The sequence below is a fragment of the Mobula birostris genome, chromosome 5 (assembly GCF_030028105.1).
Source record: "Mobula birostris isolate sMobBir1 chromosome 5, sMobBir1.hap1, whole genome shotgun sequence".
NCBI lineage: Eukaryota > Metazoa > Chordata > Chondrichthyes > Myliobatiformes > Myliobatidae > Mobula > Mobula birostris.
Window position 1 is genome coordinate 13,183,415 of NC_092374.1, and position 576,716 is coordinate 13,760,130.

At 42.6% G+C, this 576,716-nt stretch overlaps 4 protein-coding genes across 18 annotated transcripts; 2 read left to right on the forward strand and 2 right to left on the reverse strand.

Annotated features, from left to right (window-relative positions):
- Window positions 1-1,660: 1,660 nt before the first annotated feature.
- Window positions 1,661-150,540, reverse strand: nek1 (NIMA-related kinase 1). 5 transcript variants are annotated; one of them, XM_072257633.1, is made up of 35 exons: window positions 150,499-150,540; window positions 146,284-146,481; window positions 146,090-146,186; window positions 145,261-145,358; window positions 139,461-139,544; window positions 136,027-136,094; window positions 132,674-132,760; window positions 132,505-132,559; window positions 125,147-125,347; window positions 124,099-124,165; window positions 122,031-122,179; window positions 117,863-117,922; window positions 117,313-117,372; window positions 112,286-112,333; window positions 110,398-110,481; window positions 105,839-106,026; window positions 103,650-103,781; window positions 101,644-101,746; window positions 93,581-93,664; window positions 87,023-87,106; window positions 84,266-84,343; window positions 76,743-76,838; window positions 74,137-74,292; window positions 73,510-73,575; window positions 57,854-58,109; window positions 55,867-56,028; window positions 55,424-55,669; window positions 47,624-47,738; window positions 45,441-45,541; window positions 43,670-43,887; window positions 42,198-42,346; window positions 39,129-39,370; window positions 22,459-22,592; window positions 10,532-10,664; window positions 1,661-2,214 (listed from the first exon to the last, which is right to left on the reverse strand). In XM_072257633.1, exons 2-35 carry the CDS (start codon window positions 146,398-146,400, stop codon window positions 2,201-2,203), a joined length of 4,032 nt encoding a protein of 1,343 aa, XP_072113734.1. In that variant the 5' UTR covers window positions 146,401-146,481; window positions 150,499-150,540; the 3' UTR covers window positions 1,661-2,200. The 5 variants fall into 5 exon arrangements, with proteins under 5 accessions (XP_072113734.1, XP_072113735.1, XP_072113736.1 ...); XM_072257634.1 differs by having other exon boundaries at window positions 150,472-150,509; XM_072257635.1 differs by lacking the exon at window positions 150,499-150,540 and adding an exon at window positions 150,411-150,433.
- Window positions 150,541-197,500: 46,960 nt separating this feature from the next.
- clcn3 (chloride channel 3) lies at window positions 197,501-435,613 on the forward strand. Of its 7 annotated transcripts, none has more exons than XM_072257638.1 (14): window positions 197,501-197,608; window positions 242,514-242,689; window positions 353,524-353,681; window positions 355,939-356,038; window positions 357,850-358,037; window positions 360,618-360,740; window positions 363,489-363,695; window positions 377,835-377,915; window positions 382,997-383,542; window positions 394,298-394,484; window positions 409,036-409,434; window positions 411,564-411,780; window positions 429,659-429,734; window positions 432,698-435,613. In XM_072257638.1, exons 2-14 carry the CDS (start codon window positions 242,530-242,532, stop codon window positions 432,854-432,856), a joined length of 2,601 nt encoding a protein of 866 aa, XP_072113739.1. In that variant the 5' UTR covers window positions 197,501-197,608; window positions 242,514-242,529; the 3' UTR covers window positions 432,857-435,613. The 7 variants fall into 7 exon arrangements, with proteins under 7 accessions (XP_072113739.1, XP_072113744.1, XP_072113741.1 ...); XM_072257640.1 differs by lacking the exon at window positions 197,501-197,608 and adding an exon at window positions 200,460-200,479; XM_072257639.1 differs by lacking the exon at window positions 197,501-197,608 and adding an exon at window positions 224,789-224,862.
- A 4,124-nt stretch (window positions 435,614-439,737) lies between these two features.
- Window positions 439,738-467,759, reverse strand: hpf1 (histone PARylation factor 1). The gene is made up of 8 exons (XM_072257646.1): window positions 467,543-467,759; window positions 465,076-465,238; window positions 463,582-463,768; window positions 460,519-460,617; window positions 456,865-457,015; window positions 449,692-449,779; window positions 446,405-446,577; window positions 439,738-440,104 (listed from the first exon to the last, which is right to left on the reverse strand). Exons 1-8 carry the CDS (start codon window positions 467,585-467,587, stop codon window positions 439,973-439,975), a joined length of 1,038 nt encoding a protein of 345 aa, XP_072113747.1. The 5' UTR covers window positions 467,588-467,759; the 3' UTR covers window positions 439,738-439,972.
- Window positions 467,760-508,060: 40,301 nt separating this feature from the next.
- LOC140197554 (microfibrillar-associated protein 3-like) lies at window positions 508,061-567,853 on the forward strand. 5 transcript variants are annotated; one of them, XM_072257648.1, is made up of 4 exons: window positions 508,375-508,455; window positions 516,037-516,179; window positions 534,903-535,309; window positions 566,495-567,853. In XM_072257648.1, the coding sequence occupies exons 3-4, from the start codon at window positions 535,045-535,047 to the stop codon at window positions 567,412-567,414; spliced, it is 1,185 nt and encodes a 394-aa protein (XP_072113749.1). In that variant the 5' UTR covers window positions 508,375-508,455; window positions 516,037-516,179; window positions 534,903-535,044; the 3' UTR covers window positions 567,415-567,853. The 5 variants fall into 5 exon arrangements, with proteins under 5 accessions (XP_072113751.1, XP_072113749.1, XP_072113750.1 ...); XM_072257649.1 differs by lacking the exon at window positions 516,037-516,179 and having other exon boundaries at window positions 508,387-508,455; XM_072257647.1 differs by lacking the exons at window positions 508,375-508,455; window positions 516,037-516,179 and adding an exon at window positions 524,594-525,037.
- Window positions 567,854-576,716: the final 8,863 nt, after the last annotated feature.

The window sequence follows — 576,716 nt, forward strand, 5'->3', positions numbered from 1 at the left end:
GATGATGCAATCATTGCCAGAGGCTCAGCAATCTCTTCCCTTACCTCCCACAATAGCCTGGGGTACATCCCATCCGGTCCCAGTGACTTATACAACTTGATGCTTTCCAAAAGCTCCTGCACATCCTCTTTCTTAATAGCTACATGCTCAAGCTTTTCAGTCCACTGTAAGTCATCCCTACAATTGCCAAGATCCTTTTCCGTAGTGAATACTGAAGCAAAGTACTCATTAAGTACCTCTGCTATCTCATCTGGTTCCATACACACTTTTCCACTGTCACACTTGATTGGTCCTATTCTCTCATGTCTTATCCTCTTGCTCTTCAATATCTTCTTTGATATTAGTCACCAGCTTCCTCTCATAATTCATCTTTTCATTCCAAATGACCTTCTTAGTTTCCTTCTTCGTTTTTAAAAGCTCCCCAATCCTCTATCCTCCCACTAGCTCTGGCTTCCTTGTATGTCCTTTCTTTTGCTTTTACTTTGGCTCTGACTTCACATGTCAGCCACGATAGTGTCCTTCTTCCCTTTGAAAATATAGCCATAGGTACACATAATCTAGTCTGTTATTTCACTGCTCTCTGAGGGAACTGTTGAACGTTTCTAAATTACAGCAGTGCCTACATAAGTCTTCTTCGGCTGTCCATTGATTTTCGATGTTGACTGAGGCCTGGGCAAGGTTGTATGGAAGACCGGCAGCATGCTGCAAGTCTCCCCTCTCCACACTACCGATGTTGTCCAAGTGAAGGGCACTAGAACCCATACAGCTTGGCACCGGTGTCATCCCAGAGCAATGTGTGGTTAAATGCCTTGCTCAAGGACACACGCTGCCTCAGCCAAGGCTCGAACTAGCAACCTTCAGATCACTAGACTGACACCTTAACCACTTGGCCATGCACCACACACCCACGTAAGTACACTAACTAGAAAACAATTTGAAACCCTTACAAGTCATAGAAAGAGATAAATCTATGTCTCAGGTGACTAAACAGAAAGTGACCTCTAGAATTATCCACTTCATTAACTGTGTGGCACTTTGATCAACTTAGCAATGACAAGTTTCAAGAAAATTTATAGCACTTACTGTTTTTGATATTGGCTTTCACACTTAACATTCATTCCCTCCAAATGGAATCACTCAGGTGGGATATGGTTTGATGGAAACCAACAGTCCTTCACAGGAACATATGTTCTCCCATAAGCGTTATTGAAAAAGGCTGAGAAACTGCATCATAAATACAAGAGATTCTGCAGATGCTGGAAAAACAGAGTAACACACATAAAAAGCTGGAGAACTCAGCCAGTTCTGATATAGGGTCACAAACTGAAAAGTCAATTGCTTATTCCTCTTCACGGATGGCTATTGAGAAACATCTTTGTCACCATGTTTCCCCACCAAAATCATGATGGACAACTGCGATACCTCCACTTTGAAACAAGCACAAATCAAATCCAGCAGATCAGTTTGTAGGAGTGCTCTGGAGAAAGTCCCAAATTGTCTTCCTGCTTATAATTCAAAGTGTGTACATCATAAATTGTGGATTGCTGAACAAAAGCAACAGGACATATGTCCATCTTGTGGTAATGAAATTCAACAATCTTCTTGTTTAAGAATAAATCAATGTGCAATTTTTTAATGTATAAAAGAATCTTTATTCCTAATCATTATAAAGGTATAATACATTTATGTGAACTTTGTACTTGGAAGTACTGTACAAGAAACTGCATCTATATTACAACTTACAAGTATATGTTCATGTTAGTGTCTTGCAGCATGTAAATTCTGATTGGTGGATGGGATTCCTGCACAACAGGTCACCTCCTGTTATAGAATGCAAATGAAAAATTGCAGCATTCAAGCTGTACCAGATTTCATAACATTCCAATTTTTCTACCTCGTCAATATATGATACTCAAGGGCAAACTTTGGTCAGAGACTTCTGTATTATATGCAGTATTTTTTTTTAGCAGCAACACCAATACTTACAAAATGTAAAACTCTGCAGAAAGCCTATGCCACATTAAAAAGGTAAAATGGAACTCTGGGGAAAGGAGCATAAAATAAAACTGTCCTTGCACCAAATCCATGCAGACTCATTTATGCCGCGTGTTTTAACTTGTATCCACACGAGTTGCTCAAAAGATAGTGTAGGCTTGAGAGTTAAAACATCCACAGTAGACAGGTCCCAAGGAACTGATTCTTATTCATCATTGTCTGCAAAACAAATAACATGATGGATTTGATTTTTGATGCAAAATGCAGTAAGTCAGTCATCAAAACATTCCCCCATCATTCCCCTACATAATGTTAAAAATTAACATTAGCAAAGCAAACACAAATTACATGACAGATTATGGATGCTGAAGCACCAGTTTGAGTGTGGGTGGAAATGTCCCCTTTCTCCAGTCTTTCATTGGTTCTGGATATACTGCCCAAGACATCACATCTGGAGTGCTGAACACAGCACTGTTCTCTCTAAGCTGTGCAGGTGCATGGCCATGCAGTAACTGAGATGCTCCCTGGCACGTAGCCTTTGTTGCCACGTAGCTGGAACTTCCTTTTATATGACACTAATATAATTCAGAAATTATGTTACTACAATTTTGAGAAGATGGTAATATAATTGTGAAATCTATGTTAAAATAATCGAAATACTCAGCAATTATGTTAGTGAAGATAATCCATAAATTTTCTAATCAACATACAATAACCTTTGAAACACTTTAGAGCTTCAATGTATTTACATTGTCAGTGTTTCAAGTTACAACGCTGTTATAAATTGTAACAAGAAACACAAAATGAAAGTCGGTAGCTGTTGTCAATAAACTGCCAGCCCACTGAATGCCGACATCATCTAGTCAAAACATTTTACTTTTGCCATTTTGCCTGTCGGTTGTTTTGATTGCCTGACATCATCTACATGTGCTGTGAGTGGTGGTTTGTGATTGCTTGATGTGCATATTAAAAAAAAACACATTTAAAGGACAGCACACTTTTCAGGGCGTGTAAAAATTTCCTGCTCAGAGCGATGGTTGGTCTGTAGATTAGAGGGAATATTGTTGCTAACTCAGAAATGTTACACAGAAACAGCATTAAACCTCACTGTTTACACAAACTCAGTCATCAAGACTCCCATTATCTTGGCCATGCTCTCTTCTCACTGCTGCCAGCATGGAGGTGGTACAGGAGCCACACAACCAGGATCAGGAACATTCAGGCTCCTGAACCAGCTTACTCTGAACTGATTGCACAGAAAGTTCACACCATCTTAAAGTATATTCCCCAGGCAGTTTATCTGATCAACCATTCTAGTTATCCCCACCCCCTTCTATCTGTTACTGCAGTCTCTGTACTACATTGTCAAGGACTTTAAAGGTGTCTATCTGCCTTTTTTTTGTATTTGGACAGTTTGTTTTCTTTTGTACATTGCTTAGTTGTCAGTGTTTGTGTGTAGTCTTTCACTGATTCTATTGTATTTATTTGTTCTACTGTGAATGCCGGCAAGAAAATGGTGACATAGAATATTCGAAAATAAATTTACTCTACATTTTCCCGTGGCTCTCAGTGGTTACAATGCTTTTCGCTCTTGAGCAACACACAAAATGCTGGAGGAACTCAGCAGGTCAAGTAGCATCTATGGATGGAATGTACAGGCAATATTTTAGATTGAGACCCATTATCAGGATTGGAAAGATAGAGGGGGGATAGCTAGTATTAAAAAAAATGAGGGGGGGGGGAGGTATGGAATAATGGCTGTCAGGTGAGGAAGAAGCTCATATCAAAGGATTCAGCTTTGATTCCTGTAATTAAGAAGTTTTCAAGTTTTTCTTTATATTTTGATTGTAACTGCATGTTAAAACATGAGGTAGATTGGAGAAGAAAGTCACATACTCCTTGGAAAAGGGTTTTAAGTGCTGGTTGAGATCATGGAGTATTGAAATGAGCTGTGTAGATTAAGGAGAAGTAATAATAAAAGATTGCATAGGATTCTAGTGAAACAGGATGATGAAAGATCAGGGAAAATATATTAAGCTTACTCGGCATTGAATAGTGAATTGGAGCACTTCATAATTAATTTCTCTATATTCAAAGATAATTAAGGTATCAACAAAATTGACATGGAGCAACACAGAGACACTGGAGGAACTCAACGGGTCAGGCAGCATCTATGAAGGAACATGGACTGTTGATGTTTTGGATGACAAGACCCTTTTGGACATTGTTAAATTGGAATGTTGCAAGTTTGACTCATTGATTTATTAGCTGAGAGCAGGGGCGGAAGGCGGGGGAGCTGCGTGGCCCTGGTCACAGTGAGGATTGGGCCTCAAGCCACGGTGTCGCCTGTTTATAGCTGCCAGCAGAGAGGTGTCGAAGCCAGTGTGCTCCATATATTTTGTGTGATTCAATTTTACTCATATTCTATATGTGCTTGTTATCTTGTATGTGAGAACTAGGCCTCAAGCCACGGTGTTGCCTGAGAGAGACAATGGAGCCAGTGCGCTCCACTGGGGATGGTGTGGCGCACGTCCAGGCTGGAGTTGGTGTGGCCCACTCCAGTGTTCAATCGGCTAAATACAAGCTCTATTGCTGAGGATGTTCTACGAGTCTGTGGTGGCCAGTGCAATCATGTTTGCTGTTGTGTGCTGGGGCAGCAGGCTGAGGGTAGCAGACACCAGCAGAATCAACAAACTCATTCGTAAGGCCAGTGATGTTGTGGGGATGGAACTGGACTCTCTCACAGTGGTGTCTGAAAAGAGGATGCTGTCCAAGTTGCATGCCATCTTGGACAATGTCTCCCATCCACTACATAATGTACTAGTTGGGCACAGGAGCACATTCAGCCAGAGACTCATTCCACCAAGATGCAACACAGAGCGTCATAGGAAGTCATTTCTGCCTGTGGCCATCAAACTTTACAACTCCTCCTTTGGAGGGTCAGACACCCTGAGCCAATAGGCTGGTCCTGGACTTATTTCCTGGCATCCTTTACATATTACTATTTAACTATTTATGGTTTTATTACTATTTATTATTTATGGAGTAACTGTAAGGAAAATCTAATTTCCCCCAGGATCAATAAAGTATGACTATGACTATGACTATTGTGGTTGATTGTAGACTTATGGAGCGAGTTTTAGGCTCTTTTATTGTGCAACTGCGATGCCATTTGTGCTTGCTGTCTTGTGTGTGCTTTGCTGTGTGTGTGACTATTGTACTATGTTTTGCATCTTGACCCCACAGTAATGCTGTTTTGTTTGGCTGTGTTCATGAGTATTCCTACGTGGTTGAATGACAATTAAACTTGAGTTGAATTGAATCTGTACTAGAAAGGAAGATGGGAGATAGCTGGTATAGCAAGTTGGAGGGAAAGGGTGGATGGAGCAAGAACTCGGTGTTGATGGATGGATCAATGTGAGAGGGGGCAACTGGGTGAGGGAAGGGCAAGAATGATTTTAAATGTTCAGCACAACCTAGTGGGCCAAAGGGCCTGTACTGTGCTATATTGTTCTAAAATAGCAGATGAAGGAGGGAGGAGAGTGGGAATGATGTCAGAGGCTGGGTGGGATGTGATGGGTGGAAGTGCCAAAGGGCTGAAAAGGATGGAACCTAACAGGACAGGACAGTGGAACATGGAATAAGGTGGGAGGGGAACCTGTTGGAACAGTGTGGATGTTGGGCCAATGGAGAGGGGAAGAGATAAGGCGATAGGGGCCAGATGGATCAGGTGGAAGAGGAAAGGGTAGAAGCGACAGAAGTGGTTACCACAAGTTAGGGAATTTGATGTTCACACCATTAGGTTAAAACCTAACAAGGCAGAATATGAAGTGCTGTTCCTCTAATCCGTGTCCATTTTCCACTTGCTTTTTGATTTGTGTTAACTTCGTTGATTCTGATCAATATTTGAAACTAACATTGAATTCTTGCATGCCAATAAAATGATCAGCACTTGAAATGATCTACTATCATCATGAGCTCAAGTTAAACACTTATTAGATTAATTATTGTTTAAATTCAAAGATAACATTATTGTACCAACTCCTCATTGGGATTAGTAACAAGGGCAAACAATAACAGAATGCTGGATATAGTATGCCAGTTAGAAAAGTGCAGTGAAGGCAGTCAGTAAGGTGCTAGGCCATAAGAAGGCAGATTGAGGCCAAGAGTCCATCTGTTGTACTAATGTGTAAGCACAAGAAAGTCTGCAAATGCTGGAAATCCAAAGCAACACACACAAAATGCCGGAGGAACTCAGCAGGTCAGGCAGCACCTATGGAAATGAACAAACAGTCGACATTTCAGGCCAAGACCTTTCTTCAGGACCCTTCTTGAACACAGTGTAATCAACTTTATCTCTCTTCTTACAACAGTCCCATCAACCCTCACAATGTACAAACAAAAACCTCAATCAGCCTGTGATGAAATTAATTAAACTGAGGTCCAGTAAAGACAGACAGATATGTACATCCAACATTCTACACTTGCAGTGAAGCAAATAGAAGTACTTGTGAGACTGAAAAGGAAAGCTACACCACTCAAGTAAAATATTAGTTTTAACACTTCAGCTGATTTAGTTCCCAAACAGTAAGCTTCGGGTTATGCAAGTGTTCCACATTAAAAAAGGGAAAAGGAAACAGTTAAGCTTTTGCATTTTGGTGGAAACCAGCCATTTGGAAATGATATACTTAATATTTTAAAAACACTGCTCCCCTAGGAGCAACAGGAGAGAAAATATTTCAGGGGAAAAAGTGGATTCAGTTACTTTTCCAGCTCGAAAATGGCACTGCAGCAAAAACAATGTCTGAAACCAGCAAATGTAGAACAGATCTGCTGCCTGAAAGTGAGATACTGTATTCCTTCTTTTAGTTGCTGGGACATTTCAGGTGGGTTCAGTGCCTGATATCAATTTAAGCTCTTAACTAATTTTAAACAACTACTTTTGCCCATATAATTTATATAGAATTCACAGCACAGAAATTAGTTTCAACTGGCCTATATTCTATATGGGACACAAAAGATTCTGCAGTTGCTGGGGCATTGATTTCTCCAACTTCCGGTTACCACTCCCCTCTATTTTCCTTGTTTTCTAGCCCACCACCTTGTTTTTCTCTCATTCTGATGGCCCTCTCATTCTTTCATGTCCCCTCCCCTGCCCATCACCTCCCACAGGTTTCCTACTTTTCAACGATTCCCTGGCTCCTTCCTTTTGTTCCATGGTCCACTTTCCTCTCCTATCAGATTCCTTCATTAGCCCCTCCATCTATCATCTCTCAGCTTCTCATATCATTCCCTTTCAGACACCCTCCCCTTAACCAGATTGACCTATTCACTGCTTGTGTTCTTCCCCTTTACTCTTTATTCTAGCTTCTCCCCACTTCCTTCCAATCCTGAAAGCCTTAGCCCAAAACATTGACTGTTCAATTCCCTCTATAAATGCCTCCCGACCTGCCAAGTTTCTCCAGCATTTTGTGTGTCCCTCCTATGTTCTGTATGAACCATCTCCTGAACTACTTCATCTAAATTCTTAGTAATACATGTTTCTATTCCTCATTCCTTCCTAATTACTTTAGCCCCAAATGGTCTTCTTGGGCCAACAGTCCCCACCATCGGTGGCACATTCAAGATGCAGTGCCTTACAAAGGCAGAATGCATCAATGAAGACCTTCACCATCCGGGATGTGTCCTCTTCTCATTACCGACTTCAGAAAGGTACAGAGACCCAACTCAATGATTAAGGAACACCTTCTTCCCCTCTGTAACCAAATTTCTGAATGGTCCATGAACACTACCTTATTATTCCTGTAATTTTTATATCTCTGCACGTACTGCTGCTGCAAAACAAGAACTTCACATTAAAGAAGTCAGTGATAATGAACCCGACTCTGAGGCTGCCTCAAATTTGGCAAGTTCCACAGAGTTACTGAGACAGAATACTACAGCACAGAAACAGTCCACTGGCCAATCGAGTTTGTGACAAACTATTATTCTGCTTAGTCCTGTTGACCTGCAGCTGAATCATAGCTCTCCATACCCCTTATCCAAACTTCTCTTAAATATTGAAATCAAAGATGCATCTACCACTTCTGCTGGCTGCTTGTTCCCCTCTCTCACCATCCTCTGAGGAAAGTTCCACCTCAGATACACCTTAAACATTTCACCTTTCACCCTTAACCTATGACCTCTAGTTCTAGTCTCACCCAACCTCAGTGGAAAAAGCTTGCTTGTTTTTACCCTATTTACACCCCTCATCCACTTTGAAAAGTAATCTTATTTATTTACAATACAAAACTGGAGTATTACATACAGTTCTGGTCTGGTTGGGAAGGATGAGGGAGAGGGTGCAGAAGAGGTTTACCAGGATGCTGCCTGGATTACAGGGCATCTGCTATAGCGAAAAGTTGGACAAACTTGGGTTGTTTTCTCTGGAGTGGCAGAGGCTGAGGGGAGATCTGATAGAGGTCTATAAGATTATGAGAGGCATATATAGAGTAGACAGACAGCATCTTTTTTGCCAGCGTTGAAATGTCTAAGTTGAGAGGGGGTATTTTTAAAGGAGATGTGAGAGGCAAGGATTTTTTCCCCCAAACAGAGAATGGTGGATGCCTGGAATGCAATGCCTGGGGTGGTGGTAGAGGCAGATACATCAGGAACTTTTAAGAAACATTCAGACAGGCACATAAGTGTGAGGAAAATAGAAGGATATGGACATTGTGTGGTCAGAAGGGATGAGTTTAGCAGGACATTTAATTACTAATTTATTTGGTTCAAAACAATACTGTGGGCCTAAGGGCCAGTTGCTGTTCTACGTTCTATGTAAAAACTCCACCGACCACAAACTAAGAGATAACACATATTTGGCAGTTAACAAATATGCAACTTCCAAAAGATATTCAGCACTCAAAGGAATTAATCTGCGTCCTTTCATTTCAATGATATACACCGATGTGCTTTGTGCTTTGAGTGCTTTTATGACTGCAGTTAAGTGCTGCTGTAACTCGTTTGAATGACATCCCTTGCAGTGAAACTGATAACGTGCGAGCAAATCATATCCTTGAATCTCCATGGCCTTTTCTGGGGTACAGCCAATCCCGGAACATTTGGGGCATTCCCAGTGGAGTTTCTCCAAGGGCTTTTATTCACGAAGCACAACGGTGGGGGTAGACAAGCAGCTGGGTTTGAGAAAACGAAAAATGCAAGAGGTTTGTAGCTGCCAGACGTGCAGAGATATTGCAGAGTTTGCCAATTTAGCAATGAGATGAAGTGAGTGAAAAGCCTTTTATGAAAAGGCAGTGATTGAAACTGCAGGAGCTGAGATTGTGCTTTTCTTCCCAAGACATGAAGTACAGAAAAAATCCATTAATTTACTGCAGCCACTCTGTGCACCAATAGCACATCTTAGCAGGGTGGTAGTGGGGGTGGCTCGCTTCAGTCGCTATTAATCAGAATTTGAAAGCCATTAACAAGTACATAGAAGATAACGTGGAGAGATTAGAGGTCACCAGCAATCTGAATGGGAGGCTCCCTTGCTTATTTTGAGCATTTCAAAGAGAAGTCTTGGTTGCCAAGAGACCATTTTCATCAACTGCACAAGCTAGAGGTTAGGCAATTTGTTCTGATTCCTGGAAATGGAGGCGTTTAACAATTGGCTTACAGTAGAAATGAAAAACAGAATGGGAGCAAGAACAGAGATGTCAAGAAAGTTTTCTACTGTGGTGGGGTGGGATAGTAAAGATCCATTAAGATAGTGAAGAAATCAGAATGACAAAGGAGTGGGATCAAATGGCATGAAAGTGGAACAAAATTACATAATTAACTTAAAACATTTAAAAATCAGCATGCATTTTTAAAACCAAACAATGTACTTATCATGTCTGAAGCAGCAATGGAGAAGTGGGATTTAGAAAAATCACATTCTAGTTAAACTTGTATAGTTTATGTAACTGTATATGAGATTTAGTTGGGTATTTATTGTCAGTATTGTAAACCTAAATGGATATAAATTTAGTTTAAATTGGAAATATCTTGCTTATCAGCCTTTCCAAACATGCACAAAGTATACCAGTCTTTGCAGATGCAGTGTGTAGGGAAGGTATCTACTACATAGTATTAGAACCCAGTGAAGATTTTAAGGAGCAATCCAAATGCAAAGACAGAAGAGCTTTCCACTGTATGTTTTTCCACACACCCAAAGATTGTAAATATCTCTAATTTTCAGATGCAAGAATCAGTAAATTTATTGTTTTATTGTTCATGAATGGAGCGCAAAAGAAAACTAATGTAAAAGGATGATTACAAATGCTTATAATTACTCTGTATTTAAAAGAGAAAGTTACTGTCTCAATAAAGACACAGGAACCCCAGGGCAACGTGCTTGTGGTACATATCCAGCACAACATCATTCTGAAAATAGTATTAAATATTTAAAGAATTGCCTGTAAGGGTTACATGTTGAGTTAGATATAAATTGCTCTCATCTCTAGAAAGTTACATTGAAAATTAGCTTCTTGTAAAACAGAAACAAAGAGAGACTTGCCTTCTTGATAGGCTCCATCTGCCATGACAAGGTGCAGGATTTTCGAATACAAGTGCTCAAACTGAGGACCCAGAATGACTTGGACTATAGGAGTGCCTAGGTCAATGTTTTCATCTTCATCTTCATGTATTGCCTGCTCCAAACAAAATGATTTATTTAAATAGTTTATCCCACACACAACAGATACAGAAAGCAATTTAAATAGCCGTTATTGGTGGCAAGGCAAATGATGCACTTGCATAAGAGTACTGTTTATCAATGGCTTCATTGGTTGAGGTGACATGCTCCAAGAGCCAGGAAGATCCTTTGCTGATTACCAATAGATACATATATATTCACAACCCAAACATTGCAGATTCAAGATTGTTTAACGTCATTTCCAGTGCACGTGTACAGCAGAGTGAAATAATTATTACTCCAGATCTGATGCATCTGACGAGATAGAGAAAACAATGATTTAATAAAACAGAATAAATATAAATACATAAGATAGCTTTTATACAGGTCCACAATCCCTTATCTGAAATCCTCGGGGGGCCAGTTGCATTTCGGAATTCAGGATTTTTCGGATTTCAGACGTATGCTCAAGTCCCTTATTTAACTTGGCTCAGTGCAGTGGACCTTAGGACCCGGCGGCGCACCAAACCTATGCACATCCTCTCTAGATCATCTCTAGATTACTTAATACCTAATACAATGTAAATGCTATGTCAATAATTGCTATACTGTATTGTTTAGGGAATAATGACAAGAAAAAATTTTATTTCCAACAAAATCATTCAATAAAACATAAAAATATACAGCTTCAAACGAACCAAATCAAACACATGGTAAATGACTTATTGGAATAAATGTAGAACGTCACTGTCACTATAAAACTTCAGTAACTTGTCTTTCTGTTGATTTAAATCATATACAGTGGTAGTTCCGACTACTTTCTTCAGTAAGATGCTGCACAGACACACCACGATCAAGCTTCTGTAATAACTCCACTTTCTGCGTTATTGATAATGATAGATGCTTCCTTCTCTTTTTCTCATTGTTACCCACAGGGGTATCTGCAGCTCTTTTTGACATTTTCACAGTGAAATTAAACACAAAGTCAACAGTGAACACAAAACATCAGTGAACAGCAAATGCACGTGTAACCAGTACGAGCGCTGAGCCACAACTGACATCTGGCGGCCTCTGCTAGTGCTGCCACATCACACCTGACTGACGTCAGCTGTTGGCGAAATAAAATTCGGTTTTCGGAGCTTTTTGAATTTCAGAATTTCGGATAAAGGAATGTGCACCTGTACATAGATTGATTGCTTGTCCATGAAGTGACACTTAGTACAGAAATATCTGTACATGAGATGACTGACAAGAAATGATAAAGTAGTGGTGGTGGGGGGGTGTGAAGGGGAGGGTTAGTAGGTGGAGGATCAGCCTTACCACCTGGGGAAAGTTACTGGTTTTGAATCTGGTAGTCCTGGCGTGGATCTTTGGAGTACCATCAGCAGCTTCAAAAGTGGACTAACAGATGCACAATAAATGCAGTTCACAGGAATGAATATAAACATAAAAATTCACTTCACATGTTATGATAATTCTCACATTTTAAGAACTGAACAGCTGTGATGTTGAGAGATGTTGACTCTGTTAAGGGTATTTCATTTTGTCCATTTAGAAATGTGAATTTTACCAACTTCAATCAGAATTGTGGGCATGCTATGTTGGTGTCAGATTGTGTGATGACACTTGTGGGCTGCCTCCATCATATTGTTAGGTTGTGTTGGTTGATAACCCAAATGATGCATTTCACTGTATGTTTCGATGTACTTGTGATAAATAAATTAATCCAAACCTAAATTAAGGCAACTTGCCAATCAACAACTAAAATATCCCTAGAATGTTTAACATTTGAATGAAAAGCAGATATTTAATGTGCCATTCTCTACACATTAGGCTGTTTACAAAGGCACACTTTTAAATCAAGACCACACGGAGCATATCCAAAGACACTTGTATTGGATGTTCATTAGTGAATAGAATTTTCAGACAAATGTCTATTCAGAACAGAGATGAGGAGGAATTTCTTTAGACAGGGGGTGGCGAATCTGTGAACTTCATTGCTCAAACAGACGTGGGGCCAAGTCATTGGGTACAAAGTTGATAGGTTATTGATTAGAAAAGGTGTCAACGGTTATGAGAAGACAGGAGAATGAGATTGAGGGGAAAAATATATCAGCCATGATGGAATGGCAGAGCAGACTCAATGGGCTGAATGGTCTAATTCTGCTCCAAAGTCTTATGGACTAAATATATATAAATTTGAAGAAATGAATGACAGTATCATAAACTGGAACAGTATAGGCCAGTCATTTCTTTGCATTTGAGACAGGGTTCACAATGTAAATGTTAAAGTAAATACCTAATGCATTGTTCAAATAACATTATTAGGCTTGAGGGAGAAAAAGCCATTTGCAACTGGATGAGATACTGCAAGTACAGTTTCTTCTCCTTTTACTTAACTCCTTTGACAGTTCTCAGTATGGTTGAGGTTGCTTTATCCTTAATCAAATATATTGCACTGGCTTCTAATGGGTATGCCACCTGTTGTGTATGTGGCTGGGTTACACAACAAAGCTATAAATAAAAACACTGGAGACGGGAGCTAAGTTAACAGGGTTATTTACTGACTGAAGCCGAACTGAACACACACGTACAGATCAATACGTGCCTAATAGCGCATGCAATGACGTGTCCCTACAACATGAAGTAGTCCCATATTATACAGTAGCTACACAGTACACTCCTCCCTTTTTGATAGTGCATCAACTTTTTTTAACTGGGGCTCTACGCTAAACAAATATGTTTACCCTTAACATACAAACGCCTACTAATTGTTTACTTAGTAATTTAATAATATCAAATTATAACAAGCCTTTTTTTTTACTTTTGGTCTAAGATCCATTTATAACTCAAGTCTCTGGGGGAGACTCTGCCCACTGTGCCATACTTCTCTAGATGATGTACCAGCAGTAACAGAAGAAATAAGTGAAGCTGTAGCAAAATTAGTCATATTTCGCAAGTGGTGTGACGCATTTTTCGTAGCTTTAGTTTCCATAGTCTGCTTCAAAGATGACTTGCCACCAACTAAAGAAGTGGTTGGTGATCTGCTGTCTCTGCTAGTTACTCAAAAGTCGGGGCAATCCAATGACTCACAGGAAGAACAGTACTTTACCAGTAATCTTTCACCGTTTGATGAAGCAGTTGATCAAAATCCTGTTGTTCGTTCCATTGTTCTTAAACTGTTGTTAAAGTACAGTTTTGCTGACATTAAGGATTACGTGCAGGATTATCTGTCTGGCTCAAGAGGGAGAATTCCTCAGATGCACATTCGACACAAGTGTGAAAATACAATAGAAACCTTACAGTTTGTTGCCAGAATTCACCTCTGTTTTGACGCTGTTTCCCAACTTCTTTGTGCAAAGCAAGACACATCAGCTGAGGATTCAAAATATGTACGTGCAAAAGAAACTTCCCTGCAAAGGATTAAGTGTATGATTCTCAATGGAGGGAATGATTAGTTCAAGATTTACCTTGTGCGAAAGCTGTTCTGTTTGAATGGAATTGATTTTGTCCAAGAGCTTATTTTAAGGGATGACCAATTTTCATGGATCTTTCCCAAGGAAATTGTTCAGGAGAAGATGGAGATGCTGGTCTTTTCGGAGATTTAAGCTTATTGAGAGTTCACAGATCTTCCATTATCTGTTCATCTGTTAACAAGTAATTTAACTGTGCAGGTACAGGTTTTCGTCTTTTGTCTGTAATTGGAGCAGGGTCATTAGGTCTCCTCCTTAGTTTCCTAGTCATTATTGGCTTTACCTCCATAGAATCTCCTGTGAGTTCCATTGTTAGCCTCTCATTCTCAATAATCTTTTTCTTTTCTTCTAACTCAATCTTTTTATCTTCAAATTCCTTCACTGCTGCTTTCTTCTCTTTAATATAATTCCTTTCCACTTGTTCTGTCTCCAGTTGCAGAAAAAACTCTGTATTTCGTATTCTTTCCTTATATTGTTGATCTAGTTTCTTCATCCTTTTCTGATCCTCCTGCAAAATGCCTTCCTGTAACTGCTGTAGCTGTCTTTTGAGAGATGTCAATTTCTCCTGGTACATCTGCTCTTTTACTTCCAGGTAGTCTTCATCATCCTGCTTATTGGCAATATCTGTCTCCCTGTCAATGCTGTCTAGCTCCTCCTCGTCATTGTAATAGTCGACAATGGGTGAGAGGAGAGCTGCGGACATCTTCCCTGCCAAGCTGCCCTCTTTTGTTGATACATCTAGTGCCTTGATGGTTTGCCAATCCAACTGAATTTTCCTGAGCCACTCACGTCCCAGCAACGGTGGTCCTCCATTTTTCAGTTCATAGAGCTTCATCTGCTGTGTTTTGTCTCCGTAGGTCACTGTCACTTTAATTTTGCCTTTGGGATGCACCTTCTGTCCTGTGTAAGTTTTTAGTAGTTTTGTTCGTTTCAGAGGTTATGTGCGAAAATAGTCATTTGTAGTCATGTACAGAGATCACTGTTAAAGCTGAGCCTGTGTCCAACTCCATTTTCAATCTCACCTCCGCCACTTGTGGAGTGATCCATTACTCTTCGATCATCTGTCGCTTTCATGCTGTGAAGTTGCAGACAAGACAATTCACTTTCATTGGATTTGTTTTCATCAGAATTGCCCTCTTTCATTTTGTGTACCTTGTTGTATTTTCCTTCCTGGGGTTTCTTGTTTCTCTGTATTTTGACCTTTTCCTGCTGTTTACTAGCTTTGCATACTCTGCCAATGTGGCCCTGTTTGCCACAGTTTCCGCATTCTTTGCCTTTAAACCAACAGTCATCAGGGTCATGGGACCTGTTCCCACAACAGTAACATTTCTTTTCTTCATTTCTGTTCAGTGACGTTTTATTTGTGGCATATTCCAGAGATTTTTGTTGTATCTCGGAAGCACCTCGTGCGGCTGTTTCCGTTGGTATTGCAATGTTCAGCGCCTTCTCTAATGTAAGGTCTTTTTCACCCAGAAGCTTCTTCTGTGTGGTTTCACAGTACATGCCACACACTAACCTGTCCCTCAATGCGTCCGATAGACCAGCTCCAAATCGACAATGTTCTGATATTTTGCGCAATTCAGCACAAAATTCAGATATGCTTTCATTTTTGGTCTGATTCTGATTGTGAAATTTAACTCTTTCAGCAATGACCAGCGGTTTGGGATTTAAGTGCTGTTGGAGAGTGTCTACTATTTGCTTGAACGCTTTGTCAGCTGGCTTTTCAGGGGTTAACAAGCTCCGTAGCAGGCAGTATGTTTTTGTTCCCATGATATTAAGTAAGACACTGGCTTTCTTTTCATCATTAACATCGTTAGCCTCACAATATAACTCCACTCTTTCAATGTAAAGATCCTGGCAAGCTATTTTGAAGGGATTCACCCAAGATTCAGCGTGCAGGACTACGTAACATCATGGCAGCGAGTAGAGAAGGGTATTGTGACTGGCTGCACTATATCAGTAGTCCTCTTCGTCGTGGCCATGAATCTACTTATAGAGGCTGGGGAAAGAGAGACCAGAGGGCCAAAGACAAGCACTAATATCAGACAGCCGCCAAGCAGAGGATTTATGGATGACCTTACAATTACAACCACAACACACATCCAGGCCAGATGGGTACTCCAGGCAATGGACGAGACAGCCACATGGGCGCAAATGAAATTTAAACCTGCCAAATCAAGGTGTTTGGTGATAAAGGAAGGCCAACTTACCCAGAAGTTCACCTTGAAGATCCAGGATGAAGAAATCCCGTCTATCATAGGAAACCTCATCAAGTGCCTAGGGAAATGGTATGATGACAGCCTGAAGGATGTCAACAACAACAGATGCCTGGAGCAACAAAGAACAGAAAGGCTGGTTTACCAGGAAAGTTTAAGGCATGGATTTTCCAACATGGGCTCCTACTCAGACTAGTGTGGCCGATGATGCTGTATGACATCGCCCTGTCAAGGATCAAGGGCATGGAGAAGAAGATAAACCGGTATCTGAGAAGGTGGTTTGGAGTACCGCAGTGCTTCTCTTCAACAGGGCTATACAGCAAGTCAGCAAAGCTCCGGTTGCCCCTCTCCTCAGTTGTAGAGGAATTTAAGGTAGGGAAAGCATGCCTCATCATGACCCTCAAAGACTCCAAGGATGACAAGGTCAGTGAAGCAGGAGTCAAGATACAGACAGGGAGCAAATGGAAGGCGGCAGAGGCGGTAGAGGAAGCAGAGTTGCGAATTCACCACAGAGACGTTGTCGGAATAGTGTGTAAGGGCAGACAAGGCCTAGGATGCGAGTCAACAATCAGGTTGTTGGGAGGCCAACCCCAAGGACAGACGGCACTTGGTCCAGCAGGAGATAAGGAAGAAAGAGGAGGCGGCTAGATATGTGTGAACAGTGGAGATGGGGAGTCAAGGGACCTGGACAAAGTGGGAAACAGAACAGAGAGTGTTGAGATGGGATGACATATGGAAATATACATCTTTCCAACTCCAGTTCTTACTGAGGGCTGTGTACAATGTACTACCAACTCCAACAAACCTGCGGAACTGGGGAATAACAGAAGACCCAACGTGACATCTGTGTCAGAAACCAGCCAACCTAGAGCATATTCTTTCTTCATGCCAGGTTGCCCTTTCCCAGGGACGGTACAGGTGGAGATACGACCAGGTTTTGAGAGCACTTGCCCACACTTTGGAGACAGAGAGGGAAAAGGACCACAAAAACCAAACTTCATCAGGACTGGGAGACGAAGGTCCATCTTGAAAAAAAGCTGGTGTTCCCACCAATAGTAGAGACCACACTTCGACCAGACGTTCTACTATTGTCAGACAGTGCAAAGAAGCTCGTGGTGATAGAGCTAACAGTACCATGGGAGACCCGATGCCAAGAGACTCACGAGAGGAAGCTTGCGAGGTACAAAGTTCTGGTGGTGGACTGCAGACGGCAAGGCTGGCAGACGTAGAATTTCCCTGTTGAAGTGGGGGCAAGAGGATTTCCCGCCACGTCATGCTGGAAGATGATGGCAGCCTTAGGGATACAAGGGAGAACCAGGAAGAGAGCCATTAACACCATGGCCCAAGCAGCAGAGACAGCTTTGGCTGCGAAGGGACGATAGTAGTTGGATGTCTGACCGTCGGGGGTAGAAGACTGATCACCTTCTGCTGTCCCACCATCCTGAGGTTGTTCAAGGTTAGGAGATGAAACGCCTGAAGACGGATGGACTCGACGGTCCAGCAGCAGCTGTTTAAGGTAATAAAGCCCCGTTCTCCCCCTTTCCTTGACTCACGTGACCTTTTTGCTGGCGTCACGAACGCACTTCATCTAGATGTGTGTGTGTCACTCCTTTTTATCTCCCTTCTGGGGCAGGCAGACCCTCAGCCCTGGGGTTCAATGCCAGTTGTGGTCTCGCCTGAACGTGCTGCAGCTCCGACTGTGTCTCTTGGTCTCCTGATGTTCCCGACCCCGGCTGTACTCCTGCTTCCTTTCAGACTCGCGGCCTCACTCTGCCTTGGTTCGTACCTTGCGCTCTTCTTCTGAGTGTCGTTATCAATTAAAACATGGCTTTCCAGTACGATGTAGGTTCATTAACCTCGTCACCAATTTGTTGTGTATGTGGCTGGGTTACACAACAAAGCTATAAATAAAAACGCTGGAGATGGGAACTAAGTTAACAGGGTTCTTTACTGACTGAAACCGAACTGAACACACATGGACAGATCAATACGTGCCTAGTAGCGCATGCAACGATGTGTACCTACAATATAAAGTAGTCCCATATTATACAGTAGCTATACAGTACACCACCAAAATGCAAAAATTCAAGAATATGTAGCCTTCAAGTGCCTAGAACAAAACAGTGCTCCTGGTGAAGTGAACCAGAAACTGAGAGCTCACCCAAGTTAAGAGATGGAATAATATGTACATAATCTGATACCAAAGTGACTCCCCAGACATTAGCCAATCAAATTAAGAAGCAATTTATGTGCCGTATTTATCCAAGGAATTTGGTCCCTTACACTTTACACAACTATTTTCTACTTCTAGTTGAAACAATTTTGGAGGGGTACATGGATAGAAAAGTTTTAGGGGATACGACTGGCATTATGATTGATTGGATGGGTTGGGATGAAGAGCCTGTTTCTATGCTGTATGACTTTGAGACTATGAAATTAAAAGAAGCTGAGATGAATTTAAAATGATAGGGCAGCATCAGAAACTGATGCTGACAACTAGCAAACGTTTCTGTTTTGAACTACATGTTGGCATAACAAAATACATTGATAATGACCAACGCATACATATAACATAAGTGAGCTTAACTTGCTCTGAAGATTCTAATGTCCAATTTGCGTGTTAAGCCTTGAGATACTCCAAAACATTTCCTTTGGAGCAAATTCAAATCTTGGCTCCTTCCACTTGAAAATTAACTGAAACAAGATGCATCACACCTACAGAACTACTGAAAGAATTTAACACATCATTAAATATCCCTCAAATCTATCTTTAACATCTTCATTCATCCAGTTGGAAACAGGAGCAAGAGCAGAACTTTCAGTCTGTGAGATTGCTCCAATTATCCAGCAGATTTAGTGAATTGTGTCGTAACTCCACCTAACCCAAAAGACCTTCACACATAAAAATGTGACAGCATTATTTTTCCTCAGTGAGGAAGAGGTGGGGGGGGGGAAATGTTGGTAGGGGATGAGGAAGGAGCAGGGTGAATTCCAGATTTCTACTACTGCACATGCCAAGAACAACTTCCTGATTTCATCCCTGAGGCACCCAGTGGGTCAGGCAGCACCTGTAGGAGAGAAAGGAATTGTCCACATTTTTGGTCAAGACTGCTCATATAAAAGAGAAAAGGGAGGTTGATAGGTGAGCTGACTGAGGAAGCACGAAAGATTATTGGGCGGATAGAGTTAGGTGGGAGAGGGGATGGGTAGAGCTGGGAGACAAGAGGGAGATGAGCGTTGACTAGAATTAGACAATGGGGAGGGGAAGGAAAAACATCAGCTAAAGCCATTTTTAAGGGCAGTAGGATGAAGGTAGAGATTGAGGCAGGATGGTGAAGAACAAAGGCTACCAGCACTGGAATTTGATGTATAGTAGGAAGTAAGAGGAGAAATTAATGGAGAAATGGGCAGATGGGAAAGTTTGGGGGATTCAGTGAACAGAACCAGGAGGGATTGGGGGGGGGGGAGGAGGAAATGGATGATGGGGCGATGCTGAAAGGAGATATGGGAGAGGGAACAAAATAGGGAAGATGGGAAATGGCAAGTGGCGTGGCAGAGAATGTACTTTTTGTAGCAGTTGGTTGAATCCTAACTTGCCCAGAACATACTGGTGGAATTCTACACTGCCATCATAGAAAGCATCCTCACATCAACCATTACTGTCTGGTTTGGTGCAGAATCCTCTCAGAGTATAGATAAACTACAGCGAACTAACAGGTCAGGTGAAAAGGTCATTGGCTGCAGTCTACCTTTACTGTAGGACTTGTACGTGTCCAGGACAAAGAAACGGGCAGGAGAAATCATTGCGGACACTACCCATCCAGCCTTTCCAAAACTGCCTTTTCCAAAAGCTGGAATATGCTGTAGGGTTGTTAAAAGAAAAGGTTCACAACATCTGACTAAGTTTCTACACTCAGGCAATTAATCTGATCAACCATTCTAGTTACCTCCCACTCCCCTCTATCTATTTATTACTTCAGTCACTGCACTGTAAACACTTCAAACCACTTCTTACAATGTTGTTTACATTGTAAATATATGATGGTATTTATTCACATTTTATTCCATGTCTGTACTTCAACCTCAAAGTTTTTTTTATACAATTCTTTCTTATAATTGTTGAATGCTGTTGTTTTTTGTTACATATGGTACTAACACACCACTGCAAATCCCTCATATTTGGATATGGTGAATAAAATTGATTCTTGATAAGAACGAGAGCAGGTATAGGATATCTGAAACTAGAAAATTCAATGTTCACGCCATCGGGTTGTAGAAACCCAGATGGAATACGAAGTGCTGTTAGTCTAGTTTGCCCTGGTCATGGAGAAGGCTGAGGATGGATGGCTCACTGTGGGAATGGGATGGGGAATTGAAATGACATGCAACCGGGAGCTCAGGGTGGTCACTGGATGGAGAAGAGATGTTCTGCAAAATGATCACCTAGTCTGCATCTGATCTCATGCAGAGGAAGCCACATCAGGAACAACAAATACAGTAGTCAAGATTGGAGGTGGTACAGGTGAATTTTGTCAGTATTGTGTGTTAGGAAACCCTACCGGGGTGGTGGTAGAGGCAGATACCTTAGGGGCATTTAAGAAACTCTTAGATAGGCACAAAGATGATAGAAAAATGGAGGGCTACGTAGGAGGGAAGTACTAGATTGATTTTAGAGTTGGTTACATGGCTGGCACAACATTGTGGGCCAAAGGGCCTGAACTGTGTTGTTATGTTCCATATCTTTGTTTCAAGGTTGAAGTTCCTTCTTTTTTCCCCATAGTCTGTCAGAGATAACTTTTCAGCTCAAACCCATGCCTTAACCTTCCACACAAAGGAAGGTTAAGAAGATTGAGAAGAGATTTGATCAAGGTATACAAAATTATGAGTATAGAGAAGGTAAATGCAGGCTTTTTCCACTGAGGTTGAGTTGAACTACAACTAAAGGCCATGGGTTAAGAGTGAAAGGTGAAAAGTTTAAGAGGAACAAGAAGGGAAACTTCTTCACTCAGTGGATCGTGAGTATGGAATGAGCTGCCAGCATAAGTGTTCCATGCGAGCTTGGTTTCAATATTTAAGACAAGTTTGGTAGGTACATGGATAGTAAGGATATGGATGGCTATGGTCTGGGTGTAGATCGAAGGGACTAGACAGTTTAAGTGGTTTGGCATGGACTAGATGGGCCGAAGAGCCTGATTCTGTGCTGAAATTATCTATGACTATACGAAGCAATACATGACTAATCTGTGCGCCTCTTCTGAAAATATAACACTTCTAGGCCCTGTTTTAACATATGAAAATTATAGATAAAGTCAACATTTTAACAATTTGTATTGGGTCATATCATGGTCGCAACACATGAGAACACACGTTTGTCCCACTCCTTTCAAGGAGGAGGTGATACAGCATCCGTGCAGGACCACCAGAATTTAAAAAACAGATACTTTCCCCAAGCTGTAAGGCTGATCCACCCCTCCATATCCACTACTATTTCATCTCCTGTGAGTCACCTTGACAACACTCCTGTGCCTAGCATCACTTTATGGATATACAGTACATTGAATCTATGTATATAATCTATTTTATATATTGATATTTATTGTGGCTTTTTAATTATTGGGTTGTTTCTCTCATTGTGCTTTTTTGTGCTGAAGTAACAATAACTTCATTCTCCTTTTCAGTCCTGTATTGGAAATGACATTAAACAATCTTGAACTGAATCCCAAAATCCATCAACCTTTGCAGCCTGTAAAGGCAAACTTCAACAAGAAATCCATACCTTAAGATTAGCAGATCACCCAAGAAAATAAAGTTTCACCCTAATACCTCAGTTTCCCCATTCATTGGAATTTAAACTTAAACAATAAACTGAACTAATAACACAATGGCAGATTTATTTCTCTCCCCGTCTTTGAACTTGAATCAGTGAAAAATTCTATCAGATTTTGACAGTCAGAATTTTTACTCCAAGGACAGCCAGTATAGACATTAAAAGTGCACATTATGGAGATTATCATTTATGGAATTATTTTCGTGAATGCACAAACTCTCAAGCCCGAGCTACATCTCAGCTTTGTTGCAGCAAGCCATTCTGTACCTTAACAGAATATTGAGAATTAACAACCTTAACTTTGTTGTAAGCTTCAATGAAGTTTTCAAAGCCCATTTCTTGCTCCAGAGTCATTCGCAGTTCTTCCAGTCGGCTGAAAACGCTGTCAAACTCTGCACTTTCACCCGCAATGTCTTCTTCACTGTCATCTGCACAAATTGCAAAAGCAGAGAGCTTGAGGCAACAGTCACAAAACTCAGCACGTCATCCACCTGCATAAACACATTCAGATCAGTGTTCTTCCTGCAGCTTTAAAAGTAACTTAATTACAGCAGACAGCTTAATTTCATGGGGATTATTTTACAAACCATTGCAAATTTCATTCATTAGTACTTTGGCAATTTCTGCTGTCAGTAGGCATACAGCTGTTAATGTCACGGTACCTGTAGTGAAGGATGTGTTAGATTGGAAGTGAAAGGGGGAAAAAAGTGATCTGCCCAACACTTTTAAGTTATGAAATAGCTGAGAATTATAAAACACAAATTAGGGCTAGATTAGAGTTTGATAATAAGTGAAGCTCCAACTATTATCCTGTAGGTGTCATTAGGAATGATCTGTTTCTCCTTTAGTTTAATTGATGTGACTGTGTAATATAGACAAACACCACAGTGGCTGAATAAACTGTTTCTATAATGAAGGCCAATGTTCTTCAGCTGTAAAGTAATATTTTATTAATTTTTACCATTCACTTTGAGCAGCCAAGTAGCCACTGGAGGATAATCAATTTATTACTCAGAAAGTAAAAATATACATTCCAACCAAAATAATTTATTTTTCAATAAAAATATAAAAGTGCAAAGCAATATTGCAAGGGTACATCAATCGAAAAACAAATTTTGCTGACGGTCACAATACTTCAGCACAGAAACAGGCCCTTTGGCCCATTTAGTCCATGCCGAACTATGTATTATTCGGTAATATGTCCCATCGATTTGCACCTGGACTCCATACCCCTCCCCATCCATGTACCCATCCAAATTTTTCTTAAATGTTGAAATCAAACCCAAATCCACCACTTCCACTGGTCGCTCATTCTGTACCTTTACTACCCTGATTGAAGTTCCCCCTTGTGTTCCCCTTAAAGAGGTCGATCTTTCACCCTTAACCCATGACCTTGAGTTGTAGTCTCACTCAATCTCAGTGGAAAAAGCCTGCTTGCATTTATCCTATCTAGATCCCGCAAAAAATTTGTATACCAATTTGTATGAACTCCAAAATAAAAAGGCCTCTGTCCACAAAATCTCTCACTAAAATATCCACTTTATGAAAGCCTCTCTTCTATACATTTAATCCCCTTTAAGATTTCTTTCTTGCCTGAAGATATATGAAACAACTCTGACCCCAGCAATTCATGTTACAAAGGAAATGTTATACACAGCATCCATTCACTCCTTTCTTGACCACTGTTGTAATCTTCATGCTGTTGTTAATCAGCTATTTATTCCTGTTTTGGTGCTCAAGAGAATAGCGCATTTCAACAAGACATCTATTTTATGGATTTATTGATCTCTGGAAAGGAAAAAAAAATCCTTCTAATTTTACTTGTAGTTTATGGATCATGCATGTGTTCAGTTCTGTGTTCATAAGCCAGTGGGAGATATCTCCATGCAGCAAAGCCTGGAGGGCAGAAATGTGGTCACTGCATTGTATCAGAGACATCACAGTGTCTTGAGACGGACGGTCTCTGAGACGCAAAGGAAGGTTACATAAACTGAGGAAATATGCACTGCATAAAACAAGCTCAAGCTATACTTTATTGTCATATTCAAGATCCAAGGAGCAATAAAAGTTGATGCATCTTGTCTTGAGCTCAAGAGTGATGACAGTTCCCACAGCAAAAAGATCAGAAGCAGTCTCAACCATCAGCCTCCCGAACCACCTCAACACTGACCTGATTTTACTACTCATGTTGTCAGTATTATTTATTTATCACTATTTTGTACTCGCATAGACTTCTTTTATATATTGGTTGTTTGTTAACCTTTGTGTGTAGTTTTTCACTGATTCTATTGTATTTCTTTGTTCTAAAGTAAACGCTTACAAGAAAATGAATTTCTGGATAGTGTATGGTGACATATGTACTTTGCTTATAAACTTACTTTGAACTCAACCTGAAAAGACAGAATTGGATGGAAGGAACTGATTCTTTATGTTCATTCAGACGGTAGTAAAGAACCAGAGATTGCAGACTCTTGTCAGACACCAGAAATGAAAGATAATTGGTCTGCAGTCGGTGGCTTTTTACTACCCTTTGGACATATTCATTGATCCTGCCCATTTTTATATCCCTAGCAGGGACCCCTGAGGAGGAGCTTCAGTTTTTGTGCAACCCCAAAATGATTAATGATAAACTTACTTACTTCTCTGGACTCAACAGAAATAAAAGCACTTTGTTAGTTTTACATATATTTATAACTCAGTCACTTGTTCCTTTGAATGGATATCTATGCAGGATATCAAAAGCAGAAGGCAGGAATGGAGAAGGATATGACCTAAGCAGTTGAACAACCCAACAGCTTTCAATTAGATGCAAACACAAGGAAATCTGCAGATGCTGGAAATTCAAGCAACACACACAAAATGCTGGTGGAACACAGCAGGCCAGACAGCATCTATAGGAAGAGGTACTGTCAACGTTTCGGGCCAAGACCCTTCGTCAGCACGAACTGAAAGAAGAGATAGTAAGAGATTTGAAAGTGGGAGGGGGAGGGGGACATCCGAAATGATAGGAGGAGACAGGAGGGGGAGGGATGGAGTTAAGAGCTGGAAAGTTGATTGGCAAAATTGGCTGGAGAAGGGAGAGGATCATGGGATGGGAGGCCTAGGGAGAAAGAAAAGGGGAGGGAAGCACCAGAGGAAGATATAGTGAGAGGGACAGAGGGAGAAAGAAAGTTAGAGAAAGAAAGGGGAAAAATAATAATAATAAATAAATAAATAAATAAATAAGGGATGGGGTAAGAAGGGGAGGAAGGGCATTAACAGAAGTTAGAGAAGTCAATATTCATGCCATCAGGTTGGAGGCTACCCAGCCGGAATATAAGGTGTTGTTCCTCCAACCTGAGTGTGGCTTCATCTTGACAGTAGAGGAGGCCATGGATGGACATATCAGAGTGGGAATGGGACGTGGAATTAAAATATGTGGCCACTGGGAGATCCTGCTTTCTCTGGCGGACAGAGCGTAGGTGTTCAGCGAAACGGTCTCCCAGCCTACGTCAGGTCTCGTCAATATATAGGATGCCGCACCGGGAGCACTGGATGCAGTATATCACAACAGCCAACTCACAGGTGAAGTGTCGCCTCACCTGGAAGGACTGTCTGGGGCCCTGAATGGTGGTGAGGGAGGAAGTGTAAGGGCATGTGTAGCACTTGTTCCGCTTACAAGGATAAGTGCTGGGAGGGAGATCGTTGGGAAGGGATGGGGGGGACGAATAGACAAGGGAGTCGCGTAAGAAACGATCCCTGCAGAAAGCAGAAAGGGGGGGGGCGGGGAGAGGAAAAGCTGAGCTTGGTGGTGGGATCCCGTTGGAGCTTTCAATTAGATCTGTGTGTTACAAGATAAAACCTGTCACATTGCCACTGGAATGTGTGGTGACACTTGCACATCCTTGGAAAGCATTTTACTGTATGTTTTGATGTACATGTGATAAATAAACTTGAACTTTGAATCTTAAATCAAGACCTCCATACCCCACTTGATTTTCTCTAGCTCCAAAGTACTTCCCTCTGGTGTCTTAAACATTATGCTATTTTATTGGTCTTGGCTGGGCCGGTATATCAAACAGAATTACACAATGAGCGGCAACCACCCCCCACCCCCCAATCCCCAACTCCCAACCCAACCTGACTCAAGTATTCATCCAAATTACTTTCATATGAGGTTTGAAAACAGAGGCTCCCTTTCCCTCTTTGGATCACACCATTCCAGTCACAACAGGTAACTTCCACTCTGCACTGGCAGTCACTCTTCCAAAGAGGAAAAAAAAATCAGAATAACAGTAAAATAAAGGTAATTTGATCTGTTCGTTGCTGCCTGTGAAAATTAATTGACACATTCACCAATAGAACAACACTGAGTGCACTCCAAATAGTCCCAAGAAAGACATTTTAGACATGCTGAAGAATAAACAAAGGTTTTCAACGCAGCACCAAGGGACGAAAAAATAATAAAATAAGACCAAGTTCTTAACTGATTGCGCACCATCTGTGGAGATAGAAAAACAGTTAATGTTTCAAAATTTTTATGAGAACACAGTTTGCACTACAAATGATGCAGCAATTATCTATGTTACTTGTTTAGAAGTGGTCACAGATAACCGAGGCAAAGCTGCCACACCTGCATCACTTTCTTCTATTGTCCCTCCTCTGGGAGCTCCTTGCAGTCAAGTTCTAACTATTGATAAGGGGATGATGGCAAAAACCAATATGTTGCTTTTGCTAAGGTCACTTTTTATATAATCTACATCTGTCTTCTGCAGATCTCACATCTTCATGATCATACCTGTTGTCTCCTGGTCCATCATGTTCATACTACATCTAACTTACCAGCTCTACCTTTACGAAACCTGTTATACCAGCTTAGCTTCAACTCGTCCTCATCTTCCGCTTGTAGCCATTCCTCTGTAAGTCAACAATGCCAATATTTTCACAAACTACATGTGTTTCTAATTCCAAAGATTTATTCTATAAGTGCTACGATGACTATTTTGCTCTAATGTTCAACACCTTTCTAGACAGGAAGCAGAGCTCCAAGAGGCTGTTCCACTCTTAAATACTTTCTTTTGTCTTTAACCCCTTTTTACACCCAATGAACATTACTAAAATTGCTGGTCATTAAACTGGATGTCAAGTAGGGTTCTTTAAAGAACTCATGAGATGATGGCTTCAGAGGCAAGACTGTATTTATTACTCACCTCCAAATGTCCTTGAACAGTGTGGACATTTCAGAGGGCATATTAAAGTCAACTACATCAGTGTAGGTCTGCAATTACATATCAGACAGAGCAGGAATTTCTTTCTTAATAGGACATTACTGCTAAAAGTACCTTCATTAAAATTGGAATAAAATTCCCACAGCTGTCACAGTTGAATTTGTACATTGATTCTGTTACATGTCTTTGTTTTACTGTGAATGCCTGTAAAAAATGAATTTATCAGGGAAGCATATGATGACTTCATTAATAAATTTACTTTGAGTTTGGTTCACTAAATGATCAGTCCAGTTCTCTGGATTACCAGACCAGTAATGGTGCAAGCACATCTACATACTTAATTATGGTATGAAGTGTCAGTGACATTTAATTCCAATGGGCTAATTGCACACTTCGTTTGGTTCAGCCAAACATTCCATGACTTGATAATCTGTTCGTGCTTCGCCTGCTGCCAACACTAGTCAGGGTAGGACCTTTGGGAGGTCAAGGGAGATGAGGCTGAGTACAGGGCTATGGTAGGATACTTTGCCACATGGTGTGAGCAGAATTATCTGCAGCTTAATGTGAAAAAGACTAAGGAGCAGGTGGTAGACCTGAGGAGAGCTAAGGTACCAGTGAACCCTGTTTCCATCCAGGGGGTCAGTGTGGACATGCTGGAGGATTACAAATACCTGGGGATACGAATTGACAATAAACTGGACTAGTCAAAGAACACTGAGGCTGTCTACAAGAAGGGTCAGAGCCATCTCTATTTCCTGAGGAGACTGAGGTCCTTTAACATCTGCCGACAATGCTGTGGATGTTCTACGAGTCTGTGGTGGCCAGTGCGATCATGTTTGCTGTTGTGTGCTGGGGCAGCAGGCTGAGGGTAGCAGACACCAACAGAATCAACAAACTCATTCGTAAGGCCAGTGATGTTGTGGGGATGGAACTGGACTCTCTGACGGTGGTGTCTGAAAAGAGGATGCTGTCCAAGTTGCATGCAATCTTGGACAATGTCTCCCATCCACTACATAATGGACTGGTTGGGCACAGGAGTACACTCAGCCAGAGACTCATTCCACCGAGATGCAACACAGAGCGTCATAGGAAGTCATTCCTGCCTGTGGCCATCAAACTTTACAACTCCTCCCTTGGAGGGTCAGACACCCTGAGCCAATAGGCTGGTCCTGGACTTATTTTCTGGCATAATTTACATATTACTATTTAATTATTTATGGTTTTATTACAATTTAATTATTTATGGTGCATCTGTAACGAAAACCAATTTCCCCCGGGATCAATAAAGTATGACTATGACTATGAGTCTGTGATAGTCACAGAAAATGTATGCTGAAGGGAGAGGAAAATAATTGGACGGATAATGAGACCTGGAACAATTTGCTTTAGATTTACACTCCATGTTTCTTCTTTATGTTGACCAAGTTAAACCCCACATTGCATCACAATCCCATACCATCTCCCTTCACTTTACCACTACAGCATCACGCTACTTCGCAAGTTCATCTTTTCTGAAGATCACATCACTGTATTGATAGTTCTTAATTTCTACACTAAGCTCATCTTACCCGATAACAAATTGTGAAAAAGGGTAACATCACACAGGAACTCAAACTTGGTAATTGGTGATTCAGCTCCAATCATAACTGGAAGTTTAGTTTGACAGTGTGTCTCTTACATTCTCATTCAAGGGCATCAGTGCTGAATATAGCAACTGATTTCAGACCATAAGATACAGGAGGAGAATTAGGCCACTTGGCCCATCAAGCCTGCTCCTGCCATTTCATCATGGTTGATTCAATTTTCAGCCCCAGTCTCCTGCTTCTCCCCATATCCCATCATGCCCTGACCAATCAAGAATCTATCAATCTCTGCCTTAAGTATACTTAAAATTTTGGCCTCCACAGCTGCCTGTGGCAAAGAATTCCACTGACTCACCAATATCTGGCTAAAAAAAATTCCTCTCTTCTCCATTCTAAATTCCACTCCACTATTTGTAGTTGTCGTGCAGGCCAGTGAGACATTCAACCAGTATCATAGACACAAGAGGTTCTGCAGATGCTGTAAATCTTGAGCAACACACACATAATACCGGAGGAACTCAGCAAGTCAGGCAGCATCTATGGAGGGGAATAAACAATCACTGTTTCAGGCTGAGTTCCTCCATCTGGACTGGAAAAGCAGGAAGAAGCAGAATAAGAAACTGGGGGGTGGGGGAGGGGAAGAAGAGAAGGAGAAAGAGTACAAGCTGGCAGGTGATAAATGAAACCAGATGAGAGGAAAGGAGATTGTGGGGTTGAGGGGTGGTGGAAATGAAAAAAACTGTGAGGGTGCAGGTGGAAGACAAAGGGCTGAAGATGTAATCTAATAGGAGAGGGCAGTGGACTATGGAAGAAAAGGAAGGGGAAGGAGAACCAGAGAGAGGTGATGGGCAAGAAAGAGTAAGCAGAATTGGAATGAAAATGAGAGAAGGGAGATGAGGTTAGTATTTACCAGAGATTAGAAAAGTTGATGCTCATGCCATTGTGTTTGGGCTATCCAAACGGAATATGAGGCATTGCTCCTCCAATCTGAGTTTGGCCTCATTGTGGCAGTAAAGGAGGCCATGGCAGTCAAATTGAAAAGGTCTTACCTACCACCTCCTAGCTTGTACTCCTTTCCTCTCTCCCAACCTTCTTATTGTGGCTCATGGCCCCTTCCTTTCAAGTCCTGATGAAGGGTCCTGGCTGGATATGTCAACTGTTTATTCCACTGCATAGATGCTGTCTGACTTGCTGAGTTCTTCCAGCATTTTGTGTGTTGAACTGGAGTCAAGCCATTTAAACGACTATGGATTCAACATTATGCTAGCCTGCAGGATTATACCAAAATGAACAGCAAAAACAAGTGCTTGACAAAGATAATCATAGAAATCTATATGCTAGAAATAATCAGCAGATCAAACAGCATTTGTGGAGAGAGAAAAAAATGTTTAGGCCATGTGATAGATCTAGTCCCCTCATTGTTTGTTCTCTGGAGTGTTTCCAACATTTTATCTTTTCATGGTAGATGGTACTAAATGGTAGATTGAATTAACAGTGTCAGATACCTCAACTGAATGAGCTCAATTCGAGATATTGCCAACAACTGTCAGCCAGCCTGCAGGAGCAGCTTACTGGTGAGGTGGTTTTAAGTGGTTGAAGACCAACAATCGTCCTGACAAAAATCAGTGTGTACTCCAATAAACTGCATCAATTCCCATGGGATTAGTCACGAGGAATGCAAAGAGAGTATGTATTATGCATTAGTCAAATACAAACACCACTTTGTGGATTTCTCAGTGGCTTGGGATGTCCAACATACAGGCAACCAAAATAAACATTCTACAATCATTTATCTTGCACTGAAGAAAGCTCAACAATCTTCTCTCACTCCATTCATCGTGTTTCTGAGTATTCAATGGTTACTTGGGTTGACACAATTTCGTTCCAACATCTGTATCATCACACCATTCTCTTCCATATTCCCAGTAACACACTGCAACCCCATCACATCACTTAGAAACATGCTGTACTCTAAATAAAATAACCAGTCAGCCTTTTGATTTGTACTTTAACTCACAAACTTTCACCTGTAATATGCCTTTTTTATATTTGAACAATTTGCTTCTTTGAACACGAATTGTTTGTCATCTTTGTTGTGTGCAGTTTTTCACTGATTTTATTGGGTTTCTTTGTAATTACTTTAAGTGCCCACAAGAAAATTAGTTTCAGGATAGCATATGGTGACATATGTACTTGATATTAAGTTTATTTTGAACTTTGAGAGGCTTTAACCAAACACGTTAATCAACCTTGAAAAGATAAATTAAACCTTATTCATAGTTTCCTAGATGAAAAGTTGCTTCCTGAATTACTCCAAAATAGATTAAATCTGAGCCATTGACAACTTTGCCAAAGGAAACAGCTATATGACTACTGTTAACAAATGGCTTAATTTATGAACTTCATCAAGATAACCCTCTAAGATACAAGTCAGGTTATGCAATTTTTTTTTATTTTGCAGCCCACCCAGAGTTAAAATATGCTTCCTGATTTTCAGTGTTCAAACCAATGCAGTAACTTAGGAGTCCAGACACTGCACAGATGTTTGAACTTCCTGTCCCACTTTCAGACAAAGGCCAATACAGTATTGAATTAGTTAGTGCAGGTTACTGGAATGGTGCAATAGATATAACTGCTGCCATACAGCTTCAGCAGCCCAGGTTTGATTCCAATCTTGGATATGAGCTGTATGGAACCTGCACGTTCTTTCTGTGATCATGTGGGTTTCCTCCAGTGCTCTAGCTTCCTCCCAAATCCCAAAGACTTGAATGGACTGCTGCAGATTGCCAGAAGTGTTGGGATGGTGGAAACTTGCTGTCATGTGAGTTGGGTTTCAAGGAAATTAAATGGGGAGGTGAATGGGACTGACGGGACTACTCTGAAAGCTGGCGTAGACTTGCGCTGAATGGCCATCTACATTGGAAGAAAATAGGAAACTAACCCTCTCCACGCAGGCATCGTACACCCAATCTTCAGGCACAATCAGGATGTCAATCAAGTTTTTACACCTAAGAACACAAAATATATTGCAGATTTTGGAAATCCAGAGTGACACATACAAAATGCTGGAGGAACTCAGCAGGTCAGGCAGCATCTATGGAGAAGAATCAAGAGCCAGCGTTTTGGGCCGAAACCTTTCATCGGAGCTGAAAAGGAAGGGGGAAGTAGCCAGGACAAGATGGGGTTAGGGGAAGGAGATGGAACCAGGTGAGGTGAAGGTAGGTGGGTGGTGAAGGGACGGTGTTTTAAGTGAGGAGGTGATAGGTGGAAAAGGCAAAGGGTCAAAGAAGGAATCTGACAGGAGAGGCGAGCGGACCACAGAAGAAAGGGAAGGAGGGGGGCACCAGAGGGAGGTGATAGGCAAGTGAAGAGAAAGAGTAAACAAGGGAGACAGAACAGGAATGGAAAAAGAGAATGGGGGCGGGGGGGAGAAAGAGAAGTTACTGGAAATTAGAGAAATCTATATTCATGTCATCAGGTTGGAGGCTACCCTGACAGAGTTAAATCTCCTTGGTGCTCTCTCCAGCTTAATGGCATTTTTTCCTACAGCATATTTCATAACTTGTGGAAATGGTGCACGAGGCTCTAACAGCAACCACACACCAGCACAAAGGAAAAAGGTACGTGATTTTAACTTTTGCTTAGGACTGAATGTTCTGTATCAACAAAAGGAATAGGCGGAACTAGATATGGTATTATGCAACGAGGTAAGATTAATAGCTGACCTCATAGTGACGGCACCTCCAGGATGCAATGATCGTAACATGATCAAACTCCATCAGGTTGACGAAGAAGAGACCATTAGTATTTGCATCTTAATTAGGGCATGACAGCAGAGCTAGTGTAACTAGACTGGTAAATTTGCTTAAGGCATCAGTCAGCCAAAGTGTAGTGGCAGACATTTAAAAGTTTCTTTCAGAATAAACAGGACACATTCCAAGCTGAAAGAAAAAAATTCAAAAGGTATTTTTGTGGTCAACTAAAAAAGCATACTATAACTTCAGAGTTAAAGAAAGAGCATATATTTGTGTAGAATCTAGTAGCTAAGCAGAAGAGTGGAGAAATATAAACAAAAAAAAATCAAAGAATGCCTAAAAGACTAATAGGGCATTTTAAGTCAAAACACAAGATACACCTAGCTACAAATACTGAAATCAGATGGAAAGAATGTCTATAGACATTCAAATAAAGAGTTAACAGAAGGTGAGTTGAGGTAATAAACAATGAAAACGGATAGGCAAATAAATGAAACATGCATCATCCACTGGTTTCGACCATAAAGGATTTCAGCAACATGCCCGAAATAGATGGAAATTGAGAAATTGCAGTTAGTGGGAATCACCATCATTCCCACAATCCTGATTGAGAAGTTGCAGAACCTGGGCCTCTGTATCCTCAACTTCCTAACCAGAAGACCACAATCTGTGCAGATTGGTGATAACATATCCTCTTTGCAGTTGATCAACACCGGCGCACCTCAGGGGTGTGTGGTTAGCCCACTGCTCTACTCTCTATATACACATGACTGTGTGTCTAGACGTAGCTCAAATACCATCTATAAATTTGCTGACAATACAACCATTGTTGGTAGAATCTCAGGTGGTGACGAGAGGGCTTACAGGAGTGAGTGCAGCAATAACCTGGTCAGTAAGATGAAAGCACTAATTGTGGACTTCAGGAAAGGTAAGATGAAGGAACACATACCAATCTGCATAGAAGGATCAGAAGTGGAGAGAGTGAGCAGCTTCAAGTTCCTGGGTGTCAACATCTCTGAGGATCTAACCTGGTACCAACATATTGATGTAGTTATAAAGAAGGCAAGACAGCAGCTATACACTATCAGGAATTTGGAGAGTTGATGTGTCAACACATACACTCAAAAACTTCTATAGTTGTACCCTGGAAAGCATTCTGACAGGCTGCATCACTGTCTGGTATGGGGGGCGGGGGCTACTGCACAGCACCGAAAGAAGCTGCAGAAGGTTGTAAATCTAGTCAGCTCCATCTTGGCTACTAGCCTACAAAGTACCCAGGACACCTTCAGGGAGTGGTATCTCAGAAAGGCAGCGTCCATTATTAAGGACCTCCAGCACCCAAGGCATGCCCTTTTCTCACTGTTACCATCAGGTAGGAGGTACAGAAACCTGAAGGCACACACTCAGCAATACAGGAACAGCTTCTTCCCCTCTGCCATCCGATTCCTAAATGGACATTGAACCTTGCAAAAATGCCATCCCCTTTTCACAATTCCTCCGCCTCCGCCGCATCTGTTCTCAGGATGAGGCTTTTCATTCCAGGACGAAGGAGGTGTCTTCCTTTTTTAAAAGAACTATGCTATGTTGGTGTCAGATTGTGTGATGACACTTGTGGGCTGCCTCCATCATATTGTTAGGTTGTGTTGGTTGATAATCCAAACGGTGCATGTCCTTTGTTAAAGAGAGGGGCTTCCCTTCCTCCACCATCAACTCTGCTCTCAAACGCATCTCTCCCATTTCACGCACATCTGCTCTCACCCCATCCTCCCGCCATCCCACGAGGAATAGGGTTCCCCTTGTCCTCACCTACCACCCCACCAGCCTCCGGGTCCAACATATAATTCTCCGTAACTTCCGCCACCTCCAACAGGATCCCACCACCAAGCACATCTTTCTCTCCTCTCCTCTTTCTGCTTTCCACAGGGATCGCTCCCTACGCAACTCCCTTGTCCATTCATCCCCCCCCATCCCTTCCCACCGATCTTCCTCCCAGCACTTATCCTTGTAAGCCGAACAAGTGCTACACATGCCCTTATACATCCTCCTTCACCACCATTCAGGGCCCCAGACAGCCCTTCCAGGTGAGGTGACACTTCACCTGTGAGTTGGCTGGGGTGATATACTGCATCTGGTGCTCCCGATGCGGCCCTCTATATATTGGCAAGACCTGACGCAGCTAGGAGACTGTTTTGCTGAACACCTACGTTCTGACCGCCAGAGAAAGCAAGATCTCCCAGTAGCCACACATTTTAATTCCATGTCCCATTCCCATTCTGATATGTCTGTCCACGGCCTCCTCTACTGTCAAGATGAAGCCACACTCAGTTTGGAGGAACAACACCTTATATTCCGTCTGGGTAGCCTCCAACCTGATGCCATGAATATTGACTTCTCTAACTTCCGTTAATGCCTATTCTCCCCTTCACACCCCATCCCTTATTTATTTATTTAATATATTGCCCCCCCCCCCTTTTTCCTCTCTCTTTTTTCTCCCTCTGTCCCTCTCACTACTTGCCTGCTCTCCACCCTCTGGGCTCCCCTCCCCCCTTTTCCCCGTCCCATGGTCCTCTCCCTTCTCCAGTCTGGTATCCCTTTTGTCAATCAACTTTCCAGCTCTTAGATCCACCCCTCCCCTCCTGTCTTCTCCTATCATTTTGGATTTCCCCCTCCCCCTCCTACTTCAAATCTCTTACTATCTCTTCTTTCAGCTAGTTCTGACAAAGGGTCCCGGCCTGAACCGTTGACTGTACCTCTTCCTATAGATGCTGCCTGGCCTGCTGCATTCCACCAGCATTTCCTGTGTGTGCTGCTTGAATTTCCAGCATCTGCAGATTTCCTAGTGTCTATGTATACTGTAATTGATTTATTATATTTATTTTAATTATCTTTTTCTCAGCTAGATTATGTATTGCATTGAATTGCTACTGCTAAGTTAACAAATTTCACATCACAAGCCATTGATAATAAACCTGATTCTGATTCTGATTCTGAAAGAGGAATTCAGAAAATTGTCAACCATTAGGGAAGCTGTACTTAGCAACTGGTATGTATACAAAAAGTATGTATACATACATACTTTGATAATAAATGAACCTTTGAGCTTAAATCTGTCCTGGATGCAATTGTTAAGATCATGACATGTATGCCAAATCCCTGATTCAAGAAAAAGCTGTAAACAGCCAAATGTCAGAAGGATGACATTTGGCTGGAGTTCAGAAGTACAAGGGAGAACCTCATTGAAACCTATAGTATATTGAAAGGCCTAGATAGAGGGGACAGTGAGAGGACGTTTCCTATAGAGGGAGAGTCTAGGACTAGTGGGCAGAGCCTCAGAATACAAGGAATCCCTTTAGAACGGAGATGAGGGGGAATTTCTTTAGCCAAAGGGTGGTGAATCTATGGAATTCAATGCCGTAGATGACTTGAGGCCAAGTCATTGGGTATATATAAAGCAGAGATTGATAGGTTCTTGATTAGTTATGGTGTCAAAGGTTATAGGGAGAAGGCAGAAGAATGGGGTTAAAAGGGATGTGTTTCTTTTTTTTTGAAGATTTCAAGGTTATGGCATTTCTGAGCCCTCTGACATAGAAACATAGAAAATAGGTGCAGGAGCAGGCCATTCAGCCCTTCGAGCCTGCACCAGCATTCAGTACGACCATGGCTGATCATCCAACTCAGAACCCTATACCTGCCTTCTCTCCATACCCCCTGATCCCTTTAGCCACAAGGGCCATATCTAACTCCCTCTTAAATATAGCCAATGAACTGGCCTCAACTGTTTCCTGTGGCAGAGAATTCCACAGATTCACCACTCTCTGTGTGAAGTAGTTTTTCCTCAACTTGGTCCTAAAAGGCTTCCCCTTTATCCTCAAACTGTGACCCCTCGTTCTGGACTTCCCCAACATCGGGAACAATCTTCCTACATCTAGCCTGTCCAATCCCTTTAGGATTTTATATGTTTCAATCAGATCCTCCCTCAATCTTCTAGATTCCAGAGAGTACAAGCCTTGTCGATCCAGTATTTCATCATATGAAAGTCCTGCCATCCCAGGAATCAATCTAGTGAACCTTCTTTGTACTCCCTCTATGGCAAGAATGTCTTTCCTCAGATTAGGGGACCAAAACTACACACAATACTGCAGGTGTGGTCTCACCAAGGCTTTGTACGACTGCAGTAGTACCTCCCTGCTCCTGTAATCGAATCCTCTTGCTATGAATGCCAGCATACCATTCGCCTTTTTCACCACCTGCTATACCTGCATGCCCACTTTCAATGACTGGTGTACAATGACACCCAGGTCTCGTTGCACCTCCCCTTTTCCTAATCGGCCACCATTCAGATAATAATCTGTTTTCCTGCTCTTGCCACCAAAGTGGATAACCTCACATTTATCCACATTAAATTGCATCTGCCATGAATTTACCCACTCACCTAACCTATCCAAGTCACCCTGCATCCTCTTAGCATCCTCCTCACAGCTAATACTGCCGCCCAGCTTCGTGTCATCCGCAAACTTGGAGATGCTGCATTTAATTCCCTCGTCTAAGTCATTAATATATATTGTAAACAACTGGGGTCCCAGCACGGAGCCTTGCGGTACCCCACTAGTCACTGCCTGCCATTCTGAAAAGGTCCCGTTTATTCCCACTCTTTGCTTCCTGTCTGCCAACCAATTCTCTATCCACATCAATACCATACCCCCAATAACGTGTGCTTTAAGTTTGCACACTAATCTCCTGTGTGGGACCTTGACAATACCTTGACAAGATACCCTCTTGTCACCAGACAAGACTGCTGAGGTTATCAATTTGAGAATGAATTTGGTTTGTGCCAGGTTTTAGAACTTCAGCAGGAACACCCTAATGCCTGACAAGAGAATATCCTGAACCTAATTACCCCATCCACAAGTTAAATTTCCCACACTGTAAGAATTATCAACACTTGACTGGCATTTTGTAAGCCAACAGCTGGTATTGAAAATGGCTGAAATAATTTATTAAGGAATTGATAATACAGCACCATGAAAATGATGCCATTATTATAAAAGGGACAACTTATTTTTGATTCTGAGGTTGTAACCAGTGGATAGTGTGCATTTGTACTTTTAGGAGATCTTCAGTAAGGCATAACAAAAGATTATTAAAAATAGTAAACAACATCTTTGGGTGTAACATACTACTAGTATAGATTGAGGATGAGTTGATGAATTGAGAAAATAGAAGCAAACTGATAATTTTCATGTTATTGGCTGGGCAGGGATAGCCACACAGTTTGGTAATGGGACGCCAAATACTCAATTCTATATTAGAGACTTTAATGAGATGAATCACATATATCTAAATTTGCTGATGAGTGCATGCTGGGTGTCGATGCAGGCTGTAAGAAAAATGTAGAACAAGCTAGAAGGGCATGCCCTAAGACACAGAAGATGACATATAATGTGATAAATTTGAGGTTAATTGACTGACAGCACCCAGAAGTAATGAATTCATTAGGGTCCATGGAGACTTCCAAAGTAATCTGATGAATCCTATTTCCCCTCTTCCTTGTTTTCCCAAATGACTTCAATTTACACTCTCTCACACATAAATAGATGGAAAGAATGCAGGCAGGTATGTAGCAGCCAACCAAAACTGGATACAATATTCCAAATGTGATCTCACTGACAGTTCAACTGCAACAAGACATCTCAACTTCCACACTCAATGCCCTGACTGAAGGCTAGTATTCCAAAAGCCTTCTTCACCATCCTGTCTACCTGTGGTACCACTTTCAGGGAACCATGTACTCGTATTCCTAAATTCAGATTTATCACATGGACATGTTAATATACGATTAAATGCTCCTTTTGCATTTAAAACCAATACACCTAAGGATGTATTGGGGGCAGCCCACAAGTGTTGCCACACAATCCCTTTGTTCTACAACACTCCTCTACTGTGAAAGTCCTATCCTCATTTGTCATCTCAAAATGCAATATCTTACATTTATCTGAGTTAAACTCTGTTTGCCATTCTTTGGCCCACTTACCCAGCTGATCAACATCCCTTTGAAAATCTGGATAACCATCTTCACTGTCAATGACAGGAGCTATTTTGGTGTCGTCTACAGACTTACACATCATGCTGAGTATACTTATCCAAATTATTAATATACTGTAGATCACAAATAGAACCTAGCTCTGGTGAACACCACTGGTCGTGGGCCTCCAGTCATCCACCATCATCCTTTCAGTCAAATGATGGGAAATACTTGCCTTAATGCAAATTAATGATCTTCGCCACCAATTTGAAAGTATTGTATAAAACATGGTGAAAATCCATAGCATACAGTTAAATAGCTACTCACTTAACTATAGTATTGGACATTGTATTTACCAGTTGCATGTACTAATATAAAAGAACACAGCAAAAGTAACCTGAATGCCATTCTTCATGAATTGCGCTTTGGTCACTGCTACTTGCTGGATTTTCATCTTCTTCCCCCTCAACTCCATTCATTGAGGACTCCACATTATAAACACTTTCCTCAGGAGGACTTGAATTGGAAGCCACTTCTTCTTCTTCTTCACTGAACCCTTCACTGGGCTGCTCGTGTAACAGACGCTCCATAGATGCCTGAAGCTCCTGCAAATCGTCTGCATCGGCCTCACCAAACATGCTGCAAGACACAAATAATTAAAGTGATCACAATGCAACAGTTAACCTTAGGATCAGGACAAAAATACTTCCCTGGTTGCATGGGCAGATGCACTTCTCCAATGAAGCTTGACAAGAGTTTGGGCTTCAGTACCTCATCTTTCAAATAGGCATTATAATCCTCCAACCTCTACATCGGACGTGAAGCTGCTAAATACTAATCTCCCTGTCTGATACCAATCTCTCAGTATTCCCTGAGACCAGATGCTTGTAGAGACTTTATTATCATTGACACCCTTCTAAACCCACTAATTGATTATCCCTTTAGCCAAATGCCATCCTTTCTGCACCAGCAACCTGTTGTTCCTTTCCTTGTCCCATCAAGGTCATATATACACACCAATGTGCCAGATAAAGGCCAGCAATATTACAAAAGGATCCCACCCACCCTGGTCATGGACCGTGCCCCACTTTCATCAGGGAAGATGCTATGCAACATCCACACCATGGGCACTAGCCTTAAAAAGTTATTTCCCCAAGCCATCAGGCTGATTAACACTTCCACCTCACTACACATTTATCATTTTCTGTCAGTCACCTTACACACAAATATTTTTGTACCTAGTGCCACTTTATGTACATACAAGCTAATTTTATTTTTCTGTTTGTTTTCTTTATGCTTATGCTACATTGGATCCTGAGTAACAATCATTTAGTTATTCTTTACACTTGTAAATTGATAAACAACAATAAAAAATCTTGAATCTTGTTACTTCATCAGTCCTTCCTTCCACGTCTTTTCTTCTGTTCATTTCATTTTTTTTTCTCCTAATTCAGCACGCACTTAAAATGTGAGCACTTAACTACTTATCAGTCATTGACACAATTAAGAAGGAATACAAGAGTGCAAAGCCATAGCTGTCCATGGCAATCCTATAAAATTGGGAGTTATTCACAAAGCTTGGACTAGATGGAGTTCCTTTAATTTATTCATTTTGCAGGATGTTTATATTGCTGACAGAAGTTAGCATTTGTCATCCTCACTTGCCCGAGGTTGAGCAGGGATCTGTTGAAGTGACTCCAATAATGCTGTTGCTTAGGGAGCTTCCCATTTATCAGCTCGTGTTATCTGGATTATGCTGCTGGCGAGAATGTATTATTAAGGAGTTGAAATGGAATTAACAGGGTGCAATCATCTCCATTTTTTACCTCGTGATGGAAGGAAGGTGGATCATGACTGAAAAGTTAAAAAAATGGTTTGGCCTAAAATACTACTCCAAGGAAGCGATATTACAGGATTGCAATGATTGCCTGTCAACAATGATAACTACCCTCATACATGGAGGAAAATCTCCAACTGTTGGAGATTTTTCCCCCTTAATGCCCAAGACTGACTAGGCTCTTGGTCAAGGGTAGTCACTCTCACCTATCTCTGCAATTCAGCTCCTTGGTCCTTTCTTAGACCAAGGCCATGATGAATTCTGGAGCTCAGCAATTCTGGAAGTAGTGAGCAGGTTATTGGAAAGTTGGACCATCTGTCAATATTTCCACCACTATTAATGATGGGCAGTAATTATCTAATTGGATTTTTAATCTGAGTTTTGTGAACAGGACATTGAGTTATTTTTCTATGTGATCCATGACAGGATTGGTGATTAGAGATTAGGATGAGTAAAATATTAGATGTTTAAAAACCAGGAAGAAGATTTTAAAATTAGACTTTTAGCCTGCATCAAGCTGGCTAAAAGCCAGCAATATCACATGAATGACAATGGGTTAAGGACTTTAGTGCAGGCATATCTGAATTTGCAAACAGTGAATCTGTCGTCTCTGCTGTTCAACTCTACAGTGGAGTGCAAACTTGTTGCAATTCTCCAGTGCTAATGGACCCTGGTATGGGATCCCCATGAAAGCACAGCAAGATGAATCTGTGTCTTGGGCTAACCACAGCTCGAGGAAAAGATACGATGAGCCTCTCAGAAGCAGCTATCTCTGGGTAGGAACGGCAATGTGTGAAATTACAGAGATGGCACTTTATGACCCGAACATTCCGCAGTCTAGTTCAGTTTCAGTTAGTTCTGGGGAGGCGGAGGTACAGAGTGGAAGTCTATTGGAGAGGTTTATGATGGTGATGGAAATTAATGGCTTCAACCCTAAACATTTTTTATTCATATAATTGCATTCTGTATATAAGCCAAAGAGCTAAAAATTTTGACAGTGAAGTCAAAATTTTTCAGGAGGGAGAGTGAAGACATAAAACTGGCTATTAGAGTGGTCAAAATATGGAGGTCACTACAACCTGTACACTAAGGAGTTAAGTAGACCTTTGAGGGATGATAGATGAAGAGAGTAGGAGAGGTCCAGGAGGAGCTTAAATAGGCTGAAGTGGTCTGCTTTTCAACTATAACTCTGACATACGTAACATGGATGCCACATAACAGCAGCTGTTGTAATTTAAAATTGCACAGGAATAACAGAGAAGGATTGCAGCAAGTAGTAACAAGTCGATGGATTTAATGCATGTCTTTGGATTCAACCATGGATTTAACCCATGATCCAAGAAATAACCTTGGAAACATTTTCAAAAAGGTTACAGCAATACTCAACTTAAAACTGAGCAAAGTACTCAATGATCATATTTGATACAAGATTAAAATGACAACAGCACGTACTGCAGAGCAGAACAGGAACAGGCCCTTTTTTCTCCATAACATTTGCATCAAACTCAAAGCTGAATTGAACTAAGTCATTTCTGTTTCTCTTACTTTCAACCTAATCTAGACATTTGAAGTGGGAGTCTCTAACAATATTCCAAAGTGAAGAATTTAATAAAAAAAAACATAACGCACGTGTCTGAATCTGAGTGATACTCATCCTTGATGGGCTCATCTTCGATATCATCCAGTTCAAGATTATCTTCAGGGGCATCTGGTGCACTGTCATCCATGTACGTCTTGAACATTTTATTGAGGTCAGGGAGTGAGCAGGTCCTCAGCATCTGTAGAAGAGGAACATGTATTCAACCTAAGCTAGACATTTGAACTAGGAGTCTCTTTCCACAATAGTCATCTTAAGTGATGAATTTCACCTGTTAGGGCATATTTTGGTCTTGGGGTATACAGCAAAACATTAACTTCAGCAACCAATAATTAGACTTGAATGTGTACTGTAGATTGAATTTAAAATGCAGCTCTGGACAACAGATTCCTTAAGCTAGGTACAGCAGTTAATTGAAAAACCAGACAATGCTGATTAACGTTCATTTTGGATGTCTGGAGTGTGGGTGTGACGAAGGAAGTGTGAAGGTTATATGTAATTCAAAGGAAGCATTGTAGATATACTGTAAATATAAAATTGTCCTTTAGCATATAAAATGTCATGCAATATTGGGTTGAACAGGCCTCTTCCTTCAGAGAGCGCCTTATGAAAGACTGCTTTATATCTACCAACTGCGTCTCTCTGGTGACTCTGTGATACATCGCGATCCCGTAGCCACTGACCCGAACAGATCAAAGTGTGAGCACTAATTTTAAAAATACTCACTCACTTAAATCATTAGCCACACAATGGGCCGCAAAGAGGAATAGGTCACACGCATGGCTGAGATACAACGGAGGATCAAATGGGTAAATTTACCATTCACTTCAAAGACACTACAGTCTAAGTAGAGGCACCCAAATCCACAAGTGATAGGAACTAATGTGCAGAGAAGCCAATATTTACAGTAAACAAAATTACTTTCAATTGCATTTTCCTTATCATTTGAAATCTTTCTCAGACTGTTCCCCATTTCCAATTCAGAACAGCATTGCTCCTGAACTCAGTCCACAAGGCTGCTCCATATCTAAACCATTTATATACACTGTAAACAGGATTAGCATCAACAAACATTTCTAGAATAAATGACCAGATGAGCAAATGCAGACAAATCTAATCAGAAAAAACTCAGTGCTTTCCCCAATTAGATAATCTTCTAGCCAACATCCCACTGAGCAAATCATTAACCTGTCAACTAATCACTGTACTCAGGTTGCCGAAAGCTGTACAAAAAATGGAAGTATGATATTCGGAAAGCATCTACAGTCAACAAGGTTTATATCTGGTTTATCTAGCTCCTCTGATAAAATGATACAGGGAACTGGATACTGCACTGTCTCTTCATGCATCCACTATGGATCATAAAATGTCTGGTCAGTAGTGGTCTCTGCGCTTTATTGAAAAATGCTGTATGTTCCAATTGGAAAACACTGAGCCCATTGTTAACACTTCCCTGAGAGCTACCATCAATTCCTTTATGCACAACAGCATAGGATTTCTATACCTTTGGATTGTATGCATCGAACAATCCAGTTGATAACCCAATCAACAGAGACTGTTTGCCTTTGGAATTTGCTGGAGATAAAGACCAGGACAATGGTTTAGATCCTGCTGCCTCTTCCTGGGAGGATTCCCTCGACAACATGGCTGCAGCTCTGTCCTGTAAAGGTGGTAACTTCTGGAAAAACGGTTCACTTGGTGGAGTCTCAATAGCACATCCCTCTGTTTGACAAGAAAGATAGATCTGAATACACAAGATAACAATATGCCCAGTTGTATTAATAGAAACAAACTTTAAATTAAAAAAAACTAAAAACTGGTTATGGAAATTTCTTTTTAAACTTATAAGATTTTAAGTTGGTTGAGTCTCTGTTTAGTAATCAATCAAGAGGGAATCACAGAACGAGATTCCAAAGGAAAATATTTGTACAAGTTATTGAGCTGACAAGGTTAAATAATTCAACAAAAGGTAAAAGTAATTACATTATGGAATCATAAAGCATTGAAAAAGGCCTTTCGTTGCACTGTGTCCATTCTGGCCATTAAGTAACAATCTAACCAATCCCATTTTCTAGCACCTGATCTCATTACATTTCAAGTGTAACTGGTTTATTGTTATCACATGTACTGAGATACAGCGAAAAACTTTGTTCTTGTGCTATCCAGACAAATCATGGTACATATGTCTCAACAATATGAAGATAAAGCAAAACAGAATGCAGAACACAGTGTTACATTTACTGAACAGTGCAGTAGACAGGTAAAATGAAAGGGTTTTTGACAGAGTAGAGATTGAGAGCTTATTTTTAGTGCACAACAGGCCCATTCAAAATCTTTATGTAGCAGCAGATTAAAAGCTACCTTCACCATGATATTGCCTGCTCTGAAACTTTTGCATCTACTGCCTGATGTTCACCTGAACACTTCTGAAGTGTGAGTCTCTGCCTCCACCCCTGCTCAAGCAGTGCATTCTTGATTTCAATCACCCTAGAGGTAAATCATGTGCCCTCCAGTTACAGACTCCTCAGCTCCTGGGAAAGTGTCTACTCTGAGAAGAATGAGGTGGATCTCAGCAAAACCTATTGAATATTGAAAGACCCAGATGAGTGGATGTGGAGAGTATGTTTCCTATAGTGGATGAATCTACGAGCAGAAGTCACAGCCGCAGAATAGAATGGAGATGAAGAGAAATTACTTTAGCCAGGAGGTGGTGAATTAATAGAATTAATTGCCACAGATAGCTGTGGAGGTCAAGTCATTGAGTAAAGCAGAGTTTGATAGGTTCTTGACTAGTCAGAGTGGCAAACTTTATGAGGAGAAGACAGGAGAATGGGATTGAGAGGGATTGAGAGGGATCGTAAATCAGCCCTGATGGTGGAGCAGATTTGATGGGCAGAATGTCCTAACTCTGCTCCGATATCTTAAGGTCTTATAGTCTCTACCCATCATTGAACTCATAACCTTGGACACATCAGTCAGGTTCTTCCTTGACTTTTACTGAGGTGAATAAACTCAGCCCGTATTAAATCAGCCATCACCGAATGGCAGACAGCCTCAACGGGCCAAATGGCCTAATTCTGCTCCAATGTCTTATGGTCTTACATTAAAATGGAGCCTAATTATTTTGCAAATATTTTGTGCCATGACTTGAATACCTAACAAAAGTACCAAAATGTATCAGAATAGCAAAGTTTCTGAAACTGGCAAGAGATTCAAGTAAAGTGGAGCAAAAAAAAAGTTAGCAGAGCATGAAGCAAACAGCAACTGAAACTGACCAGCATTCACTTTGGAATCTGTTGATTCAATCAGCTTTTCCTCAGTGAGTCCGGCACGCTGCTGTGTCTTTTCGGCTTGTGCAACAGCATCATCTAGTGGTCTGTGAGGGGAGAAAAGGTGGTGTATATAATAATAGATGGTTAACACTGACACAGGTGCAAGACAAATCCCTTAAATTCTACCCTCTGTTGCAAAATGACCAATTCATAAATAAAGGTTGCATCTCAAATTCATTTCCTCTTCAAGAGAAAGAAACTGGGCTTAAACAAGTTGATGCTTTCTTGCAGTAACTTCTAGGACGTAAGAACAATATTGCACAGGACAGGGTCTTCAGCCCATGATGTTATGCCAAACTATTTCAACCTAATCCCTCTTCACTGGACATTCACTATATCCCATCCTTCTCAGCACATTGACATGTATCCTTCTCAGCACATTGACATGTCTACTTAAAAGTATTTAAACGCTCGTGTAATCTGCTTTTACCTCCATCTCTGACATTACATTCCAGGCCCCCATTACTCCATGTAAAAAAACAGACTTGCACATTGTGAGAGTTATACAACATTTTGATGGGGGTATAAGTAGGTCAAATAGGTAAATACAAGCAGGCTTTTTCTTTTTGAGGCTGGGTGAGACTATTAATGGAGATTGTAGATGAAGGGAAGATCACTCAGAAGCTGGTGCGAGTGTGGAATGGGCTGCCAGCAGAAGAGGTGTATGCAAGCTCGATTTCAGAATTTAAGTGAAACTTGGATAAAGTAAAAGGATCAGAGGAATATGGAGGACTATGGTCCAGGTGAGGGTTGATGGGACTAGGCAGAATAACAATTTGGCACAAACTAGATGGGTTGCAGGACCAGTTTCTGTGTTGTAGTGACACCTCTTTCACATTTCCCCCACCCCCACTCACTAGTACCAGCCATTACAATCTCAGGAAAAATATACTCTATGGTCATCTATCCATGCACAAATCAATGGAGCTTAGAAAAGTAAAGGGCTGTGGGGAAGTCTATTAATTTCTAAGGTAGGGACATGCTCGGCACAACTTTGTGGGCTGAAGGACCTGTATTGTGCTGTAGGTTTTCTATGTTTCTATGCATGGAAACATTTCCTCTGATACAGTCATATTATAGTACAGAAATGCTGGAGGAACTCAGCAAGTCAGTCAGCATCTATGGCAGAGATGAAACAGTCAATGTTTTGAGTTGACAACGTTCATCGAGATTGAAAAAGGGGAAGAAGCCACAATAAGCAGTTGAACATGCTGGTAGGAGATAAGTGAGACTATTTGAGAGGGAAGGTGGGTATGTAGGGGAGGGGAAAATTAACTAAGAAGTTGGGAGGTGGAAGTAATAAAGGACTGAAGAAGGAACCTAAAAGGAAAGGGCAGTGGACTAAGGAGAAAAGGAAAGGAGGAAGGTAACCAAAAGAAGTTGATGGATAGGTGAGGAGAAGAGAAGCAGTGAGACGGTACCCACAATGAGGAATGGGAAAAAGTGAGAACAAAGGATGGGGAGAAATCATTGGAAATTGGAGAAATTGGTATGCAAATCATCAGGTTGGAGGCCACCCAGACAGAATATGAAGATTTCTTTTCCAGGCTGAGTTTGGCTTCATAACAGTAGCTTTGTGTGTGTGGCTCACAATTTCCAATATGCTAAGATTTTAAGATTTCCAGCATCTGCAGAATCTCTCATGTTTGTGTATATCATACTACAATTGAGGTTTGGCAACTGCATCCCTTTTATCTAAAACATTCATTTGCTGCTAGCAACCTTGCTTTTAGCTGGCAAAGAGATTTCCAGCATTTGGTCAAATTTAAGCAAAGAAAGCTATTTGCTTTATTTTTGAGATTTATCTCGACTCATTCAATACAATTTCACTGCAGCAGAATTTATGGTGCCTTCTTCTCCAATGGTTGATGAACTTTAGTTATCCATCTCTTAGCCATGCACATAGAAATAACAACACTGCACTTTGCAAGTTTAACATGGGTTGATAGCATTTTGGAGTGAAAGAAATTGAATAGTTGAATACAAGAACAAAAGAAAAGAAGAATAAAGAATAAACACAAAGTTTAGAGAGTGCATCATCTTGCATTAAATACAATGGCTAATTGGCAATGCAGTTGTTTGGAGACTTTGATAAACTCTGAAGGAAAGCTGTGCATTCCATTCACCTTTCTTCATCACTTTCTTTTTCCCATGCATCTACAGTAACTGGGGCCACTGGGATATCATCTCTGTTCATCTGGTCTCCTTCTTCAAGAGCCTCTGTTTCCAAGTCCTCTGGTTCTGAAGGGAATTTAGAAACTTGCTTTAACATAACTTCAGAAATATGAATGGTGTCATTCATCGTTCCACAAAAGCTTGTGTGTGCTTAACCCATTGCTTCCTCCAATTTAAAAAAAAACTACTTTGAGACTGAAATATCCAAACTATATAAAGTAGACACGTAAGCCTTGAGACCTTTTCATATCTCCATGAATAAAAGAACATTGACCTGGGAACACTAGCCGTTTCTCTGCAGTTAATCTGCTTGCATTTTTAGTACATTCTGTTTTTATTTAACATGAAATAAATTTAGGTAAAGCATTTGGGTAAAATTTCCTGTAATTTTATTCTCTGTTCTTAAAAAAGGACTGACTCATTCTGCAATCAGTGTAGCATAGGTTCAATAGACTGGCTGCTGGAATGAGGGAGGTGAGTTGTCCTGATGAGACTGCTAAGGTTGGCCAATACTGATGAGCTCAGAAGAATGAGATGTGCTCACTGAAAATGACAATTTTCTGAAAAGGACTTGCAGGAAAAGGAACCAGATCCTAAAGCTACAGAATCTAGAATAAATGGGACACAGTCTCAGGATGTGATCAACAGTTTACAACTGAGATGTACAAACAGATGTTAAGCTTTGGAATCTACTGCCTCAAAAGGCTGCAGGGCTCAGGTACTGAGTATATTTAAAGACAAGGACATGGAGGGAACCAGAACACAAGTGGAATGGCAGTAAAATGGACAAGTTAGAATTTCATTATGGGCAACCTAATCAAAACACGGTGAGTGTGTGTGCATGCATCCATCACAAGAGATGAGGACCCATGATATCCTTGTTTATTATTTGTGTGTCTGGAGGTGACTGATGAAGGCTAGGAAGTACTTCCCACACGTAGGACAAGTGTGTGAAGGTTCTGTAGTTGGGGTGCCTGCTGCTTGTTCTTTCTGCTGTGTTGTTTCCTTTCTACTTCAGTGTTGCAATTTTTTTCAGCTTTGGTGGCATCTCTATTGAGAAGGCTGTGCCAGGATGAGCATGTAAGGCTGCATGTTCCAAGTGTGATCAAGGTCAAGGGCCTCGAGTGTGCCCTTGAATAGTTTTCGCTGACCACCATGAGAGTGCTTCCCTGTGGAAAGCTCTCCGAAGAACTGCTTGGGAATGCAATCATCTGACATCCCAATGACATGGCCTGCCCATCTGACTTCATTTTTCATCAGCATTGTGTAGATGGTGGGCATGTTTGCTGCAGACAGCACTTTCATGTCAGGAATTCTGTCTTGCCAATTGATACTTCCCTAGGCATGACAAGAGGAAGTGGTTCAGCCTACATGCATGTCTCATGTACACAGTCCACATTTCGCACACATAGAGGAGAGCGAATAGGGTGATAGCATGGTAGACTATCAGCTTGGTCTTCAAAGTAATTCCCCTTTGCCCCCAGACAGTGTCGCGTAGTATCCCAAAATTGGCACTCGTCTTGGCGATCCTGCAGCTGACCTAGTTGTCAATGCTAACTGCTCAAGGGGGTGCTGCCAAGATAGCTGAACTTGTTGACTGCCTGGAGCTGCTGGCCGTTCACTGAAATGGATGGCTCCACATAGGCTGGAGTGTTGGCGGGGTTGGGGTTGGGGTGGGGGGTAGCATGACCTCTTTCTTATATGTAATGTTAAAATTCCTGTTAGCATATTGTAGAAACAAAACTGTACACCACCATACGACCATTATCTGCCCAAGAGAATGTGCAAAGCTCAACGGGTTGGGGGTGGGGGCTGTTACTTATTGGAATAAGTGATCTTATTGATTCGTCTAAGATGCCAAGAAGATGATAAAGGAGATTTTGGAGAGGTTATGTTGTGAAGGAATCTAGAACTCAGGAGAGAGTTTCAGCATACAGCATCCATTTAAGGCCTCTGTGAGGAAGGATTTCTTTTCTCACAAGGTTGTGAATCTTTGCAATTTTGTACTGCAGAGAGGCGTGGAAGATGAATATATTCAGAGCAGAGTTAGATAGATTGATAGATATTTTGAGGAGATAAAAGGAACAATCTGGAAGATGAACCATATCACGATGAAAGCAAACCTGATCATATTTAGTGGCACAGCAGGGTTAAAGGTTATGGGGACAAATCCTGCTCCTACTTCTTATACAAATGCATGAATTAAGAGCAAGAGCAGAATATTTGGCCATTAATGATGACTTCACTTATTTCTGTCTCTCCAACCATCCCCCAATCTACAACTTCAAACATGCACTGTTTTCCTTTGCAACTCTCAAAACACGCTGGAGGAACTCAGCAGGTCAGGCAGCATCCGTGGAAACGATCAGTCAACATTTTGGGCCGGAACCCTTCGTCAGGACTGAGGAGGGAAGGGGCAGAGGCCCTATAAAGAAGGTGGGGGGAGGGTGGGAAGAAGAAGGCTGGTAGGTGCCAGGTGAAAAACCAGTAAGGGGAAAGATAAAGGGGTGGGGGAGGGGAAGCAGGGAAGGGATAGGCAGGAAAGGTGAAGAAGGAATAGGGGAAAACACAATGGGTAGGAGAAGGAGGCGAAACCATAGGGAGGTGATAGGCAGTTGGGGGAGGGGGCAGAGTGAAACTGGGATGGGGGAAGGGAGGGGGAGGGAATTACAGGAAGTTGGAGAATTCAATGTTCATACCAAGGGGCTGGAGACTACCTAGACGGCATATGAGGTGTTGCTCCTCCAACCTGAGTTTAGCCTCATCATGGCAGTAGAGGAGGCCATGTATGGACATATCCGAATGGGAATGTGAAGCAGAGTTCAAGTGGGTGGCAACCGGGAGATCCTGTCTGTTGTGGTGGACGGAGTGGAGGCGCTTGACGAAGTGGTCCCCCTAATCTGCGTCGGGTTTCACCGATGTGGAGGAGGCCGCACCGGGAGCACCGGATGCAATAGATGACCCCAACAGACTCACAAGTGAAGTGTTGCCTCACCTGGAAGGACTGTTTGGGACCCTGAATGGTGGCAAGACAGGTGGTGTAGGGACACTTACGCTTACAGGGATAAGTGCTGGGTGGGAGATCCGTGGGGAGCGACATTTGGACCAGGGAGTCGCGGAGGGAATGATCTCTGCAGAAAGCGGAGAGGGGTGGAGAGGGAAAGATGTGGTTAGTGGTGGGGTTCTGTTGAAGGTGGCGAAAGTTGCGGAGGATAATGTGCTGGATCTGGAGGCTGGTGGGGTGGTAGGTGAGGACAAGGGGAACTCTGTTCCTGCTGTGGTGACGGGTGGATGGGGTGAGGGCCGAAGTGCGGGAAATGGAGGAGATGCGGGTGAGGGCATCATCGATGACGGCAGAAGCGAAACCACGATCCTTAAAGAAAGAGGACATTTGAGATGTCCTGGAACGGAAACCCTCATCCTGGGAGCAGATGCGGTTGAGACGGAGGAACTGGGAATAGGGAAAGGCATTTTTGCATGTGGCAGGGTGGGAAGAGGTATAGTCGGGGCAGTTATGAGAGTCAGTGGACAGTCTGTCTCCAGAGATGGAGACCGAGAGATCAAGAAAGGGGAGAGAAGTGTCCGAGATGGACCAAGTGAATTTGAGGGCTGGGTGGAAGTTTGAAGTAAAGTCAATGAAATTGATGAGCTCAGCATGGGTGCAGGAAGCAGCACTAATGTAGTCGTCAATGTACCGAAGGAAAAGTTGGGGAGCAATACCAGTATAGGTTTGGAGCATAGGCTGTTCCACATAACCAACGAAGAGGCAGGCATAGCTGGGGCCCATGCGAGTGCCCATAGCTACGCCCTTGGTCTGAAGAAAATGGGAAGAGCCAAAAACGAAGTTACTAAGTATGAGTACCAGTTCCGCCAACTGGTAGTGGTGGTGAGGAACTGGTGAGATCTATTGTCCAGAAAGTAGCGGAGGGCTTTGAGGCCTTCTTGATGGGGAATGGAAGTGTACAAGGATTGGACATCCATAGTGAAAATGAAGCGGTCGGGACCGGGGAACTGGAAGTTATTGAAGAGGTGGAGGGCATGGGATATATCCTGGATGTAGGTGGGGAGGGACTGAACTATGGGTGACAAAATGGAGTCCAGGTAGGCAGATACAAGTTCGGTGAGGCAGGAGCAGGCAGAAACTATGGGTCTACTGGGACAATCAGGCTTGTGGATCTTGGGGAGGAGGTAAAACCGAGCAGTGTGGAGTGTGGGAATTATGAGTTTTGTGGCTGAGGATGGAAGGTCTCCAGAGTTGATAAGGGTGGAGATGGTACGGGAGACGGTACGGGAGACAATGGTTTGATGTTTTTTGGTGGGATCCTGTTCCAGGGGTAAGTAAGAGGAGGTCTCAGAGAGCTGCCATTTGGCCTCAGTAAGGTAGAGGTCCATCTGCCAGACTACTACGGCACCACCTTTGTCTGTGGGTCTGCTTTGACCCCAGCATCCGCAGAGAATTTTGTGTTTACCACTGTTTTCCTTTTTCATCTTATGATCAAGAATACTTGACCTGCAATGTCAACTACGCTTCTCTTCTTTACCTTCTGAGTACTTCCAACATTGTCTCATTTTGCTATTAAGCAGTTGGTATATTAATTAACTACAACCATCGCTACCACACCATGTTCATCAATAGGAAATCTCTCAACCTTGATCACAAAGAAGCATTGTAAGAAAAAAATGCTCCAAATATCTCCCATATTCTTACAAATTTGACTATTAAGATGTGAAAAAGTAACAATATGTGAATACTACTGAGACTTCTCACACAGCCCTAAATATAATCATTAAACTCTGGTTCGGCCACTTCTGGAGTATTGCAATTAATTCAGTTCTCCCCATTAAAGGAAGGATGTGGAGTCTTAGGAAAGAGTACAGAAGAGATTCACCAAGATGCTGCCTGTATTGGAAGGCAGGTGCTATAAAGAGGTTGGATAAACTTGGGTTGTTTTCTCTGGAGCAGCAGACGCTTCTGATAGAAGTTTCTAAGATTATGAGAGGCATGGATAAAGCAGACAGTTAGTCTCTTTACCCAGTGTCAAAATATCAAATATCAGAGGGCATGCATTAAGGTGGATGGGGGGGGGGGGGGGGGGGGGTGCAATTCCAAGGGAGATGAATGTGCTGATTTTTTTTGGTAAACAGACTGATGGACATGCGGAATGCACCGCCGGGGTGGTGGTGTAGGCAAATACAATAGAGGGGTTTAAAAAGCTCGTCAATAGGTGCATGGATATGTAAAGAATGGAGGGATTTGGATAAGCAGGCTAATTTTTTTTTTATTTTTGGATAATATTTGGATAAGGGACTAGTTTAGTTAGGTGTTTAATTAGCTCAGCAAGACATTGTGGGCAGAAGGGCATGTTTCTGTGCTGTACTGCTCCATATTCTATAATGTGATGAGATTAATTAAACTGAGGGCCAATCAGCATGATCAGATACGTCTGATGTGCCTACATTTTTAGTTTTGACACCTCAGCTGGTGTGTTTCCTAAACATGAAGCTATGTAATGTGCAGGTGTTCCGCATTAAAAAAAAGGGAAAGGGAAAGACCGTTAAGCCTTTGCATTTTGGTGGAAACTAGCCATTTGGAAATGATATACTTAATATTTTAAAATCCATTCTCTCCCATGAGCAAAATGTTTCAGAGGAAAAAGTGGTTTCAGTTACTTTTCCAGCTTTAAAATGTCACCGCAGCAAAAACAGCTTCCAAGATGAGCTAATGTTGAACAGATGCACCTTCTAAATTTCAGATCTTCCTTCTCCAGTGTGAGATATTTCTTGTGGGCTCAGTAATGGGCACCAACAAGTTCTGGTTCATTTTTAAAATGAACTTTGCCTGTGTAATTTATAGAATTAACAATGCAGAAATAGGTCATTCCTGTTGTATGAAGGTTCGCTAATGCAACAAAGTTGAAACTAATGGACCGAATGAAAATTCTAACTATTGCTGAAGAGTATTTTTACAGAACTCCCATGTATTTTATTTAAAGATAGAGCCCTTTGGCCCAACAAGCCACACTGCCCAGCAACACATCTATTTACAGGACAATTTACAATGAACCAATTAACCTACTAACTAGTACATCTTTGGACTGTGGGAGGAAACCAGAGCACCTGGAGGAAACCTATGCGATCAGCAGGAGAAAATACTAACTCCTTACAGATGGGACTGGAATTGAACTCCGAACACCCTAAGCTATAATAGTGCCATGCTAACTGCTATGCTATCGTGGCGCCATGTAACATCAATGTCCACTGATCTGAAATCCAAGATACATTTTGTCACAAGCACATTACAACTCGTTTGTAATCAATTAGAGAGTGAAGCAGCAGGGAAACGGGCCCTTACTGTACTTAGAGATACAGCATCATAACGAGCCCTTCCAGTCCAACAAGCATGTAAGGAGCTTGCAAGTCCTCCAAATGATCACATTGTTTTCTTCCCACAATCCAAAGATGCACATGTTAGGTAGGGTTAGTAAGTTGTAGTCATGCTTTGTTCGCATCAGAAGCGTGGCAACACCTGCAGGCTGCCTCCAGCACATATTTGGATTGATGACGCAAAATTACTAATTTCACTGTTTGTTTTGATAAACCTGTGATAGATAAAACCAACTAAGTACCACTCTGTTTAGCCCACAGAGATACATTAAAGTTCTTATTGCATGAAATTAAAGAAAGGGAACTGGGAAGCTTCCGTGGTATCTTGGCCAATGTTTATCCCTCAGCGAAGAACACCAAACCAGATTATTTACTCATGTGGTCGTTGTTTGTGGGAGCTTGCTAACTGCAAATTGATTTCCCACAATCCACTACAAATACTACTTCAAAGAGTACATCTGATTTTACAGCACCCTGGGATATCTTGGAGGTAGGGGATGTAATTAGTTCGTTACCAGAACACAAAGTACCACATTCAAAATAATCACCGGGTAAACTTTCATTGTTCACCAATTCTAGTTGTAAAAAAATGCACATCATCTATTACAATTAACTATACAAAAAACAATTTGATCAGATGCTGAAGTCTGGAGAGAGAAAAGAAATAATCACAAATTGCTAGGGGAACTCAGTGGATCAGGGAGCATCCACAGAAGGAAATGGAGGGATTTAGGAGCCCAGATAAAAGGTTAGAATCTGGTTGATTATCACTGACATGCGTTATGAAATTTGTTGAGATCTCAACCTGAAATGTCTATTTGCCTTGACTGATGCAACCTGACCCACTGAGTTTCTCCAGCATTGTTCTACTTTACATCGCCAAATACTATGAATAAAAGAGGGATCCAAATTAAGAGATCTGAACGCTGCTAGAATTACATTCAGTTCTTCGGCCCCGTTAAACTTGGCACAACTGAAGCATTGCAACCAACTCCAGTTGCCAACCTCTGAAGGACCTGGATGCCCAAGAGAAGGTTCAGAAAAGATTAATGAGAATGATTTCAGGCCTGAGTGCTTTCAACTTGCAGGTTGAAATTGATAAGTTTGGATAAGTCTCCTTGGAAAAAGGAATAGACTGTAGTATATAAGGACAAGATAGAGGGATGAGAGTAATCCTGATTCTATTCTGTTTGCAATGATTATAAAATATTTGCAGCACAAATGTAGACTACTCAACCCAAGAGGTTCAGGCAAAGTCCATTTTCAACAAACTCAAACCTCTCTTCATTTTATTTTTATCAACTATTGCTTGCAGTGACAGAATCTTTGATAATCTCACAAACAACTAATAGCATGAAAAAAATTACCTTCCATCTTGTCTTCAAATACTGATGTTTTTGATGTTGGAATAGATACTTCCCTTGACTGTGCATTCTCTGCTCTTGAAAGCTCAATGATTTTGGTTTCCATTGTGTCTCCTGCTATGGATATCTGTCCAGCATTAGCCACAGAAGTTCGAACAGGTTCATTAACTACTTTTTGATCAACCATGCCATTTACTGCATCGATCACCATCATGAGTGCCGGGTCAACTTCAGCCAAAGGGGCTTTTGCTGTTTTGAAAGAGGAGGGTAAATACCTTGGATTTTCATTCAGAAGTGAAACTACCGCCCAACATTAAGGAACCGGAAAAAGCCTCATCAGTCATACAATAAGCTTAAATAAATACCAAGAAGTTCATTCTGCAAAACTAGGATAATATACACCTATAACATTCAAAACAGTACTTCTTAATTTTTCAGTTACTTACCATTATTTTCAACGGTTACAGTATCCAATAGCATCCCCGTCTGAATTTGCAAATCTGCTTCCCCTAACACTTTCAAAACTGTGTCAGAAGGTTCTTTCTCCCATACTTTGCGAGGTTCATCTTTAATTAACAATTTAATAACTTCTCCGGATGTTTGACATGCTGATAAAAGTGAACAAAAAAAAAAAACACTAATTGACTAGACAAATGTTCAGAAACAGAGACAAAAATCAATTTACACTTCAAGGTCTCCTTACATCAGACTTCTGAACCTAACACCCACCTCCCTATTATAATCCTTAGTGATTACTAACCATTTCCACACTCAAATGTCAGTCCTTGCTTCCAAGGACTCCTCTGACCTTGCTGACCACCAAAAGCAATCAGCAAGTATAAATGCTAAATTATCTACATATCAACAAGTACAAAATAACTCCTCTCATTATTCTATCTGAAACCAGGTAGTTGAAAGAAAGTCACTGATTCATAAACAGAACAAAAATCACATGGACCAAAAATTTAATCACAGCAGTACAACTTATCACTAATCGGATATATTGTGTGCAGCTTTGGTCATCTACCTAGAGGGAAGTTGTCAAAAAGATTGAAAATGTGCAGAGAAAATTTATAAAAGGTATTGCCAGGACTTGAGGTCCTGAGTTATAGGTAAGGATTGAATTGGTTGGGACTTTATTCCCTGAAGCATATGAGAATGACGGGAGATTTGACAGAGGTATATAAAATAAGGGGTATAGATAGAGTACATACAAGCAGGCTTTTTCTACCGAGATCGTATGAAACTAGACCTAGAGGTCATGGATTAAGAATGAAAGGTGAAATGTTTAAGGGGAACATGAGGGGGAACTTCTTCATTCAGAGGGTAGTGAGAGTGTGGAACAAGCTGCCAGTGGAAGTGGTGATTGCAGGTTCCATTTCAACATTTCAGAGAAATTTGGATAGGTACATGAATGGGAGGGGTAGGGAGGGCTGTGGTCTGGGTGCAGGTTAATGGGTGGTGTGCTAACATGCCATCTGTAAAGAAACAAACAACCTTGGCAGATCACACTGTCACCAAATCTTTGTTGCCTATAAAGATATAAAGGAGTGGTCTTGTTACAAAGCATATCACCAAGGACCAATAATGTACAATTCTTAAATAGACAGATATTGTTTTAATAGCATTAGAACAACATTTAAATATCGAAAAGGATATCCAATAAATATACTGACATTTACACATGAAACATTTTGAAATCACAAGGTTCAGTGTAATCAAAGACAGCTCTTCATTGTGCTAGTACACAGCAGTGTGTTACTAAGCACAAGTGTTCTGAAAACTGATCAGGCCATGTATACCACCACTGGCTCCTCAAATATACATGTACAAAAATAACTTAAATGAGGTGTGGAGTTGATGTTGCAAGCATACGGATCTGCACATAACAGATCAGTGGAAAAGTGATTTGTGCTTTGACAACTCATGATGTAGCTCCTGCACACAGCATAATCAATTGTACATAACTGAAACTCACCATATTTGGGAGGAAACAGATTTAAGGGAAACAAAATTTTAAGTATTTGGAACTAGCTGATGGTCCTACTGCATTTGTGTTTCATTCAGCTGCTTTTCCTGATCCAATTCAATGACAACATTTGTATGTTTCTTGTTCCCTCATATGTTTATCTTACTTCCCGAAATATCAACAGCTCCTTTCCTGCCTCGTGCTGCTCAAACCAATAAGTTCCTCCAGCAGATTGTTTGTTGCCAACGGCTCTCAGTGTCATAGGGAACTGATTAAGAAATAACCAGGTTCTACATACCATCATGTTTGGGTCAAGTTCGAATGAAGCTTGTGTGACCTGGTTTTATTGAACAGGCAGCCTGTGGTACTTCCCTATTCCCCACCAACCACGTTGTTGACAAAAATCAAATTCTTCTTCACAACTGTTTTCTATTGTAAAGAGTAAAGCTATAGTTGTTCCTTACTCTCATCCTTTAACCCTGAGGTTTCTTCGAGCGTAAGTTGAGCAAGAGGAATCACAGGTGGAGGTTCTGCTTCCCATTTTTTCCTTTCCCCTGCAAAGTGGGGGCCATCCTCCAGCTGCTCCTGAGACTGTGTGCCATTTCTGTTAGAAGTCACGACACTTTCGTCCTGCAATGCTGGCAATGCTGCATTCACTTCATGACATTCCTGAACTTTAATGTTCTGATTTAACCGACGCAAAATCTCTTGCTTTTCCTTCTGAAAACAAAAGGACAGCGTATGAACAACTTGTGATTTTTGATAAATTCTACCCAACCAGATTCCAATCTCAATGTTCAAAAGTTCAAAGTAAACTCATTATTGAAGTATAAATATGTCCCCACTTACTAGATAATACTGAGATTAATTTTCTTTCAAGCATCACAATAATACTAACAAAAAGAACTGAATCAATGAAAATCTACAAAGATGGACAAGCAATCAATGTGCAAGACAACAAATCGTGCAAATACAAAAAAAAAGAAAAAACAAAATAATAATGAAATAATAAATATTTTGAGGAGTCTTTCAAAGTGAATCCATAGCTGTAGAATCAGTTCAGTGATGGGATGGGTGATGTTATTCACTCTGGTTCAGGAGCCTGATGGTTGAGAGGTATTAATAACTGATGTGAACCTGGTGGTGTGGAACCCAAAATAATTGAACCATAATTCAAGAAATCAGATATTCAGAAATACAGAATAAAAGGAAATGTCACAAAGTGTCTTCATTTGAGAACAATGCACAGAAAGAGAATAAAGGATAACTGATTCAAGTGAAGAATAGTGATCAATAGTCATCACATATGTGGTTTAGAGCCTGAGAGTTCTCAGCGTGGGTGAGAAAAATGCATCAAGAGAGCACATAGCATCGGCTTCTCCGAACTGAAGATAAGCTGAAAATTCTGTGCTGTAGCATGAATGTAAATCTGTCATGAATACGTAATCAATCAAATATGGTGGAACACACATCAAAGTTGCTGGGGAACGCAGCAGGCCAAGCAGCATCTGTAGGAAGAGGTGCAGTCGATGTTTCAGGCTGAGACCCTTCGTCAGGACGATCCTACTTCCAGCATCAGAAGGGGATGCTCAAAAATTAAAGATAGTTTATTTTTATTCTTCGGTGTAAATGATTATTACTCTGAATCTGATGCAGCATAAAAACACAGTAAGTATAAAAGCAACCCTATAAAACACAATGTAAAATTAACTGTTTTCTTGTAGCTATATATACAGTGACTTGACAGTTAATGAGAAATTGACAAAGTGAATCTTGGTAAGAGGAACTCTTCTTGGTAGTAGCAGGGCCACCGAGTGGGTGAGATCCTTCATAATATTGCTGGCCTTTTTCCAGTACCTTTTTGCATGTCCTGAGACCACAAGATATAGGAGCAGAATTATGCCATTTGGCCCATCAAGTTTGCTCCTTGATGGCAGATAGGTTTGTTTCAACTGATAGGACCCATGTTTCAACTTTTGATTGCAGGGTTGCAACTGCAATTCATTGTTGGCTACTCCTATCTTCAAATAATAGCTGCGGCAGAACAGGACACAAATGTGTGGCTTCATTTGACTATGGCTCTCAAATACTGAAGGAAGCTCAATTTATAGTACTTAACTGTTGCAACAGCAGGAGAAACAGAACCAGGTCAGTGGCTTCAATTGACTGCTGGTAACTGCAGATCCTGCTATTAACATGGGAACAGGTGAACTTTAGGTCATTTAAGTACAAAAGAGTGGAATTGTCAGTTTTATGGACAGGGATGCTTGTAAAATGGCTGTAGACTTAAATCACATATGCTTGTAAATTCCTTGATGTTTAATGCTGTTTCATGTTGTTCTGTACAGATTATTCTAATATGGGGGTGCGGGGGTGGACCTCATGCAGAAATTCCAAACACAGATGACATGTTTTTACATGCGTAGCACCTTTCATGACCTTGGCTCTGAAGCCAATGAAGTCATAAGGAGTATACACTTATAATGTCAGAAATGGAGCTAACCATTTAAAGCTCTTTGAGAAAGATAAGGCAATAATGTTCAGATTTTTATTAGTGATAGATAGAAAGGAACAACTCCTTTTCCCTTTATGGGATCTTTGATATAGAGCTTTTGGTTTAACATTTCATCAGAAAAGCAACTCTTCAGGCAGTGTACTATTCCTTCAGTGATGCACCAGTGTATCAGACAAGATATCAGTATTACAGTGGAGTAAAGAAAATTACAGAGCCATGAGGGAGGAGTTGGCCAGAATTGACTGGAAAAGAACACTGGCAGGGATGATGGTAGAGCAGCAATAGCTGGAATTTCTGTAAGCAATTAGAAGGCACAGGATATAATCATCCCAAAGAGAAGTTTGCTAAAGGAAAGATGACACAATCATGTCCAACAAGAGGAGTCAATGCCAAATTAATAGCCAAAGAGAGGGCACATAATAGAGCAAATATTAGTGGGAAGTTAGAGGATTGGGAAGCTTTTAAAAAACAACAGAAGGCAACTAAAAATGTCATTAAGCTAAAGATAGAATACAAAAGTAAGTTAGCCAATATTAAAGAAGATATCAAAAGTTTCTTCAGGTAAATAAAGTGTAAAAGAGAGGTGAGAGTGGATATTGGACACTGGAAAACTATGCTGGAAAGTTAGTAATGGGGGACGACAAAATAGTGGACAGACTGAATATCTTAAGACCATAACTACAAGACCATAAGACATAAAAACAGAATTAGGCCATTTGGCCCATTGAGTCTGCTCTGCCATTCAATCAAGGCTGATCCCTTTCTCCCCCTGCTCAGCCCCCTCCCTGTAACCTTTGATACAGTGTCCTATCAAGCTCTGCCTTAAATACACCCAAAAACCTGGCCTCCACAGCTGCATGTGCTAATAAGTTCCACAAATTCATCAGCCTCTGGCTAAAGAAATTTCTCTGCATCTCTGTTTTAAATGGATGCCCCTCTATCCCTAGGCTGTGCCCTCTTGTTTTAGACTCCCCCACCATGGGAAACATTCTTTCCACATCTACTCTGTCTAGGCCTTTCAACATTCAAAAGGTTTCAATGAGATTCCCTCCCCCCCGCCCAATCCTTCTAAATTTCATTTCGACTCCCTTGTCCATTCGTTCCCCCCCATCCCTCCCCACTGATCTCCCTCCTGGCAGTTATCCTTGTAAGCAGAACAAGTGCTACACATGCCTTTACTCTTCCTCCCTTACCACCATTCAGGGCCCAGACAGTCCTTCCAGGTGAGGCGACACTTCACCTGTGAGTCAGCTGGGGTGATATACTGTGTCCGGTGCTCCCGATGTGGCCTTCTATATATTGGCGAGACCCGACGCAGACTGGGAGACCGCTTTGCTGAACACCTACGCTCTGTCCGCCAGAGAAAGCAGGATCTCCCAGTGGCCACACATTTTAATTCCACATCCCATTCCCATTCTGACATGTCTACCCACGGCCTCCTCTACTGTAAAGATGAAGCCACACTCAGGTTGGAGGAACAACACTTTATATTCCATTTGGGTAGCCTCCAACCTGATGGCATGAACATTGACTTCTCTAACTTCCACTAATGCCCCACATCCCCCTCGTACCCCATCCGTTATTTATTTATATACACACATTCTTTCTCTCACTCTCCTTTTTCTCCCTCTGTCCCTCTGACTATACACCTTGCCCATCCTCTGGGTTTCTCCCCCCCCCCGCTTTCTCCCCGGACCTCCTGTCCCATGATCCTCTCATATCCCCTTTGCCAATCACCTGTCCAGCTCTTGGCTCCATCCCTCCCCCTCTGGTCTTCTCCTATCATTTTGGATCTACCCCTCCCCCTCCCACTTTCAAATCTCTTACTAACTCTTCCTTCAGTTAGTCCTGACGAAGGGTCTCGGCCTGAAACGTCGACTGTACCTCTTCCTAGAGATGCTGCCTGGCCTGCTGTGTTCTCCAGCAACTTTGATGTGTGTTGCTTGAATTTCCAGCATCTGCAGAATTCCTGTTGTTTAAATTTCATTGAGTACAGACACAGAGCCATCAAACGTTCTTCGTATGATAACCCTTTCATTCCTGGAATTATCCTAGTGAACCTCCTCTGAATCCTCTCCAATGCCAGAACATCTCTTCTACGATGAGGAACCCAAAACTGTACACAATACTCAAGGCGAGGCCTCACCAGTGCCTTATAAATCCTCAGCATCAAATCCTTGCTCTTGTCTTCTAGACCTTTTCAAATGAATGCTAACATGCAATTTTCCTTCCTCACCACCGACTCAACCTGCAAGTTAACCTTCAGGGTATTCTACACAAGGACTGCCAAGTCTCTTTGCATCTCAGATTTTTGGATTTTCTCCCCGTTTAGAAAATAGTCCGCACATTTATTTCTTCTGCCTAAGTGTGTGAACATGCATTTTCCAACATCAAATTTCATCTAGCACTCTCTTGCCCATTCTCCTAATCTGTCTATAAGTCCTTCTGCAGCCTACCTGTTTCCTCAATACTATCTGCCCCTCCAGCAACCTTCATATCATCTGCAAACTTGGCAACAAAGCCATCAATTCAATCATCTAAATCATTGGTATACAGCATAAAACAAAGTGGTCCCAACACCGATCCCTGCGGAATACCACTAGTCACTGGCAGCCAACCAGAAAAGGATCTTTTTATTCCCACTCGCTGCCTCCTACCAATCAGCCAATGCTCTAACCCTGTCAGTAACGTTCCTGTAATACTTGGTAAGCAGTCTCATGTGTGGCACCTTGTCACCGGCCTTCTGAAAGTCCAAATATACAACATCCTCTGCATCCCCATTCCAACAAGCTTGGCAGGCAGGATTTTCCAAGTAGGAAACCATGCTGATTTTGTACTATCTTGTCCTGTGAAACCAAGTACTCCTTCACCTCATCCTTAACAATTGACTCACATCTTCCCAACCGCTGAGGTCAGGCTGGCTGGTCTATAATTTTCTTTCTGCTGCCTTCCTCCTTTCTTAAAGAGTGGAGTAACATTTGCAATTTTCCAGTCCTCTGGCAACATGCCAGAGTCCAATGATTTTTGCAAGAATTTCTAATGCCAGCACACTCTCTAACACTATCTCTTTCAGGGTGCAGTTCATCTGGTCCAGGTGACTTATGTACCTTTTTTGAGCACCTTCTCCCTTGTAATAGTAACATAGAAACATAGAAAACCTACAGCACAATACAGGCCCTTTGGTCCACAAAGTTGTGCCGAACATGTCCTTACCTTAGAAATTACTAGGCTTACCTATAGCCCTCCATTTTTCTAAGCTCCATGTACCTATCCAAAAGTCTCTTAAAAGACCCTATCGTATCCGCCTCCACCACCATTGCCGGCAGCCCATTCCATGCACTCACCACTCTGAGTAAAGAACTTACCCCTGACATCTCCTCTGTACCTACTCCCCAGCACCTTAAACCTGTGTCCTCTTGTGGCAACCATTTCAGCCCTGGGAAAAAGCCTCTGACTATCCACATGATCAATGCCTCTCATCATCTTATACACCTCTATCAGGTCACCTCTCATCCTCCGTTGCTCCAAGGAGAAAAGGCCGAGTTCACTCAACCTATTCTCATAAGGCATGCTCCCCAATCCAAGCAACATCTTTGTAAATCTCCTCTGCACCCTTTCTATGGCTTCCACATCCTTCCTGTAGTGAGGTGACCAGAACTGAGCACAGTACTCCAAGTGGAGTCTGACCAGGGTCCTATATAGCTGCAACATTACCTCTCAGCTCCTAAATTCAATTCCACGTTTGATGAAGGCCAATACACCATACGCCTTCTTAACCACAGAGTCAACCTGCGCAGCTGCTTTGAGCATCCAATGGACTCGGAACCCAAGATCCCTCTGATTCTCCACACTGCCATGAGTCTTACTATTAGTATTATATTCTGCCATCATATTTGGCTTACCAAAATGAACCACTACTACTACTATGTCGACTCAGGCCTAGGGGGCTGGCGTCGGGCACAATGACGGACTCTCCACTTCTCCCTCTCCCTCATCAGTGTGTTCAGTTCACCTACATTAGCCGCGCCGCTGTCTTCTAGGAGCGTGTTGACCATAGTCTTGGGAGGGCGCCCAGGGTTCATCCTCCCGTGCTTGGGCTCCCATATGATGACTAGGGTGGCAGGTAGCTCGAGGTGGCGTAGACAGTGCCCTGCTAGTTGCAGTCTTCTCGCCTCGGTTTTAGTGGTGAGCATCGGTAGGTTGTTATAGAGCTCAACGTTCGTCATGTGCTGTTGCCAACTCACGTCAACAGCCACCCGGAGAATTCGTGTATAGCAACCATCTAGAGACTTTTGCATCGTCTTGGTGAGTGTCCACGTCTCGCACCCGTACGTGAGAATGGACTCTATGACTGCTATGAAAATCCTCTTTTTAAGCCCTGTGGTCAGGTTCGACTTCCAGATTTCCTTCATGTCGTTCATAGCCCTCCACGCCAGCGCCTTCCGTATCTTTATGTCCTTCTCTGAACTCAAAATGAACCACTTCACACTTATCTGGGTTGAACTCCATCTGCCACTTCTCAGCCCAGTTCTGCATCCTATCGATGTCCCATTGTAACCTCTGACAGCCCTCCACACTATCCACAACACCTCCAACCTTTGCGTCATCAGCAAACTTACTAACCCATCCCTCCACTTCCTCATCCAGGTCATTTATAAAAATCACGAAGAGTAAGGGTCCCAGAACAGATCCTTGAGGCACTCCACTGGTGACCGACATCCATGCAGAATATGACCCGTCTACAACCACTTTTTGCCTTCTGTGGGCAAGCCAGTTCTGGATCCACAAAGCAACGTCCCCTTGGATCCCATGCCTCCTTACTTTCTCAATAAGCCTTGCATGGGCTACCTTTATCAAATGCCTTGCTGAAATCCATACACACTACATCTGCGGCTCTTCCTTCATCAACGTGTTTAGTCCCATCCTCATAAAATTCAATCAGGCTCGTAAGGCACGACCTGCCCTTGACAAAGCCATGCTGACTATTCCTGATCATATTATACTTCTCCAAATGTTCATAAATCCTGCCTCTCAGGATCTTCTCCATCAACTTACCAACCACTGAGGTAAGACTCACTGGTCTATAATTTCCTGGACTATCTCTACTCCCTTTCTTGAATAAAGGAACAACATCCGTAACCCTCCAATCCTCCAGAACCTCTCCCGTCCCCATTGATGATGTAAAGATCCTCGCCAGAGGCTCAGCAATCTCCTCCCCCGCCTCCCACAGTAGCCTGGAGTACATCTCATCCAGTCCCGGCGACTTATCCAACTTGATGCTTTCCAAAAGCTCCAGCACATCCTCTTTCTTAACAGCTACATGCTCAAGCTTTTCAGTCTGCTGCAAGTCATCACTACAATCACCAAGATCCTTTTCCATAGTGAATACTGAAGTAAAGTATTCATTAAGTACCTCTGCTATTTCCTCCGGTCCCATACATACTTTCCCACCGTCACACTTGATAGGTCCTATTCTTTCACGTCTTCTCCTCTCGCTCTTCACATACTTGTAGAATGCCTTGGGGTTTTCCTTCATCCTGCCCACCAAGGCCTTCTCATGGCCCCTTCTGGCTCTCCTAATTTCCTTCTTAAGCTCCTTCCTATTAGCCTTATAATCTTCTAGATCTCTAACATTACCTAGCTCTCTGAACCTTTTGTAAGCTTTTCTTTTCTTCTTGACTAGATTTATTACAGCCTTTGTACACCACGGTTCCTGTACCCTACCATAACTTCCCTGTCTCATTGGAACGTAACTATGCAGAACTCCACACAAATATCCCCTGAACATTTGCCACACTTCTTCCGTACTTTTCCCTGAGAACATCTGTTTCCAATTTGAGCTTCCAATTGCACTCACTTCTTTGCCCCTCACACACTTCAATATCTGGCACGCTGCTACTGTCTTCCACAGTGAAACCTGATGCAAAATACTTATTTAGTTCATCTGCTACCCCTTTAGCCCCCATTATTTCTCCAGCCTCATTTTCTAGGAATCCAACAATCGCTCATCTCTCAATCCAATCATGTCTCCTTATTTTTTGATATTGTTTGCTAGCTTGCTTTTGTATTTCATCTTTTTCTTCCTAACAATTCTTTTACTTGCTCTCAGTAGGGTTTTAAAAGCTTCCCAATCCTCCGTCTTCCCACAAATTTTTGCTTCGCTATATTCGTCTCTCTTGCTTTTACATTAGTTTTGACTTCCCTTGTCAGCCACGGTTGTAGTATTTTGCCATTTGAGTATTTCTTTGTTTTGGAATCCTGCAACTTCCTCCAGAAACTCATGTCATTGCTGCTCTGCTGTCATTCCAGCCAGCATCTCCTAATTTACTTTGGCCAACTCCTCTCTCATACCACTGTAATTTCCTTTACTCCACTGAAATACTGCTAGGTCAGACTTTACTTTCTCTCTATCAAATTTCAAGTTGAACTCAATCATATTGTGATCACTGCCTCCTAAGGGTTAGCTCCCTAATCGTGTCCAGTTCTCCCATTCCAGTATAGCTGATCCCCCAGTAGGTAGAACAACAAATTGCTCTAAAAGGCCATCTCGCAGAGATTCAGCACACTAACTCTCTTGAGATCCATTTTCAACCTGATTTTTCTAATCGACAATAAACGAGGACTGAGTGTCCTCAGCCATGATGAACTGACAGAGCGAACTCAGTCGGCCTAAAGGCCAAATTCTGCTCCAATATCTTATGGTCTTATATACATCTGTCCTGATACAGGCCTCAACCAGAAACATCCACAATCCCTTCCCCTCCCTGGCAGATGCCTCGACCCGATGACTTCGTCCAACAAATTGTTTGTTGTTGTAGATACAAAGTCGAATAGGTATACCTGGAAGTAATATGTTCAAGAAAGAGTTGTGGTACATGAGTGATTTCTACTGTGTCACAGAGAACAAGCAGCAGCTGTGAAAGGAGAGACTGAACAACCAAAAGGACCAAATCACTAACCACAGCCACCAGTTACTCTTTCCCACACTGCACCCAGAACATGTGGATCCTGGATCAGTCTCTAGGGACACCTGAGGACCCACCAACATACAATCTCTTAGCAGAACATCATTCTCGACACAGTGGTCATACTACTAAACTTTATTAATATTTAGCTTCACAACTCAAGCACTATTTTGTCTGCCTGTTCAGAAGAGGTAACAGATTGGGTAGCTAAATGAGAAGGGACTTCTCATGTTGCACATTGTCTATCCATTACCTGCAGAACATGAGGGGCTGTGCTGTGTACATCCAGGCACTGGCAAAATGCTGAAACTCTAAGAAAATCCTACCAAGACATTTAGAAAATGATGGAATTAAACAAAATTACCATTGTCTTATGAAAGGTGATAAACGGGCTCAACAAGTTTAATAGCATTCTTAGAGGATAAAACAATAATTTGACAAAGATTAGATTTCCAGAAGATATTAAGTAAGGTGGCACATAAATGGATACCGAATAAGATGAGAGTTGGAGGAGTTAGGCATAATATAGCAGCAGGAAGTGAGGACTGCCTGAAATAAAAAAGGGAAACAAAATGGCCAATTTTAAGCTTGACAAAATGGGAAAAAAAATTGTATTAAAGGTGTGCACTACTGAGATCAGTGCAAGGGCCTCAACTATTTGTATTTACAGTATTAAACTAAATGAAGAGCCCATGTACCTTGAAGCCAAATTTACTGTTAATACACAGATAAGCAGAAAAGCCTGTGATGAACCCCTAGGTTTATCTTGCTGTGGACTGTCATTTTAAGAGAGAGTGCCTGAGTGACGTCAGCCGCCGGCTTTCTCGGCTCCTGTTTGAGAGAGAGACAGAGAGAGACAGAGCTTATGGGACCCTGCAGCTTGTTTTGATTTAAGCAAGGACACTCACCTACACACAGTCAATCGCAGTTGGAGTCGGATAATGGAAGGAGGCCAGTGACAAAGGGGTCACTGGTTGGAACTCTCGAGTGCCCATAAGGGTGGGTGGAGTATCGATCCAGCACAATCGATAAGTGGCTATCACTTCGTGAGATTGGAACAACCTTGTGGAATCTACCTATGTGTTAACCCTTGCCTGGGTGGTAGTTCCCTTTGAAGACGGTACCCCTGTGATAATTTGTAAGTGGATTTGGAACGACGACGGGTAAAATTTACAGCAATTGTTATCCTGCTTACCACCATGGAACCTGTGGAATACGACATAAAGGCCTCCTCTCGACATTCACCTTGGATTACAAATATCTCTCTCACATCATTTAATCCGTGGACGAACTGAACTTTCATACCTTACCATCTCAAGATTTTAAGCCCGGTGCTGCCCCCCGCCCCCCCCACCAAGCTCAATTGTTTGGGAGTTATATTTACACATATGTATACTCATAACACTGTTAACTTTTGATTATTCTTGTTTAAGTTGCTATATTAAGTAGACACCAATAAAGATAGTGGTTTTAACATCAAAAGCAGACTCCAGGCATGGTCCATTGCTACTGGTTCCCTTAAACCTTTACAGGTTCGTAACAAGCCAGATGTGGGGAGCATCAAGAGTCAAGCAAAAATGTGTTGGAAGTTGAGTAGGTAAATGGATGGAAGCTAAACATAGTGCAGTTTTTCAACCTTTGACAGGAAGAACAGGTTTAAACTAGGGGAGACTGCAGATTTCTGCTGGTAAGGAACTTTTATATGCTTGTACTTGAAACATAGGATTAGCATGCAGGAACAGCATGTAATTAGTACAGTGGTGAATTTTGGCCTTTTTTGCCTTGAATTGAGTTGAAAAGTAGGATTGAGTTGAAAAGTAGTGAAGTCACCTGGAGGACTATGTGTGGGTTGTATTGTTTATACACCTGCGTTGCAGGCAATTCAGAGAACGCTTAATAAGCTGATTGCTGAGGTGAAAGTGCTGTAATGAGGAATAATTGATCAGCTTGGACCTATAAACATTTGACTAATATTGTTAAATCCATGACGACTTTTCCCAATTCTATTTTCCATTTCTCTAATAATGAATTCCAGCAGCTCTGTTATTGACAGTATGCTGTTAAATGTAGTAAGCCAGTCTATGACAGAATAAATACTTTAAAACGTCAGTGTACATTTACTCTATAAATACCCATAAGTTTAAAACCAAAAATCCAGTATTCATCCTCCTAAATCTACATCTGCATATCAGCCCACAACTTGTGTTTTCTCTGAAGCCCCTTATTTACCTTCGAGAAAATCTTTCAATCATAAAGCATTAAATACCATTATTAAAGATGGCACCAGTAACTTCGCGCGTGCTCTCCCGAGCAAACTGCCCTCTCCACTATCCTATACCCGAGAAATCCTTCTAAACCTCCAATTTAGCAAGATCAAGATCAACAACACCCTGGCAAAGCTACTGACCCAGCTGGAGACCACCGCGCCAGAACTGCTTCTTAAACTCCGGACCTCACCTGGACCCGACCACGTTCCAGGACACCTGCGGTCTGCTACTGTGCCAGAGTGCTTGGAGACACGGCCCATTCTGACCAGCACCACTCTGGAGCAGATGACCACACAGAAGTGACGGCGGAGAACTCAAGGTGCCCCAGACACTTCCTCAGAGCGACCACCATAAAGCCCCGTTGGTGGCCATCCACAGCTGCCGGAAGTGAGGCCTCCACTGCCGACCTTGGAAATCGAGCCCGAGGATTGACTGGAGTGGAAGCCTCTGCAACCGTGACTCGGCTTAAGGACTTGTTTCAGCCAGGAGCTCAGCCATCTGGGATTTAGTGTCGGCTTCGGGGTCCGACCCAATCGACAGATGGGCCCCCGGCAGCTGGAAGTGGCAGCTGGGCCTCCCCCGTTACTCAGCCCGACCTGGAGTGCACGACGACGCAACCCGCCAATCGATTCCCGCGGGACGCGTCCACCTAGCTCAAAGAGCTGACAACAACACACTGCATCAATGGAGACCTGGAAAGATGCACTACTTACCGAGGAAGCGTGGGAAAAGAGCTGGGCTGCTGGTCAGATTGAAGCTGAGGGGCTTTAGGGTCCCTATGCCCACCATCTGACTAGCTAATGTGCAAGCCACAGAGAACAAGGTGGATGATCTTAAAGGGAGACTCACCTACTGCAGGGAGATGCAGAACTGCTGTGTATTCTGTTTCACCGAGACCTGGCTCTCCCCTGCCACCCCCGACTGTGCCATCTGACCAGAGGGATTTTCGATCCATCAGATGGATCACACGGCGTCTTCGGGCAAGACGAGGGGAGATGGTGTCCGCCTACTGATCAGCACTGGGTGTTGCTCAGACACAGTGGCACTGACAAGCTCCTGCAGCCCGGACCTGGAACACCTGTCAGTGAAGTGTCGTCCTACTACCTGCCACGGGAATTCACCTCGGTCATACCGACAGTGGTCTACATTCCCCACCAGGCGGACGTGGAGTGTGCTCTGAACATACTGTATGCCAACATCAGTGAACTTGAGACCAGGTATCCGGAGGCTTTGCTCATTACAGCCGGGGACTTTAACCAGGCCAATCTCAGAAAGGCGCTGCCAAAGTTATACCAGTATGTCTCCTGCCCCACTGGAGGCCCGAATATACTTGACCACTGCTACACAGCAGTCAAAGATGCCTACCGTTCCGTCCCACGACCTCACGTCAGAAAATCGGACCATCAGGCCGTACTCCTCCTTCCGGCTTACAAACAGGAACTGAAGTGGGAGGTCACGGTGTCAAAAGTAGTGTCGCGTTGGACGGAGGAAATGGATGAGGTCCTCCGTGACTGCTTTGAATTGGTGGACTGGTTAGTATTCAAGGACTTGGCAGCTAACCTCGATGAGTATGCCTCAGCTGTCATGGACCGGACTTTATTTGGAAATGCACGGAGGACTGTGTGTCTCGCAAGACAATCCGGGTATTCCCTAACCGGAAACCTTGGATGAATTATGAGGTCTGGAGGCTAGAGCTGCAGCTTTTAGATCTGGGGATACCAGTCGCTACCGGAATCCAGGCGTGGCCTCCGGAAAGCCATTAAGGGCACCAAGAGGCAATATCGAGTCAAGTTGGAAGCCCAGGCTAACCAAAGGGATGCCAGTAGACTATGGCAGGGTCTAAATGAGACCACTGGGCGCAAAGAAAAGGCTGGGAATATCAATAACTGTGGCACTTCTCCTCCTGACGAACTTAACGTATTCTACGCAAGATTCGAACAGAAGAAGAGCATCCCGCTCCCTCCGGATGAACCAGACCTGGTGGCATCGAGATTCATCGTCACCGAGGAGGACGTTAGAAGGGCCTTCCTGAAGATAAATCCAAGGCAAGCGACGGGCCCAGATGGCGTCCCAGGACGGGTTCTCTGGGCCTGTGCAAGCGAGCTAGCTGGTGTGTTTGCTGACATCTTCAACTGCTCCTTGCTTCAGTCTAGGATCCCCTCGTGTTTTAAGAAGGCAACGATAATCCCAGTGCCGAAGAAGAGCAAGGTGGCATGGCTGAATGACTATCGACCTGTGGCTCTGACATCAATTGCTATGAAGTGCTTCGAGCGATTGGTTATGGCACACATCAACCTCAGCCTACCGGTCAACCTCGACGCTTAGCAATTTGCCTACCGGAGCAACAGGTCAACGGCAAATGCCATCTCTCTGGCCATACATTCCTCCTTAGGACACCTGGAGGACAAAGACGCATACGTAAGGTTCCTTTTCATTGACTACAGCTCTGCCTTTAATACCATCATTCCAAATAAACTGATTCCTAAGCTCCGGAACCTGGGCCTTAGCACTCAGATCTGCAGCTGGATCTTCAACTTCCTCACAGACAGGACCCAAGCTGTAAAAATAGGGAACAAGCTCTCCTCTACAATCACTCTGAGAACCGGTGCCCCACAAGGCTGTGTACTCACCCCCTGCTGTACTCACTATACACCCATGATCGTGTAGCCAAGTTTCCATCAAACTCAATATATAAGTTTGCTGATGACACAACAATTGTAGGCCGTATCTCGGGTAATGATGAGTTTGAGTACAGAGAGGAAATTAAGAACCTGGTGGCATGGTGCGAAGACAATAACCTATCCCTCAAAGTCAGCAAGATGAAGGAATTGGTTGTTGACTTCAGAAGGAGTAGCGGACCGCACGACCCCATTTACATCGGTGGTGCGCAAGTGGAACAGGTCAAAAGCTTTAAGTTTCCCGGGGTCAATATAACAAATGACCTGACTTGGTCCAACCAAGCAGAGTTCACTGCCAAGAAGGCCCACCAGCACCTTTACTTTCTGAGAAAACTAAAAGAAATTTGGCCTGTCCCCTAAAACCCTCACTACTTTTTATAGATGCACCATAGAAAGCGTTCTTCTCGGGTGAATCACAACCTGGTATGGAAGTTGTCCTGTCTAAGACCGAAAGAAACTGCAGAAGATCATGAACATGGCGCAGTACATCACACAAACCAATCTTCCGTCCGTGGACTCACCTTACACTGCACGCTGTCGGAGCAGTGCTGCCAGGATAATCAAGGACACGAACCACCCAGCCAACACACTTCTCATCCCTCTTCCCTCCGGGATAAGGTCCAGGAGCTTGAAGACTCGTACGGCCAGATTTGGGAACAGCTTCTTTCCAACTGTGATAAGACTGCTGAACGGTTCCTGACCCGGATCTGGGCCGTGCCCTCCAAATATCCGGACCTGCCTCTCCGTTTTTTTGCACTACCTTACTTCCCATTTTTCTATTTTCTATTTATGATTTATAATTTAAGTTTTTAATATTTGCTAATTTTAACTATTTTGAATATTTTAAATATTTAATATTTGTAATCCATGGAGTGTGAAGCGCAAAATCAAATATCGCTGTGATGATTGTACGTTCTAGTACCAACTGTTTGGCGACAATAAAGTAAGTATTAAGTTGGCTCTTTGAGAACCTTTTCCAGGAGGCTTTAATTTTCATTTCTCCAATTTTGCACCACTTCATAAGCTAACCCAACAAGGTCACCTCATTAAAAGAAGGATGTGGAAACTTTAGAGAGGTTGCAGAGGGAATTTACCAGGACACTGCCTGGACTAGAGAGCATGTCCTCTAAGAATAGGTTGAGCAAGATAGGACTTTTCTCTGGAGTGAAGGAGGATGAGAGATGACTTGACAGAGGCATAGATAGAGTGGACAGTCAGCAACATCCGCATCCCCAAGCCCCCGGGTTGGAAATGGCTGATACAACAGGCCATGATTTTTGGGTCTTTGGAGGAAAGTATGGGTGGTGGGAGTTATATCAGAGGTATATTTTTTTCACAGACACAGAAAGAGGTAGAGACACACGGGCAGAGGTAAATATATTAGAGACAATTAAGAGACTCTCAGTTGGGCACATGAATGATAGAAATATAGAGGGCTATGGGTGAGGCAAGGGTTAGATTAGAGTAGTTTAAAAGATCAGTGTAACATCATGAGCCAAAGAGCCTGTACTGTGCTGGAATATTCTATAAAAGGAGTCACTAAAATGTGAAGAACCAAGCATAAACACATTTTTGTCCCAAGAAAGTATAACCCAACATAAAAGTACAAACCCACAAGTAAATTCGAGTGATCAATGATATAACTCTTATTTCAAATAAAACCTTTGCATTGCAGTTGAGAATTAGAACACTCACCTGAATAGTGGTAGAACTAGACCTCTTAATTTCCTCTGAGATTTCCTTAGCTGTTGTGTCTTTTTCCTGACACCAGAAAGTAAAAGCAATGGAATTATTCTTATGAATTCTACTTACTTTGTTAATTTTTGGCATTAAAGGAAAGGTATAGTTTTTGTTACACATCCATCATTTTCTTTGCAAAAAATCCAACTGGGGAAAGGGAAAGACAATTGTGTAAAACTGGTGGAAGACTTCATTGAGATAGTGGTCCTATTAAGAAGCCTTTTCCATTTTCAGATATTGCCACAGCTGTTGTGTGCTTATGACAAGAATCTGCTGAAGTTTCTGCTCAATTTCTTAATGTGCTTGAACATCTTTATAAACACTGACAAGCAGAGAATTAAGTTTGCCCTTCTCAACTCCCAGGGTATTAAATCCTGATATTTACACAAGTTTTGGCTGCTTGGACAAAGTACTGAAAGCAGATCGCCTCACTTTGAACACACTCTCCTTCCATAGCAATTTGCTTTCCATTAACATTGCCTGCTTCACATAGGAGTGCAATCCTTAGCATGTAGAAGTCACATTCATGAAGCGGAGCTGAATTCGTTTTCAAGATTTTTAAAGAACTTCAAAAGCACTTACAATGCCCACATCTTTCAATGCAGCAGTCATCGAAATAGCTGGCGTGCTGGATTTTGCTGGTGATTGAGGTTTGGAAGATGGGCCTGATCCTTGCCTTACTTGGGAAGAGGATGAAGATGCAGCTGTTAATGGCTGCTTAAATCCTTTCGCTGCAAGCTGGGGAGAATTTTTGAGTTTGTTATCTTAACATAGAATCAAACAGTTTGTATGACAGGTGGCTCTTCAGCCACTCCTGATACAGCGTTTTGACCTGAAATGCAGACAGTTCCTTTCCTCCCACGTATGCCAACTGAGTTCCTCCAGAATGGAACATAGAACACTACAGCACAGTAAAGGCCCTTCAGCCCATTTAGTTGTGCTGACCTTTTAACCCGTTCCAAGATTAATCTAACCCTTCCCTCCACACAATCCTCCATCTTTCTTTCAATGAATTGCTTGTTGCTCCAGTTTCTAACATCAATAGCCTGCTTTTTGTCTATTCTGGCTTTCAGTGACCACAAGCCTTTTCCTCTTTCTCTATAAGCTCTGCAAATTTTTGTCCTTTAAATACACAATTTTACTTTAGTCTCCACCCCCCCACCGCCAATACCACTTCAGAGTATATTCCAAACAGTGTAACATTTAACTTGAAAGTTTCAAGTTTGCAGCAATTTTAATGTATATACAATTTAATTAAATTTTCAAACCGATCAACTGATCCAAATAACTTTTCTCCTCGTTCCACCTTCTTATTGCATTCTCTGTTAGCAAATTACCAGCAAGGATTCTTCTAAAGTATTACAATTTTATACATACTCTCTAAAATGCCATTTATATTTCATGGGTGACCCATGGTAGCATAGCAGTTAACATAATGCTATTGCAGTGCCAGCAACCCAGGTTCAATTCCAGCATTGTCTAGGAGTTTGTACAGTCTCCCCGTGACCACTATGATTTCCTCTTGCATTCCAAAATGACGTACGGTTAGTAAGTTAATTGGTCACATGGGTGCAACTGGACAGCGTGGACTTGTTGGGCTGGAAGAACCTGTAACAGCACTGTATATTTAAGTAAATATTATGTAGGATAATTTAAAATTCAATCATGAGCAAACAAAGGTGATGCAAACCCTAGTTCAACAGTTGCAAACTAACTAGTCTCACTTTCCATTGTTTTATCTCTCTCTCCCTATTGCTTAAACCCATGTTCCCCTTTCCAAACTACCTTCCACCTTTGAAAAGTCAAAACGAACTGCAGATACTGGAAATCAGATACTGGCCATCAAACTTTACAACTCCTCCCTTGGAGGGTCAGACACCCTGAGCCAATAGGCTGGTCCTGGACTTATTTCCTGACATAATTTACATATTACTATTTAACTATTTATGGTTTTATTACTATTTATTATTTATGGTGCAACTGTAACGAAAACCAATTTCCCCCGGGATCAATAAAGTATGACTATATCTAGATTTCAAACAGAAAATGCTGGAAATACTCAGCAGGTCAGGGAGTATCTGTGGGAAGAGAAATTGTGTGTGCACTTGTGTATGCTAGATAAACACACACGCACGGGAGGGGGGGTCAGGAGGTGGACAGAAGAGAATATCTCTGATACGGTGTTACTGGCATCCAAGGGGATAAACTGTAAATGAGATTATCCAGTCAATGAGTGAATGGGGAAAAGTTAAAAATAACAATTTAAAAAAAAAATGGACACACACTTCCACAATTCACCAGCTATAAAATCATGCAAAATGTTGCTGCTGATGGGCACACCTCAACAGGAAAATCTATCTCTACATTACTGCTACAAGTTTCCTAGGACTCAGTGAATCCAAGGGGATCCGCATCTGTGCCTTCAAATCCATCCATCATACCCTTCTTATAGAACATGTTAGTGACCTACTTTTCCAGCATGCGTTCCAATCTCTTAAATTTTACTACCTAACCCTCATTGTCATCCAAGTTTTATTTTTTCAACTCAACTAATCCTCACAACTTTGTGGCCTCTCTAGGGTAGTACTGTTTTATGTTCTTGGTTTCATGCCAAGCTCAAGGCTCGACCCTTGTTCACTGTCAGTTATTATTGCATAGGGAAAATCGAACAAATGCACCAACAGCACTATTATTATTTTGTCTTATTGGGAGACACCTAGTCCAACAAGTCTGCGCTGCCCCATTACACTCATGTGACCAATTAACCTACTAACCACACATTTTTGGAATGTGGAAGGCAACCAGTACATCCGGAGTCAACCCACACAGTTAAGGAAAACACACACAAACTCCTTACAGACAGCAGTAGGAAATGAACCCAGTTTGCTCGCACTGCAATAACATTACACTAATCACTGTCAACCATGCCGCTCTAAGCCATTATTATGCCACTAGCGTTTTAACAATTAATTTCTAAAGAGCAAACTATTGTGTTGTTTGTAATTAAAAAATACAAAATGAATATGGAGTTCATTGTCAGATTGTCATATGCACAGGTACATGCGTGCACAGGAACAATGAAAATCCTGCTTGCAGTGGCACCACAGGTACACAGCAACAAAGTTTTCCATTAGATTGTCTGTTTACTAAGGGGAAATTTATTTAACAATGAAGTAGGACATTCTTACATGCTCTTCCCAGGCCTTCCTTTCTCTTTCATAGGCTTCTCGTCTCTTTTTCTCAAGCTGTTCTTTAAGTACTGCAGCTCGTGTGTTGGCTTGAGCCTGTAAAAAGGTTAGTAAAGTACAATTTTCTGATTAAGATTAATTTCCACAAGTTCTTTTACTTTGTCAAGTAATATAGTTAGTGGAATTGTGACTCCCAAAACTTCACTAAGACATGGTTGCAAACTGAAACCCAAGTTAAAGAAATACTACATGGGTTTTGAACAGTTACTATCTAATAGAGAGATAGTCAGTACTGTTAACAACTTCACTTGCACGTTCAAGGGTTCTTTTCAGTACTACTTTCTGCATTGTTCAAACAATCATGGGAATCAAATACACATACACACTAAATCCAACTCAGATTTTGAATCTCAAGGAAAACAAAGCAACACACAATCACAATAAAATTATGACAGTCTTGAAATCAGCTGTAGTGCAAGGGAAATAGTTTTGTCTTTTAAAGCCTTTATTTACTGACAAAACCCAGCATGCCAAATATTAATTATAATTCCACATTGAGAAACAAATAATGTTTGGAAGATCATCAACTGTGAAAGATGTACTTTGGTCTGCACAATTTTTCTTGGTTGTCCAGTGCAACAATAGTTGCAGGGGAATGCTCCAGAAAGGACACATTCTGGAGTGCAGGAGTACATAGAACATAGAATAGTACAGCACAGTACAGGCCTTCAGCCCACAATGTTGTGCCAATCCTCAAACCCTGCCTCCCATATAACCCCCCACCTTAAATTCCTCCATATACCTGTCTAGTAGTCTCTTAAAATTCACTAGTGTATCTGCTTCCACCACTGACTCAGGCAGTGCATTCCACGCACCAACCACTCTCTGAGTAAAAAACCTTCCTCTAATATCCCCCTTGAACTTCCCACCCCTTACCTTAAAGCCATGTCCTCTTGTATTGAGCAGTGGTGCCCTGGGGAAGAGGCGCTGGCTATCCATTCTATCTATTCCTCTTAATATCTTGTATACCTCTATCATGTCTCCTCTCATCCTCCTCCTCTCCAAACAGTAAAGCCCTAGCTCCCTTAATCCCTGATCATAATCCATACTCTTTAAACCAGGCAGCATTCTGGTAAATCTCCTCTGTACCCTTTCCAATGCTTCCACATCCTTCCTATAGTGAGGCGACCAGAACTGGACACAGTACTCCAAGTGTGGCCTAACCAGAGTTTTATAGAGCTGCATCATTACATCGTGACTCTTAAACTCTATACCTCGACTTATGAAAGCTAACACCCCATAAGCTTTCTTAACTACCCTATCCACCTGTGAGGCAACTTTCAGGGTTCTGTGGACATGTACCCCGAGATTCCTCTGCTCCTCCACACTTCCAAGTGCCCTGCCATTTACTTTGTACTCTGCCTTGGAGTTTGCCCTTCCAAAGTGTACCACCTCACACTTCCCCGGGTTGAACTCCATCTGCCACTTCTCAGCCCACTTCTGCATCCTATCAATGCCTCTCTGCAATCTTCGACAATCCTCTACACTATCTACAACACCACCAACCGCTGTGTCGTCTGCAAACTTGCCAACCCACCCTTCTACCCCCACGTCCAGGTTGTTAATAAAAATCACGAAAAGTAGAGGTCCCAGAACAGATCCTTGTGGGACACCACTAGTCACAATCCTCCAATCTGAATGTACTCCCTCCACAACCACCCTCTGCCTTCTGTAGGCAAGCCAATTCTGAATCCACCTGGCCAAACTTCCCTGGATCCCATGCCTTCTAACTTTCTGAATAAGCCTACCGTGTGGAACCTTGTCAAATGCCTTACTAAGATCCATATAGATCACATCCACTGCACTACCCTCATCTACATGCCTGGTCACCTCCTCAAAGAACTCTATCAGGCTAGTTAGACACAATCTGCCCTTCACAAAGCCATGCTGACTGTCCCTGATCAGACCATGGTTCTCTAAATGCCTATAGATCCTATCTCTAAGAATCTTTTCCAACAGCTTTCCCACCACAGACGTAAGGCTCACTGGTCTATAATTACCCGGACTATCTCTACTACCTTTTTTGAACAAGGGAATAACATTCGCCTCCCTCCAATCCTCTGGTACCATTCCCGTGGACAACGAGGACATAAAGATCCTAGCCAGAGGCTCAGCAATCTCTTCCCTCGCCTCGTGGAGCAGCCTGGGGAATATCCCGTCAGGCCCCGGGGACTTATCTGTCCTAATGTATTGTAACAACTCCAACACCTCCTCTCCCTTAATATCAACATGCTCCAGAACATCAACCTCACTCATATTGTCCTCACCATCATCAAGTTCCCTCTCATTGGTGAATACCGAAGAGAAGTATTCATTGAGGACCTCGCTCGCTTCCACAGCCTCCAGGCACATCTTCCCACCTTTATCTCTAATCGGTCCTACCTTCACTCCTGTCATCCTTTTTTTCTTCACATAATTGAAGAATGCCTTGGGGTTTTCCTGTACCCTACTCGCCAAGGCCTTCTCATGCCCCCTTCTTGCTCTTCTCAGCCCCTTCTTAAGCTCCTTTCTTGCTTCCTTATATTCCTCAATAGACCCATCTGATCCTTGCTTCCTAAACCTCATGTATGCTGCCTTCTTCCTCTTGACTAGATTTTCCACCTCACTTGTCACCCATGGTTCCTTCACCCTATCATTCTTTATCTTCCTCACCGGGACAAATTTATCCCTTACATCCCACAAGAGATCTCTAAACATCGACCACATGTCCATAGTACATTTCCCTGCAAAAACATCATCCCAATTCACACCCGCAAGTTCTAGCCTTATAGCCTCATAATTTGCCCTTCCCCAATAAAAAATTTTCCCTGTCCTCTCTGATTCTATCCTTTTCCATGATAATGCTAAAGGCCAGGGAGTGGTAGTCACCGTCCCCCAGATGCTCACCCACTGAGAGATCTGTGACCTGACCCGGTTCATTATCTAGTACTAGATCTAGTACATGCTGAGGAATGCAGCACAGCTTGGTGCAGTCCATACAAAAACTTTGTAGGGGCCAACTGCAATCTGAGGTCCTTCCACCACTGGACACTGAGGACAGGATCCTGTGCACAGCCTCTCAAACACTTGATAAGTATACTGGTTAGTGAGTAGCATTGGCACTTTATAAATAGAGAATGCATTGGTTTACTGGCACAGTCATTACATTGATTGAATGACACCGTGAAAGCAAAGAAAAGTACTGATTGCATGATATTCATAATATAAACAGAAAATAAAGTTTACTCTGAAACAAAATAATAATTTCACAATCACTCCCAAAGCTTTCAGAACATCTTCAAGCTTTTGTTTTAAATAATTGACATTTATTGCTTTTGCCTCTTCCCTAGTTTTGTCCAATAGCATAACCTCCTCACAGTCATGGCTTTGACTGATACTGGATTTGTGGGCACCTCTGCCTGCCTCATCCACTGGAGAGGCAGTAGCGTAATGGTTAGCGTGACACTATTACAGCTCAGGGTGTTAGATTTTGGAGTTCAATCCTGGTGTTGTTCTATAAGGAGTCTGTATGTCCTCTTCATGGAATGCACGGGTTTGCTCTGGGTGATCCAGCTTCTTCATACAGTCCAAAGATGTACAAGTTTGTAATAGGTTAATTGATCATTGTAAATTGTCTTGGTTTAGGTGAGGGTTAAATTGGCATTGTCGGGGGTTGCTGGGTGGCGTGGCTCAAAGGGCCAGAAGGGCCTATTCTGCACTGTATCTCTATATAAATAAATAAATACATAATAAAACCCAGAACCCACAGTTTGACATTTCCTTAATTTACGTCTCACTTCATTTCCCATTTTATGGTATAGCCTGATTGTTTGTGAGGCAATGAAATCTCACCTAACACATGAACTCTGTTCTCTTTGGGCTAATTTGCACTCCCAATAAATCAGTCAAGCACAGCATTTTTATGAAAACATCTGGTTAAGATAGTTTTGTGCATGAGCTTTGCTGAATCAAGGTCCCTGAATTTCCAGATAAGCAGCCCTAAATTTCAGCTGTGCCTCACAATACCCAAAGCTAGAATTCCTTCTGCAAATTTCTCTACATTTTTAGTCTCCTTTAATATAGCTCCTTGTACATACTTCTTTGGCCCAAGCCTTTGGCCTTCTGCAATAGAAGCTATGTAGCTGTTTAATTATATTTTCTGACTCTGGTTCAAATTTTTTGAAATTATGTTCTGAAATGCCTTGACACATTTAACAAATTGCTGCTTCATACAAGTACATTGTTTTCCTATACATTCTGTGTGATGATTTCAAAATATTTTCTTTTCAGCAAATCTTCCTAGATCACTCTTACTTTGAGCACAACTTCTGTTAACTAAAACTTGATGAAGACAAAGCGACTTCACAGGCTAAAATCCTGTCACAACCTTTGAACAGTTTTCAACCACATGCAAGAATCTTTTAAAAGGCATTTGACATTTATTTATTACCTTACAATTTGTAAGCATTCCAACATCTTTGCGAGTATTACACAGCAGTCCTATCTGACAATGAACAATTTTAAATGTGCATGAGGCTAGGATGGCAAGTTTTAAAGGGCAAAGAAAAATCTTTAAATGTAAGCTGTGTAAAAGATATGTAATCACCTTTAAGTGACAGAGATAGCTTGTTCCTATTAAAGAATTTTCCAACTATTTCACAATCCTTTGCTAACCTACAAAGAGATCTCTTGCTATAAGGAGATAAACATTAAACAGCAGCTCTTGAGCACCATCTAATGACAGGCAGGAAATCTACATTTACAAAAGCATGAAAGTTGTGCGGCCACCTTTCTAACAATAAAATGATCAAGGGATTAAAGATTTTAAAAAACTAAGTGAAAACTAAGATGTAATGAGGGCAAAAAAGATTAGTGCCAATAGGTAGAAAGGTTGATATGAAAATATGGGCCAAAGGGCATGTTTCTGTGCAATAAACTATTAACTTTAACCAATATCATTTGGGGAACAGACCCTTCAGTCCACAATGTCTGCCCCAACCATGGTACCAACCCAAGCTAATTGTATCTGATACAGGGTTTTGAGCTGAAATGACTGCATTTCCTTCCTCTACACCCCTACCCCGTTTAGGTGCTGTTCAACCCTCCAGATCATTTGTTGCTCCAAATTCCAGCATCTGCAGTCTCTCGTTTCTTCAAATCATATCTGATAATCTGTGTCTTGGGTGAGGTGGAAAGATGGTCAGGAGTCACATGGCCCCTTGCTCTCAAAATAGAAGAAATGATCTTTAAAATTTAGCCAGAAAGGCAGATGACTTAACAACATGAATTACCAAAAGGCAAGTGGCAGAATTAAAATAGACTTCGAAGAGTAATCAAACAGAGTAAGATAACAGGAAATTTTTGTAACGCTGTGTAATTATGACAAAGAAATTAGTATAAGTAGCAAATATCTGAGAAGTGAGAATAAAGACAAAGAAACCAAGAAAACACGCCTAAAACATGTCAGAAGCCACTGCCAGAGTATCGTTCTAGTCATAACATTGCAAGAAAGATTTACAATAACATTGCCTGGAGAACATTTTGTTTTGTGGACATTTCGGTTAGTCTGACATTACTTTCTTTGACATAAAGGTGAAAATTTAATCAAGGTATTTTAAACTATGAAAAGGCAAGATGGAAAGCCAATTTTCCTAAGCAGAGAGCTCAGAGTCAAACCATTCAAACCACAGGGTGGTTTCAGTACCTAGGAAACTGATCTCCTGGCATTTTGACCACAACTGCTTCTGGAATTTACAGAGAACGGTGTGAAAAACAAAAAAAAACATCCAGTGAGCGGCAGTTCCATGGGCAAAAACGTCTTGTTAGTGAAAGAGGTCAGAGGAGAATGGCCAGACTGGTTTAAGCTGATGGAAGGCAACAGCAAGTCAAATAACCATGCATCACAACAGCGGTGTGCAGGAGGAATTATTTAATAATAATACTACTGATATATGTACCTTAATAAATCTACTTTGACTTGGTGCCAATTGAATGGTCAACATGCAAAAGGTTTGATTTACACCTACTGAAAAATGGTATCAATATTGATGTGTTCTTGATCGTCAGCATGGACGTGGTTGGTCAAAAGTCTTGCTTTGCTGCTGCTTGACTGACAGTACAAATATTGAACCTTCATGACCAAGTCAGACAGTAAGCATTCAGCATTGAGTAATTAATTCTCTGTTCAGATTTCTGAATGGCCCACGAGCACAAGGTCGTTATTCCTTTTCTTTGCACCATTTATTTTGTAATATATAATAATTTTATGTCTTTGTACAAAAAAGTGCTGCTTATAATTTAAATTCCTAATTTAAATGATTGTATGTTGGTTATGGGCGGATATTTCAACTGTTGTTTAAATCCTTTGATGATTGGACATGGATCTATCTAAGTACTTCCGAATAAATCGGCTACCCTTATTTATCTCTTTTATGACTGACTCTGGAATCTCAGAAATCTGGAGATTCTTGCATCCAAATGAAAAAGAGTTCTCATTTTTTTCACGTGTATATCATCACTATTCAAGAATTGATTATTTTCTTATCGATTCTCGATTAATTCCACTTGTTACTGGTTGCAAGTATGATTCCATTGCTGTTTCTGATCATGCGCCGTTGAAACTATCTATTAAGTCAAGGGATACATCTACTAGTTCTAGACAATGGCGATTTAATACCACTTTGCTTCAAGATTCAGATGTTGTCAGGTTTATTGAGGAACAGATTAATTTTTTCTTCACAACGAATTATACAGAGGATATTTCCAGTGGGACACTATGGGATACTTTTAAAGCAGATATTCATGACAAATTATTTCATATGCTGCTGGATTAAAAAAGCGAACTAACAATGAAATACTTAAACTGGTTGACAAGATTAAAGAAATTGACATGAAATATTCTATAGCCTCTAATGAGAGAGGGAGTTCGGCACAGACTAGAAGGGCCGAGATGGCCTGTTTCAGTGCTGTAATTGTTATATGGTTATAATCAATAAATTTCATGACATACAAATCAGTGCTAATGAACCTGATTCTGAATAACATGCAAACAGCTTCACACAACCCAAGACGAAGCAGCCACCTTGACTGGCACCATCTCAGAACCTGAAATATTCACTCCCTTAACTAGCAGATATCACAGCAACATTTTCCACTTTTAGCAAGATGGATTGCATTTTCCAAACTATCTCTACCACAAAGTCTAAAGCAGCCAGCATAAGCAACATATCACTAAACAGACATTACAATTGTATGGCTCCTTCATCAACATGGGATCAAAATTCTGAAGTTACTTAACTAAATATCTTTCGCAGTTCAAGGTGCCAACTCACCAACACCTTCTCACGAATAACGAAGGTAATAAATGCTCACTTTAAAATGCAGGCTCACTTTCCGTGAGTGAAATTTTTAAAAAACACAGGATTGGTAAAAGGCTATCCACAAAAAAATTGTAACTGGAGAAATAAGAGTCTGTCAAAACTTACTTTTAATGCTTCAATTTTCTTGCGTTTGAATTCGGCTTCGTCATTGGATTCCTGTCCATCAGACCCATCACTGTCACACTATGAATGAGCAAGTTCACAACTGTATAACAGATTTCAAAATATTGAAGATTTTTCTCTACTTAGAGCACATTTACTGATATGGAACATTTTCCCCCATTCCTGCTAGTTGTGCAAATGATCTATAATTATAAACACTTCCTCAGTATGCTCTTGTCAGCTTAATGGAAGAAACAATTTTGATATATGCAGCACAAGACTCTAGCATGGGACACTGGCACCAATGCCTGAATCGTGTGTGACCAGTGTTCAGGCAAATTGCATAAAAAGTAATATAGAAAGGGCTTTAGACTCCATAGGAGATGGATGGCTGCAAGAACGGGATGTTTATGAAATAAAAAAAACATGAGAACAATGGCATTAGATAGTGAGGGGGAAATTGTCAAAAGTGAAACCAGCTGGAATAAAAAGTGTAAAGAGAAGTTTGACACCAAGTAATTCCACATTAGTATAAACAAGTTTACTTGAATGCACGTGGTATCTTCAATAAGACAAATAAGTTGACAATACAGATAGCAATGTACAGGTATGATCTAATAGCTATTACCAAGACATGGTGGCAGGGTAACTAGGATTGGGTGTTCAATATTCCAGGTTATACACTTTGATAAAGGAAAACAAGATGATAAGCAACAGAGATAAAGTGGACTGCCAGAGACTTTTTTCCCCAGGGTGGAAATGATCAATATGGGGGGTATAATTTCAAGGTGTTTGAAAAAAATTATGGGGGGGGGGGAGAGATGATGCCAGAGGTATTTCTTTTTTTTGTAAAATAGATACACACAAAGTGACATGGAACACACTGCCGGGATGATGGCAGAGGCATACACATTAGAGATTTAAGAGACTCTTAGGTTGGCACATGGAAGAAAGAAGAATAGAGGGATATGTGGAAAGGAAGGGTCAGATAGAGCTTAAAGTTAAAGAGCCAGCACAACACCATGGGCCAAATGGTCTGTACTGTAGTGTACTTTATGCTCTGTCCATTTTCGAGAAGAATAGTCCAAAAGGGAATGGAAGCAACATACATAAAAATTGCTGGTGAATGCAGCAGGCCAGGCAGCATCTATAGGAAGAGGTACAGTCGATGTTTCAGGCCGAGACCCTTTGTCAGGACTAACTCAAAGAAGAACTAGTAGGAGATTTGAAAGTGGGAGGGAAAGGGGGAGATCTGAAATGATAGAAGAAAACAGGAGGGGGAGGGATGGAGCTAAGAGCCAGAAAGGTGATTGGCAAAAGGGATATGAGAGGATCATGGGACGGGAGGCCTAGGGACAAAGAAAGGGGGAGGGGGCAAGCCCGGAGGATGGGCAAGGAGTATAGTGAGAGGGACAGAGGGAGAAAAAGGAGAGAGAGAAAAAATATATAATTAATAAATAAATAAATAACAGATGGGGTACCAAGGGGGGCATTAACGGAAGTTTGAGAAGTCAATGTTCATGCCATCAGCTTGGAGGCTACCCAGACGGAATAAAAGGTGTTGTTCCTCCAACCTGAGTGTGGCTTCATCTTGACAGTAGAGGAGGCTGTGGATAGACTTATCAGAATGGGAATGGGATGTGGAATTAAATGTGTGGCCACTGGGAGATCCTGCTTTCTCTGGCGGACAGAGCGTAGGTGTTTAGCGAAACGGTCTCCCAGCCTGTGTCAGGTCTCGCCAATATATAGAAGGCCGCACTGGGAGCACCGGACGCAGTATATCACCCCAGCCGACTCACAGGTGAAGTGTCACCTCACCTGGAAGGACTGTCTTGGGCCCTGAATGGTGGTGAGGGAGGAAGTGTAAGGGAATGTGTAGCACTTGTTCCGCTTACAAGGATAAGTGCTGGGAGGGAGATCGGTGGGAAGGGATGGGGGGGAACGAATGGACAAGGGAGTCGCGTAGGGAGTGATCCCTGCGGAAAACAGGGGGGGGGGGGGAAGATGTGCTTAGTGGTGGGATCCCGTTGGAGGTGGTGGAAGTTATGGAGAATTGTATGTTGGACCCGGAGGCTGGTGGGGTGGTAGGTGAGGACAAGGGAGGATGGGGTGAAAGCAGATGTGTGTGAAATGGGGGAGATGCGTTTGAGAGCAGAATTGATGTTGGAGGAAGGGAAGCCCCTTTCTTTAAAAAAGGGCATCTCCTTCGTCCTGGAATGAAAAGCTTCATCCTGAGAGCAGATGCGGCGGAGACGGAGGAATTGTGAGAAGGGGATGGCATTTCTGCAAGAGACAGGGTGAGAAGAGGAATAGTCCAGGTAGCTGTGAGCAAAAGGGAATGGAGATGGGCTGCCTTGCAAATCAAGGAAAGTATCAGAGCCATCTTGAATCATGACATATGGGCAGTGGAAAGTGATACAGAATGGGTTGAAATCATGAAGAGCCGGGGAAATAACACATGAGTAGGCCCTCTAAACTTGAACCCTCGATGGGACACAGCATAAGTGGGCAAAAATCTAAGGCATATTTAAGGGAACTGCAGTTTCAATCTGCATGCTTATGGGGAACCAGCACAGAGGAGGAATTGAAGCCAGCATAATCAATTATGATCATACTGACTGGCTGGGCAGGGCCGAGAAGCCTGTCCTGCTCCTCTTTTCTTGCACTCGAATTCAAGTTTTCCTTTACAATAAACAGCAACTTCTGGGTGACACAACACTACAGAGGCTATAAACTGGAGAATTTGAACCTTTGGCTTACCTTTTCTCCTCGAAGTTTTGCTTTAATTTCCTGCCGTTCATTGAAGTTCTGCAGCCTTATTTGCCGGAGCCTCACTAAGTACTCCTAATGAAATGAATACATATTACACCAGGTGAAGTGACCAGGTCTTTGTGAACAGGTTACTCTGCATCTTGATTGCTTAAGATGACAATTGAAATACAAAAGAAAGACTTCCTCCATAATTGGAAATATGCAAGATTGGGTTTAATGTTAAGTTTCTACTGAGAACCACAAAAGTATTTCCTTTGCTGTCACTTCTTGTATTGCTTTTGTATGTTCCATCACTCTGCTGTACACTTGGGTTCACCATATCGTCCACACTCTTTGAAGTAAATAAATGGCGAGTAGTTGTACTCTTCACTCAGTACCAACAAGTAGCAACCATTCTTCAAATAGGTATCAAAAATGTTTTACTGCCCCCTTCCCCTACCTTGCCAAGTGAAGGGATTGTATTTCCGATTATCAGGGGGTTACAATTTACCAAGCAGAAGCTCCATCATGTAATAGATTCTGCATCATGCAACAGCAAAGTCCAAAACCAAAATTAGGATACATTGCCAGTAAACCCAGATGATGTACATGGAATTAATGTCTTGTATATCCATGGGAGCAATGGTATAGTTAAAATTTGGATATTTAAGTTTCAATCAAATGTAAAATTGACCCACAGAGCAATACCTCTGCAAAGTGGCCTTTGAAAGCAAAAATCAGTGAAGTTACCTACTGCATGATAACGATGCATTCATTTATGTATTTAGGAAGTTCTAAGAAATGCCTCAATGGTTTTTGATTCCAACTTTATGAATTCGAATGAATAATACAATTCTTCATATATAGTTGTACATGATTTTACCAATATTATGACATTCACATTTAAATTTAATAGGCAAAAAATATATTCAGAATGGTGAGCATTCACTATGACATGCAGATGCTCAATTTGGAGTAACTAGAGCAATTTAATTCAAACTCATTATTGAGCTAACACTCTAAACTGAACACATTTCCGTTGTTTTTTTTTAAAACAACATGTGCTATGTCCTATGATGTTGGCGATCATGGTCTTTCTGTGATCTCGATTAACCTTGGCAACTTTTTCTACAGAAATGGTTTGCCATTGCCTTCTTCTGGGCAGTGTCTTTACAAGGCGGGTGACCCCAGCCATTATCAATACTCTTCAAAGAGTATCTGCCTGGCGTCAGTGGTTGCATAGCCGGGACTTGTGATATGCACCAGCTGCTCATACGACCATCTACCCATGGCTTCACATGATACTGATGGGGGGGGGGGGAGGGGGGACTAAACAGGTGCTACACCTTGCCCAAAGGTGACCTGCAGTCTAGTGGAAAGAGGAGTGCCTTACACCTTCTTTGGTAGAGACGGATCACCAACCTGCAACCCAAATGACATAGTAGAGCTGTCTTTTATTTTTCTTTCCTTAAGAGTCCAGTGATATAACCACAGAATTTTATGTGAAACCCCTCTGGTTTCCTTGGCTCTGCAATTCCAGAGAATACACACTCCGGACCCATCAAACCAGTGAGATTGAAAAGGCTCTCCCACCCTAAATCCTGGTTTGTATGGATGCTGTATAATTTGCTACCCTGTAAGAAATTCAGTGCCAAAAAAAAACAGCACACTGCAAAAGATTAAAGGAATTATATTTATGAATCTTATCTAAAGGGTTAGTAAAGAAAAAAAAAGGAAAAAAAAACAAAAAGAGCCCATTATAATTAAACAGTCAAATATGCACAAGTTGGAGGTCAACTCTTCCCAAAAGGCATATTCACTGATCCTCAGTTGACTATAGACCTTTGATCCATCGAATCATGGTCCCCCCCTCCAGTTGAATCCTACAACCAGCTGTCATCTTCTTTCTTCATCTCCCACCAAACAAAGGACCCAGCTCACATTCCAAAGCACCTATTATCTCTAACCATAACCCAAACGCTGCTTCTACAGAAAGACCATTATGTTAGCAGTGAAACCTTTCCTCGGATGTTAGATATGACACAGCAGGGAACATTCATTTCATCAAATGGATGCCAGTCATAAATGTAAGAACTCCTACATCCTAGCTCTTGCAGCCCTGTAAGATAATACACTGTGTGGAAAAAGACTTGGGGCTTGGCTTCAATTTAGTCACTTTCAGTGCACTTCCTTATTAAGTAGCCAGAAAGTACACTGAAGAAACCATTTTGGACACTTATTTGATATAACTTTCATCCATTCAACAAGTGCTGATTTGGTTGGCATCTTCTAACACTGAGGTGAGGTTACCAAATTGAAAGGGACAGAATAAAATTGTGGTGCCACGGCTTTGTTAGCATATAGTGATGCATTGATACTTTGCCCTGCTGATCAATTTTTATACTAACAACATTTTTATAGTATTTTTCACAACTTTAGGGCATCCAAAAGTGAGGAGTCCAGTTCAAGGTTACAATTATACAAAGTCTCAAAAACAGTGGTGAAGTAAATTGTCAATTAAACCTACTCTCATTATCTTTCATAGATAATTAAGGTAATAGCTTAAAATAATGTCTGGGATCTACCAGATCAATTGCGAAGGCTCACCTGAACACTGCACCCAAACTATGCAACATATATGATCAGTGTTGCAATGAGACTGTCAGGACATGCCTTCTTCTCATTACTACCATGAAGGTGTTGGTACAGGAGCCTGAAGATGCACACAGAGTGTTTTAGGAACAGCTGCTTCTTCTCTGCCGCCATATTGGGATATGAACACTACCTCACTTTTTTGCGCTCTTTTGCACATTTTCAATATAATTTTTTTTATTTTAACTTAATAGTAAATTTTAAGCATTGTACTGCACTGTTGCCAGAAAAAAAAATTTCATGACATACGTCTGTGGTAATAAACCAAATTCTGAAATTTTTTTATTATGGTCTTGGACTTATCTTCCAACAAGGATGTTACTTACAAAGCTTGGCAGGTCTGTAATTCTTACACAAAGCTAAGAATCTTACTACATTCTGATTTCAAGACAGGCAGCATCTTTGGATGGGAATAAACAGTTAACGTTTCAGGCCGAGACCCTTCATGACATCCTCCATAGGTGCACCCTGACTTGCTGAGTTCCCCCAGGTTTTTGTGTGCATTGCTCAAGATTTCCAGGATCTGCAGCATCTCATGTTCACAGCACTGGGTGTTAAATTGAATAATTCAAATGGAAAAAAAACAATTGATCTAAAAGTTCCCTTCTTAGTCTACAGATTGGATTTACAATATGGAAATAGTTTAGCTTTTACTGCTTGTTTTACCTTTTCCATGGAAATTTGATCATCGAGGCACAGTTCATGCACACTCGGGACTAATTGGTAGCTTATAAACAGCATTGGGTGTGTATTTTTGGAGAAAAACTAGTCTTCAGCAGAGACATTAAAGTCAATCCAATCCTTTCACATGCCCGTGTGGTATTTTATATCGATATGAGTCACTGCTCACTATTCTAGTCTCTAAGTGAACAACACAAAGGTCAGCAGATTCAACTCAAAACCAAAATCGGATCCTTTCTGGTCGGTATGTCTCAACTACCAGCGGATTTTTAAAAAGACTCAGTTGTTCAACAATTGACCTTGGGGAGTACAGCACAGAAACAGGCTTTTCAACTCACCGTGTCTGCATGACCATATTGCCAATCTATTCTTATCTGTATGAATATAATATGATTTCCTCTATTCCCTGCTTGCTCATGTACCTGTCTAAATACTTCTTAAATGTTAGCATCTAACCACTTCCCTGGGCTGCGCATTCCAAGCAGCTACCACTCTATGGAAAAAGAAGTGCCTCACTAATCTCTTTTAATCTTTCCCCATTCACCTTAAATCCATATTCTCCAAAATTGACATTTCCACCTGACTACGCACCCAATCTGTGCCTCCCAATTTTATATACTTCTCTCAGATCTCTCCTCGGCCTCCCGTGTTCCACAGAAAACAATTCAAGTTTGTCCAACATCTCCCTATAGCTTTTAATCAACATGACATCATTAATCTCTTCTGCATCCTCTCCAAAGCTTCTTCATCTTACTGCGATGTCTGCAACTGATCACCCCTAGCCAAACATAGCCTAACCAAAGTCTTATACATCTGTAATACGACTTGCCAACTTTTCTAATTGGCGGTCAGACAGATGACCTGTATTGGCACTTTCAAGGAGCAATGTTCATCAGTACTCTGTCGGGTCTTGCAACTTAATGTATACTTTCCTCTTCTTGCTGCTACCGTTGGGCAGGAGGTACAGAAGCCTTAGAATCCTGTTGTTGTTTTGTTGAGTGCTGTCAAGTCATTGTCGACTCACGGCTTCCCAATAGATAGGTTTCTCGTGGCATGATATGGAAGTAGATTGCGAAGCCTTTCTTCCGCGCAGATACTGCTGCTGCCCAGGTTAAGATTCAATCTCAGGACCATCTGCATTGAAGTCTGGTGCTGATGCCACTACACCACCAGCAAGCCTAACTATCTCCTACGCCACAGTTATTACTCTATAACCATCAGGCTCCGTGAACTAGTGTGGATAACTTCAATCACAACTCTGAACTGATTCTACACCATACAGTATAGACTCACTTTCAGGGACTCTTCACAAATCAGGTTCTCAGTATTTTTTTTATTTGTAGTTTGTCTTCATATGCACGTTGGTTATTTGTCAGTCTTTGCATGCTTACATATATTTTGTGTAAATTCTATTGTATTTGTTATTCTTTTCCCATAAATGCCTGCAAGAAAATGAATCTCATGGTAATGCTTGATAACATATATTTGGATCTTTGAACTTCCTTTGACCTTCTAGGAACACCTCATACTTGTCTGAATTAAAATCCATCTGCTATTTCTCCAACCAAATTTACAATTAATTCAAAATCCCGCTGACCAAGACCAAGGAACTGATTGTTGACTTTCAGAGAGGGAAGTCAGAGCCCTTGAGCCAGTCTTCAGAGGATCAGTAGTGGAGAGGGTTAGCAACTTTAAATTCCTTGGTGTTATTGCTTCAGAGGATCTGTCCTAGACCCAGCATGCAAGTGTAATTGCGAACAAAGTACAGTAGCGCCTCTACTTTCTTAGGAGTCTGCAGAGATTCAGGATGGTATCAAAAACTTCCACTTCTATAGATGTGTAGTGGAGGGTGTATTAACTGGCTGCATTATACCCTGGTTTCAACAGAAAATCCTACAAAAGGTAGTGGGTTCGGCCCAGTACATTAGACCATTAGGTATAAGAGCAGAATTAAGTCATCTGGCCCATCAAGTCTGCTCTGCCATTTCATCACTGTTGATCCATGGGTAAAACCATTGAGCACATCTACATGAAACTGTTGTGGGAAAGCAGCATCCATCAAAGATCCTCACCTCTCAGGCTATGTTTTCTTGTCGCTGCTGCCATCAGGAATAAGGTACAAGAGCCTTAGGACTTCCACCATCAGGTTCATGAACAGTTACTACCCCACAACTCTCAGACTCTTGAATAAAAGGGGATAACTACACTCATTTGCTCATCCATTAAGATGTTCCTACAACCAATAATCTCACTTTAAGGACTCTATCCTGTTAATTCATGTGCTCATTATTTATTGCTATTTATTTATATTTGCATTTGGACAGTTTGTTGTCTTCTGCACTCTGGTTGATCATTCACTGATCCTGTTATAATTGTTATTCTATAGATTTGATGAGTATGCCCACAAGAAAATGAATCTCAGGTTTGTATATGGTGACATACAGTAAGAATATGTACTTGGATTATAAAATTTACTTTGAACTTTGAATGCTTTGATAACCTTCCTCACTATTCACAACTCCTGTGTCATCAAAATACACTTACTAACCAGACCACGTTCAGCACATTTTCATCTAAATCATTCATATTATACAAACAAGTAGTCCCAGCCCTGATCCATATGGAACACGCCCAGTCAGAGACCTCCAAGCAGAAAAACACCCCTCCACCACTACCTTTCGTCTTCTATGACAATGTCAATTCTGGATCCAACTTAACAGCTCACCATGGATCCCATGTGACTTAAGCTTCTGGACTGGTCTACTTTGAGGAGGGTTTGTCGAATAATTTACAAAAATAAAAGGTAATATCCACTGGTCCACCTTCAATCATCTTCATCACATTCTTAAAAAAAAACCCAAACTCAAAGTTTTTCTATTTCTTAGCGTGGAAGCACGTGATTCTGATTGTTTGGCTACTGCACTGACTTAAGCAGTTCAACAGCACCACAGGTTAGGAAAACATTTTGTTCCTATTCAAACTGCAATAATACTTAACAGCATACAAATTCAGATTCTTGAACATTCCTCCACAATTACAAGACAATACCCATACATGATTTAGCCCCAGTGATTAAATGAAGTAATTTAAATTTGTAGAATGCTAAGTAAGACAAGCAGACAAGAGATGCAAGAATACTTCTCTTGTTTAAGCTGAATGCGCAATCTTCAGAATGCATGCTGACAGAACAACACCATTGGCATTATGAAGATGAGAAACATGCAGACCTCCTACCTCTTCCTCCTTCGTTCGGGATTTTCCTCTTCCTGTTGCAATGGACCTGCCTCCATAGATAGCTGCCAGGTTTTGCAGGATCCCCTGTTTACCATTCAATGGGTTAAATTTTTATATATACCCTGCGCACTTAAAAACTGCCCATACAAATATTCAATACTATATGGTCAGTTAATATTAAAATGCAAGTTCAAAGCATCATGACAGTATCACTGTTCCTTAAAGAAATAACATTTAAGTATTTACTTCAAAACCACTCACACTCCACAACTACTTCACTCACACATTTTGCATAAAAGCAGAAAAGTGTACAAGCAGGAAGACACAAGGTATCTGATCAAGAAGGCCAGTAAGCCCGAACATCCAATGCCTTCAAATTCATTCACAAAAGTTCTGATGAAATGACATTGGAGTATCCACAACACAGCAAATAAACTGCACTGTCCTTCATGAGGCAAGGGAAGAGATTGCTGAGCCTCTGGCTAGGATCTTTATGTTCTCTTTGACCACAGGAATGGTACTGGAGGATTGGAGGGAGAAGAATGTTGTCCTCTTGTTCAAAAAAGGTAGTAAGGATAGTCCGGGTAATTATAGACCAGTGAGCCTTACGTCCGTGGTGGGACAGCTGTTGGAAAAGATTCTATGGGCATTTAGAGAATCATGGTCTGATCAGGGACAATCAGCATGGCTTTGTGAAGGGCAGATCGTGTCTAACAAGCCTGATAGAGTTCTTTGAGGAGGTGACCAGGCATATAGATGAGGGTAGTGCAGTGGATGTGATCTATATGGATTTTAGTAAGGCATTTGACAAGGTTCCACACGGTAGGCTTATTCAGAAAGTCAGAAGGCGTGGGGTCCAGGTAAGTTTGGCCAGGTGGATTCAGAATTGACTTGCCTGCAGAAAGCAGAGGGTCGTGGTGGAGGGAATACATTCGGATTGGAGGGATGTGATTAGTGGTGTCCCACAAGGATCGGTTCTGGGACTTCCACTTTTCGTGATTTTTATTAACGACCTGGATGTGGGGGTAGAAAGGTGGGTTGGCAAGTCTGCAGACGACACAAAGGGTGGTGTTGTGGATAGTGTAGAGGATTGTCAAAGATTGCAGGGAGACATTGATAAGATGCAGAAGTGGGCTGAGAAGTGGCAGATGAAGTTCAACCCGGAGAAGTGTGAGGTGGTACACTTTGGAAGGACAAACTCCAAGGCAGAGTACAAAGTAAATGGCAGGATACTTGGTAGTGTGGAGGAGCAGAGGGATCTGGGGGTACATGTCCACAGATCCCTGAAAGTTGCCTCACAGGTAGATAGGGTAGTTACGAAAGCTTACAGAGTGTTAGCTTTCATAAGTCAAGGGATAGAGTTTAAGAGTCGCAGGCTAATGATGCAGCTCTATAAAACTCTGATTAGGCCACACTTGGAGTACTGTGTCCAGTTCTGCTCGCCTCACTATAGGAAAGATGTGGAAGCATTGGAAAGGGTACAGAGGAGATTTACCAGGATGCTCCCTGGTTTAGAGAGTATGCATTATGATCAGAGATTAAGGGAGCTAGGGCTTTACTCTCTGGAGAGAAGGAGGATGAGAGGAGACATGATAGAGGTATACAAGATATTAAGAGGAATAGATAGAGTGGACAGCCAGTGCCTCTTCCCTAGGGCACCACTGCTCAATACAAGAGGACATGGCTTCAAGGTAAGGGGTGAGAAGTTCAAGGGGGATATTAGAGGAAGGTTTTTTTACTCAGAGTGGTTGGTGCATGAAATGCACTGCCTGAGTCAGTGGTGGAGGCAGATACACTGGTGAAATTTCAGAGACTACTAGATAGGTATATGGCGGAATCTAAGGTGGGGGTTATATGGGAGGTAGGGTTTAAGGGTCGGCACAACATTGTGGGCCAAGGGGCCTGTACTGTGCTGTACTATTCTATGTTCTATAATGCAAGAACAGGCCCTTCAGCCCATTACGTCTGTGCCGACCATGATGCCAATTTAAATTGTACATCTGCCTGCACGTGGACAACATTCTGCCTGTTAGTAAAATTTTGTGATGTAGCATTGAGTGACTTTAGTTTAACTGGCAGTCTAGACCAGTCTTCTTAAATAGTCATGCTAGTTAGATTAGGCTATGCCCAACTGCCTCTATGTAGCCGATATGACTGTTTTGTTTTTATGAAAATGAGCTTAAACAGGAAATTTTATTGCAGGTGTAATGCAAAACAATGTGAAAAGACATTATTTACTTTCTATCGCAAGGACAGTACAGTTGTGGCTGATTAGCAGCAATATCCTCTGAAGATCTGCCATTTAATGTGATGGCAACTGCAGTTATTAATTTGTTTTATATTAATACTTTTTAGATTTAAAATACAGAATGGCAAAGTTGTTACCAACAAGTTAAGGAGATGGCATATAGTTCAGCAATTATGAATGCACAGTATACTAGTGTGTAATATATACTCATGGTTTATTTTTACAGCAACTCTCAAGCAACTGGCTTAAGAGTATTCTGTAGAAAGGATTTTTTTTTCTGAAATTAGAAAAGATTAAATTCACCTTGAGGGGGTCTGTGAAAAAGTTCTATTCGAAATGGGGGCCTTTCTTATCATATTTTGGGAGTCTTAAGGAATTACCTACTAGTTGAGGGCATTTGATTGTACTTGGGAAGTTGCCTCCCTTTTAATATAGATATGGTTTACCTCACAGGGTGGTTGATGAATTGTAATATGAGTGTATTTTGGATCATCTGGCATGTTGTGGATGTGTGTGAGCCTTCATCTTGAAGTAGTAAGGGGGTATGGCTGTGAAATGTCCATATTTGTGTATTGTTGTATTGTAAATACATTAGCTGTCATGGTATGTTCGGGGAGGGCGGGTGAGGGGAGATTTGTTTAGGGGTAAGATATAAAAGCGAAAAGGAGGAAAATGTAATCCATTATGTATTCTGTATTGTGTCATTCCTTCAATAAAAATATATTTAATAATAGAGTACATTGTGGAAAGGAAAAAGCAAATTTCTTATAGAGAAGAGTTAACCAAACCCAGCTGCAGCAAAATAAGGTGATTAAAGGCAAGACAAAAAAAGGGGGAAGAATGGGCCTACAACTGCCAATACATTTACTCGCTCACCTCCAATCAGGGCCCTAAACAGTCCTTTCAGGTGAGGCAACAATTCACCTGCCAATCTGCTCAGGTCATCTATTGTGTCTGGTGCTCCCAATGCGGCCTCCCCTACACTGGTGAGACCTGTCATAAATTAGGGGTCAGCTTCGTTGAGCACCTCCCTGCCATCCACCACAAGTGGGACTTCCCGGTGGCCAAACACCAATTCTGATTCCTGTTCCGACATGTCGGTCCATGGCCTTCTCTTGTGCCACGATGAGGCCAACCTCAGGGTGGAGGAGCAACAGCTTATATTCCATCTGGGTACCCTTCAACCATTGGAATGAACATTGATTTCTCCTTCTGACGAACATATTTCACCCTCACCCTATCTTTTTACTTCTCATCTGCCTATTACTTCCCCCGGGACCCCTCCTCAGCCAGAAATGTCAACTGTTTATTCTTATTCAGAGATGCTGCCTGACCTGCTGAGTTCCTCCAGCGTTTTGAGCGTGTCGTGAAGAATGAGTAAAATGTTAACAGAAGGAATTGTGAGGGTGGGGGGAGTCAATGGTTGGCAAAGAGGTAAAACAAATAGAACAGATAGAAATAACCCAGGCAGCAGAGGTCAGTGTGGAGTCAGTTCTGTCTTTGGCAATGGACAAATAAACAGATCGTTGAGGAGAAAATTTACACAGATGTTGTAGATGTGGAATAGAGAACTAATGGGAACAAGCGGGGTGGGGAACCAAGAGGCAAGTGACTGATGGTGGAAAATGGATGAACTTTATATATATATATATATAGTCAGCAAAGCAAAAGCTGGTCATTGATTTCAACTGGGGCAGTGTACACGCTCCTGTTATGGTGCTGAGGTTTAAAGAGTTAAAAGCTTCAACTTCCATGGAATACTACCAGTAGTATGTCCTCATCCAGCCACATAGATAGCACGGCCAAGAAAATGCTCTGCTCCTTCAGGCATGTCCTCATTGACCTTACTAATACTTACAGATGCATCATAGAAATATTCTATTTGAATGTATCACATCTCAATATGGCAACTGCTCTGCCCATGACTGCAAGAACAGTAGAGAGTTGCGGACACAACTCAGCACATCATGGAAACCTGCCTCTTCTCCATGGACTCTGTCCATACTTAGATTTTTTGGGATTTTGGAATATTTCTATCTATATAATGAAATACCTTGGGGATGGAACCCAAGTTTAAACACGAAATCCATTTACACTACACATACAGCTTATAGTGTATATATACTCTGAAGGTAGTTTTATATAATATTTTTAGTAACTGTGTATATAACAATAATGTGTACATTGAACCAAGAGAAAGGAAAGTTATCACTACCTCACCACCCAGGTGACAGTCAATGGCTGTTTGGTGTCACCATCATTCCTGACTCTGAATTTATGTGCTACCTATAAGCAGTCTTTATTGTACACTTGTTCATCGCACATACAGTGGCATGCAAAAGTTTGGGCACCTCCCTGGTCAAAATTTCAATTACTGTGAATAGCTAAGCGAGTAAAAGAACTGATTTCCAAAAGGCATAAAGTTAAAGATGACACATTTCTTTAATATTTTAAGCAAGAAAACTTTTTTCATTTCCATCTTTCACAGTTTCAAAATAACAAAAAAGGAAAAGGGCCTGAAGCAAAAGTTTGGGCACCCTGCATGGCAGTACTTAGTAACACCCCTTTTGGTAAGTATCACAGCTTGTAAACGCTTTCTGTAGCCAGCTAAGAGTCTTTCACTCCTTGTTTGGGGGATTTTCACCCATTCTTCCTTGCAAAAGGCTTCTAGTTCTGTGAGATTCTTGGGTCGTTTTGCATGCACTGCTCTTTTGAGGTCTATCCACAGATTCTCGATGATGTTTAGGTCAGGGGACTGTGAGGGCCATGGCAAGTCCTTCAGCTTGTGCCTCTTGAGGTAGCCCATTGTGGATTTTGTGGTGTTTTGGTTCATTATCCTGTTGTAGAAGCCATCCTCTTTTCATCTTCTGCTTTTTTACAGATGATGTGATGTTAGCTTCCAGAATTTGCTGTTATTTAATTGAATTCATTCTTCCCTCTACCACTCAATGTTCCCCATGCCACTGGCTGCAACACAAGCCCAAAGCATGATCGATCCACTCCCGTGCTTAACAGTTGGAGAGGGGTTCATTTCATGAAATTCGGCACCCTTTTTTTCTCCAGACATACCTTTGCTCATTGCGGCCAAAAAGTTCTATTCAAAAGGTTCAAAGGAACATCTAAACAAGCCCGATGCATTTTGGAAACAAGTCCCGTGGACTGATGAAGTTAAAATAGAACTTTTTGGCTGCAATGAGCAAAGGTATGTTTGGAGAAAAAAGGGTGCAGAATTTCATGAAAAGAACCCCTCTCCAACTGTTAAGCACAGGGGTGGATCAATCATGCTTTGGGCTTCTGTTGCAGCAAGTGGCACAGGAAACATTTACTGGTAGAGGGAAGAATGAATTCAATTAAATACCAGCAAATTCTGGAAGCAAACATCACACCGTCTGTAAAAAAAGCCAAAGATGAAAAGAGGATGGTTTCTACAACAGGATAATGCACCTAAACATGCTTCAAAATCTACAATGGACAACCTCAAGAGGTGCAAGCTGAAGGTTTTGCCATGGCCCTCACAGTCCCTTGACCTAAACATCATCAAGAATCTATGGATAGACCTCAAAAGAGCAGTGCATGCAAGACGACCCAAGAATCTCACAGAACTAGAAGCCTTTTGCAAGGAAGAATGGACGAGAATCCTCCAAACAAGAATTGAAAGACTCTTAGCTGGCTACAGAAAGTGTTTACAAGCTGTGATACTTGCCAAAGGGGGTGTTATTAAGTACTGCCACGCAGGGTGCCCAAACTTTTGCTTTGGGTCCTTTTCCTTTTTTGTTATTTTGAAACTGTGAAAGATGGAAATAAAAAAAGTTTTCTTGCTTAAAATATTAAAGAAATGTGTCATCTTTAACTTTATGCCTTTTGGAAATCAGTTCATCTTTTACTCACTTAGCTATTCACGGTAATAGAAATTTTGACCAGGGGTGCCCAAACTTTTGCAGGCCACTATACATACTAATGAAGCTGTTCAGTGTGTTAGATTTTATCAGTGACAATTTTGGCAAACTCAATGAATTTCTCTGCTGCAGATGGTTTATCACCACAAATCTTTAAAAATTTAATGCCATGCCTTTTCTTAAGTTTCTGCAACCAGCCTGCTGAGTATACACAATTACCTTCAATTTTCAATGTGTCAGGATAGATCTTTGCTCATTTCATGATCAGCATACCGTTAAGCAGCATATGTTCACTCTGACACTGACAAATTAACTTTTATCAATATGAAACGAAAATCCTAATTCTTCGCTTCAATCAGTGTTTTTCTATTTTTCAGTATTCAACCTGTATTATTTTCATCATTTCATAAAAGGAAGACTTACGGTGGCCTGTTCTGGGGTTGCAAGACTGAGTGTGAGTGGGTGGGTCTGTGGGAGTGAGAAAAGGGGCTTGTTTTGCTGCTGTTGCTCGTCTTGAACATTGTGGGCATGTTCCGTCAGAGTGTGTGACAACACTTGCAGGCTGCTCTCAACACACTTAGCTTGCATTGGTTGTTAATGCAAACCACATATTTCACACTATATGCTTCGATTTACATGATAAATAAATGAATCTAAGAGCATGCCCATCTCAAAGATCTAACACGAACATCCAAATGATAGACAAAGTGAATCTTGATTTACCAAAAATGTTGTAACTGAAGGTAATCGAAAATTCCTGTCTGATGCTTCTTTCCAAAACTGGAATTATCAGCAAGTGTGGATGCAAGTCCTTGAAAGGGGCATAACAGCCCAAACTCAACCCTCCAAAATTGTATAACAATCCCAAATTGTCTTGCAAGAGTCAAAGTATTTGTTAATTCTTTAATCCAATCTTTTTAAAAGTTAAAATAGAAGGCACAGGATCATCAACCATCCCCTCACCCCATCATTGTCACCCCTTGTGTCATTGGTTGGAATTCAAAATCCAGTGTTGCATTCTATATTTGGTACTTGCTGTTCTGAAAGCACATTGGCCATTCCCATAAACAACAAACTCCTTCATTCTAAAGTTTATGCGAAAGCCAAGATAAAATTACACATCATTTCAACACTTTTCAGAAACATTTTTCAACACTGAAAAATATCAAGATGGAAAAGCAGTGTTGACACACGAGTTTTACAAGGTTTCAGCAAATGGAAATATGCTAAGTCAAAACCTGCTCCTTATTGTGCATGTTCTAGTCTGCTATGATTCTGTGAAGTTTCTCAACCATCAGCAACATATACAATATTCATCTGAAGCCGACGTGATTCCTTCTGGACTACATGGTCGTAATTCGGACACTCAGGCTCAGGAGGGTTGCATGTAGTCACATGCAACAATTCACCATGAAAATTAATACATTTCAAATGTATACATGATCAAAAGATACTAAGATGAGCTTTGACCAAGCACATATATCACACTCAAATCCAAAGGATATTCTGCATACTGTAAACCTCAACTGGCACTGCAATGGGGTTTTTCAATTCAGTGAACCTCATACACCCTTACTTCACAAAATCAACGGCACTTAGACAAGCTAATGATCAAATTGTCCTTTTCACACTCCTTTCAGAATATCATTCCATTAATTTCCCTCTCATCTTGTACAAATCTTTGTTATAACAAGTACCAATGGTGTTTATAAACTGATCTGAAGTAGCTGGGTGGACGATCAAACACATCAGACAATACTGTAACATCACATTGAACTGCTTGCTTTCTTGACTGAGGAATTACAAGAATGGATACAAAGAGTATGAAAGAATTGGCATGCACTGGCTGTGTACGATTAACCCATTCTGTCTCTCTTCCACAGCTGGGTGAAAAAAGGCTGAAACCAAAAATTTCATACCAAGTGTCCTTCACCACGTGCTTTATTCTGCAGAGCTTCCCGCTTTCGCTGCCAAAATTCTTCCACTTGTTTTGCCCTTTCTGCTGCTGCGAACCCTCGTTGCCTGGACAAATAAATGTGTAGGTTTCGATTAATACAGCTTTATTAAAGAAACCTGTCAGTGAGTACCATTAGCACTTTTAGACATAAAATATCTCACTCCTCAGTTGTTTGTATAATTTGGGACATTAACTGATCAATGTGACCAGTTGGAATGTTCCCCATAGTACAAGCTGACACAGATACCTGTAAGTCTTTGGTGACATAAAAAATATCCTCAAATTCCAAATGAAATAGAGCCCCTACGTGCCTTCTTCATTGCATCAGTGTGTCGCGTCCATGAAGCAGCTCTACTTTGTAAGAAGTTTGGGGACACTTGATAATGCTAAAGACTATTGCCAATTTCTACGGTGTTCAGTGGAGAGCATTCTGACTTAGTATATCACAGCCTCGCATTTAGGCTCTAATGTACAGGATCACAAGAGGGTACAAAAGGTCATAGACCCAGCCAGCTCCATCATGGACACAACCTTCCCCACCAAAGACACCTTCAAGAAGCGGCCTCAATGCGGCGGCTTCCAATATTAAGGAGCTTTACTTTCCAAGACATGCCCCCTTCTCATTACTACATCAGGGAGGAGGTACAGGAGCCTGAAGACCCACATTCAATGATCAGATTTTTGAACAGTCATTATTCCCTTCTTTGCTGTATTTTGTAATTTATAGTAATTTTATGTCATTGGACTCTACTGCTGCCACAAAACACCACGTTTCACATTACAGAATTCAGTGATTAAACCTGATTCCAATTGTGCATCTTGGAGTAATATCTGGAGATGTTGATGGGAATGTGGGAAGAAAAAACAAATGGATTAAAGTAGAATTAGTACAAGAGGCTGGGTGATGTTAAATAGATATGTCCAAGAGATTGCTCCCATGCTGTACCTGTCTATAGCTTGATAAATACGTTTAAAGAACTTTACACACTGAGTATTTAGGCAATCTGGACACAGTACCTCAGAAGCTAAGGTCTAATTACCACCAAGACAGCTATTACTGTCAGGCATAGAGAACAACTAGATCTATGGAGCTCCACAAATACACGTTTGTAAATGTGACTTCACGGGTGAGAGAAGTGAGTGCCTATGGACTCATTTTCAAAGACTCTACAACTCACATCCATGATATTATTTATTAATTAGTGGGGTTTTTGTATTTGCACAGTCTATCTATTGCACATTGGTTGTTAGTCAGTCTGTGTGTAGTTCTTCATTGATTCCATCGTATTTCTTTATTCTACTGTGAATGCTCTCCAAAAAAAAATTTTCAGGGTTGTATATGGTGACATAAATGCAGCCACGGTTGCCACCACTACCACATATACATGTCCCACCTGCAATGGAGCTTGTGGGTCCAGGACAGGACTATATAGTCATCAAAGATCTCACCGTTAAAGGAGTGGACGCTGTCATCGGATTTCAATGGACAACCGGAGAAGAAGAGATATATATTCCAGTACTAAATTTAGTTAGAAATTTTGAACATTGGAGGATAGTAGGAAGGTAGATGTAGTAATGTGCACTCAATTAAGGAAGCATAGCAGTTATAGGCCATAGAAGTTATCAAAGTGTTATTCTCCTACCCTCTAAAATCCTTCCCTTTAAGGAGATGTGAACAGAAAGGCTATATTAGCTACCAGATAGAAATTGAAAGGATTGATAACCCAAAATAATGATGCATACTACATGATACAAAAAGGGAAAGTGTGTCAGCTGTGTCCCTACAGAAATTGTGTTAAATGGGTTTTCAAGTTGGATTGCTAAAAGAGCACGACCTGTCACCAAAGAGACAAGAGATTCTGCAGATGCTGGAAATCTTCAGCAGCACACACAAAATGCTGGAGGAACTCAGCAAATCAGACAGCATGTATAAATAGGTCAAACCCTGTTATCAGGACACCAATATACCTGTAGGCATTTGCTTGCTTGGCCACATTTTCAAGCCTCTTTACTTCTCTTCTGACTGCTTCTGCATCAGGCAGCTGGTGGAGAAATCCTGGCCCATTCTGAATTCCAGCACCTGCAGCTGCTGACATTCTTCTGTAAAAGTGAGCAAAACTGGCCTCCTGAGAACAGGAAATCATTCGTAACCTATACATTGAAACACACAGTAAAATACATCGTTGTGCCAAACCAAATCAGCTAGGATTGTGCTGGGCAACCCTTAAGTATTGTCATGCTTCTGGCACCAACATAACATGCCACGTTTTATTATCCCTAACCATACATCTTTGGAATATGGGAGGAGACTGGAGTGCCTGGAGGAAGCCCACACGATCACAGGAGAACGTAGAGACTCCTTACTGACAGCAGCAGGAACCCTGGTCTTACAGCTGGTACTGCAAAATATTGTACTAACTACTGGGCTACTCGGCTGAGGATAGACAGTTGCTTTAGAGGGACATAAACTGTTCAGATTTATGGGCAAGGACAGAGCAGGATCAATGTGGAAAAATGTGAGGTCTTCCACTTTGGTAAGGGGAAAGAAAAATACAGAGATTGAAAGATGCAGGTGTTGTCATCGTAAGTTACCATGCAGGTACGGCAAGCAATATAAAAAAAAAATTGTTTTTATAACCCTTTGCATGACGACATCTTTCCTGTGGCAGAATGACCAAAACTGAACACAATACCTCAAGTGCCACTTCATCAGCATTCTGTATATCCTCCCAACTTTACACTGAGTGCCCTGACTTATGAAAGCCAACGTGCAAAAGCTTTCTTTGTGACCTTATCTACCTGTAACTCCACCTTCAGGGAACCATGTACTGGAACTCCAAAGTCCCTCTGTTCTACAACATACCCCAGGGCCCTGCTGTTCATTATGAATGCCCTACCTGGACTTGACTTGGCATAATACAACAACCTCATGCTTCTTCAAATGTAACCAATTTGCTATTCCTCAGCCACTTATTCAGCTGATCAATATCCCATGTAACTTTTAATGATCTTCTTCACTGACAACTGTACCATCTATTTTAGTGTCATTTGCAAACTTAGTAACTATGCTTTGTACACTCTGATTCAAATCCTTGTACATGCTGATATAGATGACAAGCAACAATGGGCTGAGTATAAACTTCTGAGACACACAACTAGTCACAAACCTCCAATCTAAGAAACAACCTTCCGCTATCACCCTGTTATCTATCATTATGACATTTGTGAATCCAGTTAGCTAATCCTCTCTGGATTTGATGTAATCTAATCTTCTAGAGCAGCCTACCATGTGGAATCTTAACAAAAGCCCTTCCGAAATCCATTGCAATGAAGTCTACTGCCCTGCCGTCATCAACAATTTTGATCATATCATCAAAAATCTCAAGTTACAGAGAATAGCCTGGGTGTGGAATTCTATCAGACAGTCACATGGACAAGCTGTGGCGTGGGCACACTACACTAAAAGGCCTCAAACAATTAAGTAACTTCCTTCCACCAGCTAATTTATTGGGGAGTTCTTTACATATTAAGTACAAAAACATCAAGATTACTTTGTTTGTTGACAAGATGCAAATAAATCAACATCAAAATTCTACAAGATGTGTAGAATACATCAGCAAAGTGCAACTTGCAGTGTTAGGAGATTGAACTGCATTCAAGATCTTTAATACACTAATGACAAGATGCTGAGCTGCTGCAGTTGCCATTCATCAGGTGGCCCCTTAGAGACTGAAGTCCTAACTGCTTGTATAGTAATTGCACTTTCAGTTGAATGAAGATCTTACTACACCGTGGGAAAAGAAGCAGTAATTTTATCATCTTGGCCAACATTATCCTCCAATTGATACTAGAAATTGACTTTTTTTGAGTTGTTTGAAAGACCTCTTGATGTGTCTGACATAACTGCTCCATTTACCTTTGTAACACACTACTTTTAAAGCTGTGCAATCAGTGGGCAAACTTTGAGCTGATTTTGGGATGTAGTTTAAAAATTCCAATAGAAAGCAATGCATTTGGGAGGATTTCATACATACAAAAATCATGAAAAATTATTTTCTGATTTGCTAAAAGTAAAGGTAATTTTCACTCTCACCCAGAAGAGCATTCAGGTATCAGATTTCTATCTGTGGATACTCATTAAAGTACATCGAAAGTACCTGTAAATATGTTCCTGAGGTGGTGTTTCTATATTCCATTTTACACGTTTCTCCTCAAACCCTTTAATGTTTTCCTTTTGTTGCTGCATTTGGTCCAGGATAGCATGATAATGTTCATAGTGTTGCCCCTTATGAGCTGCTGGCAGGATACCTCCTGACCCTCCACCCCCACCACCAGAGAAGGGAACCTGTGAACAAAGCATTTGTTAATTCAATGGTGAGCAAAAAATCTTCCAATCACAAACAAACTGGATAGATACACAAGGAGGAAAAATCCTTATTGTTACTAACTCTGTGATGAAAGAGTTCATTGGTTTTAAAGTCCTTTCAGAAAGAAGCTTCATGCTCAATTGACTATAATACCGAGGAAATATTTCAGTTCACAACTCATCATATTTTTTCTAAAAAGAGATTCTATTTATGGTATAGCTCTGTGCAAGCTGCTATGGCTAAAAATCAAGTTATAATAGCACAACACACACAAAATGCTGGAGGAACTCAGCAGGCCATGCAGCATTCATCGACTGTACTTTTTTCCACAGATGCTGCCTGACCAGCTGAGTTCCTCCAGCATTTTGTGTGTGTTGCTCAGATTGCCAGCATGGTGCAGATTTTTTCTTGTTAATTATAATAACTCTTTAATTATGCCTGGTTAAAGAATAATTCCCTCAAGTATTAGTTGTCCACCACCCACCCTCTTAACTTTCATGCTGGAACTTCAAACTGATGGAGAAGGCAATCATTCAAGAACCTGACAGCTTTCAACTATCAGGTCATGGAACCAACCTGCACAACCCTAATTCTACCAGCAATGCTGCCACAAAGAAGTTTTTCACTTTATCTATGCCTCATCGTACTTGTGCATATGACAATAAAATTGACTTGACCAAGCAAAAGTGAAAGAATGGAAGAGAGTCAAGTCAGGAAAAAGTCACTAGAGACTGAGGTGCTGGAGCAAAAAACAATCTGCTGGAGGAACTTGGGTCAATTTTACTGTTGATTAAGTTAATAACTTCCATTATTTCATGATAGAATAGTGAGTGGCATTGCCTGGATTTGATTTAGCAATGTTGAAGTACCAGAGAACTTGATGATTAGTGTGCTGAATACTCTTCTCTTTAGTTTCTCAATTATACCTCCCATCAGCGAGATGAAGTGGTTTCCACAGGCCTTTCGCTTCCAAAATCTTTCCCTGCAGTTGTGAAAATCATCTTGATTACTATGCTCAAGAGCACCTTCCTACTAAGAAGGCAATATAGAGAGTCATAAACACGAGATTCTATGGGCAGACAGGTCGAAAAACCTCACCGGGAAAGGTAATGGAGGAGGGGTATTGTTCCCCAGACCTGGAATATCTGGTGCTGCTGTGCAGACCCTACTGGCTGCCGAGGGAGTCCACAGCTGTTATCATCACTGCGATGTACATTCCACTGCAGGCTGATATGACCTGGCTCTCAAGGAACTGTATGAGACCATCAACATGCTGGAGACTGCACACCCAGAGGCTGCCTTCATCATCGCCGGTGACTTTAATGGATCGTCGCTGACAAAAGTCTCTCCAAAGTTTCGTCAGCACATCCAGGTGAGCACTCGTGGAGGTAAAACACTTGTCCACTGCTACACTCCCTTCCGCAACGCTTTCAAAGCTCTCCTTCACCCAGCTTTTGGAAAAATCAGATCACTCTTCAATCCTGCTTCTGTCGACATACAGACAGAAGCTGAAACAAGAGGCGGCCATAGTTAAAACCATCCACTGTTGGTCTGACCAATCGGCAGGACTGCTTCGATGACATTGACTGGAATGTCTTCCATGATGAGGATGTCTCATAGTTCACTGATAGAGTCATGTGCTTCATCTGGAAGTGCATCGACGATGTTGTCCCTGGGAGGTTGGTCAGGGTTTTCCCGAACCAGAAACCCTGGATCAATATTTCCGTGTAAGCAGCACTTACAGCGCAATATCGAGCTTGCATCGCTGGAGATCAACTAGAACTCAAAAGCAGCTATGATCTGCGCAAAGCTATCAAGGCTGCGAAACAACAACATAGGGAGAAGAATGAGTCAAGATCCACAACGAATAGCACACGTGGCTTGTGGTGAGGGCTGCATACCATTGCAGACTTCAAAGCCAAACGTTATGATGCCAACACAGTGGCCTCTCTCCCAGATGAGCTCAATCGCTTTTATGCTAGATTCGATGTCGCTAACTCTGAGCTTCCGAGGAAAGACCCTGCTACAATCTGGTCATCTCTGAGGCTGATGTACGCAGATGTTTCCAATGAGTGGACAATCGCAAGGCTACAGGACCGGGCTGCAATCCAGGGCGAGTAGTCAGGATGTGTGCAGCACAACTAGAAGGTATTTTTATAGACATTTTTAATCTCTCCCTCTCCCAGTACCCTCCTGCTTCAAATTATCCACCATTGTCCCTGTACCAAAAAAGACCAATGTAACATGCCTGAACGACTGGCCTCCTGTCGCACTCACCTCAAAAATAAGCAAATGCTTTGAGAGGCTAGTCAACGATTACATCTGAAGCTTGCTACCACCCAAACTGGGCCCCCTACCAACACAACCAATCAACAGATGACGTAATAGCCACTGCTCTACATATCGTCCTTACACATCTGGAGAAGAAGGATGCTTACGTGAGAATGCTGTTCTGGACTACAGTTCTGCATTCATCCATAGCTCCATCCAGGCTCGACAAGAAGCTCAGACACCTCGGCCTTCACCCTGCCTTGTGCAGCTGGATCCTGGACCTCCTGTCAGATCGCCAGCCGATTGTAAGAGTGGGCTCCCTTACCTCCAGCCCTCTGACTCTTAATACAGGAGCCCCTCAGGGCTGCATACTGAGTCCCTCCTTTACTCCCCGTATACCCATGACTGTATCGCCATCCACAGCTCCAATCTGCTAATTAAATTTGCCAACAACACTACATTGATTGGCCTCATCTCAAACAATAACGAGGTCGCCTACAGGGAAGAAGTCATCCCCCTGACACAGTGGTATCAAGGAAATAACCTCTCCCTCAATGTCACAAAAACAAAGGAGCTGGTTGTGGATTACAGAAGAAATGGAGATGGGCTGACCCCTGTTGACATAAATGGATCTGGGGTTGAGAGGGTAAACAGCTTCAAGTTCCTTGCATCCACATCACCGAGGACCTCACGTGGTCCGTGCAGACCAGCTGTGTCATGAAAAAGGCACAACAGCGCCTCTTTCACCTCAGATGGTTGAAAAGTTTGGTATGGGCCCCCAAATCCTAAGAACTTTCTACAGGGGCACAATTGAGAGCATCCTGACTGGCTGCATCACTGCCTGGTATGGGAACTGTACTTCCCTCAATCGCAGGACCCTGCAGAGAGTGGTGCAGACAGCCCAGCGCATCTATAGTGAACTTCCCATGATTCAAGACATTTACAAAGACAGGTGTGTAAAAAGGGACTGTAGGATCATTGAGGACCCAAGCCATCCCTACCACAATTTATTCCAGCTACTAACATCCAGAAAGTGGTACCGCAGCATAAATTCAGGACCAACAGGCTCCAGGACAGCTTCTTCCACCAGGCCATCAGACAGATGAACTCACACTGACTTGAGTGTACTCATTGACTGTTTTATTTATTATAAATCATTATAAATTACTATGATTGCACACTTAGATGGAGATGTAACGTAAAGATTTTTACTCCTTATGTATGTGAATGATGTACGAAATAAAGTCAATTACAGTCAATGCTTCAGGCCAAGACTTGATCAAGGGTCTCAGCCTGAAATGTTGACTCTACCCCCCTCCATCAATGCTTTCTGACTTGTAGAACTCCTCCAGATTTTTGTGTGTGTTGAACATAGAGATTCACTTCATTTTTCACTAAGGATTTTGTAAACGTAAGAGGTATCACAGCAATATTGATCTCTTAATGACAAAACTGAAATGTATGATGAAATAATTCAACACAAATGTCCCAAATCGTGCAGTGCTAAAGTTGCAAGTAATTTTCAACTTTAATACTCTTTAAAATATTAAAGACACAAATTAGACACAAAGTGCTTAATTTGAGAAGTGAACACTAGAAAAAATGGATTGAACCATTTTATCAAGAACAACTGGATTCCTTTCTGAAAAATACAAAGTAATAAGTAGGACAACAAAGTCAGGAATTAGAATTTATCACTGAAGGAATAGGCCTTACACTTCAGCCTATAACCTTCCTTCTCTAGTGGAAGCTGAAGGCCATCGTTTTAGAGTAGCCCTACTGTTGACAAATTATACCACCAAATTAACATTTTCACATTAATCAAAATTTAAGAGATGTGATCAAGCCACCTGTCGTAAGGTGGTAAATAGTAAAGTCAATTACTTATTTCAACTGTTGAGTAAGAATACATTAAAACAAATCACAATTTACAAAAGGTTAAATTACAAGCAAAAATAACTGGAAAGTCACCCATACCAATCAAAAAGGGCTTAAGTTAATTGCATCTGATTGAAAGAATGTGAAAGTGGGGGGTGGAGGTGGGGAAGAGACTACTAAAATATAACATGCAAACATACCTTATGTTCACCACTTCCCCAAGAACCGCTTACACCAAGTACATGTCGCCATCCTTGTTCCCTGGCTCTGTTGATTCTTTCCATCTATGTTTTTGAAAATCATAAAGTGCAAGTGACTACAATTATAGTGTTAGACCTGTGCCACCCAAATTCTAGAGTTGCAGATGTAATTATCTATATGTGAACTCATTGCAATCTCATCCACCTCCAACAAATCTTCTCTCAGCCTTCTTTGTTCCAAGGAGAACAATATTGCTTTCTACCATCTGACTTAGACTGAACATTCTCATGCATGGAACAGTGGAAAATTATTAGTTTAGTTTATGTTTTTTAAAAAAAGATTATGATTTATTTGTCATATGTACATATGCTGAAATGCATCGTTTGCATCAATGACCAACACAGTCAGAGGATGTGCACAGGCAGCCCACAAGTGTTGTCATGCTCACAGTGCCAACACAGCATGGCTACAATTTACTAACTTGTACATCAATGGAATGTGGGAGGAAACAGGAGCACCAGGAGGAAACCCATGTGATCACGGGAGCACATGCAAACTCTATACAGATAGATGCAGAATTGAGCCTGGGTCCCTGGCACTGTAATAGCGTTACGCTAATCACATCACTACCATGCTGCAGCTACTTTCACATTCTCTGCTGTTCCTTTCCATACTCGTACTTTTATTGTCAGTTCATTTGCATACATTGTATTTCACAGGATTTTAGGTTGCTTTTTTATTTCAAACTGAACTTCCTATGTCACTTGGAGAATATTTCATTGCTTTCATGCAAATTTATCTAATCTGTGATTAAACTGCATCTACTTTGGAGGCATCACATTATTATTTACAGTTTTTGTTGCCGATCTTTGATCCCTAGTCACCTGGACCACTTAGCCTTTATACTGTTTGATGAACAGATGTATTTGCTTGTTTGAACAATTTCTAGACCTCAGCTTGTTGCTATCTGAAAATTTGTTTGTTCATCATGTGTGGTGTCATATGACATAAGTGATCATGGTCTATCCATGACCATGATTGTTCTTGGCAAATTTTTCTACAAAAGTAGTTTGCCCTTGCTTTCTTCTGAGCAGTATCTTTACAAGATGGGCGACCCCAGCCATAATCAATACTCTTCAGAGACTGTCTGCCTGGTGTCAGTGGTCGCATAACCAAGACTTGTGATATGCAACCAGCTGCTCATGCAACCATCCACCAGCTGTGCCTATGGCTTCATATATCCATGATCGGGGGGGGGGGGGGGGGGCGGGGTGCTAAGCAGGTGCTGTACCTTGCTCAAGGGTGACCTGCAGGCTAGTAGAGAGAAGGAGTGCCTTATACCTCCTTAGGTAGAGACACATCTCTACCTGGCCAAAATTAAAATCAAATCTTGAAAATTAGATTTTGCAAAACAACTTGAGAACTCAAATATCTGCTTCCCTTCAAGAGGCTTTGTACTCAAGTACCACAACAGTGATAATTAAACAGAATGGCAATTATTAAGTAGTGATGGAATACTGGAGGGAAACAAAGCAAAGGGAACTATTGGGAAAATTGCTTGTTTATGGAATACCCAACCAGAAATTGTGGTGGATATAGAACCTCTAGATTTCTTTAAACACGTCACGAATTTGAACAAAATGCAGGAGAATAGGTGAAATGGATAGCTATTTTAAGGCAGCTGGCTGCATAGATTATAGTATACCCAACAAACCACCTCTGGTGTTCCAAAATTTATGGATGCCATGCTACCTGAAGCAGAACAGCATTTGTACTGTGCAGCTCAAAAACCATGCTACAATAAAACTGGACTGCACTCAGCCATTACTTTCAAACGTAGGTCAAGCAAAAACAAGAACAAAAATATGGACAAGAACAAGAATGTACCCTGTCTTTCTCCATCCTTCTCATCTGCTCAGCTTTCAACAAATTCACCTGAAAAAGACAAAAATATTTTTCATCATATATATTGAATTACTCTGATTTTAAAACTGGCTCTTTTTATAGCCATGCCAGATTCTTCTCTAAGTACACATTTAGTGTGGCACTCTGTCATTTTAAAGTATTTTTGTCATTCTCTTTATTGGACAGTTAAAAGTTTTAGGCACGATCAGGTATTTCTATTTAGAAAGCAATGGGGGGGGGAAGAGGGAGAGGAGTTTGGAATTAACACACTCTCAGAGACTGAAAAACTGGTTAGTAAGATAGCACCAGTGAAAACTGACCTCTGAAAGCCAAAAAGGACAATCTTGAACAGATAAATATTCACTTATGTACACTTAACTTCAGAATCAGAGTAACATAGCATAGAAACAGGCCATTTGGCCCAATTCACCATGTCATCCAAGGTATCTTTCTGAAACAGTCCCATTTGTCTGCATTTAGCCCATATCTTTCTAAACCTCTCCTGTCCATGTACCTATCTAAATGAATTCACAGAGTCATTAGAGTTATAACAGCACAGAAACGGGCCCTTCAGACCCAAATGGTCCCTGCTGACCAAGGTACCCCACCCAAGCAAGTTCTATTTATCAGCATTTGGTCCATACCTTTCTAAACTTCTCCCCATCAGTATGCCGTACATTTGCATTGTCAAGTACCCCTCCCATCTGTCCCACAATCTCTGACTCCCACCAAAAGGCAGAAGGCATTGAAGTACAAGAACAAGGACTGTTAGGCTAGGTAACAGCTTCTCACAGATCATGAGACCTCTGAACACACAGTAAACATTACTCAGGACAGTGCCAGTCGCATTATACTGTTACAAACAAGAGAAAAATCTGTAGGTGCTGCCAAAGGGTTCGTCTCGAAATGTCAACTGTACTCTTTTCCACAGATACTGCCTGGCATGCTGAGTTCCACCAGCATTTTGTGTGCGTTGCTTGCATCATACTGTTGTATATTTAACCATGCATCATATATGCACTTTATATGAACTTGTACATCTACCACATTTTAAAAATCTATTAATATGATTCTGTCACTTCTCAGTAAGCAGATGATAGATTTCATCAACAACCTCACAAAATACCACCACTGCCATTCAACCTGCAAGGGGCTTAAGTACTACCCCTGCCCATACACCTCTTCCCACACCTCCATTCAGGGCCCCAAATAGCTCTTCCAGTTGAGGCAAAACTTACCTGTGAAAAAACTGAGGTCGTCTATTTTATCTGGTGCTCCCGATGAGGCCTCCTCTACATTGGTGAGACCTGTCGTAAACTGGGGGACTGTTTCGTCGAGCACCACTGCACAATCTGCCACAAGCGAGACTTCCCAGCGGCCAAACAGTTTAATTCCGATTCCCATTCCAATGTGTCAATCCATGGCCTCCTCTTGTGCCAAGAGGAGGCCACCCTCAGGGTGGAGGAGCAACACCTTTTATTCTGTCTGGGTACTCTCCAACCTGATGGTATGAGTATTGATTTCTCCTTCTGGTCAATAAGATTCAGCTGACTCTATTCCCCACTCTGACCTTTTACTTTTTCCTCACCTGTCTAATACTTCCCCCCCCCCGGTCCCTTCCTTCCCTTTCTCCTATTGTCCACTCTCCTCTCCTATCAGATTATTTCTTATCCAGCTCTTGACCTTTCCCACACATAGCCTCACCCATCACCTTCCAGTTAGCCTTTTCCCCCCTCTCCCCAACTTTTAATTCAGGTACCTTCCCCCTTCACTCTCAGTCCTGAAGAAGGGCCTCTGTCCAAAACATCAACTGTTTACTCTTTTCCACAGAGGCTGCCTGACCTGCTGAGTTCCTCCAGTATTTTATGTGTGTTGCTTTGGATTTCCAGCATCTGCAGATTTGAGTTTGCCGTCACTGTGGAAATAATCATTCCTCTGTGTTATAGTTTCAGAGGACCTGTCCTGGGTCCAGCACCAAATGCATTTATAAAGAAAGCCTAGCAGTGCCTCTATTTCCTTCAAGGTTAATGAAGATTCGGCATGACATCTGAAACTCTGACAAACTTCTAAAAAATGTGTGGTGGAAAATATACTGACAGGTTGCGTTAGAGCTTGGTATGGAAACAACTCTGCCCTTGAACAGAAAGTCCTACAAATAGTAGTGGATATGACCCAGTCCATTTTGGGTAAAGCCCGCCCCACCATTGAACACAACTACACGGAGCACGGTCGCAGGAAAGCAGCATCCCATCATCAGGGATCCCACAACTCAGGTCGTGCTTTCCTCTCACTGCTGCCATCAAGAAGGTGGTACAGGAGTCTCAGGACTCACACCACCAGGCTCAGGAACAGTTCTTACCCCTCAGCCATCAGGCTCTTGAACAAAAGGGGATAACTTCACTAGTCCCGTCAACGAAATGTTGCCACAACCTATGGACTCACTTTCAATGACCCTTCATCTTATGGTCACGATATTTATTGCTTATTTATTATCATTTCTCTTTTTGTATTTGCACAGTTTGTTGTCTTTTGCACATTGGTTGAATGCCCCAGTTTGTGTGGTCTTTCATTGATTCTATTATGGCTACTATATGATGATGAATTTAGTGAGCATATCTGCAAGAAAATGAAACTCAGGGTTGTACATGGTGACATATGTACTTTGATAATAAATTTACTTTGAACAATGTGCCAGCCTTATTTTATGTGCCATATGTGATATATTGTATATATTGTGTTCCACACCTTGGTCGCAGAGATACGTTGTTTTGTTTAGCTGTATACATGTGAAGAGTAGAATGACAATAAACATGAACTACACCACAACCCCCACTCCAACATTCAGTGCCGCAACCTATAAAGGCCATTATACCAAAACCCCTCCCACACCATCTACCCACAACTCCACTCCTTTCTTCAAAATATTAACTGTAACCACCACTACCACTTCTTCTGGCAGCTTGTTCCATGTACCCACCAGTCTGCGTGAAAGACAAACCACTCAGGTTCCTTTAAATCTTTCCCCTTCCACTATAAACTTGTGCCCTTTAGTTTTAGACTTCCCTGGGAAGACTGTGACATCCACCTTAGAAATGGCTCTCATGAATTTAATAAACCTTTATAAAGGTTACCCCTCCCCTTCTTTCGCTCCAGGGAAAATAGGCCTAGGCTCTCCACACAATTCAAGCCTTCCGGACCTGGCAATGTCCAGAATTACTAAGGAATAATTAAATAGGGTAAAAGCTGCTTTCCTGTTATTTTTAGGAAAGTTTGTTTATCCCTTTTAAATTCATGGCATCCATGCTTTGATGGAGTTACTGAAACAATTCTATTATTGCAATTATAGCTGCTGCATAGATTTCTCTAATTTCTGATCATTTCTCTAGCCCTAACTCTTTTCATTCCTATTCTGGTTCCCCGCTCACTCCCTCTATTCTTCTCATTTGCTCATCACCTCCCTCTGGTCATTTTCCTCCCTCCTGTTATGATTTGCTGCATAACTTCCTGGTTACGATGAAAACTGATAACAACAATGTGTGCCTTTGATCTATTGTGACAGAAGGAACGGGAAGGGGTATGACTTCATTATTCTCCCACATATTTCTCAAGATTAACTGTTCCCGAAGAAGCAGCAAGAAAAAATTGAACCGCAAACACGAGGAATTCTGCAGATGCTGGAAATTCAAGCAACACGCATCAAAGTTGCTAGTAAGCGCAGCAGGCCAGGCAGCATCTCTAGGAAGGGGTACAGTCGACGTATCGGGCCGAGACCCTTCGTCAGGACTAACTGAAGGAACAGCTAGTAAGAGATTTGAAAGTGGGAGGGGGAGGGGGAGATCCAATGAGTCTGAGTCAAAATGTGGTCGAAAAGTTGAAGAGCTGAAGAAATTACAGATGGGGAGCAGTGAGAGATGGTTTCACTGAAGAATTTCCAGCATCTGCAGAATTCCTCGTGTTTGCGTTTTTAAATTTACTACTGCGAAGCCTCTTCCGGTGATGCCTACACTGAAGAAGTTTAAATCTTCTCTTCGATAGGAGTTCAGTGAAACCATCTCTCACTGCTCCCCATCTGTAATTTCTTCGGCTCTTCAACTTTTCGACCACATTTTGACTCAGACTCATTGGATCTCCCCCTCCCTCTCTCAAATCTCTTTACTAGCTCTTCCTTCAGTTAGTCCTGACGAAGGGTCTCGGCCAAAACGTCGACTGTACCTCTTCCTAGAGATGCTGCCTGGCCTGCTGCGTTCACCAGCAACTTTTATGTGTGTTGCAAGAAAAAAATTGAAGTAGTTTCCACTGGGGTTTTGGCAATTGTGAGGTAAAGAATTCTCCTCTTCAATCTATGTTACTCATTAGGATGAGGGAGTATTGGTTTATTATTGTTACATGCAACAAGATGCAGTGAAAAGTATTTTTCTTGCATGTCATTCAAAAGTACACTGAGGTAGTAAGAAAAAGCGAATGCAGAATATAGTGCTGCAGTTACGGAGAAAGTGCAGTTGTGTGTTGATAAAGTGCAAGGGCTACAAGGAGTAGCAGATCAAGAGTTCATTTTTTAAGCAACCAAGTAGTCTGGGCCAGAGTCTGATAATGTTGGAACAGAAGTTGTCTTTGAATCTGGTGGTTTGTGCTCTCAGGCTTTTGTAACTTCTGCCTGATGGGAAGGGAGAGAAGAGAGAGTGACCGTAATGAAGGGTGGGGGTTGTCCTCGATTACGTTGGCTGCTTTCCCAAGGTAGCAGGAAGTGCTGACAGAATCAGATGGGAGTAAGAAAAGAATATTTGCTGCCTTTGTACCTTCCAGGATTAGTGTTGGTTAGGAGAGGTTACAGTGGGCAGAATAACAATGGTTCACTCCACTTTTTGAGGAAACTGCGCTCACACGTTGTTCTACATCGAACAGAATGTCATTTTTTTTTCCCCCTACACCACATCAACCACTAACATCTATTTAAATCTGTTATGTGCACATTAATCACATCCAATTCTCAGGCACGCTGGAGTACATACCTGTTCTCGCTGCTTTCTTTCTCGTTCAATCTGTTCCTGTTTTTTCTTTTTAGATGCTTCCTAGGAAAAAGACAAGAAAACTTTCAGTCTGAGACAAAGAATCAGCACAGGTTGAGAAAAGAAATAGAAAGACAGGTTAACAGTGTTTCCAGGTTTAGATTTGTCTTCAAGCTAGAGACAGAGAAAGAGGGAAACATCAGTAAGAAATTGAGGAAAGGTTTGAAGGCTTCACTTTATTTCTCCCTCCCAAGCATAAAGATGGGGAGGAATGTCTCTGAAACAATTTGGTTGTGAAAATTTATATACTTATGGAAATTTACATGATTTTATTAAAATAAAAGGGGCTATTTCTTCCTCTCTCCAAATCATATTCATGAGTTTGAGAAAACAAGCGAATTCAAGCAAAGGAGTTGAAAGCAGTCAGATTTTCTTGAAAAAGTTTGGGGTATCCAAAATAACCAGGGTGGTTGCAGTTAACAAAGCAAGTTTCTGACTCCTACCATCTTTCATAGAAACTCAACTATTTTATTCGTTTTACACTCAAAGATACCTCAAACATTTTCCTCCTTTCTTCCACTGCATTCATTTTCTTCATTGGAGTAGGTTGAGCCTAAATAAAAAGTGAAACTGCAAATTAGATCACTATCTCTACAACTGGCTAAATGCAAAAAGTGGGCTGAGAAGGTGCCGGAACAAGGACAACCCAAGCAAATCACATTTTATTTTAATATAACGGACTACCATCCCATTGCAAGCTTCACAGTGCAAAAGTGATTTGAGAAGATCCACCAGATAAAGACATGAACCAGAAATGGCTAATCATATCTGAGGCTCTATGGGCCTGACAAGCTTGAACTCTCAGTTTGATAACGGAAAACCTGAATTGAACTCCATACTTCCACCTTGGCTCCATATTCTTAGCTTTACCTTGGCCAAAATTAAATGATATCAGCTTTGAAATTTTGAATGAACCCCTTCCTTCATGAAGAACTTATGCTTTCTGCCCATTGGGTCAATTGGCCCTTGGGATTAATCAACCTTCAAGCTCATCAACATCAAGTAGAATTGTTTTATTAGTTACTTCAATTCCTTATTCTCACTATATTCTCTCATACCATATATCCTCCCTCACAGGAACAGAGAACATTTCAATTCTGACCCCAAGTGTAATTTGTGGTGAAATGCATCTTCTTCCCATGTTCAGATTGGCTTCCCATGGTGCCTGTACAGGTTCCCTTCCACATCCCAAAGACATCAAGAGCTGATGGGTGAATTGGCCTAAGTAAATATCCCCAAAAGCAGGGGTCCCCAACCTTATTTGCACCACGGACCGGTTTAATATTGACAATATTCTTGGGGACCGGCCGACCGGGGTGGGTGTTCAAGTAGGGTTAAACTCACCTCAACATGTCTTTTACAGTTAGGGTTGCCAACTTTCTCACTCCCAAATTAGGGTTGCCAACTTTCTCACTCCCAAATAAGGGACAAAAGTAGCAGTCAAATCCAAGGACAATTTACCCTGGGAAAAGATTACCATGACCATGAAGCCTTGCGCAGGCACCTGTGTGCGCATGCGTGACGTGCGCACGCGCTCCAATTTTTCCCCCCCACAAATCGGTTTTGTCTTCATCTTCTCGATTATACTGTACATACATTATTTCTACTTTATATAGGCTGTGTATTTATCATATCATTCCTGCTGTTACTATATGTTAATTTTATTTATTTTTGGTTTTATGTGTTATTTGGTATGATTTGTTAGGTTATTTTTTGGGTCTGGAAACTCCCAAAAATTTTTCCCATATAAATTAATGGTAATTGCTTCTTTGCTTTATGCCATTTTGGCACGAAAGGTTTCATAGAAACACTCAACCTTAGCAGGGGAAATACGGGAGAAGGGCAGTCCCGTATGGGACAAACCAATTCAGCCCAATATACGGGACGTCCCGGCAAATATGGGACAGTTGGCAACCGTGTGTTCAAGTTCAACAGTGCGTGACAGGGAATGAGGAAAGGTGCAGCTGACTCATCTTTTCCTCACGGCCCGGTAGCACATGCTTTGCAGCCTGGTACTGGTCCGCCCGGTGGTTGGGGACCACTGCCCAAAAGTACAGTGGGGGGGGGGGGTCTGGGGGAAATTGATGAAATTGTGGAAAGAATGGGAAAAAAAACAGGAAAAATGTCAGATGAGGCTAAAATGACTGACTAATTACATAGTTAATGGACCCCTTAGTTAATGGGGCAACCCTTTAGAACAGAGGTAAGGAGGAATTTTTTAGCCAGAGAGTAATAAATCTGTGGAATGCTCTGCTACAGACTGCAGGGGAGGCCAAGTCTATGCATATATTTAAGGCAGAAGTTGACAATGTTCTGATCGGTCAAGGCATCAAAGGATATGGCGAGAAGATAGGAGTATGGGGTCAAGTGGGATCTAGGGTCAGTTACGATAGAATGGTGGGGAGACTAGATGGGCTGAATGATCTAATTCTTACATCCAGCAGGTTGGAGGAACAGAGGACTAACCTGCCCTCCAGAAGTGGACTAGTCATTCAAATACTTTGCATCATCTTCCACGAAAATACATGCAAAGCAATTGTTCGATTCCTCACCCAAAGCCTTATTACTGCCACTGTGAATTTTCTTTCAATATGCTACACATCCTCACTTGAGGAAATTAGATGAAATAAATCATTCCAAACAATATGTGTATATTGATCTTGGGAGAGGTCAGGAGAACTTCCAATTTTATTACAGGAGCCTCATGAACACATCCTTGACTGTCACTGTGAAATGTTACAGGGATTTCAAAATTCTTAAAACTGGATGTTAGTAATCTGCTAATATTTAATACTCTTGTGCCTAATTCAGTGAAAAAAATGTGGGATAGCTGCTGATTAAATGTTTTAAAATACATTAAATAACTTTGCTCTTTAACCAGTGCCAAATAACATTCCAAAAAGTTGATGACTGGTTTTTCCACAGAGCAATTGCATTCTATATTGACTTCCTTGCTTTCTGCCCATGGGCATGCACATTAATCTGAGCTACATTTATATATTCATATCCTTTTTTTAAAGAGAGGTCCAATGAGGTGCAATTTCCTCTATATTCAAGAAGTCTCTTCATCCTTCAAGATGATTTTTTTTAAACTTACAGCTTCAGCATTGGTACTCTTTCAGGGAAACAGATTTTCCCTTTTCACCAAATTCATGTCTTACTCTGAGATTTTGAAATCTGTGCTGTTTAATTAATTATAATTGTTAACGTCTGAAACAATAATTGTTATATAATCATAAGAGAAGCAGATTCCGATTTGTCAGCGCCGTAAGGTTTCACTGCTAATGTAATGACTTCTTTGTAATATTCACTGCTGAGATAACGGTTTCTCTGTAGCAGCAATGTTTGGATTATTGCTGGAGATAATGGGGTGCATGTAGCTAATACGAGATTTGTGGCTGTGTCTTGAGATTCTGGAAGCAGTTGCTTTCGCGGGCTTTTAGCAGAGGGAGAGAGAGATAAAGAGAGAAGACACGAATGGAGCGATTTGGTAGTCCGCCGGACGGGGTGGACTCAGAGCGAGGGTCCGAAGGGCAGTGACGATCGAAGGAGGATCAGCAAAGGGGAAACTGTGAGCTCTAACTTTGTGTGCACGGACAATTTAATAAGATTTGGGCCCTGTTTCTTTTATATTTCATTTCTCTACTAACCATATAGTCAAAGTAAGAGTTATAAAGCTTAATTGTTTAATCACATATCGTGTACTGTTTGTTATTTTGGGGTACTGATTTGTAACAGGGGAGCATCCACCCAAACGAGATTTCTTAAGTTGGCCGGGCAGGGGGCTATATTAAGCTGCTAGGCGAAGCGAGTGTTACAATTGCTATCTACTGGCTATTTACTTTTGGCAATTATCACAGGACTTGACCTAGTGATGAAGTTACAGATATTAGCACTGACTTCCAATACCACTGCAGTTAGCAGAAGCAAATGTTTCTGCTTCTGGCAATATGCAGTTGATTTTGGTAATTCCCTGAGGTGCTTCTGCTAGGAGCTTTAGGTACTGTAAAAAAAAATACAGCAGGCAAGGGAGGTCAAATGATATTTTATAACATCAAACCCAAAATTTGACAGTAAAACCCATTTAACCACTAAAGTAGTTACAACGTGCTATCATTTGCATGCTATCAGATAACCAGCAGTGATTAAGTACTGGCATTGCTAATATGCAAGTTTAGTGATATGCATTGCAAGTTCCAGTGCAATACTCTTACATACTCCAGAGGGTTTACTTCATAGCTCCTCCATAAAATTTTCACATCACAATTGCTCCAATCTCATTTCAGAGAAGCAATAAAAAAATTAGAGGAAAAAAGGAGCCGACGTAACCACTATAATAGACATTGTAAAGTTCTGAAGATAAACTTAAGCCCACAAAACAAAGGTGTCAAACAGTTCTAAACAATGCATCACAATGAAACCATATCAACAAAAGCGTTTGCCAAATTAAGCACACTCAAAACAGAGTTCGCTGACAAAGACACTAGTTATTCAATGGTCACATACATATTTTCTAAATCAGCAAAATTCAGTAACAAATCAAAATTGCAAACTAGCTGAAGAGAGTTAACAAAATCATAATACAAAACCTTCAACAATCTTATCACCAGGTAAAAACATCAGAGAATAAATCTACATTTTATTATATTATCACCCCTTACCTGCTTGTGTTTCATCAGTAATTTCTTATCCGAAAGCTTTTTAGCTGCCTCTGCAGATTTTGCTGTCAATGGCACTTTATACTTGGCTGCTGGTTTGGTGATTTTCTGTGCTGGTCCAACAGATCCCGAGACTGGGCCTGGTCTTTTTACTGGCAAGGCAAGGAAAATCGGTGGTTAATTTTCTGCAAAACCCACAAGCTTCAAGTTTAATCTGTAAAATTATATCCTTAGTTTAGTGGCCCTAAAAGAGGGATCTCAGTTCTTAAGTCACCAATCATCTATCCTGGACCAAATACCTTGATGTCACAGCCAAGAAAGCTCATCACTGCCTCAGGAGGCTAAATAAATTCAGCACATCCCCATCCACTCTTATCAATTTTATTCATGCACCACAGAAAGCATTCTGTCTGGATGCATAACAGCTTGGTATGGCAACTGGCCTGCACGTGACCGCAAGAAACTGCGGAGCTGTGGACACAGCTCAGCACATCACAGGAACCGGCCTCCCCTATGAACTGGGTTTGTATTTCTCACTGTCTCAGTAATGCAGCCAGTATAATCAAAGAATTCACCCACCATGTCCATTCTAGGCCAATGAAGAGGACATTTCCTGTAGCGGGTGAGTCTACTACTAGAGGACACAGCCTCAGAATCGAGGGATGTCCGTTTAGGACAGAGATGAAGAAGAATTTCTTTAACCAGGGGCTGCTGAATCTGTGGAATTCATTGCCATGGATGGCTATTGAAGCCAAATCATTGGGTATATCTAAAGCAGAAGCTAATAGGTTCTTGATTAGTCAGGGTTTCAAAGGTTAGGGCAAGAAGGCAGGAGAATGGGGTTGAGAAGGATAATAAATCAGACACGATGGAATGGCAGAGCAAACTTGATGGGCCAAGTGGCCTAATTCTGCTCCTATATCTTATAGTCTTATGGTCTTTAACGAATTGGGAATCTATAAGCACATTCCCAGCAATGCTAATATCTTTTCCTATCCCTGAATTCAACTTTTATGTCCTCATATTGTTAATTTGAGCAGAGCTTGTTTTCTTCATACAAGAGATTATGCAGATGCTGGAAATCCAGAGCAACACACACAAAATGCTGAAGGAACGGGGTTCAGGGAGCAGGGGTCAGTTTCAGACAGTCCTGCTGAAGGGACTTGGTCTAAGACAGCAACTCTATTCCTTTCCACAGATGTTGCTTGACCTGCTAAGTTCTTCCAACATTTTGTTCCTTTCCTTAACTAATATTGTTGCATCCTCTTTTTAAAAAAAATTCTCTTCTACTTTTCATGAAATTCTGTAACTAGTAATGCACAGATGTTATTCATGTTCATGTTAAAATCATGTTTCAGTAACAGTCACAATATTACACTTTCACATGCCTAACTCAGTTGATTGCCAAGATTCATTGTATTTAAGCATGCACAATTGAGGAAACCAAACTTGTTTCCTTCTATCCATCATAGTCATACTTTATTAATCCCAGGGGAAATTGGTTTTCGTTACAGTTGCTCCACAAATAATAACAAGTAATAGAACCATAAATAGTTAAGTAGTAATATGTAAATTATGCCAGTAAATTATGAAATAAGTCCAGGACCAGCCTATTGACTCAGGGTGTCTGACCCTCCAAGGGAGGAGTTGTAAAGTTTTATGGTCACAGGCAGGACTGACTCAGTGCTGCATTGCGGTGGGAAAAGTCTCTGGCTGAATGTACTCCTGTGCCCACCCAGTACATTATGTAGTGGATGGGAGACATTGACCAAGATGGCCAAGTCATAGTCTCCCCTGTAAACATAGTCAACCCTCTGTCTTCCAAACCAGTTTACTGAAACTTAATTTTGGTTCTCTTCCTTCTTTCTCACCCACTACTAAATTGTAATGTAGAATAAATACCCCCAATGACTTTAATGCACTGAAGTGTTTCTGTTGAAGTGATCTGAAATCTATAAAATGCATTCTGAAACATTCTGAAAAGAAGGTGCAAAGGTTATAAATAACCCTCACGCAATTTTCAATTTTTTAAATATATTAAACAATGAAAAATCTCAGACATACTTCTTACCTGCTGTATTGATAACTGGTTTTGAAGCATGATTTTCAATTGCATGACCAAATTCTTCAATAATAAGCTAGAAATAGAGGCAGATGTGGACAAATGACCAAATACTATTCCTCAAGTCATTATCCTTAGAGTATTATAGGTACTTAACTATTGCTCAGCCATATCACTTTTCTTTCACTATGGTTAGAATTGTGTTGCATTTATACATTAACTTTAAAACATTAACATCTTCAAGTGTACATTAGGGCCAAGATCAGATTAAGAAAAGCTTTATGTCACAAAATATTATAATGATCAAAGCAGTAGGTTTCAATGAAAGGTAAACAGAGTTAGGGATTTAGTTAGAGATTTCTACTCTAGATTTAGAAATTTAGAGATTTTTAAAAAAAAATTCAGAGTTTCAGAGTCTGGAGAGTGAGTGTAATTAGAAACAGTCAGGAAAGATATTAAGGGAAGTCACACCTGAATAGGCAACAAGGAGGGACATGAAGGCACTGCATTTAATGTCATCTATATGGACTTCGGTGAAAAAAAACAGTAGAAACTTCTGGGTTTCCAGGAATGCAGGTAGTAGCAAATAGGATCCAAAATAGGATCAGGAAAGAAAAGGCAAATTGTTGACACATGTTTTGTGACTGAAAAATGTGGTGGGAGGATTATTCCTACACGTCTCATTACCCGGTTTGTTGCTTTGTGTAAAACTTATAATATAATTAAGGAGATATGACAAAAAACTCCGAATACAACTAAAAGCTATATTATTGATGGTGTATAGGAACAGCCATAGTGTGGGAAGATTTAAATTGTGCGGAAATAGTCACCTAAATTCAGAAAACAAGAAACATGTGACAACAGTAACATTGCTGTTATCCCCTAAAACCAGGAATCACCCTAAACTCTTCCGCACATAACAAAGATCAAAATGACATGGGCAATACAGTATGCTATATTACAACTATAAAGCAAATTTTTTTTTATAAATTGGGCCCAACTGGAAGTTTCCTTTCAGAAAACCTCCAAATTACGAAGGAAACATCATGATACTTACATCAGGTGAAAGCAACTTGTCAATTCTTTTGGCAAGAAGTGGTTTCTGCAGTAGAGATGTAACCGATGGTCTGTCCCTTGGGTTTCTCTTAAACAACTGTGACATTAAGTTCCGCAGATCATAAGAATAATGAGCAGAAACTGGTGGATAAGATCCACGGATGATCTTCAGCACCAGGTTTTTCATGTTACCAGCTTCAAACTACGTTAAAGAGAAAAGTGAACAAAGGTGGCAAATGCATCACTTGATATACACAAATGCGTCACTATGTAGAACAGTTACTTGTACATTGTGTTTTATAGGATTATTTTTAGATTTTTTTGGGGGGGTTTTTGTGTTCTTTACGCTTTTTTTTAAAAATGCTGCGTCGGATCTGGAGTAACAACCATCTTGTCTCATTTACACGTGTAATGAAGACAGACAGTAAATAATCTTGAACATATTCTGTTTATGCAGAAACTCTTACTTCAGCTCACTTGCACAAAGATTTATTAAAACAAAATCTCACTGAAAGCAAATATACGGGCAAATGCGATATTAACATGCATGCATTTACTAAATGAAACAAAGACATCTCTCCCACTGCCTTCTGAAGTTGGACATGTTAAAATATTATAAATGAAGGCACAAAATGGCAATAGCTGAGCAATTCCTCTTTCACTTAGCAAGATCAAAAAAAAGACAGAAGAGGAGATTTGAAAACTCACCCCAGTCCATGAGCAATCAAGGTGAAGAGGTAATTTGATAGAAAATTTCAGAACAATTCAAGACTTCTGACAAACAAATACCTGTCACTTTAATTCCCACTCTGACATGCCCATCTATGCCTTCCTGTATTGGTCCAAGGTAGAGTGTGAACTTAGACCAAAAGACATAGGAGCTGAATCAGGTTATTCAGCCCATTGAGTCTGTCTGCCATTCCAACATGGCCGAGTTATCATCCCTCTCCAACCCATTCTCCTCCCTTCTCCTCATAACCTTTGACGTTCTGATTAATCAAGAATTTATCGACCTCCACCTTAAATATACCTAATAATTTGGGTAAAAAAAGAACGGGTGCACAAACACTTTAGCATTGGCGTCCCATTATTTGCCGATGATTGAGTTTACTTTTGTTAAGTGCAGACCATTTTATATACCAAGGGAGTTCACTACAGTTGCGTTGGTAGCTGTATATACACCCACCCCCCAACTAATGCCGGCAAGGTACTGCATGAGCTCCACAGCCCTGGTGACTTTCAAACCAAACACCCCAATAGTATCCTCATTATCACAGGCAATTTTAACCACATGAACCTAAAGACATTCCTGCCTAGATTCCACCAGCATGTTGATTTTGCCACCGGAGGTGAAAGTTTACTAGACCTGGTTTACACCAACATACCAGGTGCCTCTAAAGCAGTAAATCGACCCCATATTGGACAATCAGATCACTTACCTGTAATGTTATTCCAGCATACAAATCAGTGATCAAACAGGTCAAACCAGTTCTAAAGGTAGCGAAAACCTGGTCCGAGGGTGCAACCTCTGTACTACAGGACTGCTTTGAAAACACAAACTGGAGAATGTTCAGAGAGGTTGCTACCTATGGCAACCATGTTAACATTGAGGAATATGTAGGTTCTGTGACCAGCTACATAGAGAAGTGAACTGAAGATGTTCCCATCATGAAACACATCCAGATGAGGACAAATTAGAAGCCATGGCTTACTACTAAGGTCTGTGCCAGGCTGAGGGATCATGATGCTGCTTTTAGATCTGGGACAGTTAAACACAGGACCCTTAGTATTATTAAGGGTCCCACTTACCCATTCAGCATCTTCTTAAACTTTCCACCATCAGGCAGAAGACTATGATGCACTTCCCCCAAGCCACTGGGCTTCTGAGATCCTGGCCACATCATTTTTGAAGTGTCACTGGTTAATCTACTCCATATCTTGACTCTGGCCAGGGTCTTCCTCACATCAGCTTCAGTCAGATAGAGTGTCTGCTCCCCGGGTGGGGGAAAGAGGGATGCCTTCCTTGCCGGCACAAAGTTCTGTGCATCAAACCGGGCATAGACAGGTGAGTCCTGGGCTGGCTGTCCTGGTCACTTAAGTAAGGTGAAGCATCTTCCAGTCTTCCATAGCCTCTCCTTTCCAGGTGCAGTGATTGCCATAGGACCACTGCTTGCTTGATGCAGCAGGTCATTCGCATTTGGCCCCTCCTACACTACTGTGCCCATAGCAAAGCCTTCACATGGCATCCCTGATCTTATTGAGTTTATGTCATGGTGTGACTAAGACTCCAGCAGTATAACTGGGTAAGCAGGGTTGGCTCATTAGCTTTGGTTGGCAGCCAGCCAAGGAGAAGGACGATTCCGATTCCAGACCCAGGTAGATGGGACTCATCAGCCTTGCCAGTCAGTCAGCCGAGGAGAAGGAAAACTCCAATACTCAACCTTCAGCTCTGCAGTCGCCACAGTCATCGCAGCACACTGTGCCATTGTAGAACGTCACCCAGCCTAAAGAGTGGAATCAGTCCATGCGCACCAATCCTCACTATAAACCTACGCAGCGCAGGTGGGAAGAAAAAAAAAATTCTACAGCAATGTGCCTCCAAGTACCCCGAAACCTCATCCTTAATAATAGACTCCAACATCTTTCCAACTACTGAAGTCAGGCTAACTGGCCTTTAATTTTCTTTCTTCTGTGTCCCTCCCTTCTTGAAGAATGGAATGACACTGGCAATTTTCCTGTCCTCTGAAACCATTCCAGAATCTAGTGATTTGTGAAAGATCATTATTAATACCTCCACACTCTTCTGCTACCTCTTTCAGAGCCCTGAAGTGTGGTTGATTTGGTCGAGGTGACTTATCTACCTTCAAGTCTTTCAACTTCCCAAGTATCTTCTCCTTAGTAATAGCAGCAACATGCATTTCTAACCCCTGACACTCTCATTTCTGGCATTTTGCTAGTATCTTTCACAGGAAGAATCCAGTTTATTCACATTTCTTTGGCCCCTATTACCAACTCTCCAGTGTTATTTTCCAGTTGAATTAAACTGGAGGCCTGCTGTTCCAGTTCAATTTGAAAAACAGTACATCATCTTCTATCCAGGCACACCGCTACCTTCAGGATTCAATAATGAAAATCAACAATTCAAATTATCTGACTTTTCCTTTTTATATATCAGAACTAGACAGTTACGCAATCTCAATGGCTCTCCACACAGCTTTAAAATACCTGGACAACACCTACATCTATGTCATGATGCTGTTCATTGACTATAGCTCAGCATTTAATGCCATCATTCCCCAAAATCCTGATTAAAGTAGTTGCAGAACCTGGCCTCTGTACCTCCCTCTGCAATTGGATCCTAAACTTCCAAACTGAAAGACCACAGTCTGTGTGGATTGGTGATAACATATCCTCCTCGCTGACAACCAACACTGGCGCACCTCAGGGGTGTGTGCTTCGCCCACTGCTCTACTCTCTATATACACATGACTGTGTGGCTAGGAATAGCTCAAATACCATCTATAAATTTGCTGACAATAAAACCATTGTTGGTAGAATCTCAGGTGGTGACGAGAGGGCGTACAGGAGTGAGATATGCCAACTAGTGGAGTGGTGCCACAGCAGCAACCTGGCACTCAACGTCAGTAAGATGAAAGAGCTGATCGTGGACTTCAGGAAGAGTAAGACAAAGGAACACATACCAATCCTCAGAGGAATCAAAAGTGGAGAGAGTGAGCAGTTTCAAGTTTCTGGGTGTCAAGATCTCCGAGGATCTAACCTGGTCCCAACATATCGATGTAGTTATAAAGGCAAGACAGGGGCTATACTTTATTAGGAGTTTGAAGAGATTTGGCATGTCAACAAATACACTCAAAACTTCTATAGTTGTACCATGGAGAGCATTCTGACAGGCTGCATCACTGTCTGGTATGGAGGGGCTACTGCACAGGACCGAAAGAAGCTGCAGAAGGTTATAAATCTAGTCAGCTCCATCTTGGGCACTAGCCTACAAAGTACCCAGGACCTCTTCAGGGAGCGGTGTCTCAGAAAGGCGGCATCCATTATTAAGGACCTCCAGCACCCAGGGCATGCCCTTTTCTCACTGTTACCATCAGGTAGGAGGTACAGAAGCCTGAAGACGCACACTCAGCGATTCAGGAACAGCTTCTTCCCCTCTTCCATTCCATTCCTAAATGGACACTGAATCTTTGGACACTACGTCACTTTTTAAATATTCTGTTTTTGCATGTTTTTAAAATCTACTCAGTATAGGTATACTATAATTGATTTACTTGTTTCATTTATTATTATTACTTTATCGTATTTTTATTTTTTCTCTGCTAGATTATGCATTACATTGAACTGCTGCTGCTAAGTTAACAAATTTCACGTCACATGCTACTGATAATAAACCTGATTCTGATTCTGATTCTTCTATAAGTTAGCCATCTGTAACATGAACTCAGCTTTTCTCTCTTCCACCGGGATATTACCTTGGGATATTATCCTCTCTGCAATTTCAATCTAACTTGCTTTTTCTCTTTTCTCTGATCTTTGAACTAAATTGCCAGATTAAATGAAATTTTCATCCTGAAGCATTAACTCCGTTCCTTTCTGAACAACAGTTTTTAAGCATTTTTTCTTCAATACATACCCAAGTTACAAAAGAAAAATTCACTCCATTTATGTTTTTTAAAAATTCTTAAAGTTACAATTCAAGATATTTTGTTCAACACCAAGTCAATGAGCACTTTTGGTTCCTTTTGCCCAAGATGTACGTGTTATTTTAATTAACTGCAAACTAATCCCATTTTCATTCTCCATATTGTCACATCAATATTTTCCTGATTCTACCACTCACCTTTATGCTCAGGGCAATTTAGTGTGCCCAATTAATTAACAACCTGCAAGCCCTTAGCTTTCTAAATTAAGGAAGAAACTATCAAAGAATTATAAGCAGTCGAATGGGAAAAAAAAATGGACATACTCCTTTCAGACAGCACTGGAAATCTGGACTGAACCTGGGTCATGAAGCTGAAAGGCAATTAATCAACCAGCTGCACTATTGTACCTCCCAAATCTAATCACATGACTTAGTCCATTAAAGGAGCTGTAATGGACAGTATCAGAATGACACTTCCTGTTTGCAATACACTTACGATCTTAAGATGCACTGCTTGATTAATTATTTCACACTTAGAATTGCAAAGCCAATTACAGAATACCCAAGGCATTAACAAATCGATGAGGTGCAGTTCATCTTTTCAGGTATGCATTTATAAGCCTTAACAACAATTGGGTAGGCAATATATCTTCATCCATTTACACATTATGAATTCATTCAGCATCACAATCTTTACGCAAAGTATTGTAGATTCTTCATTTTCAATGTCAGCCAATCACAGCAATTAGATTTACTTCCATCTTTAAATCACTATTCCAAACACTTCAATATATGCAGAAAATAATTTTCTATTTCAGAATCAGGTTTAATATCACCAGCATATGTTGTGAAATTTGTTGTCTTTGCAGCAGCAGTACAATGCAGTACAAAACATGAGAGAAAAAACTGAATCACAGGAAATATATATGTAACATATTAAATAGTTAAATTAACTAATTAGTGCAAATATAAAAATATAAGTAGTGAGGTAGTGTTCATGGGTTCAATGTCGATTCAGAAATTGGACAGCAGATGGGTCGAAGCTGTTCCTGAATTATTGACTGTGGCTTCAGGCTCCTGTACCTCCTTTCCCATGGTAGCAATGAGAAGAGGGCATGTGCTGGATGGTGGGGGTCCTTCATGATGGAATCGCTCCTTGAAGATGTCCTGGATACTGAGGCTAGTGCCCATCACGGAGCTGATTAAGTTCTCAACTCTCGGCAGCTTATTTTGACACTGTACAGTTGCCCTCCCCCATACTCGACAGGAATGCTCCCTACAGTACATCTGTAGAAATTTGTGAGTGCTTTTTGTGACAGCAAATGTCCTCAAACTCAAGAAACACAGCTGCTGTCGTGCATTCTTTGTAAATGCATCAATATGTTGGACCCAGGATAGATCTTCAGAGATGATGACACCCAGGATCTTGAAACTGCTCACCCATTCCACTTCTGATCCCCTGATGAAGACTGGTGTGTGTTTCCTTGTTTTACCCTTTCTGAAGTCCACAATCAATTCTTTGATCTTACTGATGTTGAGTGCAAGGTTATTGCTGTAACAACACTCAAACTAACTGTTACATCTTGCTCCTGTATGCCCTCATATCACCATCTGAATTTCTGCCAACAATAGTTGTGTCAACAGCATTTGAGCTGTGCCTAGCCACACAGTCATGGGTGCAGAGAGAGTAGAGCAGTGGGCAAAGCACACATCCCCGAGATGTGCCAGTGCTGACTGTCAACAAGGTGGAGATATTACTCAGATTGAGTCTTTCAAATTGGAAGTCAAGGATCCAGTTGCAGAGAGAGGGACAGAGGCCCAGGTTCTGGAGCTTTTCAATCAGAACTGTCGGAATAATTGTGTTAAACACTTAGCTGTAGTCAATAAACAGAACATTTTTATTCAACCAAAATTTTGTTTAACTGAAACACTAGATTTGTCTCACTTCACATCGAAGAACCTATAGCTTTAACTAAGCAACCTTCATTGATATGTTCATATCTTGTCACCCAAATTATCTTGATGAATTCCGATTGTGTAGCTATTATTTTGCTAATTATTCTAACCAGTTAACCTGGATTAAGTTTCTAATTATCTTTTGAATATGCTTTTCCCCATTTGATGATGCTCCTTCTTCACCTGTTTGCTTATTTAACCTGATTGCTAAGGATTCCACTTCCAAAACACTTAAGCCGGTAACATAGTGGTCAACATGACAGTGCCAGCGAACCAGGTTCAATTCCTGCCACTGTCTATAAGGAGTTTGTATGTTCTCTCTATGGCCGCATGGGTTTCTTCTGAGTATTCCAGTTTCCTCCCACATTCCAAAGACGTACAGGTTAGTATGTTTGGTCAGCTATTTTGACAAGGTTATCTTACAAGGATGGATTTCAAATTCTTTCTTATGAAATACATCAGAAGCAAACCTCACTTGTCAGATTCACAACAGTTTGCCTCAGCTTTAGCACTGAGAATCGATCTTTTTAATCTGCCCATTTAACCCTCAAGTCAGCCCTGTGACCTCTCTGGCGGTTTGATTAAGAACAGGTTGAAAGTGTTGACCTGCAATCATTAATATCAAAGTTGCAAAACAACCAAATGATTTCACAGAGAATGCCATCACCTTCAGCCAGGACCAAATTTAAATTTCAATGCCAGGGATTGACAGATTTAAAAATAAAAGGAAAAGTACTTACAGCATGTTTGAGGGTACACATCTCATATAGGACGCAGCCCAATGCCCAAATATCACTAGACACATGAATTAAGGTATCAATCAATAATTATTCATCTCCAGTAAAACAAATGCAAAGAATGATATTGACTTACTATCATGCTACAAACGATCAAAATGGTCAAATGTACCTTTTGTTGTTGTATGGCTTATTTTCACATATTTCTGGGGACAAGTAGTACGGTGTGCCAATGCAAGTCCGTGCCAGCTCCACAGTACTGTAAGGAAATCAATATTAATATTGTTGTAAATGTAATATAATTTCCCTATGCCATTTTATAAGTGGCAATAATCTATTTAAAAATGAACATATTTCCTAATTGTAACAATTTGAGGGAATGCAATTATTATGCACAATACATATCATTCTCAATTGAATCCTGCAAGTATCAGCTATGAGTGAAAAGTAAATAGCAAATGAATTTGAAATACAGACACTTCACCAAAATTTTTCTGGTTTTAGGCATATACTTCGGAGTCACGTTGCCCCAAGACATACAAGATGGAAACAGGCTCTTTGGTCCATTATTGACAAGATGGTGATCAATTACCAGTGTATACTAATCCTACTTGACAGTGCTCAGCCCAAATCCTTCCATGCCTGAACATTTCAAGTGCTCATCTATAATGAACAATGCTGTCAGAGTACCTGCCCCCACCAACCCCTCAGATAGAGACTTCCAAATTTTGACCACGTTGTGTTGGGGAGTAAAATAACACCTCCAAATCTCCTAACACTTAAACTATTACCTGTAGTATTATACATATTTGCTATTGGGGAAAATCTTTGCACCAGTGTTCTTAATCTTGAATACATCAATCAGCAATTGACACCCCAACCATCCCAACACCCCAGCCTCCTCTGGTCCTAAGAAAACAAATTCACACTTTTCTAGTCTCTCTTCATAACTGAAATGTTCCATCTCAGGCGCAACATCTTCTGAATTTCCTCTGCACCCTCACCAGTGCATAAACATCCACCTTGTGGTATGCTAATCAGAACAACAGTTGGTAGGTACTCCAGCCGCAGAATAATCAATGTTTTATAAAGTTGTACGATAATCTCTATTCTACATCCTGTCTAGTGACAGTTGCTACCCTCAAGAATCATTCCCTGCTCATAAAACCAAGATTATTTCAGATCAAATTTGCTAACTTGCTTTGGATCACATTAGTTCTTACATTTTAGACCAGTTCCCATTCATGACTTTGTCAAAGAATTTACTGAAATCCGTCTACAACAATCACTTTTAGATACCTCAAAAAAAAATTAAAAATTTTCAGAGCATCTGTCCTTATACTTCCTGACTATCCTGATCAATGCCTGCCTCTCTAACTAGATTAATCTTTGCATTCAGAATTTATTTTCCATTTGAGGCAGAGGTTGATAGGTTCTTGATTAGTCAGGGCAGGAATAGTTATGGAGAGAAGGCAAGAGATTGGGGCTGAGGGGGGAATGGATCAGCCATGATGAAATGCAGAGCAGACTCGATGAAACAAATTCTGCTCCTATATCTTAAGGTCTTATTTACGCTCCTCCAATCAGCAGGTACCTCTATGGCCAAAGATTAGAATATTATTTTAAAATCAAAATCACAGCAATCTTTTAGAAACATAGAAAACCTACAGCACAATACAGGCCCTTTGGCCCACAAAGTTGTGCCGAAAACGTCCCTACCTTAAAAATTACTAGGCTTACCCACAGCCCTCTATTTTTCTAAGCTCCATGTACCTATCCAAAAGTCTCTTAAAAGACCCTATCGTATCCGCCTCTACCACCGTTGCCGGCAGCCCATTCCACGCACTCACCACTCCCTGACATCTCCTCTATACCTACTCCCCAGCACCTGAGACCTGTGTCCTCTTGTGGCAACCATTTCAGTCCTGGGAAAAAGCCACTGACTATCCACACGATCAGTGCCTCTCATCATCTTATACACCTCTCATCCTCCATCGCTCCAAGGAGAAAAGGCTGAGTTCACTCAACCTATTCTCATAAGGCATGCTCCCCAATCCAAGCAACATCTTTGTAAATCTCCTCTGCACCCTTTCTATGGCTTCCACATCCTTCCTGTAGTGAGGCAACTTATCCAACTTGATGCTTTCCAAAAGCTCCAGCACATCCTTTTTCTTAATATCTACATGCTCAAGTTTTTCAGTCTGCTGCAAGTCATCACTACAATCACCAAGATCCTTTTCCGTAGTGAATACTGAAGTAAAGTATTCATCAAGTACCTCTGCTATTTCCTCCGGTTCCATACATACTTTCCCACTGTCACACTAGATAGGTCCAATTCTTTCATGTCTTATCCTTTTGCTCTTCACATCCTTGTAGAATACCTTGGGGTTTTCCTTCATCCTGCCCACCAAGGCCTTCTCATGGCCCCTTCTGGCTCTCCTAATTTCCTTCCTAAACTCCTTCCTATTAGCCTTATAATCTTCTAGATCTCTAACATTACCTAGCTCTCTGAATCTTTTGTAAGCTTTTCTTTTCTCCTTGACTAGATTTATTACAGCCTTTGTACACCACGGTTCCTATACACTACCATAACTTCCCTGTGTCATTGGAACATACCTATGCAGAACTCCACACAAATATCCCCTGAATATTTGCCACATTTCTTCTGTACTTTTCCCTGAAAACATCTGTTTCCAATTTAAGCTTCCAATTTCCTGTCTGATGGCCTCATAATTCCCCTTACTCCAATTAAACGCTTTTCTAACTTGTCTGTTCCTATCTCTCTCCAATGCTATTGTAAAGGAGATAGAATTATGATCACTATCTCCAAAATGCTCTCCCACTGAGAAATCTGACACTTGACCAGGTTCATTTACCAATACCAGATCAAGTACAGCCTCTCCTCTCGTAGGCTTTTCCTCTGCTACACTAAGCAGACCTTGGTCTATCTGCCTGCAAGCACACAAAGACATTTATGACATCCTCTTTTTGAAAGGTAATCTAAAATTCCACTGTCACCCTCTCCATATTCTCCAATTACAACATCCTTTCGTATGATGTTCTCTCCTAGGAACTCTGGCATTGATGGTCATGCCTTAAATAAAACTCTACTACTGCACATTTTCCCAAAATTGCCACTCTTCTTTCTCCACTAAGCCTTTGAACAGGTTATGGCCACCTGTCCTGAAGTTCCCTTAAATTCAGTGCTGAATGTCACTAAAGAACATTCCTTTAAGGCTCCTCAGCACGCTTACTATATTGAAAAAAGACAACATAATGCAGGCTATTGTTAATTCACTATTATGTAACCACATTAAAATGATGCTGAAACATTATGCACTTTTTGAAAGACTTTCATTTTTTGATATGCGAGCAAAAGAAATATATTTCAAGTAATTCTCAAAGTTCAACAAATAAATGACTTTATTTTGAGTAAGGATGAAGGCAATGCTCTTGCAAATGGTGCATGAACAAAAGAGGGAATGCATGTAAATCATGCTTCCTTTCGAACAGTTTGTACTTTACCTGTTGAGTACTCTAGCTATTCCAAAATCTCCCAGCTGCACCGTCCCATCTTTGGTTAGAAAGATATTCTGGGTCAGAAGGAATAAGTGTGAGACTTATTATGCAAAAATACAGTATTTTAGTTTACAGTTTTAAGCAAACCTTTTTGGATTCGGAACGTACAAAATTTGTTATACTATGAAAACAATGTGATACAGCTTACAAGTTAAGGAAATGGATTTTGTGTGGCCAGGATTAAAATACTTTCTCCTCCCAACACAAGAAATGATATTCTCTATCCTACATTGAAAATGCAATTAAGTCTCCAGTTATTTTAGATGTGGAGTCTTTATAAACATCGTAGCCTTGGGACTGAATCACCTGCTATTTTGAAGAACCTACCTGGTCTTCATGCTTGTAATCAAAATGGACCAGAAATCTGTTTAGATCTGCAACTGGTAGCTTACTTGTACTAACAGGTTACTACCCAAGCAACGAAGCTAAAAAGTACTTCCACAATTTAGGTACAGAAACTGATAGGACAAGACACATTTACCCAAAACCAATTGCCTTATATTAAAAAATGATGAGTTTCCATAATATTTATAAAAATAAGAAACTTCACTAACATTTGAAGAAACAAATTTATTTTTAAATACAAGTAATTTTTACATTAACTAAAATTTAATTTGTTCTGATTACTGCACAACTGCCCAAAAAGGTGGGGAAATAAATGTGTATAACTTTAGTCTTTTATACTGAACACTAAATTAAAAATTCAAATACAGCTCCATCCCCTGCACTTATACTACTAACAGAAGTTATTCCATACTTTTTTTTCCCCTTACGGTAGTAGATCTCGAATGTGGAATGACAAGACCTTTATCTCCACACTCATATCGTAGGGTAGTACATAAAACACAAGAGATTTTGTAGTTACTGAAAACCCAGAGCAACACACATTGACAATTGAGTGCAACATCAGTGGAATGCAGCACCAGAGGTGAAGGATCTTGGATGAGATATTAAACCAAATCAATGCCTACTTTAGCAAACATAAAGGACACCAAATTCAGATTCCTAGGTGACATAAATTCCTTTACTAAGATGATCAAGACAAAATATCTGGTCATTTTTTTCCACTGCTGTTTATAGTAACATGCATGTGGAAATTAATGCCTGTGGTTTTCTCCAAGAGAACCACAAACTGTACCTTGGAGAACATCCTAACTGGTTGCATCACCGTGTGGTATGAACAGGCCACTGCATAGGATTGGGAAAAGCTGCAGAAAATTATAAACTCAGCCAGCTCCATCATGGCACTAGCCTCGGCAGCATCATGGACATCTTCAAGGATGGATGCCTCAAAAAGGCAGCATTAATCACCAAGGACCTCCATCACCCAGGACATACCCTCTTTTCAATGCTACATCAAGGAGGTGGGTCAGGAGCCTGAAGCCACATACTCAATGTTTCCTCTATCATCAGATTTCTGAACAGAGGATGAACCCATGAACACTTTCTCAGTACTTTTTCACTACTTATTTAATTTAACTTTATACTTCTTACTCTAATTTTCAGTTTTTATTATTATGTATTGCAATGTACCAGTGGTGCAAAACAACAAATGTCATGACATATGCCAGTGATATTTAACCTGAACTACATTTCAAAATGACTTCATTGATTGTAAAGTTTAAAGCACACTGAGATCATGAAAAAAAATATTTTCTTCCAAGTCTTTAATAGAAATTGAACATTATCCTTGCAAAATTTATTGGCTGTGAGCATTGTTGCAACATCTGGAAAACATGCAAGGTATGAGAGGTGAGCACAACTTTTCTTTCTCCCTGCTCTTGTGTTTTCCTTCACCCATTCAATATGCTTGCCAAGCTTACAATGGCAAAGAGAAATTAACAAAGCCAGGCCAAGTCAAAACACCAACAGAAAACTTATCACACCTCTCTTCTAGGTACAGCTTAAAGAAGTCACATGGAAATGACTGAGACACAGTATTTGCACATACTGCCTTCTGTCTTAAAGATTGAGACCATTCCATCAACTGCATCCCCCTCATTCTTGCTCATCCCCTAATGCCTGGACCAGACTTCCAAGATTTATTACTGCACTTAATGAAATCTACTTGTACTTTTCTCCTCATGTGGATAGCTTCCATCTAACTGCATGCCTTCTCCTAAACTGCCTAGCTCATGAAACACCGTTCACATGCCTTCAAAATTAGCACCACAAAATTATTTGCTTTGTGAATACCTGTGGTTCTGAAACCATCACCCCTCTCAACTCTTCTGTCTCAAATTTCCCTCTGGCTAATTTTGATTGACATTATTAACTGTTTTCTCTTGTCAGATTCTAACCTTCTCTCCTTCAGCCATCATTGATCTTTTCTTTTCAAAAGAAAAAAAGCACCCCCACCTCTCCACTCCTGCAATCAACTATGATTTCCTCCATTCAACAGTTGGGAAGACCAGATCCATTGCTCTCAGCCTGTAGCTCAATTAGCACAGTCAGACGTATCAAGTGTCTGCATGTTACTGCTACCAGTCTGCTAAACAAGACTGTGCTTTACTGAACAGTATATTTCTTCCCAAGGCTAGTGTTGGAATACACCTGTGCAATCAGTAACGATGTCTTTTCACTCACTTCTTCCTTTACTTTAGATTATCCGTTACTGGAATACTCATTCACACCTATCCTTCCAGATTAATTATCCCAAAACTTTCAGGGAACCTTGAAATTTCTATTACCTCTGAACTTGAGCTCATCTGAAACTGTGCTACCTTTGTCCTAGTTTTCATCAAATCCCCCTTAGCTATCCCCCTATGCTTTCTGACCTACAGAGGCTCCCAGTAAAGGATCAACATTTTTAAATTCTTGTCATCGGCTTCAAATCCCTACAAGGCCTTGTCCATTTCACTCGTAGTGATGTAATGTACTCTTTCAATTCAAGGCCCAAGCATGGGAAGTTTTAATTGTTTTACCACAAAGCTCTCTCACCCCATCAAGGCCTGAAGTTCCATAATCCCCTCACTACACCTCTGTTACTTCAAGAAGCTTGTATCATCAAATCTGTCCTTGTGTATCAAATTTTACCTGATGTCATTACCAAAAAATAAATTGAGGCATTTAAGTGTTTCATAAATATGGATTGTTATAATACAAAACAGAATATCTGTACACAAATCATATTCATTGTAAATTTGAATTGATTTTTTCCAACCCATCGTGTTTAGAAAAAAAATTCTATACTAAACAGTTCAACTCAGTGACATTAGTGGATCCTGACAAACTCAAGAGCTCCACGTAACAGGACATACAGCTGGAATTTCTTCCTCACAATGCACTAGTAAAATATACAACCTACAAGTAATGATACAGTGAGTACCAATCATATTCTTGAAAATATTACCATAACTAAACTGATTAAACAAGCTCACCTGTGACTTGATATCCCTGTGCAGAATCTTTCTATCATGTACATGTTTCAAAGCCAAGCAAATTTGCACAAACCAATCCAGGATCTAGTCACAAAAAAAATTCAGTAAAACTGTGTACAAGTAGAAATCAGATCAGACAATATCAAGGTCATACAGTATATTTCACTTCAAAAGATAATAAGCAGACCTCATTTACAAATTTGCCAGAGTGACATCACTATTCACAACTCTATTTTAACACAAATCACTATTAGAGATTCAGGAGCAGTTTATTTTGAATATAAAAGTGCAGGAATACTATATTATAAACTGGAGGCCTCTGGAACAACAAACAATCTATTCAAGTGTAGTCAGTTTACGGTCCCAAAGATGTATATGCAAACATTTTATTCAAGTCAAGTCACTTTTTATTGTCATTTTGACCATAACTGCTGGTACATAACTGCAAAATACTCTCAGTACAACCTCTGTAGAATGTGGTGAGGAAGGGGTTGGGAGATGGACTTTTCTCAGCCTTCAAAGTTAATGGGACTTTCACTAATCTGCAAATACTACTACTTCACAACCAACTATCCCAAACCCGCTATCACCAACAAACATAATATTCATTAGATTATGATTATAATGGAACATAGTTCCAGAGTCCCATAACAACCATTTTTTCAAGCTTCAGAACATTAAAAACTTCTATTGATAAATAGATAAAAATATTGATAAAAATAGTATCCTAATTAAATAAGATTCAACTTTATTGTCATTGTGCCAAGTACAGATACAAAGCCAATGAAATACAGTTAGCATCTAACCAGAAATGCCATAGTGTTATTTACAAAATAACTGTGAATAAAAAGTGCTACAGCACACAAATATAAAAGTACTGAGACAGTACAATATGGGTGCAATACTGCTTAGCGCTGTGATGTGAGGTTCAGCAGGGTCACAGCCTCAGGGAAGAAGCTCTTCCTGTGCCTGCTGGTGCAGGAGTGGAGGCTCCTATAGCGCCTACCGAATGGGAGGTGAGTAAAAAGTCCATGGTTAGGGTGAGATGCATCCTTGATACAGGTGTCCCCCGCTTTTCGAACGTTCGCTTTATGAAACCTCACTGTTACAAAAGACCTACATTAGTTCCCTGTTTTCGCTAACAGAAGGTGTTTTCACTGTTACGAAAAAAATCAGTGCGCGTCCCCAGCAGCCTCTCTCCCCCGGATTTGGAACGGCATTCTCGCCGGCATTGCTTAAACACGTGCCTGTGAGCAGCTGTTAGCAAGAAGAGTTCTAAGGTGTCGGAAAAGCCTAAAAGAGCTCATAAGGGTGTTACACTTAGCGTAAAATTAGACACAATTAAGCGTTTCGATCGTGGTGAACGAAGTAAGAACAACGTGAGCTTGGCTTGTGGAAGCTGACAAAGATGATGTTGAAGAGGTTTTGACATCCCATGACCAAGAACTGATAGATGAAGAGCTGATGCAATTGGAAGAGGAAAGGATAACAATTGAAACCGAATGCAGTAGCAAACGGACCGAAAGTGACTGCATGAGATTTTCACTGCAATGACAAAGTACGACTTTAATTTTGAAAGGGTACGTAGGTTTAGGGGATATTTACAGGACGGTTTGAGTCCTTACAAAGAACTGTATGATAGAAAAATGTGCGAGGCTCAGCAGTCAAGCAAGCCTTCCACATCAGCCGACGAACCTTGACCTTCGACATCGAAGCGGGCAGTCATAGGAGAAGATGAGCTGCCTGCCCTAATGGAAACAGACGACGATGAGATGACACCTCAGTGTCCCACCACCCCAACCCCCAGGCCGCGGACAGATACCGATTCACAGAGAATGCAGTGGTAGCTGGGAGGCACACAGCACATCTTTAAGAAAAAAGCCGAAATAAACATGCTAATTAATTAGGTGCCCGGCACGTAATTAATTAGCATGTTTATTTCGGCTTTTTTCTTAAAGATGTGCTGTGTGCCTCCCGGCTACCGCTGCACCGCTGTATGCTTCGTTGATCCGACTCAGCCTAACACACCATCAGCTCGGCAAGCTGTCTTCCCGATTCCAGTAAGTGATACTACACTGTACATACATTATTTCTACTTTATATAGGCTGTGTATTTTTACGTGTTATTTGGTATGATTTGGCAGCTTCATAGCTTAAAGGTTACTGGAGAGAGTGTTTTTGCCAACAGCGCTTGCATGAGATTTTCTGCCGAGAGCGCTTGCGTGAGATTTTCGCTACCGAGAACAGTGCAGGCAATGACTGTGGAGAAGTATTTCTACTTTATATAGGCTGTGTATTTATCATATCATTCCTGTTTTTACTATATGTTACTGTTATTTTAGGTTTTATGTGTTATTTGGCATGATTTGGTAGGTTACTTTTGGGTCTGCGAACGCTCACAAATTTTTCCCATATAAATTAATGGCAATTGCTTCTTCGCTTTACGACATTCCAGCTTACGAACCGTTTCAGAGGAACGCTCTACCTTCGGATGGCGAGGGAAACCTGTAATCCTTTTCGCCCTGTCCAGGCAGCGTTTATGGTAGATGTTCTCAATGGTGGGCAATTGGGTGCTGATAATCCACTGGGCAGTTTTCACCACACGCTGGAGTGCTTTGCGGTCCGATAAGGGACGATTGCCATACCACACTGAGATGCAGTTGGTGAGTATGCTCTCAATGGTACAGCGGTAAAAGTCCATCAGTATCCTGGGACAGAGGTGAGCTTTCTTGATGCTCCACAGGAAATAAAGACGCTGTTGCGCCTTTTTGATCAGGATGGAGGAGGTCAGGGACCAGGTGAGATCCTCGGAAATGTAGATACCAAGGAATTTGAAGCTTGATACATGCTCCACTACAGCTCCGTTGATCTAGATGGGGACGTGAGTGTGGCTCCTAGCACGCCTGAAGTCCATAATGATCTCCTTGGTCTTCTGGGTGTTAAGGGCCAGGTTGTTGTCGGCACAACACGCAGCCAGGTGCTAGACCTTGTCCCTGTAGGCCGTCTCGTCATCCCCTCTGATCAGGCCAACCACCGTGGTGTCATCTGCGAACTTGATTATGGAGTTAGAACCATGTACAGGAATGCAGTCATAGGTGAAAAGGGCGCATAGAAGAGGGCTCAGCACACAGCCTTAAGGCACACCGGTGTTCAGGGCGAGAGTGGAGGAGAGGTTGTCTATCTTAACTGATTGGGGTCTGTTAGTCAGAAAGTTCCAAGGTCCAATTACATAGAACGTAGAATAGTACAGCACAGTACAGGCCCTTCAGCCCACAATGTTGTGCTGACCCTCAAACCCTGCCTCCCATATAAGCCCCCACCTTAGATTCCTCCATATACCTGTCTAGTAGTCTCTTAAACTTCACTAGTGTATCTGCCTCCACCACTAACTCAGGCAGTGCAATTCATGCACCAACCACTCTGAGTAAAAAAACCTTCCTGTAATATCCCCCTTGAACTTCCCACCCCTTACCTTAAAGCCATGTCCTCTTGTACTGAGCAGTGGTGCCCTGGGGAAGAGGCACTGGCTATCCACTCTATCTATTCCTCTTATTATCTTGTACACCTCTATCATGTCTCCTCTCATCCTCCTTCTCTCCAAAGAGTAAAGCCCTAGCTCCCTTAATCTCTGATCATAATGCATACTTTCTAAACCAGGCAGCATCCTGGTAAATCTCCTCTGTACCCTTTCCAATGCTTCCACATCCTTCCTATAGTGAGGTGACCAGAATTGCAGAGGGATGAGCTGATACCAAGCTGGCAAAGTTTGGCGATCAGCTTGGAGGGGATCACAGAATGCTGACCTAAAGTCAATGAACAGCATTCTGACGTAAGAGTTGGGGCTGTACAGGATTGACCTGGTATGGAAACACAAATGCCCAGGAACAGAAAAGGAAAAGCCTACAAAAAGTGATGGATATAGCCTAGTCCATCAAAGGCAAAGCCATCCCTACCACTGAGCATACTTACATGGAGCACTGCCACGAGAAAGCAGTATTCACCATCATGGACCCTCACCATCAAGGCCATATCTCTTCTCACTGGTGTCATTGGGATGGAGGTACAGGAGCCTTGAGTCCCACACCACCAGGTTCAGGAACAGTTATTCCCTACAACCATCAGGCACCCAAACCAGCATGGATAACTTCACTCACCAAAACTCTGAACTGATGCCACAACCTATAGATTTACTTTCAAGAATTCTACAACTCATGTTTATTTGGACAATTTGTGTTTCACACCTTGGTGGTTGGCCCCTCTTTATGTTTATTGTTCATAAGTTCTATTGTATTCATTTTCCTGTAAACACCTGCAAGAAAATGAATCTCAAGGTTGTATATGGTAATATATACACACTTTGATAATAAATTTATTTTGACTTTGAAAACCTGGAGCAGCAGTAGTTTTAACAGCCCCTTTACCCATGGTGTCTTCCTGAAAGTCATCTCATCTACCGTTTCCTGCCTCATTTTTATAATACCAATTCCTCCATAATTAAAAAAAATCCACCTCAGCCTCAAATCTACTTAATACCTGAACTCGCATCTACCTGGAATAGAGAAGACTTACAATTAGAAACAAAACTTGTCACCTGGACATTCCCCAAATGGCTCAGAAACAGTTAACCTGCTGAAGCCACTCAAGCAGTCCCGTGTCTCTCCTGATAGCTCAGTTTATCGAGCACTGAGAAACTAAATAGCTAACTGCTGCTAGTTGTGTCATGCCTATTCTGATTGCAGATAGCTTACTCTTCACGATATTTGATCTATCAACTGAAGAAATAAGATTACTACCTGAATATATTTACTAGAATTTAGAAGAATGAGGGGGGATCTCATTGGATCTCTACTGGATATCGAAAGGCCTAGATAGCTAGATCTAGAATGTACATTGACAGGATGCAACCACGTCCCTTCAGTAATTTCTTTAGCCAGAGAGTTTTGAATCTATGGAATTCATTGTCACAGATGGCTGTGAAGGCCAAATCACTGGGTATATTTAATGCAGAGGTTGACAGGTTCTTGATTAGTAAGGGACTCAAAGGTTACAAAGAGAAGGCAACAGACGGGGGTTGAGAGGGATAATAGATCAGCCATTATTGAAAAGTGACACAGGCTCCGTTAGCTGAATGGCCTAATTCTGCTCCTACTGTATATCTTATGGTTGTATGGTCTTTTTTTAGTTAATTTTTCAGTTCAGTCTCAGTTTAATTATTTACTGTTCTCTATGTCTTCACCTTTGCTGTTATGATCTCTGCCTTGAAAGCAGCCAGAGGAAGTTGCAAATCCAAATCTGATCCTTTAAAATCTAAATGGAAGATGATGAAACTTTTAAAAATAAAGTCAAGTAGCATTGTCATTTGAAAAGTGGAAAAAAAAATCTCTAAAAACTGTGAATGAGTGTGAGACAATTATGGAGCTTCGACACCATCTGGACAAAGTGCAAGCAAGGTATTACTAGTGCAGCAATATTCTGTCAAATCATGATGCTGGAACTGAAATTCTTGTACAATGCCCATTTCAACTGCAAGAAACATCATTAGTACAACTGCCAAAGAAAGTACAATACATTGAATGAAATATTGTAACTGACTGAGGGGGCAGAAATAGTGCAGTTGGAGGCAATGAGTATATGTTTCAAGGAACATAAGTGGATGATTTGACTATGAATTTACTGTTAAAACAATAAACAAAATATGCCCAAAAACTAGCATCAGAATGAATCACCATCAAGGAGCAGTTTGATTAGATAGATTTCATTAGCAAACAGGCATAATAATTTGATAATCTGATAGTTTTACCTGATCCTCAGGAAATAAAATTCCTTTTTGTGCATTAATCCGTTTGAAAAGGTCTCCCCCTTCACAGTAATCCATGACTATGAAAAGGCAACCACTTTCTGTTAAAATAAATAAAAAGTCTTTAGGAAAAAAAACATCCTTGACTTAAAAAATACAATGTTAATAATTAAGATATTCATTTGCAATAATTGAATTTCAAGCCAATGGAAAAGCCCACAAGCATCTGCGAGAACTCATTAAATCTGCATTACTCTACACCCTGCATTGACCTGTAAAACGTACCACCACAGATCACTGAATGCATTTGCTCACACAGCTATCTTTGCAATGAACGATTTATTCTGCAGCCTTTGCCTTACAGCCATGTGCCCTGTTTCTTACCCCCATTCAGGGATTGTGAGCAAACTACTAGGATCACATTAGAAAGCCCATGATCTGAAAAGGTGACAACCAGCTGCAACTCTTGTGCTAATATCTCTCCCTTGATAGTATTATGCAGCAAAGCCACTTAAAATTAGAAAGAGATTGCTTTAACAGCTGAATCACAAGAAATTTCTTTTAATCATCAAATATCACCTATGTTTATTTAAAATACTATATTTAGCAAATTACTGATACATAAATGCAAATGCAGTTTCCTTATTTCAATTCAAATCTTTTTCACTGAGAAAATTCTCTCATTTCAACAATTCAAGTGCCAAACAAAGGTGCAGTCCCAAATACATTTGAGAAATCTGGATCAGAAATGGTCTCAAGACCACTAAGTCTACAATTCCCCGTGGTAAATAAAATCTTTAAACTCTTAAGTCATCTCAGACTTATTTCGAACCTTCAAATGATTCCTTGTACTGTACAATATTTGGATGCTTCATATTGGCCAGAACAGCAACTTCTCTTCTTGACTCTTCCCTCTCTTTGTTAGACATCTGTAGACCAAAGAGAATCAAAACAAGTCCTTCAATATGTATTGGTTAGGCCGATCATAGTTGAGTGGCATCTATAGAGACTGCAAGATCATCTTACCCTGGAGATATTGATTTCTTTGATAACATATTGTCTGCCATCTTCTTTTGAAGTCACAAGAATAGCTTTCCCAAAAGATCCTTCTCCAATTTTGTTCACTTTGGTATATTTATTCATTGTGCTCAGTATAAACAATCCGCATGCTCACACTGATCAAAAACACAAGTACCTTCAGCATTCCTTTCTTTGACCTGGTGACTGAATCAGAAATATTAAGAGTATTGTATATATAAAAAAAAGAATTCATAAATTAATTCATACACTCTCATAATGGTCAATTCTGGAAAAAAAACAACCTGACCACAGGTTCACTATCAACACCTGATCATCAGCTGAGACTCACTTACGCAATCCCTAGTCACTGTTCACAGATTTAAGTCCCAAGAAATGACTTGACAATCAGTTTGGCCCAATACTGGACATGCTGCACAAAGGTATTATCCTTGAAATGAGAGTATCACACACAAATGCTGGAGGAATTCAGCATGTCAGGCAGCACCTATGAAGAAGACACATTCAACATTTCAGGCCAAAACATTCTGATGAAGGGTTTCTGCTGAAAGGTTGACTCTTTCTTCCTCTACATCAGGTCAGTCGAATAGATTCATGGCACTATTCCAAAACACAAAACAGCACTGGTGTTATCCTGAGTAAGCTTGCCTTGCCTTGCGCCCTAAACTCCTGGTGGAGTTGTCGGGGTGCCATCATGACAAGCTTTGCACCAGTCTATTCCATCTGTCGTGGTTGTGTGCCAGAGCCTGGGTAACCGCAAATGTTTTCCCTATCCATTCTTTAATGTTGTCCATCCATCATTCCCTCTGTCTACCTCTCCTTCCCTTCCCCTCCACAATTCCTTGTGGAATGGTCTTTACAAGGCCACTGGATCTTGTTACATGGCTGTAACATCTCAGCTTTCTTTTCTTCACCATTATGAGAAAGTCTTCATGGGGGCCAATGTGGTGCTAGATAGTCTTGGGGATCTGCTCATTCGTGATGTGGTCCAAGTATGAGATGCTCAAAATGTTGCAATAGCATCTCATTTCCAATGCCTGTATCTTCCTCTGTAGCTCTGCTGTGAGGGTCCATGTCTCACATGCGTATAAGGAGATGGAGACTACCAATGCACGCAGGAGTCTGATCTTGTACTTCATGGTGATGTTGTCTTGATATTCTCGAGTTTGGATAGTGCAGTCATTGTCTGTGCGGTTCTAGCCAGAACTTATGGTCTTGATCCTTCATCACTGATGATTGCCCTCAGATATTTGAACTGCTGCACTGTCTCAAGTTTCTGACCGTGGACTGAGATGTCTGTTGTGATGGCACTGTTGGCATTTGCCATGAGCTTGGTTTTCTGGGCACTTCTTTCCATTCCAAACTTTGTGGAGGTTCTGTCAAGATGGCTGACCAGGTTGGCCAGTTCGTTCTCTTTTCCTGCAAGTCCATCAACGTCGTCAGCAAATCTTAGGTTTATGATGTTCCTCCCTCTAATGCTGTGCCCACATGATCTTCAAGGGCAACACTCATGATTCATTCCAGGAAGACGTTGGAGAGTGGGGGAGAGGAGGCAGCCCTGACGGACTCCTACAGAGGTATGGAAGCACTCCCCGATGGTGCCCTGAGCGAGCACTGCACTGGTTGCCTTGGCGTAAAGCTAATGAATTGTATGAATCAGCTTCTGCCCTGTGTTGAATTTCTTCATGGTGGTCCATAAGGCATCATGCCAGACTCTGTCAAACATCTTCTTGAAGTCTATGCAGATGTGGTAGAACTCTCTCTGGTGCTGAAGGTGTTTCTCACAGAGGGTGTGGAGGTTGGAAATTTGCTGGGCAACTTTAAATGCAAGGCTTTCCTTTACATTTTCCTCCAGTGTATTTCACTGTGCAAGGGACTTCCCTGCAAATATCAAAACATTCCTACAAAGTGCTGCACCAAAAGATTTAGTGAGATGGATAATACAGCAAACTCTGTGCAGACCTGCTTCAGACTGTGCAACACAGAAGCAACACATTGTCAGCAAAGTTTATAAATGCAGAAAATAAGAAAAGCAGAATATTCAAGATTCGTTGAGTTCCTCCAGCATTTTGTGCATGTTGCCTTGGATTTCCATTATCTGCAGAATATTTAGAGATACAGCACAGTCCTTCAAGCCAGGCCGCCCCAGCAACCCCTGCCAAATCCTATTAACCCTAACCTAATCAGAGGACAATTTACAATGACCAATTAACCTACCCGGTATGTCTTTGGACTGTGGCAGGAAACCAGAGGACCCAGGGAAAACCCATGCATTCTATGGGGAGGACATAGAGACTCCTTACAGAACAGCAATGGAATTGAACTCCAAACTCCAGAACATCCTGAGCTGTAATAGCATCATACTAACCACTACTAGGCTTCTGTGGTGCCTGGTAAGTTTTAGTGGTCTTAACTGGTTTTAGTGGTCATAGTGGTCTTAAGTTTAAAGAAAACTATGTACTTTCAGGACTGGGAAAAAGTCTTATATATATATATAAAGCTAGGGTGAATAAGACTTTTGCACGGTACTGTCTATTGGTTAAAATAGGAAGATCCTTGGGAAACAGACAATAAAAGAGTACATAGCTTTATATTAGCTCAGTAGTATTAAATGTTATTTGGTAACTGTAAAGACAAAATATACAGTACTGTGCAAAAATCTTGGGCATCGAAGCTATATACATGTGCCAAAGACTTTTGCACATTACTGTAATAACACGTGTTTGGTTTCACATTTGCATCCATATCAAAAGCACATCAACTAAATAACTGCATCAGATGGTACTTTGATGATAAATTTACTTTGAACTCCTGAAATAGATACATTGATACATCACCAACTGTTAACCACACAATAGCCATTTCTCCATTGTCACTGGTCTAAATCCTTAAAGTCTGCACAACAGCAATCCCCCTGCCTTCACAAAAGACAGCAACTCATCTTCTCAACAGTAATTCTGCAGATGCTGGCCTTACAATCAATGACCACATTCCAGGAAATTAATTGAGGAAAAAAAGGCTTAAAAGGAGAGCTTACAGAGGATGCTTCAAATCTTGAAATGTTTAAATTAGCTTAATGCATTTAGCGAAGTAAAAGAATTCAAAGTGGCACATGTTATTAAAATGCAATGTACCTGCCAAAGGGTACTACACAAATACTGTGAGGAACAAAACAAAAAGGTTACTGTACAATGAAAGAGTGGCAATGAACTAGAACCTCTTCAGAAAAAAGCACAAAATCAGCAGCTGCTTGCATTCTGTACATAATAGCTAATTCCAAAAAAAATCAAATAGTTTAGAGTGTGGCTTCTTTTATTTTTCTGATGGAGCTTTAATCTTCAGTACATTGGTGAAAGGTAAAAGGAGACACTGTCTTCACAATTAACAACAAAAAACATATTTCCTTAGTTACAAAACCAACGTTTCCACAACTACTAGTAAAGAAACTGTATTCACTCACAGCATGTGAATGTCTCTAGCAAAACCAGCATTTATAACCCATTCCCTAACCAGGGAAGCAGTGAAGAGTTACTCATGGGTTTCGATTCATACACAAGCCAGACCAATTAAGAACAGATTTCTTCTCCTGGAGATAATGAACCAGACAGATGGTTATTTTATGACAACTGACCTGCTTCAAGGTTACTGTCAAAGAGACGGGCATGACTACAATCTGGATTTATTTAAATTACCAAAAATTAAATTCTCTAACTTCAATATTGAGTTTCATGTACAAGTCCCTGACTCAGCTCTAGCTGCCATCCCCTCTATTTAACTACTACTAAACCCCGAATATGCATTTTAGTTCGCTTCCAATCAAGCTCTATGAAGCTTCAGAAGACATTCGTACAACCAACCCCTCTACCCACCTTGGAAGACGCAAATTTTAATGGGGAAATTAAAATGAAAACTGAAATTTGAATTTAAATCCCTTGCCAAATATACACATTGACAGATATATTAATAATCAATAACTAATCCACGAACAATGCTGATGATCTGTTGCTCTGTTCAACTACTAGGTGCGGCCTATCAATAAATGCATTGCTCCAACAATCTGCTTTAAAATAATTATGAGGAATAGAGGACGTGTAAATGCTCATAAAGAAACTAACAACAAATTTGGAGATGACACGGGTGCAAAGAGGCTGCAGTCTTCGCCATGCTATAACGCACCAGTAACACCATCACGATCCCACTCACCATCGAGCTGCCTGCCGCGAACGTTGACTCACTCTCGCTGCCGACGCCTTCTCAACCGAACCTGCTGGCGGAAACGTTCTCCGATTGGCTGAGGCGATAGGGCTTTGCATTGTGATTGGACATTCCTACAGTCAATCCACCGCCCCTCGGGCTGTCAGCGAGCTAGGTCGTTCCTCGCCAGGCGGGATTGTCCTTCTCCCTGGCAACCGTCGTTAGTAACGGGCACAACGATAAGGGTCAGGGGTGAGGAAGCCCTAAAGGGTTCAATTGCTGCGCACTGTTCTTACAAATTAGGGAATATTGTTTTATGTAATTTGTTATGTTTCTTTTTTTGTCTATTTTGATTGGGTATGCTTATAAGTTTAAGCTTATCGTTACACGCCCATTGTATAAATGTCATGAAAGTTAGGTGTTTGCAATAGCAGCACAGAATCAGATCACAAACTTATATGACAGGAAATTTGTTATTTTACGGTAGAAGTACAGTTTAAAAATATAAATTACAAAAATGAATTAAAACTGCAAAATAAAGAATAAAGAGGTAATGTTCAGGATTCTGATGACAGGGGGAAGAAGCATCGTCGAGTGTGGGTATTCAGGCCCCAGTTACTGTCACAATGGCGGGACATTGGGAGCAAGGGTGGACCCAAATGCAAGACACATCTTGTGAGGTTACTTAGGTTTAGTTTATTGTACGATACCAGGAGAGCAAGACAGAAGCAGGAATAGCGAACAGGATAAGGACTCAGGACTACGACTTGGCTGGGTTTGGACTCGGAATTGGCTCCCAGAACTACAGGAGACATGAAGAGGCTACAGTATGGACTCCGAGCCAGGGACTGGGCAAGGACCCAGTACCTGGGTCTTGACCCGGGCTCGGACCCCAGAACCAGGCATGGACATGACATAGACTGGGGAGAGGAGGAACATGGAAAAACAGAGCCTCGGTCTTGGGAGAGCAGGTACTTCCTACCATGGACAGGTACACAGAACACAGAGCCGGGACCCCTGCTTGGGTACAGGACATAGGGCCAGGACTCACACACAGAACAGAGAGCAGGACCCCTCCTTGGGTACAGGACATAGGGCCAGGACTCACACACAGAACAGAGAGCCAGGACCCCTCCTTGGGTACAGGACATAGGGCCGGGACTCGTGACCCTCTGCGTGGCAACGGCAAGAGGGCCTGACTTACCCCACGGAGGCGAGGACAGGACAAAACAAGACACAACTCCCCACGGGGCAACGGCAAGACAGCCTGACTTACCCCACGGAGGCGAGGACAAGACACGACAAGACATGACTCCCCACGGGGCAACGGCAAGATGGCCAGACTTACCCCACAGAGGCGAGGACAAGACAAGACAAGACCAACACAAATGAACACCAGACAGTACCTATCTAGCTCCGGTGATGGAACTAGACCGAAGTGCAGGCGGGGGCTGCAGACGAGGGCTAGAGGCGAGAGGGGCAGAGAAGGGATTCAGACAAGGGGGTAGGACAGGAATCACAGACCGCCAGGGCCAGAACTAGACTCAGAACTGGAAGCCACCAGGGCCAGGACTTGACAGGGTACTTGAACGCCGCCAGGGCCAGGACTTGACATGGTACTTGAACGCCGCCCAGAGCCAGGACTTGACTTGGAACCTCCGGGTAGTGGCGAGCTCTCGACTCGGCCCAGGAACAGAAGACAGTGGTTCTTGATTCTCTCCGGCGGGTTAACTGATGGACCCAGCTTGATGAGGAAACTTTGCAGGCTCACTTCGGTGAGGTAACTGGACTGGGTTGCTCCGGTGAGGAAAGTCGAATTACCAGCATTCGCTTCGGCAGAGACTAGGCTTGCTCCGTCCAGATGACATTGGTACGCCGTGACTTTGCAGATGCTCCCGCCCCGAAGGGCTGAAAGCCGGAAACTATAAACTACCTGTTCAGCCGAGTGTTAATTGCCTGTAATCACCAAAGTCGAGGGACGCGGGAAAACAGGGAATCAACAGTCCAGATCATAACATAAACAAGCTAAATTTAAAGGGACCACGATCCAGACCATGACAGCTACAACAAAAAGTTGTCATAGACTTAAGAGAGACTGCAGATCTGGAGAAATCTGGCACATCAAGTCTCAGCATTTTGTGTGTTATCACAGACTGAAATAAACATAACACACACAACATGCTGGAGGAACTCAGCAGGTCGGGCAGCATCCGTGGAAACGATCAGTCAACGTTTCGGGCCGGAACCCTCCATCAGGACTGAAGAGGGAAGGGGCAGAGGCCCTATAAAGAAGGTGGGAAGGAGAAAGCAGGTAGGATCCAGGTGAAAAACCAGTAAGGGGACAGATAAAGGGGTGGGGGAGGGGAAGCAGGGAGGGGATAGGCGGGAAAGGTGAAAAAGGAATAGGGGAAAACACAACGGGTAGTAGAAGGAGGCGGAACCATGAGGGAGGTAGTAGGCAGCGGGGGGGGGGGTGGGCAGAGTGAAATAGGGATAGGGGAAGGGAGGGAGAGGGAATTACCGGAACTTGGAGAATTCAATGTTCATACCAAATTAACATAAATCATGCAAAATTCACACAACAAAATAAACATAACGTTATTGCAAGTTGAGAGAAAAAAGAGAGAAGAAACAATTTTTATTAATCTATCAGTAACACAAGTTTATGGGTTTAAGTCTCAGACAACTAAAAATCAGGAAAAAATAGTAATCAGTATGAAGGTGCTCCCTATTGAACAATACATTTAACTAGGACCTCTTCTTGGGAACGCATCAGGACACTTGCTGAAGAAGAATTTGAGGACTTTTCGTCATGCTGACCATTATTTATTACTCAGAGTCACTCAAAATTAGTGGTTATTTTTAACCAGCCTGTATTGTTGGGTGGCAAATTGTAGATTGGAAAGCTGGACTGTCAGGAGATATTCTTGTTCATCATTTTTTTAACTATAGAACTTCCAAAAGCACAATTTACATTTAGTTCAATAGTTTAATAGATCCAGTCAATATCAGAAAAATGTATGCAATATATATCCTGACATTCTTGTTCTTTGCAGACATCCACGAAGACAGAAAAGTGCCCCAAAGAATGAGTGACTGTAAAAACATTAGAATCCCGAAGCCCCCTTCTCCCCCTCCCACGCACAAGCAGCAGCAAAGCAATGGCCCTCCCTTACCTTCATTTACTTCAGCAAAAAAAGCATCAGCACCCTCCACCCACCATGCAAGCAATAGCAAAGTGCCCAAGAAAGACCGTGATCTGCAGTGCAACAAAAACTAATTATTCACCCGACAATTCAACATACCACAGGCTCACTCTCTCTCTAATAAAGGGAAAAAAAGGTGTCCCTCTTTCACAATGAGAGGGGAGACATAATGAAACAACTTGCTGATCTGAGATGATTAAATCTGCCGCATCACTTTTTTCTCTGACTCGACAACACACTCTCCCCCACCAATGAGAGAGTGCGCGATTCACCAAGTACAGAGCCTCCGACATCTGATCTGCTGTTCCCAATGTTCCGTTTCCTCCCCACGACACATTAGTCGGTGGGACTAGCATAGAATCAGCTAGTCGACAGGGCCACGAAGCCTCGGAATCCGGAAGGCACGCTCGTCTTCTAGGCTGCGTCCTTGGGATTTCGAAAAGCAGCCGATCGTGAAACTCCAGGAGTGGATCCCAAGTCAAAGAACTGAAGTCTGAGTGTAAGTCCAGGTCAGGGTCTCCAACAGAACGCCATCCACCCTGAAAAGGGAAAAGAGACATCAAAGGTAGAAATTAAGCTGTTTGCACAGATGACCTTGAAGGAGTCGCTGTTAAGCTCTGTCCCTCCGCTGACTCTTTTCACTACAGTTTTTTTGTATATCTTATCACAGTAGGGGAAGAATCTGTGACCATACAAAGCATCTGAGGTTGACTGGACTGTGTATCTAGTGCCCTATACAATCTTCAACCGTCATACCAATTTGATTTCCTTGGACTGGAAGATTAGGCAAACTCCAAAATTAATCAAAGGCGAATAAATAGTGAATAACCAGAGCAGATACCTAACTTGACAACACATGTGAAAACTGCTTCATGACAATATCACACCTTAGACTCTTTTCATTCCCTCATTGCATTCTGATGCCTCTGTTGGTTGGGCTGACCATGGATGTAGCATCCTAGTTGTCTAGATACGCAAGCCTGGACAATATAAGATGGAGAGCAAGCTGTTGCCCATGCAGCAGGCTCCCTCTCTCCATGCACCTGTGAACCCAAAGGAACAGCAGAGACCGACAGAGTTTGGCACCAGCAGCGTCACAGGAGTTGCCAGTCAGCATTGAATTCAACGTAGGACTGCCTTAGGGACTCAGTTACAGATTTTTCCCTCAGAGTTTACTTCCAAAGCCTGCCCCATTAGGCAGCAGAGATTTGAGGTCTGAGTTTTCCTTCTCCTAGATGAGCTGCCAACCATGGCTGATGAGTCCCACCTGCCTAAAGCGACTGGTTTTAATGTGCCATTAACCCGATTTTGCTCCTTCTTCTGTCAGCGGTAATGGTTCCATCTGGCATATTAAAAGTAATTCACATATGAAGGCCAGGAGCTGGACTTGGTTGCCAGAGGCTATTTGAGGTGCATGCCATTGGGAGCATTTACTAGGTAGTAGGAGCTTGTTCCCATTACCAGCCAACCTAAAGGAACCATTAACGCATTGTACAGCATTAAAAATTCGCCCCTTGGCCTGCGTTGTCGATACTTGCCTGATATGGAAGCTCCGATGTACAGGATCACAAGAGAGTGCAGAAAGTTGTACTGTATATTCAGCCATCTCTGTCATGGTCAAAACTCTTCCCACCATTTAGGACATCTTCATGAGGTGATCCCTCGAGAAGGCAGGATCCATCAGGAAGCGCACTAACTTTCCAGGACATGACCTCTTTTCTCATAGGGGAGGAGGTACAAAAGCCTGAAGGCCAACACTCAATGATTCTGAAACACTCCTCCATCATTGGAATTCTGAATGGTCCGTGAAAATATAAGATAGAGTAAAATCAGAAAGTGTGGATCTGTAGGTAAGTTCTTCCCCTGCGCCTTATTTCACGCATTGGGCAGGAATCTTGCCCTTTTTTTTAGCATTTGTCTGTTTTAGGAGACTGAATTGCTAGCTCGAAACTCAACCCAGCATGGATGGGAAGTGTGCAGGAAGCCAGCCAGATTTGTAGACAAGCATTTTATTCTCTTTTGAGGGAGTGACATTCCAAAGAAGTAAGTGGGAAGCTTACTGTGTGATTTTCAAAAAGCATTTCACGAAGTTCTTCCCACTGGCATGAATTCTCTATCGAATTAACACAGAACACAGAAATCTACAGCACATTACAGGCCCTTCGGCCCACAATGTTGTGCCGACCATGTAACCTACTATAGAAACTGCCTAGAATTTCCCTACCGCATAGCCCGAGGAAATCTGCAGATGCTGGGATTTCAAGCAACACACATCAAAGTTGCTGATGAACGCAGCAGGCCAGGCAGCATCTCTAGGAAGAGGTACAGTCGATGTTTCGGGCCGAGACCCTTCGTCAGGACTAACTGAAAGAAGAGCTAGGAAGAGATTTGAAAGTGGGAGGGGGAGGGGGAGATCGAAAATGATAGGAGAGGACAGGAGGGGGAGGGATGGAGCCAAGAACTGGACAGGTGATTGGCAAAAGGGATACGAGAGGATCATGGTACGGGAGGCCTAGGGAGAAAGAAAGGGGGAGGGCGGAATCCCAGAGGATGAGCAAGCAGTATAGTGAGAGGGACAGAGGGAGAAAAAGGAGAGAGAAAAAAGAATATATATATATAATAAATAACGGGTGGGGTACAAGGGGGAGGAGGGGCATTAACGGAAGTTAGAGAAGTCAATGTTCATGCCATCAGGTTGGAGGCTACCCAGACGGAACATAAGGTGTTGTTCCTCCAGCCTGAGTGTGGCTTCATCTTGACAGTAGAGGAGGCCGTGGATAGACATATCAGAATGGGACGTGGAATTAAAATGTGTGGTCACTGGGAGATCTTGCTTCCAGTACGAAGGAGGTGTCCTCCATTTTTATAGTAACCCTTCCCTTCCTCCACCATCAACTCTGCTCTCAAACACATCTCCCCCATTTCACGCACATCTGCTCTCACCCCATCCTCCCGCCACCCCACTAGGAATAGGGTTCTCCTGGTCCTCACCTACCACCCCACCAGCCTCCGGGTCCAACATATAATTCTCCGCAACTTCCGCCACCTCCAACGGGATCCCACCACTAAGCACATCTTTCCCTCCCCTCCATCTGCTTTCCGCAGGGATCGCTCCCTACACGACTCCCTTGTTCATTCGTCGTCATCCCCCGTCCCTCCCCAACGATCTCCCTCCTGGCACTTATCCGTGTAAGCGGAACAAGTGACACACATGCCCTTACACTTCCTCCCTCTCCACCATTCAGGGCCCCAAACAGTCCTTCCAAGTGAGGCAACACTTCACCTGTGAGTCGACTGGGGTGATATACTGCATCCGGTGCTCCTGGTGCAGCCTTCTATATATTGGGACGAAGGCTGGGAGACTGTTTCACTGAACACCTACGCTCTGTCTGCCAGAGAAAGCAGGATCTCCCAGTGGCCACACATTTTAATTCCACATCCCATTCCCATTCCGACATGTCTATCCACAGCCTCCTCTACTGTCAAGATGAAGCCACACTCAGGTTGGAGGAACAACACCTTATATTCCGTCTGGGTAGCCTCCAGCCTGATGGCATGAATATTGACTTCTCTAGCTTCCGCTAATGCCCCACCTCCCCCTCATACCCCATCCGTTATTTTTACATATATATATACATTCCTTTTGTCCAGCTCTTGGCTCCATCCCTCCCCCTCCTGTCTTCTCCTATCATTTTGGATCTCCCCCTCCCCATCCTACTTTCAAATCTCTTACTAGCTCTTCTTTCAGTTGGTCCTGACGAAGGCTCTCGGCCCGGAACGTCAACTGTACCCCTTCCTAGAGATGCTGCCTGGCCTGCTGTGTTCACCAGCAACATTTATGTGTGTTGCTACCGCACAGCCCTCTATTTTCTAAGCTCCATATACTTATCTAAATGTCTCTTTAAAGACCTTATTGTATCTGCCTCCATGGCCGTCACCAGCAGTGCATTCCATGCACCCACTACTGTGTGAAAAACTTACCCCTGACATCCCTCTGTACCTGCTTCTGAGCACCTTAAAGCTACGCCCCCTCGTGTTAGACATTTCTGGGAAAAAGCCTCTGGCTATCCACACGATCAATGCCTCTCATCATCTTATACACCTCTGTCAGGTCACCTCTCATCCTCCGTCGCTCCAAGGAAAAAAGGCCAAGTACCCACAACCCATTCTCATAAGGCACACTTTCTAATCCAGGCACCATCATTGTAAATCTCCTCTGCACTCTCTCTGTAATATCCACATCCTTCCTGTAGTGAGGTGACCAGAACTGAACACAGTACTCCAAGTGGGGTCTGACCAAGGCCTTATATAGCTGTGGGGTATATGGGGTGTCAGGGAGGGGTAGCACCTCTGGTGGGGGAACATGTTGCGTCCTTTTCAGGGCGATTAGTCCACCTTTGGTCCTCACCTGGCACTCAGCTCTCACCTGTGGCTCCCCGTAGCTGTTTGCATGCGACAGCGGCCACACCCCGGGCACGGCTTCGACAAGCCGGCTAAACCAGGTGAGGGTAGCCAACGGGTCTCAAACCCTCGGTGAGATAGGGAGTTGTCTATCCCAGCATGTGAAGACAGACTCCAGCGGATTGAGCGGACGAGACCAGCGGAAGGTCCAACGGCCAAGAAGGCGGTCTCTGCAAGCGTCGTGGAACGTGTAGAGCAGGACAAGACACAGAAGACGTCCTGGTCATCCACTGTGCCTAGTCCCATCTCCAGCCATCTAGACTCTGTCTTGCCACTGGATCCAGATGGGAATTGGGAAGAGAGAGTGAGGCTGACGCTGCGCAACTCTCCCTCACTTAAATCCAAATCACACGCTAGTCTCGACACCATCATTATGGTGTCGAGGTCCTCTTCGACGTCTACGATGGACGAACAACAACAACAACATATAGCTGTAACGTTACCTCATGGCACTTGAACTCAATCCTACGGTTGATGAATGCCAACACACCATACGCCTTCTTAACAAACGCTGTCAACCTGCACAGCAGCTTTGAGTTTCTATGGGCACAGACCCCAAGATCTCTCTGATACTCCACAATGCCAAGAGTCTTACCATTAATTCTGTATTCTGTCTTCAAATTTGACCTACCAAAATGAGCCACTTCACACTTTCCTGGGTTGATTCATACTCCTTCCCTGACAGCTGGGCTTCTTTCCCTGGACTAGTCCCAGATTTACTTATTTTCCATAGTGATCACTGCATTGATGCTAATTGAATGAAAGATCCTCCTTCATCGTTGAGGAATTCTGCACCATCTGACCCTTGGGCTTCTGAGGCAGGTCCAGAACAAGTTACTCATTGGTCAGTACTATACACCACCTAATTAATGTGACAGTGGAGATGCTGATGAATGGCAAGACTTAAATATAGGTTCATCCCCAAGTTACACAAGGATTTTTACTGAGAACTGTCCATAAGCCAAAAACATCAGTTTTCCACAATAACCTATGTAATATAGCAACTCTTGCTGCAATTCTTCATTTCATTGAATAAACACCCTAACATTATCCATAATTAAACTAATGGAAGTTTACTGCATCCACTCATTAATGAATACCATGAAACTATTGCCTGAAGTTGAATTTTCATAAGTCAGGCAAGGTATTTGTGAGTATATTAAGCATGGTTTGGATTTGAGATGGTGGAGGAAGGAGAATGCATTTGAAAGCTCCTGCTTTATATTGAACAGAAATGAACATCACCTAAATTCCATTTGGTCTCTCTTCTCTTTGGGACACACTATTTGCACTATCAACATGGATGAAAGAAAAATAGAGGGCTATGTGGGACGGAAGAGTGAGGTTGATTTCAGAGTCATTTAAAAGATCAAAGTTTGAAGTCACTTTATTATCAAAATGCATATACATCACAATATACAGTCCTGAGGTTTATTTTCTTGCAGGCAATCACTGTAAATACAAAAAACACAATTGAATCGTGAAAGACAGCACTCAATAGGAGGGATAAACAACCAACGAGAAAAAATAACAACAAAACTGTGCAAATACAAAACGAAAGAGAGAAAAAAGGGGAAAATAAGTAAATAAGTAAACAAACAAACAAGCAAGCAATAAATATCAAGGACATGAAATGAAGAGTCTTGAAAGTGAGTCCATAGGTTGTGGGAACACTTCCGTGATGGAGTGAGTGAAGTTGAATGAAGTTAACCCTTCTAATTCAACAGCCTGACGTTGAGAGTATTAACTGTTCCTGAACCTGCTGGTGTGGGTCCCAAGGCTCCTCTAACTTCTTCCTGGTGGCAGTAGTGAGAAGAGAGCATGGCTTCGATGTTGGGGGTCCTTGATGTGTTCTGCTTTCCTACAACAGTGCTCTCTATAGATAGTGGTGGGGAGGATTTTACCTATGATGGATTGGACTATATCCACTAATTTTTGTAGGATCTTCAATTCAAGGGCATCAGCGCTTTCATAACAGGCAGTTCAACCAGTCAGTATACTCTCCACCACACATTTATTGAAGTTTGTCAAAGTTTTTGATGATACACCAAATCTTTGCAAGCTTCTAAGAAATACCCTGTCTGCTCATGTGCCTGTCTAAGTGCTTCTTAAATGTTCCTGTTGTAAGTACCAGCTCATTCCAGGCCCCTACCACTCAATTTTGGTAGCGTTGGGAAATAAACATGCTGGAATATTTGTGGATAGAATCTATTTGTTTAAACTTAAGCAATCTAACAATCTAATTGTTTAAAGTTGGTTTTTAAGGTTGTTGTAGCCAGAGTGGGTTGGTAGTGGGAATAATCTCCCACTACCTAGTAAATGCTCCCAATGATGTGTGTCTCAAATAGCCTCTGACAACCATCCAGCTCCTGGCCTTCATGTGTGGCTCAGTTACTAAACCCAGCAGAATTATTTCTACTAACAGGAGAAGGGACAAAGGTGGTTTATTGGTGCCTTAAAACCAGTCGCTTTGGGCAAACAGGGTTTGTCAGCCATGGTTGGCAGCTTATCTCGAAGAAGGAAAACTGATCTCAAACCTCTGCGCCCTTGTAACGATACCAACTCATGGGAAAGGGTTTGGGAGTAAGCTTCGAGGAAAAATTGGAGATTAGGTTGCTGGAGTCCCTAAGGCAGTCCAATGTTGAGTTCAACACTGGCTGGCAACTCCTGCAATGCCACTGATGCCAAGCTATAGCAGTCTCTGCAGTTTCTTTGGATTCATCTGCCACATGGAGAGTGGGAGCCTGCTGCACAGGCAACAGCTTGCTCTCCATATTGTACTGCCCTGGCTTGTGTGTTACGTAGACAGCTGGGATGCAATATCCATGGTCGATTCCAACCAATAGAGGGCCTCAGATTACACTGCTAGGACTGTTCCATCTGATCTATAGTTGTCAGGAGATTTACAGGAAAATTGCAGAGATTTGCAAAATCCTGAGTGCAGTGATAATGGGGGATTTCAACTCTCCACCTGAAGACTGAAATAATAATAACAAACGGGTAAAGAGCACAAAGGGTTTGTGAAGTATTGTCAGATAATTATTTAACATAATGTTTCTGGCCAAATAAAACAGACGATATTGTCAGTGTTGGTTCAGGAAACAGAGATCAAATATTATTTATTCTGGGCATTGCTGACAAGGTCAGCATTTATCAGAATGTTGATGACTTTGATGACGGCTTTTATTTGGAATAATTGGTTTTATTGCCAGGTTTGCAGATGATACGAAGATTAGGGGAGGGGCAGATAGGATTGAGGAAACAGGTAGGCTGCAGAAGGATTTAGATAGATTAGGAGAATGGGCAAGAAAGTGGCAAATGAAATACAATGTTGGAAAATGCATGGTCATGCACCTTGGTAGTAGAAATAAAAGTGCAGACTACTTTCTAAATGGAGAGAAAAATTAAAAAATTTGAGATGCAAAGGGACTTGGGAGTCCTTGTGCATAACACCCTAAAGGTTAATTATATTTTATACTCTATTGTCGCCAAAGAATTGGTACTAGAATGTACAATCATCACAGCGATATTTGATTCTGCGCTTCACACTCCCTGGATTACAAATATTAAGTATTAAACATAATAAAATAGTTAAAATTAGTAAATATTAAAAATTTAAATTCTAAATCATAAATAGAAAATAGAAAAATGGGAAGTAAGGTAGTGCAAAAAAACCGAGAGGCAGCTCCGGATATTTGGAGGGTACGGCCCAGATCCGGGTCAGGATCCGTTCAGCAGTCTTATCACAGTTGGAAAGATGCTGTTCCCAAATCTGGCCGTACGAGTCTTCAGGTTGAGTAGGTGGTGAGGAAGGCAAATGCAATGTTAGCTTTCATTTCAAGAGGTCTGGAATACAAGAACAGGGATGTGATGCTGAGGCTTTATAAGGCACTGGAGAGGCCTCCCTTGGGGCCAGCTGGTGGCGCAATGACATCAGCGCTGGAGCTGGGAGCGGAGGTTCCTGGGTTCGAAACTAGTCGAGTCCGCCCCCGAGTTCGTTCATTTTCTCTCTCTCTCTCTCTCTCTCTCTCTCTCTCCGTGCCTTGTAACAGCCATGAAAAAGACATCATCATGGACGCACACACAGACACGCAGACGCGCACGCCAAAAAAAAAAGGAGAGGCCTCCCTTGAGAATTGTCAATGGTTTTGGGCTCCTCATCTAAGAAAAAATGTGCTGGCTTTGGAGAGGGTTCAGAGGAGGTTCACAGGGATGATTCTGGGAATGAAAGGGTTATCATACGAGGAATGTAGAAGGATGAGGGGGATCTCATTGAAACCTTTTGAATGTTGAAAGGCCTGGACAGAGTGGATGTGGAAAGGATGTTTCCTGTGGTAAGGGAGTTTAGCATAAGAGGGCACAGCCTCAGGATAGAGGGGCATCCATGTAAAACAGAGATGCGGAGAAATTTATTCAGTCAGAGGGTGCTGAATTTATGGAGTTTGTTACCACAGGCAGCTGTGGAGGACAGGTCATTGGGTGTATTTAAGGCAGAGGATAGGTCCTTGGTTGGACATGACTTCAAAGTTTATGGGGAGAAGGCGTGGGAGTGGGGCTGAGGAGGGGAAAAGAAGGATCAGCCATGATTGAATGGCAGAGCAGACTCGATGGGCCAAATGGCCTAATTCTGCTCCTATACCTTATGGTTCTATGATGCATCCGTCAGAATCCTTAAGAAAGTTTGCGATGAACTATCTTAGAATAATAGGAATGTACAATACAGAAAGGGTTCCTTTCTGCCCACCACATCCATGCTGGCCGACACAACTTCCCATCTGAAATATATCCTGTTGAAGTCTTTGGCAACTTCCTCACTATCCACCACACCACTGATATTTATGTTACCCGCAGACTTACTAACTCTACATCCTAAGTCCAGAGAATACACACCAGTCTCCATCGAGGAGTCAGCAGTGGAAAGGATAAGCAGGTTCAAGTATCTAGGCATCAACATCTCAGTGGATATATCCTGGGCCAAACATTGATGCAATCATGAAGAAGGTATACAAGTGGTTCTACTTCATTTGGAGTTTAAGGAGATATGGTACTTCCATCAAAGACTCTAGCAAATATCTACTGATGTACCCAGGATGGACAGCATTCTGACTGGCTGCATCACCACCTGGCCAGGAAGCTGCAATGCAGAGGATCACAAGAGACTGCAGAGGGTTGTAGACTCAGTTATTTCCATTCTGGGCATAACCGTCCCCAGCATCAGTGACATCCTCAGCAAGCAGTGCCTCAAATAGTGTTGGCACGTGACCAAGTGGTTAACACCGGTGCCAAGCTGTATCGGCCCTAGTGCCCTCCCTTGGACAATATCGCTGAAGGTCGCTAGTTCGAGCCCCAGCTGAGGCAGCATATTGTGTCCTTGAGCAAGGCACTTAACCACACATTGCTCTGCGATGACACCGGTGCCAAGCTGTATCGGCCCTAGTGCCCTTCCCTTGGACAATATTGGTGGCGTGGAGAGGGGAGACACAGCATGGACAACTGCCGGTCTTCCATACAACCTTGCCCAGGCCTGCACCCTGGAAACCTTCCAAGGCGCAAATCCATGGTCTCACAAGACTAACGGATGCCTATAGTGCCTCAAGAAGGCAACATCCATCATTAAGGACCCTCACCAACCAGAACACGCCCTCTTGTCATTACTACCATCAGGGTAGAGGTACAGGAGCCTGAAGACCCACACTCAATGATTTGAAATAGACACAACTCGGAACATTATTCCCACCTTGCTCAACCATTCAGTTCCTGTCTTTGTAGGTAGGCTTAACATCATCTTCCTCCACAACCACTCCACTATTTGTTCTAGCACTCTGGTTGTTGCCATCCACTGTAAATTAAGTTTAAAATTCCCCAGGACTGCACTAGCAAACATTCCTGTAAAAATATTGGTCCCACTCCAGTTCTGTTGCAATGAGCAAGTGAATCAAACCCAAGTGCAGGACCTAGCACGGAAATTGAGTTAGGATGCCTACACGGTCATGAATGTCGAACAGCAAACAGGAGAGATCTTGACACGGAGAGACAGAATTTCATAGGTAAACCTTGAAACTGTAGCAAAATGGTCCTAAGCAGCCGGGAAACGTTAATTACCACACAGGCAAAACTAACGATCTGGCAACTAGTGGTTGTAATGCCAGGGTTCTTATGCTGCAAGTCTTGATGGAAACTAGGTGTGCTGTCATCAAAGAGAATCAGAAGCAAATGGGAAATTAATGGTCGGAACCATGACACAATCAAAGGAAATTAGGAGAAAGATGGGGAATTAACGATTGGGACTGTGACAGTGTCCTCCCCTCAATGGGAGCCTCCAGGTGAACCACCAGGCTTGTCCGGATTGTCTCAATGGAAATAACGGATGAGGAAAGGGTCCAGGATGAAGGAGTGGGGAATCCAGGAGTGTTCCTCCGGGCTGTATACCTCCCAATCGACCAGGTACTGGAGGCCCCTGCCTCGGCAGCACACACCCAGTATTTGCCAGACGGTATAGGCTGGGTGGTCATCAATCATCTGGGCAGGTGGAGGGGGCTCAGCAGGAGGGCACAAAGGACTGACAGATACAGGTTTCAATCGGTAGACGTGGAACGTGGGATGAATGTGCATAGATCCGGGCAGTTTGAGTCTGACCACCGAGGGGTTGATGACACTCTCAATATCGAATGTTCCCAGGTCGCGAGGAGCGAGTTTCTTGGGTTCATTCTTGAGGAGAACGTCTTTTGAAGAGAGCCAAACCTTATGACCAGGCCAATAGTTGGGCCCAAGAATTCAATGGCGATCGGCCGTCCTCTGACTGTGGTCGGCTGAGCGGAGCAGGGTCACGCGTGCATCCTTCCAGACCTTGCGGCACCAGCGGAGATGGGCCTGAACTGAAGGCACAGAAATGTCATTTTCATGTGCAGGAAACAGAGGGGTTTGGCAACCGAGGGAGCATTCGAAGGGAGACATGCTGGTGGCGGTACTGACCAGAGAGTTAATGTAATGTAGCTTGCAGCTACATCTGGGTTTGGGGAACAGAAGGGAATGTAATCTGGCTCACCAGGCTCCCCCTTTCTACTGGTGAACCTTCCCTTTTTGGCTGAAGGGGACAGGTAGTGCAGAAGTGGCCGGACTGGCTGCAATATAGACACTCACTCACTCTCAATCTCCAGAGTCGTTCTGTGGGGGAAAGGCGGTTCTGTCCCAGCTGCATGGGTTCCTCTCCAGGGGCAGTGGAAACGGCCGGGCTGGGAGCTACTCTAGAAGCAGGAGGAGAGAGACTTGTTCTGGCAGGCGGCGGAAATGAGTGCCGTGGAGTGGCCAAAGGTGGTGGACGACTCATTCTTTCTCTATGGCGTTCTCGGAGACGATTGTCCAACCTGGTGACTAGGGAGATCAAGGAGTCCAGGCTGTCAGTATCGTCTCTTGCCACCAACTCGTTTTTTACCATGTCACTGAGACCTTTCCGAAATACCCCTTGGAGTGCCTCATCGTTCCACCCCGAGTCGACCACTAATGTCCGGAACCCCACAGAACATTCGGCAACACTGCGTGAGCCCTGGCAGAGAGTGAGTAGACGTTTGGTGGCGTCTTAACCACAGACTGGGTGGTCAAAGGTCTTGCTCATTTCCGTGACAAAGGTGGAGAAAGAAGAACAGATCTCCAGTTGATTATCCCAAACAGCTGTAGCCCACGCTAGGGCACTTCCCCACAACAACCTCATGATATAAGCAATCTTTGACTTGTCCGCGGAGTATGTAGATGACTGCTGATCAAACACAAAGGAGCATTGCAGAGGGAAGGCCCAGCCCTTCTCCAAATCCCCAGTGTAGTGCTCTGGTTCAGGTACGTGAGGCTCTCTTGGCAGGGGTATTGCTGACATGTAGGGGGTTGCCACTACAAGCTGTCTGGGCTGGTTAGACAGGGTTTCAGGAGTGGATGGGGTAAAATGAAAGGATAAATGGTCCACCTGGTCACTGATCTTCATTACGTCAGCAGACAGGGGACCGAGGTTCTCCGTGGCCTCCTGAAGGAGTTGGTCATGCAGACCCAGTAGGGAGCCCTGGCTGGCGAGGGCTTGTTGCAGGGTACTTGTGTCCGTTGGATCCATCGTGGCCAGATCGTTCTGTTGCAATGAACGAGTGAAGCAAACCCAAGTGCAGGACACAGGCACGGAGATGAGGTAGGATGCTTACGCGGACATGAACGTTGAACAGCAAACAGGAGGGATCTTGATGCGGAGCCTTGACACGGAGAGACGGAGTTTCATAGGTAAACCTTGAAACTGGAGCAAAACTTAGAACACACAGTCCTAAGCGGCCGGGAAACGTTAATCACCACACAGGCAAAACCAACGACCTGGCGACGAGTGGTTGTAAGGCTGAGGTTCTTATGCTGCAGGTCTTGATGGAAACCAGGTGTGTCGTCATCAAAGAGAATTAGAAGCAAATGGGAAATTAACGGTTGGAACTGTGGCACAACCAAACAAAATTAGGAGAAAGATAGGGAATTAACAATCAGGACCATGACAAGTTCAGGTGCAAATTGTCCCATCTGCACGAAATCCCTGGAAGAAATAATCCAGTGATCTAAAAATCTGAAACCACCCCTCCTGCTCCATCTCCTTAGCCACATATTAAATTGTATTATCTTCCTATGTCTGGCTTCACTAGCACGTACCACAGGTAGCAATCCTGAGATCACAACCCTGGAGTTCCTGTCCTATAACTTTGGTTCTTTTCACCCAAATATTTTCTTCTTTAAGTGTGGTCATTATTACAATTTTAGGGTATTTAACAGTTCACCTTATTGAGAGGATCACTGGGGTGTCTCTGCCACCCATACAAGATATTTACCAGCAGCGCTGTGAATAAAGAACCCTTAGCATTGTCATGATCTCTCCCATCTGTCCAACAATCTCTTTCACCCTTTACAAACAGGCAAGAGGTACCGCAGCATTAGGACAAGGACTGTTAAGGTGGGAAGCAGCTTCTTCCCCCGGACTGTGAGACTACCAAACTCCCTGCCACCACCCAGTCTCACCATGTATGAAACACCGGTAGTGTTATACTGTTTACTTTTTCACTTCTGTCATAAATGAATCTTATTGTTTGTGAATTTATATGTGATAAAATTAGTTTAGGAGTTGTGTGTACGTACTGTGTTGCGCAGCTTGGTTCAGAGTAACTTCTTTTCATTTGGCAGTATACCTGTGTACAGCCGAATGACAATAAACTTGAATTTAACCTGTTCTTTTTCAACCTTAATGACAGAATTCTCACCACTAAAACAGGATACAAAGAAAATAAAAGCTTTCTCAAACTGTTCTGTTAAATATGAACCACAGACCAATGACACCTGCAGAGAAAAGAATGTAACACTCATTGCATCTAGTGGCATGATCTTGGGGATGGCGCCCCCTCCCTGGCCAAACTTTAGCACTCTTGTTTGGGTGGATGCTATGTGTTGTGTCCCCTGTGTAACATCAGTACCCCGAAATAACATTCAGTCCACAATGTGCGGTTAGATGATTGAGATTTTATATTTAAGTATGGGGTTAGTAGAGAAACAAAAGAAAAGGAAAACAAATAAAAGGTGCCGACAATCTCATAAACGTGTCCTGTGCACAAACATTGGAGCTCACGGATTCCCTTTCGCTGATCCTCTTTCGCTCGTTGTCAACCCCTGGGCTCCCACCCTGAGCCCAGGCCCAGCGGGTCCGGCAACCGTCTCCTCAAGCTACATCTTCTCTCTTCATCCTCTTCACGCCTTCTCCCCCAAAGCCCGCGCAAACTAACAGCCTTCACACAGACAGAAAGAATAACCTCTATCCCAATTAGTTAGCAAATGAGTACAAGTCCCGTTATCACTAATTACAACCCAAACATGCTGCTGTAAAGAACCACTGCCTCAGCAGTTAACAATACAGAGAAGCCATTTTATTCACCTGAGCAGTAACATAAAAGAAGAAACCCTGGCAGTAAAATTCTATCAAAAATGAAAAAATAACAAGCCCATGTAGTATATTTACAGGAAACTCACTTCAGTGATAATATGCATGGAAAATTAAAGAGAATGGGCTTCACTAATTCGTTTTTCTCCTCATATAAATCAGGATATAGAAGAGGAGTTGCTTTTCTCATCTCAAGCAAGCTAAATTTTGAAAAAGTATTCAAAATGGGAGATAAGGAGGGCAGATATATTCTGGTAAGGGGGAATATAGATGGAAATCCAGTTACTTTATTGAATATATATGCACCCCCAGGAAGTGATATTAGTTTCTTCCAAGAAATTACTAATATTATGGTAACGGAAACAGAAGGTCTCTTGATATGTGGGAGAGACTTAAATTTACAATTACAACCAAAGTTAGACTCTTCCAATAGAAAAACTTATGAAACAAAGTCCAAAGTTTTAGTGGATGTTGGTCTAATTGATATATGGAGGGACCTTTTTCCCCTGCAGAAGGGATTACACTCATTGTTCTGCCCCCCATTCCATATATACAAGAATAGACTATTTCATAACATTTGGAAAAGATAGAGACAAAATAATCATCTGTGGAATTGGGACAATAGATGTAAGTGACCATGCACCTACATATTTATCTGTTGATTTTGACCTACAACCAAAGAATACTATTTGGAAACTAAATTCAAGTGTACTCAATGATCCCTATTTTAAGGAACAAATTAAAAAAGAAATTGGTCTTTACTTAGAATTCAATGATAATGGAGAGGTTTCACCTCCCATTTTATGGGATACTCTGAAGGCTGTCTTAAGAGGGAAAATTATAGCTATATTTTCATATAAGTAAAAAATAGGAAATAAAACATTAGAGAAATGACAAAATAAGCTGAAGGAACTAGAAAAAAACACAAATTCAGTTTGGCACAGGATACATTAGAGGAAATTTTAAAAATTAGGAATGAAATTAATAGTTTGGCTACACAAGAAATTAGAAAAAATTTCATGTTTCTGAAACAGAGACACTATGGAAGTGGATCTAAATCTATGAAAATACTGGTGTGGAAACTGAAAAAAAAGATAGCAGAAAATACAATTCATGGAATAAGGGATCCAAGAACAAAACTGATAAAACATAAGCAAAGTGAAATTCAAGAAGCTTTTGAAATGTTTTACAAAACTCTATATTCCAAAGTTGCAGGGAGAAGCATAACCCAAATTGACACCTTCCTGAATTCTCTAGAGTTACCCACGTTAAGCGAAGAGCAAAATAGAACGATGACTGCTGACATAACTGAAGCTGAACTAAAAACTGCAATTAGTAGGCTTAAATTAAGCAAGTCACCAGGATCAGATGGATATACAGCAAAGTGGTATAAAGAGTTTAGAAGTGAGTTAATTCCGGTTTTACTCCCCACACTGAACTGGGCCCTAAGAAAGGTGCAAATGCCACCCAGCCAGAAGGAGGCGATAATCTCAGCTATACCAAAAGAAGGCAAGGATAAAATGGAATGTGGGTCATCTGTTCTTAATGTGGATTATAGAATATTTACCTCCATCATGGCCAAACGATTAGAAGAGTTTCTACCCACACTGATACATAATGATCAGACAGGTTTTATACAACAATGCCAAACACAAGACAATATACAAAGGTCACTTCACATTATGGATCATATTTTAAAAAATAAAATCGAAGCAATAGTGATAAGCGTAGATGCTGAAAAGGCATTTGATTCGGTTAATTGGAATTTTCTTTACAGAGTTTTACATAGATTTGGTCTGCATGACACAATTATTAAAACTATACAGGCACTATATGACAACCCTACTGCCAGGATTAAAATCAATGGATATTTATCAAATAGTTTTACCCTAGAAAGGGGCACGAGACAGGGTTGTGAATGATCACTGCTACTCTTCGCATTATATCTGGAACCATTAGCTCAATACATCAGACAAAATGAAGATATCAAGGGAATTACTATTAAAGGGTCAGAGCATAAATTGGCCTGTTACGTGGATGACATTTCGATCTATCTAGGGCAACCAACGTACTCTTTACCTAAATTGATGCAATCCTTTGAGCAATATGGCCAATAATCAGGATACAAGATGAACATAGATAAAACCCAACTACTTTCATATAACTATAGCCCACCAAGAGAAATTGAAAGTAGATATCCTTGGGCATGGCAAACAGAGTCCGTCAAATATTTGGGCATCATTATGCCAAAAGATTTGACAAAATTATCAGAATGCAATTATCAGCCTATATATAAAAAAATTAAGCAAGATATAACAAGGTGGAACCTAATTCCTTTTCTTGGTCTCAGTTCAAGGATTGAACCTATCAAAATGAATATACTGCCCAGACTACTATATCTCTTTCAGATCCTACCAATAGAGATTAACCAAAATCAATTCAATGAATGGAACAAGATGCTATCAAGATATATATGGCAAGGTAAAAGGCCGAGGGTTCGTCTCAACCTTTGCAATTAGCCAAGGAAAAGGGGGGGGGGGGATGGGGCATACCTTCTCTTAGAGATCATTATTTTGCAGCACAGTTGAGAGCCATGATATGCTGGTGCAACCCATCATATGATGCTCAATGGAAAAACATTGAGGAGGGGATACTTCCCATCCCCATACAGGCAACTTTGGCTGATAACAACCTACAAAGTTACATAAATACTATTGACAGCCCGTGGGTGAAATGGACTCTTAAAGTATGGAAAACTATTATAAAAGGATATAAACTAGAGAGAGACAATGCAATTCTTAAATGGTGTGCATATGACTTGGATTTTACGCCGAATAAACTGGATGCTAGATTTAAGGACTGGACAGCTAAAGAAATAACAGCTATTTGCAATATAATGAAAGAAGGAACACAGTTCAGTTTTGAAATGCTCAAAGAGAAACACTTATTAGAAAAACAAGACTTTTACCGGTATTTACAGATGCGACAGTATATTAATAGGACAGTTAAAAATGTAGCCAAGGCAAGTACATGTCTGATAGAACTACTTAGAAAAGCATATAATTCAGACAACAGTAGTAGAATAATTTCAAGCGTATATAAGGGTTTGTCAAATCTTAAAACATATTCGACTTCATACATTAAAACAAAATGGGAGAAGGAAGGAGGGATAATAATATCTGAGGAAGACTGGACAATAATATGGAGGTATCAATGGAGGTGTACCAGTTCACAGAAATGGAGGGAGTTCGGGTGGAAAAACTTGATAAGATATTTTATTACACCCTCTAAAAAAAAATCCCATTATGATAGTAATCCCCCTGCTTACCGGAGAAATTGTGGAAATCAAAATGCAAACCATTATCATATTTTTTGGGAATGCCCTGTTATCAAAGACTATTGGAGTGGGATACATAATGCCCTACAAGACATCTTTAAATGTGAAATACCCTTAGAAAGTAACACCATATATTTTGGGTATGTACCTCAAGAATGGTTGAAAAGAGATAAATATTTAATAAATATACTGCTGGTGGCTGGTAAAGAGACTCTTACCAGGAAATGGTTATCACAGGAGAGCCCAACTTTAAATGTATGGATGGAAATTACAACAGACATTTACAAAATGGAGAGGATAACAGCATCTGTTAATCATAAATTGGAACAATTTTATTCATACTGGAAAAAATAGTTTAACTACTCTTAGGCATTTTATTTTCACAAGTCAATGAATATGTTGTAAAAATAAAGATCACTTCCTACTCTGTACATAGTTTTCTTCTTTTGATTGTTCTTTCTTTCCTCTCCTTTCTATAAGTGTATACCTCAGATAAATATTATGTGGAGATTTGTGACAAGTATGATTCTACCAGCTATGTGAGCAGGTAGAAGATGGTGGCGCGACGACAGCATGCGAGGCCTCTCCGGTGATGAGTATCTGTTATCTGTCAAGTAGGGTGCCGTGCACAATCCTGATTTGATGGAGACAGACGCGAGAGCACAGCGGAACATCTGGAAAACTTCTGAAATGTCTGCTTTGCTACCGCTGCTACTGTGTGGTAACTGGAATCTCTGGAGCTGAAGGCCTCGAAATCCTCGGCTTTGCATGTTTCAGCGGCTGGGGAGAAATCGAAGGTGCTCGGCAGAGGATGGTGCTCGGGAGGCTGTATCGGAGAGGCTGCTCAGAAGCTCAGAGTTTTCAGACGGATGGACTCAGGGTCGACTGTGGTCGGCTGCTTCCAAGGCATCAGCAAGTTGACGGTGCCTGGAGGTTTATGGCAGGGAGTTTCTCCCTTTTGCCGCCGCTATCGGGGACTCGGGAGTCAATCAACTTGGGACTTTGAGACTATTTTTTTTACTGTACCTCTGGACTGTTCTTCATCAAATTTTGGTATTGCTTTGCACGGCTGTAACTATATGTTATAATTATGTGGTTTTGTCAGTGTTAGTCTTTGGTCTGTCTTGTTCTCTGTAATATCACGTGAGAAACATTGTATCATTTCTTAATGCATGTATGCATTTCTAAATGACAATAACAGAGGACTGAGTGTTCTCATAATCTAAAATATGATATATATGTACAGTATCTGAAATACATCTTATGGAAATGTTTGTTTGATGACGAAATTCAATAAAAATAAATTACAAAAAAAAGAAACACTTACAAGAATAATTTCATATAATACAAAAATATGATCTTTCCAATTTGCAATGTACTTTCTTACTTGCTGCCCATTATGCTGCTGGCATTTAGGGCAGCAGTAAGGTCCTTGGCCACTCAGATGTAGAAGGATTTTCCCTTCTCCCTCACCCCCCGCTCATCTTATCTGAACTTTACAAGAGAATCATTGAGAGCGCCATGACAAACTGCATTTCCATTTGCTATGGAGGCAGCAGAGCATCGGACTGGAAGTCCCAACAAAGGACTGTGAGAATGGTCGAGAGGTGTCTCCCTACCATCTATCAGGGGCCTTTATCAGGGCCCTTGGTACTATCAAGGATCGCACCCATCCACCCAGCATTCTCTTTTATATTCTACCATCAGGCAGGAAACTCCAATACATAAAGACAAGAACGGTCAGGATGAGAACCAACTTCTTCCTTCAGGCCATTAGGCTTCTGAACTCCCTGCATTCGATGTGTCACTGGATAATTTGTGCTGTGCCCTACAATATTTAGTTTATGCACTTTACTTTGCTTATCCATGTGTAATTTGTAGATTTATTTCTTACATTTCTAAGTTATTATGTGTTATATGTACTACTGTGCAGTCCTGGGTATGACTATGATCTGCAACTGGTGATGAGGCTCTGATTGGGGACTTTCAGAGCTTTGGGGAAAGTGGAGTTACCCCTTAGTCATTCATTGTTCCCAGGGCCGTTCTGACCCGGAATGGTAGCAACTGCAAGGGTTCCTGTTCAGGATACGAGCGAAGGCCAGCGGTAGATCCGGCAGGTTCAGTAACTGAACTTATGACGGAGAAGGCGGATGAGCTACGACCTCAAATGTCAATGGCTATAGTACAGGCGGATGAACATTTGGGAAGAGAAATGGCGATTTCTTTAGTTCGCCCAATGATAGGCAATGGCAAACCACTGTTGCAATTTGCTAAGAAAACCATGGTCAAACTCACAAAATGTATCACACAGCAACCGTATCAAGAGGATCTTCAAGATGATTCTGAAGGTGTTTTGCTCAGTAGGGTTGATTCTGGCCAGCAGGGGATCCCCGACCGTCGTCAAGCTACTGCTCATAAAATTCAAGTAACACAAAAGAAAATTATTGCCACTTGGAATGTAAGAACCCTATATCAAGAAGGAAGATGGGACAATGTGATAAATGAATTGGAAAGACTAAAGATTAACGTCATGGGAATTAGCGAAGTTCGTTGGATAGGTGCTGGAACATGTCAGATTAGAAATAAAACACTAGTTTATTCTTGTGGAACATCCCATACTAATGGAGTAGGAATTCTTATGGATGAAAACATGGCAAAAAGTGTTTTAGGACATTGGGCAATATCAGAAAGAGTGCTCCTTGTTAGATTCAGAGGACAACCATTTGATTTAGCAAGTATACAGGTATATGCACCAACAACAGATGGAACAAATGAGGATATAGATATATTCTATGAAGAGCTTGAACAAGCAAAGAATGGATGCAAATCTCAAGGTACTGTTATTGTCATGGGAGATCTAAATGCTAAAGTAGGACAAGGTGCTGATGGAAATACCATAGGAAAATTTGGACTAGGGGAAAGAAATAAAAGAGGTGAGAAATGGGTAGAATGGTGCAAGATGAATAATCAGGTCATTATGAATACCTACTTTAGAAACCATCCAAGATGCTTGTGGACCTGGAGAAGTCCACGTGATAACGCTTGAAATCAAACTGACTTTATTACTATAGACCAAAGATTTGGAAACTCAGTGACTCAATGCAAAACATATCCAGGTGCAGACTTTAATAGTGACCATAACCCAGTAGTATGTCATGTAAAAGTAAAACTTAAAAAACTAAAGAAGCAAGTACCTGAACAATCCCTTGACTACCTGCAATTAATTAAAGAAGGAAACTTAAGACAAAAATTTACAATTGAGGTAAGGAATAAATTTCAAAGTCTAGAAATAGAATTTGTTGAAGATGATAGCAATCATGTAGAAATGAAATTTAACGCTCTAAAGGATGCCTTGGTAGAATCAGCAAAGTCAGTGATTCCTAAAGAAGAAAAAAGCAAAAAGAATAAATGGATGACAGATGAAATCAAAAATCTAATGGAAGAAAGGAGACAGAAGAAAGCAAATCCTATAGAATATAAGCCCTTAGATAAAAAAGTTAAAAGCTTATGTCAAAAAGCCAAATAAGAATGGTTAAACCAGGAATGTGAGCAAATAGAAAGAATCCCTATTCCTGATCCAAAAAGGTTACATCAACAAATCAAGAATATCACTGGTGAAAAGGTCCTCTGTTCTTCAGGTAGATGTTTGAAAGCAAAGGATGGTACCATTATCATGGAAAAAGATGAGATTATGAACAGATGGACTGAGTATATTCAGGAATTGTTTGAAGATGATCGAGGCGAAAAACCAGAACTTAAGAAAAACATTGAAGGTCCAAGTATTTTAAAATCTGAAGTTCGTAATGCAATAAATAAGATGAAGAAAGGAAAGGCAGCAGGTCCCAATGAATTAGTAATTGAACAAATTATTGCCCTTGAAGATTATGGAATTGAAAAACTTACTGATTTAATCAATGACATTTATGAGACTGCAATAATACCAGAAGAGATGAAAAAAATTAGTATTTATCACTCTTCCTAAGAAAGCTGGAACAATAGAATGTGAATTACATAGGACCATAAATTTACTGAGTCATATCACCAAGATACTTCTAAGAATTTTGATGACAAGAGCTAAAAGTAAAATACAAGCTGAAATAGGCAAAGAACAATGTGGTTTTGTGAAAGACAAAGGTACAAGAAATGCAATATTGATGTTAAGGATACTATCAGAATGAGCTATTCAAGTGCAAAAAGATTTTTTTTTGTTTTATCGACCACACAAAAGCATTTGATAAAGTGAAGCACAATAAGTTATTTGAAATATTACAGAAAACTCTAGATCTAGATTCGAAAGACCTCCGCCTAATCAGAAATCTGTACTGGGAACAAACTGCTGCTGTAAGAATAGATGGAGAAGTGAGTCAGTTTATGAAAATCAAGAGGGGTGTTAGACAAGGGTGTGTTTTCTCCCCTTATTTATTAATGTGTACAGTGAAACAATATTACAAAAAATGAGTCATCTTTAGAATCAAAGTTGGCGGTGAAAACATCAATAATTTCAGATATGCAGATGACACTGTGTTAATTGCAAGTACGGAGGAGAAACTACAAAACTTAATTGATATAATTGTTGAAGAAAGTGCAAAAATGGGTCTATCTATCAATTACAAAAAGACAGAATGTATGGTGATATCCAAAAAGCAGGAGAATCTTAACTGCAGGCTGAGAATAAATGGGGAGGACATAAAACAAGTACAGAACTTTTGCTACTTAGGAAGCTGGGTGACATCAGATGGCAGGTGCGACTTGGACATCAAAAGAAGAATAGGGATGGCAAAAAGCACCTTTACGAGAATGAAGAGTATACTGACCAATACTAAACTAGGCATGACAACCCACCTCAGAGTACTGAAATGTTACATTTATCCAGTTATGTTACATGGCTCAGAATGTTGGACAATATCTAGTAACATGAGGAAATGAATTGAAGCAGCAGAGATGTGGTTTTTGAGGAGGATGCAAAGAATACCATGGATGAAACAAATATCTAATGAGGATGTCATGAACAGAGCAAACACAAAAAGAGAAATAATGTATGAGATCATGAAAAGGCAACGTAACTTCATTGGACATGTAATTAAGAAAGAAGAGTTAGAATGCATGGTAATTATGGGAAAGATTGAAGGGAAGAGAGCAAGAGGAAGACAAAGACAAATGATGATGGAGACAGCAGCCAGAGAATTGGAAATGAATACCAATGAATTGATCCACTTGACCTGAAACAGGAGTGTGTGTGCCATGGCAGTCAAAGCTCAAACTGGGCACGGCACCTGATGATGATGATGTACTACTGTGATTTACACTCTGGTCTGGAGGAACATTGTGTCCTTTGACAGTTTACATGTATATAGTTAAATGACAACAAATAACTTGATTTTTCATTGCTGTTTCTGTAACAGTTTGTTTGACCAGTCAGGTTTGTTGGCTCTGAGCTGAACCCCCAAACCTGGAAGATCGGCGGACCACTCTTAGTCTGGCCTCTACCCTTTGACCTGTTTGGCATAGGTGACCCTACCAAGAGCCAAAGCATAAGCCCTGACTCCAGCCAAGATGGTTTTCTGGGTCAATGAGGCACACAAGCCTCCAAACTCTACAACAAAGTTGGGAGCTTCTTGAAGGAAATTTACTATGTATTGAATATTAAAAGAATATTTTAAAAAACTGTTCTGGAGGAACTCAGTGAGTCAGGCAGCACCCATGGAGGGAAAAGAACAACATCTGAGGTCAAATCCCTTCAAGAGGATTGATGGATGATCTCACGCCAAAACGTTGACTTCCTGTTTTCCCCCACAGATGCTGCCTGTTCCTCTAACAACTTTTTTCCTCCAGATTCCTGCATCTGCAGTTTCTTGTCTTTCCAGTAACAATTTTTAAATGTTCTTAAAATCTGTGTGCTTCTCAATTTTCATTATTTCATAGTGGAATATTTATTCTGAAAGCTTTCTGATCTGAAATCTCAGTGTTCCCTTATTTGAGCAGTTGTGTATTGAATATTTCAGTAATATTTGAGTAATATTGTAAATATGTTGCTTGATTAAGCATTCTTATTTGTTTAAATAATTCATTACAGGTTATATGTAAAAATAAGTGAATTGTATATGTCATGACACTACACGTGATACCACACCCTGCTTAAAGTAAACACAAAATTAGACAGATATTCCTGACTCTGCAAATTTACTTTTAATTAATTTTATGTTTTGGAGTTACAAAAGAAGACAATGCCGTTGAGGTACTTTTAAAATGAACCCGAGACGACTACCTATCTGCTGAAGCGCAGCAAAGGGTTTGATTTTTTAAAAAGTGCAGCAAGAAATAGTCAAGTGAGAAGAAAGCACAGCATCACACATCAAAGTTGTTGGTGAACGCAGCAGGCCAGGCAGCATCTGTAGGAAGAGGTGCAGTCGATGTTTCAGGCCGAGACCCTTCGTCAGAAAGCACAGCATATTTTTTCTCTGGAGCAGCATACTTTCTTCACAAGAGGAGAAGACGGTTAAGATTTAAAAAAGGCAGGAAACAGAAGAATTCGCTGGTACATAGGTGATAATAATTATAATTTTTTTAAAAGAGCAGAAATCGCTGCTTACATTGGAAAGACTTAATGCGTTTAATTGCACAAAAGATAACTAGAATATGTATACTGAACTGATTGAGCAGCATTTTAAAGCAAATGAAACAGCCAATGAGAAGTGAGTTGTTTTGGTGAGGGCATTGGATTGAAAGTCACTCAGTTTGCTTTAAAATTTGACTGCTCCAACCAAACCAGCTGAAATCGTGAAAGTAATGCAGGAACATTTTGAACAGAAACCATTGTTGATTGCAGAACCTTTATGGTTTCATAAGCAGAATCAAAAGGAAGGCGAGTCCAATTCAGTGTGCATGGCTGAATTGAAGAGATTGTCTGAGCATTGTCAGTTTGATAATGGGCTTAATGATGCACTGAGAGGTTGCTTAGCTTGTGGAATCTTACAAGAAAGCATTTAAAGAAGGCTCCTAACTGAACTACAACTTGCATTTTAAAAAGCATTTCAAATAGCTGTATCAATGGAAACTGCAGACAGAGACATAATTGAGTTGCAGTCAGGAATGAGAGTGAGCGTGAACAAAATTGCAATGTCCGAACAGAAACTAGCCCTGCCAAACAAAATGTGTTACCAATGTGGCAGGGGCACACGTACACAAGACAAATGCATTTTAAAGGTGAACCTTGTAGAAAACGCAACAAAATAGGACATATACAAAGCGCATGTCAGGCGTACAAAAATAAATGGACCGGAGAGGGAAGAGATAAAGATAAAAAGTCAAATTTCCATTTCAAAAAGAGCATGCTGTTGATGAAAAACCTGATAATGATGAGAGTGATACAGGACTGGATAGCCTGAGATTTACAAAGTGAAAACGAACAATAGACAAGCAATATGACTTAAGCAGAAAAGAATGGCAAATTAATTAAAATGGAATTGGACACTGGGTTGGCTGTTTCAGTCATTTCACAAAATGAGCTTGAAAGGCATTTTAAAGATATTGAACTGAAGCATGCAGATATCTAACTAAGAAGTTAAAAAGGAGAAAAGAAAACTTCTGTGTGAATGACTTCATAATAATGAGAACAACAACCAATAAGCCACATTGGACTTGTATGTTGTGAAACAGGATAGCCTGCATTGTGGGGTAGTGAGTGACTGAGACAACTACAACTTGATTGCAGATCCATCCACCATTTGCATGCCACATCCCCTGTAATAGTGTTAATTAGAAGCGAATTAAGAAAGACTTCTGGTATGATGGTGGCACATGCAGATGCAGTTGCCTCTCGGGAGCCAACCAAAGGTGCTCTTTTCTTTGTTAACTGTATTTTTATGACTATAAGGCTGTACTGGGCTCCAAGAACTATGGGTACAGCAGGTCTACTGCATCATACTGAGCTGATCGTTGTTCAGAATATCTGGCTGGTGGTTTGGAGAAGGAGAGGCCAGCTGGTGGGCTGCAGGAGGCCCCAACCTCTTCCAATTGCAAGACCCTGTTGGACATTGACTGCCGCAGGCCTGTTTCCCTTGTTTGGTGGTGAGGCAGGCGGCGAGGCAGCAGATAGCCTTGGTTGTAGTGAGGACTAGGCCTCAGGCCGTGGGCTTTCCTGCTGCTGCAGTCCAGGTGAGGAGACACTGGAGGCCGTGTAGTGTGGAGTCCATGTTCCGTTGAGGGTGGTCTCTCCTGTCAGTGCTGCCCTCCAGTCTTTGATTGGTGGAATGACAAGCCGGATTGCCAGGAAGCATCAATTAGCGGGACGTCACTCAGGGTCTTGGGCTAAAAATGCATCTTCTTATGTGGGCAACACACACAAAATGCTGGTGGAATGCAGCAGGCCAGGCAGCATCTATAGGAAGAAGTACAGTCGACATTTTGGGCCAAGATCCTTCGTCAGGACTAACTGAAAGGAGCGATACTAAGAGATTTGAAAGTGGGAGGGGGAGGGGAGATCTGAAATGATAGGAGAAGACAGGAGAGGGCGGGACGAAGCTAAGAGCTGAAAAGTTGATAGGCAAAAGGGATACAGAGATGGAGAAGGGAGAGGATCATGAGACGGGAGAAAGAAAGGGGGAGGGGAGCCCTTTGGAAGATGGAGAGCAGGCAAGGAGTGATTGTGAGAGGGACAGAAAGAGAAAAAAGAGAGTGAAAAAAGGGGGGAAATAATTAAGGGATGGGGTAAGAAGGGGAGGAAGGGCATTAACGGAAGTTAGAGAAATCAATGTCATTATGTGACTGTTTTTTTTTCTCTTTCTCACTATTTTGAATGTGTGAGTATATTTCTGCACCTTGGTCCCAGAGGAACATTGTCTTGTTCAGCTGCATCCATGTACAGTTAAAAAGTAATTAAACCTGATTTGATTTGATTACTGGATAATGCCACAACTATCTCCATACTGTACACCAGGAACCATTGCCCAACAAACAGGTATTGCTGCCAACCTCTCTGCTGCTGGATGGAAAGCATATTGGACCAAGAAAGGACAATGCTGCTCAAAGGAATCATGAATGTGACAAAAGCAGTGGTTCAACTGTAACAGTTTTTGTAGGCAACATATCTGAGGAATAATTTGGAAAATGTGTAGCTCGGGTGGTTGATGGTTGGGTGGAGTTGTTCTCCGATCTTGGCAATTTACTTGTTGATGAAACGTTTGCAAGTACTGTAAATTGCCAAGATCAGTGTCAACTCAACCCAACTGTATCTGAGGAAGCTTCTGATATGTTAATTAGTCAGTTACTTGCAAAATGTATTTTTGTTTTAAACTGGGAGAGAGTTCAAAGAGCTTCAGGAAAGTTGCAAGCATTCGGCTTTTGTGCGTGTGACGGGATCCTGAATTATCCCTTATGAACTGTGCTTTTAAAGAGAGAGAGAGAGCTGTACAGCTCAAACAACTTGTTATTAAAAGAGAGAGAGGCAAAGACTGCTCACAGTTTGTTTGGAATTTCTGCAAGGACCCTGCCAGCTTCTGAGTTCCTACAGAGAGAGAAGGGAGGAGCTACTTGCTGGACAGCTGGTGTTCAGCATGCTGAGACAAATAGAAGGTCAGCTGGTTGTTAGACACACATGATTTTGGACACTGGATGAGCTTTGTTGTGCCCACAGAAAGGTGGGTTTTTAGAGGATCGATCAGTGGCTCTCGCAGTGTGGAAAAGGTGTGACCGGTGGGAAGTTATTAGTGTGTCCAACCCTCGCCTGGGTTGATAACTCCACCACTGAAAACGGTCCCCTTGTTGTGGTCACATTCAGTGACTTCTAAAGGATTTTGGAGGACAACAGGAAGAATCAACGGCATCAGCATACCTGGACAACCACAACACCTCTCTCTCTCTCCATCACTACTCAACTCAATACCACGAACTGAACTGAACTTTACCCATCACCGTAAGACTGTATCCATTTATCCCTAGGCTTGAAGAAGCTTGGTTTTCATATTTCATATAATTATTGCTAACCTGTTTGATATATCGGAATTTTATTACTGTATTGCATAGTTACTAATAAACGAGCATTAGCTAATAGCAATACCAGACTCCAAGGTGTTTTCCATTTCTGCTGGTTCTTTAACCCGTCACGGGGTACATGACAAAATTGGGGGCTCGTCCAGGATTTGAACAAATTGTTTGGGGGCTCATTTGAATTGATTGGGGAAAATCCCTTTTGATTTGCTTGTGTCGAAAAACAGCAGGAATGGAGGCTAGTGTTGAAAGATTGATGGCAGAACCAACCCCTGAAGAATTGGATGAACCTAAGAGGGATGTGCTGTTGGCAATCGCTCAAAAGTTAAACCTTATGGTGACCACTAGAATGAGGAAGGTGTTTTCCATTTCTGCTGGTTCTTTAACCCGACACGTGGTACGTGACAAAATTAGGGGCTCATCTGGGATTTGCACCCAAAGCGAGAATCATACCCCTAGACCAAAGAACCAGAATCTACTCTGTGTGCATTAGGGGTAAACTTAAAGTGGGAGACAAAAAGATGCTTGCAAAAATAGATGCAAAGAACAAAGGCCAGCTGGATGCATGGAAGCCCAGAAAGAAAGGAGTCATGAAAACAGAGGATTTGTCAGATGATGTTGTGGATGAGGAAAACAAGAGGTGAGATTAGATCATAAAGGGAGCAACAGAAGGATTAATAAGATAATACTCTGGTGAACTAAATGCAACTTCCCAAGCTCAAAAAGAAATCCCAAAAAGAAGAGGAAAAAAGACAAGAAAGAGGAAGATGACATAAGTGCTATGGAAATGGAAGGGGATAATCGAGACCTAATCTCTCAAAAATTATTAAAATTCAGAGATAATCACAAGAAACTAGAAGTAAAACTAGAAAAAGATAAGAAAAAAAGACATGTAGTTGAAAAGGAGAGAGGACATAGAGAGGAAGACTGTAAGACCATAATAGGATCATAAGAGAAGCAAGGATTGAAGTAGATCCAGAGAGAAAAGCCAAGAAAAGGAAAAGAAAGGTGTCCAGAGCTGTCAGAACCACTTCCTGTAGTTTCAGAGTCAATCGTTACAATCACCACAGAGGAGGCCCCAGAATCTGTGATTGTTTCACGGTCACAATTCTCACCTACCAAGCACAGTGACCTCCCTCGTCAGGAAAGACATTATCCTACAAGGGTAAGAAATCCTCCACACAATTAAATCTTTAGTCCTGAATGGGTCAATTTAAAATTTACTACACTGTAGATGTCTATATAGTAGTTGTATTATATAATGTACTGTTTATATAGTTGGGATGCATACTATATTGACTTGCAGTTTATAGCTGAGCAGGAAGGAGTATTGTGTATTTATTATTTCAGTAATATTTTGAATAATCTTGTAAATATATTGTTTGATTAAGCATTCTTGTTCATTTACATAATCCATTACGTAAAGAAAAAGATAAGTAAATTGCTTACGTTATGATGCTACCACTGATACGTGATGCCACTCTTAAATAAACAAGAAGTTAGACACATTGCCAGAACTGTGTTTTTGCTTTTAATTAATTTTATGTTTTGGGTTGGGGTTAGTGAGTAGAGGGCACATGCAATGGTTATTGTGACACTATTACAGCTTGGGACGGCGGAGTTTGGAGTTCAATTCTGACATCATCGGCAAGCAGTCTGTGCATCCTCCCTGTGGAATACGTGCGGTTTCCTCCCACAGTCCAAAGACACGCCTGTTTGTAAGTTAATTGGTCGTTGTAAATCGTCCCGTGATTAGTTTAGCGTTGAATCCGGGTTGCTGAGGTAGCATGGCTCAAAGGGCCGCACTGTATCTCTAACTAAAAAAATAAATGAACAATCATCTCTAACTTGAATTAACGCAAATGACACATTTCACTGAATGTTTCAATATTTCAATGTATATGTGACAAACAAAGCTAATCTTTATCTTTAAAAATTGTTTCATTGGAGACCCAGAATTTTAGGTGAAACATTAGTGTGACACAGTGTTCTCAAGGGTCAAAGTAATGCAAAATTTATTAATTCAGTATTTTTAGAGGAGTAATGAATTTTCGTTGATCAACATCCCTCTCCCAACCAATAACAATGGCAGTGGCTAAATTCTCAATGTTACTAATCAAATCATGCTGTGTTTAAACTAACTGCTATGTTTCACAGCAGAACTACATTTTAATAATAATTTAATTAATGCCTTCTTTGGGATAGTTTTTAATTATGTAGTCCCTTTAGGGTTAAAGGTGAAAGGTGACAAGTTTAAGGAGAACATGAGGGGAAGCTTTTTCATTCAGAGGGCTGTGGGAGTGTAGAATGAGCTGCCAACACAAGTGGTGCATACGAGCTCGATTTCAATGACTAAGAGAAGTTTGGATAGGTACATGGATGCTCCGGCTATTGAGGGCTATGGTCCCAGAGGAAGCTGATGGAAGTAGGCAGTTCAAATGGCTCGGCATGGACTAGATGGGTCAAAGGGCCTGATCCTGTGCTGTACTAGGTACATACTCCTATGCACTTTGTAATCATAACCCTCAAACAGGTAGTGACAGAAAAACAGATACAAACCTGAAACAGGCCATTCAGCCCACAGAATCTGTGCTGACCATCAACCATCCATTTAATTTTCCCCAAGTTCCCTTTGATTCCTCCCAGATTCTACCCATTTACTGCACTACCAGCTGCTGTTTCATTTTGTTAAACAGTGCAACCATTTTTTGTATGTTGGACTCATTTATTGTCTTAGAAATAATCTGGTGTCAGCAATCTGTTTTTGCAATGCCTTCATTGTCATGTTATTATGCTATTTCTCTCTTGCTATTCATAAACGCAAGAGAGATTCTGCAGATGATTTTAATATAGGGACACACGCACACACAAAATGCTGGAGGAGCTCAGCAGGTGAGGAAGCATCTATGGAGAGGAATAAACAGTGAAGATTTTGGGCTGAGACCCTTCATCAGGACTGAACAAGAGTCTCAGCCCAAAAAGTTGACTGTTTTTTCTCCTCCATAGTTGTTGTCTGCCCTGCTGAGTTCCTCCAGCATTTTGTGTGTGTGGCTCTCTTGCTGTTATTCTTTCAACCAAATAGTTGTTCTAAAAATGGAACTATTTATTGACACAAAAACCAATGGAAGAATAATGGTGAATTAACAATGATTAGCAACAGATTTAGCATTTTGTGGCGAGGCAGAGACATGCTGTGAGTTCCAGTCCACCAACAATGGTTGCTTTTGGCTTCTGTGAAAACACAACAAATTTCAAACTCCTCCTGAGTTTGCCACTTTTATTCATTTCCTGGGTTATGTCATTATTGTGAATTGATTCCATGTTGGTCATTTAAGGAAAGGAGAGTGCTTGCTTCTTTCTGACAACTCTTCATCAGCTCACCTTGTTCTGGAGTACAACCTCCTGATGTGTGAAATTGATGGCACATCTTTTAATATTTGTCCTGATTGTGCCCACTAAGATTTTCTATTACTCTTCTTATTTCCTCTCCCTGGTGAGTTGAAAATGCTCAATTTGGACATAAATGAAAAGTTGGACAAACCAAACTTGGATTGTTTTCTCTGGAGAGGAACAGGCTGAGGGGAGATCTGATGGAGGTGTTTAAGATGATGAGAGGCATACATGGAGTGGACAGATAGTATCATTTTTTCCAAGGTTGAAATATCTAAGGCAATAGGACGTAAGTTTAAAGTGAGAGGCAATAATTTCAAAGGAGGTGTGAGGACAAGTTTTTTTACACCGAGAGTAGTGGGTGCCTGGAATGAGCTCCCTGGGGTGGTTATTGTGGCAAAAACATTAGAGACTTTTCAGAGATGTTTAGGTAGGCATAAGAATGTGAGGAAAATGGAAGGAAAGGGACATTGTGATAGTATATGGGAATTAGTTCAGTTCTCTCTCTCTCTCTCTCACTCTCTCTCTTCTTCCCTCTCTTCCCCTCTCTCTCTTCCTCTTTCTCTCTCCCCCTTCTTTTTGCCCTCTCTCACTCTCTTTCCCTCTCTCTCTTCCTCTTCTTCATTTGCAAATTCACAAATTACAGAACTAACTATTCAACAAACATACTTAGTTAAAAGTGCACACAAAGCATACTTTCTCAAGAGTTCTGTGCAGCAGAGACAGAGGAAAAAGAAAAAAATCTCAGAGGTGCTATTTTTTATACTAGATACCGGACATGTGGCACATTAGGCAACCAATGGGAAGAGCTGCTACAGACTTCAAATGTACCAATCACAATCAATATAATAGTTTCAACTGGCAAATAAGCCACATTACCATGTTCTATCGGCATTGTGATGAAAAAACCATTATCAGAAGATTGATGCTAATGAGACAGAGATAAGGGAGACAATGGAGGAACGTTCAAAATGTTAATGACAGAGAAGAGAGAGATAACGGAAAAGAAACACAGTTCAGAAGATTGACAGACCGGTTGCTTTGAACCTGAACTGTTTGAAATTTGATGGACAGGCGATTCCCCAGCAGGGGGATGAAAAGAACAGGTTCGCTAAGGCATGACACACACCACGAGATCACGAGATAACGAGACCCTGGAAGAGCGGTGTGCCCCCACAAGTTGGTGAGAGTTGGAGGTCTGGTTCGAGAGAACTGACCATAGACTGACAGGGTGAAAAGGGACGATCGGCGGGAACCTGATGTGTGTGTCCGTCCTTGCCTGGGTGCTGGGTTCACCGCAGAAGAACGGTCGTATCCGGAATGGAGGGGTCACAGTCGGTGACCACAGAAGTCATAAACAGGGTTCGCCTGAAAGCTAACTGTGAAGAACATCAAAGGTCTGTTTGAATCAAAATTTGCATTCTCTCTCTCACTCCAACGGCACAACAGTGATTACTGCGAACTGTACTAAGCTGAACTGAACTCTGCGTCACTTGAGACTGATCATTTTACCCCTAGACTGCAATAGAGCTTGGTTGATTCCTATTACCCTAGTTCTGTGTACATGTGTGTTTTTATCATTGCTAACCTGTTGCATTTATATGCTTACGATTAGAGTACTGTATTGCTTATTTCTTTCATAAAACTTTATTAGTTTCTAGTAAACCAGACTCCAACTAAGTGGTCCATTTCTGCTGATTTGGCAACCTAGTTACGGGGTACGTAATGGCATCGTTCACACAAATGTAAGTGGTGCCTGTGCCTGCTCCACCTGAATTGACACCAGATAATCAAAGTCCAAGTCAAGTCAAAATAGGTTTATTATCAAAATGCGTATTCCAATGGCAGCAGTGAGAAGACAGCATGGCCTGGATGGTGGGGATCTTTGATGATGGATGCTGCTTTCTTGTGGCAGCGCTCCAGGGCATCATCACCAAAGATGTTTGTCTCTGTAGCCCCCCTGGCCACCCTCAGGGTCGCTCGGCTCGCTGTCGTCTAGGGAAACAGCCTCGGCCCCGCCAAACTGGGTAATTCGTTTGTGTGGATGCTGTGTGAGGTACCCCACCCCGCCCAAATAACAGACATTACACCAGATGCAATTAAGTGATTTACAGTTTATAGATATTACTGGAACTATATAATTAAAAGAGAATAAAATATAAAAGGAAAATAAAAGGCACCACACTTATCAAAGTTCAATCTCTTCGTGCACAAAAACCGTTGGAGCTCAAGGACCTTCTTCTTCACCCTGTGACCCCTTGGACCACCTCGACCGGCCGCCTGGGACCAACAACGGTGGTCGACCAGACGCTCCACACGAGTCCGTCTCCATCTCCTCGCCGAACGTCCTGCTCGGGGTCCGACCCCATTAGCGGACTCACAGCACCTGGTCCATCCTCTGTCTCGCTCTCCCGCCTTCTGCCCCCAAACCCCCTCGCAAACAGTATCTTCAAATACACCAAAACCATAACAACTATCCCAATTGGTTAATAGCACCCTCTTATCACCCTCTAAACCACAATAAGCTGCTAGCGCAAACTTTCTCAGCGTTAAAGCACAACAAAGCCGCATTCCCCACATTAACGTAACAAAAACGCCATTTTAATTAGCCTCCGCAGTAACATAAAAATCGAAACCCCCTTACACTCTCCCCCCACCAAATAAAGTCGTGTCCTCATGACTTCTAAATAACTCGCCACCCAGTCCTACAGACACACAACACACACATACACAGATACACACAGTGACAGTGCTCCCCAAACAGTGGACCTTACTCCCGTCCCACGGGCGCTAAATAGGCCAACCTATCTGGGAGCTTCTTAACCCTCTGAGACCTCCGTACCCCCTCACCTAAACCCACAAGGCTCAGACACTACTAGGGATACCTCGGGCCTGCTTGCCAACTCCTCTCTCACTCAGGCCACCACTACAGCTCGGAGCCCCCTGTCCCATGTCCAGGGCCCTGCCTCTCCTCCTTCCTGATCCTGCCGTAACTCAGACTGCCCACAGCTAGCCCTCCCCACTACACCTGACTCAGTGGGAGAAGGGCCAAAGGTCTCTTCCTCAATTACAGGGAAGTTAGCGAAAGGCAGCATGTTCCACATGTGCAGCACATCATCCTTCGAACCCGTATTCTTCCTCATTCCCTCGATCGATAGCTGCTGGTTAAGTTTCTCCAAACTGAAACATTTAGCCGGGGCTACCTCTTCAGCCTCCTGCAGTCGAGACATCAGCTTCTTCGGGGACTCCTTCAACTCTCGCCACAGCCTCAGCAGTTCTGACTCAGGGTTTCTGGCCATCTCAATCTGGGACGCAGTTACCCCACCAGCTTCTTCCTCCCTGACCTGAAAAGCAGCAGTTAAAGGATGTTCAGCCTCCGGTTGTTTCTTCCTGAAGACGTCTTCCAGGTCAACTTTCAGTTTTTCCACTTCATTTAAACTCGCGAGTCATCTTCAGGTTCCTTTCAAGCGTCCGCCTCCCTTTTCCGAGATCTGTCCTCCATTTCTTTACCTCCTTGGGAGTGTAGTCAAACTCCCCTCCCTGGGCTCTCGGTTTTCTGTTGACCTTAGTCAGAACACTTCCTTGATCTTTCCCAACTTGTAAATCTTCCAATCTGTTCTGAATGGACGTCTTGAGTTTCTGCTGATCCCTTCGAAGGTGGGTCATTGTTTCTTCTCGCTGGATTAATTCGTCAGTATGTGACCGCAGTGCGGTGCAAATCCCCTCTCTTCCCTGTGTCTCATTCAGATTGACGACCTGGGTTTCCATCCCACGGTCCACCACCGTCTGTCCCAACACCAGGAAGTTCAACTGGTATGTCGGGTCATTTTTCTCACATTGCACCAAACTCCTCCGGCCAAAAACTCCTCCACATTTGACACTTCGCTTCGGTCGCCCGGGCTCAGCCACTCGCCTCGCCTCATAGTCCCCCCAGGCGAATCCAAGCTCTAGGCGGTCATCCACATACGTCAAAACTCCACACACCTTCACTTCCCCCACGGTTTTCCTCATGCCCCGCGGGAAGGATGCAGGGGCTCCGGATATGCCCTTGGGCATCTTTTCGGATCGGAAGAATCCTAGGGAACTAGTAAAGGCCATCTTCGGCTCAACAGCCGCACTCCTCAGGATCTGGCAACATCCACCCCTCAGATGCAGCACATTAAACCACGTCGCATCATCCACACACACACTGCCTTCATCTTCCACGCCGCCAGGGTCCAGTTGCCGCGACCTTTCTCTCACTGAGGTGTCTTCAGCGGTCAACTCCCCTCCCTCGTGGTGGTTCGGAGCATCCGCTGGGTCTCATTTAAATTCGGTACTGGCTCAAGGCTGCTACACACGTCCTCAGAAGCAACTCGACACACTGGGTGCCCAGAAAATGCCTCCATGAATATTGCAAAGGGAGAATGGCTGAATCAAAAATGCAATGAAGTAGAAGGCCATATTAACAACATCAAAGAAATGCACAAGAAAATTAAGGAAATTACTGGAATTAAGAAAACCTCCTCTACAGGATGCTTAAGATCAGCAATAGATCCATACGAACAGATCCAGATAAAGTATGTGAGAGGTGGATTCAGTATATAGCTTTTTGAAGATATAGAGGGGAACCCCCAGATATTAAACACCCTAATTCTGGCCCACTTATTACCAAAGAAGAAATAACTAAAGCAACGAAAAGCATGAAACAAGGTAAAACCACTGAACCTGATGAAATTTCAGTGGAAATGATACAAGCCCTAGAAGATCTGGGCATAGATATTCTTTATTTGAATCGTTTAATGGCATATATGAGTCTGGTGTATTGCCTGATGATCTCCTGAAATCAGTACTGTATTTATAACTCTGCCAAAAAATTCCTGAAACTATTGACTGCGAAAATTATAGAACAATCAGTCTTATGATTCACATAATAAAGATTGTGTTGAAAATTTTTCTGAGTCGAATTAAAAACAAGACCAGAAACTTCTAAACTGTAATATGGGTTTATTGAGGATAGCGGAATTAGGAATGTAATTTTCATACTACGAATGCTTTCAGAAAGGGCAATTGAATATCAAAACAATGTCTTTTTATGTTTTATTGATTTCACTAAAGCATTTGACAAAGTGCAACATGAAAAATTATTTCAAATTCTTGCTAAACATTGACGGAAAGGACCAACAACTGCTTCAAAATTTATATTGGAACCAAACAGTGGCGGTAAAAATTAATGATAATATGAAGCAGTTGGACTAAAATTCAAAGAGGAGTTAGACAGGGATGCGTTGCCTCACCGGAATTATTAATATCTATAGTGAAATGATTCTCAGAGAAATAGAAGACCTAGATGGGATAAAAATTGGAGGTGTTAACATCAACAATATAAGATATACAGACAATACCACCCTCATAGCAAGTGCTGCAGAAGACCTACAAATCCTCCTAGACAAAGTGGTACAAACAAGTTGATTTTGGTCTAACCATCAAATGTAAAAAAACCAAATGTATCGGAATATCAAAACATCAGGATACTCCCAACTGCCAATTGTACATCGGTAACCAAGCGATTGAACAAAAGACCAGCTTTAGTTACCTTGGTAGCTTCATAACACAAGATACTAGAAGTAAAGTAGAAATAAAAAGAGGAATTGCCATTGCCAAAGCCAACTTCCAAAAAATGAAATCCATTTTTACCAACAGACACATTTCTATGACAACAAGGCTTAGGCTACGAAAATGTTACATCTGGTCAATCTTGCTGTATGCTTCCGAAATATGGACTATAACACCAGAACTCCAAAAGAACTTAGAAGCAACAGAAATATGGTTTCTTAGAAGAATGCTGAAAATATCATATAGGGATAGGGTAACTAATGAGACAGTACTCCAATGTGCCCATACAAAAAGATCTTTCATGAGGATATTAAATGAGAGGAAACTTAAATTCCTGGGCCATGTCACCAGAAAGGGAGAAATAGAATGCCTAACATTACAAGGCCAAATGCCTGGGAAACACGGAAAAGGAAGGCAAAGAAGAAAATATATGGACACTGTGAAAGAACTAACGGATCTAAGTGTGCAAGATATCATTGACGCTCCATGGGATCATTCGATGTGATGATCGCCCAAGCGTGTAACGCGCAAGACACACGAAGAGAGAGAGACTCTGTACTTGGGATCAGCAGAACCCATAGCTCTCTTGTTATAAGAACTGAATAGCTGAATGGTTGTTCTTGAACCTGGTGGTCTTAAACAGAGCCATGGTATATCAGACCTACTTTAAAAGACAGATGCTATCCTTTTCTTAACAGGGATTACAACTATTGATTCTTAAACATAAGTATCTAAGACATAACTGTGTAAATAGGAACTAGAATCCCTTGAGCCTACTGCATGGATCATGGCAGATCCTGCATCTCTTTGACTTTTCCTTTATCTGATCCCATGACTCTCAAGTTGCTACTTTAATCTCATAACCAATTCACTGGAGCAAACGCCACAATAATACACATACATACCCATTGACTCATTGTAAACCACACCATAAAATTTGTGGTCTAATTATAGAATGCTGCGCAGTTGATCCTTTCACATGATAACACAGCATTTCATCAATTTTTTCTGGATTGCAGTGAAAGAAAAGACAAATCTACTGATTATAAAAGACAACGCTTATCATCTGTTCTTTTTCAACAGAAGCCAAGGCATTTATTTCTGAGGCTCTGTTAACTGAAAGTATTATTTTCAGAGAGCTGAACCACCCAAGGCAGATGCCATGGCAAATCCACAAACCTCATCTACAAGTCATGAGTTGAATTCACATGATAAGGTCCTGTACACTCCTTACTTATTCTTGGGGAAAGTGCTGCAGGGGACCCCGGATCTGCATTACAAATGTGATCTGAGAAAAATGATACATATTTGAAGCCTGTGTGCCTATTGTGTTCTGCTTTCTGTCTTCATGATTGCTTGGTCTATTAGGAGCTTGCTTCACCAAACAAAAGTTCAAAGTAAATTTAATATCAAAGTACCATATAAAACACGGAGATTCATTTTCTTGTGGGCATACTCAATAATTCCAATAACCATAATGGAATCAATGATTGACCTCACCAACTGGGCAGACAACCTGTGTGCAAAAGGCAACAGACTGTGCAAACATAAAAAGAAAGTACTAAACAAAATACAAAAAGAAAGAAAAAAGGAAATAATAATATATTTTTAAAATTTGCCAGACAGAGCTCAACAGTAAAAATATAACAAAGGCAATAAAAACTTTTGCTATATCTATGTTGATGTATTCTTTTTGCATAATATCTTGATCCAAAACCAATCTGGAAAACTTATAAAGAAAATTAAGAACTGAAATGACAAATTTCATAAAACATTATGCACATTCAAAGGTACTTAGATTAACACTACCTAGGACAGAAGGGGAAAGAAGAACAGACATTAAAAATCTACACAACAGTCAGATAAAACTTCTAAGGATATATCTTCATCTGAGAAAACAGGATTCAGCGTTCCACACAAGCACATGCAATTCTGAGAAGTATACACCACTATACTTAAATGAGACCACAACCCAGAAAAATGAAGACATTATCACTGTTGAAGAAAAAGTTAACCAATGGAAGAATATGACCCTCCATGGAAGTCATCCCCACGATCTGAGCAGACTAGGTGTCGACAAGGAAGTGTCCAACGCCTGGCCCAGAAACAGAGGGTTTCCTTGTGGCTATATAAAAAATTATCAAAAATACATAATAAAGGACCAACAAGTTCAAGATGATAAATGTAGAGAATGCCAAGAAAAATCAGAAACAATCCAACACATTATAAGGATCCTGCTGCAGTTTAACACAATCTGATTACACAGGCTCAATCAAATGGTAAACATCATTCATCAAAAGCTTGCTTTAAAATGCAAACTCATAAATGAAATCAGAATCAGAATCAGGTTTATTATCACCAGCATGTGTTCTGAAACGTGTTAACTTAGCAGCAGCAGTTCAATGCAATACATAATATAGAAGAAAAAAATAATAAATAAGTAAATCAAGTACAGTATATGTATATTGAATAGATTACAAATCATGCACAAAACAGAAATAATATATATTGAAAAAAGTGAGGTAGTGTCCAGGGCTTCATTGTCCATTTAGGAATCAGATGGCAGAGGGGAAGAAACTCTTCCTGAATCGCTGAGTGTGTGCCTTCAGGCTTCTGTACCTCCTACCTGATGGTAACAGTGAGAAAAGGGCATGCCCTGGGTGCTGGAGGTCTTTAATAATGGACGCTGTCTTTCTGAGACACCACTCCTTGAAGATGTCCCGGGTACTTTGTAGGCTAGTATCCTTACTATACCTTACTATAAATACAGTACACACCTTACTATAAATACAAGCCTGAACGAGTTTTAGAATCAGAAAACCACAAATTATATCATAACTGATCAGTTATTACAGATAGGAAAATGCATAATAACCGTCCTGACATAATAATACAGAATAAACAAGAAAAACAATTTATTTAATAGATATAACGATTCCAAACACACATAACTTACAGAAATCATGAGAAATATGCAGAAATAAAAGAGGAAATTGAAAGATTTTGGAACTTGAACAAGAAATACATTGTCCTTATAGTAATATCTGCAACTGGTGTCATCTCAAAGTCACTACACAATAGCATTAATGAATTAGTGCTACACAGTAATATTAATGTAAATCTTCAGAAAAGCACAACACTAAACACCACTAGAATAGTCCAAAAGTTCAGAGTAATTGACAAATGAGTGTGCTTGGCTATGCCCATACTTCAGGTTTTACCAGCTTGAGCTGAGAAAATAAATATTAATAAGGATATATAAATAAACAATATCAAGAACATAAGATGAAGAGTCCTTAAAAGTGAGTCCACAGGTTTTGCGAACATTTTAGTGATGGGGCAAGTGAAGTTATCCCCTTTGATTCAAGCGTCATCAGATTGCGGGGTGATAACTGTTCCTGAACCAAGTGGTGTGAGTCTGAGGCTCCTGTACCTTCTACCTGATGGCAGCAGTGAGACGAGAGCATGACCTGGATGGTAGGTGTCTCTGATGATGCGTGCCATGCAGGTGTGCTCAGTAGGGGGGAGGGCTTTACCTGTGATGGACTGGACAATTCCCATGATCTGGAATGTTTTGAATCTGTGGTATAGATCTATGATAATTCTAACTAAAATCATTCTAAAATTAGCTGGGATCTGCAGTAATCTTCAGTCAATTAACCCACCAGTACAACTTCTGCGATCTCAACCAACAGTGTTTCTCTCTTATTCTAGCTTAATGGATGGTTCTTGGACATTTTATGTAGGGAATGTCTAGACTTACAAAGAGAAGTTCTCCTGCTCAGAATGAGAGCAATTTCTGTGGCCCGGTACCATTTAGCTCCCAAGAGTACCGGACTAGAGAGTTTCAATTTGTAAATGTATTTTGTTGTTCTGAAAATGATTCTTCTCAGCATTTGCTGTAAATTACTTTCCGCTGTCCATCTTTCATCTCAATGTGTAGTTACTGATTCTTGTCTGAAGGTAAGATCTGCCTTTGTAGTTCTGCAATTGTAGTAAAGGTGCTGTGCCGACCTTCTTACATTACAGTACACCCCCAGAATGATCTGATGTGCAGTGAACTGCTTGCTGACCAGGAACCACACTGCTGTCCCTTCATCAATACTCACTCTAGTGTTGTGTTGCTCCTTGTGGCACCTCGGGTGGCAACCTTGCCGTTTCTTAAGCATTTTTGTCTGTTTTTTCAGACGCCGCGTCACTAGCTCAACCTAACACAGACGGAAAGCGTGCAAGGAGCCTGCTGGATTTGAACCCGGGACCACTCGCCTCGAAATCCGGTGCAGATTCCACAACACCACTGGCCAGCTAGTCACTCTTGTGTCATATGACTCTAATTCTGGAACTCTCCACCCAATGTCTTTGAGGAAGTACCTTCTCAGATGGGCAGTTGCAGCTGGAGGCATTGTTCAGCTTCACCTTCTGAAGGGCAATTAGGGATGGAGAATATAAATGCTGGCCCTACTGGTGTTGCACATGTCCAGAAAAAGTAAGAAGTAAATTAATAATACATGCAAATATCATGAAATGACTGATATTCACCAATATCATGCCATCTGATGGCTTGGAAATCCTGATAATTCAGCACCAGGTGCAGATTCCTGCAGCTCTTTAAACATACTAGTGTCCTGGTTCCCAAACTCCCTTTAAACTTACTAGTTTCACTGAGAAATTTGTTGTACCACAGTGTAACATCTCAAGTCAAGTCAAATCAAGTCATTTTTTATCGTAATTTCAACCATAACTGCTGGTGCAGAACATGAGACAACTTTTTCCAGGACTATGTAAAACAACACAAAACTACACTAGACTACAGACCTATCCAGGACTGCATAAAGTGTACAAAACAGTGCAGGCATTACAATAAATAATGAACAAGACAGTAGTCACAGTAGAGGGTATAGTAGGTTGGTGTCAGTCCAGGCTCTGGGTATTGAGGAGTCTGATGGCTTGGGGGAAGAAACTGTTACACGGTCTGGTTGTGAGAGCCCGAATGCTTCGGTGCCTTTTTCCAGATGGCAGGAGGGAGAAGAGTTTGTATGAGGGGTGCGTGGGATCCTTCATAATGCTGTTTGCTTTACGGATGCAGCGTGTGGTGTAAATGTCTGTAATGGTGGGAAAAGAGACCCCGAAGATCTTCTCAGCTGACCTCACTATCCGCTGCAGGGTCTTGCGATCCAAGATGGTGCAATTTCCGAACCAGGCAGTGATGCAGCTGCTCAGGATGCTCTCAATACAACCTCTGTAGAATGTGGTGAGGATGGGGGGGTGGGAGATGGACTTTTCTCAGCCTTCGCAGTAAGTAGAGATGCTGGGCTTTCTTTGCTATGGAGCTGGTGAATGAAATTATGCTGCTGCATTGTCTCACCAGGCCCTCAGTTCTTGTACTCCCTTTCCTCTCACCAGATTCAGGTTCCTGCACTGCTCATCCATCTCAATGAGGGCCAGTTCCTGCTCCCCTTCCATCTCAGTGGGGCCCCAGCTCCAACTCTCCTTCCATCTCATCAGGGATGCAAAGGAAGGGGGCAGAAGCCAGAACAAGAAGGCGGGGGAGAGGTGGGAGTACAAGGGGGCTGGTTAGAGGAACGCATAGTCAAAGAATCCTCGAGTGGTAGAGATCACTGGGGGGGGGGGTGCACAGTGATAGAGGGGCTTACTGAACCGTCTCTTCTGGTTAGGCATAACTTGAAGAGGGTTTGCAGTGGAGCAGCAAATCATTGACACTAGATTTTGCTGATGCTGGATATTTGACCAACAACACAAAACACTGGAGAAGCAGCAAGTCAGGTAGCATCTGTGGAGGGACGTTGAGGGCCAAGACCCCTCATCGGGACTGGAAAGGAAGGGAAAAACCCAAAATAAGAATGTAGGCGAGGGAAGGAATACAAGCCATATGCTCAGTTTACAGGAGCCTATGGTTCCTGCTTCCCCCCGCCCCATCTCACTGGAACCCAGTTCCCACCTTCTCTCACGATTTCATTTCTCTCAATTCCTCTGCTGTCTAATGGAGGGGCGGCACGGCAGCGACAGTGAGTGGGGTTTGCTTCCCGTCGCTGTCGGTAAGGAGTTTCCACGTTCCCTCCGGTGTCTCCTCTGCTTCCCTCCCGCACTGGGGCGCCACAGAAGCGTAGAGGTTAATGCGATGATATTACTGCTTGGGGCATTGGAGTTTGGAGTACAATTCCTCCGTAAGAAAGTCTGTATGTTCCTCCCATGTGCGTGTGGTTTTCTCCCAGTCAAAGGCGTATCGGTTAGTAGGTCAATTGGTATTGTAAATGGTCTCGTGGTATTGTTAATGTTGCTGGGCAGCGAGGTTCGGGTTACAGAATTGAGGGCATGCTATTTTGACGCTGGAAGAGTGCCCTACAAGCACATCCTCGCAAACACGAGGGAATCTACAGTTGCTGGAAATACAAGCAACACACAAAAAATGCTGGTGAATCAGGCTGCCTGGCTTGCTGCGTTCACCGGTATTTTTATGTGTGTGTGAAGCACCTCCTCGCACTGCGTTGATCATTGATGCAAACGACACAGTTCACTTTATGTTTCAGGACTGGAAAGGAAGGGATCCAGTCACAGGCAGGAGAAAATCTGCGGATGCTGGAGATCCGAGCCACACTCACAAGATGCTTGGAGGATCTCAGCAGGCCAGGCAGCATTTATGGAAAAAGAGTGCAGTTTGGCAGACCCCCTTCCAGCATTTTGTGTGTGCTGCTTGGATTGCCAGCATCTGCAGCTTTTCTCTTGCTTGTGACTGGAAAGGAAGGGGCAGCTTTCAGTCATGATGGAATAGCCGAGCAAACTGGATTGTCTAATTCTGCTCCCACGTTTTATGGCGTTTCGCTGTACATGTGACAATTAAAACTCAACTTTGGTCTTCACGAGCGTGTTGGATTTAAACAAAAATTAATAATCCGGAAATATATTGGCCAGTCCGTCCCCACCAGCGTCTCGAGGGTGGCGGGCCATCCCCCCCCCAAGTGTCTCCACCCGACGAGACGTACGCGCTCCCGTTACCGTCCCTGCCCGGAGACGTGCCCGCGCGTCCCCGCTCCTTCCCCCCGTGACGTAATCTTCAGAACAAAGCCGCTGCAGGCGGGGGTGAGGAAGGAATATCGCGAGTGTTTAGGGCTCGGTTCTCGCGATGCCTTAAGCGTTAGCCCGTCGGCTCGGCGTGCCATGACAACAGGGGCTGCGGGGAGAATGTGCAGAGTAGGTACCGTACGTGATGGTGGCGGTCTGCCCCCCGTCTCTGGACGTTGCATGCCTCGGCTTCAGCTAGGGTTGGCGGATAGATGGACACGGTAGCTGGCCGAAATTGTGGGGCTGAAGCATCTGTGGTGGGAGCTTAGGAGCTGCGTAGTGATGGGTTCAGGGGGTGGGGCTGCTGAGTGACCGGTCAGGGGATCGTGGGGAAGGGGCTGGGTCTGGGTCTGGGGTGACAACGGGTGGAGTTGCGGAGGGCTGGGATGGATGAGGCGTTGGGGCCGGGTTTGATGGGATGGGATGAGACGGGATGGAGTGATGTTGCGGGAGGGGGGTGGTTTTGGATGGGATAGGATGAGGTCGGTGTGTATGTGTGTGTAAGGGTTGGAATGAGATGAGGCCAATACGCTAATTTCTGAAGATAATTTATACTGATTTTTGTAGGACATAAGTGAAGTTGTAGAGCTTCAGTTCAATTCAATTGTCAACAAATTTCGCAACCTGTGTATGTGATATTAAACCTAATTCTGATTCTAATAGGGAACTGAACATGCTGGAGGAACTCAGTCGGTCAAGCCGCATCTATGGGCTGAAATGGACTGTTGACATTCCGGCTCAAGCTCTTTCATGGGGCCCGGACTGTCAATTTCCTTCCAGAGATGCTGCCTGAAGGCTGAGTTCCTCCAATTGTTTGTTGTTTTTTAATCCCATGTAATGTGTTTGACTATGAAGAGTTGATAGTTTTCGTGGGGTTGGAGGAATGATAGAATCAAATACATGTTTTCTAGGCTATATAAAAAAGTAAATAAATCAAGTAACAGTGTGTTTTTGAGCAGATGACATTAAAAGTTATGCTTCAGGCTAAAGTTATGCTAAAGGTGTGTATTTTAAGAGTGAAGCATAAGATCTACAAAAGTGGAAGTAGAAATGCTTCACACTGATGGAATTGGCTGAGGAAAATGGGAGGAGGCTTGCTCCAGGAAGCTTTTAATGCTGATGTGGATTGATTTGGGCTGACTCTTTTATTTTGTTTCCTCATCCTGTTCTGCATATATCTCATCCTGGATGCACTTAGAATCAGTTGATATTGACAGTATATGAGGAAAGCCAAGGAACTGATTCTTTTCCTCTAAATAGATTTTCATAGTAATTTCTTTCTTCTGTACTGTGTAATCTATAGTTGCATAATGACCAGCGATCAAGTATCGAGTTCAGTATAACCGTGCAGTATAGATGCAATATTGAAATAGATAGCTTTACTATATCGTCAGCACTCCAGCAATACAAAAATGTTAGTCATAGAGGAGTGTAAGAGAGTCAAAGGTGTCTAGCGTAGAAGCGGGCCCTTACCCCAGCATGTCCATGCTCACTATTTTCTACATTGGACTTTGGAACAGTGCTCTGTTGTGATAATAATTTCTGGGCTTTCTTTTGCTTGTAGTTTGGAAATGGTTGAACTGATTGAGTTATACAAATCATTAAACAAAGGCCTTATTCACTCTCTCTGGAGTTCTGCAAGGAATATACTGCAGTATTGCTAGAGTATGTGAGAGTTGTGTATAAATAAAGGACTTTGTTAATCAGGCCTCTTTAGACATCTATACCTCTTATTTAATCTGCAGCTGTGATTCCTGGGTTTCCAGTGCCTGTAACTTTTATTTCTTATCTCCTGTTCCACTCTGACGCTTTCGTTTCTGGACTCAATCATTGCCTTAGTGATGCCTGTTCTAAACTCAAACAATAGCATCTCAAAAATCTTTCTGGGCTTGTTGGATCCACAGGATTTGTTAGTGAATTTAATAATTTTATGCAACTGTTCTTTTACCTCTTTACAGCTTTCAATTTATTTATTTTCTCTTGAGTCATAGTCATTCTTTATTGATCCTGGGGGAAATTGGTTTTCATTACAGTTGCACCATAAATAATTAAATAGTAATAAAACCATAAATAATTAGATAGTAATATGTAAATTATGCCAGGAAATAAGTCCAGGACCAGCCTATTGGCTCAGGGTGTCTGACCCTCCAAGGGAGGAGTTGTAAGGTTTGATGGCCACAGGCAGGAATGACTTCCTATGACGCCCTGTGTTGCGTTCTCGGTGGAATGAGTCTCTGGCTGAATGTACTCCTGTGCCCAGCCAGTACATTATATAGTGGATGGGAGACATTATCCAAGATGGCATGCAACTTGGACAGCATCCTCTTTTCAGACACCACCGTCAGAGAGTCCAGTTCCATCCCCACAACATCACTGGCCTTACGAATGAGATTGTTGATTCTGTTGGTGTCTGCTACCCTCAGCCTGCTGCCCCAGCACACAACAGCAAACATGATAGCACTGGCCACCACAGACTCGTAGAACATCCTCAGCATCGTCCGGCAGATGTTAAAGGACCTCAGTCTCCTCAGGAAATAGAGATGGCTCTAACCCTTCTTGTAGACAGCCTCAGTGTTCTTTGACCAGTCCAATTTATTGTCAATTCGTATCCCCAGGTATTTGTAATCCTCCACCATGTCCACACTGACCCCCTGGATGGAAACAGGGTTCACTGGTACCTTAGCTCTCCTCAGGTCTCCCACCAGCTCCTTAGTCTTTTTCACATTAAGCTGCAGATAATTCTGCTCACACCATGTGACAAAGTTTCATGTGACAGAGTATGCAATGGCTGGTATGTAATGTAACTGTTACTTTGGCAACCTGAGATTCTACCCATTCGGATACTTTCTTTTTCAATTCTGATGAAGGTGTCCATGACCTGAAATGTTGATTGTGCTTCTCTCTCCAGATATGCTACTTGATGAACAAAGTGCTTCTGGCATTTGTTTTGGATTGACATTACTTTTCTCCCCCCTCCAGAATCAATTAACCTACTAACCAGTAAGTATTTGGACTGTGGAAGGCAACCAGAACACCCAGAGAAAACCCATGCATTTCACGAGGAGGACGTACAGACTCCTTACAGATTACATTTGAATTCAACTCCAAGCGCCCCAAGTTGTAATAGTGCCGTGCCAATCGCTGTGCTGCCACAGTGCCTAAATAGAAGTGTACATGTTGGACAGCAGGGAGAAATAAATAAGAGAGTGAAATGGCACTGCTCGGATTGGTCTTCTGGGTGCTAGCACAAGCCAGATGGGTGGAGCAGCCTCGTTGTGTGTCATAGTTTGTCAGTAACCTGCTATAATTTGCACTTTATTTTGTTTGGTTTCTGCATTATTATTTGGCAAATTGAAGATCCGGTGGTTCTTGAGCTTGAGGGTAACTTGTCTGTGGGGTTTGGGTTAGTCAGTAGGGTATCTGCAGACTCTATCAATCACGTTCAATTCAAGCTTAATTGTTATTCAACCATACATGAATGCAGCCAAATGAGGCAGTGTTGCTCTGGGACCAAGCACAGTCACACACAGCGCAAAGCACGTATAAGATAGAGAGAAACAGCCACTCAGTAAGAGTGAAAACTCAAGTTATTCGACGCTGCCGAAATCTGCAGACAGCCATAGCAGACCTTGTCTTTTGTCGAGAGAGCATTTGGGAGGCAGCACTGACTGCAACCTGGATGCCGCGCCGCACCCTCACCGGTGGAGCACACCAGCTCCTGGAGGCTGTAAACAGGCAAACATGGCTTGAGGGTTAGTCCTCACCATGACCGAGGTTACACAGCTCCCCCTGCTCTCTGCCAATAAATCAGTAAATCAGACTTGCAGCATTCCATGTTAACAATGTCCAGAAGTGTCTTGCAATCACAAGAAAGGCGACCAGGACGGTCACTCACTATTAGACCGTATGCCTCCTTTGACTCAGACAGCAGCACTTTTCACAGCTCTTTCATTTACTCCACCAGCGAGCAACTCACTGATGGGGAATAGACCTATGGTACTTTAAGTTCTTCTTGTATTGCAGGATCTTGTGATCATCCAAAAGATGTTTAAATATGACAGCACCTTTTGTTGACCCCCTGGAAGCTGCTGTGACTGAACGTGCTGCCATCTTACTGGAAGAGATTAGTTATATCAAAGGATGGAGTGGGTATGTGATTTGGCGATGGTGCACTGTTTCCACTTTTTGCCTTGGACTTGTACACCTAGCATTTTTGTGAAAAGGACCTAGTGTTACCTTTACCAGTGGGCACTCTTGGGACAGGAATTTCCATGAGGTGGTGGGACTGTTCCAGTTTTTCCAAGGAGATTTTATTTTGGCATGGACTAGAAGGGCCGAGATGGCCTGTTTCCGTGCTGTAATTGCTATATGGTTATATGGTTATATATCCTCAGTCTTCTGCTTGGTAATTTTGGAGGATGGTAATGTGAATCTGAAGCTTCAATGAGATTAGTCATGATGTGGATTATGCTGGAGGGGCTGCATGAACTGCTTTTCTTCCAGGTTCATATTTACATGTGTTTGAGGCCTTCAGTGCTGATATCCTTGCAGCAGTATTTCTGTCGTCACCTTTACTTTGGTGGCAATAGTAATTTGGATAAAGATATGGTCGGGCCATTAGTTATCAATACCTCGGTAACATGAATGTCCTTGTATTTACTTGGTCTATGATATGATCGTCAGCTGCTAGTGCTGAATTTGGGGACATATCTGTACTTGTCTCTCTGTGTTGGCTATATCAAAATTGTGTTCTGAGACATGGTTGTCAGTTAGCCATTTTCCATCTCTGCCAATTATGCCTTTCCAAATGATTGTCTTTCTGATTCTGTGAATGTAGTTTAACCTAATATAGGGATGCTGAATTGCCATCTCTTCTCTCCCCTCTTCCATGTCATTTATTGCTCTTGGTTGACCATTTTCTAAATTACATGAATAAGGGTTGGTTCACTTCAATAGATTGGTGATTAACGAGGGTCTTGAAACTTCAATTCTGGAAAATTGAAGACAGAATGGTTGGATGGATGTTAGTAGTTTTGGTTTTGAAAGATGTTTGTATGATGCATTGTTAAATATATACCTGTATATTTTTTAAAAAAAGCAAAAAATTGAATGAGAATGGAAAATGCCAAAGATAACCAGATCAGGTGGAGAGAGAAGCAGTTGCGTTTTCTGAAATGTTCATGGCTTGAAATGTTAACTCTATTCCCCTTTGTAGTATTGCTGCTTAATTTGCTGATTATCTGCTGCATCTTCTGCTTTCTGTTTTAAATTTCCAGTACCTAGATTTTTGTGCTTTGGAACAGGGGTCCCCAACATTTTTTGCACCGCGGTCTGGTTTAATATTGACAATATTCTTGCGGATTGGCTGACCGGGGGCAGGGGGGCGGGATGTTAATCACGACCGGAATGTAAGTGATAAGTCACTTATAAGTGGCTAATGCACTCAATTTCGTTTCTAAAAGGGTTTATCTAACGAATTTAATATTGAACACAGTGCATATTTTCCTTGCATGAATATTGATAAGTCAATTAAGTCAATAGCATCATAACATTTTAAGTAACGTTTGGATATTAAACACACAGTGCATATTTTCCTCGTGTGAACGTATAAGATCATTGCAACACACCAATATCGCTGAATCAGTGGGAGCCCTGGGCTTGTTCTCCTGCAACAAGACGGTCCCATCCGAGGGGTGATGGGAGACAGTGATACTCGAAGGGGGTTCCTTATGTCCAGTCTATTCTGCAATTTAGTTTTCATTGCATTCTTTGCCGAGAACTCCGCTTTACAGAAATATGTTGGAAATGGAAGCAACGTTTTCAGTGCTTTCGTGGCTATCTCAGGATATTCAGCCTTGACTTTGACCTAGAATGACAGCAGAGATGTTATGTCAAACAAACTTTTCAGCCCACTGTCATTTGCAAGCTCGAGGAGTTAATCTTTTTCCCGTGCTGACATGAATGATTCACCGGGGACATTCACAAATGGGTCACGGACCTATTCCTTTGCACGTCTTGGGTCACTGATGGTTGGGGACCACTGCTTAACTGGAATAAAGTTGACAATTCTTGGTTTATTGTTTCAAAGACTGACAAGTAATTTGCAAGTTGTCTTTTTTCTGTCAAGGGGAACAAGAGGTAAATTAGTAAATGAGTGATTGTGTTAAATAGTTAAAATAATGGCATAATTGAATAATACAGCACAGGAGACCTTTTGGACTAAGTACTCTTTAGAAAAACACAGGTTTGTCCTACTTTCTTGTATCTTTCTCTTGTCACTCCAATCATCGTATATTTATCCAATTTCCTTCTGAAGCCAAGTGTAGAACTTAAATTGAACCTTCTCTGGAAGATAATATTTCTTCCAGTGATTATGATGTCACCATTAATCATATCTAATATGCTTAAAGAGTCCAAAGAGACTTTTCCTCTGTGATACTCTAGATGAACACTATTGTTCCTTCCCTTCCAATGAATATGATCTCACTGCATATTTCAGAACGAGTATTACCCATTCATGTCATACATCTGACTATTTTAATCTCACCCATTCATTGAAAGCTGACCTCTGAGGCAATTCACTATTTTAGCAGCACTTTGCTGCCTCAACCATGTGGTCATTCTTTTATGTGAAAGTTTTGCTTAATTTTTGCATCTGCTGTTTTCATAGTCTCCTCCACAAATACCCTGTCTCTGCTAGCAATGTTTGAGGATTTGTCTGACTTTTCACACCTTTCAAAGTGTTGGATGAACTCAGCAGATCAAGCAGCATCTGTGGAGGGAAATGGGTAGATGGGGCATGTTTGCGACTTTGTTTGACTGTCAGATCAGTTTTTGATCATTGCCACTGTTTCTGATTACTTCTGTTCAATACTGAGCCCACTTGATCTCATCTGCATTTGAAACCCTTATCCTTGCTACTGTACTCAATGGAAAATTCCAATGCCTATGTCAATTTGAGATTATACAGAACACTTCTCGAATCTTGACAAACTTGCAGAAAGTGTTGCTTGTTCATCATTTTGTGGATTAATTGACTTGCATTTGTTCTCATCTGACTGTCACAATTTAAAAGTCCTACTTTTTTCTTTAAATCCTTTTTGACCATTCATCTTCTCAACATTATAAGGCCATAAGATGTAGGAGCAGAATTAGGCCATTTGGCTCATTGAGTCTGCTCCACCATTTCATCATTGCTGATCCAATTTCCCTCTTGGCTCCAATATCTTGAAATGAATGCTAACATTGCATTTGCCATCCTCACCACAGACTCAAGCTGCAAATTAACCTTAAGGAATCCTGAGCAAGGACTCCCAAGTCCTTTTGCGCCTCAGTTTTTGTATTTTCTCTCCATTTAGGAAATGGTCAACCCTTTAATTTCTTCTATCAAAGTGCATAATCATACACTTCCTGACACTGTATTCCATTTCTTTGCCCATTCTCCTAATCTAAGTCCTTCTGTAGCCTCTTTACTTCCTCAGAACTACCTGCCCCTCCAACTATCTTCATATTGTCAGCGAATTTTGCAACAAAGCCATCAATTCCATCATCCAAATCATTGACATGTAATGTAAAATAAATGGGTCTCAACACAGACGCCCTGTGGACACCACTAGTCACCAGCAGTCAACCAGAAAAGGCTCCCTTTATTCCCACTCTTTGCCTCCTGCCAATCTGCTACCACTTTACCCATGCTAGAATCTTTCCGGTAATACCATGTGCTCATAGCTTGTTAATCAGCCTCATGTGCAGCATCTTGTCAAAGGCCTTCTGAAATTCCAAGTACACAACATCAATTGATTCTCCTTTATCTATCCTGTTTGTTACTTCAAAGAATTCCACAGATTTGTCAGGGAAGATTTTCTTTGAGGACACCATGCTGACTGCAGCCTATTTTATCATGTGCCTCCAAGTACCCTGAAACCTCATCCTTAATAATCAACTCCAACATCTTCCACCAAGGCTAGACGAACTGGCCTATAGTTTCCTTTGTTCTGCCTCTTTCCTTCTTGAAGAGTGGAGTGGCATTTGCAATTTTTCCAGTCTTCCAGAACTGTTCCAGAATTGAGTGATTCTTGAAAAATCATTACTGATGCCTACACGATCTCTTTAGTTAACTCCTTGAGAACTCTCAGTTTCCCAAGAACCTTCTCTCCAATTCATACACTTAATTCCCCTGACACCTGGAACTTTCCATAGTGAAGACTGGTGCAAAATACTTAATCAATTCATCTGCTATTTCATTGGCTCCTATTGCTACCTCTCCAGCAGCGTTTTCCAGGGGACCGATATCCATTCTTGCCTCTTTTTCACACTTTACATTTCTGAAGAAACTTTTGGTATCCTCTTTAGTATTACTGGCTGGTTTACTTTTGTATTCCATTTTTGTCTTAATGTCCATCGTTGCCCTCTGGTTTTTTTTAAAAGGCTCCCAATCCTCTAACTTCCCACTAATTTTTGCTGTATTATATGCCCTGTCTTTGGCTTTTATGTTGGCTTTGACTTCCCTTGTTAGCCACTGTTGTGTTATCTTTCCTATAGAATACTATTTCCTCTTTGGGATGTACACATCCTGTGCCTTCTGAATTGCTTCCAGAAATTCCAGCCATTGCTGCTCTGCCATCATCCAATCAATTCTGGCCAACTCCTTTCTCATGCCTCTAATTCCCTTTACTCCACTGTAATACTGATACATCTGACTTTAGCTTCTCCTCAAATTTCAGGGTGAATTTGATCATATGGTCAGTTGCCCGTGGGGGATCTTTTACCAGAAGCCCTTTAATCAATTCTGCTTCATTGCACAACACTCAATGCAGAGTAGCTGATCCTCTTGTGTGCTCAACCATGAGCTGCTCTAAAAAGCCATCTTGTGGACACTCCTGAAATTCCCCCCTCCTGTAATCCAGCATCAACCTGATTTTTTTTACACAAGATCACAAGACAAGGGAGCAGAAGTAGGCCATTTGGCCCATCGAGTCTGCTTCGCCACTCTACCATGGGCTAAACTATTCTCCCATCTAATTCCAATTTCCAGCTTTTTCCCCATATCCCTTTATACCCTGACTAATTAGATACCTATCAATCTCCTCCTTAAACACCCTCAATGATCGGGCCTCCACAGCTGTATGTGGCAATGAATTCTATAAATCCACGACCCTCTGGCTAAAAAAATTTCTCCTCATCTCTTAAATGGGTACCCTCTAATTCTAAGACTGTGGCCTCTTGTCCTGGACTCACCCGCCAAGGGAAACAACCTTTCCATATCGACTCTGTCCAACCCTTTCAACATTTGAAATGTTTCTGAGATCCCCTCTCATTCTTCTATACTCTAATGAATACAGCCCAAGAGTCGACAAATGCTCCTCATATGTTAGCCCCTGCATTCCAGGAAGCATCTTCGTAAATCTTCTCTGAACTCTCTCCAACATCAGAACATCCCTTCTAAGATAGGGGGGGGCCAAAACTGCACAGTATTCCAAATGAGGTCTCACCAGTGCCCCATAAAGCCTCATCAACACCTCCTTACTCTTATACACTATTCCTCTTGAAATGAATGCCCACCCAGCATTCACTTTCCTTACTGCCGATCCATCCTGATGGTTAAGCTTTAGGGTATCCTGCATGAGGACCCCCAAGTCCCTTTGCACTTCCGATTTTTGAATTTTCTCCCCATCTAAATAATAACCTGCCCGATTATTTCTTCTTCCAAAATGTACAACTGTATATTTCTCAACATTGTATCTCATATACAGGTTTCCCCCGCCATCCGAAGGTAGAGCATTCCTATGAAACAGTTCGTAAGCCGGAATTTGGTAAAGCGAAGAAACAATTACCGTTTATTTATATGGGAAAATTTTGTGAGTGTTCGCAGACCCAAAAATAACCTACCAAATCATGCCAAATAACACACAAAACCTAAAATAACAGTAACATATAGTAAAAGCAGGAACGATATGATAAATACACAGCTTATATGAAGTAGAAATACTTTTCCACAATCATTGCCTGAACTGTTCTCCGGAGCGAAAATCTCATGTAAGCGCTGTTGGCAGAAACACGGCACAAGCGCTCTCCAGTAACCTTTAAGCTATGAAGCTGCCAAATCATACCAAATAACACGTAAAAATACACAGCCGATATAAAGTAGCAATAATGTATGTACGGTGTAGTATCACTTTCCGGAATTGGGACAATGCAGAGCACACTGACGATGGTGCGTTAGGCTGAGTCGTCGGAGGTCGGGTGGTGCAGTGACCCCCACCCTCCAGGCCGCAGACCGATACATTGCTGCGAGGCAAGCTGTGGTACAGTGGTAGCCGGGAGGCGCACAGCACATCTTTAAGAAAAAAGCGGAAATAAACATGCTAATTAATTAGGTGCAGCCCGACACGTAATTGTCGGCCCAGATCAGTGCTGATTGCCGATTGCATTGCCTCTGATCTGGGCTGACAGCTATGTGTCGGGGGGCATCTAATTAATTAGCATGTTTATTTCTCCTTTTTTCTTATAGATGAGCTGTGTGTCTCCCGGCTACTGCTGCATTCTCCGTGAATCGTTATATGTCTGCGGCCTGGGTGTTGGGGTGGTGGGACAATGGGGTGTCATCTCGTCTATTTCCATTAGCGCCGGCAGCTCATCTTCTCCTATGACTGCCCGCCTCGATGTCGAAGGTCGAGGTTCGTCGTCTGCTGTGGCTGATGTGAAAGGCTTGCTTGACTGCTGAGCCTCGTGCATTTTTCTATCGTACAGTTCTTTGTAAGCACTCAAACCATCCTGCAAATATCCCCTAAACCGACGTACCCTTTCAAAATTAAAGTCGTACTTTATCATTACTCAGACGGTTTCGATTGTTATCCTTTCCTCTTCCAATTGCATCAGCTCTTCATCTATCAGTTCTTGGTCATGGGATGCCAAAACCTCTTCAACATCATCTTCGTCAGCTTCCACAAGCCAAACTCACTTAGACCTTTCTTCGTTCACCACGATCAAAACGCTTAATTATGTTATACTCTAAGTGTAACATCCTTACGAGTTCTTTCCTCATCTTGCAAACGGCTGCTCACAGGCACATGTTTAAGCAATGCCGGCTAGAATGCAGTTCTGAATCTGGGGGAGAGCGGCTGCTCGGGGTGTGCGCTGATTTTTTTCACGTGCTGCTTTTTTCGTAATAGTGAAAACACCTGTTAGCGAAAACAGGGTACTAATGTAGGTCCTTCGTAACAGTGAGGTTTCGTAAAGCGAACGTTCGAAAAGCGGGGGACACCTGTAATGAGATACAACATATAATCCAACATATTATCCAACATATTATTCTCCGTAACTTCCGCCACCTCCAACGGGATCCCACCACCAAGCACATCTTTCCCTCCCCTCCCCCTCTTTCTGCTTTCCGCAGGGATCGCTCCCTATGCGACTCCCTTGTCCATTCGTCCCCCCCCATCCCTCCCCACCGATCTCCCTCCCGGCACTTATCCTTGTAAGTGGAACAAGTGCTACACATGCCCTTATACATCCTCCCTCACCACCATTCAGGGCCCCAGACAGTCTTTCCAGGTGAGGCAACACTTCACCTGCAAGTCGGCTGGGGTGATATACTGTGTCCGGCCTTCTATACATTGGCAAGACCCGATGTAGGCTGGGAGACTTTGTTTCGTTGAACACCTACGCTCTGTCTGCCAGAAAAAGCAGGATCTCCCAGTGGCCACACATTTTAATTCCACGTGCCATTCCCATTCTGATATGTCTATCCACAGCCTCCTCTACTGTCAAGATGAAGCCACACACAGGTTGGAGGAGCAACACCTTATATTCCGGCTGGGTAGCCTCCAACCTGATAGCATGAATATTGACATCTCTAACTTCTGTTAATGCCCCTCCTCCCCTTCACACCCCATCCCTTATTTATTTATTTATTTATTTATTTATTTAATAAATATATATTTCCATTCCCCCCCCCCCCCTCTTTTTTCTCCCTCTGTCCCTGTCACTGTAACTCCTTACCTGCTCTTCACCCTCCGGGCTCCCCTCCCCCCTTCTCTTTCTCCCCAGGCTTCCCGTCCCATGATCTTCTCCCTTCTCCAGCTCTTAGATCCACCCCTCCCCTCCTGCCTTCTTCTATCATTTCAGATCTCCCCCTCCCCCTCCCCTCCCCTCCCCCTCCCACTTTCAAATCTCTTACTATCTCTACTTTCAGTTAGTCCTGACGAAGTGTCCCGGCCCGAAACGTTGACTGTATCTCTTCCTATAGATGCTGCCTGGCCTGCTGTGTTCACCAGTATTTTCTGTGTGTGTTGATTGTATCTCATCTGCCATTTCTTTGCCCATTCTCCTAAACTGACCAAGTCTCTCTGCAACCTTTCCGTTTCTTCAACACTTCCTGCTCCTCCACCTATCTTGGTGTCATCTGCAAATTTAGCCACAAAACCATTTAATCCATAATCCAAGTCATTGATATACATTGTAAAAAGAAGCGGCCCCAACACCGACCCCTGCGGAACACCACTAGTAACCGGCAGCCAATCAGAATAGGATCCCTTTATTCCCACCCTTTTCTTTCTGCCTATCAGCCAATGCTCCACCCATTCCAATATCTTTCCTGTAATTCCATGGGCTCTCATCTTATTAAGCAGCTTCTTATGCGGCACCTTATCGAAAACCTTTTGAAAATCCAAATACACAACATCCACAGCCTCTCCCTTGTCAATCTTATTTGAGATTACCTCAAAAAAATTCTAATAGGTTGGTGAGGCAGGATCTTCCCTTCATGAACCCATGCTGGCTTGGGCCCAATCTACCTGCATATTGAAATCCCCCATGACTATTGTAACATTGCCCTTTTAGCATACATTTTCTATCTCCCATTATAATTTATGAGCCACATCCTCATTACCGTTTGCGCGTCTATATACAATCCCCCATTAGAGTATTTTTATCCTTACAGTTCCTTGGCTCCATTCACAACACCTTCTGACCCAATGTCACCTCTTTCAAATGATTGGATTTCTTTTTTACCAACAGAGTAGCGTCTCTCTCCCCCCCCCCCCCCCACCGTCCACCTTCCTGCCTATACTTTGGATACAATGTATATCCTTGGACATTCATTTCCCAGTTATAATCTTTCAGCCATGATTTGGTGATGCCTGTAATGTCATACCTGCCAATCTGTAACTGAGCTGCAAGTTCATTTACTTTATTCTGTATACTGTGTGCATTCAGATGCAATGCCTTCAGTCCTATATTCAACCTTTTCAAATTTGCCTGCCTGTTGCAACTCATCCTGTTGACTGCAATTTTGCCCTATCAACAGCCTTTCCTTATTACACATTGCCTCTGTTCGTAAACCAGCTACCTCATCTTCTGCACCATTGTCCGCCTTTCCTACGATGCTTCTTGCATTTAAAATTTAGCATTTCAAGACACTAGTTGCACTATGCTTAACCTTTCGATTCCTAACTTTGTCTGAGGTCTTACTAACATCTACCTCTACAATCTCTCTGCTAACTGTTCTGGCACTTTGGTTCCCATCCCCCTGCAACTCTAGTTTAAACCCCACAGTCCAGCATTAACAAACCTTACTGCTAGAATATTAGTCCCCCTTCAGTTCGGGTGCAAACTGTCCCTTCTGTATAGAACCCACCTTACCTGGAAGAGAGCCCAATGATTCAAAAATCTTATGCCCTCCCTCCTACACCAACCCCTTAGCCACATGTTAAATCTTCCTAGTTCTGGCGTCACTAGCACGTGGCACAGATAGCAATCCTGAGATCAGAACCCTGGAGGTCCTGCCCTTTGACTTGACACCTAACTCCCTGTGCAGAACCTTGTCACTCATTCTACCCATGTCATTGGTACCTAAATGAACCACGACTTCTGGCTGATCACCCTCCCACTGAAGAATGCTAAGGACTCAATCCAAGATACCTGGAGTCAGGCACCTGGGAGGCAAAGTACCATTTGGGAATCTCATTCTTGCCCGCAGAATCTCCTGTCTGTTCCCCTAACTGACAGTTCCCCTATCACCACACTGTGCCTCTTCTCCCCTCCCTTCCCTTCTGAGTCGCCGAGGCAGACTCAGTGCCAGAGACCCGACCACTGTGACTTGTCTCTGTTCGGACATTCCCCCTCCTTCTCCACACCCCGAACAGTATCCTAATTGATATACCTGTTGTTGAGGGGGATGGCCACAGGGATACTCGGTACTTGCTCCTTAACCCCTTTCCCTTTCCTGACGGTCACACAGGCTCCTGTGTCCTGCACCTTGGTGTAACTATCTCTCTATATGTCCTCTCTATCACCCCTTTAGCCTCCTGAATGATCTGGAGTTCATCCATTTCCAGCCCCAACTCCTTAACATGGTTTGTTAGAAGCTGCAGCTGAATGCACTTCTCACAAATGTAATCGTCAGAAACCGGAGGTCTCCCTGCCTTTCCACATCCTGCAAGAGGAGCATTTCACTATCCTGCCCGTCATCCCTAGTGTCCCAGCTGAGCAGATAAAATCAAAAGGAAAAAACAAACTTCTTTCCTTTTTGCATTCTCTGAGTGAAGTCTCTCCTTGCTGAAGCCTCCCAAAGAGCTAAAGCTTGAAGATCATCACTCTGTGTCCACTCAGAAGACAACCACTGCGCTTACCCCTGTTTCTTTAGTTTGCCCTTGCTAATCAATCCAAAATGCTGATTGGTCACTGGTCTAAATTCTAGTATAAGACACGATATTCCTGCAATGTTGCCTTTAGTTCATCTTGGCTTCTCTGATTTGTTCTTCTCGTGAGAATTGCAAGCTAGTAATTGCTCAGTGGAAAAGAAAAGCAGCATCCATCCATCCATCCATCCCCCCAGCAATCCCCCGATTTTAACCCGAGTCTAATCATGGGACAATTTATAATAACCAATTAACCTACCATCTGGTACATCTTTGGATTGTGGGAAGAAACTGGAGCACCCAGAGGAAACCCACGTGGTCACAGGGAGAATGTCTAAACTCCTTACAGGTAGCAGTGGGTTGCCTGTAGTGTGAAGCGTGCTGCCCCATCATTAATACATATGAGAAAAGTTTTTGTATTCTCCCTTATATTATTCCTATTGTTTCGAATGATAGTGCAAATGGTTTTATCTCATGGACGATCCATGTGTAAATGACAGGAAGAGTGGACCAGCTTGCAAATTATTCACCTGAATGTCCCTTTGTGCACCTCCTTTGGTGGAAGGGCTTGCAGTTCCCACGTTGGTTTTGTGAGTTCTGAAGTGGTTAAGGAGTGCCAAAGTGAAAGAAAATTTTCGTTGATCCTGAGGGAAAGACTTGGAGATGGATTTTAATTGCGACTGTGTTTTATTTTCAGCTGCCTTCACCCAAACCTTGCATCCATTCTGTGCATGTGGATTGGTTGCTGAGTTCCTCTAGCATTTTGTGTATGTTACTCTCCATATGGACGCTTTTTTTGTGTTTGTATCAAATCTCTTATAGAATAACTCAATTGTGCTATGTCAAGTTCTTTCTCCATAGCTTTGTGAGTCTTTCTTGTAACTTATCTAGTTCCCCTTTGATCTGCCAGCATTGAACTTTGGGTCCCAACTACAGTGTTTATTGGGGGGGGGGGGAATTTTGTTTTCTGGCCTCTCAACTCATTTTATACCCATGATCTCCCCTCAACCCCTCCACTACTGGGAACAGTCTTCCATTATTTACTCTGTTTAGGAGATTTGGTATGCCACCGAAGACTTGAAAATTATCGCAGTGTGCTATGGAATCTGTATGGAGATCTTCAAATGGTGGTGCTCAGGTGGAAGACTTTCTCAAGACAAAGACCCTCACCATTTGGGATATGGTCTCTTATTGCTACCATTGGGGAGCAGGTACAGTAGCCTGAAGACCCACACTCAATAATTTAGAAAGAGCTTCGTCACCTCCGCCTTCGGAATGGGCCATGAACACTGCTCATTATCTCTTTGTTTTGAAGTATTGTGTTTTGTAATTTATACTATTTTCCTTTTATTTACACTGTAGTGTTGCTGTTTGACATAGTGTGGAGAGGCATTGATTGTGTGGATAGGGCATAGTTTGGAAGTAGGTACCGAGGAGATGTCGGGGTGAGTTTTTTACGCAGAGAGTGGTGAGTGCGTGGAATGGGCTGCCGGTGACGGTGGTGGAGGCAGATATGACGGGGTCTTTTAAGAGACTCCTGGATGGATACATGGAGTTTAGAAAAATAGAGGGCTATGGGTAAGCCTAGGTAGTTTTAAGGTAAGGACATGTTTGGCACAGTTTTGTGGGCCGAAGAGCCTCTATTGTGCTGTAGGTTTTCTATGTTTCTATACCTCAGTACTAATGGAGGTAAGCTAGCCAATAATATAAAACAGCATACAAGAAGTTTTTTTAACAGGAACATTACAGGTTTTACAGAATTAAATTTGCTGACAATACTACATTGATTGGTCTAATCTCAAATAATAACGAGGCAGCCTACAGAGAAGACCCTGACACAGTGGTGTCAAGAAAACAACCTCTCCCTCAATGTTACAAACACAAAGGAGCGGGTTGTGGACTACAGGCTAACCCCTATTGACCTCAATGGATCTGGGGTTGAGAGGGTGAACAGCTTTAAGTTCGGCGTACACATCACACGTGGTCTGTACGTACTGGCTGTATAGTGAAAAAGTCTCTTTCACCTCAGACAGTTGAAGAAGTTTCATTTCAACCTGATACAGCTAAAAATCACAACTGCTTCCAAGTCAGTACAGTTAACAAAGATGTCTTAATGCGATTAAATGAACTATTCCTGCTTAAAACTGATGGAAACAAAGCCAATTGTGGACGTATTCCTTGCCAGATTCCACGTAGGAAATGTGGCTGCAGGTCAGGGACAAAAGTACGTTTTAAGTAAACGGTGTTTGAGACTCCCAATACCGCCTATCTTGCTGGCAAACATGCAGTCTCTGGTGAATAAAATCGATGTTCTCAGAGCTCAGGTGCTGAATCAGAGGGTCATTAGGACTGTGTGTGTCCTTTGTTTGACAGGATCCTGGTTAACCCATTCCGTACCGGATACAGCGATTCAGATTGACTGCTTTACTATACACTGTCAGGATAGATCTACAGAGTCTCAAAAGTGGAGGAGTATGCCTCATGATCAACTCCTGTTGGTGAACAAATATATCAGTGCTGTCCCAATTCTGCTCACCAGACCTGGAATATTGCTCAATTAAGTGCTGTCCATTTCTGTCCATTTTACTTACCACGGGAGATTTCTGTGATCATTTTGGTAGCGGTATCCATTCCACATTGGGCCAATGTCAGTCAGGCTTTAGATGATCTGAGCAATGGGGTCAACATGCATGAAATAGCACACCCTAACACCTTCACCATCATTTTGGGGGATTTTAGTCAGGCCAGTCTGAAAAAATCACTAAGTGGTTACCATCACTTGCAATACCAGAGGAAACAACACACTGGGCCATTGCGACACCACCATCAAGAGTGCCTTCTGTGCTGTTGCACGTCTTCACTTTTGGAAGGCTGATCACTTGGCTGTACTTCTACTCCCTGAGTATAGGCAGAGACTGAAGACTGCAGCACCAGTCGTCAGGACCAAGAAGGTGTGGACAAGGGAGGCACAGGAGTGCTGACAGGACTGCTTCGAATCGGTGGTCTGTACCGTGTTCAGGGATCCATCTTTGAATCTGGATGAGTATGCTCCACTTGTTACTGACTTCATTCAAACCTGTGTGGATAAGTGTGTGTGCCAACAAAGACTTGCTGTACATTCCCAAACCAAAAGTCGTGTATGAGCCAGGAGGTATGTCGTCTGCTGAAGGCCAGATCTGTGGCATTTAAGTTTGGTGACCCAGGTCTGTACCAGAAAACCAGGTATGACTTGCGGAGGGCTATTTCAAGGGCGAAGGGACAATTTTGAACGAGATTCGAGGAGACATCGGATGCAAGACAACTCTGGCAGGGTTTGCAAGATATTACTTCCTACAAAGCGAAACCTAATAGCATGAATGGCAGTGATGCTTCCCTACCAGATAAAATCAAAGCCTTCTGTGCCTGCTTTGAAAGGGAGAATGTAACTGCAGCTGTGAAGATCCCTGTTGCACCCAGTGACCCTGTGATCTTTGTCTCTGAGGCCAATGTGAGGCTGTCTTGAAAGAGGGTGCACCCTCACAATGCAGAAGGAGTACCTGGTAAGGCTCTGAAAACTTGTGTCAACCAACTGGCGGGAGTATTCAAGGATATTTTCAGCCTCTCACTGCTACGGGCGGTAGTTCCCACTTGCTTCGAAAAGGCAACAATTAAACCATTGCTGAAGAAGAATAATGTGAGCTGCCTTAATGACTATCGCCCAGTAGCACTCACATCTACAGTGATGAACTACTTTGAGAGGTTGGTCATGACTAGACTGAACTCCTGCATCAGCAAGGTCCTGGACCCATTGCAATTTGCCTATCGCCACAATAGGCCAATGGCAGATGCAATCTCAATGACTCTGCATGGCCCTAGACCACCAGGACAATACAAATACCCATGTCAGGAACACACATCAAAGTTGCTGGTGGAACGCAGCAGGCCAGGCAGCATCTCTAGGAAGAGGTACAGTCGACGCTTCGGGCCGAGACCCTTTGTCAGTATTAACTGAAAGAAGAGATAGTAAGAGATTTGAAAGTGGGAGGGGGAGAGGGAGATCCGAAATGATAGGAGAAGACAGGAGGGGGAGGGATGGATCTAAGAGCTGGAAAGTTGATTAGCAAAAGGGATATGAGGCTGGAGAAGGGAGAGGATCATGGGATGGGAGAAAGAAAGGGGGAGGGGGGAAAACCCAGAGGATGGGCAAGGAGTTATAGTGAAAGGGATAGAGAGAGGAAAAAAGAGAGGGGGAAAAAAGGGAAAACAAATAAGGGATGGGGTACAAAGGGGAAGTGGGGCATTAACGGAAGTTAGAGAAGTCAATGTTCATGCCACCAGGTTGGAGGCTACCCAGACGGAATATAGGGTGTTATAAGGAGGCCTCTACTGTCAAGATGAAGCCACACTCAGGTTGGAGGAGCAACACCTTATATTCCTTCTGGGTAGCCTCCAACCTGATGGCATGAACATTGACTTCTCTAACTTACGTTAATGCCCCACCTCCCCTTCATACCCCATCCCTTATTTATTTTTTATTATTATTATTATTTCTTTCCCCTTTTTTCTCTCTTTTTCTCCCTCTATCCCTCTCTCTATAACTCCTTGCCCATCCTCTGGATTCCCACCCCCCCTTCTTTCTCCCTAGGCCTCCCGTCCCATGATCCTCTCCCTTCTCCAGACTTGTATCCCTTTTGCCAATCAACTTTCCAGTTCTTAGCTCCATTCCTTCTCCCCCCCCGTTTTCTCCTATCGTTTCAGATCTCCCCCTCCCCCTCCCACTTTCAAATCTCTTACTATCGCTTCTTTCAGTCAGTCCTTACGAAGGGTCTCAGCCCGAAGCGTTGACTGTACCTCTTCCTAGAGATGCTGCCTGGCCTGCTGCATTCCACCAGCATTTTGTGTGTGTATTGCTTGAATTTCCAGCATCTGCAGATTTCCTCGTGTTTGCCCAATGTATTGATGCAGTTATAAAGAAGGCAAGACTGCAACTATACTTCATTTGGAGTTTGAACCCATGAACACTACCTCACTTTTTAAAATATGAATTATTTCTGTTTTTACACAAATTTTAATCTAGTCAATATACATATACTGTAATTTATTTTCTTCTATATTATGTATTGCATTGAACTGCGGCTAAGTTAACAAATTTCATGACACATGTCGGCGATGATAAACCTGATTCTGAGCAGACTTGATGGGCTGAAAGGCCTAATTCTGCTCCTCTGTTTTATGGTCTAATAATAAACCTGGCTTTCATTCAGTTGTCTCATCCTTTCATGTACCTCAGTCATCGCCTCTCTAATAGTCGTCCCTCATTCCGGGAATCATTCTCAAATCATTTCTGGGTTTAAAAAAAGAAAGCCTTCTTCCTTGCCTTTGAATCTTTCTACACTTCTTGCTGCTTCAGGAATGTAGCCAACATAAACAAGGATCCTTCCCACCCAGGTCATTCTCTCCTTTCTCTAGTAGAGCAGGAGATCAAAGCTTAAAAGTACATTCCACCACATTCAAGGACAGCTGCTATCCTGGTGTTATTAGACTCTTGAACAAACCTCTCACAGACTGACAATAAATTCTTGCCTTCCTATCTACCTTGATGTGGGCCTTGCACTTTATTTGTTTATCAGCACTGTACTTTGTATTTGCTGCAATATATTTTGCATTTTTTTTACTATCTCAGTGTATTACTTGTTCTGTCTGGATGGCATGCAATCAGAAGGGTTTTCACTGTGCTGCAGTACTTTTGACAGTAATGAACTGATAATGACAGTAACTTTCGCATCCTTGTAATGGATAGAGCACAGCTTGCCATCTAGAGACAAATTAATATTTTATAAAGGTTCAGTGTGACTTCCCTGATTTCATACTCCACTCCTTTGTTGGTAAACCCTTGCTAACTGCTTTCTCAACTCGACCTGCTACTTCTGATGACTTGTACACCTGTACCACATGGTCCCTCAACTCCTGTATCCAATTTAAAATTGTTCCATTTTGTCATTTTCTGTTTGTGTTTGGCATTAAATATCCTTGTTTTCTACTTTATCTGCCACTGGTCTGCCCATTCATCCATCCTGTTTACCTGGAGAGTAAGTTATAGGGGTTTTAGTTAAAAGGATTTTTCTGCTGGCAGTGGCTTGGAGCCTAATGGAGTAAAATGTCCTCCCTTCCTCCCCTGTTACAGATGTTATTTCAGTTAACTTCACAATTTTCCACATTTTCTGTCTCCCAGGACTTGTCCATTTCCTGAGCTTCTAGTGTAATACAGCAAGGAAACAGCCCCTTTGGCCTAAATGGTCCATGCTGACCACGGCGTGCTTCCTGTGGGCCCTGTTGCCAGTGTTTGGCCTGAAAAACCCCCTCCATGTACTTGCCCAAATGCCTCTTAAATGTTGCACCTGTATAAACCTTGTTCACTTTTTCTCGTGGCTTATTCCAGGTGCACTCTACCCTCTGTAAAGAATTTACCTCTCAGGTCCTTTCTGAAATTCTTCCCTTATTATGTATTTGTGCCTTTTGGGCTCAACAACCCTGGGGAAAAGACTGCCCTTATCTATACCCCTCATGATTTTATGGACTTATCATTTTCCAGCACTCCAGGGAATAACAATCTATTGTGATCAACCTTCCCCCTTTAACTCAACCCCACAGTCCAGGCAACACCCTTGTAAATCTCTTTGTATCCTTTTCAGCTTGGCAATGTGTTTCCCATAACAGGGTGACAAAACTGTATATGATATTCCTCATGCAGCCTCACTAATGGCTTGTATAACTGCAGCATTATGTCCTTGCTCTAAGACAATGCCCTAACTGATGAAAGCCAGCAAACTAAGCATCTTCTTCAACTGTGTTGCACTCGGTGAGATATGGACTGGTACTCTTTGGTACCTTGGCTCCACAACACTGGTCAGTGTCCTACCATTCATTGTGTAGGTGCTACCCTGGTTCAATTGTCCAAAATGCATCACCTCATACTTGGCTAAGTTGCAGTTCATTTGCCATTCCTCAGGCCATCTTAACTGTTCAAGATATCTTTGTGATTCATTGTGATCTCTTGGCTATCAACAAGAACTTGTATCATCAGCAAGCTTACTAATCATGCAATGTAATTAACAGATCCAAATAATTTACATAATGAATAACTGAGGACTCAACACTGATCCCCAGGGCACCACACTAGTCACAGGCCTCCACTCAGACAATGAACCTTCAACCATAACACTCTGCTTTCTATCATTGAGTCGACTCTGAATCCACCTGATTAGCCCCTGCTGAATTCCAAACAACCTCTGTACAACCTCTTGAAGCTTTTCTGCATCCTCCTCACAGTTGACATTGGTACTTGGCTTAGTGTCATTAGTAAACTTGGGATATGTTATATAGGCGGGATTAGAGAGAGCAGCGCGCCGCGTGTGTGCGGCCCTCCGGTGAAAAATGATATCGTATCCGTTAAATAGGGGCCGTGGACAATTCTAATTTGATGGAGACACGTGAAAGGACAGAGGAACATCTGGAGAAATTTCTGAAATGCCAGTTCGCTGCTGTTGTTACTGCGCGATTGAGGAATCTTCTGGAGGGAAGGCCTCAAAATCCCCGGCTTTGCCTGCTGTTGGTGACCGAGATTGAGGTTGAATTGTTCGGATAGAGATGGCACTCAGTACTCGGTGTCGGAGAGCTGATTGGAGAATCGAAGTTTTCGGATGACTCAGAGTTGGACTGTGGTCGGGTATGGCATGCAGAGTTTTTCTTCCTTTTCCCGTCTGCATGAGATGTGGGACATTTGAGAGACTTTGAACTTTTTACTGTGCTCATGGACTTCTTCATCAAGTTATGGTGTTGTTGCACTGTTGTAACTATATGTTATAATTATGTGGTTTTGTTAGTTTTTTCAGTCTTGGTCTGTCCTGTGTTTTGTGATATCACACCGGAGAAAATATTGCAAACAACAGGAATTCTGCAGATGCTGGAAATTCAAGCAACACACATAAAAGTTGCTGGTGAACGCAGCAGGCCAGGCAGCATCTCTAGGAAGAGGTGCAGTCGACGTTTCAGGCCGAGACCCTTCGTCAGGACTAACTGAAGGAAGAGTGAGTAAGGGATTTGAAAGTAGGAGGGGGAGGGAGAGATCCAAAATGATAGAAGACAGGAAGGGGAGGGATGGAGCCAAGAGCTGGACAGGTGATAGGCAAAAGGGATACGAGAGGATCATGGGACAGGAGGTCCGGGAAGAAAGACAAGTGGGGGAGGACCCAGAGGATGGGCAAGGGGTATATTCAGAGGGACAGAGGGAGAAAAAGGAAAGTGAGAGAAAGAATGTGTGTATAAAAATAAGTAACAGATAGGGTACGAGGGGGAGGTGGGGCATTAGCGGAAGTTAGAGAAGTCGATGTTCATGCCATCAGGTTGGAGGCTACCCAGACGGAATATAAGATGTTCCTCCAACCTGAGTGTGGCTTCATCTTTACAGTAGAGGAGGCCGTGGATAGACATGTCAGAATGGGAATGGGATGTGGAATTAAAATGTGTGGCTACTGGGAGATCCTGCTTTCTCTGGCGGACAGAGCGTAGATGTTCAGCAAAGCGGTCTCCAGTCTGCATCGGGTCTCGCCAATATATAAAAGGCCACATCGGGAGCACCGGACGCAGTATATCACCCCAGCTGACTCACAGGTGAAGTGTTGCCTCACCTGGAAGGACTGTTTGGGGCCCTGAATGGTGGTAAGGGAGGAAGTGTAAGGGAAGTGTAAGCACTTGTTCCGCTTACATGGATAAGTGCCAGGAGGGAGATCAGTGGGGAGGGATGGGGGGGGGGGGGGACGAATGGACAAGGGAGTTGCGTAGGGAGCGATCCCTGCGGAATGCAGAGAGAGGGGGGGGGGAGGGAAAGATGTGCTTAGTGGTAGGATCCCGTTGGAGGTGGCGGAAGTTATGGAGAATAATATGTTGGACCCGGAGGCTGGTGCGGTGGTAGGTGAGGAACCCTATTCCTAGTGGGGTGGCGTGAGGATGGAGTGAGAGCAGATGTACGTGAAATGAGGGAGATGCATTTAAGAGCAGGGTTGATAGTGGAGAAGGGGAAGCCATGAAACTAGCAGGCATGAACTTCAGATTGCGGCTCTTGCCATTGATCTCACCAGCCCATGAAACTAGCAGGCATGAACTTCAGATTGCGGCCTCTGCCATTGATCTCACCGGCTCCAACACCTCAGGGCATATTCAAAACCCGGACTCTAGCAACGACCATGGAGACATTCAAAGTGATTGCACAACCACCAACTGCGACTCCAGCCTTGAACTCCAGGCCGGGTCTTTATGTGCTGCTATTGTGACTCCCGTCTCCCCTTCCCCCACCACCACTCTGCAAACCCGTCTCCCTCAGATCCTACCGTCAGCTCCTGGGCCCTCAGAGGCTCCATCTTCCTCTCACCCCAACCCTCCCCTCTCCATTGACACCCCCAGCCTCCCCCCTCCCGCCTCTGATCCCAGCTCTCAAGATTCCAGCCTTGAACTCCAGGCCGGGTTTTTATGTGCGGCTATTGTGACTCCCGTCTCCCCTTCCCCCACCAATACTCTGCAATCCCGTCTCCCTCAGATCGCACCGTCAGTTCCTGGGCCCTCAGAGGCTCCATCTTCCTCTCACCCCAACCCTCCCCTCTCCATTGACACCCCCAGCCTCCCCCCTCCCCCCTCTGATCCCAGCTCTCATCCATGCCGGGTCTTTACCATCCCCTCTGACCTTCAACTGTCTGAGGCAGAGCGCTCTGTCCTCAGTAAGGGCCTCACCTTTGTCCCCATTCGCCCACACCTCAGCGAGTTCCGTGTTCGCCATGATGCGGAACTTTTCTTCCGCCGTCTTCGTCTCCGAGCCGACGTCTTCAGCAAGGACTCTTCCGCCCCCACCGATGACCCCTTCTCCCGTCTTCAACCCTCCTCTTCTTCATGGACACCCCGCTCTGGATCTCTTTATCGCTAACTGCCGACGGGACATCAACCGTCTCGACTTCACCGCACCTTGTCCCCATTCCAACCTCACTCCTTCGGAACGCTCTGCTCTCCACTCCCTCCGTACTAATCCTAACCTTATTATTAAACCCGCCGATAAGGGGGGTGCTGTTGTAGTCTGGCGTACTGACCTCTACCTTGCCGAGGCACAGCGACAACTCGCGGATACCTCCTCTTATTTACCCCTCGATCGTGACCCCACTAAGGAGCACCAGGCCATTGTCTCCCACACCATCACCGACTTTATCCGCTCAGGGGATCTCCCATCCACTGCTACCAACCTTATAGTTCCCACACCTCGCACTTCCCGTTTCTACCTCCTACCCAAGATCCACAAACCTGCCTGTCCTGGCAGACCTATTGTCTCAGCTTGCTCCTGCCCCACCGAACTCATTTCTGCATACCTCAACACGGTTTTATCCCCCTTGTTCAATCCCTTCCGACCTATGTTCGTGACACTTTTCACGCTCTTAAACTTTTCGATGATTTTAAGTTCCCTGGCCCCCACCACTTTATTTTCACCATGGATGTCCAGTCCCTATATACTTCCATCCCCCATCAGGAAGGTCTCAAAGCTCTACGCTTCTTTTTGGATTCCAGACCTAATCAGTTCCCCTCTACCACCACTCTGCTCCGTCTAGTGGAATTAGTCCTTACTCTTAATAATTTCTCCTTTGGCTCCTCCCACTTCCTCCAAACTAAAGGTGTAGCTATGGGCACCCGTATGGGTCCTAGCTATGCCTGCCTTTTTGTTGGCTTTGTGGAACAATCTATGTTCCATGCCTATTCCGGTATCTGTCCCCCACTTTTCCTTCGCTACATTGACGACTGCATTGGCGCTGCTTCCTGCATGCATGCAGAGCTCGTTGACTTTATTAACTTTGCCTCCAACTTTCACCCTGCCCTCAAGTTTACCTGGTCCATTTCCGACACCTCCCTCCCCTTTCTAGATCTTTCTGTCTCTGTCTCTGGAGACAGCTTATCCACTGATGTCTACTATAAGCCTACTGACTCTCACAGCTATCTGGACTATTCCTCTTCTCACCCTGTCTCTTGCAAAAACGCCATCCCCTTCTCGCAGTTCCTCTGTCTCTGCCGCATCTGCTCTCAGGATGAGGCTTTTCATTCTAGGACGAGGGAGATGTCTTCCTTTTTTAAAGAAAGGGGCTTCCCTTCCTCCACTATCAACTCTGCTCTTAAACGCATCTCCCCTATTTCACGTACATCTGCTCTCACTCTATCCTCCCGCCACCCCACTAGGAATAGGGTTCCCCTGGTTCTCACCTACCACCCCACCAGCCTCCGGGTCCAACATATTATTCTCCGTAACTTCCGCCACCTCCAACGGGATCCCACCACTAAGCACATCTTTCCTCCCCCCCCCCCCGCATTCCGCAGGGTTCGCTCCCTACGCAACTCCCTTGTCCATTCGTCCCCCCCCCCCATCCCTCCCCACTGATCTCCCTCCTGGCACTTTTCGGTGTAAGCGGAACAAGTGCTACACATGTCCTTACACTTCCTCCCTTACCACCATTCAGGGCCCCAAACAGTCCTTCCAGGTGAGGCAACACTTCACCTGTGAGTCGGCTGGGGTGATATACTGTGTCCGGTGCTCCCGATGTGGCCTTTTATATATTGGCGAGACCCGATGCAGACTGGGAGACCGCTTTGCTGAACATCTACGCTCTGTCCGCCAGAGAAAGCAGGATCTCCCAGTGGCCACACATTTTAATTCCACATCCCATTCCCATTCTGACATGTCTATCCATGGCCTCCTCTACTGTAAAGATGAAGCCACACTCAGGTTGGAGGAACAACATCTTATATTCCGTCTGGGTAGCCTCCAACCTGATGGCATGAACATCGACTTCTCTAACTTCCGCTAATGCCCCACCTCCCCCTCGTACCCCATCTGTTACTTATTTTTATACACACATTCTTTCTCTCTCTCTCCTTTTTCTCCCTCTGTCCCTCTGAATATACCCCCTGTCCATCCTCTGGGTCCCCCCCCCCCTTGTCTTTCTTCCCGGACCTCCTGTCCCATGATCCTCGTATCCCTTTTGCCTATCACCTCTTCAGCTCTTGGCTCCATCCCTCCCCCTCCTGTCTTCTCCTATCATTTTGGATCTCCTCCTCCTCCTCCCCCTCCTACTTTCAAATCCCTTACTCACTCTTCCTTCAGTTAGTCCTGACGAAGGGTCTCGGCCTGAAACGTCGACTGCACCTCTTCCTAGAGATGCTGCCTGGCCTGCTGCGTTCACTAGCAACTTTTATGTGTGTTGGAGAAAATATTGTGTCATTTCTTAATGCATGCATTACTAAATGACAATAAAAGAGGACTGCGTGTCTTCATAATCTAATCAAATCTAATTTGATCCCCCTTGTCCAAATCCTTGATACGAATTGTTAACAATCGAGGCCCTACTGCTAATGACCACGTTACCTTCCAAAGGCAGCCTCATGAAACAAGAATAACCCATTTATATCTGCTGTTTTCATTAATAGATCCTTAGTCTATGCTAATATATTACCCCAAAATTGTGTGCTTGAATATTGTTCAATAATCTCTTGTGTGATGAGGCTGAAAGATCTGATAGGCTCTCTTTGCTGATTATGTTAGTTACAGCCTTAAAAAAAAAACACCCTAACAAATTAGTTCCTTCAATAGTTGTTTCCCTTCTGGTTTCAGATGGCATTGGTGAAACTCAGCAACTACTTGCTGGCGGCAAACAGAAGAACCTAATATAAGCCTCTCTTTTTCTGGTAAATAATCACTGCAATCAATAACTTCCCTTTCAGAGTTAAGTTTTTGAATGACCTGTACGACCTGGCCTTTTTGGGGTGTGAACTGAAGTTTCGAAGGTGCAGGACTGTTGTGATATGGTGTGCACAGGCTGAATCGAGGTGGCCTGGCCCAGGCACGTGACTGGGCACTGAGCCGGTGTTTGGTCATTGCTGAGGAAGACTTGGAAGTGATTCAATGTGGCGAAACCGAGGCAAGGCAGAGTTGAGGCAGTGGGGCCTGGGCCCAAAAGCAAGAAAAGACCTGAGGTTTGATTGATTTAAGCACTGAACCATTGAGAAAGGTTGGGTACAGACTGAATGGAGGCAGTGGAGCCCGGGCCTATGAGTATATCAAGGTGGCAGGGCTGAGGCCTGAGAGCAAGGAACAATCCGATGTTTGGATGATTTAAGCACCAGACCAGATTGAAAAGGATAGGGCTTCAGGGCTGGAGGCAAGGAACGGGTCGGTGCGGTCAGCTTGCTACTCTGCGAGGTTTCCTCAACTCTGTGTTGAACTGAGGCTGTGGCTTGCAGTTAATGGGTTCCTGAATTGACCGCAGTGATAACTGGCTTTGTTACTGTGGACTCACTTCTGTGAACTTCAGTTCTGATGTTATTTGCTTACTTTTATTGTTTGAATGATTTGTCTTCTTTCCTCCTGCACATTGGGTGTTTCCCTGCCCAGTGGCCAGCCATTCTAGTTCCATTTCCCATTCCCATTCTGTTATGTCTATTCATGGCCGCCTTCATGGCTTGGCTTTGTGAACGAAGATTTAGGAAGGGGGCTGCCCTCGTCTGCTGCAGGCTCGCTGGTGGATGACGAGGCCAATATGGGACAGGCAGGTCTGACCACAGCAGCTGCAAGGGAAATTCTGTTCTGGGTTTGGTGCTGCTGTGTCATGGTTCTTCCTCCTTCTCCTTTTGTCCTCAATGCCAGCCCTGCGTGTGTTCTCGAAGGAGGAGACAGACTGGTGAATGGTGTGTTGCCAGGCCTCGCGATCGGAGACTAGATTAGACCAACGGCAATGGTCGATGTGACAGGCACCAAGGGGTTTCTTCAGAGAGTCCTTGCACCTCTTCTTTGGTGCCCCTCTGTCACGGTGGCCAGTGCAGAGTTCGCCATACAGCACAATCTTGGGCAGGCGATGATCCTCCATCCTAGAGACGTGCCCTGCCCAGCTCAACTGCATCTTCAACAGCATGGCCTTGATGCTGGTGACCTCCGCCTGTTCGAGGACTTCGATGTTGGTGACAAAGTCACTCCAGTGGATGTTGAGGATGGTGCGGAGGCAGCGCTGGTGGAAACGCTCAAGGAGTCATAGGTGGTGATGGTAGGTGACCCAAAACTCAGAACCGTACAGGAGGGTGGTCAGTACAATGGCTCTGTACACACTGATCTTTGTGCCTTTCCTCAAATGCTTGTTGTTCCAGACTCTTTTGTACAGCCTGCAGAATGTGCTGTTTGCCTTTGCCAGTCTGTTGTCAATCTCTTTGTTGATCTTGGCATCTGATGAGATGGTGCACCCCAGGTAGCTAAACTGGTGGACTGTCTTCAGCTATACCTCACCGATGGTGATGCAGGGAGGGTGGTAATCTTCCTGAGGTGCGGGCTGATGGAGAACTTCTGTCTTCTTCAAGCTGACTTCCAGTCCGAAGAGCTTGGCAGCCTTTGTGAAGCAGGATGTTATAGCTGCAGGGCTGTCTTTGTGTGGGCAACAAGGGCAGCATCGTCGGGGAAGAGTAGCTCTCGGATGAGTTGCTCCAGTGTCTTGGAGTAGGACTGTAGTCGCCTCAGGTTGAACAGTCTGCCATCTGTGTGGTATCAGATGTAGACACAGTCCTTGTCATCAAGGTCTTCTGTGGCCCTTTTGAGCATCATGCTGAAGAAGATGGTGAAGAGAGGTCGCAGCCTTGCTTTACTCCGTTGCCTATTGGGAAGGGTTCTGAGAGGTTGTTGTTGTGTCTGACTCTGCCACTCTGATCTTCATGTAGCTGGATGACTGTGCTGAGGAACTTTGGGGGGCATCCCAGTTGTTCCACGATTTGCCACAGACCTTCCTTGCTCACGGTGTCGAATGCTTTGTTAAGGTCGACAAACATCACGTACAATCCCTTGTTCTGCTCCCTACATTTCTCTTGGAGCTGCCTGAGAACAAATGCCATGTCGGTGGTGCTTCTGTTGGCTCTGAAGCCACACTGGCTTTCTGGGAGGTGTTCTTCTGTAATGATGGCTGCTTTCACTGTCATGATAAGGCCACACGTGGGTTAGAAGAACAACACCTTGTATTCGTTTTGGTTAGCTTCCAGCTTGATGGTATGAACATCGATTTCTCAATCTTCCAGTAATGCCTCCCACCCCTCTCCTTCACCATTTCCCACCCCCTTTAACCTCTCTCACCATATCTCACCAATGAACTTCCCAGCTCTTTACTTCATCCCTCCCCCTCCAGGTTTTGCCTATCACCTTTCTCTCCCTCTCTCCCCCCGCCAATCTTTTAAATCTACTTCTCAGCCTTTTTTCTCCAGTGCTGCTGATGGGTTTTGGCCCAAAATGTTGACTGCACCCTTTTTCAAGATGCTGCCTGGCGTGGCTGAGTTCTTCCAGCATTATGTGTGTGTTGCATTGGGTGTTTATCTTTTTTTAATGGGCTCTATTGATTTTTTTGTTTTGTGGTGCCTGGAAGGAGACTAATCTCGAGTTTGTTTATAGTATATATACTCTCATTAATGTATTTTGAATTTTTGTTGGATCTACCCTATCTCATTTGCAAAATGCCCTGTAGCAATTCCTTGATAAACTATCAGAGCCATTTTATTCAGCTCATGTCAGGCAAATAGGTTCCCTATTTCCTTTTTCACTTTTTGTCAATGGTTTTATTCCGTCTGGGTAGCCTCCAATCTGATGGCATGTTTTATTTATATTTCTCTTTTGGTTCCTCCCCCTTCCTTCAAACAAAAGCTGTACCCATGGGCATTAGCATGGGTCCCAGCTATGCCTGCTTGTTTGTCAGCTACGTGGGACAGTTTATGTACCAAGCCTACACTGGTGACTGTCCCACACTTTTTTTCTGACCCTGCATCGATGACTGCATTGGTGCTGCTTCCTGCACCTATGCTGAACATGTGGACTTCATCCACTTTGCCTCCAACTTCCACCCTGTCCTTAAATTTACCTGGTCCATTTCTGACACCTTCCTCCCTTTTCTCGATCTCTCTGTCTCTATCGCTGGAGATAGCTTATCTGCTGATGTTTATTTCAAACCCACCGTCTCTCACAGCTACCTGGACTATACCTTCCCACCTTGTAACTTGTAAAAATGCCACCCTCTTCTCTCAATTCCTCCGTTTCCGCTGCATCTGTTCTTAAAGATGAGGCTTTTCAGTCCAGAATGAAGGAGATGTCCTCCTTTTCAAAGAAAAGGGCTTCCCTTTCTCTACCATCAACCTGCCTTTAACCGCATCTCTTCCATTTCGTGCACATCTGTTCTCGCTGCATCCTCCTGCTCCCCTACCAGGGATGGGATTCCTCTTGTCCTCACCTACCAAGCCACCAGCCTCCATGTCCAGCACATAATTCTCCACAATTTTACCATCTTTCAACCCATCTTCAATGGGATCCCACCACCAAGCACATATCTCCCTCCCCGCCCCCCCCCCCACACTTTCTGCTTTCTGCAGGGCTCACTCCCTATGCAACTCCCTTGTCCATTCGTCCCTCCCCACTGATCTCCCTCCTGGCGCTTATCCTTGCAAATGGAACAAGTTGTATATCTGCCTGTTGACCTCCCTCCTCACTACCATTCAGGGCCCCAAACAGACCTTCCAGGTGAGGTGATACTTCACCTGTGAGTCTGTTGGGGTCATGTACTGTGTTCGGTGAGACCTAGATGGAGATTGGGAGACCGTTTTGCTGAGCACCTATGCTTTGTCGGCCAGAAAATGCATGATCTCCCAGTGGCCACCCATTTCAGTTCTACTTCCCATTCGCATTCTGTTATATTTATCCATGGCCTTGTCCACTGTCATGATGAGGCCACACTTAGGTTGGAGGAACAACATCGTATATTCTGTTGGGGTAGCCTCCAAACTGATGGCATGAACATCGATTTCTTGAACTTACGGTAATGCCCCTTTCTCCCCCCACTTTCAACATTCCCCATCCTCTTTTCCCCCCCTCACCTTATCGCTCTTCCCTTTTCTTTTTTCCATAGCCTTCTGCCCACTTCTATCAGACTCTCCCTTCTCCAGCCCTGTATCTCTTTCACCAATCAACTTCCCAGCTCTTTACTTTATCTGTCCCCTTCAGTTTTTACCTATCACCTTGTGTGTATCTCTCCCCTCCTTTTAAGTCTACTTCTCAGCTTTTTTTGTCTCCAGTCCTGCTGAAGGGTCTTGGCCCAAAACATCTCTCCAGCATTTTGTGTATGTTGCTTGACTTTCCAGCATCTGCAGATTTTTTTTTTCTTGTTAATGGTTTAGTTGTATTTCTTGTTTCTGAACTGAGAATTGTTTTGGAATCTATGGATATCTGGAAAATGACAGACCAAATTTGCACACATTTTAAAAATGCCAAGACGCAGCTAATCACATTCAAGTGATTTATTGCCTTTCAGTTCCATTCATTTCCCTAATGCTAATTTTTATTAATGCAACTTTCTTTGATCTCATTCATTCCAGACCAGTTGTCCTCAATTTTTGGGATGTTTTCTGTCCTCAGTGATAGCATGCATAATATCTGTTTAATTCCACATAGTCGTCAGTGGCACAAAGGCAATCGCGTGATAGCTCCAGTGACCCACATTCACTCCAGACCACTGTAGAATTTTTGTATATTTTCCCTTTAACATTGTGAATTTCTCTCAGAAGCTCCAGTTTCCACCCCACATACTAAAGATGTGCTGGCTTTTGTTTTTACAGTTATAAATTGCATTGGGGTAGATGGTTGGTGGGATAATCTGGGTGTGGGAGGGTGGCGGTTGGCACAGATTCTGTGGTATGTACCATATAACCATATAACAATTACAGCACAGAAACAGGCCATCTCGGCCCTTCTAGTCTGTGCTGAACTCTTACTCTCACCTAGTCCCACCGACCTGCACTCAGCCCATAACCCTCCATTCCTTTCCTGTCCATATATCTATCCAATTTAACTTTAAATTATAACATCAAACCTTCCTCAAACTACAACCAGCTACGTTATACAGAAAATGAATTTCTATACTAATTCTTTGTTACTTGTCTTGGTCTGTAAGAGACCAGCATTAGCTGTAACTTTATCTTTCTACATATCCATAAAAGCTTTTAGAAAAAAAATATTCTATTTCTCACTATGGCAATCTTACATTGCTGAATTCTGAACTCTTCACATATCTGTTGGTTTTTTTGGTGGTATCATTAATTAATCCTATCTCATTATGCAATACCTTATACAAAATAGCCTACTCATGGTTGGTTCCTCTATGCATTGCAAAGATACTCCGTTAGCTTGCCCTCGACATTAACTTTGTAAATTTGATCTGTCCACTATGCTTGATAATTAGATTATTCTCTGATTATTGCAGTACCTTCCTTAAATGACCAGATGACTTTTTGATTTGTATTGTCTTATGGTATTGTTAAGGGGTCTGTTTACTACTTGAATGTCGGTTCTTTCCCTTGTTGTTTCTTGTCATTTGCCCATCTTGAGTTTTTGAGCCTCTATTATTCCTCAGTACTGCAGTGATTTTATCCTTTAAGAAATATCTGAAATTCTGTTTGCCCATATTCTTTTCTTTCTGCCTATCTTTCTGAAATGTCAAAGTATACTTGAAGATCCAGCTCCCAGCCTCAGCTACCTTGCATAAATATCTCCGTAATGGCTATTAGATCAGACCTTATTTATTTCTATTTGTGCCATCAATTCATCTGTCATGTTACAAATGCTGCATGTACTGGACTGAAGAGTCTTTAATTCGTGGTTGAAACTTCTTCCTTGCAACATCAGCGGGATACTGTCAGCTCTTCAGGCTTTATTTCATTTGGTATATGGCCTATTTGATGATGATCACAGCAAGACTGTACTGAATAGTTAGCTCTCAGATGGAGTCAAGGACATTCGTGAAAAGGACACTGTCACAGTTGAATCCAAAAGAGAGCAGAGTTCTGGTGCTAGGAAACCATTTGCTCAGCACAAGGGGGGAGCTGATATTAAGGAAGGAAATACATACTAGGTAGTTAATAGGTGGATTGACTTAACACAATCTCTTCAGAAGGAGCCAACATTTTTGGAAATAATTTTAAACCTTGATTCATAGTTTTTAAGTGATAACTATGATGTCGGAAAATTTAACTTGAGCTGATGATGGAAATCCTTATAAGAACATTATTGTGGCTGAGATTAAAGTAGCTCTTTTTTTAAAAAAGGACACTGTTGTGGCTGCCAATTGCCTATCGTTTGATAAATTTGCATGTCAGTGAGGCTGTCCTTAGCACTACGTAGCTGGGCCTCCTGTGTTTCTTCCACCTGCCATGTATTATTTAGATCTTTGGTTTTACTATTGGATGCTGGCCTTCAGACGCCTGTAGAACTGTTTCTTTTTTTCCCTTGAGTTCGTAGTTGATGTTATCCATCCAAGAACGTTGTTTGCAGTTAATCTGGTCATTCTCATTAAAGCTGGTGTCCTGATACTAACCACAAGGACTTCAAAGATATTCGAGATCCTGTGGTTACTTGGATCTTCTCAGATTATCTCTGAGACAAGCTATCTTCGCAGGGTGTTTAATAACTTCAACTTTGTCTTTCATCCAGCTGCATTATATTTTCTGTTATTGATGTGAAAAAGCTGATGGAGATGACAGTGGATCAGATAGTGGTTAGTCCAATGGTTATCGCTACAGTTTCTTTTATGGATGCAATCTAAACAGGCTAATGACTGGATTAGAGGTGTTGCTATGAAGTATTATGCTTGTCTCTTTGATGGAGCAGGCAAATACGGTCCTGTTATTTTGTCAGGGTAAGAACTCTAGTGGGTATTGATTTTCGGTATTTGCTCCTTGGCAATCTGCCTTAACCCTTTGTAGAGAATTACATCCTTGGCATTGAAGTTATCCATTGTGTCTTCCTTTGTTATGTGGGCAGGTTTGTTTTTCATTGGTCTATCTTAGAGCCAGAGGGTATAAGATGTTTACTTATCTCACAATAGCTGACACACTGGCCCCTGACACATAGGCAGTGGTGTGGCTGTGTTGGTATGAGATGAAATTCCATCTTTAGAAAGAGGTGACATAGGGTCAGAGAATGTTGAATCTTAGTGGGTGGAGTTATTATGGGAATCACATATAAGCCTCCGAATAATAGCCAAGATGTGGGGTTGAGATTGCAAAAGGAGCTAGAAAAGACAGGTAATCAGGGTAATGCAATAATTGGGGGACTTCATTATGCAAGGGGATTGGGAAAATCAGGTTGGTGTAGGATCACAAGAGAGGGAATTTGTTGACTGCCTATGAGATATGATGTGGTGGCCATTACAGTCTTGGATGGCTCAGGGACAAGAATGGTTACTTCAAGTGCCGAGTTTTAGATGTTTCAGAAAGGACAGAGAGGGAGGCAAAAGAGGTGGGGGCATGGCACTGTTGATCAGAGATAATGTCATGGCTGCAGAAAAGGTGGACGCCATGGAGAGATTGTCTATGGAGCCTCTGGTTGGAGATTAGGAACAGGAAGGGGTCAATAACTTTACTGGGTGTTTTTTGTAGACCGCCCAATAGTAACAGGCATATTGAGGAGCAGATAGGGAAACAGATCCTGGTAAGGTGTAATAATAATAGAGTTTTCGTGATGGGAGATTTTAATTTCCTAAATATTGATTGGCATCTCCCTAGAGCAAGGGGTTTAGATGGGGTGGAGTTTGTTAGGTATGTTCAGGAAGGTTTCTTGACACGATATGTAGATAAGCCTACAAGAGGAGAGGCTGTACTTGATTTGGTATTGGGAAATGAACCTGGTCAGGTGTCAGATCTCTCAGTGGGAGAACATTTTGGAGATAGTGATCATAATTCTATCTCCTTTACAATAGCATTAGAGAGAGATGAACAGATAAGTTAGAAAAGCGTTTAATTGGAGTAAGGGGATTATAAGGCTGTCAGGCAGGAAATTGGAAGCTTAAATTGGAAAAATGAACTCAGGGAAAAGTACGGAAGAAATGTGGCAAATGTTCAGGGGATATTTGTGTGGAGTTCTGCATAGGTATGTTCCAATGAGATGGAAGTTATGGTAGGGTACAGGAACCATGGTGTACAAAGGCTGTAATAAATCTAGTTAAGAAGAAAAGCTTACAAAAGGTTCAGAGAGCTAGGTAATGTTAGAGATCTAGAATATTATAAGGCTAATAGGAAGGAGCTTAAGATGGAAATTAGGAGAGCCAGAAGGGGCCATGAGAAGGCCTTGACAGGCAGGATTAAGGAAAGCCCCAAGGCATTCTACAAGTATGTGAAGAGCAAGAGGATAAGATGTGAAACAATAGGACCAGTCAAGTGTGACAGTGGGAAAGTATGTTTGGAACCGGAGGAAATAGCAGAGGTACTTAATGAATACTTTACTTCAGTATTCACTACGGAAGAGGATCTTGGTGATTGCAGTGATGACTTGCAGCAGACTGAAAAGCTTGAGCATGTAGATATTAAGAAAGAGGATGTGCTGGAGCTTTTGGAAAGCCTCAAGTTAGATAAGTCGCCGGGACCAGATGAGATGTACCCCAGGCTACTGTGGGAGGCGAGGGAGGAGATTGCTGAGCCTCTGGCCATGATCTTTGCATCATCAATGGGGATGGGAGAGGTTCCGGAGGATTGGAGGGTTGCGGATGTTGTTCCTTTATTCAAGAAAGGGAGTAGAGATAGCCCAGGAAATTATAGACCAGTGAGTCTTGCCTCAGTGGTTGGTAAGTTGATGGAGAAGATCCTGAGAGGCAGGATTTATGAACATTTGGAGAAGTATAATATGATCAGGAATAGTCAGCATGGTTTTGTCAAGGGCAGGTCATGCCTTACGAGCCTGATTGAATTTTTTGAGAATGTGACTAAACACATTGATGGAAGAGCAGTAGATGTAGTGTATGTGGATTTCAGCAAGGCATTTGACAAGGTACCCCATCCAAGGCTTATTGAGAAAGTATGGAGGCATGGGATCCAAGGAGACATTGCTTTATGGATCCAGAACTGGCTTGCTCACGGAAGGCAAAGTATGGTTGTAGACGGGTCATATTCTGCATGGAGGTCGGTCACCAGTGGAGTGCCTCAGGGATCTGTTCTGGGACCCTTACTCTTCGTGATTTTTATAAATGACCTGGATGAGGAAATGGAGGGATGGATTAGTAAGTTTGCTGATGACACAAAGGTTGGAGGTGCTGTGGATAGTGTGGAGGGCTGTCGGAGGTTACAGCGGGACGTTGATAGGATGCAAAACTGGGCTGAGAAGTGGCAGATGGAGTTCAACCCAGATAAGTGTGAAGTGGTTCATTTTGATAGGTCAAATATGATGGCAGAATCTAGTATTAATGGTAAAACTCTTGGCAGTGTGGAGGATCAGAGGGATCTTGGGGTCCGAGACCATCGGACGCTCAAAGTAGCTGCACAGATAGACTCTGTGGTTAAGAAGGCGTACAGTGTATTGGCCTTCATCAATTGTGGAATTGAATTTGGGAGCCAAGAGGTAATGTTGCAGCTATATAGGAGCCTGGTCAGACCTCACTTGGAGTACTTTGCTCAGTTCTGGTTCCCTCACTACAGGAAGGATGTGGAAACCATAGAAAGGGTGCAGAGGAGATTTACAAAGATTTGCTTGGATTGGGGAGCATGCCTTATGAGAATAGGTTGAGTGAACTTGGCCTTTTCTCCTTGGAGTGACGGAGGATGAGAGGTGACCTGATAGAGGTGTATAAGATGATGAGAGGCATTGATTATGTGGATAGTTGGAGGCTTTTTCCCAGGGCTGAAATGGTTGTCACAAGAGGACACAGGTTTAAGGTGCTGGGGATTGGGTATAGAGGAGATGTCAGGGATAAGTTTTTTTCACTCAGGGTGGTGACTGCGTGGAATGGGCTGCCGGCAGTGGTAGTGGAGGCGGATACGATAAGGTCTTTTAAGAGACTTTTGGATAGGTACATGGAACTTAGAAAAATAGAGGGCTACGGGTAAGCCTTGTAATTTCTAAGGTAGGGACATGTTCGGTACAACTTTGTGGGCCGAGGGGCCTGTATTGTGCTGTAAGTTTTCTATATTTCTATGAGATTGCTTTTTAGAGCAGCTTGTTCTTGAGCCTACTTGGGGAAAGGCTGTCTTTGTGTGTTGTGTAATAATCCAGATCTTATTAGGAAGCTTAGGAGGCAGTGATCATAATATGACTGACAGAGAGAAGCATAACTCGCATGTATCTGCATCACAATGGAATAAAGGGAATTACAGAGGCATAAAAGAGGAATCTGCCCAGGTGGATTGGAGGAGGATACTGGCAAGGATGATGGCAAAGGTTTCTGGGAAAAGTTCACAAGGTGCAGGATAGATATGTCCCACAGAGGAAGAAGTTCTTAAATGGCAGGGGTAGGCAACTGTGGCTGACAAGGAAAGTTAAGGACTGCATAAAAGCCAAGGGAAGGGTATGTAAGGTAGCAAATGAGTGGGAAGTTGGATGATTGGGAAGCTTTTAAAATCCAACAAAAGACAACTAAAAAGCTTTAAGCAGGGAAAAGATGAAATATGAGGGCAGACTTGGCAGTAATACAAAGCAGGATACCAAAAGTTTTTCAGTTATATCAAGAGTAAAAGGGAGGTGAGAGTTGATATTGGACCACTGGAAAATGATGCTGGTGAGGTAATAATGGGGGACAGAGAAATGGCAAATGAACTTAATGGGTGCTTTTCATCTGTCTTCACTGTGGAAGACACCAGCAGTGTGCCGGAGGTCAGTAAGTGTCAGGGAGCAGGACTGAGTGCCATTGCTATTACAAGGGACTGGAAGATTGCAAATGTCTCTCCGCTCTCTAAGAAGGGAGGAAGACAAAAGAAAGGAAATAAAGGCCAGTTAGCCTAACCTCAGTGATTGGGAAAGTATTGGAGTCTGTTATTATGGATGAAGTTTTGAGGTACTTGGAGACTAATGATAAAATAAGACAGTCAGCATGGTTTCTGTGAAGTGAAATCTTGCCTGACAAATCTGTTGAAGTTCTTCGAGGCAGTTACAAGCAGGGTGGACAAGGAGAGGCAGTGGATGTCATTTACCTGGATTTTCAGAAGGCGTTTGATAAGGTGCCACACATGAGGCTGGTTAACAAGATGGTGCTACAGGAAAGATATTGGCAAGGATAGTGTATTAGCTGATGGGCAGGAGGCAGGGACTGGGGATGGTTTTCTGGTTGGCTGCCGGTGACTAGTGGTGTTCCTCAGGGGTCAGTATTGGGACCACTGCTTTTCACATTGTTTGTCAATAATTTAGATAATGGAATTGATGGCTTTGTGGCAAAGTTTGTGGATGATATGGGGATAGGACGAGGGATAGGTAGTGCTGAGGAAGCAATGTGATTGTAACGGGACTTAGAATTGGAAGAATGGGAAATAAGCGGCAGATGGAATACAATGTTGGGAAATGTCTGATAATGCATTTTGGTAAAAAGTAACAATAGTGCAGACTACTATCTAAATGAGAAAGTTCAAACATCAGAGGTGCAGATGGGACTTAGGAGTCCTTGTGCAAGACTCCAGGCAGGTTAATTTATAGGTTGAGTGTGTGGTAAAGAAAGCAAATGCAATGTTGGCTTTTATTTCAAGGAGAATTGAATACAAAAGAAAAGAGGCTTTATAAGACACTAGTCAGGCCGCACGGAATATTGTCAACGGTTTTGGGCCCTATATCTCAGAAAGGATGTGTTGTCATTGGAGGGAGTCCAGAGGAGGTTTACGAGGATAATTCTGAGAATGAAGGGATTAACATATGAGGAGCTTTTGGCGGCATTGGGCCTGTACTCGCTGGAATTTAGAAAAGTGCGGGAAGATCTTGTTGAAACCTACTGAATGTTGAAAGGACAAGATAGGATGGATATGGAGAGGCTGCTTCCTATTGTGGGGGTATCCAGAACTAGAGGGCAGAACCACAAAATTGAGGGGCGACCTTTTAGAACAGTGGTAAGGAGGACTTTTTTCAGCCAGAGAGTAGTAAATCTATGGAATGCTCTGTCACAGACTGCGGTGGAGGCAGAGTCCGTGGGTGTATTTAAGGCGGAAGTTGATTGTTTCCTGATCAGTCAGGGCATCAAAGGATATGGTGAGAAACCCGGTGTATGGGGCTGAGTAGGATCTGGGATAAGCCGTGATGGAATAGCGGAGCAGTCTTGATGGGCTGAACGGCTTAATTCTGCTCCTATGTCTTCTGGCTTAATTCTTGATGGTGGAGCCATGTAGACAGTGTTCCCCAACTGTTTGCTCTTTGAATCAGTATCTGTTGCCTTTTGCCTGAAGTGATGACATTGTCAAAATGTCAGCTTCTGGTCGTTAGCAGAGCAGCTGTTGGTTATGTTGTTGGTACTAGCCATGAGGACCTTTTGTTCCAGGAAGGGAACTTCATGCTGAGTCTTGGAAATTGCCTGTGTATGTAAGTAGTTTGAGGTAGGCTATATAATGTAATGTTTCTTAAGTAATGGATCCAGAGCTTTCAACAGTTTATGGATGAAACACAGCAGATTTAGCATGCATTGTGACCAATCATCAATTAACAAACTTTACCTTTTATTTGGGGCCATCAAGGTGTACTGATATGTGCAGCCTTTTCCAATTTTATCTGCTTCATATTAGCTTTCCTTTCCCCGCTCCTCATTGATCCTAGGGATTTCAGGTTGCTCATATAGAGCAGGTGACTCCTGAACTTTTTATGTATATATTCACAATGATAATATAATAGTCTTGAAGCTGAACTACCTTGCAGCAGAAATAATTGAAACACAATCAAATGTTAGTTATATCTAGATCACCAAACTTAGGAATGATGGATGGAGATTTAGGTTACATCAAACTGATACAACACAAGAACAGAAATGTCAGGTGGACCATGATAAGATTGTGATCTCCAGGTTGTAAAAGTGTCATTGAGGTAATCTGCTATAGCTTGGGCAGTGCCAGGAATTATAGGTAGCTTTAGTGATGCCAAATTGAACTTTGGTCACTGCACTATAATAGCTAAGTTTCAAATTTTTATTGAGTTTCAGACTCTTGTCATGGAGAGGATTGGAGTTGGTAACCTAGTTTGTGATGAAGATCTAACGTGTTGGTTTAGACTTTTCAGTGTATCTTAGGAGACAGTAATTCAAAAGCAAAGAAATGCAGATATGAGAAATCAAATGAAAGTACCTGAATGATTCAGCAGTATGATGGCACCTGCGCAGATAAAAAGGGTCTTTTCATCTGAACTGGAAAAAAAGTTAGAGAAAAGAAGCTTTAGGATGAAGCAAAAGGGGAAGAAGGTGGAAAGAACACCAATGTTTTCTCTGAAGGATGGGAAGGCAAGATTAATTAAAGATGAAAAGAGACAAAAGGTGATTTAAGAAGATTAATCATTAACAAAAGGTTAGGATGAAGGAAGTATAAATGGGAAAGCAGATTAATTATTTTAAAATTGCTGTTTTAATAAAAAGGATGCATTAAGGGGAGGTCAATGTAGTAATAGTGAAATTATTACCCATAACTATTATATAAAAACTTTAGTTATACATTTGTCTTCCAAAATAATGCAGTTGATTAATATCTTATCCTTTGATTAGACACCAAGTGAGTACCACAATTTCAGATCATAATTACTGCTTATTTAGCTGTTCTGACAGCAGCTGTTGAACAATTTTCACCTGTGCCCCCTTCCAGCTCTGCTTGCCTCCCTGATGAGCGCAGTCACTTCTACGCCTGCTTTGACTGAGGGAACAAGGAGGTCACCCTCAAAGCGGATCTCTCACCTGGTGAACTGCCTCTCTCACTTTTGACCTCTGATGTTTGCGCCACCCTGAGCAGGGTGAATGTATGGAAGGCAGCTGATCTGGATGGAATACCTGGCCGTGTGCTCAGAGTCTGTGCAGGGCAGTTAGCTGGGGTCTTCACGGACACTTTTAATCCGTCCCTGGCCCAGGAAATGGTCCCCACAAGCTTCAAGCTTGCCACCATCGTGCCAGTGACAATGCATTCCACTGCCATGGGCCTGAATGACTTCCGCCCAGTTGCACTCACTTCCATCGTTGCAAAGTGCTTTGAGAGACTGGTTCTATCACATCTGAAATCCTGTCTGCCCACTACCCTGGACCCCCATCCATTTGCCTATCGCACCAACAGGTCAACAGAGGACACCATCTCCACGGCACTTCACTCTGCCCTGACCCACCTGGAGAGCCCCAACTCTTACGTTAGAATATTGTTCATTGACTTTAGTTCGGCATTCAGTACGATGATCCCCTCCAAGCTGATCACCAAACTTTGCCAGCTTGGTATCAGCTCATCCCTCTGCAATTGGACCTTGGACTTTCTGACTAACAGACCCCAATCAGTTAAGTTAGACAACCTCTCCTTCTCCACTCTCACCCTGAACACCGGCGTGCCACAAGGCTGTGTGCTGAGCCCTCTTCTGTATTCCCTTTTCACCTATGACTGCTTTTCTATATATAGTTCTAACTCCATAATCAAGTTCGCAGATGCCACCACGGTAGTTGGCCTGATCAGAGGGGATGACGAGACAGCCTACAGGGATGAGGTCCAGCACCTGGCCACTGGTGTGCTGACAACAACCTGGCCCTTAACACCCAGAAGGCCAAGGAGATCATTGTGGACTTCAGGCATGCTAGGAGCCACACTCACGTCCCCATCTACATCAATGGAGCTGTAGTGGAGTGTGTATCAAGCTTCAAATTCCTTGGTGTCCACATTTCTGAGGATCTCACCTGGTCCCTGAACTCCTCCATCCTGATCAAAAAGGCGCAACAGCGTCTTTATTTCCTGCGGAGCATCAAGAAAGCTCACCTCTGTCCCAGGATACTGAAGGACTTTCACCGCTGTACCATTGAGAGCATACTCACCAACTGCATCTCAATGTGGCATGGCAATTGTCCCGTATCGGACCGCAAAGCACTCCAGCATGTGTTGAAAACTGCCCAGTGGATTATCAGCTCCCAATTGCCCACAATTGAGAACATCTACCATAAACGCTGCCTGGGCAGGGCAAAAAGCATTATCAAGGATGTATCTCACCCTAACCATGGACTTTTTACTCTCCTCCCATCCGGTAGGTGCTACAGGAGCCTCTGCTCCCGCACCAGCAGGCACAGGAAGAGCTTCTTCCCTGAGGCTGTGACCCTGCTGAACCTCACATCACAGCGCTAAGTAGCATTGCATCCGTATTGTACTGTCTCAGTACTTTTATATTTGTGTGCAGTAGCACTTTTTATTTGCAGTTATTTTGTAATAACACTATTCTTTGCATTTCTGGTTAGATGCTAACTGCATTTCATTGGCTTTGTATCTGTACTTGGCACGATGACAATAAAGTTGAATCTAATCTAATCTAACCCTATTGTTAATTTTACTTCCTTGACCTTTTGTCATCTTCTTAATATCATCTTCATCATCATGACTGCTTTTTTACCTGATCCCTTCATCAACCACCTTTTCCTGCTTCTGTAAGACTTGTATTGATTTCTGCTTCCAATCTCTCCCCCCCCCCCCTCTTCTATTCCCCACTGAAGCCTCTTACCTCTTCTCAGCAGCCTATCACCTCCCCTGGCCCCCCCCCCCCGGCTTCCCTTTCTCCTCTGGTCCACTCATATCAGATTCCTTCCTTTCTACAGGGCTACGATAGGAAACTTTGTCACATGGTGTGAGCAGAATTATCTGCAGCTTAATGTGAAAAAGACTAAGGAGCTGGTGGTAGATCTGAGGAGAGCTAAGGTACCGGTGGCCCCTGTTTCCATCCAGGGAGTCAGTGTGGACATGGTGGAGGATTACAAATACCTGGGGATACGAATTGACAATAAACTGGACTGGTCAAAGAACACTGAGGCTGTCTACAAGAAGAGTTAGAGCCGTCTCTATTTCCTGAGGAGACTGAGGTCCTTTAACATCGGCCGGACGATGCTGAGGATGTTCTACGAGTATGTGGTGGCCAGTGTTATCATGTTTGTTGTTGTGTGCTGGGGCAGCAGGCTGAGGGTAGCAGACACCAACAGAATCAACAAACTTATTTGTAAGGCCAGTGATGTGGGGATGGAACTGGACCCTCTGACGGTGGTGTCTGAAAAGAGGATGCTGTCTAAGTTGCATGCCGTCTTGGTCAATGTCTCCCATCCACTACATAATGTACTGGGTGGGCACAGGAGTACATTCAGCCAAAGACTCATTCCTCCAAGATGCAGCACTGAGCGTCAGAGGAAGTCATTCCTGCCTATGGCCATCAAACTTTACAACTCCTCCCTTGGAGGGTCAGACACTCTGAGCCGATAGGCTGGTCCTGGATTTTTTTCATAATTTACTGGCATAATTTACATATTACTATTTAACTATTTATGGTTCTATTACTATTTATTATTTATGGTGCAACTGTAACGAAAACCAATTTCCCCTGGGATCAATAAAGTATGACTATGACCATGACTTCAGCCCTTTATCTTTCCTACCCACCCGGCTTCACCTGTCACCTAGCCATCCTCCTTGCCCTCTTTCTCCCCCCCTTCTTCCCTCCCCACCACTTTTTATTTCTAGCATCTTCCCCCTTCCTTTTCACTCCTGGAGAAGGGTCTTGACCCAAAACATCAACTTTATTTATTTCCTCCAGCATTTTGTATGTGTTGTTTATTCATTTCTTTATTTTTCTAGCACTTTTAACCTTTTGCATTTGCATCACTTCGGCATCAATTTCAGTGATTGTGAAAAGATTAGTTTGAGAAATTGTGACACTAACCTGTACCAAGCCGCAGCAATACTCTGCACACTTTATTTCCATCAGCAGCAGGGCGATTATTAATCACTCAGATGCCAGCATTTACAGTCTCTTTTATCTCCATTATATAATACAGTGATGAAGTACATTGTTAATCTGTTCTATCAATCATTCTAACCCTATGCACCTCAATTTCTGAAATGCACTTCAAAACTTATTCTAGTGCTTATCGTGCTTGGTGGGTTTATATTTCGGCCCGATTAAAGTTAATCCAGACTTAAATATAGAACATCACAGATTCCTCAGCATTGTCAAGGACCTCCCTCATCCATCCCACAATCTGTTTGATCTCCTAGCATCACCCAGAAAGTACCACAGTATAAGACTGTTAGGGTGGGTATCTTGTTATCGTCCCCTCTCTCCCCCCCCCCACCCCCCCAATCATGAGACTTCTGAACACCAGGTTATGCTAGTATACATTATGACAGTACCTGCAGCAGTAATAGAGTTGTATATTTAACTGTTGGTCATATGTGCACATCATGCAACTTAGCAATTTTTTTGCATATTAATATTACTAATATTGTCTTGTGTCCTGTGACATATGTACTGTGTTTTGCACATTGGTCCCAAAAGAACTTTGCTTCATTTAGCTGTATATATGTGTATAGTTGAACTAATGACCTGTTTCTGTCCTTTTTAGTTCATCAAGGTGCTAAATGGAGTCGGAGCAGTTGTTTTCTAGAGGATACTACCGAAACAGTTACAACAGTATAACCAGTGCAAGCAGTGATGAGGAATTGCTAGATGGAGCAGGAGTCATCATGGACTTCACAGGATCTGAGGACGATAACTTGCTGGATGGAGATGTTTCCTCTGGTGAGCGCAGTATTTTGTGTTTGTCGCCCATTGACTATAGTTTTGTTTTACCTAACTTCTCATTAAGTAACCTTTATGACAAATCCAGTTTTAAAGAGATTTTGTATTCTTAGTGCATTAAGATGTATATTTAATGGAATTTGAATTTGGACATATAGGTATCCCCCGCTTTATGAAAGTTTGCTTTACGCCACTTCGCTTCTACGAAAGACCTACATTAGTACCTGTTTTTGCTAACCGAAAGAAATCCAAAAAGGATTTTCACTTTTACGAAAAAAAGGCGAAAAGTGAAAATAGCGTTCAGCGTTTGTTTTGCAGCGAGCCGTTATAGAGGCAGCGCACACCTGGAGCAGCTAGAGCGGCGAAAAGCAAAAATAGCGTTCAGCGTTTGTTTTGCGGCGAGCCGTTATAGAGGCAGCGCGCACTCCAAGCAGCGAGAGTGGCACCGGCAAGCTCCTTCCTCGGGACTACACTCAGCATCTCAGCATCAAGCCGCCATAGCTTTGAACTGCATGAGATTTTCACTACGATTGACAGTGCTGCAATGATTGCAGAAAAGCATGACTTTAATTTTGAAAGGGCACGTAGGTTTAGGGCAGGTTTGCAGGATGTTTTGAGTGCTTACAAAGAACTGTATGATAGAAAAATGCGTGAACCTTCCAGTATGCTCGCTGTCTTCCTGATTCTGGTAAGTGAAACTACACTGTACATACATTATTTCGGCTTTATATAGGCTGTGTATTTATCATATCATTCCTGCTTTTGCTATATGTTAGTGTTATTTTAGGTTTTATGTTATTTGGTATGACTTGGTAGGTTATTTTTCGGGTCTGGGAACGCTCAAAAATTTTTCCCATATAAATTAATGGTAATTGCTTCTACACTTTACGCCATTTTGGCTTACGAAAGGTTTCATAGGAATGCGCTACTTTCAGATAGCGGGGCAAACCTGTATTGATGTCCTAAAAAGCAACACAGATGGATTTAGAGAAATTGGAATTGGTCAATGGGTCTTTGAACCTGCTCTTCGATTAATGAGTATGATGGCTAATTTAATTCCTCACCACTTTCCTCTCTCCTCATATTTGCTTAATGACAAGAGTTATAGGATGACTGAAGTGGAGGTTCACAAAGGTTCACTCCTCTCTAGTTGACATGCTTTCTCTTTATTTCCCTCCTATTTGCACCTTGTTCTGAGATTATGATCTTGTGTTTTGGACTCGTGGATAAGGAAGTACATCAGCAAATTTAGAAATAGGGCAATTAGTCTACCTAGGAAATAAAGAAGAAATTGATGCTGACTTTTCAGCCATGCTGCTGGCTGGTTGACTTTTGTAAGTCCAAGATATCTTAATGCAACCAATGAGCATTTGGAAATTTAGAAAAGGATGCTTGACTGTACCTTGTAAAATTATGGTAGAGAACGTGAGGATTTTAATCGTGCTTTATTAACTGAAAATGCTTTTGCATGCCATGAGGTGTGAAAGGCAAAATCTAATTATGTTTCTTTGAATTATTTGATGTGTGCGGTGATGGCAATAATCGTTTAGATATATTGGCTTTGTTATTTCAAATCTTAAAGATAATTTGCTGAATTTTAATTTTTGTATTTAATTTAGTTAATTGCAAGTTGAAAAGTGATGATAAATGGAAACATTAGAAATTGGCCTAAATCAGTTTTTATCTTTGCACAGTCCAGTGGAAGATGGCTTTGTTGATTTTTTTAAAAAAAACACAATACATTTGAATATAAGCTGTTATTTTCCATTAATTTATGGAGGGTTGCTGGATCATTACTCTCTGCAGTACCACTTCAACTTGTCAGGCTCAGGCCTCTTATGTATTCAGTAATGAAATGATGGTTTCATCACTAAGTATGTAGGAAGCCAGTAATACTGATGACCTGTATTTAAAATCCAGCATTTTCTATGGTTTGCATTACTGTTCATACTTTCGGGTTGCTATCATAATTCTAGAATATTCAACAGTGCCAAGCAATGATTTATTCAGGTATTTTGTATAGAGTGATGGCATTGCTGGCAAATCCACCATTCCTTGCCCATTCCTAATGCTTGAAGGCCATTGCCTTGAACTACTCAGATCTTTTTGGTGAAGGTCCTAGGATTTAGACTCAGTGACAATGAGTGAATTGTAATGTTTCCAAATTGGGGTTGTGTGTGACTTGGAAAGGAATGTGCAAATTGTGATGTTCTGATGCATTTGCTTCCTTGTCCTTAGTTGTGGATGCAGTGTGATTGAAGGATGCTGTGAATGCTGTTAGGTTATTTTGATGCAGTGCATTTGTGACTGTTACAAACTGCAGCCAGTGTGCATAGGTAGTGCCTACAGTTTTTAAGAGCTTTCTAAATTTAGTTCTCGCTGCACTCAACCATGTAAGTTGAGTATATTCTTTCGCACTCCTGACTTGGGTTTTGCAGATGGGAAAACACATTGGGCAATCAAGTAATGAGTCATTCAACTATGTTCAAGTAAATATGTTCAAGAAAGTGGCTCACCATGTTATTTGAAGAGAGTTGGGGATTGAAATAAATACTGGTCTTTTTCTCGTGATGACCACATCCTTAAAGAATCAGTCAATAATAAAATTCATTAAACTTTCTCAAGTTTTGTCCATTTTAACAAAGAGCATTTATTAAGAGCATTACATATCTAGAAATTCAAATGCAGTAAATGCTGTTGAAGTTGACTTTCTCGTTAAATGGTGCCTGCTTAATATTTCATAATTTCATATTTTCCAGAACCAACTTTATTTTGACTATCAATTGTGTTATAAGTGGTTCACATGTATCTGAACATATGAATTAGATGCAGGTGAAGGTTACTTAGGCTCACAAACATAGAAACATAGAAAAACATAGAAAATAGGTGCAGGAGTAGGCCATTCGGCCCTTCGAGCCTGCACCGCCATTTATTATGATCATGGCTGATCATCCAACTCAGAACCCTGCACCAGCCTTTCCTCCATACTCCCTGATCCCCGTAGCCACAAGGGCCATATCTAACTCCCTCTTAAATATAGCCAATGAACTGGCCTCAACTGTTTCCTGTGGCAGAGAATTCCACAGATTCACCACTCTGTGTGAAGAAGTTTTTCCTAATCTCAGTCCTAAAAGGCTTCCCCCTTATCCTCAAACTGTGACCCCTCATTCTGGACTTCCCCAACATCGGGAACAATCTTCCTGCATCTACCCTGTCCAATCCCTTTAGGATTTTATACGTTTCAATCAGATCCCCCCTCAATCTTCTAAATTCCAACGAATACAAGCCTAGTTCATCCAGTCTTTCTTCATATGAAAGTCCTGCCATCCCAGGAATCAATCTGGTGAACCTTCTTTGTACTCCCTCTATGGCAAGGATGTCTTTCCTCAGATTAGGGGACCAAAACTGCACGCAATACTCCAGGTGTGGTCTCACCAAGGCCTTGTACAACTGCAGTAGTACCTCCCTGCTCCTGTACTCGAATCCTCTCGCTATAAATGCCAGCATACCATTCGCCTTTTTCACCGCCTGCTGTACCTGCATGCCCACTTTCAATGACTGGTGTATAATGACAATCCAGGTCTCATTGCACCTCCCCTTTTCCTAATCGGCCACCATTCAGCTAATAAACTGTTTTCCTATTCTTGCCACCAAAGTGGATAACTTCACATTTATCCACATTAACTTGCATCTGCCATGAATTTGCCCACTCACCCAACCTATCCAAGTCACCCTGCATCCTCTTAGCATCCTCCTCACAGCTAACACTGCCGCCCAGCTTTGTGTCATCCGCAAACTTGGAGATGCTGCATTTAATTCCCTCATCCAAGTCATTAATATATATTGTAAACAACTGGGGTCCCAGCACTGAGCCTTGCGGTACCCCACTAGTCACTGCCTGTCATTCTGAAAAGGTCCCGTTTATTCCCACTCTTTGCTTCCTGTCTGCTAACCAATTCTCTTTCCACATCAATACCTTACCCCCAATACCGTGTGCTTTAAGTTTGCACACTAATCTCCTGTGTGGGACCTTGTCAAAAGCCTTTTGAAAATCCAAATATACCACATCCACTGGTTCTCCCCTATCCACTCTACTAGTTACATCCTCAAAAAAACTCTGAGATTCGTCAGACATGATTTTCCTTTCATAAATCCATGCTGACTTTGTCCGATGATTTCACCGCTTTCCAAATGTGCTGTTATCACATCTTTGATAACTGACTCCAGCAGTTTCCCCACCACCAACATTAGGCTAACCGGTCTATAATTCCCCGGTTTCTCTCTCCCTCCTTTTTTAAAAAGTGGGGTTACATTAGCCACCCTCCAATCCTCAGGAACTAGTCCAGAATCTAACGAGTTTTGAAAAATTATCACTAATGCATCCACTATTTCTTGGGCTACTTCCTTAAGCACTCTGGGATGCAGACCATCTGGCCCTGGGGATTTATCTGCCTTTAATCCCTTCAATTTACCTAACACCACTTCCCTACTAACATGTATTTCCCTCAGTTCCTCCATCTCACTGGACCCTCTGTCCCCTACTATTTCTGGAAGATTATTTATGTCCTCCTTAGTGAAGACAGAACCAAAGTAATTATTCAATTGGTCTGCCATGTCCTTGCTCCCCATAATCAATTCACCTGTTTCTGTCTGTAGGGGACCTACATTTGTCTTTACCAGTCTTTTCCTTTTTACATATCTATAAATGCTTTTACAGTTAGTTTTTATGTTCCCTGCCGGTTTTCTCTCATAATCTTTTTTCCCCTTCCTAATTAAGCCCTTTGTCCTCCTCTGCTGAACTCTGAATTTCTCCCAGTCGTCAGCTGAGCTACTTTTTCTGGCTAATTTGTACGCTTCTTCTTTGGAATTGATACTATCCCTAATTTCTCTTGTCAGCCACAGGTGCACTACCTTCCTTGATTTATTCTTTTGCCAAACTGGGATGAACAATTGTTGTAGTTCATCCATGCAATCTTTAAACGCTTGCCATTGCATATCCACCGTCAATCCTTTAAGTGTCATTTGCCAGTCTATCTTAGCTAATTCACGTCTCATACCTTCAAAGTTACCCCTCTTTAAGTTCAGAACCTTTGTTTCTGAATTAACTATGTCACTCCTCATCTTAATGAAGAATTCCACCATATTATGGTCACTCTTACCCAAGGGGCCTCTCATGACAAGATTGCTAACTAACCCTTCCTGATTGCTCAAAACCCAGTCTAGAATAGCCTGCTCTCTAGTTGGTTCCTCGACATGTTGGTTCAAAAAACCATCCTGCATACATTCCAAGAAGTCCTCTTCCTCAGCACCTTTACCAATTTGGTTCACCCAATCTACATGTGGATTGAAGTCACCCATTATAACTGTTGTTCCTTTATTGCACACATTTCTAATTTCCTGTTTAATACCATCTCCGACCTCACTACTACTGTTAGGTGGCCTGTACACAACTCCCACCAGCGTTTTCTGCCCCTTAGTGTTATGCAGCTCTACCCATATCGATTCCACATCTTCCCGGCTTATGTCCTTCCTTTCTATTGCGTTAATCTCATCTTTAACCAGCAACGCCACCCCACCTCCTTTTCTTTCATGTCTATCCCTCCTGAATATTGAATATCCCTGAATGTTGAGCTCCCATCCTTGGTCACCCTGGAGCCATGTCTCTGATCCCAACTATATCATAATCATTAATAACAATCTGCACTTTCAATTCATCCACCTTGTTACGAATGCTCCTTGCATTGACACACAAAGCCTTCAGGCGCTCTTTACAACTCTCTTAGCCCTTATACAATTATGTTGAAAAGTGGCCCTTTTTGATGCTTGCTCTGGATTTGTCGGCCTGCCACTTTTACTTTTCTCCTTACTACTTTTTGCTTCTACCCTCACTTTGCACCGCTCTGTCTCTCTGCACTGGTTCCCATCCCCCTGTTGTGAACTAACCTCCTCTCGCCTAGCCTCTTTAATTTGATTCCCACCCCCCAACCATTCTAGTTTAAAGTCATCTCAGTAGCCCTCGCTAATCTCCCTGCCAGGATATTGGTCCCCCTAGGATTCAAGTGTAACCCGTCCTTTTTGTACAGGTCACGCCTGCGCCAAAAGAGGTCCCAATGATCCAAAAACTTGAATCCCTGCCCCCTGCTCCAATCCCTCAGCCACGCATTTATCCTCCACCTCATCGCATTCCTACTCTCACTGTCGCGTGGCACAGGCAGTAATCCCGAGATTACTACCTTTGTGGTCCTTTTCCTCAACTCCCTTCCTAACTCCCTATATTCTCCTTTCAGGACCTCTTCCCTTTTCCTACCTATGTCAGTGGTACCTATATGTACCACGACCTCTGGCTCCTCACCCTCCCACTTCAGGATATCTTGAACACGATCAGAAATATCCCGGACCCTGGAACCAGGGAGGCAAACTACCATCCGGGTCTCTGGACTGCGTCCACAGAATCGCCTATCTGACCCCCTTACTATCGAGTCCCCTATCACAACTGCCCTCCTCTTCCTTGCCCTCCCCTTCTGAGCTACAGGGCCGGACTCTGTGCCGGAGGCACGGCCACTGTCCCTTCCCCCAGGTAAGCTGTCCCCCCCCCCCCCCCCCCCAACAGTACTCAAACAGGAGTACCTATTGTTAAGGGGCACAGCCACCGGGGTACTCTCTATTACCCGACTCTTCCCCTTCCCCCTCCTAACTGTGACCCACTCGTCTGCCTCCCGTGGCCCCGGTGTGACCACCTGCCTGTAACTCCTCTCTATCAACCCCTCACTCTCCCTGACCAGATGAAGGTCATCAAGCTGCAGCTCCAGTTCCGTAACGCGGTCCCTTAGGAGCTGCATCTCGCTGCACTTGGCGCAGAGGTGGACGTCCAGGAGGCTTGGAGACTCCAGGGCCTCCCACATCCGACACCGAGAACAACAAACTGCTCTCACACTTATACTGCCCCTCTCCTCAAATAACAACAGAAAATGAATACCAAACCTTCCTCGCCTCGCCCGTTTCCACCTAAGCCCGTTGAGCCGAAGCCCTTAAGTCTTCGGTCTGCTCCTGGCTCACTCCGCCGCCCGCAAGTTACGCTGCCCGCTGTATGAGGCTCTGTTCCTTTTAAATCTGCCACGCTGCACTGCCCGACGTCACACGCCTGCGCAGTCCCGCCTCTCTGAACGCCGTTGGAGAAAAAAAACGGAAAATTTCAAAAATGTCTTTCTCCGCACTCCCGCTCCGACTCTCAGACTTCCTTCTTCGAAAAAACATGTTGCCATTTCATGTGAACATAGCTGGTATAGGTTACTTGCTCTGCTGCTGTTTCACATGATCATAGGTAATTCGATTATAACATTAATTTCACATTCCCATCTATTTATGGTGACCTCACACTTCGTTATCAGTATCTGTCTATCTCTGCCAAGAAATTTTCTAATACATTGGTAACACACACAAAAGGCTGGAAGAATTCAGCAGGCCAACGAACATCAATGGGGGAAAAGAGAAGTACAGTCAACGTTTCGGGCTGAGACCCTTCTGCAGGACTGGAGGGGAAAAAAAAGATGAGTAGATTAAAAAGGTGGGGGAGGGGAGAGGGCCCCAAACACTCCTTCCAGATGAGGGGACACTTCATCCGTGGGTCTGTTGGGTCATATACTGTGTCCGGTGCTCACGGTGTGGCCTCCTGTATATCAGTCAGACCGAACGTTGATTGGAAGAGTGTTTCGCTGAGCATGTATGCTCCATGCGCCAGAAGAAACGGATCTCCCAGTGGCCACCCAGTTTAAATCTACTTCCTCTTCCCATAGTCAATCCATGGCCTCCTCTACTGTTGCATTCCATCTGAGTAGCCTCCAACCTGATGGCATGAACATTGATTTCTCGAACTTTTGGTAATGGCACCCCCCCACCCTCCCCCCGGTCCTTTCCTTCACCAGTGCCCATCCCCTTTTCCCTCTCTCACCTTATCTCCTTGCCTCCCCATTGCCTCCCTCTGGTGTTCCCTCTTTTCTTTCTTCTGTGGCCTTCTATCCCCACCTATCAGACTCCCTCTTCTCCAGCCCTGTTCTTTTTTTACCAATCAGCTTCTCAGCTCTTCATCCCTCCCCCTGTCAGCTTCACCTATCACCTTTTGTTTCTCAGTATCTGCAGATCCTTTCTTGTATCTAATACGTTGGCATTAGTTTTCAAAGGCAACTCGGTCAGCATTGACAAGTTGCGCTGAAGGGAGTGTTCTATATCTCTCATCAAACGAACCACTCTCCCCATGCTGTCAAGAGCCCTTTGGATATTGTGTTTCAGTATCTTTTTTAAACTCAAGGATACAAGCCCAATCTTTCTTCAAGGCTGGCTATTAGGCCACTAAACTTTTCTTAAACGGTTATACACTCCTACTTGAACAAGGAGAGATGATCTCAACATTGCAGATATTACTAAAAAGTCAACTCACTACTTTGGCAACTCACTACAATGTACTTAAACTCCCCTGACAAAAACAACATTTGAGTGACTTCCTAATTGCTTGTATTTGTGTCTTGTGTTAATTATTTTTTATATTTAAAATTTTCTTTTAATTTCCTTATTTGGTGTTTGTTACCTACTTTCTCCATTTTTATATGCATGTCACCAGTTCAGTACTGGCTTTTTCTATCAGTGAGAACAAAAGCTGAATAGGCATATTGTGAAGTTGCAGATAGGAAAGAATGGGATACTATTTCTTATAGTTGAAAATAGAAGGTGAAAGCAAGACTATTCAGCATTCATGATTTGACAAGCTGGTTAATGGCAGAAAATTTTATCAACAAGATAAGGGTATAAATTCTGTCAACCTGAAACGATAATTCAGTCTGCAAATTTCAAATGTGTCAGCCATTCCAAAAACGTGCTTGATTCAGTCCTTAACTACCCATACCATCTGAAATTGCTCTCCTGAAGCCACAAAAGGCATCTATGGGACCTGTTTATCCTTTTATTTTAACCTGTCTCTCAACTTTAATACTCTTTACTCTGCTCACTATTCTCTTGGCCATCCAAATGACTAAGCTCCCTTAGCTATTATCCACATGCTATCCCTCAGCAAACTCATCTAAAAACAGTTTTCTCTTGTGTACTGAAAGCACCAAGCCATATCTCACCAGTACCTCTTTGACTGCTTCTAAGTTGTCTGATTGTTTGGCAGAGATTAAGCAAATGACCTTCTGGCCCCATGGAACCAGTCCCTGCCTCATCTGTAGAAGACTCAGGTTCTTGTGTTGGAACATAGTTGTAGAAAAGTACAGCACAGAAACAGTGTGTGCTGAAACCATTTAAACTGCCTAATCCAATGACCTGCACTGGGACCATAGCCCTCCATACCTCAATTATCCACTTACCTATTGAAACTTTGCTTACGTGTTGAAATTGAGCTCAAATGCACCATTTGCGCTGGCAGCTCACAACTCTCTGAGTGAAGAAGTTTCCTCTCATGTTCCACTTAAACCTTTCACCCTTAATTCATGACCTCTGGTTGTAGTCCCAAACAACCTCAGTGGAAAAAGCCTGTTTGCATTTACCCCATCTATACTCCTCATAATTTTGTATACCTCTATCAAATCCCCCTTCAATCTTCTATGTTCAAAGGAATAAAGTCCCAACCTATTCAATCTTTCCTTGTACCTCAGGTCCTCCAGACCTGGCAACAGTTTTGTAAATTTTCTCTGCACTTTCAACCTTGTTTACATCATTCCTATAGGTTGGTGACCAATACTCCAAATTAGGCCTCACCAATGTCTTACACAACTTCAACATAACATCCCATCTCCTGTACTCAGTGCATTGATTTATGAAGGGCAGTGTGCCAAAAGCTTTCTTTATGACTTTGATCTATTTGCGACGCCACTGTCAATGAACTGTGGACTTTTATTCCCAGATTCCTTTCTCTCACACCCCTCAGTGCTTTACTGTTCATTATGTAAGACCTACCACAGTTGCCCTACTTGTCTGCATTAAATTCCATCTGGCAATTTTCAGCTCATTTTTCCAGTTAGTCCAGATCCCTCTGCATGCCATGATTGCCTACCCTACTGTCTACTACACCCCCAATCTTGGTGTCATCCGCAAATTTACTGATCCAGTGAGCCACGTTATCATCCAGATTGTTGATATAGATGAGAAATACCAAAAGACCAGGCACCGATCCTTGCAGCACACCACAAGTCACAGGCCTCCAGTCAGAGAGGCAACCCTCTACCACTACTCTCTGGCTTTTCCTCAAAACCAATGTCTAGTCTAATTTACTACCTTTTCTTGAATGTTGAGCGACTGAAACCTCTTGACTAATGCCCCACGTGGGACCTTGTCAAATGCCGTGCTAAAGTCCATGTCGACAACATCCACTTTCCTGGTAACTTCCTCAAAACTCTATAAGATTGGATAAACATGACCTACCACACATGAAGCCACGCTGACTATCCTTAATCAGTCAATGTCTATCCAATTACTCATACATCTGGTCCCTTAGAACACCTTCCAATAACTTCCCCACAAGTGAAGTCAGACTCACTGGCCTATATTTTCTTGGTTTATTTTTAGAGCTTTTCTTAAACAGCGAAACAACATTGGCCATCTTTCAATGCTCTGGCACTTCTCCTGTTGCTAAGGATGTTTTAAATATTTCTGCTAGGGCCCCAACAATTTCAGCACTTATCTCCCGTGGGGTCTGAGGGAACATCTTGTCAGGCCCTGGGGATTTGTCCACCCTGATTTGCCTCAGGACAGCAAACACCACCACCTGTAACTTGCATAGGGTCCAGGAAGTTGGTTCCAGTTTGGCTTATTTCTACAGACTCTGTGTCCATCTCCTGAGTAAATACAGTACTGTTTTGGCTCCCCACATGATCATTCTGATCTTCCAGTGGACTAATTTTGTCCCATGCAATCATTTTGCTCTTAACACAGCTCCTTCATCTTGTTTGCTAAGGCAGCTTCCTTCCTTTTTGCCCTCTTGACTTTTTAAGTGTTCTCTGACATTTCTTATACTCAATAAGTACCTCTTTGTTCATACCTGCCTATACTTGCTATGCACCTCCTTTGTTCTCTTAACCAGGGTTTCAATATCTTTTGAAAGCCAAGGTTCCCCACCTTTGTTACCTTTATCTTTTTTTCTGACAGGCGCATTCAGCCTTTGTACTCTCAACACACATCAAAGTTGCTGGTGAACGCAGCAGGCCAGGCAGCATCTGTAGGAAGAGGTGCAGAGACGTCGACTGCACCTCTTCCTACAGATGCTGCCTGGCCTGCTGCGTTCACCAGCAACTTTGATGTGTGTTGCTTGAATTTCCAGCATCTGTAGAATTCCTGTTGTTTGTACTCTCAATTTCACTTTTGAAGACCTCTCACTTACCAAGTATACCTTTCCCAGAAAATAGCCTGTCCTAGATTATTTCTGATACCCTCAAAATTGGCCTTTCTCCAATTTAGAATCTCAGTACTGTACAGGAAGCAGCCCTTCAGTCCACAATGTGCTGAACTAATTAACTTCATAATCAAATAGCTTACTAATCTCTGCTGTCCACACAATGTCTATATCCTTCCATTTTCCTCAAATTCATGTGCCTATCTTCCTGTACCACCACTCTAGGCAGCATATTCCAGGCACCCACCACTCTGTGTTTAAAAAAATAAACATGCCTCTCATGTCTCCTGTGCACTTGCCCCCCCCCCCCCACCACCCCCACACTCTTTCAATGCATTCCCTCTGGTATTAGACATTTCAATGCTGGGAAACAGATACACTCTGTCCACTCTATCTATGCCTATCATAATCTTGTAAACCTCTAATAGATCTCTCCTCAGCCTAAGGCATTGCAGAGAAAAAGACCCAAGTTTGTCCAACCTCTCGCACGTCTTCTAATCCAGGCAACATCCTGGTAAACCTCTTCTGCACCCTCTCCAAAGCGTCAATATCCTTCCTATAGTGGGGTGACGAGAAATGTTTGCAATACTCCAGATGCAGCCAAACAAGAGTTTTATAAAGCTGCATTGTAACTTCCCGACTTTTGAACTTAATGCCTTGACTAATAAAGGTAAGCATGGCATATGCATTCGTAACCACCCTATCAACCTGAGTTCCCCTCTACAACCACTCTCCTCTGTCTAGCGGCATTAGTCCTTACTGTTAATAATTTCTCCTTTGGCTCCTCCCACTTCCTCCAAACTAAAGGTATAGCCATGGGCACCGTATGGGTCCCAGTTATCCCTGCCTTTTTGTTGGCTTTGTGGAACAATCCGTGTTCCAAGCCTATACTGATATCTGTCCCCCACTTTTCCTTCGCTATATTGACGACTGCATTGGCGCTGCTTCCTGCACGCATGCTGAGCTGGTTGACTTCATTAACTTGCTTCCAACTTTAACCCTGCCCTCAAGTTTACCTGGTCCATTTCCGACACGTCCCTCCCCTTTCTTGATCTTTCTGTCTCTATCTCTGGAGACAGCTTACCTACTGATGTCTACTATAAGCCTATGGACCCTCACAGCTACCTGGACTATTTCTCTTCCCACCCTGTGTCTTGCAAAAATGCCATCCCCTTCTTGCAATTCCTCCGTCTCTGCTGCATCTGCTCTCAGAATGAGGCTTTTCATTCCAGGACGAAGGAGATATCCTCCTTTTTTAAAGAAAGGGGCTTTCCTTCCTCCACCATCAACTCTGCTCTCAAACGCATCTCTCCCATTTCACGCACATCTGCTCTCACCACTTCCTTCCGCCACCCCACTAGGGATAGGGTTCCCCTTGTCCTCACCTACCACCCCACCAGCCTCCGGGTCCAACATATAATTCTCCGTAACTTCCGCCACCTCCAACGGGATCCCACCACTAAGCACATCTTTCCCTCCCCATTTCCCTCCCTCCCTCTCTTGTCCATTCATTCCCCCCCCCCCCCCAATCCCTTCCCACCGATCTCCTTCCCGGCACTTATCCTTGTAAGCGGAACACATGCTACACATGCCCTTACACTTCCTCCCTCACCACCATTCAGGGCCCCAGACAGTCCTTCCAGGTGAAGTGACACTTCACCTGGGAGTTGGCTGGTGTGATATACTGCATCCGGTGCTCCCGATGCAGCCATCTATATATTGGCAAGACCTGACGCAGGCTGGGAGACCATTTCACTGAACACCTACGCTCTGTCTGCCAGAGAAAGCAGGATCTCCCAGTGGCCACACATTTTAATTTCACATCCCATTTCCACTCTGATATGTGTATCCTCTACTGTTAAGATGAAGCCACACTCAGGTTGGAGGAACAGCACCTTATCCCATCTGGACAGCCTGCAACCTAATGGCACGAACATCGACTTCTCGAACTTCCGTTAATGGCTCACCTCCCCTTCGTACCCCATCCGTTATTTATTTATTATTATTTTTTTCTCTCTTTTCTCCTTCTGTCCTTCTCACTATACCCCTTGCCCATCCTCTGGGTTCCCCCCCCTTCTTTCTCCTTAGGCCTCCCGTCCCATGATCCTCTCCCTTCTGCAGTCTCGTATCCCTTTTGCCAATCAACTTTCCAGCTCTTAGCTCTATCCCTTCCCCTCCTGGCTTCTCCTATCATTTCAGATCTCCCCCTCCTCCTCCCACTTTCAAATCTCTTACTATTTCTTCTTTCAGTTAGTCTTGACGAAGGGTCTCGGCCCGAAACGTTGACTGTACCTCTTCCTATAGATGCTGCCTGGCCTGCTGCGTTCACCAGCATTTTTTGTGTGTGTTGCTATCAACCTGAGTAGCCACTTTCGAGGTGCTATGAATTTGGCCACAAGATTCCCCCTGCTCATCACACTGTTAAGGATCTAGCCCTTAACAGTGTACCGTCTCTTTGCATTTGACCAACCAAAGTGCAATATTTCACAATTGGCCGGGTTAAACAAAACCTGTCATTTTTCTGCCCATATCTGCAACTCATCTGTATTCTGTTCTATTCTTTGCCTACCATGCTATCCACAACACCACCAATCTGCACATTTGCTAATCCATCCATCTACATTTTCATCCAGGTCATTTATGTCCATCACAAACAGTAGAGGTCTCAATAAGATCCCTGCGGAACACCAATAATCACAGACCTTCAGCTAGAATAAGTCCCTTTGACCACTATCCTCTGTCTTCTCTAGGCAAATGGGTTCTGAATTCAAATGGCCAATTTATCATGGATCCAATGCATCTTAATATTCTGGATGGGCCTCCCATGAGGGACCTTGTCAAACGCCTTACTAAAATCCACATGGACAACATCACAGCTCTATATTACTCAATCACCCTTGTCAAAAACTCAGTCAAGTTAGTAAGACTCAACTTGCCCTGCACAAAACCACGCTGACTCTCCCTAATTAGGCCACGGTTTTCCAAAAGCTCATAAGTTCTATCCCTAAGAGTTCTCTCCATTAACTTCCCTACCACTGATGTGACATTCACTAGTTGATAGTTTCCAGAATTATCCCTTGTTGCTTTCTTGAACAATGGAACATCATTAGCCACTTGCCAATCCTCCGGGACCTCACCTGTAGTTAGAGAGGACACAAAGATTTTGGGGCAAGGCCCCAGCAATCTCTTCTCTTGCCTCTTTCAATAACCTGCAATATTTCCCATCAGGCCCTGGTGACTTATCCACTTTAATGCTCTTCAAGATATTTAACATTACCTTCTCCTTTACCTCAATGGTATAGCATATCAATATGCCCAACACTGATCTCCCTATCCTGCACATCCTTCTCCATGGTAACTAATGTTATTACTCATTAAGGACCTCACCCACATCCAAGCAAATGCCCCCCTTTATCCTTTATACTCTCCCTAGTTATCCGCTTTCCTCTTGATGTTTGTAAAGAATATCTTGGGATTCCCTTTAATCCTACTTTCCAAGGACTTTTCTTGCCAAAGGACTTTTCACAGCCCTTCCTGGCTTTCCTAATTCCCTTTTTTTTTCCTGAGTTCTTTTCTGGCTTCTTTATAATCCCTAGGCTCTGTGTGATTCTAGTTTCCTAAGCTTTACATATGTTTCCTTTTTCTTCTTGACTAAATGCATCATCTCTCTCAATATCCAAAGTTCACTAACCTCACCATCCTTGTCCTTTCTTCCAACTGGACCATACCTGCCCTGTATTGTTGTTGGTCTTTAAACACATAGTCATAGTCATACTTTATTCGTCCCAGGGGAAATTGGTTTTCGTTACAGTTGCTCCATAAATAATAAAGAGTAATAGAACCATAAATTGTTAAGTAGTAATATGTAAATTATGCCAGTAAATTATGTAATAAGTCCGGGACCAGCCTATTGGCTCAGGGTGTCTGACCCTCCAAGGGAGGAGTTGTAAAGTTTGATGGCCACAGATAGGAATGACTTCCTATGACGCTCTGTGTTGCATCTCGGTGGAATGAGTCTCTGGCTGAATGTACTCCTGTGCTCACCTAGTACATTATGTAGTGGATGGGAGACATTGACCAAGATGGCTTGCAACTTGGACAGCATCCTCTTTTCAGACACCACAGTCAGAGAGTCCAGTTGCATCCCCACAACGTCACTGGCCTTACGAATGAGTTTGTTGATTCTGTTGGTGTCTGCCACCCTCAGCCTGCTGCCCCAGCACACAACAGCAAACATGATAGCACTGGCCACCACAGACTCGTAGAACATCTTCAGCATCGTCCGGCAGATGTTAAAGGACCTCAGTCTCCTCAGGAAATAGAGACGGCTCTAACCCTTCTTGTAGACAGCCTCAGTGTTCTTTGACCAGTCCAGTTTATTGTCAATTCATATCCCCAGGTGTTTGTAATCCTCCACCATGTCCACACTGACTCCCTGGATGGAAACAGGGGTCACCGGTCCCTTAACTCTCCTCAGGTCTACCACCAGCTCCTTAGTCTTTTTCACGTTAAGCTGCAGATAATTCTGCTCACACCATGTGACAAAGTTTCCTACCGTAGCCCCGTACTCAGCCTCATCTCCCTTGCTGATGCATCCAACTATGGCAGAGTCATCAGAAAACTTCTGAAGATGACAAGACTCTGTGCAGTAGTTGAAGTCTGAGGTGTAAATGGTGAAGAGAAAGGGAGACAAGACAGTCCCCTGTGGAGCCCCAGTGCTGCTGATCACTCTGTCGGACACACAGTGTTGCAAGCACACGTACTGTGGTCTGCCAGTCAGGTAATCAAGAATCCATGACACCAGGAAAGCATCCATCTGCATCACTGTCAGCTTCTCCCCTGACAGAGCAGGGCGGATGATGTTGAACGCACTGGAGAAGTTAAAAAAAAAAAAAAATGACCCTCACAGTGCTCACTGGCTTGTCCAGGTGGGGATAGACACGGTTCAGTAGGAAGACGATGGACACCCTCCATATGTTGGATGTGGACTTGCCCAAAAGCAGCTGTTCCCAATTAACTCTCCCTCATTCCTGCCAAATGCTCTGGTAATTTGCTCTGCTCCAGTTTAATACTCTCCCACAAGGTCCATACTTGTCCTTATCTATAGCTGTCTTAAAACTTAAGGAGTTATGGTCACTGTTCTCTAACTGCTCTCCAACTGAAAAGTTGGTCACCTGACCAAGCTCATTACCCAACACCAGGTCCAGCACAGCCCCTCCTCTTGTTGGACTATATACTTAGTAATTTAAGAAACTCACCTAGATGCACCTAACAAATTCGGCCCCATTTAAAGCAGGTGATTTGAGAAGGTCTCAGTTTATATTAGGGAACTTTTAAGTTCCCTGTGACAACAACCCTACTGGTTTTACACCCTTCCTTAATCTGTCCCTCTAATGACCTGGTGGTGTATAGCAGCGGTCCCCAACCACCGGGCTGCAGAGCATGCACTACTGGGCCGCGAGGAAACGATATGATTTGGCGATATGAGTCAGCTGCACCTTTCCTCACTCCCTGTCACGCACTGTTGAGCCATTACCTGTGCGTCATCCATTTCAGCGCGGGAAGGAGATCAACTCCTCGAGCTTGCAAATGACGGTGGGCTGAAAAGTCTGTTTGACATAACATCTCTGCCGGCATTCTGGATCAAAGTCAAGGCTCAATATCCTGAGATAGCCACGGAAGCACCGAAAACATTGCTTCCATTTCCAACATATCTCTGTGATGAATGTAACAAAAACTAAGTTGCGGATTAGACTGGACATAAGGAACCCCGTTCGAGTATCGCTGTTGCCCATCAATCCCTCGATAGGACCGTCTTGTTGCAGGAAAGCAAGCCCAGGGCTCCCACTGATTCAGCGATATTGGTGCGTTGCAATGATTTTATAAGTTCATACGGGGAAAATATGCGCTGTGTTTAATATCCAAACGTTACTTAAAATGTTATGATGCCATTGACGTATATAACCATATAACAATTACAGCACAGAAACAGGCCATCTCTGTCCTTCTAGTTCGTGCCGAACGCTACTCTCACCTTGTCCCACCGACCTGCACTCAGCCCATAACCCTCCATTACTCTCCTGTCCATATACCTACTCAATTTTTCTTTAAATGTTAATATCAAACCTGCTTCTGACACTTCTACTGGAAGTTTGTTCAACACTTACTTCAAGCTCCCCTGATAATTGACTTATTGCTATATTCATGCGAGGAAAATGCGCTGTGTTTAATATTAAATTCGTTAGATAAAGTCTTTTAGAAACGAAATTGAGTGTATTAGCCACTTATCACCGATATTCCGGTCGTGATTAACACCCTGCTCCGAACAGAATCGCCAAACACGATTTGTAGAAAAATAATCGACATGTGCGCGCATGCGCAAATAACGCATGCGCACTGGTGCCTGCGCAAGGCTTCATGGTCATTGTAGTCTTTGGCAATGTATTTGGCTGCTACTCTTGTCCGTTGGCAACCATCCCGCCCCACCCTGTTCCGCAAGAATATTGTCAACATGAAACCGGTCTGCACTGCAAAAAAGTTTGGGGACCCCTAGTCTATAGTACAATCCCATTAGTGATTGCACCCTGCCTATTTTTGAGTTTTGCTAATATAGACTCAGTCGATGAGCCCTCCACTATGTTTTCTCTTGAGGAAGGGGATAACTATCTGTGGAGGCGGTGCAGAGGAGGCTCACCAGGTTGATTCCAGCGATAAGGGGATTAGACTATGAGGAGAGATTGAGTCAACTGGGACTGTGTTTGCTGGAATTCAGAAGGATGAGAGAAGATCTTGCAGAAACATAAAATTATGAAAGGGATAGATAAGATAGAAGCAGGAAAATTGTTTCCACTGGTAGGTGAGACTAGAACTAGGGGACATGGCCTCAAGGTTTGGGGGAGTAAATTTAGAATGGAGGTGAGGAGGAACTGCTTTTCTCAGAGTGGTGAATCTATGGAATTCTCTGCCCAATGAAGCAATGGAGGCTACCTCAGTAAATATACTTAAGACAAGGTTGGATATATTTTTGCATAGTAGGGAATTAAGGGTTATGGGGAAAAGGCAAGTAGGTGGAGATGAGTTCATGGCCCGATTAGCTGTGAATAGCAGAGCAGGCTCGACAGGCCAGATGGCCTACTCCTGCTCCTGTTTTTTATGTTCTTATTGTCACGTACCCCGTGACGGGTTAAAGAACCAGCAGAGATGGAAAACACTTTGGAGTCCGGTATTGCTATTAACTAATGATATTTATTGGTAACTACGCAATACAGTAATATAAATGCAGATAAATCAAACAGGTTAGCAATGATTATATATAAGTAAGTGTGGAATATATATGAAAACCAAGCTTCTTCAAGTCTAGGGGTAAATAGATAGTCTTATGATAATGAGTGAAGTTCAATTCAGTTCGTGGTATTGAGTTGAGTAGTGATGGAGAGAGAGAGAGGGAGAGATTTGAGTCTTCAGGTGAGCTGATGCTGTCGATCTTCCCATTGTCTTCCGAAATCCTTTAAAAGTCACCGATTGTGACCTCAACAAAAGGGGACAGTTCTTCTGTGGTGGAGCTATCAACCCAGGTGAGAGTTGGACATACAAATAATTCCCCACCGTTCACGCCCTGTTCACACTGCAAGAACCACTGATCGATCCACCTAATCGATCCTCCAAAACCCACTTTTTCTGTGGGCACAACAAAGCTCATTCAGTGTCCAAAATCATGTGTCTGGGGTCTATCATCTGACGTTCTGTTTATCTCACTGTACTGAGTGCCAACTGTCTCTCAAATAACTCCTCCTTTGTCTGTGTAAGAATGTACAAGCAGGCAATGTCCTTGGAGGAAGTATAAACAACCTGTGAGCAGTCTTTGTCTCTCTCTCTTTTAAACAGGTGTTTGTGTTAAATAACTCTCCCTCTCTTTTCAAAAGCACAGTTCATAGGGGTAATCGAGTACAGTTTATAGGGGTAATTCAGGACCCTGTCACATTATGAAGACAACTGTGATATTGTCCCTGATTTATAGTACAATTTACCCACCTCTTTTACCTCCCTATCATTTTTTTTTAAAAAAAAGCAAAACCCTGGGAAATTAAGCACCCATTCATTTCCCTCTCTCAGCCAAGTCTCGGCAATGGCCACAACATGTACTGTTCCATGCTCTAAGTGCATCACCATTGCCCATAATATTGCCAGCATTAAAATACACCCACTTTAAACTATCTGTCCCATCATATCTATTACTTTGCTCCTGCTTGTTTTTACTGGCCTTGACATCTATCTTCCTCTCCATCCCTCCACTTTCTGACTTGGTGTTCTGGTTCCCATTCCCTTGTCAAACTCCTGTATAGCACTAGTGAATCTTCTGGCAAGGATATTGGACTTGTTCACCATATTGGAAGCCAGTAACTTCGTGGGGAGAAAAGCCATTCTCGATCCTATGGCATACTGTCAGGAGGAAGATGATGGCTGAGTGTGAAGAGGTTTTATCCTTCCATGTCCGAATTTAAAGCAGACATCTTTCTGCAGGCCTTCAATGAAGAAATTACCTTACTTTTAAAATTCCTTTTAAGACTTCTTCCTATGTCTGTAAGATGCGCTGATCCAAAAGCACTTTGAGTGTCTCTATTGGTCCAATTCTGACCTCATGTTCATTCTTGAATGTAATAGCACCACCACAAAAGATGTCAACATCACTAAAATTAGAATACTTTCCTCTCCTTGTCTTCCAATCTTAAGACTTGATTACTTTGACCTGTTTTTTTCTGCTTTATGCTCCATCTTGTGTGAATAAGCTTTGCAATATTTTGACAGTGTTCCTGATGTCGTTTCTGCTTTTTGTACACAGTCATTAGTACTCCAGAACAAAATATCAGATGTGATTTAATAAGAGCTGATGTGGTAATGCTTGAGGAACATTGTCATTTTCCCTAAGTTCTGGAGGTTACTCTAAATATTCAGAACTGGTGTAACTGAGTCAGGTTTGTAGGCCTCCTTGCTCGCACACGCTTTTTCAGTTCTGCTCACAAATTTTCTGTCAGATTGAGGTCAGGGCTTTGTGATGGCCACGCCAATACCTTGACTTTGTTGTCCTTAAGCGATTTTGCCACAACTTTGGAGGTATGCTTGGGGTCATTGTCCATTTGGAAGACCCATTTGCGACCGAGCTTTAACTTCCTGGCTGATGTCTTGAGATGTTGCTTCAATATATCCACATAATTTTCCTTCCTCATGATGCCATCTATTTTGTGAAGTTCTCCAGTCCCTCCTGCAGCAAAGCACCCCCACAACATGATGCTGCCACCCCCATGCTTCACGGTTGGGATGGTGTTCTTCAGCTTGCAAGCCTCAACCTTTTTCCTCCAAACATAACGATGGTCATTATTGCCAAACAGTTTAATTTTTGTTTCATCAGACCAGAGGACATTTCTCCAAAAAGTAAGATCTTTGTCCCCATGTGCACTTGCAAACTGTAGTCTGGCTTTTTTATGGCGGTTTTGGAGCAGTGGCTTCTCCCTTGCTGAGCAGCCCTTCAGGTTATGTCGATATAGGACTCATTTTACTGTGGATATAGATACTTGTCTACCTGTTTCATCCAGCATCTTCACAAGGACCTTTGCTGTTGTTCTGGGATTGATTTGCACTTTTTGTGCCAAAGTACATTCATCTCTAGGAGACAGAATGCGTCTCCTTCCTGAGCGGTATGACTTCTGTGTGGTCCCATGGTGTTTATACTTGTATACTATTGTTTGTACAGATGAACGTGGTACCTTCAGGCGTTTGGAAATTGCTCCCAAGGATGAACCAGACTTGACATCATTTTCTGACCTCCATCCAATAGAAAATTTGTGGGCAGAAGTGAAAAAGTGTGTGCGAGCAAGGAGGCCTACAAACCTGACTCAGTTACATCAGTTCTATCTAGAGGAATGGAACAAAATTCCAGCAACTTACTGTGAGAAGCGTGTGGAAGGCCACCCAAAACGTTTGACTCAAGTTAATTTAAAGGCAATGCTACCAAATACTAGCAAAGTTTATGTAAACTTCTGACCCACTGGAAAAGTGATGAAAGAAATAAAAGCTGAAATAAATCATTCTTCCACTATTATTCTGATGTTTCACATTCTTAAGATAAAGTAGTGATCCTAACTGACCTAAGACAGGGAATGTTTTCTAGGATTAAATGTCAGGAATTGTGAAAAACTGAGTTTAAATGTATTTGGCTAAGGTGTATGTAAACTTCTGAGTTCAACTGTATCATGAGTGACAATTATCAACATGATTTAAAAGCACATTGATCAAGAGATAGTGATGAGATCCAGCTTTGGTTTGATATGTGTGAAATGTGAAGAGGGATCATTTCCATTGGTTGAAGAGTTAATAGCAAGTGGGTATAGATTTCACTGAAAAAAGGAAGATGTATACAATGATTTTCACAAAGGTTGTAGTGGCATGAGTACAGTTGACAACATGGATTCCCTTGTTCTTTATTTTTCCATGATTTTTTTTTCAGTTTCTGTGGCCCTGAAGCATTCACCTAAGATGCAGCAATGCTGTCTGATCTTGGTTTGCTGAATCTTAATCAATCAAGGAATTCAATCACAAGCGGGAGAAAATCTGCAGATGGTGGAAATCCAAACAATGTACTGCTACTAATCTATTTAATACTGTTTATCTATTACTGTCTTGTTTTTATCTACTGCTTTATTTAATTGCTTGAGAGGAAGCCAAGCAGAGTTTCATTGTGCTAATGTCCACTCTCTCCGCAATAATCCTAGCCTCACCATCAAATCCACAGATGTTTGGGGGGGGGGGCTGTTGTTGTAGTCTTAACTAATCTTTTTCTTTTCACATGTCTGTAAAAGCTTTTACAGTCAGTTTTTATGTTCCCTGCCAGTTTTCTCTCATAATCTTTTTTCCCTTTCCTAATTAAGCCCTTTGTCCTCCTCTGCTGGACTCTGAATTTCTCCCTGTCCTCAGGTGAGCCGCTTTTTCTGGCTCATTTGTATGTTTCTTCTTTGGAATTGATACTATCCCTAATTTCCCTTGTCAGCCACGGGTGCACTACCTTCCCTGGTTTATTCTTTTGCCAAACTGAGATGAACAATTGTTGTAGTTCATCCATGCGATCTTTAAATGCTTGCCATTGCATATCCACCGTCAACCCTTTAAGTATCATTTGCCAGTTTATCTTAGCTAATTCACGTCTCATACCTTCAAAGTTACCCTTCTTTAAGTTCAGAACCTTTGTTTCTGAATTAACTATGTCACTCTCCATCTTAATGAAGAATTCCACCATATTATGGTCACTCTTACCCAAGGGGCCTCACACAACAAGATTGCTAACTAGCCCTTCCTCATTGCTCATTACCTAGTCTAGAATGGCCTGCTCTCTAATTGGTTCCTCGACATGTTGGTTCAGAAAACCATCCCGCATACATTCCAAGAAATCCTCTTCCTCAGCACCCTTACCAATTTGGTTCACCCAATCTATATGTAGATTGAAGTCACCCATTATAACTGCTGTTCCCTTATTGCATGTATTTCTAATTTCCTGTTTAATGCCATCCCCAACCTCATTACTACTGTTAGGTGACCTGTACACAACTCACACCAGTGTTTTCTGCCCCTTAGTGTTATGGAGCTCTACCCATATTGATTCCACATCCTCCCGGCTAATGTCCTTCCTTTCTATTGCATTAATCTTCTCTCTAACCAGCTATGCTACCCCACCTCCTTTTCTTTCATGTCTATCCCTCCTGAATATTGAATATCCCTGAATATTGAGCTCCCATCCTTGGTCACCCTGGAGCCATGTCTCTGTGATCCCAACTATACAAGGTGTTGGTCCTCCAACCCGAGTGAGGCCTCATTGCAACATTAGAGGAGGCCTTGGACTGACATGTCAGAATGAGAAGTGGAATTAAACTGGGTGGCCACTGGGAGATCTGCTTTTTCTGCTGGATGGAGCATAGGTGCTCGGCGAAGTGGTCTCCCAATCTACGTTGGGTCTGACCAATATACAGGAGGCCACACCAGGAGCACCAGATACGGTAGGTGACCCCAACAAACCGACAAGTGAAGTGTCACCTCACCTGGAAGGACTTTTTGGAGCCCTAAATGGTAGTGAGGGAGGTGGTGTAGGGAAGGTGTAGCACTTGTTCCACTTGCAAGGATAAGTGCCAGGAGGGAGATCAGTTGGGAAGGACGAATGGACAAGGAAGAAAAAGAGAAAAATCCAGAAAGAAAAAGAGCTTTGAGGCCTTCCTGGTGGGGGATGGAGGTATATAGGGACTGGACATCCATAGTGAAAGTAAGATGATCAGGACCAGGAAACGTGAAGTCATTGAAAAGATCCAGAGTGTGTGAAGTGTTATGGATGTGGGTAGGAAAGGACCGAACGGGGGTGCGGGGGGGAGGGAAGGGGAAGAAGTAAACCTGAGTTGAAGTATGCAGATATAATTTCAGTGGGGCAGGAACAAGCAAAAACACTGGGTCGACCTGAACAGGCAAGTTTGTGCATCTTGGATAGGAGGTAGAAACAGGAGGTGCAGGATGGGGGAACTGAGGTTGGTGGCAGTGGATGGGAGATCCCCAGAGTTAATAAGGTCAGTGATGGTGTGGGAGACAATAGACTGGTGCTCCTTACTGGGGTCCTGTTTGAGGGGCAAGTAAGAGGAGGTTTCTGACAGTTGTCGCAGAGCCTCAGCAAGATAGAGGTCTGTCCATCAGACTACTACAACAGCTGCCCCCTCCCCCCCCCACATCTGTGGATTTGATGGTGAGGCTAGGATTAGTGCGGAGAGAGTGGACATGAGTGAGGTTGGAATTGGAGATTCCTATTTGGAAGGAATTATTCATGGATTTAAAATCAGTACTCCATTTCTCTCTTTGCAGATGTTACCTGACCTGCTGAGTGCCCCCATTATTTTCTGTTTTATTTCAGGATATGTTCATTTATTGAGATAGTGTGGAATAGGCCCTTCTGGTGCTTTGAACTGCAACGCCCTGCAATCCCTGATTTAACCCTAGCCTAATTCGGGGACAATTTACAATGACCAATTAACCTGCTAACTGGTACGTCTTTGGACTGTGGTAGGAAACGAACACATGGAGGAAGCCCATGAATGTGCAAACTCTTTACAAACAGCAGCAGGAATTGAACATGGGTTTCTGGTACTGTAAAGCATTGTGCTAACCTCTATGCTACCGTGCCACTCCTCTCTTTCCTTTAGGTCCTGGTACCACCCGTCCTTTAAGCTAGTCGTTCTCCTTTGCTTCCAGATAGTTTGAGTATTCTTGTCTCCTGTGAGAATCTTTTTCTCTCTGTATTGGAAACCTGTGGCATTAGTTTGTTTCCAAGCTGTGTTCTTTGTTCTTCTGATGGAATGAGTTAGTTGTTGAAGGCTTACCCCTCCACTGGGAGGAGCTGCTCTAATATTTTTGCCAGCAGATCTTACTTGGACCTCCTATCATGGAACCGAGGTTGCCACCAGAATTATAAGGCAATGAAGGAATTTTCTTTTTCTTTTTGGGTACAGTAACATTACTATCTTCTATAATGCTTAGTTGAGCTCTTTCTGTGAAGGGAATTTTAAATGTGCATACATAGATTCTTCTGTTTTGCACTTGAAGAATGTGCTATATTTTCTAACGTAGTGAATTGCATTCCATTGTTGAGTAGCCTTCAACCACGTCAGGTAGTAACCCCTTCAATTTTACGTAATATCATCCTGTATTTGAACAGTTGAACAGAAAGTGAACAGAAGAAATTCTGTAAATGCTGGAACTATAGAGTAGCATGCAAAATGCTAGAGGAACATATTAGGTCAAATGCTTCCTGAGGTGCTGAGTTCCTCCAGCATTTCATGTGTGTGAAAGAAAAGTGACATTAGAAAAAAATATGGTCGTAGGTACATAGAAAACTCAGGAGCATTCCAATTAGTCTCTTGAGCTGACTCTGCTATTTAATAAGATCTGATTTGATCTCCAGTCCATTTTCCTGCTTTACTTCCACAACCCTTCACTCTACCTGGTTGCCATCTGCAGGGATTCTTGGACTTGTACACCAATGTTCCTTTGTTCTCCTCCGGAAGTGCATCACCTCACATTTATGGAGTTCATTAGAAATAAAATCCATCTGCCATTGCTCTGTCAATCACGCCGATTGATCAATATCAGCCTGTAGCCTGTGATTATCCTTCTTACGATCAACAGATTTTGTTATTTAGAAATTCACTAATTAAGCTAATTGGTGAGGTTATCCATTATTTACATATTTTTTCTGCCATTTTTCCATGATGGACAACCCCAGTACTCCATCTGCCTTTTTAATCCTCACATCTAACCTGCCAAAATCCCTTTGTAAACTCTTTTAGAGCCTTATTATACAGCACTCTTATCCATCTTTGTTAACCAAGGTGCCTTCCTGAGTTAATCCCATTTGCCCTCATTTGGCTCACGTGTCTCTAAACCTTTCCTATTAATGGTCCTGTCCAAATGTATTTGAAATACTATACAGTGGATTCCGATTAATTGGGACATCTCAGCGCCAATACATTTTGGCCCAATTAAGCAGCTGCCTGAATTAGCCAAGGGTTTCATGGAAGTGGGTAAAAAGGTATAAGCAAGACAAACAGCCATTTAACTGAGTAACAAATTATGTACTTAAGTACAGAACAAGTTAGAACACTATCAATACAACTACAGTACTATAAAACTGTATTAGATCTGAATAGTTATCGATGGAGGAATTAATCCAATATACGTGCTGAGTTCTTTTGACCGTAAAATGAAAAAAATCAGCACAGATACCTAGTGTAGATAATGAGCTGCCTTCATACAATGATTGCATCCTCCAAATCCTCATTTTCATCATAACATTCAAGATAACTGTCGATACCTTAATTCTTCATAGCTCCTAACTTGAAGAAGTGAAATTGTTTCAATTTCTATCCTGGCTGTTTCTGGCACTTTCGAGCCTGAATGTTTGAAATCCCAGTGAGCAAAACAGTTCTGAATTGCCTTTCTGCTTACTTCTCACTAACCCTCAGTGACAAAAAAATTGCTGCTTTTTGTATGCAAGCACATGCAAATGAAGCTATTTAAAATCTGTTTACTCTATGCATGGTGTAATGTCTGACGGCCAGACAAGCGCACGGATTTGATGCGAGTTTGAAACTGTTTGGCTCTAGTCTTCTGTCCCAGTTAAGCGGCATAGTGTCCCAAATAAACAAAGGAAATCCCGGCTTTTTTTTTATTAGTTTTTGTTCTTTCAGGATTGTGTCAAATAAGTAGCTGCCTTGATTAACCGATGGCCCAATTAACTGGAATCCACTGTAATTGTCCTGTCTCAACTACCTGCTGTTAGCAACTTGTTCCGTAGACAAACCACAGTATGAAAAACTGTAACTGCAATACTTCATTCTGCATTCTGTTACTAGTTTATTCCTCAATATATTGTAATAAACTGAGCTGTATGTACGGTCTGCAAGACAGGCTTTTCTATTTACCTCGTACATGTGATAATAACCAATTTACAAATTTCAAAACATTCAGATATGTTTGCAAACTTGTTTAATCATTCAAGCCTCATTGTCTTTGACCCCTCCCTCCCTCATTGTTCACAACCCTACCTGAATGGTTCCCCCCACTCCCAACTCCACAACTCTCTCACACTCCCATCCTGTACTGGTCACTTACATCTTTTATTGCTTCTGTTTCACATATTTATACTACTGCCTGTTTCATTGTAATAGTGCCAGTAACATTACACTGTCTTACATAAACATCCACCTCACATACACCTTGCATTTTATGTCAACCTGTCAATCTTCAGGTTATGCCACTTAGGGACTTAATAATAATAGAAACTTATTTATAGAGCACTGTCCATACAGACAATGTAGTTCCCTTTAGTTTACAATGGGTTAAAGGTGCAAACCTGAAATTACAAGACTAAAAGATGTGTGTTAAAAGCAAAGTTAAATAAATAGGTTTTAAGCTGGTTTTTAAAAGTATCAACTGAGTCTGCATCCCTTATAGTTTTAGGTATTGAATTTCACAGTTTAGGAGCATAGTTCAAAAGTAGTGCAGTGTCTGACCTGCCAATTATCTTTTGAGAGAGGTTGTTTAAAATTAAAGGACTGGCAGTAGAAGACCTGAGAAATCAAGCAGGCTTATAAAACGAAAACTATTCTGTGATGTACCAGACCATTGAAAGCTTCAAAAACAAGTAAGAGAACTTTAAAAATCAATTCTAAAATATACAGGAAGCCACTGCAGAGTAGTGAGGATGGGGATGATGTCTTCTCCCACCCCGGTTATAGTTCAAAGTTGAGCAGCGGCATTCTGAATGAGTTGAAGTTTGTCAATAGATTGCTTTGGAAGGCTGGTAAAAAGTGTATTGCAGGAATCTAGTCTATTCGATATAAAGACTTGAGCTAATGTTGTTTTGTGACTCTGTGCTGGAATGTAGCTACGTGTGCTGTGTGTGACTATGTACTGTACTTTGCACCTTGGCCCCAGAGGAACGATGTTTGTTTGGCTGTAGACGTGAATAGTTAAATGACAATAAACTTGAACTTGAACATCCCTTCTCAAAAGCAACCTTTAACTTGTGTACAAGTTAATATGCAATTTATTGGCACACATTAAAAATGAAGGTAATATTCTTCCAGAAAATTGTACAAATGCAGAATGTTCTTGCACAATTCTATACTTGCTGACCAACAGTACAATTTGTTTATAGTTTTAAATTAGGGTTGTGAGATTAAAAATTCCTCTGATTTATGTTTGCCTCCATAGTTTTGATCACCTATCCCCCATTCTAAATGATCTGTTTGCTTCAGTAACATTTTTCTGAAGGACCTTTGATAAAATTTTAAATGCAAGTTACATTTGAGCTTTGCCATTCAGTGAAGTGAATGGAGAGCTTTATTAACCCCTAAACATTTTCTTGTTAAGACTGTTGAACGAACAAAACATGAAAATGAGACCCTTGAGTCTATTCTGAGATGCATCTCACATGGTGATAGACTAATTTAGTGTGTTCCCTAGTGGATTATAGGAATTGAGAATTCCCATCATTTTGAAGTTCCTGAGTGTCAACATCTCTGAAGATCCCTTGGCCCAACATATTGATGCAATTACAAAGAAGACGTGTTGTGGCTATGTTTCATTAGGAGTTTGAGGAGTTTTGTTTTGTCACTAAAGGCTCAAGTAAATTTCTACAGATGTACAGTGAAGGACATTGTACTGCATCAACACAACAAATTTCACACCATATGTCAACTTACCCTTGCACACCGCTGACTGACTTATGGGAGTGAACAAACTCTACCAGCATAGTAAAAAATTGGAGACAAATTTTCATACTAAAGAAACAATCTTTATGCATCGAGACTCTGCAGAACTTATTACCCAGAAAAGGAAAAGTCACACAGTTGGTGAAAACCTAATAGTGCCAGAATGTAAAATTTATAGTGGATAAAATGCTCGGAGAAGATGCAGTACAAGAAATTGAAGAAGTTTCATTCTCAAACAGTATGATAAGAAGAGGTATTGATGACATATCACATGATGTTTTTTGTGTGATAAATTGGACCAGATTGATGAGCCAACAGATTTCACCAATAAATGGCGCGTAGCATTTGCAAGATTTGTAAATGATGATGAAAGTCAAGAAAACTTTTTCTGTGAGGCCAGACTCTCACAGCTATCTGGACTATTCCTCTTCTCACCCTGTCTCTTGCAAAAACGCCATCCCCTTCTCGCAATTCCTCCGTCTCCGCCGCATCTGCTCTCAGGATGAGGCTTTTCATTCTAGGACGAGGGAGATGTCTTCTTTTTTTAAAGAAAGGGGCTTCCCTTCCTCCACTATCAACTCTGCTCTTAAACGCATCTCCCCCATTTCACGTACATCTGCTCTCACTCCATCCTCTCGCCACCCCACTAGGAATAGGGTTCCCCTGGTCCTCACCTACCACCCCACCAGCCTCCGGGTCCAACATATTATTCTCCGTAACTTCCGCCACCTCCAACGGGATCCCACCACTAAGCACATTTTTCCCTCCCCCCTTCTCTCTGCATTCTGCAGGGATCGCTCCCTACACAACTCCCTTGTCCATTCGTCCCCCCCATCCCTCCCCAGTGATCTCCCTCCTGGCACTTATCCGTGTAAGCGGAACAAGTGCTACACATGCCCTTACACTTCTTCCCTTACCACCATTCAGGGCCCCAAACAGTCCTTCCAGGTGAGGCAACACTTCACTTGTGAGTCGACTGGGGTGATATACTGCGTCCGGTGCTCCCGATGTGGCCTTTTATATATTGGCGAGACCCGACGCAGACTGGGAGACCGCTTGAACATCTACGCTCTGTCCGCCAGAGAAAGCAGGATCTCCCAGTGGCCACACATTTTAATTCCACATCCCATTCCCATTCTGACATGTCTATCCACGGCCTCCTCTACTGTAAAGATGAAGCCACACTCAGGTTGGAGGAACAACACCTTATATTCCGTATGGGTAGCCTCCAACCTGATGGCATGAACATCGACTTCTCTAGCTTCCGCTAGGCCCCACCTCCCCCTCATACCCCATCTGTTACTTATTTTTATGCACACATTCTTTCTCTCACTCTCCTTTTTCTCCCTCTGTCCCTCTGAATATACCTCTTGCCCATCCTCTGGGTCCCCCCCCCCCCCCCCGTCTTTCTTCCCGGACCTCCTGTCCCATGATCCTCTCGTATCCCCTTTTGCCAATCACCTGTCCTGCTCTTGGCTCCATCCCTCCCCCTTCTGTCTTCTCCTATCATTTTGGATCTCCCCCTCCCCCTTCAACTTTCAAATCCCTTACTCACTCTTCCTTCAGTTAGTCCTGACGAAGGGTCTCAGCCTGAAACGTCGACTATACCTCTTCCTACAGATGCTGCTTGGCCTGCTGCGTTCACCAGCAACTTTGATGTGTGTTGCTTGAATTTCCAGCATCTGCAGAATTCCTGTTGTTTAAGCAAAGGCCAGATATGGTTAATGTTTTGTCTTCATATCTGGAAACAAAAAGTGTGCCTGGGAGGAACTGTGTTGGCATGTGTACTAGTGGTGCCCCATCAATGGTTGACTTCATGAGAGGTTTCGTTTCTCTTGCTTTTTGTAAAAAAAAAGGAAGAAAATCCTGATGTTGTCACAATATACTGCTTTCTTCACATAGAGGTGCTGATGTCAAAAACTCTTGAAGATGAAACGAAAAAAGTGCTGGATAATGCCACAAAAATTGTTAACTTTAATAAAAACAGACCAGTTCACTCAAAAGTGTTTTTTAAAAGAAAACTGGACAAAGAGCACACCAATCTCCTGAAAAGGAAATCTTGAAGTGTTTCCACTGCTGCTCAGGTTTGAGAGTGAGGAAGAATATCAAAGTCTCAAGTCTTATTGAAAACCACCTGGAAGAGCTGCAGGACAAAATTGAGCAGTATTTTTCCTCCCTCTCAACACAAGTGTATGCCCCAACACAGTACAGTTCATTAGGGCAGAGTTTCAAACTCGAAATAAAAATGAAATAACTACCTCCTTCATCCAGTCATCATAAATGGCTGAGGTTTCTTGCCCCTCCCTTGCATGCCCAAGCTGTTGATTGAAAGGGAGGTCATTATAAACTTGGTGATTACAGTACTAGGTGTGGTTTTATCTGGATAATTGCCTTACATGCTTGTCTTTGTGTTGAGACATTTTGGACATTGATTGTTGGTCACAGCTGTTTACCCTGTATGATCATGGTGTTTATTTTGCATTGGGAGTTTGCTCAGAAGAATTATGATTATGAAGACACGTAGTCCTCCTTTATTGTCATTTAGTAGTGCATGCATTAAGAAATGATACATTGTTTCCTCCGGTGTGATATCACAAAACACAGGACAGACCAAGAACGAAAAAATTGACAAAACCACATAATTAAAACATATAGTTACAAACAGTGTAACAATACCATAACTTGATGAGGAAGTCCGTGAGCACAGTAAAGTTCAAAGTCTCTCAACTGCCCCACATCTCACGTAGACGGGAGAGGGAAGAAAAACTCTCCCTGCCATGCCCACCACAATCCGACTCTGAGTCATCCGAAAACTTCGAGCTCTGATCAGCTCTCTGACACCGAGTACTGAGCGCCATCTCTATCTGAACAATTCGACCTCCTTCTCGGAAGCCAAAAGCAGGCAAGGCTGGGGATTTTGACGCCTACCCTCCGAAAGTTCCTGACCACACAGTAACGACAGCAGTGAACGGGCGTTTCAGAAATCCCTCCAGATGTTCCTCTGTGCTTTCATGTCCATTCTCCATCAAATCAGAATTGTCCACGGCCCCTATTTAACAGATACGACATCATTTTTCACCGGAGAGCTGCGCAGACACAGGCGCGCCCCCATCTTCTCCTCCCGCTTGATATTTTACATTCCTGTTATTTTGCTTTCTAAAGTACTAAAAAAAAAAGGTAATTTATTGAGATGCAGCGTGGATTAGGCTCTTCGAGCTGTGCCGCCCAGCAATCCCCCAAATTTAGCCCAATCATGGGACAAGTTGCAATGCCCAATTAACCTACCAACTGGTATGTCTTTGGACAATGGGAGGAAACCGGAGCACCTGGAGGAAACTCTTGGAGAAGGTACAAACTCCTTAGAGGCAGTGACAGGAATTGAACCCTGGTGTCTGGTACTGAAAAGTGTTATCATGATTGTATGTGGTGCTGTAAAAGATTTATTGCTCCTAAGCATTTTGATATTCTTTGGGCTGATTTGTATATTTATAATAAAGCTTGACACACGTCATAAAGTCATAGAACACTACAGCATAGAAACAGGCCCTTCAGCCTGTCTAGTCCATGCTGAACTATTAATCTGCCCAGTCCCATTATCTTGTACCCAGTCCATAGCCTTCCCATCCATGTATCTATCCAAATTTCTCTTAAATGTTGAAATCAAACACTAATCCACTACTTATGCTTTAAGCTCGTTCTATTCTTACCACTCTCTGAGTGAAAAAGTTCCTCCTTTTTCTTAAACAGTTTACTTTTCACCCTTAACCCATTATCTATATTTCTAATCTCACCCATCCTCAATGAAAAAAGCCTGTTTGCATTTATCCTATCTATATTCCTCAAAATTTTGTATACCTCTATCAAATCACCTCTCATTCTCCTGGACTCCAGGAACTAAAATCTGAACCTATTTAACCTTTCCCCATGTCAATATCCTTGTCACTTTTCCCTGTATTTCCAGATCCCTCTGTTGTACTGCACTCCTCAATGCTTTACTGCTCACCATGTGAGACTTGCCCTGGTTTGTTCTCCCAAAGTGTAACACCTCACACTTGTCTGCATTAAATCTGTAATTTTTCAGTCCATTTTTCCAGTTGGTCCAGATCTCACTGCAAGCTCTGATAGCCTTGGTGTCTACTGTACCTCCAATCTTGTTCTCATCTGCAGATTAGCTGATCCAATTAACCACATTATTGTAGAGATCATTGATATGCATCAATGGATCTGGGGTTGAGGGGGTAAACAGCTTCAAGTTCCTCGGCATCCACATTATCGAGGACCTCATGTGCTCTGTACACAGCAGCTGTGTGGGGGTTGAGGACTCTGCAGAGAGTAGTGCGGACAGCCCAGTGCATCTGTAGTTGTGAACTTCCCATGATTCAGGACATTTACAAGATCAGGTGTGTAAAAAGGGCTTGTAGGATCATTGGCGACCCAAGTCATTCCAACCGCAATCTATTCCAGCTGCTACCATCTGGGAAGCGGTACCACAGCAGAAAAGCCAGAACCAACAGGCTCCGGGACAGCTGCTTCCACCAGGCCATCAGACTGATGAACTCACGCTGATTTGAGTGTACTCTATATTACATTGACTGTTCTATTGTAAATTATTATAAATTACTATGATTGCACATTTAGATGGAGATGTAATGTAAAGATTTTTACTTATGTACGTTAAGGATGTAAGAAATAAAGTCAAATCAATTCAATAAAGTAAATTCATTATGAATGACAAACACCAATCCCTGAGGCCCTCCAATAATCACAGGCTTCCAGTCAGAGAGGCGACTGTCTACTACCACTCTCTGGCTTCCCCCATAATCCAGCTTGCTACCTGATCCTGAATGCCAAGCCACTGAACCTCTTCGACCAACCTCCCATGCAAGACCTTGTCAAAAGACCTAAGTGGATAAATGCCTTGCTGAAGTCCATGTAGACAACATCCATTGCCTTGCCTTCATCAACTTTCCTGTAACTTTCTCAAAAAATTCCAAAAGATTGGTTAGACATGATCTACCACTCACAAAGTCATGTTGACTATCCCTAATAGTTCCAGTCTACCCTTAGAATACCTTACAATAACTTACCCATCACTGTTGTCATGCTCACCAGTTGATAATTTTGTTGTTTATTTTTAGAGCCTTTCTTAAGCATAGTGTCTGGCACCTCTCCCATGGCTAGGGATGTTGTAAGTGTCTCATATAGGCCCCTGCAATTTCTGCATTGGCCTCCCACAATCTCTGGGGATTTATCTACCCTGATTTTCCTCAAGACAGCAAGTACCTCCTTTGTAATCTCTATAGGGGCCGTGACCTCACTGCTGTTTTGCCTCACTTCTGTAGACTCTGTGTCCATCTCTAGAGAAAATACAGATGCAAAAAATCAATTTAAGATCTCCCCATCTGATTTTGTCACAGAATAACGAGTCATTAGTGTCTTGACCCGAAATGTCAACTCTTTATTCCTTTACGTAGATGCTGCCAGCATTTTGTATGTGTTATACTGGCTTTCCAGCATTTGCAGAATCCCTTGTGTTTACTAGTCAGGTTTACAGTAAGATTGAGCTAGGTTTAATGTATTGCAGTGATGAAACCATCAAATTAAGGCCAGCAACTTGTTTGGTTGATTCAGGAGCATGAGTTTGAAATCCACCAATGCATCTGGGGAACTTTAAATTCATGGAGTTAAATAATAAACTGGGATTAGTGAAATGCTAGTCTCAGCCATGGTAGTTTTGGAAAAACAAGATTGTTGTAAAAAATCCAGCTATTGTATTTAGAGCATTCTCAATAGGAACTCTGCCATCCTTAACCAATCTGGCCTTTATGTCACTTTAGAATCGCTGATATGGTTGTCTCTTAACTATTTCCTCAGTTTCAGGACAATCAGGAATGACAAAAAAAACGCCAAGTTTGGCAGTGAGTGAACAAACAGTTAAATGTGAGAGAAGATCTGCGTTATCATTTTAGGTGAACAGCCTTGCGGCTCTGATGAAAGATTAGTGACTTGAAATGTGAACTCTTCTCTTGTGTGCTCTCCACAGATAATATCTGAACCTGCTCAGATTAACTTGCATTTTCTGTTTTAATTTTGGTTTTATCTAGGTGCAGATTTTTTTCTATAATGTATTGGGTGTATAATGTCTTTTTCTGTCCAAGGTCTTTTGGGGTTTCATGAATTTCTTTCCTTCTTGCATCAGTGTATTGAATTGACTGTATACAGTAGATTGTTAGTAATCTTTCTGCTGTTTTACATAATGTGGAGTGTCTTTTTTGAACTCCTATCTTTGTCACCCTTTTCAATTACCACTCCCTTCCCATCAACTCCCTGAACTTGACTTTTCGAATATTGAGCATTCTCCTTCACTTGAGCGTTTTACCGTTCTCCATTGCCAGAATATTTTTCTGTCCCCTTCCAGTATCCAATTTCATCTATTTTCCCTCACTCCACTTCCCCTGCTGTTCTCATTGACAGATTAGCTTCCAAATTCCCAGTACTCGGGTTTACAGTTTCTCATTATGGTTTAATGTTGTGTTATCCCTCTTTCCCTTTGTAACTTGCAGTCTTCTTCTAAAGGTGGGAGGCTCCACTTTGCTCTGCTCAAGGGTTTCACTCTGCTCACTCAAGAATGCACCATTGATGTGCGTTCTTAGGATTTGACCATCTCTCAGTTGTTCATTAAGTCTTTTTTTTGATGAGGTGCTCAGTTATACTGTCTCAACCAATCAGTTGTCACTAAATCAATCTACCATTCATTTTGGATTTTGTTATGTACCCTTAAAATTGATTTTGCATTCATTCATTAGTAAAGAAACCTGTGACACTGAGACACTTATTATTTGTCTCTTGCTTTCCTCACTTCACTAACGCCTTTCCCTTGTTCTCAAAGATGAGCACCATAATGAAGATCTTGGCAGAACAAAATTTTATTGTGAATTTCTTAATTTCTTTATGATGTCGGAGTCGATTAAAAGTTCACCTAAATTTTGGGTAATGTAATCTGTCAAATGAGTACTGTCACCTTCAAAAAAAAAATTAGATGACAATGCATTAACACTGCTGCTAGGCTTCTGGGATCAGCGGACTGGTAACCAGTAGCAACATGACAGGAGCAATTTCCTGTTGCTTACATCATAGGCCATAGCAGATTCCGAGCTGCTGCACACACACAGCCTGTTTTTCTGAGCTAACATGGCAGCTCTGACTGCAGACTGAGAGGATAATGCGATAGACTTTCAGTGCCGTACACTTTTAGCTTCATTGCTTTCTCATGGATATGCCTTCTGATCCGTACTTGCCTTATGATGGTGGTGGTGGAGACTGCATTCCTCTGCAAGAAATGCCTCGGAAGGGTGAGTTTTAGTTCCCTGTTGTTTATCATTTAGCCTTTGTAAATGATTATCTACTTGGCAGGTAGGATATATGACTACATTTTTGGAATTAAAAAGTCAAATTTGAAGTAATTTTTATTGACCTATGCAGCCAGAATTGGTTTTGTGTTACATTGCTGCCTTTAGTTATTCCCATTTTTGTGTTGAATGAATGGTTTAGTCCTAGCAGATCACACCGGTCAGTTACTAATACCATTAGTGTCACTGCTTTTGTCAGCAGGTGCTGTTTTTATTCTTCTGCACCTTTTATGCCTTTAGGATAAGATTCTTCATGTAGAGGTTTCATTTAACAGTTCGGATATGCCACTATTATGCATATATCTACAAGGATTCCTGGAAAATGTACATCAAGTTCATATTATTAATGTGCTATTGTTTTAGACCAGCATTCAGTGCTGTTGTTTTAGACCAGCATTCAGTGCCAAGCATTGGAAGTACTGGACTAAAATGGTTTCACAAAGAAACCCAGTGTTACGTATTAATCTCATTGCTGTAGCTCAGTCTCTCAACCACCTCTGCACTTATGGAATGTTGTTTCAGTCTGGAGGTTAAGAAATAGTTTCAAGTCATTCCAAACAGTATAGGTGTGCATACATGCTACTTTTGTTCCAGTCAGTTCTTTAGATAATGCAGAATGAATGACATCATTGTTAGCTGCAATTGGATTATTTTGAGCAAGGTTAGCTTAACCCTTTTGCAGATAAGTCTGGGTGCAGGCCTTGGTAACTGCAGGTACAAATTTAAAATTTGCAACTATGATTCACAAGGTGATGCAGAACTGAACCTTTAATCATGGTACTGTACCTCGATTTATTTGTCAAGTTTACTTTGTAGTATATCCCAGAGCAGATTCGCTGCTGCAGAAGAATTCCATTCTGACATGTTCCAAGTAGTCAAATAACCTTCGCTGTTATATATACTATTTCCCAAGTTGATCAATTTGTTCTTAAAGCATGATCGAAATCTGCCATTGCTTTGCAGATCTAATTTGTTGGCATGGAATATTCAATGTCAGTAGGACTTCTGACTTGATTACTTTTCACAGATATGCTGTTGACTGTTCTGACACTTTTATATCACTTATTTAATCAGTTTATTTCCCTTTATTAAAATTATACCATACATTGTTCCTGTCTTTGCTCAAGGCAAGTGCTAATATTTGAAATGACAGTTAATGGGAACAGTACGATTTGAACCTTTTACTCTTTTGTTACTTTCCACAAACAGGCTCCTTTCCACAAACTCCTCCGCCTACTAACCCACCCCTCCACATCCCAATCACCACTACCTTATTTCCTGTTAGAGGCACCTTAATTACAGACACTCCAGTGCCAAGTGTAACTTTATTAACATACAGTCAATCTTTGTATATAAGTAATTTTATGTATTTATATTGTATTTTATTGTATTCTTATTTATTTTGTGCTGCATCAGGTCCAGAGTAACAATTATTTTATTCTCCTTTACCTTTGTGCATTGGAAATGACATTAAACAATCTTGAATCTTTCATTGTTACTGCACAGCAGTATTTGCAATGCATTGTAGAAGAAATCTGATTTTCTGGAGAATGGAATGCAGAAACTTGTGTTGATTGATTACTTATTGAAACTTGTAAATCTTCTATTTTTAAAATGTATTAAAGTAAATTATTTTTTCATTTATCAGTTCATATTGTGGCATTAGAATGCACAAGTGCATGAAATGCCACTCACCCTTATAAATCAGTGAAGCATGGGGAGTGCTCTTAACCAAGTAGCTGGGAGTTTTTTTAGTTATTTATATCACAGAGTTGAGGGATGCCTTTTGATCCCTCCCAGTGAGATGCACCTATTAATTGTGCATTTACACTCCTACAGTTTTAACATGTTGAGCAACATGAAGAAGCAATTATTTAGATCTGGCTATGAGGAAGACCTTCGTAAGCATGTCCTTACTGTGTTATCTTGGAACTGGAGTAAATTATTAACATCATATTGTGAACTCAGTCAAGCTGTAGAGCATATGACGTTTGGTCTTGTGTTTTTACCCCTTCCCCTTTCTATGTTTAGAATCATTTTCCAAGATGTTTGTTTTGCTGACAAGATACCCAGTTGTCCATTCTGGTTTTCCCTTGGAAGACTTTGTAAGACCCTTCCTCTATTAAACCAGTTCATTGAATTAATTTCTCAATCTGCTGAAAGAAATTTCCAGTGGCTGACTATTTCAGATGGTGTTCCTCTCGTTGGATGCGTAGATTATGATTTCATTGATAAGATATCCCTTTTTACACTTGATCATGACAAATTAGGATATAAACACCTACAATGGTTGGTATATAGGCTTGTATACAACATTTTGGACAGTGGAAATGGTCCAGAAGGGTTGTGTGGAAACTTATTACCATTTTTCTTAACAACTAATTTCATTACTTAGCCTAATAGGTTAGATTTACCACAGTACATAATTATCTATTTAAATGTTTATTTTCCTTTGATATCATCTCAATGTGTACTTAAGAATGTATAAATAATTGTAGTTTTATACATATAAAAAAATGGAAAAGGTTATATGTGCGAAAAAAGTGCATGATATTTGTGAATTCCTTATCCAAATAAAAATAAAATTAAAAAAAAATATCCCTTTTTACCATTTTGATGAGTGAATACTGAACTCTTTCAGAAGCACTGTTCAGCATCTCTGCATCATTTCACATTGTATATAGCCCAAAAGAGGATGTATACCTACTGCTTGTGTGATTTATTGTCAAATTACACTTAACATTCAAGTTGTGTGCCTTAGAACGTTCTTCTAAATTAAAAATTCAGGATCTGCCAAAAAATTACAGAAGCTCATTTTCTTGCCTTGCAATCAACAGCTTTAAGCCAAGTAATGAAATTTGTTTTTTGAAAGAAATCCAAGAACTTTACTGAATAAATCACTGATTCACAGAAGTTTTTAATTTGCCCGATATAAAAATCATTTTTGTCCTATAGACATTATAGCAGTCAAATGTTGAACATTTGGACAGGTAGAACCTCACAAGTGGTTTGATCAGCTGAAAAAGAAAGTAGGTTAATATACTGAACATTACATATACCCAAAACATAAAACTGCTATCTCTCTTCACAGTGAGGTTGTTGTGTATAACCAGCATGTTCTTTTATAACCTATTTTGAATTTTACTGATACTTCATACAAAGATAGTAGAATCATAGATGCCTTTTAAATAGCCTTCAATGAGAATAAAGCAGAATACATCTGATGTGGCCTGAATTTAAACAAAAAAATGTAGAGGATGATTTAGTGCCAGCTTGAATATGTTAAGAACATGCTTGATAGTGTGGGAGGTAAATTCCAGAAATGCGGCTGTCATATTCAGGCTCTGCTTTAACCTGCAGATTTTGTGATTCAGAGAAAAGCCATAGGGGGTGGAGTGGTGGGTGTGGGGATCTCATCTTTCAGCTTGAAATGAGGTGACTGAGGGGGAGGAGGATCACAAGGAAATGAGAAGATTTGCTTCTTCAAACTGGCAATGGATATTAAGTGGCCACATTTTTAAAAATAGAAAAAGGAAAATTGACAGCTGTGCTTGTGGAACAAAAACATTATCAACCCTGCAACAAGTGTGTATATTATAGGGTGGCACTTCTCATCTGGCATTGAGTCAGTGACCTGAGTGCTTGTTTAGTCTGATAGCACTGAACAGCAATTTTTTTGAAAAGTGGTGTTTCCTGCTGAACACAAATATAATTCCAGACTACTTATATCACATAGGAATTTGGAGAAACAAGAAGTTAACTTTTTTTGAATATACGCAACACACAGAAAATGCTGGTGGAATGCAGCAGGCCAGGCAGCATCTATAGGAAGAAGTACAGTCGACGTTTCGGGTCGAGACCCTTCGTCAGGACTAACAGAAAAAAGAGATAGTAAGAGGTTTGAGAGGGGGAGGGGGAAGACCCGAAATGATAGGAGAAGACAGGAGGGGAGGGATGAAGCTAAGAGCTGGGAGGTTGATTGGCAAAAGGGATCGGCAAAACATTGGCCGGGTAGACCCATTGTTTCAGCTTGCTCCTGCCCCACTGAACTCATTTCTGCATACATTGACACTGTTTTATCCCCCTTGTTCAATCCTTTCCTACCTGTGTTCGTGACACTTCTCATGCTCTGGATTTTTTTTAATGGTTTCAAGTTCCCTGGCCCCCATCGTCTTACTTTCACCGTGGATGTCCGGTCCCTATATACCTCCATCCCCCACCAGGAAGGTCTCAAAGCTGTCCGCTTCTTTTTGGATTCCAGACCCAATCGGTTCCCCTCTACCACCACTCTCCTCCGTCTAGTGGAATTGGTCCTTATTCTTAATAATTTCTCCTTTGGCTCCTTCCACTTCCTCCAAACTGAAGGTGTAGCCATGGGCACCCGTATGGGTCCCAGCTATGCCTGACTTTTTGTTGGCTTTGCGAAACAATCCATGTTCCAAGCCTATATTGGTATCCGTCCCCCACTTTTCCTTCGCTACATCGACGACTGCATTGGTGCTGCTTCCTGCACACATGCTGAGCTCGTTGACTTCATCAACTTTGCCTCCAACTTCCACCCTGCCCTCAAATTTACCTGGTCCATTTCTGACACCTCCCTCCCCTTCCTTGATCTCTCTGTCTCTTCCTCTGGAGACAGCTTATCTACTGATGTCTACTTTAAGCCCATGGACTCTCACAGCTACCGGACTATTCCTTTTCCCACCCTGTTACTTGAAAAAATGCTATCCCCTTCTCACAATTCCTCTGTCTCTGCCGCATCTGCTCTCAGGATGAGGCTTTTCATTCCAGGACGAAGGAGATATCTTCCTTTTTTAAAGAAAGGGGCTTCCCTTCCTCCACCATCATCTCTGCTCTCAAATGCATCTCTCCCATTTCACGCACATTTGCTCTCACCCCATCCTTCCGCCACCCCACTAGGGATAGGGTTCCTCTTGTCCTCACCTACTACCCCACCAGCCTCCATGTCCAACATATAATTCTCTGTAACTTCCGCCATCTCCAACAGGATCTGACCACCAAGCACATCTTTCCCTCTTTCTGCTTTCCACAGGGATCGCTCCCTGCGCAACTCCCGTGTCCATTCGTTCCCCCCACCCCCCCATCCCTTCCCACTGATCTCCCTTCTGGCACTTATCCTTGTAAGTGGAACAAGTGCTACATATGCCCTTACACTTCCTCCCTCACCACCATTCAGGCCCAGACAGCCCGTCCAGGTGAGGCGACATTTTACCTGTGAGTCTGCTGGTGTGATATACTGTGTCCGGTGCTCCTGGTGTGGCCTTCTATATCTTGGTGAGACCCGACGCAGATTGGGAGACCGCTTCACTGAACAGCTATGCCCTGTCCACCAGAGGAAGTAGAATCTCCCAGTGGCCACAGATTTTAATTCTACGTCCCATTCCCATTCCGATATGTCAATCTGTGGCCGCCTCTACTGTCGAGATGAAGCCACACTCAGGTTGGAGGAACAGCACCTTGTATTCCGTCTGGGTAGCCTCCAACCTGATGGCATTAACATTGATTTCTCTAACTTCCATCAATGCCCCTCCTCCCCTTCTTACCCCATCCCTAATTTTTATTTTTTTTTCTTCTCTCTTTCCCTCTCTCAATAACTCCTTGCCTGTTCTCCATCTTCCTCTGGTGCTCCCCTCCACCTTTCTTTCTTCCAAGGCCTTCCGTCCTTTGATACTCCCCCTTCTCCTGCCTTGTGTTCCTTTTGCCAATCAATTTCCCAGCTCTTAGCTTCATCCCTCCCCCTCCTGTCTTCTCCTATCATTTCTAGTCTCCCCCTCCTCCTCCTACTTTCAAATCTCTTACTATCTCTTCTTTCAGTTAGTCCTGACGAAGGGTCTCGACCGGAAACGTCGACTGTACTTCTTCCTATAGATGCTGCCTGGCCTGCTGTGTTCCACAGCATTTTGTGTGTGTGTTGCTTGAATTTTCAGCGTCTGCAGATTTTCTCCCATTTATGTTTTTCTTAAATATAATGTGTTTAATTGCATAACGGGTGCTGATGGTGTGCAATAGTTCAACAAAGCTAAAAATGTTTTATTGATGATTTTCATTTGTACTCAGTGTCTGAGGCTTCTCGCTTAAGTGTCCAAGAATAAGCAGCCAGCATTGATAGATTCCAGTTGCCCTGATACCATTTCTCCATGACTGTAATGTCTTGGTGAAACCTTACCATGCTTATCACTGACAGCGCCAAGATTTGCAAAGAAGAAGTTGAAATGGGAATGCAGAAAATGAATCTTCAGTGACATGTTGCACGTCATGGTTTTGAATGCTTGTGCATGTTGTTAATCAGTTTCATGTAGTTCAGTGCTGTGTAGTCGGCAAGAAAATTTTCATCAACATACTTGAATGCCTTCCATAGAAACTTAGAAAATAAGTGCAGGAGTAGGCCATTCAGCCCTTCGAGCCTGCACCGCCATTCAGTATGATCATGGCTGATCATCCAACTCAGAACCCTGTACCAGCCTTCCCTCCATACCCGCTGATCTCTTTAGCCACAAAGGCCATATGTAACTCCCTCTTAAATATAGCCAATGAACTGGCCTCAACTGTTTCCTGTGGCAGAGAATTCCACAGATTCACCACTCTCTGTGTGAAGAAGTTTTTCCTAATCTCGGTCCTAAAAGGCTTCCCCTTTATCCTCAAACTGTGACCCCTCGTTCTGGACTTCCCCAACATCGGGAACAATCTTCCTGCATCTAGCCTGTCCAATCCCTTTAGGATTTTATATGTTTCAATAAGATCCCCCCTCAGTCTTCTAAATTCCAGTGAGTGTAAGCCTAGTTGATCCAGTCTTTCATCATATGAAAGTCCTGCCATCCCAGGAATCAATCTGGTGAACCTTCTTTGTACTCCCTCTATGGCAAAAATGTCTTTCCTCAGATTAGGGGACCAAAACTGCACACAATACTCCAGGTGTGGTCTCACCAAGGTCTTGTACAACTGCAGTAGTACCTCCCTGCTCCTGTACTCGAATCCTCTTGCTATGAATGCCAGTAAACCATTCTCCTTTTTCACCGCCTGCTGTACCTGCATGCCCACTTTCAATGACTGGTGTATAATGACACCCAGGTCTCGTTGCACCTCCCCTTTTCCCAATTGGCCACCATTCAGATAATAACAACACCCCGCTCTGGTCTTCTGCCTGCTCTGGATCTCTTTATCGCTAACCACCCCGCTCTGGTCTTCTGCCTGCTCTGGATCTCTTTATCGCTAACTGCCAAAGGGACATCAACCGTCTCGACTTCACCGCACCTTGTCCCCATTCCAACCTCACTCCTTCGGAACGCTCTGCTCTCCACTCCCTCCGCACTAATCCTAACCTTATTATTAAACCCGCCGATAAGCGGGGTGCTGTTGTAGTCTGGCGTACTGACCTCTACCTTGCCGAGGCACAGCGACAACTCGCGGATACCTCCTCTTATTTACCCCTCGATCGTGACCCCACTAAGGAGCACCAGGCCATTGTCTCCCACACCATCACCGACTTTATCCGCTCAGGGGATCTCCCATCCACTGCTACCAACCTTATAGTTCCCACACCTCGCACTTCCCGTTTCTACCTCCTACCCAAGATCCACAAACCTGCCTGTCCTGGCAGACCTATTGTCTCAGCTTGCTCCTGCCCCACCGAACTCATTTCTGCATACCTCGAAACGGTTTTATCCCCCCTTGTTCAATCCCTTCCGACCTATGCTCGTGACACTTCTCATGCTCTTAAACTTTTCGATGATTTTAAGTTCCCTGTCCCCCACCGCTTTATTTTCACCATGGATGTCCAGTCCCTATATACTTCCATCCCCCATCAGGAAGGTCTCAAAGCTCTCCGCTTCTTTTTGGATTCCAGACCTAATCAGTTCCCCTCTACCACCACTCTGCTCCGTCTAGCGGAATTAGTCCTTACTCTTAATAATTTCTCCTTTGGCTCCTCCCACTTCCTCCAAACTAAAGGTGTAGCTGTGGGCACCCGTATGGGTCCTAGCTATGCCTGCCTTTTTGTTGGCTTTGTGGAACAATCTATGTTCCGTCTCTATTCTGGTATCTGTCCCCCACTTTTCCTTCGCTACATCGACGACTGCATTGACGCTGCTTCCTGCACGCATGCAGAGCTCGTTGACTTTATTAACTTTGCCTCCAACTTTCACCCTGCCCTCAAGTTTACCTGGTCCATTTCTGACACCTCCCTCCCCTTTCTAGATCTTTCTGTCTCTGGGGACAGCTTATCCACTGATGTCTACTATAAGCCTACTGACTCTCACAGCTATCTGGACTATTCCTCTTCTCACCCTGTCTCTTGCAAAAACGCCATCCCCTTCTCGCAATTCCTCCGTCTCCGCCGCATCTGCTCTCAGGATGAGGCTTTTCATTCTAGGACGAGGGAGATGTCTTCCTTTTTTAAAGAAAGGAGCTTCCCTTCCTCCACTATCAACTCTGCTCTTAAACACATCTCCCCCATTTGACATACATCTGCTCTCACTCCATCCTCCCACCACCCCACTAGGAATAGGGTTCCCCTGGTCCTCACCTACCACCGCACCAGCCTCCGGGTCCAACATATTATTCTCCGTAACTTCCGCCACCTCCAACGGGATCCCACCACTAAGCACATCTTTCCCTCCCCCCCCCCCCGCATTCCGCAGGGATCACTCCCTACGCGACTCCCTTGTCCATTCGTTCCCCCCATCCCTCCCCACTGATCTCCCTCCTGGCACTTATCTGTGTAAGCGGAACAAGTGCTACACATGCCCTTACACTTCCTCCCTCACTACCATTCAGGGCCCCAAACAGTCCTTCCAGGTGAGGCAACACTTCACCTGTGAGTCAGCTGGGGTGATATACTGCGTCCGGTGCTCCCAATGTGGCCTTTTATATATTGGTGAGACCCGACACAGACTGGGAGACTGCTTTGCTGAACACCTACGCTCTGTCCGCCAGAGAAAGCAGGATCTCCCAGTGGCCACACATTTTAATTCCACATCCCATTCCCATTCTGACATGTCTATCCACGGCCTCCTCTACTGTAAAGATGAAGCCACACTCAGGTTGGAGGAACAACACCTTATATTCCGTCTGGGTAACCTCCAACCTGATGGCATGAACATCGACTTCTCTAACTTCCACTAATGCCCCATCTCCCCCTCGTACCCCATCTGTTACTTATTTTTATACACACATTCTTTCTCTCACTCTCCTTTTTCTCCCTCTGTCCCTCTGAATATACCCCTTGCCCATCCTCTGGGTCCCCCCCCCCTTGTCTTTCTTCCCGGACCTCCTGTCCCATGATCCTCTCGTATCCCTTTTGCCTATCACCTGTCCAGCTCTTGGCTCCATCCCTCCCCCTCCTGTCTTCTCCTATCATTTTGGATCTCCCCCTCCCCCTCCCACTTTCAAATCCCTTACTCACTCTTCCTTCAGTTAGTCCTGATGAAGGGTCTCGGCCTGAAACGTCGACTGCACCTCTTCCTAGAGATGCTGCCTGGCCTGCTGCGTTCACCAGCAACTTTTATGTGTGTTTATTCAGATAATAATCTGTTTTCCTGTTTTTGCCACTAAAGTGGATAACCTCACATTTATCCACATTAAATTGGATCTGCCATGAATTTACCCACTCACCTAACCTATCCAAGTCACCCTGCATCCTCTTAGCATCCTCCTCACAGCTAACACTGCCACCCAGCTTCGTGTCACCTGCAAACTTGGAGATTCTGCATTTAATTGCTTCATCTAAGTCATTAATATATATTGTAAACAACTGGGGTCCCAGCACTGAGGTTTGTGGTACCCCACTAATCACTGCCTGCCTTTCTAAAAAGGTCCCATTTATTCCCACGCTTTGCTTCCTGTCGGCCAACCAATTCTCTATCCACTTCAATACTTTACCCCCAATACCGTGTGCTTTAAGTTTGCACACTAATCTCCTGTGTGGGATCTTGTCAAAAGCCTTTTGAAAATCCAAATATACCACATCCACTGGTTCTCCCCTATCCACTCTACTAGTTACATCCTCAAAAAATTCTATGAGAATCGTCAGACATGATTTTCCTTTCACAAATCCATGCTGACTTTGTCCGATGATTTCACCGCTTTCCAAATGTGCTGTTATGACATCTTTGATAACTGACTCTAGCCTTTTCCCCACCACCGATGTTAGGCTAACCGGTCTATAATTCCCTGGTTTCTCTCTCCCTCCTTTTTTAAAAAGTGGGGTTACATTAACCACCCTCCAATCCTCAGGAATTAGTCCAGAATCTAAAGAGTTTTGAAAAATTATCACTAATGCATCCACTATTTCTTGGGCTACTTCCTTAAGCACTCTGGGATGCAGACCATCTGGCCCTGGGGATTTATCTGCCTTTAATCCCTTCAATTTACCTAACATCACTTCCCTACTAACATGTATTTCCCTCAGTTCCTCCAACTCACTGGACCCTCTCTCCCCTACTATTTCCGGAAGATTATTTATGTCCTCCTTAGTGAAGACAGAACCAAAGTAGTTATTCAATTGGTCTGCCATGTCCTTGCTCCCCATAATCAATTCACCTGTTTCTGTCTGTAGGGGACCTACATTTGTCTTAACCAATCTTTTTCTTTTCACATATCTATAAAAGCTTTTACAGTCAGTTTTTATGTTCCCTGCCAGTTTTCTCTCATAATCTTTTTTCCCCTTTCTAATTAAACCCTTTGTCCTCCTCTGCTGAACTCTGAATTTCTCCCAGTCCTCAGGTGAGTCACTTTCTCTGGCTAATTTGTATGCTTCTTCTTTGGAATTGATACTATCCCTAATTTCCTTTGTCAGCCACAGGTGCACTACCTTCCCTGATTTATTCTTTTGCCAAACTGGGATGAACAATTGTTATAGTTCATCGATGCGATCTTTAAATGTTTGCCATTGCATATCCACCGTCAACCCTTTAAGTATCATTTGCCAGTCTATCTTAGCTAATTCACGTCTCATACCTTCAAAGTTACCCTTCTTTAAGTTCAGAACCTTTGTTTCTGAATTAACTATGTCACTCTCCATCTTAATGAAGAATTCCACCATATTATGGCCACTCTTACCCAAGGGGCCTCTCATGACAAGATTGCTAACTAACCCTTCCTCGTTGCTCAATACCCAGTCTAGAATAGCCTGCTCTCTAGTTGGTTCCTCGACATGTTGGTTCAAAAAACCATCCCGCATACATTCCAAGAAGTCCTCTTCCTCAGCACCCTTACCAATTTGGTTTATCCAATCTATATGTAGATTGAAGTCACCCATTATAACTGCTGTTCCTTTATTACACACATTTCTAATTTCCTGTTTAATACTATCCCCAACCTCACTACTACTGTTAGGTGGCCTGTACACAACTCCCACCAGCGTTTTCTGCCTCTTAGTGTTATGCAGCTCTACCCATATTGATTCCACATCCTCCTGGCTAATGTCCTTCCTTTCTATTGCGTTAATCTGCTCTCTAACCAGCAATGCTACCCCACCTCCTTTTCTTTCATGTCTATCCCTCCTGAATATTGAATATCCCTGAATGTTGAGTTCCCATCCTTGGTCACCCTAGAGCCATGTCTCTGTGATCCTAACTATATCATATTCATTAATAACAATCTGCACTTTTAATTCATCCACCTTGTTACGAATACTCCTTGCATTGACACACCAGGTCTTCAGGCTCGCTTTTACAACACTCTTAGCCCTTATACAGTTATGTTGAAAAGTGGCCCTTTTTGATTTTTGCCCTGGATTTGCCGGTCTGCCACTTTTACTTTTCACCTTACTACTTTTTCCCTCTGCCCTCATTTTACACCCCTCTGTCTCTCTGCACTGGTTTCCATCCCCCTGTTGTGAACTAACCTCCTCTCTCCTAGTCTCTTTAATATGATTCCCACCCCCCAACCATTCTATTTTAAAGTCCATGCGATTCCACTGGAAGTTCTTCAAATTGCCGGTCATTGATGATATGTTTGATTTGTTGACCAACAAAAATACCTACTTTAATCTTGTCACTAGTTATTCTGGGAAACCATCTGTCTCAAATATCAAAATCTTTCATCTTCCTTGTTCGTTGCTTTCACAAAATTTTTCATAAGCCCCAGTTTATATGAAGAGGTGGCAGAAACATATTTGTTGGGTCTACGAGTGGTTTATATGCCACACTTTTCTACCCTAGAACTAACTGCTTATAGAGTAGACTGTCCTTTTTAATATAATGAGATTCTTTAGCATGGCTATTCCATTTACAAATGAAACAACAGTCCCTGGTGTATCGGAGCTGCATTCCCAGAGCAGTGCTACTACTTTCAGATCACCATAGATGTTCCAGTTGTGTTTGCTGTACTGTATGTGTTTCACAAGTCAGTAGTTTCAGTAGTTTTCTTTCATGTGTAGTGTATAGCTGATTGGTATTGAAGGGTGGAAATTGCCATTGTGTAGCCACTTGGCTTTCAGGCTTAACACTGAAGGATCAATAAAAAGACACCATTGTTGTGGGTCATGCTGGCAATCCAAAACTTGTCTAGTTAAGATTAGATTAGATTATGAGGACACTCAGTCCTCGTTTATTGTCATTTAGAAATGCATGCATTAAAAAATGATACAACGTTCCTCCAGAATGATATCACAAGAAAACACAGGACAAACCAAGACTAAAACTTACAAAACCACATAATTATAATTTAGTTATAACAGTGCAAAGCAATACCATAACTTGATAAAGAGCAGACCATGGGCACAGTAAAAAAAAAAAGTCTCAAAGTCCCGAAGGCCTTATCATCCCACGCAGGCGGCAGAAGGGAGGAACTCTCCCTGCCATGAACCTCCAAGCGCCTCAAACTCGCCGATGCAGCACCATTGGAAGCACCCGATCGCAGCAGACTCTGAGTCCGTCCGAAAACTTCGAGCCTCCGACCAGCCCCTCCGACACAGCCTCTCCGAGTACCATCCTCTGCCGAGCGCTTCGACCCCACCCTGGCCGCCGAGCACCAAGCAAGGCCGAGGACTCGGGGCCTTCCCCTCCGGAGATTCTGGACCACACAGTAGCAGCAGCAGCAGCGAAGCAGGCATTTCAGAAGTTTCACCAGATGTTCCTCCGTGCTCTCACATCCGTCTCCATCAAATCAGGATTGTGCATGGCACCCTACTTGACAAATAACAGACATCACCACTGGAGTGGCCGCTGCAAGCTGCGTCGCGCCGCCATCTTCTCCTCCTTCCTATAAAAATTTTCTGAAAAGATATAAAACTTTTCAGCTTACCTTGTGGGTAATGTATGAATTCACTTGAATTCTGAATTGAAATAACAAATAGGAGGGGTTCCAAAAATAAATGATGCGTGATAGAGAAATTTCATAGTAATTTTCATGATCAGCAGCCCCAAATCCATAAGCTACATCCAAAAGTAATTGGGAAGCAAATCTTTGTCTACTGTAGTTCAGTAGATTGTTGAAGGTTGTTCTGCTGTTGGAGGAGCCTACTTTCAAATTAAGTATTAAGTTGAGGTCTTGATTCGAAGGTTTTGTATGTAAAAAAACATTTTACTATTTAACAGGCAGAAATTTGAGCTATGTTACTTTTATTGCTCAATGACATTTAAACATTATTTAGTAATTATGCTATTATTCTTTGTGTGAATTTATGTGATAGAAGTGGCTGCTGTGCTTTTTACATGAAAGCAAGATTGAGCTTTATGTGTTTCTACCTCTTAACCAAGATCTACAAACCCGCTGGTCATGGTAGACCCATTGTTTGAGCTTGTTCCTGCCCCACTGAACTCATATCTGCATACCTTGACTGTGTTTTATCCCGCTAGTTCAGTCCCTTCCTACCTACCCCCATCCGTGACGCTTGACATGCTCTGGATCTTTTCAGTAATTTCAGGTTCTCTGGCCCCCATCATCTTTTTTTTTCGCTTTGGATGTCCAGATCCTATATACCTCCATCCCCCACCAGGAAGGCCTCAAAGCTCTCTGTTTATTTCTGGACAACAGACCTAACCAGTTCTCCTCCACCACCCCTCTCCTCCGCCTAGCGGAACTTGTCCTCACTCTAAGTAATTTCTCCTTTGGCTCCTCCCACTTCCTTTAAAACAAAAGATGTAGCCATGGGCACTCGCATGGGTCCCAGCTGTACCTGCCTGTTTGTTGGCTACATGGAGCAATCTATGTTCCAAGCCTACACTGGTGACCGTCCCACACTTTTCCTACCCTACGTTGACAACTGTATTGGTGCTGCATCCTGCATCCATGCTGAACTCATTGACTTCATCCACTTTGCTGTCAATTTTCTCCCGCCCTCAAATTTACCTGGTCCATTTCCGATACCTCCCTCCCATTTCTTGATCTCACTGCCTCTATCTCTGGAGGCAACTTATCTACTGATGCCTATTATAAACACATGGACTCTTACAGCTACCTGGACTCTACCTCTTCCCACCCTGTTACTTGTAAAAACACCATCTCGTTCTCTCAATTCCTCTGTCTCCGCCGCATCTGCTGTCAGGATGAGGCTTTTCATTCTATATCGAAGTAGATATCCTCCTCTTTCAAAGAAAGGGTCTTCCCTTTTCCTTCCTCCACCATCAATGCTGCACTCAACTGCATCTCACGCATGTTTGCTCTTACCCCATCCTCCCGTCACCCTACCAGGGATAGGGTTCCTCTTGTCCTCCCCCACTAGCCTCCACGTCCAGCAAATAATTCTCTGAAACTTACACCACCTCCAAAGAAATCCCACCACCAAGCAGATCTTTCCCTCCCCGCCCCTTCTGCTTTCCACAAGGATCACTCTCTACACAACTCCCTTGCCATTCGTCCTGCCCTACTGATCTCCCTCCTGGGACTTATCCTTGCAAGCAGAACAAGTGCTACACCTGCCCCTGCACCACCTCTCTTACTACCACTCAGGGCCCTAAACAGTCCTTCCAAGTGAGGCGACACTTCACCTGTGAGTCTGTTGGGGTCATGTACTGTGTTCAGTGCTCCTGGTGTGGCCTCTTGTATATTGGTGAGGCCCGATGTAGATTGGGAGACCTACACTCCGTCCACCAGAAAAAGCAGGATCTCCCAGTGGCCACCCATTTTAATTCCAATTCCACTTCCACTTCCCATTCCCATTCCGATATATCCATCCATGGCCTTCTCCACTGTCGTGATGAGACCACACTTGGGTTGGAGGAAGAACACCTTGTATTCTGTTTGGGTAGCCTCCAACCTGGTGGGATGAACGTTGATTTCTCGAACTTCCAGTAATGCCCCCATCCCTCCCCCACTTCACCACTTCCCATCCCCTTTTCCCCCTCACCTTATCTCCTTGCCTGCCCATTGCCTCCCTCTGGTGTTCTCCCCCCCCCCCCTTTTCTTTCTTCCGTGGCCTTCTATCCCTACCTATCAGACTCCCTGTTCTCCAGCCCTGTATTATTTTTACCAATCAACTTCCCAGCTCTTCATCCCTCTCCCTGTCAGTTTCACCTATCACCTTTTGTTTCTCAGTATCTGCAGATCCTTTCTTGTTTCTAATACGTTGGCATTAGTTTTCGTAGGCAACTCGGTCAGCATTGACAAGTTGGGCTGAAGGGAGTTCTTCCAGTATTTTCTGTGTGTTGATTGGATTTCCAGCATCTGCAGATTTTGCCTTGTTTGTGAAGGTGAGCTTTATTTGTCACATGTATTTCAAAACATTGTAAAAATACAGTGAAATGTGTTGTTTTGTGTCAACAACCAACTCATCAAATTGAGGTAGCACTGGGGGCTGCTTGCATGTTTCACTATGCTTCTGGCTCTGACATAGCATGCTTACAATTTACTAATCCTAACTTGTGAATATTTACTCATCCTAACTTGTGCATGTGGGAGAAGAGTGGAGTACCCAAGGGAAACCCACGTTGTCAAAGGGAGAACGTACAAATTCCTTACCAACAGCGACAGGAAATGAACCCATATTGCAGTCATTGCTGCAGAGTTTTACACTAAACGGTACATTTTAGATGTATGCAGATATGAACACGATCAATTGCTGATACTTGGATAAAACAAAGGTAGACTGGTTAACCAGAATGCACTGTATTGTCGACATAGTCTTCACAAAATCCTCTAAATCCATTGGTATGGTATCATCTCCCAGGGCAACATCTTCAGAGCTGAGATTTGAATTATGCTTGCTCAGCATTTTACAGGCTGTTGGATCATTTATAGTACATGCCTGACAGCAAACTGCATAAATGGGTGCTCCATTTCCTGTTATGGGAAAAGATCAACGGGATTCAAGATTGTCTTCAAACTCTTGCTGCAAAAATCTCTGTTGACTCCTGTAACTCGCTAGATTAGGAGTAATCTAGTGGATTTTAGGAGTACAGTGGATTCTAGTTAACCGGGCCATTGGTTAATCAGGGCAGCTGCACATTTAGGACAACTCTTGAAGAAGGAAACTTAATCAAGAAAATAGCTGGGATTCTCTTCATTTATTTGGATACTATGTTGCTTAATTGGGATAGGAGACGGTTGCCAAACAGTTTCTAACTAGAGTCAATTGCATGTACATATGTGTCCATTAGACAGCACACCGTGCTTTGTGAACAGTTAAGTTGCAAGAGTTATGTATGTTTGTGTTCAAAAATCAAAGATTTTTGTCACTGATAATTGACAAGAAGTCCGTTATAAGGCAATTCAGAACTGTTTTGCTCACTGTGTTTTCAAACATTCAGGTTTGGAGATACCAGAAATGGCTGGGAGTGAAAATTAAACAATTTCACTCTTCCAACAAGTTAGGAACTTTGACGATATCGATAATCATCTTGAATGTTACAATGAAAATGAAGATTTGGGGGATGCAATCATTGAAAGCATTGTATGAAGGCAGTTCATTATCTACACTTGGTGTCGACGCTGATTTTGTTCACTTATACTCAATCAAAACACAGCAGCCTAAACTGGATGAATTCCTCTGTCGAAAACAATTTGGAGCTAATGTACAGTTTTATAGTATTGGTGTTCTAATTTGTTCTGTATTTAATTTAAGTACATAGTTTGTTACTCAGTTAAATAGTGGTTTTTTTTTTAAAAAAAAATCTTTTTGATGTTAGATTTTCATGAAACTTTGGCCAACTGGGGAAGCCCCTTAATTCGTAAGGCCAGTGATGTTGTGGGGATGGAACTGGGCTCTCTGATGGTGGTGTCTGAAAAGAGGATGCTGTCCAAGTTGCATGCCATCTTGGACAATGTCTCCCATCCACTACGTAATGTACTGGTTGGGCACAGGAGTACATTCAGCCAGAGACTCATTCCACCAAGATGCAGCACAGAGCGTCATAGGAAGTCATTCCTGCCTGTGGCCATCAAACTTTACGACTCCTCCCTTGGAGGGTCAGATACCCTGAGCTAATAGGCTGGTCCTGGACTTATTTCCTGGCATAATTTACATATTACTATTTAATTATTTATGGTTTTATTACTATTTGATTATTTATGATGCAACTGTAATGAAAACCAGTTTCCCCCGGGATCAATAAAGTATGACTATGACTAATTGAGCCAAAATTGTTTGCCCCCGATGTGTCCCAATTAACTGGGGTCCACTGTGCTTGGAATTCCAGTGAATATCTCAGATTCATGAGATGGAATTAGGTGGAAAAGTCCTGTGAATATAGAGTACAATCTCAATCTCATCTCCCCTTTGCTTCCCTGTGGATAACCCGAAAGGCCCACATTAGTCTTGGCCCACAACCCATATGTTTGGAATGGAGGCAAGTCCTCGCTCCTGGGAGACATCTGAAAAAGATAAATGATCCTTAAATGCAATTATATACATATTAATAAATGGTCTTGAAATTTAATTGCATGAGTTTATTGTGTTCACTACAAAAATTGCCGGAAACATTAAAGATGTTGGGCAGCATCTGTGGAATAAAAATAGTTCAAGTTAAAGACCTATGGTTAGGACTTGTGTTTTGCTGATCCGGTAAGTGAGGGTAGGTGTGGTCACTATTTACATTTGCTTGGAATTTACTGTTCTGAACAAACTGCTCTGGATCACTATCTATATTTCACATAAGCATTCTTCCATTTATCTCACATCAAGCAGAAAAGAAAGGGATGCTGCGGATGTATTTATCTAGCTTTTCCTTAAATGCAGCCATACTCTTCAGCTGTAATAGCTAATCTCTCTTGCTTTTATCATTCTCTGGACAAGATGTCCCTCATGAATTGAGCACAGAAAGAATTGAACATTGCTGCTCCATGAGAGTAGATTTGCTCCCTGAATTTTTTTTAAACTGTTATCAGTCCATTGTTTTAACAACTCTCGAAGGAATGAAATTAAAGTAACCATTGATGATTGAAATCTTTTGTTCTTGGATAACACAAACAGTGTATCATAATAGCTATTTACTGATCCACATTTCTGATGACATGAGTCAAGCTCAAAGAACTAAGCTGGGCAGAGTAATTGGACTTCTGTGTTTTATTGTGCCCACCAACCTTTTCCTTGCTTAGCTCACTAATGGAGTGCTGGTGTCCCATAATTTAAATCGGTCAGCACAACATTGTAGGCCAAAGGGTCTGTACTAGCAGTCCTGCTCTATGATCTATGCATAGTCATTGAAACTTCGGTGCACCTTCACTCAGTGGCCTATTTATTAGGTACAGGAGACAGAACCTGCTGTGGTCTGCTGCTGTAGCCCATCCACTTCAAGGTTCGGTGTGTTGTATGTTTAGAAATGCTGTTCTGGACACCACTATTGTCACATGTGATTATTCGATTTACTGTCTTGAGAGCTTGAACCAGTCTGGCCATTTTCCTCTGACCTCTCTCATTAACCCTCGGAACTACTGCTCACTGGATTTTGATTTTTTGCTCCGTTCTCTGTGAACTCTAGAGATTGTGTGCATGAAAATCCAAGAAGATCAACAGCTTCTGAGTTACTGAAGCACCCCTTCTGAAACCAACAATTATTCCACGGTCAAAATTGCTTAAAGCACATTTCTTCTTCATTCTGATGTTTGGTCTAAGCAACAACTGTTCACCATGTCTGCATGGTTTTACGCATTGACTTGCTGCCACATGATTACATATTTGTATTAATGAGCTGGTATATCTAATACTGGCCTCTGAGTGTATACTATGTGGAGATATTAAACTCTGATATCTATAAATTTGCTGCGGATACAACCATTGTTGGCAGAATCTCTGACGGAGAAGAAAGGGCATGCAGGAGCGAGATATACCAGCTAGTTGAATGGTATCAGAGCAACAACTTTGCTCTCAATGTCAGTAAGACCAAAGAGCTGATTGTGGACTTCAGAAAGGGTAGGACAAGGGATCATGAGTTGCTCAGTTTCAAGTTCCTGGGTGTCCAGATCTCTGAGAATCTAACCTGGTCCAATACTGTATATCGATGCAGCTACAAAGAAGGCAAGGTGGTGGCTATATTTTGTTAGGAGTTTGAGGAGATTTGGTTTATCACCTAAGACACAAACCTGTACAGATGTACTGTGGAGAGCATTCTGACTGGCTGCGTCACCGTCTGGTATTGGGGTGGGGTGGTGGATGGCTGCTGCCCGGCATCAAAAGCTACAGAAAGTTGTAAAATTAGTCGGGTCCATCTTGGTTACTTGCCTCCGTAGTATCCAAGATATCTTCAAGGAGCAGGGTCTCAGAAAGTTCTCACCCAGGGTCTCACCCAGAACATGCCCTCTTCTCACTGTTACCGTCAGGAAGGAGGTACAGAAGCCTGAAGGCACACAGTCTGATTCAGGAACAGCTTCTTCCCCTCTGCTGTCCGATTTTTAAATGGACATTAAACGTGCGTGTGTGTGTGTGTGTGTGTATAAAACACACAAAAGGTTTTGGCCTAAAACGTTGACTGTACTCTTTTCCATAGATACTGCCTGGCCTGTTGAGTTGTTCTAGAATTTTTTTTTGTGTGTTGCTTGGATTTCCAGCATCTTCAGATTTTCTCAGGTTTATATCCTTACTGTAATTGACTTACTTATTTATTTTTCTCCTATTTAATGGTATACACCAGCTGGTGGCGCAGTGACATCAGCGCTGGACTTCGGAGCGAAGGTTCCCGAGTTCGAATCCAGTCGGGCCGCTCCCGGGCACGTTTTCCATCTGTGCCAGGTTGAGTGTCGAGCTCGCAACTCGGCCTCGTAAAAAAACACTGTGCTGTGAGGAGGACATGTGGGACCACTCACAGAATCTTTCCTCCAAGACAACCACTTGAAAAGTGATCACCGAGGCTGTGGTAGAATATGGCACACGGAAAAAAAATTATGGTGTATTGTATTGTACTGCTGCTGAAGCTTTGGACACTACCTCACTTTTTAAGTATTCAGTATTTCTGTTTTTGCACATTTTTAAAAGTCTTATTCAATATACGTAATTGATTTATTTATTATGTTTTATTTAATTTATTTTTTTCTCTCTCTGCTAGATTATGTATTGCATTGAACTGCTGCTGCTAAGTTAACAAATTTCATGTCACATGCCGGTGATAGTAAACCCGATTCTGATAAATTTAATTGCTTTAGCTAGACGATCTTAGACGATCTTTCTGTCGATTAAAGTCTTTACAAGGAGAATGCAGCTTGTGTAGGTAACTAACGAAATTAAGACTGTTTTTCAACTTCAAAGGAAAACATTGAATGTTGCAAACATTTGTGGTAGGCAAGATGATTGGGAAATTTTTAGAAACAGGCAAAGAATGACGAAATAAAATATAAGAGGAAGAAGGTAGTTTGAAAAGATCTGGAAATTCTTCTGTTTGAAACAGAAAATGGCAAGTATCTGAGTAACTTGGAAGGCTTGAGGAATATGGGTCTTCAAAGGGCATGGAGAATAAATGTAGGGAAGTTTTGTTACACCTTCAGAGTGCTAATAAAACCACATTTGAATTGTGTGCAGGTTTGGTCAGTGTATTTAATTAATTGTATGTCATTATCTACTTTGAGACAGTGCAGAGAAGGCTCACTTGGTTGATTCCCAAGCTAAAAGGGTTGATGTATGATAAAAGCAGGCTGAGTTTGTACTGCTTGAAGTATATACAAATGAGGCATAACTTTGATGAATAAAGGTTTTGAAGGCAATTGGCAAGGTTGAATGCTGAGAATCAGAATTAGGTTTATTATCACTGACATATGTCATGAAATTTGTTTTGTGGCAGCGGTATCGTGCAAGACGTAAAAATTACTGTAAGTTACAAATACACTGCCTAGAAAAGTATTCACCCCCCCCCCCTGGAATTTTTCATGTTTTATTTCAAGTTTATTGTTTTACAACTTTGAATCACAGTGGATTTAATTTTGCTTTTTTGTCATTGATCAACAGAAGAAATGTTTGTGTAAAATAGAAGCAAATTGAAACAAACACAAAATAATTGATTACATAATTACTCACCCCCCCTTCAAGTCAGCATTTAGTAATGCATCTTTGGCGCAATTACAGCTTTGAATCTGTGTGGATAGGTCTCGATAGTCATTGTCATACTTTATTGATCCTGGGGGAAATTGGTTTTTGTTACAGTTGCACCATAAATAATAAATAGTAATAGAACCATAAATAATTAAATAGTAATATGTAAATTATGCCAGTAAATTATGAAAAAAGTCCAGGACCAGCCTATCGGCTCAGGGTGTCTGACCCTCCAAGGGAGGAGTTGTAAAGTTTGATGGCCACAGGCAGGAATGACTTCCTATGACGCTCTGTGCTGCATCTTGGTGCAATGAGTCTCTGGCTGAATGTACTCCTGTGCCCACCCAGTACATCATGTAGTGGATGGGAGACATTGACCAAGATGGCATGCAACTTAGACAGCATCCTCTTTTCAGACACCACCGTGAGAGAGTCCAGTTCCATCCCCACAACATCACTGGCCTTACGAATGAGTTTGTTGATTCTGTTGGTGTCTGCTACCCTCAGCCTGCTGCCCCAGCACACAACAGCAAACATGATAGCACTGGCCAACACAGACTCGTAGAACATCCTCAGCATTGTCTGGCAGATGTTAAAGGACCTCAGTCTCCTCAGGAAATAGAGATGGCTCTAACCCTTCTTGTAGACAGCCTCAGTGTTCTTTGACCAGTCCAGTTTATTGTCAATTTGTATCCCCAGGTATTTGTAATCCTCCACCATGTCCACACTGACCCCCTGGATGGAAACAGGGGTCACTGGTACCTTAGCTCTCCTCAGGTCTACCACCAGCTCCTTAGTCTTTTTCACATTAAGCCACAGATAATTCTGCTCACACCATGTGACAAAATTTCCTACCGTAGCCCTGTACTCAGCCTCATCTCCCTTGCTGATGCATCCAACTATGGCAGAGTCATTCGAAAACTTCTGAAGATGACAAGGCTCTGTGCAGTAGTTGAAGTCCGAGGTGTAAATGGTGAAGAGGAAGGGAGACAAGACAGTCCCCTGTGGAGCCCCAGTGCTGCTGATCACTCTGTCGGACACACAGTGTTGCAAGCACACGTACTGTGGTCTGCCAGTCAGGTAATCAAGAATCCATGATGCCAGGGAGGCATCCACCCGCATTGCTGTCAGCTTCTCCCCCAGCAGAGCAGGGCGGATGGTGTTGAACACACTGGGGAAGTCAAAAAACATGACCCTCACAGTGCTTGCTGGCTTGTCCAGGTGGGCGTAGACATGGTTCAACAGGTAGATGATGGCATCCTCAACTCCAAGTCGGGGCTGGTAGGCGAACTGGAGGGGGATCTAAGTGTGAGCTGACCATAGGCCGGAGCAGCTCCAGAACAAGTCTCTCCATGGTCTTCATGATGTGGGAGGTCAGTGTCACCGGTCTGTAGTCATTGAGGTCGCTGGGGCGCGGCGTCTTCGGCACAGGGACGAGGCAGGACGTCTTCCACAGTACAGGAACCCTCTGGAGCCTCAGGCTCAGGTTGAATACATGGCGAAGTACTCCACATAGCTGAGGGGCACAGGCTTTGAGCACCCTGGTACTGACACCATCCGGTGCTGCAGCCTTGCTTGGGTTGAGACGTTTCAGCTGTCTTCTCACCTGTTCAGCTGTGAAGCCCACTGTGGTGGTTTCGTGTGGGGAAGGGGTATAGTCATGAGAGCAGGGTGGGGGACTGTGAGGAGGGGTAGGAAGGGAGAGTGGAATATGTGTTGGCTGGAGGCCGACAACAGATGGCTCATGTGGGAGATGGGCAGGGGCCACAATGTCAAATCTGTTAAAGAACAGGTTAAGTTCATTGGCCCTGACCACATTGCCTTCAGCTCCTCTGTTGCCAGTTTGCCAGAACCCAGTGAAGGTCCTCATCCCCCTCCAGACCTCTCTCATGTTGTTCTACTGGAGTTTCCACTCTAGCTTCCTCCTGTACCTGTCTTTAGCCTCCCTGATCCTGGCTTTCAGGTCCCTCTGTATTGCCCTCAGCTCCTCCCTATTTCCATCTCTAAACGCCCTCTTTTTAGTGTTCAGGATGCCCTTAATGTCCTTTGTCACCCATGGCTTGTTATTTGAATAACAAAGGACAGTTCTTGTCGGAACATTGCAGTCCACACAGAAGTTGATGTAATCAATGATGCACTCTGTGAGCCCATCAATATCCTCCCCATGTGGCTCACAGAGTGCCTGCCAGTCTGTCATCTCAAAACAACCCTGGAGCGCCTCATAAGCCTCCTCCGACCATTTTCTCACTGTCCTGGAGGTTGTAGGTTTACTCTTCACCAGAGGCACGTAGCAGGGTTTTAGATGCACCAGGTTGTGATCTGACCTTCCCAGTGGGGGGAGGGGAGAGGAGCTGTATGCGTCCTTAACGTTAGCGTACATCAAATCCAGAGTCCTCTCCCCTCTGGTTGTACAGCTCACATACTGCGTGAAGATGGGCAGTGTTCTAGCCATGGTAACCTGGTTGAAGTCACCCGAGATGGTAATGAGGGCACTCGGGTGCTGGATTTGTAATCTGGCTATGCTGGTGTAGATGATGTTACATGCCGACATCAGGTTGGCAGAGGGAGGGATGTACACAACAACCACAATTGCATGCGAGATTTCCCTTGGCAAATAATATGGCTGGAGTCTAACAGCAAAAAGTTCAATATCCGGGCTACAGACACGTTCCTTGATCGTAATATGCCCAGGATTGCACCATCTGTTATTTACCAGAACCGCCAGCCCCCCTCCTTTACGCTTACTGCTCTCAGTGCAATTCCGGTCAGCTCGCATGGTCTGGAAGCCCCCTATGGAAACGCTTTGATCAGCTATGTCCTCGTGCAGCCACGTCTCAGTGAAGCACATGACACTGCTCTCCTGAAATGTTCTCTGACTCTGGACAAGCGCTGTCAGTTCGTCCATTTTATTCCCCAGCGATCTCATATTTCCCATGATGAGAGAGGGGAGACACGGCTTATAACTTCTCTTCTTCATAAACCTCTGTTGTCTCGACCCGGTGCTCTTCCCTCGCCTTTTTGATCCCCCTCTGCATCCTCTGTGTGTTTTCCTCCAGATTTCAGCTGGGATGTCTGCTGCTCTGTTCGCTAAGCCGGCGAGCATGAGCGCAATCAATTGGTCCCTGGAATAAACAATGCGGCCATCCTGCTGCCAGGCTAACGAGACATGTCCGAATGTAACTCATCAGCTTTGCACATCTGGACTCTGCAATTCCTCCCCAGTCTTCTTTACAAAACTTGTCAGATTCCATGGGGATTGTGAGTGAACAGCCTTTTGCAAGTGCAGCCACAAATTCTCAGTTGGATTGAGGTCTGAATTCTGACCAGGACATTAACTTTGTTGTTTTTAAGCCATTCCTGTGTAACTTTGGCTTTATAATTGGGGTAATTGTCTTCCTGGAAAACAAATCTTCTCCTAAGTCGTAGTTCTCTTGCAGACTGCATCAGGTTTTCCTCCAGGATTTCCTTGTATTTTGCTGCATTCATTTTACCCTCTACCTTCACGAGCCTTCTAGGGTCTGCTGTAGTGAAGCATCCCCACAACATGATGCAGCCACCACCATGCTTCATGGTAGGGATGGTGCATTTTTGATGTGCAGTGTAACATAACATTTAGTCTGATAGCCAAAAAACTCAATTTTGTTTTCATCAGTCCATAGAACCTTCTTCCAGCCGATTTCAGAGTCTCCCACATGCCTCCTGGCAAACTTTAGCCGAGATTTAATGTGTGTGTTTTTTTTTAAACAGCAGCTTTCTCTTTGCCACAGTCCCATAAAGTTTCAACTGGTGAAACACCCAGGCAATAGTTGTTGTATGTGCATCATTGCCATATCAGGCACTGAAGCTTGTAACTCCTCCAGAGTTGTCATAGGTCTCTTGGTGGCCTCCCTCACTAGTCCCTTTCTTGCATGATCACTCAGTTTTTGAGGACGGCCTGCTCTAGGCAGATTGCAGCTGTGACATATTCTTTCAATTTCTTGATGATTGATTTAACTATACTCCAAGGGATATTCAGATGGAAATTTTCTTGTAGCTATCGTATGCTTTTTCAATAACCATTTTGTGGAGTTACTTGGAATGTTAATTTGTCTTCATGGTGTAGTTTTTGCCAGGATACTGACTCACCAGCAGTTGGACTCTCCGGATATAGGGCCAGCACCTTGACTGCACACAGTTTTATATATAGCTAGGACACCTTATCTAATTATGTGACTTCTAAAACCAATTGGCTGCACCAGTGATGATTTGGTGTGTCATAGTAAAGGCGGGGGGGGGGGGGGATCTTATGCAATCAACTATTTTGTTATATTTGTGATTAATTTAGATGACTTTGTAGAGATCTGTTTCCACTCTGACATGAAAGAGTCTTTTTCTCTTGATCTGTGTCAAAAAAGCTAAATTAAATCCACTGTGATTCAATGTTGTAAAACAATACGACACAAAAACTTCCAAGGTGGTGTGAATACTTTTTATAGGCAGTGTAAGTAGTAAAATAAATGGAACAGTGAGGTAGTTAGTGTTCATGGACTCTTCAGAAATATAATGGTAGATGAGAAGTTGCACTCTCCTCCTCCCCTGCTGAGGATATGATGGATGAGGGTATATTTTACAGTGACGATATCTAGAACCAGGACATGTAGCTTCATTGGGCAAGTAGGAATAATTTCTTGTTTGAAGTTCATTGCTCTTTCTAATTCTCTACCAAAGGCAGCGATGGAAGCACTCATAGCTTATATTCAAAGAAGAAATTGACAGATATTTAAACTAAAGAGGAATTGGGGATATGGGGAGAGTCTGGACGTGGTGCTGAGATTGTATCAGCCCGGATCTTATTCAGTGGTAGAACAGATACTACAGAACCAAATGGCCTTGTTCCCTTTCCTTCTGTTTTTCTGTACCACCTTGTATGATGACAGAATGGAATAACCACTATAGCAGAGGTTGTTCATTGAGAAACAAATCAATAAAATAACATTAATCCAGAAATTAATTATTCAAGTCAACTTGTAGGTGATTGTCCTACTGAACTGGTATTTAATATTCTTCACCTGGTACTTAAATATTCAGTCTGCGGGATGTACTGGAATGCGCAACAATAGCGGGTTGTAATAAGTATCCTGATAGAAATTGGACTGTTCATTTCTAATTAAAAGGAACCTGTGCTCTTTTAAAATGATTTATTCATGAAATACTTGTGCTGATCTTTCAGCAGTTCTCAAGTTTCATGACTCCATGAACTAATTATTTATTATGCATAGGTCATTGTTGGATTAGGAATATTGATGCCAGTTTACTGCAATCTAACCAGTGACGGCATAATTTGAATCCTATTGGACTAAGCATTGAACTGTGATTTCACCACTGCCCACCCGCCAGAGTTAGTTCAATTGAGAGCATCAATACTATAGATAGTGATCAGTGTAATAGCCTTCACTGTACGTGGTTGCAACATGGCTAAAGAAGGGGAATGTATTACAGGCTACAGTATTTTGGAGGAAAGACCTCACATTTTTCCATGTGGCATTCCATCTGCCACATTCTCATCCATTTGTTCAGCCTATCCAAATCTCCTTGAGGCCTTTTTACATTCTCCTCTGAACTCACAGTCTTACTTAGTTTAGTATTGGCAGCAAGCCTGAAACTAAATCAACCTCTCAGCAAAATTACTGATGTGGACCTGAATATCTGCGATCAAACATTGATTACTATAGTACCTCAGCAGTCACAGCCTACAAACTCAGTCCAAGCTAACAGATAGCCTTCTGAACATCAACATTATACAATCTTTCACCATTTAAAAAAAAAACTGCTTTTCTGTTGCTGCTAATAGTAAAGGCTCAAGTATTCATTTACCCTCCTATTGCTTGCACTTTGGCTAGCATGCAATACAGCGAGCAACTAGGAGAGTAAATGGTATTTGAGCCATTATTATTCTAAATTTGATTAGATGTTTAGGGAAATCTTATTGTAATTGTATGGGGTCTTGGTGAGATTTCACCTGGAGTGTTGTTCGTAGGTTTGGTCTGCTAATGAAAGAAAGAATGTACTTTATAATAAAGGATGTGCAGCAGTTTGGACAGACTAGTTCCAGGGATGGCAGCCTTGGCATAAGAGTAGAGGTTAATTAGACTGGGAGTATGTTCTTTGGAATTTCATAAGTAGGAGTTGTGATCTCACCACTCTAATGCCATCTACAGATTTGGCAATGATGCCACTCTTGACAAAATCACTATTGATGTGGAGGTGTGTGGAAATGAGATGGGTCAACTGGTTGAATGGTATTATAACAATTTTGTGCTTAACATTAGCAAAAGCAAGGAATTGGTTATGGACTTTAGGGAGCAGAAATCAGGTGAATCAGAACCTGGCGTAATATTACCAGCATAAGTAGCCAAATTTGTTACGTGGCAGTACATTGCAAAATGTAATAAACAAACTGTAAATGACAGGAAGTGTATATATATTTAAAAAGTTAAATAATGCAAAAAAGAGAGTAGTGAGGTAGTGCTCATGTGCGTTCAGAAATCTGATGGCAGAGGGGGAAGAAGCTTTTACTGAATCATTCAGTGTGTGCCTCAGTGCTGCTGCCAGTCCTTATTGAAAAGTCTGTGGTGGAAAGAGTGTGCAGTTTTCAGTTCCCGTAAGACAATCTTGTTAGATTATGTTAAATTGTCACTTTTCTTGCAGTTTAACTTTCTTTATGCTTACATTTGCAAAGTAAATTTTATCTGTAAATGTTCAGTAGATTTTCAGTAAATTGTACTATAGTTGTTTCTGTACCTTTTATCCTTGTTTCACAGACTGTTCTTATTCTTGTATATCCAGCTTGATCTGCTGGGATTGTAAAGAGGGAACATGAGACACACTTTGTTCTCTTCTTTGACATTTTCTCTTCTCCCTGTCGTTCTCTGCTGCTACTTTATGATTTTGCCAAGAGTGGTATCATTACCAAATTTGTAGATGGCATTGGAGTGGTGAGACCTTCACTCCTACTTTGAAATTCCAAAAAACATACTCCCAGTCTAATTAACCTCATTCTTGGCTTCCGAAGAACCTTCTGGACAACATCATCTCCAAATCCAACGGTCTCACAGGATCTATTCTGGGTCCAGCAGCAGGTGCAACCACAAAGAAGGCATGTTTGTGTCTCTACTTTCATCGAAATCTCAGGAGAATTGGTATGTCATCAACTGACAAACTTGTACAGATGTGCAATAGAAAGCAATCTGGCTGGTAGTGTCATGGCCTGCTATAGTATCTCCAATGGACAGGAATGCAAGAAGCTATAGAGTGGTGGACTCTGTCAGTTCTGTCACAGGGGAAGCTCACCCCACATTGAAGACATCTACAAGAGGTGATGACTCAGGAAGGTAACATCCTTCCTTCAGGGCCCTCCCCTTCCCAACCTGGGCTATGCCTCCTTGTTGCTGCCATCAGGCAGGAGGCATAGGAGGCAAAGACCCACATCTCAGGATTCAGTAACAGCTTCTTCCTGACTTGCTATCAGGTTCTTGGACCAACCAGAAAAACACTAACTCTCCTTTGGGTAATATTTTCCTCAACTTGCACAAATGTGGTTATATTGAATTTCATTTATTTTATTTTATCATGTACAAATTGTATATTACATAGTATTTATATGTAAATTGTACAAAAATATATGCAATTTAATGTATTACATAATAAATTTTAATCATTTATCCAGTGTAAGGGTTCTTGCAAATTGTCTTATCTTTTTTCCATTAAATCTGATTCCTCTGAACAACATTGAGGCAAAACTACTTTGTGCAATCCACCACTATCACAGCCGCCATTGCTCCACAGCCCTAAACCCGCTACACCCCCTGTGTTTTGTTTACCCTTTCAAAATAGAACCGAAAATACTGGATAGACTTGTGTCAGGCAGCACCTTTGGATGGAGACCGGAATTAATGTTTGAGCCTTTTAATCTCTCATCAGAGCTAGTGTTCTGGAGGACTTGGTTCCCAACTTGGATCACTGTACAATACCATCTCCAAAAATGATATTGAATATTCATCATCTTTATTTTATCTGTCTTCTCCATTTAAAGTGGCTTTAACTTCCTTAACAATTTGCTCTGGCTCTGTTACTAATCCAGAGGTTGTTATCTTCTGTTATGCTTTTCACTTTGGATCTTGGCACCTTAAAAATTCCTCGTGTTTGAGGTTCTATTTTCAGCCATTTGCTCTCTTCACTTGACTGCAACCTGACATTTGTTATGTTGCTTTAAAATTTTTGCTACAAATTTGAATTTAATGCCTTATCAATCTGCCTTGATTTAAAGTAAGATAATGTCATAGCTCAAACAACAGGAATTCTGCAGATGCTGGAAATTCAAGCAACACACATAAAAGTTGCTGGTGAACGCAGCAGGCCAGGCAGCATCTCTAGGAAGAGGTGCAGTCGACGTTTCAGGCCGAGACCCTTCGTCAGGACTAACTGAAGGAAGAGTGAGTAAGGGATTTGAAAGTGGGAGGGGGAGGGGGAGATCCAAAATGATAGGAGAAGACAGGAGGGGGAGGGATGGAGCCAAGAGCAGGACAGGTGATAGGCAAAAGGGATACGAGAGGATCATGGGACAGGAGGTCCGGGAAGAAAGACAAGAGGGGGTACCCAGAGGATGGGCAAGGGGTATATTCAGAGGGACAGAGGGAGAAAAAGGAGAGTGAGAGAAAGAATGTGTGTATAAAAATAAGTAACAGATGGGGTACGAGGGGGAGGTGGGGCATTAGCGGAAGTTAGAGAAGTCGATGTTCATTCCATCAGGTTGGAGGCTACCCAGACGGAATATAAGATGTTGTTCCTCCAACCTGAGTGTGGCTTCATCTTTACAGTAGAGGAGGCCGTGGATAGACATGTCAGAATGGGAATGGGATGTGGAATTAAAATGTGTGGCCACTGGGAGATCCTGCTTTCTCTGGCGGACAGAGCGTAGGTGTTCAGCAAAGCAGTCTCCCAGTCTGCGTCGGGTCTCGCCAATATATAAAAGGCCACATCGGGAGTACCGGACGCAGTATATCACCCCAGCCGACTCACAGGTGAAGTGTTGCCTCACCTGGAAGGACTGTTTGGGGCCCTGGATGGTGGTAAGGGAGGAAGTGTAACGGCATGTGTAGCACTTGTTCCGCTTACACGGATAAGTAGGAGGGGGATCAGTGGGGAGAGATGGGGGGGACGAATGGACAAGGGAATTGCGTAGGGAGTGATCCCTGCGGAATGTGGGGGGGGGAGGGAAAGATGTGCTTAGTGGTGGGATCCCGTTGGAGGTGGCAGAAGTTACGGGAATAATATGTTGGACCCGGAGGCTGGTGGGGTGGTAGGTGAGGACCAGGGGAACCCTATTCCTAGTGGGGTGGCGGGAGGATGGAGTGAGAGCAGATGTACGTGAAATGGGGGAGATGCGTTTAAGAGCAGAGTTGATAGTGGAGGAAGGGAAGCCCCTTTCTTTAAAAAAGGAAGACATCTCCCTCGTCCTAGAATGGAAAAACCTCATCCTGAGAGCAGATGCGGCGGAGACGGAGGAATTGCGAGAAGGGGATGGCGTTTTTGCAAGAGACAGGGTGAGAAGAGGAATAGTCCAGATATCTGTGAGAGTCAGTAGGCTTATAGTAGACATCAGTGGATAAGCTGTCTCCAGACACAGAGACAGAAAGATCTAGAAAGGGGAGGGAGGTGTCGGAAATGGACCAGGTAAACTTGAGGGCAGGGTGAAAGTTGGAGGCAAAGTTAATAAAGTCAACGAAATCTGCATGCGTGCAGGAAGCAGCGCCAATGCAGTCGTCGATGTAGCGAAGGAAAAATGGGGGACAGATACCAGAATAGGCACGGAACATAGATTGTTCCACAAAGCCAACAAAAAGGCAGGCATAGCTAGGACCCATACGGGTGCCCACAGCTAAACCTTTAGTTTGGAGGAAGTGGGAGGAGCCAAAGGAGAAATTATTAAGAGTAAGGACTAATTCCGCTAGACAGAGCAGAGTGGTGGTAGAGGGGAACTGATTAGGTCTGGAATCCAAAAAGAAGCGTAGAGCTTTGAGATCTTCCTGATGGGGGATGGAAGTATATAGGGACTGGACATCCATGGTGAAAATAAAGCGGTGGGGGCCAGGGAACTTAAAATCATCGAAAAGTTTAAGAGCGTGAGAAGTGTCACGAACATAGGTCGGAAGGGATTGAACAAGGGGGGATAAAACCGCGTCGAGGTATGCAGAAACGAGTTCGGTGGGGCAGGAGCAAGCTGAGACAATAGGTCGGCCAGGACAGGCAGGTTTGTCGATCTTGGGTAGGAGGTAGAAACGGGAAGTCCATTCGTCCCCCCCATCCCTCCCCACTGATCTCCCTCCTGGCACTTATCCGTGTAAGCGGAACAAGTGCTGCACATGCTCTTACACTTCCTCCCTTACCACCATTCAGGGCCCCAAACAGTCCTTCCAGGTGAGGCAACACTTCACCTGTGAGTCGGCTGGGGTGATATACTGCGTCCGGTGCTCCCGATGTGGCCTTTTATATATTGGCGAGACCCGACGCAGACTGGGAGACCACTTTGCTGAGCATCTGCGCACTGTCCGCCAGAGAAAGCAGGATCTCCCAGTGGCCACACATTTTAATTCCACATCCCATTCCCATTCTGACATGTCTATCCACGGCCTCCTCTACTGTAAAGATGAAGCCACACTCAGGTTGGAGGAACAACACCTTATATTCCGTCTGGGTAGCCTCCAACCTGATGGCATGAACATCGACTTCTCTAACTTCCGCTAAAGCCCCACCTCCCCCTCGTACCCCATCTGTTACTTATTTTTACACACACATTCTTTCTCTCACTCTCCTTTTTCTCCCTCTGTCCCTCTGAATATACCCCTTGTCCATCCTCTGGGTCCCCCCCCTTGTCTTTCTTCCCGGACCTCCTGTCCCATGATCCTCTAGTATCCCTTTTGCCTATCACCTGTCCAGCTCTTGGCTCCATCCCTCCCCCTCCTGTCTTCTTCTATCATTTTGGATCTCCCCCTCCCCCTCCAACTTTCAAATCCCTTACTCACTCTTCCTTCAGTTAGTCCTGATGAAGGGTCTCGGCCTGAAACGTCGACTGCACCTCTTCCTAGAGATGCTGCCTGGCCTGCTGCGTTCACCAGCAACTTTTATATATAATGTCATAGCTGTATTGCTGAATGAGTAATCTGCAGGACTTGGTTTCCAATGACCAATGGTTTCAAGGAGGATGATTGAATCCTGGCAGTGCATCTGAGAGTTTGGATTCAAATAATCAAACATATCGGAACAAAATGCGAGTATCAGTAATACTGACCTATTGTAATTGTTTTTTTTTAAAAAAAAGATATATGCAGAACAAAACTGCTTTTCAAGGAAGCGGTGTCTCAGTGTCTAGTTGTTGATTCCAATTACACAAAAGTGTGTTTTCCTTGTTTTCCTTTTAACTAATCTTTGAAATGGCAAAGCAGGTCACTCGGTTAAGGATGCCTAATAAATGCTAGCCTTGCCAGTGCTATTATCCCAGTTGTGATTTTTTTTTTAAATAGTCCCTCTCTATTCCTGACACTTCATTTAAAAAAAGTACTTTCAATGTATTTCTCACTTTATCAGTCATCTTTGCAGGCTCTAAAGCTCAGGTGCCCAGGATCTTTTCAAATAGATTATTTTCTTCATACATGATGATTCTCACCTTCATTTGTAAAAGTTGTATATTTTTCCATATTCTATTGATTCAAAACACATCATATTGAGGTTTTGTCATATGCATGGAAGCAGTGAAAAACACACTTGCAGCAGCAACACAGATACACAGATTCAGACAGCATAAACTGCAAATAACAGACAGTGAAGAGGCAAGAACAAATATACATTAGCGATCTGGAAGAGGGGACCGAGTGTAGTGTATCTAAGTTTGCTGATGACAGTAGATTGAGTGGAAAAGCAAATCGTGCAGAGGATATGGAGAGTCTGCAGAAAGATATAGATAGGTTAACTGGGTAGGCAAGGGTCTGGCAGATGGAGTACAATATTGGTAGATGTGAAGTCATCCATTTTGGAAGGAAAAGTGGAAGATTGGATTATTATTTAAATGGTAAAAGATCGCAGTATGCTGCTGTGCAGAAGGACTTGGGGGTGCTTGTGCATGGATTGCAAAAGGTTGGTTTGCAGGTGCAGCAAGCTATCAAGAAGGCAAATGGAATATTGGCCTTCATTGCTATAGGAGTTGAATTTAAGAGCAGGGAGATTATGCTGCAATTGTATAGGGTACTGGTGAGGCAGCATCTGGAGTACTGTGTGCAGTTCTGGCCTCCTTACTTGAGGAGGGATATACTGGTTTTTGAGGTGGTGCAGAGGTTGTTCACCAGGTTGATTCCAGAGATGAGAGGTTTAGACTATAACAGAGATTGAGTTGCCTGGGACTGTACTTGCTAGAATTCAGAAGAATAAGAGGAGATCTTATAGAAAGATATAAAATTATGAAAGGAATAGATAAGATAGAGTAGGGAAGTTGTTTCCGCTGGTAGAACTAGAACTAGGGACATGGCATCAAGATTCGTGGGAGTAGATTTAGGACTGAGATGAGGAGGAACTGCTTTTCCCAGGGAGTGGTGAATCTATGGAATTCTCTGCCCAATAAAGCAGTGGAGAGTACCTCAGTAAATATATTTAAGATGAGGTTGGATAGATCTTTGCATAGTAGGGGAATTAAGGGTTATGGGGAAAAGGCAGATAGATGGAGATGAGTCCATGGCAAATGAGATCAGCCATGATATTGAATGGTGGAGCAGGCTCGATGGACTGGATGGCTGACTCCTGCTCCTATTTCTTATGTAAGAAACTGAGTCTGGAAACTTCGATATCAGTACAAAAATAAAACAATTGTACACAAGTCTGAGGGGTAGAGATGGAATAAATGTGAGTCGACTTTCTCCACCAAGATTGGGTGGGACTACAATCAGAGCTCATGAGTTAAGGGTGAAAGGTGAAAAGTTTGAGGGGAACATGAGGAGAAACTTCACTCAGAGGGACCGTGAGAGTGTGGGACTGCAAGCACAAGTGGTGCATACAAGCTTGATTTCAACGTTTAAGGGAAGTTTGGATAGGTGCATGGATGATAGGGATGTGGAAGGCTATGATATTAGTGTGGGTCGATGGGAGTAGGTAGTTTAAGCAGCTCGGCGTGGATGAGATGGGCCAAAGGGCCTGTTTCTGTGCTGTACTTTTCTATGACTCTATGACCAAGGCCATAATATTGTAAGCGATACTTTTCATTACTGTGGTAGAATAAAGGTTGTGCACGTCAGTTCAGGAACCTGATGGTGTAGAAAAGTCTGTTTTTGAACATGCTGATGTTGTACTTCAGGCTTCTGTACCTCCCACCTGGCAGTGAAAAGAGGGCGTAGCCTGTGTGGTGGGGATCCTTGATAAATGCAAAGGCTTCGGATCTAACCGATTGACTGCAAAACCATTTTTGAGACTTGTCTTGTTCTTGCTAGATAAACATTATCATACTGTTGAGTTCCTTTGATAAATTGGTTGACAAAGAAGCTGCCAGGTCCATTACTATCACAGACAGCTTCTACATTCCCTCCTATTTTATCATCTCTGGAAATGTGTGGCTGGCAAGTAGGGAAAACTATTTGCAGTAAAGTTTTTCTTCACAAAGTAATTGAACGTGGTATTAAAGAAAAGAATAAAGATTAGCTTTATTTGTCACATGTACATTGAAGCATACAGTGAAATGCATCGTCTTGCGTCAAATCAAGGATTTGTGCTATGTAGCCTGCGACTATTGCCAGCGTAGCAAGCTTGTGATTCACTAACCTTCCTCATACATCTTTGCAACATGGGAGGAAATCTCAGATGGTCACGGGGAGAATTCCTCACAGACAGCAGCGGGAATTGAACCCTGATCTTAGATTTGTCACTGTAATAGCGCTATGCTGGTTGCTATGCTATCATGCCACCCATATTTATATTTGCATTATATTTCACTACATGGCAACTTTTGAGAAATCCAAGGAAGAACATTGTCCACTCAATATGCTCTTGGGCATTACAAGAAAATTAGACCCCTTTAGTCAGGGGCACTATCCAAATATCCTTCTTAACTTTAACTACTCTCAAAAACCTGTTTTGAGATATGATATTTGCTGCGTGCTAGCATGATTGAGATACTTGGTCTTAGTGAAGACTAGTGTTGAATGAAAGTTGGTCAACACATTTCCTCCTGAAGTGGAGGTGGACTACGGGATAAAAGGAAAATTGTTCAGACTCTGACACCATCAGTAATCCTTCCGATGAACATTTGAAGGCGGATCTTCGAAGTTCAAAGTAAATTTATTATCAAAGTACATATATGTCACTATATACAACTCGAGTTCGTTTTCTTGCTGGCATGAACAGTAAATACAAAGAAACAATAAAATCAATGAAAAACTGCATACAAGACTGACAAGCAGCCAATTTCAATGATGGGGTAAATGAAGTTATCCCCTTTGGTTCAAGAGCCTGATGGTTGAGAGGTAGTAGCTGTTTCTGAGCCTGGTGGTGTGAGTCCTGAGCCCCCAGGTCCACCTTTCTGATGGCAACAGTAAGATGAGAGCATGACTTGGGTGATGGAGGTCCCTGAAGATGAACGTTGCTTTCCTGTGACACCATTTTGTGTAGATGTGTTCAATGGTGGGGAGGGCTTTACCATGATGGACTGGGTCACGTCTATTACTTTTTGTAGGATTTTCCGTTCAACAGAATTGGTGTTTCCATACTGACTGGCTGCATTACAGCCTGGTATACTTTCCACCACACATCTATAGAAGTTTGTCAAAGTTTTAGATATCCTGCTGAATCTGCGCAAACTCCTAAGGGAGTAGAGGCGCTGCCATACTTTCTTTGCAACTGCACTTGAGCACCGGGTCCAGGACAGGCCCTCTGAAGTAATGACACCGAGGAATTTAAAGTTGCTGACCCTTTCCACCTCTGATCCTCTGATGAGGACTGGCTCATGTACCCAGCGTTTCCTCCTCCTGAAGATGATAATTAGCTCCTTTGCTTTACTGCCATTGAGTAAAAAGGTTGTTGTTATGCCACTACTGAGCCAGGTTTTCAATTTCCCTCCTAAATGTTGATTCATCACCACCTTTGATTTTGCCTACGACAGTGGTGTCAGCAAACTTGAACATGGCATTAGACCTGTGCTTAGCCACACAGTTATAATATAAGTGTAAAGCGAGTAGAGCAGGGGGCTAAGCACACAGCCTTGTGGTGCACCTGCGCAGATGGAGATTGTGGAGGAGATGTTATTGGAGGAGTTAGTGGTTAAAACAGGTTCTGTCAAGTCACTAAGTATAAGTGGGCATCTGTGGTTAAAACCCTGTTTCAGGACTGAAACAACTTGACTAGAAGTATACCTAGCTCTATATATTCATGAGGCCATCAGCATAGTTGAGGATGAAGCTGCCGAAAATGTTTACTTTATCTATCTTAGTATATTGTATAATCTATATTCAAGTTTATCAATACCTATTCAGTAGAATGACTACACAAATTACTTGAGTTCAAAGGCCAGAGAGAGCTGGTGGGTTTTAATACTCGATTATGAATCAGATAATTAGTCTTACCAAAAAAAGTGGAATTATGTTGGTAATTGTATCTGCTAGTGCTGATGCATATGAATTATTTATAACGTATTATAATTGTTTGAAATTATTCCCTGCTAGAGCATGAAGAAATGTTATGCTTTGCAGTTAGTATGATGCTATTACAGCTTGGAACATTGGAGTTTGGAGTTTGTTTCCAGCATCCTCTGTAATGAGTTTGTACATCCTCCCCATGATTGCACAGGTTTCTTCTGGATGCTCTGGTTTCCTCCCACAGTCCAAAGATGTACCGGTTAGTAGGATAATTGGTGATTATAAATTGGCCTGTGATTAGGTTAGGATTAAATAGGTGTGTTGCAGGATGGCGCGCCTCTTTGGACCAGAAGGGCAGGTTGTGTGCTATACCTCTAAATAAATAAAATGTGCACAGAAGGATCTGTGCAGAAGTGTAGTGTCTGCCTTGATAGCAGCTATGTTGTGAGATTCTTTGATTGAAAGGATCTCCTAGTGAGATTATCTTCACCAAAACTGGTTCCTACAAGGCAAGATTCTAATTGAAAATAGTCCAGTTTTAAAGGTCATAAACATCATAAAACCCTTTATATATACATACGTGCTTTCTTAGCTGTTACAGTGACTAAAACTAAGAATCTCAACCGAACCCATCTTTTTAAATGTGATATGTGTCCATGACACACTAAAATCAAGAAAGCAGATGATGGTATTTACATTGATCCAAAGTACTGGCAGACAGGAGCAGAATTAGGCCATTTAGCCCCTTGAGTCTGCTCCACGTTTGATCCTGGCTGACTTCTTATCCCTCTCAACCCCGTTCTCCTGCCTTCTCCCGGTAACCTTTGATGCCCATACTAATCAAGAACCTATCGACCTTCACTTTAAATATACCCAATGATGTGGCCTCCATAGCCATTTGTGGCAAAGAATTCCACAGATTTACTACCCTTTGGCTAAAGAAATTCCTTCTCATCACTTTTTTAAATAGACATCCCTCTATTCTGAGGCTGTGCCCTCTGGTCTTAGAGGAAATATCCAGGAAACATCCTCTCCACATCTACGTTATATAGACTATTCAATATTCGATAGGTTGCAATTTCTTCTGAACTCCATCAAGTACAGGCCCAGAGCCATTGAACGCTCCTCGTATGTTAATCCTTTCATTTCCAGAATCATTTTCACGAACCACCTCTGGACCATCTCCATTGCCAGCACATCTTTTAGTTAAGGGGCCCAAAACTGTTTACAATACTCCCAAGTCTGACAGTACCTTATAAAGCCTCAGCATTTACATCCTTTTGTAATCTAGTCCTCTCCAGATGAATGCTAACATTGCATTTGCCTTCCTTACAAGCATTCACACTGCAAATTAACCTTTAGGAAATCCTGCAGAAGGACTCCCAAGACTCTTTGCACCTCTGATAGTGAATTTTTCTCACCATTTAGAAAATAGACTACACCTTTACTTCTACTAAAGTGCAGAGCCATGTATTTCCTACATTATATTCTGCCTGTGATTACTTTGCCCATTCTCATAATCTAAGTCCTTCTGCATCCTCTCTGCTTCCTCAATACTACCTGCCCCTCCATGTTTCTTCATATAATCTGCAAATTTGATTATAAAGCCGTTCATTTTGTCATCAAAATCATTGACACATAATTTGAAAAGAAGTGGTCCCAACATCAACTCCCGTGGAACACCACTAATCACCAGCAGCCAACCAGGAAAGATCCATAATTCCCTGAAGGAAACCATGCTGTAATCTGAAACTTTATCTTAATAATGGACTCCAACATTCTCCCAACCACTGGCCAGGTTAACTAGCCTAAAATGTCCTTTCTTCTGCCTCTTTCCCTTCTTAGAGTGGAGTGGCATTTGCAGTTTTCCAGTCATCTAGAACCATTCCAGAATCAAGTGATTCTTGAAAGAGCATTACTAATACCACCTCAATTTCTTTGGCTACATTATCTCTTTTAGTACCCAGGTAATCCATCTGTTCCAGGTGAGTTATCTACCTTTTAGACCTTACAGCTCCCCAAGCATCTTCTCCTTAGTAATAACATCTACACTCACTTCTACCCCTGGCACTCTTGAAATTCTGGAATACTTCCAGTGTCTTCCACAAAATACTTATCGTTTATCTACATTTTCTATGTCTTCCATTATTATCACTGTAGCGTCATTTTCCAGCGGTTCGATATCTACTTTCACCTCTCTTTTTCTCGTTATATACAGTATCTGAAAAATCCTTCGGTATCATCTTTGATATTATTGGCTAGCTTACCTTCATGTTTCATCTTTTCTCTCTTAATGGCTCTTTAGTTGCCCCGTTTGGTTTTTAAAAGCTTTGTAATCCTCTAACTTCAACTTCCCTTCTCAGCCATGGTTGCCTCATCCTCCCTTCAGAAGACTACTTCATCTTTGGGATGTATCATGTGTCTTCTGAATTTGTGCTAGAAACTTTAGCCATTGCTGTTCTGTTGTCATCCCTGCTATTGTCCCCTTCCAATCAACTTTGGCCAGCTCCTCTCTCATGCCTTTATAATTCCCTTTACAAGAATGGAATACTGATACATCTGACATTATCTTTTCCTTTTCAAACTGCAGGGTGAATTCTATCATATTTTGATCATCTCCTCAGAGCTCCATTACCTTAAGCTCCCTAATCAAATCAGGTTCATTATACAACACTCAGTCCAGGATTGCCTTTCTCCTAGTGGGCTCAACCACAAACTGCTCTAAGAGCCATCTTGTAGATATTCTACAAATTCTTTCTCTTGGGATCCTCTGGGATCTTGCCAGTCTACCTGCATATTGAAATCCTTCATCATATTGTAACATTGCCCTTTTTACATGTTGTTTCTATTTCCTGTTGTAATTTGTATTCCACATCCTGGCTACTATTCGGAAGCCTATACATTAGATTAGATTATTAGATGATGAAGATAACGCCCATCAAGATTTTTTTTAACCCATGCAGTTCCTTAACTCTACCCCACAAAGATTCTGTATCTTACAATCATCTGTCACCTCTTTCTATGGATTTGATTTAATTTTTTTTTACTGACATAGCCACTCCACCCTCTGTGCCTATCTGCCTGTCCTTTTAATACAATATGTATCTTTGGATGTTAACCTCCTAACTATGATCGTCTTACCAAAAGAATATGGACGAAGGAATTACCAGGGTGGTGGAGGAGGCCTTGAGAAGAACCCCAATTTTAAACTTGAACCAGAATTTGATGAAATCAGCAAATGATTAGTTTCCAAAGAAAATGGATTGTCTTTTTACTATTGATGCTTCCAGAAACTGGAAAATTGTGCTTTCTTAAATTTTGTGAGGTTATGAAATAAAATGGCATCATAATTGTATCAGAACAGGCCATGTTTAATTGGATGGGGATTTTGTAGTGGTTAATGTGACATTATTACAACTCAAGCAACACACATAAAAGTTGCTGGTGAACGCAGTAGGCCAGGCAGCATCTCTAGGAAGAGGTGCAGTCGACGTTTCAGGCCGAGACCCTTCGTCAGGACCTGGCGAAGGGTCTCGGCCTGAAACATCGACTGCACCTCTTCCTAGAGATGCTGCCTGGCCTACTGCGTTCACCAGCAACTTTTATGTGTGTTGCTTGAATTTCCAGCATCTGCAGAATTCCTGTTGTTTGCGTTGTTACAACTCAAGGTGTTCCGAAGTTCAGAGTTCAGTTCCAATGCCATCTGTAACGAATTTACGTTCTCACCGTGAACATGTGGGTTTCTCTTTGGGTGCTCTGGTTTCTTCCCACAGTCCAAAGATGTACAGGTTAGTAGATTAATTGATCATTATAAGTTGTCCTGTGATCAGGCTTGGCTTATACTGTGGGTGCATTTCTGGGTGGTGTAGCTTTGTGAGCCACAAGGGCCTGTTCCATGCTGTATCTCTAAATAAATAAAAATAAAACTGTCCACATGGCAATTTCCCATAATATGAGGCTGTAACTTGTGCACATTCATCAAGAAAAATTAGTTGATTAAAAATATTTTGTTTATTAATTTTTGCACAGATTGAATGGATTTTATTCTGGAGCTTTAAAATTTTGGGGAGTGAATTCTGTGAGGGCAAATTTTCTTAATGAATGGTTGTAACATGGGGGTTACCTGTACTTGATAATCTTGAAATGAGTTTTCTAAGTCAGTTCAACTGCAGTGTATCTGCATAGCCTTTGACTTAACTAATTTGGAAAACCCAAAGGGACAAATAGATGAAGCTTAACTCCTTGTAAAATGGTTTATAAACTACGAGAGTGCATTAATATTTATTTTAACTGTCATTTGCTCTTGACTGAATGAACAGAATAGTTACAAATGGCAGACTTCCAGAGAGTAACTTAGACTTCAGGCAATAAGGGATAAACTTTGGTAAGTTAAAGTGGGACAGGACACAGAGTGAATGTCAGAGCCTGGGCAATATTATTGTAATGAGACCGAGGGTATAAGTGCATTGTTGTGGTGACAAAGGCTCTGGCATGCTTGCCTTCATTGGCTGAGGCATTGAGTACAAGAGTTGGGATGTAATGTTACACAGCTGTATAAAATGTTAATTGAGCCACACTGGATTAGTGAGTCTCAAGACATTCTGCAGATACTGGAAATCTTGAGCAACAACCACAAAATGTTGGAGCCAATCAGGTTAGGCAGCATTTATGGAGGAAAATAAGTGGTTGACTGTTGGTGTCCCTCCATAGATGTTGCATATTCTGCTGAGTTCCTCCAGCATTTTGTGTGGATTATTGTGTTCAAGTCGGGTTACTACATTACAAGAAGAATGTGATTAAACCAGAAGGAATGCAAAAAAGGTTTACAATGATGTCATCTGACTAGATAATCTCTTTAGAAATGATAAGGAGAGAGTGGCTAGACTGGTTCTGGTTGTAATGCAGCAAAGGATGTTGGGAGATGACATGATGGGGACAGATAAAATAGTTCTAGACACTCCCTATCATGCGCAGCAGATTCTGGCCATTAAACCCATCTCTAACTGTAGAGGGCATAGTATAAGCTGAGAGGGAGGAGATTTAGAAGGGGTTTTGGGGGTTTCTTTCACAAAAAGAGCAGTTGGTATCTGGAGGAGATTGTGGTATTTAAGAGGTATTTGAAGAGTACTTGTATAGATCAAGGTATTAGAAGTATTTTAGAATTCAACAAATGGTATTAATATATAGATGGGTATTAGTATAGAATTGTGCTGCATAGGAAGAGGCCCACCATGGGTTGTTCTTGACATAGTGGGCCTCTTCCTATGCAGCACAATTCTATACTTTAAATAGCAGGTTTTAGAATACCATCTTGGTTCCGGACAGATTTGCCTCATCAGTTTGATTCAGGATATGACTCAGCAAACTATAGTACACCAGAATCAGAATCAGGTTTATTATCACCGGCATATGATGTGAAATTTGTCAACTTAGCAGCAACAGTTCAATGCAATACGTAATCTAGCAGAGAAAAAAATGTAAAATAAAAATAATAATAAATAAACAAGTAAATCAATTGTGTATATTGAATAGATTACAAAAAATGTGCGAAAAACAGAAATACTGTATATTTTTTTAAAAAGTGAGGTAGTGTCTAAAGATTCAATGTCCACTTAGGAATCGGATGGCAGAGGGGAAGAAGCTATTCCTGAATCACTGAGTGTGCGCCTTCAGGCTTCTGTACCTCCTACCTGATGGTAACAGTGAGAAAAGGGCATGCCGTGGGTACTAGAAGCCCTTAGTAATGGATGCTGCCTTTCTGAGACACCGCTCCCTGAAGATGTCCTGGGTACTTTGTAGGCTAATATCCAAGATGGAGCTGACTAGATTTACAACCTTCTGCAGCTGTTTTCAGTCCTGTGCAGTAGCCCCTCCATACCAGACAGTGATGCGGCATGTCAGAATGCTCTCCATGGTACAACTGTAGAAGTTTTTGAGTGTATTTGTTGACATGCTAAATCCCTTCAAACTCCTAATAAAGTATAGTGGCTGTCTTGCCTTCTTTATGACTGCATCGATATGTTGGGACCAGGTTAGATCCTCAGAGATCCTGACACCCAGGAACTTGAAGCTGCTCACTCTCTCCACTGCTGATCCCTCTATGAGGATTGGTAAACCAGTCAGTTTATTTGAAAAGCAGATAAAGCAAAATACCATTTTAAACCCAACTTTTTTTTTGTAGAAAAGGTTATTTGAGTATAGTTGCAGACAAATTATTTATGTAAAATCAGTCTGGTGTAAGCATTAGTTGAGCCAATGGATGTTTGCTATGATATTGTCATATACTATTACTTTTCTTTGAGGCTGACTTGCTTCCACTCCACAACTGAGAATGGCTTATGATGGCTTAAGAATCCTTTTGTGGAAACCACAAACTTGGCTGTCACTGGGGGATGTTTGATTGGGAGGCAGGATGGGTTGTTTGGGATGTTGTATACTCCTGTGGTTTGCTGATGACCTCTGTGTTCCTGTTGAAGCATCACTGCCTTCAGGAATGAATCTTCCCTCAGACACTGATGTGAAAGCACTTTAATTTTCCAAGGAGACTTTGAGAATATCCTTGAAGCATTTTTTCTCGCCTGTGAAAATCACTTGTAATGACTGAGTTGATATGGGGTGGTTGTGTGAGAAGTCTGGTATTGCCCATCTAGTAAAGCTAGTTGAATGTGGTCAGATCCTCAGTGGGAGAAGATGCTGACACAGGGATTGTTGGCATTTCAGATCGAAATCCTGCGTTAAACTGAGCAATTGTCTGAGAGAGCAGTTATACATTTGAAATATTCCTTCAGTGCTTTAAGATGCCTCATTGTTCACTTGAGTCTGAAGTTTTTATGTACTTTTGATAGACTGAGCTTAATGCTACATTTTGGTTCTGGTCTTCAAGCTTTTCCTTAGTAAGCTGAAGACTGTCCTGCATATTGGATGCAATAGTAAATATTGTGTTTGTTTTACTTTCTTGAGATGTAGCTATCAACTGAAGGAAAGTGATTTTTTTAAAAGGTCTTAATTGTTAAAGGGTGGTGGTCTATTTGCTTGAAGATCTTTTGGCTCTTTAGTGGAAGGACCAACATTGTATTTGGAACTTGGTCTCTTGAGTTCATGTGAGGATAGTCTGTATATTGTAATTTGATGACTGAGATTAGGTAATCTTGATTTTGGAGCAGAGCCAACATAACTTAAACAATATCATGTAGTAGACTAATTCCACTCCAAAAGCTGGCGTAACTTGATAGGTAAGACAATATCTGTGGAGAGGATAAACAGTTAATGTTTTGGGCCGAGACCCTTCATCAAAACTGAAAAGGAAGGGGGAAAGAAACTAGTATATGATGTTGGGGGATGGGAAGGAGTACAAGCTGGCAGGTGATAGGTGAGGGGGGAACTGACTGGTAGGGGAGGGGATAAATTAAGAAGCTGGGAGGGGATTGGTGGAAAAGATAAAAGGCTGAAGAACGAATCTGATGGGAGAGGAGAGTGGACTATACGAGAAAGGGAAGAAGGAGGGGCACCAGAGGGAGGTAATAGGCAGATGAGGAGAAGAGGTAAGAAGGGAACCAGAATAGGAAATGGAAAAAGGGAGAAGGGGGAGGTGGGGAGACATTACAGAAAGTTAGAGAAATCAAGCAGGGTTTCCCAGTGGCCACCCATTTTGATTCCAATCCCCATTCCCATTTTGATATGTCAGTCCACAGCTTCCTTTACTGCCACAATGACACCACTTTAGGGTGGAGGACCAGCACTTCATATTCATATTCTACCTGAGGAGCCCCCTGATGGTATGAACGTCAATTTCTCTAACTTCTGGCAATTTCTCCCCCTCTCCTCTACATCTTTGGAATGTGGCAGGAAACCAGAGCATCTGGAGGAAACCCATTTGGTCACAGAGTGAATGTACAGACTTGTTACAGAATGGGAACTGAACAATGATTCCTGGTGCCGTAAAGTGTCAAACTAGCTGCTATGCTACCGTGCCACTGATAAATAAGGCGTTGCCTCAAAAAGACAATGTTTATCATTAAAGATTACCAGCATCCAGGCAATGCAATTTGCTCATAGCTACAATTGAGCAAGAGATACAGAAGTCTGAAGTGCCACATCACGGGCCTAAAAAAAAATAGCTACTTCCCTTCAACCGTTCAGTTCTTGAACCAAACTGCAAAGCCCTAATCATTATGTCAGTATTGCAACATTATGACCACTTTGCACTGGAGTGGAATCTTTTTTTTTGTTCCAATTATATTCTTTCTTGTAAAATTATGCAGAATGTTTAGGTTATATTTTAACATAATTTAACTTGTGAATGCTGTTTATGTGATGCTATGATACCTTCCCACCTTTGGGAGTATCTTAAGATTAATTTCATTTGTCACATGTACATTGTAACATACAGCGAAATGCATTGTTTGCATCAACGATACTGTGATACTGCTGCAAAAAAAACTTTTTCATTGGACCTGTGCATGCACATACTTGCACATTTGACAATAAACTCTAAACAACAGGAATTCTGCAGATGCTGGAAATTCAAGCAACACACATCAAAGTTGCTGGTGAACGCAGCAGGCCAGGCAGCATCTGTCGGAAGAGGTGCAGTCGACGTTTCAGGCCGAGATTGGTCTCGGCCTGAAACGTCGACTGCACCTCTTCCGACAGATGCTGCCTGGCCTGCTGCGTTCACCAGCAACTTTGATGTGTGTTGCTTGACAATAAACTCTACTTTGATGTTGAGGAAGGGTTTTTTTCTTTGGATCAGTGGAGGTTGAGAGGCAGACCTAGTAGAAAGTTATAAGATTATGAAAGGCGTAGATAGAGTAGACAAGCTGGTATCTTTTTCCCACAGTTGAAATGTCTAATAATAGAGAGTGTGCGTCTAAGGTGAGAAGGACGTTTAAAGGAGATGTACAGGAGAAGTTTTTTTTTAAATACAAGGGTGGTGGGTGCCTGGAATATGCTGCCAGTGGGGGTAGTTTGCAGATACGATAGGGGTGTTGAAGAAGCTCTTAGATAGGCATATAAATGGAGAATGGAGCAACATGAGCAATGTGCAGGCAGAAGGGGTTTGTTTAATTAGATGACATTAGTTTGGCACAACATTGTGGCTGAAAGGTCTGTTTGTAAGTACACTGAGTAACTGGTACTGTTCAGAATTCTTGTAGGATTTGAGTTGCAAATTATACTTTTTTTTTACTAGAAATTGTTAGATTTACTTCTGGGTGCCATTCTGTGGTGAATTGCTGGTATTATAATTACTTTGTATTATAGGCATAGTCAATTCAGTGCTCTCATGTTGAAAGAGTGTGTTCCATAAATGGAGCAGGCATAACGTGGTGTTGATAAGTGGTTTATGAAATGGAAAGAGATAGTGAAAGTGGCACATGAATTTAAAAGACAGCTTAGATTCTTTTTGGTTGAACTGCTTATTTTTGTTGAATTCTTATTCATGTTTGGTTTGTTTTGCAATCCCTCCAGAGGGGCACCACAGTACAGGTGTCCCCCCGCTTTTCGAACGTTCGCTTTACGAAACCTCACTGTTACGAAAGACCTAATGCAATCGGCAATCCCCTCTGACCTGGGCCGACAATTACGTGCCGGGTGGCACCTAATCAATTAGCATGTTTGTTTCAGCTTTTTTCTTAAAGATGTGCTGGGTGCCTCCCGGCTACCGCTGCATTCTCCGCGAATCGGTATCGGTTCGCTGCCCGGAGGGTGGGGGCCACTGCACCACCCCAAACTCCGACGACTCAGTCTAACACACCATCATCAGTGGGCTTGGCAAGCTGTCCTGCCGATTCCTGTAAGTGATACTACACTGTACATACATTATTTCTACTTTATATCGGCTGTGTATTTTTACATGTTATTCGGTATGATTTGGCAGCTTCATGGCTTAAAGGTTACTGGAGAGCGCTTGCGCTGTGTTTATGCCAACGGCGCTTGTGTGTGTTTCTGCCGAGAGCGCTTGTGTGAGATTTTCGCTACGGAGAACAGTTCAGGCAATGATTGTGGAAAAGTATTTCTCCTTTATATAAGCTGTGTATTTATCATATCATTCCTGCTTTTACTATATGTTACTGTTATTTTAGGTTTTATGTGTTATTTGGCATGACTTGGTCGGTTATTTTTGGGTCTGCGAACACTCACAAAATTTTCCCATATAAATAAATGGTAATTGCTTCTTCACTTTACGACATTCCGGCTTACGAACCGTTTCATAGTAACGCTCTACCTTCGGATAGCGGGGGAAACCTGTACTGTGGTGGTTGGCATGATGCTATCACAGCTCAGTGTTGTTGAAGTTCAATTCTGGCACCATCTGTAAGAAGTTTGTGTATCTGTCCCATGACAGCGTGAATTTCCTCTGGATGCTCTGGTTTCCTCCGAAAGTCCAAAGGTTAATTGGTCATTGTAAATTGTCCTGTGATTAGGCTAGGGTTAAATCGGTCGGTTGATGGGTGGTGTGGCTTGTTGAGCCAGAAGGGACTGTTACATGCTGTATCTCTAAATTAAATAAATTAAACATTTCTTTTTCTTTTCTGCCCTCATTTATTTTCTTTACACAGTTCCTCTTGAGAGATCCCATCTTCAGTTGCTGCCTGACCTTCTGATTATTTCCAGGATTTTCTGTTACTAATTTGAGATTCGCAGCATCTGCACTTTTTTTTGCTTTGAAATTAAGATAAAATTCTTAGGTATGTTTAATGCATTATTATTATATGCCTTTGCATTGGCATAAACTTGTGGTGAAGTAAGAGTCAACACCATGGGTACCTCATCATATCAAATTGAAAGAGTAGGCAAAAATGTAATTAACATCAATTATTTGTCTGGAAAAATATCCACTTGCAACTATTTAAAGAATTGTGCTAATTACGTAGTTGTTTGATGTTCTGACTTGTGGATGTCATTTTCTTTTGAGAATCATGGCACAGAAACACACTGTTTGTTCATTTAACTCTGAGGTTCTCGCTGAACTTAGGATAGTAAAACACAGGAAGGGGCCCTTTGGCCCTCAATATCTGTACCGAACACTATACCAAATTAAACTAAATCCCTTCTGCCTGTACATGATCCCTATTCTTTCACTCCCCTTCATGTGCTTACCTAAAAACCTTTGAAACAGCACTGCTTCATGAATGCAACAAAAAAAACAGTAACAGTATACATGGCAAAGAGAGACATCTTTAGTATCGTACAAAAATTACTGGAGGAACTCAGCAGGTCAGGCAGCATTTATGGAGAGGAAGGAACACTTGATTTTCAGGGCCAAGACCCTTCTCAGCTTGAAGCATACCATTGAAGTACAGAGGCTGCAGGTGCTGGTAAAAAAAAAATCAATTTGCTGGAGGAACTTGATGGGTTGAGCAGTAGCTGTGAGATTGGGTTGAAGGTCTCCATCAATAAAAGACCATAAGATTTAGGAGCAGAAGTAGGCCATTTGGCCCATCGAGTCTGCTCCGCCATTCAATCATGGGCTGATCCACTTCATCCAGTCATCCCCACTCCCCTGCTTTCACCCCATGCCCTTTGTTGCCCTGGCTAATCAAGAACCTATCTATCTCTGCCTTAAATATGCCCAATGACTTGGCCTCCACAGTTGCTCATGGCAACAAATTCCACAGATTTACTACCCTCTGACTAAAGTAGTTTCTCCACATCTCAGTTCTAAAAGGACATCCTTCAATCCTGAAGTCATGCCCTCTTGTCCGAGAATCCCCTACCATGGGAAATATCTTTGCCATATCTAATCTGTTCAGGCCTTTTAACATTTGGAATGTTTCTGTGAGATCCCCCCTCATTCTCCTAAACTCCAGGGAATACAGCCCAAGAGCTGCCAGATGTTCCTCATACAGTAACCCTCTCATTCCTGCAATCATACTCATGAACCCTCTCCAATGTCATTATATCCTTTCTAAAATAAGGAGCCCAAAACTGCACACAATACTCCAAGTGTGGTCTCATGAGTGCCTTAAAGAGCCTCAACATCCCATCCCGGCTCTTATACTCTATACCTCTAGAAATGAATGCCAACATTGCATTCCCTTTCTTCACAACCAACTCAACCTGGAGGTTAACCTTTAGGGTATCTTGCACAAGGGCTCCCAAGTTTCTTTGCATCTCTGCATTTTGAATTCTCTCCCCATCTAAATAATAGTCTGCCCATTTATTTCTTCCACCAAAGTGCATGACCGTACACCTTTTCCGACATTGTATTTGATTTGCCGCTTCTTTGCCCATTTCCTTAAACTATCTAAGTCTCTCTGCAGGCTCTCTGTTTCCTTAACACTACTCACTCCTCCACCTATCTTTCTATCATCAGCAAATTTAGCCACAGATCCCTTAATACCGTAGTCCAAATCATTGACCGCCAGCTTGAATAGGATCCCTTTATTCTCACTCTGTTTTCTCCCGACCAGCCAATGTTCCATGTGTAATTCCAAGGGCTCTTATCTTGCTAAGCAGCCTTGTCAAAGGCCTTCTGAAAATCCAAGTACACCATGTCTACTGCATCTCTTTTGTCTACCCTGCTTGTAATTTCCTCAAAGAATTGCAGTAGGGTTGTCAGGCAGGATCTTCCTTTCAGGAAACCATGCTGGCTTGGGCTTATCTGAAACATCAACAATTCCTTCCTCTCCCCCACCCCCCCCCGCCCATAAATGCTACTTTCTTCTTACTGCTGCTATCAAGAAGGTGCAGGAACCTCAGGACTCTCACCACCAGGTTTAGGATAGTTATTACCCCTCAGCCATCTTGAACCTGAGGGGTAACTTCACTCAACTTCATTTGCCCCATTACTGTACTGTTCCCACAACCTATGGACTCAGTTTCAAGACTCTTCATCTCATGTTCTTGTTATTTATTGCTGGCTTGCTTATTTATTTATTTCCCATTTATATTTGCACAATTTGTGGTCTTTTGCATACTGGTTGTCTGCCATGTTGGGTGCAGTCTTTCATTGATTCTATCATGCTTACTGGATTTACTTAGTATGCCTGCTCAAAAGCGAATCTTGGGGTTGTATATAGTAACATACATGTACTTTGATAATAAATTTACTTTCAACTTTTAGTTCCTTCATAGATCGTCAGTTGCTACAGTTAGTATAATTTATACATACTTTAATAATGTACTTTGAACTTTAACTCCATTAACTTTCAAAGCTTGTTAGTCATGCATTATGACTGCAGTGCCCATATCCTTCTAAGATGATGGATTCAAATTTAACATTGCAGCTATTGTTATGGGCATGAAACTTTCAGAAAGCCACCAGATTGATGAGTCTGAAACCTTGTTTAGGCCGATGAACTCACTAGCTATAAAGTAACAGGTGAAAATGGGATCTATATACTTCAAACAATCTTAAACAGAGTTCATTCTATAAACTTCTCATTTCAACCCCTCCCCCATCCACCTACTTTCCATTCACCTGGTTTGGCCTATCACCTTCTAGCTTGTACTTCTTCCCCTCACCCCCCCCCCCCCCACTTTCTTATTCGGGCTTCTTCCCTTGATGAAGGGTCATTGCCTGAAACGTTGGTTATTTATACCTCTTTGTGATTGCTGCCTAACCTGCTGAGTTACTGCAACATTTTGTGTGAGTTACTCTTCTGTTCTAACTTTTCCCAGTTGTGATGAAATGTTAGATCCATTGTCAATATATACTGCACAACTGCCGAGTATTTTATATTTTTTTCATATGCAAGACAGCTTCTGTTTGGAAATTATAGTCAGTGATACACAGTTCTCCAGTACTGTATCCTTGCACAGGTACAGTGAAGTAGAACCCAAGTGGCCTCCCCAGGAGACAAGTAAAATATTGTTTTGCAATTTATCATGCATAGTGCTGGCTTTAAAGAGTCTGCCTTTCTAAGATGTGCCTCCAAGATGTAAGCTTGTGTTTGAAGCAATAAATCTAGCATATAGACATTACAGACATAATATAGACATTAGATAGACAAATATCATCTTTCTGTGTTGTAAATTCTATGTCATTTACTTAATGAATACGCGGTATATACTTAGCAGGTGTAACCTAGCAAGTACTGTCGTGTTGGATGTGATGAGATGCAGCAAATCATCAAAACTAACATGATGGAAAAGTAGGTATAGAGTCGGTTATAGAAGTACAGCACAGAAATGGGCCCTTTGGTCCATCTAGACTGAGGTCCCTGCCATAGTAAAACATTGTACTCGCCATTACGTTACCGTGCTACAACTTACTTTGTAAGTTGCGTATAATTTATGATATGTTTGTTATGTACTATGCTGCTGCTGAAAAACGGTGAAATTTCTTGGCATTTATACCCTGAGAATGTATGCCCATGACAATAATAAACAACTTCTCAAACAACAGCCTTGCTGCTTGTAGGTATTACTAAATCTTTTAATGCTTTTTTGTAAACTATTTAAATTAAATGGAGAATCAATGAGTAGGGCCTATTGAGATCATGGTACAATTCTATAAAATATTAGACATTCTAATCATCATCACACTTGAGGAAGGATGTACTGGAGTGGTTGCAGAGGAAGTTCACCAGATTAGTATGTGGGTTGGACTGTTTGACTGAGAGGAGGGACTGGATCGTCTGGAGTTTTGACTCCAGCCAGATGATATAGCCTTTTATCATCTATATTGTCTTTATCTTTGAATATTTTTTCATTGTGATCTCCCCTCATTCTAAGTTTCAGCTTTTATTTATCAATTCTAACTTCAGTTCTGCAAGACGCGCTAATTTTTCACTGTATTCACTGGCCCAATATGGAGTGAAATACTAGTGTAGATTTGAATGGTTTGATGGCCTGTTTCTGCACACATTATTATTCCTTTGTATACTGACGGTGACTTGCTGCCAAGCCACTGAACAACCCATTGGTGAGATTTTTACTTGAAGCCTCAGTGTGCTTCATTATTGATTGAATTGGAGTAAGAATAATCTGAAAGTTTGATAGTAAACTTTAAAAAAATAATTCATATGTTTCAGAGAGCCTGTGCATTTCCCTGGAGCTACTGGACTCTATTTTACTCTAAAATTTCACTTAATGCAATTAATATTTGACCTACTTTTTGTGAGTATTAACAAATCCCAGGCCAGCTAATTATATTTAAGGCTGACAACTCCCCTGGATCTGATAGCCTGTGTAATTAGGCCTTAAAGCAAGTGGCTGTAGAGATGGTGGATGCAATGGTAATCAACCAACGTTCTCTAGATCCTGAAAGAGGCAAAGCGATTTGGAAAAATACAAGTCTCCAAAAGAAAGGAAGGTGCATGGAATGAGGAATTGTAGGTCAGTTAGCCAAAGAGGTCAGTCAGACAATACAATTAAGGAGAGTTAGTCTGATTTTTATGAAAGATAAATTTTATTGGGCAATTTTTTTTAAAGATCTGTTTAAAGATCTAATTGGAAGGGTGGATATAGTTGAACCATAATGTGTAACTTATCTGACCTACAATAGTACATTAATTGACTTTGTCACCTATTCAGTGAAGCTCATTTTTTTATATGCTATTTCTAATTCAAGTAAACGGAGAGAAGAGTTGGTCAAAAAATTACTGTATGTCATCCCTTCAATCATCTAATTGGTTGGTTTTGAAATATATGCTGTTTAGTAAGTAGTAGACAGCAAAGAAAGGATTTTACCTCTCAGCCTATACCTCATTTATCCTCTTGTCGTAATTTACATTTAATGCAATATTAGTGTAAATGGATGAGCTTTGAACTTTGTAGACTTAGTGGGCTAAAGAAGCTGTTTCTGTGCATTATGATGATACAGCACTGGCAGTAGTTTTCATTTGAGCTGCTGATAAAAGGTGAGTATTTTGTTCCATTATTTACAAGCAATGTTGTCTTCAGATTTGAGCCAGTGCTGCCTTATTGTTTCATTCTTCTTGTGATGACCTTTGCAAAGAATTTCATCTGAAGTGCTGATCGCTTCTTCCTGGCTTAAAACTGGCTTAAAGGTTCAGTAAATCCGATTTTTCTTCTGAAAGTGCCAGAAACGAGTAAGCAAGTGAAAACTGGCTGGGGAGTTGGAACGAAAGAACGGCAATGAGGGGAGGTATAAGCAAAGTCATGGGAAATTTTTTTATTGTTTTTGGGGAAAAAATAACATTCATGCAGCTCTTGGATTATGAACAGAGTTATATGAATAGCTACAACTGGACTATTAACATTGTAGGCATAGTCTTCCTCTTTGGAATCTGAGAAAATCCAAGTTAATCCTTTAGATAACATCATTAGATGTCAGCTATTGTGCAGTTGTCTCACTTTGGTTACTAAAGGTCTTCAAAAACCATAATAGTCCCAGAAGATGACATATTAAATTAAAGTCTGATGACTTTGTTTTATTTAAAAAAAACTCTGGCACTGTTTAGCTGGGGATCTGATGCTGGACTTTGGAGCAATACAAAAGCACAATCGAAAGAACTCAGCAGGTCAGACAGCATCTGTGGAGGGAAATGGACGTTCGATCTTGTAGGACAACAAACTTCATCTGAACTGTTCATTTTCCTCTGATGCTGTTTCTTGGCCAAAATTTATCCTTTAGTCACATTACTGAAATGGTATGAAAAGGAAAATGCTGGAAATGCTTGGAAGGTCAGGACATGAAAAGGCAAAAATGACTAATGGATTGGGTCAATTGTCCAGAGAGTGTTTTCTATTTTACTTGTAACTTCTTAAGTCTGCAGTATTTTGATTTTCAGTTGAAAGTTCATGGTCTAGTTTTTAAGACATGTTCTGAGAGACCTCTGATATATATTATGGTGCTTATACTTTAAAAATTCATCCGCTATAAAACACTTCAGAAACATCTTCTTTAGACGCAAGTCTCCTGTAGCTTTGGCGCAGTCATGCAGCATGTAGAGTTGCTGCCTCTTAGCTCCAGATTCAATCTGACCTCAGGTGCTATGTGTGGAGTTTGCATGTGACTGATTGGGTTTTCTGTGTGCTCTGGTTTCTTCCCACCCAAAAGTGTGTTGGCCAGTAGGTTCACTGTCCACTGTAAATTTGTTTCTGATATGAGGGTGAGTAGAATTTGGGGCAGAATAAGGAATGGTTTACTAGGATGTTGTCTGGATTAAAGCGTATGTGCTGTAGAGAGGAGTTAGAGAACCTAGGGTTATTTTCTCTGGAGCAACACGCACAATGCTGGAGGAACTCAGCAGGTCAGGCAACATCTATGGAAAAGAGTAAACACTCGGATGTTTCGTGTCGAGACCCTTCATCAGGACTGGGTTTCCAGCAGCTGGAGATTTTCTGGTGTTTATTTTCTCTGGAGCAGTGGAAGCCAAGTGGAGACCGGATGGGAGCAGTGTACTGCCAGAGCTGGTGATGAGGCAGATACAATAGAAGTGTTTAAGAGGCTCTTAGGTATTTGACAATGCAGTGAATGGAGGGATTTGGACCAGGTGCAGGCAGAAGGGATTATTTTAATCAGGTGTTATTAATTTAATTTGTTTGGCACTATATCATGGACAAAAGGTTATTCCTGTGTTGTACTATTCGATGTTCCTTGTTCGAATTGGTGTAAAAATGGAAACTCACATTTGGTGTAGACTTTGGGTCAAAGTGCTTGTGTCCATATTTAATCTCTGTGTGACTTTGAATATCATGGATGCACGTTTATCAGATCATAGTGTTTTGTGCCAATTTTGAGGTAACTGGAGATGGATAGTAAACTTACTGTCCATAAGTCTTGTAACTTCAGAGAAGAAATGAAAAACATACAAATTGGATATCTCATATTCATAAATTCGATTGAAGTTATTTGTATCCTTCACTGCAGCAAATAATGAATTTGGGTCATAACTAAAGAAGCAGTTTCCTATCAGAGAGAACATCAGATCTTTGAATAAGGTCAGCATCAAATGTAGCAGCCTGTTCAGTTCTCTATAACAATTAATTTCAAGCATTTTTGATGTGCTGTGTAATTAATCTCTTAGCATTAACTAGAGTTTGGTTTCAAATAATTGACTTAATTAATTTTATTTCTCTTTTTTTTAAAAGAAAACAGGGCTATGAAAAATGTGTTAAAATATATTACAATCACATTCAGTTTATTTAAAAAAAGTACAGTGCATTCTTCCTAGCTATTCAATACTGAATCTATAGTCTCATTTTCAAACACCCTACAACTTGTATCTTCAGTATTATTTATTTACTTAAAATATTACTTGTGTGTTTCTTGTGTGCCACTTGTCTTTTGCACATGACTATCAGTCTTTGTGTCCTGACGAAGGGTTCCGGCCCAAAACGCTGACTGATTGTTTCCACGGATGCTGCCCGACCTGCTGAGTTCCTCCAGCGCGTTGAGTCTTTGTGTGTAGTTTTTTCACTGATTTCTATTATGTTTCTTGGCTCTACTGTGAATGCCTCCAAGAAAAGGCATCTCAGGGTAATATAGGGTGACATATGTGTACTTCGATAATAAATTTACTTTAAACTTTGAAGCTCGAGTTATGACTGGATTTCATTTTGGCCTTGTCCACCATGCAGTTAACGCCAGAGCTGCTGGAGGAACTCAGAACTCAGCATCCGTTGAAAGCAAAAGGATAGTCAACATTTCAGGTCCAGAAGTTGCATTAGGACCGAGAGTGTAAAGGGGCAATAGTCAGAATAAGAGCTGAGAGGGAGAAATGAGATGGGCTGTTAAATGTGGGTACAGGAGAGGAGTGACTGATGGACTGGTGGACCAAGGTGGGAGAGGGACATGTGGAGATGGCAACAGAGGCTGATAGGTGATAGGAAGACAACAAGTGGCTGCAAATTATGGAATCTGATAAGAAAGGAAGGTGAAGATTGGAACTAAATAATGGTGGGCAGATGTGGACAATAGGAGAGGCAGTAGAAATCCTGGTGAGCTGATTATGTGAGTGATAGCAGATGCAATCAAATGGGAGAGGGGAAAAAAAAATGGGAAATGGGGCTCAAACACGAGGAAATCTGCAGATGCTGGAATTTCAAGCAACACACACAAAATGCTGGTGAACGCAGCAGGCCAGGCAGCATCTATAGGAAGAGGTACAGTCGATGTTTTGGGCTGAGACCCTTCGTCAAGACTAACTGAAAAAAGAGATAGTAAGAGATTTGAGGGGGGAGGGGGAGATCCGAAATGATAGGAGAAGACGGGAGGGGGAGAGATGGAGCTAAGAGCTGGAAAGTTGATTGGCAAAAGGGATACAAGGCTGGCGAAGGGAGAGGATCATGGGGCGGGAAGCCTAGGTAAGAAGAAAGGGGGAGGGGAGCCCAGAGGATGGAGAGCAGGCAAGGTGTTATAGTGAGAGGGACAGAGGGAGAAAAAAAGGTGGGGGAAATAAGTAAATAAGGGATGGGGTACGAAGGGGAGGTGGGGCATTAGCGTAAGTTAGAGAAGTCAACGTTCATGCCATCAGGTTGGAGGCTATCCAGACGGAATATAAGGTGTTGTTCCTCCAACCTGATTGTGGCTTCATCTTGACAGTAGAGGAGGCTGTGGATAGACATATCAGAATGGAAATGGCACATAGAATTAAAATGTGTGGTCACTGGGAGATCCTGCTTTCTCTGGCGGACAGACCGTAGGTGTTCAGCAAAATGGTCTCCCTGTCTGCGCTGGGTCTCGCCAATATATAGAAGGCCGCACCGGGAGCACTGGACACAGTATATCACCCCAGCCAACTCACAGGTGAAGTGTCGCTTCACCTGGAAGGACTGTCTGGGGCCCTGAATGGTGGTAAGGGAGGAAGTGTAAGGACATGTGTAGCACTTGTTCCACTTACAAGGATAAGTGCTAGGAGGGAGATCAGTGGGAAGGGATGGGGGGGGACGAATGGACAAGGGAGTCATGTAGGGAGTGATCCCTGCAGAAAGCAGAAAGAGGTGGGGAGGAAAAGATGTGCTTGGTGATGGGATCCTGTTGGAGGTGGCAGAAGTTACGGAGATTTATATATTGGACCCGGAGGCTGGTGGGGTGGTAGGTGAGGACAAGGGGAACCCTATTCCTAGTAGGGTGAGAGCAGATGTGTGTGAAATGGGAGAGATGCGTTTGAGAGCAGAGTTGATGGTAGAGGAAGGGAAGCCCCTTTCTTTAAAAAAGGAGGACATCTCCTTCGTCCTGGAATGAAAAGCCTCATCCTGAGAGCAGATGCGGCGGAGACGGAGGAATTATGAGAAGTGGATGGCATTTTTGCAAGAGACAGGGTGGGAAGAGGAATAGTCCAGGTAGCTGTGAGAGTCTGTAGGCTTATAGTAGACATCAGTAGATAAGCTGTCTCCTGAGATAGAGACAGAAAGATCAAGAAAGGGGAGGGAGGTGTCGGAAATGGACCAGGTAAACTTGAGGGCAGGGTGAAAGTTGGAGGCAAAGTTAATGAAATCAACGAGCTCTGCATGCATGCAGGAAGCAGTGCCAATGCAGTGGTCGATGTAGCGAAGGAAATGTGGGGGACAGATACCAGTATAGGCTTAGAACATGGATTGTTCCACAAAACCAACAAAAAGGCAGGCATAGCTGGGACCCATATGGGTGCCCATGGCTACACGTTTAGTTTGGAGGAAGTGGGAGGAGCCAAAGAAGAAATTATTAAGAGTAAGGACTAATTCCGCTAGATGGAGGAGAGTGGTGGTAGAGGGGAACTGGTTAGGTCTGGAATCCAAAAAGAAGTGGAGAGCTTTGACACCTTCCTGGTGGGGGATGGGATATTTATTATTTTCCCTCCCTTTTTTTCTCCCTCTGACCCTCTCACTATAACTCCTTGCCTCCTCTCCATCTTCCTCTGGGCTCCCCTCCCCCTTTCTCCCTAGGCTTCCTGTCCCATGATCCTCTCCCTTCTCCAGCCTTGTATCCCTTTTGCCAATGAACTTTCCAGCTCTTAGCTCCATCCCTCCCCCTCCTGTCTTCTATCAATTTGGATCTCCCCCCTCCCCCTCCCACGTTCAAATCTCTTACTATCTCTTTTTTCAGTTAGTCCTGATGAAGGGCCTCGGCCCGAAATGTTGACTGTATCTCTCGGGAAATGGGGCTGTTGGGTGAATCAGGAGAAGAGAGAAAGGAACAAAGAAAGCACAGATTATCTGTGTTCATGCCATTGGATTGTAGACTACCTAGGAGAAATAATGGTGTGTTGTTCCCCATGTTAGCATTTGGCCTCACCCTTGCAATGTTCCAATTTTATTGAGGATATTTGCTATTGTTTTACCTGCTTCAATTAATTTCTTCAGGTACAACGTACGTTGTGAAAATAATTAGTCCAATTTCATTTCTTTCAACACATAACAAATATTTCTTTTAACTTACCAGGTGATCTTAAGCAATGATTCACAAAACAGAGCTATAATGTTCTTGTTTATATGCCTGTCTTTCTTTATATAGATCTTAAGAAGCATAACCATTCAAGCAAGTGCCTCACATCAAGAACTTTAAAGCTTATTTTCACAAACCTTGTTGCAAATTAAGCCAGAGAAGTGATTGTTAATTGGTGTGCTGAAGTTTAGAAGGGGGGATTTCATTGAAACTTTTCAAATATTGAAAGGACTAGATAGAGTGGATGTGAAGAGTGTGTTTCATATAGTAGGGGAGATGGACCAGAGGGCACAGCCTCAGACTAGAAGGATGTACCTGTAGAACAGAGATGAGGAGTAATTTCTTTATCCAGAGGCTGGTGAATCTGTAGAGTTCAATGCCACAGCTGCTGTGGAGGCCAAGTCATTGGGAAATATTTAAAGTGAAGGTTGATAGGTTCTTGATTAATAAGGATGTCAGAGATAATGGGAAGAAGGCAGGAAAATGGGGTTGAGAGGGATTAAAAATCAGCCATGATAGAATGGTGGAATAGTCACGATAGATTAAATGGTCTAATTCCGCTCCTATCTCTTATAGTCTTTTGCTGTGTTATTCAAATGTTAGATTAAAAGAATGCAGCATATTTTACTCATTTGTAATGTGAAATAAAATAAAATGCCTGTAATATCAAATAAAATAAAATGCATGTTGATTGACGTCATCCAATGCTGAGAAACTGTACTGAAACTTTGAAAGGGCACTTTCCCATTCAAGATTTCAGGTCAGTATGTAAGCATTGAATCATGATCTTTCAGTGTGGCATTGCAGAGACTGGAGAAAAAAGAATGTGCAAATGGAAAAAGTTGTCAGATAGGTTGAAAGGGAATTGCATTTTTAGTGTGATTTAATTCATAGAACGAAAGACTGCAGTTCAGATACTCTAGTTCAATCATGATAAAAGCAAAGTAGTTTAATTCTGCTCATAGGATTGATTAGAGGACTGTGAATATTGCAGTTAGTTTGAGGGATTCCAAAACTTTACGTCCAAGTGTGGCAATGGGATATTAGCCCTTTAGGAAGCTCAAGGAGCCCAACCATTGAGCACATCTACATGAAAGGTTGCTGTAGAAAAGCAGCATCCACCATCAAAGATCCTCACCACCCAGACCATGCACTTTTCTCGCTGCTGCCATCAAGCAGTAGATACAGGTGCCTCAGGACTTGCATCACCAAGTTCAAGAACAGTTACTACCCCTCGACCATCAAGCTCTTGAACAAAAGAGGACAACTGCACTCATTTAAGGACTCTTTTATCTTGTTATTTCATGCTCATTTATTGCTATTTATTTATATCTGTATTACCGGTTAGTTGGTACTGTTCTGTAGATTTGCTAAGTATGCCCGCAGTAAAAGAATCTCAGAGTTATATGTGTATGTACTCCAATGGTACATTTTACTTTGAACTTTGAAACCCTACCTTGCTTCTAAAGGGGGAAGTCACTGTAATTTCTGACTCCTTTTCTCTTCTAAATAAACTTTTCAGAGTAAGTTGGCTTTTATTGTCTCAGTCACGTACCCTGCTTCACCTCCAACTTGTTTGGTGCCGTTTGTTAATCATTGCACTTTTCATTTGAGTTATCAGCTAAAATTATGGTATTAAAGTTTGTCATGGAATATAATCTATAACCTTGAAGTTTGGAATTGAAGGAAGTTTCTGGTTATTAACAGTGCTGGGTTTATCTGAAATTTTTGGTCAGTTCTTATCAAAAAGCTCCAAAACCTGGGCCTCTGTAGTTGGATCCTTGACATCCTCACAGTCAGTGTGGATCAGAAATAATATCTCCTCTCACAGACGATCAACATTGATGCACCTCAAGGATGTGTGTTTAGCCCCCTGCTCTACACTCTGCACCCACTGCTGTGTGGCTAGGCTCAGCTCAAATGGCATCAGTAATTTTGTCAACGACATGACAGTTGTTGGCTGAATTTCAGATGGTGATGAGGAGCAAGATAGATCAGCTGGTTGAGTGGTGACAACCTTGCACTCAGCTTCACTATTTTCTGAAGAATATTTTAGGTGTTATATTATTGGTGGAAGTGCTTTTTCTGTTGATGTGAATCAGTGTTTTTCAGAATTTTGTAGGGATCTGTAACACTTCATGACTGCTACATACATGATTAATCAGGGATTCCAATCAGAATTCACAGCTTAGAAAAAAGGAGTAAAACCAACAGAATAGACCTGTTGAATTATTTGGTTTATTTTCACAATATTTGCATCTACCAATCAATAATATTGGAAGTTAAGTGGCTGTTCCATTTTTTCTTTACGGTAATATAAACTAAGTTAAAATTATCAGATTAATTGCAAAACTGGCCACAAAAATGTGCTCTTAAGTATTATAATCGCGTGTAATATATATTCAAGCTGCACTTGGGTTGGAGGAACAACACCTTATATTCTGTCTGGATAGCCTCCAAACTGATAGCATGAACATCGATTTCTTGAACTTCCGGTAATGCATGCCTCCCACCATTCCCCATCCTATTTTCCCCTCTGTCACCTTATCTCCTTGCCTGCTTCTGGTGCTCCTCCCCTCTTCTTTCTTCCATGGCCTTCTGTCCTTTCCTATTAGATTACCCCTTCTCCAGTCCTGTATCTCTTTCACCAACCAACTTGCCAGCTCTTTACTTCATCCCTCCCCCTCCAGGTTTCATCTCCCCTCCCCCACCTTTTAAATCTACTCATCTTTTTTCCCCCAAGTCTGCTGAAGGGTCTCGGCCTGAATTTTCAACTGTACTCTTTTCCATAGATCCTGCCTGGCCTACTGAGATTCTCCAGCATTTTGTGTGCATTGCTTTGGCTTTCCAGCATTTGCAGATGTTTTGTGAATATGGTTTAGTAGCATTTTTGGCATTATTATCTCTGGTAAAGTTCAGGGGCGAGATGGGCCAGGGAGTTCCAGGAACCTACAGAGAAGTTAAATTTCAACATGTGGCTGTTTATCGTTTGCCAGATTGTGCTTTTCTGATCATATGATGGAATAATAGTTTGAAGTAGGACATGTCTTCCTTTTTATTTGAAATATATTTGAATCCCAGGTCCTCCTTGCTACATTTGCACTGAGAAAATTTCCATTCCATTCTCATTCAATATCTGTACATATTTTAACTGACTGTCTCATTTACCCAAGTGCTCCAAATAGTGCCCTATTGCAGATTATGCCATAGTGTGTACAGACCAATAACAGCAGTTATCTACTACATAGAGCAACTTTCATCAACAAAAGACACAATAGAAATAATTGTCAAAAGGGGGATGAAGAGTGTCTGTTGTTCTTAAATGATCAGATGCATATTTCTAATCTATGACTGTTCAAAAATTAAAATTGTAGAGTCATTGTGGTCCATTTGATCTATTGGGTCCTTGCCTGGAAAAAAATGCTTCTTACTTGGAGTTATCCATTCATTCAATTCAAAACCTATAAATGGATTAAATCAATACTTGTTCATGCAGAATATCATGATGTTATTGTGTACCCATTAACTGATCATGTTGTATCTTCCATCCCTTGTGCCCTGATACTTTAAGGTCTGGATCACAGTGACATTAGTTGTTAGTAACTTTTCTGAACACAAGTGTTTTTCAAATTGGAGTACTAGAGAAGTGAGAACACTTTAATTATCTGTTGGATTTATCGGCAAGGAAATAAGCACTCATTCAAAGTTTTCGAAATAAACAGGTATTAGTATCATCAACAATTTGACAAGGAAATAATGATGGTATTAAGGCAAAATATGATCAACAGGCTGCTTTCTGATGCTTCTGCAGAAGATGTAGGTATCAAATAAGAATGAGAGATTTTTAAAAATTGCTATCAATGCGGTCTTGGTTCAGAGACAAGAATGTTTACGACAACTGGAAAATAAGCTCTGTTCTGTGTTTGCGAATGCGTGAGCACTTAGGTATGGTCAGACAGAGTGCTATTTCTCTGTTATCTCCATGAGTGATCACTCCACAACCTCCTACCTTCCTCACAACCTCCCTCTGTGTCATGTTCTTTCTCTTGCACTCTGCTACTTGCCCTTGTATCTCTGCCCCCCCCCCCCCAGCCTTTTCTGCATCAGGAGCTAATTGTCTTCTGTTTCCGTTGAGCTTTCTCTTCATGTCCACTTATTGGGACTTCCTGCTTGGTCTCCACACTGTTCACAGGGCTGTATTGTACCTAGCCCTGAGTGCGGGTGCTGGGGGGTGTCAGTTGTTGTGTGGGAGGACTTTTACACAGTTGCTTCTCAGCAGCTTAAGTAGATAAGCTGCCCCTTGGCATGATGGTTCGAGATGTTCCCATTGCACCATTCCTATTATAAGGAAAGGAGCTGGATGTTGACTGGTGTTTGCATAATACCGTTCCATCCTTGACTCTTTGCAGTTGATTCCAAAAACTTATCTGGACCAGAGAACGAAATACCTTGGAAACAAACACGAGAAAATCTGCAGATGCTGGAAATCCAGGGCAACACACACAAAATGCTGGAGGAACTCAGCAGGTCATAGAAACAAAGAAAACCTATAGCACAATACAGGCCCTTTGGCCCATAATGCAGTGCTGAACATGTACGTACTTTAAAAATTACCTAGGGTTACCCACAGCCCTCTATTTTTCCAAGCTCATGTACCTATCCAAGAGTCTCTTAAAAGATTGTATCCGCCACCATCACCATCGCCAGCAGCCCATTCCACACAATCACCACTCTCTGTGTTTAAGAAGAGAAAAAAACAACTTGTCCCTGACATCTCCTCTGTACCTGCTTCCAAGCACCTTAAGACTGTGCCCTCTCCTGATAGCCACTTCAGTCCTGGGAAAAAGCCTCTGACTTTCCACGTGATCAGTGCCTCTCATCATCTTATACACATCTATATGTCACCTCTCATCCTCCGTCGCTCCAAAGAGAAAAGGCCGAGTTCACTCGACCTGTTCTCATAAGGCATGCTGCCCAATCCGGGCAACGTCTTTGTAAATCTCCTCTGCATCCTTTCTATAGTTTCCACATCCTTCCTGTAGTGAGGTGACCAGAACTGAGCACAGTACTCCAAGTGGGGTCTGACCAGGGTCCTATATAGCTGTGACATTACTTCTCGGTTCTTGAATTCAATCCCATGATGATGAAGGCCAATATACTGTATGCCTTAACCACACAGTCAACCTGCGCAGCAGCTTTGAATGTCCTATGGACTCAGACCCTAAGATCCCTCTGATCCTCCACACTGTCAAGAGTCTTATCATTACCATTACCTATATTCTGCCATCATATTTGACCTGTCAAAATGAACCACCTCATATTTATCAGGACTGAATTGCATCTCAGCCCAGTTTTGCATCCTATTGATTGTTCCACTGTAATCTCTGATAGTCCTCCACACTATCCACAACACCTCCAACCTTTGTATCATCAGCATTTTTACTAATCCAACCCTCTACTTCCACGCCCAGGTCACTTATAAAAATCACGAAGAGAAGGGGTCCCAGAACAGATCCCTGAGGCACACCACTGGTGACTGACCTCCATGCAGAAAATGACCCATATACAATCACTCTTTGCCAGGTCAGACAGGATTGATGGGAATGAATAAACAGTCAACGTTTTGGGCCGAGACCCTTCACCAGGACTGGGGGAAAAGCATGGGAAGTCAGAGCAAGAAGGTGGAGGGAATGGAGGAAGAAGTACAAGGTGGCAGGTGATATATGAAACTTGTGGGGGGAGAGGGGGAAGCGGGTAAAGTAAAAGCTGGGAAGTTGCTTGGTGAATGAGATAAACGGCTGGAGGAGGGGAATCTGATTGGAGAATGTAGAAGATTATGGAAGAAAGGAAAGGGGGAGGAGCACCAGAAGAAGGTGACGGGCAGATAAGGAGATGAGGTGAGAGAGGGAAACAGGAATGATAAAAGGGTGTGTGGGGGATTACCAGAAGTCCGAGAAATCGAGGTTCATGCTATCAAATTGGAGCCTACCAAGACGGACTAAAAGGTGCTGCTCCTCCAACCTGAGTGTGGTCTCATCGTGGTAGTAGGGGAGACCATGGACTGACATGTGGGAATGGGAAGTGGAATTTGAAATGGGTAGTCACCGGGAAATCCTGCTTTTCCTGGTGCTCGGCAAAGTGGTCTCTCAATCTACATTGGGTCTCACTGATATACAGGAGACTACACTGGAAGCACCGGCTACATTAGATGACTGCAACAGACTCACAGGTGAAGTGTTGTTTCACTGCAAGGACTGTCTGGGGCCCTGAATGGTACTGAGGGAGGAGGTGTAGGGGCAGGAATGGCACTTGTCCTACTTGCAAGGTTTAAGTGCCAGGATGGACATCACTGGGGAGGGACAAGTGGACGATGGAGTCACATAGGAAGTAATCCCTGTGAAAGAGGTGGGGAGGGAAAGATATGCTGTTACTTGTCCGATTACACTGACAGCACCTTCTAGACCCCTGGTCTTTGCAACCAGGAAGGATAAATGCAGAGTGCAGCAGCTACAGCAAGGTTCAATAGGTACCTTCAATGTTAGAGTAACGTATACAATATACATCCTGAAATTCTTTTTCTTTGCGGACATCCATGAAAACAGAGGTGTCCCAAAGAATGAATAATAGTTAAAATATTAGGACCCCAAAGTTCGCCATCCCATGCAGAAGCAGCAGCACCCTCCACTGAGCACTCAAGCGTATGGCAAAGCAGCAGTAAAGGCACACACTTGCAGTACCTCAAAAACTGCTCGTTCACTCGGTAATTTGACATACTATATGCTCTCTCTCTCCCTAATAAGGGAAAAAGAAGTGTCCCCATTTCACAGCAGGAGGGGAGACATAACAAACAACTCGCTCATTTACGATGTTAAAAGTCTGTTGTGTTGCTTTTACTGAGCTCTACGCTAGGAGATTCAGCACCAGAAAGGCACAGCTCTCTGGACACACAACCCCTAGCAGCAAACCCACTGCTTCCGATGTTCCGTGTTTTCTCACGATGCTTCAGTCAGGGAAGCCAGCCTAGAATCAGCACATCCCCAGAGCCAGGAAAACCTGGAACCCTGAAGGCGACTTGTATTCCAGGTCACGTCCTTGGGATATCAAAAAGCGGCCAGTTGTGAGGCCCTCTGAGCAGGTCCCATTCCCGCAAAGAACTTAAGTCAGAGTGCAACTCCAGGTCAGATTCTTCAAAAGAATCCCCCACTCCCTGATGAGGGAAAAAGATATCAAAGATAGAAATCGAGCTGTTTCCGAAGATGCAAGTGTAACCTTAGTAAAGTTTCCCTGCTAGTGTAATGGTTTCTCTGTGAGGTTTCAGTTCTAATGTAATAGTTTCTCTGTAGCAGCAGTTTTTGGGTTACGACTAGAGATAATGGGGGCTTTAGAATGTGCGCCATCAAATGAGAAGCGTGTTCTTTCTTCCTTGTGTGTCTGAGAAAAGGTATTCGCGGGTTTTTGTTTGGTGGAAGATGGAGAGAGAAGATGCCAGAACGGAGAGGTCATAGACTGCAGGACTGAGTGGATGTGGAATGGGGCCGGGAGGCGACGAGGCCCAGGGGAGATCGATGGAGAACGACTGGATGGGAAAGTCGTGAGCTCCAATGTGCGCATTAGACTGTTTCATTAAAATGGGCCCTTTTTGTTTTCTTTACTAACCCTCTAGTCAAATTAGAATTATAAAACTAAATCATTAATTGCATGCGGTGTGCTGTTTGTTATTTCATGGTACTGATTTGTAACGGGAAAACATCATGCAGCATCCACACAAATGAGATTTCACTAGTTTGGCGGGCCAGAGAGTGTCTTTCCTTAGATTAGCGCAGCCCACCAAACCTGGGGGTTACACAAGCAAAGGAGTTACTGTTTAGTGCCATCTTGACTTCACCCCGCTTCCAGTAATTGTCTACCATCCTGATTTGGAAATATATTGCCATCCTTTATTATCACTGGGTTTAAATCCTGAAAAACCCAATAGCAGTCTGGGAGCAGCATCAGTATAGAGTACTACAGTAGCTCAAATTCAAAGTTGATTTATTATCAAAAAACAAATATTTCACCAGATACTACCTTGAGATTCATTTTCTTGCAGACATTTATTGAAAAATAAATAAATACAATAGAATTTATGGACAGACTATATGTATATGAACAAAGACTGACAAACAATAAATGTGCAAAAAAAAGACAAATATTTATAAATACAGTAAATAGTACTGAGAATATGAGTGGCAGAGTCTTTGAAAGTAAGACAATAGGTGGTGGGATCAGTTCAGAGTTGAGATGAGTGGAGTTATCCACTCTGGGTCAGGAGATTGATAGTTGCAGGCTAATTGTAGTCATAGTCATACTTTATTGATCCCAAGGGAAATTTGGTTTTGTTACAGTTGCACCAACCAAGAGAGGATAAGTATAGCCATATAAAACCATAAATAATTAAATAATAATATTCAAATTATGCCAGAAAATAAGTTCAGGACCAGCCTATTGGCTCAGGGTGTCTGACCCTCCAAGGGAGGAGTTGTAAAGTTTGATGGCCACAGGCAAGAATGACTTCCTATGACGCTCAGTGTTGCATCCCGGTGCAATGAGTCTCTGGCTGAATGTACTCCTGTGCCCAACCAGTACATTATGTAGTGGATGGGAGACATTGTCCAAGATGGCATGCAACTTGGACAGCATCCTCTTTTCAGACACCACCGTCAGAGAGTCCAGTTCCATCCCCACAACATCACTGGCGTTACGAATGAGTTTGTTGATTCTGTTGGTGTCTGCTACTGTTCCTGAACTTGCTTGTCTGGAACCTAAGGCTCCTGCACCTCCTGCTCGATGGTAGTAGTGAGAAGAAAGTATGGCCTGGGCAGTGGGATCCTTATGAGCTTCATGGGGGTTCAGGGTCATTCCAGCAGCCCAATCAGCAGCAAGAGCAGAGCACAGTGAGGAGGTTTCCTGCAGTTTAGCAACGCTTCTTCAGTAGGAGAGCTTCCTGGGCATTTGGGCTCATTCCAGTGGCCCAGTCAGCAGCAGGAGAAGAGCCCAGTGAACTAAATAGAAGTGCAGAAGGGACAAGTGGGGTGGCCATTGTTGGTAGTAGGCCAGTGGTGAGAGTAGGAGTGTCAGGCTTTGGCTCAAAGGAAGCTTCAGCTTGAAGGAGATGTTGGTTCTGGGTAAGTTTCTGTTAATGTTCCATTTTTTTTCTTACTGTACCTAGTAAATGGCCATTGTATGTTCTTCATGCTGGATGTTGGAGTCCTGGGAGACCCAGAGTTTCCCAGGAAACTACATCTGCGTGAAGTGCATCCAGCTGCAAATCCTTGAAGACCATGTTAGGGATCTGGATCAGCAGCTGGATGACCTTTGGTGTGTACAGGAGAGTGAGGAGATAATCAATAGAGTTACAGGGAAGTAGTCATCCCTAAGTTGCAGGAGGTGAATTGTTGGTTGACTGTCAGAAGAAATGGAAATGTGAATAGGCAGTAAGCACAGAGCAGCCCTGTGGCCATTCCCTTCAAAAATAAATATACTGTTTTGGATACTGTTGTAGGGGGGCCTCCCAAGGGAATGCCACGAAGACCAGGTTACTGGCACTGAGCATGGGGTCTGTGGTGCAGAAGGGAAAGGGGGAAAAGAGGGGAGCAGTGGTAATAGGGACTCAATAGTTAGAGGAACACACAGGAGAGTCCGTGGGCATTATTAGCATACCCGGATGGTATGTTGCCTCCCAGGTACCAGGGTTGGGGATGTCTCGGATTGAGTCCACAGCAGTTTGGTGGGGGAGGGAGAGCAGCCAGATGTCTTGGTGCATATTGGAGCCAATGACATAGGAAGGAAAAGCAAAGAGGTCCTGAAGAGAAAATTTAGAGAGCTAGGCTGAGAGCTGAGAAGCAGGACATCCAGGATATAATTTCTGGATTACTCCCTGTGCCATGTGCCAGTGAGGGTAGAAACAGGATGATTTGGCAGATAAATGGGTGGCTGAGAAGCTGGTGCAGGTTCTTGGATCATTGGGATCTCTTCTGGGAGAGGTATGACCTGTACAAAAGAGACGGGTTGCACTTGGACCTGAGGGGGATCGATAATCTTGTGGACAAGTTTGTTAGAGCTGTTGGGGAGGGTTTAAACTAATTTGGTAGGGGGATGGGAACTGGAGTGAAGGGACTCAGCATTGGATGGCTGGAAAAAAAGCAAACATAGCGTGCAGTCATACTGTCAGGATGAGCAGGCAGATGATAGGACAAAATTGCAGCCAGCAGGGTGAGTATCAGTGCATTAGGGATTCAGAATCAAAAAAGGTAGCAAACACAGTACTCAAAAAGTGTTATATCTCAATGCATAAAGTGTAAGAAATAAGGTGGATGATCTTGTTACACTATTTCAAATTGTCAGGTATGATGTTGTGGCCATCACTGAATCATGGCTGAAGGATGGTTGTAGTTGGGAGCTGAATGTCCAAGGTTACATGTATCAGAGGGATAGGAAGGTAAGCAGAGGGAGTGGTGTGGCTCTGCTGCTAAATAATGGCATCAAATCAGTAGAAAGATGTGACATAGGATTGGGAGATGTTGAATCCTTTGGGTTGAGTTAAGAAACTGCAAGGGTAAAAGGACCCTGATGGCAGTTATATACAGGCCTCCCAACAGTAGCTGGGATGTGGACCACAGATTACAATGGCAAATAGAAAAGGCATGTCAAAAGGGCAATGTTATGATAGTCATGGGAGATTTCAACATGCAGGTCGATTGGGAAAATGAGGTTGGTAATGGATCTCAGGAAAGTGAGTTTGTTGAATGCCTAAGAGATGGTTTTTTAGAGCAGTTTGTTGTTGAGCCTAATAGGCAATTAGCTTTCCTGGAGTGGGTGTTATGTAATGAACTAGAGGTGATTAGGGAGCTACTGGAGTAAAGGAGACTACAGTGGTATGAGAGAGGAGTTGGTCAAAGGAAGGAGATGCTGGCAGGGATGACAGCAGAGCAGCAATGATGTGAGTTTCTGGAAAAAATGAGGAAGGTGCAGGATAGATTAGATTAGATGTATGCCAAAAACAAAGAAATACTCAAATAGCAAAATAGTCCAACTGTGCTGACAAGGTAAGTAAAAGCTAATGTGAAAGCAAAAGAGGGGCCATACAACAAAGCATAAATTAGTGGGAAGACAAAGGATTGGGAAGCTTTCAAAACCCTACAAGAAAGCAAGGAAGAGAATTATTAGGAGGGCAAAAGATGAAATATGAAAGCAAGCTAGCAAGCAATATAAAGTGGATATTAACAGCTTCTTCAAGTATATAAAAAATAAAGGAGAGATAAGAGTGCAAATGGGACCGCTAGAACATGAGGCTGGAGAAATGATAATGGAGGAAAAGGAGATGGCAGATGAACTAAATGAGTATTTTGCATCAGCTCTCACGGTGGAAGACACTAGTAGTGTTGCAGATGGTGAAAGCTGTGAGGGAAGAGAATTGAGTGCAAGGGAGAAGGTGCTCAAAAAACTGAAAGATCTAAGGGTACATAGGTCACCAGGACCAGTAGAACTGCACCCTATAGTTCTGAAACAGGTAGCGACAGAGATTGTGGAGCCATTAATAATGATCTTTCAAAAATCATTGGGCTCTGGCATGGTGCCAGCAGACTGGAAAATTACTAATGTCACTCCACTCTGAGAAAGGAGTGAGGTAGCAGAAAGGGAATTATAGACTAGTTAGCCTGACCTCTGTGGTTGGGAAGATGTTGGAGTCAAATTTTAAGGATGAGGTTATGGAGTACTTGGTGACACAGGTCAAGATTGGACAAAGTTGGCACGGTTTTCTTAATGGAATTCTTTGAAGAGATTACATGTAGAATAGATGCAGTGCATGTTGTATATTTGGACTTTCTGAAGGCCTTTGACAAGGTGCCACACACGAGGCTGCTTACCAAGTTAAGAACCCATGGCATTACAGGAAATTTACTGGCATTGTTGGAACATTGGCTGATTGGTAGAAGGCGGCGAGTGGGAATGAAAGGATCTTTTTCTGGTTGGCTGCCAGTGACCCATGGTGTTCCACAGGGGTCAGTGTTGGGACCACTTCTTTTTATGCTGTATATCAGTGATTTAAATGATGAAATAGATAGCTTTGTTGCCATGTTTGCAGATGATATGAAGATTGGTGGAGGGGCAGGTAGTGTTGAGGAAATAGGTAGGCTGCAGAAGGAACACACATCAAAGTTGCTGGTGAACGCAGCAGGCCAGGCAGCATCTGTAGGAAGAGGTGCAGTTGACGTTTCAGGCCGAGACCCTTTGTCAGGACTAACTGAAGGAAGAGTGAGTAAGAGATTTGAAAGTTGGAAGGGGAGGGGGAGATCTAAAATGATAGGAGAAGACAGGAGGGGGAGGGATAGAGCCAAGAGCTGGACAGGTGATAGGCAAAAGGGGATACGAGAGGATCATGGGACAGGAGGTCCGGGAAGAAAGCCAAGGTGGGGGGGGACCCAGAGGATGGGCAAGAGGTATATTCTTTCTCTCACTCTCCTTTTTCCCTCTGTCCCTCTGAATATACCTCTTGCCCATCCTCTGGGTCCCCCCCCCCACCGTCTTTCTTCCCGGACCTCCTGTCCCATGATCCTCTCGTATCCCCTTTTGCCTATCACCTGTCCAGCTCTTGGCTCCATCCCTCCCCCTCCTGTCTTCTCCTATCATTTTGGATCTCCCCCTCCCCCTCCAACTTTCAAATCCCTTACTCACTCTTCCTTCAGTTAGTCCTGACGAAGGGTCTCAGCCTGAAACGTCGACTGTACCTCTTCCTAGAGATGCTGCCTGGCCTGCTGCGTTCACCAGCAACTTTGATGTGTGTTGCTTAAATTTCCAGCATCTGCAGAATTCCTGTTGTTAGGCTGCAGAAGGACTTAGACAGATTAAGAGAATGAGCAAGAAAGTGGCAAGTGAAATAAAATATTGGAAAATGCATGGTCGTGCACTTTGGTAGAAGAAATAAATGTGCAGACTATTTTCTAAATGGGGAGAAAATCCAAAAATCGGAGATGCAAAGAACCTTGGGAGTCCTCGTGCAGAACACCCTGAAGGTTAACTTGCAGGTTGAGTCAGTGGTGAGGAAGGCAAACGCAGTGTTAGCATTCATTTCAAGAGGTCTAAAACACAAGAACAGGGATGTGCTGCTGAGGCTTTATAAGACAGTAGTGAGGCCTCACCTTGAATATTATGAATAGTTTTGGGCTCCTCATCTGAGGAGAGATGTGCTGGCATTGGACAGTGTTCAGAGGAGGTTCAGAAGGTTGATTCTGGGAATGAAAGAGTTATCGTACAAGGTACGTTTGATGGCTCTGGGTCTGTACTCACTGGAATTTTAAAGGATGAGGGTGGATCTCATTGAACCTTTTCAAATGTTGAAAAGCCTAGACAGTGTAGATGTGGAAAGGGTGTTTCCCATGGCGGTGGAGTCTAGAACAAGAGGGCACAGCCTCAGGATAGAGGGTGTTGATTTAAAACAGATGTAGAGGATGGTGAATTTGTTACCACAGTTAGCTATGGAGGCCAGGATGTTGGGTGTATTTAAGGCAGAGATTGATTGGTTCTTGAATGGACACGGCATCAAATATTACAGGGTGAAGGCCAGAGAGTGGGGCTGAGGAAGGGAAAAGCGGATCAGCCATGATTGAATGGTGGAGCAGACTTGATAGGCCAAATGGCCTAATTCTGCTTCTATGTCTTTGGGTCTTACTGTATGTCCTGAATGATGGATGCTGAAATAGGCTGCTCACCACTACTTTTTCAAGGGCAAATAGGGACTGGCAATAAATAAGTGCTGGCCTTGCCAATGATGTCCTGATCCAAATCTGAAATTAAATAATAAATTTAAAACCAGACAAATGCTCTCAACTCCAGAAGGAAGACAGGATTACCTGTCCCTGTCATCCAGAGAGTAGTTGAGTTAGTGTGCCACGTACATGACCAAGTAAAATTCCTGTTGGAAGTTATATTCCCTGAACAATTATTACTGTTTTGTACAGTATGTAACAAGGAATTTTAATGCTTAATAAATTTCAATTGGAGATTGCTGATAGACATGATTGAAAACAGCTTATTACTTTGCTTTTGGATGCCAGTAAAAATATACCCACTGCATATTTTCAAATGTTCCTATCTACTGTTGTTCTCCAAAATGTACAGGATGTTATATCAGCGCTTTCATTGTAATGTGTTTTATGATATCAAGATTTACAAAGATATTCATATTCTTTTAACTGAGAATAATAGATGTTTTGTTAAAATGAAAAGAATGCTTGCTATTGGACTCTAGTATTGGGTATCACCATCAATATGGGACTGTCTTGATGAAGGGTCTCAGCCCGAAACGTTGACTGTTTACTATTTTCCATGGATGCTGCCTGACCTGCTGAGTTCCTTTGGCATTTTGTGCGATGTTGCTCTGGATTTCCAACACCTGCGGAATTTCTCATGTTTATACAATGGGATTAAAATATTTTTTCTTAAACATCTTTTGATATGTCAGCTGGGGCATAATTGAATGAGCAAGAAACAAATTGCTGGAGGAACTCAGCAGGTCAAGTAGCATTTGTGGGGTAGGAAGGAATTGTCAATTGTTTTGGATTGAGACCATGCAACCAGGGCCAATTCCATTCCCCCAGACGTGTCTCAACCCACTGAGTTCTTATAACAGTTTGATTTTTGCTTCAGATCCCAGTATATGCAGTCTTTTGTTTCCATAATTGAGTGATTTTAGGTGCTGTGATCATTTTCAAATCTTGCCATGAAAACTTGTGATGATCAGTCAAATAGATCTGTGGATTGGCAGCAGGTAATTTCTCACCTGCTAGTTTTATTCATAGTATACCACCTTGAAACCAGAAGATAGCAGAATGGCCAGCTGTTAATTTTGGTCCATAAAATATTGCTTGCTGTTCAATGTTCTAAAGCTCGATAAAACATCCAAGTTGAACAAATACTGGGCAAAACTGATTGTCTGCTATGTCCTGAAATGCAAAAGTTGGTACTGGAAATAAGAAATTATTGGTTTCACTGCCCAGGGCTTGGCATATGAGCATATATGAAGGAAAGTATTACCTAATAAGAAATAAGAAACATGAGAAATAGGAGCGGGAGATGGCCATCTGTCCTGTCGAGCCTGCTCTGCCATTCAATAAGATCATGGCTGATCTGGCCATGGACTCATCTCCACCTACCTGCCTTTTCCCATAACACTTAATTCACCTACTATGCAAAAATATATCCAACCTTGTCTTAAATATATTTACTGAGGTAACCTCCACTGCTTCATTGGGCAGAGAATTCTACAGATTCACCACTCTGAGAAAAGCAGTTCCTCCTCATCTCCGTTCTAAATCTACACCCTGAATCTTGAGGCTATGCCCCTGAGTTCTAGTCTTACCTACCAGTGGAAACAACATTCCTGCCTCTATCTTATCTATTCCTTTTATAATTTTATGTTTCAATAAGATCTCTCATTCTTCTGAACTCCAGTGAGTACAGTCCCAGGTGATTCAATCTCTACTCATAGTCTAACCTCCTCATCTCTGGAATCAACCTGGTGAACCTCCTCTGCACTGCTTCCAAAATCAGTAATATTCAGTCAAATATTCCTGCTCAAGATCCAGTCCTTTCCATGTGGACCTGATGTGGGAGAATAGTTTTAGTGTCAATTAGTACAAAATTTGGTGTGTATGTATCTTGCTGAAGGGCCCATTTCTTACCTGTACAGCTCTGACATCGCAGTAGATAGTGGTACCCATTGTTTGCCTGACTATTATCCTATGACAATTTTAATTATAATTTTTCAATGTTAAAAGATCTGTGCAGTTGTATTTGTACATGGTTGAAAGTGTTGGTCAGAGACCATTTATTATTAAAGTATGCATATTATAGCAGCCTTCAGATTCGTCTCCTTGCAGGCAGCCACAAAACAAAGAAACCCAATAGAACTCATTTAAAAAAGAGACTTTCACACACCCAATATGCAAAAAAACCCAAATTGTGCAAAAGACAAAAACAAGCAAACAACTGAAGTTCACGAAAGAGAGTCCGCAGTCACGAAGCCTGTCATCACCGATCTTCTTTGAGCACTACTAACTTTTTATTTCAGTTGCTCCTGCTTTAAGTTTTGCTGCACATCCCATCCCTTAAACTGATGATTGGTGGGAGTGGGGAGCAGAGGCAATAAAATGATAGTCACCTATTAATGCTCTGCTTTTTAATTAGGAGGATGTTGGATGTGTTTAGCAAGTTATGGAAGGTTATTATTGTAACTGGATTCAACTGTAGTGAAATTACAAATATAGTAAATTTCAAATATAGTAATGTCCTATTGTTTACAGGATCATTCTCAATTTTAAAAAAATTCTTGCTGTTGATTGTTTAGATTGAGTTTAATATGAATTTGTGTTTTGTTGTTGAAGGTGTCAATTATACCATGACAAATGGAGGTGGTATTAATAGCACAACACACTTATTGGACCTTTTGGATGAACCTATACCAGGCGTTGGAACATATGATGATTTCCACACCATTGACTGGGTGCGAGAGAAGTGCAAGGACCGGGAAAGGCACAGAAAGGTGGGTGTAGTTAGTCATTTCACATCAAGTAGTGGGGGTGGGAAGAAATTGCTAATTCAGGAATCAGTGGCAATCATAACCTGCTCATTTAATTGGGATCAGAAAATGTTGGAAGTATTCAGCAGGGCATGTACTGGTGAGAAAGGTTCAAAGATGTTTCTGGGTGATGAACTTTTCAGGTTCTGATCAAAGATCATTGACCTGAAATGTTAATGTATTTTCTGTCCATAGATGCTGAGTATTTGCAGCACCTTCTGATCTTATTTTGGATTAGAGTCAAATGAAAAGGATCAGTAATTAAGTTATTACTGTCTCAAACAGGTGACCAAATAAGGGTGTCCCAAAGAAGAGTCAGTTTTGATTTTGAAACCGTCAAATGTCACTTTATCAGTTTTTTTTTGTATTTTCGAGAGGCAGAATGTTATAGGATATTATGCTGATACTGACGTTCTACAAGACCTTGTCATCCAATTCCACTGTCCTGTTCTTTCCTCAGCCCTGAAACTTTCCCTTGCAAATTTGTTCAGTTCTCTTTGTAAATCATTGTAGTTTTGGCAGCATGCCCCAGGCCTTAGCAATCTGCTGCAAAATTCAAAGAATAACTTATGTTGCATCACCTCAGTTTTTCTTTACTAACCATCTTGCTTCTGTGTTCTGTTTATTGATCCTTCTGCCCTGGAAATAGTTTCTCTTTATTTAGTCCTTCAAAACCATTTAAGAGAACAGTGAACACCTGTAGGAAATCAACTATTGATCTTCTCTGGTCTAAGTGAGCAAATATAGCTCATACTGACACAATGAAAAAGTAGTACTCTTTATCCCTGGCCACTGGCTTCATCACTTTTTTATGTATGGTCTTATGTTTTGTACATCCAAAAAAACTAATTGAAAGAAAAACACAGGACCCTGGATATGTTTTGTCTACTCAGTTTTTCTTTAGTGAAATACTCACATATGACATGCTGCTGAAATGATATACGACGTTCATGTGCTTACATATAACCCATAATGAATTATGTAAACAAAGAATACTTAATTAAACAATATATTTTAAATGTTACTCAATTATTACTGAAATATTAAATATGCTACTCACTGAGTCTCACTTACAGAGTGAATAGAATGACAAAATACCATTGAATATTATGGTGGTGCTGGAGTTCTGCGAGAGCTTGTCATCTAATTCCACTGTCCTAATCTTTCCTCAGTACTGTCCAGTTCTTTCCTCTGCATCCCTGGACCAATTACTTTAAATTAATGTTCCCTGCTTCTGAACAATGTTGAAATAAATAGTTTTCGTCCAACATCCATGCTACTCTAGCATATAATAATTATACATATCTTAACTTTCTCTCCTTAAACCTCATTTTTGATACCCCATTGGGGAAAACAAGTCCACCCTATCCAATCTCTCCCCATAACTAAATTCCTTCAATCACTTGAATCTCCTCTGCATAAGCAGCATTTTTATTTTTGTTTCCGATATCAAGCGACTGCAGTCACTTCTGCTTCAGTTTCACTGAACATATCTGTGCCAGCCTCCATAGGTTAATCTTTATCCTTTGTGATGATCAGCACTGTACCTTAACTTTTTTTTTATTAAATTGCCTGCCTTGGAGATTGAACTGACTGTCCTGTTTTTTTTGTAAGTTATGGTACAGCATGTCTTGTTCCCCGTTTCTCTGGCACTATTTAAATCTGAGCTCAATTTCACATCCCTCTTTCCCTCCAACGGCACCATCAAATCAGCTGGTACTCCTGAGTTTTCTTTCATATCTATGCCAGAAGTCATAATTTTACTGAGCTTACATTGTAATCACCTTTCTTAAATCTGCTCTCTCAGCAGGTTAATTGTCATTAACAGTGCATTTGGGAAACCCTTCAAACTTGGTAAAGTAAGGAAGGACAGAATTGTAATAATGCTTTTATAGCTATGATAATCTTTGTGACAGTGTTTGAAGTATGTGGCTTGTCAAAGATTGACAAAGCTTAAATTGTTGATCATTACTTTTGGCAGAATAAGTAATGTTTTAGAACACTTCTGAGGTACAGGTTAAGCATCATTACTATTTTGTTCATCACTTTAACATTGATTTTGGTTCCTATTTTAAAGTTGCACTATGAATACTAAGATGTTCAGAGTGATCAGAATTCAGTGCAATATTTCATCAGTGTTTGTTATCTCTGAAGGAAAGCTGAATATTTGACAGTTTGCTTCTGAGTGTAGTGTATTATTCAACACTTCTTTTTATTGCAGATTACTAGCAAGAAGAAAGATTCTGTGTGGGAGTTTGTAAAAAGTTTATATGATGCTTGGTCTGGATGGCTGGTTGTAACATTGACTGGTTTGGCATCAGGTAAAACGATGAACACAACATCATTATCAATTATGCACCTATCTGAGGGAGGTGTGGAATGAGCTTCCAGCGAAAGTGCTGGATGTGGGTTTGACTTCAACACTTATGGGAAGTTTGAGTGGGTACGTGGATGGGAGGAGTGTGGATCCCTCTACCAACTTCCTTTGGCAGCTTGTTCCATAAACCTAACACAGCCCTCTGGTGAAAAACTTGTTTTCAGATGCCATTTTAACGCTTTCCCCTCTCACGAGCATATGCACTCCAGCTTTTAGACTACCTTATCCGAGAAAACACAGTGACCATCCATCTTATCCATGTCCCTCATAATTTTATGAACCTCTGTAAAATCACCCCTCAGGTTCTTTCACTCCAGAGAACACGGTCATAGCCTGTCCAGTCTCTTCTTTTAACTTGAGTCTTCTAGTCTTGACAACAACCTCGTGAATTTTTTCTGCTCCCTTTCTGGGTTAATCACATTCTTCTGTGGAACAGCAACCGGAACTGCAAACACAATAATCCAAATACAGACTGGTCAATGTATTGATCAGCTGGAATATGTATACCATATACTTCACAACCCTGTCTACCTGTGCCACCACTTTCAGGAAACTATGTACTTGATAAACATGAGAAGATTTGCAGATGCTGGAAATACAGTGCACCACACACAAAATGCTGGAGGAACCCAGGTCAGGCAGCATCTTTTGAAATGAATAAACAGTCGATGTTTTGGGCTGAGACCCTTCTGCAGAACTGGAAAGGAAAGGGGAAGACTATGTACTTGTACCCCAATGTCTCTTCATTTCTACAGCACTTGGTCAGAGCCCTGTCTTTACTGTGTACCTCCTGCCCTAGATCATCTTTGAAAGTGCTGCATATATTTGTCTTGAGTTAAATTCATCTGCCATTTCTTTGTTTACTTTCCCAGTTGATCTAGATCCGGTTGTAACCGTAAACAACCTTCTTCCATTGTCCATGGCATAACCAATCTTGGTGTCATCTGCAAAGTTACCATTCATTCCACCTGCATTCAATTGCATACTTTGGCATATATGATAAATAACACTAGACTGATCCCTGATTGGCACTGATCACAGGCCCCCAATCTGTAAAGCAACGCTCTATTTTCACCGCAAACACGAGGAATTCTGCAGATGCTGGAAATTCAAGCAACACACATCAAAGTTGCTGGTGAATGCAGCAGGCCAGACAGCAAAGGGTCTCAGCCCGAAACATCGACTGTACCTCTTCCTAGAGATGCTGCCTGGCCTGCTGCATTCACCAGCAACTTTGATATGTGTTACTCTATTTTCACCATCTGATTTGACCCAATTTTGTTTCCAATTGATGACAGAGGAGTATGAAGATGCTGTGTTCTCTAGAGAGAGAGAGAGGGAAAAAAACAAAATGCTGATGGAACTGAGCAAGTCAGACAGAATCTGCAAAGGAAAATGAACAGTTAATGGTTCAGATCAAGATGCTTAATGTGTGCTGATTTATTGGACTCAATCTTGTATTTCAATGCAGCAACTGTACATCCTGTGTTAAAAGAATTTTGTAAATAAAATTCACTTTATCTTATGAAAGGTAGGGTGATACATTATTGGCAAATATAGCATCTTGGCTTTACTTCTGTGGGGCAAACTTGAGGGTGAATGGCTTACAGTTGCTTTTATTTTGTACCATGTAAAATCTTGAGTTTGACAAGAATGAGGTTATGCAATAAACAATGTATGGTGGATAAATGATTGATTCATCCTAAATTAAAGAACATTGACAACTAAAGGTGTGATTTCATTTGACAAACTCAGGTGCCCTGGCTGGTTTAATAGATATTGCTGCAGACTGGATGACTGATTTAAAGGAAGGCATATGTCTGAGTGCATTGTGGTTCAATCATGAACAGTGCTGCTGGGGATCGAGTGAGACGACGTTTGAAGCAAGAAACAAATGTCCTCAATGGAAAACGTGGGCCGAATTAATAATTGGACAGGCAGATGTAAGTAGGTTCACTTCTATCAAAGTGCATGACCATATACTTTCCAACACTTCTGGCACTTCTTTGCTTATTTGCCTAATCTCTTCTGCAGCACTTCTTCTTCTTCAAAGCTACCTGCCCCTCCACCTGTCTTCGTGTCATTTGCAAACTTGGCCACAATGCCATCAGTTCTGCCATCCAAAACATCTCATAGACATTCTAGAAATTACCCTTCATGGGATCCAGCTCCAACATGATTTTCCCAATCTACCTGCATGTTGAAATCCCCCATGACATTAACATTGCCCTTTTAGTATGCATTTCTATCTCCTGTTGTAATTTGTAGACTACATCTTTACTACTGTTTGGAGGTCTATATGTAACTCCCATAAGAGTCCTTTTACCTTTGCATTTTCTTAGCTCTACCCACAATGATTTTATACCTTCTTATCCACTTTGTTTCTAATAATTTGAGTTCACTTTTTACCAACAGAGTCACTTCACCCCTTCAGCCTACCTGTCTGTCCGTTCGTTATAATGTTTAATTTTGGACGTTAAGCTCCCAGCTATAATCTTCTTTCATCCATAATTCAGTGAATCCCACTACATCATGCATGCCAATCTATAACTGTGCATCTATCTTATTCTGTAACAGTGTGCCTTCAAATATAACACCTTCAGTCCTGTATTCATCACCTTTTATGATTTTTGGCCCCTTTTACATTGCCACTCATCCTACTCATTGCAATTTTGCCCTATCATCACTCTGTTCTTGCTAGCAGTCTCGCTACACACTGCCTCTGTTTGTAAACCAAGCACCTCACCTTCTGCCCTATCACTTCGCTTCCATCCCCTGCCAAGTTATATAAACTCTCCCAAACAAGCCTCGCAAACCCGCCGTCAAGGATATTGGTTCTCCTCAGGTTCAGGTGTAACCCATTCTTTTTGTACAGGTCACACCTTCCTCAGAAGAGATCCCAAAGATCCAGAAATCTGAATTCCTGCCCCATGCACTAGTTCCTGAGCCACACATTCATCTGCCAAATCATCCTGTTCTGCCCCTCACTGGCACATGGCACAGGCAGCAGTCCAGAGATTAGTACCCAGTAGGTCCTGCTTTTCAGCTTTCTACTTAGCTCCCTAAAATCTCTCTTGAGGACCTCCTCACCTTTCCTACTTATGTTATTGGTGCCAATATATACCAAGACTTCAGGCTGCTCACCCTCCCCCTTTTAGAATGTCAAATAGACCCGATCTGAGACATCCCTGACCGTGGCACCTTTGAGGCAACATACCACCTGGATGTCTCTTTGGTGTCCACAGAATCTCGTCTCTTCCTCTTAACTATGGAATTTCCTGTAACCACTGCAGTCCTCTTCACCTTCCTTCTCTCCTGAGCTTCAGTGCCAGAGACCTGGTTGCTGCAGCTCCCAAGCCAGTGGGTCACCCCCTCAACAGTGTCCAAGTGGTATATTTATTATTGAGAGGAATGGCTACAGGTGTACTCTGCATTGGCTGTCCATTTCCTTTCTCGTGCCAGTCACCCGGTTACCTGCCTCCTGCGACCTAAGGGTGGCTACTCCTGTAGCTCCTATCTATCACTTGGTCAGTCTCCCATATGAGCTGAAGGTAACCGAGCTGCAGCTCCAGTTCCTTAACCTGTTCGCAGAGGAGCTGCAGCTGTCTGCACAGGATGCAGTTGTGGTTATCTGGAAGACTGGAGGTCTCCCAGAATTCCCACATGTCACACACAGAACAAAACACAGCCCGGAGCCGTTCTCACTGCACTAACTGTAACCTAACAGACAAAGAATGAAAAGTAAAAAGGAGGAAGTGTTGAGGTAAGCAGTTAGTCTAGGTTTTCAGGCAAGGAGTTCAGTGCTATAATGGTAATGTGTGTAGAATGGACATTTAATGAGTTACTCAACCCATCAGCAGGTGTCCCTATGTTATCCTTTCTTCATTTAAGAATACCTGGAGGGTTCAACAAACATTTGATTTTTATCTCATTTTTTGTGCCATTTTAACCTCTAATGCAGCCCCAACCCACCTGTTTTTCTGAGTTATGTTCTAATCCAAAATAATGCATTTAATAATTTTGCCATTTCTTATTTCTCCTATAATTTGTCCTGCCTATGGGAGCCAGGTTTACTTTACAATTTACTGAATACGCTTTTCAATTTTAACAACCTTTCTGTATGCCTAGTTTCATATTTCTTCTTTTTGTTTTTAGCTTAATTTTTCCTGACCTTTAAAACTGTCTCATTCCTGGTGCCAACTGCTAATGTTTTGTATCTGTTGGTTAAATCAAACAGAAACTCTTAATATCTCTAGTTATACTGGTATTAATTTTCTTTCCTCAAAGAAATCAGTTGATTTTGAAAGCAAAATTATATTTTGGGCTTCTTAAAGAAGAGAACAATTCGAGGGTGTTTGTTCTGCTGTTGACAGTGTTTGACCTGAAAACCTGATGCTTTGTATTTGCCTAATGGTGATCACATGCCTGAAATAGGAGTGAACACGAAGATAAAAGATGTATGAGTATAAGTTTCCCTAATGCTTGCAAGCCCTTAATCAGATTTTCAATGGAATGTTTTCCAGGGTCCAGGCTCTTATATAATGAACTACATTATGTACATCTTCTGGGCCTTGGGATTTGGCTTCCTGGCTGTTTCCTTAGTGAAGGTATTTGCTCCCTATGCCTGCGGCTCTGGGATTCCAGAGGTGAGGTTTGAGAATGTTTAAGAAGTGCTTTAACAATGTTATTATTTTGACCATCATTATCATATCTACACACCCTTATTTCTGCAATTAAACCAATAAAGTTGCTGGAAATGGATGACTGGTCTGCAACACCCAGGAGTTCCCAACCTGAGGTGTACGGACTGCTGGGTTAATGGTAGGAGTGCATGGCATTAAAAAGGCCCTGGTATATCCATGAAGAGTAAACTAGACAACTGATGTTTTACCTATAGGAGCCATGATGTGTTGTCAGATTATATGGACATAGAAGGTTCTGGCCTAGACTGTCAAAATTGATTGTTGGAGGATCGGGGGGAGGACATCAATTGCCAAGAATAATGTCTCCCAGAAGAAGTAAATTAGCAGACAACAAAAAGATTCCTGGACAATGAAAAAGAGATGAAAACCTCTTTGGAGAGTTACTCTGTATCTAACTTCTGAATTCCATTGGCAAAAATAGAATAACCATACTCTCCTTAGTATGTCAGACATGATATTGACTGCATTTTGACAAATGGCAATATGGCACATTTTTTTATACAACAAATATAGTTTGTTTTCTACAAAGAGTTGTGTAGTAAGAGAAGTGAAATAGCATCTTGATTGAGTGCTAACCATAATTTATTGTCAAAATTAGCTAGTTTAAAATGTCTTTGGGTTCTTCAAAATATATTAATTCATCCATGAAGAAACATCTACCAATTTTCCCACTGTGGCATCCAATTTACAGAATCAGGACAGGGTTACCACACAGAGCACGTATATTCAGCTCACTTTGTCCATGCTGGTTTTATTCTCCCTGCCTTTGTCTAAGTCCTTCATAACTTTAATTACATGCAAATTGCCTAATGTCAGTTTGCATCAATCACTATGTATGAAAAAGCATTCCTGATACAAGACCTAAGACTTTAGCTTTAGCTTTAACCTTCACTCTTATTCTTACATGAGCTAATGGTTAATTAATGTTGACATGCATTGAAGTAGGATATCAAACTTCCCATTGTAACTGGTACTTTTTTTTTATAAATGCTTTCGAAGAATCTAAAATATAATTTGGAACTAAGAGAACCATTCATATGTCTAGTAGAGTTATGCAATCAATCCTATTCCCTTATCTGCAGCCCTATTCCTTCCAGTGCCTATCACTTTCTTCCCTAATTTAGACCTCAAGACTTCGGAGCAGAATTAGGCTATTTGGCCCATCGAGTCTGCTCTACCATTCCAATATGGCTGATTTATTATCCCTCTCCAACCCATTCTCCTGCCTTCTCACCATAACAGTTGGCATACTTATTAATGAGGACCATAAGGCAAAGGAGCAGAATTAGGCCCATTGAGTCTGTTCTGCCATTCCATCGTGGCTGAATTTATTCCACCACATTCACTTGCAGTGAGCTACAGATCATAACTGATCTCTGCATTTAGAAATGAAGTTTTTCCTCGCTTCTCTCTTTTATTTCCAGAATATGAAGTCTGAGCTGGCTAGTTTTTGAACTCACTAATTATGTGAACAGCTTTCCTCCATTTATACTATGATGTTGTGCTCCTCTACCATATTCCTCTCATCCTTCATTGCTCCAAGGAGGCTTCTCCAATCTTATTGGTGAAATCTTCATTCCTAGAACCATTCCATTAAATCTCTTCTGCACCTTTTCTGGGACCTTCATATCCTTAAAGTCAGGTGACAAAATTGAATGCAATATTCTAGCTGTGGTTTTACAAATGCTTTATAAAAGTTCATTTTAACTTCCCCCTTCTTTTAATTTCCCTCTATTTATAAAAGTTAGGGTCTTGCCTGCTCTACTGTCTCAAAAGTATTCAATGTAATTAATTGACCACTTTCTCAATAATCCCTGTGTGAGAGTAAACTGAAAGATTATACAGTGTTCGAAATAAAAGGTGATTTATTAAAAGCTAGTGTGCACCAGGAGACCAGCCTAAGCTGATCTACCTGGGCATGAACTTGGTACAACTTTTCCAGTCTCACTTGACAAGATTACCAGTAAATCTACATTTTGATAACAGAATAGTGATGACAGAAAGACTTAACTAAGGAACGGACTAGATCCTGATTGGAGAATAAAATGATTATCCACAGCTGAAACAGCAAATCCAATTTTTCTTTTACAATGGGTGCACGTTATAACGTACAGTACTGTGCAAAAGTCTGAGGCACACATATCTATAGCTAGAGTGTCTAAGACTTTTGCACAGTTCTGTATTTGTCAACGTGGAGCGTAGAATGTTTGTAAATCTGGCGGAAACAAAGGATGTTGGGAATGGGAAGGGTGTGGGACAGGTGGCAGAGAAGGAGTGCTTGGGCAGGGGGTGGCATGGGTGCAGATAGTCCCAGCCCTGAGATACCAGGCAAGGCCATTTGTTTCTAATCAATTGCCTTATTGATCATTACAGAATATCTCTCCAATGCTTCCCATTCTCTCCCCTCTCAATTCCCCTCTCCCTGCCCCCTTCCTATTCTCAGTCCACAATAGAGACCCACGTCAGAAACTGGTTTATCATTACTCACATAAGTCATGAATTTTTTTTTGTTTTTTGTTTGCAGCAGTACAGTGGGATAAGGGTTTATGCACATACACTCCCAGGTCCCTTTGTTCCTTTCTTTTCTTTAGAACTTTGTGTTTGGTCACTATTGTCTCTTTCTGTCAAAGCATATCACTTCACACTATTTTTAATCCAAGGTTAAATGCTATGTGTGTTTCTCTTTTACAGATTAAAACTATTCTTAGTGGCTTCATCATCCGAGGCTACCTCGGCAAATGGACCTTGCTAATTAAAACAATCACACTGGTTTTAGCTGTGGCTTCTGGACTGAGTTTGGGGAAAGAGGGTCCCCTTGTTCATGTTGCCTGTTGCTGTGGAAATATCTTCTCCTATTTATTCCCAAAATACAACAAAAATGAAGCAAAGAAGCGGGAGGTATGTTGCCTGAAGTACTCTTTTCACCTTAAATTGGAGACCTTTCTCTTTCAGCTGTTTGACAGTCTTTTAGTGTTTACTTTGTTTGCCATCATCATAATGGTATGTATGTCCTTTAATGAGTTTTCTGCCTTGAGTAGAAGTTGGGTATATTTACTGTAGCACCTATGGGTCTAAATCTGTCTTGCTGTTTACGTTCACTGACCACACTATTTCTTTCCTTTCTCTGGCCGTATGGGTCTGATCCTCCAGGCCTTGTTGACACATCAAACCCATGAAGTGGAGCAACCTACAAGCAGCAATGAGGCCTTGGATGGTGGCCTCTAATGACTTTTTCCACAGACTCTTGTTTTCAAATGTTTTTTTTAAGCTGTTATAACAATCTCTGATAACTAAAAACGATTAAATTGTTGAAGGAATTTTAAAACATCTTATAAGTATAGTTAAGTGATAGAACTTTAGTGTAACACATTTGACAAGACTGGGCCTGCAGAGTGGGCTGGTCTAGAAGGTTAAGGCACAAGGGGTGCAAAATATGTTGTCAGACTGGGTCTAAAATTGGCCTGTTGCTAGGAGATAGATAGTAATATGGATAGGTATTTATCTGACAGGAGCTCTGTAGCAGGTGACAGACATCCCACCCTGCAAAAACTCAAACAACAGGAATTCTGCAGATGCTGGAAATTCAAGCAACACACATCAAAGTTGCTGGTGAACGCAGCAGGCCAGGCAGCATCTGTAGGAAGAGGTGCAGTCGACGTTTCAGGCCGAGACCCTTCGTCAGGACTAACTGAAGGAAGAGTGAGTAAGGGATTTGAAAGTTGGAGGGGGAGGGGGAGATCCAAAATGATAGGAGAAGACAGGAGGCGGAGGGATGGATAGATCCTTACTCACTCTTCCTTAAGTTAGTCCTGACGAAGGGTCTCGGCCTGAAACGTCGACTGCACCTCTTCCTAGAGATGCTGCTTGGCCTGCTGCGTTCACCAGCAACTTTTATGGGTGTTGCTGCAAAAACTCATTTCAGGGAGGTACCACCACCATTTCAGGGAGGTAGCACCCCTGGCCCCCGCAACCCCATATTCCCCTCCCCCCAAGTCAACCTCCAAGGGTGTATGTAATACTTCGTTTAGTGATTTTTGTCTAATCTGTAAACCAAGTTGGGTATATGCAGAAAATGTGACATTAAAATATGTACTTATATTATCATGTTTATTCTATTACAACTTTAAGCAAGTCTACCGGGAGTTTGGCCTCATCACGTAGGACATCAATAGAGTAGCTCCTTAGCAGCTAGCCAGCTAGTTTAAATAACGGTAGCTACACTAACGAACAAATGACACCTGTTAAACTCATTTCAACATGTCTTTTACATTTTAACCCACCATGGGCATTAGAAAAGTCACTGTTGCAAACAGTGCAGCGAGCAACACTCATTATTTTTGAGGTCAACTGTAAAGCCTGCCCACAGAGAAAACTGATAGGTCTACTTAGCATGGGTCCCCAACCTTTCTTGCACCGTGGACCGGTTTAATATTGACAATATTCTTGCGGACCAGCCGACCGGGGGGGTGGGGGGGGGGTGTTAATCACGACCAGAATATAGGTGATATTCACTTATAAGTGGCTTATAACTTATAAGCTTACAAGTCACTTATAAGTGGCTAATACACTCAATTTCGTTTCTAAAAGGGTTTACCTAACGAATTTAATATTAAACACTCAGCGCATATTTTCCTCACATGAATATAGTGATAAGTCAATTATAAGTCACTTATAAGTCAATAGCATCATAACATTTTAAGTAACATTTGGATATTAAACACACAGCACGTATTTTCCTTGTATGAACATATAAAATCATTGCAACACACCAATATCGCTGAATCAGTAGGAGCCCTGGGCTTGTTTCCCTGCAACAAGACGGTGCCATCGAGGGGTGATGGGAGACAGCGATACACGAAGGGAGTTCCTTATGTCCAGTCTATTCTGCAGTTTTGTTTTCGTTGCATTTATTGCAGAAAACCCCGCTTCGCAGAGATATGATGTTGGAAATGGAAGCAACGTTTTCAGTGCTTCTGTGGCTATCTTAGGATATTCAGCCTTGACTTTGATCCAAAATGCCGGCAGAGATGTTATATCAAACATAATTTTCAGCTCGCCGTCATTTGCAAGCTCGAGGAGTTGATCTTTTTCCTGTGCTGACATGGATGACACGTGGGTAATGACCTCGCGTGCGTTCAAGTTCAACAGTGGACATGACAGGGAATGAGGAAAGGTGCAGCTGACTCATGTCGTTTGATATCGTCAAATCATATCGTTTCCTCGCGGCTCGGTGGTTGGGGACCACTCTTAGCATGAAGAGAGACCAATCAGGATGCTCGCTCTCGCTCTCCCTCTCCATCTCAAAAAAAATCGATTTCCGGGATATTGTATATAATTTCCGGGCATCAGGGAGCTGCTATCAATAGGCGGGAGACTCCCGAAACTTCTGAGAGAGGTGGGATGTCTGAGGTGATGTACTCCAGAGATCTGTGCAGAGACCTTTGTTTATAAGACCATAAGACATAGAAGCAGAATTAGGACATTTGGCCCATTGAGCCTGCTCTGCCATTCAGTCATGGCTGATCCTTTTTTCCCTCCTCAGCCCCACTTCCCAGCCTTCTCCCCATAACCTTTGATGCCATATCCAATCAAGAATCTATCAAGCTCTGCCTTAAATACAGCCAATGAACTGGCCTCTATAGCTGCCTCTGGTAACAAATTCCACAAATTCCCCACTTTGGCAAAAGAAATTTTTCTGTATATCTGTTTTAAATGGACACCCCTCTATTCTGAGGCTGTGCCCTCTTGTCTTAGACTGCCCCGGTGTGGGAAACATCCTTTCCACATCTACTCTGTCTAGGCTTTTCATTATTCAAGAAATTTCAATGAGATCCCCCATCATCCTTCTAAATTCCATCTGTGGAGTCATCATTGTGAACCATCCCTGAACCCTCTCCAGTGCCAGCACATCCTTTCTAGATGAGGAGACCAAAGTTGTTCACAATACCTCAAGGTAAAGCTTCAACATCACGTCCCTGCTCTTGTATTCTAGACCTCTGGAAATGAATGCTAACATTGCATTTGCCTTCCTTACCCCTGACTATCTGCAAGTTAACCTTTAGGGTGTTCTGCACAACGACTCCCAAGACCCTTTGTATCTCAGATTCCGGGATTTTCTCCCCATTTAGAAGATAGTCTGCACATTTATTTCTAACACCAAAGTGCATGACCTTGAATTTTCCAACATTATATTTAATTTGCCACTTTCTTGCCCATTCTCCTAATCTCCTTTAATACCATGGGTTCATAACTTAGTAAGCAGCCTCATGTGTGGCACCTTTTCAGAGGCCTTCTGAAAATCCAAATATACATCATCCACTGCATCCCCGGTCTGTAAGTTTCTTTCCACTGCCTCCTTCCTTTCTTAGAGTGGAGTGACATTTGCAATTCACCAGTCCTTCGGCACCATGCCAGAGTCCAATGATTTTCGAAAGATCATTACTATTGTCTCCGCAATCTCTACGCTACCTCTTTCGGAACCCTAGGGTGCTGTTCTTCTGGTCCAGGTGACTTGTGTACCCTTAGGTCTTTCAGCTTTTTGAGCACTATGGCAGCATGCTACAACCCACACTGGACCCCCTACAATTCGCCTACCGACACAACCGATCAACAGATGGCACAATAGCCACAGCTCTACACACCGTCCTTGAACATCTGGAGAAGAGGGATGCTTATGTGAGAATGCTGTTCTTGAACTACAAGTTCAGCATTCAACATTATAATTCCCTCCTGCTTGACAAGAAGCTCAGAGACCTCAGCCTTCACCCTGCCTTGTCCAGCTGGATCCTGGACTTCCTTCAGATCACCAGCAGGTGGTAAGAGTGGGCTCCCCCACAGCTCCAGTCTGTTGATTAAATTTGCTGACAACACTACACTGATTGGCCTAATCTCAAATAATAATGAGGCAGCCTACAGAGAAGAAGTTACCACCCTGACACAGTGGTGTCAAGAAAACAACCTCTCCCTGAATGTCTCAAAAACAAAGGAGCTGGTTGTGGACTACAGGAGGAATAGAGACAGGCTAGCCCCTATTGACGTCAATGGATTTGGCGTTGAGAGGTTGAACAGCTTTAAGTTCTTCGGCATAAACATCACCAAGGATCTCACATGGTCTGTACACACTGGCTGTGTGGTGAAAAAGGCACAACAGCGTCTCTTTCATCTCAGATGGTTGAAGAAGTTTGGTATGGGCCCCCAAATCCTAAGAAATTTCTATAGGGGCACAATTGAGAGCATCCTGACTGGCTGCATCACTGCCTGGTATGGGAACTGTACTTCCCTCAATCACAGGACTCTACAGAGAGTGGTGCAGACAGCCCAGCTCATCTGTGTGTGTGAACGTCCCACTATTCAGGACATTTACATAGACAGGTGTGTACAAAAGTCCTGAAGGATCATTGGAGACCCGAGTCACCACAACCACAAACTTCCAGCTGCTACCATCTGGGAAACGGTACTGCAGTATAAAAGCCAGGACCAACAGGCTCTGGGACAGCTTCTTCCACCAGGCCATCAGACTGCTTAACTCATGCTGACACAACTGTATTTCTATGTTATATTGACCATCCTGTTGTACATACTATTTATTATAAATTACTATAAATTACATATTTGTACATTTAGACGGAGATGTAACGTAAAGATTTTTACTCCTCATGTATATGAAGGATGTAAGTAATAAATTCAATTCAATTCAACCTGCTCTCTTGTAATAGTAACTGCACTCACTTCTCTTCCCTCACACCTTTCAACATGTGGCACACTGCTAGTGTCTTCCACAGTGAAAGCTGATGCAAAATACTCAATTAGTTCATCTGCCATTTCCTTGTCCCCTGTTATTATTTCTCTGGCCTCATTTACTAGCAGTACTATGCCCGCTCTCATCTCTCTTTTATATTTCACATACTCAAGAGCTTTTACTATCCACTTTGATATTATTTGCTAGCTTACTTTCATAATTAAACTCTTCCCTCTAATGATTCTTTTAGTTGCTCTCCATATGTTTTTAAAAGCTTCCCAATCCTCTGTCTTCCTACTAATTTTTGCTTTGTTGTATGTTTCTCTGTTTTGCTTTTACATTAGCTTTGACTTCCCTTGTCAGCCACAGTTGTACTATTTTGCCATTTGAGTATTTCTTTGTTTTTGGAATATATTTATCCCGCACCTTCCTCATTTTTTTCCAGAAACGCACGCCATTGTTGCTGTGCTATCATCCCTGCCAGTATCTTCTTCCAATTTACTTTGGCCAGCTCCTCTCTCATAATCAATGTAATTTCCTTTACTGCACTGAAATACTGCTATGTCAGACTTTACTTTCTCCCTATCAAATTTCAAGTTAAACTCAATCATATTGTGATCACTGCCTTCCAAGAGTTCTTTTACCTGAAGCTCCCTAATCACTCCCAGTTCATTACATGACACTTAATCCGGTATAGTTGATCCACTAGTAGGGTCAATGACAAACTGCTCTAAAAAGCCAATTTAGAGGCATTCAACAAACTCGCTCTCTTGAGATTCATTACCAACCTGATTTTCCCAATAGACATGCATGTTGAAACCTACCATGACTTTCATAACATTGCCCTTTTGACATGCCTTTTATATTCCCATTGTAATCTGAGGTCCACATCCCAGTTACTTTTGGGAGACTTGTATGTAATTGCCATAAGGGTCCTTGTACCCTTGCAGTTTCTTAACTTAACCAATAAGGATTCAACATCTTATCCAGTGTCATTTTTCTACTGATTTGATGCCATTCTTTACCAGCAGAGCAAAGCCACCCCTCTGCCTACCTTCCTATACCTCCAATACAACGTGTAACCTTGGACATTTAGATCCCAACTGCAACTATCTTTCAGCCACGATTCTGTGATGGCCACAACATCATTACCCAAAAGTCTGTAAAGGTGCAACAAGATCATCCACATTATTTCTTATACTCCGTGTATTGAGATACTTCTTCAGCAGTTTGAACGGGGCATGACTGCACAAGTGCATAGAGGTCGGCCAGTGAGAACAGTAGTAAGAGTTTAAAGCGAGCAGAGTTGAAAAGGTGATGGTTATTTCTTCAGCAGTTTGAACAGGGCATGAATACACAAGCGCGTGGAGATCGGCCAGTGAGAACACCAGGAAGAGTTTAAAAGGAGACAGCTTTACAGAATGGGCGTAGGAGTAGTGGGAGACAGAATAGGAAAGCTTTGGCTCAACGGGGCTTCGGTGATAATGGGTCGAGGCGAGGTAGGTTATCTGTTTAGAATACAGACAGAAAGAATATGTGTGAGGCAGGTTTTCTGTGCTCGGTGTCAGATGTGGGAGGTCCTGGAGAATCCCAGCCTCCTAGATGGCCGCATCTGCACCAGGTGTGTCGAGCTGCAGCTCCTTAGGGACCATGTTAGGGAACTGGAGCTGCAACTCGATGACCTTTGTCTGGTCAGGGAGAGTGAGGAGGTGATAGAGAGGAGCTATAGGCTGGTAGTCACTCTGGGGCCTGGGGAGACTGAGAAGTGGGTAACAGTCAGAAGAGGAAAGAGCAAGAGTCAGGTACTAGAGAGTATCCCTGTGGCTGTGCCCCTTAACAATAAGTACTCCTGTTTGAGTACTGCTGGGGGAGACAGCCTACCTGGGGGAAGCAACAGTGGTCATGCCTCTGGCACAGAGTCTGGCCCTATGGCTCAGAAGGGTAGGGAAAGGAAGAGGATGGCAGTAGTGATAGGGGACTCTATAGTTAGGGGGTCAGACAGGCGATTCTGTAGATGCAGGAAAAAAACACAGATTGTAGTTTGCCTCCCAGGTGCTGGGGTCCAGGATGTTTCTGATCGCGTCCACGATATCTTGAAGTGGGAAGAAGAACAGCAAGAGGTCGTGGTACATATTGGTACCAACGACATAGGTAGGAAATGGGAGGAGGTCCTGAAAGCAGACTACAGGGAGTTTGGAAGGAAGTTGAGAAGCAGGAGCCCAAAGGTAGTAATCTCAGGATTACTGCCTGTGCCACGTGACAGTGAGTATAGGAATAAAATGATGTGGAGGATAAATGCGTGGCTGAGGGATTGGAGCAGGGGGTAGGGATTCAGATTTCTGGATCATTGGGACCTCTTCTAGGGCAGGTGTGACCTGTACAAAAAGGACGAGTTGCACTTGAATCTGAGGGGGACCAATATCCTGGCAGGGAGGTTTGCAAAGGCTTTTGGGAAGAGTTTAAACTAGAATTGCTGGGGGGAGGGGGGTGGGAACCGAACTGAAGTGGCGGAAGAAAGGGAGGTTGGCTCACAAATAGAGAAAGCTTGGAGACAGTGCAAAAGGAAGGATAGGCAGGTGATAGAGAAGGGACGCACTCAGACCGATGGTTTGAGATGTATCTATTTTAATGCAAGGAGTTATTATGAATAAAGCAGATGAGCTTAGAGTGTGCATCAGTACTTGGAGCTATGATGTTATGTCCATTACAGAGACTTGGATGGTGCAGAGGCAGGAATGGCGACTTCAATTGCCAGGCTTTAGATGTTTCAGAAAGGACAGGGAGGGAGGCAAAAGAGGTGAGGGTGTGGCACTGTTGATCAGAGATGGTGTCACGGCTGCAGAAAAAAAGGAAGTCATGAAGAGGTTGTCTGCGGAGTCTCTGTGGGTGGAAGTTAGGAATTGGAAGGGGTCATTAGGGGTCATCTGGTGTTTTATATACCAACCAATAGTAACAGGGACATCGAGGAGCAGATAGTGAGACAGATTCTGGAAAGGAGTAATAATAACAGGGTTGATATGGTGGGAGATTTTAATTTCCCAAATATTGATTGGCATTTCCCTAGAGTCCGGGGTTTAGATGGGGTGGGGTTTGTTAGGTTTGTTCAGGAAGGTTTCTTGACACAATATGTAGATAAGCCTGCAAGAGGAGAGGCTGTGCTTGATCTGGTATTGGGAAATGAACCTGGTCAGGTGTCAGGTCTCTCAGTGAGAGAGTATTTTGGAGATAGTGATCATAACTCTATCTCCTTTACCATAGCATTGGAGAGGGATAGGAACAGACAAGTTGGAAAAGCGTTTAATTGGAGTAAGGGGAAATATGAGGCTATCAGGCAAGAACTTGGAAGCATAAATTGGAAACAGATGTTCTCAGGGAAACGTACAGAAGAAATGTGGCAAATGTTCAGGGGATATTCGCATGGGGTTCTGCATAGATACGTTCCAATGAGATAGGAAAAGGATGGTAGGGTACAGGAACTGTGGTGTACAAAGGCTGTTGTAAATTTAGTCAAGAAGAAAAGAAGCGCTTACGAAAGGTTCACAAAACTAGGTAATGATAGAGATCTAGAAGATTATAAGGCTAGCGGGAAGGAGCTTAAGAATGAAATTAGGAGAGCCAGAAGGGGCCATGAGAAGGCCTTAGTGGACAGGATTAAAGAAAACTCCAAGGTGTTCTACAGTATGTGAAGAGCAAGAGGATAAGAAGTGAGAGAATAGGACCAATCAAGTGTGACAGTGGAAAAGTGTGTATGGAACTGGAGGAGATTTCAGAGGTATTTAATGAATACTTTGCTTCAGTATTCACTATAGAAAAAGACATGGCGATTGTGGGGATGACTTGCAGTGGACTGAAAAGCTTGAACATGTAGAAGGAGGATGTGCTGGAGCTTTTGGAAAGCATCAACTTGGATAAGTCACTGGGACCAGACCGGATGTACCCCAGGCTACTGTGGGAAGTGAGGGAGACGATTTCTGAGCCTCTGGTGATGATCTTTGCATAATCAATGAGGACGGGAGAGGTTCCGGAGGATTGGAGGGTTGCGAATGTTGTTCCATTATTCAATGAAGGGAGTAGGGATATCCCAGGAAATTATACACCAGTGAGTCTTACTTCAGTGGTTAGTAAGTTGATGGAAAAGATCCTGAGAGGCAGGATTTATGAACATTTGGAGAGGCAAAATATGATTAGGAATACTCAGCATGGCTTTGTCAAAGGCAGGTTGTGCCTTATGAGCCTGATTGAATTTCTTGAGGATGTGACTAAACACATTGATGAAGATAGAGCCATAGATATAGTGTAAATGGATTTCAGCAAGGCATTTGATAAGGTACCCCATGCAAGGCTTATTGAGAAAGTAAGGAGGCATGGGATCCAAGGGGACATTGCTTTGTGGATCCAGAACTGGCTTGCTTACAGAAGGTAAAGAGTGGTTGTAGACGGGTCGTATTTTGCATGGAGGTCGGTGACCAGTGGTGTGCCTCAGGGATCTGTTCTGGGACCCCTACTCTTTGTGATTTTTATAAATGACTTGGACGGGACGAGGAAGTGGAGGGATGGGTTAGTAAATTTGCTGATGACACGAAGGGTGTTGTGGATAGTGTGGAGGGCTGTCAGAGATTACAGTGGGCATTGATAGGATGCACAACTGGGCTGAGAAGTGGCAGATGGAGTTCAACCCAGACCAGTATGAGGTGGTTCATGTTGGTAGGTCAGATATGATGGCAGAATATAGCATTAATGGCAAGACTCTTGGCAGTGTGGAGGATCAGAGGGATCTTGGGGGTCCGAGTCCATAGGACGCTCAAAGCTGCTACGCAGGTTGACTCTGTGGTTAAGAAAGCATACAGTGCATTGACCTTTATCAATCGTGGGATTGAGTTTAAGAGTCGAGAGGTAATGTTGCAGTTATGCAGGACCCTGGTCATACCCCACTTGGAGTACTGTGCTCAATTATGGTCGCCTCACTACAGGAAGGACGTGGAAACCATAGAAAGGTTGGAGAGGAGATCTACAAGGATGTTGCCTGGACTGGGGAGCATGCCTTATGAGAATAGGTTGAGTGCCTTTTCTCCTTGGAGCGACAAAGGATGAGAGGTGACCTGATAGATGTGTACAAGATAATGAGAGGCATTGATCGTGTGGATAGTCAGAGGCTTTTTCCCAGGGCTGAAATGGCTAACACGAGAGTGCATATTTTTAAGGTGCTTAGAAGCAGGTACAGAGGAGCTATCAGGGGTCAGTTTTTTACACCGTGAGTGGTGAGTGCGTGGAATGGGCTGCCGGCAGCGGTGGTGGAGGCGGAAACGATAGGGTCTTTTAAGAGACACACTCTTGGATGGATACATGGAGCTTAGAAAAATAGAGGGCTATGGGTAAGCGTAGGTAGTTCTATGGTAAGGACATGTTCGGCACAGCTTTGTGGGCCGAAGGGCCTGTATTGTGCTCTAGGTTTTATATATTTTTACATAACAAATTGAGTAGTGTACTTCCTACTCTTTTTGTTTCTGCGTCCCAAATGCACTGATACTGCCCCTGCTGGCTGCAATTTTGTCCTATCATCTGCCCACCCTTCCTGACAGTCTGACTGCACGCTATCTTTGCATATTTACTTTCCGTTCTATCCTGAGTTCCTTCACTCTGTTTCTCAACCCCCCCCCCCCCCCGCCAAATTAGTTGAAACCCTCCCTAACAGTTCTAACAAAGTTGCCTGCGAGAATGTTGGTCCTGTTCGGGTCCTGGTGCAACCTGGTTTGTCTAACGGCAAGGATAAAAATGCAGGTAGTACGATAAGTGCGTTTGCAGATGACATGCAAAGAAGGTTGTCTTAGGGTTATAATAGGTCAATAGCTGGAAAATTGGGTGGAGCCATGACACAAGGAATTCTGCAGATGCTGGAAATTCAAGCAACACGGATCAAAGTTGCTGGTGAATGCAGCAGGCCAGGCAGCATCTCTAGGAAGAGGTACAGTCGACGTTTCAGGCCGAGACCCTTCGTCAGGACAAGGGTCTCAGCCTTAAACGTCGACTATACCTCTTCCTAGAGATGCTGCCTGGCCTGCTGTGTTCACCAGCAACTTTGACGTGTGTTGCCTGGAGCCATGACAGATGGATTTAATTCAGACAGAGTGCACCTTGGGAAGTCAAACTCTATCGAGCATAAGGAGTAAGTGTGAGGGATCATTACAAAAACAAGTGACCAACACTGGAATCTAAGCAACAGCAAGTAAGTTGCTCAGGCTGTGAAGTTAGAGTGACAAATAAGAGTGAAATACAAAAAATATGACAATACTATTAGATAAAGGAAGGTGGTAGAGGGTTGTGTGAAACAATATCCGAGATCAATGGATTGCCTTGTGTTCAGCAATACTGTACAGAAGTGTTTTTTTATTGCATCTCTGTATACATATTCTTGTGCCAATGACAATAAACTTGACTTTGACTAAAACTTTAGCACTTCATGGTAACTTCCTTCTAAGAACAATAAAGAATCTACAGGAAGAAGTCAACATGTCGAGCAGCATCTAGGGAGATGTTTCAGGTCAAACCCTTACATCAGGGCTGAGTGGAGATGGCCAATACAAAGAGGAAAAGAGGAATAGTGAGACAGGTGTCTGAGATAATTGGTCGACTGAGGAGGGAGGATAGATGACAGGCAGGTTTTGTCAGGTATGGGAGGGCAGTGGGGTAGAGTTCGAAAACAAGTGGAAGGTGAAGGTTAGATGAAGGAAGACAGAGAACCCGTCTGACTGACTGCCTGGAAATGTTCAGAGGGTACATCTGTGCCCAGAGGGCTGTGGAAAAAGAACATACTGTGTTCTCAGATAACATGTAAGTATTTCAGGACCATGGGGGATAATTACTATCTTTGATAAAGATGGGAATGTGTGAATTCAGCTGATAGTCGATTTGCTGGCTTTTGTTGGTAGTGTGATTGTAGTGGTTTGAATTTATAATAAATGTATTTTTGTAAAAAAAAGAGAAAACAAGAGGCAGAATGAGTAAGATGGGAGAGGGAAATATGAAGGCTGGAGACAATTGCTGGAAGGAGATGGGCAGTATCACAAAGGCCTAATGGAATCTGATAGAGAGTTGTTGATGGTAACCATTAGTGCAGAGATGAATGTCAGATGGAACCAGAACCAGATGTGGATGGGTTAAGAGGCTGAAAATGAAAGTGTAGTAAGGAGGATGGAGCCAACAGGTCGAAGACAAAAATGAGAGGAATGGAAGAGGGTCAGAAAGAGAGAGAAAGGGGAACGGGAGAAAGATCCCATCGGAGAGAAGGGTTAACTGCAATGGGAAAATCCAATGTTCACATTGTTGTAGACTACACAGCAAAATATTTGTTCCCGTTTCCACCATTTGCAGCTTCACCAGTTTCTTTTCATTTACAAACTTATCTCATTTCCTCTCTATTCTGTACTTCTTTATCCAAGTTCACTAAGGTTCTTTCACATCTAGCTTTTCCCTCCCACATGACCCTCCATTTTTCTTTCATCCATGAAATTTCATATGTGAACTTTCATTTCTCCAAGGGATAGTTTTGTAGTCAAAAACACTATGTAAATTCAAGTTGTTTTATTGGCATTGCGAGTTATTGTTTAGGACATTGTATTTGTTGGCGTCTTCAGTGGTGCTTATTCCTCAGTAATTGGGAACATATAGAAGGACATTAGGTACAAAAATGAAATCTTTTTCTTAGGATGGAGCAACAAAATAGTCACAAGTAAATGGTTTAAATGTGCTACTTGCTGGACAGTAATTCCATGAAAAACTGCTTGCTCTTGACATTCAGTGCTTGTGTACTGCACCAAAGAAGCAAGAAAAGTGCTAGAGTTCATCTGACCTCCTGCTCCACCAGTGGACAGCACCAAGTCTAGGATAAATACAAAACAGCAAGTAATAACTATAACAAGTAAATATGTAATACCAAGAACGTGAGTTGTTGAGTCATTGAACATGGGTCTATAGGTTGTGGAATCAGTATAGTGTTAAGGTGAATTTATCCACACTGGTTCAGGAGCCTGATGGTTGTAGGGTAAATTATTTTCTTGAACCTGGGGGTGTACTTCCTCTGACTCTAATTAATAGAAGTTTTTGAATGAAAACATAAAATATTATCTAAAATCTGGGTAGAAAAACAGAGGATCTGATGTGACCATTGACATTAGCCCTCCTTCACAGATGCTGTCTGATCTTACTGGTTTCTGGTAAGATGGCAGTGCACACAGACTCAGCGGCCTCTCTAGGTCCAACCAATGGTGTAATTGTTCGTTCTTTAGGTCTTTTTTTTTACTATCCCTGGATATTAAGAGCATAAAGTACTGCAGGTTTACCCCACTAGCGAGCTGCTGGATAGTGATGGAGCTGGGCTTGTTGATTGTCTTAGGCATTTTTATTGTGATTGCAAGACCCTGTTGGACATTGGTAATGTTGAATACTGCATGTCCAGTTCACTGGTTCATTGATGAGACTGAGGGGGGGTCGGGGGGGAAGCTGTGTTGCCTTGATTGTTGCCTCCTGCCACTGGGCCGCATATTGCCACCACCCAGGAAAGGAGACGCTGGGGGTGGTATGGGAGAGAACAGAGGGCTCTGTGGACGTGCTGAAATCTGTGTGAGGTTGGGGGCTGGCTTCTCCTGTCAATGCTGCCGTCCAGTGTAGAAGACAAGCTGGATTGTGTTCATTTACTGCTGCAGTAGGGAGTGATAGGAAATGCTACTTCTTTGTTCTTGCAGAAATGTACTTCCAGAACAGCATTCCATGCACCATCAATCTACAGGCCAGAGCACAGGCACTTGGGATATATTATTATTCTGCTGTCATGTGCAGTGCGTGTGACTGTTGGTGCTGTGTTTTGCACCTTGGCTCTGGAGGAACACTGTTTCCTTTGGATGTACTCATGTGTATGGCTGAATGATAATTAAACTTGAACTTCCAGCATTTTCTTTTTTTCTCTGATTCCCAGTGCTGCCACATTTTGCTTTTGTAATACTGTACTAAGATTATTCTTGCTTGCTGAAGCAGCTTTGTTTTTTGTTCTGTAAACCAAATCATTTACTGAAGTATTAATTAATTAAAATGAAGATTTTCCTTGTTTTTCTCCATAACTTTATGTATAATTTTGTCAATAGAAAAAGCAGTAGATGACCTTAACTTGGTAATATTTCACTGCCAAGTGAGAAGCAAGTATGCCATATAAATTGTTTCCTTTTGAACTTGGCCTAACTGTTTTAATGTTATTAAAAAAAGTTCTTCATAAGTCACATATGCTTACAGACTGTCATTTCTTCTCATAGGTTTTGTCTGCGGCATCAGCCGCGGGTGTCTCTGTCGCTTTTGGCGCTCCGATTGGTGGTGTCCTTTTTAGCTTGGAAGAGGTAATGAATATTTGCTCTTCACTTATCAGTTCCAATCTGCTTCAGGCATATTGCAGTAGTAAATGTAAGCAGCTGTAATGCAGTTTCACCTTGTGTTGCTCTTGGGAAACAGAGTTGCTGTCTAATTTCTGAAATGTGGAAGGAAATACCATTTCCTTGACTACTGGCATGGTTAGGGGTGCAACCTTTACAAACAGAACAATTTCAGGCAGTGCACTCACACACTTTCCAATGTGTGCTCAACCTTCACACCATCTGCACATGTGAACGAAGGGTTGTTCAGAGCATAAGCTTTGTCGCAGTCTTATTGTCTTAGCCTTTGCATCAGTGTTTGTAATGGAAAAAGACTCTTTGTGTCCTGAACTCAAAAACACAGGAAAATAGGAGCAGGAGTAAGCCGCCAAGCCTTCCCTGCCATTGATGTGCACTGGTCACAACACACAAACAAATCTAAAATGAAGGCCAGGGATTGAAAAAAAAACACTAGATTAACTGTAATTAATAAAATTACATTGAAGAGAAGCGAATGTAAAGAAGCAGATGTTTTTAATGGAGTGAAGTGAAAATATTACAGATAACCCACAACAAGAACAATACATATTACTATTATTTATGAAATATAGGATAGAGAAGACAAGGATTGGATTCTAGTTAATGTAACATCTAAAGCTAGAAAATAGAACCCATAATTAAGATAGACTAAACACCATGAAAGTTTTCTGCTGAATAAAGAGAGCCAGCATGCATATATGAGGGGTAGGTTGTGCCTCATAAGCCTAAAACTGGATGATTTTGAGTTGGTGACTATAGAAGTAGACTGGCTAATGTCTTTTGATGGTTTTTTTTAATGGACTTGCTTGATATAATCAGGAAGGCCTCTCCTTAGTGACTCACTCTGAGGGTCATTGAATTGAAAGCAAATTACTAAATTAGGAAATTATACAAGCAGCAGAAGGCAGTTGTGATAATGGCCGGATGTGATTCACAGTGTTGTATTGGAATCCGTCTTAAGACCTCAGCTGTGCGTGTAGACAACCTTGATGGGTTGGACAAAAAGCCTGATAGAGGGAAGAATTAAATTATAGCATTTTAAGAGATTGGATGGCTGAGAAAAACTATGGAAAATAGATTTCAAAGTAATTAAATACCAGGCCATCAGTTAAGGTTGTAAAAAGGAGAGATCAGTATAGGTTCTAAATAGTGTAAAGCTAGATCTGTTGGAGCTCTAAAGAGTTAATGTGCATAGGTCATTAAAATGTGATGGACGACCATAGGAAAAGATCAAAAAGGCCAATGAAATGCAGGCCTTATGTATAATGAAATACAATGTGGTGATGAAGTTCATTTGTGGCTTTACAATTTTCGATTTACGTTTGGATACGCTTTTATATAAAAAACACTTCTGTAAATATATATTGGTCTTGAGAAAAAGTGCAGCATACATTTACTCAGACCATTCTTAGTTGTGTTGGATCTCTGTTTATTTTCTGATCCTTAGGGTTTTTCTGGGAGTCAATAATGATGAGTAGTCCTGATTCTAAGATTTCAGTTTATTTTAAAGTACAAACAAACATACAAAGAGCTGAGAAATGATGCTGGGAGATGAATGGATGCAAAGACAAAAGATAGAAAAGAAGCCTCTGAAAATCCATCACATTTATAATACGATGAGGAAAATTCCTTAGATAGGAATAAATTAGCTAAAAGACTGCACAGTTAAAACAGTTAAATCACATGGGTAATGTGCTAATACTTAGCCAATGAGAACGGTGATAAACCGTTAGTTTAGCTGCCAGTGATTGGGCAAGAACCACCACATATGGTGAAAAATACATGTTTGTTAAAACGTACAAATCTTATAAAAAGGGTTATTAAAAATAGTGGTTTCCAACAGGTGCCAAGGACAGCAATCTAATCCAAGATGACAATTGAAAGAAGAGATGAGATGACTTTTTTTCTACTGGTGGCTGAGTCTTCCACTAGTGGATCATAGTTTACAACTTAGCTCCAAGCCTTTCAAGTTGAGGAACTTGTAACGGATGCTGAAAGCTTGATTCACTTTTGCACAAGCAGTTGGTGCTTGGGCTAATCATTAAGATTGTTTTAGTTAATCAGGTTGAGAGTCATGAGATAAAGGGAGATGTATGAAGCTTGCTCACAAATCATCTATCTTCTCATTGAATGGATCTCAGAAGCAGAAGGGTTAAATGCCCACCCATCTACTTCTGCGATCCAATGTAATATGTGAAAAGAAGAATAAAAAAGCAGAAACAGAACAGATACTAGGAGGGCAACCAGAATAAAACAAAAGCCCTGGGAACTTTTTTGAGGAAACATTTTTCATTTTTGCCAGGAACATTGTGTTCCAGACGTCATCACAACCTTAGTCTAAATGTGGACAGAGAAAGCAAAGTCCAGGTGAGAGTGACTACACTTGGCATGTGACTGAGTGCAGTATCAAATAAGTCGATGAGGAAATAATTCAGTGACTGCAGTTATACCCAGCACAGAGGAAGGTGGTTATGGTTCATGGATGTGAGTCACCTCAGCCCCAGCACTTCACTGCAGGCGTTCCTCTGGGGAGTGTCCTTGGCCTATCCCTCTTTACTTACTTCATCAGTGACTTTCGTTCCAGCAGAAATGGAGTTGATTGCATGGTATTTAATTACATTTGCAATTGTTCACCAAATGAAGTAGTTACGTATATCTGCAAGCAGCAATAACAAGGCATCATTCAAGTGTCGACTGATAAAGTGGGAAGTTTAAGAGTACTATAAAAGGTAGTCTGACCAATTTTTTCTTTGACATTCAATAAGATCACCATCATGGAGTCCCCCACCAGTCTGTATGTGTATGTATGATAAGTGACTTACCTCTTGACCTTCAAAGCCTTTCCACAGGAGGCAAGTAAAGAGCATGACATATCTCAGAATGATTTCAAAAACACTCAAGTTCAAAACCGCCCAGAACAAAGCCGCATGGTTGATTGGTAGCCCAGCAGTGCTCTAAACATTCATTCCCTCCATGACTGGTAGTTGCTAGCTGTAGTTTGGCCACTTGTAAAATGTACCAGTTCCTCACTCAGACTAATCCAAAAGCACCTTCCTATGCTATTGCTGGTGCCACAACGTCTTGAGCTCAGTGGAACCACTTCAGGGCACGCACTGTCTTCCTTTTGAAATGTGCCATTGTAGCTGCATTGCTGCATGGTCTAAATCTAAGAACTCCTTTATTAACAGAGCACTCAGCAGTGTACTGAGTGGCTCACCGCTGCCTTTCCGAGGTCTATCAGGGAAGGCCAATAAGTTTTAGCCTGTCCATAGATATCTTCATTCCAAACTAAATAAATATATGGAAAAATGTCTGATTGCCTCTGTTGGTCATGGTCAATCATGGATGTTGTGACCAATCTGTCTGTATGATATGCAGGCCAGGGCAGTATGAAATGGAGAACAAGCTACTGACTATGGAGCAGGCTCCCCCCCTCCACACAGCTGATAAATCCAAAGGAATGGCAGAGGCCCATACAGTTGGGCACCTGCAGCATCACAGGAGTTGCCAGTTAGCCTTGGAGATCCCAGCTCCAGATATGTTTCCTCCGGTTTATTCCCAAAGTCTTCCCTATGAGTGAGTATAGCTGCAAGGCAATGCAGGTTTAAGATCAGGGTTTTCTTTCCAGATGAGCTGCCAACAACACCTGGTGAGCACCATCTGCCCAAAGTGACTAGCTTTAAGGCACCAGAAACCCGCCTTTGCCCCTTCTCCTGTCAATGGAAATGGTTCTACTGGACTTGTTTGTCAGAGGCTATTTGAGATACAGGCCTTTGGGAGCATTTAATAGATAGTGGGAGCTTATTGCTACTTACCCCTCCCCCCTCGCCCCCGCCACTGTCAGCTATTTTTAAAGAACCATGGAAAACTACTGGCAAGGAAAGACAAATGGTTCATATGTTTGATGGGGAAACTGATCATTTGCTGTCCTTAATTTTCTTGAGATTAGTTTGTCTTATCTCATTAAAAATCAGCAAACGAACATTTATGTCCTGCCAAGTATTCGTTTCCAGACAAATACAGTGGATTCTGGTTAATTGGGATAGGTCAGGACAGGTACATTTTGGCCTAATTGAGCAGCAGCCCCAGTTAGCTGAAATTCCATGGAAATAGGTAAAAAGGTATAGAAAAAACAAACTACTGTTTAACTGAGTAACAATTTACATATGTATTTAAATGAAGTACAGGCAAAGTAGAACACTACTGAAGCTACTACAGTACTATAAAACTGATTATTAGTTCCTCATAGTTATTGACGGAGGAATGAATCCAATTCCTTTGATTGACTGTAAATGAACAAAGTCAGTGCATACACTTAGAGCTGACAGTGGACTGCCTTCATACAATGCTTTTGACAATCACATCTGCCAAATCCTCATTTTCATTATAACATACAAGATGACTGTTAATACCTTCAAATTCTTCATAGTTCCTAATTTGCTGAAGGAGTGAAATCATTTCATTTTCACTCCCAGCTGGTTCTGGCATCTAAAGCCTGAATGCTTAACCAGAGTGAGAAAAACAGGGAGTTCTGAATTGTCTTGCTGCTTATTACTCGCCAGCTGACATAAATCACTGTTTCTGAACACGCATGTATGAGTGATAGTCTTTACAAACTACCCACTCTAAGCAGGGTGAAGTGTCTAACAGCCACACGACGTGCACATGACTGGTGCTAGTTAGAAACTGCTTGGCAACAGTCTCTTGTCCTAATTAAGCGGCACAGTTTCCCAAATAAACAAAGGGAACCCTGGCTATTTTCTTGATTAGTTTTTGTTCTTTAAGAATGTCTCAAATAAGTGGCTACCCTGATTAACAGATGGCTAGTTAACTGGAATCCACTGTACATTTATTTGCATTGAAAGGCATTTGAATACATCTATTTTCTTCTTTATTATCAATTCTGAAGTGGGTTGGCCAGTTTCTCTTGACGAGTGTACTGTATGTAAATTTTGTATTGGAAAAACTTTTGAAAGATGAATATGTTTTTCTTTTTATACACTGTTTGAAATAAAATCCTTTTCTTCCAGGTTAGCTACTATTTTCCCTTGAAGACTCTCTGGAGATCGTTTTTTGCTGCATTAGTGGCAGCCTTTATCTTGCGTTCCATTAATCCATTTGGAAACAGCCGCCTGGTCCTCTTTTACGTGGAGTATCACACTCCTTGGTACTTATTTGAATTGATTCCTTTTATCCTCCTGGGTGTATTCGGCGGACTCTGGGGAGCCTTCTTCATCCGTGCTAATATTGCATGGTGCAGACGCCGGAAGACCACAAAGTTTGGAAAGTTTCCTGTCCTCGAAGTCATTACAGTGACCGTCATCACTGCTGTGGTCGCCTTTCCTAATCAGTACACAAGGAAGAACACTAGTGAGTTGATTAAAGAGCTTTTCACGGACTGTGGGCCTCTAGAATCTTCACCACTTTGTGATTACCAGACTGATGCAAACGTCAGTAAGCTGTTGGATGACATCCCCGATCGACCTGCCGGTCAAGGAGTTTATGATGCCATTGGGAAACTGGCACTGGCACTAATATTCAAAATTATTATGACCATTTTCACATTTGGAATTAAGGTAACAAATGTTTTATTTTCAAATTAGATACAATGTTCAGATATTCACAGGAGACTTAAGAGAGAAATCAGGAGGGCTAAAAGAGGTTGCTCAAGCAGACAAGGCGAAAGAGAATCCCTAAAGTTTCCAGAAGTATATTAAGACCAAATCAATAATAAAGGGCAGAATTGGTCCACGTGACAGTCGGTATGATTATTTATGCATGAAGCTGGATGTGATGAGTCATTCTTAGTGGAATTTTTGCATCTGTATTTACTTTGGAGACAGACATAGGGTATAGAACTGAGGTAAAAGAGTGGTGAGATGTTGGTGGGGCTGAATTTAGAGTATTGCATGTTGTTCTCGGACACCTACCTTCAGGAAGGTTATTAATAAGCTTGAAAGATTGCAGAGAAAGTTTACAAGGATGTTGCTGGCATATGAGCACGAGAGTTATAGGGAAAAGTTGAATATACAACATAACATACAAAGTATATAACGAAGCAAAAAATTAGTGGAAAAATAGAGGATTGGGAAGTTTTTAAAAACCTACAGAAAGCAACTAAAAAAAATCATTAGAGGGGAAAAGATGAAATATGAAAGCAAGCTAGCAAATAATATCAAAGTGGATAGAAGTTTTTTCATATATGTTAAAAATAGAAGAGAAATGAGAGTGGATATAGGACCGCTAGAAAATGAGGCAGGAGAAATAATAACAGGGGACAAGGAGGTGGCTGATGAACTAAATGAGTATCTTGCATCAGTCTTCACTGTGGAAGACACTAACAATATGCCTGCTGTTGTAGTGTGTGAAGGAAGAGAAGTGGGTGCAGTTACTATTAGAAGAGAGAAGGTGCTCAAAAAACTGAAAGACCTAAAGGTACATAAGTCACGTGGACCAGATGAACTGCACCCTAGGGTTAGAGATTGTGGCATTAGAAATGATCTTTCAAAAATCATTGGACTATGGCATGGTGCCAGAGGACTGGAAAATTGCAAATGTCACTCCATCTTTTAAGAAAGGAGGAAGGCAGCAGAAAGGAAATTATAGACCAGTTAGCCTGACCTCAGTGGTTAGGAACATGTTAGAGTCAGTTGTTAAGGATGAGGTGATGGAGTACTTGGGGGACACAGGACAAGGTAGTACAAAGTCAGCATGGTTTCCTTCAGGGGAAATCCTGCCTGATGAACCTGTTGGAATTCTGTGAGGAGATTACAAGTAGGATAGATAAAGGGGATGCAGTGGATGTTGTATATTTGGACTTTCAGAAGGCCTTTGATAAGGTGCTACACATGAGGCTGCTTACCAAATTAAGAGCCCATGGTATTACTGGAAAGTTACTAACATGGTTAGAGTATTGGCTGGATTGGTAGGAGGTAGTGAGTGGGAATAAAAGGATCCTTTTCTGGTTGGCTGCCAGTGACTGGTGGTGTTCTGCAGGGGTCAGTGTTATGACCATTTCTTTTTATGCTGTATATAAATGATTTAGATAATGGAATCCAAACTTGGCTTTGTTGCCAAGTTTGCAGATGATATGAAGATTGGTGGAGGGACAAGTAGTGTTGAGGAAATGGGTAGGATGCAGAAGGACTTAGATTAGGAGAATGGACAAGAAAGTGGCAAATGAAATACAATGTTGGAAAATGCATGGTCATGCACTTTGGTAATAGAAATAAATGTGCGGACTATTTCCTAAACGGGGGAAAAGATCCAAAATTCTGTGATGCACTTGGGAGTCCTTGTGCAGAACACCCTAAAAGTTAACTTGCAGGTTGAGTCAATGGTGATGAAGGCAAATGCCATCTTAGCATTCATTTCGAGAGGTCTAGAGTACAAGAGCAAGGATGTGATGCTGAGGCTTTATAAAGCACTGGTGAGGCCTCACCTTGAGTATAGTGAACAGTTTTGGGCCCCTCATCTTAGAAAATATGTACTGGTATTGAAGACGGTCCAGAGGAGGTTCACAGGGATGATTCCAGGAATGAAAGCATAATCATACGAGGAACGTCTGATGGCTCTGGGTCTGTACTCACTGGAATTCAGAAGGATGAGGGGGGATCTCATTGTAACCTTTCGAATGTTGAAAGGTCTAGACAGAGTAAATGTGGAAAGAATGTTTCCCATGGTGGTAGAGTCTAGGACAAGAGGATACAGCCTCGGGATAGAGGGGCGCCCTTTCAAAACAGATGTGGAGAAATTTCTTTAGCCAAAGGGTGGTGAATTTGTGGAATTTGTTGCCACATGCAGTGTAGAGGTCAAGTTGTTGGGTGTATTTAAGGCAGAGAATAATAGGTTCTTGATTGGACCATTGATTGGACCATCAAACCGGGAACTGGGGTTGAGAAGGAAGAAAAAAAAGATCAGCCATGATTGAATGGCAGAGCAGATTTAATGGACCAGATGGGCTAATTCTGTCTTATGGTCTTAAATTAGCATCCATGGAAATAAACATAAACAGTTGAGGATTCAGGCCAAGACCCTTCTTTAGGTCTGGAGAGGAAGGAGGACGACGCAAGAATAAAAAGGTGGAGGGAGGGGAAGAAGAATAGCTAGAAGGTAATAGGTAAAGCCAGGTGGGTGGAAAAGGTAAAAGGCTAGAGATGAAGGAATCTGATAAGAAAGGAGAGTGGACCAGAGGAGAAGGGGAAGGAGGAGGGACATCAGGGGGAGGTGAGATGCGGGTGAGAAGAGTTAAGAGGCCAGAGTGGGGAATAGAACAAGAGAGAGGAGGAGGGAATTATTTTTTACCAGAAGGAGAAATGGATATTCATGCCATCAGGTTGGAGGCTACCAAGACAGAATATAAAGTGTTGCTATTTCACCTTGAGGGTGGCATCATTGTGGCACAAGAGGAGGCCATGGACTGACATGTCGGAATGATAATCTGAATTAAATGTTGGAACACTGGAAAGTTCTACTTTTGGCAGATGGAGTGGAGGTACTTGATGAAGCAACTCCCCCCCCCCCCCCCCCCCCCAGTTTATGATGGGTCTCACCAGTGTAGCTGATGCCACATCAGGACCACCGGATACAGTAGATGACCCCAGCAGATTTGCAGGTGAATTGATGCCTCACCTAGAAGGACTGTTTGGGTTCCTGAGTAGAGATGAGGGAGGAGGTTAAGCACTTTGTCCACTTGCAGGGATAAGTGCTGGGAGGACTTGTGGGGAGGTATGAATGGACAAGGGAATCACAGAGGGAGTGATCCTTACAAAAATCAGAGAGTGGGGTGGGGGTGTTGTAAAGATGTGTTTGGTGGTAGGAATGATGTGGATGCGGATGTTCACAGGATGATACATAGGAGCGAGAAGAAGTCTGTCACTGATAAGGCAATGGGAAGATGGGGTGAGCATGGATGTCTGGGAAATGGAGGAGATGCAGGTGAGGGCAGCATCATTGGGAGGGGAAGGAAGACCATCCCTTTTGAAGATGGAGTACATTTCTGATGTCCTGGAAAGGAAAGCCTCAACCTGAGAACAGATGTGGTGGAGACAGAGGAACTGAGAAATGGGAATAGCATTTTTACAGGAGACCAGGTGGGAAGAGGTATAGGCAAGATAGCATTGGGAATCGGTAGGTTTATTCAAGTTGGTCTCCAGAGGTGAAGACAGAAATTGAGAAAGGAGGGAGAGATGTCAGAAATGGACCAAGTGAATTTAAGGGCAAGGTAGATGTTGGAGGCAAAGTTGATGTTTGTTTAATTAATTTGCTTAATTATGTGAGTTTTTTTTAAATGTAGACCGAGCAGGTGCCTGTGACCAAATTTTCCAATTTCTTTTCTGCCTCTAAGTCTCATGCCTCACATTCCTCTACCAGCTCTCATCTGCTCCAAGATCTCAGACTAAGTGCTCCTGTTTACTCACTCTCTTCTCCAAATCCTTGCGCCTTGCGCTCCTCTATTTGCTCTCTTCTACTGTGAAGTATCATGCTTCATGCTCCTCTCTGCCTGTTCCGACAAGACTGTTGCCTTGTGCTTCCCTACCTGTTCCCTACAAGACACAGGTCAGGAGTCACTCTGCAACTTCAAGCTGAATACTTTTCATTCTTCCCTGTTTCAAAGGGACTGGTCACCAGAAATAAAAGAGCATCTTTAACTCTGACCCACTGTGTTTGTCCATGAAAAATAATCAACAGTTTTTGAGGGCCATTTTCATCTCCTAATATGTTGTAAGTGTTGAACACCTGCTGGTTTTTTTTTCCGGAGGTAAGGGAGGAATTTTAAATGTGCTTTAAAAACCACAGGAGGGTGTGAGCTGTAGTGACTTTGAGGATAGGGAATGAAAAGGTTAATGTATAGGCAGTGCTTGGTGGCTCTAGGCCTGTATGTGCTGGACTTTAGAAGAATGGGGGTGGGGGGATCTCACTGAAACTCTCAAATATTGAAAGGCCTAGAAAGAGTGGATGTGGAAAGTATGTTTCCAATAGTGGAAGAGCCTAGGACCAGGGAGCACAGCCTTAGAAAAGAAGGGTGTCCCTTTAGAACAGAGATGAGGAGGAATTTCTTTAGCCAGAGTTGTTGAGTCATAGAAAACATTGGTCCATTTAGTCTGTGCTGAACCACTCACCCAGACACTAGTCCCATTGACACTCACCTGGACCATAGCCCGCCATATGCTTCCTATCCAAGTACCTATCCACATTTCTCTTAGTGTTGAAATCACAATCATATCCACCCCTTGTGCTGGCAGCGCGTTCCAAACTCTCACCACCCTCTGAGTGAAGACGTTTCCTCTCGTGTTCCCCTTAAACATTTTACTTTTCATCTTTAACCCATGACCTCCAGTTGTAGTCTCACCCAACCTCAGTGGCAAAAGCCTGCTTTCATTTACTCTGTCTACACCCTTCATAATTTTGTATACCTCTATCAAATCTCCCCTTTACCTAATACATTCTAGGGAATAAAGCTCTAAGTTATTAAATCTTTCCATATAACTCAGGTCCTCTAGTTCTGGCAATATCCTTGTAAATTTTCTCTTACTCTTTCAATCTTATTTACATATTTCCTGTTGGTTGGTGGCCAAAACTAGCCTCCACAGCATGTTTTACAACTTCAACATAAAATCCCCTCCTGTTCTCAATACTTTGATTTATGGAGGCCAAAATGCCAAATGCTTTCTTTATGTTCCTATCTACCTGTGATGCCTTTTTCAATTAATCATGGACCTGTTACCCAGATCCCTTTGTTCTACAGTGTTCCTTCGTACTCTACCTCTCACTGTGTAAGACCTACCTTGGTTGGTCCTCCCAAAGTGCACACCTCATATGTGTCTGCATTAAATTCCATCCTCCATTTTTCAGCCTATTTTTCCGGCTGGTGCAGATCCCACTGCAAGCTTTGATAGTCTTTCTCGCTATCCACTACACCCCCAGTCTTGGTGCCATCTGCAAATTTGTTGTTCCAGTTAACCACATTATCATCTAGATTGTTGATACAGATGACAAGCAACAACAGATACAGCACCAGTCTCTGGGGCACTCCACTAGTCACAGGCCTCCTGTTAGGGAGGCAATCATCTGCTACCACTCACTGGCTTCTCCTGCAAAGCCAATGTCTCATCCAATTTGCTACCTCATCTTGAATGCTAAGAAACTGAACCTTGTTGACGAACCTTTCTTGTGAGACCTTGTCAAATGCCTTGCTGGAGTCCATGTAAATGCTGCCTTGCCTTCATCAATTTTCTTGGTAAGTTCCTCAAAAAACGCTGTAAGATTGGTTAGACACAACCTATCATGCATGAAGCCATGCTGACTATCCCTAAACAGTCTCTATCTATCCAAGTACACAAATATCTGGTCTCATTGAATGCCTTCCCAAAACTTTGTCACTAATGATGTCAGGCTCACTGGCCTATAATTTCCTGGTTTATTCTTAGAGCCTTTCTTAAACACCAGAACAACATTACTCATTCTTGAATCCTCCAGTACCTCACCTGTCACTAAGAATGGTTTAAATATCTCTGCTAGGGCCCCGGCAATTTTTGCACTTGTTTCTCCACAGGATCCGAGAAGGCACCTTGTCAGGCACTGGGGATTTATCCACCCTAATTTGCCTCAAGGTAGCAAACACCTCCTTCTCTGTAATCTTAATAGAGTCCATGAAGCTAATGCTTCTTTGCCTCACTTCTATAGACACTGCGTCAGTCTCCCAAGTAAATAGAAATGCAATAAGTTTATTTAAGATCGCCAGTATTTCTTTTGGCCCCACACATGGATTATCATTCTGATCTTCCAAAGGACCAATTTTGTCCCTTGCAATCCTTTTGCTCTTAAAATATCTGTAGAATTCAGTAGAATTCTCCTTCACCATGTATGCTAGAGCAACCTCATGTCTTTCAGCCCTCCTGATTTCCTTTTTAAGTGTTCTCTTGCATTTCTTATGCTCCTCGAGTATCTCATTTAGTCCTGTTTGCCTATAAACTGCTATGCATCTCTTTTTTTTTCTTAACCAGGGCCTCAACGTCTCTTGAAAACCAAGGGGTTCGCTAATCCTGTTATCCTTGCCTTTATCCTGACAGGCACATGCAAACTTAGTACTCTCAAAATTTCACTTTTGAAGGCATCCCACTTACCAAGTACTCCTTTGCTAGAAAACAGCCTGTCCCAGTCTACACTTGCCAGATCCTTTCTAACAGTATCAAAATTGACCTTTCTCGAATTTTTAATCTTAACCCGAGGACCAGATCTATCCTTTTCCTTAATTACCTTGAAGCTAATGTCATTATGATCACTAGATGCAAAGTGTTCTCTTATACACCTACCCTGTCTCATTCCCTAATAGGATCACACACTCTCTCATTGAGACTTCAGTGTACTGATTAAGGAAACTTTCCTGAACAGATTTGACTAACGATCCTATTTAGTCCTTTTACAGTATAGGAGTCCCAGTCAATATGTGGAAAGTTAAAATCACCTACTATCACAACCTTACGTTTTTTGCGACAGTCTGCAATCTGCAAATTTATTCCTCTAAATCCCTCGGACTGTTGTGTGGTCTCTGATATCGCCTTATTAATGTGGTCATACCATTCTTATTCTTCAATTCCACCCATAAAGGCTCACTAGATGAGTTTGCCAGTCTGTCCTGACTGAGCACCGCTGTGACATTTTCCCCGAATAGTAATGCCGCCCCTCCCCCTTTAATCCCTCCTGCTCTATCATGACTAAAGCAACAGAATCCCAGAACACTGAACTGCCTGTCCTGTCCCAAGTCTCACTAATAGCTACAATATCGGAATTTCATGCATTGATCCATACCTTGAGCTCATCTGCCTTTCCTATAATACTTCTTGCATTGAAATATAGGCAACTCAATATTAGTCCCGCCATCATCAACCTTTTGATTCCTGATTTTTGTCTGAGGTCTTTACAACATCTGTCGCCACAGCAGTCCATGATCTATTCTGGCACTCTGGTTCCCAACTCCCTGCAACTATAGTTTAAACACTCCCCCCCCCCCACCCCACCCACACATGAAGTACTACCAAACCTTCCTGCTGGGATATTAGTCCACCTCAGTTTAGGTACAAGTGATCTCTTCTGTACAGATCCCACCTTCCCTGGAAGAGAGCCGAATGATCCAAAAACTTGAAGCCCACCCTCCTACACCAACTCCTTAGCCATGTGTTAAACTGTATAATCTTCCTAGTCCTGGCCTCACTAGACATGGAACGGGTAGCAAACCTTGGCTTGCAACCCTGGAGGTCCTGCCCTATAACTTAGCACCTAACTCTCTGTAGTCATTTTGCAGAACCTCATCCCATAAGACATAAGAGCAGAATTAGGCCATCTGGCCCATCGAGTCTGCTCTGCCATTCAATCATGTCTGATCCTTTTTTTTTTTCAAATCTCCTCCTCAATCCCAGTTCCTGACCTTCTCCCCATAGCCTTTGATGCCATGTCCAATCAAGAACCTATCAATCTCTGCCTTAAATACACCCAACGACCTGGCCTCCACAGCTGCATGTGGCAACAAATTCCACAAATTCACCACCCTTTGCCTAAAGAAATTTCTCTGCAACTCTGTTTTGAAAGGACACCCTCTATCCTGAGGCTTTGCCCTCTTGTCCTAGACTCTCCCACCATGGGAAACATCCTTTCCACATCTACTCTCTCTAGGCCTTTCAACATTCAAAAGGTTTCAATGAAATCCCCCCTCATCCTTCTGAACTCCAGTAAGTACAGACCCAGAGCCATCAAATGTTCCTCATATGATAACCCTTTCCTTCCTGGAATCATCCTTGTGAACCTCCTCTGGACCCTCTCCAATACCAGCACATCTTTTCTAAGATGAAGGGCCCAAAACTGTTCACAATACTCAAGGTGAGGCCTCACCAGTGCTTTATAAAGCATCAGCATCACATCCTTGCTCTTGTATTCTAGACATCTTGAAATGAATGCTAACATTGCATTTGCCTTCCTCGCCACTGACTCAGCTAGCAAGTTAACCTTTAGGGTGTTTTGCACAAGGACTCCCAAGTTCCTCTGCATCTCAGATTTTTGGATTTTCTCCCCATTTAGAAAATAGTCTGCACATTTATTTCCACTACCAAAGTGCATGACCATGCATTTTCCAACATTGTATTTCATTTGCCACTTTCTTGCCCATTCTCCTAATCTGTCTAAGTCCTTCTGCATCTTTCCTGTTTCCTCAACACTACCTGCCCCTCCACCAATCATTGTATTATCTGCAAACTTGGCAACAAAGCCACCTATACCATCATCTAAATCATATATATACAGCATAAAAAGAAATGGTCCCAACATCAATCCCTGCTGAACACCACTAGTCATTGACAGCCAACCGGAAAAGGATCCTTTTATTCCTACTCACTGGCTCCTCCCAATCAGCCAGTGCTCTAACCATGTTAGTAACTTTCCTGGTAAGCAGCCTCGTGTGGCACCTTGTCAAAGGCCTTCTGAAAGTCCAAATATACAACATCCACTGAGTCCCCTTTATCTATCCTACTTGTAATCTCCTTAAAAATTCTAACAGGTTCGTCAGGCAGGATTTCCCCTGAAGAAAACCATGCTGACTTTGTGCTATCTTGTCCTGTGTCACCAAGTACTCCATCAGCTCATCTTTAACAATTGATTCTTCCCAACCACTGAGGTCAGGCTCTCTGATCTATAATTTCCTTTCTGCTGCCTTCCTCCTTTCTTAAAAAATGGAGTGACATTTGCAATTTTCCAGTCCTCTGGCATCATGCCAGAGTCCAATGATTTTTGTAAGGTCACTTCTAATGCCACCACAATCTCTGATGCTACCTCTTTCAGAACCCTAGAGTGCAGTTCCTCTGGTCCAGGTGACTTATGTACCTTTATGTCTTACTGCTTTTTGAGCACCTTCTCTCTTGTAATAGTAACTGCACCCACTTCTGTTCCTTCACACACTACAACATCAGGCATACAACATCCCCCTTCCTACCTATGTCATTGGTACCTATATGGACCATGACCTCTGACTGCTTACCCTCCCACTTAAGAATGCTGAGGACTCAATCATGATGTCCCAGACCATGACACCCAGGAAGCTACATACCATCCAGAATCTCATTCTCGTCCACAGAACCTCCTTTATATTCTCCTAACTAGTGAAACCCCTATCACCACTGCCCGTCTCTTCTCCCCCTCTTCCTTTCTGAGCCACAGAGCCGGATTTAGTGCCAGATACATGACCACTATGACTTTCCTCTGCTAGGTTATCCTCTCCAAACTGTATCCTGTTGTTGGGGGGCAGGGGTGGGTGGAGTGACCACAGGAGTACTCTGCACTGCCCTTTCACCCAACTGTCATCCAATTTCCTGTGTCCTGCATCTTGGCTGTAACTATGTTTCTATATATCCTGTCCATCACCTCCTCAGTCTCCTGAATAATCCAGAGTCCATCCACTTCCAGCTCTATCTCCTTAATGTAGTTTGTTGGAAGCTGCAGCTGGATACACTCCTTGCGGCTGAAGTTGTCAGGGAAACTGGAGGTCTCCCTGTCTTCACACATCCCACAAGAGGAGCATTCAACTGTCCCTACTGCTCCAACTGAAATTATAAAGAAGGAAACAATAAATAAACTGAAACAAAAACTACCTATAGCTTTTCACCTTCTCACACTCAAGCCTCTCCTTGCTGAAGCCTCTCCTTGAAAGGTCTAAAGCCTCAAATCTCTATTCTAACCCTGTCTACTCTGCTTGTTCCTGTCCTATTTTTATTTGCCTTCTGTCAATGAATCCTGATCTTTGATTGGCTGTCATTCAAACGCCGCAACTCCTGTGAAGCAATACTTTTTTAATGCACACTTGTCAGCCTATGTGAGTCACATCTTGCTCCCTATCTCTGATTGGCCACTGTTCAAACATCAAAACTCACATTAAGCACTGATTTTTTTCATGCACATTTGCTGACCTGTGAGTCACCTGTTGCTCCCAATCTCTGATTGACTGCTGTTCAGACAGGGTGGTGAATCTGTGGAATTCATTGCTGCAGATGGCTGTGAAGGTCAAGTCCTTGGGTTTATTTAAAGCGGAGGTTGATAAGTTTTTGATTAGTCAGGGAGTCCAAGTTTTCAAGGGGAAGGCAGGAGAATAGGGTTGAGAGGGATAATAAATCAGCCATGATGGAATGGCGCAGCCAACTCGATGAGCTGAATGGCTTAATTTATTCCTGTGTCTTATGGTCTTGTGTGAAAGAGAATATAGAGAGAAATAGAATTGCACAATACAAAATTCCTTTTAAAAGGATGCATCTGTCGATTGGTTTCTGTTCATGCTATTTTCTTCTTTGCAGGTACCTTCAGGTCTCTTCATACCGAGCATGGCTATTGGTGCCATTGCTGGCAGAATAGTGGGCGTTGCAGTGGAGCAGATGGCTTATCACCACCATGACTGGTTCATATTTAACCAGTGGTGTAATGTTGGAGCAGACTGTGTTACACCCGGCCTGTATGCAATGGTTGGTGCTGCGGCTTGTTTGGGTACGTTTGCCATTTTCACTAGCTATCCATAAATCATCCTGTTTAGAGATTCCTCCACAGATTTGCATGCTATAAAACCATACTGTCCTAACAAATGCAGACCAGTTTCTCTGAGGCAAATTCTTAAAAAGCTAAATAAGGATGTATTCCTATGCAGACTAAAAGTGTAGTGTTGTACCATTGCCCCTAGGCAGTCCCTTGGGTTGACTACTGTGAAGTCTGCCTAATGTGAGGCAGGCTGTACATGATGGTGTTGGTGGAAGTGAGTAGATCAAAAGGTGCGGTGATCATTATTTTAATATATGGTATCCTCCCAAACCAAACATGCAAATTCGGAAAAGGGAAAAGCTGGAGATGATTGTTAGAGGCTATGCATCTGTAAGGTAATAGATTAGCCACACTTTGCACTTGTATATTAACTTACACTTTGAAAAGTATCCCTTGTTGCTCCATAAATACTTAGAAGAAAGTCTGAAGATGAAAAGTAGATTAATTTGAGGTGTAGATGGGTTGGAATCCAAGCTGTTATAAATGCGGTTCGAGGTAATTGGTGACTGAAATGGAAGTGACCAGAGATGTCTGTAGGTCTGGAAACCTGGGCAAAGGATGTCAGAGTAATTGTTAGGATATTATAAAGATTTGTCTCAGGTCTGGCCATTTGATTGATTGAGAAGAGTTGAGGCCCATCATATAATACGGATATAGAAAGAGAGTCTAGGCAGGTATCAGGATTTAAATATTTTCAAGTGGGGGCCAAGTCTAATTTCACTCTTCCAAGTGATCAGCTGAATTACTTTTGGCTTAAATTGTATTTCTTATATCTATAAGGATTATTAAAGAAAAGAGATAGTAGTAATTACGAAAAATTATGCCACTGAAGTAAAACAGAACAAAAAAAATACAGGGAGTATTACATGGACGTTTAGTCAGAATCAGAATCAGGTTTATTATCACCAGTGTGAAATTTGTTAACTTAGCAGCAGCAGTTCAATGCAATACATAATCTAGCAGAGAGGGAGAAAAAAATAAATAAAATAAAACATAATAATAAACAAGTAAATCAATTACGTGTATTGAATAGATAATTTAAAAATGTGCAAAAATAGAAATAGTGTATATTTTAAAAAAGTGAGGTGGTGTCCAAAGCTTCAAAGTCCATTCAGGAATCGGATGGCAGAGGGGAAGAAGCTGTTCCTGAATTACTGAGTGTGTGCCTTCAGGCTTCTGTATCTCCTACCTGATGGTAACAGTGAGAAAAGGGCATGCCCTGGGTGCCGGAGGTCTTTAATAATGGATGCTGCCCTTCTGAGACACCCCCTTCCTAAGGATGTCCTGGGTTCTTCGTAGGCTTGTGCCCAAGGTGGAGCTGACTACAACCTTCCGCAGCTTCTTTCGGTCCTGTGCAGTAGCCCCTCCATACCAGACAGTGATGCAGCCTGTCAGAATGCTCTCCACGGTATAACTATAGAAGCCATAAAGTGCAAGATTGAATTATAAAAACAGCAGAGGAACTAAATAATCATGTTGGTTTATATGACATGCAGAATATACTTGAACGTGGCTACGTACAATTAAACTAAGAAGTGTCATATTCTTGTTGGAATAAATTGAAGGCAAATCAATTTAGGGCTAACATGTCTGGGCACAGGAAAGTATGGTGGGCTGGGCTGCTGAGATCAAGGTCCAAGGTACCTACAACTGGTCCCAACAGCACTAAAGATGTGCTTTGACTCAAGAAACAGCTGTTGTAGGTAAACCAGATCATGAGCTGATATATTGGAGCTAGTCCAAAGAATATGAGTTGATACTGAATCCTTGGTGCTGCTTGGATCCTAAGATCTCAGTGCTCAGTCGTGTTGCTATGCCATATGCTCATCATAATATTTTCTTGCAGGTTCAAAGCTTAGTGACAACTTGGCAACTGTGGATGCAGGAAAGAAAAGTGGATGATAGTTTGCCATATCCTGGTAGGGAGGTTTGCTAAGGCTATTGGGGAGAGTTTAAACTAGAATTGATGGAGGGTGGGACCGAACTGAGGAGACGAAGGAAGGGGCAGTTGGCTCACAAAAAAGAGAAAGATTGGAGACAGTGTGAGAAGGAGGATAGGCAGGTGATAGAGAAGGGATATGCTCAAACCGATGGTTTGAGATGTGTCTATTTTAATGCAAGAAGCATCATGAACAAAGCAGATGAGCTTAGAGCATGGATCAGTACTTGGAGCTATGATGTTGTGGCCATTACAGAGACTTGGATAGCTCAGGGGTAAGAATGGTTACTTAGAGTGCCAGGCTTTAGATGTTTCAGAAAGGGCAGAGAGGGAGGCAAAAGAGGTGGGGGCATGGCACTGCTAATCAGGGATAGTGTCACGGTTGCAGAAAAGGGGGAAGTCATGGAGAGATTGTCCACTGAATCTCTGTGAGTAGAAGTTAGAAACAGGAAAGGGTCAATAACTCTATTGGGTGTTTTTTATAGACCACCCAATAGTAACAGGGGCATCGAGGAGCAGATAGGGAGACAGATTCTGGAAAGGTGTAATAATAACAGGGTTGTCATGGGGGGAGATTTTAATTTCCCAAATATTGATTGGCATCTCTCAAGAGGAAGGGGTTTAGCTGGGGTGGAGTTTGTTAGGTGTGTTCAGGAAGGTTTCCCGACATAATATGTAGGTAAACTCGCAAGAGGAGAGGCTATTCTTGATCTGGTATTGGGAAATGAACTTGGTCAGATGTCAGGTCTGTCAGTGGGAGAGCATTTGAGATAGTGATCACAGTTCTATCTTCTTTACCATAGCATTAGAGAGGGATAGGAACAGACAAGTTAGGAGAATGTTTAATTGGGGTAAGGGGACATAATGAAGCTATCAGGCAGGAACTTGGAAGCATAAATTGGGAACAGATGTTCTCAGGGAAATGTACGGCAGAAATGTGGCCAATGTTCAAGTAATATTTGCGTGGCGTTCTGCGTAGGTACGTTCCAGTGAGACAGGGTAAGACTGGTAGGATACAAGAACTGTGGTGTACAAATGCTGTTGAAAATCTAGTCAGGAAGAAACAGAAAGCTTACGAAAGGTTTAAAAAAGTAGGTAATGATAGAGATCTAAAAGATTATAAGGCTAACAGGAAGGAGCTTAAGAATGAAATTAGGAGAGGCAGAAGTGGCCATGAGAAGGCCTTGGCGAGCAGGATTAAAGAAAACCGCAAGACATTCTACAAGTATATGAAGATCAAGAGGATAGGACATGAGAGAAGAGGACCAATCAAGTGTGACAGTGGAAAAGTGTGTATGGAACCGAAGGAAATAGGGGAAGTACTTAATGAATATTTTGCTTCAGTATTCACTGCGGAAAAGGATCTTGGCGATTGTACGGATGACTTATAGTGGATTGAAAAGCTTGAGCATATAGACATTAAAAAGGAGAATGTGCTGGAGCTTTTGGAAAGCATCAAGTTGGATAAGTCTCCAGGACCAGACGAGATGTACCCCACGCTACTTTGGGAGGCGAGGGAGGAGATTGCCGAGCCTCTGGCGAGGATCTTTGCATCATCAATGGGGATGGGGGAGGTTCCGGAGGATTGGAGCATTGCAGATGCTGTTCCCTTATTCAAGAAAGAGAGTAGCGATAGCCCAGGAAGTTATAGACCAGTGAGTCTTACTTCAGTGATTGGTAACTTGATGGAAAAGATCCTGAGAGGCAGGATTTATGAACATTTGGAGAAGCAAAATTTGATTAGGAATGGTCAGCATAACTTTGTCAAGGGCAGGTCATGCCTTACGAACCTGATTGAATTTTTTTGAGGATGTGACTAAACACGTTGATGAAGGTAGAGCAGTAGATGTAGTGTATTAGATTATGAGGACACGCAGTCCTCTTTTATTGTCATTTAGTAATGCACGCATTAAGAAATGATACAATGTTCCTCCAGAGTGATATCACAGAAACACAAGCCAAACCAAGACTGAAAACTGGCAAAAACCACATAATTATAATATATAGTTACAACATTGCAAAGCAATACCATAATTTGATAAAGAACAGACCAAAAAAAAGTCTCAAAATCTCTTGAAGGTCCCATCATCTCATGCAGACAGTAGAAGGAAGAAAAACTCTCCCTGCCATGAACCTCCAGCACCGCAAACTTGCCGATGCAGCACCCTGGAAGCACCCGACCACAGCCGACTCTTGAATCTGTCCGAAAACTTCAAGCTTCCGACTAGCCCTCCAACACTGAGCACCATCTCTGCCGAGCGCTTTGGCCCCGGCAACAGGCAATAGGCAAAGCCGAGGATTTGGGGCCTTCCCCTCTGGAGATTCTCGATCGCACAGTAGCAGCGGCAGTGAAATGGGTACTTCAGAAGTTTCTCCAGATGTTCCTCCGTGCTTCTCACATCTGTCTCCATCAAATCAGGATTGTGCACGGTACCTACTTGACAGATATCGATAACATTTTGGAGCGGCCGCGCGTGCTGTGTTGCGCCACCATCTTCTCCTTCCCTATGGATTTCAGCAAGGCATTTGATAAAGTATCCCATGTAAGGCTTATTGAGAAAGTACGGAGGCATGGGATCCAAGGGAATCTTGCTTTGTGCTCCAGAATTGGCTTGTCCACAGAAGGCAAAGAGTGGTGGTAGATGGGTCATATTCTGCATGTAGGTTGTTAACCAGTGGTGTGCCCCAGGGATCTATTCTGGGATCCCTACTCTTCGTGATTTTTATAAATGACCTGGATGAGGAAGTGGAGAGATGGGTTAGTAAATTTGCTGATGACACAAAAGTTGGGAATGTTGTGGATTGTGTGGAGGGCTGTCAGAGGTTACAGCGGGACATTGATGGGATGCCAAACTGGGCTGAGAAGTGGCAGATGGAGTTTAACCCAGATAAGTGTGTGGTGGTCATTTTGGTAGGTGAAATATGATGGCAGAATATAGTATTAATGGTAAGACTCTTGGCAGTGTGGAGGATCAGAGGGATCTTGGGGTCCGAGTCCATAGGACACTCAAAGCTGCTACGCAGGTTGACTCTGTGGTTAAGAAGGCATATGGTGCATTGGCCTTCATCAACCGTGAGATTGAATTTAAGAGCCAAATGGTAATGTTACAACTATGTAGGACCCTGGTCAGACCCTACTTGGAGTACTGTGCTCAATTCTGGTCACCTCACTACAGGAAGGATGTGGAAACTATAGAAACGGTGCAGAGGAGATTTACAAGGATGTTGCCTGGATTAGAGAGCATTCCTTACGAGAATAGCTTGAGTGAACTTGGCCTTTTCTCCTTGGAGCAATGGAGGATGAGAGGTGACCTGATAAAGGAGTATAAGATGATGAGAGGCATTGATCGTGTGGATAGTCAGAGGCTTTTTCCCCAGGGCTGAAATGGCGATCACAAAAGGGCACAGTTTTTTGAGGTGCTTGGAAGTAGGTACAGAGGAGATGTCACGGGTCAGTTTTTTACGCAGAGAGTGGTGAGTGCATGGAATGGGCTGCTGGTGATGGTGGTGGAGGCGGATACGATAGGATCTTTTAAGAGACTCCTGGATAGGTACATGGAGCTTAGAAAAATAGAGGTCTACGGGTAACCCTAGGTAGTTTCTAAAGTAAGTGCATGTTCGGCACAGCATCATGGGCCAAAGGGCCTGTATTGTGCTGTAGTTTTTCTGTGTTTCTTTGTTAACTCACAGTAACTGGGAAGGTTTGGATTGATAACTGAATTCCTCTCTTTCAAGACTAATTATGTCATACAATAAGCTATGACATATTTTGAGGGTCAGAGTCAAGCCAGCTCTTATGAAATGTGTGACTCAAAGACTGCAAGTTTTTTGCTCATCTCAAAAGTTCAGAAATTTATTTTTAGAGAATGGGATGACATGAAAAAGGTTATTATTGTTGAAAGAATTATTGCCATAGAAAGCAAAAAATGATTAGACAGTTCTATCAACTAAAAAAATGAACATTTTGTAGTGAGGGAAATCTTTGGATTTTCTGTAGCAGGGCAGAGGTGGACAAGACTTGTGGAACATGAAAGCAGTGACAAAAGCCATTGAAGACTGCATCAATAAGAAGTATTTTTGTCCTTTGTAGGTTTTAGATCCTTCAAGTACGAGAGCTGGGTGTGGGAAATGAAGACTTTACCTTTCGTTTTTCCTTCTAGGAACATCTAAAGACCAGAAACAAAATCGAGGCTGCACCATCCAAAATTTAGATTTGGTGTCAAAATGAGCTATTCCATCTTTATTCGCCAAAGATTCAAACTGCTTCAGGTTTATTCCAGCTCTGTTTGTTTTAATCTGTAAAGTCTTACGGTGCAGCACCCTTGCCTTTTATAATGAGGACACTTCAAAAAGTAAAATGTTCCCCACAGAATATTCAGTAGGAAACAACGATGCTGTACAGAAAGGTTCTGAAATTTCATTGCTTTTTAACTAAAAATGAGAAGAATTAATCTTACCAGTAAAGCTAATACACCATGAAGTAGTCACAGTTGGGTTACTGGACCAACAGCCAGAGTCTTGGAGCATTGATCCAGGCACCTGAATCCCAACACATCAGCTGGAGTATTTAAATCCAAATAATTATGTAACCATTAAATAGCAGAAAAGGCTATTCTATGTAAGGGTAACAATGAAACTACCTTTGTCATAAATGAATCAGGAAGGAAACTGTCATCTTTGCCTGGTCTGCTCTGTATATGACACTAGAGACACCAAATTTCAGGGGCTGTTGAACATCTCAAATATAAATTTCAAATTTGTAAACTGAAATCTGCATTGCACAAATTTATCACTCAGCTTTTAGAAGTAATTTATTTTAAATTGTTTTAATTGTTACTGCCCATCCCACAATCTCTTTGACCTAGTGCCATCAGAAAGGGGGTACAGAAGGATCTGGATTAGGACTGTCTGTCTGGATAACAGCTTCTTCCCTCAGGCAATGAGACTAATGGATACCCTGCCACCACCGAGGTCTCATCACTAGGACAAGCGAGCTGATTACTGTACTGTTTACTAGTGCTGCGCTTTTTGAATTATCTTATGAACTTGTTTATAGTATAATATTTTGGTTTATGTGCTGTGATTGATATTTAGGATGTTCTGTGCATGCACTGTGGTCTGGAGGAACATTGTTTCATTTGGTTGTACAGATGTACAGTCAGGTGACATTGAACTTGAAGACAAATGAGAACCAAGCTAAGTGTACATTGAGAAGCTCTGATTAATTTTTCTTCCATTATGTTACCTAAGAAATAGAAGAGAGGTTTTCCACTTGTCCCCTTGTGTCTGCTCCAGTACAAAGAAGTCACAGCTGATGTTTTAACTCACAGCATTTCCTTGTTTTGATTCCCTATCGAAAATGCTCAATAGCTGTGCTTCCACAGTCCTCTTCAGTTCCATTTGTTTATCACAGGTACAGTGAAATATGTGTTAACAACCAACATAGCCTGAAGGGTGTGCTGGGCACAGCACACACATTTCATCATACATTCTGGTGCCAATATCATATGCCCACAATGCTCAGCAGTGTCCTGTTAGACAGTGAATGCTACCATGTGTATGAAGAATTTTTTTCATCTCAGTCTTGAATGACCAGTTCCTTATTTTTACTGTGGAAAAGGATCTGGTTTGAAAGTTGCCTGTCTTGGGCAGTTTGAACTTTGTCTTTAATGAGTTACTAGACAAGGGGTGACCCGTTGTGACACCCTTTGAGAGAAGGGTAGTGCAGTCTGATGTGACCAGAATGAACATTAAATTTTCCTGAATGCTATTGGTATCGCTTTGCTTTGGAAACTGAAGTAGAAAACCTCAGTTTATTAAAGAAGAACAACGCGTAGCAAAGCAAATATAGCTGCTCCTCATTTACTGAAGTACACTTTTGATGGCATCATTTCTGGCTTATCTGCCACCCTTGTGCCTGTCATTGTCATTCTGGAGACGTGCAGCCCTTTCATCCCCCATCTCTTCAGCTCTTCTGCTGTTTGTTGTTTGTCTCTGATCCTGGAGACGTACATGCCTCTCCTCCTCTGTCTGTTCTTCTCTCATCTTTTTTTGCTCTGACTCTTTGAACCTGGAATCATGCGGCCCTGCCTCATCCGATTCTTGTTCTCTCCCTCTCCTTGCTGCTTCCCGACGACGTTTGGTGTTATCTCTTGACCATAATGTCCCCCTTCCCTTTCCACGTGGCATAATTAGGCTGACCATTTTTTTTTGCCCTAATGCTGGATAGAAGATATGAAGCACTAACACCAAAGGATGCTGATTATTCTTGATGATGTGGTTGGTGCTCTGCTAAATGGATGTGATATAGTCACCGCTGTCCTTTGCAGCAAAGAGTTTTATTGGTGTCTGGAAGTACGTCATTACAATAAGATTTAATTATCTCTTATTGATGCGTGGCAGTTAGATCTGTCCCAATCCTGCACATGCTGATGGTGATTAGCAGAATGTGACCCTTGGAAATAGAGCTGTCCTGCCCTTTTGCTCCGGCAGGTGTGGCTGCTGAGGCTGGCCATGCGTATGCGTCGGGCTGTCGCATCCCAATTTCCATGATTGCCGATCGGGTCTCGGGTGAAAGCCAGTCTGTTGATTTTTGGCGAATGAGCAATTTTATACGAATATATAACCCTGAACTTTGCCTGCATTCTGTGAGTTAGCGCATTTTAATTCGATTTAGCCAAAATGCCGCTGTAATGCACCGTTTGTGCTAATTGGAGGTGACAAACAGACAGACAGAGCATGAGAGTTTTAGTAGTATATAGATGTATTGACCTGCATCCATTTGGCTGTTAGACTGCTTTGTCTGTGCATCTCATTGAGATGGTATATATTTCTGTGCAGTATATTCTCGGTGTTTTAGGATATTATAATGCACTCTTTGGCAGGAATTCAAATGTTATTAAACACTGCTTATGAATGTTTTTGATTTTATTAACTCTTTGCTGTACATTGTTTGCAACCAATACAGAGATATTTCCTTTCTTATTTATGTTATAAATCTACGCCATAGCAGCTACTGAATGGACACTTTTCAAGTAACTTACTATAAAGTCATAGAACACTATAGCACAGAAACAGGGCTTTTGGCCGATCTAGTCTGTACTGATATATTATTCTGCTTAGTCCTATTGATCTGCACCCGGACCATTGCCCTCCATACCCCTTCCATCCATATACCTATCCAAATTTCTCTTAAACATTGAAATCAAACCCACGTCCATCATTTAGAAACATAGAAAACCTACAGCACAATATTGGCCCTTCAGCCCACAATGCTGTGCTGAACATGTCCCTACCTTAGAAATTACATAGGGTTACCCATAGCCCTCTATTTTTCTAAACTCCATGTACCTATCCAGGAGTCTCTTAAAAGACCCTATTGTATCTGCCTCCATCATAGTCACTGGCAGCCCATTCCACGCACTCACTACTCTCTGCGTTTAAAAAAAAACTTACCCCTTCAGCTGGCAGCTTGTTCCATACTCACATCACCCTCTGAATAAGTTACCCCTCATGTTCCTCTTAAATATTTCACCTTTCACCCTTAACGCATGGCCTCCAAACTGACTCATCTTCAAATGGAAAAGCCTGCTTGCAGTTATCCTATCTATACCCCTCAAAACTAATTTTTTCTCTTCTGAAGTTCATGTAATTGTTAGAGTACAGCACAAATGAGCGTAGTGGTTAATATAGCTGGCTTGTAGAGTGCAGTTTGATTGAAGCAGTTCTCCAGCCTAATTCCACTTTCCAAAATTTGCCCCGTAACCCTGCAGTCCATGTCATCCAGTGACCACATTTGTCCCCATCTTTTGGCAGAAACTAATAACCTATATACAGTGGAGATTTCATTACTCCAGAGAAGGCAAATTCTATCTCTCTTTCATAATATAGCAGAAAATAATATAGCATTTAGAAATGAAAACTACCAGCAACATCTGGTCTGAAATAGAGAAAACCCACAAAAATACTGCAAACCCCCAGCTGGTCAGGCAGCAAGGAAATTAATGGTTCACGTCAGGGACTGAGAAAGGGAAGGTAGGCTTTTGGAAGCTTTACAAATTAAATAAGTTGTGCAGCACTTCTTATAAAATAGATGCTGACACTAAATTAGCAAGTATGAAAATCTAAAGCGGTGTGAATATTTGCTAAGTAAACATCCCTACTCATGGAAGGAAACATGAGCACAGGTAAAACAAGGAATACTACGTTTCTGACATTGGTGCAGCCAACTCTGTGGTTTACAGTGGTGAATAAGTATTTAGATTGTCTGGTCAGTTGAACAGAAAAATAGCAGTTAAACCAGAAAAACGTGAGGTAATGTGTTTGTGGAGGTACAGTAAGACAGGGGCATATAGAACGTGGGAGAATATTGGATGGTGTGTGAGGATGGAATGACCTTAGAATGTATGTGGCACAGATCTTTAAAGGTAGCAGGACAAGTCAATAAGATCGTTGGAAAGGTGTACAACTTCATTCACCTCAACTCTGAATTGATTCCACAACTGAACCGACTCACTTTCAAGGATTCTACTATTCATGTTCTCGGTATTTTCTGCCTACTGCATACCAACCAACTAACTAGCCCTTTGTCTTCTTTTGCACATTGGCTTTTTTGTCAGTCTTTGTTTATGTATAGTTTCTCATGTGTTCTGTTTCTTTATTTTCCTATGAATACCAGCAAGAAAATGAATCTCAAGGTAGTATCTGGTGACATATACTGTACATACTTTAATAGTAAATTTACTTTGACTTTGAGAATGCAATCCTTTGTTAACTGAGGCACAGAATACAATTATGGAAAGGCTCTGCTTGAACCATAAACAGTAGTGTAATTGGTTAAGTTGTCACTCAGTACAATTTTGCTCATCAGATTAAATATGTTATTGCATTGAAGACGTGTAGAGAATATTTGTCTAAGTGTTATCAGTGCTAGAAATGCATTGGTAGGATGAAAGGAGAAAACTTGGAATTGTATTCTCTTGAACCGAGGAAGCTGAAGGGAAACTGAAATCAAAGTTCAAAGCCAAATTTGAACCTAATTGAAGTATATAATTAGAGGATCCCGGAAAGTGTAACTAGAAAATGCCGATTTCCCAAACCAAGGCATAGATTTATAATAATTAGTAGAAGTTCGAGAAGAAAAGCATTTTCACTCAGAAGATGATATTTGGAGCACACTATTTGTAAGAATGGCAAAGGCAGCACTAGATTTAGGTAGAGCTTGAATGTGTACTGGAACCTGCAGATCAGCGGCCCAGATGCTTGCAAGTTTTATTAGACTAGAAATCTCTTCTGGAATATGCATGAACAGCTCAGATTAGATGGAGTTATAACATTTTCTGTGATTCTGCCTTTGATTCATAATTGATAAGGTATAAAAACCCATGTGGAAAATCTCTTTGCCAAGCAATCAGGCTCAATTCACCAGTAGCTCATTGCAATTTAAAACTTTCTGACACCGATATTTTATGAGTTCTGTCCATTAACTAGGAATTCTCCTCAACTTGCTGAATGCAAGTGGTGAATATAATCTTGCATAACAATCCTAAAATGACCATGTTAACACAGAACCTAACTACCTTATTTGAGTATGGCTGTAGATAAGTTATTGACTGGTCTCTCTTCTGAGGCTTGCACACAGAATTTCAGTATTCAAATTGGGTTTATTATCACTAACATATGTCAGTGAAATTCTGATGAAGGGTCTTGGCCAGTAGTGCTGACTTTTTATTCCCTTCCATAGATGCTGCCTGACCTGCTGAGTTCCTCCAGCATTCTGTCTGTGTTGCTCTGGATTTCCAGCATCTGCAGAATCTCTTGTTTATGTCATGGTATTTGTTGTTTTGCAGCATACTATACGTTAAACTAAAATAAATTGTGCAAACAGACAAATAATGAGTTAATGTTCATGGGTAGGTTCAATGTTCATTCAGCAAGCTGATGGTGCGGGGGAGGGGGGGGGGTAATAAAGCTGTTCCTAAAACATTGTGTAGATCTTCAGGCTCCTGTACCTCCTCCCCATTGATAGGCTGACAACCCAGTGCAGTACTGAAGGCATTCTGTGCTGTCATGATATGGTGTCATTCAAACTCATCATGTCTCTGTGCAACCGAATCAGATTCAGTTATTTGTTTATTGACTGCGGGATGTTGCAAACAATTTGCCACATCGTGTAGAGTCACACAGCACAGAAGCAGACCCCTGAGCCCACCATCATCATGCTGCCTCTTGTACCTATCTACATGAATTTCACTAACCTGCATTGGGTCCATTGCCTCTCGTGCCTTGATGAAGCATGTATTTGTGCAGTTGTTCTTAAATGTCATGATTCCACCAGTTATTCAGGCAGTACATTCCAGACTCCCAACGAACCTCTGTATAGGAAAGATTATCCTGACTCTCCCCCACAAATCCCTCTAAATTTCTAACCTTTCACCTTAAACCTATACCCTTTAGTTTTTAATATGCCTATTATAGGTTCAAGATATTTACTACCTCAATCAACTCCCTCGTTATTTTATATACTGTATCTCTATCAGTGTATACCACAGCTTTCTCTGTTCTAAGGAAACAAACCTACTTTATCCAGTCTCTTGCTTATTTAATAATAGAAGTTGCATTTCAGAGAGCCAGTTGTTGACTGTAAGGTGCTTTGAAATGAATGGGACATGGTACGGTAGCGTAGTAGTTAGTGTAAAGCTATTACAGTGCCGGCAACTAGCGTTCAATTGCGGCATGGTCTGTAAGGAGTTTGTATGTTCTTCTTGTGACCACGTCTGTTTCCTCCAGGTGCTGATTTCCTCTAAAGGCAGGGTGGAGAGCTACAATACACATTCCAAATAAAAATAAAATAATACACAATGCTGTATAACTGTATGGTTTTTCAACTGACTTGGATCTCCATTATTTAAAACTGCATCTTAAACCAGGAACCATCCTTTCATACAGTATTAGGATAGAGATTTGACTACTTTGTTCTTTGCAGTGCAATGGTTACTAATAACTATTGAAATAATTTGAATCAGAATCTTACACATGGTTAACTATAAATACTTTAGAGCAGGACATCAAGCTATTGCTATATTTGTTCCTGAAATGGAATTGGATTGAGACCAGCTCCTATAGAAAGGAATGCACAGCATGTCCATCTGCATTTCGCTTTTTGTTGCTTGTCTGCTGTTCAGAAAACTCATGGCTGATTATTTATTTTTTTAAACCCCAAAGCCATTTTCTTTTACTAGCCGCCTATTTCCTGATTGCCTTAATATTTAAATATCTACTTTTGTCTTTATTTAATATATTCCACAACTGTGGCTCTACATCCCCTTTTAGATAGTGAATGCTCCGGATTTACTTGCGTCCTGAATGGCCAGTGCTTAACTTTGCCACTGTCATCCATTGACTTCAGACATGCCAGCAGGGGATACTTCCACTTACTTGTAAAAACTGTTGAGGATTTGTATGCTTCAATGAGGTCACTTCTCATTTTGAGAATAACAGGTTTAATCTCTCATCCAACCTATGTCACTCTTAGCAGACTCTTGAATGGACTTCTTGTATGATAAAATTGACTCTTGGCCTTACAATCAACATTGCTATGATTTTGTGCTTTGTTTACCTGCTTTGCACTTTTTTTGGTAGCTTTAACAGTTTATGCTGCATTATTTTACTTTTTTCTATCTCAATGCACAGTGTAATGATTTGATCTGTTTGAGTGGTATACAAGGCAACTTGTTCACTGTATCTCAGTACATGTGACAATAATAAACCAATACCGATTCGCCACTCTTCGGAATCAAGATTTACTTCTCTGCTGAAATAAAATGAGCTTGGTGCCTGTGAGATCAGCATAATCTTGCTAAATCTGGGGAAGAAAATGCCTTGCTTCCCCATGAAAAAGATGTGAAGTCAATCGTGATGCAGGGTTACCCCACAGATGCTGCTTGAGTTCTTCCAGCAGATTGTTTATTACCTTCTAGAGCGGGAGTTCCCAACCACTTTTATGCCATGGAGCCTTACCATTAACTGAGAAGGTCTATGGACCCTAGGTTGGGAACTCCTATTCTAGAGTGCTTATTAGGAAAAAAATTCACTCCAAGCCATTCAGAAAGAAAGTTTGCAAATTACCGTTACCTTCCCAAATATAATCCACCTGGGATTGAACTGATTCTGATCTCTTTGAGCTAGTACGAAATGAAGTTGTGTGAGTTGTAGTGACCTTCATGATGTCAATAGAATTTTAGATAAGATGTTAATACATCTGGATAAATGTCACAAATCTGAACCTGGAAATGAATTTGAGAATAGACTGCACAGTAAAACCGAGGTCAGATATAACTCAAACTCTGATAACAAAGCAAGAACAAACAAACACAGCTACGGATTGAAGTTTGGGTGAGTTCATGTATTTAAAGATTGCCTGAGCAAGGAGGTTTCCACAGCACGAAATTATCATTCCTCCTCTCACCAAAGTAGTGTGATGGCCTAATGAATGGATAAAAGATGATTTTATAAGATGGTATGATGAATTGTACATTCTTAATAATATTTTTTGTTTTTTTGCAGGCGGCGTGACACGGATGACCGTTTCTCTCGTGGTAATTGTGTTTGAGCTAACTGGTGGGCTGGAGTACATTGTTCCTCTCATGGCAGCTGTAATGACAAGCAAGTGGGTGGGCGATGCATTTGGCAGAGAGGGTATTTACGAGTCACATATCCGCCTGAATGGGTATCCATTCCTGGACGCTAAAGAAGAATTCACTCACACGACACTGGCAGCTGATGTGATGCGGCCTCGGAGAAACGAGGCTCCTCTCTCGGTCCTCACTCAGGATGATATGACAGTCGAAGACTTAGAAATGCTGATTAATGAAACAACTTACAATGGTTTTCCTGTCATTGTATCAAAAGAATCTCAGAGACTGGTTGGATTTGCACTCCGGAGGGATATCACTATTGCATTAGGTATGGGCTGAATATAGTGTAGGTTCATCCAAGCATGTCTAGAATTTAGTGATTGGACAATGGTGATGTGAGCTTTTAAATAATTAGGAATTTGCACTTGCATCATGAAGTGTTTCTCTACTATGAAAATATTCTAGCTTTCTTGTAGGATGGTGTGAAGTCTGTGGAGAAAGGTGCCAAAAGCACGATTAATTCTTTAGACTTTCCCCTCTTCCCCTGGCCATTACTCTAGTAAAGGTGATGACTAGTAACAGTTCCTCTGGCAACTTCCAGTAGATTCATCATATACAAAATAGGTAGTGAGGACTGGTGGGTTATTCAATTCTGGGATCATCACTGCTGTATCATCTGGCGTACATAATATATCTGTTATAGGACACTGATCATTAGTAGGAAATCTCTTTTCTTCAACTCCTCTCTCTTCACAATCATTTCTTCTTTTCTTATTCTTTCCACCACTTTTGAAATCAGCTTCCTCAGTTCAAAGAAAGGCTCAGTCTAACCTGTACTGCCTTCTGCTGTGTACATTGCTCATTGAGTTATCTGAAGAGTTTTAACCTTGGTGCCACTTTCCTGTATTGTTGTCAGATTCCTTCAATCATATTTAAAAATCTACCATTCTCTGTCTTGAACATACTCAAATCTCCAATTCTGGACTCTCCAACCAGAGGAAACTCCATTTCTAGCTTGTTGAGGGAGGCCCATAATAATTTTCAGTATTTCAGGGAGATCATCTTTCTTTTTTTAAAATTGGAGACCATCTCTTTTCAGGCTACAAATCCAGCATTTTAGGAATCATTTTGGTGAACCTTCATTGCATTCCTACTTTCAGAAATACAGTTAGTCCTTCTTCATGTAGAGAGATCAAACCTGTAAACAGTATTCCAAATGTCTTAACTGAGCCCTGTATACACACACACAATGATGAAGGGTCTTAGCAGGCCAGGCTACATCTATGGAAAAGAGTAAACAGTCGACATTTCGGGCCGAGACCCTTCATCAGGATTTCCAACATCTGCAGATTTTCTCTTGTTTGTGATAGGATTTCTTTATCCTTGTGCTCAAATCCTCTTTCAGTGAAAGCTAGCATAGCACTTGCCTTCCAAATGTTAGCTTGTTAGCTTTTCAGTTTTTATCATTCTCAAAAACATTAAGGTCCATTGGAACTTTGGAGCCTCTCCCAATTTTTTTCTCTACCTAATGGACAACCTCAGTATTTTCCACCTCATGTTCCATCCAGAGATGTCCTTGGTCATTCACTTAAACCCCAGAGCCTCTCTGCATCCTTCTCATTGTTCACACTATTATAGGCATAAGGTGAAAATCCTCTTCAGTAATCACAAAAGCATAACTAGGGATCTTAGTAAATTTAAATTTTGCCAGGAACTTCTATTGTTTGAAAGTTAATTTTCTTGAGCATATTTCTAAAACGGTAATTAGATAAAACTGTGTCAAGTTACATTTGATGTATACAAATCAAGCAGATTCAATTAGTATTAACTGATTATCATTTAAGGAGAGTTGAAGATGAAAACAAACTAAAGGGAATAACTGCCTGACATGCATTGAATTGGTGTCTGATCCCTGTAAGAAAATTATTGGAAAGAGAAAAGTAAAAGGTGTTTTAAGAAGAAAGCTGTAGGGAGTAGATTGTAAAGTTGCTGGTATATCACTAAGCTGTAGCTTCCTTCTCCTCATTCATGATATCCCCCGCACTTCCCCCCCCCCTTAAAAAGAAGAGCTCATGATAGAAGAGGTTTGGAAGTTGATTGCTTAATAGAAAAGAAGAGAATGGAGAATAGTTGCTGGCATCATTTTGGAATTCTTGACATGTTTTGTGGCGGTGTAGAAGGAATCATTATTAGGAGAACGTAAGAGAGAATATTGTTCACTCCTGTTTTCAAAGAATAGAAGGTATTCATTCTGTACAGTCAGCTCCCAGTGTGTATGTTTCTCTTTGTTTCCAGTGCAGCCAGTAAGTTTATTACACATTCTGATAGAAAGTATATGCTGCAGGTTATATAGTCATAGTTTTCTTTTTTTCAGAGGAAAATTAAACAGTGCAAATGAATTGAAATAATCAACAGTCCAGAATCCAAATTTTTGTTATTTCTTTTCTGTCTTCTCAGAAAATGCTAGAAGAAAACAAGAAGGCATTGTCAGCAGTTCCAGAGTGCACTTCACCCAGCATGCTCCAACACTTCCAGCAGACAGCCCACGCCCTTTGAAGCTGCGAAGTATTCTTGATATGAGTCCATTCACCGTTACAGATCATACGCCCATGGAGATTGTAGTGGACATTTTTCGTAAACTGGGTCTGAGGCAGTGCCTTGTAACGCACAATGGGTAAGTAATAGAACATAGAAAACCTACAGCACAATACAGGTCCTTCGGCCCACAAAGCTGTGCCGAACGTGTACTTACTTAGAAATTACCTAGGGTTACCCACAGCCCTCTGTTTTTCTAAGCTCCATGCACCTGTCCAGGAGCCTCTTGAAAGACCCTATTGTATCCGCCTCCATTGCTGTTGCTGGCAGCCTATTCCACGCACTCACCACTCTCTCTGTGTAAAAAAAAAATTTACCCAGACATCTCCTCTGTACCTGCTTCCAAGCACCTTAAAACTGTGCCCTCACGTTTCAGCCATTTCAGCCCTGGGGAAAAGCCTCTGACTATCCACATGATCAATACAAAATTTTGAAAGGGGTAGATAAAGATAGAAGTAGGAAAGTTGTTTCCATTGGTAGGTGAGACTAGAACTTGGGGACATTGTCTCAAGATTCAGGGGAGAAGATTTAGGACAGAGATGAGGAGAAACTCTTTTTCCCAGAGAGTGGTGAATCTGTAGAATTCTCTGCCCAGGTAAGCAGTTGAGGCTTCCTCACTAAATATATTTAGGATACAGTTAGGTAGGTTTGTACATAGTAAGGGAATTGAGGGTTATGGGGAAAAGGCAGGTCGATGAAGCTGAGTTTACGGACAGATCAGCCATGATCTTATTGAGTGGCGGGGCAGGCTCGATGGGCCGGATGGCCTACTCCTGCTCCCATTTCTTATGTTCTTAAGCCTCTCATCAACTTGTACACCTCTATCAGGTCACCTCTCATCCTCCGCCGCTCCAAGGAGGAAAAGGCCGAGTTCACTCAACCTATTCTCATAAGACATGCTCCCCAATCCAGGCAACAATGTTTGAATCACCTCAAAAAATGTATGGCATACAGTAATTCTGGCTGCAAAGACATGCTGAAATTAAAAAAATATATATTTTAAAGTTAAACTTCAATTATATTTTAATGGAACTAATAGCGCACGATTATGCTGGAAGAATTTTCATTCTATTTTGAACTTGTGTTTGAGAACCAGTCAAGGGGGGAAAGAAATATTTAAAGCAGTCTGTTGAATTTGTGGAGGCTTTAAGATATGATGTGCTCTAAAGTTCACTCATATGTATTCAACTTCCATTCATGTAAAGCATTAGGTTCCATTTCTCAGGGGTGGGGGTGCAATATCACCATCCCTTTTCAGAAATTCTCTCCTTTTTGCAGCCAGTTTACAAAGTGATTCTATCCATTTGCTTTGAATTAAAGTATACTGTATGTACATTTCTTAATGCATGGTTATCAGTCACAAACAGTTCATTGATCTTGCTATTGCAAAGTTGACATTGGTGTACTTTGTTGTATACAACAGGATAAAGCAGTGGTGCTGTGTGAGTAAATTTTGCTCTGGTTTTCTCATTATATCTGCATATTTTTAGTTTTGTTGAACAGTGGTAGTGCTGCTAACAGAGAGTGAACTTTATGGAAATCCAATATACTTGCTTGGTAAGAGTACCTGAAACGGCAAAGAGTTTTAGCAAAAAGGGAGGCAGGTGGAGTAAGTGGATTATCAGGAAATTGTGTGTCATCATGAAATGCAAATTGTTTCTCACCAACACCATCAGGAAGAGGAATCTAGTTCCTACTATGATTCAATCTGAGTTCTTCTCATTATATCTTTTGCATAAGTTCCCAGCCAGCAGTCAAGGAGGCGAAGTTCCAGACCATGACAGGAGATGGCTTGCTGACTCTTGATGTTAAGGCATTACACGTCTCAAATGCACAGACTTCTGTTCATGGGGAAAATTAATCTGGGCTTGTGGCTACATGTAAATTCTGCAGCTAGTGGAGCTCGTAGTGCTCTTATCGGACAATGAGAGTCAAACACCAGCATTAATCTCTAAATGGACTCAAGTTGAAAAATAAGCATCTTTGAGATGTTTGCAAGTTCAATAGTATTCTTTAGATTTGAGCAGATGGGCTTACATCACGTTTGAAGTAAGAATGGCAGACACTCTGCTTAGTCCTGTTCTTCATTTGTTTTTCTCCAGTTTACCATCATGCTGATTTGACATTTCTTGTCCATCTCATCTCAACTGTTCTTTTAAAGTGTTCTTTTTTTCTCAATCCTGCTGCGTTCCATGGGGTTAAACCATATCCATAACATGTTTGATTTGGGTTTCGGAATTTAGGCTGGGTATTCTACAATGAGTAATTCTCTGCATTTTTCCCTCTATCTATAAGGCACAATTAAGAGCGGATTGTCAAAATGTGTTTTTCCTCTTTTCCCTAGTTCTGAAGAAAGGGTTTTGGACCTGAAGTATTGACTCTGGTTCTCTTTCCACAGGGGATGCTTGTCCTGCTGAATGGTTTCATCTCCTTCTGTTTGTGTTTCAGGAGTTGCCTAGATACCTTCAATTCTCCTTGATTCATACACAGTGTCCACTTTATTAGGTACACCTGCTCGTTAATGCAAGTATCTAATCAGCCAACCATGTGGCAGCAACTCAGTGCATAGATTTATGCAGACGTGGTCAAGGAGGTTCATTTGTTGTTCAGACCAAACAGCAGAATGGGGAAGAAATGTGACTAAGTAATTTTTTGTGCAGTTGTTGGTACCAGTCAGGGTGGTTTGAATATCTCAGAAACTGCTGATCTACCAGGATTTTCATGCACAACAGTCTCTAGAGTTTACAGAGAATGGTGTGAAAACAAAAAACATCCAGTGAACGGAAGCTCTGTGGGTGTAAATGCCTTGTTAATGAGAGAAGTCAGAGAAAAATGGCCAGACTGGTTCAAGCTGACAGAAAGGCGACAGTAACCTAAATAACCAACTATTACAAAGTGGTGTGCAGAAGAGCATCTCTGAGCACACAACACATTGGACCTTGAAGAGGATGGACTACGGTAGCACAAACATAGGCTCAATGGTCACTATATTAGGTACAGGACGTTCCTGATAAAGTAGCTACTAAGTGTATAGCATTGATAACAATGAAGGAACATGCTATCTTTCGTAACAGGTAGTCTGGATAGTTGGTAGCCTAAATATTCACTTTGATCATCACTTTTGCCGCATGTGGTATGATTTATCATCTGCAGAATGCAATACAAAAAGAGAGACAAGATAATAGGAGCAGAAGTGATTCACCTAGTCTTCTGGAGAAGGAGTGGTCCACTTGATTGCCTGCCATTCAGTATCATCATTAAATCGTAAGACATGGAGCAGAATTAGGCCATTCAGCCCATTGAGTCTGCTCCACCACTCCACCCCATACATCTGTCTTCTCGCTATATCCTTTGATGTCCATTTCAGTCAACTTCTGCCTTAAATATAACCACGGATTTGGCTTCCACCGCCATCTGTGGCAGAGCATTCCACAGATTCACTCCTTTCTGGTGGAAAAGAATTCCTCCTTGCCTCTGTTCGAAATAGTTGCCCCTCAATTTTGAGTCTGTGCCCTCTAGTTCTGGGTACCCTCACCATAGGAAACATCCTCTCCATATCCACCCTATCTAGTTCTTTCAACAATTGGTAGGTTTGAATTATTACCACATTTTTCTAAATGCCAGTGATTATAGGCCCAAAGCTGCTAAATGCTCCTCATACGTTAACTCCTTCATTCCCGGAATCATCCCCGTGACCTCCTCTGGACTCTCTCGAATGACAACACATCCTTTTTGAGATAATGGGGCCCAAAACTGTTGACAATATTCAAAGTGCAGCCTGGCTAGTGCCTTGTAAAGGCTCAGCATTATCTCCTTGCTTTTATATTCTATTCCCCTTGAAATAAATGATAAAACATTGCATTTGCCTTCTTTACCACTAGACTCAACCTGTCAATTAACCTTCTGGGAGTCTTGAATGAGGACTCCTAAGTCCCTCTGCACCTCTTGGTGTTTGAAGCTTCCCCCCATTTAGATAATTGTCTGCACTATTGTTCCTTTAACCAAAATGCATTATCATACATTTCTCAACACTGTATTCTGTTTGCCACTTTTTCCCCATTCTTCCAGTTTGTCTGAGTCCTTCTGCAATCGCATTGCTTCCTCAGTACTACCTACCCCTCCACCTATCTTGGTATCATCTGCAAACTTTGCCACAAAGCCATCAATTCCATTATACAAATCATTGACAAACAATGTGAAAAGTAGCGGTCCCAATACTGACCTCTGAGGAACACCACTACTCACTGGCAGCCAACCAGAAAAGGCCACTGGCTGCCTCCTGCCTGTCAGCCATTCCACAGTCCATGCCAGTATCTTTCCTGTAAAACTATAGGATTTTATCTTGTTAAGCAGCCTCGTGTGGCACCTTATCAAACACCTTCTGAAAATCGAAGTAAATGACATCCACTGCCTCTCCTTTGTCCCCCCTGTCTGTTACTTTCTCGAAGAACTCTTAACAAATTTGTCAGGCAAGAGTTCACTTTACAGAAACCATGCCGACTTTGACTTATTTTATCATTAATTTCCAAGTACCCTGAAACCTCATCCTTAATAATAGACTCTTAACACTTTTCCAACCACCGAAGTTAAGCTAACTGGTCTATAATTTCCTTTTTACTGCCTTCCTCCCTTCTTAAAGAGTGGAGTGACATTTGCAGTTTTTGAGTTCTCCAGGATCATGCAAGAATCAAGTGATTCTTGAAAGATCATGACCAATGCATCATGACTGAGCTGTCCCAGGCCTCTTCTCTGCTAGTTTGAAAAACCCAGAATTTGCTTGGAAGTGTATACCCAAATTACCTTTCCCCTTTGGTGTTTCTTGTAACTTCTTACATTCGCAAAAGAACAACAACCTCATCCCAGGAATTAGCCAAGTTGGTCTCTTGTGGACCATTTCCCATGCCAGTATGTCCTTTCTTTAAAAACAGTACACAGTACTGCAGGTGCAGCAACACCAGTGCCCTATATAGTTATACAATACTTCACTAACAATAAAGGACAGTGTGCTATTTGTTGTAACGACTTGCTGCACCTGCATATCAACTTTTTCAGCTTTGTCCACAAGAATAGAGCTGTAAGGCATTACAGCTGGGCCCACTTAGCCCATGCTGGCCTAGTCTCATCTACCTGCACCCAGATGGTATTGTTTCAAACAATTCCTATCCGTATACCTATCCAAACTTGCCTTCGATATTATAGTCCAACCTATATCTCCAATGTTTGCTAGCTGATTGTTCCACACTTGGACTGTACTCTGAGTAAAGAAATTCCCACTCAGGTTTAAGGTGAAATATTTAGGGGGAAATCAATGACCTAGTCTCTTAGGCTGAGGGGGAGAAAGCCTGCTTGCATTGCCTATCTTATACCCGTCGTAATTTTTGTATGCCTTTATAAAATCTACCCTCATTCTCCTGCATACCAAAAAAAAACCCACCAGGCAGGACATGTCCTGTTCTCATTGCCACCCTCAGAGAGGTGGTACAGGAGCCTGAAGAGAGAGAGAGAGAGAGAGAGAATGTTTTAGCAATAGCTTCTTTCCCTCTGTTATCAATATTTCTTATTATAATTTATCATACGCAAGTTGGACCTGAATCCAGGTCATTGGATCAGTGAGGCTGCTTGGATAAATATAAGTTGGCATGGTATCATAGTGATTAGTGTAACACTGTACAGCAACAGCTATAAGAATGGGGTTCAATCCTGCTTCTGCCTGTAAGGAATTTGTACGTACTGCCTGTGGTCGCATGGGTTTCCTTTGGATGCTCTGGGTTTCTCCTACATTCAGAAGGTGTACAGGTTATTGAGATGTAAGCATGCTATTATGGCACTGGAAATGTGGTAACACTTGCAGGCTGCCCCAGCACATTCATGATGCAAATGATGCATTTCACTCTATATTTCAATGTACATGTGGCAAATAAAGTGAATCTTTAAATCTGGCAATACTTATGCACAAAATTCTGATGGGAATTGATGATACATCTAAGGATGATGTTTTCTCTACTTAGAACTAGGGACCACAGTTTCAAAATGAAGGGGTTTTCATTCAGGATTCAATTGAGAAAAATACCTTCATCCAGGGGTAATAAATCTTCTGAATTCACTACCTAAGAAGATGGTTAACAAAGATCAATGAATTTTAGATTATTAAGTGATCAAAGGATAACAGGGTTGGTTCAAGAGAGTGACACTGAGGTAAAAGATCAACCCTCATTTCATCAAATAGTAAAGCAGCAGTAAGGAGACAAGTCACCTCTAATTTCTGTTTCTTATCAATCATACATGTAATTGATTCATATATAGATGCACTTGTCTGTACTTTCCCTGTATTATTCCTTTGCTGCTTTCCCTGGATTTATCCATCACTGGGACAGAAGAAGGTGGACCTTGATATTTGTCACTTCCAATCCTGTGATCCTGCATTTCATTTTCAGGTGGGAGTAGCTGTTCGGCCTATTAGCTTTGTGCTGTAGCAACAATGTTTAATAGGCCCCAGAAGGTGATACTTCCAACACCCTGGCACAGTGAAGCTGAAATGATTCACTTGTGAAATAAGAATATTGTGCCATTGAACCCATGTCTACTTTTGTACTGAGGACTATCGGCCACTTGGTGTCACTAATTATTTACAAGGCATACTGAAAATTATTGGTGGTAGTTTGCTTTTTGACAGCTTCCAGTTGAAGTTTATTTTTGTGATCGCTTGATGTGAGCGCCCTCTGCTGGCTCAGATACACCTCCCCTGATGACATAGCTGGAGGAACTCAGCAGGTCAGGTAGCATCGATTGATAGGAATAAGTAGTCGAAGTTTCAAACCGAGACCCTTCATCATTTTGTGTGTATTACCTGGACTTACCGCATCTGCAGAAACTCTGAGGTTTATGTCTCCTGATGACATAAATGACGTAATGGGTTATATCATTTTCAAGGATCAACTTTATTTGTCATAGACATTTACATGGATTATGAATTTGATGTGGCGAGTTAGGACACAGCAACAAGCAACAGCATTGAACAAATATATAAAAAGTAGAGTTAGAGATGAAAGAAAAATGTGGAATAAAATGCAGTAAATACATAATGCTGGCATGAATTTACAGCGTAAACAGCATTATAAAAAATGGTTTAAAATGTTGACAAAGCACGTAGTGGGGGGATGGAGGAAGCAAACTAGAATGGTTGATCAGATTGACTGCCTGGGAAAAGAAACTTTTAAGATGGTGTGAAATTTTAATTTTAACAGCCCAATAGCGCTCTCCAGAAGAAAGCTTTTGGAAAAGGCTGTTTACGTATTTTTCTGTATTGCTGAGGGCTCTGGCGGAGATTTTCACATCATCTTTAGCCACACGTAAGGCACTGGAAGAGTGTAGCTAATGTTTTCATATTTAAGGAGAATAGTGGGCACTATGTCAGTAGTAGGGAAGCTATTTCAAAAGCAATTCTTAGAAATGGAATTTATGGTCACTTGGACTGTTGGGGAAGGGAAGAGAGTCAGCATGCTGTTTTGTGTAGCAATTCCTGCCTCACAAATTGCACTGTTTTTGAAGAGGTTACTAAGAAAATTAGTGAAAGGTAATTCAGTAGATGTGTATGCTCAGCTTGAGCTAGGCATTTGGTAGGGTCCTTCATGATAGGCTGGTCCCAAAAGTCAGCAGACATGGGATCCAAGGTGCTTTGGCAAACCGGATCCAAAGTTCGTCTGCTGATAGGTTAGCCTTGCTGGGTAGGTCTTATGACTGGTAGTCTGTAACTAGTGGTGTACTGCAGGGATTACCGCAGGATGAGAATGTCTGTGATCTGACGTGTAAGTTGGCTGATGACACAAAGGTGGAGGTGATTGCCCAAGAATACACAGGAATGTATAACAACTGGAAAATTGGGTGGAATGGTGGCAGATTGAATTTAAACCAGAGAAGTGTGGTGTAATGTGTTTTGGGTCATCTCATACTGGGTGGATGTATAGTAAATGGCACAGATTATACTTAATGTGTGGCAGGAGTTTGGGGTGCATGTTCACATTTCCTTGAAAATGGTAACACAGGTGGATATGGTAGTAACGGACACGTTTAGCATTTTTATAGGCAGAAGTATTGAGTATAAGAATTGGAACATCATGTTGCAGCTGTACAAGACATTGATTAGGGCAAATGTTGAATATTGTGTGCAGTTTTGGTCACCTCTTCATAGGAAGAATGTGGTAGCTCTATAATGAGTGTAGAAGAAATTTAGCAGGATGTTGCTGGAATGGAGAGGTTTCATTGTAAGGAAAAACTGGATAGGCTGGTATTGATCTCACTGGAGCACAAGAAGCTGAACCTTTTAGGTGAATAAACACTTGTCAGCCTTCCAGCTGAGAACAGGCATGTATTATAGCTGACATTTTGATGACATAAGATTGGAATATGTTGAATCCTTGTGAGTTGAGTTAAGAAACTGCAAGAATAAAAGGACCCTTATGGTAGTTATATACAAGCCTCCCAACAGTAGCTGGGATGTGGACCACAGATTACAACGGCCAATAGCAAAGGGCAATGTTATGATAGTCATGGGAGATTTTAACATGCAGGTCAGTTGGGGAAATCAGGTTGGTAATGGATCTCGAGAGTGAGTTTGTGGAATGCCTACGAGATGGCTGGAGATGCTGGCAGGGATGAAAGCAGAGCAACAATGGCGTGAGTTTTTGGGAAAATGAGAAAGATGCAGTATAGATGTATTCCAAGGATAAAAGGACTCTGATGGCAGTTATATTCAGGCTCCCAACAGTAGCTGGGATGTTGACCACAGATTACAATGGGAAGTAGAAAAGGCGTGTCCAGCAGGCAATGTTACGATAGTCATGGGAGATTTCAACATGCAGGTTGATTGGGAAAATCAAGTTAGAAATGGATCTCAAAAGTGAGTTTGTTGAATGCCTACGAGTTAGCTTTTCAGGGCAGTTTGTTGTTGTGCCTACTAGGGGATCAGGTGTACTGGAATGGGTGTTATGTAATGAACCAGAGGTGATTAGGGAGCTTAAAGTAAAAGAACCTTTAGGAGGCAGTGATCACAATATGATTGAGTTCAACTTGAAATTTGATAGGGAGAAAGTAAAGTCTGATGTAGCAGTATTTCAGTGGAGTAAAGGAAATTACAGTGGTATGAGAGAGGAGATGGCCAAAGTAAATTAGAAGGAGATGCTGGCAGGGATGACAGCAGAGAAGCAGTGGCACGAGTTTCTGGGAAAAATGAGGAAGTTGCAGGATTCCAAAACAAAGAAATATTCAGATAGGAAAATAGTATAACCATGGCTGACAAGGGAAGTCAAAGCTAATGTCAAAGCAAAAAAGAGGGCATACAGTACATTTGTGGGAACACAGAGGATTGGGAAGCTTTTAAAACCCAACAGAGAGCAACTAAAAGAATCATTAGAGGGAAAAGATGAAATAGGAAAGCAAGCTAGTGGAAGACACTAGCAGTGTGCCAGATGTTCAAGGCTGTGAGAGAAGAGAAGTGAATGCAGTTACTATTACAAGGGAGAAGGTGCTGAAAAAGCTGAAAGACCTAAGGGTACATAAATTTCCTGGATCAGATGAACTGCACCCTAGGGTTCTGAAAGAGGTAGTGGTAGAGATTGTGGTGGCATTAGAAATGATCTTTCAAAAATCATTGGACTCTGGCATGGTGCCAGAGGAATGGAAAATTGCAAATGTCACTCACTCTTTAAGAAAGGAGGGAGGCAGAAGAAAGGAAATTGTAGACTAGTTAGCTGGGCCTTAGTGGTTGGGAAGATGTTGGAGTCAATTTTTAAGGATGAGGTGATGGAGTACTTGGTTACACAGGTCAAGATAGGACCAAGTCAGCATAGTTTCTCTGAGGAGATTACACATAGGACAGATGCAGTGGATGTTGTATATTTCGACTTTCAGAAGGCCTTTGACAAGGTAGAACACATGTCGCTGCTTACCCAGTTAAGAGCCATGGTATTACAGATATGTTACTAGCGTGGTTAGAGCATTGGCTGATTGGTAGAAGGCAGCGAGTGGGAATAAAAGGATCCTTTTCTGGTTGGCTGCCAGTGACTAGTGGTGTTCCACAGGGTTCGGTGTTGTGACCATTTCTTTTTATGCTATATATAAATGATTTAGATGATGGAATAGATGGCTTTGTTGCCAAGTTTGCAGATGATACGAAGATTGGTGGAGGGGCAGCTAGTGTTGAGGAAACAGGTAAGATGCAGAAGGACTTAGACAGATTAGGAGAATGGGCAAGAAAGTGGCAAATGAAATATAATGTTGGAAAATACATGGTCATGCACTTTGGTAGAAGAAATAAATGTGCGGACTATTTTCTAAACGGGGAGAAAATCCAAAACCCTGAGATGCAAAGTGTCTTGGGAGTCCTTGTGCAGAACACCCTAAAGGTTAACTTGCAGGTAGAGTCAGTGGTGAAGAAGGTAAATATAATGTTTGCATTCATTTCAAGAGGTCTAGAATACAAGAGCAGGGATGTGATGCTGAGGCTTTATAAGGCACTGGTGAGGCCTCACCTTGAGTATTGTGAAAAGTTTTGGGCTCCTCATCTAAGAAAAGATGTGCTGGCGTTGGAGACAGTTCAGAGGAGGTTCCCAAAGATGATTTTGGGAATGAAAAGGTTATCATAGGATGAATGTTGATGGCTCTGGGTCTGTACTCACTGGAATTTAGACGGATGGCGGGGGGGCTCTCATTGAAACCTTTTGAATGTTGAAAGGCCTAGACAGAGTAGATGTGGAAAGGATGTTTCCCATGGTGGGGGTGTCTAGGACAAGAGGGCACAGTCTCTGGTTAGAGGGGCGTCTATTCAAAACAGAGATGCGGAGATATTTCTGTAGACAGAGGGTGGTGAATTTGTGGAACTTATTACCACAGGCAGCTGTGGAGGCCAGTTCCTTGGATGTCTTTAAGGCAGAGCTTGATAGGTTCTTGACTGGACATGGGATCAAAGATAGCGTGGAGAAGGCCCCAGAGTGGGGCTGAGTAGGGGGAAAAAAGGCCATGATTGAATAGCAAAGCAGACTCGATGGGCCAAATTTCCAAACTCTGCCCCTATATCTTAAGGTCTTGTGGAAAAACTCCACCATCTTCATCCCTGATGAAGAGGACAGAGTTTGTCATTGAAATGTCGACTATAATTGATACCTGCACCCAACTGGAGGCCCAGGAAGAGTTTATTTGTCATCTATGCTGGGAAAGCACTAGGCCCTTTTTGAACCTCAATATTATTGAGTTTTATGAAATTTTGACGGCATAAATAGGGTAAATAGACACAAGGTTAAGGAAATCTAAATTCAGAGGGCATATATTTCTCATAGAGAGGATGGAGGTTATTTGGAACAAGCTGCCAGAGGAGATGGTAGATGTGCATACAACCAGTGTTTATAAAGAATTTGTACAGGTGTTTGAATAGGAGAGGAGTAGAGAGATTTGGGCCAATAGAAAGAAAATGTAATTAGTTTGGATAGACAACTTGACTGGCATGGATGAGTTTGTCCAAAGGTCCTGCTTCTGTGCTATAGGACTCTGTGGCTCTATGTTTGACTTCTTTGAAGAGACGTCTGAAAAACCAAATATGAACGCCCAAGTGGGAGTGCCACAGTAGTGTAGCAGTTAGCGCAACAGTGTTGCATTTTGGGGCATCAGAGTTTGGGATTCAATCCCCACGTCCTCTGTAAGGAGTTTATATATTCTCCCCGTGGAATATGTGGGTTTACTCTGGGTACTGTCCAAAGATGTACCAGTTAGTAGGTTATTTGGTCATTGTAAATTGTCCTGTGATTAAACTAGGGTTAAATATGTGGGTTGCTGGGTGGCACGGCTCAAAGGGCCAGAAGGGCCTGTTCTGCACTGTACCTCTAAATAAATAAAGTTTTAAAAAAATTCATTACTTAGATGCAGATAATACTGGCATGGACAACAATAGTGGTGAGCTGTCGTCTTAAACCACTGCAATCTGGTTGGTGTTGATATTCCTGAGTATCTTAAAAAGGAAGAGTGTTTCAGGAGCTGTAGTATAGTTCCAATCAGGGTGGTATAAAACATGGAGGAATCTTGGAGGTAACACACAAAAAGCTGGAGGAACTCAGCAGGTCAGGTAGCATCAGTGGAGAGCAATGTACAGTCTACATTATGGGCCAAGATCCTTCCATTAGGAAGGAGTGGGAAGAAGCTAGAATAAGAAGGTGTGGGCAGGGGAAGGAGTACAACCTGGCAGGGGTTTGAGACCGGTATGAGGGAGGTGGGATGAAGTGAGAAGCTGCAATCTAGGAGGTAGTGATTTTCTTGTCATCCTTCCAGACTGTGCAGATTGTGATTTTGGGAGATGCTATTGAAGCACCCTAAGCAAGTGATGATACATAGTACAGTCATGGTTAATTGCAGATACGAGTAATGATGTGTTAGCTGGAGTTTGGGTGCTTTTCAAGGATGCTGCTTTGACCTGAAGGCCATCCTTCAATGTTTACTTATCCAAACAAATGGAGAGGGTTCCACTTTATTCCTATTCAGAGCTCAGATAGCAAGCATATCATTAAATCTGTTGTCCAGTCAATTTTCTAGTTAAAAGTGAACCCAGGAGTCGGAATGATACTGGGTCTGTCTGCCTTCTACTCATGACCCACTCTGCCAGCCAGCTTTATACCATGAGCAATCTTGATAAAATATACTGAGTCCTTTCATCCAAATGGCAGGTGCCCCAGCATCAATCTCTGTGTCATTCCATTCATCATAGCCTCTTACCCTGAAAATGACATGTTTATCTCTACTCTGTTTCCTGTCTTTAGTCAATACAATGCATCACACCAGCTTGTTCCAACTTCAAAAATACTATTAAAATTGACAAATACAGTTTTCCTTTTATAAATTCATTTAAACTCTGCCAAATTCTATTATGTTTTTTCTAAGTGCCCTATTTCTTTCAGTCTAATAATGGATTACAGTATACAGGGGCATCTTGGTACCGTAGTGGTTAGCACAACAGTTTACTGTACCAGCGACCCAGCTTCAATTCCCAGTGCTGTCTATAAGGAGTTTGTATGTTCTCCTCATGACTGCATGGGTTTCCTCCAGGTGCTCTGGTTTCCCCCCACATTCCAATGATGTTCCAGTTAGTAGGTTAATTGGTCATTGTAAATTGTCCTGTGATTAGGTGAGGATTAAATCAGGGGTTGCTGGCAGTGTGGCTCGAAGGGCTGGAAGGGCCTACTCCACACTGTATCTGAATAAATAAAAGAAAAAATATTTTCCTAATAATGAATGTCAGGCCATGTCTGAGAGTGCCTGTTTGGAAGTCCCTCTTTTTTAAAATAGTGCAGTTAATTTTATACCTTTCAGTGTATGGGAACTGTTTCACATTTTTTCTGTTTTTGAAGATGATAACCACTATCCACTTAGCAACTTCTTTCAAACATTTGGGATGCAGGTCATAGAACCAAACAGGATCTTCAGCCGACTGAGTCCTAGCTCACCATCCGTTTACACAAATGCCATTCTCCACAAGAGATTCTGCAGATGCTGGAAATCCAGAGTAACACAAGCAGAAATGCTGGAGGAACTCAGCAGGTCAGGGAGCATCTGTGGAAAGGAATAAAGAGTCAACCTTTCAGGCTGAGACCCTTCATCCGGACTCTCCATATTTCAATCTGTGTTCCCAGGTTATACCACCCAGCCACGCACTAGGGGCAATTTACAGTGACCAGCCCTCACATCTTTGGCATATGGGAGGAAACCCATAAGGTCACAGGGAGAATGTGCAGGCACCAAAACAGACAGCATTGGAAGTCGAGTTTGAATCTAGCTCACGGGTAATGTGAGGCAGCAGCTCTATTGAATGTACCTGACAAGTCAGCAAGTCCTGGACAGTTATTGGCTTTCAGACTTATTAGTTTTTATGGTGCTTTCTTTTCAATAAAACCTCATTGTGCTTTGACTATTTCAGGAGATTTTCAACAAAGGCAAATAAACAAACATTTGTTTGCAGGATTACTGTCAGCATTGTAGCTAGAGGTGCAAGTATTCTCACTCAGCCCTTCATAATGATCAACCTATACAGTTTCTCTGTTCAGTGTGTTATTGATATTATGTGAAGTAAATTAAATAAGCTGAGCCCCATCATGTGTGTTGTTGGAAATCACCAGAGGCAGTCATCCAATTGGCACTTCTACCTGAAGACAATTACATGAACATCCAGATGGGGTTTGATAAAAGTCCTATATGTTCAAAGTACATTTTTTTTCTTAAAGTATGTTTATGTCACTCTGAGATTAATTTTCTTGCAGGCATTCACAGTAGAATCAAAGATAAACTATACATAAAGACTGAAAAAGAATACAAGATTTGCAAATATGAAAAAAGACAAATAATAATAAAGTAAATTAAAACAGAGAATGTGAATTTTAGAGTCCTCGAAAGTGAGTCCGTAAGGTTGTGTTCAGTGATCAGTTCATTGTTGAGGTGAGGGAAGTTATCCACACTGGTTTAGGAGCCTGATGGTTGAGGGATAATAACTGTTCTTGAACCTACTGGTGTGAGAGTCAAGTCTGCTATACCACCTTCCAGATTCTCAGCTAAAGTCAAAACTCGCTGTCTGTTAACTAAAGCTGAAACTTGTGTTTAGGAAACCAGCTGTGTGTTAGGAGAGTAGGGAACTTTCTGTAATTAGCTCACTGTGATTAATGATGTCCTATTGTTTCCAACTATTCACATTTTTTTAAATGTCTTTGATGACAGAAACATCTAATTTTGCCAGTGCACAAGCCATGTATTGGTTGAATTGTATGCAGGGCAGATTGAAATATAAAATTTAAGAAGATCAATAGTTTGAACAAAAAAGGCAAAAATTATGGCACATTGATTGTAATTGCTACCAAATGTGAGATCATTTAACTTAGACAACAAATGCATGCTTTCTGAACAGTGAAGATCTGTAAACAGTATGAACACAACATAGAACAGAGTACAGCACAGGAACAGGCTATTCAGCCCACAGCGTTGTGCTGAACCCACTAAAAATCAAATCAAAAACACCCGAACACTAATCCCTCCATCTTCCTTACATCCATGTGCCTATCCAAATGGCTCTTAAAAGCCTCTAATGTATTTGCCTGTACCACTATACCAGGCAGTCTATTCCAGGCATCCACCACTCACTGAGTAAAAAAACCTTTCCCCTCACATTCCCCTCGAAACTACTGCCTTTCGTCTTCAATGCATGCCCTCTGGCATTAGATATTTCAGTGCTGGGAAACAGATACTCTGTCCACTCTATCGATGCCTCTCATAATCTAGTAAATCTCTAACAGATCTCCCCTCAACCTATGATGTTGCAGAGAAAACAAACTCATTTATTCAGCCTCTCGTGATAGCACATGCCCTCTAAACCAGGCAGCATCCTGGTAAACATCTTCTGCATCCTCTTCAAAGTCTCAATATCCTTCCTATAGTGGGGCAACCAGAACTGTATGCAGTACTCCAGATGTGGCCTAACCAGAGTTGCAGGAGTTACACGTTTTACCAAATGACCAACCATATGCACCATTGTTTGCTTTTTAATATTAAAATCTTATTGTGAATTTTTTTATATGGCAGCGCAGCAATGCATTACAATACATAAAAATATTGTGAATTATAGTAAATATATATATTAAAAAGTTAAATGCAGAAAAAGAGAAAAGGAAAAAATATAGTGAGGTAGTATTCATGGGTTCAATGTCCATTGAGAAATCTGATGACAAGGAGATGAAGCTGTTTCTGAATCATTGAGTATGTAATTCATTTTGCAGTAGCATTACTGTGCAATTCATAAAATATGCACTATATTGTAATAATTATTTAAAAAATTAAACCTGTAGTGAAAAAAGAGAGCAAAAATAGTGAGGTTGTGTTCATGGATTCATTGTCTGTTCAGAAATCTGACAACAAAGCTGCTCCTAAAAGATTTGCTTTATTGATCATCATGAAATGGATAGCTTACACTCCATCTATAACTATATCGATTGTGGTAGATATATTTAGAAAGGGTGATAAGTCGATATTATTTAAAACATGAAATCCTATATAGCAGCAGTGTGAGGGCTGGTTGATCTAGAACCATTCAGAAATTGAAACTTATGGAAGTGGCTAAAAAGAACGCCTTGGTGGTAGATTTTTAAGAAGCAGTAATCAAAGATTAGTGGGGCAAGGAGGATTTAAATTATTTTTTTGTGCAGTGCTGGAAAAGTTGGTGAAGGCTGGAGGAAGGTTCTGCAAACAAGAACCAGAAGAGAGAGAAGTGTGTGCTGGGAATTTGGATGAGCAGACTAATTTTTACAGACAAAAGGCTTGAAGTTGATACGTTAACGGATATTAAGTTCATGACCTCAGTCCTTTGTGCTCTTTCGTACACTCAGGAGAAAATTTTACCAAACATCGCCAGCAGGAAATTAGCAGAAACTGACTGATTTTAACATCTCCGTCTATTTTTATTCACCATTATTGGGGTGCACACAGGTTAATGAATTTCTAAGGAGTTATCCTTCAAACCCACAGTTAACAGCCCTCAACTATGAGAAATCTGAAAATACCTTCATTTTGTGTTAATATATTAGCCTTCCGTGCAACCCATTTGAACTCTTTGGATTTCAAGATTATAGAAGTTTTCTTTTCTACCTTCTTCAAGAACTGGGTGGTAATGGGGAGAAAGCAGAAAATCTATCTTTTTGTTAGCAGGTAAACCAAGTATGTATTGTTTTCTTCAAAGATATGTTGACAATTCTTCAACATCAGTTCATCTCATTTAAAGGTTTCTTCAGCAGCTGCTGCTGTGGGTTTTAATCTGGTGAATAAAAAAGTTAACTTGTATTTTATGAAAAAAATTATATATATTATTGATCTTGTATGCTTTTTCTTACCGTCTGCCATCCTTGCTAATGTGTTAGCCAAGAACATACTGAGAGATGTGATATTACAATCAGTTGACAGGCGATGTGCAAGAATAACCCAGAGTAATTCGCTTTCTTCCCCACCCTACTTCCTCAGCACAGTCTCTTTTTTGCAGAAGAGTCTGCATTTGCCTGGGACCTGATGTCTGTCTACTGTACAGTGGGCCTCTGTGTGCTTTTGTACACACGTTACACACTGTTGAGGGTTTTGTATTAGGCTTTCGAATTTCACTTCTAACTCTTGACTGCTTCAGTTTTCATTCGCTTTCTCTCCTACCATGTTCATCCTGAGGAACCAACAGTGCATTGGGTTTATCTAAGTATTTTGGGGGAAAATTGAGCCAAGTAACTTTTAGAAGCAGTGTTAATAATAATAAATCCGAATAATGAAGATTTATGAGAACTTCAGAAGGTAATATGCGCTCTCTTTTTAAAAATGACCTCCTTCCATACATTTGCTTCACCAAACTGCATGTTACAAAAAAGACCTGTGAAATGTAACCAATTGCATGGAGTAAATCTTACTACACAAAGTTTGATGAATTGGCATGAAATTCTTTTGTCGACTTTGTTTAACCTGAAGTGTTAATTTTATTAGGAACTGATGAATATTTGCAAAATGGAAGCCAGCAGTTAAGCACGTAGCTGATGGCTGTTTCAGTAACACATGGATTACAAGGCCAAGACCTGGAGACAATGATATGTAGTTTGCATAATGTTATTAGAATCATGCTAACTTATTCTTTACGGCCTGCACGGTCACCTTAACCAATATGATTAATGAAACACCATCATTCATTTCCATTGCTTGCAGGGGAGAGGGAAAGGGGCTTTATGCTTGATTTGTGAAGTCTAAACTATATAAGCAAAGGCATGTTATTTTAACATTTAAGCATTTTAGTTGCTGCATTTTGTCATGCATTTTATTTTTAATTATTTTCTGCAGCTTATTTTCCTGTTGTACAAACATAATTTGCTTCATTTTATTGCAACACGCAGTCATTAGCATAACATGATCTGTTTCAGGAATATCTTGGGGATCATCACAAAGAAGAACATATTAGAACACCTCGAGCAACTAAAACAACACGTCGAACCTGTGGTGATTAGTCATGGCAGATCTGCTAAATAGAGGAATGAACTATTTTTAAAAAACTGCAGTGAGAGGAAGCATGAAACTGTGATATAAATACTATTGAAAACCCCTTTACTCAAAATTGTTTCAATTATTTGGGAATAACTAAAATTGCCTCTCAATGAACCATAAAAGTTTGTCTAACCTATATAGTTGTGAAGAAGTCTTTGTCTATTTTTATTAAATTAAGACTGGATTAAGTTCACCAGATATTGGTGATTTGTATTACTATCACTGAGACCTATGCTCTTTTCATTCTACTGCAGGCTCTGTATCTGAAAACCAATCGTCTTGTCGACTTTCTATTGATTGCCCTGCCAGCTTGACCTGAGCAATCTAAATAACTAAGTGCAACGTCATGTTTATCTCTAGTTTATCAGCTGTCAATAGCTTATTTATATCTTTAATGCCAACTCTCTTGTCTTTTAAGCCAACACGTGCATGCACATATTTCAACCAATTACTCATTGACAAGTAGAAGTGTAAAGCTTTTTATGGACTGCTGATACAAGGAATTCAGTTTAGAGGCATTATACTTTCACCATGCTGCAAATAGAATGGTTTGGGAGTACACTGGAAGTGTTAGTATTACCTATCTCAGCAAATTTTAACTCTCTATCCATTGTAGTTCATTTGTGTATCGCTAGTGTCTCTTTCTACTTTGTCCCCAAAACAATGGCAAGAGGCTTTAATCTGGCATTCTGTGCTGATTCAGGGCAGGAAGTGGCTTGGTTTCCTGAGTCACAGAGAAATACTTCAGGGTATCTTTCCCTCTTATTGGCACACCATATTTTTATTTATTCTCACAGGTGGTTGCATCTCACCCCACACACCATCTTCCTGCATGTGCATTGACCCAGCTGAGAAGACAGAGGTGCTGATGCAGTAGTGCATTATCCACAATGATTTGAGCACTCTTTCCTTCAATGGCAAATCCATGCTGGACAGCATAGAACAGAGATGAGAAGCAATTTCTTTAGCTAGCGGGTACCATAATCTTGGATTGTGACTATGCAGTCTAGAAATATGTAGAACTAGGGCACTGTAAGCCCCTCTACATTCATTGGAAGCAAAACAGGCAGAAATTTAATCTAATCCAACCATTAGGTTTGCTACAAATGGCTGTGAAACCAAGCTATTGGATATAAAGTGGAGGTTGGTAGGTTCTTAATTAGTAAGGGTGTCAAAGGTTATGGAGAGAAGACAAGAGAGTGGGGTTGAGAGGGCTAATAAATCAGCCATGATGGAATTGTGGAGCAGTCTCAATGGGCCAAGTGGGCTAACCCTGTTCCTATGTCGTATGGTTACTGATAACGGCATGGAAATATCAATGCTGGACACCTTCTATAATTAACCTGTTGATTTATCAAACAACTAAGAAAATGATGGTCTAACTTACCAGCCAGAAGCTCACAGGTTTGAGTGTTGCAGTGTTGCATCTTGTTGAAGAGAGGAATTGGATGGACTGGCTCCCAATCTATTTTCTTCCTAATGGTTGGATTAGATTAAATTTCTACCTGCTTTGCTTTAATCCAAGAGTCTGATTCTACGTGTTTGTAGATTGCATAGTCACAATCCAGGCCAAAGATCATGACAACATCCTTGGTCATCTTCAGTTTGGAGTATTCCATGCCAGCTTGGCGGTATATCTGTCCATCAGCTGAATCTAGGGATGAAATTATTGCACTGTCCATGGGGTCAAATGTGTGGTAAGCCATTCAGTAAACAGGCTGCAGCTGTTAAGCTTAAAAGGGAAACTTGCAACTGACTGAGCTAACAGAAATGTAAAACTACAAATTACTCTAGGTGGGCTGCTGTGTTCTAGACCCATAATGTTGTTCTGAACAGAAAATGTCCCTGGGATCAGAAACTGAAATCTGTGCCAGTCTCATGACAGTCACATCAACCAAAGCCCCTCACTTTCTGGTTGCAAGTCCTTTTCCGGACTTGTAAGCCATTATGTCATGGTTTTCTTTTCCCTTATAACAAAGGAACAGTCAGTCAGCTCAGTGGTCTCTACTGATGCCCGAAATGTAATGCTATTGGGAGTTCGTGTGTTTGCATGTGTGTGTATGGGGGCCATGACAAGAAACGTTGTGCGTTTACTGTGCATATATTTGTGTATATACTTTACTTTCACAACTACACCTAAGATATTTTTGTACAGAAAATTAGATTCCATCTAATATGTTTTCTTAATTTATCTGATTTTTAAAAAATTTTAATCTAAGTACTATGCATACAGTAATTTTGTTTACAACGATAGTCGTGTGCACACTTTGTACTTTATAGTTTATGGTCAAGATAGAGATCACCTTCCAGTTTGTTTGGTGTTTAACATTGGAATTGGTATGTATTGAGCATCACTTCACCTTCCTCAGATTTAGGTGCCAATGCTGAATATTCCCAAGTTGATTAGGTTGAGCAGTATATCCCATTCTCCACCGCAACCATGTCTCCGTTTCCCACCCTCCTGCTCCTCACCCACCACAGGCAAAGATGCTTCCCAATGATTTGTTCATAATTCACGTTTCATGCATCCTGCTGCTGTTAGGATACTAACTGGATCGATGGGATGGTCACTATCCAATTTTACTCTCTGCTTTCTTCTTAATAATTTCATCAATTCCAACCATCTCCTTGCCAAATCTTGCAGCTAATACTTACCGATCAATGGAATTAACAAGGTACATCTTAAATGTCGTTTCTTTCTTGGGATGTAAATACTCCAGCTATTATATCTGAGCCAAACTACTTGAAGTTGCGAGTCCTACACTGATATTGATCGCCACCAGTGGGATTGGCATGAACGTTCTCTGTCATTTTTCACCTGCTTCTCCCCTAACCTGTCCCTGCTGCTTCTTACCGCTGTTGCCGTCCCCTCACCGAATCTGGTCCTTTCACGTTCCATTTTTTTTCTCCTTTTCTAGGCGCCTTCTTGGCATTATAACAAAGAAGGACATCCTTCGTCACATGGCTCAAATGGCAGACCAAGATCCAGAGTCGATCATGTTCAACTGAGCATAATGTCAGAGGGTTGCGAGGAGATTGAGGAGGAAGTCCACCTGTTAAAGAGCACAGATATCTGACAGCTCTCCAGATTCCAGCGCAAATGGCATCACAGAAGGAAGACAAAAATCATATTGCAGCTCAGTTAGTACTGAAATCTGCTTTGATGTGGGAGTTTGTCAGCAGTGGCCCAAGTCAGTATTAAACCTGATGCCCACTACTACAACTAGTATACCTAAAAATGTCCACTTTTAAGATTTTCTTTGTTGTCAGGATATACTATTAACGGATGAATGGCGGTGGAAAGCCATATGTAACTGGTCTTTCTGCCGTACTTAAATCACCATACCGTCATTGGTTTTTTTGGCGTCTCCAAGGTTGTGCTGAAGCCAACCATCTTGCCATAAGACACTGCATCTTCAGTACAGAAATATTGACAGCTGGAGTGTTGTTTCTGAAGGGGAAAGAGTGAGGAGACGGTGAAAGAGGAAGGGGTGTAGAATGCTTATTTTAAAATGAGCTGTGCTCACTTCCCTGAATACTTTAGCACTGCGAAAGCTAAAGAGAACGGAGATCTTACTTTTCTGTGAATATCTCTGCCACTGAAGTAGACAGTCTCCATTATTAAGCTGGAATGAATCCAGTCCAAAGAAAAAACACCAATATGATACCAAACTGTATCAGGCAAGCAAAGGATCTGAAAGTCCTTCATCAAAATCAACAGTTTTTAAAGAAAGCACTTCTATAAGTTTGGTTAGGAGTAAGAGTTGGATTGGGCTTGGCAGCTGGTGAAACCTTTTATCTGCCCTGCATTTTTCTTTTGGTTAAGTATTTTAATGAAATTGAGAGTTTTTTATTGTAGGATAACATGCTTTATTGTGCATTGATCCACCCCTCACCCACCACTGGAGATTTATTAGTAATCTCTGAATTATGTTTGCATAATTCAGCTACAGTATAGGACAAATAATTGCTTTTCTGTATTTTTAATGTTCACCTGTGATCATTGTAATGTTTCTAACTGGAATTTTGCATATGGTTTTATTAGATTTCAGTCAACTGTTGTGATAAATCATGCATTTCATATTCAGATACATTTTTACTGCTGACATCAGTGGCCAAATCTTGCAATTGAATCCATTTTCAGTGCATTATAGGTTTAATCTTTGCACTTTTAATTTGCGTCATTTTTCAGCATGGGCAGAGAATTTTTTTTAGGATGATTGGGATAATCCATTCTCACTTATCTGACCAAATGAAACAGCTATAAAACAGGCATTGCTCAAACTCATTGCATTTCAGGACAGTATTTTGCAAACTGTGGTCCTGTGGTCATTTTGAAGGGGCATTCAACTAAAATATAAATGGTTGAAGAACAGATGTTACTTTTAAAATAACTTGAAGTTTGCACTAAATTGCTTACTGTTAGAGAGGTGACCTCCTGTATCTTTGCACGGAATTGAGGAAGGGTTTGCATTCCTTTTGTTCTGCCAAGCTGCTGGTAGGAGACTGGAACCCCGTGAGCATTTTCAGTGGACCTCAAGCTTGCCTGAGTAGAAATAAACTCAGCGGGAGCTACTTGAAAACGATTAAGCATTATCAGTTAATTGCTTCCTTGCAGTCTTTGTACATCCTCAAACAATAATTTAGCAAAGATGCCCGAGAGATCAACATTGGAATGTGTAGAAGAATAATTACAAATTTACAAATAACATCATTGCAGAATCCAACATCTCAGACGGCATATGCAGTTAAAGGATATCTCAGGCAGCTTTTGCGGCTAAAACCGTAGCATTTTCTGAAAGCATTGGATTGACCGTTCAGTTCAATGTATTTAATAACTGGAATAGTACAGTGCAAATACTGGAAATAAAGTTAAAAATGTGAAACGCCAGAGGTACAGAACAGGCAAATCAACAACTGCAAAGTGTGGAGAATGATTGACTTCCAAAATTCAGGGCCAAATGTGGTTCTGATATCTGCAGCAGAAACAGTTAGCCTTTTATCCCCTCTTCGTGTGGTTATAGATTATAGCTAGAATGGAGAGAATCAGACATCAACATAACCTTCCCTTCTTGTGTTAGTGAATCTGTAAGGGGTGACACGGTAGTGTGGTGGTTAGCACCAGTGATCACAGTTCAAGGCTCTCTTACCGCCGCTGTCTGTAAGGAGTTTACATGTTTTCTCAGTGACTCTGTAGGTTTCCTCCAGGTGCTCTGGTTTCCTTCCACATTCCATAAATGTACAGGTTAGGATCAGTAAATTGTGGGCATGCGATTTTGGCTGTGGAAGCATGGTGACACTTGCTTCCTCACTGATCTGATTTGACATAAATTATGCATTTCACTGTATGTTTCGATGTGCATGTGACAAGTAAAGCTAATCCTTCTTTAAGGGTGATTTAATATATTTGCCTCAACAACTTACTGTGTTGCGAGTTCCACGTCCTCCCCACTCTGTAGGTAAAAGTGGTCTGTTGGGTATCTCTGGCAATTATTTTTTTGCTTTTACAAGCCAATGTGGCATCTACAGCACCTAAAACAGACTCTCTCCACCCATTTTACAGGCACCAGATAGAGCAGAAAGCTTTAAAGAGAGATCCTGTTGGGGTGGTGCCTGTGTCCAGTTGTTACCTGTTGCTCTGCTCTTGGTTAATGAAGAATGCTTCGTCTTTGTTAACCCGTGATATTGCCTAGAATTGTATTTAATACTGATCCTCATTGTTATTTTTTAATTTATATTTGGTGTATTAGAATTTCACATTCTTAAGGTGAGCTTAATTATGGTTACTGTGAAAGTCTGATTATATATTATATTGTATTAAATTCTCCATTAAACAGTAAACCTTTGTTGGGAGTGTACTTGGAATGTTCCTGTATTGACCTTATTCCTTCGGTTATTCAGCTGAGAAATCTAAAAGAATGCATCAGCCAAAGCATTGAATACAGGAATTGGATGTCATATTACAATAGTACAATATGTTGCTTAGGCTGCACTTGTGTGCATTTCTGGTCACCCTACTACAGGAAAGGTCTCCTTAAGCTTGACAGGGTGCAAAAGAGATGGTGTAGATTGGAAGGCTTGAGTTATAAGGAGATTAGACAGACTGGATCTTCTGTTTTCCCTGCAGCTGAGTTGTTGTTGAGTGCTGTTGAGTCATTGTTGATTCATGGTGACCTTATAAATAGTGTAGTTGTCCATAGGGTTTTCGTGGTAGATTGCCAGGTCTTCCTTCTGCACTGATATTGCTGCTGGCCAGGTTGGGACCCGGCTAGATTCGAACTCGGGACCATCCGCCTCGAAGTCCAGCGAAGATGCCACTACACCACTGGCCACGGTAATATGATACAAATATAGTATACATGGTAGTGTAATGGTTAGTGCAATGCTATTACAGTTCGGGGCAGCAGAGTCTGGAGTTCAGCTCCAGGCTGTCTGAAAGGAGTTCGTATATCCTCCCCGTGAACCACAAGGGTTTCCTCCGGCTGCACTGGTTTCTTCCCACAGTCCAAAGACGTATGAGTTGGTAAGTTAATTGGTGATTATAAATTGTTCTGTGATTAGGCTAGGGTTAAATAGGTGGGTTGCTGGGTGATGTGGCTCGGTGGACCTGTTCTGCACTGTATCTCTAAACACATAAATAAATAAAACTAAAGCAAGAATCTATGTCCCACGGTAGGGTGTTTAAAACTAGAGACCATAGGTTTAAGGTGAGGAGGAGAGGTTTAAAGGCTATTTGAGGGTTAGCTTTCTTCCCATACACAGTAGTTGGTATCTGGAATTAGCTGCTAGAGAAGGAGGCAGGAACAGTAACATTTAAGAGGCATCTGGACAGGTACTTGAATGAAGAGGACAAAGAGCAATATGGAATTAATGCAGGTAAGTGGGATTTGTATAAATTGACATGATGATTGGCAGTAATGTGGAGGGCCAAAGGCCTTTTTGTACGCTGTGCTCCTCTATGACTATTAGAATGATTCATAATAGGAGATTCTAAGTTCCTTTACATTCTGACATTGGATGGGCCTTTCTAAACACTAAGCATCACCTCATGGTTGTGACTGTCAAGGCAACATGAAATACCCATCTCTTGGTTGTCTTTGATAAGGTGTTGTGGTGGTGAGACATCAGCTTTAAAACACATCACTCCTTATGCTGACCTTTGAGACACAAGAGATTCCGCAAGCGCTGGACAACTTAAGCCACACACACAGAATATGACAGGAACTTGGCAGGTCAGGCGGCATCATGGGGATGAATAAACAGTTGACATTTTGAGCTCTTCATCAACTGTCCCAACATTTTGTGTGTTGTGCTGAAGTTAGTCCCACAGTAAATGAAATCAAAATAACTGCAGATGCTGGAATAAGCTGAAAATTCTGCAAATATTCAGCTGGTCAGGCAGCATCTGTAGAAAGAGGAAAAGAGCTATTATTGCAGGTCTGAGTTATTTTGTCAGCATACTCCCCTGATACTGTCTGACCTGCTGAACATTTCCAAGAACTATCATTACAGTTCTGAGGTGCTTTGTCAGTTTACATCCATTGATAAATGCCCAACTTCCTGAACATTTCCAGCGTTTTGTGTTCTGGAATCTTGAAGAAATGACAATGTATTCACGTTGTTTTACTTTGTCATGGGGGGGGGGAACTTGCAGGTGCTGGAACTTGGATGGGGAAAATGTGAGGCTATCTAAGGTGAAAACATTACTTAAATAGAGGGAGTGAGAGAGTATGTACAGAATACCAGTGGACAGAGGACTCCAACTGTTCTGATAGGAGAATCAAATGTACCTCTGACATCCCTCCTGTACTTTTCTCCAGTCACTTTGAATGTATGTCATCTCGTATTAGCCATTGCCACCCTGGGAGAAAGGGTCCGGCTATGAACTTTATATATGCCCCCTATGCCTCTATCAAGTCACCTTTCGTCCTCCTTTGCCTTCAAAGGGAAAAAACCCAACTCGTTCCATCCTGATAAATCTCTGCACCCTCGCTAAAGCTTCCTATAATGAGGTGACCAGAACTGAATGATTCTTTGGGAAATTCCATCTCTGCTAGTGATGTTTATTCCAGAAGCAAATAGAAACAACATCTGGACCTAGATTTCTGAATGGACAATGAACACATTGGTATTTTTCCTTCTCTTTTTGCACCACTTAATTTTCTTTGTTTTAAAATATACTCTTACTGTAGTTTTTATTACTCTGTATTGCAATGTACTGCTGCTGCAAAAACAACAAAGTTCACAACATACCAGTGATATTAAACTTGATTCTGATTGCTGACAGGGCCACCACTAATTTCCCATCCCTGATCACTGCTCTATGGACTTGAATTCCAATATTTATATCTCCAGTTCTTTTTGATTTTCATGAACATTGGTGTTTTTTTTTTGCTATTCCTTTATCTGTCCTTCCAGTATTAAGTCTCTAAGAGGAGATAAATGTTCATTACCAATATCATTCCTGTATTGCTGCAACTCCATTGTCACGGATTTATCGTCTAAAATGTATTCTCTCCTTGGGTCTTAATTCAATAGTTTGTGACTACAAGGCAATTTCTTTGAAAATAAAACCTTCAAGTTCATGAAATACCATAAGATATAGGAGCAGAATTAGGCCATTTGGCCCATCAAGTCTCCACTATTTCATCATGGCTGATCCATTTCCCTCTCGCCCCCATTTTCCCACCACCTTTCTGCCCTGACTAATCAAGAATCTATCAACCTTTGTCTTAAGCAAACCCAATTATTTGGCTTCCTCAGCTGCCTGTAGCAATGAATTCCACATATTCACCACCCACTGGCTAAAGAAATTCCTCATTTCCATTTTAATCCAAAAAGAGCAAAATGTAGCATAATCTGTAATTAACGCAACACACACAAAATGCTGCTGGAACGCAGCAGGCCAGACAGCATCCATAGGAAGAAGCACAATTGACGTTTCTGGCGGAGACCCTTCATCAGGACTGCTGTGTTCCACCAGCATTTTGTGTGTGTTGCTTGAATTTCCAGCATCTGCAGATTTCCTCATGTTTGCATAATCTGCAATTAGGTTATCAACACCATTTCCTGATGGAGATTGTGATTTTTTCTATCTACTTTTGTTCCTGGGGAGTTCTGACCAGAAATTAACAGGATTATTGGGGGATGTATTAAATTAGCTTCAGGGACTGGATCACACTGTACTCTACAGTCAGCAGCCACTTTATTAGGTACCTCCTGTTGTAGATCATCCACTCCAAAGTTTGACATGCTGTGTTTTCAGAAATGCTCTTCTGCATACCATTGTTGTAACATGCATTTATTTGAGTTACTGTCACCTTCATTCACACAGCACGTGTTACTTATTAACTGAAAATATTCTGATAGAGAGCCAAGAAACAAAACTAGCCCAACAGTTAACCAGAAGTTGCTATTCAAACTAGTTCACCACAGTTCTTCAATAGAAAGGGTGAACAGCTTCAAGTTCCTGGGAATGGACATCTCTGAAGATCTATCCTGGATCCTATATATAGATACAATCATGAAGGAGGTACACGAGTGGCTATAGTTCATTAGGATTTGAGGAAATTTGGTAAGTCACCAAAGGCTAGTAAATTTCTACAGCTGTACCACGTGGAGAATTCTAACTGGTTGCATCATCACCTACTATGTAAGTGCTAATGCACAAGATTGGAAAAAGCTGCAGCAGGTTGTTAGGTCAGCCAGCTACATCATCATCAACTCCCCATTGTCAAGGACATCATCCAAAGGTGATGCCTCAGAAAGATCCACCATGACCTTCACCAGCCAGAAACACTCAACATTCATTACTACCATCAGGGAGGACGTACAGAGGAGCCCGAAGAGCCACAATCAATGTTTTAGGAACAGTTTCTTCCGTTCTGCCATCAGATTTCTGAACAGTATACCAATCAATGAACACTAATGACTTCATTATTTAGCTCTTTTTATACTACATATTTTTAATATTTTAAATTTTATATTTTTCACAAAAATTCCAGGACACCAGTGATAATAAACCTATTTCCATACATCCACAACATTCTTTTTCAACAGCCAGTACTGATACACCAAAGAATTTTTATTGTTTTTAAAAAAAGCAAAATAATACAATTCAAATTGAAAATTCTAGTAGCTTATACAGTAAATGTGTAGATGGAGTGCTGAGTTGCCAAACGCCCTCGGCAGCTTCAGCCTTTCAGTTGGTCTAAATCATCCCATTTTCTATCGGCTAAATGAACTTCGATTATTTCAGCAAACAGGTGATTCTTCAAGAGCTTGTAGGCTAGCGGTAACAACTGCCGAACCACTTTGTGAAAATACTGCAAGAAATGAAAGTATCTTTGAGAAATAATTTAATCCTAACAAGTCAAAACAACTAAGGTCATTAGAACAGACAAGATAAAGTTTAAAAAATAATTAGAACACCCTCTTAAAAACATGCAGGTTTGTAGGTTAAACTCAGTTCTGATTAAAAATATCAAAGTACATGAATGTCACCATATAGAACTCACACACATTTTCTTGCAGGCATATGTAATAAGTCAGTCATACTTAATAAGTCAGTCAGTAAGACGAAAGAGCTGATTGTGGACTTAAGGAAGGGTAAGAAAAAGGAACATATACCAATCCTCATAGAGGGATCACAAGTGGAGAGAGTGAGCAGCTTCAAGTTCCTGGGTGTCAAGATCTAACCTGCTCCCAACATGTCGATGTAGTCATAAAGAAGGCAAGACAGTGGCTATGCTTTATTAGGAGTTTGAAGAGATTTGGCATGTCAACAAATACACTCAAAAACTTCTATAGTTGTACCATGGAGAGCATTCTGACAGGCTGCATCACTGTCTGGTATGGAGGGGCTACTGCACAGGACTGAAAGAAGCTGCAGAAGGTTGTAAATCTAGTCAGCTCCATCATGGGTACTAGCCTACAAAGTACCCAGGACATCTTCAGGGAGTGGTGTCTCAGAAAGGCAGCATCTATTATTAAAGACCTCCAGCATGCAGGGCATGTCCTTTTCTCACTGTTACCATCAGGTAGGAGATACAGAAGCCTGAAGGCACACATTCAGCGATTCAGGAACAGCTTCTTCCCCTCTGCCATCCGATTCCTAAATGGACATTGAATCTTTGGCCACTACCTCACTTTCTTAAATATACAGTATTTGTTTTTGCACATTTTTAAAAAATCTATTCAATATGTAATTGATTTACTTGTTTATTATTATTTTAATTTTATTTTTTTCTGCTAGATTATGTATTGCATTGAACTACTGCTGCTCAGTTAACAAATTTCACATCACATGCCAGTGATAATAAACCTGATTCTGAATTCAATAACCATAACAGAATCAATGAAAGACGATACCAACAGGGCTGACCAGTGTGCAAAAGACAACCAACTGCAAATACAAAAAGAAAAGAAAATAATAAATGTAAATAAATAAGCAATAAGTATGGAGAACATCAGATGAAGAGTCATTGAAAGTGAGTCAGTAGGTTGTGGGAACAGTTCAGTGATGGGGCAAGTGAAATTATCTCCTCTGGTTCAAGAGCCTGATGACTGAAGGATAACAACTGTTCCTGAACCTGGTGGTGGGAGTCCTGAGGCTCATTTATCTTCCTGATGGCAGCAGCAGGAAGAGACCATAACCTGAGTGGTGGTTCCCTGATGATGGGTGCTAAATGTTCCGTGTAGATGTGCTCAGTGGTATGGAGGTCTTTACCTGTGATGGACTGGGTGTTTCCACTACTTTTTACAGGATTTTCCCTTCAAGGGTGTTGTGTTTCCATACCAGACAATGATACAACCAGTGAATATACTGACAACCACACAATCATAGTGCTTAGCTTCAAGCTTTACAGCACCAGCAATTGAAAGCTCAGATTTCAATTCCTGCTGCTGTCTGTAACGAGTACATACACTCTCTCTGTGACTGCGTGATGCTCCAGTTTCCTCCCATATGCCAAAGGCATATGGGTAGGGTTAACATTTTGTAAGCTGGGGTCATGCAATGTTGCCGCCAGAGGTGTGGCAACACTTGCGGCTGCCCCCAGCAAACTCCTGGATCCTGTTGGTCATTCATGCAAATTGCACACTTCACTGTGCGTTTCAATGTACACGTGACAAATAGCAGAATTAGGTCATTTGGCCAATCCAGTCTGCTGTGCAATTCAATCTTGGCTGATCCTTTTTCCCCTTCCTCAGCCCCACTCCACAGCCTTCTCTCCGTAACCTTCGATGCCGTGGCCAATCAAGAACCTATCAATCTCGACCATAACTACGCCCAATGACCAGCTGCCCATGCTAACAAATTTCACAAATTCACCAGCCTCTGGCTAAAGACACTTCTCTGCATCTGTTTTAAGTGGATGTGTTGTATCCCTATCATCATGGACAAAGCTGCAAAAAGTTGTAAACTCAGCCAGCCCCATCAGGGACACCAGCCTGAAGACACCTTCAAAAGGTCACGTCTCAAAACAGTGGCATCCCAGGATGAGCCCCCTTCTCATTGCTCCATCAAGGAGGATGTCCAGCAGCCTCGAGATAAACACTCAATGCATCAGGAACAGCTTCCCCTCCACCATCAAATTTCTGAATGGACATTACACTACCTCACTGTTCTTTTACACTACTTATTTAGCTTTTTATATATTGTATACATATTTCTTATCGGAATATATCATTTTTATTATGTATTGCAATGTACTGCTGCCACAAAACAACAAATTTCATGGCATTTACCAGTGATATTAAACCTGACTCTGATCCTAAATCAATCATTCCCTGTCATTAAGAGCCACAATTAAAGAGCTCAGTTCATCAGAAATAAGGCACTCTCCATACACAGTCTACTGTCAGTGTACCGGAGGGCAAATGTGGGTTGTAGGCTCGTGTCCTACAATTATACCAGGTCTCACAAACACCTGATTACTTGTTTCACAACAAGTTTTCTCCAAGAGGACCACGACCTTCTTGTAGGGTTTGGAGGTTCGTGTGCCTCAAGGACCCGGAACGATACGCTGGCTGAGTCAGGGCTTTATGCTTTAGCTCTTGGCAGGGTCACCCATGCTGAGCAGATCAGAGTAGAGGCCAGACTCAGAGTGGCCCACCAGTCTTTCAGGTTCGGCGGTTCAGCTCAGGACTAACAATCCTAACTGGTCAAACAAAACTATAATTATTTCCACAGTGCCTACAGCAAGTATTCACCCACCCCCGGAAAGTTTTCATGTTTTATTGTTTTACAACACTGAAGCACAGTGGATTTAATTTGGCTTTTTTGACGCTGATCAACAGAAAAAGACTTTCATGTCAAAGTGAAAACAGATCTCTACAAACTGATCGAAATTAATTCCACATATTAAACACAAAATAATTGATTTGTGTGGGCACATGGTCAAGTGGTTAAGGCGTTCGACCAGCTATCTGAAGGTCGTGAGTTCGAGCCCCAGCCGAGGCAGCATGTTGTGTCCTTGAGCAAGGCACTTAATCACGCAGTGCTCTGCGACGACACTGGTGTCAAGCTGTAAGGGTCCTAATGCCCTTCCCTTGGACAACATCGGTGTCGTGGAGAGGGGAGACTTGCAGCATAGGCAACTGCCAGTCTTCCATATAACCTTGCCCAGGCCTGCACCCTGGAGAGTGAAAACTTTCCAGGCGCAGATCCATGGTCTCACAAGACTGATGGATGCCTTAAATTGACTGCACAAGTAGTCACACCCTTTAATATGACACACCAAATCATCACTGGTGCAGCCAATTGGTTTTAGAAGTCACGTAATTAGGTAAATAGAGATCACCTGCCTGCAGTCAGGGTGTTTGTTGTAAAAATACACCTGGATCTGGAAAGTCCAATTGCTGGTGAGTCAGTATCTGGCAAAAACTACACTATAAAAACAAAAGAACACTCCAAGCAACTCTGCGAAAAAGGTTATTGAAAAGCACAAGTCAGGAGATGGATAGTAGAAAGTTTCCAAGTCACTGAATATTCCTTGGAGTAGAGTTAAGTCAATCATCATGAAATGGAAAGAATATAGTACAGTTGTAAATCTGCCTAGAGCAGGCAGTCCCCAAAAACTGAGTGACCGTGCGACAAGGGGATGAGTGAGGGAGGCCACCAAGAGACTTATGACGAGTTTCAGTGGCTGAGATGGGAGAAACTGCGCAAACGGCAACTATGGCCCAGGTGCTTTACCAGTCGCAGCTTTATGGAAGAGTGGCAAAAAGAAAGCCACTGTTGAAGAAAACTCACATGAAATCTTGGCTAGTTTGCTAGAAGGCATGTGGAAGACTCAGCTGGAAAAAGGTTCAATGGTCTGATGATGCCAAAATTGTGCTTTTTGGCTATTAGATTAAACTCTATGCTTGATGCAAGCCAAACACTGCACATTATCAAAAAACACACCATCCCTACTGTGAAGTATGGTGGTGTCTGCATCATGCTGTGGGGATGCTTCACTGCAGCAGGTCCTGGAAGGCTTGTGAAGATAGAGGGTAAAACGAACGCAGCAAAATACAGGGAAACCCTGGAGGGAAAACCTGATGCAGTCTGCAAGAGAACTGCAATTTAGGAGAAGATTTGTTTTGCAGCAAGAAATAACCCCTAGCATAAAGCCAAGCTACCCAGGAATGGCTTAAGAACAACAGTTAGTGTCCTGGAGAGTGGCCAAGTCAGAGTCTGGACCTCAATCCAGTTGAGAATCTGTGGCTGGACTTAGTGCTGTTCACTTACGATCCCCATGCAATCTGACAGAGCTTGAACAGTTTTGTAAAGAGTGGAGAAAAATTGCATTGTCCAGATGTGCAAAGCTGATAGAGACCTATCCACATAGACTCAAGGCTGTAATTGCTGCCAACGGTGCATCTGCTAAATACTGACTTGAAGGGGGTGAGTAATTATGCAATCAATTATCTTCTGTTTAATAATTGTAATAAATTTAGACCAATTTGTTGAAATTTGTTTTCACTTTGACACAAAAGAGTCTTTTCTGTTGATCAGTGTCAAAAAAGTCAAATTTAACATTGTAAAACAATAAAACATGAAAACTTAAAAGGGGGATGAATACTTTTTATAGGCTCTGCATGTGGCCAAGGACAGACAGAGATGGAGGCCCTTTATTGGTGTCCTAAATGTCAGTGGTGTAATGGGCAATTAATTAATAACAAGTTTACTTTGTGAAGTCCTGTTGCAGCAAAGACTGACATTCTAAACATTCCTTTAAGCATCTTTTCCACTATTTTGACCCTGTTTTTGTGGGTTCATTGTAACTCTGTTTTGAGCAGCTGGAGGTTGGAACTGAAGGCCTTCACTGAGGTTACAGGACTGTGTATGCGTGGGTGGGACGTAGGAACGGGGCTTGTTTCTGCTGTTTGGTGCTTGTTGCATCTGTTGAGCGTGGTGGGCAGGCTACTGTAGGACGGTGTCAGAATGTGTGCCGACACTTGCAGGCTGCCTCCCCAGCACACCCTCCGGTGCGTTGGTTGTCGATGCAAATCATGCATTTCCGTACACATTTTGATGATCATGTTGTTAGGGCATATTCTGGAATTGGGGATATACAGCAAACATTAACTTCAGCAACCAATCTTTATAGACAGGAACGTGGATTATCAATTAAATTTAAAATCCAGTCCTGTTTCCTGGAGATGTGGAGTGTCCTGGAGTTAATTGAAAAATCATTCAGTGCCGATTAACATTCATTCTGGTTGTCTGGAGTGTGGTTGCGAAAAAAGGTGTGAAAATGATCTGGAATTCAAAGGAAGCATTGTTGATACATTGATAAATATAGAATTCCCCTGGATCTTTAGCATATAAAGATATTGGGCTGAACAGGCCTCTTCCTCCAAAAAGGTCTCAGCCTGCTGCTCTACTGTAAAGATGAACTATCCACGGCCTCCTCTACTGTAAAGATGAAGCCACACTCAGGTTGGAGGAACAACACCTTATATTCCGTCTGGGTAGCCTCCAACCTGATGGCATGAACATCGACTTCTCTAACTTCCGCTAAGGCCCCACCTCCCCCTCGTACCCCATCTGTTACTTATTTTTATGCACACATTCTTTCTCTCACTCTCCTTTTTCTCCCTCTGTCCCTCTGAATATACCTCTTGCCATCCTCTGGGTCCCCCCCCCCCCTTATCTTTCTTCCCGGACCTCCTGTCCCGTGATCCTCTCGTATCCCCTTTCGCCAATCACCTGTCCAGCTCGGCTCCATCCCTCCCCCTCCTGTCTTCTCCTATCATTTTCGATCTCCCCCTCCCCCTCCAACTTTCAAATCCCTTACTCACTCTTCCTTCAGTTAGTCCTGACGAAGGGTCTCGGCCTGAAACGTCGACTGTACCTCTTCCTAGAGATGCTGCCTGGCCTGCTGCATTCACCAGCAACTTTGATGTGTGTTGCTTGAATTTCCAGCACCTGCAGAATTCCTGTGTCAGCCTGCTGCTCATTATGTTGAATAAACGACTTCTGTATCCACTAGCTTTAGTCTCTATCGAATGACTTTGTTCAAATTACAACACGTGATAGATAAACTTGAGTCTTGAATCTCAAGCCAAGCTGGATTCACAGATCAGATTTCCACATGCACACAAAAAGCAATGCTGAGCCCCCATCATCTACTCACATGTGATCCGTAACAGAAGAGGTCGATCCCGAGTTCGTATCCCATTCCGTAGTCACATTCATCATTTGCAAACTGAACGTATGTTATTATCTCTTGGATCGGGGCAAAAGCTTTGACTCTTGCTTCATCAGATGGAGCTTCTACGATTGCCTTGCAGATCTTTTTCAGTCTTCCTTTTTGTTTTGGAGGCAAACAGATACTGGTTAATTCTATATGCCTTCCTGTTGCTACTTTTCACAAGTCTAGAGTGTAGGAGGCTGAGGAGCAATCTGATTAATTCTCAAGTCAAAGAGTGAATGGTCACAGTGTTTTCTCCAGGGTAACATGTTTGAAGTAGAACAGGCCTGAAGTGGGGGGACCCCAACCTGCAGTCCACGGACCCCGTGGCTAGTGGTTGGAGTCCATAGCATAAAAACGTTTGGGAACCCCTGGTTTAAAATGAGGGGGGAATGATTTAAAGGTGACCCAGGTGGCGAATTTATCCACGCAGAGGGTGTTGGTTATATGGAATGAGTTGCCAAAGGAAGAGAGTGATGCTGAACAAATACAATAATTAGGAGACATTTGGATAGGTGCATTGGATAGAAACAGAAATCCCAGCCCACAATGTTGTGCCAACCATGAAACCTACTCTAGAAACTGCCTGGAATTTCCCTAGCGTATAGCCCTCTATTTTTCTAAGCTCCATGTAGCTATGAGTCTCTTAAAAGACCCTATTGTATCTGCCTCTACCACCATCGCTGGCAGTGCATTCCATGCACCCTCCACTCTGTTAGCCATTCCAGCCCTGGGGAAAAAAGCCTCTGGCTATCCACACTGTCAACGCCCTTCATCACTTCCTACACCACTATCAGGTCACCTCTCATCCTCTGTCACTCCAAGGAAAAAAAGGCCAAGTTCACTCAACCTATTCTCAAGAGGCATGCTCCCCAATCCAGGCAACATCCTCATAAATCTCCTCTGCTCTCTCTCTATCATATCCACATCTTTCCTGTAGTGAGGTGACCAGAACTAAACACAGTACTCCAGGTTAGGTCTAGCTAAGGTCTTGTCTAGCTGTAACATTACCTCACGGCTCTTGAACTCAATCCCACAGTTGATGGAGGCCAACACTCCATATGCCTTCTGAACAATACTGTCAATCTGCACAGGAGCTTTGGGTGTCCTGTAGTCATGGACCCCAAGAGCTTGGTGATCCTCCACATTGCCAAGTGTCTTACCATTAATATATTATATTTTGTCTTCAGATTCAGGGGGGTATAGACCAATACAAGCTAAAGGGACGAGCTCAGAGGCAATTTGATTGACATGGACGTGTTGGGGACTCCATGACCACAATGTTCCATTTCCCACTGTGAGTCTGAGGGTCTGGCACAGGCAGAGATCCTCCTGGACAAGGACCTGAATCATTGAGGCAAAGAAGATTATGGCCCAAGTGCAGCTAAATGGGATTAGTATAGATGGTCAATATCAACAGAGCTGAAGGTATAGTTCAATGTCTCTGGAATGAAAGAAGAGCTCCGATCCTGTACTTAATAGTCCTCACCACCTTTCTGAAGCACCATCACTATTACAGGAGATATCCATGGACAACCCATCACTATTCCTTTTCTTTTGCACTATTTATTTTGTAACTTATAGTAATTTTGTGTATTCACACAGAACTGCTACTGCAAAACAACATGGCATACAATTCAGTGATAATAAAGCTGATCTGGGGCTTGTGAGTGTCAACATGGTACAGGGAAGTGGGATTGATCCGAGAGTCAGCATGGACTCAGGAGCTGAATGGCTTTTTCAATATCGTACGAAAAATGATATTGGTAGATATTTCATTAAACTGAAGAATGAAGGAAACTATAGGCTGAATTTCTGGTACATAAGACACAGAAGCAGAAATTAGGCCACTCAGCCCATCGAGTCTGCTCCACCATTCCATCATGGCTGATTTATTATCCCTCTCGACCCCATTCTCCTGCCTTTTCCTCATAACATTTGACACCCTGACTAATCAAAAACCTATCAACCTCCACGTTATATATAATCGATGACTTGGGCTCCGCTGCATCCGAGGCAATGAATTCCACAGATCCACCACCCTCTGGCTAACGAAATTCCTCCTCATCTCTGTTCTAAAGGATGTCCTTGTAACACAGAGATTTGGATAAAGTAGCAAGGAATTGGGCTGGAATCGTGAGAATGCTGAATTGGGTGAAAACTTGCAGGCTCCTATGACTGGACACATTATTACAATTTAATTTTAAACAGCAGTCTTGAATCACAAGTTGCTGAAATTAATTTTTCAGCACATCACAGTGGGACCATTCTGTGTTCCTAATTCTTTTTCAGCATTTTTTTTTAAATAACGCACCACAAAGGGAATTAATTCATCAGAATTCAAAGTTAAGAAGCATGGTTAACTCAAACTCATTAACTCACCCATTAATTCACTAACTGCATGAGGTTATACTTTATGTGCAGTTCTGACTGCCGCTTTGGAACAGAACTATGTCATTCTGCTCATCGAACCTGCGCCACCATTCCATCATGGCTGATTTATTTTCCCTCTCCTGCCTTCTCCCTGTAATCTTTGACACTCTGACTAACAAGGAACTATCAACCTCTGCTTTAAATATATCCAGTGACTTGGGTTCCATAGGCATTTGTGGCAATGAATTCCAATATTCAGTACATTCTAACTAAGAAATTGCCACCTCATATCTGTTCTAAATGTGTTTGTATTCTGAGGCTGTGCCCTCTGATCCTAGACTCTCCCAGTATTGGGAACATCCTCTCCACATCCAGTCTATCCAGGCCTTTCAATATTTGATAGGTTGCAGTGAGATTCCCCCAGTTCCTCTAAACTCGGGAGTTCAGGCTGAGAGCCATCAAATGTTTCTCATACATCAACCTTTTCATTTCCGGGGTTATTCTTGTAAACCTCATCTGGACCCTCTTCAATGTCAGCCCATCTTATCTAATATAAGGGGCCCAAAACTGCTCACAATACTCCAAAGAGGTGGTGGTAGAGGCAGATAATCTTTGACACCCTGACTAACCAGGAACCTGTCAATCTCTGCTTGTAATATATCCAACAACTTGGGACTCCATAGGTTCCTCCTGATCTCTGTTCGAAAAGGCACATCTTTCTATTGAGGCTGTGCCCTCTGGTCCTCCTGGATTCCCCCACTATAGGAAACACCTTCCCCACGTTTCTGTGCTGTAGGACTGTTGAATTTCTTTTAAAGTTAATCACAAAGAGAGATATATTATCAATACAAACATACCATCAGTCTCAGGAAGCTCTCTGTAACCCACGCCAGTTTTGTCTATCGGGACCACCAAACCTGCACCATGGAATGTCTTAGTAACAACCTGGTGATAAAGACACAAGACACCGCATTGTCACGATGTAAACAACTTAAACAAAACCAGAACACTTAGCCAGAAACTTAAAGATATTTATCCACTGTACAAGTATCAACTGCTTTGACTTGGAACACAAAGTGTTTTAATTTCAGAGAATTTTAAATTTAGCTATATCTAATAAATTATTCATTGATAAGGTAATGAGAAAAAGGGCTAAAAATGACAGGATCTCCTGTGACCGTGTGGGTTTCATCCAGGTACTCTGATTTCATTACACATTGAGCAGTTTGAAGTTCCTGGATGGCAATCTCTCTGAGGATCTATCCTAGGCCCAACATATTGAAGCATTTACAAAGAAAGCACGCCAGTGGCTATATTGCGTCAGGAATTTGAGGAGATTTGGCATGTCCCTAACGGCTCTAGCAAATTTCAATAGATGTACTGTGGGGAGCATTCTAACTGGTTGCATCACTGTCTGGTAGAGCAGAGCGGCTACACAGGATCAGTAAAAAGCTACACAGGGTTGTAAACTCAGCCAGCTCCATCACGGGCAGAACCTCCGCAGCATCAAGAACATCTTCAAAAGGCAGTGCCTCATTAAGGTCAACCCCGCTTCTCCCCCCAACCCAAGGCATGCCCTCTTCTCATGATTACCATCAAAGAGGATTACGGGAGTCTGAAGACACACACTCAACATTTAAGGAACAGCTTCTTCCCAACTGCCAAAAGATTTCTGAATGGCCAATGAACTCAAGAATGTTACCTCACTCTTTTTAAAACCGCAAACACGAGGAAATCTGCAGATGCTGGGATTTTAAGCAACACACATCAAGGTTGCTGGTGAACGCAGCAGGCCAGGCAGCATCTCTAGGAAGAGGTACAGTCGACGTTTCAGGCCGAGACCCTTCATCAGGACTGCCTGGCCTGCTGCGTTCACCAGCAACTTTTATGTGTGTTACTTCACTCTTTTTGTTTCCTTTTAAACTAATTTACTTTACATTGTAATTCATAGCATTTTTGCGCCTTGCACAATGCTGCTGCTGCAAAATAAGAAAATTCCCGACAAACGTGAACGATAATAAACCTGACGGGTTCACTCTGCAAGGCCATCAAACACTGGAGCAGAATTAGGCCATTCGGCCCATCGAGTCTGCTCTGCCATTCCATCATGGCTGATTTACTATCCGTCTCAACCCCATTCTCCTGCCTTCTCTCCATAACCTTTGACGCTCTGACTAATCAAGAACCAATCATCCTCTGCTTTAAATATAATCAATGACTTGACCTCCACAGCCATCTGTGGCAATGCATTCCACAAATTTACCATTTTCTGGCTGAAGAAATTTCTCATCTCTGTTCTAAATGGATGTAACTCTATTCTGAAGCTGTGCTCTCTAGTTCTAGACTTGCCCACTATGGGAAACATCCTTTCCACATCCACACTATCGAGACCTTTCAATATTCAATAGGTTCCAATGAAGTAGCCCCCTCATAGTTCTAAACACCAGTGAGTACAGACCCAGAGCCATCAAATGCTCCTCAAACATGAACACTTTCATTCCCGGAATCATTCTTGTGAACATCCTACGGACCCTTTCCAATACCAGCACATCTTTTCTGAGATAAGGGGCCCAAACTGCTCACAATACTCCAAATGAAGTCTGACCAATACCTTATAAAGCCTCAGCATTACAACCTTGCTCTTATAATCTAATCCTCTTGAAATTAATGGCTAACATCACTTTTGCCTTCCACACCATCGACTCAACCAGCAAGTTAACCTTTAGGGAATTCCGCGCGAGAACTCCCAAGTCCCTTTGCACCTCTGCTTATTGAATTTTCTCCACATTTAGAAAACAGACTACTCCTTTATTCCTTCTACCAAAGTGCGTGACCACACACCTCCCTAGACTATATTCCATCTACCACTTCTTTACCCATTCTAAGTTTACTGTAGACTCATTGCTCCCTCAACACTACCTGCCCTTCCATCAGTATATGCTTATCATCCACAAACTTGGCCACAACGCCATCAACTCCTTCACCCAAAACACGGACATAACAGGAAAAGAAATGGCCCCAATATCAACCCCTCCGGCACACCACTAGTCGCCGGCAGTGGTGCCAGTCAGCCAATCTTCTATCCATGCTAGTATCTTCCCTGTACTACCATCAGCTCTTACCCTCACCTTGTCAAAGGCCTTCTGAAAATCCAAGTAAACAATATCCACTGACTCTCTACTCTCTTCCCATTTCCTCAAAGAAGTCCCAACAGTTTGTCAGGCAAGATCTTCCCTTAAGGAAACCATGCTAACTTTGCCCTATTTTATCATGTGTCTCCAAGTACCCCAAAACTTCATCCTTAATAATGAACTCCAACATCTTACCCATCATTGCAGTTAGACTAAGTGGCCTATAATTTCCCTTCTTTACCTTCCCTCCCTCCTGAAGAATGAAGTGACATTTGCAATTTCCCTTTCCACTGGAACCATTCCAGAATCTAGTGATTCTTGAAAGATCATTACTAATGCCTCCACAATCTCTTCAGCTATACTTTTTACAGGCACTGTAACTCCCATCAGGGTCTTTTTACCTTTGCAGTTTCTTAGCTACCCCTACTCATGACAATTCTACAAATTCCAATCTTATGTTACTCTTCTCAGGATTTGGTTTTGTTTTCTCTCCCCAACAGAGTCAACCCACATCCTTTGGCTATCTGCTTGTCTTTTCAATATAATTTGTATGCTTGGATGTTACGTTCTCAACTATGATCTTCTTTCAACCACGACACAGTGATGCCCACAATGTCAAAACTGCCAGTCTCTAAATGCGCTACAAGATCTACCATTTTCCTTCTACTGCATGTATTCAAATACAATATTTTCAAGTCCTGTATGCATCATTTTCTTTGATTTTGCCTCATGTTATATTTCAACTCATCCCACTGACTGCAATTTTGCCCTGGCATCTGCCTGTCCTTTCTCACAATCTCACTACATACTGCATTTAATTGTATCCCAACTGCCCCATCTTCAGGCCTATCACACCAGTTCCCATCTCCCTGCCAAATTAGTTAACACCCTCCCCAACAGGTCTAGCAACCTGCCTGCAAGGATATTGGTCCCCCTAGGGTTCAAGTGTAACCCGTCCCTTTTGTACAGGACGTATCTCCCCCAGAAGAGATCCCAATGATCCAGAAATCTGAAACACTGCCCCCTGCAACAGTTCCTCAGCCGTATATTCAGCTGTATCATCATCCTAATCCTCCCCTGACTAGCACGTGGCACTGAGGGTAATCCAGAGATTACTGCTTTTATGTTTTGTAACTCCAAAACATTAAACTAATTAAAAGGAAAACAGAGCCTGAAATGCGAGTGTAACTTAGTTTTCACTTTAAGCGAGGCACGCATGTATCACTTGGTAGAATCATGATTTATGCAATTCACGTATACTTACATATAACCATAACAGATTATATAAACAAAGAACGCTTAAACAAATAATACACTTACAAGATTACTGGAATACTAAATACACAGCAACTACCTTGGAGGTCCTGCTCCTCAGCCTCGTCCCAAGCTCCCTCTACTCATTGCGCAGTACTTTGTCCTCTTTTCTACCTGTCGTTGGTGCCAATGTGTATCACAACCTCTGGCTGCTCAATGCCCCTCTAGAGCAGGGGTTCCCAACCTTTTTTATCCCATGGGCCAATACCATTAAGCAAGCATCCATGGATCCCATGTTGGGAACCCCTGCTCTTGAGGATATTCTGCAGCCAGTCTGAGGCATCCTTGACCCAGCACCCTGGAAAGCAAGACAAGGTCCTGGTGTCTTTTTCGCAGCCACAGACTCTCCTGTCCGTCTCCTGAATCCTGAACTATCGAGTCTCCTATCAGGTCACACTACCCGACTCTACCTTTCCCTGCGGAGCCTCAGAGCTGAGCACAGTGCTACTGGCCCGGCGGCTGCTGCTATGCACTGATAGGTCATCCCTCTCAGCAGTATCCAAAGGGTAGACTTGTCGCTGAGGGAAATATCCCTGCACTGACTGCTTACTCCCTTTACTTCTCCTGATAGTGACAAACTACTATTGAACCCTGCCCTCTGGGTGTGACCACCTCAGTAAAACACTTACCTATGAAATTTTCAGCCTCCCAGATGATTTCAAGTACACTGAACTCCAGCTCGAGTTCCTTGACCTTGTCTGTCTGGAGCTGAAGTTGGGTGGACTTCCTGCAGATGTAGTCATCAGGGAAACTATTAGCTACCCTGAAATCCCACATCTTACAGGAGGAGCACTCCACTGTGATGACTCTGGTGCCAAACTGTATCAGCATTTGCCCCTCCCTTGGACTACATCGGTGACGTGGAGAGGGAGAACCCACTGCATGGGCAACAGCTGGTTCTTCAAATCTTCCTGTCCAGGCTTGCACCCTGGAGAGGACACAGTCCACTAGAGGTGTAAACCCCTGATCTGCTGGGATCGATGGCTGCCTATTACTCCACTCCTGAGTTACAATCCTGTCGACACTTGTTATACATTTGGCTCTGACTTCCTATTGCTTAAGTTCTACAGTCACCCAAATGACTCACCTCAACTAATTCCACAACCTTTGGACTCACTTTCAAAGACATTACAACTCGTTCTCAGGATTATTTGTTACTCATTTATCTACTATTATATTTTTCTTTTGTATTTGCACATTGGTTGTTCGTCAGTCTTTGTGTGCAGTTTTTCAATAATTTAATGGTGTTTCTTTGTATTTAATGTGAATGCCTGCAAGAAAATGAATCTCAGGGTAGTACGTGGTGACGTGTGTACTGTACTTTGATAATAAATTTACTTTGATCTTTGAATATATTCTACCTTGAGAGTAATTTTCCAGCAGGCATTTGTAAGAAAATAAATACAATAGAATTTAAGGAAAACTATATTATATATATATATATATATATACACATACACACACACACACCACACACACACACACATACATAACCAATGTACAAGATGGAGGAGCGGGTAGTGTTGAGGAAACATAGAGCCTGCAGAGAGACTTAGATAGTTTAGGGGAATGAGCAAAGAAGTGGCAAATGAAATACAATGTTGTAAAGTGTATGGTCATGCACTTTGGTGGAAGAAATAAATGGGCAGACTATTATTTAGATGGGGAGAGAATTCAAAATGCAGAGATGCACAGGGACTTGGGAGTCTTTGTGCAGGATACCCTAAAAGGTTAACCTCCAGGTTGAGTCGGTGGTGAAGAAGCCGAATGCAATGTTGGCATTCATTTCTAGAGATATAGAATATAAGAGCAGGGATGTGATGTTAAGGCTCTATAAGGCACTTGTGAGACCACACTTGGAGGAGTATTGTGTGCAGTTTTGACCTCCTTATTTTAGAAAGGATATACTGACATTGGAGAGGGTTCAGAGAAGATTCACAAGAATGATTCCAGGAATGAAAGGGTTACCGTATGAAAAATGTCTGGCAGCTCTTGGGCTGTATTCCCTGGAGTTCAGGAGAATGAGGGGGGATCTCACAGAAACGTTCCCAATGTTAAAAGGCCTGAACAGATTAGATATGGCAAAATTATTTCCCATGTTAGGAGATTCTAGGGCAAGAGGGCACAACTTCAGGATTGAAGGATGTCTATTTAGAACAGAAATGCAGAGAAATTACTTTAGTCAGAGGGTGGTAAATCTATGGAATTTGTTGCCACAAGTGGCTGTGGAGGCCAAGTCATTGGGTGTATTTAAGGCAGAGATAGATAGGTTCTTGAGTAGGCAGGGCATCAAAGGGTATGGAGAGAAGGCAGGGGAGTGGGGAGGACTGGAAGAATTGGATCAGCCCATGATTGAATGGCAGAGCAGACTTGATGGGCTGAACGGCCTACTTCTGCTCCTACATCTTATGGTCCTACAAAAGACAACAAATATGCTAATAAAAACCAAATAATGTTGAGAACATGAGTTGTAGAGGCCTTGAAAGTGAGTTTGTAGGTTGTGGAGTCAGTTCAGAGTTGGGGTGAGTGAAGTTATCCACGCTGGTTCAGGAGCCTGATGGTTGAAGGGTAATAACTATTCCTGAACGTGGTAGTGTGGGACCCAAAGGCTCCTGTACCTTTTCCTGATGGCAGCAGTGATAAGAGAGCAAGGCCTAGATGTTTTGGCCCTTATCCATCTGAATCTTTCCTAAAGAGAGCAAAAGTAATGAGACAGTGTTCATGGGTTCATTGTCCATTCAGAAATCTGTAGGCAGAGGGGACAAAGCTTTCCCTAAAATGTTGAGTGTGTGTCTTCAGGCTCCTGTACCTCCTCCCTGATGGTAGCAATGAGCAGAGAGCATGTCCTGGGTGGTGGAGGTCCTTAATGACAGACGCCTCCTTTTTGAGGCATCACCTTTTGAAGATCTCTTCAATAGTATGGACGTTAGTGCCCACGATGGAGCAGGCGACCACTCTCTGGATGAAAAATTTGCCCCTCAGGTTCCTATTCAAACTCTCCCCTATGCCCTGTGCCTTGATTCCCCAATCCTGGGAGAAAATCTGTTAGCATTCACCCTCTCTAATGCCCTTTTATTATTCAAAACATCTCTAGGTCACCCCTCATTCTCCTAGTACCAGTCAAACAAGTCCCAAACTACTTGACCTATCTCCGTAATTCCTTCAACTCTGTCAGCATTCTTATAAACCTTGTTCTAGTTTGTTCCCATCTAAATCTCTCACGATTGAATTGTTCTGTTCTTTACAATACTTAATTTATGCACTTTACTTTGTTTATTTATGCGTAATTCATCTGTACATTTTATCCTTACTTTCATAAGTTATTGTGTGTTATGTGTACCACTGTGCTGGTTTGGAGAATGTCTCGTTTGACATAATACGTGTGTGTGTATTTTTTTAATATATAAAATATTGTATATAGTTAAATGACAATAAACTTGGCTTGACTAACAACGTCATATTGCTCATCTCTCTTTGACTCCAGTAAGAGTTGCAAGAAATTTAAACTCAAGCGCCACATTAATTAAATTCTGAGGAAGCTCTACATTAATTAAATTCTGAGGCGGCTCTGGACACAAAACTTACCTTCCTGTCCCTCGCTTTCATTCCTTGCGTTCTTTGGTCTAGTGAATAATTTAATTTCTTCGCTACCGCTGTTAATTTGGTCTCAAGCTCTTTCAGCACACTGCTCTGCCGTTTATTACTTAATTCCTTTAGTCTTCTACTTAAAAGTAGGCTGAAAAATGAAAATAAAAGTGACAGGATGCGTAGGGAAAGCAGCTCAACTTAGGAACATGTCACTAGAACTTTTGCACTTTCCCTGCCTGACTTGCACAAGTAGGCAAAGATGTACCAAAGGCATCTCCACTTAGTGGCCACTTTATCAGGTACACCTGGTCATTATTCAAAAATATCTAATCAGCCAATCACGTGGCAGCAACTCGCAGCATAAAAGCACACAGACACGATCAAGAGGTTCAGCTGTTCAGACCAAACATCAGAACAGGAAGAAATGTGACCTAAGTGACTTTGACTGTGGAATGAAGCCAGACCAGGGCGGGGTTTGAATATCTCAGTCTGCTTATCTCCTGGGATTTTCACGGCCATTCCCTAGCACTTACAAAGAGTGCTGAAAAAGCCAAAAACAATAAATGCAATGAGCATCAGTTCTGTGGGCGCAAATGCCTCATTAATGAGCGGTCAGAGAAGACTGGCCATGCCGAACACAGAGGTGTTGTGCAAAAGACAGGCTCAGACCTTCCTGCTGTTTCTACCAAGGCATCTCTCTCTGGAGATCCAGCCTGTAACAAAATCTCTGGACCAGGAACAGACAAAGAGCCCTAAGTGACTAGTATGTACCAACAGGTTCTAGGACAGGTTTTATACCGCGGTTACAATGGTTCTAATTGGGTTTCATTCACGCAACACACATACACGTGGACACACACAAAACTGCGGAGAGTTGTGGACACAGCTCGGCACATCAGAAACCAGCACTCGCCACCGCCCCACCCTCCCAGGATTCTGTCTAAACTTGTCTCTGCCTCAGTAAGCAGCCTACATAATCAATGACCCCATACATCCTCTTCTCCTCCCCTTCCATCAGGCAGAAGTTAAGAAAGCCTGAAAGTGCATAACACCAGGCTCAAGGACAGCTTCTACCCCATTGCTGCAAGACTATTGAACGGTTCCCCGAGTACAATAAGATGGACGCTTGACCTCACAATCCACCTTGTCATGGCCTTGCAGCTTATTGCCTGCCTGCACTGCACTCTCTCTATTTGTGTAACACTTTATTCGGCATTCTGTTATTGTTTTCCTTTGTACGACCTCAATGTACTGATGTGATGAAATGATCTGTATGAATGGCATGTAAAACAAAGTTTTTCACTGTACCTCAGTACACCTGACCATAATAAACTAATTTAACAACTACCCCACAATAGAGAATTACGCCACTCTTTCTAAGAGCGAGAAAGTACTGGGAAACAGTTCATGCAAAAAATTCTATGGAAAGAATGCTCCGAGCCAAGATCCTTTATCAGGACTTCCATCTGCCTGAAGGATGGAGCGTTTATTCTCCTCCAGAGATCCTGCCCCATGTGCTGATCCAGCATTCTGTGTGTACTGTTCAACATTTCCAGCAGCTGCAGAATCTTTTGTGCTTACGCAAAAAAATTCTGCTCCTTGTACAATCCCTTCCTATTTCATAACCTCTTGCTCAACTCTAAACGTAACCACGGAAACAGCCCCTTGTCCATGCCGACCAATATGACTACCTGAGCTGGTCTCATTTGCCTGAATTTGGCACGCCCCGTACCCTGGAGAGTATTCTAACTGGCTGCACCACCGTCTGGCATGGAGGGGCCACTGCACAGGATCAGAAAAAAGCTGCAGACAATTGTAAAATCAGCCAACTCCATCACCCAGGCCATGCCCTTTTCTGAAGGTGGTGGTACAGGACCCTGAGATACACACACAACGTTTAAGGAGCAGCTCCTTCCCTCTGCCATCAGACTTCTGAACGGACAGTGAACCCATGTACCTCACAATTTTTTGCTCTTCTTGCACTACTAATTTAATTTATATTTCTTATTGCAATTCATAGTTTTTAAAATTATGTACTGCAACGTACTGCTGCCACAAAACAACAAACTTCACGACATATGCCAGTGATATTAAACCTGATTCTGATACATACCCCTCAAGGCCTTTCCTGCCAATGTCCCTGTCCATATGTCTATTAAACCTTATAATTTCCCCCTTCTTCTGGCAGCTTGCTCCACATACCCACCAACCGGTGTAGAAAAGGTTTCTCCTCAGCTCCCTTTTAAATATTTTCCCTCTCTCCCATGGCCACTAGTTTTTGACTCTTAGCCTGTGAAAACAACGGACCATTCTACTCTCTTCACATTTTCCTGCACTTCTAGAAGGTCACCACTCCTACATTCAGGGGAAAACCACCCAAACCTACTGAGTGTCTCCTTCTAACTCAAGTCCTCCCGTGAATCCTTCCTGCGCTCTTTTCATCCTACTGACGTCCTTCCTACAGTTGGGTGACCAGAATGGTGCTAAGTATCCCAAGTACAAGTTTTATTAAACTACTTCCGAAAGTTAGCAAAACCACACCAGCTGTTAGTTTGAATACCACTGGAATACTTTGGGAAGTGAGCCTAGCGATCTGTGGTGAAGCCAAGTACAGTCTCCAGCTGACAAAGCCACGAGCTCCGGAATTTCTACCTGAAACCAACCCTCCTTTTAAAAAGCTCCTTAAAACCTACTTTGATGCCCAAATGTTTGACATCTGTCTTAGAATCCTGTGGTTCAGCACTGACTACATCCTTCGGGAAACACCTGGGAATATTTTTGCCAGTTTAAAGGTGCTAGTTGCTGTGCATTGCTCAAAATCTAAATGGAACTTTGGATACAGCTGCGTATTGCTCTATTACTAAACCAGTGGAGAAGGTTAATGACCCGGAGGACATGGGTTCAAATCCCACCACTGGAGAACTTGAGACCAAACTCAGTCATCAAGGCTGGATAATACCTGGTGTCTGTTTAGACGACAATGAAACAAGTGGAGATTATGGAAACAAAAATTCTAATGGACAGATTAATCTACTTTTGGCAAAAAGGAATAATCAAAGATAGTCAGCGTGGCTCTGTTAGGGGAAGACCTCGTTTGATCATTTTGATGGAATGTGTCGAAGTGCATCGACGAGGGAGGTGCAGTTAATGGAATGTACATGGATTTCATTAAGACGAAATTCAGTACGATTCCAGTCCAGTTGAGGGGTCTCGATCCTGAACATTAACAGTTCAGGTCCCTCCCCAGATAACACCACAAGACAGGAGCAGGGTTAAGCCAAGTCATTGGGTATATTTAAAGTGGAGGTTGACAGGTTCTTGATCCGTCAGGGTCTCAAAGATTTTGGGGAGAAGGCAGGAGAATGGGGTTGAACATGATGGAATAGTGGAGCAGACTTGATGGGCTGAATGTTCTAATTCTGCTCCTATGATTTTGTTAGTGGGTGGAATGGGCATTTAATGATACTGATGTTTTCACAGCCTCTCTCACTGAAAACAGTGTTTTATTTAATTAGTGAGATTTGAAACCTCAGCTCCCATGGTGGGGTTTGCACTCTCCTCTGGCTCCTTCACCCAGGCTTTGGATACGTAACAACTGGTCTGGCAATTGTGTTGTGCCTCAGCTTTCACCGCAGAAACAAGTGTACTTACTTAATGGAGCAGAACAGATTGTCTCCCATTTGGACCAATGAGCAGCCTTTCTTAGCTTCGCTGGCAGCCACGAACACCGGCAGCTCATCTGGAGTGTCCCTGCAGTGGATACAACACACCAGAGTATGAAGTCTGTCCACTTCTTTGGCTCATGTCTTCTTTGTGCTACTATCATCAGAGAGGAGTTCTCTGGTTTCCTCCCACATCCCAAGGATGGATGGGTTAGTAAGCACGGAATGAATTGCCATGTGGTAGTGGAGGTGGATTCATTAGGGACATTTAAGAGACTCTTGGAATAGAGGGACATCCATTTAGAACAGAGATGAGGAGGAGTTTCTTTAGCCAGAGTAGTGAATCTGTGGAAGTCATTGCAACAGATGGCTGTGGAGGCCAAGTCATTGGGTACATTTAAAGCAGAGCTTGTTAGGTTTTTGATGAGTCAGGGTGCTAGAGTTTACAGGGATAAGAAAGAAGAATGGGGTTGAGAGGGATAATGAATCAGCTATGATAGAGTGGTGGAGCAGAATTGATGGGCTGAATCACCTAATTCTGTTTCTGTGTCTTATTGTCTTAGCTCTCCATCTTCATTCATCCATGTGCCTAGAGTTAAAAATACACGTGGACTAAGATGTTAACTGTCCTGTGCTATCACCAGTGGGATCATCGGTTGATCTGCCACCTGTCTTCAGGAGTTTCGGCCCGCTTATGATCAAGACTCCCTCGAGGTGGTGGGCCAGCAGTGCTAAAGCACCATCTCCCACTGGTGAGCTTAAAAACTTGGCATCTGCCTCTATGAGGGTTGTTGGTCACTTCCATCCAACAGATAGTCTAATCTTCAGGTGTCTATGCAACTACTGAAGGGTTTGCAAGATATGTATACACTGTCTGACTATCTGCCCCTCTGGACATACTTGGTCCACACCCATGCTGACCCTTTCTCTGCTGCCTCAGCTACAGCCCTGCTGGTTGACTTGATCTCTCTTCTAGTGAAGCCAAGGTCATGCAGCCACTTCTGGAAAGTGAATGCAATAAACCCATGGCAGCCTACTTCGAATGGATAGCATGAGACCTTCCACCCTCTGTCTCTGCACTCTGATCTTAATTCTGCATACTTGGTTAACTTGCGCTTGGTTAACTTGAGTCATAGAAAAGAACAGCACAGAAACAGGCCCTTCGGCCCATCTAGTCCATGCCAACCCATTTAAACAGCCTACACCCATCGACCTGCAGCAGGACCATAGCCTCCCACACACCTATTATACATGTGAATATCCAAACTTCTCTGTGGGAGGGAAGGGCTAGGTTGATCTTTGAGTAGGTCAGCACAACATCGCAGGACGAAGGGCTGTACTGTTCCATGTTCTGTGATTAGTGTGAAAGCGTGGCTGATGATTAGCAGACTCAGTGGGCCAAAGGGCAAGTTATACATGCTCAATCGCTCTATGACTACAAAATGGGTCACCATCACTGTCAGGCAGAGGATACCAAAGGCTGAAAGCAGGTACCACCAGGCACAAGGACAGCTTCAATCCCACCAGTAGCAGACTACTCAGCGGTCTCTCAGTACCTGATGGATTCTTGACCTCACAACCTACCTTGTTACGGCCTTACAGCTTGTTGTCTGCCAGCACTACATGTCCTCTGTAACTGTAACACTTTATTCAATGTTATCCTTATTCTTTTCTATCGCACTACTTCAGGGCAAAGTGATCTGAATGGATGGCATGTAAAACAGGTTTTTACTGTACCCCAGTATATGTAACACCTTTCACTGTATGTTCCGGTTCCTGTGACAAATAAAGGTAATCTTTATCATTTTCATCTTTATGAACCCATGAATATACACAACACGAGGAAATCTGCAGATGCTGGAAATTCAAGCAACAAACACCAAGGTTGCTGGTGAACGCAGCAGGCCAGGCAGCATCTCTAGGAAGAGGTACAGTCGACGTTTCAGGCCGAGACCCTTCGTCAGGACTAACTGAAGGAAGAGTGAGTAAGGGATTTGAAAGTTGGAGGGGGAGGGGGAGATCCAAATGATAGGAGAAGGCAGGAGGGGGAGGGATGGAGCCAAGAGCTGGACTGGTGATTGGCAAAAGGGGATACGAGAGGATCATGGGACAGGAGGTCGGGGAAGAAAGACAAGGGAGGGGAACCCAGAAGATGGACAAGGGGTATAGTCAGAGGGACAGAGGGAGAAAAAGGAGAGAGAGAAAAAGAATGTGTGTATAAAAATAAGTAACAGATGGGGTACGAGGGGGAGGTGGGGCATTAGCGGAAGTTAGAGAAGTCGATGTTCATGCCATCAGGTTGGAGGGTACCCAGACGGAATATAAGGTGTTGTTCCTCCAACCTGAGTGTGACTTCATCTTTACAGTAGAGGAGGCTGTGGATAGACATGTCAGAATGGGAATGGGATGTGGAATTAAAATGTGTGGCCATTGGGAGATCCTGCTTTCTCTGGCGGACACAGCGTAGATGTTCAGCAAAGCGGTCTCCCAGTCTGCGTCGGGTCTCGCCAATATATAAAAGGCCACATCGGGAGCACCGGATGCAGTATATCACCCCAGCCGACTCACAATATACACATCATTCATCTTTTGTGCTTTTTTTTAAACTCATAAAAAACATACGTACTGTATTTATTTATTATAGAGATACAGCACACGATAACAGGCCCTTCTGGCCCAAAGAACCTGCTTCGCTCAATTACACCCACGCGGCTAATCACACCACTGACATGCACATCATTGGATTGTGGGAGAAAACCAACAGGTCACTGGGAGAATATACAAACTCCTCAGAGACAGTGGCGGGAATTGAACCCAGGCTTCGGCACTGGAAAGCGCAACGCTAACTGCTACACTACCATACCGCCCAAATATGGTAATAATAAACTACCATGTGATCACGAGCACACTCTGTTTTCCGCTTCTTTATCCCAATTTTGCATTTATTTAGCAACCATGTGGGTCTATATTTGAGACCTGATCACACCTGTGAATGTAACACTATTTCCCAACCACCAAAGGCCTCCCTGGACAAAACCTCTGGCCCTGCTACCTGAAATAACCAAGGTGATACTGCCTTCCAGTGTCTCCAGCGATGACAGTCTGAAATTCCGGCGGGTCGTAGAAATACCTCCAATGCAACAAGTAATTCGGCTCTGGGTTAGTTGTAACTTTGTGCTTTCCTGCCAGAATATCGTAAGGCCCAACAAGCTGCAGTCCAAGACTTGAAGACAGTGCCTCTAGTGGAAGAAATAAAAGTAAACGCAAGCACCAATTCTGGGTGGAGATCTAGAATGAACCCATATCTGCTCTACTTTATTAGTCTTCCAAAGCAATCTGTTGACAAACTTCATCTCATTCAGAACACCTCTGCCACACTTTTAACTAAAACCAAGATGAGGAGCACATCACTCATGTACTAACTACATTGCACTGGCTTCCTGCATATTTTAGAATTGATTTTAAAGTTCTCGTACTTATTTTCAAGCTTTCAATGATCTGAGACCAGAGTACATCACAGTATAGTTTTTGTTTTATAACCCTGCTCGAGCTCTCATAGTCATACTTTATTGATCCTGGGGGAAATTGGTTTTCTTTACAGTTGCACCATAAATAATAACTAACAATAGAATAGTAATAGAAAATAGTAATAAATAGTTAAATAGTAATATGTAAATTATGCCAGTAAATTATGAAATAAGTCCAGGACCAGCCTATTGGCTCAGGGTGTCTGACCCTCCAAGGGAGGAGTTGTAAAGTTTGATGGCCACAGGCAGGAATGACTTCCTATGATGCTCTGTGTTGCATCTTGGTGGAATGAGTCTCTGGCTGAATGTACTCCTGTGCCCACCCAGTACATTATGTAGTGGATGGGAGACATTGACCAAGATGGCATGCAACTTGGACAGCATCCTCTTTTCAGACACCACCGTCAGAGAGTCCACTTCCATCCCCACAACATCACTGGCCTTACGAATGAGTTTGTTGATTCTGTTGGTGTCTGCTACCCTCCGCCTGCTGCCCCAGCACACAACAGCAAACATGATAGCACTGGCCACCACAGACTCATAGAACATCCTCAGCATCGTCCGGCAGATGTTAAAGGACCTCAGTCTCCTCAGGTCTTCTTTGGCCGGACTCTTAAATTTAAACAATCTTCTTCAAAAGACAATTGGCTGATCAGCTATTTTGAACTATGCTCCTAAACTGTGGAACTCAGTACATAAAACTTTCAGGGATGCAGGTACAGTTGACACTTGTAAACATAAGTTCAAAACCCATTTATTTAACACTGCTTTTAACTAACATCTTTTAGTCTTTTATTTTCAATGTTATTGTTTTTTGATTTTAGCACTTTATCCCGTTGAACTACATTTGATAAGTTCTCTATAAATAAGTTATTATTATTATTATTATTTTGTCACCTGAGGTTTGTAGAAGGATGTCCTCACAGGGATGCACAAAAATCTCACCATGTTGCCCCTCTGTCAACAGGATGATCTCTAGGGATGAGGGATGGGTGGGGCATAAGGAAATGGGGACTTACCACACGGATTCCCTGGATTCAGCTCCTCGCAGAACTGCCAGAAGTGGTAGAAGTCCTCAGGCATCGGCAGCTTGTAGAGACTCTGAAGCTCCTGCCGCACTTCTTCAAGGACGTCAGAGTTCTCTCCTCTGTTCTTCTTCCCGCCATCCACCGGGTTCTTCGTCTGGGTTGGGGGGCGTGAGTGCAGGGAATAGAATGAGAAAAAGCATGGAGGTGCTTGGACACAATTGACAGCAGAGAATGACTCCCCAATAGATCCAAACCCAGGGTCCGTTAATTGTCCCAACCCTCCAAAACCCGGATCTGTTGTTCATATTCCCTCACAGTGCGGAAGGCTAATCAATGGACTCCCGACATGATAATCTATCTCGGTGTAGCCTTTGTTTCTTATAGTCTACCTGCACCACACTGCCTCTGTAACAGTACATTCAGCATTCTGTTACTGTTCTCCCTGATACTACCTCAATGCATTGTTGCAATGACTTGCTTAGCTATGAACGGTCTGAAAGACAAATTTTTCCATTGTATCTTGGTATACATGTCAATAATGAAACAATTAATCAACTTATTGTCACATACACCTGCAATTAAATTACTTGTTCATGTGAAACTCACACAGTGAACAGCGCTTTCCTCTGGGCATGTGGGTTTTGTCCAGGTGCTCCGGTTTCCGCCCACAGTCCAAAGACATACAGGTTAGAAGGTTAATTGGTCATTGTAAACTGTCCTGTGATTAGGCTGGGGTTAAATAAGTGGGTTGCTGGGCAGTGTTGGGCTGGAAGGGCCATTCCACTGTATCTCCAAATAATTAACAATAAATACAGTGGCAAGCGTAAAACAACAGTGGTGCAAAAATCGTAGTGTGAAAAGAAATGCTGAAGTGACAGTAACGGAATAATGGAGAGTTCAAAGTAAACTTCATTATCAAACACAACCCTGAGGTAGAGTTAGGTTTCAGAGAACATGACAGCACCACAGAGGAAGAGGCTCAGTGAATCCATGCTGACCCTCAGAGAAATCCCATAAATCCCAATCCATCCTCTTCCCTCCCAACCCCCAAGTCATGTGATGGAAACCCTGTCCAGCAGAGGCTCCTCACTTCCTTCCAGTCCATCGCCACAGTGCTTTACTTCAGGAAAGCTGAAGGTGACTGACTGGATAACCAGGGGCAGAAAGCAGGCAGTTGGTGGAAATTAAGAGATTTTTAAATAGACATTTGAACAGGAAGGGATTGGAGGGATCTGGATGAGGGATAGGTTCTTGATTAGGCAGGGCATCGGAGGTTTTTTGGGGAGAAGGAAGGTGATTGGGGTTGAGAGGAATAATAAATCAGCTATGATCAAGTGGCAGAGCAGGCTCATAGAAACATAGAAATTCGGCCCTTCGAGCCTGTACTGCCATTCAGTATGATCATGGCTGATCATCCAACTCAGATCCCTGTACCTGCCTTCTCTCCATACCCCCTGATCCCTTTAGCCACAAGGGCCATATCTAACTCCCTCTTAAATATAGCTAATGAACAGACCTCAGCTGTTTCCTGTGGCAGAGAATTCCACAGATTCACCACTGTGTGAAGAAGTTTTTCCTCATCTCGGTCCTAAAAGGCTTCCCCTTTATCCTTAAACTAAAATCCTTAAGCTTAAACTCAACAGGGTGAATGTCCCACTTCTGCTCCCATGTCTTAGGTTACACAGGAGGGCATTTAGTTGTCTTATGACACATAAGGAATCATTTAGTACAAACTGACATCAACAATACACAACATCATGGCTCAAATGGCCCGTCCAGACCTGTACTGTTCTGTGCTTTACCTAGTGACAAAGATGCCTGCCACGCTGGCCATTCCCTTTCCCCCGTCATTCCCATCAGCCCGAAAGCCTGGACGTCCAGACTTAAAGAACCGGCTTCGGTCAGAATCCTGAACCAGTTCCTTCTCCCATCCCCTTCCCTTGGTGCAGCCATGTTCACAGACCCCAAATTCTACCTCTTCCGTTACTGTCCCTCCAGCGCTTTTTTCACTATGTTTTGCACTCTGTTGTATTTATCATCACCACGCACACTGTTTACACCGTGAGTTTCAGGCAAGCAAAGAAATTCATTGTACCCCGGTGTATATGATAATAAACTATTTTAAGTCTTGATGCAAACTTCATTTTGATCTTCCTGACGTGCTGAATGTTTCCAGTTTTTACTGTAGATTTCCAAAATAGACGGATGGCCAGCAATGATGTTAAACAAAACAACTGTTAATAATTAACGGTTGTTTTTTTCACGCAATTTGCCCTAAGCCTGTGCACAATGCATTGTATTTATCAACCACCTCGCTCGGAGAACGGAGAACCCGAAACGGACCAGACAAAGCCCTACCCAGGAGCTGCAACCAGTATGTCCCGGGACACACTGTAGCAATAAACAATCTCAATCCTGGCTACAATGTAACCCCGATTCCCCCATTCGCTCCCGGTACCTCCGAGCTCCTGCTGCCCGCTTTCCGTTTCCCGCGCCCCGCCATTACAACCGCGCTGTAAATAATGGAGGAGGGGTGCAGGCTGATCCCGCCGCAGGGACAAGCCAGCCGGTTCCCTCCGTCACGGGGATAAATCAGTCAGCTCCTGCCATCTCCCTCCACCGCGGGACCAAATCAGCCTATCAGCCAGCTCCGTCACAGGGACAAATCAGGCAGCCCCCCTCATCCGTGGGACCAAATCAGCCTATCAGCCAGCTCCATCACAGGGACAAATCAGCCTATCAGCCAGCTCCGTCACAGGGACAAATCAGCCTATCAGCCAGCTCCGTCACAGGGACAAATCAGCCTATCAGCCAGCTCCGTCACAGGGACAAATCAGCCTATCAGCCAGCTCCGTCACAGGGACAAAACAGGCAGCTCCCATCATCACGGGACCACGTTAGCCAGTCAGCCAGCTCCGTCATTGTTGTCCCTCCGCCAAGGGACCAAACCAGCCAGTCAGTTCCCTCGGCCTTGAGGCCATCAGCCAATCAGCTCCCTCCAATCAATCGTTTCCTTCGACATAGGGCTTCAACGGCCAATCCGCCGCCACACGAATCAAAGCGACCGAGCTGTCATCTGAGCCAATCGAATAACAAAATCACAAGAACCAATCAGACAACAATGCCGCCAGTTGGTTGTCACATCAGCCAATCGAATAACAAAATCTCAAGAACCAATCAGACAACAACGCCGCCAGGTGGTTGTCACATGAGCCAATCAGTTAGCGGTCTAAATTACTCAGTCAAGTTGAGGTCTCGGAGTTTTGAGGTACAAAATTTACTGTTGTGATTTTATTTGTAGCTTTACAAACATAACAAAATTAAATTAACTTTAAAGTAGGCTGTAGCAGAAGCCACATCAGTGTCTCCAAACGATTCAAGCAAGCAATTAGAACTACCAACTGTGTTTTGACAGGGGCTGGTCTGAGATGAACCAGGAGCCTCCGTGAGGCTGCATGTTCTTGTTACTGCTGTAGGGTAATGCAAGAGGAAGAAACATGCATAACTCACAACCACCGACATTGAATTGGGGTTCACTTTAAGAGGCTGATCTGAAGCAATGACATAGTGACGTAGCTTTTTTTTACCGCGCTTTTTGTTCAGTTTGAGTTTAACAATAAAGAAGTTGAAAACGCAAACACGAGGAAATCTGCAGATGCTGGAATTTCAAGCAACACACATAGAAGTTGCTGGTGAATGCAGCAGACCAGGCAGCATCTCTAGGAAGAGGTACAGTCGACGTTTCGGGCCGAGACCCTTCGTCAGGATTAACTGAAAGAAGAGTGAGTAAGAGATTTGAAAGTGGGCGGGGGGGAAGCCCAAAGGATGAGGAAGGAGTTATGGTGAGAGGGAGAAAAAAGAGAGGGGAAAAAAAAAGGGGGGAGGAATAAATAAATAAATACCTAAATAAGGGATGGGCTACGAAGGGGATGTGGGGCATTAACGGAAGTTAGGGAAGGCAATGTTCATGCCATCGGGTTGGAGGCTACCCAGATGGAATATAAGGTGTTGTTCCTCCACCGTGAATGTGGCTTCATCTTGACAGTAGAGGAGGCCGTGGATAGACATATCAGAATGGGAATGGGACGCCGAATTAAAATGTGTGGCTACTGGGAGGTCCTGCTTTCTCTGGCGGACAGAGCGCAGGTGTTCAGCAAAGCGGTCTCCCAGTCTGCCTCAGGTCTCGCCAATATATAGGAGGCCGCATCGGAAGCACTGGATGCAGTACATCACCCCAGCCGACTCACAGGTGAAATGTCGCCTCACCTGGAAGGACTGTCTGGGGCCCTGAATGGTGGTAAGGGAGGAAGTGTAAGGGCATGTGTAGCACTTGTTCCGCTTACAAGGATAAGTGCCGGGAGGGAGATCGGTGGGGAGGGATGGGGGGGAACGTATGGACAAAGGAGTCGCGTAGGGAGCAATCCCTGTGGAAAGCAGAAAGGGGGAGGGAGGGAAAGATGTGCTTGGTGGTGGGATCCCATTGGAGGTGGCGGAAGTTACGGAGAATTATATGTTGGACACGGAGACCCTTACACTTCCCTCACCACCATTCAGGGCCACACACTGGAGCTTTGCTCTTTAGCCTCTGTCTGTATGCAGGTAGGAGAAGCTCAGCCAAGTGATCCAATTTACTGAAATGCAGTCTGGGCTTGGAATGGTAGGCATTCCTTATTTTAGTATGACAGTGGTCTAGTGTGTTGGGACCTCCAGTGCTACAGGGTATATGCTGATTGTAATTAGGCAAGGTTTTCTTCAAATGTGCCTGAGTGAAGTCCGTGACTGATTTGAAATGTGTTGGGATGGACTGTTTCTTGTTTGGAGATGGCATCATGCAGTACCTCAAGCACTTGATTATAGTTGGCTGCTGGTGGTATGTAAACTGATCAGGATTATGGAGGAGAACTCCCTTGGTAGATTGAATGGATGGCATTTGATCCTTAGGTGTTCAAGGTCGGTGGAAGACGAGTTCGATAGAACTGCCACATCAGAGCACCACTGAGAGTCTAACATGAAACATACACCTCCATATTTTGCCTATTCTGAATTAGCAGTTCAACCCATATGCTAAATCGAGAAGCCTTCTGGTTTGATTGCTGTATCTGACGTGGCTGGAGAAAGCCATGTCTCACTCAGACATAGAATACAACAGTTCTTCATTTCTCTCCAGTGCAGCAATCTTGCCCTCAAATTCTCAATTTTGTTCTCTAGTGGCTGCACATTTGCTAACAAGGTGCTGTGTAGAGGGAGGGGGGCTCGAACATTTACAAAGTTTACTCTGTGTCATTAGGGGATCTGAAGTGAAGAGGGTGGCCAGTAACTTTAAATTCCTCGGCGTTGTCATATCAGAGGACCTGGCCTGGGACCAGCATATGTGCCATCACAAAGATGGCACAACAGCACCTCTACTTTCTTAGAAGTTTTTGCAGACGCGGGATGTCATCCAAAACTTTTGGCATACTTCTATTGATACACAATAGAGAGTACCCTAACTGGTTGCTTCACGGCCTGGTATGGAAACGCCAAAGCCTTGGAGTGGAAATGACTACAGGTAGTGCTGGATGTTAGAGAGATTTTTGGGTTTAGGACATACAGATTTAACAATTGACTTCAACTACCAGCCTCTAGATCAGAAAACATATTCTGCATTCATTTGGGAGTGCAGCTCTGAACAATGGATCCTAAAGGCTGTGAATCCCAGTCTAGACAATGCTGATTAAAATTCATTTGGATGTCTGTGGTGTGGATGTGAATCAGGAGGTGTGAAGGTTGTATGTAGTTTCAAAGAAAGCATTGTCCATACATTGTAAATATGGAGTTGTCCTTTGATGTTTGGCACATAAAATATGGAGCCCCATGTTGAGCCAGCAGACTTTTCCACTGAAAGTGTCTCCATACAATGCCTGCTGTACCTTGTTTTGTCGAATAAAGAAGCTGCTGTGTATCTACCAGTAATTTTCTCTGGTGACTTCATTCTCGCAGCAACAGTGGATACAGCCTAGTCCGTCACAAGCCAAACCCTCCCCACCACTGAGCGTACTTACAACGAGCACTGCCACGAGAAAGCAGCATCCATCATCAAAGAACCCCTCCACCCAGGCCATGCTTCCTTCTCGCTACCACCACTGGGCAGGAAGTACAAGAGACTTACCATCAGCTTCAGGAACAGTTATTATCCTTCAACCATCAGGCTCCTGAACCAGTGTGGATAACTTCACTCACCTCAACATTGAACTGATTCCACAACCTACAAACTCACTTTCAAGGACTCTACAACTCAAGTTCTCAGGATTATTATTTTCTTTATTTTGACAATTTGTCTTCCTTTGCACATTGTTTACATGTCTGTCTTCGTTTAAGTAGAAGTGTTTCATAAATTCCATTGTATTTATTTTCCTATAAATGCCTACGAGAAAATGAATCTCAGCATGTATATACTTCAATGATAACTTTGACTGTAACTTTGATCCTTCCGTTACATCATTTGTCCCACTTACAGCAGGTGACAGCAGTTGGGTAAACTCACCCAACTCTGATTTCAGTGTTTTTCTAGTTATAAAATAAATCAGCTGTGGTAGAAGCTGGAGCAGTATTGAAAATACAGCTGGATGATTTAAGAAGAACAGTTTTAACAAATCAAAAAATCTTTCCTTTCTGTGTCCTTTATGTTCTCGCTGGTCATTGTTTAAAGTATCATGCATCGCTCTGTGAACCCATTAAACCGTAAGATGTAGGAATAGAATTAGGTCATTTGGCCCATCGAGTCTGCTCCAACATTTTATCATGGCTGATCCAATTTTCCTCTCAGCCCCAGTTTCCTGCCTTCTCCCCATATTCCTTCATGCCCTGACCTGTCGAGAAATATCAGCCTCTACCTTAAATATACATACAGACTTGGCTTCCACAGTCAAGTCAAGTCAAGTGGCTTTTTATCGTCATTTCGACCATAAGCTGCTGGTACAGTACACAGTGAAAGTGAAACAACATTCCTCCAGGACCATGGTGCTACATGAAACAACACAAAACTATACTAGACTGAGACAACACAAGGCTACACTAGACTACGTAAGACAACACAAAAACTACACTAGAGTACAAACCTACATGGGACTACATAAAGTGCACAAAACAGTGCAGGGCAGTACAATAAATAATAAACAAGACAATAAGCACAGTAGGGGACAAATTACAATATAATAATAAATTATGTAGATGTCAGTCTAGACTCTGGGTATTAAGGAGTCATGGCTTGGGGGAAGAAACTGTTTCTTCAGCCTCTTGTGACAAAGAATTCCACAGATTCACCACTCTCTGGTGAAAGAAATTCCTCTTCATCTCTGTGTCCAGCTCGTGATTCTCTGTAACTTTCACCATTTCCAGTGGGACCCCACCATCAAACACATCTTTCCCTCTCTACTGCCCCATTTTCTGCTTTCCGCAGGGATCGCTCCCTATGGGACACCCTTGTCCACTCGTCCCTCCCCACTGATCTCACTCCTGGCACTTATACTTGCAAGCAGAACAATTGCTACACCTGCCCCTACACCTCCTCCCTCACTACCATTCAGAGCCCTGAGCAGCCCTCCCAGGTGAGGTGACACTTCACCCGTGAGTCTGTTGGGGTCATGTACTGTGTCTGGTGCTCCCGGTGTGGCCTCCTGTATATTGGTGAGACCCGATGTAGATTTTGAGACTCCTTCACCAAGCACTTATGCTCCGTCCCAGAAAAAGCAGAATCTCCCAGTAGCCACCCATTTTAATTCCACTTCCCATTCCTGTTCCAACAAGTCAGTCCATGGCCTCCTCTACTGTCGCGATGAGGCCACACCTTATATTCTATATGGGTAGCCTCCAACCTGAACATAGATTTTTCAAACTTTTGGTAATGTCCCCCTCCCTTCACCATTCCCCATTCCCATTTCTCTCTCACCAACCTATCACCTCCCTCCCTCTGGTGCTCCTCCCCCTTTTTTTTCTTCCATGGCCTTCTGTCCTCTCCTATCAGATTTCCTCTTCTCCAGCCCTGTATCTCTTTCACCAATCAGCTTCCCAGCTTGTTACTTCACCCCTCCCCCTCCCAGCTTCACCTATCACCCTGTAGTTCTTTCTCCCCTCCCCCCACTTTCTTACTCTGACTCCTCATCTTTTTTGTCCCCAGTCCTGATGAAAGATCTCGGCCCGAAATGCCAACTACAGTATTCTCCTTTCCATAGATGCTGCCTGGCCTGCTGAGTTCCTCCAGCATTTTGTGTGTGTTGCTTTGGATTTCCAGCACCAGCAGATTTTCTCTTGTATGTAATTGTTCAGTGAAGTTTTCGGTAATTAATGGTACAGTTACCTTTGTATTTTTCTAGAAAATTCTTACTTTCAGTCACAGGTGTTATAACAATGATTGTTGGTGCCAGACAGGGTGGTTTGAGTATCTCAGAAACTACTGATCTCCTGGGATTTTATTGGTTAATTGTTATAAATGGAATTTCTGTTATCTACAGTCTGATATGAGAAGATGCAGGCTATCTTTTAGTCTGTTTTTTCTTTGTTCGCTTGAGTTGAGGCTCCCTCTTTGTTTTTGTGACTCTTAATAAAACAGCCATAAACAACAATTCTTATGCATCATTCTCAACCTGTGAAAGTCCTTTGTCTTGCAAAAGCATCTGGATCCAACACCTGATAGAAGCATACAAAATTATGAAAGGCATAGATAGAGTGGATAATCCGTCTCTTCCCCTGTGGTAGAAATACTGACTACTAAAGGGCGCAGCGTTAGGGTGAGAGGGAGAATGTTTGAAGTAGATGTGCGGGGAGGTATTTTTACAGAGAGTGGCGGGTGCCTGGAGCAGGCGGCCAGGGTGGTGATGGAAGCAGACACGATAGCAGCATTTAAGAGGCTTTAGACAGGTACATGAACATGGAGGGACATGAATCGTGTGCAGGTAGATGCAATTATTTTAATTTGACGTCATGGTTGACATAGACATGATGGGCCAAAGAGCCTGATCTTGTAGTATACTGTTCCACATTGTGTGGACTATGCTGGTTCAGGAAATGTAATGTGTCAGTGCACAGCAGCTCTGTGTGTGTATTATTTATAAATGCACTACAGCTACTTAGCCAGGTTAGTATGACAACACCTACCAAGTGCAAGGGCAGATGGAAGCAACACCATCTTCATGTTCCCCTCCAAGTCACGTACCATCATGTGACCACTCAGTGACCACTTTATCAGATACACCTGCTCATTAATGCAAATATCTAATCAGCCAACATACATAAAAGTTGCTGGTGAGCGCAGCAGGCCAGGCAGCATCTCTAGGAAGAGGTACAGTCGACGTTTCGGGCCGAGGCCCTTCGTCAGGACTAACTAGTAAGAGATTTGAAAGTGGGAGGGGGAGAGGGAGATCCAAAATGATAGGAGAAGACAGGAGGGGGAGGGATGGAGCCAAGAGCTGGAAAGTTGATTGGCAAAAGGAATGTGAGAGGATCATGGGACAGGAGGCCCAGGGAGAAAGAAAGGGGAGGGGGGAAGCCCAGAGGATGGGCAAGGAGTACAGTGAGAGGGACAGAGGGAGAAAAAGGAGAGAGAGAAAAAGAATATATATATATAAAATAAATAAATAACGGGGTAGAGGGAGAGGTGGGGCGTTAACAGAAGTTAGAGAAGTCAACGTGCATGCCATCAGGTTGGAGGCTACCCAGATGGAATATAAGGTGTTGTTCCTCCAACCTGAGTGTGGCTTCATCTTGACAGTAGAGGAGGCCGTGGATAGACATATCAGAATGGGAATGGGACGTGGAATTGAAATGTGTGGCCACTGGGCGCCAATCATGCAGCAGCAACCGAACATCAGACTGGGGAAGAACTGTGACCTAAGTGAATTTGATGATGAAATGATTGTTGGTGCCAGATGGGGTGGTTTGAGTACCTCTGAACCTGCTGTTCTCCTGGGATTTTCATGCACAACGGTCTCTAGAGTTTACTGAGAATGGTGCAAAAAACCAAAAAATTAACATCCAGTGAGTGCTTTGTTAATGAGAGAGGTCAGAGGAGAATGGCCAGACTGGTTCAAACTGACAGGAAGGTGACAGTAACTCAAATAACCTTGTGTTACAACGGTGGTGTGCAGAAGAACATCTCTGAACACAGAACACGGTGAACCTTGAAGTGGTTGGGCTACAGCAGCGGAAGACCACAAACAGGAGATATCTAGTGAAGTGACCACTGAGGGTATTTCTGATCCTACCTTGTTGCTGTTTCTAAATCCTGTGGTTCCCTCCATTGCAGGAGTGTCTTCACCAGAAGGACTTTCAGTGGTTCAGGAAAGCAGCTCACCGCTGCCATCTCGAGGCCATGTAGGAATGTGCAAGGATGTGTAGGTCATCAAAATATCAATAATTAAAAAATAAGGATAATGAGCAACACACAAAGTACTGGTAGAACTCTCATGCTAAAGAACTTAGCATTCACTTCAAGATGGCTAGAATACAAGAGCAGGGTTGTGATGTTGAGGATTTATAAGCCACTGGTGAGGCCTCACCTTGAGTATTGTGAACAGTTTTGGGCCCCTCATCTTAGAAAGGATGTGCTGGTATTGGAGAGGGTCCAGAGGAGGTTCACAAGGATGGTTCCAGGAATGAAAGGGTTATCATACGAGGAATGTTTGATGGCTCTGGGTCTGTAATCGCTGGAATTCAGAAAGATGAGGGGGGATGTTGAAACCTTTCGAATGGTGAAAGGCCTAGCCAGAGTAGATGTGGAAAGGATGTTTCCCATGGTGGGAGAGTCTAGGACAAGAGGGCACAGCCTCAGGATAGAACGGCGCCCTTTCAAAACAGAGACGTGGAGAAGTTTCTTTAGGCAAAGGGTGGTGAATTTGTGGAATTTGTTGCCACATGCAGCTGTGGAGGCCAGGTCGTTGGGTGTATTTAAGGCAGAAATTGATAGGTTCTTGATTGGACATGGCATCAAAGGTTACGGGGAGAAGGTGGGGAACTGGGGTTGAGGAGGAGAAGAAAAAAGCTCAGCCATGATTGAATGGCAGAGCAGACTCGATGGGCCAGATGGCCTAATTCTGCTCTTATGTCTTATGGTCTTATGGTCTATCTCAGCGGATCAATCAGCATCTGTGGAGAGAAATGGACAGTTGACGTTTCAAGTTGAGACTCTTCATCTGGACAGACATTTTGCGGACCATTTTTGTCTGCTAATTGTGGATGAAAATGTTTCGTGCTGTTAATTTTGCATTTTAAGCTCAGCCCATAACCCACAGATGGTTATTTGCCTACTCACAGTCATGTGAATTGACAAATGCAAATCAGATTAGGCCTCCTTGATTTGTTTATTTAGAGATACAACACATTAACAGACCCTTCTGTTCCAATGAACTCCTGCCAGCCAATCACACCCATGTATCTATCTATCTATCTATTTATTTATGTAAATATAGCATAGAACAGACAGGTCCTTCTGGTTCTTTGAGCCACTCTACCCAGCACGCCCTGATTTAACCCTAGCCTAATGATGGGACAATTTACAATGGCTAATTAACCTAACTTCCATTGGCTAATTAACCTAACAACCATTATGTCTTTGGACTGTGGGAGGAAACCAGAGCACCCGGGGGAAACCCACGCAGTCATGTGTAGAACGGGAACTGAACCCGAGTCGCTGGTGCTGTAATAGTGCTGCACTCCCGCCTTTGTCAGAGTGTATGTCTGTAGATATGTGTTTGTACACGTGTGTGTTAGTAACATACATGAAAACATGTGAATTAAGAGCAGGAGCAGAAGTAGTCTAGTTAATGGGAACATGGCTGACCTCAGTTCTGCATGAACATCGACCCACCTTAACCTTTGCTTAGCAGGTACCTATCTACCTGGGGTGTCTGGGATGCCCAGGGAGGAGTGGCACCTCTGGTGAAGGGGCTTGTTGTGTCCATTCCAGGGCAGCTCACTCACCTTTGGTCCCCACCAGACACTCAGCTCTCACCTGTGGCTCCAACTAGCTGTTTGTATGTGACAGCGGCTATACCCAGGTACACTGTTTTGTCAGGTGGGCTAAGGCAGGTGAGGGTAGCTGGTGGCCTCATTCCCCGGTGAGATGGGGACATGCCTGCCCCAGCAGGCGAACTCCGCTCCGGTGGACTGGCGGATGAGAATGACAGTGAAATCCAACAGCCAGAAAGGCAGTTTTGTAAAGCTCAGTGGAGAGCGAAGGGTTCAGGAGAAGTCATGGTCATCCACTGCAGCCCAGGAAGACCCCAGTTGTGATGACTACCCATACCCCACTGGAGCCGGAATTTGAGGTCAATAGAGTGGAACTCCCACTGTGCAATGGCTTTTTGACTTTACAAACTCTCCCACACTGTCATCATCATGGAAAGCAAACAGAACTATGAACTATTCCATTGAATATATTTTTTCTGGACTATGGTCACTGCAACCCACAGCCTGTGATTTCCCCTTGGGAGTTGTGCTTTTGAATTTGCTGAACGATCTGGGATTTTTTGTGGTATCCCGAAGGACTTGGTGAAGTGGACGCTCAAGAATGTAGGTATGGCCACGTGGGACTTTTCAGGAGCAGACTTGGGGCTCAGTTGGCCAGGTTGAAGCAGTGGATCTGGGGCTGGAGAGCAGAGAGTAAAAAACAATGCTTAGCCAACTTAAGCACTGAGCCAAATGAAGAAGATCAAGGCCGAAGGCAAAGGGTGAAGCTCACTACTCCATGGGGCTTTAGTGCTGAACTCACTCTGGGACTTCAGGCTGAAGCCATCGGGCTCCTTCCCAGCTACAGTGCTGTGCAGCCTCCGTGGCTGTCAACTCACTTCTGCATGTTATTTGTTTAACTTTTTTATCGTTTGCACAGCTTGTTACTTTTTTCGTACGTTGGATGTTCGAGCAGTCTTTGTTGTGGGGGTTTTTTTGTGGACTGTACTGTGTTTCTTTGTTTTATGCCTGCTCGCAAGAAGACAGATCTTAAGGTTGTATATGGTCCGCTGCCGCGGGCCTGAATGACTTCAGACTCCAGTTGCACTGACCCCCATCATTGCAAAGTGCTTTGAGAGACTGGTTCTATCACATCTGAAATCCTGTCTGCCCACTACCCTGGACCCCCATCAATTTGCCTATCGCACCAACAAGTCAACAGAGGATGCCACCTCCACGGCACTTCACTCTGCCCTGACCCACCTGGAGAGCCCCAACTCTTACGTCAGAATGCTGTTCATTGCCTTTAGTTTGGCATTCAATACTGTGATCCCCTCCAAGTTGATCGCCAAACTTCGCCAGCTTGGTATCAGCTCATCCCTCTGCAATTGGACCTTGGACTTTCTGACTAACAGACCCCAATCAGTTAAGTTAGACAACCTCTCCTCCTCTACTCTCACCCTCAGCCACAAGGGTGTGTGCTGAGCCCTTTTCTGAACTCCATTTTCACCTATGACTGTCTTCCTGTATGTGGTTCTAACTCCTTAATCAAGTTCGCAGACGACACCACGGTGGTTGGTCTGATCAGAGGGGATGACGAGATGGCCTACAGGGACGAAGTCCAGCACCTGGCTGCGTGGTGTGCCAACAACAACCTGGCTCTTAACACCCGGAAGACCAAGGAGATCATTGTGGACTTCAGGCATGCTAAGAGCCACCCTCCCATACCCATCTACATCAATGGAGCTGTAGTGGAGCGTGTATCAAGCTTCAAACTCCTTGGTGTCCACATTTCCGAGGATCTCACCTGGTCCCTGAACTCCTCCATCCTGATCAAAAAGGTGCAACAGCAGCTTTATTTCCTGCAGAGCATCAAGAAAGCTCACCTCTGTCGCAGGATACTGACGGACTTTTACCGCTGTACCATTGAGAGCATACTCACCAATTGCATCTCAGTGTGGTATGGCAATTGTCTCGTATCGGACCGCAAAGCACTCCAGCGTGTGGTGAAAACTGCCCAGCGGATTATCGGCACCCAATTGCCCACCATTGAGAACATCTACCGTAAACGCTGCCTGGGCAGGGCGAAAAACATTATCAGGGATGCATCTCACCCTAACCATGGACTTTTTACTCTCCTCCCATCCGGTAGGCGCTACAGGAGCCTCTGCTCCCGCACCAGCAGGCACAGGAAGAGCTTCTTCCCTGAGGCTGTGACCCTGCTGAACCTCACATCACAGCACTAAGCAGTATTGCACCCATATTGTACTGTCTCAGTATTTTTATATTTGTGTGCTGTAGCACTTACTATTCTTTGCATTTCTGGTCAGATGCTAACTGCATTTCATTGGTTTTGTAGCTGTACTCGGCACAATGACAATAAAGTTGAATCTAATATAATCTAATCTAATACATACTTTGATATTAAATGAACTTTGAAGGACAAACAACATCTATCCATCTACCATTGACTTTAAAATATGCAAAGACCCACGTGGGTTCCAAAGACCACGACCCCTCCGAGTGAAAACAAATTCACCTCATCTGACTTAGATAGCTACAGACTCTCCCACAGGTAGAAATGCCCTTTGCAGATCCATCTTTATGATCGTATGAACATTCAGTGACCTCTTTATTAGGTACACCCAAACACCTGCTCGTTAATGCAAATATCTAATCAGCCAATCATGAGACAGCAAGTCAATGCATAAAAGCATGCAGACATGGTCAAGAGGTTCAGTTGTTGTTCAGACCGAACATCAGAATGGAGAAGAAATGCAGTCTAAGTGACTTTGTGGAATGATTGTTGGTGCCAGACACTCAGAAACTGCTGATCCCCTGAGAATTTCACACACAAGTGTCTAGAGTTTGCTGAGAATGGTGTGAAAAATGTAAAACATGCGGTGAGTGACAGTCAATGGGTGAAAATGCCTTGTTAATGAGAGAGGTCAGAGGAGAATGGCCAGAGTGGTTCAAGCCGACAGGAAGGCAACAGCAACTCAAAAAAAATGCATTACAACATTGGTGTGCAGAAGAGCATCTCCGAATGCACGAGGTGTTGAAACTTGAAGTGGATGGGCTACAGCAGGAGATCGCATGGGGTTGCACTCCTTTATCTAATAACGTGGCCACTGAGTGTATTTCGAAATATATTTGTGTGTGTGTGGATCTGTACGTAAGCAGATGTGTTTGTGTGTGGTGGTGTGACCCTAGCTTGGTTCTGTGTAGGGGACATCTTTGTCCTATTGAATTGACCTGTTCATTTGCAGAAGTGCATATCACTGGCAAGGCCACCATCTGTTGCTTGTCCCCAGCTGGCCTGGGGGAGGCACTGTTGAGCTGCCATGTTAATACTCCAATGTAGGGCATGAGTTGGACAGTGATTTGGACCTGTGGGCAGTGGTGTTGTATTTACAAGTCAGGCAGTGGTGTTCCATACACCTGCTGCCCTTGTTTTTTTTTTCAGGATAGAGGTGGGGAATTTTTGGAATTGCTGTTGGAGAAACATTGTAGAGATGTATATAGGACATGGAACATCGGACAGTGCAGTGTAGAATCAAGTTCTTTGGCCCAAGGTGTATGATAGGCATGATGCCTATTTAATCTAAATCTCTTCTGCAAGCACACGATGCATATCCTCCCCCCAATTCCCTGCACATTCATGTGGTCCATCTAAAAAGATCTTAAATACCACTATCATATCTGCTCTCAGCACCACCGCTGACATTTTATTCCAGGCACCTACTACTCCCTGTGAAAAAAAAACATACCCTGCACATTTTCCTTCAATTTTTCCCCCTCTCAGTTCAGTGTGAAGGTGAGTGAAGCTGGTCCAAATACCCAATGGCTGTAGATCACAGCTGCTGAGTTAGTTCAGTGCCGGGGTGAGTGAACAAGGTCCAGGAGCCCGATGGCTGTAGATCACAGCTGCTGAGTTAGTTCAGTGCCGGGGTGAGTGAACAAGGTCCAGGAGCCCGATGGCTGTAGATCACAGCTGCTGAGTTAGTTCAGTGCCGGGGTGAGTGAACAAGGTCCAGGAGCCCGATGGCTGTAGGCCACAGCCGTGGAGTCCATTCAGGGCTGAATAGAATGAAGCCAGTCCAGGAGTCTGACAGCTGCTGGACAACAACTACTCCCGAACCTAGTGACATGGACCCAAGACCCTTGCACCTTCTGCTGATGATAGTAGCAAGAAGAGAGGCAATGGCAACAACTCACAGAGAGTTTTAATTCAAGTTTATTTTAAAAACTGATTTTTAAATCTCTGTCCACCTCAGTGGGATTTTCTGCCTCTCCCCCATAACCTTACTGATGAAGTAAATTTGTTAAGCAAATATTAAAATGCAGTATCAAGTGATAATCTCTCTCCACAGGAGGCTGCCTGACTAGCTGCATATTTGTAGGATTTTCAGCTTTAATATCAGGTATTACTACTGGAGGGCAGTTAATATCATAGACCACTGGAAATACTGAGACAATGGAAGGTCAGGAAATTGGTAAAGTGATCAATGTCTAACAGGAAATACAAGATGTTCTGAACCTGCTGGAAATCTTGAGCAACACACATAAAATGCCGGAGGAACTCAGTAAGTCCGGTGGATTACAAGCTGGCAAGTATTAGGTGGGACCAGGCAAGGAGAAAGGTGAGTGGGCGGGGGGGGGGGGGGGAGGGTGAAGAAGTAAAAAGCTGCAAGGTGATATGTGGAAGAGGTAAAGTGCTAAAGAGAAGAAATCTCATAGAAGAGGACAGTGGACCATGGAAGAAAGGGAAGGAGGAGGGTCACCATAGGGAGATGATAGGCAGATAAGGAGAAGAGAAGAGAATGGAGCTAACCAGAATGGGGAATTGAAGAGAGTAGGAGGAACGCGGAGAAACTACCAGAAGTTGGAGAAATCACTGTTCATTTCTAACAGTAATTGATTTAATGTCAAATGACATTATATGAGAATCCATAGGTCATCTGCATAACAAAAGCCCTGCCAAGTAAAAATATATCAGCAAAAATACCACGGCTGCTGAAAACCTGAAATAAGAGCAGAGAATTCTGCCGAAACTCTGCAGGGAACTTCTATGGAGCGAGAAACAGAATTAATATTTCAGGCTATAGAGCCGGAAAAATAAGAAAATAAACATGTTGCCACGGTAGCATAGAAATTAGCGTGATTCTATAACATCATGGGGCATTGGAGTTCAGAGTTCAATCCCAGCATCCTCTGTAAGGAGTTTATATATTCTCCCCGTGTAGGGTTCCTCTGGGTGCTCTGGTGTCCTCCTGCAATCCGAAGATGTACCAGTAAGTAGGTTAATTGATGATTGTAAATTGCCCTATGATCAGGCTAAAGTTAAATCGGTGAGTTGCTGGGCGGAGCGGCTCACTGGGCATGCCAGCAGCTAGACTTCAATAGGAATTTGATAAGATTTGGTCTGTCACTGAAGACTTTTACAAACTCCTACAGGTGTACAGTGGAGAATATTGTGACTATTTGTATCACTGTCTGGCCTGGAGGAGATCCAAAGCACAGGATAAAAAGAGGCTACAGAAGGTTGTAGATGCAACTAGCAACATCACGGACCATCAAGAACATCTTCAAAATGTGATGCCCCAAAAAGGCAGCGTCCATCATTAAGGAGCCTCACCAATGGGGATATCTCCTTTCTCATTTCTACCATCAGGGAGGAGGTACAGAAGCTTGAAGATACGCACTCAATGTTTTAGAAACAGTTTCTTCCCCTCTGCCATCAGATTTCTAAATGGCCCATGAACCCACGAACACCACCTCTCTATTCCACTTTTGCAATATTTATTTATTTTGTTTTTTCGTTGTAACTTATAGCAAGATGTTTTATGTCTTGCACTGTATTACTGCCAGAAAAACAACTAATTTTGTGACCAACATGTCGTTGATAATAAACCTGATTCTGATTCATCTCAGAGAGTTTAGAACCATAGAGTTATACAGCACTGGAACAATCCCATCAGCCCAACTCATCCACACTGTCATAGGTACTTAGCTGAGGAGTCCCACTGGCCAACATTTGACCCATACTTCTCTAAACCAGGGGTTCCCAACCTTTTTGATGCCATGGACCAATACCGTTAACCGAAGGGCCTGTGAACTCCAGGTTGGGAACTCCTGTTCTTTTATCCGTGTACCTGTCTAAATGTCAATACCTCTATTTCCTTAGAAGGCTGAGGAAATTTGGCATTTGGTGACTCAATAATTTTTACAAGTGCACCGTAGAAAGCAACCTATCTGGATGCACCACGGCTTGGTATGGCAACTGCTCTATCCACAACTGCGAGGGACCTGCCTACCCTCCGTGGAACCTGTCCACACCTCCAGCTGACAGCCAGCATTTAATCAAAAACTCCACCCACCCTCTCTTCTCCCATCTTCCACTGGGCAGTAGATAGAGAAATCTGAAAGCACAAGAGCTAGGGTCAAGATCAGCTGCTACCCTGCTGCTCTCAGTCTCCTCAACATGCCTCTTGCATGTTTAAGATGAACTCTCGATCTCTCAGCCTACCTCATCTGGGTCCTTGTCCTTTATTTGAACGCCTACACTGCAACTTTCTCCGTAAGACTAGATTCTGCATTCTGCTCTTTGTGTTCCCTTGATGTACTAACATAGGAAACAATCAGTATGGATGGCTTGCAAACAATAGCTTTTCACCTTATCTTGGTACATGCGACAATAATAAACCAGTTTATGAATGTAAGGTCGAGGCCTGGATTTCCGTCCCCGTTCATTGTCATCACAAGTCACTGATGAAAACGATGTACTTCGTTGTACATACGATAATAAATCTGAATCTGCAGATATGTTTGGAGGATGTGCAGGAGACGATGACAGAGAACAGACACATATTGCTGGGACTGTGAGGTACAAATACAGGAGTACCTGGAAATATGAAATAAAAAATTGAAAATAACTCCGTAATTCACGTAGCATCTGTCTCACGCCTAACCAATCTTACAGAGTTTTTCAAGGAGGTTACCAGGAAAGTGGATGAAGGCAAGGCAGTGGATGTTGTCTACATGGACTTTAGGAAGGCATTTGACAAGGTGCTGCATGGGAGGCTGGTCAAGAAGATTCAGTCACTGGGCATTCAGGATGAAAGAGTAAATTGGATTAGACATTGGCTTTGTGGGAGAAGTGAGAGAGTGGCAATAGATGGTTGTCTCTGACTGGAGGCCTGTGACTAGTGGAGTGCTGCAGGAATTGGTGTTGGGTCCTTTGTTTGTCATCTATTTCAATGACCTGGATGGCATCAAAGGTTACGGGGAGAAGGCCGGGAACTGGGGTTGAGGAGGAGATTAAAAAAAAAGGATCAGCCATGATTGAATGGTGGAGCAGACTCGATGGCCTAATGCTGCTCCCTCGTCTTATGGTCTTATAATGTGGTTAACTGAATCAGCAAATTTGCAGATGATACCAAGATTGGGATGTGGTGGACAGTGAGGAAAGCTATCATGGTCTGTAGAGGGATCTGCATCAATTGGAAAATAGGCTGAAAATGGCAGATAGAATTTAATGCAGTCAAGTGCAAGGTTTTACACTTTAGTAGGACCAACCAGGGTACATCTTACATAGTGAATGGTAGAGCACTGAGGAGTGTGGTAGAACAAAGGGATCTGGGAATTCAGGTCCATAATTCATAGATAGGGTCATAAAGAAAGCTTTTGGCACATTGGTCTTCATAAATCAATGTATGGAATGCTGAAGATGGGATGTTATGTTGAAGTTGGTGAGCCCTAATTTGTGTATTGTGTGCAGTTTTGGTCACTTACCGACAGGAAAGATGTAAACAATGTTGAAAGAGTGCAGAGAAAATTTACAAGGATGTTGCTGGGTTTGGAGGACCTGAGTTATAAGCAAAGATTGAATAGTTTAGGACTATATTCTTTAGAAAGTAGAAGACTGAGAGGAGATTTGATAGAGGTATACAAAATCATGAAGGGTATAGATGGGACAAATGCAAGCAGACTTTTTCCACTGAAGCTAGGTGAGACTATAACCAGAAGAAATGGGTTAGGGGTGAAAATTGAGAAGTTTAAGGGGAACATGAGGGGAAACACCTTCACTCAGAGGGTCATGAGAGTGTGGAATGCGCTGCCAGCAGAAGTGGTGCATGCAAGCTCGATTTTAACATTTAAGAGAAGTTTGGATAGGTACCTGGACAGTAGGGGTATGAAGGGCGATGGTCCTGATGCAGATTGATGGGAGCAGGCAGCTTAAATGGTTTTGGCATGGCCTAGATGAGTCAAAAGGCCTGATTCTATGCTGTACTTCTCTATGACTCTATCTGTGGAGAGAGAGAAAAAACTAAAATAACATTGTAGGCTGATAAACATGCATTAGAACTGGCTGGTTCTGACACAAACAGGAAAAACTGGTTATCTAAAATGGCTGAATTCACATATTAATTCCCAAAGTTATAGTGTGCCCAGAGAAATGCTAAGGAGCTTTTTCTTGGGCTTACTTTGGAAGATGGTAGAGCTGGGGTTCCTAACCTTTTTTATGCCATGGACCCCTACTGCTAACCAAGGGGGTCCATGGATCCCAAGCTGGTGTAGAGGCAAAGGCTTAGAAGCAGTTGGATGAACTACTAAACATTGATATATCTAGATTTCAATCAAATATTTAATTATTTTGCTTTTAAGTGCTTTTCAATATTCTTTAATGCTGCAATAATCTTTAAAGAGTTTTAATGGTTTGAATTATTTTATTATAAACAGTTAATCTCAGAAATATTCAGTTTTTATCGGCTTTGGCGACACGTCAATGATGGAAATTTTCTGAATGTCTTCAGCAAAGGGCTCAATTAGTCCCAGATGTGCATCAGAAGATCCTCAGATTAAGGTCCACTCCAGAGATCAGAGCACAAAAACTAGGTTGACACTCCAGTGTTGTACTGAGGAAGATGCTGCACGGGTGCTGTACGAGGTCTGGATGTTGGACTCCGTGATCTCTGAGGCCATAAGACACAGGAACAGGATTAGCCCATTGAATCTGCTCTGCCATTCCATCTCTGCTGATTTATTTTCCCTCTCATCCCCATTCTCCCTGTAACCTTGGACACCCTTTCTAATCAAGAACTTATTAACCTCCACTCTAAATATACCCAAAGACTTGGCAGTCCCAGCTGTCTGTGACAATGAATTCCACAGATTAACCACTCTCTAGCTAAAGAAATTCCTCCTCATCTCTATTCTAAAGGGACCTTCTTTTATTCTGAGGCTGTGCCCTCTGGTCCTAGACATTCCCGCTGTAAGAAACATCCTCTCCATGTCCACTCTGTCTAGGCCTTTTAATGTTTGGTAGGACAGAAGACAGAGTTGGCAGGTGATGGGGATGAAAACCTGCTATCCGACAGGCGAAGAACCACAGCTGGCAAGCCCTGAGGACGAGGACCAGGATCCCCAAAGTCGGTGAGTCCTGGAATGTTGGTAGATCTGGATGTTGGAAATCCGAGGTCGGCGATTCTGAAGTCAGAGGCCCTAAGATGGCTTGCCTTGGGTTTGGAGTCCTGGAGTCCTGAGGTGAGTAGGTCTGGAGGTCAGGGTGTGCCAAACTGATGTTGGGGTGGGGGGTGGGGGAACAGTGGTGTGATGTAGGAAGTGGTTTGTTTTGCTGTGGTTGTGTCTGTCTAGTTGTATGCTGGCTGAGTGTTGTTCTGCTGAACGTTGTAGCCATGCTGTGTTGGTGTTGGAATGCGGGCTGCCCTCAGCATACCCTCAGATTGTATTGGTTGTTAACACAAATCGCATATTCCTCTCTTTGTTTTGATGTACACATGACGAGTAAATCTAATCTGTCGTAAATCTAGTCTTAATTCTTGTTTAAGTTGCTGCCGTTCTGATGAGAAGCTTAGATTTCAAAACCAGAAAGTGGGAAGTATTCTGACTCAACTGTTAGAGTTCCTTCCTCGTAGTTCCAGTAATCCTGGTTCAATTCCAAATCACAGTACAACAGTGACTCCACTTCATTTGCTGAAAGGTTGTGAAAAGTGCTATCGATTATTCCGTGGACTCCAGGTTGGGAATCCCTGATCTATGAATAATAACTTATATAAAGTGTAGAACGGGGGTCCCCAACCTTCTTTGCGCCACGGACCGGTTTAATATTGACAATATTCTTGTGGACCGACTGACCGGGGCGGGGGGGGGTGGGTGGTGGTGTTCAAGTAGGGTTAAACTCACCTCAACATGTCTTTTACAGTTAGGGTTGCCAACTTTCTCACTCTCAAATAAGGGACAAAAGTAGCAGTCAAATCCTGGGTCACTTGTGTTTACCCCGAGGAAGGCTACCATGACCATGAAGTCTTGCGCGGCCACCTGTGTGCGCATGCGTGACGTGCCGAATTTTTTCTACAAATTGGTTTTGGCTTAATCTTTCCAACTATATTGTACATACATTATTTCTACTTCATATAGGCTGTGTATTTATCATGTAATTCCTGCTTTTACTATATGTTAGTGTTATTTTAGGTTTTATGTGTTATTTGGTATGATTTCGTAGATTATTTTTGAGGTCTGGAAACGCTCAAAAATTTTTCCCCTATAAATTAATGGTAATTGCTTCTTCGCTTTATGCCATTTCGGCACGAAAGGTTTCATACGGACACTCTACCTTCGTGGGGGGACTACGGGACAAGGGGCGGTCCCGTATGGGACAAACCAATTTTGCCCAATATACGGGATGTCCCGGCAAATAAGGGACAGTTGGCAACCCTATCATCAAGTTCAACAGTGCGTGACAAGGAATGAGGAAAAAGTGCAGCTGACTCATATTGTTTCCTCGTGGCCCGGTAGCACATGCTTTGCAGCTCGGTACCGGTCTGTGGCCCAGTGATTGGGGACCACTGATGTAGAACGTAGAACACTACAGCACAGTATAACATGAGCACGAGAAAGTCTGCTGTTGCTGGAAATCCAAAGCAATGCACACAAAATACTGGAGAAACTCCGCAGGACAGGCAGCATCTATGGAAAGCAGTTGACATTTCTTCAGGACTGGAACGGAAGGGCGGAAGATGCCTGAATAAGAAGGTGGGAGGAGGGGCAAGAGGCTAGCTGGAAGGTGATAGGTGAAGCCAGGTCAGGTGGGAAGGTCAAGGGCTGGAGAAGAAAGAATCTGATAGGAGAGAAGAGTGGACAATAGGAGAAGGGGAAGGAGGAAGGGACATTGTACAGCACAGTACAGACCCTTTGGCCCACGATGTTGTGCTGACCTTTTAACCTACTCTAAGAACAATTGAACTCTTCCCTCCCACATAGCTTTCCATTTTCTTTCATCCACGTGCCTATCTAAGGCCATAAGACGCAGGAGTAGAGTCCGGCCACTCAGCTCATCGTCCACTCCAACACTCCATCATGGCCGACCTGTTACCCATCTTGTCGCCAGTCTCCTGCCTGCTCCCTGTAATCAAGCACTTGCCAACCTCCGCTTTAAATAAACCCAATGACTTGGCCTCCACATCTGTCTGTGGCAATGAATTCCACAGATTTACAATCCCCTGGCTAAAGAAATTTAGCAATTAAATTGGCTAAAGAAATTTAAAGCAAAAGAAACTTCATTTACTGAAAGATTGTGAGAAGTGTTACAGATTATTCCCTCTGTAAAACTGCTTTGGTTTTTCTCTCTTCACCAGCACAGCCCGACTCTTCGGCTTCTCCCACTCGTCCCCATCTTATACTTTTCTCTGTCTTTAACTCCCCTCATTAGCCTGTCAACTAGATCACTTCACTGTGCATTTATTTCCATGGCAACTCTGGTTTAAAGATGAAAAATTTAGCTTTACTTGTCACATGTACATCAAAACATACAGTGAAGTGTGTCAACGACCGGCACACTCCAAGGATGTGCTGTGGGCAGCCTGCTGGTGTGGCTATGCTCTGGCACCAACGCAGCACGTCGACAAATTACTCACCCTAATCCATACATCATGAATGTGGGAGCACCCAGAGGAAACCCATGTGGTCACAAGAACATACAAACTCCTCATAGACAGTGGCGGGAATCGATCCCCCAATCAGTGATTGCTGGCACTGTAAAACTTTGCACGAACCGCTACACCACTGTGCCAACATTTCCTATTGTGCTGCCCATCTACATTACTGTGCCTTACATCCTCACATCCAATCAGATACACTCCACTTATCCTACCAATCCCTCCCCCACCCACTCTCCCTATCTACTTAAAACTAACCTGCATTCAATCCTTCCCGGTTCTAATAAAGGGTCTTTGACCTGAAGCATTAATTGCTTTCTCTTCCCACAGGTGCTGCCTGACCTGCTGAGTTTTTCCCGGACTTTCTGGTTTTCTAGTATCTGTAGCTTTATTTGTTCTCTCCCTGTCTGTTGTGTATGGATTAGGGTTCAGGGATTTACTGAATCACTAGCTTGCCGCTAAATTACACAGTAAAATAACAGTGTCAGGGCTCATTGTAGAGGAAAATGATACAGCATCTATTTAGATAGATTTATTTAAAGAAGCAAATAATATGTCAAAAAAATCAGATGTATGTAAAACATATATAAAACAGAATAAACGATGTTTAACCCTCCAGAGCAAGGGTTCTCAGGCTTTTTTATGCCATGAGCCCCTACTGTTAACTGATTTGGAACCCTCTGCTCTAGACTGCCTATGGAGAATGACTTATCTGAGGTGTAGAACATAGAACACCATAGTACAGTACAGACCCTTTGGCCCACGATGTTGTGCCAACCTTTTAACCTACTGTATAGCCCTTCATCTTTCTTTCATCCGTGTGCCTATCTATAAGCATGGAATAAGAGATTCTAGTGCAGGTGTTCCTAACTTTTTGTACCATGGACCACTACCATGAACCAAGGGGTCCCTGAAACCCCTGCTCTAGAGATATTGAAAGAAACATAGAAACATAGAAAGCAGCTGCAAATCACAGAATGTCACTTCCTTTAAACTAGCTCAGATCCATAGTCAGGCGACCTTAATTTTATTAACTTTTAGTAGGTGAAATGTGTAGCAGTTGAGAATCTGGGACAACCCATCTGTCTGACAGAACTTGGTGAAAAATAAATTACTGTCTTTCGGAATTATAATTAGCTTGGAATAAATGGCTTTGGAAGATTGAAACAGCCACACCGTCTGCTGTAGACACTGGAGTTTTCTAAAGGCTAATTGGAGTCTAACACAAAATATATATTTAATGTGCAATCAATCTTCATGTATATGCCAGCAACACTTTTCTTAATGAATGATTTAACTCGTCTGTCATTTCCTTGTCTGCTTTAGTTTTTGTGTCTTGTCACTGGTTCCTGAAATATTCTTAATCCTCTGGTCTGCCACCAGCCCTTATTTCTTTATATGCTCTTGGATTTAGTATTTTCCTTGACCTCATTTGCTATCGGCACTCAGTAACCACTTTATTAGGTACACCAGTACACCTGGTTATTAATGCAAATATCTAATCAACCAATCATGTGGCAGTTTCCACGCATGCAGACATGGTCAAAAGGTTCAGTTGTTGTTCAGATCAAACATCAGAATGGGGGAAAAATGTGATCTATGTGACTTTGACTGTGGAATGATTGTTGGTGCCAGACAGGGCAGTTAGAGTACCTCAGAAACTGCTGATACCCTGGGATTTTCACGCACAGTCTCTCAAGTTGTGGGTGAAAACACCCTGTTAATGAGAGAGGTCAGAGGAGAATGGCCAGACTGGCTCAAGCTGGCAGGAAGAAGACAGTAACTCAGATAACCACGTGTTACAACAGTGGTTTGCAGAAGAGTGTCTCTGAATGCACAACGAACCAAACCTTGAAATGGATGAGTTACAGCAGGAGAAGGTCATGAACATACAGAAATACACAAGATGGCCACTTTATTAGGTACCTACCTAACAGAGTAGCCCACTGAGTATATAGAAAAGGACATTACCACTGGAACCTATCCAATTGTAATGATACCATTTCACCAGTAGGGGCAGGATGTGCCCCAGAAGCACCATCAGTTCAAGTGCCTTCAGAGGTCTGTACTTAAAGACTATGCTCAACATTTTAGGAACAGCTTCTTCCCCTTTGCCGTCAGATTTCTGAAAGGCCCAGCAACCCATGAACGCTACCTTGGTATTCCTTTTTTGCATTACATAGTTACTTCCCTCAAGTCGTTTGACTGATCAACACCTCCACCCATGAACCGACCCCATCAACCCCCACAATGATGTACACATCACCTAGCGTCACTTTATGCACATAAATCAGTCTATGTATATAACAGTTAGTTGTGCACTCTGTTTTATAGGATTGCTTTTAAATTTATTTTTATTGTGTTGTTTTCTTGGCTTTTGTTGTGTTCTTAAAGCTTCATGTGTTTTTTATGCTGCATTGCATCCAGAGTAACAATCACTTCATTCTCCTATACACTCATTACTGAAGAGTAAGACAAGAAGACATAGGAGGAGAATTAGGCCATTTGGCCCATCAAGTCTGCTCTGCTATTCCATCATGGCTGATTTATTATCCCTCTCAACCCCATTCTCCTGCCTTCTCCTTGTAACTTTTGACACCCTGACTAATCAGTAACCTATAAACTCTGCTTTAATTATACCTAATGACTTGGCCTTCACAGCCATCTGTGGCAATGAATTCCACAGACTCTCCACTCTCTGGCTATAGAACTTCCTCCTCAACTCTGTCCTGTTCTGAAGTTGTGCCTTCTGGTCCTAAACTTCACCACTATGGGAAACGATCTTTCCAGAAGCAAATTTTTAGGGCTTGCACTGTGTAGCTGCCACTAAACAAGACATTTCACAGCATATGTTAGTGATAATAATATACTGGAATTTGATTCTGATTCCTTCTGTGCAGTTCTGAGGGAGTGTTGAACTGTCAGAGGTGCCACCATTTAGAGGAGACATTCAGGCTACATCCTGCCTGGTCTCCACGAAGAACTGACCACAGTGAAGAGCAGATGGGCTTTCTCTGGTACCCTCATATTCCACAACCAACATTATGGAATGTCATAGAGTGATAGAATCGGGCCATTGCCCACGTTGACCTTCAAACACCCAGTTTTACACTAATCCCGCCCAAAGCCATTTTATTTTCCCCACTTTCCCATTCTATCACCCATCTGTAAATCAGGGGTGATTAAAGATCAAATTTAAAGATTAGTTTTATTTGTTACATGTATGTTGGAACATTTAAACATACAGTGAAGTGTGCCGCTTGCTTCAACGAGGCAGCCCGCAAGAGTTACCACACTTAGAGCAACGACATAGCATGTCCTCATTTACTAACTGTATGTCTTTGGGATGCGGGAGGAACCTGGAGCACTCGGAGGAAACCCACGCGGTCACGGGGAGAACGTACAAACTCCTTGCAGGAATTGAACCCCGATCGGTGATCACTGATGCTGTAAGCATTGCACTACCCGCTATGTTACTGTGCTACCATGAAACATATAAGATTATTAAGGGATTGGACATGCTAGAGGCAGGAAACATGTTTCCAATGTTGGGGGAGTTCAAAACCAGAGGCCACGATTTGAGAATAAGGGGCAGGCCATTTAGAACGGAGTTGAGAAAAAACTTTTTCACCCAGAGAGTTGTGGATCTGTGGAATGCTCTGCCTCAGAAAGCAGTGGAGGCCAGTTCTCTGGATTCTTTCAAGAAAGAGTTAGATAGAACTTTTAATGATAGCGGAGTCAAGGGATATGGGGAGAAGGCAGGAACAGATTGTGGATGATCAGCCATGATCACAGTGAATGGCAGTGCTGGCTCAAAGGGCCGAATGGCCTACTCCTGCACCTATTGTCTATTGTCTACCCATGGGAAACATTAGCTTCCTTACATAAGACATACAGCAGGGGCAGAATTAGGCCATTTGGCCCATCAAGTCTGCTCCACATTGAGCATGAAAGTGAAGTACATTGTTTTGTGTCAACGATCAACAGTCTGAGGATGGTGGGGGCAGCCCACAAGTGTTGCAATATTTTCGGCACCAACATAGCATGCCCACAACTCACTAACCCTAACCCAAATGTCTTTGGAAAGCGGGAGGGAACCTGGAGCATCTGGGGAAAACCCATGCGGTCGCAGGAAGGACCCCGATCAGTGATCACTGCCGCCGTAAACCGCTGCACTAGCTGAATCAGAATCAGGTTTAATAACGCTGGTATATGTTGTGAAGTTTGTTGGTCTTGTGGCAGCTGTGCAATGTAATACGAATTAATAAAACTGAACTACTGTGCAGTTCTACATTGGCCAATTAACCCAGCACCCCACATGTCTGTGGGATATGCGAAGAACATTTAAACTACACAAGAACCACATTGGAGGTCAGGACTGAGCTCCAGTCTCTCGAGTTATGGGACACCAGTGCCGTGTTGCTGATAGTTCCGCTCTTTGTGGTCAAGGGAAATATAGGACTGTTTACAGGACTGCTTTGAATCGGTGGTCTGTACCGTGTTCAGGGATTCATCTTTAAATCTGGATGAGTATTCTGCAGTTGTTACTGATTTCATTAAAACCTGTGTGGGTGAGTGTGTGCCTACAAAGACTTGCTGTACATTCCCAAACCCAAAGCTGTGGATAAACCAGGAGGTACGTCGTCTGCTGAAGGCTAGATCTGTGGCACTCAAGCCTGACGACCCAGATCTATACCAGAAAACCAGGTATATCTTGCAGAGGGCTACTTCAAGGGTGAAGAGACAATTTTGAACGAAGTTAGAGGCAACAACAGATGCATGACAACTCTGGCACGGTTTGCAAGACATTACTTCCTATAAAGCAAAACCAAATAGCAGTGATTCTTCACTACCAGAAGAACTCAACGCCTTCTATGCCTGCTTTGAAAGGGAGAATATAACTACAGCTGTGCAGATCCCTGCTGCACCTGGTGACCCTGTGATCTCTGTCTCAGAGGCTGATGTTAGACTGTCTTTAAAGAGTGTGAACCCTTGCAAGGCAGAAGATCCTGATGGAGTTCCTGGTAAGGCTCTGAAAACCTGTGCCAACCAACTGGTGGGAGTATTCAAGGACATTTTCAACACCTCACTGCTATGGGCGAAAGTTCTCATTTGCTTCAGAAAACAACAATTATACCAGTGCTTAAGAAGAATAATGCAAGCTGCCTTAATGACTATCGCCCAGTACCACTCACACCTACAGTGATGAAAAGCTTTGAGAGGTTGGTCATGACTAGACTGAACTCCTGCCTCAGCAAGGACGTAGACCTATTGTAATTTGCCTATTGCCACAGTAGGTCAATGGCAGATGCAATCTCAATGGCTCTTCACATGGCTTTAGACCACCTGGACAATACAAACACCTACAGTTGAAGTCAGAAGTTTACATACACCTTAGCCAAATACATTTAAGCTCAGTTTTTCACAGTTCCTGACATTTAATCCTAGAAAACATTCCCTGTCTTAGGTCAGTTTGGATCACTACTTTATTTTAAGAATGTGAAATGTCAGAATAATAGTAGAGAGAATGATTTATTTCAGCTTTTATTTCTTTCATCACTTTCCCAGTGGGTCAGAAGTTTACATACACTCTGTTAGTATTTGGTAGCATTGCCTTTAAATTGTTTAACTTGGGTCAAACGTTTTGGGTTGCCTTCCACAAGCTTCTCACAGTAAGTTGTTGGAATTTTGTTCCATTCCTCCAATGGAGTCAGGTTTATAGGCCTTCTTGCTCACACACACTTTTTCAGTTCTGCCCACAAATTTTCTATCAGATTGAGGTCAGGGCTTTGTGATGGCCACTTCAATACCTTGACTTTGTTGTTCTTAAACAATTTTGCCACAACTTTGGGGTCATAGTCCATTTGGAAGACCCATTTGCGACCGAGCTTTAACTTCCTGGCTGATGTCTTGAGATGTTGCTTCAATATATCCACATAATTTTCCTTCCTCATGATGCCATCTACTTTGTGAAGTGCACCAGTCCCTCCTGCAGCAAAGCACCCCCACAACATGATGCTGCCACCCCCATGCTTCACGGTTGGGATGGTGTTCTTCGGCTTGCAAGCCTCAACCTTTTTCCTCCAAACATAACGATGGTCATTATTGCCAAACAGTTCAATTTTTGTTTCATCAGACCAGAGGACATTTCTCCAAAAAGTAAGATCTTTGTCCCCATGTGCACTTGCAAACTGTAGTCTGGCTTTTTTATGGCGGTTTTGGAGCAGTGGCTTCTTCCTTGCTGAGCAGCCTTTCAGGTTATGTCGATATAGGACTCATTTTACTGTGGATATAGATACTTGTCTACCTGTTTCCTCCAGCATCTTCACAAGGTCCTTTACTGTTGTTCTGGGATTGATTTGAACTTTTCACACCAAAGTACGTTCATCTCTAGGAGACAGAATGCCTCTCCTTCCTGAGCAGTATGATGGCTGTGTGGTCCCATGGTGTTTATACTTGCGTACTATTGTTTGTACAGATGAACGTGGTACCTTCAGGTGTTTGGAAATTGCTCCCAAGGATGAACCAGACTTGACAGCATTTTCTAACCTCAATCCGATAGAAAATTTGTGGGCAGAACTGAAAAAGCGTGTGCGAGCAAGGAGGCCTACAAACCTGACTCAGTTACATCAGTCCTGTCTGGAGGAATGGAACAAAATTCCAGCAACTTACTGTGAGAATCTTGTGAAAGGCCACCCAAAACGTTTGACCCAAGTTAAACAATTTAAAGGCAATGCTACCAAATACTAACGAAGTGTATGTAAACTTCTGACCCACTAGGAAAGTGATGAAGGAAATAAACGTTGAAATAAATCATTCTCTCTACTATTATTTTGACATTTCACATCCTTAAAATAAAGTAGTGATCCTAACTGACCTAAGGCAGGGAATGTTTTCTAGGATTAAGTGTCAGGAATTGTGAAAAACTGAGTTTAAATATATTTGGCTAAGGTGTATGTAAACTTCTGACTTCAACTGTATGTCAGTATGCTGTTCACCGCTTATAACTCAGCATTTAACATAATCATTCCCATAATCCTGGTTGATAAGTTACAAAACCTGGGCCGCTGTACCTCCCTCTGTAAATGTATCTTCAACTTCCTAACCGGAAGACCACAATCTGTGTGGATTGGTGACAATATCTCCTCCTCACTGACGATCAACACTGGTGCACCTCAGGAGTGTGTGCCTAGCCCACTGCTCTACTCTCTCTACACCCTTGACTGTGTGGCTAGGCATAGCTCAAATACCATCTATATGTTTGCTGATGATACAACCATTGTTGGTAGAATCTCAGATGGAGACGAGAGGGCATACAGGAACAAGATATACCAACTAGTGGAGTAGTGTCGCAGCAACAACCTTGTACTCAATGTCAGTAAGAAGAAAGAGATTGTGGACTTCAGGAAGGGTAAGACAAAGGAACACATACCAATCCTCATAGAAGGATCAGAAGTGGAGAGAGTGAGCAGTTTCAAGTTCCTTGGTGTCAAGATCTCTGAGGACCTAACCTGGTCCCAACATATCGATGCAGCTATAAAGAAGGCAAGACAGCGACTGTACTTCATTAGGAGTTTGAAGAGATTTGGTATGTCAACAAAAACACTCAAAAACTTCTATAGATGTACTGTGGAGAGCACTCTGACAGGCTGCATCACTGTCTGGTGTGGGAGTGTTACTGACAGGACTGAAAGAAGCTGTGGAGGGTTGTAAATTTAGTCGAGTCCATCTTGGGTACTAGCCTACAAAGTACCCAGGAAATCTTCAAGGAGCGGTGTCTCAGAAAGGCACCGTCCATTATTAAGGACTTCCAGCACCCAGGGCATGCCCTTCTCTCACTGTTACCATCAGGTAGGAGGTACAGGAGCCTGAAGACACACACTCAGTGATATAGGAACAGCTTCTTCCCCTCTGCTATCTGATTCCTAAATGGAAATTGAACCCGTGAACACTATCTCTTTTTAAATATATATTATTTCTGTTTTTGCATGATTTTTAATGTATTCAATATACATATACTGTAATTTGTTTATTTATTTATTCTTCTATATTATGTATTGCATTGAACTGCTGCTGCTAAGTTAACAAATTTCACGACACATGCCAGTGATGATAAACTTGATTCTGGAATCTTGCTGTGGGCATAGTCCCACGGGAGCACCACCCTTGGGGACAGTTCCCCTCTAAGTCACAAACCATCCTTCATCTGCTCTGGATCTAAATCCTGTGACCAGCGGAGATGTGGGGCGACAGGGTTCAGAAATGTAACCTCAAGAGCAACTAGGAAAGAACAATGAATGTTCGGCTTGCAAATTCCCTTATTCTGAAATGAATATAAAAGACGATCGCCTTTTGCTCGCAAGTTGTGATGCCCAGGGAAACTGAAAGACATTGAAATGACCATTTATTGCCCAAAACTGAGTTGAGTGCAGATGGAATGAGAGGGTGAGCAGTTATAGACCCAGTCAGGACTGTACACCTTCCTGGAAGTGATCCCAAGTAGCAAAGGTAGTCGAGCCAAGTTCAATCCTGTACTCTGATGCTGCCTGTGTGGAGTTTGCAGGTTCTTCCAGTGACTATGTGGGTTTCCTAAAAGTGCTCCAGTTTCCTCCTACGTGCTAAAGAGGTCTGAGTCAGATTCAGGTTTAATATCACTGGCGTATGTCGTGAAATTTGTTGTTTTGCCTCAGCAGTACATAATAATAAAAAAATCTATAAATTACAATAAGAAAAATAGAAATAAAAATTAAATTAGATAAGTAGTGCAAAAAGAGAGCAAAAAAAAAGTAAAAATGGTGGGGTAGTGTACATGGGTTCATTGTCCATTCAGAATTGGTTTATTATTGTCACATGCACCAAAGTCTGTTGAAAGGCTTTGTTTTGCATTCCCCATGGACATATTATTTCAGAACTTTATTACATTGAAGTAGTACAAAGGGAAAAGCAATATTAGAATGCAGTGTATAGTGTTACAGGTACTGTGTTGTTTGGGTAGACAATGAGGTGCAAAGCTGAGTTCAAGAGTTCATCTGTATAGTATTAGAGGTCCATTCAAGAGTCTTACAACGGTGAGACTGAGATTGCCCTTGAACCTCAGAACAGAAAGACGTCCCTTTAGATGAGGAGGACTATCTTTAGCCAGAAGGTAGTGAATCGGTGAAATTTATTGCCATAGACAGAGGCTAAGGCATTGGGTTTACTTAAAGCAGAATTTGACAGCTTCTTGATTAGTAAGGGTGTCTAAGGTTACGGGGAGAAGGCAGGAGAATAGGGTTGAGAGGGAAAATAAATCAGCCAAGATGGAATGATAGAGCAGACTCAATGGACTGAATAGCCTAATTCTGCTTCCATGTCTTATGGTCTAACTGAAATCTGGTACAACTGTAACGCGTCCCTCGCAGCAAGAACTGGTCGTACATCTCAATACTGCTTTATGGGCCTTGTGTGGCATTTGGTAACGGGAAGTATCAGTAGTGACTTCATAGATACGGCTGCTTTGCAACATCTGGAGTTTTTGAAAGGGACTGTGTTTGTGGATGATACGTTTAATTCTTTCCTTAATGTAAACAAATACTGCAGCGAATTACACCTGGTCCATCGCCAGGGCAGTTCTGGCATTGTAGTGCAGTGTCAGTCTGCTGACCGAACAACGTCACTGTACCCAACTTAACTGAGCAGAAGAGTTAGGCATACTGCATTTAGATGGCAAATAATCTTCAACAGGCAATGGCTCAAAAGGACAGCATCCACCATTAAGGACCCCCATCATCTTGATGTGTCCCTTACTCTTTGCTACCATGAAGAAGGAGGTACTGAAGGCACACACTCAATGTTTTAGAAACAGCTTCTTCCCCTCCACCATCAGATTTCTGAATGGACAATAACCCATGTACTGTATGTACACTACCTCACTATTTCTCCACTTCTCCGTGGATTGTCACCTTGTCATGGTGGAGAAGCTTGTGTGGTCCTGTGATCCCAAGAGCAATGCCGTCTGGAGCTATGCTCCTGGTAGGGTCACCCATGGCAGTAAGGTCAAGGGTGAGGTCCCTGACGACAGTCCAACCAAGACCTCAACGGTGGAACAGGCGGATGAAGTTACTTTGAACTCAACGGCTGTGAAGGCGGATGAAGGCTGCAACAAATACATCAGCTCCAACCGTCATGGTTTCCATGCCATTGGAATCAGTTGGTTGATTTGTGAAGTATCGTGTGCTTCTTGGAGTGCAACATCAAGTACACGTTAAACAAATACACGCACAGGTGTCTTCACTCTGTGGGCCACTTCTTCAGAACGAAGACCATCATCCTCGACCTCGAGGGATAGCCACGAAGGCCTCACTATTGTTTTCTTCATTTACTCTTTTTGTACTACTTAATTTATAAATATTATAACTACTTATTTAATTTATAAATAAATCAATTGTATTATTTAATTTATAAATAAATATATGCATAGGTGTATATATACACAGTATTTACATATATATATTTCTAATTGTCATTTAGAGTATTTTTATTATTATGTATTGCAATGTACTGCTGTCACAAAACAACAGCTTTTTCAGGAGATGTGTCTGTGATGTTAACCCTGATTCTGATAAACGCTTTTTTGGTTTGAATTTTGGTTTTGTGATCTCAGTGCAGATATTTACTGCAGTTCTGCAAGTGTTAAATCAAACAGGAGGGAGCTCAGATCTGGCTGACATTGCTTTTTTTCTCTGCTGGTGTTCTGCCAAAGTCCCTAAACTTGGCAGAGGCCCAGTTGGCCCCCGCTGCGCACAGAACGTTGAGATAACCTAATTAAAATGCGGCAAAAACAGTGGCAAAGTGAGGCATCTAACTTACTGCAGCTTCAAGCGCGCAGTAACTGGTGGGGGGGGTCACAACGACAGACTATCATTTCATAGGAAAGCTGAGCTCGTGTTGTTATTAAAGGTGAAGCAATCCCTTATTTTATACCCTTGCTGATGCCCATTTTATTTGTCTGGATTTGGGTGATGAAGGGCATGGAGAGGACGTGTTCATGGGTTCACTCTCTGTTTAGAAATCTGATGGCGGAGGGGAAGAAGCTGTTGCTAAAATATTCTGTGTTTTCCTCTACAGGCTCCTCTACCTTCTCTCCGATGGTAGCAATGAGAAGATAACATGGTGGGGTTCCTTAATGATGGGGCCCTGGGGAGGCACTGCCTTTTGAAGGTGATGCAGTGGGTTGTGCCCGTAATGGATCTGGCTGAGGTTACAGCCCACTGCAATCTCTTTCCACCCAGTGCATTGGAGTCTCTATTGCAGGTGTTGCTGCAACCAGTCAGCATGTTCTCCACTGTGCTTCTGTAGAAATTTACATTATGGCATTTACAATTTGCATCATGGGGTACTGTGAGTGGTTTTGGGCCCCTTATCTAAGAAAGGATGGGCTGGCATTGGAAAGGTCCGGAGGACGTTCCCGGGAATGAAAGGATTAACATATGAAGAATGTTTGATGGATCTGTACTCACTGGAGTTCAGAAGAATGAGGGGTATCTCATTGAAACCTATCGAATATTGAAAGGCTTAGATAGTGGATGTGAAGAGGATGTTTCCTGTGGTGGGGGAGTCTAAGATTGGAGAGTATGGCCCAGATTACAAGGATGCTCTTTTAGAACAGAGATGAGGAATCTGCAGTATTCGTCGGCACAGACAACTGTGGAGCCCAAGGCATTCAGTATATTTAAAGTGGAGGTTGATAGGTTCTTGATTTGTGAAGGCGTCATAAGTAATGGGGAGAAGGTAGGAGAATGGGGTTGAGAAGGATAATAAATCAGCCAGGATGGGCTGGCAGAGCAGAATCGATGGGCTGAAAGGCCCAATTCTGCTCCTATATCTCATGGTCCTTTTGACATCTGGAGTCGAAGGCTCAGCACTCAAAGGTCATCAAGGTGGACGTGGGATGCAGCATGTCCAGAGTTTACACCTCTGCTCTGCACTCGAAGGCCAGCCGGGATCATGTGTCCAGGCCCGGTCAGTTGGAGTGCCTGGAGTTTGGCTGGTCCAGGGACTGACACCGGAGGCTGGAATCCAGGTGTCAATCAGAAGTCTGGAAGTTGGAGCCCGAATGCCAAAGCCTGGACATTGGAGACGAGACCTGCCCAGGAGCTGGAGGACTGTCTGTGTGTGTGGGAGGGTGGGATGGAGGAGGGGGGCTTGATTTGCTATTACTATATTGCTTGTTGTGTTCTGCTTCGCTGTGTTCAGTGTTGATCTACTGAGCACTGTGGGTGTGCTGTGTTGGCTCTGGAATGTGGGACGACACTTGTGGACTGCACCCAGCATATAAACGCAAATGATGCCTTTCACTGCATGTTTTGATGTATGTGTGATAAAAAAAATCTCAATACAGAACAGGACCAGGCCCTTCAGCTCACAATGTCTGTACCTACCATGTGCCAATTTAAATTGGATATCTGCCTGCTGATGGTCCATATCTTCCCCACCATCTTTAATTTCCCCACTTCAACATTAGCATCATCACCACACCCAATACTGGGCTTATTAGTTTCCCTTCTCTTTCTTTGCCTCATGGTATCCCAGCCATTGCTTATCCTTTGACTATCTTGCTTTCCTTTTGCAAAGGAGCTTTAGTTAGTGATTACAGCATCTCGTCACTGTAATACTACAGTATTCACTGTACACCCATGATTGTGTAGCCAAGTTTCCATCGAACTCAATATATAAGTTTGCTGATGACACAACAATTGTCGGCCGTATCTTGGGTAATGATGAGTTTGAGTACAGAGAGGAAATTCTGATGGCATGGTGCAAAGACAATAACCTATCCCTCAACGTCAGCAAGACGAAGGAATTGGTTGTTGACTTCAGAAGGAGTAGCGGACCGCACAACCCAATTTACATTGGTGGTGTGCAAGTGGAACAGGTCAAAAGCTTTAAGTTCCTTGGGGTCAATATCACAAATGACTTGACTTGGTCCAACCAAGCAGAGTCCACTGCCAAGGCCCACCCGCGCCTTTACTTCCTGAGAAAACTAAAGAAATTTGGCCTGTCCCTTAAAACCCTCACTAATTTTTATAGATGCACCGTAGAAAGCATTCTCCTAGGGTGCATCACAACCTGGTATGGAAGTTGTCCTGTCCAAGACCGGAAGAAGCTGCAGAAGATCGTGAACACGGTGCAGCACATCACACAAACCAATCTTCCGTCCGTGGACTCACTTTACACCACACACTGTCGGAGAAGTGCTGCCAGGATAATCAAGGTCACAACCCACCCAACCAACACACTTTTCGTCCCTCTTCCCTCCGGGAGAAGGCTTAGGAGCTTGAAGACTCATATGGCCAGATTTGGGAACAGCTTCTTTCCAACTGTGATAAGACTGCTGAACGGATCCTGACCCGGATCTGGGCCATACCCTCCAAATATCCCGACCTGCCTCTCGGTTTTTTTGCACTACCTTACTTTCCATTTTCTATTTTCTATTTATGATTTAAAATTTAAATTTTTTAATACTTACCATCGATTTGTACTCCGGGGTGCGGGAAGCGCAGAATCAAATATCGCTGTGATGATTGTATGTTCTAGTATCAATTGTTTGGCGACAAAGTATAAAGTATTCCACAGTTATACATTTATACGGAAAAGTGCCAGAAAAGGTCCAGTGACTTCATTAAAGGTCCCACCCACCCTGCTCATGGACTATTTGTCCCATCGGGGAGGAGGCGAGCACACCAGGACCACTAGACTCAAAACAGTTCCTTTCCACAAGCAGTAAGGCTGATCAACACCTCCACCCACTAACCCACCCCCCACATCCCCCACCACCACCACCACTTTATCATTTCCTGTCGGTCACCTTATGTACAGACATTCCAGTGTCTAATGTCACTTTACATGAAATCAATCTATGTATGTAAGCTATTTTATGTATTTATATTTATTTTGTTTTTTATTATTGTGTTCTTTTTTACTCTGCATCGGATCTGGAGTAACAATTATACTGTTCTGCTTTACATTTGTGTACTGGAAGTGATATTAAACAATCTTGAATCTTAAATCAAAGCTCTTGAATTCACACTAATTATAATTTGGGCATTGCTGGCTGGAATGCACTTGAGCCCCCGCGATGCCCACCAGTCCCGGAAATCCCCCATGCCACACGCTCCATCTCCATGTGACCATCGTCACTCAGGAAGGTTGTCTTGTATCACACTGTACACGGTTCATGGCACATAGCGATGGGTGATCAGTGACTGGTGTTCAAAAACACGAGAAATTCTGCAGATGCTGGAAATCCAGAGCAACGCACACTAAATGCTGGAGGAACTCAGCACGTCAGGCAGCATCTATGGAGAGGAGTAAACGGTCCACATTTTGGGCCAAGACGCTTCATCAGGACTTCATGCTGCTTGACCTTCTGAGTTCCGCCAGCATTTTGGGTGTTCGACTCCTTCTGGCGTCTATAAGGAGTTCGTATGTCCTCCCTGTGACTGCATAGATTTCCTCTGGGTGCTTCAGTTTGCTCCTGCAATCCAAAGATGTATGCATTACGATTGGTAAATTGTGTGCATGCTACTTGGCACCGCAAGCATGGCGACACTGGCGTGCTGATCCAGCATCTAATTGAACTGTGTTGGTCATTGATGCAAATGCTGCATTATGCACTTCACTGTATGGTTCGATCTACAGGTGACAACTAAAGCTAATTTTTAATCTTTAACCATTGTTTGAGAGCTTGCTGTATGCAAATTGGTTGCTGAGCTCCCTGCAAGAGAACAGAGACCGCACACCAACAACAATGCTTCAGTGATTCCGGAGTGTGGTGGTTGTCTGTCGTACGCGACAGTGACGGGAAACCTGAGCGGGAGAGCTTTTAAAGTGGAAAAGCCATTGCACTGGGGCAGGTCCACTCTCTCGACCTCGGAAGTCCGGGTCCTGCGGTACAAAGAAGCATCACAAACTGGGGTCTTCCTTGTTTGCAGTGGATGACCATGACTTCTTCTGTGCCTCGTCACGCCCTTCGCTCTCCGTAAAGCGTTGCAGGACTGCCTTCCTGGCCGATGGATCACTGTAGTTCTCATCCTCCCAGTCCACTAGAGCTGACTCCACATGCTGGGACACGCATGTCCCTATCTCACTGGGGTATGAGGCCCACTGGCTTCCCTCACCTGGTTTAGCCTGCCTGTCAAAGCTGTGTACCAGGGTGTGGCCACTGGCACATGCAGGCAACTACTTGGAGCCATAGGTAAGAGCTGAGTGTCCAGTGGGGGACCAATGTTGAGTGAGCTGCCCCAGAATGGACACGGTAAGCCCCTTCACCAGAGGTAATACCCCTCTGTAGACAACCCACACACCTTGAGAGTCTAGATAGTACCCACAGATCAAAAACAAAGCACAAGGAGTTAGAAATTGTTGTTTGCTTAGGAAAGAATGCAATGCCAATCCAACACCGTATACTCTATACAGGCATCTTATGCAAATTTCTATTCTATGAGAGCATAGCTTGAGATCGGTTGGGGTGAGATTCATCAGTGTAGTCTTAGGTTTGGTTGAGGAGGGGAGCAGGAGATCTCCACACACCGGGAACTGCTCAAGCAGATCTACTTAAGTCATAGTCATAGAGTACTAGAGTCATTTGGCCCATCTACTCCAAGCTGACCCAATCTTCTGTCTAGTCCCACCTACCTGCACCCAGACCATATCCCTCTAAACCTCTTCCGTCCATGTATCTATCCAAACTTCCCTTAAAAGTTACAATTGAACCTGCGTCTACTACTTCCACTGGCAGCTTGTTCCACACTCACACCACCTTCTGAGTGAAGAAGTTTCTCCTCAGATTCACCTTTCATAGAACAGTACAGCTCATTACAGGCCCTTCGGCCCACTATGTTGTGCTGACCTTTTAATCTACTCTAAGGTCATCCTAACGCTTCCCTCCCACATAGCCCTCCATTTTTCTTTCATCCATGTGCCTCTAACCCTAAACCTATGACCCTAAACAGATAAAGATTAGCTTTATTAGTCATATGTACATTAAAATATTGAAACATACAGTGAACAGCGTTGTTTGCATCAAATCAAATCAGGTAGTATTGTGCTGGGCAGCTGCACTTCCAGCGCCGACAGAGTGTGCCCACAACTCACCAACCATAACTTGCATGTCTTTGGAGTGTGGGAGGAAACCAGAGCAACTGGAGGAAACCCATGCACTCACTGGCATCTTTTTCTAGTGGGAGGGAGGGTTGGATTGATTGTGGTGTAGGTTAAAGGCTTGGCGCAGCATTCTAGGCCTGTACTGTTCTATGTTCCATGTTCCATGCTCTATGTACTATGTTTAAGTTCTATTCAGGGGCTCCCAACCGTTTTTATCCCCTGGACCAATTCCATGAAGTAAGGGGCCAATGGAGCCCAGGATGGGAAACTTATTTTCTGTGATCTATGTTCTGTTGACAACCAGGATATGGACAGATTCTTCACCGCTGTCAAGACCACCTAAAGACCAAACATGTGAACAGGGAGAGCCTAACAAGGAATGAGAAACAAGTTCACCTGACTCCATCCTTCAGAATGCTACCTTCAACAGCCTCATCATCATAAGCAAGTCCAAAAGACGACATATCAACTTAGGCCAGCCTGTTTGGGTTGGTATTCCTTGGAGTTTTGAAGAATGAGAAGTGACCTTGTCCAAACATATAAAGGATCCTGACAGGGTAGATGTCAAGATATGGAAGAATCATGAACAAGGGGGGATAAATACTAACATAACAGGCCCGTTGTTTAAAGCTGGGATGCTTAGAAATTTCTTTTTTTCAGAGGGTGGTGATGCTTTGAAATTCTTTACCCCAGAGGATGGTGAGGCCAGTTCTTTAGATATATTTAAGGTGGAGAGTGATAAATATTTTAAAGATTGAGAACTTGAGGTTTATGGGGATCTGGCACAAAAGACGGGTTGAGGCCTGTGTAGGTCAGCCATTGAATGGCAGGGCGAGGCAGGCTTGAGGGGCCGAGGAGCCCACTCCTTCTCTTATTTCCTTGCGTTCTTGTGAAAATCAGCAAGGTTTTTCTAAACCAGATGGTGTCCTTCATCTCCTGAAACTTGCCAAAGAGAAACTCACAGCTCACCTCCCACACTTCAGAGAGGACAGTGAAAATGTGGAACAAACTGCCAGAGGAAGTGGGGGAGGGAGGTATATTTACAATGTTTAAAAGTCACTTGGATAAGAAATCTTCAGAGGGAGAAGGGATATATGCAAGGGAATGGGACCAGCAAAGGCAGGCATGAATTGAATTGAAAGAATAAATGTATGGCCCTTCAAAACAGAAATGCTGGACAAACTCAGCAGATCAGGCAGCATCTATGAAGAGGAATCCATCAGGATATTTCTTTAGCTGGGGTGTGGTGAATCTGTGGAATTCATTGCCACAGAGAGCAGTGAAGGCCAGGTCATTGTGTATACTTAAAGTGGAGGTTGATAGGTTCTTGATTAGGAAGAGCATCAAAGTAAGGTCATGGGGAAAAGGCAGGAAAATGGGGTTGAGAGGGGAAAATAAATCAGCTATGAATGATTGGTGAGGTGGATTAGATGGGCTGAATTGCCATGGATTTGTGCCTTGGAAGGTTTCCAGAGTGCAGGCCTGGGCAAGGTTGTATGGAAGACCGGTAGTTGCCAATGCTGAAAGTCTCACCTCTCCACGCCACCGATGTTGTCCAAGGGAAGGGCACTGGGGCAGATACAGCTTGGCACCGGTGTCGTCGCAGAGCAGTGTGTGCTCAAGGACACAACACGCTGCCTTAGCTGAGACTTGAAATAGCAACCTTCAGATCACTAGACCGACCCCTTAACCACTTGGCCACGCGCCAACACCATTGTGGTGTGGACTTCATCCTTTATGAGGAACCATTGACCCTATTACAATTCCAAGAATAACAGAGGGTGCAGCACTAACGGACCATAAAAACCGTAAGACATAAGGGCAGAATTAGGGCATTTGTCCCATAAAATCTACTCGGCCATTTAATCATCAAGGATTTATTTTTTCTTCTCAACCCCTCTCTCCATAACCTTTGACTCCCTTACTATTCAAGAAACTATTAACCTCCACTTTAAATATACCCAATAACCTGGCCTCCACACCTTCTGTGGCAATGAACTCCACAAATTCACCACCGTCTGGCTAAAGAAATTCCTCATCTCCTTTCCAAAGGGATATCCCTGTATTCCCAGGCTGTACCCTTTGGTCCTAGACTCTCCCACTATCAGAAACATCCTCTCCATGTCCTGTCTGCCTAGACGTTCAACATTTGGTAGGTTTCAGAGAGCTCCCCCCTCATTCTTCTGAACTCCAGCAAGTGCAGGCTCAGAGCCATCAAACACCATTTCATTCCCAGGATCGTTCTTGCACCCTCTGGACCCTCTCCAATGTCAGCACATCCTTTCTTAGAAACAGGGCTCAAAAGACTCCGAAAGAAGCCTTCGACTGTGGGAAACCCTTCTCAAATTCAGCTCCAATCAGAAATCCATGTTGTGCTTCTAGCCAATAGGTCTGAGTGAAGGCTGGGGCCAGGGAAAGTTGTCCCAGTCTTTCTCACTATAGCACGGCCTCACAGACGATATTCACAAGCATGTTGCTGGGACAGAGAGGGTTTGCTTCTTCAGGACAAACTGGACAGGCTGAAACTGTTTAATTCTGGAGTGAAAGAGGCTGAGGGATGAAGTTCATAAAATCATGACTTACTTGGATAAGCTGGACGGCTACAGTCTTTTCCCCCGGGTAGTAGAGCCTAAAACTAGAGCGACCAAGATTAAGGAGAAAGGGGGAACCATTTAAAGGGGACCCAAGGGCCAAATTCCTCACACAAAGCGTGGTACTGAGGGGTACAATTACAACATGTTCATGAACAGGAAAGGTTTAGCGCAGGGGTAGGCAACCCGCGAGCGATTTTTCCTTATTCGGAGTGTTTCACACGACCACACTAATGGACATACATGGCGTCTTGTTACACTGGCCCCAGGTTCCATTTTGTTCCAAACCAAACACTGGGATATACGAATGACGGGAAGGCAGACTACCTGATTAATATGTATTAGATACTCTCCGTGCACACGCAGGTTTTCAGATGGAATCGTTCAAATTTGTAAACAGAAACAGCGACACTGTGTTTTAACAAGAAATCCACGCTGAATATCCAGATATTTACATGTGCTACGATACTTGTTGAATAACTCGCGTCTCGAAATAAAATCGAAGAAAAAAATTCCAACGGCAATGAATGCAGAACGCAGGAAGGCAGACGCGGAGTGCCGAGAAAGCAGTGGAAATGAAGGAAATACCCGTGCCGGCTACGAAGTCTCAAAACGTATTGCAGAAAAGATGAAGCCTTTTACAGATGGAGAGTTTGTCAAAGAATGTTTACTGGCAGTGGTGGATATTGTTTGTCCTGAAAAGAAATCTTTATTTGCACTTATCAGCCTGTCAGCAAGAACGATCACACGGAGAGTTGAAGGTATGTCAGCAGATGTTAAAAGTTGTTTAAGGGGGTGCCTGGATTTTTTTCCAAATTGCGCCTGACTTGAGAGACACTGCCCTCAACTTGCAGTGTTTGTGCGAAGAGTGACCTCAACTTATAACATTTTTGAAGAGTTTATTCAATTAATTCCTATGAAGGACACTGTTACTGAAGCAGACATTTTTGAAGCTTTGCTGAAAATGATGTCAGAAATGAAAATTAATGCGTCGAAGCTAATTGTCATTACAACTGATGGGGCACCAGCAATGGCGGGACAGAAAAACTAAACTGAATTCTTTGATTACCAATTGGCATGCTTGGTTAAGCACAAATGATTTTCAAGCGTGTGTTTTTCATTAATCTGAGGCAAAACATAACTAGATGTATTTAAATGTATAATTCTCATATTTTAAGTTTTTTATGGCATTTATCTGGCCCACCGTCGGCTCATTAATACGCGATCCGGCCCACAGAGGCAAAAAAGTTGCCGACCCCTGGTTTAGCGGAATACAGGCCAAACGCAGAGAAATAGGACTAGCTCAGGCAGGCATAGATGAGATGGGCTGAAGGGCCTGTTTCCATGCCTCTGACTCTGACACATAGAAACATTGAAAAAGGAGCAAGAGTAGGTAATTTTGCTCTTTGAGCCTGCTCTGCCATTCAATACAGACATAACTGATCATCTGCCTCAACATATTTCAGAACTTCCCCTGTTAATCTTTGATGCCTGTTGCATTTAAAATTTATTCGTGTCCTGAAAAATATTTATGGGGCTCTACAGCCGTGTGTTTAGTGGCTGCCGCTGGTTCTTCGTCCTCTCAGTAAGGACATTTCTCCTCACCTCAGTCCTAAGTCTCTCACCCAGTAGTTTGAGACCGTGGCCCATAATGCACCCCATCTAGTAGAGCATCCTCCCTGTGTCGAGTTTATTGAGCCCAATCAGAAATTTTCATGACATCTTAATTTCACATCCTCAGATCTGAAGAATAAAACCTCTGGTCAAAGAACACATTAATTCATCACAATAATCAGTCTCCCCTCTGTCGGGTATGTGGCCAAGTGGTTAAGGCGTTCATCTAGTGATTTGAAGGTCACTAGTTCGAGCCTCAGCTGTGGCAGCATGTTTGTGTCCTGGAGCAAGGCACTTAACCACACATTGCTCTAGTGCCTGTGCGAGGAGTGGCGCCCCACACAGACTTCCAATCTGCGCCTTGTAAGGCATGAAAATGCCCGATGCAGGCCTCTCATGGTCTGAGTTGGCGTCTCCCCCCCCCCCACCATTGAACCCATCTACATCTGCCGCTGCCTCAGGAAAGCAGCCAATATAATCAAGGACCCCTCCCATCCTGGGCATTCTCTCTTCACCCCTCTTCAGTCGGGCAAAAGATACAAATATTTGACAGCACGAACCTTAAGGATAGGTTCTAACCCACTGTTATCAAACTGTTGAATGAACTTCTCATATGCTAAAAGACTGGTCGTGATCCCCCAGTCTACCTCATCATGGCCCATGCACTTTATCCGTTTACTTGCAATGCACTGTGAAACCATATTCTGCACCGTGTGCTTTCATTTTACTACCTTGATGTACAACGTGTGGCAAAATCTGCCTGGATGGTCGGCAAACAAAAGCTTTTCATTGTATCTTGGTATGTGAGAATAATAAACCAATACCAAATACCAATAAGTCTGGGAACATTCACTGTTCAATGGCAGTCAAGGAGGGAGATCAAATTTGCCTGCATTCCTCCAAGCAGATTCTCACCAAGCTACTGGTTTATTACTGTCACATGTACCAGGATACAGTGAAAACTTGTCTTTCATACTGTTCATACAGATCAGATCATTACACAGTGCGTTGAGGTGGAACAATAACAGAATGCAGAATAAAGTGTAACAGCTACCGAAAAAGTGCAGCTAAATGGTGAAGTGCGAGACTTTGACCAGGTAGATTGCGAGGCCAAGAGTCCATCTTCACAGACAAGACGTCCGTTCATGAATCTGATGACGGTGGGATCGAAGCTGCCCTTGAGCCTGCTGATATTTGCTTTCAGGCTTTTGTATCTTCCAGCTGATGGTCGAGCAGAGAAGAAAGAATGTCCAGGTTGGGTGGGGTCTTTGATTATGTTGGTTGCTTTACTGACGCAGCAGGAAGTACAGACAAAGTTCATTGAGGGGAGGCTAGATCCCGTGTCCACACCTCTCTGCAGTCACGTGCAAAGCAGTTGCCATACCAAGCAGTTATGCATCCAGATATGATCACTTCTATCGTGTATTGATAAAAATTGGTAAGGGCCCTCCCAGGCATGCTGAATTTCTTTAGCCTCCTGAAGAAGTTGGTGAGCTTCCTTAGCCATGTGTAAATGTAATAAGCTTCTATAAATGCAGTAAAATATCTTTGTTTCTTCACTGATATCTGCTCACAATACAAGACACCATTTGCTTTTTTAATTGTTTTCTACTGGAGTACATTTAATTTACAGGGTAAGTGGGGAAACCGTTTAACTTACTCACAGAAACAGAAACCTACAAACAAAATAGAATGAGGTCCAATGAGCTTCCCCCCTCCCCCCACCATCCCCGATTTCATGAATTGGTAAGACCAGAGTTCGAGGTCTGGTGTTCTGTGATTGGTGGTCTTATAGTCATAGTCCTACTTTATTGATCCGGGGGGAAATTGGTTTTCGTCACAGTTGCACCATAAATAATTAAATAGTAATAAAACCATAAATAGTAATACGTAAATTATGCCAGTAAATTATGAAATAAGTCCAGGACCAGCCTATTGGCTCAGGGTGTCTGACCCCTCCAAGGGAGGAGTTGTAAAGTTTGATGGCCACAGGCAGGAATGACTTCCTATGACGCTCTGTGTTGCATCTCGGTGGAATGAGTCTCTGGCTGAATGTACTCCTGTGCCCAACCAGTACATTATGTAGTGGATGGGAGACATTGTCCGAGATGGCATGCAACTTGGACAGCACCCTCTTTTCAGACACCACCGTCAGAGAGTCCAGTTCCATCCCCACAACATCACTGGCCTTACGAATGAGTTTGTTGATTCTGTTGGTGTCTGCTACCTTCAGCCTGCTGCCCCAGCACACAACAGCAAACATGATAGCACTGGGCACCACAGACTCGTAGAACATCCTCAGCATCATCCGGCAGATGTTAAAGGACCTCAGTCTCCTCAGGAAATAGAGACGGCTCTGACTCTTCTTGTAGACAGCCTCAGTGTTCTTTGACCAGTCCAGTTTATTGTCAATTCGTATCCCAGGTATTTGTAATCCTCCACCATGTCCACACTGACCCCCTGGATGGAAACAGGGTTCACCGGTATCTTAGCTCTCCTCAGGTCTACCACCAGCTCCTTAGTCTTTTTCACATTAAGCTTCAGATAATTCTGCTCACACCATGTGACAAAGTTTCCTACCGTAGCCCTGTACTCAGTCTCATCTCCCCTGCTGATGCATCCAACTATGGCAGAGTCATCAGAAAACTTCTGAAAATGACAAGACTCTGTGCAGTAGTTGAAGTTCGAGGTGTAAATGGTGAAGAGTAAGGGAGACAAGACAGTCCCCTGTGGAGCCCCAGAGCTGCTGATCACTCTTGCGTTTGATACTGAGGATTGAGGCCCAAGGGTTGAATTGAAATTCTGGAAGTTGAAGCCCATTAATCAGAGCCACACACACATACATAGTTCTCTAATTCCAAGACTGTCTTCTTTGAAATTTTGCAGTTCCACTGGGGTAGTTCGCCCATTGTTGCTGTGCCTGCGACCGAATCCGAGTTTGCTGGAGGTCGGAGTGGGAAGAAGATGGACTGTCTTGGGGTTAGAGGATGGTGTATGTGTGTAGTGTGTGGGAGGGGTGGGTGATAGTGAAGAATGGGCTTGTGCTGCTGTTGTTGCTTCGTGTCTTCCGGGCTTTTCTGCCGAACTTGGTGAGCACGCTATATTAGCGCCAGGGTGTGTGATGGCACTGGCGGGTTGCCCCCAGCATATCCTTGGGTGTGTTAGCTGTTAATGCAAAGGACACATTTCACCGTATGTTACAGTGCACACGGAATTTTAAAAAAAACTGGATCTTGAATCATGAATCTACATAACATCCACTCCAGAAGCAAGGGCACTTTGATCTCATTCACTGGGCTGTAGGAAGCAATCAGTGCTTGTGTATGTGTGCAGTCGGAAGCAGAGCTGCAAGTCCCTGTCATCTTGTTCACCCAAGTGTATGTAAAATGGGCCTTATGCATAACTTCTGCAGAACAAAGGTCTTCCACCCCACGCTACAATATTTTGGGAGGCACATCTCAGTGAAGATGGACATCAATGGTGACATTCACCAACACTTTTATAGTCTTTGGCTGCCTCAGGAGAAAGGTGTTCACCTCAAGCCTGGCATAAAACTTATGGTCTACAGGGCAGTAGCAAAGCCTGCCCTCCTGGATACGCTACTGAGGCACGAATCATCTACAGTATATACCACGAAGTACTAAATAGAAACCACCAATAAATTCTCTTCAGAATCCTCCAAGGTCACTGGCAGTTTAATTGAACCACTATTAGTGTTTGCTCCCTTGCCAACATTCTGAAGTCCTAATTACACACAGTTTACTCCAGTGGACAAATCACATTGTTTGTCTGTCACGTACCAGACCTCCAAAATGGGCAGTCTACTTCAAACAACATCGCAACAAATGTTTACTTGGAGGTTGAGAAAGTGCTTCCCAGATGTTTTCAAAAATTCTTCGGAAATATTCAATGTGGGAGTGTAATGTGGCATAGTTTACTTGTGGTCAACAACTGTGCCAATTGTTGATTGAGCCCTTCGAGGGATGCACCAACTCTTTCTCATTGGTTGCCTTGCTTACCATGGCACCAGTGTCCAGTTCTGGGCACCTCAGGGATATAAGAATAACACATGCGAGAGACTTGCAAGCCTTCCTTTGTCTCCAGGGGCTCCTCTTCACACTGAGGTCGTGACCAGTGCTGAAGAACCAGTGGAAAAGTGTGCTGCAGATATGGGAAGGCCCACACATACTCTTAGCCAAGTATCTGCTGAATGTTTAGTTTTGTAGTTGTGACTTAATGAGGCACCTGTTGAGTTTGAAGTATTACTGAGTGTTTAGTGTCGTAGTTTTTGCAACTTAGAGTGGATAAGACATTTGGTTGAATGTTTTACTATTTGTCTGTAAATAAATGGTTAATGTGCTTATTCATAACCAGTGTCTTTTGTGTCACTTACCAAACCCATGAACCTGCTTCCTCTTAACGGGGAGTCAGAGGTTCATGATTGCTGAAAGAAGAGAAAGAACATCCAGGATCCCTCTGAGAACATTGGGTCACTTTGTTTGGAGCACTTGGTAATTGGAACACATGACCTCACAATCCAGCTATTCTGCTGCCCTGTGAAGGACTTGCTGGCCCATCTCTGGAAGAGTCTTCATGCACCGCATTGGCCATCAAGGGACTTCAGGAGACTGGAGTGGAAACAAGTTACCTTTGAGCCAAAGGATAATCTAAGAAGAAGACTGATCTCTATCAGCTGGGTAGTGGAAGATCACATGATTTTAATCAAGATAGAGCAGAGAGTTCTCGCCAGTGTCTTGGCCAACACTGAATCTCCTCAGGCAACACCCAAATAATTGACTATCTATCTGCTGTGCTCTTTGGGTGTTGGCTGAGTGTGATTGGATAGTGGTTGCCTTACTCACTACAATGTCCACATTGCAAAGGATTGATTGGCTGGAATGAAAAGTGCTCTATTAATTCTTACCAGTTTGGCATGTCAGATTACGGGATTAGTCAACGCCCAATAGCAGATTCATCTTTCAAGACTGGTACACAGGCAAAGTTGAAGGAATTGCGACATTCCTGGCCAGCAGCTATTGTAAAATTGTCATCAGAATGTATCGCCAATTAAACAAGTTAGATATTTGTAAGTTCTTCCGGTCCAACTAGCATCACTGCCCAGTAACCCCTGATTTGACACTAGCCTAATCACAGGACATTTTACAATGACCATTTAGCCTGCTAGCCAGTATGTTTTTGGAATGCGGCAGGAAGCTGGAGCACCCGGAGGAATCCTACGCGTTCACGGGGAGGACATACAAACTCCTTACAGATGGTGTTGGAATTGAACTCCGAGCCCCAAACTATAATGGCATCGTGCTACTAAGGTGCCCAGTTGACTCTGGCCCATTGTAGCGTAATGTCTCATAGACTGCCCAATTCAAAGGCTATGATGTGCAACACTTCAGAGAAGCTAGTTCCACCTAGATCAGGAATGAGAGGACGTTGGTTTAAAGTGAGAGGGTAGAGATTATATTATCTTTATTTATTTAGCGATACAGCTTTGCATCAGATCCTGAAGGCCCAAAGAGCCCGCACTGCCCAATCACAACATGTGACCAATAAACCTACTCACCTGTACGTCTTTGGAAGAAACTGGAGCACCCTGAGGAAACCCGTGAGGTGACGGGGAGAACATTGCAAACTCCTTACAGACCATGGACTTAAACCTGGGTGGCTGGCACCGTAACAGCGTGACGCTACTGTGTTGCCCGGGTTTTAATGGAAACCCGAGGGATAAGCTTTTCATGGAGTATGTGGTGTACGTGCCAGGGGAAGTAGTTGATAATTCTGATTCTGAATCTTGACATACAGTGTGTCTGCAGGTTATGTCAAAGCTGGGGTGGGAGTGGATTGGACAAGGGGATCCACAAGCTTGGGCTACTTTCTCAGGTGCACCCGAGGCTGAGCAGTATTCTGATAGAGGTTTGTAAAATTATGAGAGGTACAGATAGGGTGGACAGTCAGAGTCTTTTTTCCCAGAGTAGAAATGGCAAATGTCAGAGGGTATGTAGTACTGTGTCAAAGTCTTAGGAATATACAGTGTGTATATATATGTGTGTGTTTGTGTGTGTGTGTACAGTACTGTAGTAATTTTGTGTATTGCACTGTGCTGTTGCAAGGAAAACAAATTTCATGACATGTGTGAGTGATGATAAACCTGATTCTGATATGGGTCTCTGCTGTGCACTGAGAGTGGGAAGGGGGCAGGGAGAGGGGATCCATAGCTGGGAAAAGGGGAAGGGAGCAGGAAGCACCAGAGAGACATTCTGTAATGATCAATAAACCCATTGTTTGGAATCAAATCACCTTCCCTGGTGTCTCAGGGCTGGGTGTGTCTGCACCCACCCCAGCACGCCTTCTCTGCCAGATGTCTCATGCCCCTCCTACGACGCTCCACCCTCGCCACTCCCAACATCCTTTTCTCCAGCCAGATTTACAAACTTGCTGTCTGCTCCACATTGATGAATACACTACAGTGCAAATGTCTTAGGCACCCTAGCTATATATATGTGCCAAAGTCTTGTGCCCAGTACTGAATGGGTTAGGGTTGATAAGCTGTAGGCATGTTATGTTACTGCCAGAATCATGGTCACTTTTGCAGTCCCCCCCCCCGCCCCCCGGTGCAATCCTTGATGGTTTGAATTGATGCATACAATGCATTTCACTGTACCTCTATTTCAATGCACATGTGACAACTGAAGCTAATCTCTCTAATCTCTTTTTAGGAAGGCAAATGGTACGTTGGTTATTCTGAGTACAGGAGCCAGAGGGACTGGCTGTAGCAGTACATACCACAGTCCGTTTTACGTGCAGCTTTGTTCTCTTTATCTGAGGAAGGAAGTTCTTGCCCTGAAGGGTCTGCAACAAAGTAGGTACACTAGACTGATTCCTGAGAGAGAGGACTGACATACAAGGAGTGGTGGGTCAATTAGAGCTATACTAATTGGAGTACAGAAATACTTCTCTGAGCTCTTGCTAGCTGTAACAAAATTAACAGATGAAACTCGAACCTTAGTTTTTAGAAACTATTAATAAAGTTGTCTCCTGTGAGTATAGCGATCTAAGTGGAAGGCTCCTGGGATGAAGCAAAATCCAAGTAAATGCGTACTAAAGGGCTCAGTGAGGCTGCTGATTAATGTTTTTGTTCCAATGGGCATGTGACTGCTGGTAGGATGTGTGCTCAGAGAGCCTCTTGGTTTCTACTCCATGAATAATCCCATTATTTTAAGATCACCTCTCCCTCAAACGTTTACATTCATGTTCGTCTCATGCAGACTGGCCTCTTATTTTAACCCTTCAAGCCCTGGTATCCAGGTATGCTCTCCAAGATCAACGTACCCAGAGCCTGGTCTTCTGGTTAGAGAGTGACTTACATTGCTACATTGAAGGAATCGTCGACCCTTCCATTGTCTTCCAGAGGTCATTACAGTTCACAAACATGACATCTGCTCCTATGAATGTAAAAAGATTAAGTAGTGATGTGAAGTAGATTTGGTTCATATCTAGCCTGCCCATGCATGTGTGTCAACAGTGTGATGAACAGAAAAACACAGTTTTATTTCACTCACCCTCTTCCTGCCCAAACCCCCTTTTTTGCTTCCCCATTCTGGTGGCCCTTGCATCCTCTCCTCTTCCGTCCTTATGACCTACCCATCACCTCCTACTGCTTCTCCTCTTCCTACCTTTTACTCCACTGTCCTGTCCTATCAGATTCATTCTTCTTCAGCCCTCTACCTCCTTCACCTATCACCTTCCAGCTTCTTACCTCATCCACCATTCACCACCCGCCAACCTTCCTCCGCGCCTGGTCTCACCTGTCACCTGCCATCTGTACTCCTCCTCCTCCCCCTCCTTCACCTGCCCCCTTCCTTTACAGTCCAAATGAAGGGTCTTGGGCTGAAATATCAACTGTTTATACCCCTCACAGATGTTGCCTGACTTGCTGAATTTGTCCACCACTTTGTGTATGTTGCTCAAGATTTCCAGTATCTGCAAATTTTCAATACTTTACTCATTCATGGGATGTGGATTAGATTGGCAAAGCCTTATTGCTCATCCCTGATTGCACCTGAACTGAACAGGCATTTAGGAGTCTTAGCTGAGGTTTCTTAAGGATGTTGTAGCCGGGGGTGGTAATGGGGACAAGCTCCCTCTAACCTATTAAATGCTCCCAATGGCATGTGTCTCAAATAGCCTCTGACAACAGCTCCTGGCCTTCACGTGTGTCTTAGCCACTAGGCCTTGCAGAATCATTTCTACTGACAGGAGAAGGGGCAAAGGTGGGTTACTGGTGCCTTAAAACCAGCTGCTTCGGGTAGATGGGGCTCATGAGATGTGGTTGGCACTCATCTAGGAGAAAGAAAAATCTGATCTCAAACTTCCACTGCCTTGCGACTATCTCCACTCATGGGGAAGAAAGACCATAAGATATTGGAGCAGAAGTTGGCGATTCAGCCCATCGAGTCTGCTCTGCCATTCAATCATGGGCTGATTCAATTCTTCCAGTCATCCCCACTCCCCTGCCTTCTCCCCATACCCTTTGATGTCCTGGTTAATCAAGAACCTATCTATCTCTGCCTTAAATGCACCCAATGACTTGACCTTCACAGCCGCTCACGGCAACAAACCCCACAGTTTTACCACCCTCTGACTAAAGTAATTTCTCCGCATCTCTGTTCTAGATGGACGCCCTGCAATCCTGAAGCTGTGCCCTCTTGTCCTAGACCCCCCTACCATGGGAAATAACTTTGCCATATCTGATCTGTTCAGGCCTTTTAACATTCAGAATGTTTCTATGAGATCCCCCCTCATTCTCCTAGATTCCCCAGGAGGAGAGAGAGCAGTGCCCTGCGCGTGCGCAGCCCTCCGGTGAAAAATGATATCGTATCCGTTAAATAGGGGCCGTGGACAATTCTGATTTGATGGAGACGGACGTGAAAGCACAGAGGAACATCTGGAGAAATTTCTGAAACGCTCGTTCGCTGCTGTCATTACTGCGTGGTCGGGAATCTTCCGGAGGGTAGGCCTCAAAACCCCCGGCTTTGCCTGCTGTTGGCGACTGAGATTGAGGTCGAATCGTTCGGACAGAGATGGCGCTCAGTACTCAGTGTCGGAGAGCTGATTCGGAGGCTCGAAGTTTTCAGGTGCCTCAGAGACGGACCGTGGTCGGGCATGGCGGGGAGAGTTTTCCTTCCTTCTCCTGTCTGCATGAGATGTGGGACATTTGAGAGACTTTGAACTTTACTGTGCTCATGGACTTCTTCATCAAGTTATGGTATTGTTGCACTGTTGTAACTATATGTTATAATTATGTGGTTTTGTCAGTTTTTTCAGTCTTGGTCTGCCCTGTGTTTTGTGATATCACATCAGAGGAAATATTGTATCATTTCTTAATGCATGCATTGCTAAATGACAATAAAAGAGGACTGTGTGTCTTCATAATCTATTCTCCTTGGGGAACAAACCCCGAGGGAAAATCCAGAGCTGGAATCCCTAAGGCAGTCGGACATTGAGTTCAATGCTGAGCTGAGGATGAGCACAAAAACCAGGGGCCATAGTGTTAAAGCGACAAACAATATGCTGGAGCATCTCAGATGATGGAGCATCTGACAGTAAATTGAGAGGAAGCTACCGACACGCTGAAGGAAGCTGTGAACGCTGCCAGAGATGGAGGACCTTCATTGCTGCCCAAAATGCCAGCGGTATAATGGGCAAAAGAAGAAAGAAGAATTAGTAAAGCTAATTATGAAATGACTGACTCTCAGTTGCAACACTTCACTGATGGCAAGGGAATCTGCCATCCTCGACTGTAGACCCAGCAAAGTGGCTGAGTCTGAGAAAATATATAAACCTAATGGACTTCAGTCCAACGTGTCTGTGCTGGATGAAAAATAGTTTCCCAACCTAATCTCATATCTTGCCCATCACGTACGGTGCTGTGCAAAAGTCTTAGGCACATATATATATAGCGAGGGTGCCTAAGACTTTTGTACAGTACTGTAGTAATTTTAGGTATTGCATTGTACTGCTGCCACAAAAAACAACATTTTATGACATGTATGAGTGATGATAAACCTGATTCTGATATGGGTGACTATTGTGGACTGAGAGTTGGCAGTGGGCAGGGAGAGGGGAAACATGGTTGAGAAGAGGAGAAGGGAGATGGGAGAGAGTGGGAAACACCAGAGAGGATTCTGTAATAATCTATAAACCAGTTGTTTGGAATCAAATGGCCTTGCTAGGTGATGCAGGACAGGGTGTGTCTTTACCCACCCCTGGCACTCCTTCTCTGCCACCTGCCACACAGCCCTCCCATGTGCTCCTCCCTTGCCATTCCCAACATCCTTTGCTCCTTTCTGATTTACAAAATGGCTCTCCTCTCTGCGTTGATAAATACTGTACCATACAAAACCCTGGCTGTATATATGTGTACAGTACTGTATGCATATTAGCTTTACTAATACCAGCTTTTAATTCTAAATGCTGATATTCTTTCCGTATGCCATCAATCTTATGAACACTTGAATTTTAATCTATTATAAACCAAGTCCACCTGTACATACACAGGTATACCTCATTGTATATAGTTCACGATTATTTGCACTATGGTTTTGTTTGCTTTTTGATTCTGTACAGCGAGAGCTCAGGGAAAGCGGCATCAAATTCCCTGTATGTGTCCACATACTTGGCGATAATAAAGGATTCTGATTCTGATTCTGAAATGTGATTATCTGTAGTTAAGTTGTCCACCCATGGTGGGATTTGAACTCACATCTCTGGATAATTTGACCAATGCACTAGTTCAGTGACTTAAATTCCATGGTGTACCTGTAGTTTTAAATCTCAGAAAAGATCTTTTAGAATGGCTATACTCAATGATAAAGTAAACCAAAGTGAGTTCCTTTGCAAATTCGGCAATTAACTTTCATAGGACATAGGACATAGAATCAGGGGGCAGAAGTTAATGTCGTTGCTACTACTAAGGAAAAGGTGTTTGGGAAGCTGAAAGATCTGATGGTGGACAAGTCACCTGGACCAGATAGACTACACCCCAGAATTCTGAAAGTGGTAGCTGAAGAGATTGTAGAGGCATAATCTTGCTTGACAAATCTGTTGGAATTTTTTGAGGAAATAACCTGCAGGGTTGAGAATTGGTGGGTGTTGTGTTTTTGAATTTCATAAGTCCTTTGACGAGGTGCCGCAAGTGAGGCTGCTTAGCAAGAGAAGAGCCCGTGGAATTACAGGAAGGATGCCAGCGTGGATAGACGATTTGCAGGAGGCGAAGAGTTGAAATAAGAGGGGCTGCTGGTGACTAATGGTATGCCACAGGGTTCAGTGTTGAGACTGCTTCTGTTCACATTATATAATAATGATTTAGTATATCATATATTGTTGAATGGATGGTTGAAAGTTTTTATGAACTCTGTGAGCTGAAAGCCTGTTTTCACAAGATCACAGGACAAAGTAGAAGTAGGCCATTCGGCCCATCAAGTCTGCTCTGCCACTCCTCCATGAGCTAAGCTATTCTCCCATCTAGTTCGAATTTCCGGCTTTTTCCCCATATCCCTTGATACCCTGACTAATTAGATACCTATCAATCTCCTCCACAAACACCCTCAATGATCGGGCCTCCACAGTTGTATGTGGCAATGAATTCCATAGATCCACGACCTTCTGGCTAAAAAAATTTCTCCTCACCTCTGTTTTAAATGGGTACCTGTCACAATGGCGGGGCATTGGGAGCAAGGGTGGACCCAAATGCAAGACACATCTTGAGAGGTTACTTAGATTTAGTTTATTGTTCGATACCAGGAGAGCAAGGCAGGACAGGAAATTGCGAACTGGACAAGGACTCAGGACTACGACTAGGCTGGGACCAAGGGTCTGGGCTTGGACTCGGAATCGGCTCACAGAGCTAGAGGAGATATGAAGAGGCTAGGGTATGGACTCCGAGCCAGAGACTGGGCAAGGACCCAGTACCTGGCTCTTGCCTCGGGCTCGGACCCCAGAACCAAGGACATGACATGGGCTAGGGAGAGGAGGAACATGGGAACACAGAGCCTTGGTCTCGGCGGGGCAGGTACATGGAACCATGGACACATACACAGAAAACAAAGTCGGAACCCCTCCTTGGGTTCAGGACATAGGGCCGGGACTCACACACAGAACAGAGAGCCGGGACCCCTCCTTGGGTACGGGACGTAGGGCCAGGACTCGCACACAGAACAGAGAGCCAGGACCCCTCCTTGGGTACAGGACATAGGGCCAGGACTCATGACCCTCTGTGGGGCAATGGCAAGACGGCCTGACTTACCCCACGGAGGCGAGGACAAGACACGACAAGCCACGACTCCCCGCGGGGCAACGGCAAGACGGCTTGACTTACCCCATGGAGGCGAGGACAAGACAAGACACGACTCCCCGCGGGGCAACGGCAAGACGACCAGACATACCCCACGGAGGCGAGGACAAGACAAGACAAGACCAGCACGAATGAACACCAGACAGTACTTATCTAGCTCCGGTGATGGAACTAGACCGAAGTGCAGGCGAGGGCTGCAGACGAGGGCTAGAAGCGAGAGGGGCAGAGAAGGGATTCAGACAAGGGGATAGGACAGGAATCACAGACTGCCAGGGCCAGGACTAGACTCAGAACTGGGAAGCCACCAGGGCCAGGACTTGACATGGTACTTGAACGCCACCAGGAGCAGGACGTGGTACTTGGATGCCGCCGGTGCTTGGAACCTCCGGGTAGTGTCAAGCTCTCGACTCGGTCCGGGAACAGTAGACAGCGGTTCTTGATTCCCTCCGGCAGGTTAACTGACGGACCCACTTTGATGAGGAAACTTTGCAGTCCTGCTTCGGCGAGGTAGCTGGACAGGCTCGCTCCGGTGAGGAAAAGCAAATTACCGACACTCACTTCGGGCAGAGACAAGGCTTGCTCCGGCCAGATGATATTGGCACGCCGTGACTTTGCAGACGCTCCCGCACCGAACGGCTGAAAGCCGGAGACTATAAACTACCGGTTCAGCCGAGTGTTAATTGCCTCTAATCACCAAAGTCGAGGGACATGGGAAAACAGGGAATCAACGGTCCAGATCATAACATAAGCAAGCTAAATTTAACGGGACCCCGATCCGGACCATGACAGTACCCTCTAATTTTAAGACTGTGGCCTCTTGTCCTGGACTCACCCACCAAGGGAAACAGTCTTTCCATATTGACTCTGTCCAACCCTTTCAACATTTTAAATGTTTCTGAGATCCCCTCTCATTCTTCTATACTCTGATGGATACAGTCCAAGAGCTGACAAATGCTCCTCATATGTTAGCCCCTGCATTCCAGGAATCATCCTCGTAAATCTTCTCTGAACTCTCTTCAACATCAGTACATCCCTTCTAAGATAGGGGGCACAAAACTGCACACAGTATTCCAAATGAGGTCTCACCAGTGCCCCATAGAGCATCATCAACATCTCCTTACTCTTATACACTATTCTTCTTGAAATGAATGCCAACATAGCATTCGCTTTCCTTACTGCCAATCCAACCTGGTGGTTAACCTTTAGGGTATCCTGCATGAGGACCCCTAAGTCCCTTTGCACCTCCGATTTTTGAATTTTCTCCCCATCTAAATAATAATCTGCCCGATTTCTTTTTCTTCCAAAATGTACAACCATACATTTTTCAACATTGTATCTCATCTGCCATTTCTTTGCCCACTGCCCTAAACTGACCAAGTCTCTCTGCAACCTTTCCGTTTCTTCAACACTTCCTGCTCCTCCACCTGTCTTGGTGTCATCCGCAAACTTAGCCATAAAAGCATTTAATCCTTAATCTAAATCATCGATATACATCGTAAAAAGAAGCAGCCCCAACACCGACCCCTGTGGAACACCACTAGTAACCGGCAACCAATCAGAATAGGATCCCTTTATTCCCACCCTTTGCTTTCTGCCTATCAGCCAATGTTCGACCCATTCCAATATCTTTCCTGTAATTCCATGGGCTCTCATCTTATTAAGCAGCCTCATATGTGGCACCTTATCGAAGGCCTTTTGAAAATCCAAATACTCAACATCCACAGCCTCTCCCTTGTCAATGTTATTTGAGATTACCTCACAAAATTCCAATAGGTTGGTGAGACAGGACCTTCCCTTCATGAAGCCACGCTGGTTTGGGCCTATCTTGTCATGCACCTCAAGGTATTTCATAACCTTGTCCTTGAGGATTGACTCCAATAACTTTCCAACTAGCGATGTCAGACTAATAGGTCTGTTATTTTCTTTTTACTGCCTCCCTCCTTTCTTAAACAGCGGAACTACATCTGCGACCTTCCAGTCCTCCGGAACCTTGCTGTATCTGCCGTATTTGGAGCCGTATCTCTTCAGGGTGCCCTGATCCATGAACATCTCGAGATTCAAAAGGGTTCATAGTAAATATATTCTTACAAAGATAAAGATTAGGACTAATAAATGTAGACTCTCCTACAGAGAGTAAGAAAAGGTGAAAGGGGGTGAAGCTTAAACGAGGGGCCAATAGCTAAAAGCAGTAGGAGGTCCCGAAGAGTGGAGAAGAGGGCACAGTTTTAATGTGCTTGGAAGTAGGTACAGAGGAGATGTCAGCGTATGCAGACAGTGGTGAGTGCATGGAATGGGCAGCCGGAGATGGTGGTGGAGGCGGATACAATAGGGTCTTTCAAGAGACTCCTGGATAGGTACATGGAGCTTAGAAAAGTAGAGGGCCATGGGTAACCCCAGGTAATTTCTAAAGTAAGCACATGTTCGGCACAGCATTGTGGGCCGAAGGGCCTGTATTGTGCTGTAGGTTTTCTATGTTTCTATACCGGATGGCAGGACGGGTATGAAGGGTTTAGTGCCTTTATTTCTGCTACTTTTTTTTGGGTGTGGGGGATTCTAGTCCGTTCTCAGCCTGAAAAGCACTTAAAGGCTGTACTTAGTAAGTTTTAAGACCAATTAGGGACGGTTAATAAACTCTGTTTTACTGGCGACATTCGCGTGTGGTAAACAATATGAACAATTCTATCTTGCTTTTTCATCATTAATTCCGAATCCTGAGCAAGAAGTCGCCCACTTTATTGAACTGAAAAGGGTTTTACTTTACACAGCCTCCGGGGTGATTGGAAGAGAAGGGGTGTCGGGGTGGTGAGGGGGAAAAGCCAAGTTAATTGAATTATTCAGATCCCTGGGTGGAGGGGGTGGACGGCGGTGGGCAACGCAGTGCGTGCAGCGCGCTCTTACGCCATCCAGGCTGCGGGGCGGCCCGGCTCCCGGCTACCAGCTGAAGTTGGCGATGATTTTACACAGCGTCCCGGGCGACCGGGCTGACTGTTCCGTCAGTGCAGCGGCTCCTCGGAGCCGTCAGTCACCTTGCAAACCTCGGACCAGTGGGACAGACGCTCTCCGGCCGGCTGAGAGGGGCGAGCGGATAGGGTTGCAGGGGAATGGAGAGGCGGGGGTTCTTCAGTGCAGAAATGCAGATTAGCACAGATGAAATGAAAAGGTGTACAGCCCGGCAGGATCGGAGTTAGGAAACCCAAGGATATCTTGTTTTAAATATTCCTTTTTGTAAAACGATGATAGCAAATGCTCAATAAGTGCCTTGAAAGGGGAACGGACAGGGAACAATCCGAGTCCTAGAGGAAACTGCCATTGCGAAGCTCGGTGGAGAGGGCAAAGTGGAGCGCCAGAGGACACTGATCGTCTGGGTGAGTGTGGAAACAGCTCCTGCCAGTTTCCCAGTCGGCGATACCTGCTACCCCTTCTATCGACTCGCGTAGAGTGTGAGAGAGTGGGGAGCCTCGGCTCCCCGCACACAGTAACACCCCCGCAACGTAACCTGGTTCATTGCAGTACGCGGAGAGAAGGGATCTGTAGTTCTAACGTTTCCAGTATATTTCTTACACGTTATATATCCTTACTACTTAGAACACATGGCGCCTTTAAGCGTCCCGTCAATGCAAATCTTTGACATAATCAATACCATTATATTCAGCACTTTTAATAGTTCGATCATATATCATATGCCTCTCATATAATCGATATCAGTTACATTTAGTGTAGTGTTCTTATATTAGTGTTATGATGCGTGGCTTAAGTTCGACAATGTTTATCAGATCTACATACAGTATTGTATCTACATATACCGTAACACAGAGCACTACAGAACAGCACGGGACCATCGGCCTACAACCTTTTCACCTACTCAAAGATCAATCTCACACTTCGCTCCTACGCGGACCTCCATTTTTCTATCATCCCTGTGCTCAGCTAAGAGTTTCCTAAATGTCCCTGATGTACTTGCCTCTATCTCCACTAACAGTGCGTTACACAGACGTAACATTCCCTTTGTAATAAACTTACCACTGACGTTATCCCCCTCCTATCCTTTCCTCCAATCACCTTAAAATTATTGCCTCTCCTATTAGCCATTTCCACCCTGGGGCAAAGTCTCTGGCTGTTCGTTTGACTCAAACCTCTTATCGTCTTGTACACCTCTATCAAGTCACCTCTCAACCTGCTTCGCTACACACTCTCTGTGTATGTATTATATATATCTATATATCCCTCAAAATCTCAAAAAGCAAGCCCATAAGCATGTAAACACGTTGTGTGGAGGGTGGGGGGGGGTGCAATTACAAAGCAAAGAGAAAAGAAAAAAAGAAAACACGCAGATGATGGAAATCTAAAATAGCAACAGAAGATGCAGGAAAGACTCAACAAGTCAGACAGCATCTGTGGAGAGAGAAAAATAGAGTTGATAGTTCATATCTGAGACCCCTCATCAGAACCAGGGAAGTAATATTCCACAAGGAAGTAGGAGCAGGAGTGGGATATCAGATCCCTGAACCTGCCTCACCTTTCAGTGCGATCTATGCAGGACTCAGCCTTTCTGTTGTATCCTTCCTTCAAAATCCTCTGTTCATCTACCAACGATTTATCCACCTCGACTTGCAATGCTCCCAAGGATTCAGCCTCCAGCACCCTCCGAGGCAGAGAATTCCACAGCTTCACCACCCTCTGTGTGAAGAACTCTCTATGTACCGGCCATACTCAGGTCATGAGCACCTGGACTCACATATGTACATGTGAGTGAAACTTGGGAGACATCACTGGGGGTCTCTCTCCCTCTCATCCAGAACATACACCAGAGTCCTCAGGACAACTCCGGTCTGTCACCCAGTCTCTTTGACTTCTTGTTAGGCAGAAGGTATCGCAGTATAGGAGCAAAGACTATTTGGCTTGTTAACAGCTTCTTCCCCCAGGCTCTGAGACTCCTGAACATCCTGCTAGCACCCAGTACAAGAAACAGTCATATAGTTGTATATTTAACTATGTGTTGTATATGCAAGTTATGCCATCCACAGAAAGCCTTTTTACTTGTTAGTACTATTTTATGTGCTGTATGTGATATACGCATTGTGTTTTACACCTTGCTCCCAGAGGAGTGTTGTTTCATTTCGCTGTATACACTTGTACGTTTGAATGACAACACACTTGAACTTGAACATGGGGGAGGGAGAGACATGCCAACTTGTATGGGGTTGCAGGTAGCTTCTTCCTGTGTTTGAACTCGTTTGACAATCTCCTTTCCCACTTGTGAACTGTTGGGGTTGTGAACAGTTTTCAAGGCTGGAACCCCATTGGAAGGGCCTGTACTGCAGTACTAAATGACTGACCTTTATTTTGCAGCTTTGTCCTCTTGTTCCAGACTGTCTCAGTAGTTAACACATCCCCAACACTTACCCTGTCAAGTCCCCGTCAGATCTCATACAGTACAGTGTAAAAGTCTTAGGCACATATACTTAGCTAGGGTGCAAAAAAAAACCAAATGATAAACCTGATTCTGATGTGGGTCTCTATAGTGGTCTGAGAGTGGGAAGGGGGCAGGGAGAGGGGAATCATGGTTGGGAAAAGGGGAAGGGAGAGGGGAGGGAGTGGGAAGCACCGGTGAAACATTCTGCAATGATCAATAAACCAATTGCTTGGAATCAAATGACATTTCCTGGTGTCTCAGGGCTGGGTGTTTCTGCACCCACCCCTGGCATTCCTTCTCTGTCACCCTTCCTGCAGCGCTCCACCCTCACCATTCCTAAAATTGTTTGCTCCCGCCAGATTTACAAACTCGCTCTCCGCTCTACGGTGACAAATACAGTACTACGCAGAAGTCTTAGGCACCCTTTCTATATAAATATATATGTGCCTAAGACTTTTGCATAGTACTGTATGTCTGAATAAAGTCCCCTCTCATTCTTCTACTTCAATGGCAGTGAAGTTTAAACTTATCAAAGTCAAAGTACATTTATTATCAAGGTAAGATTCATCTCCTTACAAGCAGTCACAAAACGAAGACATCCAATTGAACCCGTTAAAAAGACGACCGTCAAACACCCAAACAAACAAACGCAAGTTCACGAAAGTGAGTCCACAGACGCAAAGTCAGTCGTCACTGCAGTCTGAGTTCAGCACAGAGACGTGTAAGCCTCGTGGTGCAGTGAGCTGAAACGGCCAGTTCCTCACCTCTGGCCCAGACACTCTGACCTTTTCAATCCGGCCCAGTGCTTAAATAGTTCAAACCTCAGCCATTCCTCGCTCTTGGACCCATGGCCCAGTCACTTTGATACGCTCTCGGGCCTTCTTGTTTAGACACCCATGTCAGTAGAAATGGATTTTTACTGTCCACCCTGTCTATCCAGCTCAGTGTTTTATAAACCTCTGTCAATCCGTCAGGCTCCTCTGCTCTCGGGGAAACAAACCCACGCTGTCCAGGTCGTGCCTGCACTGTCAAGCTCCAGTCAGGCAAAATCACGTGAATTACACACACAAAATGGCGGAGGAACTCAGCAAGTCAGGCAGTATCTATGGTGGGGAATAAACAGTCAAGGTCTCAGGTTGAGAACCTTCATCAGGACTGGAAAGGAAGGGGCCGGGCACCTGAATAAGAAGGTGGTGGGAAGAGCAGGAGTACAAGCTGGCAGGTGATTGTTGAGAACAGGTAAGGGAAGGTAGGTAGGTAGGGAAGAGGAGAGGAACTAAGGTGCTGGGAGGGGATATAGGTGAAAGAGGTAAAGGACTGAAGAAGAAGGAATCTGATAGAACAGAGTGGACCATGGGAGAAAGGGAAGGAGGAGGAGGGAAATTAGAAGGTGGTAATATGTAGGTGAGGAGAAGAGGTGAGGGTGTAATCAGAAGGGGGAATGGAAAAAGAGAAGAGGGAAGTGAGTGAAGGGGGGGGGACAGAAAATACTGAAATTGGAGAAATTGATTTTCATGTCATCAGATTGGAGGCTACCCAGACAGAATATGAGATGTTGCTCCTTCATTCTTGAGTTTGGTCACATCTGGGTAGCAGGGGAGGCCTTGGATTGACGTGTTGAGGTGAGAAGTTGAACCGAAATTCTTAGACACCGGAAGATGCTGCTTTTGTGGCGAATGGAGCGAAGGAGCTTGATGAATATCCTGTGAATCTTCTCTGGACCCTCTCCAGAACTGAGTGTCATAGTGGATCAATATTGGACTTGGAAGGGAGTGCTCTGTGCAGTTTTGGGACCACTGTTTTACTTAGCTACATGTTGAAGGCTGGACTTGACAGTGCACAGCGTACTTACGACGATAAGAAACTTGGAAGCTTAGTGAACTGTGCAGAGGATAATAATAGACTTCAAGGAGATGTAGATAAGCTGGTGGATAACTGGCTGATAAAATAAAAACAGAATGCTGGGAAACATTTAGCACCAGACAGCACAGCACAGAAATGGGCCTTCTTGCTCAATGTACCAAAGCTGACCATTTGCCCATATTTGGTCCGTATCGTTTGAGACATTTTCTAACCATGTATCAGTCCAAGTATCCTTCACGCTTCTATTTCAAGTTCAAGTTTAACTATCACTCAGCCATACACAGGAATACAGCCAAACGAGTCAGGATTCCACTGGGGCCAAGGTGTAAATCATAATACCAACAGTCTTACACAGCACGCATAGCTCATATAATTATAGCAGAAAAACATAGTTACATAAAATATAAAAAATAATAATATAGCCCAAGTCCCTGAGTGTCATGGCCTGTAGATTTATGGAGCATGGCTGCTGGCCTGGACCACTGTTTTGCACGAATAAGCCGTGCCCATTTCTCACCTCCTGCAGACAAACGCAATCCAGCCTGTCTTCCCGGGAGCAAACACTGGAGGGCAGCACTGTTGGGAGGGGCCTGCTCCCAACCCAACACGCAATCCAGCGGCACACAGCCATCACCGGTGTCTCCTTCGCCGGTGACTGCAACAGGTTGACCCGAGGCACAGGGGCCTTGTACGCGTCACAACTGAGGCAGCGTATCTTCCCCGCCGACGGTCTCACTAATGAACTAATGAATAGGACTCACAGTATTGCACAGTACATTACCAATATCTAACAGGGCCTTGTGATCACAAGAAAATGTCCGGGCCAATCATCGTATTGTGGAAAGGGTCTCATATCTGAAACATGAGCTCCGGTACTCTATCCACAGATATTACCTAACCTGCTGAGGGCTTCAAGCATCATACATAGAACGTAGAACATAAGAGTTATTATATTGTGTCCAGCATGAGTTTCCAAATTTCAAGAAAGATCTAAAGGCTGGGGACATGATTCTATGGATGAGGAACGTTAATCTGATTCAGATTTTTCATATTAAGATTTACTTATCACATGTACATTGAAACTTACAGTGAAATGCATCATTTGTGCACTTAAGGATTGCTGGGGGGCAGCCTGCAATGATCGCCATTTAGTCATAGGCTTACAGTGGAGATCTGATAGAAGTACTTTAAATCAGGAAATAAAGTTTTTCTCTTCGGTTAATGAGTCTGACACATAATCAGAGGAACGTTAGGATACTAAAAGAGGTCATTTGACATCAGACATTCACCTGGTCCCAGTCCAATACTTAACTTTGCTCAGTATGGAATGCGACGATTGAACCTACCACCACGAATCCTCCCGGCAGACCAGATGTAAACCACTCACCGCGCAGAGATAAATCCGTTCTACTTGTGGTTCCTCTGCTAGTCCCTTTCATTCCATGTCGCTTTTTTCCTGACCCATCAACCAATGGGAAGCATTTTGTTTCCTGATTTGGAATATTTCAATCAGATCGCCGCACAGCATCTCATACTCCCAGCTTCTCTGCTGCAAGCTCATAACTAAACTGGCGATACTTGGGGGCTGCCCCCAGCACATCCTTAGGAAATGTCATTGCCTATTCATTGGACTTGTTCCTCAAACAAGCTTTATTTTACTTGTGCACGAGGAAAACAGCGTGGCCCCTGTCACAGCACTGTTCTGAAGTCTGAACAGAGAAATGCTCCTTTTATACAGAATTAACAAGCGGTTACAGATATTGACTATTTGTGTGTGGTTGAATTCCTTACTTGCAAGATCAATTGCCATTCACAATACAGGTGTTAAACGTCAGCAGAAACTACAAGACAATACTTTGAAGTTTGGTAAAGTAATTGTCCCTTAGTTAGTGTGTATTCCTTGAGTCCTTCCATTATATTCTTATCTCTTCTCCAGAAAGCAAAAGTTCTCCAACCCTGCTGCTGTGCAAACAAAAGCCATACTCTTCAAAGACATTTCTTGCCTGGTCTGTCTGCACTCTATCTGCAATTTGTCCTTGCCCAAAAATAATGTTAACCCTTTCCTTGCCTCAACTTCCACATCCATTCCCAGCACACTTCTTCCACATTCTGATGTTTGGTTTGATCAACAACTGAACCTTTTGACCATGTTTGCATGCTTTTATGCATTGAGTTGCTGCCATGTCATTGGCTGATTAGATATTTGCACTAATGAGCAGGTGTACCTAATAAAGTGGCCACTGAGTGTAATTTCGTTAAATCTTTCCTTAGCTTCTGTACCCTTTCCTAAGTAGTAGAATCACTCACAGAGAAGCAGGGCTTTCACCCAGCGTGCCCATACCGTACTCTATGTTTACCCATCAAGATTAAATCAAGTCAATTCAAGACAAGTTTATTGTCATTTAACTATGTAAATGTTAAATAGATAAACAAAGTGCATAAATTAAATATTTTATATACAATACAGATTATCTGGTGACACTTTGAATGTGACACGGCAGGGAGTTCAGAAGCCGAATGGCCTGAGGGAAGAAGCCGTTTTCCATCCTGACTGTTCTTGTCTCTATGCAACGGAGTCTCCTGCCTGATGGTAGAAAAACAGAGGATGCTAGATGGATGGGTGCGATCCTTGATAATACTAAGGGCCCCGTGTACCCAGCTAAACTGATAAATGTCCCTGATGGATGGTAGGGAGATTTCAATGATCCTCTCGGCCATTCTTCCATTTACTAGCATAAATAATTCCATTTACTAGAAAAAGGACCTAATTCTTTCCCCATGTAAACTACGAATAAACTCTTCTCAGGCTTCCAGTTGGGTACAGGTATTGATTTTAACCAATGTTTTGATGACAAACTCTCACCTTCATCAGGGATGATGCCTAGTAATGTCTAGTCCGGTGTGATATATACCCCTGTAGTCCATCCCTCCTGATTGGTTAGTCCTCATCCAATCAGGTTTTCGCTTTCTCAAATTCCAGTTCTTACTTAGAGTGAGACCTTCGTCTTTGCTAACATTCTTCTACTCTAGTTTTACTTCAATGGCTTCCTTCACCAGACGTTCCCAAAAGCAATTGGCGCGGCACAGTAGTTTTGCGCCATCAAAGTCAATCCTATAGTCATTGCGAATGCAATGTTCTGCTATGGCTGATTTCTCCAGGTAACCTAAGTGGATGCATCTCCTGTGCTCCTTGATGCAGGTTTCCACCGTGCATCCCGTCTGGCTGATACTCGCTGCTCTGCATTCACAAGGGAATCCTGTAAAGGCCAGCCATCCTCAGTTCCTGGTCATCTTTGATCCTCATTAGCAGTGATTTGAGCTTTCCTGTGGGTTTGTGGATGGTATTAATCCAGTGTTTCTACAGGGTCCTAGTGATCCTTCCAGAAACCATGGAAATATAGGGAACACAGGCGGGAGCAATGGGTTCCTCCTCGTTATTAGGTTTCCTAGTTTTTCTGATGGCCCTTCTAAGTGCCCGATTGATTTCCTTTGCCTTGTAGCCGTTCTGTAGGAGCGTGTGCATAATTGTCTCATTTCTTCGGGGAGACCCTTTGGGTCCGAAATAGTTTTCGCTCAGTTATCAAAGTAGAAAGAACTGCTGTACGTCGGGAGGCGGAATGGTGGCTGTTATTGTTGCGGTATAAGTCCATGTGAGTGGGTTTGTGATAGACGCCATGTCTGAGGCTACCGTCCAGTTTCTGTCATATTAGAATGTCCAGGAATGGGAGGCGGCCATTCTTCTGCATCTCCGTTTTAAATTGAATCTTTGGATGTATGCTGCTCTGGTGGTCGCGGAACAGTTGGACTGCCTGGTGAAGGAAGGCATTGAAATAAAACTACAGAAGAAGAATTTTGACAAGAATGAAGGTCTCGCTCTAAGTAAGAACTGGGATTTGGCTGTAATCAAAGTGGGACAGCACAAACATGATTGGATGAGGACTAACCAATTGGGAAGGATGGACGTTGGGGGTATATATACCATCGGACTAGACATGCCCAAGCATCTTCCTTGATGAAGATGACAGAGTTTGTCATCGAAACATCGGTTAATATTGATACCTGTAACCGGCTTGACCCCTGAGAAGTGTTTATTCATCCATTTACTACATAATAATCTCACTTACCAGCAGTTAGTCAAACTCCTTGGAAACACAAGTGCCTGTAGATGCTAGATTATGAAGCAACGAGCAATATGCTGGATGAACGCAGTGGGTTGAGCAGCATCTGTGTGAGGGAATGTTGTCAACTTCTTTCCCCACAAGCATGTTATCGTCCTGCTGAGTTCCTCCCACAGATCGTCCGTTGCTCAATAACGTTCTCGGCAATTCGTGTGTCTGTATAGAAATTTCTTAAATGTTGTGAGAGTTCCTGCTTCCACCATCCTGATTAATGAGAGAGGTCAGAGGAGAATGGCCGGACTGTTTCAAGCTGACAGGAAGGGGACAGCAACCATGTGTTGCCACAGTAGTGTGTAGAAGAGTAGTCCAGTTTCCAATAAACCTCTGAGTCAAAAGAAGTCTTTCTCAGAGTGTCTCTGAACTTTTTACCCCAAGCCTGTACCCTCCATTTACAGACACCTCTTCTATGGGGTAAAATTTTCTCCTATTATCTCCACCTATGTTCCCTATAATTTCAATGTACCCAAGTGCTTCCCAAGTGCTAGAACCAGAACCGGTCTCATGATTCAAGCCAGGAGAATTATTGTTTAATGTCAAAAAAAACAGAAAACAGCAGGTGAGACAGCAGCTGTGGAGAAAGAAACTCAATTCACGTTTCAAGTCTGGAACTCTTCATATGAGCTGGGAAGTATGTTGTCTGACCTGCTGAGAGTTTCCTGTGTTTTTTTTAGAAGTTTTTATTACAGCTTTCTAGTACCTGCAAATGCTTTTTAAATCTTGTTTTAAATATAAACATCTTCAAAAGGTGATGCCTCAAAAGAGATTGCATCCATGATTAAGGACCCCCATCGCCCAGGACGTGCTACCATCAAGGAGGAGGCACAGGAGCATAAAGACAGACATTCGAAGTTTTACAAATAGCTTCTTCCCCTCTGCCGTCAGATTTCTGAATGGACAATGAAGAGTACCTGATTATTTTTTTCTTTATTTTGCTCTCTTTTTGAACTATTTATTTAATTTATATGTACAGTACTGTGCAAAAATCTTAGGGACATGCATATAGTTAAGGTGCTTAGAACCTTTGCACAGTACTGTGGTAATTTTATGTATTGCTCTGACTGCTGCCACAAAAAAGAACAAATTTCATAACATATTGTGAGTGATGATAAACCTGATTCTGATGTGGGTCTGTATTGTGGACTGAGAGTGGGAAGGGGGCAGTGAGAGAGGGAATCATGTTTGGGAAAAGGAGAAGGGAGAGGGGAGGGAGTGGGAAGCACCAGAGAGACATTCTGTAATGATCAATAAACCAATTGCTTGGAATCAAATGTCCAATCCGATGTCTCAGATCTGGGTGTGTCTGCACCCACGCCACCCCCCAGCTCCTGGCACTCCCAACGTCTGCTGCTCCACACCCCTCCCGCGGCGCTCCACACTCATCATTCTGAACATTCTTCATTCCCGCTAGGTTTACAAACTTGTTCTCCGCTCCACGTTGACAAATGCAACACTGTGCAAAAGTCTTAGGCACCCTAGCTATAGATTTGTGCCTCAGACTTTTGCACGGTACTGTATATACAGTATATATGCGAGCACATATGTTCTTATTGTAATTTGTAGTTTTTAAAAGTACGATGTATTGCAATATACTGCTGCCACAAAAAGCAAATGTCATGACATATGCTAATGATGTTATACCTGGTTCTGATTCTGATGTAACTTCCTGCCTTAAGTTACTGTTTTGCAAGCTCAGCTCCCTGACAGGTCTCATCTCCTACAAGGATTTTAACATCCCTTTCTTGCTCGTACCTTAAGATTGTGCTTTTTGATTTCTAGGTAGCGCCATCCTCAATGAAACTTGAAAACTACAGCTGCATACCAAGGAAAAACACTATTTGTGTCTTAATTTGGGAATGAAGTCCCTCACGCACACGATAAAAGACTAGGCGGGCAGTGTGACAACTTCTTGGCAGTAGAGATGACTGCGCTGGTCAACCTGCAATGCTGCCTTCTCCTGTTGACATCCGGCCACCTGCTGTGCACTCTGGCCCAGGGCGCAAATGACACCGCTATAAATGGGACAGAGCAGACGGCCGGGCGAGTGCCTTTTATTATGTCCCAGCTGGATCACCTCATAGCCAAAGAGGGTCTCAGTGTAACGATAGGCTGTAACGTCAGCGGGAACCCTCCGCCACAAGTTCAGTGGTACAACTCCAACGGGAGATTGCTGACTCAGGAAGGTGGTAAGTTTGGAACTCAATTGCACCCAAGGGCATAACTTGTTTTGTAAACAGACTCATCCTGACGATGATACTTGAATACACATTGAATAAAGTGTTGGCCAAGTGGTTAAGGCGTTGGTCTAGTGATCTGAAGGTCGCTAGTTCAAGCCTCAGCTGAGGCAGTGTGTTGTGTCCTTGAGCAAGGCACTTAACCACACATTGCTCTGTGACGACACTGATGCCAAGCTGTATTGGCCCTGGTGCCCTTCCCTTGGACAACATTGGTGGCGTGGAGAGGGGAGACCTGCAGCATGGACAACTGCCGGTCTTCCATACAACCTTGCCCAGGCCTGCGCCCTGGAAACCTTCCAAGGTGCAAATCCATGGTCTCACAAGACTAGTGGATGCCTATACCACACACAAACTACTGGTGGGGTTCAGCATGTCAGAAAGCATCTAATGAGGGTAAGGTTCAACCTCAGGTAAAAAGGAAAGGTACCTCGCATCCGGAGTTTCTCTGGTTAGCCTCCACGCCTCTCTGATGTAGTGGGGAACCATGTACGAGGCAAGTTACAGCAGAGGTTTGCCATTGCCTTCTACCGGCTGAGTTTCCAAAGAGATCACCAGCTCGTAACCCAGCACAGATGGAAAGTGTGCAGGGGAGCCGGCTGGATTCGAACTCGGGACCTTTCGTCCTGAAGTCTGGCACTGATGCCACTACGCCACCAGCCGTGTCCCAAACCTAACTTTAAACCTTAAACTCCCCCTTCTCTCTTTTTCCTTTCCCCATTCTGGCTCCCCTCTTATTCATTCTCTTTTCTTCACCTGCCTGTCACCCCCTTCTGGTGCCTTTCCTCCTTCCCTTTCTCCCATGGTCTACTCTCCTCTTCTATAGATTCCTTCTTCTTCAGCTTCTTCCTTTACCTCTTCCACCTATCACCTCCCAGCTTCTCACTTCATTACCCCTCCCCCACTTCCCTCCTCACCACGTTTCCCCTATCACCTGCCAGTCTGCATTCCCTCCCCTCCCCTCCCCTCACCTCCTTCTTTTAGTTTATTCCCCCTTCCTTTCCAGGGTCACAGCTGGAAACATCGACTATTTATTCCTCTCCGTAGATGCTGTCTGACCCGCTGAGTTCCTCCAGCATTTTGTGTGTGTTGCTCTGCATTTCCAGTACCTGTAGAATCTCTTGTGTTAATGACATGGAGAATTCTCACGGTTCTGATGCAGAGAGAGTTTGCCAGTGCGTTTACCATCTCAGGGGATACGAGGCCATTTCACTCATCGTGCTTGTGCTACCTCTTTGCTATCACACCCAGCCATTTGAAATCATATACCTTAGGCACACTGGGCTTCATCAGCCAGAGCACTGAGTATAGAAACTGGGATATATTTTAAGGTACAGTACAGTAAGTGGAGGAAAGAATAAGGGAGATGTCAGAGGTAAGCATTTTACACAGAGAAACACACACAAAATGCTGGAGGAACTCAGCAGACCATGCAACATCTATGGAATAGAGTAAACAGTCGATATTTCCGGCTGACACTCTTCAACATGGTGGGCCGAAGGGCCTGTACTGTTCATAATATGGTGTTTCATTTGTTCAAGATGTTGGTGAGGCTACACTTTGAGTACTGTGTTCAGCTTTGGTCAGATTGCCATGCGGAAGATGCAATTAACATAGAAAGAGTGAAGAGTAGATTAACGAGGACTTTACTGGGAACTGAGGGGCTGTGTTATAGAAGCGGTCGAGAGGATTGGCACCTTATAAGAGAATGAGCAGTAATCTTCAGGGGCATAGATAGGGTCAATGTGCACAATCTTTTTCCCAGGGTTGGGGAATCAAGAATTAGAAATTGATTTAAGGTGAGAAGGGAGAGATGTAATAAAAATCGAAGGACAACCTTTTCACCCAGAGGATGAATAGTATATGGAGCGAGCTGCCAGAGGAAACGGTTGAGGCAGGCACAATAACATTATTTGGACAGGTACATGAATAGGAAAAGCTTAGAGCTGGGGTCCGTGGACCCTTTGTTTAAGGGTATTGTTCCATGGCATAGGAAAGGTTGTGAACCACTGATTTGGAGGGATCTGGGCCAAACATAGGGACATGGGATTAATTTGGATGGGAATTATAGATCATTTGGGTTGATGGACCTGTTTCTGTGCTGTGTGACTCTGTGACTCGTAATCACAGGCATTTATGGTACAGTAGAGAACCAGTTTCCGAATCATATTTTTCTGGCCAAAATGTTCTTACAGCCAATTCCAACTTTTGGTTCATAATACGAGTCTTCAAATACTCACCAAGTCACTTTTTCCAATCTGCTAAAGGTTTCTGTTTCCTCCATGCTTACGGAAAGTGACGTCCAAATCTCAACATTCCTTGAGAGAAATATATTTTTTCTGATCTCTCTTCTAATATTTCTACCAACTAATAAATCCTTGCTCCCAAGTAATTGACTTCCAACTAATTAATCCTGTTTTCTTTCCATTTCCTCATCGTTGTTGGGCCCTTAGCTTCCGATGGATCATAGGCTATTGATGACCTCCCATCTCTGTTGTCCTCTGAAGCTGATGGTACAGTTGGAGTTCATCAACACTTCTGCAATCCATTGCGTCCACTGTACAGGGGGCTGGCCTATAGTGCTTCACCAGAGCCCGGTTGGCGGGCCTTACCTGTTTCCATCTCCCACAATGGGGTTGGACTTTTGAGAGGCGTTTCCCCATTGATCTGGTGTTTTAAAATTACTTATCTAATACCCCTTTGAAATCCTAATGCATCAAGTTCCACCACACTTTCAGTTGGCTCCTTCCAGATTATGCGTGTGCCCATTATCGATGACACAGGAAGTTGTTGCCTCCTCCATTACCCTAGCAACACTGTTTTGGCGGTAGCTGAATTGTGGCGGAGCGAGGTTGTCTGGAAGGCTGGAGTCAATGCACAACACGATCAGCATTTTGAAGCACTTTATGATGATAGATGACCTGTCACCTAGATGATGACAGATGATAGATGAACAGCATGTGAGACAGGCTTTTAACTGTACAGTGTCTCTGTATGTGTGACAATAATAAATCAAACCCAATTCCAATTCCATTTCCAGTTACATTCGAGTATTTTGCCAGACTATGATGCTGTAGTGTTCTATGTTCTGTGTTCTACTGACCTCCTAACCTAATCTAAGACCAATCCTTCCTAGCTTGCTACTTTTCTATCATTCATGTTTCTTCACACTCTTCAGTAGAAGAGGGAAATGTAATAGAAACAATGAAAGACTACACACCAAAACAACCGATGTGTAAAAGAAGAAAAACCGTGCAAACAAACAAGTAAATAAATACTACTGAGAACGAGTTGTAGAGCCCATGAAAGTGAGCCATAGGTAGTGGAACCAGTTGAGAATTGAGGTGAGTGACATTATCCACACCGGTTCAGGAGTGTGATGGTTGAAGGGTAATAACTGTTCCTGAGCCTGATGGTGTAGGATCTAAACCTCCTGTACCTCTTTCCTGGGAGAAGAGAACACGGCCTGTATGAGGGGAGTCCTTGTTGATGGCAGTGCTGCTGGTAGATGCGTTCAACAGTGAGGAGGGCTTTGCCTGTGATGGATTGGGTGGCGTCCACCAATTGACAGAGATTTCTATTAATAATAAGCTTCATCTTAATCCTGTGCAATGTTTAGAAAGATCAGATGTAGCCAAGCTTAAATGTGTTTGCATGCTGTTTACTTAGTTGTGACTCTTGCACATACCAAGTGAACTTTGAGATGTTGTGTGGGGTGTGAGGTAACCTGGAAGAACAGGTTCTGTGTGCTGGTGAAATGTGGGAAATTGCATAACTCATCTTAATGGACCCTCCTTATTGGTGGAGGTGACTGCAATGTCTGGTTGTTTTCTTGTCTTTGGAAGTGTGTAGAGGTAAAAGTATGAGGTAAAAATTATCGATGAATGCTTTGTGTTTACAATGAAGGTGGTTAAGCTGACGTCACACAAAAATGCTGGAGGAACTCAGTAGGTCAGGCAGCATATTATCATCATTAACATTATGTGCCGTGCCATATGATGTGGGTGACCATGGTCTTCACCATGATTGTTCTTGGCAAATTCTATCGAAGTGGTTTGCCATTGTCTTCTTCTGGGCTGTGTCCTTGCAATATTGGTGAGCCTAGTCATCTTCAGAGGTTGTCTGCCGGATGTCAGTGGTCACATAACCAGGACTTGTGATATGCATCAGCCACTCAAATGACCATCCACCCCCTGCTCCCATGGCTTCACGTGACCTGGATCGGGGGGTTAAGCAGGTGCTACACCTTGCCCAAGGGTGACCTGCAGGCTAGCGGAGGGACGGAGCATCTTACACCTTCTTTGATAGGGACTTAACTCCATCCCACCACCCAACGGGCAGCATGTATGGAGAGAAATAAACAACTGATGTCCTGGGCCAAGACTCCTGTTCCCAGCCCAGAATTTAGACGGTTTATTTCCCTCTATCAATGTGTTGGTGCGTGGCCAACTGGTTAAGGGGTCGGTCTAGTGATCTGAAGGTCACTAGTTCGAGCCTCAGCTGAGGCAGCGTGTTGTGACCTTAAGCAAGGCACTTAACCACACATTGCTCTGTGATGACACCAGTGCCAAGCTGTATCGACCCTAGTGCCCTTCCCTTGGACAACATCGGTGGTGTGGAGAGGGGAAACTTGCAGCATGGGCAACTGCCGGTCTTCCATACAACCTTGCCCAGGCCTGCGCCCTGGAAACCTTCCAAAACGTAAATCCACAGTCTCATGAGACTAACGGATGCCTATATCAATTCTGCCTGACCTGCTGAGTTCTTCCAGCAATTTGTGTGTGTTACTCAAGCAATTTGCAGCATTTGCAGAATCTCTTGTGCCTCGATAAGCTGACAGTGAGATAAACAGATGAGATAAAGATTATCAGAGGAGTATGAAGGAGGTTAGCATCTTAGAAAGTGACTGAACCCCCAGCCCAATGTGAAATATGTCCTGGTCTGTTAAAGCAAGCAAAAATGGAAATTATGAAGGATATTATTATTTAATCCTCAAAAATGCAGATACTGGAAATATGAAATTATTAAAGAAATTAATACACAAGAGATTCTGCAGATGCTGGAAATCCTGTTTATTCCAGTTGCTTGTTGGCTGCATATTCCTCTCCCTAGATGCTGCCTGGCGTGCTGTGTTCCTCCACCATTTTGTGTGTATTTCTTTGATTTTCAGCATCTGCAGATTCTCTCTTGTTTGAGCATAACATTTGGACCTGGCCCTGGGCAAATTTTCTGACAAAATAAGCTTGTGTCTACTCCCGCAACATATTCTTAGAGTCTTGGATGAGATGAATCCAGTATAAAATTAAATGGGTGTGACCTCATCAAGGAGTATGAGTTCTTAGTTCAGTGGAAAAAGTTTCCCAAATTACAGGAAACTGTACAAAGAAGCATTGACAAAGTTGCAAGTACACTACAGTAAAAGAAACGTATGATTTAAAGGGAAGAATAGAAACATGGGACTGGAGAAGTATTTTCAGACCCTTTGTCCTCAATAGGATTATGGCTGATTTGTCACTTCATATTTTTGCCAGCAACAAATTCACAGGGAAAATTTCTGCCTTTTCCCACTTAGCTGGGCTGCTTTCACCTGGAAGGTGCCGTGCTTCTTCAAGAAGTTTAGCAGCTCCACTTGTCCAGACAAGTGAAGCATATACAGTCAGACTTCTAATTTGTGCCTTGTTGATGACGGAAATACCTTGCGGTGTCAGTAGGTGAGTCACCAGTCCCCTGATGCCTTTGAATAACAAAACTTTCTCAGCTTATACAGTATTGTGCAAAGGTCTAAAGCACCTTCTGTATGTGTATATATATATATATATATATATAGAGAGAGAGAGAGAGAGAGAGAGAGAGAGAGAGAGAGAGAGAGAGAGAGTTATCTTTGCACAGTACTGTCGTAATTTTATGTACTGCACTGTACTATTGCCACTGCCCCACTGTGAAGTCTCTTTGAGGTATGCCTACCCTGAAGAAGTTTAAATCTTCTCTGTGACGGGAGTTCAGTGAGACCCTCCCTCACTGCTCTCTCACTGTGATCACCTGTCACCTTGTACTTTTTCCTCCCCTCCCCTCACCTTCTTATTCTGACTTCTTCCCCCTTCCTTTCCAGTCCTGATGAAGGGTCTCAGCCCGAAACGTCGACTGTTTATTCCCGTCCATAGATGCTGCCTGACCTGCTGAGTTCTGCTAGCCCATTGTTTGAATCGTGGTGGGACAGGGGGATGGGAGAGGGGAGGGAGCGGGAAGTACCAGAAAGACGTTCTGTAACGATCAATAAACCAATTGTTTGAATAAAAAGATGTCTGTTGGCTCAAGGCTGGCTGTGTCTGCACCCATGCCATCCCCCTTCCCCAATCCCTGGCACTCTTTCTCTGCCACCTGTTCCACACCCCTCCTGTGGTGCTCCACCTTCACCATTCCCAACGTCCTTTGCTCCAGCCAGATTTACAAACTCACTCACCACTCCCCGTTGAGTACTGCTTCAAAGTCTGAGGTACCCTAGCGATGTATTTGTGCCTAAGACCTCTGCGCAGTACTGTATTTAATAACAATTGTCATTTTCTGAAGAGAAGTCTTACCAACCCTGTGTGCAAAAGTTTTTCCCAACACCACTCATTAAACTCAAGAGATTCTGCAGATGCTGGAAACCTTGAGCAACACACACACACAAAATGCTGGAAGAACTCAGCAGCTCAGGCAGCATCTATGGAGGGGAATAAAAAAACAATATTTCGGGCCGAGACCCTTCATCAGGACTTGAAAGAAAAGGGACAGAAGTCGGAATAAGATGGGGGGGGGAGGGGAAGGAGTACCAGCTAGCAGGTGATTCGTAAGGCCAGGTGAGGGGGAAGGTGGGTGGGGGGTGAGGGGAATGAAGTGAGAAGCTGGGAGGTGATTCGTAAGGCCAGGTGAGGGGGAAGGTGGGTGGGGGGGGGAGGGGAATGAAGTGAGGAGCTGGGAGGTGATACGAGGAAGAAGTAAAAAGCTGAAGAAGGAATCTGATAGAAGATCGTGAACCATGAAAGAAGAGGAAGGAGAATGGGAACCGGAGGAAGATCTCCTTCCCCTCCTCCCACTTAATTCTGGCTTCTTCCCCTTTCCTTTCCGGTCCTGATGAAAGGTCTCAGCCTGGAATGTGCACTGTTTATTCCCCTCTGTAAATGCTCCCCAGTCTGCTTAGTTCCTCCAGCATTTTGTTTGCGTCACCCACTCATGAGAGACCTGTCACTAACTTTTAAGTTAAGTAACCTACTTCTGAACTCCAAACCCAGTGCAAGTGGCTTCCATCTAGTGTCTGTCCAATCGTCCTAATGCTGGGGAAAGTTCTGTCCAGTTGGATTTGGAACATTAACCTTCCAAATTCCACGGACTGCAACCATAGCCAACCAAGAGCAGATGGACATCAAACTGGAGATCGTTACAAGTCAAATTATAAACAAAATTTTCAAGTAACTGATTGAAGCTAAAAGGAAATTAAGACACCCGTTGGGATGCATCCTCAGAACAAGGGAGGAAGGTAAAAATGGCTGAGACGGAAATCATTGTGTTTTACGACTTCAGGACTTTTGTGTTTTAGGGTTATCATGCACAAGCACATGGTAGTGGACTAGATACTGTCCTTAGTAATTTACCAAAATACAGTCAGCACAATTATGGGCCATTAAACATCTGTGGAATCTGAAAGAAACATTATAATGTCTGTAATTAAGAGTGTAATACCCATGCATTTATATAAAGCTGCAAGTTATCAATGCGGAATTCAGAAGTGATCAACGTGCTTAATTCTCCTCCAAATACTTTGAATTCATGACGCATGCTGCAATGCAGTCTACCTGAAGGGCTTCGACTGGAGATTATTTGAGAGGATTAGGAGCTGTGGAATTCGTAGGAAGATATAATTAAGATTAGTTAGCAGACAAGAAACCGAAGTTGGGGATAGAAAGCTATGCAAGGTTGCAATACTTAAAATGCAGTGTGTTGAAGCCAGGGAAATGCAGCTCAGAAGTGGATGGACCTCTTTCTATATGGAGATACAAAAGATTCTGCAGAGGCTGGAGATCTTGAGCAAAACATACAAAATGCTGGAGCAACTCAGCACGTCAGGCAACGTCTAGGGGAGAAATGAAAAGTCGACGGTTTGAGTTGATACCCTTCTTCTTGGCCCGAGTTGTTGACTGTCCATTTCCTACCAATGGATGTTGGCACGTTTGACCACAAGATCATAAGATGTAGGAGCAGAATTAGGCCAGTTGGCCCATCGAGTCTGCTCTGCCATTTCATCAAGGGTGATCCATTTTCTCTCTCAGCCCCGATCTCTTGCCTTCTCCCTGTATCCTTTCATGCTCTAACTAATCAAGAATCTATAAACCTCTGCCTTAAATATACCCAATGACTAGCCTCCAACGGTGTTTAATGGATATGATAGAGGTTAATTTCTTCTGGGGTTTAGGGCAGTGGTTACAACATCGTTAGAAAGCGGGGAGGGGTCAGTTTTGCATCTGTTTCTGTCCAATAATTTGTTTCTGTTTTGTCCACATCAGTGATTTGTGATCAGCTCTCCCCTGAGTAATGTCAGAGTTCTTGGACAATTTCCTGTAATTCTGGTTGCCCCATTATTTGGGGGCGTTGGAAAGGGTGCAGATGAGTTTAGTAGGATGCTGCCTGGGTTAGAGTATAAGCCCAAGGAGAGGTTGGACAAACCTGGATTGTTTTACCTGGAACGTCAGAGGCTGAGCTGAGACTTCGTAGAAGTTTGTAAGAGCTACTTTCTTTATAAGTTTCTGTGAATTGTCCCCTCAAATTCCAACTTTCCAAAGTAAGCCAGTTCTCTTCTGGATGTAAACAACTTGCTCTGCAAATCTCCTTTAAACTTTCTTCCTCTCACCTTAAACTAGGGGTTCCCAACCTTCTTTACGCCACAGACCAACACCATTAAGCAGGGATCCGTGGACCTCAGGTCTTAAATGGATGCCCTCTAAACTTTGGGATTTCAAGGCTCAAGTTCATTTGTCAACATGCGCATCAAAACATACAGTGAACAGCGCCGTTTGCGTTAACAAATGGCACATGTGAGGGTGTACTGGTGGCAGTCCACATGTATCACTGCATATTTCAGTGTCAACATTCCTACCCTGGGAGAAAGATTCTGAATGCCCACCCAGGAGGTGTACAGGGCAAGTTGTTCACATACAGTAGATGAGTGGTGGTTCTCTGGGACGGGCTACCAGGGTGTTAGGTGGTGGCGTTCAAGAAAACAACGAACATCTGTTCTGGCATGTCATGACAGCGTTTTTAAATAGTCAAAGAAGCTCACTTTACAATTTAACTCTCACGCCATTCACACCGACTGCGCGTTATAACAGCCGTACGGCAGTGCTTGCGCAGTACCAAGTAGAAGCAGAAAAAAGCATTGTTGTTGTGGTGTTGTCATGACTATGTTTTTAAGTCTCTCCGTTTACCCTGTACACACTACGCCAGATATTCAGCGTTTTTGGATTTATTCACTCTGGAGAGTGTTTTCGAAAATCTCCGTTTTCGGGGGCTGAAAACGCCGGCTCAGTGTGGACGGGAGGGCAAAACGAAGAGAAAAAGCTTCGTTTTCAAAATTATCCGGCGTAGTGTGGACGTACCCTAAGAGGCCTGTTAGATAAACACATGAATATGGAACGTGTAAATCCAGAAGAGAATCAGTTTAATTCAGTTTTGTGTTCAGTACAGACATTATGGATGGAAGGACCTGTTCCTGTGCTGAATTTTATAGGTCATGAATTGGCAGGTGATTTGCAACACAGCAGGAGGTCAACCAGCCCATTGTGTTCACATTGTGAATTCAGTGAGACGGGAGTACATTTCAAACCATGGCAAAATAGCTCCAAAAGAGGCAAAAGGAATTTTGATTCATTGAATGTTAAATTGTGCAGTTGGTTGAGGAAACAATTAGTGGTTGTTAAATGTACAGGTGTAGGCATGCGGCAACACAAAATCAGATTTGGATTCTTCCTTTATTTAATAGGATGCAGTGTTCATTGTCCATCCTTATTTGCTTTGGTGTCATTGGGGAGGGATTCCAGGATTTAGACCCAGTGTCACTGAAGGGTAGTGTGCAATGTGGCAGGGATCTTGCAGTTGGAGTTATTCCCATTTTCCTCCTGCCTTTGGAGGTCTTGGTAAAAGTCTCAGATTTAGTGTGTCTTTTCAGAGTAGCCCAGGTAAGCAGCCATAGTGCATTTGTGCACCCACGTTTGCAATGGGTTTAGAGCTCAGATCCATGTTACTTCAAGGTTCAAAGTTGAAAGTAAATTTATTATCAAAGTACATATATTCCTCCATATACAAACCTGAGATTCATTTTCTTGTAGGCACTCTCAATAAATCTATAGAATAATAACCATAACAGATCAATGAAAGACTGCCCAACCTAGCCATTCAACCAGATGCAGAAGACAACAAACTGTGCAAATACAAAAAGAAGAAATAATAATACCAATAAATAAATATGCGATAGATATAGAGAACATGAGATGAAGAGTCCTTGAAAAGAGTCCATTGGTTGTGGAAATTAGAGCCATGCTTTGCACGAGTGAGTTTAGGTAAAACCTACGCACGGGGTTGGTAGAAAGTTAGAATTCTTTTCAAGAAGTGTTAATTGATGCAGGATCATTTCCTTGTTAAGTACAAGGCTCAGAGAGCTTTGTTCGTCAAAGGGATCAGGGGATTGGTGACTCATCACCTGCCACCCCAGCACGTTCCGAAGGTTTACAACATGCGTATTAGGAGTCTGATTGCAGATGCTCCACTTGTCTGGAGAAATGGAGCTTCAATAACTCTGAAGCAAATTAATGTTTAGTGTAGTAGATGGGTACCGATCAAGTAGACAGCTTTGATCTGGATGGTGTTGAGATTAAGAACATAGAACATAGAGCAGTACAGCACAGTACGGATCCTTCGGCCTATAACGTTGTGCTAACTTTTTAACCTACTTTAAGATCAATCTAACCCTTCCCTCCCACATAGCCCTCCATTTTTCTATCACTCACGTGCCTATCCAAGGGTTTCTTGCATCTCCTTAATGTATAACCAATTTCCCCCGGGATCAATAAAGTATGACTACTATCTGCGTCTAACACCACCAGTGGGGTAATTTTAGGAATCCTGACAATCTCTGGTAGACAAATTGAAGGGTGGGATATGGAAGATTAGACAATAGTGGGAGGACAGGAGGTGGATTGGATGTGGGACACATAGGAGACAAGGGCTACCTGTAATTGAAAATTCCAATTATTCATACCAAGGGGTTATGGACTACCCAAGCAGAATATGAGGTGTTATTCCTCCAGTGCCTTATCATGAGTCTGCGTCCTCTTTGCAACATCAACAGCCACAGGAGATTTTGTTTTAACATCCACCTTGTCAGAATGGGATCATTGCTAATTCTTCAAAACTCTGTTGAGTCTCAGACCTGTGGCAGCTAGGCCAGAAGATCAGGAAAGGGTTAAACCCAGGAGATTCTGCAGATGCTGGAAATCCAGAGTAACAGACACACAACGTGCTGGAAGAGCTCAGTGGGTCAGACAGCATCTGTGGAGAGGAATAAACAATCGACGTTTTGTGCCAAGACCCTTTATCAGGACTTCATCAGGACTCCTGGTGAAGGGTTTCGGTCCGAAACCTCGACTGTTTATTTCTCTTCATAGACGTTGCCTGACCTGCTGAGTTCCTCCAGCACTTTGTGCATGATAAGGAAAGTGATATATTAATAGAAACCTTGTGAAATATAAACTCCAGTCCTGACTGATGGTACTGGATAACCTATTTTTGCATATAAATTAGGTTCAAGTTTAAGATTAATTGTCATTCAACCATACACATGAACATAGCCAAACAAAACAGCATTCTTTCATCAGTCTTCACTGTGGAATAACTACCAGTATGGTAGAAGTTCCAGGTGTCAGGGGACATGAAGTGTGTGAAGTTACCATTACTAGGGAGAAGGATCTTGTGAAACTGAAAGGTCTGAAGGTAGATAAGTCACCTGGACCAGATGGACTGCACCCAGAGTTCTGAAAGAGGTGGCTGAAGAGATTGTGGAGATAATAATGATCTTTCAAGAATCTCTATATTCTGGAATAGTTCCACAAAACTGGAAAATTGAAAATGTCACTCCACTCTTCAAGAATGGAGGGAGGCAGAAGAAAGGAAACTATAGGCCAGTTAGTCTGACCTCAGTGATTGGGAAGATGTTGGAGTCGATTATTAAGGATGAGGTCTCAGGGTACTTGGAGGCACATGATAAAATAGGCCGTAGTCAGCATGGTTTCCTCAAGGGAAAATCTTGCCTGACAAATCTGTTGGAACTCTTTGAAGTAGTATCAAATGGGATAGATAAAGGAGAATTGGTTGATGTTGTGTACTTGGATTTTTAGAAGGCCTTTGACAAGGTGCCACACATGAGGCTGCTTAACAAGCTACGAGCCCGTGGTATTACAGGGAAGATTCTAGCATGGATAAAGCAGTGGCTGATTGGCAGGAGGCAAAGAGTGGGAATAAAGGGAGCCTTTTCTGACTGGCTGCCAGTGACTAGTGGTGTTCCACAGGGGTCTGTGTTGGGACTGATTCTTTTGATGTTATAAGTCCATGATTTGGATGATGGAATCGATAACTTTGTTGCTAAATTTTCAGACTATATTAAGATAACTGCAGGGGCTGGTAGTCTTGAGGAAGTAGAGAGGCTACAGAAGGACTTAGATTAGGAGAATGGGCAAAGAAGTGGCAGATGGAATACAGTGTCGGGAAGTGTATGGTCATACATAAGAAATGAAAGGGTTGACGATTTTCTAAATGGAGAGAAAATACATAAAACTGAGGTGCAAAAGGACTTGGGAGTCCCTGTGCAGGATTCCCTAAAAGTTAATTTGCAGGTTGAGTCTGTGGTGAGGAAGGCAAATGCAATGTTAGCAAATATTTCAAGAGGACTAGAATATAAAAGCAAGGACGTAATGTTGAAACTTTATAAAGTACTGGTGAGGCCTCACTTGGAGTATTGTGAGCAGGTTTGGGCACCTTAGAAAGGAGGTGCTAAAACTGGAGAGAGCTCAAAGAAGGTTCAGGAAAATGATTCCAGGGTTAAATGACTTTTCATATGAAGAGCTCTGGGCCTGTATTCACTAGAATTCAGAAGAATGAGGGGTGGCCTCATTGAAACCGTGTGGTGAAAGGCCTTGATAGAGTGGATGTGGAGAGGATGTTTCCTGTGGTGGGAGAGTCTAAGACCAGAGGACACAGCCTCAGAATAGAGGAAGGTCTTTTCAGAATGGAGATGAGGAGGAATTTATGTAGCCAGAGAGTGGTGAATCTGTGGAATTCTTTGCCACAGGCAGCTGTGGAGGCCAAGTCTTTTTGTATATTTAAGGCAGAGGGTGATAGATTCTTGATTGGTCAGGCCATGAAGGGATACAGGGAGAAGGCAGGAGATTGGAGTTGAGGAAAATTGGATCAGCCATGATAAAATGGTGGAGCAGACTCGATGGGCCAAATGGCCTAATTCTGCTCCTCTATCTTATGGTCTTGTGGTCGATCCCCCGGGGCGAAGGTGCAAAACACAGTACCACTGGTCACACAGAGTATATCTAATTACGATAGCAGAAAACATATTGTCACAAAAGTGATAATATTAAAAAATAAGAATATAGTCCAAGAGCTGGGGTGTCGTGACCTGTAGATTAATGGTGCATGGAATGTTGTTTTGGAGCCACGTTTCTGCAAGAAAAAGCCCGCAGAGGTTCCTCATCTTGTACAAGTGTAGCTGCAGATGAACACATTCCAGATCGTTTTCCACAGGAGGGGCCAGCCTCCAACCCAGCACGAAATTCAGTGACACACAGCCTGCTCTGGTGTCTCTATCCCCGGTGGCTGCAACAGCCCACCCAGAGGCATGAGGGCCACCCAGACCCAGAGGTGAGACCCACCCAGACCCGGTGGCTGCAACAGCCCACCCAGAGGCACGAGGGCCTGTTTCATGTGACAGCCGTGGCCACACGACTCCCCCGCCGCTGGTCTCTCTGATGAACCAGTGAATTGGACTCGTAGCAGTCGACATTACCAATGTCCAAAAGGGTTTTCCCATCGCAACAAATCCTCCACCATCGGACTTGCAGCATTCTGCATGATCAAAGTCCTGCAATCACAACAAAAGTGTCCAAGACAATCACCTGCACCATCCGATGGACCGCGCACCTCCTCTATGTACCACCTGGGAAGCTGTTTTTCCCAGGTGGCTGAAGCAGACTGCAACATGCTGCAAGTCCAGCTCCAGCACTATCGAGCGATGTGCTACTGGAATAGACCTTCTGTACTGGATATTCTTAATATCCAGCAATGTACCACGAACAGGAAGTAAAATTGAATGAGGTTGGTGTGGAAAACATTGTAAAGTACATCCGTATTTTTGGAAACTCGTTCCTTGCCATTGGCCGGATGCCAATAATGCAGCTCTTCCCTGCCACTTAACGTCACAGGATGCAGCTGAATATGCAGTTTGTATACTAGAGGACGTGTCAGGATTTCTAAAAATAGTCTGCTGGCAAAAAAAAATCACCTTTGCGGCAGAGTCCTCGTAACCAGTCGGCACTTGGGGAATGCGTGGAACCAAGTGGCCTGTGCACAGAGTCATCGTCCAGGCCATGGTCTATTCTCACCGCTGCCACTGGGAAGGAGGTCCAGGAGCCTCAGGTCCCACACCACTGGGTTTCGAAACAGTCATTACCTTTCAACCATCAGGCTCCCAAACCAGTGTCGATAACTTCACTCACCTCAACACCTCCACATCCTCTGGCCTCACTTCCAAGGACTCTGCAGCTCATGTTCTCAGTGTAATTCATTTGTTTGTTTGTTTATTTACTGTATTTGCATTTTGTCTTTCTTTACATATGGGTTGTCAGTCTTTGTGTGTAGTTTTTCATTGATTCTATTGTATTTTTTCTCTGCAAAGAAATTGATCTCAGGGTAGTACATGATGTCACACAGTGTATGTTAGTTAAGTTAAAGTCTGTCCCGAGCCTTATAGGCTCATCAGGCCGGTGCTTATGCCGGTTTCCATGACGTGAAGCGACTGAGAGTACAAGACTCCCCCCGCCCCCCCCCCCCAGATAGGACACCAGTCTATCGTGAGGTTAACTCCCAGCATTTGCCGGTACCCATTTTCAGCTGGGTGGCCTGGAGCAGTGTGTGGTTAAGTGCCTTGCTCAAAGTCACAACATGCTGCCTCTGCTGGGGCTCGAACTCACGACCTTCAGATCGCTAGTCCAACGTCTTAACCATTTGGCCACACACAGTATATGTACTTTGATACTAAATATACTTTGAATTTTGAACTTGTAGCGCTTTGAGTGCGCCATTAGCCCGATCAGTAACAGAAAATAGAAAGCAAGCAGAAGTAGGTTCTTTTCAGGTTTGGCAAGGTATAACCAGTAGCATGCCATTTAGATCAGAGCTGGTAGCCCAGCTCTTTCCACTTCATTTCAGTGATTTAGATGATGGCAGCAAAGGTGTAGATGCTAAATTTACTGATGACACAGAGAAAGTGAATTGCAAAGGCAACGTAAGGAGGCTACAAGGGGGATATTTATAGATGAAATGAAAGGGCAAACGACTGGCTAATGAGCTCAATGTGGGCCAAGTGTGGATTTGTCTATTTGGTAGGTAAAGCAGGTAAATCTATTATCCAAATAGTGAGACAGAGAGAGAAAGATTAGCTTTAATCGTCACATGCCACCTGCATAGTGGCTAGCACAATGCTCTTACAGCGCCAGTGGCCGGGGTTCTATTCCCATCACTGTCTGTTAGGAGTTTAAAAGTTCTCCCTGTGTCCACGTGACTTTCCAGTTTCCTCCCACATTCCAAAGATGTATGGGTTAGTTGGCTAATTGGTCACAGGAGTGTAGGTGGGGGGTGCAGGCTTATTGGGCTGGAAGGACCTGTTGCCACACTGTATCTCTAAGGAAACACACGGTGAAATGAATCGCCTCCATAAACGACCAATACTGTCCGAGAATGTGCTGGGGGCAGCCGTCGAGTGTCGCCATGTTTCTTTGTGACCACATAGCATGCCCACAGCTTACTATCCTTAACCTGTGCATCTTTTTGGAAAGTTTGAGGAAACTGGAGCACCTGGAGGAAGCCCATGTGGTCACAGGCAAGCCTGCCAACTCCTTACAGTCAGTGGCTGGAATTGAACCCTAATCTCTGCGGCTGTAAAGCATTGAGCTAATCGCTATGTTGATGTACCGCCAGAGAGGGATATGGGTTGTGTGCAAATACAGCAAAGAGGGCATTAGTGAGACCACATCAGAGCATTGGGTGCAATATCTGGGTTCTTTTTGAAGGAAGGTTGTATCTGTAATTGGAAGCAGCTCAGACAAGGTTTGCAAAGTTAATACGAATGGGGTGTATTTGTACAGGGGTCTAAGATGACTTTGTCCACGAGTCAGGTAATACACACAAGAAAAATGACTCAATGAGTAATCTCACTTCCACTGTGTTGTAATGAACAACATCAAAGACACACAAGGTTAGTAAGTTCTGGGCATGCTTCACTGGCACCTGAAGTATAGCGACACTTGCGTGATGCCCCCAGCACATCCTTGGACTGTGTTGGCCATTGACACAAATAACACATTTCAATGTACAGTTCTGTGCAAAAGTCTTAGGCAGATATAGAACTAGGGTGCCTAAGACTTCTGCACAGTACTGAAGTAATTTTATCTATTGAACTGTACTGCTGCCGCAAAAAACACACAATTCATGACACACATGAGTGATGATAAACCTGATTCTGATATGGGTCTCTATTGTGGACTGAGGGTGGGAAGGGGACAGGGAGAAGCGGAGTATGGTTGGGACAAGGGGAAGGGAGTGGGAAGCACCAGAGAGACATTCTGCTATGATCAATAAACCAATTGTTTGGAATCATATGACCGTGCCTGGTGACTCAGGGCTGGGTGTGTATGTACCCATGTCAGTCGTTATCCTGGCACTCCTTCCGCCTGTCCCACACCCTTCCCACGGTGCTCCACCCACGGCATTCCCAGCATCCTTTTCTTCCACCAGATTTACAAACTTGTGCTCTGCACCTCATTGACAAATACAGCATTGTACAAAAATCTTAGGCAGCCTCCCTGTATATGTGCTGAAGACTTTTGTACAATACTGTATTTCCCAATATGTACCCTAGCTATATATGCTCCTAAGACATTTTCACAGTACCATATATTTCCCTGTTTTACCTACCAAACAGACAAAACCACATTTTCCCCATTTTGAACTCCATTACTAGTCCTTTGCCCTCTCACTTCATCTATAAATATCCCCCTTGTAGCCTCCTTATGTTGCATTTCATTGTCCGTTTTGATGTACATGTGGCATATAAAGCTAATCTTTTAAATCTAATCTTTAAAAATAAGGTTTGTCTTTCAGCCAATGCCAAAAATAACTGTGGGAGCAAGTTGGCTCTTTTTATTCCAACATTGTAACAGATGATCGGTGCTGTATGACCCTATGACTTAATTTCAAAGTATTTTGACATGACCTGGCACACTGTGAGAGTGTGATATATATGCAAGCTCATTAGAGTCAAGGAGAGGTACAGCATGAAACAGGGCCATCCAACTCATTGAGTCCATGCTGACCATCAACTACCCATTCACACTAATCCTACATTAACGGCTTCCACAAGCCGGCTAAACCAGGTGAGGGTAGCCGACGGGTCTCAAACCCTCGGTGAGATAGGGAGTTGTCTGTCCCAGCATGTGAAGACAGACTCCGGCGGATTGAGCGGACGAGACCAATGGAAGGTCCAACAGTCAAGGGGGCGGTCTCTGCAAGCGTCGTGGAACATGTAGAGCAGGACAAGACACAGAAGATGTCCTGGTCATCCACTGCGCCTAGTCCCATCTCCAGCCGTCTTGCCACTGGACATAGATGGGAATTGGGAAGAGAGAGTGAGGCTGACGCTGCGCAACTCTCCCTCACTTAAATCCAAATCACGCGCTAGTCTCGACATCATCATTATGGTGTCGAGGTCCTCATCGACGTCAACGATGGATGAACAACATCATTAACCCCCTCTCCAGTTTCTACCACTCACCTATGTGTCAGGGCCAATCTACAGCGGCCAGTTACACTACCAGCTTTGGGATGAGGGAGGAAGGCGGATCACCTGGTGGAAACCAGATAGTTCACTGGGAGAGCTTGCAGACTCCACACAGACAGAAGCTGAGGTCAGGATTGAACCCGGGTCTCTGGTGCTGCGAGGTGGCGGCTCTTCTTGCTGTGCCACTGAGCCTCCCAAACGTGTATTCTGGCCTCAGGTGGGTATAATCTATGCCAGCGGTCCCCAACCACCGGGCTGCAGAGCAATGTGCTACCAAGTCAGCTGCACCTTTCCTCATTCCCTGTCACGCACTGTTGAACTTGAACATAGGGTTGCCAACTGCCCCATATTTGCAGGGACATCCTGTATATTGGGCTAAATTGGTTTGTCCCATATTCCCCCGCTAAGGTAGAGCGTTCCCATGAAACCTTCCGTGCCGAAATGGCGTGAAGCGAAGAAGCAATTACCATTAATTTATATGGGAAAAATTTTTGAGCGTTCCCAAACCCAAAAAAAACCTAGCAAATCATACCAAATAACACATAAAACCAAAAATAAATAATGCTAACATATAGTAAAAGCAGGAATGATATGATAAATACACAGCCTGTAACCATATAATAATTACAGCACAGAACCAGGCCATCTCGGCCCTTCTAGTCTGTGCTGAACGCTTACTCTCACCTAGTCCCACCAACCTGCACTCAGCCCATAACCCTCCATTCCTTTCCTGTTCATATGGCTATCCAATTTAACTTTAAATGACAATATCGAACCTGCCTCAACCACTTCTGCTGGAAGCTCATTCCACACAGCTACCACTCTCTGAGTAAAGAAGTTCCCCCTCATGTTACCCCTAAACTTTTGCCCTTTAACTCTCAACTCATGTCCTTTTGTTTGAATCTCCCCTACTCTCAATGGAAAAAGCCTATCCACGTCAACTCTATCTATCCCCCTCATAATTTTAAATACCTCTATCAAGTCCCCCCTCAACCTATATAAAGTAGAAATAATGTATGTATAGTATAATCGGGAAGATGAAGGCAAAACTGATTTGTGGGGGGAAAAATCGGCACATACACGCATGCACACACAGGTGCCCGCGCAAGGCTTCGTGGTCATGGTAGTCTTTCCTCGGATTTGACTGCTACTTTTGTTCATTATTTGGGAGTGAGAAAGTTGGCAACCCTAACTGTAAAAGACATGTTGAAGTGAGTTTAACCCTAATTGAACACCACCCCCCCCCGCCCCCCCGGTCAGCTGGTCTGCAAGAATATTGTCAATATTAAACTGGTCTGCGGAGCAAAAAAGGTTGGGGACCCCTGATCTATGCCACTTTAAAGTTGTTGTGCTTAATAATCTTCACTCAACTGATGAGACTTGGCAAAAGACAATGCTACAATCGTGAGTTTTCTCGCCTTTTGCATAATTAATAGCAGCCAGCATTCATCAGTCAATTGCCAAGACCTTTGGGAGTCCTGAGGGTGGGAAAAGGCCCTCTGCATAAATTTCCAGTTCAGTTTTCTCTTCCCTGTTGAGAAAAGTGCCTTGTCATGGGTTGGCTTGACTTCCGTCAGAAGCTCCATGTGTGTGGAATAGCAGATCATCTCCACTGCTTCTTCACGTGGTGACTTTTCACCAACTTGCTGTATCATCCAGCCACTCGTTAATCTATTTATGTCCTTGCAATACCAGTGGAAGGATAAGGTATCAGGAAGAATGGTTTAATTTTGTAAAAGGCACACTTCTTTTTCTCTAAAGCAATATCTGCCTCGAATATTTCTACCTTGACTTACATTGTTATTTAGAAACCCAAAACTTGTTAGACAATTGATTCCAAGACACTTTGAAGTGTAAGTACTTTTATGTTGAGGATGCTGCCACAATGCATCAAATGGCCTTTTTGTGGTCAGTGAGTTCCCACAACCTGGCACTATCCCATTGGCTGACAGCTCCAAGGACCTGTGTTCATTCCTTTTGTGTGTGGAATCATAGACACGTTCAGGACAGGAATAGGCCCTTTCAGTTCACCTCTTCAAAGAAAATTTATTATTGAAGTATGTATATGTCACTATATACTACTCTGAGATTCATTTTCTTACAGGCATTCATGGAGAGATACAATAAAATCAATGAAAAACTACACACAAAACCGAACAACTGTGCAAAAGACTACAAATACAGCAAAAATAACAAATAATATTAATTAAATAGAGTACTGTGCAAAAGTCTTAGGCACATATACACGGCTAGGCTGCCTAAAACCTTTACACAGGGCTGTATTTGCCGACATGGAACAGAGAGCAAGTTTATAAATCTGGCGGGAGCAAAGGATGAGGGTGGAGGCGATGAGGTGTGTGGGACAGGTGGCGGAGAAGTAGTGCCAGGGTGGGGGTGGTGCAAGTCATTTGGTTCCAAGCAATTCATTTATTGGTCATTACAAAAGGTCTCTCTGGTGCTTTCCGTGCTCTCCTTTCTCCCTGCCCTCTTTCCACTCTCAGTCCACAATTGAGACCCATATCAGAATCAGGTTTATCATCACTCACATATAGAAATATAGAAATCCACAGCACATTACAGGCCCTTCGGCCCACAATGTTGTGCCGACCATGTAACCTACTCTAGAGACTGCCTAGAATTTCCCTACTGCATAGCCCTCTATTTTCCTAAGCTCCATATACCTCTCTAAGAGTCTCTTAAAAGACCGTATTGTATGCACCTCCACCACCGTCGCTGGTAGTGCGTTCCACACACCCACCACTCTCTGTGTGAAGAACCTACCTCTGACATCACCCTTGTACCTACTTCCAAGCACCTTAAAACTATTCCCCCTCGTGTTAGCCATTTCAGCCCTGGGAAGAAGCCTCTGGCTGTCCACACGATCAATGCCTCTCATCATCTTATACACCTCTCATCTGTCATAGGTCATATCCATCACCTTTCATATGTCATTTTTTTTTGCGGCAGCAGTACAGTGCAATACATAAAGTTACTGCAGTACTGTAGTAAAGAAAGTCTTAGCATGTACATATATAGCTGGGGTGCCTGTGACTTGCACAGTACTGTATATGTGACAAATTAAATTTAAACCTATCGTACATTATTACTGTCACATGTCCTGGGGTACAGTGAAAAGCTTTGTTTTGCATGCCATCTATAGAGATCATTTCTAAGTACAAGTACGTCAAGGTAGTACGGGGAAAAACAATCACAGAATGCAGAGTCATTGAAGGTGTGGAATGCAGGACTTGAAACTCTGGAAAAGTAGTTTATGGTTATCACATGTACTGAGGTACAGCGATAAAATTTAGTTTTGCATGCCATGCATACGGATCATTTCACCAAACCAGTGCATTGAGGTCGTACCAAGTGCAGAGTTCAAATTTGTTATCAAAGTATGTAAACCCTGTGCAACCTTGAGACTCACCTTATTGCAGGCACTCGCAGAACAAAGAAACACAACAGAACCCACGAAAAACCACACACAGCACGGACAGCTACACATCCAAAGTGCAAGAGGGAACAAATCACACAAAAAGCAAGATAAAAATCAACAAATAACACGTGGAGCACGGACGGCAGAGTCCCTGAAAGTGGGTCTGCCGCGGTGGACTCAGTTCAGCGCTGAGGCGTGCGAAGCTGGTCCAGTGGCCCGATAGCCGCAGGGCGACAACTACTCCTAAACCTGGTCATCGCCGTCTGAATGCTTAGTGCCTCGGTGGCACATGGGGCCTCTCCCAAACCTGGTGGCGTGGATGTAAAGTTTACAGACGAAGTGCCGTGCAGTCAGACCATAAGATTGAAAGGCTGCGACGAGATCATAGTCATAGTCATAGTCATACTTTATTGATCCTGGGGGAAATTGGTTTTCGTTACAGTTGCACCATAAACAATTAAATAAATTGTGAGGTCAAGGGCAAATTTTTAACATACAAGGGGTCAATTCAAGAGTCTAATAACAGCAAACTAGAAGCTGAGCTTGAACCCGTGTTTTTTCCCGCCCTTGTACCTTTGCGTGGGAGTTGATAGTTCTGTGTGTCGATTATCCCACTGCTGCTGGTGGAAATGTGCTGTGCATGAACTGGCTGCTGCCTTTCCCACATTACAGCAGTGACTGCAGTCAGCAAAGAGGCTGGAAAGGGCTGAGTTTTCATTTCAACAAGCGGCTCGGTCCCTTCCTGAGAAACACCAGTTGTTACTCCAACAACCCAGCAGTTTACATGACTAAATTAGGGGGATTTATTGAATTTAGTTCTACAGCTAGGCATGGCAGGCTTTGAATAGAGTGTCTGTGTTGCATGTCTAGGGTCATAACCACAGGCTACTGTGTCGCCAAACAAAGTGAACTGTGGTTTGGAATGGAAACCTTGCTGATGAGGCATTGCTATTTTGGTACAAGTTACGGTGAGTTTACATGGAACTACTTACGTTCGTTTGAAAGGTACTTCAATGACTGCGCTGTCAAGGAAAGTTAAACATGATTCAGGATATACTCCAAGTCACTAGGCAACATTTTAATCCTGCTAAATTAATACAAATGAACCATAAATCATTAATTGCAGTACTCATTTATACTGTATATATAAATTACAGTGAATATATATATTGCATAACTTATATAAATATTTGTAAATTGCAATAAGAAATCCTGTAATATGTATATAACTGAAAGGATGTGGAAAGGATACTTCCGATTGTGGGAGAGTCTAGGGCCAGAGGGCACAGCCTCAGAATAGAGGGATGACCATTTTCGAACAAAGATCAGGAAAAAATCCTTTAGCCAGAGGGGAGAATTTATTGCCACAGACGGCTGTGGAGGCCAATTCATTGAGTAGATTTAAAGTGAAGTTTGATTAGTCAGGTCATCAAAGGTTATGGGAAGAAGACAGGAGAATGGGGTTGAGGGGGATGATGGAATGGCAGAGCAGATTTGATGGGCCTGATAGTTTAATTCTGTTCCTATGCCTTATGGTTTACCTATCAAAATTTTTTTTAGTTTAATGACCTTTCAGATGAAAAAGGATCAAGTGCTTTCCTGGAGCCTTTAAGAACCTTTCTGATCTCCTGGAGTTCAGAAGGAAATAATGTACAGAGAGACCTTGTAGATCGTATCCCATGATGGAGGAAGATGGTACTTGAAGATTGAGTTCTCAGACTAGGCAACAGTGATTTGTGCCCTCTTATATAAGAAAAATAGTGTGCACAGTGCACCATATGTAGTCTCATCAACAAATATCTCATTTTGGATGCTGTTGAGGGGGGTGACCTGACGGGGGACGGCCACGGTAACTGGGTCTCTGGCACTGTTGTGCAGGAGGGAAGGAGGGAGAAGAGAAATGCGGTAGTCATAGGGGATTCACGTAGTCAGAAGAACAGACAGGAGATTCTGTGAGCCTGATAGAGATACCCGCATAGTGTGTTGCCTCCCAGGTGCCAGGGTGCGGGATGTCTCGGCTCGGGTCCAGAATATTCTGAATGGAGAGGGCGAGCAGCCAGTTGTCTTGGTACATGTTGGTACCAGTGACATAGATAGGAAAAGGGAGGAGGTCCTGAAGAGAGATTTCTGGGAGTTAGGAAGGAAGCTGAGAAGCAGGACCTCCAGGGTAGTAATCTCAGAATTGCTACCTGTGCCACGTGCTAGCGAGGGCAAGAATAGCAGATCAGGCAGATGAGTGCGTGGCTGAGAGACTGGTGCAGGGGGCAGGGCTTCAGATTCTTGGATCATTGGGATCTCTTCTGGGGGAAGTATGACCTGCTCAAAAAGGACGGGTTACACCTGAACCCGAAGGGGACCAATATCCTGGTGGGAAGGTTTAATAGAGCTGTTAGGGAGGGTTTAAACTAATTTGGCAGGGGCATGGGAACCAGAATGATAGAGCGGAGGAGGGGGAAAACAGAAATAAATCTAAGATAGTGAGCCGTAATTGATGTCAGGAAGGACAGGCAGGGGATGAGGCAAATTTGTAGCCATTAGGATGAGTTGCAGTGCAATAAAGTTGCAGTGCAATCAAAGCAAAAAGTACCAAATACTGGACTTAAGGTGTTATACTTAAATGCACGCAGCATAATAAGGTGGATGATCTTGTCATACAGCTACAGATTGGCGGGTATGATATTGTGGCCATCACTGAGACCTGGCTAAAGGATGCATGTCTCTGGGAGCTGAACGTCCAAGGATACACGGTGTATCGGAAGGATAGGAAGGTAGGCAGAGGGGGAGGCGTGGCTTTATTGGTAAGAAATGATATCAAATCATTAGAAAGAGGTGATATAGGATTGGAAGGTGAAGAATCTTTATGGGTTGAGCTAAGAAATCGCAGGGGTAAAAGGACCCTGATGGCAGTTATATACAGGCCTCCTAACAGCTGGAGTGATGTGGACTACAAATTACAACAGGAAATAGAAAAGGGTTGTCAGAAGAGCAGTGCTATGATAATTGTGGGCGATTTTAACATGCGAGTGGATTGGGAAAATCAGGTTGGCACTGGATCTCAAGAGAGAATTTGTAGAATGTATACGAGATGGCTTTTTAGCACAGCTTGTTGTTGAGCCCACTAGAGGATCGTCTGTACTGGATTGGGTATTGTGTAATGAACTGGAGGTGATTAGAGAGATTGAGGTGAAGGAACCCTTAGGAGGCAGTGATCATAAGATGATTGAGTTCACTGTGAAATTTGAAAAAGAGAAGCCAAAATCCGATGTGTCGGTATTTCAGTGGAGTAAAGGAAATTACAGTGGCACGAGAGAGGAACTGGCCAAAGTTGACTGGAAAGGGACACTAGCGGGAAGGACGGCAGAGCAGCAGTGGCTGGAGTTTATGCGAGAGGTGAGGAAGGTGCAAGACAAATATATTCCAAAAAAGAAGAAATTTTCTAATGGAAAAAGGATGCAACCGTGGCTGACGAGAGAAGTCAAAGCCAAAGTTAAAGCAAAGGAGAGGGCATACAAGAAAGCAAAAATTTGTGGGAAGACAGAGGATTGGGAAGTTTTTAAAAGCTTGCAAAAGGAAACTAAGAAGGTCATTAAGAGGGAAAAGATGAACTATGAAAGGAAGCTAGCAAATAATATCAAAGAGGATACTAAAAGCTTTTTCAAGTATTTAAAAAGTAAATGACAGGTGAGAGTAGATATAGGACCGATAGAAAATGATGCTGGAGAAATTGTAATGGGACATAAGGAGATGGCAGAGGAACTGAACGAGTATTTTGCATCAGTCTTCACTGAGGAAGACATCACCAGTATACCGGACAGTCAAGGGTGTCAGTGCTCAATATGCCATTAAGCTGGAAAGACCGCAGAGGAGAATTATGAGGATGTTGCTGAGCGTCAAGGGATTAAGTTATGGAGAGAGGTTGGAGGTTTGTACATTATTCATTGGAGCCTGGGAAAATGAGGGCCGGTCTTTTGAATGTGTATAAAATCAAAGGGGCATGGATAGGGTGAATGCGCACAGTCTTTTTCTCAGGGTTGGGGAATCAAGAACGATACAGCACAGGTTTAAGGTGAGAGGAGAGAGGTTTAATAGGGACCTGAGAGGCAACCCTTTCACCCAGAGGGTGGTCAGTATATGAAGTGATCTGCCAGAGGAAGTGGCTGAGGCAGGTGCATTAACACCATTTGAAAGACACTTGGACAAGTTAATGGATAGGAAAGGTTTCGAGGAACATGGGCCAGACATGGGCAAATGGGAAGAGTTTAGATGGGAAACGAAAGAGACTTTGATGCTGAGATTTGCTGCAACAAATAGATGGAGGAAGCCAGTGGGTATATTTAAAGGGGGAGTTGATAAGTAGTTAATTAGTAAGGGTGTGGAAGGTTATGAGGAGAAAGGGGAACGGGCTGAGAGGAAAATAAACCGAATGACAGCTCAGACCTGGTTGTCTGAATGGTCTAATTCTGGTCCTAATCCTGTTTCTTATGGATTTGTCTAGATCAGGGGTTCCCATCTTTTTTATGTCATGGACCAATGCCATTAAGCAAGGGGTCCATGAACCCCAGGATGGGGAGCACTGGTCTAGATGAAGGGTCTCAATAAATGTTGAGCTTCTCCAGCTTTTGATGTGTACCTTCGATGGGAATCTTGGCCAATTCAGCCAACAGCCTATTTCCATACACTCTAGTTCTGACTCTTAAGTATTTGGGAGTACCGGCATTGGGATTAGTACTGGTTTACTGTTATTATGTGTACCGAGATACTATATACAACCATAAAGAGATGAATTTCAAAGTTTACATACTTTGATAATAAATGTGCTTTAAACTTTGATACAGTGAAAACAAATGTTTGTGCTATCCCTTCCAGATGGATTATTCCCTACGTAGATGGTGGCACAGTAGTGTAGCAGTTAGTTTAATGCTTTTACAGTGCCAGCAGCTCGGGTTCAATGCCCACTGTTGTCTGTAAGGAGTTTGTATATTCTCCCTGTGACCTCGTGGATTTCCTTTGGGTGCTTCAGTTTCCTCCCACAGAAGTTCAAAGTTCAAAGTAAATTTATTATCAAAGTACACATACTACCCTGAGAATAATTTTCTTGTGGGCATTCATAATAAATACAAAGAAACACTGTACACAAGAAGGATAGACAAACAATCAATGTGCAAAATACTATTTTATATATAACCATTGAGAACATGAGTTGTATAGTCCTTGAAAGTGACTCCATAGATTGTGGAATCAGTTTCGTATTGGGGTGAGTGAAGTTATCGATGTTGTTTCAGGAGCCTAATGCTTGAGCAACCTGAACAATCCCTTGACTACTTGCAATTAATTAAAGAAGAAACCTTAAGACAAAAATTTACAATTGAAGTAAGGAACAGATTTCAAAGTCTAGAAATAGAATCTGTTGAAGATGATAGCAATCATGTAGAAATGAAATTTAACTCTCTAAAGGATGCCTTGGTAGAATCAGCAAAGTCAGTGATTCCTAAAAAAGAAAAAAAGCACAAAGAATAAATGGATGACAGATGAAATCAAAAATCTAATGGAAGAAAGGAGACGGAAGGAAGCAAATCCTATAGAATATAAGCCCTTAGATAAAAAAGTTAAAAGCTTATGTCAAAAAGCCAAAGAAGAATGGTTAAACCAGGAGTGTGAGCAAATAGAAAGAATCCCTATTACTGATCCAAAAAGTCTACATCAACAAATCAAGAACATCACTGGTAAAAAGCTCCTCTGTTCTTCAGGTGAATGTTTGAAAGCAAAGGATGGTACCATTATCATGGAAAAAGATGAGATTATGAACAGATGGACTGAGTATATTCAGGAACTGTTTGAAGACAATCGAGTCGAAAAACCAGAAATTAAGAAAAACATTGAAGGTTCAAGTATTTTAAAATCTGAAGTTCGTAATGTAATAAATAAGATGAAGAAAGGAAAGGCAGCGGGTCCTGATGAATTAGTAATGGAACAAATTATTGCCCTTGAAGATTATGGAACTGAAGAACTTACTGATTTAATCAATGACATTTATGAGACTGGAATAATACCAGAAGAGATGAAAAAATCAGTACTTATTACTCTTCCTAAGAAACCTGGAGCAATAGAATGTGAATTACATAGGACCATAAGTTTAATGAGTCATATCACCAAGATACTTCTAAGAATTGTGACGACGAGAGCTAAAAGTAAGTTACAAGCTGAAATAGGTAAAGAACAATGTGGTTTTGTGAAAGACAAAGGTACAAGAAACACATTATTAGATTAGATTAGATTATGAGGACACACAGTCCTCTTTTATTGTCATTTAGTAATGCATGCATTAAGAAATGATACAATATTCCTCTGGTGTGATATCACAGAAACACAGGACAGCCCAAGACTGAAAAATTAACAAAAAACCACATAATTATAACATATAGTTACAACAGTGCAACAATACCATAACTTGATGAAGAACAGGCCATGGCACAGTAAAAAAGTTCAAAGTCTCTCGGAAGTCCCACATGTCATGCAGACGGGAGAAGGAAGAAAACTCTCCCTGCCACGCCCAACCACAGTCTGACTCTGAGTCGTCCGAAAACTTCGAGCTCTGATCAGCCCTCCAACACCGAGTACCGAGCACCATCTCTATCCGAACTCTTCAACCTCAGCCTCAATATTGATGTTAAGGATACTATTAGAACGAGCTATTCAAGTGCAAAAAGATTTGTTTGTTTGTTTTATCGACTACACAAAAGCATTTGATAAAGTGAAACACAATAAGTTATTTGAAATATTACAGAAAACTCGATCTAGATTTGAAAGACCTCCACCTAATCAGAAATCTGTACTGGGAACAAATTGCCACTGTAAGAATAGATGGAGAAGTGAGTCAGTTTATGAAAATCAAGAGAGGCGTTAGACAAGGGTGTGTTTTCTCCCCTGATTTATTTAATATGTACAGTGAAACAATATTACAAAAAATAAGAGACATCTTGGGAATCAAAGTTGGCGGTGAAAACATCAATAATTTCAGATATGCGGATGACACTATGTTAATTGCAAGTACGGAGGAAGAACTACAAAACTTAATTGATATAATTGTTGAAGAAAGTGCAAAAATGGGTCTAGATATCAATCGCAAAAAGACAGAATGTATGGTGATATCCAAAAAGAAGGAGAATCCTATCTGCAGGCTGAAAATAAACAGGGAAGACATAAAACAAGTACAGAACCTTTGCTACTTAGGAAGCTGGGTGACATCAGATGGCAGGTGCGACATGGACATCAAAAGAAGAATAGGGATGGCAAAGGACACCTTTACGAGAATGAAGAGTATACTGACCATTACTAAACTAGGCATGACAACCCGCCTCAGAGTACTGAAATGTTACGTCTATCCAGTTATGTTATATGGCTCAGAATGTTGGACAATATCTAGTAACATGAGGAAACAAATTGAAGCAGCAGAGATATGGTTTTTGAGGAGGATGCAAAGAATATCATGGACGAAACAAATATCTAACGAGGATGTCATGAACAGAGCAAACACAAAAAGAGAAATAATGCATGAGATCACGAAAAGGCAACGTAACTTCATTGGACATGTGCTTAGGACAGAGGAGTTAGAATGCATGGTAATTATGGGAAAGATTGAAGGGAAGAAAACAAGAGGAAGACAAAGACAAAGACAAATGATGATGGAGACAGCATCCAGAGAACTGGAAATGAATACCAATGAATTGATCCACTTGACCCGAAACAGGAGTGTGTGGGCCATGGCAGTCAAAGCTCAAACTGGGCACGGCACCTGATGATGATTAGATTAGATTAGATTATAAGGACACTCAGTCCTCATTTATTATCATTTAGTAATGCATGCATTAAAAAATGATACAACGTTCCTCCAGAATATCACAAGAAAACACAGGACAAACGAAAGACTAAAACTGACAAAACCACATAATTACAACATATAGTTACAACAGTGCAAAGTAATACCATAATTTGATAAAGAGCAGACCACGGGCACGGTAAAAAAAAGTCTCAAGTCTCAATAGACTCATCATCTCACGCAGGTGGCAGAAGGGAGGAACTCTACCTGCCACGAACTTCCAAGTGCTGCCAACTTGCTGATGCAGCACCATTGGAAGCACCCAAACGCAGCGGACTCTGAGTCTGTCCGAAAACTTCGAGCCTCTGACCAGCCCCTCCGACACAGCCTCTCCGAGCACCATCCTCTGCCGAGCGCTTCGACCCCACTCCGGCCACCGAGCAACAAGCAAAGCCGAGGACTCAGGGCCTTCTCCGGAGATTCTGGATCACACAGCAGCAGCGGCAGCGAAGCAGGCATTTCAGAAGTTTCACCAGATGTTCCTCCGTACTCTCACATCCGTCTCCATCAAATCAGGATTGTGCACGGCACCCTCCTTGACAAATAACAGACATCACCACCGGAGTGGCCGCTGCGAGCTGCGTCGCGCTGCCATCTTCTCTTCCCGATGATGAATGCTTGAGGGATAATAACTGTTCCAAAGGGTATAGGTTGGTTTGTAGGTTAATTGGTCACTTGGGTGTAATTGGGCAGCACAGGCTCGTTGAGCAGAAGGGCCTGTCACAGAATCAGAATCAGGTTTAATATTACTGGCCTATGTCGTGGAATTTGTTGCTATGCTGCAGCGGTACATTTTAATACGTAATAGTAAAAACTGCAAATATCAAGAAGTTAAATTAAAGGTGTAGTGCAGAAAGAGGAAAAAGAAGTAGTGAGGTAGTGTTCGTGGGTTCAATGTCCATTCAGAAAGCAGATGGGGAGAGGGGAAGAAGCTGCTCCTGAACCATTGAGTGTGTGCCTTCAGGCTCCCATACCTCCTCCGTGCTGCTGGCAATGTCCTGGGTAATGAGGGTCTTTAACGATGGATGCTGCCTGTTTGGGGCCTTGCTCTACGAAGATGTCCTGGATGCTGGGGAGGCTAGTACCCATGATGGAGCTGACTGAGTTCACAACTCTCTGCAGCTTAGTTTGATCCTGTGCAGTGCCCCCTCATACCAGACAATGACATAGCTAGTTGGAATGCTCTCCATGGTACATCTGTAGAACTTTGCGACATTCCTACATACATTTGTTGAGGTAGTAAGAAAGACAAACGATGCACAATATAGTTTTGGAAGTTTATTTATTTATTGAGATACAGTGAGGAATAGACCCTTCCAGCCCTTTGAGCCACGCTGCCCAGCAATCCCTTGATTTAACCTAGCCTAATCACAGAGACATTTACAATGACCAATTTCACCTACCAACTAGTACATCTTTGGACTGTGGGAGGAAACCAGAGCACCCGGAGGAAACCCACACAGTCACAGGGAGAAACTCTTTCCAAGCAGCACCCACATGGTCACAGGAGAAACTTCTTACAGGCAGTGTCGGGTATTGAACCTGGGTTGCTGGTGCTGTGAAGCGTTGCGCTAATCGCTACATTACCATAGTGTGTTGGCGTGAGACGTTAAGTTTTTAAATTGTGTTCATTGATCTGCTTAATGCATTCAAAAGCTTTTCTCTCTGTTGTTTCACCAGGCAAATGTTGGATTTCAGAGAGTGGTTTGTTGAACATCACTACGGTGACTTTTGAGGACCGAGGGAAGTACACGTGTGTGGCCTCAAACCCTTATGGGACCATCAACTACACGGTGACTCTGAGAGTCATCTTCACCTCAGGGGATATGGGCATTTACTACATGATTGTTTGCCTTGTGGCATTCACTATTGTGCTGATCTTGAACATCACCCGCCTGTGCATGATGAGTAGCCACCTCAAGAAGACTGAGAAAGCCATCAACGAGTTTTTCAGGACAGAGGGTGCAGAGAAGCTGCAGAAGGCGTTCGAGATTGCCAAACGGATCCCCATCATCACCTCGGCCAAAACCCTGGAGCTGGCGAAGGTCACCCAATTTAAGACGATGGAATTTGCCCGGTACATCGAGGAGCTTGCTAGAAGCGTGCCCCTCCCACCACTCATCATGAACTGCAAGATGTTTATGGAGGAAATAATGGAGGCCGTGGGCATGGATGAGCCAAGCCATATCTATGTGGGAGACGCGCCAGCCAGGCAGGAAGTCCAGGATGAGGTGTATACCGTACCAAACTCTTTAAAGCGTAGTAACTCATCGGCAGGGGACTCAGATGAGGCGTCCTTGCATGAACAGCCTCAGCAAATTGCAATTAAGGTATCGGTACACCCCTTGTCTAACGAAGACAGACAGTCCCAGCAAGGGACCAGCCACCATTCTGAGGAAGATGTCACCGAGTCAGAGGCAAAACTGGCTGCCCTCGACAAGACCCCTGAACCTGGGTCGACAGAAAATGTCAGCGACATTGTGCCAGCTGCTTCCGTGAAGAGCGATCATGTCACGGTGACTGTGATAGAAAACTGCAAGCTTGCCACACCGCCTGTGATTCGGAAACCCTCCCGGGTTTTGTATGAGAGCCATGTATAGTGGGCACAGACCTCATATACCCTTCTAGCTCTTAACATTAAAACATTACAAGACGATCATTGCAGAGGAGAAGCAAATGTAATACGGCATGTTTTAATTTACATTCTGTTGCCTCAGATTACTTTGGTCATTACTGACATCCCATCCGAATAGTTGATTTCTTTTGGAAAAACATTTTAATTTTTTTATTGGCAAAATCATGTAGCCATCCATCAATATTATTTTCAATGAAGCACCTCTAGGTAAATGTGTCACATAACATAACTATCTTTTGAACTATTTAATCCGATAATTTGAGTTCATTATTGCATTCTCAGTTGATCAGACTTAATATTAGGTTGTCACATCATGTGCTTCCTGCTGGAATGTAGACGGGCTGGTAGAAATTCAGTAAATGTTGAAGTAAATTACCAAATACAATAAATATTCATGCACAATAGTCTCACCTCTGTGATAAAGGTGGAGAAAACACCAGGTAAGTGCACAGGAGTATTGGAGGGTTGGTTTGCCGTATTGGTTTATTATTGTCACGTACTGAGATACGTGTGGGCACGTGGCCAAGTGGTTAAGGCATTGGACTAGCGACCTGAAGGTCGTGAGTTCGAGCCCCAGCCGAGGGATCGTGTGTTGTGTCCTTGAGCAAGGCACTTAATCACACATTGCTCTGCGATGACACTGGTGCCAAGCTGTATGGGTCCTAATGCCCTTCCCTTGGACAACATTGGTCTCGTGGAGAGGGGAGACTTGCAGCATGGGCAACTGCTGGTCTTCCATACAACCTTGCCCAGATTAAGCTGCAGAGTGAAGACTTTCCAGGTGCAGATCCATGGTTTTGCAAGACTAACGGATTTACTTTACTGAGATACAATGAAAAACTTTTGTCTGTCAACCAGGCAGATCATATTATACATAATTACACAAAGATAGTAAAAGAACAAAGTACAAGTGTAACTACTGCAGGAATGGTGCAGTTTCTACCCCGAACAGTGACAAGTCCTTTCCTCACCACAGATGCCGCCCGACCCCTGAGTTGTTACAGTAGATTGTTTATTACATATGAAGTAGATCACATTGTAGAGTCACAGAAACAGGCCCTTTGGCCCATCTACTCCATGCTGACCCAATCTTCTGCCTAGTCCCATTTTCCTGCACCTGGACCATATACCTCTGTACCCTTCCCATCCATGTAGAGTACTATGCAAAAGCCATAAGTGCAGGTATATAGCGTGGGCACCTCAGACCTTTGCACAGTACTGCATTTGTCAACATAGAGCGGACAGCGAGTTTGTAAATCTGGCGGGAGCAAAAGATGTTGGGAATGGTGAGGGTGGAGCACCACGGGAGACGCTAGACACTAGAATACTACAGCACAGTACAGGCCGTTCGGCCCTCGATGTTGTGCCGATCCATATATTCCTTAAAAAAAACGTACTAAACCCACACTACCTCGTAACCCTCTATTTTTCTTTCATCCATGTGCCTGTCCAAGAGGCTCTTAAATACCCCTATTGTTTGACCTTCCACCACCATCCCTGGCAAGTCATTCCGGGCATCCACAACCCTCTGTGTAAAAAACTTACCCCTGATGTGCCCCCTAAACTTCCCTCCCTTAACTTTGTACATATGCTCTCTGGTGTTTGCTGTTCGTCTCTGGTGTTTGCTGTTCGTACCCTGGGAAACAGGTACTGGCTATCCACCCTATCTATGCCTCTCATAATCTTGTAGTCCTCTATCAAGTCCCCTCTCATCCTTCTGTGCTCCAAAGAGAAAAGTCCCAGCTCTGCTAACCTTGCCTCGTAAGACTTGTTTTCCAATCCAGGCAACATCCTGGTAAATCTCCTCTGCACCCTCTCCATAGCTTCCACATCCTTCCTATAGTGAGGTGACCAGGAGGGGTGTGGGACAGGTGGCAGAGAAGGATGCCAGGGCCAGGAGATGAACATTAGAAAGTTTTTGACAAGAACAGACCTTTTGGCCCAACAAAGCTTGCCAAATTCCAATTCACATAGTGTGTTGAAGTAATTATCGAGGAGTTTAGATTTGAAAGTCTCTAAGGTAATACTGTCAACTACACAACTAGTTATTTTTTTCCATTTGTCCGCAACCCTCTGTGCAATGAAATGCTTCCTGATATTAGTCTGAAATCTCCCATTAATCAGTCTCTATCTAAGGCCCCATGTCCTTGATGATGGATTAATTCTGAAGTAGCAGCTGGCATCCACTTTACTTACAACCTTAATGATTTTGAACACTTCGATTATGTCTCCTCTTATTCTATGTCTGCTTCAGCTAAAAAGATTTAGTTCTTTTCGATCTTTCTTCATAGCTCATACCCTGCAGACCTGGGATGAGTCTCACAGGCCTTCTCGGAACTCTCTCCAGAGCCTTCACATCCCTCACAAAATACGGACACCAAAATTGTACACGGTGCTCAAGGTGTGGCCTTGCAAGCGCATTATACAGCTTAAGGAGAACGTTTCTAGATTTGAACTCCACTGGGCGCATTATATAGTCGGACATTCTATTAGCCTTCCTAATCACTTCTATACATTGTCTGGATGGTGATAGTGATGGGTCTACCAGGACGCCCAAATCCTTCTCATATAACACATATAAAAGTTGCTGGTGAACGCAGCAGGCCAGGCAGCATCTCTAGGAAGAGGTACTGTCGACGTTTCGGGAGACCCTTCGTCAGGACTAACTGAAAGAAGAGCTAGTAAGAGATTTGAAAGTGGGAGGGGGAGATCCGAAATGATAGGAGAAGACAGGAGGGGGAGGGATGGAGCCAAGAGCTGGACAGGTGATTGGCAAAGGGGATATGAGAGGATCATGGGACAGGAAGCCCAGGGAGAAAGAAAATGGGGAGGGGGGAGAAACCCAGAAGATGGGCAAGGGGTATAGTGAGAGGGTCAGAGGGAGAAAAAGGAGAGAGAGAAAAAGAATGTGTGTATATAAATAAATAACAGATGGGGTACGAGGGGGAGGTGGGGCATTAGCGAAAGTTTGAGAAGTCAATGTTCATGCCATCAGGTTGGAGGCTACCCAGACGGAATATAAGGTGTTGTTCCTCCAACCTGAGTGTGGCTTCATCTTCACAGTAGAGGAGGCCGTGAATAGACATAACAGAATGGGAATGGGACGTGGAATTAAAATGTGTGGCCACTGGGAGATCCTGCTTTCTCTGGCGGACAGAGCGTAGGTGTTCAACGAAACGATCTCCCAGTCTGCGTCGGGTCTTGCCGATATATAGAAGGCCACATCAGGAGCACTGGATGCAGTATATCACCCCAGCCGACTCACCGGTGAAGTGTTGCCTCACCTGGAAGCACCTTCTCATACAGTTCACTTTCTAACTCAAGACTCTCCATTGTATATTTATATCTAATATTTCTACTTCCTATATGTAATATTTTACATTTACTTATATTAAATTTCATCTGCTATTTATCTGCGCACATCTGGACTATCTTTAGATCTAACTGCATTGATTCTGCTGCCTGAATGTTATCGGCCCGTCCCCCTAATTTTGTGTCATCTGCAAACTTTACTAATTATTTGTTATGTGCTTATCCAGATCATTAATGTAAATTAAGAACAGCAGCATCCCCAGAACTGATACCTGCAGAACCCTGCTGTTAACATCTTGGTGTGAAAATGATCTCTCACCATAACTCATTGTTTTCTGTTTTTGAGCTAATTCTGCACCCATTCGCACACCTTACCCTGAATCCCTACCTCCTGTAATTTGATTATTTACCCCTTGTGGGGTACCTTGTCAAAAGCCTTCCGAAAGTCCAGGTAAATGATATCAACTGCTCTATTGTTACCATAAATTATAGTTGCCTCTTCATAGAAATCCAGCATATTAGTAAAACAAGATTTCCCCCTTCTGATCACATGCTGGCTTTCAGCTAACATGCCTGTTCTGATCAGCTAGTTTCCCATCTCATTTCTTATTAATGTTTCCTCATCTTACCTACAATACATGTCAACCTTACTGGTCTATAGTTACCAGAGTCAGTGCAGTCACCCTTCTTACATACAGGGACAATGTTAGCCCATTTCCCGTCCTTAGGGATTTCACCAGTTCTCACTGACTTTTGAAAATATACAGTATGTTACAGGTCTGAACACATATAAAAAAATCATAGACCTCTAAGTACCTTTGGATATATATTGTCTGGCACTGGAGATTTATTAACTTTTAGCCTTTTCAGCTGAAGCAGGGTCTCTCTTTCTAAGATCTCTAAGTCACTTAAAACGACCTTATTTTTCTCGACACTTACTGGCGTAATTCTCACATCTTCACAGGTGAATACTTCAGCAAAATATGAATGAATGGCGCGGATGCAGACGCACCCAGTCCTAAGGCACAAGGCAAGGGCATTTGATTCCAAACAATCAGTTTCTTGATCATTACAGAATGTCTCCCTGGTGCTTCCTGCTTGCTATCCTCTCTGTTCCACTTTTCCAACCATGCTTCCCGTCTCCTTGCTCCCTTCCCACTCAATCTACAATAGGGACCCATATCAGAATCAGGTTTATCATCACTCATTTACAGTGCCTATAAAAAGTATTCCCCTCCCACCTCTGGAAGATTTCATGTTTTATTGTTTTACAACATAGAATCAAGGTGGATTTGATTTGGCCTTTTTTGACACTGATCAACAGAAAAGACTCCTTTGTGTCAAGGTGAAAACAAACTTCTACAAATTGGTTGAAGTTTATTACAATTATTGAACACAAGATAATTGATTACATAATTACTCACCCCCTTCAAGTCAGTGTTTAGTAGATGCACCTTTGGGAGCAATTACAGCCTTGAGTCTGTGTGGGTAGGTCTCTATTCACCCTATCTATGCCCCTCATAATTTATACACCTCTTGAAGATCACCCCTCATTTTCCTGCTTAATGGAAAAAGTCCAAACCTGTTCCACCTCGCTCTACAACTCAGCCCTTCAAGTCCTGGCAACACTTGTAAATGTTTGACCCGTGGTCCTGAAGTTAGATTTTTTTTTGCCAACTCTTCACATTTATCTGGTCAAGCCCTTTTCAAGTCTTGTGTCTTTCAATGGCTTCACCATGTTGATCAACGAAGAATATATTAGCGAAGCATCTTTGACTCCACTCTCAGTCCATTCCAATCTATATCATTCTTTTATTGTTTTCCTTAAGACCATGAGACAGGAACAGAATTAGGCCATTTGGCCCATTGAGTCTGCCCCACCACTTAGTCATGGCTAATTTCTGTCGCAACCTGCATTCTCCCCATAACCTTTGACATCCTTACTAATCAAGTACCTAACAACCTCTGCTTTAAATACACTGAATGACTTGGCCTCCACAGCCATCCTTGGCAATGAATTCCACAGATTCATCAACCTCTGCCTACAGAAATTCCTCCTCATCTCTGTTCTTTTCTTTTTCAATATTTTTATTAATTACTTGCATAGACAAATACAAAATATATAAGACCATAAGACAAAGGAGCAGAAGTAGGCCATTCAGCCCATCGAGTCTGCTCCGCCATTTTATCATGAGCTGATCCTTTCTCCTATTTAGTCACACTCCCCTGCCTTCTCACCATAACCTTTGATGCCCTGGCTACTCAGATACCTATCAATTTCTGCCTTAAATACACCCAATGACTTGGCCTCCACTGCTGCCCGTGGCAACAAATTCCATAGATTCACCACCCTCTGACTAAAAAAATTTCTTTGCATTTCTGTTCTGAATGGGTGCCCTTCAATCCTTGAGTCATGCCCTCTCGTACTAGACTCCCCCATCATGGGAAACAACTTTGCCACATCCACTCTGTCCATACCTTTTAACATTCAAAATGTTTCTATGAGGTCTCCCCTCATTCTTCTAAACTCCAAGGAATACATTATGTTATTATGGAAACAGAAACAAGATTGAATTTCCCCATAACTATGTATTGTAAATTAACCATAATATTGAAAAGGTATATTTCAGTCTAATCTAAAGCAAAATCAAAACCCCATAACAAAATAGAAAAAAAAAGAGAGAAAAAAACAGGAAAAAAGCTGTTTGGTTAAAAGAAAAGAAAAAAATCTCAGGCCCTTCAGCCCACAATGTTGTGCTGAACCAATTCAATTAGTCGTCAAGTGGCCAGCTAAACTAATCTCCACTGCTTCCACAATGCCCGTATCCTTCCATTTCCCTCGTATTGATGTGCCTATCTTAAACTCTCTTATGTATCTAATGTTTCTGCCTCTACCATCACCCCAGGAACCCACCACTCTCTGTCTGTAAAACATGCCCCTCACATCTCTTTTGAAATTATCCCCCTCCCATCTTAAATACATGGCCTCTGATATTGGACGTTTCAACCCTTGCCTTTACATTGTCTCTGCCTCGACCACCACCCCAGGCTTAGAGTTTCAGCATTTTCAGTTTTACATTTGGATTTATAATTCTATATTTTTGTCTTGACTTGTAGAAAGCTAGCCTGGGTAAAAGTGACGAAGTGCTGGTAAAAACAAGTGATTCTGCAGATGCTGGAAATCCAGAGCAACACACACAAAACGCTGGAGGAACTTAGCAGGTCATTTATGGAAACGAGTAAACAGTGCACGGTTGGGCTGAGACCCTTCTCTAGGGCTGGAAAGGAAGGGCAAACAGCCAAAATAAGAAGATAGGGGAGCGGAATGAGTACAAGATGGCAGGTGATAGGTGAAACCAGGTGATGGTCCTGAACAAAGGTCTCAGCCCGAAATGTCCATTGCTTACTGCGTGATCTGCTGAGTTCCACCAGCATTTTGTGTGTGTGTTGCTGAAGGGTGAGGTGGGTCTGTGAGGGAGAAGGGAATGAAGTAAGAAGCTGGGAGATGATAGGTGGAAGAGGTAAAGGACTGAAGCAGGAATGTGACTAGGACAGGTTAGTGGACCATGGGAGAAAGGGAAGGAGGAGGGGAACCTGAAGAAGGTGTTGGGCAGGTGTTGAGGAGAAGTGTAGTGGACTTGGATTTTGGTAAATCCAGCTGAAACATTAGGGTTTGGATGTCTCCTCCTGGGAAGAAGTCCCATTGTTTTTATTGGTTCTGTAATCTGAATTTTTCATAACAATCAGTTATATCCAAGGTTAGTTAGGAACGCTTGATCATTCCAAGAACATCAACATCCTTCCAGAAATTATAAGTGCCAAGAATTTTCACTTATTTTCAGATTTATGCACAAGAAAAACAATTTTCACATGATAAATGAATTAGCAACCATAAGATAATAGGTTCAGGTACATGAATCATCTCTGTGTCTAATGATGTCACCTACTGCAGAGCAACAATAAATTGGGTGTTAAACCTCACTCACTCATGGTAGCACAAGCAACAAGCTCTGTAACAAGTTGTAAAAGATATGTAAATTAAAGAGTGCACACAGAGATGTTGAGGCTTTGCCTACAGCCCCTGTCACACCTACGTTTCTGTGCTCCACTTCTACCCATGTGCAAAGATGGCGGTATCTCTATATTGTATGGTTTGGTGCAAGGTAATGCGAGCTTTAGCCCCTCGATAAGCCTGTCGATCACCGTGGATGAAGCCAGTCCATGTAGAGTACCCCCTGTTAGGGCCTACATCTCCTCCACTGGCTTGGTAATTTTCTTGTTAACTTCCATGGTAACAGTTGTGCTGTGACGGCCATGCAGTGTTCTGACTCACTTCCCAGCAGGCAATTGGCAATGATGTGGTAAATGTAAACCAAGGGGAAATGATTCTGATTGAAAACCATCTCCACAAATAATTTTTCACTAATTTGCCAGATTTGTGTGTGTGTGTGTGATCTGATTAGATACTCATGCTACATACAACATCAGTCTAGCACACCAAGAAAAAAGGATGAATTCTCCTCTCAGGTATGTTACCTCTAGATACTTATTTATTTTATTTTATTTAGAGATACCCTGAGGAACAGGTCCTTCTGGCCCACCCAGCAACCCTCGCCTAATCACAGGACAATTTACAATGACTATTTAATCTACGAACCAGAATGTTTTTCAACTGTGTCATTGCAAACATCATCTGCTGTTTTCATAGCTTGGCTATTATTCAAGGAATTTCTATTTTTAATCTTCATAGCATGGCAATTCAAATACTAAATATAACCATATGATAGTATTGCACACACTGAGTGCTGAGTCCTTTGGTGAGGTTGTAAGAGCGACAGTTTCAAGGCACTTGTCAACAATAGAGAGGAATAAACAGTTTTGGGCCAAGACCCGTCACCAGGAGTGCTGGTGAAGTCCTGATGAAGGGTCTCGGCCCCAAAATGCTACTGCTTATTCCTTCCATAGATGTTGCCTGACCTGCTGAGTTCCCGTAGCATTTTGTGTGAGTGGCTCTGGATTTCCAGCACCTACAGAATCTCTCCTGTTTATTATATACTTGATGGTTATCTCACCCAGTTTCTGAGCTCTGCAACTATGTAACTTGGAAGTCAGAACAACAACTACAGCTTGCATTTTGCCAAATATTTGGCACGTCCAGTTCCCAGCAGAGAAATCCCATCAGAGAAAGAGAGTGAGAGAGAGAATGAGAAAGAGAGAGGGAGAGAGAGAAAGAGACAAGGGTGACTGCAGAATACTGAGCAGCAAACATTCTACTGGAAGAACTCAGCAGGTCAAAGTTCAAAGTAAATGTAATATCAACGTACATGTATGTCACCATATGCAACCCTGAGATTCAGTTTCCTGTGGGCATACTCATTAAATCCATACTGGAATAATAACCATAATAAAATCAATGAAAGAGTGCACTGACTGGGCGTTCAACCCCTGTACAAAAGACAACAAACTGTGCAAGTACAAAAAGAAAAAAAAGCAATAACTATCATATAGCATCTGTGAGAGGAAAGACATTGTTACAGCATTTTGGGTCAAAACTCTGCATCAAGAAACTCCCATTCACTCCAATGTGAGCAATCCCATCAGTCCTATTCTTCTGTTTAATTCACTGTACCTCTGCAGCTTGTTCTCTCTTGTCTGGACATTCTTCGATTCTTTTCCAGCTTGTCTCCTATAAGAGGTAATCAAAATCTGATTAACACAATATTGCATCAGATTGACTCCAAGGTTCTCTTACAGACATCAATGACTAGCCTAAATTTAACACCATTTTACAACATTCCCATTGTATTTGAGTTCAAGTTCAGTTTATTGTCATTCAATCGTACACATGTATACCACCTGTCACGTACCCCGTGACGGGTTAAAGAACCAGCAGAAATGGAAAACACTTTGGAGTCCGGTATTGCTACTCACTAATGTTATTTATTAGTAACTACA

Coding starts and splice junctions, on each gene's coding strand:
- nek1 (XM_072257633.1), bottom strand. CDS start 146,400: ATGAATAAATATACCAAAGTGAACAAAATTGGAGAAGGATCTTTTGGG. Junction 43,888..45,440: donor AGATTCCAAAGTGAATGCTG/GTCAGTTTCAGT, acceptor CTTGTCAAACAG/AGGGATGTGCTATTGAGACT. Junction 10,665..22,458: donor AAGCTTACAACAAAGTTAAG/GTTGTTAATTCT, acceptor TGTTTGGAGCAG/GCAATACATGAAGATGAAGA.
- clcn3 (XM_072257638.1), top strand. CDS start 242,530: ATGGAGTCGGAGCAGTTGTTTTCTAGAGGATACTACCGAAACAGTTAC. Junction 363,696..377,834: donor ATGAAGCAAAGAAGCGGGAG/GTATGTTGCCTG, acceptor TTCTTCTCATAG/GTTTTGTCTGCGGCATCAGC. Junction 411,781..429,658: donor TGCCTTGTAACGCACAATGG/GTAAGTAATAGA, acceptor GATCTGTTTCAG/GAATATCTTGGGGATCATCA.
- hpf1 (XM_072257646.1), bottom strand. CDS start 467,587: ATGGCGGGGCGCGGGAAACGGAAAGCGGGCAGCAGGAGCTCGGAG. Junction 460,618..463,581: donor TATCACCTTGGTTATTTCAG/GTAGCAGGGCCA, acceptor TATCCACTGCAG/GGACACTCCAGATGAGCTGC. Junction 446,578..449,691: donor AGAGCTTCCTGAGACTGATG/GTATGTTTGTAT, acceptor CAAAACAAAAAG/GAAGACTGAAAAAGATCTGC.
- LOC140197554 (XM_072257648.1), top strand. CDS start 535,045: ATGACTGCGCTGGTCAACCTGCAATGCTGCCTTCTCCTGTTGACATCC. Junction 535,310..566,494: donor ATTGCTGACTCAGGAAGGTG/GTAAGTTTGGAA, acceptor TTGTTTCACCAG/GCAAATGTTGGATTTCAGAG.